The sequence below is a fragment of the Homo sapiens genome, chromosome X (genome assembly GCF_000001405.40).
Source record: "Homo sapiens chromosome X, GRCh38.p14 Primary Assembly".
Lineage (NCBI taxonomy): Eukaryota > Metazoa > Chordata > Mammalia > Primates > Hominidae > Homo > Homo sapiens.
In genome coordinates this window covers 102,482,026-103,042,134 of record NC_000023.11, presented here as the reverse complement: position 1 = coordinate 103,042,134, position 560,109 = coordinate 102,482,026, and the positions used below count along the sequence as shown (strand labels likewise).

Sequence of the window (560,109 nt, the reverse complement as noted above, 5' to 3'; positions counted from 1 at the left end):
CAAAAATAGACAAATGGGACTTAATTAAACTAGAGAGCTTCTGTGTAGCAAAATAACTGATCAACAAAGCAAACAGACAACATGCAGAATGGGAGAAAATATTTGCAAACTAAGCACCCAACAGGGGACTACTATCAAGAATTTTCAAGGAACTCAAACAATTCAACAACAATAACAACAAAATTATCCCATTAAAAAGCGAGCAAGGAACATTAATAGATACTTTTCAGAAGACATACAAATGGCCAACAGGCATATGAAAAATGCTGAACATCACTAATCACCAGAGGAATGTAAATTAGTATCACAATAAGATATCATCTTACACTAGTTAGAATGGCTATGTTTTTGGAATGGCTATTTTTAAAAAGACAAAATACAACAAATATTCATGAGGATGTGGAGAAAAGGGAACTCATACACTGTTGTTAGAAATGTAAATTAGTAAAACATCTATGGAAAACATTACCGAGACTTATCTAAGAACTAAAAGTAGAACTACTAGTCAATCCAGCAATCCCACTGCTAGGAATCTACTCAAAGGAAAAGAAACAATTACATCAAAAAGAGACCTGCACCTGTATGTTTACTGCAGCACTATTTACAATAGCAAAGATATGGAATCAACCTAACTATCCATCAATGAGTGATTGGATGAAGAAAATGTGGTATGTATACATAATGGAATACTATTCAACCATAAAAAGAATAAAATCATGTCTTTTGCAGCAACACAATGAACTGGAGTCCATTGTCTTAACTGATACAAGTCAGACACAGAAGGATAAATACCACATGTTCTCACTTATAAGTGGGAGCTAAATAATGTGTATACATGGATGTAGAGTGTGGAATTATAGACAATGGAGATTCAGAAGGGTGAGTGGGTTGGAGGGTTATGGATGATGATAAATTACTTAATGGGCTCAATGTGTATTATTCAGATGATTGACACCCAGAAAATCCTGACTTTACCACTACATAATCTATACATGTAACAAAATTACATTTGTATCCCATAAAATTAGATAAATAAAATTAAAATAAGGCAGCAGTAAGTCTTCACCTCTCAATAATTACTTTGAATATAGATGGATTAAATTTTTCAATCAAAAGACAGAGAGTGGCTGAATGGAAAAAAATGAATGCCCAACTATATATGTTAACAGAAGACTCACTTCAATTTAAGGACACACAGAACTGAAAGTGAAAAGATGAAAAAATACATTCCATGCAAATGGAAACGAAAATAGAACAGGAGTAGCTATACTTAGATTAAATCGACTTTAAGTACAAAACTGTAAAATTAGACAAAGGACAGTATATAATGATAATGGTGTCAATTCATCAAGAGGATATAATAATTTTAAGTATATTTGCACTTAACATAAGAGCACCTAAATATATAAAGGAAATATTAATGAATCTGAAGGGTAGGATGGACTATAATACAATAATAGCGGGGGACATTGGGAGGCCGAGGTGGGCGGATCACAAGGTCAAGAGATTGAGACCATCCTGGCCAACATGGTGAAACCCCGTCTCTACTAAAAATACAAAAATTAGCTGGGCGTGGTGGCGCATGCCTGAAGTCCCAGCTACTCAGGAGGCTGAGGCAGGAGAATCGCTTGAACCTGGGAGGTGGAGGTTGCAGTGAGGTGAGATTGTGCCACTGCACTGCAGCCTGGTGATAGAGTGAGACTCCATCTCAAAAAAAAAAAAAAAAAATAGCAGGGGACATTAAGTCTGACTTTTAACAATGAACATATCCGGAGAGAAAATCAACAAGGAAAACTTGGACTTAAACTGTACTTTAGCCCAAGGGTAACTATCAGGCATATAGAAAGAATTCCGTCCAACAGCAGCAGAATATACATTATTTTTAAAGCTCACACATTCTCCAGAAGATCATATGCTAGGCCCCAAAACAATCTTAACACATTTCAAAAGACTGAAATTATATAAAGTATCTGACCACAATGGCATAAAACTAAAAATAAATAACAGAAAAAATTTTGAAAACTTCACAAATACATGAGAATTAAACAACATGCTCCTAAACATCAATGGATCAATGAAGAAATTAAAAGGAAAATTTTAAATATCTTGAGACAAAATGGAAACACAATATAACAAAACTTATGGGATGCAGCAAAAGTAGTTCTATGGGGAAAGTATAGACCAATAAATATCTGTAACAAAAAAGAAGAAAGTCTCACATGAACAACCTAATATTACAACTCGAGGAACTGGAAAAAGAACAAATTAAGCCCAAAGTCAGAGGAAGGAAGGAAATAATAAAGATTTGATTAGAAATAAACTAAATAGAGACTAGAAATACAATAGAAAAGATCAAGGAATTGAAGAGTTAGTTTTTTGAAAATATAAACAAAAGTGACAAAACATTAGTTAGACTAAAAAAAGACAAATGACTTAAATAAATGAAAGCAAGGATGAAAAAGAAGACATTATAACTGATACTACAGAAATTGAAAAGATCATAAAAGACCACTATAAAAAAATTATACACCAGCATATTGAATAACCTAGAAGAAACGGATAAATTCGTAGACACATACAACCTACCAACACTGAATTATGAAGAAATAAAAAATCTGAGCAGAACAATAATGAGTAAGGAGAGTGAATCAGTAATAAAAAGTCTCCCATAAAGAAAGGCTCAGAATAATTTATAATCCTTTGGGTATATACCCAGTAATGGAATTGCTGGGTCAAATGGTATTTCTGTTTCTAGGTCCTTGAGGAATCGTCACACTGTCTTCCACAATGGTTGAACTAATTTACACTCCCACCAACAGTGCAAAAGCATTCCTATTACTCCACAGCCTCACCGGCATCTATTGTTTCCTGACTTTTTAATAATCGCCATTCTGACTGGCATGAGATGGTATCTCATTGTGGTTTTGATCTGCATTTCTCTAATGACCAGTAACGATGAGCATCCTACTATAAAGACATGAACAAGTATGTTTATTGCAGCACTATTTACAATAGCAAAGACTTGAAACCAACCCAAATGCCCATCAATGATAAACTGGATAAAGAAAATCTGGCACATATACACCATGGAATATTATGCAGCCATAAAACAGAATGAGATCATGCCTTTTGCAGGGACATGGATGAAACTGGAAGTCATCATTCTCAGCAAACTAACATAGGAACAGAAAACCAAACACCACATGTTCTCACTCATAAGTGGGAGTTGAACAACGAGAACACATGGACACAGGGAGGGGAACAACACACACCGAGGCCTGTCGGGGTGTGGGGGCAAGGTGAGGGAGATCATTAGGACAAATACCTAATGCATGCGGGGCATAAAACCTAGATGGCAGGTTGATAGGTGCAGCAAACCTCCATGGCACATGTATATCTATGTGAAAAACCTGCACATTTTGCACATGTATCCCGGAACTTAAAGTAAAAAATAAAGAAAGGCTCAGGACCTGATGTCTTCACTGCCAAATTCTACCAAACGTTTATAAATAAACTAGTATTAATCTTTCTCAAAATTCTTCAAAAAATTAAAGAAGAGGAAATACTTCCAAACTCATTTTAGGAGGCCAGCATTACAATGATACCAAAGCCAGCCACAGACACTATAAGAAAAGAAAATTGTAGGCCAATATTCCTGATAAACATAGATGCAAAATCCTCTGCAAAATAAGAGCAAACTGTATTCAACAACACATTAAAAGAGTCATTCAGCCAGGTGTGATGGCTCATGTCTGTTATCCCGGTACTTTGAGAGGCCGAGGCGGACGGATTACAAGGTCAAGAGATCGAGACCATGCTGGCCAACATGGTGAAACCCTGTCTCTATTAAAAATAAAAAAATTAGCTGGCATGGTGGTGTGTGCCTGTAGTCCCAGCTACTCGGGAGGCTGAGGCAGGAGAATTGCTTGAACCCAGGAGGCAGAGGTTGCAGGGAGCCGAGATCATGCCACTGCACTCCAGCCTGGCGACAGACTGAGACTCCACCTCAAACAAAAAAAAGTCATTTGCCATAATCATGTGGTATTTACAACAATGACGCATGATGGTTCAACATACACAAATCTATAAATGTGATTTATTATATGAACAAAATGAAGGATGAAAATGTTATGATCATCTGAATAGATGTAGTAAAAGCATTTGACAAAATTCAACATCCATTTATGATAAAAATTCTCCACAAATTAGGTATATAAGGAATGTACCTCAACATAGTAAAGGTCATATATGAGAAACCCACAGCTAGCAACCATACTAAATGGTGAAAAGTTGAAAGTTTTTCCTCCGAGATCAGGAACAAGATAAGAATGCTCACCCTCAACACTTCTAATCAACATAGTACTAGAAATCCTTGCCACAGCAAATAGGCAAGAGAAATAAATAAAAGGTATTCAAATTTAAAAGGAAGCAGTTAAATTGTCCCTGTTTGCAGGTGACATGGTCTTATATATATATATGTGTGTGTGTGTGTGTGTGTGTGTATGTATTACATATCTAAAAAATATACATGTATGTATATTTATATTATATAAATGTAACATTTATATAATAAAAATATATACATACACATGTATATTATATAATTAAATATAATATATACGTATATACATATGTATACATGTATATACGTATATAATATACATGTATATATGTATATACATGTATATTATAATTATATACGTATATACATGTATATGTATATTATATCTATATACGTAACATTTATATGTATATTATTATATTTTAGGGTGTTTTATATATATAAACCCTAAAAACCACCAAAAAGCTCTGTATTTATTTATTATTGTTTTTTAGGCAGTGTCACTCTGTGGTCCGGGCTGGAGTGCGGTGGCACAATCTCGGCTCACTGCACCTCTGCCTCCTGGGTTCAAGCAGTTCTTGTGTCTCAGACTCCTGAGTAGTTGGGCTACAGGTGTGAGCCACCATGCCCAGCTAATTTTTTTAATTTTAGTAGAGATGGGGTTTCACCATGTTGGCCAGGGTGGTCTCGAACTCCTGGCCTCAAGTGGTTCGCCTGTCTTGGCCTCCCAAAGTGCTGGGATTACAGGCATGAGCCACTGTACCTGGCCCCAAAAAACTTTTAAACCTGGCAAACAAATCCAGTAAGGTTTTAGGATACACAATGTTAAAAATCAATAGCATTTCTATATACTTATAAGAAATTATCCAAAACATAAATGAAGAAAACAATCCCATTTACAATAGCTACAAAAAAGAATACTTAAGAATGAATTCATGCAAGCTTGACTACTGCCTAAAATTGAAAAAAGAAAAATGAATAAACCTAGCCAAGGAAGTGAAAAAAACACACCAAAATCTATAAAATGTGAATAAAAGAAATAGAAGACATAAATAAGTGAAAAGATAGTCCTTTTCATGGGTTGAAAGAATATTGTCAAAATGTCCATACTACCCAATTCCTACTGAAATTTCAATGTCATTTTTTTCATAGAAATAGAAAAAACAGGCCGGGCGCAGTGGCTCACGCCTGTAATCCCAGCACTTTGGGAGGCCGAGACAGGCGGATCACGAGGTCAGGAGATCGAGACCATTCTGGCAAACACGGTGATACCCTGTCTTTACTAAAAATACAAAAAATTAGCCGGGCCTGGTGGCGGGTGCCTGTAGTCCCAGCTCCTCGGGAGGCTGAGGCAGGAGAATGGCGTGAACCCGGAAGGCGGAGCTTGCAGTAAGTGAGATCATGCCGCTACACTCCAGCCTGGGCAACAGAGCGAGACTCTGTCTCAAAAAAAAAAAAAAAAAAAAAAAAGAAATAGAAAAAACAATCCTAAAACTTACAAAAACAAACAAAACACCCCAAAGAGCCAGAGCAATCTTGAACAAAAGGAACGAATCTGAATTGATCACACCACTTGACTTCAAAATATACCACAGTGCTGTATTAAACGAAACAGTATGGTACTAGCATAAAAACAGACTCAGAGGCAAATGGAACAGAATATAGAGCCCAGAAATAAATCCATGCATATATGGTCAATTAAGGTGCCAAGAACACACAATGAAGAAAGGATAGGTTCTTTGATAAAGGGTGTTAGGACAACTGTGTATCTGTATATCTACATGCAGAAAAATTAAACTGAACCCTTAGCTCACACATTTAAAAAAAAACTCAAAATGTATTAAAGAGTTAAATGTAAGACCTGAACGTGTAAAACTACTAGAAGAAAACATATGGGTAAAACTCCATTGTGTTGGTCTGGACGATAATTTTTGGACTATAGACCCAAAAGCATAGACAACAAAAGCAAAAAAAAAAAATAGACAAACCAGACTACATCAAACTAAAAAGTTTCTGTACAGCCAAGGAAACAATGAACAGAGTGAAGTGACCATCTACAGAATGGGAGAAAATATTTGCAAACTATACATCTGATAAAGGGTTAATATCCAAAGTATGTAGGAAACTCAAACAACTTTATAGAAAAAAAACAAATAATCCAATTAAAATATGAGCAAGGGACCTGAATAGACATTTTTCAAAAGAAGACATACAAATGGCCAACAGATATATGATAAAAATGCTCAAAATCACTAATCATCAGAGAAGTGTAAATTAAAACCACAATGAGATATCACCTCACACCTGTTAGAATGGCTATTATCAAAAAACCAAGAAATAATTATTGGAGAGGATGTGAATAAAAGGGAACACTTGGACATTGTTGGTGGGAACATAAATTAGTATAGCCATTATGGAAAACACTATGGAGGTTTCTCAAAAAATTAAAATAGAACTACCATAAAATCCCTCAATCTCACTACTAGGTATATATCCAAAGGAAATTAAATCAGTATGTCGAAAAGATATCTGCACTCCTGTGTTCATTACAACATTATTCACAATAGCCAGGATGTGGATGTGGAATCAACCTAAGTATCTATCGATCTATCAATCTATCAATCTATCTATCTATACATACATACACAATGGAATATCATTCAACCATAAAAAGAATGAAATCCTGTCATTTGCAGTAACATGGATGGAACTGGGAGATTTTATGTTACATGAAATAAGCCAGACACAGAAAGACAAATATTGCATGTTCTCACTCATATGTAGGAGCGTAAAAAGTGGATCTCATGGAGGTAGAGGGTAGAATGATGGTTACCAAAGGCTGGGGAAACGTAGTGTGGAGGGAGGGATGAAAAGAGGTTTGTTAATGGGTATAAAAATATAGTTAAATAGAAGGAATAAATTTTAGTGTTCCATAGCACACTATTGAATATACAATATTATACTATTGTGTATTTCAAAATACCTAGAAGATTTGGGATATTTCCAACATAAAGAAATGATAAATATATGAAGTGATGGATATCTCAATGACCTAGATTTAATCATTATACATTGTGTGCATGTACCAAAATATCACATGTACACCACAAATACACACAAGTATTATGGATTAATAAAAATATTTAAATTCATAGATGTAGGGAGGACAATTGTGGTTACCAGTTGGGGTGGAGGTTGGGGTTGGAATATGTTGGTCGAAGAATAAAAATTTCAGTCAGGAGCAATAAATTCAAAATATTTATTGTACAACAAGGTGACTAAATTTAGTAACAATGTATTTTATTCTTGAAAATTGCTAAGAAAAGATTTTAAGTGTTTTCACCACAAAATTGCAAGTAGTGAGGTAATACATATGCTAATTATCTTGATTTAGCCATTCCACAATGTGTATATATTTCAAAACAGCATGTTGTATATGATAAATATATGAATTTTTGTCAATTTAAGAAATAAATTAATAAAAATAAAAATTATCTCACTTTGATAAGGACCATAAAAATCCAAATAATTCACTAAATGGTACATTTATATGTTAATTTTATGTGTATACAATATACCCCATTAATAAGTTTTAAAATATTGAGCACATTATGTTGATATATTAGTATATCTTTTATCTTTTGTTGGGTTCAGTCAAGGAACTAGCTTTTAGCCTATTATTTATTCTATATTTTTTCTATCTTCTTATTTGCTTTTATCTTTATTCTATTTTATTTTAATATGTTTCCCATAATTTCTTGAAATAGATGCTTAATTCATTTGTTCTCATTCATTTTTATTTTTCATGTAAATATTTACTGGCATAAAGTTATATTTTCTCTGACTTAAATGACTTAGGTTCTGATATGTAGTAGTTTTATTATATTATTTTTAAAATTTCAATTTAATTTAATTTAAAGTGCTGGGATACAAGTGCAGGACATGTAGGTTTGTTACATAGGTAAACATGTGCCATGGTGGTTTGCTGGACCTACTAACCCATCACCTAGGTATTAAGCCCCTTATGCATTAGCTATTTATCCTGATGCTCTCCTTCCCACTGCACCCCTGACAGGCACCAGTGTGTGTTGTTCCCCTTCCTGTGTCCATGTGTTCTCATTGTTCAGCTCCCACTTATAAGTGAAAATATGTGTTTGGTTTTCTGTTTCTGTGTTAATTAGCTAAGGATAATGGCTTCCAGCTCCATCCATGTCCCTGCAAAGGACGTGATCCTGTTCCTTTTTATGGCTGCATAGTATTCCATGGTGTATATGTACCACATTTTCTTTATCCAGTCTATCACTGATGGGCATTTGAGTTTATTCCACATCTTTGCTATTGTGAACAGTGCTGCAATGAACATATGTGTCCATGTATCTTTGTAATAGAATGATTTATATTCCTTTGGCTATATGCCCAGTAATGGGATTGTTGGGTCAAATGGTATTTCTGGTTCTAGGTCTTTAAGGAATTGCCATACTGTCTTCCACAATGGTTGAACTAATTTGCATTCTCACCATCAGTGTAAAAGCGTTCCTATTTCTCCACAGCTTCACCAGATCTGTTGTTTCTTGACTTTTTAATAATTGCCATTCTGATTGGCATGAGATGGTATCTCAGTGTGGTTCTGATTTGCATTTCTGTAATAATCAGTGATGTTGAGCTTTTTTTTTCATATGTTTGCTGGCTGCATAAATGTCCTCTTTTGAGAAGTGTCTGGTCATGTCCCTTGCCCACTTTTTAATGGGTTAGTTTGTTTTTTTCTTGTAAATTTGTTTATGTTCCTTGTAGAATCTGGATATTAGACCTTTGTCAGATGGATAGATTGCAAATATTTTCTACCATTCTTTAGGTTGTTTCTTCACTCTGATGATAGTTTCTTTTGCTGTGCAGAAGCTCTTTAGTTTAGTTAGATCCCACTTGTCAGTTTTTGCTTTTGTTCCAATTGCTTTTGGTGTCTCTTCGTATGAAATCTTTGCCCGTGACTATGTCCTGAATGGTATTGCCTAGATTTTCTCCTAGGGTTTTTATAGATTTGGGTTTTAAATTTAAGTCTTCAATCCATCTTGAGTTAATTTTTGTATAAGGTATAAGAAAGGGGTCCATTTTCAATTTTCTACATATGGCTAGTCAGTTCTCCCAGCACCATTTATTAAATAGGGAATCATTTTACAAAATCAAATAAGAGCCATACAGAGATTAATATTAAGTTTGGAACTGTCTATACAAACTGGCATCTAGGAAATCTCAGGTGTCTTGAATAACAACATGGTCAGTGAAGGGCAGTGGACCACATCACCTGGCACAGATAGTGAATCAGGCAGGGTGATAGGCATGGGTAGGGCTTTAGTGTGGGGGTGGGAGGGTGGTCCCACCCAGCTTTTACAGCCCTGCTGCCGAGAGATGACTTACAAGTTTATCAACCGCCACCACCCTACTACCACACCCCTCCCCCCAGCCCTCTAGTCCTACATTCTGCCTCAGTGCTTTCTCCTCCTTCACTTCACTCTACCACTGACAGTTCTTGTGAGTCCAGGATCAAGACACACATGCACACACATTCTTTCTTTGCCAGGCATATAAAAGTTTGACCACATTTGGAAAGTCTTCCCCTCTACCTCCACTCAACCCCCACATCCCCCTTGGGCCCTCTGCTATTTAGAGACCACTCTGCCAACCCTTGAAGCCCAATTCTCTGAGTAAACTTCTAGTACTAGCTAGTGCTCCTCCTACCAGAATATTGTCCACCATGTCAGGATATAAATGTTGGTGGAAAGACTGATATCTGAGCCAGAGTCTGATCAAACTTTGGCCTGAGCCAGGGCATGGATCCCAGTTCTAAAGGTCATCTACATCTATAGGTCTGACTCCTCGGGAGGTCAAATTCAAAAGACTTTCTCTACACCTAAAGAGCAGGTTTTCGTACCTGGACCATAGGGGAGGTCACATAACCATGGGAACCACCTGACCAATAAGGTTCAGGGGCACTCGATCTTTACATGACTGAGAGGGCTCAACCTCATGTGACCATAGGTTGGTACATGACCATAGAATCCACGTGACCAGCAGCAATAGGTCACCTATGTGACTTCCAGGACCACATGATGGTGAAGGTCATAAAAGAGCAGGATCCACAGGACCCACAACATTAGGATCCCACAGTCCTTACATGACTGAAAGGGCTCAGCCTGCCACATGACTGTGGTAGGGGAACATTTATGTACCATAAAAAGGTACATAACCATAGTATTCATATGACCAACAGTGGTGTGGCACCAATGCGATTTCAAAGGGAAATTGGGGGCCTTCCACTTGAAGGTTGGTGGTTGTATTCATCCATTTTGCATTGCTATAAAGGAATATCTGAGGTTGGGTAATTTATAAATAAAAGAGGTTTATTTGGCTCATGGTTCTGCAGACTGTACAAGAAGTATGATGCCACAATTTGCTTCTGGTCAGGAAGCTTTTACTTGTGGCAGAAGGCAAAGGGGGAGCAGGCATATCACAAGGCAAGAGAGAAAGCAAGAGAGAGGGAGGAATGCCAGGCTGTTTTTAGACCATCAGCCCACACATGAACTAATAGAGTGAGAACTTCCTCATTACCATGAGGACAGCACCAAGACATTCATGAAGGACCTGCCCCCCATGACCCAAGCACCTACCACTAAGCTCTACCTCCAACATTAGGGGGTCACATTTTAATATCAGATTTGGAGGGAACAAACATCCAAAGCATATCAGTGGCCTCATGATTCTCATGGTTTAGGAGCCCACTGTGCTCTTGTTACCTATAGAACTAAGCCTTTCACATGACAGTGGAGTGGGGTCCAAAGGGCTGCAAGATTCACCTGACTCACAGCATTAGGAACTAACAGTGTCATGTGCCTGAAAGGGTCCTTGTGATCTGCATGTCTCATGGACCATTCTGTTCATGAGACCTGGAGATTTGAGATTGTCCACATTATTGGGCTCCCTATTGATGGTGATGGTTCCAGGTGACCTTCCATAGCACACAAGCACTTTAGGTGGCCCTACTCCTCTTTAATGTGCCAATTTTATGCCTTTTTTCTAATAACACATGAAATTTAATACATAGCAAGTTAATACCTAGGAATAAAATAGGTTTTTCCTAAAACTACAACCATAGACATATACTAGGCAGTACTGCAAGAGCCTAAACAGTGCATATGGGTGTTGTTGATTTAAATTCAAGCAGGCCTTAAGTAAATTAAACTTCAAAAGTCAGCTTTAATTAATTAATTTTGAAAAAAAAATTTGTATAGTGATTACTATGTGCCAGGCACTTCAAATTTAATTGTGGTAACTCTATGAAGTAGCTTCTAACATTATTCCAATTTTACATATTGGGAAGTTGAAGCACAATGTTAAGTTATTTGCTTAAGAAATTAAGAAGTCACAGACTTGTAAGTGGTGAAGCTAGGAGTTATCCCCAAGCAGGTTGGCTCCAGACTCTTTTTTTCTTTTCTTTCTTTTTTTTTTTTTTTTTTTTTGAGACAGAGTCTTGCTCTGTCGCCCAGGCTGGAGTGCAGTGGCGCAATCTCGGCTCACTGCAAGCTCTGCTTCCTGGGTTCACGCCATTCTCCTGCCTCAGCCTCCCGAGTAGCTGGGACTACAGGCGCCCGCACCTTACCTGGCTAATTTTTTGTATTTTTAGTAGAGACAGGGTTTCACTGTGTTTGCCAGGATGGTCTCAATCTCCTGACCTCATGATCTGCCCGCCTCGGCCTCCCAAAGTGCTGGGATTACAGGCATGAGCCACCGTGCCTGGCCTCGGCTCCAGACTCTTTAATCTGATCACCCACAGGTCCCCCCGCCAAAAAATTAATATTAATTCAGCCTTACTAATACAGACTTACTGGAAAGCTATTCCCAGTTACTGAAAATTTGAGATCATGGATGATGATCTTTTTGGAGTTCCATTTAAATAATTTCAGGTTTTATCAGTAATTAGAACCAATTAAATACAATTAAATCAAAGACCACAGGAAATGTATAGATAGAAATTTACCACTAGTATCATCGTTTATATATGAAATAGAGTATGAAATCCTAGATCTTAGTTGAAAACTTCTTTTTTGAAAATAAACACTAAAAAAGGAAATATCGCAAAGTTTAAATGCCATACCTGACTTTTTTTTTAACATAGGAGCCTTCAGAATGATCATATCTGATTCTTGCCTGAATTAAAAATATATCTAAAAGAATAAAATCTGAATTAATTAGACTTTATTGTATTTGTATTCTGTCTGTACCTCCCCAGAAAGGAGAGAGAAAGGAAAAAGGGAAGTATATACATTATAGATTTTTTTGTTATTACACTTTTAGTTCTAGGGTACATGTGCACAACGTGCAGGTTTGTTACATAGGTATACATGTGCCATGTTGGTTTGTGGCACCCATCAACTCATCATTTACATTAAGTATTTCTCCTAATACTATCCCTCCCCCAGCACCCCACCCCTCGACAGGCCCCAGTGTGTGATGTTCCCCACCCTGTGTCCAACTGTTCTCATTGTTCAATTCCCACCTATGAGCTAGAACATGCGGTGTTTGGTTTTCTGTCCTTGTGATAGTTTGCTGAGAATGATGGTTTCCGGCTTCATTCACATCCCTGCAAAGGACATGAACTCATCCTTTTTTATGGCTGCATAGAATTCCATGGTGTATATGTGCCACATTTTCTTAATCCAGTCTATCATTGATGGACATTTGGGTTGGTTCCAAGTCTTTGCTATTGTGAATAGTGCCACAATAAACATATGCGTGTGTGTGTCTTTATAGTAGAATGATTTATAATCATTTGGGTGTATATCCAGTAATGGAATCATTGGATCAAATGGTATTTCTAGTTCTAGATCCTTGAGGAATTGCCACATTGTCTTCCACAATGGTTGAATGAATTTACATTCCCACCAACAGTGTCAAAGCATTCCTATTTCTCCACAAGCTCTCCAGCATCTGTTGTTTCCTGACTTTTTAATGATCACCATTCTAACTGGCATGAGATGGTATTTCATTGTGGTTTTGATTTGCATTTCTCTGATGACCAGTGATGATGAGCATTTTTTTCATGTGTCTGTTGGCTGCATAAATGTCTTCTTTTGAGAAGTGTCTGTTCATATCCTTTGCCCACTTTTTGATGGGGTTGTTTGTTTTTTTTCTTGTAAATTTGTTTAAGTTCTTTATAGATTCTGGATATTAGCCCTTTGTCAGATGGGTAGATTGCAAAAATTTTCTCCCATTCTGTAGGTTGCCTGTTCACTCTGGTGGTAGTTTCTTTTGCTGTGCACAAGCTATTTAGTTTAATTAGATCCCATTAGTCAATTTTGGCTTTTGTTGCCATTGCTTTTGGTGTTATAGTCATGAAGTCCTTGCCCATGCCTGTGTCCTGAATGGTATTGCCTAGGTTTCCTTCTAGGGTTTTTATGGTTTTAGGTCTGACATTTAAATCTTTAATCCATCTTGAATTAATTTTTGTATAAGGTGTAAGGAAGGGATCCAGTTTCAGCTTTCTACATATGGCTAGCCAGTTTTCCCAGCACCATTTATTAAATAGGGAATCCTTTCCCCATTTCTTGTTTTTGTCAGGTTTGTCAAACATCAGATGGTTGTAGATATGTGGTGTTATTTCTGAGGCCTCTGTTCTGTCCCATTGGTCTATATATCTGTTTTGGTTCCAGTACCATGCTGTTTTGGTTACTGTAGCCTTGTAGTATAGTTTAAAGTCAGGTAGCATGATGCCTTCAGCCTTGTTCTTTTTGCTTATGATTTTCTTGGCTATATGGGCTGATTTTGGTTCCAGATAATTTTTTTTCTAATACTGTGAAGAATATCAATGGTAGCTTAATGGGAATAGCATTGAATCTACAAATTACTTTGGGTAGTATGGCCATTTTCACAACACTGATTCTTCCTATCCATAGGATGGAACATTTTTCCATTTGTTTGTGTCCTCTCTGATTTCGTCGAGTGGTGGTTTGTAGTTCTCCTCGAAGAGGTCCTTCACTTCCCTTGTTAGCTGTATTCCCAGGTATTTTATTCTCTTTGTAGCAATTGTGAATGGGAGTTCACTCATGATTTGGCTCTCTGCTTGCCTATTGGTGGTGTATAGGAATGCTTGTGATTTTTACATATTGATTTTGTATCTTGAGACTTTGCTGGAGTTGTTTATCAGCTTAAGAAGCTTTTGGGCTGAGATGATGGGGTTTTCTAGATATAGAATTATGTCATCTGCAAACAGAGACAATCTGACTTCCTTGCCTCCTATTTGAATATCCTTTATTTCTTTCTCTTGCCTGGCCAGAACATCCAGAAAAAGGGAAATATATACGTTATAGATTTTTTAAAAAAAAAATTTCAACCACCTCTTTTGCTCATTTGTGTAGGAAATTGCAGCTTCATCTGTATGTACAGAATAAATTTGATCTGGTTTTTCAAGTTTACTGGCTTAGGCAAACTTAATGCTGTACAAGCATTGAGATTATTTTTGCAGGTCCCTGCAATGTGACATGGCTACATAAATTAGCTGCAGAAAACTCAATAGACCAAATTTTTAACAGTGGTTAAAATGGAATACACTAGTAAGGATAAGAGACTATATTTGTGATTCTAAGCCTATTGAAGGAAGTTGTGATTTGTTTTGGGTGAGGAATAGGAAGAAATAACAGTGCTTGTGCAGGGATGTTTGTCTTAGATACTTTAGGAAAATTATTTATTGGATACTGTGCATGTAAGGTATGAAAATGGAGCCACACACTATTCACAATAGCAAAGACTTGGAACCAACCCGAATGACCATCAATGACAGACTGGATAAAGAAAATATGGCACATATACACCATGGAATACTATGCAGCCATAAAAAGGATGAGTTCATGTCCTTTGCAGGGACATGGATGAAGCTGGAAACCATCATTCTCAGCAAACTAACAGAAGAACAGAAAACCAAACACTGCATGTTCTCACTCGTAAGTGGGAGTTGAACAATGAGAACACATGGACACAAAGAGGAGAACATCACACACCAGGGCCTGTTGGGGGGTGGGAACTAGGGGAGGGATAGCATTTGGAGAAATACCTAATGTAGATGATGGGTCAGTGGGTGCAGCAAACCACCATGGCACGTGTATACCTATGTAACAAAACTGCGGTGACAGGGGAGGAGCCAAGATGGCTGAATAGGAACAGCTCCGGTCTACAGCTCCCAGGGTGAGTGATGCAGAAGACGGGTGATTTCTGCATTTCCATCTGAGGTACCGGGTTCATCTCACCAGGGAGTGCCAGACAGTGGGCGCCGGACAGTGGGTGCAGTGCACTGTGCGCCAGCCGAAGCAGGGCGAGGCATTGCATCATTCGGGAAGCGCGAGGGGTCAGGGAGTTCCCTTTCCTGGTCAAGGAAAGGGGTGACAGAAGGCACCTGGAAAATCGGGTCACTCCCACCTGAATACTGCGCTTTTCCGACAGGCTTAGGAAACAGCGCACCAGGAGATTATATCCCACACCTGGCTCAGAGGGTCCTAAGCCCACGGAGTCTGGCTGATTGCTAGCACAGCAGTCTGAGATCAAACTGCAAGCAGCAGCGAGGCTAGGGGAGGGGTGCCCGCCATTGCCCAGGCTCGCTTAGGTAAACAAAGCAGCCGGGAAGCTCGAACTGGGTGGAGCCCACCACAGCTCAAGGAGGCCTGCCTGCCTCTGTAGGCTCCACCTCTGGGGGCAGGGCACAGACAAACAAAAAGACAGCAGTAACCTCTGCAGACTTAAATGTCCCTGTCTGACAGCTTTGAGGAGAGCAGTGGTTCTCCCAGCAAGCAACTGGAGATCTGAGAATGGGCAGACTGCCTCCTCAAGTGGGTCCCTGACCCCTGACCCCCAAGCAGCCTAACTGGGAGGCACCCCCCCAGTAGGGGCAGACTGACACCTCACACGGCCGGGTACTCCTCTGAAACAAAATTTCCAGAGGAACGATCAGACAGCAGCATTTGCGGATCACGAAAATCCGCAGTTCCGCAGACACCGCTGCTGATACCCAGGCAAACAGGGTCTGGAGTGGACCTCTAGCAAACTCCAACAGACCTGCAGCTGAGGGTCCTGTCTGTTAGAAGGAAAACTAACAAACAGAAAGGACATCCACACCAAAAACCCATCTGTACATCACCACCGTCAAAGACCAAAAGTAGATAAAGCCACAAAGATGGGGAAAAAACAGAACAGAAAAACTGGAAACTCTAAAAAGCAGAGCTCCTCTCCTCCTCCAAAGGAATGCAGTTCCTCACCAGCAACGGAACAAAGCTGGACGGAGAATGACTTTGACGAGTTGAGAGAAGAAGGCTTCCAATGATCAAACTACTCCAAGCTACAGGAGAAAATTAAAACCAAAGGCAAAGAAGTTAAAAACTTTGAAAAAAATTTAGACGAATGTATAACTAGAATAACCAATACAGAGAAGTGCTTAAAGGAGCTGATGGAGCTGAAAGCCAAGGTTTGAGAACTACATGAAGAATGCAGAAGCCTCAGGAGCCAATGCAATCAACTGGAAGAAAGGGTATCAGTGATGGAAGATCAAATGAATGAAATGAAGTGACAAGAGAAGTTTAGAGAAAAAAGAATAAAGAGAACCGAACAAAGCCTCCAAGAAATATGGGACTATGTGAAAAGACCAAATCTGCGTCTGATTGGTGTACCTGAAAATGACGGGAAGAATGGAACCAAGTTGGAAAACACTCTGCAGGATATTATCCAGAACTTCCCCAATCTAGCAAGGCAGGCCAATATTCAGATTCAGGAAATACAGAGAACGCCACAAAGATACTCCTCGAGAAGAGCAACTCCAAAACACATAATTGTCAGATTCACCAAAGTTGAAATGAAGGAAAAAATGTTAAGGGCAGCCAGAGAGAAAGGTCGGGTTACCCACAAAGGGAAGCCCATCAGACTAACAGTGGATCTCTCGGCAGAAACTCTACAAGCCAGAAGACAGTGGGGACCAATATTTAACATTCTTAAAGAAAAGAATTTTCAACCCAGAATGTCATATCCAGCCAAACTAAGCTTCTTAAGTGAAGGAGAAATAAAATACTTTACAGACAAGCAAATGCTGAGAGATTTTGTCACCACCAGGTCTGCCCTAAAAGAGCTCCTGAAGGAAGCACTAAACATGGAAAGGAAAAACCAGTACCAGCCCCTGCAAAATCATGCCAAAATGTAAAGACCATCGAGACTGGGAAGAAACTGCATCAACTAACGAGCAAAATAACCAGCTAACATCATAATGACAGGATCAAATTCACACATAACAATATTAACTTTAAATGTAAATGGACTAAATGCTCCAATTAAAAGACACAGACTGGCAAATTGGATAAAGACTCAAGACCCATCAGTGTGCTGTATTCAGGAAACCCATCTCACATGCAGAGACACACACAGGCTCAAAATAAAAGGATGGAGGAAGATCTACCAAGCAAATGGAAAACAAAAAAAGGCAGGGGTTGCAATCCTAGTCTCTGATAAAACAGACTTTAAACCAACAAAGATCAAAAGAGACAAAGAAGGCCATTACATGATGGTAAAGGGATCAATTCAATAAGAAGAGCTAACTATCCTAAATATATATGCACCCAATACAGGAGCACCCAGATTCATAAAGCAAGTCCTGAGTGACCTACAAAGAGACTTAGACTCCCACACAATAATAATGGGAGACTTTAACACCCCACTGTCAACATTAGACAGATCACGAGACAGAAAGTTCACAAGGATATCCAGGAATTGAACTCAGCTCTGCACCAAGCAGACCTAACAGACATCTACAGAACTCTCCACCCCAAATCAACAGAATATACATTTTTTTCAACACCACACCACACCTATTCCAAAATTGACCACATAGTTGGAAGTAAAGCTCTCCTCAGCAAATGTAAAAGAAAAGAAATTATAACAAGCTGTCTCTCAGACCACAGTGCAATCAAACTAGAACTCAGGATTAAGAAACTCACTCAAAACCACTCAACTACATGCAAACTGAAAAACCTGCTCCTGAATGACTGCTGGGTACATAACGAAATGAAGGCAGAAATAAAGATGTTCTTTGAAACCAATGAGAACAAAGACACAACATACCAGAATCTCTGGGACACATTCAAAGCAGTGTGTAGAGGGAAATTTATAGCACTAAATGCCCACAAGAGAAAGCAGGAAAGATCCAAAATTGACACCCTAACATCACAATTAAAAGAACTAGAGAAGCAAGCACAAACCCATTCAAAAGCTAGCAGAAGGCAAGAAATAACTAAAATCAGAGCAGAACTGAAGGAAATAGAGACACAAAAAACCCTTCAAAAAATCAATGAATCCAGGAGCTGGTTTTTTGAAAGGATCAACAAAATTGATAGACCGCTAGCAAGACTAATAAAGAAGAAAAGAGAGAAGAATCAAATAGATGCAATAAAAAATGATAAAGGGGATATCACCACCGATCCCACAGAAATACAAACTACCATCAGGGAATACTACAAACACCTCTACGCAAATAAACTAGAAAATCTGGAAGAAATGGATAAATTCCTCGACACATACACTCTCCCAAGACTAAACCAGGAAGAAGTTGAATCTCTGAATAGACCAGTAACAGGCTCTGAAATTGTGGCAATAATCAATAGCTTACCAACCAAAAAGAGTCCAGGACCAGATGGATTCACAGCCGAATTCTACCAGAGGTACAAGTAGGAACTGGTACCATTCCTTCTGAAACTATTCCAATCAATAGAAAAAGAGGGAATCCTCCCTAACTCATTTTATGTGGCCAGCATCATCCTGATACCAAAGCCGGGCAGAGACACAACCAAAAAAGAGAATTTTAGACCAAAATCCTTGATGAACATTGATGCAAAAATCCTCAATAAAATACTGGCAAACCAAATCCAGCAGCACATCAAAAAGCTTATCCACCATGATCAAGTGGGCTTCATCCCTGGGATGCAAGGCTGGTTCAATATACGCAAATCAATAAATGTAATCCAGCATATAAACAGAACCAGAGACAAAAACTACATGATTATCTCAATAGATGCAGAAAAGGCCTTTGACAAAATTCAACAATGCTTCATGCTAAAAACTCTCAATAAATTAGGTATTGATGGGACGTATCTCAAAATAATAAGAGCTATCTATGACAAACCCACAGCCAATATCATACCGAATGGGCAAAAACTGGAAGCATTCCCTTTGAAAACTGGCACAAGACAGGGATGCCCTCTCTCACCACTCCTATTCAACATAGTGTTGGAAGTTCTGGCCAGGGCAATTAGGCAGGAGAAGAAAATAAAGGGTATTCAATTAGGAAAAGAGAAAGTCAAATTGTCCCTGTTTGCAGATGACATGATTGTATATCTAGAAAACCCCATTGTCTCAGCCCAAAATCTCCTTAAGCTGATAAGCAACTTCAGCAAAGTCTCAGGATACAAAATCAATGTGCAAAAATCACAAGCATTCTTATACACCAATAACAGACAAACAGAGAGCCAAATCATGAGTGAACTCCCATTCACAATTGCTTCAAAGAGAATAAAATACCTAGGAATCCAACTAACAAGGGACATGAAGGACCTCTTCAAGGAGAACTACAAACCACTGCTCAATGAAATAAAAGAGGATACAAACAAATGGAAGAACATTCCATGCTCATGGGTAGGAAGAATCGATATCGTGAAAATGGCCATACTGCCCAAGGTAATTTATAGATTCAATGCCATCCCCATCAAGCTACCAATGACTTTCTTCACAGAATTGGAAAAAACTACTTTAAAGTTCATATGGAACCAAAAAAGAGCCCACATCACCAAGTGAATCCTAAGCCAAAAGAACAAAGCTGGAGGCATCATGCTACCTGACTTCAAACTATACTACAAGGCTACAGTAACCAAAACAGCATGGTACTGGTACCACAACAGAGATACAGATCAATGGAACAGAACAGAGCCCTCATAAATAATGCCGCATGTCTACAACTATCTGATCTTTGACAAACCTGAGAAAAACAAGCAATGGGGAAAGGATTCCCTATTTAACAAATGGTGCTGGGAAAACTGGCTAGCCATATGTAGAAAGCTGAAACTGGATCCCTTCCTTACACCTTATACAAAAATTAATGCAAGATGGATTAAAGACTTAAATGTTAGACCTAAAACCATAAAAACCCTAGAAAAAAACCTAGGCATTACCATTCAGGACATAGGCATGGGCAAGGACTTCATGTCTAAAACACAAAAAGCAATAGCAACCAAAGCCAAAATTGACGAATGGGATCTAATTAAACTAAAGAGCTTCTGCACAGCAAAAGAAACTACCATCAGAGTGAACAGGCAACCTACAAAATGGGAGAAAATTTTCACAACCTACTCATCTGACAAAGGGCTAATATCCAGAATCTACAATGAACTCAAACAAATTTACAAGAAAAAAACAAACAACCCCATCAAAAAGTGGGCGAAGGATATGAACCTACACTTCTCAAAAGAAGACATTTATGCAGCCAAAAGACATATGAAAAAATGCTCATCATCACTGGCCATCAGAGAAATGCAAATCAAAACCACAATGAGATACCATCTCACACCAGTTAGAATGGCAATCATTAAAAAGTCAGGAAACAACAGGTGCTGGAGAGGATGTGGGGAAGTAGGAACACTTTTACACTGTTGGTGGGACTGTAAACTAGTTCAACCCTTGTGGAAGTCAGTGTGGCGATCCCTCAGGGATCTAGAACTAGAAATACCATTTGACCCAGCCATCCCATTACTGGGTATATACCCAAAGGACTATAAATCATGCTGCTATAAAGACACATGCACACATGTGTTTATTGCAGCACTATTCACAATAGCAAAGACTTGGAACCAAGCCAAATGTCCAACAATGATAGACTGGATTAAGAAAATGTGGCACATATACACCATGGAATACTATGCAACCATAAAAAATGATGAGTTCATGTCCTTTGTAGGGACATGGATGAAATTGGAAATCATCATTCTCAGTAAACTATCGCAAGAACAAAAAACCAAACACCGCATATTCTCACTCATAGGTGGGAATTGAACAATGAGAACACATGGACACAGGAAGGGGAACATCACACTCTGGGGACTGTTGTGGCATGGGGGGAGGGGGGAGGGATAGCTTTAGGAGATATACCTAATGCTAAATGACGAGTTAATGGGTGCAGCACACCAGCATGGCACATGTATACATATGTAACTAACCTGCACATTGTGCATATGTACCATAAAACTTAAAGTATAATAATAATAAAAAAAAGAAAGAGCTCCTGAAGGAATCACTAAATATGGAAAGGAAAACCATTACTAGCCACTACAAAAACACACTAAAGTACACAGACCAGTGACACTATGAAGCAACTACATAAATAAGTCTGCAAAATGACCACCTAGCATTATGATGACAGGATCAAATTCACATATAACAATGCTAACCTTAAATGTAAACAGGCTAAATGCCCCAATTAAAAGACACAGAAAGGCAGGGCGGGTAAAGAGCCAAGACCCCTCAGTATACTGTCTTCAAGAGACCCATCTCATGTGCAAAGACACACATAGGCTCAAAATAAAGGGATGGAGGAAAATTTACCAAGCAAATGGAAAGCAGAAAAAAGCAGGGGTTGCAATCCTACTTTCTGAAAAAACAAACAAACAAACATAAAAAATAAAAACAGACTTTAAACCAACAAAGATCAAAAAAGACAAAGAAGGGTATTACATAATGGCAAAGGGTTCAATTCAACAAGAAGAGCTAATTATCCTAAATATATATGCATCTAATACAGGAGCACCCAGATTCATAAAGCAAGTTCTTAGAGATCTACAGAGACTTATCTTCCACCACAGCAAGAGTGTGAGACTTTAACACCCCACTGTCAATATTAGACTGATCATTGAGACAGAAAATTAACAAAGATATTCAGGACCTGAACTCAGCTCTGGATCAAGTGGACCTGATAGATATCTATAGAACTCTTCACCCCAAATCAACAGAATATATATTCTTCTCATTGTCACATGGTATTTACTCTAAAATTGATCACGTAATTGGAAGTAAAACATTCTTCAGCAAATGTAAAAGAACTGAAATCCTAATAAACAGTGTCTCAGACCATAGCACAATTAAATTAGAACTCAAGATTAAGAAATTCACTCAAAACCACACAACCACATGGAAGTTGAACAACCTGCTACTGAATGACTCTTGGGTAAATAATGAAATTAAGGCAGAAATCAAAAAGTTCTTTGAAACTAATGAGAATAAAAGGACAATGTACCAGAATCTCTGAGACACAGCTAAAACAGTGTTAAGAGGGAATTTTATAGCACTAAATGCCCACGTCGAAAAGCTAGAAATATCTCAAGTTAACAACCTAACATCTCAACTAAAAGAACGAGAGAACCAAGAGAAAAAAACAAAACAAAACAAAACAAAACCCAAAGCTAGCAGAAGGCAAGACATAACCAAGATCAGAGCTGAACTGAAGGAGGTAGAGACAAAAAAAAAAAATCCAAAAACAAACAAACAAACAAACAAACAAGCCTTCAAAAAATCAATGAATCTGCAGCTGGTTTTGTGAAAAAAGTAAAATAGACTGCTAGATAGGCAAATAAAGAAGAAAAGAGAGAAGAATCAAACAAACACAATCAGAAATAATAAGGGAAATACCACCACTGACCCCACAGAAATACAAACAACCATCAGATAATACAATAAATACCTCTATGCACTTAAAACTAGAAAATCTAGAAGAAATGGAGAAACTCCTAGACACATACAACCTCCCAAGACTGAACCAGGAAGAAGTTGAATCACTGACGAGACCATTAACGAGTTCTGAAATCGAGGCAGCAATAAACAGCCTACAAATTAAAAAAAAAAAGTCTGGGACCAGACAGATTCACAGCTGAATTCTACCAGAAACACAAAGAAGAGCTGGTACCATTTCTTCTGAGACTACTCCAAACAATTGAAAAGGAGAGACTCCTCCCTAACTCATTCTATGAGGCCAGCATCATCCTGATACCAAAACCTGGCAGAAATAAAACAAAAAAAAGAAAACTTCAGGCCAACATCCCTATGAACATCTATGCAAAAATCCTAAATAAAATTCTGACAAACCAAAGCCATTATCCTCAGCAAACTAACGCAGGAACAGAAAACCAAACATGTTCTCACTTATAAGTAGGAGCTGAATGATGAGAACACGTGGACACACAGTGGTGGGAGAACACACACTGGGGCCTGTCGGGAGGGGGAGGGAGAACATCAGGAAGAATAGCTAAAGGATGCTGGGCTTAATACCTAGGTGATGGCATGATCTGTGCAGCAAAACCACCATGGCGCACGTTTACCTATGTAACAAACCTATACATTTGGCACATGTACCCGTGAAATTAAAACAAAAGTTGAAGAAAAAAACCTGAAAATTATTTTTAGAAACTTATAAAGAAGTGCTTACAAAGTTTTTGCATATATATGAGCAAGGATGTTAAGTGTACTATTGTTTGTCGTAAAAATATAAACTAAATTTTTATCTCTGGGATACTAATGAAATAAGTTTGGGGGCCTCTGTATAATGAAACACCTGGTTGATATTTTAAAAAGTTGTAAAATAATTTAAAATGTGATGATAGAAATGTATTTACATACAATAATTGTCATAATAAAGGCAAAATCAGGTTACAAAGTCCTAAGTGGCTTGGATCCATTTGTGCGTATACACGTCTATAGATATTTATCCACAGGTCTCAAAGAATATAAATTAAAATACTCTTTTTCTCTCACATAAAGCTTTCTCTTCAGCACCCTAATAGGTTGCAGTTTCTGTTGGAAGATGCTCAGTATCCTTATATACTTGGAATGACCTCCTTTTCACGAAGACTTCCAGAAAGCTCTGTAGGGTGGGCTTGGGTTACAACCCCTCCACCTTTCTGCTCAGCGATGTTTAAACTGCAGTTCAGGCTTCTGTCACAAGGCGACATCAACGTACCAGTATTATCAAACTTCTCTACAATGAAGTGTAAAAAAAGATAACCTCCCTTAAAACCCAGTTTATGAACTGAAGTACAGAGCAATTATAATTCTGTCAGAAAAAAACCCAGATAGGTGTAAATAAGACTGTAAAAGCATGTACTCTGGGACATCCATACCATGAAACACCAGGCAGCTTTAGTGCACCTTGGTAGTCTCCAACAGGCAAAGGGCAGTGCAGGGTAGCAGGAGGTGACTGGCAGAGGATGGGGGTGACAGAGTGGGGTCTGGGCGGCTGTGTCCCTTGTGTCCTGGAGAGGGGATCACTGAGAGGGGGCAGCAGAAGGTCTGGGAAGCCTGTACAAGGGTGGGATAATGGAGGGTGAGTGCCCTGTTCTCTGGGAGGGACCCTCCTAAAGTGTAGACATCTCAACCTACGCTGAGGAGGGAAGAGATAAATGAATGAATGTGATATAGATTTGGTGCCAACAGCAAAGGGAAAGGCTTTAATATACATGTTAATTTTCCAAAAAGAATTGCTATCTTAGTACACACACCATTACAAGATGATAAAGAGCAAACTGGAGAAGCATCGCGCCTGGTGACCAGAGCCAGGATTGAAGCTCTGGGAGTCAGATCAGGGGAGTCAGCAAGGAGTAGGGAGGGATGAAGGTTGGGATCTTGACTTAATGGTAATCAGCCAGCGTTTTCTGGAATTATTCTCCTAATGGTAGCCATCTCTCTGTATCTCTCATTTCTAGGGCTATCTAAAACTGAGATCGGTTCCAGCCTCTGTCTGAATTGAAGGTAAAATTGAAACTGTGAGTGTGTATTCGAGGTGATAGAGCTAGAGAAGACAGACAGACACACACACACACACACACACACACACTACACTGTCAATTCAGTTTTAAAACTCTACGTCTTTCACCAAAAATGGAATACAATGAATGCTTTTTCAAATTAATGAATATATGTGCACATTACATTAGTCATTCTGTTCACAAGTATTTTTTGTTTTCAAATTTTTATCAAAATACTTTTTTTCCTGAACACCGATTTCAAACAATTTACAAACATATATTCATAAATCAAAATTAATCTGCACCTCTCACTGGCCCTACTTCTATCCCCTGACTCCCAAGGGGTCTGTTTCCATAGAATGGTGCATACTCTCCAGATGTGTCCCTGCAGGTGAGGTGCACATAAACACGTTCACCTACACACACAGTCTGCTCCAAAAGTGAAATCACAGTATTCAGCTTCTATTGCAACTATCCTTTTTCACTTAATATTGTTATTAGTGATAACTAATAATCTTATTAGTTCTTATGATTTTAGCATATTTAACATGTTTGCGTTTCACATATATATTTATTTGAATTATCTGTTGAAATTGGTTACTAACCATTTTGTTAGCAAGTGTTCTTCAGAAATCATGGATGTTAACGCTATATCTGATATGTAGTTAGTGAATGTTTTCTCCCCTGTTTCAGTATAATCACTAGTATTATTTTCATTTAGAATGTGTTCTAAAAGTTCAATAATATGATGAAAATATGTACAGGTAGTAATTTAAAAGAAAAATTCTTGAACACTTCATTAGAGCACATGTACTATCAGGGTTGAAGGAGATTAGAACATCCAGAGTTCTGGAGGCATTGGGACAAAATGTAAAACAAACAAAACCTCTAATTCCAGAATTGGCTACTGATCAGGAGATAACAAAATTGTCTCCCTGCTTTTACATAAGCTCTCCTTAGTTTCCTGATTTAAATAATCATCATGATATGTGTATTAATCTTTTCTCACATTGCTATAAAGAAATACCTGAGATGGGTAATTTATATTGAAAAGAGGTTTAATTGGCTCACGGTTCTGCATCATGATGCTGTCAATCTGCTCAGCTTTTGGGAAGGTCTCAGGAGAAACCTCAGGAAACTTACAATCATAGCAGAAGGCTAAGGGGAACCAGGTTTGTCTTACATGGCTGAAGCAGGAGGATGAGAAAGAGAAGGGGAAGGTGCCACACACCTTAAAACAACCAGATCCATGATAACTCACTATCGCCATGACAACAACAAGGAGGATGGTGTTAAACCATGAGAAACCACCCTCATGATCCAGTCACCTCCCACTAAGCCCCACCTCCAACACTGGAGGTTGCAATTGAACATGAGATTTGGGCTGGAACACAGATCCAAACCATATCAGTGGGTATCTTGAATAGCTGTTAGAATTAAAGGAGATGAAGTATAAAGTGCATTAGCTTACAGTGGTTCAGTGCATGTTACTTTCCTTCTCTCCTGGTCACCCATCCCAAGGCCAACACCTGAGCTTCTGCCTGAGCCCACTCATCAACTTCAGGTATCTGCCAACTCGTGTGGTCCTACACCTACATTTCTTGGCACAAAGGATGGGATCTCACCTCTATCATCTTCATTACCCAGAAGAGTTGTTGAGTAAATGCTTGTGGGGTCACAATAGCAGGGGGTGGACTCTGACCATTTCTCAAGCCCTGGAAGCCATCTTCTAAAAAGGAGGCTGCTCAGAGTCCTCTAGGAAGGGTGAGGGATGGAAACTCACCCCAATGCTGCCACTTACCTGGAAAGGTGACTTAGGCTCTGTGAGCCTGAACTTGGTTATCTGTGAAATGGGACTGACCATACCATCATTATGGAGCTGTCCCCAGGTGTAAATGAGAAAACCTGTCCAGAGATTATGGCATGGAGTAAAAGACGTCAGCGGCCCTTTAAATGCTGAGACACAGCATTAGGCGCTGGCTGAGCCTCAGGGCCAAGAAGGCATTGTGAAAAGTCATTTCTCATTGTTCCTTTTAATAAGAATACAGATATTTAGAGGAAGGAAGCAAATGTCTTTGATATGCCTTGAGTTCAAAGTTTTGGAGACAGAGATTTCTCTACATTTGGGGTGTTTTCAGAAGCTGATTTGGGTGTATTCAACATCATGAATCTGAGCAGACCCAAATCATTCTTCCCCATGATGGGAAGAATGTCTTTAAACTTACCTAGTGAGATCAATGGTAGATCGCACCAGGGAAACAAGAGGTCGGTCATGTTTGCCTAGTGGCTGCTCTTTGACTGCTCAGTATATTAATATATTTATAGGAAAATTCTGGGCCCATTTGCTGTCACCAGGGCAGGGGCCCTCAGCTCTTGCATTATCCAGCAATATCACACCAGGATTTCAGCCATCTCTGCCTCCTGGAGAGGCAAAAATTCAAGAGTTACTAGCATTTCCTTGACACACACTTGTCCATTTTTTCATTCACTAACTATATATTGATCTCTAAATCCATACTATTATGTTTGAGGCATCTAATGGGCTCTAAATTGTAAATAAGAGGATAAGAAAGGCAATGAATATATGGGCGACTTCAAAGGTTAAATTTGAGATGAGATGGTTCCTTCATATAATTTTTAAACTTGTTCAAGAAATTGAAGATTCAAAAAAGTTTATTCCTGACTCCTCATCCTCCCTTTAGCCACAGTATCAATATTCATTTTTTCTCTCTCTCTCTCTCGTGTCTTTCTACATTCCCTGATAGTATTCATCACTTCCCACTGACTATTTATACCACTACACTATGGCTTCTGTCCCCAGGATTGCAATAAACATCACCTTACCTATGTCATAATACACCTTTTCATCACTAGGTTCATTTTTATATATAAATATATTTAAATACAAAGTAGTAAGTACTGTATAATGACTTTCTAAAATGTATATGCTCTTATAGACTGCGTCTTTCACTTAACACAAATCTCTGAGTTTCCCAAGCTCTGTAGCATGATGTACTGGACACAAATCCAAGCTGTCCCACTCCCTAATTGTGCAGTCTTGGGCAAAGTTCTTATGTTCCAAGTGCTTTTTGGGTACTCGGTCTTTTAATGCTCACATGCGAAATAGTGCTGCTAATGTCCATTTTACAGATGAGATGAGAAACTGAGGAACAGGAAGAATAAGAATAATAAGAATACACTGGCCATTTTGATTTTTTCTCTATCTGTATTGGTCATTAGTATCTTTACTATGCCTATGGTATAAGCTCATGTTTATTCACAATCAATGACCTTCGAGGTATGTTGTTAGTAAAGTTTACCAATCATTTGACCTTAAGATAGGAAAATTATACTGGTTTATCTGTGTGGGCCCAATGTAATCATTAAAGGAAGAGTCTTTGAAAGCAGATGTAGAAGAGGGAGTCAGGGAGATTTGAAGTATGAGAAGAACTTGATGCGCTACTGCTGGTTTGAAGATGGAGGGGGCATTATGAGAAGAAAGGTGGACGGCTCCTAGCTGACAGCCAACAAGGAAATGGGGACCTCAGTCCTACAACTTTCAGGAACTGAAGTTGAGCTTGGGAGATGATCCCAAGTTCCAAATGAGAATGCAGCAAACTGACACCTTGATTTCAACCTTTTGAGACCATAAGCAGAGAGCCCAGAAGAGCTATACGATGCCCAGTCTTCTTACTCACAGAGACTATAATAAACGGGTGTTATTGAAACCACTAAGTTTGTGGTAATTTCTTATGGCAGCAATAGAACACGAACATACTTGGTAGTTTTTGGTCAGATGCCAGACATTGTGAGTTGTACTTTGTTGGGAGATGAGTATGTACTCCTATAAAGTTTTATTGTGAGAGCCAAGTAAGTTACTTGGAAATAATTGGATCCTTTCAAGGCTTTTTATCTTTTTTTTTTTAGGGTGAGTCCATAACACCTTTTATTTTAGGGCTATTTTAGCTTCATTACTAAGGTGACACCCTTCTTGGGACTCTAGGTGATGTCTTCTATGTTACAAGGTTTTCCACTCTGGCTGGAATGAACAAGAACAATTCCTAGCCCTGTTTGAGCTCTGGGAATTGTTCATCCTATTGCTTTCTAGTGGTTCTTTTCCTGATCTTAGATTTTTTTTTTTCACGTATGCTCAGATCAATTCTTAACAAAACACCCAAGGACCTCTTTGCAATACTGTGCAACTCTTTCTTTGCAGCTATCAACTCTCCAGAACTCTGCCCACAAATTCTAGCCACGTTGGTCTACCTGAACTTCAATGTTTCCTCAATTTAGACCAGTTAGTTGACGAAATTGTAGGACTTGCTTCATTTCCTTTCTCTAATAGATCTCACAGTCTTGCCATGACTGTTGTCTAACGTCTGAATGCTAACATACACTGTATTTTGTCCAGATTTCTGGATGAAAGGCTAGATCCAGTTTCTAGTCCTCTCTTATGGCTGGAAACAGAAGTTTCCGGGGAGCATTTTAAATATTAAAGCATGGATTCCATCCCAGAATGTTCTAGGGGGCAGACCTGGATATTGGGTATTTAAAAAGCTCTCTTAGTGATTCCAATGTGTAGCCAGGATTGAGAACTGTGGACCTGAATGATCTATAAAACACTTATAACAAAGGTTATAAGACTATAAGCCCAGCCAAAACCAGAATAATCTTTGCATGATTTCATTGACAAATAAAACTAACTTGAGATTGCTGGTTCAATAAAAACAGAATAATGTAAGTTATTGACAAAATGCCCATGTATTTAAGGTTTTTGCTAGGTTGGCACAAAAGCAATTGCGGTTTTTACCATTACTTTTAGTACTTAGGTGAACACCTGATGATCACAGGCTTTAAAAATGGTTAACAGAGAAATAACTTAAATGATGACTAGTTTTCTCTAATATTTCAGTTTTCAGAAGTAATCTAGATAAACCATTAAAAATGAAAGAATTGAGTACATACAAATGGGATTAATCCTTGTAAGTGAACTTTATGTAATTTAATATCTTAAAATTATTGTGAACTGAATAATAGATGTTCATTGGATGTCTGGGCCATTTCCAATTAAGGGTTATAATATGGGGAGACATGTTGCTAAAAATAGTGAAGTGGTTTCATCTATAAAATGCTAACATCTGATAGATACTTTAGGGTTTCTTTCTTCCTAGGTTTTCACTAAAATTTAAAGTTACTAAGAATTCGAGCTAATATATAATTCTTTGTTATGTTCTTACTGAGAAAAAGGATAATTTAATGTAAGTGGGAGATTATTTAAAAGTTATTTGTGAAAGAAGAAAGGAACCAGTAAGTAGACAAGAAGTATGAAGAAAGTTATGGATAGGAAGATGTATTTTTGGTAAGGAAGTTTATAAACAGAATAATTTTGTATGAGGGAGAATCTTATATGGTAAAATTTTGTCCTAAAATATGATGACTGCTTATTTAGGAAAGACGTAGCATAGGACAAGTCAGAAAGTCCAAGCATGTTGTTAGTGGTCTAAGTTGTGATAAGGTTCAGGAAAGAATTTTGTATATGATTAAGTTGGCTATAATTTGAAGGGAATTATTTATGATAGTCTTTCTAAGATTGATCTTCTATGTTAAAACAAGATTTTCTTAAGGTATTGATTTGCTCTTAATGAAGTTACAAGAATATTTTTATTTTTAATACTATAACCTGTTTATTTTGAAAATTTCTCAGATTCATATCTTAAAGTTTAATACCACATGTTCTCACTTATAAGTGGGAGCTGAGTGATAACACATGGACACATGATGGGGAACAACACACACTGGGGCCTGTTGGAGGGTGGGGGGTGGGAGGAGGGAGAGCATCAGGAAGAATAGCTAATGGATGCTGGGCTTAAAACCTAGGTGATGTGATGATCTGTGCAGCTAATCAACATGGCACATGTTTGCCTATGTAACAAACCTGCACATCCTGTACATGTGCCCCTGAACTTAAAATAAAAGTTGGAAATTTAAAAAAAAACCTTTGTTGTGCCTCACTGCTTTCAGCTTTCTCTCCCCTTGAGAAAGCTTGAGATGATAACTCTCTCCAACTTTTTTGTAAGCTCCTGTAATTTTTTTCCCTCTGGTTCTATCTGCTGTTATGGCCTGATGCCAAAATGTTTTATCTTGAAAGTCTAAAAAAGCAATGTTTTCCTCCAGTATAACCTAATTTTGTACTCTTGGCTTTTCTTGATGTGTCTGAATTGTTTCATGTAACCAGGAAACTTGACATGAGGTTACTGAGTCCTATATTTCCCTGCTATACTCATAACCCTGGACACATACTTCATGTGTATGATTAAATTCAGTACTTTTCTCATCAGGTTTAATTTCCACATAATCTAAATGGGCTTCCTATAAAGGGAAGCAATCATACTGCAGAAGGTTTTTGTCTTTTTGGTAACTTGTCTAAAAAACAAAGATTTTACATTTTGTCAAAATAAAATTTTTATATTTACAGGTTTTTGATTCTTTAGTAAAACAGATTTAAAATAATTAAGGTTTTTACATCCATGTAACTTTCTGTATTGCTTTGAAAGACTTTTGATTATCATTCTTGGTTAAATAACTCTTACACTGTTTTGATCAAATGTTTTGAGATTTGTAACATCTTTGATAAATATCCTCAAAATCTAAATCCTAAACTAAGTCTCTGATCTAGACTTATTACTAGGGACTTATCAAAACTATAAAACTAAATCACCGAAAGGTTGTAGAATCTTTCTTTCTTTTTTTTCTTTTTGAGACGGAGTCCCACTCTGTCGCCCAGGCTGGAGTATAATGGCGCAATCTCAGCTCACTGCAACCTCAGACTCCCGGATTCAAGCGATCCTCGTGCCTCAGCCTCCAGAGTAGCTGGGATTATAGCACCACCATGCCCGGCTAATTTTTGTATTTTTAGTAGAGACAGGGTTTCACCATATTGGCCAGCCTGGGCATTAGGTTTTAATTTTTGCTAATCTGATGACAGATTTGATTTATTTTTCATAATCATGAGAGATTAAGCATATTTTCATGTGCATCAGACTCTTGTATTTAAGAGTCATCATTGCCTTTCTCTTGTAAGAAAACTAAGGCATTTTGTGAAAAATGAAATCCAGTGTATGACATATAGTATAGTCAAAGATCTTGAAATATAATTGGTGTCTTAACTATCACTTCCCACCTTTAAACATTCCTCCTCTTTAGAGGTGAAAAAAATTACTTATATTAAATGTACTGAAAATAAACATTAAATACTGTCTCTCTAACCTCTTTGTGTTCATTTACAATTCAAAATAAAAATAATGGGTTTTGCTATGGCTTTATATTTCCTTAAAATATTAATGAAGATTCATAATTTGGGAAATATAATAATGTCACTTGATTCTTAAAAGAATTGTATCTTAGTCATCAAGCTAAACACAGCAAGAAAACAATGACATTATCACTTGAAGTTTGTCTCAGTGTATTGTTAACCATGTAATCAGCCACCCTTAAGTTAATTTCAGCAGTGTCAAGGAAATTCATGGAGCAACCTTCAAAGCACATTAGGGAAGTGCTAACACACTGGACAGTAAGAACAGTAGCAGTAGAGCATGTTATTTAAACTTGAGATAATAAAATACAGAAGTGAGAACCCTTGTGAAATTTTTGTTTGGGTAACAAGATCATTAATACTGTTAATGGATAAACCAAACTCTAAAATATATATATATATATATATATATATTTTTTTTTTTTTTTTTTTTTTTTTTTTTCTTGAGATGGAGTCTCGCTCTGTCGCCCAGCTGGAGTGCAGTGGCACAATCTCGGCTCACTGCAACCTCCGCCTCCTGGGTTCGAGTGATTCTCCTGCCTCAGCCTCCCAAGTAGCTGGGACTACAGGTGCCCGCCACCACGCCCAGCTAATTTTTTTGTATTTTTAGTAGAGACGGGGTTTTACCATGTTGGCCAGGATAGTCTTGATCTCTTGACCTCATGATCCACCCGCCTCGGCCTCCCAAAGTGCTGGGATTACAGGCATGAGCCATCGTGCCCGGCCAACTCTAAAATATTTTAAAGTTTACTCTGAACCAATGTGATTTCAGCCTGTCTTAAGGAGTCCTAAGAAACTGCACCCAAGGCACTCAGATTATACTTCAGTTTTATATGTTTCAGGGAGGCAAGAGTGACAGGCAAAGATACGAGTCAATACATGGAAGGTATCCTTTCATTCACACTGAAAATGCAGGATATCTGGAAGCAGTATGGGGGTTTAGAGCTTATAGGTAGATTCAGAGATTCTTTAATTTGCAGTTCGTTAAAGGAGTAAGGCTCTATCTAAAACTTGGCATCAACAGAAAAGAATGTTTTAAGATAGGGATGCTATGTAACAAGATTAATGGCCTACATGTGTGACTTAACGCTTGCCTTGCATGACCTTAGGCCTTGTTTAAAATTTGGTATCTTATTGCCACAAAGAGAGTTTTGTCTTAAAATATCTATTTTAACATTAATGCTGGTTAACTGCTGTGCCTAAACTCCTAAAGGGAGGGGGTATAATAATGTATGAATGACCTCTCTTCCCATTATGGCCAGGAACTCAGTTTAAGGTTTCTCTGGCAGGGTCCCCTTGGCCAAGAGGGGGTGTGTACAGTGGGTGAGGGACTTAAGATATTATGTTTAGTTTACAATACTTTATAGATTTTGTACTTGTGGTATACTGTAAAGTTTACAGAATAAAATAAGCAAGAGTTCTATAGTATACTTGAAATAAACACCACATTATAACTTTTACAGGCACAAAGTTTCTAAAGATTCAAGCAAGTTTAGTCAACCTTCATTTATTAGGACTACTTCAAGTATGCCAGCTTACAAACAAGAAGCATCCTACAAATGGTTCTTACTACATAATTCTTAGAATGAGTGTATTTATACTTTGAACAGTCACATGAGTGTTAAGATGTCAATTTTACATCACTACTTGGTGAAACTTTTTGTCTACCTTCATGATTTCTTCAGTTTTTTTTTTAGCAGACAAGACTGTAAAAAGTGTGAATCTAAATATAGCTTATCACCTGGTAAAAGCTGGAGCATTTCATTAGCAGTTAACGTGATCATCAGCCGTCTTTCTACCCCTTCTAATGCAAGATCCAAACAAAATTTGTGCAAGTCAGAGAGAGGCAAAGAATAAGTCTTATTTCATAAAACTATGTGGGTGCCAAATTTCTTCAGGCATAAAACTTTCAGTTGCTGCTGATGGAGATGACCACTGGCAGCCCACCACCTTGGCCAAGTTAGAGTAGATGGCCAGTGGCTCCCGCAGGCAGCAAAGGAAGAAGGCTGTGTCAAAATGTCTGCTGCTGCTGTGCTCCAGTAATGCAGCACCCAGATGTCAGGTATGCAGTTGAGGTGTACACACAGGTGTAGGAACTGATTCAAGTCATAGTTGATATGGGCGCATGAGGTGGCCAGGCCCAGTGGTGGCATAAGGCATGGCCATGGTCCGGTGCAGGCTCCTCTGACCAGGGTCTACCAAAGAGTCCCTGGGCTGCCTATATGTTTTTCCATAAACTGCTTATGCATATCCTTTACTCATTTTTCTTAGGTTGTATCTTATTTTTAAGATCTATTTGTATGATAATTAGTCCTTTCATTTGTGGCAAAGGTTTTTGTAATTAGCTTTTTGGAGAGGTATTTTTCATAGATATTATAAAATGGTTTACATAGCCAAACAATAATTTTGTCTTCTGGACTGCTAGCTGCATTAAACAAGTTTGACTTCTTAGTGTGAATAAAAATTGTCTTTGAAGTTCCTGGAAGAACTAGCAGTTATGTTTGCAGAACCTGAAACAGCAAGCCTCGGAATCCACAAACAAAAGAGGCAAAAGGAGGTCAACAAATGCCCCAGTTTTCTGAAGAGAAAGATTCATGGAAAGTCAGGCTAATTTATGTTAGTTCTGAGCAAAGTTATAGCACTAATCACTAAGCCAGCAGGTTCAGGAACAATGATCAAAGGGCATATGGCCACCAGGAGGAAGTCATGCCAAATCCAGTTAGCCCCTACTTTTGTTAAGATCTCTGGCCACATAAATCAGAAGATTGCCATAGGCTTAGAACTTCTGGGTTTCAGCAATGCATTTGATAAAGTATCTCAAGACTTTCCTGTGGACAAGGTTGTTAGCCATATCCATAGGTGGTTGAACAACTATATCCAAAGAGATTAATTAATGAGTCAATCAAATTGGAGGGCTCCCTAAAGGCCAGGGCTCTCTGAACTTGATCACATCTTAATGTTATCATTGATTTGGGTAAAGGCACAGAAGACCACTTATCAGATTTACAGGATACATGAGGCTGGGAGAGCAAGTTAATACAAGGACACACTGGAATCAAGATATAAAAAGATAATTGACAGCTTGAAACAGGGTTAAGAAGGGTAAATGTAAAATCCCATACTTTTCTAGGGGAAACAACATGGATAAACAGAGCTTGGGAGAGATAATGAGTCAAAAGCAGTCATTTATGTGTAAAGAAACATGCAAATTTAAGTTGTGTCTGGTTGCCAAAGGAGCCCACACCTAGGTTGTGAGCTGCCTGGCTGGCTTCTGGCTCAGATGCAAAGCTGGAGCAGATCTCTCTGCTGTAGCTTTGGATTTCGTGATTTTGAGATTTGTGTTCAAAGTCACCAACATCTCCCAAAGTCTCCAGGAAGAAGAGGCACCTGTCCAGATGAGCCCAGGTGGCTTCTGCCTTTGCTCGCCTTCTGACACCTGCATGGTGGTTATCTGCCAACTGTGCCCTGGGCCTATGCCCTTTCAGTCTAAACTCACACTGGTAGAGCTCCTAGAGGTCATCAAGCATAATTGTCTTCATGTTAAAGCCCGAGAAGTGGAGGCCCAGAGTGGTGTGGCGAGCAGGGGAGAGGACGATGACAAACCTAAGGTCACATGGCAAGTGAGCAGTAAAATGTTCCTATTCTCAGCACAGGGCTACCTCCACTCAGCCTCTTTTCCCTCTGCCTGCTCTCTCTCAGGTAAGGCAAGCCCCCAGGAGTAGGACAGTATGGAAGGAAACACTTGGTCCTACCAGATGGACTCCTTTCCCAAGCCCTGAGTAGGGAGAATCATGAAGGCCTTGCCAAGCTTTAGAGATTTAGAAGCTGCCTCCTTGACCCAAGACTGAAGAGATATGAAAGGCCCTCCAGAGGGTTCCATCTTCTCCAGTCTCCATCAGGTCACCAAGTTCCCCTGAATGAATATACAAATGAAGCTTTAAGATGAGCCCCCAGGGCCAGGTGTGTTGGCTCATGCCTGTAATCCCAGCACTTTGGGAGGCTGAGGCTGGTGGATCACCTGAGGTCAGGAGTTCGAGACCGGCCTGGCCAACATGGTGAAACCCCATCTCTACTAAAAATACAAAAATTAGCCAGGTGTGGTGGTGGGTGCCTGTAATCCCAGCTACTCGGGAGGGTGAGTCAGGCAAATTGCTTGAACCTGGGAGGTGAAGGTTGCAGTGAGTCGAGATCTTACCACTGTACTCCAGCCTGGGTGACAGAGCAAGACTCCGTCTCAAAAAAAAAAAAAAAAAAAAAAAGATGAGCCCCCAATCCCTGTCAGCTTGCTGTCCCTAAGACCCTCCTATGTAGAAATCCTGGAACTGCCCCCCACCATTATACTTCTCAGACATTCTTTCTTCCTTGTTCCCACTCTTGGGAATTCCAAAGATATTTCAGGGCCTGGTTACTGACCCAGTCACAGAGAAGTCCTTGTCTTTTCAGCTTCAAGGGATAAGCAGGATCCAGAACTTCTCTCCAGCACAGCCTGGATTAAGGAGGTATTGCCGAGGCTGGCTGGGAAGGCAACTGCTTCTAAAGGAAGCAGACCTCCTGTCCCTTCAGGCATCCTTTTCTGTGGCTGGAGGCCACTCACATCACACAATACACCCAGGGTCTCAGGGTGTTTTGCAACCTTCGGAATTAGCTTGCCACAGGAACACTCACATCACACACACACACACACACACACACACACACACACACACACACACACACTCAAGCCATCCCTCAGGCCCTAGCACAGCTGCTTCTCAGTCCTCCCTGCCAGTCTTACAGATGTTTGAAGGCATGGTTAGCTGAGGGAAGGTTCCATTTGCTCAGCCAGCTTCTGGCGCTGCTCTTAGTAGCCCTTGACAAACATCATCTCCAGCCACTTCCTGCCACCCTCAGCAGCCCAGAGTGCCTTTTCAGTTCAGGGATAGCCCAGCTGCCTCATCTTCCTCCATTTCCACCCTCTGTGGCATCTACTTCTTGCTTCCTTTCCTCTTTTTGTACCTGTCCCATCAGCTCCACATCTACTCACAGCTCTGAAGTCATTTCCCAATTCCCCATGCTCCATCTGTCTGCTGGGGAAAGGGTGCATAAGGGCTTCTTTCCAAATTCTTCTGACTTATTACCTCAGGCTTTTCAGAGCCTCAGTGTTCTCCATATAAAATGACTTCTGCTTTATCCAGTATCTAATATCCTATCATTTTATTAGCTTCTGCAGTTCCAAAATCTTAAGAAGTTGTTTACATGCATTAGGTGCCTATGACATGCCAGGCTCTGCATCACAGGCAGTATCTCATTTATGCCTCCTGAAACCTTGAGAGGCAGTAATGTTAGCAGCTCTATTTTACCCATAGGGAAACTGAGGCAGCGCTGAGCGGTTACATAACTTGACTAAGATGACTGAGCTGGCCCCTGGAGAATGAGGCTGAAGCCAAGTGGTGGTGTGGCTCAGAGACCACACCCAGCACCCCCATATCACAGTGTGGTTCAGAATCCATGAATATTTCAGAGCTACCTTATTTGTGCTGATCAGGATTGGGAGGCCTAGAAGATTAAAGGAAATTTTTCCTAACAGCCCTGAGGTCAGGGGAGTGATGATCTCCCCTGGTGTCAGAGGACTCCTCAGAACACCAACATTGCCCATCCCAATTTGTTCGAAGGACACAGTAAGAGAATACTTCCAATCCAGTAGGAGGGATTTGGGTCAGGCAAGAGTATTAAGTTATTTTTCACTTTTGAAGTTAAAAAGATCAGAAGTTTCTGACAGGCTTTAATGAGAATAGTCTTCCCTGGGTCCCACTCAGTCCAGCTGCTCAGAGGTAGCCACATTTAATGTTTTTAGGTGCTCCTTCTGGTATTTGCTTTTGTCTTTCTAAATGATGTGCTCTTGCTGCTGTTTCTTTACTTACCAATTTTTAGTTATTTTCTACTGATTTGGACAGAATTTGACAGGATCTGTACAAATATCCTGGGAGTGACAGTGGAAGAATGTCTTCCTAGAGGAGAGAGGTTGAGGGCCCAGGAATAGGGGATGGCTCTTTTGCATGAGGGGAAGAGGGACAGTTCTACTGAAGAGCAGAAGGCAGCCACGGAGTTTCTGGCTCCAACCTCCAAGCACACTGTGTCCCATGGCTTCTTCCAGGACTTTGTGAGACAATCCTTTTCCTCTTAGCATGGATAGCAGGCCATGTCATTGACACCTCCAGGCCTGCCTAAGGTGTGTTTGCTTGCTTCACTCTACCCGGAGTCCCCTATCTGCTTCTTTCTCTTTTGTCTAAAATGCTACCTTCAGCTATAGCTCAGTGTTACTCTCTTACGGGGAGCCTCCTTGGCATGGCTGCCCTTCCCTTTCCTTGAGTTTCTGAAGGCTGGGCCATGGGAACAGCACATCTCATACTTCTTGGTACTCTGGCAATTCAGGGGTCTATATCTGGCCTCTCAGGTTAGCTATTGAGGCCGCAGAATGCAAGAGCCTATCAGATGTCCCAACCAGCACCTCTAGTTCTGAGCTTAGCCCTGGCACATGTAAGGGCTCAAAACCTAGGGCTCTGGTAGTTATGGTTTCTATTAGAGGACCTGCAGCAGGGAGAAGACAAAGTTAACTTGGCCCTACCTGAGACCACAGCCCTGCTATAAGTTTCTGAACAGAATAAAATATTCAGGTAGCCCTTCACAGTTAACAAAACACTTTAATAACAACCTTGTACATTACGCGTTTATCAACATTCCAACTTAAAGATGACTTAAATCAGGTTCTGAGAGGCTTTCCAGAAGTCTTACCACTAGAAGAAGCAGAGTTGGCCAAGAATAGCAAGTTTTTACATTCTTTCCTCTGTCCCTGGGCCCTGCCAAGTCCCAGCCTCACACACAGAAGAGGCAAGTGTTGAGCAGAGGCTGCTCAGTGAGGCTGCCAGATAAAACAGGACAATGAGACAAAGGGCCAGCTGCTTTACTCTCACTCACTTGGAGCTCCATCAGCAGCTTCAGTCATGGTGTGCATCCAGGTATTCACAAAGCTCCTACTGTGTGCTGTGCACATGGTCATCAGTAAAACCAATAATGTTCCTGTGCTCAGAATTTATCATCTCAGGGAGTACACAGTCTCTTTCTCAACTCTTCTCATTAGCAGTCACCCATCATGGTACCCTGTACAGGAGTGAAAGTCAGAAAAGCCCAGATTGTCAGCCCCAGGAGCTGGCTGCTCACCAGAATTGCCTGGTTGGGGACCACTTGACTAGTCTCAACTCCTGTTTTATAGAATGGGAAGATGGAGTACACTGTCACACAGAGGTTGGGGTGGCCAAGCCAGGGAAAGCCTCCTGAGTCTTCCTGGCATGACCTCCAGCAGCAGTCATGTTCTCAGAATTGATTACATGGCTAAGGGTCAGGCCAGCACACTAGGGCAGTGAGGAAACAGCCCATAAGGAAATAAAGATGGGGCAGGGGTGGGTGGCACGGAAGAGCTAGTGGGGGTGGCATGTGGACCAAGGAAGATGAAGGGAGTGGCAGAGCTGGGCATGAAGAAACATACTATGCTGAAAGGCTCACTGCTAGGTACCAACTACAGGGGCTACCAAGAACAGGGTTGCATTGGGAGACAGACACTAGGCTGAGCAGCAGGATGCTTGTATTCATGTTGAGGAGTTAGGGTGGGCTCTGGGCCATCATCATTAACCTGCTAAAACCTCTAGACAGGAGATTAGAGCTCAGTCGTGGCTGACAAGGTAACTGACAGATCTCAACAGAGTAGAATAGCCAACTCAGGCTGACCACCTGCTTCTCCCTCTGCTTGGCCACTTCTGACAAGCAGAATTGCATCTCTGGCCTCGGGTTCCCAGCAAAGCCCGGGAGAGGCCTGAAATCTGTTCTATAAACACACAAACCAGGGATAATTAAGTTTCCCCACTGATTCTCTTTCAACTACTCTCCATGGCCATTAAATGGGTGACAGAGTGACAAATAGTATTAGACTTGTCTCAGGTCTCATACAATACAGAGAGCCCCATCTTCCTGCTGTAGTCTCTAGCTTACCCCCAGGGAGAGCGCAGCTTAGTAGGGACTACTTCTCCACCCACTGGCTGTAGGCCAGGCTCACCTCACCCTTTTTTCATTTTGCAAATTCTTCCTGGGTATCTCCTCTGTGCCAAGGCCAACAGGTAAAGAAGACCATGGTGGGGCTTGGACTGTCCTCCTCTATACTTGACCCAGCCCTTTCTCCACCAAGTCAAGTTTATCCAAGACTGCATCTTCCCAGAAGCCTCAGCCCAAGACCAGCACACATAGCCCTGACAATCCCTGCTACCCAGTCTCCCTGTCACTGGGGGAATACTGATCTTCCCAAAGATGTTCACATACTAATTCCTGAAACCTGTGATTGTGTTACCTCGCCTAGCAAAAGAGACTTTGTAGATGTGATTAAGGGTAGGATCCTGAGAAGGGGAGACCATCCAGGCAAGCCCAATGTAGTCAAGAGGGTCCTTATAACTGAAGGATTGGAGCAATTCAGAAACAATGTGACAAAGGAAGCAGTGTTAGAGTGTTGCAGTGTGACTAAGACTCTACCATCCACCTCTGGCTTTGAAAACAGAAAGGGGTCATGAACCAAGAGATGTGGAAGAGCTCTAGATACTGAAAAAGACAAGGAAACAGGCTTTCCCCTAGTGCTCCATAAGGGACAGAACCCATTTCAGACTTCTCATTCCCAGAACTATAAGGTAATAAGTTTGTGCTGTTTTAAGCCAAGTCTGTGGTAATTACTATTTTCCTATTGCTGCAAATTACTAACACATACCTTATGACCAGTTCTATGCTCCAGTCAAAACCAGGCCACCTACAGCTGTGTAAGCCATCCCATTTCACATCTCCCTGCCTTTGTACATGTTGTGCCCACCACCTGGGATGCTGTTCCTGGCTACTTAATGTCTTTGTTCCAGCACCTTCTCAATAAAGGCTTCCAATTTCCCTTGTGTGGACAGCTTCATGCTTGTGCTTCCACAGTACTTGACTGTTCTTCTCACTGGGTGCTGTTCAATTTTGCACTTGGTGTGAATTGTTAGTAGGGAGTTTCATCTACTTTCATAACCCCAAATTCTTTTGTATATGGCAGCTTAGTGAACATTTGCAAAATGACTATACAATGGCCTACTCTGTTTTGTGCAGCCTCTGCACAGAAGCAGTAGAGCAAGGTGGTTGAAAGTATAAGTTCATGTCATTTTTTTTTTTTTTTTTGGGACACAGTCTCACACTGTTGCCCAGGCTGGAGTGCAATGGCGTGATCTCAGCTCACTGCAAACTTCGCCTCCCAGGTTCAAATGATTCTCCTCCCTTGGCCTCCTGAGTAGCTGGGATTACAGCCACCCGCCACCACGCCCAGCTAATTTTTGTATTTTTAGTAGAGACGGGGTTTCACCATGTTGGCGAGGCTGGTCTTGAACTCCTGACCTTGTGATCCCCCCACCTCAGCCTCCCAAAGTGCTGGGATTACAGGCATGAGTTACCACTCCCGGCCCAAGTTCATGTCATTTTATATCAAAAGACTAAAATCTTGATCTTGTTAGTATTCATGCTGAAGTATACAGGGGAAGTATACAGATGTCTGCAACTTGTTTTGAAATGCACCAAAAGTGAGATTGATAGTTATGGGGATGTGTAGATAAGTGATAAAACAAGCTTCTTTAAGTGTTAATGGTATATGGGTATTCAGTATAAAATTCTGTCAGTTGGGTTATATTTTTTTCACAAGCTATTAGGGAAAAAGTGTACATCCTGGGACTAGACAGTCTGAGAAAGTCCTGGTGCTACCACTTTCCAACCACATGAACTTAGGCAGATTACTTCTCTCTCTCTAGGCCTCAGTTTCCTCATTTATAAGATGAGGGAATAGTACCTTCCATATGGTTGTGAGGACCAGGTGAGTTAATGCATGGGAAGTGTTTAAGAGTGCCCTAAGTACCAAATAAGTGTCAGCAGCCAGTCACCTCTTGACAAGCCCCACCTTTCCTTCCTTTTCACCCTCAGGAGCATCACAGAACTAGGCATGGGGCAGACACTTGGAAGCTTATTGGTGGCCTGGTGAAAGGCTCTCTTGGGACAAGAAGTTGGGGGCAGAGGGAAGAGAGTATCTGCCAGTCGGCCTGTCTTCTTCCTCAGTCTGAAGGAAGAGAGGGTCTTTTGGACTTGACGCCCATAGCACATGCTAAGCACTTCTGCCCCATTTTCTCCTTAGAAGGAAGGTGCCTCAGAATTCCAGGCACAGGGAATAGTCCAAAAAGCCATAAAGGTGTGAGACAGCTGTTTCCAGAAGCAAATTATTGGAGGTAACCAGGGCTCTGCCAAACAGCATCCGAATTATTAGGAGCCAGGGCTGTCAGAGAAAAACATGTTGATGTATGCCTAGAAAAATTACACTTGAAATATTGAGGATGGATGAGAGGGAAACAAAAATGGAAGCCCAGAGACTAATTGGGAAGCTCCTGTGGTAATCTAGGGTAGACATGAGAGGCAGTGGTGTACAGTTGATGTATGACTCTCTACTTCTGGGTCAAGCCTACAAAGAGGGTTCTCACTCAACACCCTATCTTGTAGTACACCAAGTCTGACACTCAGGTTCACACCATGGCTGTTAGGCTCCATCAGGCCCCTTTAGCCCACCTGGTACCGAGGTCAAAGACAGAAGTAATGTCAATCTGTCCCTATCCTACAGACCTCAGTAGGTGCTTAGTGAGTTTGGGAGATTTAGAAAAGCACTGCTGGATTAAGGGCAAGCAGAGCATTTTCTTGGATGTTCCTCATGGGTGAGGAAAAGGATACTGGATTCTTATTATGCAAGCTGGCCATAGCCCCTAGGAGTCCTAGAAGGCTTCAGGAAAGGACATAGGACCAGACTGGACCACTCTGTTCTCTCTGGGAGAACTCAACATCTTGCACTCAGGACTTAAGCCATGTAGGAAAGACACACAAGAATAGGCCTCTGGATCAGAGGTACCCGGTGGCCCAGAATGGTCAGGGGCAAGAGAGGGACCAAATTCATACAGCTCCTGGTGGGCTTTCTTCAGATAAAAAGTAAAAGGCAGAGTGCTGAACCAGGTGGAAGGGGGAAGGGGATTCCTGAGCACTGCCAAGTGTAAGATCAGCAAGACAGGGGAATCTAAAAGAAGATGTCTTTGGAATAAGAAAGCCAAGACCATCTACTCATGTAGGAAGGGCTTATGAGAAGGTCTAGCCATGATCCTGCAGATGCTGCCCATATGTAAGTAGGAAGGCTAACAAACTAAGAGTAGCCAGCTTTTAAGATGAGGGTATAAACTTAAGGGGGCAGACTGGGCCTCCAGTGCATCTGGAGAATGAGACAGCAGCTTAATCAAGGCCAGATAACATGTATCCAAGGGTATCTTAAATGTTTTCACCCAGTGGCTGTGTCCGAAATAGACTTCATGTGATTTGAACAGAAAAGGTGTTTAAGGAGTATATATCCCAGGGAATCACTCAGAACTAGAGAGCAAGGCTCAGCCAGAAACACCCACAAGTCACGATCCAAAACAGCTTGAAGATCCTACTACTGCCCTCCCCTAAGCATGAGCTTTAAGACCAGCCAAAGCAATTTTTAAAATAATTTGTTTCTATGGTAGGAAGACACTGACTCCTACCAAGACTTATATGCTTGCATGGAAAGGAGATACCCAGAGGGAATATTTAAGTCCACAACAAGAAGAAAACTAGATGTTCACTACAGTCCACTCTTCTTTTTACCTAATATCTATTCTTCCTATACTTCAAGAAGTGATGCTACTCAGATACACACCAATCTCCTGCTCCCCCATCACACCACAAATTTGCTGTCTTCCATTCTAATCTAGTATCAGGTGATGCTCATTCTGTTTTTAGGTCTATCCTAATCCTGTCCTGTGACCTGTGGACAAGAATATGCATTCTACCTTTCATAAAGCAGAGGTAAACACTAGTCACAAGAAAGATAAATGCAGATTAAAGACCTTTTATTATAACAATTATGAGGCCACTGTCATTTGTTTCATTTCGCTTAATCAAACTAGCTGATTGGATTATTTAGATGATGGAATGATCCAAACTTGTCACTGATGTAAATATATCCATTGGAGCACTGCCAGTGTAAGGCTGCTATCATCTAATCTATTCCTGAATATCAGGAGGTTTACATGGGAGTTCCCTGGATTTTCTATTCTCACTCCCTCTATTGCGTTAAGATGATCTCATCTTTGACATGGTCGACCCAGCCAACATTGTAATGCTCCCTTTACTTGTCTGTTCAAAGGGTTAGACGCAAATGACCAGGGTCTATCTCTACTCCCACTTCAATGATAAAATTATGTTTCTTGGAAGCATTCCTCCTTAAGTTAGTAAGGCCTCTGAACTAGCAGAACCCAGAAACCCAAGAAAAGAAGTCAAGTTATAAGGACTTTTGCTGTTACAGTGAGAGGAACCATGTTTGTTTTTACTGTTCAGTATCTGAATCCAAGCAGTCTGGGTAGGAGGGAGATAAATCACAGTAGTCATTGGTTCAGAACACATACCACACCCTCTATGACAGTACTCCACCTTCTCAAAGCAGTGAATCCCAGGAGGTACCATAATGAAGTTTCAGAGCACTTTCTACCGTTCTAGAGGCAGTGACTTCTGAGAGATGAGGTACATGGTAACAGATTCCATGGGCTTCAGCTTATTGATTCACTTGTGCTGAGAAGCGGGTTCCTTTGTCAGACAATGCTGTATGGAAAATAATGAACCTGAATGTTACATTTGAATTCACTGACATTTTTAAAACAAATTTGTCAGGGACAGGTATAAATCCAAGTATCTTTTCTGGTAATGCCAAATGGTCAGCACCCTCCCACTCCATGATAGAAGTCCAATGAAGGGAACCCATCATCAGGTAGCTGGCTTGTCTTCCAAGTTTAAAGTGCCTTATCAGTGAGCCCCTGGTCACTGTTGCTGATAAGTTAGTTCAGCCTTTGTGAGAAGTTTGAGTTGTTGATCTCATGCATGGCCTTAATCTTGGAACCATAGCACCTCATCCATGAGTCCTTCAAGTACTGGGGTGGCTACGGAAGAAGCTGATCTAAGGGGAAGGCCACCTTGTTCATCTAAGTTAAGGCCTCCTCCAGAGCTGAGCCTTTGTTAGTGTTCACAAGGGATATCGCCACACTTGGGGTCCATTCTAAGGACCTCATCTATATGCTCCTTCTCCAAACTTTCTGTCACTAATTATATATCTTGCTCCTTCTAAGTCTATGACCAGCCTATGTGAACAGGTAAGAGCCAAACCTGGAGAGGTTAATGTCACACAAATGAAACTAGCCTTGCTGCCTTTGGCCACCTGGTATCAGAGTATCTCTGCCCATGTTTAGGAATTATTTGCCCTGTAAGTCTTAGTGGGAAGCAGCATCCACTTGCCCTGTAGCACATGAAATTTGAATTAATTATTTTCCTAATCTCTCTTGCAGGTAGAAGGTAGACATGTGACCCAGGCTTCGTTGACTAGATGAATATTTCCCACACTTGGAAACCTTGCTCTGTTGATTGCTCTTCCCGAGTAGCCAGGCAATTTGGAATCCTGATTGAAGCAGAGCTGCCTGGTAAGCCTCCCAGGCCAGTTTTAGGCTTTACCTGGCATATACCTGTAAACTATAGATGTTGGCCTTCTCATGATTTAATAACTCCAAGCCATGCCAAGTTGATGATCCATTGTTTAGATTGTACTGTATACAGTCCAGAGCTTTCCTATAGCCACCTGTGACCCGTCACTCATTACACTGAGCGCCTTAAAGACAGGAGCTAAGCTTTCTTTCTACCCCTGGCCATGGTAGAAAGAGTGTCCATTATCTGCATATAGGATTACCATAGTAGGTAGATCCCCTGAGGTCATCATCTTTAGGTTGGAAAAATAATCAGAACCCTAGGTAACATGTTCTAAGGTGATAAACTTAGAAGGACTGTGAGAGAAAATTTAAGGGGACTTCTTTAGTAACTTCGGCTGTTGACTAAGCAGGATAAGGCAGGATAGAACAGTGACTAGAAATAACCATGACTAAACAGCAGTGACCCAGACTATGGACTGATTCAGGCTTTTATTCAAGTAAAGATCAAGTGCTTATCTGCTGTGATCTTCTGGAAGCTCTCTAGTCAAAGCAAACCCTTGGAGTCTCATCTCCTTTGGAAATGATGAAGCAATGGCAATGGTATTAACAGGGTATTGGCCTTCTCATGATTTAGTAACTCCAAGCCATGCCAAATTGTTGATCTATTGTTTAGGTTGTATTGTACACACACACACACACACACACACACACACACACACACACACAGCTGTATGACAAAAATTTTTATGACGTAAAAATTCTGGAGAAATCCCTGGAGTCTGCAAGTTTAGGAAAGAAGATCTGGGAAGAAAGTCAGAAAGAAGAGACTTGGACAAGTAAGTCACAGCCAAGTCCAGCTAAGAGGTAGCCACAAGTTCTAGCCACATTTACTCCTGCAAACCAGAACATGTTACATACACAACTGGGGTGAAGTAGAAAACAGTCTGAACTAAACATACTTGGACCTTAAATGCCTTATCCTCTGGATTGTAAAGAATAGACTGACTGACCTCAGAACTCAGAGGCAAGAGAAGCAAAGCTCTAGAGCTTAGAAAAGAGAGCAGCCTAGCTGTGATCAGAATGGACCAGAGGAAAGGCCAGCTCTGGCATGTGGCCTAGCAAGAAGGCCATGTACAAGCAGGCAGAGTGCACCAACACCAAGGGCCACAGCTACCATTGTCCTCATACCCATGGTTGGCAGGAACGGAGGCTCCAGGTTGATAAGATGGTAAAGGCCCTGAAAACAAGTTTCCACACACAACATTGAGCAGGCCAGGAGCCAGAATGCTCACAGCCAGGGTCCCAAGATGCTACTGCCTAGTTTGCTACCTTTGAAGGGGAAGGGGAGTGAGAAAAGCAACTGGGTAAAGTCCTGAGACCCACAAGTGGAAGCGAGGCCTTGCTTTCCATCTAGATTCAAGAGCACACAAATTTTCTATAACTCAGCTCTTAGGGTGACCACTGCCCACTTGTGAGGTGAGATGAAGGGGGCATTTAAGATGACTCCTGGCATTTCAGGTATGCCTGCCTGAAGCCTTCAGTAGTATTCCCAGATATCTGCCTGGGTCCCCAGCCTCAGATATCTGAGGACAGATCTTAGGAGGCTTCTGTGGATTAAGGTCAACAGCCAGCTTCTAACCAGTCTAGTATCTAGCATTGCCAGTGACAGTAACTGGGCAAGAGAAGAACTAGAAGGCTGATGCAAACCCTTCTTTCAGGGGCCTTACCATATCAAATAACCTTCTCTCCTACCTTCAATTTTTCTACCACTGGGCTCTTTCCTTCCATGGCTATACAGGAGACTCTAGTTAAGTTTAAAAAGACCTTCATCTCTCTACCCTGTGAGCTTTTCTATCTGGCATCTTATTTTTCCACAGCTAAGCAGCCCATATTCTCCATCTCAACACATTACCTATCCCAATCTGATGCTTATCCATATCTCTTGGGGTTCCTTGGGGGAAGTCTCTTGGGGACTAAGAAGAACCCCAAGAGATATGGATAAGCATCAGATTGGGGTAGGTAAAGACTGCTGGCTACTAAGGTTCCTCAGTAGTCTACAAATAGCTAATCCCCAAAGAAACATTCTGTTCTCTTATTAGGCCTCATCCCTCACCCATCCTCCATTTAACACACATGACTTCTGTTTTGGAAACACTAGCCTCCATGACACTTCATCTTGCTGACTGTCATCTTTCTCTACTGCTTAGTCTCCACATGTAAACTCTGGGCAGAGGAGGTAATGGAGGTTTGTAGCCTTTGTTTTTAGGTTCACTTCTCAGTTAATAGCTTTATCTCAGCATCCTGGATCTTCTGTTATCAACACACCAATGGCTGATCTCTAGCTGACAGTCTGCTCTTGGTCTACCAGACTGATCTCTACCTGCCTGCTAGACATCTCCACTTGAGAACTGGGCAACTCAAACCAAGACCGCCCTAAACTGAGGGAATTTTGCCTCTAAGGAATTCTAGAAGTGGATCTTCTCAGATAATGTCATGTTGTCAACCTAAAGTTTACCATGAGGTAATTAAAAACTTCTACTTCTTTTCTCCCTTGACAAACACTATTAAATCCTATCTCCCAAACAACTCTCAAACCCATCCATTTTATCTCAGCTCAAATCCCAATCCCAAGTTCATCCTCTTGCCCAAGCAGCTGCAACAGTTTAACTGCTCACCTTGCAATTCTTTGTTTAGCCTTCCCAGCCAGTCTCTATCCTATAGGCCTAGATCATCTTAAAGATGATCTTTAAAGATGTCAGTCTGATCTGGTCACTAGCCTACCTATTGCCTTTGCTTACATTCCTTCCATGGCTCCTGAGCATTAAAGGCTATAGAACCAAATCTTTGATTTGGCCTAGAAAATCTTATGTGATCTAACCCTGACTTAAGCCTCCAGTGTTAACCTTGGCCGCCTTCTCTACATTTGAGAGAGATCAGTTTTTTATCTATTCTTCACATGCCTAAGTACCTTTAACCATAAGAGGTCACAAATAACTGTCAACCCAATTCCTAGGCAGTCTGACAAGTCACTGAGTTAGGAACATCCTGGAAACTAGGATAATAGAGTTGCCACAAAACATCCTGGTTTCTTCAAAGAGACTCATGAGGAACATAAGGGAATTTACCACTTAAACCTATCTTCTGGTAAGTCCTGTGGGCTGGGGAAAAATAAGACAAGCCCTTTCTCCTCCAATACTGTTTCAGGAGTTTTCCTTAGTTCAGCTAAAAACGGGTTCCTTGTCTGGTCCATGGCCATGAAAATTTAGGCTTGCGGATGGTTTGAAGGGTGAGTAAGACAGCGTTTTATAGGGTGAAAAGGAAGTAAAGGGGAAACGGGGACTCTCACTAGACCAAAGTCCCTGTTAGAGTGCTTCCTGCCTGGCCGTTCAAATCCCAGGTTCCACCCCGGAAGAAGAGGGGCAGACTCCTCTCTGCTGCAAACATTGTGAACTTCCAGAGGCTCCATCTCAGTGGCAGGCCGGTTGGAATTTCTCCAGGGACCCCCTCCCATTTGGCTGTCTCAATACCACCCGTAGTTTTATTCTGCATTTGATAATGCTATGCCTTGACTTAGTATAGAACTTCTGTACTTAGATCAACTAACCCAGCCTTGCAAATGGCTGGACCCACTGGAGATGACCTGGAACAATGGGACCTTAAGGCTCTTTCCACTTTTGGACACTGCAACCCATGATTAATATCATGCTGTTAAACAGCTAGGGTAGCTGTTAAAGTGGGTGATAAGTTGGTTGATTTTCTGATAGGCATCAGAGAAACCTACTCAGTTTTAAATCTTAAATTGATTAAACTTGGAAGAGAATCTATGATAGTTACTGGAGTGCCTGAGAAACCCTCCCCAAAATATTTTCTTTAGCCTCAAAACATATGATAGGGAAGTTCTTTGATCCATGCTTCTCTCTATGGGCCAGAATATCCCCTCTCATTACTAGGTTGGGATCTAAGCTATATGCCCAAGTGACTTTCCAGAATGAATATAGCTGAAGTCCCTCCAGAACATGCACCTTCTTTCCAAGCAGCCTTGATTGTCTGTTTTACTTTCCCTCAGGCTCTGCCCTCTGAAAGTTCAGGAGTTAAATCTGGAAGTATGGGCCACTGGGCATCCTTGATGGGCCTGTGTGGCACTAATCCATGTTGAGACCAGGAATTACAACCCCTGGATTAAACAGTATTTTCTAAAGCTCCAGGCTAGAAGGGGTCTCCAACCCTTAGTCACAACCTTTCGGAAATATGTGTTCTTCTGACCCTGTCATTCAAAGAGACATTGAAAGTACTGGGTATTCCTGACTTATGCAAATCTTCAAGGAGGACAGGGAATTGGAATATTAACTCAAGACCTTAGAACTTTAAAAACATCCTGTGGCCTATGTTTTGAAACAGCTCGACATGATAACTAATGGCTGGCCTATCTGCCTAAGGGCAGTGGCTGCTACCTGTGACATGTTGCAGGAAGCTGAAAACTGACAGTGTATACTATGCATTATACGTTATCTTCGCTTGAGCAGAAAGGAGGCTATTGGTTAATTGTTTGGCCAACTGGGAAAGTACCAAGCCAGGCTTCTAGAAAACCCAAATGTAAGTCTTAAGGCTGTTTCTAGTCTGAATCCTGTCACCCTGCTACCAGGGAATCTCCAGCCTCCTCATCATGACTGCATTAAAATAATTGATCAGGTTTATTCCAGTAGTCCAGACCTCAGATTTGCCATTGACAAAATCCAAAGATTGCTTCACTGATGGGAGCAGTTTCATGGAACAAGGAGTCAGAAGGGCCAGACATGCTATAGTTACTACCCAGCACATAGATGAAGCCCCTGGACGTCCGCCCAAAAGGCTGAGCTCATTGCTTTAACCAGAGCTATACATTTGGTTAAGGGAAGGAAAGTCAACATTTATATTGACTCTAAGTATGTTTTCCTAATATCCCATGCTCACCGGGTAATTTGGAAGGAAAGTTGGCCTTTTTAATTCTAATAATAAAGCATGGTCCTCAAATTCTTGAATTATTGGAGACAGTAAAAATGCCCAAAGTAGCAGCAGTTATTCACCGTCAAAGACACTGGACACCCATGTTGCATAAATAAATATTAAGACTGACCTAGAGGTGAAAAATGTGGTCAGGGGGCTCACCACTCAGACTGGCTCTTGTTCCTACTCTGTTTAGATCCGTATTTCCCAGGATATTCAGAGTCTTATCTTAAAAGAGCTGAGCAAGGAGGATTTTCTAAGCTTGCTGATCATAAATGGCTTACAAATAATGAAGGAAGAAGTTATCCTTCCAGAAACTTTAATTAGACCAATTCATGAACAAATCCAAAGCACCCATTATAGTGGGAAGCTACTCTATGCTGGATACAGCCTTATCTTTCGGCCTAACTTGCAATGAACAATACAAACTGTAGTCCAAAGTTGTCCTATCTGCTTGAAAAAATAACCCAAAGCCCCAGGAAGGCACAAAAGTTCCCTTTAAACAAGGAAATCAATGGAAAGTAACTCATCCTAGGGAATACTGGCAATTAGATTTCACTATAATGCCCTGAGCCCCTGTATATTTGATGCTGGTTTTTGTCAGTACCTTTATAGGTTGGGTTGAGGCTTGCCCCACCAAGACTGAGAAAGCTACTGAAGTTGTAAAGGCTCTAATGAAGCATATTCCTTGATTTAGGACTCTTACACACTCTCCAAAGTGACAATGGAGCTGTTTTTATAGCCCGAGTAGCCCAGAAAGTATTGTGGTCACTGAGTACTGATTGGAAACTGCATTTATTTTGGCGACCTCAAACTTCTGGGATGGCTGAAAGAATAAGTAGGACATTAAGGAAGTCTCTTTCTAAAGCTTCCCAGGAGACAAATCTTACCTGGGAAAAGGTCTTACCCCTTGCCCTGCTGAGAGTATGGGTAGCCCCTAGAGGTGGGTTGGCTCTTAGCCCCTTTGAAATGTTATATAGGCGACCATTTCTCTGACCTGTAGACTCCCCATCTGAGGATTTTTCTTCCCAACAAAAGCTAAATCACATACAAAACAAAAACCAATTAGTCTGAGTTTTTTTCTGACAGATTAGTTCCCTAGTGATATGCCTCTCTACTCTGACACTGAAGGACCAAGCCCTGCTGAAAACCTGGTAATTCCAGGCTGAAGACGAGTTGCAACCACAATGGATTGATCCTTGAGGTGCTGCTGACTACCTACTCATCTGTTAATTTGGCCAGTGTTAAGCTGTATATTTATCATATTTGAGAAAACCAGTCCCTCTGGGTTCCCTCCAGGGGAAACAGTCATGGTCTTATAAACTTCTGACAGCCTTAATATTCAAAGCCCTGTCAAAGACTCTAGATAAGAAATCATGAAGGGAATATGCACTTTTCAGGTTATTGTTCTCTAGATCTTTCCTGCTTCTAGATGGGAAGGTAACCCATTAACCCATATTTCACAAACTCTTGCTCTATCAGTCAATTTATCCCACAGTTGACTTTTGGATAGGCTTAGGATTGTTCTTAAACTCCCTAGGGGATCTTCTCCATGTTCTACATTATTAATCACTCTAGTTCCAAAAAGCCAGAAACTAGCCAGGTACTTGTGAGTATTTCCAGTTACAGGTATGTTTTCATTCTTCATTATCCCACGATGCCCCTTAGAATGAAGCAGCTAGAAAGATCAGTGACTAGATTCCCCATGATTGAAGACTAGATAAATAGAAAGGGAAGGGAAACTGGCCTACTTTTCTCATAGAGCTGATGTTTATAGTTTTTTTGAATGAACATAGAAATTGACCTTCCTGGTCTTAAAATTTGAGCAACTTACTTTTGTATAATCTGAGTTCCTTTCTCAGAAAACCTACTGTTAGAGCTCCCAGGTAGCATCAGAGAGCTAAAACTTTATAGATCACAGTATCCAGACAGTGACGCACCAGACTTCTTATCTGATCACCTGCTGCCCGTTGACCAACTCTTCTTCCATAATCCGCCTCCCTAATTCCTGTACTCCCACCTCTATATGAACCCATAACTTTAGTTGGTAAAGGGAATAGATTTAAGACTTGTCTCCCATCTCTTGGGAGACATCACCAGCAATAAAACTTTTTTTCCCTGGCAATACTCATTGTCTTAGTGAGTGGCTTTTCTGTGCTGTGAGCAACCAGACCTAGGCTGAATTTCTGGTGTTCAGCAACAGATCTTGCCCAGATGGCACCACTAGCATGGCCACATGTAAACTGTTAGAACATGTCTATTATCCTACCTGGTTGACTGAGACATCCATCCTCAGAGACTGACAGGGAATTCTGGCATTCTGTCAACTCAGCTTGTTTTCCCAAGTCACCATTATACCCCAACCTATCCCCATCAGAAGCAAGAGCATGGGGAAGGCAGAACTGTTCAGGGCAGAACAGACTAGATCCCGGGAAAAGGCTGGTTTGACTCCTGGTTAGGGAGTCAAACCCCTAACTTGAACCAAGATTTCTTGAACCAAGATTAATCCTTACCTACTACAGCTATGCAGCCGCCTCTATTGCAGGGAAGGTACAGGGCTTCATACTCTAGCCAAGAGAATGAAGTTCTCAGGATGTTGAATAATTCAAAAAACAAAGAGGGAAGTTAGCATGTAGCCAGGAGTACAAACCATGACAGTAACGTAAGTTCTCACCCACACTTGTCCCACCTAGGACAGATGCTAGACAACATGCTGAAATATTGCTAGATGAGAAGGCAGCCCCACACATTGATAGTCCAATGCTAATTCAGTCCTTAGACTTCCAGAGCCTATTCAAGGATTGTCAAGACCGATTTTTGATAAACACTGACAAGTGAACAGACAGGAGAGGTTAGATGCTAAGTAGAATAAGCATTTTGTCAGTATTAGGGAAAGTAGTAACTAGAAGAAAAGGACCTAGAAAAACATGCAGAGAAGGACACTGGTAAACACCTTCCATGTTGCTGGCTGTAACACTAGTCAAATAACCCAGAATTAAGGGATGTCAAGAAATTTCACCTAAGAAAGGACAGAACAGGTCAGGGGACCAGGACAATAGTCCCCATAAACAGCTCCCCTTGTATACACACAGCAGGACAGCAAGCTAGGGTATAAGGAAGGATGTCCAGATGCTACCTGCTATGTGTCCCTTCCTGCCATCCCCACCTTGGGTAAATAACAGAGACTCAAAGGAAAAGAGTGAGAGAAAAGCTATTTGGGCAGACCACAGGAAAGATGCTACTGGAGCAGGGCTCTGTTTTCAGTATCAGAGGTATGAGGCAAGGACACAGCATGGGGCAATCTTGACCCCCTATATACCACATATTCACACATGAGGCTACTGGGCCCTCCTGATAAGCAAGACCCCCAGGCAACAATCCTAGGAGCCCCACCACAGCTTCTTGTTATCTTAGAAGCTTCTCTGCCCTGGGCCATAGAATGGTCCTGGGTACTGAATGCCTGCCCCTTAGTACCCTCCTAGGCAGTAGGTGGTCTATCTGCCTCATTATCCAGCCTTAGCCACTCAGTGGAGTTCTAGTAATTCTCCATAGAACAGGAAGACCCTCAGCAAGCTCCTAGGCAGGCCATGGGGAGAGAATGATATCCTGAGCAGAAGTGAGCCCAGTGGCAAGTCAGGAGAAACTTACAAGGGTCTTCACCTCTAATAAGGCCAACACACCAACTCAAATGGGCAAAAGATCTGTTTGAGCTTCTAGCGGAATATGCCCCAAAGTTTATGTAACTGCCAAATCCGCATGCTGAATGAAGGCCGGAAGCAGCAACACTGAATGTGTAGTATTGGTTAACAACGTGTTTTTCTATAAAACATTCTGGTGACAGAAGAGTCAAGTGTTTTCCTTTAAAAATTCTAGTCCCGGGTCTACTTTGGCATTAAGCAGATAATCATTATGTTAGATGATAAATGCATAGCTTGCTCACTAGCTTAAGGATCTTTTGGAAAACCAGTGGTGTTGTGTCTTCAGTTCATACCAAAGCAGATGAAGCCCATATTCTCTTCCTAGATGTGGCCTAAAGGAACTTAGAAGGGGCCAGGTGCAGTGGCTCACGCCTGTAATCCCAGCACTTTGGGAGGCTGAGGCAGGCGGATCACGAGGTCAGATAGAGACCATCCTGGCCAACATGGCGAAACCCTGTCTCTACTAAAAATACAAAAATTAGTTGGGCGTGGTGGTGCATGCCTGTCATCCCAGCTACTCGGGAGGCTGAGGCAGGAGAATCGCTTGAACCCAGGAGGCGGAGGTTGCAGTGAGCCAAGATCGCACCACTGCACTCCAGCCTGGGAACAGAGCGAGACTCCGCCATCTTAAAAAAAAAAAAAAAGAACTAGAAGGGAAACCACAGGAGAGTAAAACTATACGGCATTTCACCAGAACTAGAGGTAAAATAGAGAAAAGTAAATATGACAGGTCCTTTGGGGCCCAACAGAGGTAAAGCCAAACAGAGAGAAACCAAGCATCACAGAGCCACCATGGAAGGGAGGGACTCTATTTAGGAAACAGATGCCTCACTAGGACATTCAACCCCTGAGCACAGCCTGGGTCCCAGAGTCATAGCTCTGAGGGACAACTGAGTTTACCATGGAATCAGTAATGATTCTTTGTCACTGCTGAGGCAAAGAGTGGGGTAGCAGTGAGATTGGTAGGGAGAAAATTGCTTAGTCCATGGGGACAAGCATGAGTCCAAGTAACACTAAGTAAAGCTGTTGTGACAAAGACTCAGATCTAGGCAACATAACAAAGGTTTACTTCTTAAGTCTTATGAGGGTAAAGTGATTTGTGTAAGGCTTTCTTACCAGTATAGGCCTAGGAATATTTTATCTTTAGCTATATTATCTAGATTATATAGCCTCTAGGGTCACTTTTGCATAGGAAGAGCATGGGGAAGGCACAGTCACCCTACTTCCTTGAGCCAGAAATGACATTACTTCTATTCACAGCATACTGCGGAGAACTAATCACATGACCCATCAGGCACAGGGGCTGGGAAATAGAGAAAGCATATAGATGAGTATTGAGAGCAAGGTATGCAAATTCTTGTCATAGCCACTATGTTAGACTTATGAGAAACAGTATTACTACCATACTGAAGGATTATTTGAAGGAGGACAGCTCCTAAGAATAGCCCCTTAGGGCCGAACAGTGATGCCAAAGCTGGCCTCATACATGGTGAGTTTTACCTGACACCTCAAGTACTAGAGCTACCAGCACAGAAGGATGCTTTGGGACCAGCAACATTCGGAACAGCCTTGAATGAAAGTGGATCAAGAGACAAGTTTCTTCCTTGAACACAGGGATAAGCTACCATCTGGGCAAAGCCTACCAGGGCCTATCAGACTGTGCAAGGCCTACCTCGACTAACAGCAACTGCTTCTCAGCAACAAATTCGGCAGATGGCATCATGGAATTGCCTTGCTCTTATTAGGTACCTGTGAAATGTGATATACAAAATGGCATTACTCGTTCAGAGCTCTGAAATGGAGTCAGGAAATCATTCTAACAGGCACTACTTACATGATCTGAAACCTTGCAAAATAACAGGAACTTGTCTCAAACCTTCCAACTGTGCCAAACTGCCAAGACCACAACATCCTCGTAAACTGCTGAATTTCACCAGCACTGCAACTGCAACTCCTGCAGCGACAACCAATGAACTATGGACTCATTACTAAGCCAGACACCTCCACCAATGATAGTTCTTTTAAAACAACTTGTGCAATCACCCTTAATTTCCTTCTAAAAATCTTGGTAAGCACAGTGGCTCATGCCTGTAATCCCAGCACTTTGGGAAGCTGAAGCAGGCAGGTTACTTGAGCCCAGGAGTTTAAGACCAGTCTGGGCAACATGGTGAAACCCCATCTCTCCAAAAACAGAAAACAACAACAACAACCAAAAAACAAAAATAAAAACTAGCCAGATGTGGTGGCATGCACCTGTAGTACCAGCTACTCAGGAGGCTGAGGTGGGAGGATCATTTGGGCCCAGAGGTCAAGGCTGCAGTGAGCCATGATCACAGCATGCACTCCAGCCTGGGTGACCGAGTGCGACCTTTTCTCAAAAAAGAAAATAAAAAAACCATACACTCCTTCTCTTCGGAACACAATTCGGCCTTTAGCTGAATCTGTGTCTTCTGAGTTGCAATTCCTAAGACTCCAATGAATGCCTTGTCTTACTGCTTTACAGTTTGGTCTTTTGTGTCTTCTTGGTTAAACCACTTGAGCAATTGTGTAAAAAAGAAAATGGAAGGAGAAGTCAAACTCTTTAATCACCACTTTGTTGTAGAACCCCAAATTCAGGCTCGTGTACCTGATGTGCAGCTGAGGCCAAACACTGAGATACCAGTGCTTGGAGACAGAGAAACGGTTATTGGATTTGGCCAAAGTAAGAAGGCAGGAGAGTAAATCTCTCAAATTCGTCTTAACAAGGAGATGAAACAGGGAGTTTTTAATGCAGCTAGAGAATAAGGGAGGGGGATTCTCAGGGAACCCAGGGAAAAAGTCTGTGTTCCTTCAGTCTCAGATAACACCTTGAGCAACCAGACTTCTGAGTGTCAGCAGCCGCTCACAGTGTCCTTAAAGGCATTCATTTTTTCTGCAAAATTTTTCGTGACCCTGAAGTTCTCTCTTCCTGCTTGAAAAAGAAATAGTATATCAGCAGTTTATAATTATATTGTGGGAAAAAGGGATATCGGGCAAAAAGTAAGCAATTAACGTGAAGCAGGCAAGTGTGTAATAAGAATTTTCATTATTTCATTCGGTCACTAAAAGTGCTGGGGTATTGAAATCTCAAGAGGCCCGGTTACAATTTCATTTCCCTGGTATCTTGGTTAGCACTGCAGTTGTTAAAATAAGGTGACCTGCACTGTATGCTACTACTGCAGATTGTTGGTGTGACATACTGGTTTAAAAAACAGATTTAAAATAGAAAAGGGAAAAGCAAGCTAAGTCGAGGCTGTGGTTCCCAAACTCACAGCAGAATTGAAGATGTAGATATAGTAGATTGAAATGGAGGATAGGAGGGTTGGAAGGGGAGACTGAGGCCTTATAGCCTTACCCTCTGGTGGGGCTGCTGACTCACTCCATGGCTCTATAGTCACCAGTGAGCTCATCCTGGGAACAAGAATCTCACCTAGGGACTGCCAGTCCCCAGAGCTAGGGCTCCAATGGGAACTTGTCCCAAGCCAGGAACCAGAATCAGGCAGGCCAGACACGACCAGCAACCAGGCTGCCCTGAGGCTGAGCACCTGGGGAAGGGCCTTACAGACTGAGGGTGGGGGCAGGCCAGAGGCTCAGGGCCTGAGACTGAGGTGGTGCTGGGAAGCAAGGAAACCACTTTGAAGTATATTTGCTATTTAAATTAATCTTTTATTTTTCACCACTCATTTTAGGCTTATATTATCACTTTTACACCACCAATTTGATCAGAGCAATATTAACGACCCAAGCAAGGATCCAGTTCTAGCCTAATTAGGGGCAGCAGGTGAATTAGTAGATGGAAGCCCAGAGAGATAACACCGTGTGTCCAGGTCACACAGCAAAACTGGGATCTGAATTTGGAAGAGGAAACTCCTCATCATAACCCTCTACTCCAACCTCCCATCCCCCTCCTGCAGTCCTCAGGCAGTTCCCCTTAAACCATGTGTGCAATTGCATCTTTCCAGATAAACCAAGTCTGAGAAGGTTACACAAGGGTCTTGCCTCCCTTCTCCACATTTGTGGTCTGGCCCCTCCTGCAATATTAACCTGGCTCTTATAAATGTTTCATCCATTTTCTATTCCACATCACCCCTGCTACCATCTTCTCACATTTGAGCTTGGGATCATGAAAAGTAAATGTGCTTACTTCACCCACCCTTATGCTTTCGCCCAGATTTGGGACTTAACAGGAAATGATCTTGTTCAAATGTTCTTCCAATCATCTAATTCTCTAGTCCTTCAGCCCTGCCTGCTCAGCTGGGCTCAGTAAGGGATACTGTTATAAATACACCTTGCTTCTGGGTCCAGCTTTCACCTTTTCAAAGCATGCTTCTATAATATTGTCTATGTATTCCTGGGCAGTCAGGAGGAGCCATGTTTGAACACTTGGGTTCAGAGATGCTAACCTACTTGCCCAAGGCCACAAAGGGAATTGTCAATAGTTGTGAAGGTGCAGGATTCAGTTCTGACAGTTGTCTCTCTTCTAATCTCTTAGCTTGGGCACTCCTCCCCTCTTGTCTGTCCGCCAGTATCCACCCTAAAGCTGCATTCTCTGACAGAATGGGTTCCAAAGCTCAAGCCCTTTCCTTTTTGTCATATGATGGAAATAAAATCTAGGAGTTGGAGAAGAGGAAGGAGGAAGCAGAGACTGCTGTGGCTGGTATTCAGCTTTGATCACATCATGTCCCTCCTCAGAGACCTTCAATGGTTCCCCATTAACCATGAAAAACACCTAATGCCAGTTTTTAAGGAAGGCCCTTTGTGAAACTGGCTCAGGCCATCTTCCCACCTTCTTTCTCACTACTCCTCCCTCTTCAGTAGTCACATTGTGGGCTTTACTGTTCCCAGAACCCCGCTAGAGCTGTGCTTCTTCCACTGGGCTTTTGGAAATCTTTTTTTCTGCTAATCTAGATCAATGATTCTCCAACCAACCACAGATTCTATACAGAGAACCTTCTGATGCCTGGGTCTTGCACCAAAGATTCTGCTTAAATTGTTCTGGGATGGAACATCAGCATCTTAGCCTATATGACACTTTGTAAACTATAAGTCGGTATAAACAATAAAAACAGATTGGGCTCTTGTATGCTCACAGTCTGCCTTAGAATGAGGCAGAAAATGGGTGGAGAGAAGTTTAAGAGCTTGATTTCATATCTAATTTAAATATAATCCCTTCCCTCTGAAAGCTAGTGTGCTTGTTTTCCAGAGCTGGGGAGACTATTTGCCCCAAAATGGCGGAGTCAGTCTTCTCCTCTGGCTGCTTTTTCTTCTCTTTTACGTCTAGGGCTGAAAAGAACTGCAGAGAGCAACAGAATAGGCTTCCCGTTGCTTACTAACGCATTCACTTCCCATGTGGATCCTGATAATTAGTTTCCTGTTATTCTACTACCAGGTTGCAAACTCCTCCAGGGCAAAGGCCTGTATCTTTTATCTCTATCTTCCAGCACTAAGCACAGTGCTTGGCACACAAATAACAATAAATGTTGGCTAATCCATGATAAATGTGGTCCAATCTCAGCACTTTGAGCAAGGCAAGATTCAATGAGTGCAAGTGACTTACCAGTGTACCTGAGGGAGTTGGTGGCAGAGATGTGCCGAGAATCTAGCTCCTATTATTTCCAGGATGTACTCTACATATTCACACACCCTCTTCTGCCTTCCTTCTCCCAACCCACCAGGACACTGATTAAGGAAGCAGAAATATCAAGCACTCAGTACTGCATTCCAATTCCCAAGCGATAGCAGTGTCCCCTGAGGTTTACTGAAGCCCTAGGGACCACAGAGACTTCAAAGCCAAGGCAGACTACTCTCCTTATTCAATTCCAAGGAATCAGCCCCGATGTATTAGAGCTATTCTTATAAAACCATCTCTATCTGTGCTTTCATTAAGATGGGGAGGCACTGGCCCTTTACATTTCTGGTGACTTTATAACAGCGGTTCTCAATGCGTAGGCAGCAGACTCAACATTGGAACCATCTGGGAACATCTTTGAAATGCAAATTCTTCAGTTCTAGCTCAGACCTACTGAAACAGGAACTCTGGGGATGGGGCTCAGCAACCTTGTTTTAACAAGCCACCAAGGTGATTCTAATGCATGCTAAAGTCTTTAGAACAGCTAATCTAGAAGAAGGAGGAGGATCAGGGCCCTATAAAACCCTTCATGCAATGCCTTGGCTGGACGGAGGGGTGTAGGAGCCTAGTGCCTGTCATCACAGGCTTCCAGAGAAGGGCTGAAGTGACTTGTGCCTGAGTGAAGCTAGTAAGCCTTTTAGGCTGAGGCTGATGAGCAAGAATGAATTGGCTTGGAAGGTGGCTATTCCTGGCTGAATCTGGAAGAGACTCCTGGTTCCAGGAGAGCCAGAAGGTTCCACCAACATGTGTGCTGACGCCGGATGAGGAACCTTCAACTTGAAGGTTCCATCTACCTGGCCTGGTATTCTGACAGCAGGGACTGGGTTTAGGGGCTCCCTTTCCAGGTGATGGGCTTGCTCTGGGCAGGGAGAAGGCAACTGGCCTGGTGACTGGCAATGCCTTTCTGACTTGGGCTTGAGATAAGGACTACGTGGGAAATATAAGTATCGGCCTGCCCTCAGTGTGGGGTTATCCAGGCCCCAGGGTTAAAGGCTGCTGGCTTGGGCACAGGTCCTGAAAGGGTGTGGGTCATGGCAGCCTCCCCCAAGGGAGGAAGTTCTGAGACATCCCTGCTCAGGGGAGTTGAAGCAGATGTGGTGCTTAGCCAAGCAGCCATTGAGGGAGAAAGGACTGTGGGTATGAGAAGTCCTTAGGGCACAGCTGTGCAGGGCTCCCACCTGATGAAGTGTTAAGTGGGAAGGGGATGGAAAGCTGGCAGTTGGGAAGCATCTGGTCTGAGCTAGAAAGGAACCTGATGCTGGCTGTAGAGTCTGGTTGGAAGAGAACTCCAGAAATGAACAGTCTCTGTTCAGCCCTGGACTCTGGGTGCCTGAGGTTGTCTGACCCTCTAAGGTGGCCTGGGCATGTTTGGGTTCCTGAGCTGGGTACACCTTGGATGGTTAGAAAGTTGGCTTGGGAAAGTGGCAAAGTCTTGGCCTTAGTTGCAATCAGGCCCCCTAGGCCATTCCTTCCAGCTGATCCTGGGATGGCTGACCCATGGCTGCTGCCTCATATCTGGGCAATGTCACAGGCAGGATCCTGAAAGAGGCCAATGCTATGCCTGAGCTCGTGTACTTTGGGTCTGGCTGTTGGAACTAATAGCTTTCTTTAAGCAGGGTGGGTTCTGGAAAGACAATTGGGGTCTTTAAACAGTGGCTTAGCTGATTGGAGAGCCAGTGGCCAGGTGCTACGAAATACCTACGCAGCCTCTGCATCACCTGACCTCCTGGTATCCATCATGAAGACTGAGCTCTGGCATGAGAGCCTGGTGTGGTTTGGTGTCACAGGAAGAAGCTACTGGGCAAAAGTTCAGAGTAGCTGTGTAGCTGTGTGGACAATATGAGCTTGGTACACTCCTAATATCTCATTTTGCCTCGAGCTTGTTTTCCCAGGTGGTGTTGGCTACTGTCCCTGCAATGCCTATGGAGAAAGGCCAGAATTCAGTTCTTAAAAGACTTTGAGTGCAGGGGGTGGGGAGAGGATGAGCCCTAAGGTAGAGTACCCAGGTGTTGGGAATAGCCTAACCATCACTCATCAACCCACACAATGACTTACTGTGGCAGGGCCTCCTAAGACAAGGCCCCACTCTGCCTCAAGACCTTTAGTTTAGCAGGGGCGGAGGGGGCTGCTGTGAAGAGGGGAGAGAACAGCACTAGCTGAATGTTGAGGGGGCAGAAAAGCCTCAGATTAATAAGCAGTGAGGTGGGAGGCAGGAGGAATATAGGCCGCAAGTGAGAAATGTATGTCCTCACTGCAGAAATGAGGAATGTTAGTGCCTTCCCACTTGCAAGCTGTGGCAGAGACTGGACTGAGGGTTGAGGCCAAGGGGGATCCTGTCTGGCACAGGCACTAAGGGGAAAGAAGAGTGGGAGAGCCATGTGTGGAAGAAACCCCACCACTGTGAGGGGCTTGAGTAAAGCTGGCACCAAGCTGAGTGGTAGCAGCTGGCTAAATGGCATCAGTCTTAAAGGTTCCCCACGCACCACCCCTCCACCGCCACCGTCCCCGCCTCCCCCGCCCCCCACCTTCCCTCCACGCCAAACCGCTATGGAGCCGCCTCAATGTGGGCTATCCTGGCCCTCCTTGGCCTCAGTCCCACAGCTGGGACTTCATGGGCCTGACTGTCCTGCTTGAGGCACTGAACCCCTGCTGTCCCTGCAGATGTTGCAGAGGGTCAGTGTTTCTGTCATGGCCTAGGACAAGCCCTTCTGTGATCTCTATGATGGATTCTATCTCTAATCTTCCCTCGGATCCTATTGTCCCTGCTGCTCCCTTGGGAGGCAGGGGCACCTTTCTGTGTGTAATGAGAGAAGTTTCTCCTGGCTCTGGCCTCTCAAATGTTGCTTCCTCCAAAGAGCACTGTCTCACCTATCCAGGGACTGAGCAGCCACAGGGCCCTGCTGATGGCGTCATCGGCAGCTGCCGGAGGGCCCCCGCCCTTGTCTGCTTTTGTTCCTTTGACTGTCTTCCTTCCTCCAACTCTTGAATGTAGGACTGTCAGCGCCCCCCTCACCTGTGGCATGAAGTTTTCCTTACTTATCCTCTTCGTGGGCCATTTTACTCTTTAGTATCGCTAAACCTTCGGATGTTTCCCCCCCTCAGATTTTTTTCTGACTCCTATTGTTTGGATGATAGCATGACCATTCTCCACATCTTAAGTGTTCTTTTCATGTGATCTGCGTTGCCCCTTTCCTTCTAGATGATCTTATCAATCTTGATTTTTAAGTAAGCTAACTTGTTCCTTAGATCAATTCTGCTCTCATAACCATTGTATCCTGTATTTTAATGACTTTCACACCTAATCTAATGTTGCTAATGCCTTTTTAATCTCTGATTTATCTATTTTAACATTTCTCCTCCTGAAATCTGTGATCCAGTTAACTATCCTGAAATAGTTGTACTCTTAAAACCTCATCTTGGCTTGAGCTCACTTTCCCGGGGGATGTTGGCTACTAACAATGCCTCTGGGGGAAGGCCAGGCCTCCAGTGCTCGAAGTAACCCCAACCCCACAGGTTAGGGGTAGGTGTTACGGCGGGTGTTTGTTCTTAGAGCTCCCAAGATGGCAGCAAGCCTTTTGTTCTCTGGCCTGGGGTTCTTGGCCTCACGGATTCCAAGGAATGGAACCATGGGCCATGCAGTGAATGTTATAGCTCTATTAGAAGCCATGGGTCATGGAAGAGAACCGTGGAAGCTAGCGACTAGTGTTCACCTTGATTAGGACAAACCTGGGCACTTAGCCATGCAGGAACAATGGCGAGCCTCTAGCCAGATCGGGAGCGGCAATGGGTGCCGCGCTGAATCAGAAGCACAGCGGACACCCTGCTGGATCCGGAGGGGTGAAAGTCAATGGTGGGTCTGCAACGGCAGCATTCAGCAGTGGTGGACAGCAAGCAAAAGCTCAGCTCGAGACGGAACAAACACCAATCAGAACAGTCTACAGTTGCAAGATTTAATAGAGTGAAAACAGAGCTCCCATACAACGGGAGGGGACCCAAAGGGGGTTGCCACTGCTGGCTCGAATGACCTGGGTTTGTATCCTGATCATTGTCCCTCCTCCTGTGTGCTATCAGGCAATAGATGATTAACTATTTCTTTATCTCCTGCTTCTAGCCTAATTGGTGTTTTAGTGAGCTCTCTTTTACTACCTGATGCGGGGTGTGAGCTGAGTTACAAGCCCAGTGTTTAAAGGTGGGTGCAGTCACCTTCCCCAGCTAGGCTTAGGAATTCTTAGTTGGCCTAGGAAATCCAGCTAGTCTTGTCTCTCATACCGGAGAGATGATGAACCCTAAAATAGAATGCCTGGGTGCCAGGAAGATGGCTAATCACTCTCCTGCCCACAAACTGACTTCAAAGGGCAAGGCCTCTCTGCTTACACGGCAGAGGGTGCAATAGAAAGCGAGTTTTAGGCTGTAATTTAATAGCCCTGGGGAAATTGGCAGAGGTGGGAGGTTTTCTTGACACGAGAGATTACTAAGCAATTCTCCCAGTTTTTACTTAGCTGACTTAGGGCTTTTTGCTTGGACCTGATTTTATTCTTGATGACACCTGGCCCAGAGGTGTAAATACCTGTAGGTATGAGACCAACCCTGTCTCAACATAATAGGGGAGAAGCAGGAGCAGAACTCAACCTACTTTTGTCTTTAACATATCATCCACAGCTGAGCCAGGCTGCCTCCTGCCCCAGAACAGAGCCACCACCCTAACACTAGGTCAAAACAGCCTGGAGCTGCTTGTCTTTCTCCAGTCTGTTGTCTTAATCTCTCTAGGCTTGTTCCTGGTGGATGAAGCTAGCAATTGTGATCAGCATCTTTAGAGCTAGGACTAGATCTAATCAGTTAAGACTTCATAGAAGTGCTAGACTATAATTTTGACTGTGCTGGGTTTGGTGGTCCTAGTGAATAGCAGCTGAGTATGTCAACTTTAAATAGTGAGATTCAGAAAACAGTAAGCATAGAGTTTACACAGCTTGAGGATGGCCACCTCGAAAACAGACCATGTAGGAAAGGGGTCAGTGCTCCAAAGGGAGAAATTAGGTTTTCACTTACACAGGCAAAGACATTTAAGAAGGGTTACAACACTTTCCATGAAAGGTCAGTATATGCATTATAGCCATCTGATTGGTTATAGCTTGCTACATTCCAAGGAAGATTGCTTTAACATTACCTAAGGAAGGTCTGGAGGTTTCTCATTTTTGACATCATTTTATCTTTCCTAATCACTTATACAAAAAAGCAGAAGTTGGCAGCTGTATGCTGTGTGACTCAGGCCATATAGCCACACTCCTCTCAAGGCTGAAAAGTTATAACAGCTTTACGTGTGAATTACTTAATTCTAAAAGTACCCAAGAAAATGAACTAGAAAGTCCACTTTGAAACTCCTAAATCCATGCTTCTCTTTTATACTATCAACCTAAAGGAAGAAACTGGGGCAAAATTAATATAATTCATTGGGCTAAGGTTGAGGACTGCAGTCTAGGAGTCTTGGATTCATGTTGCCCTGAATATATACTCCAATTGGAAGCAATTACAAGTAGCTCTTTAAAGTAAAAGGGAGCAGTTCCTAAGTTGTTTACCAGAAATTTACATTGATTCAGTAAAATAACATCAGTTACCGATTGACTATACATTGTTCTTTGTATTTAAAAAATCCAGGAACATGAGGATAATGGATGAAGGTCAGATTGTACAACTTGCGAGAACACTTCAGATAATTTATCAGCTAGTCTGAAGACAGGGAAGGCTAAAACAGTGCCTTTAAATTACCCCTGGGCATAGGTACAAGGGATGTGTCAAGTCTCATGCCTCTGAGCCTGATAATTTTTTGCACCTTTCACATTCCTAAGACTGCACTAGGCCACTTTACTTTCTCAATGGCTTTTTTTCCCAGCTTATTTTAGGTTCTGGGGTACATGTGTAGGTTTGTTACATGGATAAATTATGTGTTGCTGAGGTTTGGTATATGAATGGTCCCCTCACCCAGGTAGTGAACATAGTACTCCATGGATAGTTTTTCACCATCCCCCATTCTAGTAGTTCCTGGTGTCTACTGTTGCCATCTTTGTCCACGAGTAACCGATGTTGAGCTCCCACTTATGAGTGGAAATATGCAGTATTTAGTTGTTCTGTTCTTGCAATAATTTGCTTAGGATAATGGCCTCCAACTCCATTTGCTGCAAAGGACATGATTTTGCTCTTTTGTGGCTGTGCAGTATTCCATGGTGTATATGTACCACATTTTCCTTAGCCCACAGTTGGTGGGCATCGAGATTGAGTCCTTGTGCTTGATATTGTGAATGGTGCTGCAATGAACATGCATGTTCCGATGTCTTTTTGGTAGGGTCCAATGGCAGCTCTGTTTTTAGCTGAATTTCCAAATTGCTTTCCACAGTGACTGAACTAATTTACATTCCCACCAATGTGTATAAGCATTCCTTTTCTCTACAGTCTCATCAGCATCTGTTTTTTGGCTCTGGGGATAATAGTCATTCTGACTATTGTGAGATGGTATCTCATTGTGGTTGAATTGCATTTCTTTGATTAATGATAAGTATTTTTTATTTGTTGGCTGCGTGTGTGGGTTCTACTAAGAAATGTCCATGTCCTCTGCCCATTTTTATGACAGGATTGTTTCTTCTTGAATTGTTTTAAGTTCTGTATAGATTCTGGATACTAGAGTTTTGTCAGATGAATAGTTTGCAACAATTTTCTCCCATTCTGTAGGTGGTTTGTTTACTCTAGATTCTTCTGTGCAGAAGCCCTCTAGTTTAACTACGTCCCACTTGTCAATTTGTTTTTTGTTTCACTTGTTTTAGGGATACAGTCAAATTCTTTGCCAAGGCCATTTCCTAGAATTTCTTTTAGGATTTTTATAGTTTGAGGTCTTACATCTAAGTATTTAACCCATCTTGACTTAATTTTGGAGTATGCTAAAATGTAGGGGTCCAGTTTCATTCTTCATATGGATAATCAGTTATCTCAGAACCACTTATTGAATAGGGGGCACCTTCCCCCATTGTTTGTTATTGTTGACTTTGTCAAAGATCAAATGGGTATAGGTGTGTAGCTTTATTTCTGGGCTCTCTATTCTGTTCCATTGGCTTATGTGTCTATCTACTAGTACCATGCTACTTTGGTTATTGTAGCCTTACAGTTTGAAGTCAGGTAGTATGGTGCCTCTGGCTTTGTTCCTTTTGCTTAGGATTGCTTTGGCTGTTTGGGCTCTTTTTTTTAGTTCCATATGAACTTAAAATTTTTCCTAAGTCTGTGAAGAATGACAGTAGTTTGATAGGAATTGTATTGTTCTTGTAGATTGCTTTTGGCAATATGGCCATTTTAAAAATGATGTTGGTTCTTCTGATCCATGAGCATGGGATATCTTTCCACTAGTGTCATCTATGATTTCTTTAGGCAATGTTTTGTAGTTCTCCTTGTAGAGCTTTCACCTCCTTGTGTAGGCATATTCCTAGGTACTTTATTTTCTTTTGTGGCTACTGTAAATAGAATTGTGTTTTTGATTTGGCTCTCAGAATGTTATCGATATATGGAAATGCTACTAAATTTTGTACATTGGTCTTTTTTTCTTTTTCTTTTCTTGATCCTGAAACAATTTTATCAGTTCCAGGAGGCTTTTGGTAGAGTCTCTAGGGTTTTCTCAGTATAGAATCATATTCTCAGGGATGATAGACAGTTTGACATTTCCTTTTTGGATGCCTTTATTTCTTTCTCTTGCCTGACTGCTCTGGTGAGGACGTCTAGTACTAGGATGAATAGCAGTGGTGAAAGTGGGCATCCTTGTCTTGTGCCTGTTCTCAAGGGTAATAGTTCTAGCTTTTGCCTGTCCAGTATGATATTGGCTATGGGTTTGTCATAGATCGCTCTTAGAGGTATGTTGCTTTGCCTAGCTTGCTGAGGGTCCTTATCATGAGGGGATGTTGAGTGTCTGCCTGTTGGCTGGGAGGGGATGTTGGGCATCTGATCATCAAGCTTTTCTACGTCTATTTAGATTATGTGGCATATTAGTTCGTTCTCATGCTGCTAATAGAGACATACCTGAGACTGTGTAATTTATAAAGGAAAGAAGTTTAATGGACTCACAGTTCCACATGCCTGGAGAGGCCTCACAATCATGGTGGAAGATGAAGGAAGAGCAAAAGGACATCTTGCATGGAGGCAGGCAAGAGAGCTTATGTAGGGGAACTCCCCTTCATAAAACCATCAGATCTCGTAAGACTTATTCACTACCACAGGAACAGCACAGGAAAGACCCATCCCCATGATTCGATTACCTCTCACCAGGTCCCTCCCATGACACATGGGGATTATGGGAGCTACAATTCAAGATGAGATTTGGGTGGGGACACAGCCAAACCATATCATTCCACCCCTGGTCCCTCCCAAATCTCATGTCCTCACATTTCAAAATCATGCCTTCCCAACAGTCCCCAAAGTCTTATTTCAGCATTAACCCAAAGGTCTACAGTCCAAAGTCTCATCTGAGACAAGGCAAGTCCCTTCCACCTGTGAGTCTGTAAAATCAAAAGCAAATTAGTTACTTCCTAGATACAATGAGGTACAGGCATTGGGTCAATGCACCTGTTCCAAATGGCAGTAATTGGCCAAAACGAAGGGGCTACAGGCCCCATGCAAGTCCAAAAGTCTAACAGGGCAGTCAAATCTTAAAGCACCACAATGATCTCCTTTGACTCCAAGTCTTACATCCAGGTCATGCTGATGCAAGAGGTGGGCTCTCATGGCCTTGGGCAGCTCTGCCCCTGTGGCTTTGCAGGCTACAGCCCCCCATCCTGGCTGCTTTCACAGGCTGGCATTGAGTATCTGCAGCTTTTCCAGGTGCACAATGCAAGCTGTCAGTGGATCTACCATTCTGGGGTCTGGAGGACGATGCCCCTCATCTTGCAGCTCCACTAGGAAGTGCCCCAGTTGGAACTCCCTGTGGGGGCTCTGACCCCACATTTTCCTTCTGCACTGCCCTAGCAGATGTTCTCCATGACCCTGCAGCACACCTCTGCCTGGACATCCAGCCATTTTCATGCATCCTCTGAAATCTTGGCAGAAGTTCACAAACCTCCGTTCTTGACTTGTGTGCACCCACAGGCCCAACACCATGTGTAAGCCGCCAAGGCTTGGGGCTTGCACCCTCTGAAGCCACTGCCTGAGCTGTACCTTGGCCCCTTTTAGCCATGGCTGGAGCTGAAGTGGCTGGGACACAGGGCACAGAGTCCCGAGGCTGCACAGAGCAGCAGGCCATGAAATCATTTTGTTCCTCTTTGGGCTCCTGGCCTGTGATGGGAAGGACTGTCGTGAACATCTCTTACATGCCCTGGAGACATTTCCCCCATTTTCTTGGCGATTAACATTTGACTCCTTGTTACTTATGCAAATTTCTGCAGCAGGCTTGAATTTCTCCTCAGAAAATGGGCTTTTCCTTTCTGCTGTATTGTCAGGCTGCAAATTTTCCCAACTTTTATGCTCTGGTTCCCTTTTAAACATATTCCAATTCCAAACCATCTCTTAGTGAATGCATAAAACTGAATACTTTTAAGAGCAACCGCACCCAAGTCACGTCTTGAAAACTTTGCCATTTAGAGTTTTGGTTTTTTTTTTTCTGCCAGATACCCTAAATAATCTCTCTCAAGTTCAAAGTTCCACAGATCTCTAGGGCAGGTGCAAAATGCTACCAGTCTCTTTGTTAAAGCATAGTAAGAGGCACCTTTGCTCCAGTTCCCAATAAGTTTTGCTTCTTCATCTGAGACCATCTCAGCCTGGACTTCATTGTCCATATCACTATCAGCATTTTGCTCAAAACCATTCAACAAGTCTCTAGGAAGTTCCAAACTTTCCCATATCTTCTTGTCTTCTTCTGAGCCCTCCAAAACTGTTGCAATATCTGCCTGTTACCCAGTTCCAAAGTCACTTCCACATTTCAGGTATTTTTATGGCAGTACCCCACTCCTGGTACCAGTTCATTGTATTAGTTTTCATACTGCTATAAAGAACTGCCCAAGACTGGATGATTTTATAATAAAGGAAAGAGGTTTAATCAACTCACAGTTCAGCTTGGCTAGTGAGGCCTCAGGAAACCTACAATCATGGCAGAAGGTGAAGGGGAAGCAAGGCACCTTCCTCACAAGGTGGCAGGAAGGAGAAGTACCTAGTGAAAGGGCCTTTATAAAAAACCATCAGATCTCATCCTGAGAACTCATGAGAACTTACTATCACGAAAACAGCATGGGGAAAACCACCCCCATGATTCGATTACCTCCACCTTTTCTCTCCCTTGACACATAGGGATTATGGGGATTACAATTCAAAATGAGATTTGGGTGGGGACACAAAGCCTAACCATATCATGGTCTATCAAGTTTGTTTATATTTTCAAAGAACCTGTTTTTTGTTTCATTGATCTTTTGAGTCATTTTTGTTTCAATTTTATTTCTGTTCTCATCCTTATTTCTTCTGCTAACTTTGGATTTAGTTTATTATTGTTTCTCTAGGTCCTTGAGTTGTGATGTTAGGTTGTCAATTTGTGACTTTTTTCAGACTTTTTGATGTAGCTATTTAGTGCTATAAACTTTCTTCTTAGCACTGCTTCTGTATCCCAGAGGTTTTCATAACTTGTGTCACTATTTTCATTCATTTAAAATGATTTTTAAATTTCCATCTTGATTTCATTGTTAACCCCAAAATCATTCAGGAGCAGATTGTTTAATTTCCATGTATTTGTATAGTTTTGAGGATTCCTTTTGTAGTTGATTTCTAGTTTTATTCCACTGTGGTCTGAGAAGATGCTTTATATGATTTTGGTATTTCTCAGTTTGAGACTAGTTTTGTGGCCTATCATATGGTCTATCTTGGAGAATGTTCCATGTGCTGATGAGAAGAATGTATAGTCTGTAGTTCTTGGACAGAATGTTCTATAAACATCTGTTAGGTCCATTTTTTTTTTACAGCGTAGTTTAAGTTTATTTTTTCTTTGACTTTCTGTCTCGATCTGTCTGGTGCTGTCAGTGGAGTGTTGAAGTCTCCCAGTATTGTGCTGCTGTCTATCTCATTTCTTAGGTTTAGTAGTAAATGTTTCATGAATCTGGGATCTCCAGAGTTAGGTGCATGTAAACTTAGGATTATAATATCTTCATATCTTGTTGGATTGATCCATTTGTCATTATATAATGACCTTGTCTTTTTTTTTTAACTGTTGTTGCTTTAAAATCTGTTTTATCCAATATAAGAGTAGCTGCTCTAGCTCACTTTTGGTTTCCATTTAAGTGGAATATCTTTTTCCAGCCTTTACCTCGAATTTGTATTCTTACATATTAGGGAGTCTCTTGAAGACAGCAGATACTTGGTTTGTGGATTTTCTTTTTATCCATTCTGCCAATCTGTGTCTCTTAAGTGGAGCATTAATCCTGAAATAAGAGGTTGCTATGCACCAGAATAGAACATTTTGAAAGCATAAAGCTTACAGGAAATACTATGAAGAAAATAAAGTATCAAGGTAACAATTAGCATGATGACTGGAACAGCAATTTACATTCACTGTTAATATTAAGATGTAAAGTGCCGTTCCAGTCATCATGCTAATTGTTACCTTGATACTTTATTTTCTTCATAGTATTTCCTGTAAGCATTATGCTTTCAAAATGTTCTATTCTGGTGCATAGCAACCTCTTGTTTCAGGATTTAGAATTCCTTTAGTATTTCTTGTAGGGCTGGTCTGGTAGTGGCAAATTCCCTCAGCATTTCTTTGTCTGAAAATGACTTTATTTCTCCTTCATTTATAAAACTTAGTTTTACTGGATATAGAATTCTTGGCTGACAGTTAATTTGTTTAAGGAGGCTAAAGATAGGACCTCAGTCCCTTCTGGCTTGTAAGGTTTCTGGTAAGAAGTCTGCTGTTAGTCTGATAGGTTTTCCTGTATAGGTTACCTGGTGCTTTAGTCTCACTGCACTCAGAATTCTTTCCTTCACATTGACTTTAGATAGCTTGATGACAATATGCCTTAAGTAAAGTCATTTTTGTGATGAATCTCCCAGGAGTTCTCTGAGCTTCTTGTATTTGGACATCTAAATCTCTAGCAAGACCAGAGAAGTTTTTCTCAGTTATTCCCTCAAATAAATTTTCCAAACTTTTAAATGCATTTTCCCTCTCAGGAAAACCAATTATTTTTAGGTTTGGCCATTTTACATGATCCCACATTTCTTAGAAATTTTGTTCATTTCTTTTAATTATTTTTTCTTTTTTGTCCGATTGAGTTAATTCAAAATCCTTACATCTGAGCTTTGAAATTCTTTCTCCTACTTGTCCTAGTCTATTGCTAAAACTTTCCACTGCATTTTGTAATTACCTAAATGTGTTTTCTATTTCCAGAAGTTCTGAATGGTTTTTCTTTAAAATATCTCTTTAGAAAATTTTTCATGCATATCCTGAATTGTTTTTAAAATTGTTTGTTGGTTTTCACCTTTCTCTGGTATCTCCTTGAGTAGCTTAATACTCAACCTTTTTAATTCTTTATCTGGTATTTCAAAGATTTCATCTTGGTTTGGATCCATTACTGGAGAGCTCTCGGCATGGTGTCTGTGTCACTGTAGTTGCTGTTTATACATTAGTTAGCATTGTTATTTTTTAAGATGGTGACCACTTCTATAGGCATCAGTCAGTCCTGTGTTCACAGCTGCATGCTGGGAAGTTCACAGTGACTTCTAACTCACCACATCCAAACTCAGATCTACCAACTTCTCCCCAACCCATCCCTTCTCATTTCACCATTTCTCCCATTGCAACCCCTGCCTTCTCCCACCGCAACCCCTGCCTTCTCCAACCCAGTTCCCCAACTTTCTTTCTCTCCATGACTCCCAGGTCCCCACACTCTGAGGCAGAAAAACTGGAGACCTCTTTCTCCCTCTTAAGAGTCCCCAGGCTCTGCCCGCTGAACCCCTAGGACAGGGTCTCATGGTCCCAGGACCATCCAGTGGCCACCTCACTGACTTGCCTCCTCAATCTGCCCTGACATCCAACTCAAAAGGTACTTCCACATCACAGCTCCAATGAGGCCTAGCTCCAGCTCAATCAGCACCCATGACTCCCCATTTCCTATAGAATCAAGTATTATCTCTAAAATAGCAGGCACAGGCCTTGCTGGGAGGGTTTCCTTTATGCCTTCTTGGCCACCTCTTCCTTTGGCATCTGGATATGCTGTTTAAGTAGAAGGGCTATGACCTGGCAGCCTCCTGACCACATCATCACATTCCTGACTTGGGGCCTTTGCTTACACTGTTCCCTCTGCCTGGAATCCTCCCTGAGTCCTCTTCCATGTTTATGGTTTCCTCTTGCCCCTGGGTATAGCTCCCAGCACCCCCGCTTCGGAGCAGTGAGGTCCTGCAGGCAGTACCAAGGCATACTGGCCAGAGCCTGCTGCAAGTGCTAGTCCAAGCTCAGCTTGCCTTTCCTCTGCCCCATGAAGCAAAAGCAAGACCAGCTACATAATTTTCAGGGTCCAGTATAAAATTAAAGTGCAGGGCCCCTTGTTCAAAATTAAGGATTTTGAGACAATAGATTATTATAAGCAATATTTACACTACTGATCTATCAAACACTAGATCTTTTTCTTCTATTGAACTTTGTATTTGTACCCATTGATGACGATAGTTTACAATAATGGATTATATATTTAAAATAGCTAGAATAATTTGTTTCTGGCATAAAGAAAAGACAAATATTTAAGGTGATATTTCAAGTACACTGATTTGATCTTTACAAATTACATAAGTATATTCAATTATCGCATGTAAACATTTTTTAAAAATTTGAGATGGACAAATCCCAGTTGAGGGACATTCTATAAAATAGCCAACCAATAATCCTTGAAACTGTCAAGGTCATTGAAAATAGGAAAAGGCTGAGAAACTCACAACCAAGAAGAGCCTAAGGAGTCATAATTACTGTATGCAATGTGAGATCCTGGATTGGGATCTCAGAAGAAAAGTATTAGATAAAAACTAAGGAAATCTGGAGGTTGAGGCAGGAGGATTGCTTGAGCCCAAGAGGTTGAGGCTTCAGTGAGTCATGATCACACAGCTGTACTCCAGCCTGGGTGACAGAATGAGATCCTGTCTCAAACTGAAGGAAGTCTGAATTTAGTACATAATATACGAAAATTTTCACTAATTGTAGTAAATGTACCCTGCTAATATATCAATAATAAAGGAAACTGGATGAGGGGTATATGAGAACTTCCTGTACTGTATTTGATATTTTTCTGTAACGCTAAAACTGTCCTAGAATTAAAAGTTTACTTTTTAAAAATTAACATTAAATAGACTGGGCATGGTGGCTCACACCTGTAATCCCAGCACTTTGGGAGGCCGAGGTGGGCAGATCACGAGGTCAGGAGTTCGAGACCAGTCTGACCAACATGGAGAAACCCCGTCTCTACTAAAAATACAAAATAAGCTGGGTGTGGTGGCACATACCAGTAATCCCAGCTGCTCGGGAGGCTGAGGCAGGAGAATCACTTGAACCTGGGAGGCGGAGGTTGCGGTGAGCCGAGATGGTGCCATTGCACTCCAGCTTAGGCAACAAGAGTGAAACTCCGTCTCAAAAAAGAAAAAAAATTAAAATATTTTGAGATGGCAACAGCAGAGATGACGAAGTAAATTGTCCACGACAGTCAGGATTTGAACATAGATCTGCCTGACCCTAAGGCTTTTGTGACTAACTGCTTACACTGCCTGAATACCAGTGAGAACACCATCCCCTGGGGAAAAGAGAAGGATGGAAGAAGGTTATCACCATATTTAGTATAGGTTAAGAATCCAAGTTTAATCACCCAGGCCACATAAAATATGACTGCATTTACATGAAATTTCCAAAATAAGCAAATCCATAGAGATGGAAAGCAGATTAATGGTTACTAAGAGTTGAGGGAGGGGAGAATGGGGAGTGACTACTTAATGGGTAAAAGATAGTGGTGATGATTATACAACATTGTGAATATATTAAAAACCACTGTGTGGGTGGCTTTTCAGAGTCTGTACACTGCTAAAAGGTGCAGCTCAGGGCAGAGTTCACATAGCTATATGCACTGGTGAGGAATGTGAGATAAAATTCACATAATAAAATTTATCATTTTAACCATGTTATTCTGATATTTCCTATTATTTATACTATGTGATTATGTCACATCCACAGAATTAAATTCTAGAAAGTAACAAAAAGTTTTAATGAAGACAATAAGAGGTGGTTTGTTGCCTATCAGATTTGCAATGATTCACATTATTTCTAATAAGTGGTAAACAGACATTTCCACACAGTATTGTCAGGAATATACATTAGTAATATGTTCTGAATATATTGTGTTAACATAAAATTTTATAGCTTTACATAGATTTGAAAGAATAATTTCAAGAACCTCTTATAGAGAAATGCTTACAAAGTTATTTTCATATATATGGGCAAGGTTAAGTACACCAAAATTTGAAATAGAGATAAACTAAGTTTTCATTACTAAGATATGGATGCCCCAAATATACTTCAATAAGATGAAGCATCTAGTTGATATAAAAAGAAAACTAAAATTTTGCTGTAATTTAAAGTGTTATGATAGAAAACTAGTTCCACGGAAAGATGGTCGTAATTAGGGCAAAGGCAGGTTATAAAGCTCATAAGTGGGCTGGATGCATTTTGGCTTGTATAGATCTATAGCTATTTATCTATAGGCCTTAAAGCATAAAAATAAAGGTGATTTTTTTTTTTTTTTTGAGACAGAGTCTCGCTCTGTCGCCCAGGCTGGAGTGCTGTGGCACGATCTGGGCTCACTGCAAGCTCCGCCTCCTGGGTTCACGCCATTCTCCTGCCTCAGCCTCCCGAGTAGCTGGGACTACAGGCGCCCGCCACCATGCCCGGCTAACTTTTTGTATTTTTAGTAGAGATGGGGTTTCACCATGTTAGCCAGGATGGTCTCGATCTCCTGACCTCGTGATCCGCCTGCCTTGGCCTCCCAAAGTGCTGGGATTACAGGCGTGAGCCACTGCACCTGGCCAGGTGATCTTTTAATCTTGTTACATAGAATTTTCCCTTCAACATAGGAAGAAGTTGTACTTTCTGTTTGGAAGCCATTAATATCCCTATACACTGGGAATACCCTTTTTTGTCACTCAGATTTTCAGAAATCGGTCTGGTGGGCTTGGGTTAAAGCCCGTCCCTCCCACCTTCCTGCTCAGTGACGTTCAAACTGAAGTTTGGACTTCTGTCATGAGGGGCACCAATATACCACCATTGTCAAATTCTCTACAAAGAAATGCATGCAAGGAGCAAAACAAAAATACCTCCCTTCAGACTTATGAGCCTATGTACAGAATGATTTTAATTCTTCCAAAAATAAAAAAAACTAGTAAGAGTAAGACAGTAAAAACAAACTGGGGCACCCACATGAAACACCAGGCAGCTTTAGTGTGCTTTAGCAGTCCCCAGCAAGCAAAGCACAGTATAGGACAGGCAAGAGTTGTCTGAGAGAGGATCAGGTGCCATTGACAGATCTGGGCAGCTGTGTCCACAGTGTCCTGGAGCCTGTGAGGGAGTGGGAGGAGATCTGGGAAGCCAGTACAGGGGTTGGGTAATGAAGTGTGATCACTCTGTCGTCTAGGAGGGACCCCTCTATAGTGTGGATACCTCAACCTACACTGAGGAGATAAGAGTTAAATCAGTGAGATGTAGATTTAAGGTCAACAGCAAATTGAGCTGTTTTAATGCACATGTGAATTTTCCAAACAGAATTGGCATCACAGCATAAAAACTATTACAAGATATTTTTTATTCTTTGCAAAATATACTCATTTTTATTAAAGCAGTAAAAGCAGAATAGAGTTGGATGTCACCTAGCGGCCAGAGACAGGATGGAAGCTCTGAGAGTTTCAGAACAGGGGGCTCAGCAAGGGGGCGAGAGGAATGGAGGCTGGAGGTTAACTCCAAGGTATCAGGCAGTTTTCTGCAATTATTCACCTGATTGTAGCAATCTCTCTGCATCAACTATTTTCTAGGATATCTAAAACTGAAATTGGAGTCAAGCCCATCTCTGAATTCAAGGTGAAACTTCACTTGTGAGTGTGTATTTGGAGTGATGATAGAGCCAGAGGACACACACACATACATACTCAGTTATTTCAAAGTTTAATCAACTTTATTTCACCATAAATTTAACACAGTGAATGCTTTTTCAAATTAATAAATATGTGTGCACATGACATTTGTCAATCTGTTCACAAGTAATTTTTTGTTTAAATTTGTATGAATATTTTTAAAAGACAAAATTTCAAACAATATATAAAAGTATATTCCTAAATAGAAATTAATCTGCATCCTTCACTTGCTCTTCCCCTACCCCTTAACACAAAAAGGTTTGCTGTCAATAGAACAAAGCTTTTATCCCAGACATGTTTCACATCATGCCTCTGAGCAGACCCAAATTCTGTTCTCCAGGTTGGGAAGAATGTAATTGACCTCAGCTGGTGAGCTCAGTGATAGGTCACATGAAGGAAGCAAGGAGTGGTGTTTGCCTAATGGCTGCTCCTGGACTGCTCAGTATATTAATACATTTACAGAAAAATTGTGAACGTGTACAGGAGTAACCAGTACAGGGTCCTCAGATCATGCATTATTCAGCCATATCACACCAGGATTTCAGCCACCTGCTGCCTTCTTGGAGAGGCAAAAATTTAGCATTTATTTGACTCACAATTGCCCATTGTCCATTTTCTCACTAATAACTAAATACATATTTAGCTCAAAACTCATACTAGTCGATTAGAGGCCTCTCATGAGCTCTAAAGTGAAAATAAGAGCGTAAGAAAGAAAATGTGCTGGGTGAAGTGGCTCACACCTATAATCCCAGCACATTAAGAGGTCGAGGTGGGAGGATCACTTGGGCCCAGGAGTCCGAGACCAGCCTGGGCAACCTAAAGAGACTCCCGTCTCTACAAAAATAAACAAACAAAAAAAATTAACTGGGTGTGTTGATATGCACCTGTGGTCCCAGCTACTCGGGAAGCTGAGCTGGGAGGATCACAGGAGCCCCAGGAGGTTGAAGCTGCAGTGAGCCATGATCGCAACACTGTACTCCAGCCAAAAAAAAAAAATGAGCAATTTCTAGTGTTAAATCTGAGATAAGATAGCTTCATCACGTTAACTTTTAAAAATACATTTATTGTCTATATTTAAGATATGCAATATGATGTTCTAAGATACATACAGAAAGTAAAGTATTAGTTACTATATAGTGAAGAAAATAAATATATTCATAATACCACATAGTTACCCATTTTTTTGTGCATGGCAAGAACAGCTAAAATCTTCTCATTTAGCAAAACCCCTAAGTATCTTCATTTTAAAACCTTCTCAAGTTTCAAGAAATTGATTATTTTTTAAAATCTCCCCATTCAGCCAGAATCTCCATCTCTTTCCCTTCAAAGTTAAACTACCAAAGAGAGTTTTCTACATTTCCTGTTAAAATTCTTCACTTCCCCCTGCACTGTGGCTTCTGTCGCCAGGATTGCAATGAACATGATCTTACCAAGGTTGCAATCCACCTATTTGTCACCAGGTCCAGTTTTTTGTGTAAATGTATTAACCTGTGAAGTATTACTTTTAATGAGCTCCTAAAATATGCATGCTTGTGTAGTTGCTTCTTTCACCTAACAACAGAGCCTTGACAGTTTCCCAGGCTCTGGAGCATGATGTACTGAACATAAATCCAAGCTGTCGCACTCCCTAACTGTGCAGTCTCAGGTAAAATTTTTATTCTATCTGCTCCTTAGTTTTCCATCTACAAAATGGAGATCAGCAACAGTTTCAACCTTGTAAGGGTGCCGTGAGAATTGAACGACTCAGTAGCTAAAAAGCACTTGGCACATAACATATTGTAGCCATATTTGTTTCTCTGTCTTTATTGGCCATTAGTATTTACTATCTCTGTGGTAAAGACTCATATTTACTCACAACCAATGACCTTTGAGGTATGGTTTTAGTGAGACAAGCAGGTTATAAAACTAAATGTAGAATGAGATCTTATATTTTGTAGATAAGTATATAAATGTATTCATTTCTGCATAAATTTATAAGTACCTGCATAAGAAAATTTGTGAAAGAATATTATACAGATATAAGCATTAGCAGGTATTCTCTTTGAAATACTCAAGATATTTTGAGAGCAGGTATTCTCTTTTGTTTTAGAGTAATGCTGTTTATTTCATTTCTTATGTATTTATAACTGTAATAAATATCAAATGCTCCTGCAATTATACAAAAACATTGTCAGGAACATTCAAGCATTCCTTACCCCACCCACAGGAAAGAGATACACATTTAGAATGAAGAATATCCCTGAAGCTCAAGAATAAAAGATACTGAGGGAGCCACTTCCAAGTATACGAGGATATATTTTCCCCTAATTCAAAACCAAAGCAATAATTATCAATATTTTATACACCATGACATTCTAGGATTTAAAACCTAGTAGTTTTACACGTTTGTAGTATTGTGCCTTCATGGATACACATTCAACAACTCCTCCCACTTTGAATTACCCACTGGTGCAGATGAAATTCTGGTTCAGAGTCCTGTAGGTGGTAATGGTATGAGGGTCAAGGGCATGTGACTTCTCTCTCCTCTTTATCTGCACTCTTTCTTTATTTGACACTCCATAGGAAACTATTTTTCCAATATCAGTATAGAAGCTCAAATAATGGGGCAAAAATGACACAGAATTAAAGAAATGGTTTGATGATCTTTTCCCTCTTCCCACATTCCTTGGCAAAGCCATCCTGCATCACAGAAATAGCCCCAAAGCTTCATTTATAAACTAAATGTAAGTATATGCTACTTCTTCCTGCTCCATTACCAGCTGGTCTCTGTGGTAGTTATGCTGTTTGGTTTAGATGACAGTCATCACTTCTCTGGGAAGGAGAAGAAAAGTGGGCCAGGATGAATATTTGTTGAAGACTAGGTGCCATCTTCTCTGTATAGGATTTCTCTAGGTGCCATCTTCTCTGTATAGGATTTCTCATTTACCCCACAGGACAGTTCTGTAAGTAACACATCATGAGCTCTCAGTGGTTCCCTTTTCCGGATGACCATGGGCAAGCTGACAGAGGTTAAGGAAGTTTTCCAGTGTCACACATCAAGTAAAAGGCAGGAATGAGGTTCCAGCTTTTGTCCTCTTTAAAATGTTCCATGCATTTTCAACAGAGGATATATTGCCCCCAAGGGGCTGAGAATTGGTTTTTAAGGGTAGGGAGATAGTAGACATTAAAATGGTTTGTGGCACTACATAGGACCAAAATACATAAACAGTTAACACTATATCTGTGGTATTAAAATTTCACATTTCAGGCAAGAAGGGACTAATAAGGAGGAAAAACATGTCTAATAAGGCTCCTTTGGATAACGAAAGAAGATTGGGAAACATTTAATGTGCCCAGTGATATCTTCTGTAGATAATGGGCCACCAAGGCTTAGGGGCTGGTCATTTCACACCACCCCATGGATGCCTACTCAATAACCCCTTTAGATGATGATGCTGATGATGATAATGGGCATTTAATTATAAGTTACTTGAGTAGTATTTTCATTAATCTTAACCTTTACTCAAGTAATTTATAATTAAATGTCCATTTTATATCAGGTTATAGAAAGTTAGGAGAAGTTAAATAAATCAGGGAAACTTTGTTGTTAATGTCTGAAATTTCACTAAAGCTTCTGCTACAGATCTTCACAACCCTGTGCTCAGAAGATCCCCTTGACTCCCTGAGCAGAGCCTGCAGACTGACATGGAGAGCTACATGGAGTCTAGGCAGAGCCACTGCTCAGGCACACATGGAGCTCCAGGGCCCTTGGACTGCTGGGCACCCCAGCACCAGTGGCTGTAGCTCTGGCAACAAGAGAGGCCAGGCTCCCTGGAATGCCTCCAGTATAGGGGCTAAATCCACGGGGCTGAGGAGCAGATGGACTGCAGGCCTCACCTCCATTGCACCTTGCTGGATAATGCCCACTTGGCTGGGTCCCTAGCATGGCCACTCCAGCCTCACTTGAGCTCTAGAGCCAATAGCAGCCCTGTATTTCCCTGGAATGGAGCTCTCAGTGGTAGCAGACGGGTCCCCCAGTCTTGGCAGGGTGATTAAGGACTAATGCAGGCCCCCAGCACAGCACAGCTGCCTTACAGAAAAGTGGCCAGACTTTTTTCCACATAGATCTCTGTCCCCACTACTTCTTACTGGGCAGGGCCTCCAGACTTGGGACTCCAGCCACCCCACCCATGTCTGGGCTCTTGGGCCAGTAGCAGATCCCCCTGGGGGATCTGTACTTCCCTGGGACAGAGCTCTCAATTGTAGCAGGCAGGTCTGCCATTTTTGCTGCTCTGCAGCTCCTGCTCCTGTTTCCCTCAGGCTCAGGAGGGAGCCAAAAGACTTAGGACTAATGCAATCCTCCAGCACAGTGCAGCTGCTTTTTAGATAAGAAGGCAGACTCTCTTCCACATGGGCCCTGGCCCTGTTACTCCTCAGTGGGCAGGGTCTCTCTACCCAGGCCCCCAGAACAACCACCTTGTCCCCGCCCAAACATTTAAGTCAGTGGCAGCTCTGTCATTCTCTAGGGAGGAAATCACAGAGACAACCCACAGCCCCTCTCATTGCAGCTGCAGTGGTACTGCCCTTACTGCCTTTGGGCTGGGGAAGGAACAAAGGTCCAGGTCGCATTGCTGGCACCACCAGCACACCACAGCCACCATATGGGGAGGAGCCCAGTCTGTCTTCCCTGTGAGGCCTCGCTCCCTACTCTTCAACAGGCAAGGCCCCTGGCTTGGGACTACAGGGCAGCTACGCCACCCCCAACTAAGCATTCCCACTGGCAGTGGTTCTGTGTTTCCCTGGGGTGGAGTTCCCAGTGGCAACAGACAGCCCCTTTACCACTGCCACTGCAGTGGTTTTGACCTTGTTGTCTTTGGACTGGGGAAGGAACAAAGAGCCTGAGGGCATTACTCATGTCTCTAGCATGCCATAGTCACCATATGGAGAGGAACTCAGTCTCCCTTTCGTGTGAGTCCCTGACCCTTTACTCTTCACCAAGAAGGGCTCCCAGCTCAGGCCCATGGCACAGCCACCTCACCCTCTGGCTGAACACTTGCATTAGCAGACGCTCTGCATTTCTGTGAGGTGGGGCTCCCAGAGACAACTGAAAGTCCCTCTGACACTGCCACTGCAAAGGTACTGTGCTCGATGTCCTTGGACTGTGGAAGAAACAGAGACCCCTGAGTGCCTTACTCACACCTCCAGCATGCTGCAGTTGCTGTAAGAAGAGGCCAGTCTGTGTTCCCCATGGGCCCCCAGGCTTGAGCCCACAATGCAACCACCCCACACAAGGCCAATCACTCTGATTGACAGCAGTTCTGCATGTCTCTGGGATAGAGCCCCAAGAGACAAATTAAAGGCCCTCTGCCATTGCCACTGTCAAGGTTCGTGTTTGCCCCCATGCTGTGGAGGGAACATAAAGGCTGAGCTTACCCCGGGGCTGTAGTATGACGTCCAGGAGTGCCAAACCCAGATCTGCAGCCAGCACTTGAGTGGGAAAGGAGCCTACACTCTCAGAGCACTGAGAGAGAGAGAGCACAGCTGCAAATGCGGGCAAATACAGAGTAGTCATGTGACTGAACAACAGTCTACCTATCAGCCAGCATGCTTAAGCACCATCTACTGGATCACAGCCCAAACTTCAACACAAAAAAATACTTTAATATATCCTCTGTGAAACCAAGGACAATAATTCAGCTACAAATAAATACCCTGCACAAAGCATTAGCCCTCTGAAAACATCGAGAAATGAAGGTAACTGACTACACTCAAATTACACCACAGTTAAGGGTACACAAACCCACACACATGAGAAACAATCAGTGCAAGAACTCTGGCAACTCAAAAGCCAGAGGGTCTACTTACCTCCAAATCACTGCACTAGTTCCCCAGCAATGTTTCCTAACCAGGCTGAAAAGGCTGAAATGACAAAAATAGAATTCAGAATATGGATAGGAATGATCATCGACATTCAAGAGAAAGTCAAAACCCAATCCAAGGAATATAAGGAATACAATAGAACTATATAGGAGATAAAAGATGAAATGCTGTTGTAACAAAGAACCAGGCTGGGCATGGTGGCTCACGCCTGTAATCTCAGCACTTTGAGAGGCTGAGGTGGCCAGATCACTTGAGGTCAGGAGTTCGAGACCAGAGTGGCCAACATGGCAAAACTCTGTCTCTACTAAAAGTACAAAAATTAGCCAGGCATGGTGGCACGTTCCTGTAATCCCAGCTCCTTGGGAGGCTGACGCAGGAGAATCACTTGAACCCGGGAGGCGAAGCTTCCAGTGAGCCGAGATTTCACCACTGCACTCCAGCCTGGGTGACACAGCAAGACTCTGTCTCAAAACAAAAACAAAAACAAAAACAAAACAAAAAACAAAAACACAACTGATATGACAGAGCTGAAAAACTCACTTCAAGAATTTCATTAAAAAAATCACAAGTATTAACAGCAGAACCCACTAAGCTGAGGAAAATATCTCAGAGCTCAAAGACCAGTTCTCGAAAATAACTAAGACAAAAACAAAAAACAATAACGAAGAATGAACAAAACCTCTAAGAAATATGGGATTATATAAACAGACAAAACCCATGACTCATTGGCATCCCTGAAAGAGAGGGAGAGAAAGAAAGCAACTTGGAAAACATATTTGACAATATCAGCCACAAAAATTTCTCCAAGCTCACTAGAGAGCCCAACATTCAAATTCAGGAAATGCAAAGAACCCTGCAACATACTATACAAGACAATTATCTCCAAGGCACATAGATTCTTCAAGGTCAAAATGAAAAAATATTAAAGGTAGCTATAGAGAAGGGGCAGGTCACCTACAAATGGAAACCCATCAGGCTAACAGTGAAGTCTCAGCAGAAACCCTACAAACCAGAAGAGATTAGGGGCCTATATTCAACATTTTTAAGAAATTCCAACCAGGAATTTCATATTCCATCAAAGTAAGCTTCGTAAGCAGAGAAATAAATCCTTTTCAGTCAAACAAATGCTAAGGCAATTCATTAGCACCCGACCTACCTTACAAAAGGTCCTTAAGGAAGTGCTAAATATGGAAAGGAAAGACCGTTACCAGCCACCACAAAAACAGACTTAAGTACACAGACCATTGACACTATAAAGCTACCACAAAATCAAGTCTGCAATAATAACCAGCTAACAACATAATGACAGGATCAAACTTGCACATATTAATATTACCCTTAAATATAACCAGGTTAAATGCCCCAATCAAAAGGCATAGAATGCCAAATTGGATAAAGCAGCTAGACCCAACTGTATGCTGTCTTCAAGAGACCCCATTTCACATCCAATGACACCCAAAGGCTCAAAATAAAGGGATGGAGAAAAATCTACCAAGCAAATGGAAAACAGAAAAAAGCAGGGGTTCTTTTTCTAATTTCAGACAAAACAGACTTTAAAGCAACAATGATCATAAAAGACAAAGAAGGGCATTACACAATGGTAAAGGGTTCAACAAGAAAACCCAATTAGCCTAAATATATATGCACCAACATAGGAGTACCCAGATTAATAAAGCAAGTTCTTAGAGACCTATGAAGAGATTTAGATAACCACACAATAAAAGTTGGAGACTTCAACATCTCATTGATAGTATTAGACCATCGAGGCAGAAAACTAACAGATATTCAGCACCTGAACTCAACAGCTGACCAGATGGACCTAACAGACATCTACAGAACTCTCCACCCAAAAACAAGTATATACATTCTTCTCATATGCACATGGCACGTACTCCAAAATTAACAACATAATCGGCTGTAAAAGAATCCTTATCAGCTGGGCGTGGTGGCTCATGCCTGTAATCCCAGCACTTTGAGATGCCAAGGCAGGTGGATTCCCTAAGGAGTTCAAGACCAGCCTGACCAACATGGTGAAACCCCGTCTCTACTAAAAATACAAAAATTAGCTGGGCATGATGGCAGACGCCTGTAATCCCAGCTACTCACGAGGCTGAGGCAGGAGAATCACTTCAGCCCGGGAGGTGGAGGTTGCAGTGAGCTGAGACAGCACCATTACACTCCAGCCTAGGTGACAGAGTGAGACTCCATCTCAAAAAAAACAAAACAAAACAAAACAAAACAAAAACAAAAACAAAAAAAACAGAAAAAAACAAAAAACAAAAACAAAAAGCCTTATCAAATTCAAACAAACCAAAATCATACCAAACACACTCTCAGACCTCTCAGACTACATTACAGTAGAATAAAAATAGAAAACAGTATTCAGAAAATTGCTCAAAACTATAAAATTACATGGAAATTATACAAAGTGGTTTTTTTGTTGGTGGTGGTTTTCTTTTTTTTTTTTTAGACGGAGTCTCTGTCGCCCAGGCTGGAGTGCAGTGGTGTGATCTCGGCTCACTGCAACCTCTGCCTCCCAGGTTCAAGTGATTCTTCTGCCGCTGCCTCCCAAGTAGCTGGGACTACAGGTACGTGCCACCATGCCCAGCTAATTTTTTTGTATTTTTAGTACAGACAGGGTTTCACCATATTGGCCAGGCTGGTCTTGAACTCCTGACACAAAGTGTTCTTTAATAACTCTTGGGTAAACAATGAAATTAAGGCAGAAATCAAGAAGTTATTTGAAACTAATGAGAACAAAGATAAAACATATCAGATAATGGAATCTTTGGGACACAGCTAAACCAGTTTTAATGGTGAAGTGCTAAATGTCCACAACAAAAAGTTAGAATGACCTCAAATGAACAACCAAACATTACACCTAGAGTAACTAGAGGAACGAAAGCAAACCAACCCCAGAGCTAGCAGAAGACACAAAATAACCAAATCAGAGCTGAACTGACTAAAACTTATTTGCACAAAAACATACAAAAGGTCAATTAGTCCAGGTTGGTTCTTCAAAACAATAAATAAGATTGATAGACTGCTAGCTACATTAATAAAGAGATAAGATAAAAATAAACACAATCAGAAATGACAAAAGGGACATTACTACTGACTCCACAGAAATACAAAAAAAAAAACAACCCTTACAGACTACTTTGAACACCTATATGCATAAAAACTAGAAAACCTCGAATAAATGAATAAATTCCTGGAAACATACAACTCCCCAAGATTGAACCAGGAAGAAATTGAATCCCTGAACAGGCAAATAATGAGCTCTGAAATTGAATGAGCAATAAAAAGCATACAAACAAGAAAAAGCCCAAGACCAGATTGATTCACTGCCGAATTCTACCAGATGTATAAAGAAGAACTGAGACCATTCCTACTGAAACTATTCCCCAAAATTGAGGAGGAGATACTTTTCCCTAACTCATTCTATGAGACCAGCATCATCCTGATCCAAAACCTAGCAGAGACAACAACAACAACAATAACTTCAGGCCAATTTCTTTGATGAACATAGATGCAAAAATCCTCAACAAAATACTAGCAAACTGAATCCAGCAGAACATCAAAAAGCTAATCCATCATGATCAAGTAGGCTTTATCTCTAGGATACAAGGTTGGTTGAACATATGTTTCATATGTTCATAACAGAACTAAAACATAACATAAACAGAACTAAAAACAAGACATGATCATCTCTATGTATGCAGAAAGGCTTTCAATAAAATTCAACATCCCTTCATGATAAAACCCTCAATGAACTAGTCGTTGAAGGAACATACCTCAAAATAAGAGGCATATATGACAACCCCACAGCCAATATCATATTGAACAGCCACAAGCTGGAAGCATTACCCTTGAGGACTGGATGCCCACTCTTGCCACTCCTATTCAACATAATTCTGTAAGTCCTAGCCAGAGCAATCAGGCAAGAGAAAGAAATAAAAGGCATCTAAACAGGAAGAGGGGAAGTCAAACTATCTGTTTGCAGATGATATTACTCTGTACCTAGAAAACCCCATAATCTGCCCTAAAGCTCCTCGAACTTCAACTTTAGCAAACAAAATCAGTGTACAAAATCATTAGCATTTCTATACACCAACAATGTCCAACTCTGAGAGCCAAGTCAAGTATGCAATCCCATTTACAATTACAAAAACAGAAACAAAAACCTAGGAATACAGTTAACCAGGGAGGTGAAAGATCTCTACAAAGAGAATTACAAAACACTGCTCAAATAATTTAGAGATGACCCAAACAAATGGAAAAACATTCCATGCTCATGGATAGGAAGAATTGCTATTGTTAAAATGGCCATACTACCAAAGCAATTTATAGATTCAATGCTATTCCAATCAATCAATGACATTCTTCACAGCATTAGAAAAAACTGTTTTAAAATTCATATGTAACCAAAATAGAGCCCAAATAGCCAAGGCAATTCTGAGGAAAAGTAACAAAGCCAGAGACATCATGTTACCTGGCTTCAAACTATGCTACATAGCATACCTGACTTTGAGCGGCTACAGTAACCAAAACAGCATCGTACTGGTACAAAATCAGACACAGAGACCAATATAACATAACAAAGAGCCCAGAAATAAAGCCACACACCTACCACCATCTGATCCTTAACAAAGTCATCAGAAATAAGCAATGGGAAAATAACCCCCTATTCAATAAATGGTGCTGGTATAACTGGCTAGCCATATGCAGAAGATTGAAACTAGACCCCTTCCTTACATCATATACTAAGCTCAAGATGGATTAAAGACTTAAATGTAAAACCTAAAACTATAAAAAGTCTTGAAAGCCAGGTGCGGTGGCTCACGCTTGTAATCCCAACACTTTGGGAGGCCGAGGCGGGCGGATCAAGAGGTCAGGAGATCGAGACCATCTTGGCTAACATGGTGAAACCCCATCTCTACTAAAAATATAAAAAATTAGCCGGCTGTGGTGGCGGGCGCCTGTAGTCCTAGCTACTCAGGAGGCTGAGGCAGGAGAATGGCGTGAACCCGGGAGGCGGAGGTTGCAATGAGCCGAGATCATGCCACTGTACTCCAGCCTGGGCGACAGAGCGTGACTCCGTCTCAAAAAAAAAAAAAAAAAAAAAAAGGAAAAAAAAAGTCTTGAAAAAAGCCTGGGAAATAGTATGCTAGACATTGGCCCTGGCAAATATTTTATGATGAAGAAACCAAAAGCAATTGCAACAATACCAAAAATTAACTAATGGAACCTAACTAAATTAATAGCTTCTGCACAGCAAAAGAAACTATCAACAGAGTAAACATACAGCCTACAGAATGGGAGAAAATACTTGCAAACTATGCATCCAACAATGATCTAATATCCAGAATCTATAAGGAACTTCAACAAACGTATAAGCAAAAAACAGCCCTATTAAAAAGTGGGCAAAGAACATGAACAGATACTTTTCAAAAGAAAACATATGCGTGGCCAACAAGCATATGAAAAAGTGCTCAACATCACTAATCATTAGATAAATGCAAAACTACAATGAGATACCATGTCACACCAGTCAGAAGGGCTAATATTAAAAAGTCAAAAATTACAGATGCTAGCGAGGTTGTGGAGGAAAGGAAATGCTTATACACTTCTGGTGGGAATGTAAATTACTTCAGACATCGTGGAAAGCAGTGTGGTGATTTCTCAAAGGACTTAAAATGGAATTTCCATTCAACCCAGCCATCCCATTATTGGGTATATACTCAAAGGAATATAAATTATTCTACTATAAAGTGACATGCACACATTCCACAGCACTATTCACAATAGCAAACGCATGGAATCATCCTAAATGCTCATCAATGGTAGACTGGATAAACAAAACGTAGTACATACACACCACGGAATACTACACAACCATAAAAAGAATGAGAGCATGTTCTTTGCAGCAGCATAGATGGAGCTGGAGGCCACTATCTTAAGTGAACTAATACAGGAACAGAAAACCAAATACAACATGTTCTCACCTGTAAGTGGGAGATAAACATGAGTACACGTGGACACGTGTACTTGAGAATAGAGGGTGGGAGAGGACTGAAAAACTACCTATCATGTACTATGCTTGTTACCTGGATGATGAGATAATCTGTACACCCAACCCCTGTGACAAGCAATTTACCTATATAACAAACCAGCAAATATACCCCTGAGCCCCTAGCCTAAAGTAAAAGTTTAAAAAGTATTAAGTGAATAAAGAAATGAATTATACTTGAATATAAAAATAAAAGAAATAGCAACTCTCATACTGGGATATTAGGAGTATATCTGATAAATATTATTCTGATTTCATTATATTAATATAAAATTTTAGAGTATCTGAGATTTTAAAAGGATGCTTTCAAAATCTTATTAAGAAATTCTTGCCAAGACATTTGTGTATATGAGCAAGTGTTACAAATATCATCTGTTATAGAAACTATGGTAAGGGAGCTTACTTTTTACCACTAGGATACTGGGGAAATAAAGTTTACAGCATCCTACGATGAAACACCAGTTAATATAAAAATATTGAACGTATATTGTAACGTAATTTCGAATGTTATAGAAATTTATTTCCATGAAAAAATGCTAATAAAGATTTAAAGAGGGGTACAAAGACTTGAACAAGTAGTCTGGATCCATTTTTCCCTCATTTAGGTCTCTGATTTTCCAGTGGTCAAAGAATAAAAATTAAAATGACCTTTTTCTTCTGATATAGAACTCTCTTTTCAGCACAGTAAGAGATAACGATTTCTGTCTTGAGCCCATCAATGTCCCTGGGAATACTGAGAATGTCCGCTTTGCCACCCAGAGTTCCAGAAAGCTCTGTAAGGTGGGCTTGGGCCACAGCCTCTCCCTCCCACCTTCCTGCTCGCGATGTTCTAGCTGTAGTTCAGCCTTCTGTCACGAGAGGGCACCACGGTACCACCATTATCGAACTCTATCAAGAAGGGTCTGCAAGGAGCAAAAAATAAAATACCTCCCTTAAAACTTAGCTTATGAATCTAGATTACAGAGTAATTCTAATTCTGTCAGAAAAAAACCTGATGATAGGTGTAAAATAAGTCTGTATATATGTATGGCATCAACAATGAAACACCAGACAGCTCTAGCACACGTTGGCAATCATTAGCATTAATAGTGCAAGGCAGGCAGAAGGTGACTGAGAGAGTATGGGCGTGCCTAAGTGGGTCCTGGGCAGCTGCGTCCATAATGTCCTGGAGAGGGGATGAGTGAGAGGGAGTGAGAGGTTTGAGAAGCCTGTACAACGGTAGGGTAACGGAGGGTGAACACCCAGCTCTCTGGAAGGCACCCCTCTACAGTGTGGACACCTCAATCTACACCGAGGAGGGAAGAGATAAATCAATGAATTCGATGTAGATTTGGGGTGAACAGCAAATAGGACTGTTTTTAATATGCATGTGAATTTTCCAAACAGAATTGTTATTATAATAAATATTTTCATAACATTCATTACTCTGTAGAATACACTTCTGTTCATTAAAAAAGAACGACAAAGATGAAGATAGCTGTGATGCCTCCTGGTGGCCAGAGAAATTATTGCACATCTGGGAGTAGAGTTGGGGCAGGAGAGGGGAGGGAGGAAGGGAGGGTGGGATCTAATTAATGGCATCGGGCACAGTATTCTGGAATTTTTCACATACTTGTCACAATTTGTGTGCATCCATTTATCTAGGTTATTTTTTAAAAGTATATTTTCTGGGATATATAAACCTTTTTCTTTCATTTAGAATTTTTCAACATCAGTAATATTGTTACTTAAAAACTATATGGGTCATAATTTAAAAAAAAAGTTTAGCGGATCACGAGGTCAGGAGTTCAAGACCAACCTGGCCAACATGGTGAAACCCCATCTTTACTAAAAAATACAAAAATTAGCCAGGCGTGGTGGAGGGCGCCCGTAATCCAAGCTAGTTGGGAGGCTGAGGCAGGAGAATCGCTTGAAACCAGAAGACAGAGGTTGCAGTGAGCCAAGATTGCACCACTGTACTCCAGCCTGGGCAACAAGAGTGAAACTCTATCTCAAAAAAAAAAAGTTTAATACTCTGGGATCATGTAATGGCAGACCCCAAGGAGATGAGATCATTCACAGCCCCAAAAGCATGAAGACAAAATGAGAAAAACTTTAAAATAATCAAAATTAACTGTTGATAGGGAGATAACAAGGGTATTTTACTGGTTTACTTAGTCACACCTAAAATCAGTAACCTTATATGAATAATGGTGGTGATATTGGGTAATTTGACTGATACTTAGGATTATAGAAGATTAAATATATTTAAAAACGTCTTGAGGCGTGTGTACTATCCCTTGAGGAAGATTAAAGCATTAACAGGCCTGGAGCCATCAAGTCAAAATAGAAAAATACCTTAAGTATTCCAAAGTTAGCTGCTGATCTGGAAAGAACAAGTTGTCTCTCTTATTTGCATAAAATTTCCTAAAGGCAGCACCCTGATGTGAATAATGGTCATAGTCATGGGTACCTTGGACGGCAGTTAAGATTAAAGGAGATGAGATGTAAAGGGCATTTGCTTACAGTAGTTCAGTGCATGTTACTTTCCCTCTCTCCAGCTCACTTGTCTCAAGGCCAACACCTGAGCTTCTGCCTGAGCCCATTCACCACTTCAAGGATCAGCCAACTCGTGTGGCCCTACACCCATGTCTCTTGGTACAAAGCATGAGATTTCACCTCCTCTGCCTTCATCATTACCCAGAGGGGTTGTGGAGTGGGGACCTGTGGGGAACAACAGCCAGGGAGTGGAATCTGACCATTTATCAAGGCCTGGAAGCCCATCTTCTAAAAGGGAGGCTGCCCAGAGCCATCTAGGGAGGGTGAGGGATGGAACCTCATTCCAATCCTGCCACTTTCCTGGGGAGGTGACTTAGGTTCTGTGAGGCTGAGCTTGGTCATCTGTGAAATGGGATTGACCATACCATCTCTACAGAGCTGTCCTGGGGGGTAAATGAGAAAACCTCTTGAGAATATACGGCATGGAGTTGGACTTCAATTATCTTTAAATGTTGGGACACAGCAGTAGGGACTGGCTGGGCCTCAGGGTTAAGGCAGGCATTGTGAAAAATCATTTCTCATTATTTCCCTTTATAAGAAAACAGTTGAAGAAAGCAAATGTTCCTTTGATATGCCTTGAGTTCAAAGTTTTGTAGACAGTAGTTTCTCTACTTCTTGGGTGTTATCAGAAGCTTATAAGAGCTGTTCAACATCATTCCCCTGAGCTGACCCAAATCCAGTTTCCCTTGCCTGGAATACAGGCATGTCTTTGAACTCACCTGGTGATCTCAGTGATAGATAGCAAAGTAAGCAAAGTGTGATGTCTGCTAATGGCTCCTTCTGGACTGCTTAGTATTTTAATTTATGTATAGGAAAATTCTGGACCCATCCTGCAGTCATCAATGCAGGAGTCCTCAGGCCATGTATTATCCAGCCACATCACACCAGGATTTCAGCCACCTGCTGCCTTCTGGAGAGGCACAAATCCAATAGTTAGCAGAATTTTTTACACATAATTGTCTATTCTTTTGTTAGGTAATAACTAAATGTTTATTGAGCTCAGATTTCATGCTGTCCCGGTGGAGGCATCTCATTAGCTCTAAAGTGGAAATGAGAGGGTAAGAAAAGATATGAATATATGGGCAACTTCAAATGTTAAATTGAGATGAGATGGCTCCTTCCCATTATTTTTTCTTTTGAATTTTTCTACTGCCCAATAATTTTAAACTTGATCAAGTTTCAAGTAATTTAAGATTTTCAAATGTCATTCGTTGGACTTACCAGCATCCATTGCAGCCACATGATGGAGATATCTCTTCTGTCTCTCTTTATTGCTCTCTTTCTTTCTCTCTTTGTCTCCTCCTCTTTCTTGGTTTCTTTTTCTTTACATTCAAAGTTCCATAAAGAGTTTTCTACATTCCCTGTTAATATTCTCCACTTTCCACTGACTATCCCACTGCACTATGGCCTCTGTCCACAACATCAAGTAACACATGTGAACTCAAACACCTCTGAAGTGTGTTTCTTGTGCAATTAAAAAATAATAAATGAAATGGAAAAGTGTACTCATGTCATAACAACCGTCAAACAAAATTAGATCAGGTTCTAAATGAGATGCATCCTTAAACCAATCAAGGGATTTCGATAGTAGTTTGGACATATGAAAACTAACTGCAGGGAATCACTGTCTTCTTTCATCAGCTTGGCCCAGATTAGGTTCCAGATGTACAGGGTAACCCCACATGAGTTACAGTTTGAGTTAAGTACAAGTAGTCTGGACAAATAGAAGGTGTTTCATGAAAGAATACACTAAGTCATTGTTTTAGGCTAGTTCACTCCAGGGAAACTCTAGGTGTTTGAATACATCAGGAAAAAAAGTGGGCTTGAAAATAATATCTGCAGATTTTATTAATGCTCCCTAAGCATATAAACTGGGTAAATGAGCCTGTCTGTTTTGGCAAGTTGGAAAGAGAGTATACATGACATGTAGGCATATATGGCAAATCCCACTGTTGAAATCTGAACATGTATTTGTTCTCCTTATGTTTCTTCCTTCCTCTTATTCCATGAGGTATTCATGCATTTAGAGATAAAAATGTAAATTAAAAGTAAAACCTTAAGCCCCCCAACCGACTGAACAAACCTCATGGCCAAGAGGACCCCCCAAAATCCTTAAAACTGAGTTCCTGGGCATGACAGGAAGTGGGGTCAGATAGAACTTGTTATGCTCCCTCCCTTTTGTGGTTTAGATACGACAATTGACCAGCATTAATGTTAAAATAGAGATCATAAGACTGGCAGAACAGACTCTTTGTGGCAATAAGATATCAAATTATAAATAAGACCTAAGGCCATGCCAGGCAAGGGTTAAGTCACACACTCTACACTTAAAGAATAAACTGTGTTCTAATTGACACAAGCTTTCCTTTGCATTTTTCTCCAGCAGCTAAACAAGTACTGGCCTCAAGATAAGCAATATTAAAACAACTTGCAGCTCATCCACCACTAGATGCTGATCCCCAGCCCCTGTTCCACCAGCAATAGCTACAGTTTTGATTGGACAAGAGACTGATTTTGGTAACTTTATTCTGATTAGAAGATCACCAACCATGGACCGGTTCTGGCCAGTTTAAAGAGGGCAGGACTTGAGTGCCTTTGTGTTCTGAAAAGTTCTTTTAACGTATAGGGCCTAATTGTAATACATTTAAATGTGAAGTCTCCACCCCAAGGTGAACCTGGTCCATATGTATAACATACATGTTTGTTCAGTACCCATGTGCCAGGACCCCCTTCATTAATATTCATAGCTCCTCCTATAACGTGTTGAGTATGTATCTTTGTCCAACCCCTTCAGCTTAAATTCCTGTCTTACCTCTCACTCCCTCAAAGTGCCTGCTTCTGGGCTTCTTCCAACGGCTACATTCTCAGCCCATCAGAATGGCCACTCTGCAGGCTGTAACCTTTTATAAGAAATAAAGCTATCCTTTTTAAAATCTATAAATTGGTGATATTTCAGTTAACAAAATCATACCATTAAAAATACCATATTTCATGTGTAGATCTATACAAATGTAATAAAAATATAGAGAAATGTCTTAAAAATGTAAACCCCAAATTTTGCATAGTGGTTACCTGTGAGGAAGAAGGAAACTAATTAGTTAGAGAACACTTCAAAGTGAATTTTAATTGCATATGTTTTATGTTAACATAGAAGTTTCTTATATTCTATAATTTTGTGTATTTCTGAAATATTTAATAAAAACTACTGTTTCTATATTTGATTCTGAATTCAAAAGAGATCCCTACTAATGTGAAATTTTAGGAAACATAATGAGCTCCAGGATAAATTAATCAATAACCCCACGGCTGATTTTTTAAAATGTATCATTTTTGTGAATTACCTCCCATTTGATTCTCTATGCAGACATATTTAATGTATATGCATTACACATGGATTTCATTTATCTGCAGACCTAACATTTGCTAAAGATCATTAAACTAGTTATTAATTGTGCCCAAATATTCTACCCACTCTATCTGACTCCAAAGCCACACCTCCCCACTATTGGGAAATAAAATCTTTTCCTGTGAAAGGGTTGAGGCCAGGAGAGAAGTGACTCCCCATGGTTCTGTACATAAGGACAGATCTGGTATTTGGGACCCAGCTCTCCTGATATCATCTGTTTCCCAGCAGACCCATCTTCATGGTCTGTCATTCTGTGCTGTCTCCTTTCTGAGGCTCAATGAGAGGTTGCTATTCCAATGTCCAAATAGAAGGTAAATGAAGATGTTAGAAAAGGACATCAAATAAAAAATAATGAAATTATTTTCTTTCTCCTCCACTCCATGCATCAGGTAACTTCTACAAAGAAAAGACAGAAAAGCTTTTCTCTCATAGAAATATGTAAACATTTTATTTCCTGCTGCTTCAACTCTAATTGACCTCTAGGAGATGTTCATGTAAACTACGTCTTTTGTGGAAGAGAAAACACAGGGAAAGCCAATACATATATTTGTTGTAGCATTACATGTTAGACACTTCACATAGGTTTAAGCATTATACATTTTCTTCCCACAACAGTTCAGCCAGGTATGTATCAATATGCCCATGTTGCAGATGCCCCAGTTAAGGTTCACAAGGGGTAACTCACTATTATCGGGTCACATATTTAAGTAGAAGCAGGAATAAGATCTACCAAATATATATATTTATATATATATGATAAATACACTCATTTATATATATATATATATATATATATATATATATATAATATAATACACAAACAGGCCCAATTACATGTATTATTTAGCAAATTGAGATGAATATTTTTAAAGTTCTGTTTTCATCCAGTATAATAGGCTAGGACATAAATCTGCATTACTTTAGTTCTTCAGTTATTATAATTTCACTTTTTTTTTTTTTTTTTTTTTAGACGGAGTCTTGCTCTGTCGCCCAGGCTAGAGTGCAGTGGCGTGATATCAGCTCACTGCAACCTCTGCCTCCCGGGTTCCAGCGATTCTCCTGCCTCAGCCTCCCGAGTAGCTGGGATTACAGGCGCATGCCACTGTGCCCAGCTAATTTTTGTATTTTTAGTAGAGATGGGGTTTCACCATCTGGGCCAGGCTGGTCTCAAACTCCTGACCTCGTAATCCACCTGCCTTGGCCTCCCAAAATGCTGGGATTACAGGCGTGAGCCAACTCGCCCAGCCAACTTCCAATGTCTTTAAAAGTTTAAAATCCCTTTTATCAAAATAATTAATAATCGAAACAGTCCAGAAACATCTATAAGGAATAAAGAACAACAGAAGAAACACTATTACAGTTAAATAGAATAGATTTCCATATTCCTCTTGAGATAGCCAAATTCTGTTTGATGGTTGAAGCAGGAAGTACAAGATCTGATTGGTCCTCAATATATGTAGAGTAAATATTGAAGACTATACTATAAACGGCAGATATTAACAGGACTTTATTGACCATGCCATTGAAAGAGCTGGGCACTCAGGCACTTACCACTGTTCAGGGCACATTATCATCCATGAATGTATGAATTAATAAATTTGTGAGATATCCTAGGATGGGGTACATATTTTCCTTATATTCTAAATAGACAGGATCTGAATATCACCACATTGGGCAGTAGGTTACTTTGGCCTCAAATGACATTTTCTCTTCTCTTAAAAAATATCTCCCTTTGAATGCAGTGTTTTCCAGATGTTATAAACTGTGCTAACACCACCAATCGAATTTTGTCAGATCCACTTCCTGGGTATTAAATGCATCCTCCCAGGTCAGAGGACTCAGGGCAGCCCAGGAATCATCTCCTGCATCTTCTTTACTCCCTACCTTGAGTAAGTTGGCAGAGAGATGCATTTAGAGAGAAATGAAAGGGACATTGTGGGCCCACCTAGTAAATCACTGAAGGCATCCAACAAGGATGCAGAGTGATAGGGTCAATTTTGCACGTGGGAACATGTGAAGATACCATGACTAAAATCCAGAAATAAACCATCACATCCCAGGAGGAAATCCTGCACAGAGATTCTACAGAACACAGTTGAAAAGGTCATGTAATGTGGACAACAGGAAAGCTGCCCATTTGAGTAAATTATGGTGAGCCATGAGTCTACAGCAGCACAGAGTTGCCTAAGCAGAAAGGGGCATTTGGTCAACACATGCAGCTCTGTTGGGGTAGGACCACAAATTTAACTCTAAATAAATAACTGCAAAGATGCAACATGTAAATGATAGTAAAGGTGAGTGTTAAATTGTGCCTAAATTTGTCAGAGCAGTGTTGAATTGTGATACAACTCACTGAGCTGATGAAAGGAGCTGAGGCAACAGAGGAGAAAAGCCTCATGAAACATCTCAGGGAGGATACAAGGAGAAAACAAATGAAAGCATGGAAAGTGTGACCTCCTGGAGAGAGTGTTCTGGCTAAGAATGTGCCTCCAGGAGGAAGGCATAAATATGCTGGCAGATGGGAGACCATCAGACCTGGGGTCAGAGAGAAACTATAGTAGGTGTATGATTTCCAGACAGCCTGAGGACCCAATTAGTGGTAAATCCTTCCTCTTAACATTTGCTTCTCACTTTAATGAAGGCTTAGGGCACTGATATCAACCACTTCACTATTTTCAGTGCTCCTGTCTCCTTCCTGCGCCCATGGACCTGTGAGAGGTCTTCAGGACACTTCTGTTCTCACCAAATTTGTGTAATTTCAGGGTGTAAAGGTGACATGCAGCATATCACCGAAGCAAATGTGTTCTTCCACAATCAGTCCCAAATCTGGATGGCCTCAGACCTGGAGTGCCCAGTTATCTCAGAGCCCTGTCTGCTCCCCTGGGAGGCCCCCACTCTTCACTCCAGTCAGGCTGGACTCCCTGTTCCCTCTCTATTTTATGAGGCACAGGTGTCTTCTCCAGGAACCAGCAATCTCTATTCTAAGAATCTATCCCAAACATACATTTCAAAAAGACAAAAAGGCAGAAGAACAAGATCATTCCTAGAAGAACAATTTGTAACAGGACAAGACTATAAATAAGACAAATGTCCACTAAAAGGGGATTGATTGAATAAGGTGCATCTACATCTTAGAGTACAATGCACATATACCAAGCAAGGAGGACTCTCTTTCTCTACTGCCATGTAATGATTTTCAGGATATACTATTAAGTGAAAGAAGCAAGGCACAGAAAAATGTGTGGAGCTGTTGCTGTTCAATATGGTAGGCACTGACCACGTGTAGTTATTTAAACAAGGTATTTTAGATATATTTTATTTTAGATAAAACTAAAAATTTAGGTCCTCAGTTACATTCACCACGTTTCACATATTCAATACCACAGGTAGCTAGTGGCTACTGTGTTTGACAGTGTAGACACAGAATATGTTCACCTCTACAGAAATTCTATTGGACTCCACTAATGTAGAATATGCCACCTATGAAATAGGAGAAGTCTAATACAAATATTACATTTGGTTATAATATTATAAATTTGAATCTTAAAACAAAAATTGATCAATAGTCTGGGCAACATAGCAAGACGGCCTCTCTACTAAAAATTAAAAAGAAAAACATAGCTGGGTGTGGTGATGCATGCCTGTGGTCCCAGTTACTGCAGAGGCTGAAATGGAAGAATTACTTGAGCCTGGGGAGTGGAGAGGCTGCAGTGAGCTGTGATTGTGCCACTGCATTCTGGACTGGGTGACAGAATGAGACCCTGTCTCAAAAAAAATTGATCAAAATGACTGCATGTAAGGGATGGAGGAACAGCCCAGGATGGAAGACAATCATGTGTATTCCCTTAAAAGCATAATACATATTTGCTGGATCCATGCACAGAAAAGGACAAGAAACAAGGACCAATCTAATAGCAATGAGCAACGCTAGTCTCCAGATTGAATTTACTAAAAACATTTCCCATTAAAAGGAATCAGGTTATTTGGAGAAGTGCTTTATTCCAGGTGTGGGTAGGAATTGTAGCTGACGATGCTGGGCCCAACTAACATACCAGAAGACATGTCAAAAAGACCAGAAGCCAAACTAGAGGGGCTCCCACTTCACGAAGATAAAACTATTTGAAGGTCAAATAAAATAATGCAATAGAGTCAATCAAGACAAACATAGAAGTATCTAGATCTAATGAAAATACTCTAAAATAAAAACAAACAAATTATATTTAATGCTCACATTTGTAGGATCCTAGGGAAACATCTCATTATTTCTTCTCATGGGAACACAAACATCTGGTTGAAGGAAGCAAGTATCTCTGTAATATGCCTTAAGTTCAAAGTTTCAGAGAAAGAAAGTATTCTGCATTTTGAAGTATTTCATTGTCTCATACAAGCTACTCAACATCACGCTTCTGAGCACACCCAAATCCAGCTTCCCAGGTTGTGGGTGGGGGCAGTGTGCAAGATAGGCATGACTGGGAAATCACCTGGCGAGCTCAGAGATAGATAGCACCAGGGATGCAAGGTTTGGTGTTTGCCCAGAGGCTGCTTCTGGGCTACTTGCTATGTTAATATATTTATAGAAAAATTCTGGACCTGTCCTGTAGTCACCTGTGCACAGGTCCTCAGGTCATGCATTAGCCAGCCACAGCAACCAGCATTTCAGCCACCTGCTGCCTCCCTGAGGGACAAAAATCTTAGCATTACTGGCATACCTTTGACACACAATTATCCATTCTTTCATTTGCCAATTACTAAATGTGTATATGATATATATATATAACCTTTAAATTCAAATTTTGGAAAAGGGTTTTCTACATTCCTCATTTCCCTTTGATTGCTTATCCCACTGTACTATATCTTCTGCCCATATGATTGCAATGAATGTCCTCTCACCAAGGTCATAATCATCTACCTTTTCTCATTATATCTAGCTTTTCATATAAATATATTAATATACAAAATATTCATTTTAGTAACCTCCCAAAGTACGCATGCTTGCGCAGACTGCTTCTTTCACCTAACAACAGAGCTTTGACAGTCTCCCAGGCTTTGGAGCATGATGTACTGGACACACATCTAAGCTCTCCCTCTCCCTAACTGTGTGGTCTCAGGCAAAGTCTTTATTCACTCTGTACTTCAGATTTTCATCTACGAAATGGGAATTAGTAACAGTTTCTACCTTGTAAGGGTGCTCTGAAAATTGAATGACTCAATGCCTAAAAAGGACTTGGCAAATAATATGTTTTAGCTATTTTAATTTCTTTTCTTCTGTCTTTACTGGCCATTAGTATCTCTACTATCCCTATGGTATAGACTCATGTTTATTCATAATCAATAAACTTTGAGGTATGTTCTCAGTGAAACAAGCAAGTTATGATATTAAATGTAGGATGAACCTTATCTTTTGAAGATAAGTATATAAATGCATACATTTCTGAATAAATTTATAAGTACCTGCATAAGAAAACTTCTGAAATATTACACAGATGAAAACATTAGGATGTTTATTTCAACATTCTTGATCTATAAATGTGAAAAAGAAGTGGCTGTAGACCTTGGTGGGTTTCATTTCAGTGGTGGGGTGGGGGAACAAAGCGCCATTAGATGAGCAATGAGGACTGAGGTGGAGGAATGTGAGTTGAGTATTGAGAATTCTTCATAGAACTTTGGTTACAATGGAGAGAATATATGTAAAGAGAACCGTAACTGTGGATGTAGAGAGGGGTCCAGGGTATTAAATTATGTTTTAAAATTATCAATGATAAGAGACCCTTTCAGGTTGAATATTAAGAGGAAGGGGCCATCTCTTTTTAGATCTACAAACTGAATTCACCACGCCCCTATTTCCACACTTTACTTCCTTGTTTCTATTCTGGGGAAGCCTAAAACTTCACAAAAGGGATCGTGTAGAGTTTGGCCTTAATGTCTATTAACTGCAAGGATGGATGGATGGATGGATGGATGGATGGATGGATGGATGGATGGATGCAAGATGTGTCAAACAGCTGCTGGTAATTTATGGTATTTTATCTCTCAGGACAGAGTTCTCACACAAGTGACTGAATCTGTGGCATTGGTGGCTGAGAGCAGGCAATTTTTCAGGTCTCTGCAAGATGGGAGCACCCAGCTTCAGTGTTCAGAAGCAGATTTAGGCCGACTTCCGTACCTTACATCCTGGAGGGATCCACCCTGACTTGAGCAGGTGAGGTCACAGACAGGCTTGCTTTCCACAATGGGGAAAAGATTACAGCCTGCTCAGAAGCGTGTTGTGGTCCAGCTCCTGTGTCATTCAAAAAGACTCCATAAAGTGCAGATCCAGATCCTCTCCAAACTTGAACTCAACCAATGTCATGGAGAGACATTCTTAATCCCCTTCTATGAAAACAGTGTCATTAGAAGCACCCAGAGGCCACACACACACCCTGGAAATGTAATGCCAGCAGTAGCTCTAGAACCTGCAGACTCAAGTGCCTGTTGCTCATTGTTTTTAGGCTACATGTGAAAATGGACCATTTTGCAATAAAAACATAATGCAATGATGATTATTAGAGCATTTTGTATACTAGGGATTTTTTTAAGTTATCTGAACATCAAATTAAATATAATGACAATGAAAGAATTTCCACCTGTCATATCATCAAAGTATAAAAAGAAACCATTCAGGATTCCAGTAAGGTGGGCACATGCAGGGAAGTCTACCCTGTTTCATATTGGTGGTGGGGATGTCATTTAGTACAACCTCTTTCCAGGTTGATTTGGTAATTTCTATTAAAGACTCTATGCATCCCCGATCTGCATGTGTTTAGGGCCTGCTCCTTCAAGTATTCATCCTCAGCATGACCCCTGTCCCTCTGAGAGTGCATATTCTTCCTGATACAGGAACTGTCTGCGGACTCCAGTTTCTAAAGCAATGGCCCAGACACACTCCCTTGTCTACAGAGTAGGAAATTTAGGTCTGACAAGGCTGTCTTTCAGAAGAGAGACAGAACTGGGAGCTTGGCTTCAGAGCTGAAGATACAGATTTCAGTAGTGGCCTGGGTCAGCAGGAAAGCAAGATTTGCTTGGTTATGGTGTGATGTGCAGCTCAGCGTCACAGTCTGCATGGGGGCATATAGGGTGCCGGTCCCTGCTTTTCCACTTAGTGGTAGGATGCTCCCCAGCCAGGTTGCTTAACCTGCAAACATCACTGTTTCTTAAGCTACAGGATGGTACAGAGATTATATCCTCTACCTCCCAGGAATGTTGTGGGAAATTCATGAGATAGAAAAGTACCAGAGTTCAGGAAGGGTGAGTCCCCAAGGCTCCCTGAGGCCAGAGGTACTGCCCTTCTGCGGGACTTTATGTTACAATCAACCTATGACAATGCACAAATAAATGGTCATTCAATTACAAAAGAGTACAAGGACTTATATTTACTCAGTTCATCCAATATCAATTATAATAACCCACAGTGTAAACTGGAAAGTAACTACATGGAAATCACTTCTCCTTCCTTCCCATCTAAGGTCTCAGAAGTGCTTTCCCAGATGTGATCTCATTAACCTCTATATCGATCTGAGAGGTGTTAACCAAAACTGGCCAGCACAGGGGAAATTACTCACCTAAGGCCTTATAATGGGCCTGGCCCCCCGTGTTCTATTGCATTGTTTTTCTGCAAAGCCTAATCTTGCAGGGTTACATTATACATATTTTTCTTTCTTTTTCTTTTCGTTTTACCAAAAGATAAAAATATATACTTTTTTATTGTTAAGAAACATTTTCATAAATAAGTACTTATTTCATTCCTTACTGAAATGGCTTTTTTCTTACTGACCCATTGAAACCATGTTGGCTATGTTCAACATAACTAGAGATATCTTTGGCGTTTTCCTCCCTTAGCTTCATATCTTGTAGAACATCTTGTACAAAAAAGTAGATTTACAGAAAAACATACATATAAATCACTTATTAATCTCCAAATGTAGTAAAATAACATAGCAAAAACTTTATCAAATCCATTTCGTGCACAAACTGGACAGATCTGTTACGTATAATCTCTATATGCATCTGCAGTGTTTTATAAATTGGTGCTTTGACATCAAAAAGGAGGTTTACAAAAAGTCCCCTCTAGTAATATCAATGACTCGGAATGATCTCACTATCATTGCATCTCAAATTCCCTTGAATTTATACTCATCACTGTCATATCACCATTCTTACAAAAGCGGTTATTTTAAGGAAAAAGATGCAGTGTGATTATGATATAAGTAACATTCAAAATTTCATGTTATCAAGAGTTAAGCAGAGTACTAATTTCCCCTTTATAAACACATGCACATCCACGTAGAAATTCAAAGTCAAACTGCGTAAAGTGCTTTTATTGACAGAAGGCATCACACACATTCCCAAGCAGCATTGTTCCCATGAGAAACTGAAAACGTATTTCTTTGAATCTAGAATGCATCTTCCCTCTTCCAGGTGTAACCATTCAGAGTTTTTCCTGGAGCGATTCCAGCTTGTTTCCTTTTGGTGCCTTCCTTAAGAAATTTTGCAGCTGTTTCTGGTGCAGTTTTTGGGTGGGCTCTGGGGTGGGCAGACGATCTTCACTTTGCAGAGGCTGCTCCTTTTGTGAGTGGAGCTGGTGGTGAGGGAGTAGGAGAGGCCTCGCATCATCCTGGCATTCAGGCCCTTAGCCATGGAGAAGGACTTGAGGTGGCTTCTTAAGGCAATGGGGAGCGGGAGCTTGTCCACCAGATGCACAGGTGTGCAGGACACGATGGTGCGGCAGCAGAGGTCTTGCAAGCTCAGTACCTTGCTCGGCCTCCCGAGCCAGTTCAACCTGTGCCGCAGCAGCACTATCCTGGCCAGCTCCGTGAAAGACTCTATGATGTTGAAATTGCACAGAGGGCTGACCTCAAAGAAGGTCACGCCCAGGCGCTCGGCGTAGGCCTGGGCCTGCTCCCTGGGCACCTGCCTCTTGAATGCCAGATGTAGGCGATTCCCCACCAGGATTTTAGGGACACCAGGGGCATGTTCCTCAATCTTCTTAATCCATCGATCCATACCCTCGAAAGACCAGCGGTTTGCAATGTCGTAGACCAGGATCACTCCTTGTGCACCACGAGAGTAGGAGCGGAATATGGTACAAAATCTTCCCTGCCCCGACGTATCCCAGAGCTTCAGCTTCACCCGCTGGCCGTCCAGCAGGATGGTGGTCGTCTTGTAGTCGATTCCCCCCAGGTGACTGTACGGGGACTCGGCCGTGCCGTCCTGCAGGCTCTCCAGGATCTCACTCTTGCCTACGTCCCTGTCGCCCACCAGCAGGAACTTGAGCAGGAAGTCGTAGGCCTGGTCGGGGCTGCCCGGGGCGCTCATCGTGCTGGCCCCGCCCCCCGCCTGGGCCAGACCAGCAAGGTTGTGCGCAGAGGCGGTGCCGGGCCTATTTTTCTTGAGAAATTAGCATAGAACATAAAAAATGGGATGGGGAAGTCTACGAAATAAAGTGAAATGAGGTGGTGGCTTTGATGGTTTTCTTTTACAAACCCTGGGAAACCGGTTCAGCGATTGTTTTCCTTTTTCTTACCCAGCACAGAGTAGTGACACAGCAGTTAATTCATCATGGAAACCTATACATTTCCCTTAAAACTTTCATGTGATCGTTATGGAACCATGCCTTTTGGATTATGTCAAAGGAATCTCCTTTAAAGGAAGGACGGGTATGAGATAGGAAGCAGACTAAGATGTGTTGAGTACCGTATGTACCCTACGCTGTGTATGACGCTTAAAATAATTTGTTCTTTTACTTCTCAGAACAATTGTCTTTGGTAGCTATGATTGTTTTCATTTTACAAATGAGAAAAGGCAAACTCAGAAATGTTACGTAATTTTTAAAAATCTTGCCGTTAGTATAGAGATCACAGAAATCACAATCCTGAGCCAGTGCTCTCCTTATATAATGCCCCACACATCCTTTCTACTCTGTGGCCATGCCGGGTTTAGGAGTAAGTGTGAACTGTCTGTGCATGTGATCCTTGACAAGCCACGCATGTTTGCATGGGCACTAACACATTTTTTGCTGCAGGGGGACATCTCCCATAAATATAAGAGCCAAGATCTCAGAAGAAACATCTAGGATATGGATTTTTCTAGAGTGTCTCATAAATAATATTCAGCCAAGAAAGATGTGTTGAAATAACGCATGCATAGATCAATGAAGGGTTTTAGATTTAACACACGTACAGATCCTATAACAAAACAGCAAAACTGACAAAATATATAAATGGTTCATGGATGATGAAATGCAAATGGCCAATAATCATAAGAAAATGCATTCTAGCTCACTAATATATAAGGAATGCAAATGCAACTATCTAAATATACTTTTATCACCTATCGTTTGACAAAATTTCAATGTAGAAAAAACTGAATAAGAATTTTTTTTTAATTTGCAAAAGAAAAAGGTAAAAGTGGCTCTGTGTGTGTCTGTGTATGGGGGCAGGATGAGGGACCAAATACATCAAGGAAATGGAAACACACTTCTCAGTTATAAATGCATTTAAATATTGTAACTACAACAGGTATAAAGATGGTTAAAGGAATGAGAATGCTCAGACACATATAAGGGAGTTTAAATTATTGAAATCAAGCCCCAAGGGATAGATGTGTAAGCATGTAATGGATGAAACATTTTTCACATGTACAAAATAGCCAGGTAAGAGGTTATTTGCTACAGTATTGCTGAAATCTTTTTAAAAAGGAAAAAATGAGAAGCATTCTAAATACTCATCAATACAGAACAAACAATAACAAAGTTGTCTCCCTAATTTACACAAACTCCCCTAAAGACATCGCCATGATCTGAATGGTGGAATCTGACCATTTCTTAAGCCTTGGAAGTGCATCTTCTAAAAGGGAGGTGCTCTCAGGGTCCTCTAGGGAGGGTGAGGGATAGAACCTCATTCCAATCCTGCCACTTACCTCAAGAGGCGACTTAGGTTCTGTGAGCCTGAGCTTGGTCATCTGTGAAATGGGACTGACTATACCATCCTCACGGAGTTATTCCCAGGCATAAATGGGAAAACCTGTCCAGGGTATATGGCATGGAATGGGAGGCTTCAATGGCCCTTTAAATATTGAGACATAGCAGTAGGGGTTAGCTGAACCTCAAGGCCAAGGCAGGCATCGTGAAAAATCATTACTCATTGTTTCTCCTAATGAAAACACAGACATCCATATAAAGAAGGCAAATCTCCCTGATACACCTTGATTTCAGAGTTTTAGAGATGGAGTTCTCTACATTCTTGTGTGTTTCATAATCTCACGAAAACTGTTCAACATCATGCCTCCGAGAAGACACAAAACCAGTTCCCCATGCTGGTAAGAAAAAAACTGATCGGTGTAAATGTAAAAACATATGCTCCAGGGCATCCACAAAATGAAACACCAGGTAGCAGTGACGGGGCTGTAGAAAGGTGACGGAGAGAGGTCGGAGGCACTGGAGCAGCATCTGGGGAACTGTGTCTATAGTGTCCTGGAGAGGGGAAGACTGAAAGAGAGTGTGAGAAGGTCTGAGAAGCCTGTACAGGGATAGAGTTATGGAGAGTGAATGCCTTGCTCTCTGGAGGGACCCCTCCTCCCCCGCCCCCGCCCCCGCCCCCTCCGACAGTGTGGACACTTCAACCTACACTGAGAAGGGAAGAGATGATAAATCAGTGAATGCGATGTAGATTTAGGGGTCAACAGCAAATGGACCTGCTTTAATATACATGTGAATTTTCCAAACAGAACTGGAATCAAAGTAAACAAGTCATTTTGAAACATGTTACTCTGCAAAATGTACAAAAACAGAGATAGCTCTGATGCCTCCTAGTGGCCAGAGACAGAAACGCAGCTCTGATAATCTCAAACCAGGGACTCAGGAAGAGGGAGGCATGGAGGTTGGAGGTTAGCTCCAATGTATCAGCCACAGTTTTCTGGAATTATTCACCTAATGGTAGCAATTTCCATGTATCCATCATGTTCCAGAATATATGAAACTGATATTGGTTCCAATCCCCGCTGGAACTAAAGTTGCATCCATGATTTTGTATTTGGGGTGGTAGAGCTAGAGGACACACCCACACAAACACCCACACACACACACAAAACCTCTGTCAATTGGACTTGTTATTTACTTCTTTCACAATAAAATAGAATATAAGGAATGCTTTTTCAAATTAATGGACATTATGTACACCTTAACTTTGACAATTTGTTCCAAAGTATTTTGTGTGTTCAAATTTTCATCAGAATACTTTTATTCCCAAATACCAGTTTTTGAACAGTACACAAGAGCATATTGATAAATCAAAATTAACCTGAGCTCTCACTGGTCAACTCCCACTCCTTAACCCCAAGGGGTCTGCTGTTCCTAGGATGGTGCATACTCTCCAGACATGTCCCTGAAGGTGAGGTACACATCAACACGTTCACCTACACACACACATTGTCTTCTCCAAAAGTGCAATCATGGTACTTATCTTTTGCATCTTGTCATTATAAATTCTCAAGATTTTAAAATATTTGCATTTTATTAGTTCTTGTGGGGTTGGCGTATTTTAGTATGTTTATTGTTCATGTACATTTCATTTAAATTCTCTGTTGAAATAGTTGCCATTTTGTTACTATGTTTCACAAATCATGGATACTAACCCAATTAAACTTCAAAATTTGACTTTAAAATTACACAGATCTTAAATTTCAAAGAAAAAACATTGAAAAACACCTGGGGAGCAGGTACTGCCAGCCTGGAGGGAGATTAGAGCATTCAGGGCCCTGGAGGAATGAAGAGAAATGATAAAAGTCTAGAGTATTACAGAGTTTGTGCTTATCAGGAAACAACAAAGTTGTCTCCCTGATTTACGTAAACTCCTCTAAAGGCAGCAGCCTAATTTGAATAATGGTGATAATGACCTTGGGTAGCAGTTAAGATTAAAGGAGATGAGGTGTAAAGTGCATTTGCTTACAGTAATTCAGTGCATGTTTCTTTCCTTCTCTGCAGCTCACCTGTCCCAAGGCCAACACCTGAGCTTCTGCCTGAGCCCACTTGCCACTTTAAGGATCAGCCCTCTCATGTGGCCCTACAACCAGATCTCATGGCACAAAGCACAGGATTTCACTTCCCCTGTCATCTTCAGAGGAGTTGTTGAGTGGGAACCCATGGGACTACAATAGCAGGGGAGTGGAATCTGACCATTTCTCAAACCCTGGAAAGCCATCTTCTAAAAGGGGGTGCTCAGGGTCCTCTAGGGAAGGTGAGGGATGGAACCTCATTCCAATCCTGCCACTTACTTGGAAAAGTGATTTAGGCTCTGTGAGCCTGAGCTTGGTTAGCTGTGAAATGGGATTGACTATACCAACCTTACAGAGCAGTCCTGAGGGGTAAATGAGAAAATCTGTTGAGAATATACAGCAGGGAGTGGCCTTTAAGTATTGGTACACAGCATGAGGGGCTGGCTGAGCCTCAAGGCTAAGGTAGTCATCATGAAAAAATCACTTCTCATTGTTTCGCCTAATGACAACACAAACATCGTGAAGAAAGAAGCAATCTCTCTCTGAAATGCCTTAAGTTCAAAGTTTTAGAGACCAAAGGTCTCTGCATTCTTAGGTGCTTGAAAGTTCCTAAGAGCTATTCAACATCATGCCTCTGAGCAGACCCAAATCCACTTCCCCATAGTGGTAGGACAGGAGCGTTTGTGAACTCACCTGGTGAGCTCCACGACAGATCACATCAGGGACACAAGGAGTGGCAATTATCTAATGAGTGCTCCAGCACTGCTCAGTATTTTAATATGTTTATAGGAATCCTGTAGACCGGTTCTGCAGTAAACAGTGCAAGGTTCCCAGATCACACATTATCCAGCTACATTACAAGAGGATTTCAGCTATCCGCTGCCTCCTTGAGAGGCAAAAATCTAGGAATTACAAGAATTTCTATAACAGACAATTTTCTATTCTTTCATTAGGTAATAACTGAAAGTGTATTGAGCTTTAAAAGCATACTAGTCTACTGGAGGTGTCTCATTAACTAAAGTGGAAAGAGGGTAAGAATTCAAATGAATATATGGGTAACTTCATGGTTCACATTTGAGAGGAGATGGTTTCTTCAAATTAACTTTAAACTTTCTCAAACTCCAAAGAATTGAAAATTCTTTTTTGTTTTAAAAATCCTTTTTTGTTCCTCATCACCTGATACAGTTCGAATATATGTCCCTGCCAAATTTCATGTTGAATTATAATCCCCAGTGTTGGAGGTTGGGCCTGGTGTGAGGTGTTTGGGTCATGGGGGCAGATCTCTCAAGGCTTGGTACTGTCCTCATGATAGTGAGTCTCCTGAGATCTGGTTAAGTGTGTGGCACCCCCCCGCCCCCCCACCGCTCCCACCGCCACTTTCTCTCTCCTGCTTTCACCATGTGACATACATACTTCAGCTTCACGTTCCATCATGAGTAAAAGCTCCCTGAGGCCTTCTCAGAAGCTAAACAGATGTTGGTGCCATGTTTGTAAGCCTGCAGAACCATGAGCCAATTAAACATCTATTCTTTATAAATTACCCAGTCTTAGGCATTTCTTTATAGCAATGCAAGAATGGCCTAATACATCATCAATTCAATTCAGCCACAGGATATCTTTCTTTTCTCCTCTCCCCTCTTCTCTCTCCCCTCCTCTCCCTTTCCTTTCCCCTCCCCCTCCCCTCCCTCTCTCCCTCTTTGACTCTGTCTTTTCCTTCTCCTTCAAAAAATTTTCTAATTTTCTACATTCTCTATTAACATTATTTCCCATTTACTCTTTATCCCACTGCGCTGTGGCTTCTGTCCCCAGGATTGCAATGAACATGATCTCGCCAAGGTTACAATCCCCTTTTTGGTCACTAGGTTCAGTTTTTTGTTTACATATATAACCATACTGAGTATTGCTTTCAATGAACTCATAAAATATGCATGCTTGTCCAGTCGTTTCTTTAAATTTAACACAAATCTGTGACAGGCTCTGGAGCATGAGGTACTGGACACAAATCCAAGCTGTCCCACTCCCTAACTATGCAGTATCAAGCAAAGTCTTTATTCTCTCTGTCATTCAGTTTTTCATCTATAAAATAAGGATTAGTCACAGTATCTACCTTGTAAAACAGCTGTGAGCACTGACTGACTCAATACATTAAAAGCATACAGTTCATAAGAAATGTTAGTCATTTTAAATTCTTTTTACATATCTTACTGGCATTAGTATCACTGTAGACATGAAAAGTAGGATATCAGCCAATGAATAGTTTCCTAGGGCCACCATAACAAATTATCACGAACTTTGCACATTTAAACAACAGAATTTCATTATCTCATGGTTCAGAAGTATAAAACCAAAGCCCAAAGTACAAAACCAAGGTGTAGGCAGGACCACACTGCCTCCAAAAGCTTTAGGGGAGAATCCTTTCTTAGCTCTTCCAGCTCCTCCTTTATTTGGCTTGAGGCAGCATAACTCCAATCTCTACTTCAATCTTCACATGGCCTTCTTCCTTGCATGTGTCAAATCTCCCTCTGCTTTCTTTTATATAGACACCAGTCATTGGAGTTAGGCATCAACCTACATTCAGGATATTTACTTCTGGAGATCTTTCACTTAATTATATCTACATAGACCCTATTTCCAAATAAAGTTTGGGTGGGTTAGGTTTGGGACATGTTTTGAGGGGGACATAATTCTACCCACTACAGTTAAACACGCAAGTTACACTACAAATGTTAGATAAGGTAGCTTTTATATGTTAATATATAAATGCTGTATGCATATTTAATCTAGGTTTTTATCCTCTGTGTATGAAGTACTCTTAAACAACAGAGATAGGTCAATTATATCAAGAGACAATGCAATAAAAACCAATATTAATCTCCCCAAAACACTTGTAGACACACACACACAAAATGAAAAAGAATCAGATTTGGACAATCAACAAAGTCATAAATTATAATGTAGTATATGGTTCCATTGTGAAAAAATATATATATCTATCTCTCTCTACATGGGTTTATATGTATGTGTGTGTGGCTAAAAATAAGTTAGTGTACTACATGGAGAGAAAAAAGATCTGGAGAATAGATACGAATAAATTAATACAGGCCATCTTTGTATTATGGAGATGGAGAAGATTTAGACAGAATATTTTTAATTTCTAATATACATTTCAATTATGTTTCATATGGCTTAAACAATAAAAAAAGTTAATAATGTGACAAAGTCATTAAGATAATGTTTTGTAAATCAGGAAAATCTGTGACCCTAGTCACAAAATGATAGTGTAGAAATACATTTATTGACTAAGAATCACATTCATATGCTGTGGTATAAAAATAGTATATTAAAAAGATTTATTTAATAAATCAGTATATTTGCCTTGGAGGGAGATAGAGGATATTTGTTTTATAAATTTGCAATTCCCTAGTGTTTTAAATGTGGAAATTTCATTGTTCAAAATGTTAAAAACAAAAAACACTGTAATTGTGACCTGATTATATTTATGATGCCCACATATTCATTGCTCTGGAAACATGCATATAGAAAATTCCAGAAAGCTTTGTTCTCTACAATTCTATACAATAGAATACATGTGCCTCCCTTACTCCACTCAAATCTCCTACCCCTTTCCAAGCTCTTGGTTGACTTTAATTTCTGCAATTCTGACTCTGGGCACCAGGTGAGAGCATTCTGTATTTCTTCCAATGAAAAGGCATAATTTGTATAAACAGAAACAAAATTTTCCTCAAAGTAGATAATGAAACAATAAGTACAGCATGACCACAACTCTCTTTGAAAAATTCATGTTTACAAAAAGATGGACAGGTCATATACATAGTTTTGTTTCCTTGCATACTCCTATGTCTACATCTAATTAGTTTATTAAATAGGTTTTGGGTGTCTACTTCAGAGGTTCAAACATCTTATGATGAAATGCTACTGGAAATTTTATAATGGATGGATCAGGGTGACAACACTGAAATACAGTGATCAATTTCAAGCTTACAGGAGGAGAGACAACCAGACCCAATGAACCTACTAATTTGACACTTTAGTAATAAAGGACACCACTTCTGAGGTACTCTTGCTGAATAAGCTGAATTTGATCAAACTTCTAAATCTAATTACCAATTTAAAAGAAATAAGAGAGGCTAGAGGAAATTAATAAACAACACAATAAGAATCCAATCAGCAAAATCCATAATGCACCCTCCAAAGGATGAAAGATCCAGTTTTCTAAGCAAATAAATAGAAAGGTTTTTTTTTTTAAACAACAGATAGCTTTTAAGAGACAACACTTCAAGGAGAGTTAAAGAGAAAGTAAAATTAAAATCACAAGGAGATACTATCACATGTCTACCAGAAAGAGAAAAATGAAAAAGATAGAAAATACCAAGTGTTGGTGAGGATGTGGAGCAGTAGAAGTCTCAACATTGCTAGTGGGAATATAGATTGGAACAACCACTTTGAACAACTGTTTGACAGTATCCACTGAGCTGAAGATACACATGTCATATGACTCAGAAATGCCACTCTTTGGTGCATCCCTAGGAGAAATGGCCTCACCCATCAAAGGAAATCAGACCAGCCCTGCCTTTCAACCAGTTGAAGGATAGAAACCAGAATAAATGTGATTTCCATGTGTAAAAGCACTCGGAGTTCCTGAAAGGGAATAGAATTAACTGTAGAAGTCCAAGGAATTATTTCAACAGCCAGGTTGTCTAAGGAAAACTTAACTGTGATGATTATTACCTTTTTAAAAATAATTATACTTTTGTTTTTACATTATCTTGTTTGTTTTTCTTAAATAAATATCATCTGGTACATGGAAGAAAGGCTACTGAAGGATAGTTATCACTCAAAGACATATGGTCCTGTCTACCATCAACCACCATTGGCTGACATGGTTTGGCAAATGTCTTTTCCTCTTTTCTAAGTATACTGGTTAGGAGTGTTGGCTGTGGAGACAGACTAGGGCCCAACCCTGCTTCTTAAATTTGTGGGACTTTGAATACATTTGCTTCAGCTTGCAGTAGCTCAAATGCTTCATCTGTAAAACAAGGATAATAGAGTACTGACCTAAGAAGACAAAATATTTTTAAACAAATATTGCCTTGCCATTTTGGTCAGGAATCCCATAATTTTAAAAATTCTACTGCGGAGATATCAGCATAACTGGCTCTCTGTGACCTTGTGAGAGTAACAGAATTACTCTATACTTCAGTTGTCTTTAAGGTACAATGGGGAAAACAATTATCCCCACCTCATGGGTTGTTGTTTTGAGAATTACTTGAGTTGAGGCACAAAAGCCCTTAGAACAGTGGTTGGCACATAGTAAACTGCTCATTAAATGTGAGTTTGCATGTTGAGATTTTTCAAGTTCTAAAAGTTTGACAGTTTGCACGTGTCTTCAATAAAGTTTAATACAACAGAATCTTAATCATCAACTGATGCATTTTAAAATAACTTCTTTTCACTACAACCACGTTTGGATGACCTAATTACCTTGAGAATATCTCAAGAGCAAATGGAAGGACTGCTCTCAGAAAACGGTGTCATTTCTCCACATGGCTATACAAAAAACTGAGGGGTCATCCTTGACTGTGCCTTATCCCCATGCACCCTACACGCACAGCCACTTCAAGTTCTGCCTGCTGTACCTCCAAACACGCCCTGTCCAGGTTCACTCCTCCCTACCTGCACACAGCTGCAGCCCTGGTCCCATCCACCTGTGCCTCTTCCCTGGACTTCTGCAATATTTTCCTAATGGTTATCCCCACTCCCTATCTTGTCCCTTTCCAGTCCATTCCCCACACAGCAGTCAGAGTCGCCTTCTGACAACAGGAATCGCAATCAACGGCACATTTACAAATTGTAATTCACCTGAATCTCTCACTAGCCCTACTCCAACCTCTGACCCAAGGGATCTGTTGTCCTAAGGATGTTGCATACTCTTCAGATGTGTCCCTGTAGGTGAGGTGCACATGAATACATTCACCCGATTCACATAGTCTTCTCCAAAAGTACAATCACAGTCCTCATCTTCTGTTGCAATTTTTTTCCACTTTATATAAATTCTCAGGATTTTTAAGTATTTGCATTTTATTAGTACTTTTGGTTTTGGCATATTTAACAAGATTATTGTTCATGTTTATTTTATGTAAATTTTCTGTTGAAATGAATTACCAATATCTTTGTCATTAGTGTGTGTTACAAATTACGGATACTAATCCTATATATGGTACAGTTTGCAAATACTTTCTCCAATGTTTTAAGATAATTCTTAATTTTATTACTATCGAAATTGATTTTCAATTTCAAAAATATTATGACTTAAAAACTTTACAGATCATTTTTTTTTTTAAGAAAAATTTGAATGCTCCCATTGGAATGGCAGCCCCCAGGGAAATTAGATCATTCAGGGACCAGGAGGCATGAAGACAAAATGAGGAAAACTTTAGAATAACTAAAAACTAGTTGCTGATAGGGATTTTATCTCCTCTATCATCTTCATCACCTTGAGAGGTTGAAGAGTGAGCACCTCACCTCTGGGGCCACAATAGCAAGAGAGTGGAATATGACCATTTCTCAAGTCCTGGAAGCCCAACTTCTAAAAGAAAGGTGCTCAGGATCCTCTAGGGAGGGTGAGGGATGGAACCTCATTCCAATCCTGCCACTTACCTAGGGAGGTGACTTAGACTCTGTGAGCCTGAGCTTAGTCATCTGTGAAATGGAACTGATTATACAATTGTTACAGAGCTGTCCCCAGGCATAAATGAGAAACGTTGTCCAAAGTATATGGAATGGAGTGGGACTTCAATGGCCTTTAAATGTTGAGACATAGCAGTAAGGGCTGGCTGAGCCTCAGGGCTCAGGAGACATTGTGAAAAATCATTTCTCATTGTTTCTCCTAATAAGAACACAAACATCTAGAAGAAAGAAGCAAATATCTCTCTGATATGCCTTGAGTTCAAAGTTTTTGAGATAGAAGGTTTTCTATATTCTTAGGTATTATCAGAAGGTCACAGGAGTCATTCAATATCATGCCTCTTAGCAGACTCAGATCAAGTTCCCCCACACTGGAATGACAAACATATTTGTGAACTCACCTGAAGAGCTCTGTGATAGATTGCATGAGGAAAGCAAAGTATGGTGTTTGCTTAATAGCTGCTTCTGGACAGTTTGGTATGTTAATATGTTTATAGGAAAAATCTGAACCTGTCCACCAGTCACCAGGGCAAGGGTCCTCAGATCATGCATGATCCAGTCACATCACACCAGGATTTCAGCCATCCTCTACCTCCCTGAGAGGCAAAAATCCAGAAATTACTAGCATTTCTGTGACACACAGTTGTCCGTTCTTTCCTCATCTAGTAACTATATTTGTATTGAGCTCAAAACATATACTAGTCCATTGGAGACATCTCATGAGCTCTAAAGTGGAAATAGGAGAGTAAGAAACAAAATAATATATAGGAAAATTCAAGGGTTAAATACGAGATGAAATGGGTTCTTCACATTAGCTTTTAAACTTACTGAAATTTCAAGAAATTGAAGATTTTTAAAAATTCTTCCTTTAACCCCTCACCGCCTATTCAGCCACAGGATTGGATATCTTTCCTCCCCCAACTTTTTTTTCTCTCTTTCCTTTTTTCCAACCAAAGTTAAAGCTCTAAAACGAGTTTTCTGCACTTCCTACAAAACTACAATGAGATATCATCTCACTCCAGTTAAAATGGCTTTCTGCAAAAGACAGGCAATAACACATGCTGGCAAAGATGTGGAGAAAAGGGAACCCTCATACACTGTTGATGGGAATGTAAATTAGTACAACCACTGTGGAGAACAGTACGGAGGGTCCTCAAAATCTAAAAATAGAGCTGCCATATGACCCAGCAATCCCACTGCTGGTTATACATCCAAAAGAAAGAAAATCAGTATATCGAAGAGTATCTTCACTCCCATGTTTGTTGCAACATTATTCATAATGGCCAAGATTTGGAAGCAACCTAAGTGTCCATCAACAGATTAATGGAAAAAGAAAATGTGGTACATATACAGAATGGAGTACTATTCAGCCATAAAAATAAAGAGATTCTGTCATTTGCAACAACATGGATGGAACAGGTGGTCATTACATTAAGTGAAGTAAGCCAGGCACAGAAAGACAAATATCACATGTTCTCACTTATCTGTGGGACCAAAACTCAAAAAATAATTGAACCCATGGAGATAGAGGGTAGAAGGATGGTTACCAGAGTCTGGGTAGAGGCGGGGAGGTGAGGGAGAGGTGGGGATGGTTAATGAGTACAAAAAATAGAATGAATGAATAAGGCCTAGTATTTGATAGCACTACAGGGTGACTACAATCAATAATAATTTAATTGTACATTTTAAAATAACTAAAATAATATAATTGGATTGTTTGTAACACAAAGGAAAAATGCTTGAGGGGATGGATACCCCATTTTCCATGATGTGACTATTATGCATTGCATGCATGTATCAAAATATCTCATGTACCCCATAAATATATACACCTATCACCCACAAAAATTAAAAATTAAAAAAAAGCTTAAAGGATATTGAGTGTTGATTTTTCTCTCCTTCCCCAAACACTATTGGAAGGTTAAAAAAAAAATTTCCTGAAATCATAAAACACGTGTTTTCCTGTGTCTGGCTGTGTTCAACCAACATAATATATATGTGATTTACATTTTGTTGTCTGTAGTTGTAGATAGTCATTTTCATTGATGGATGGTATACATGGTATGGATATTTCTTTTCTTTTGAGATGGAGTCCAGCTCTGTTCCCCAGGCTGGAGTGCAGTGGTGTGATCTTGGCTCACTGCAACCTCCATCTCCCGGGTTCAAGCTATTCTCCTGCCTCAGCCTCCCGAGTAGCTGGGATTACAGGTGCCCACCACCATGCCCAGCTACGTTTTGTATTTTTAGTAGAGATGGGGTTTCATTGTGTTGGCCAGGTTGGTCTCAAACTCCTGACCTCAGGTGATCTGCCCGCCTCAGCCTCCCAAAGTGCTGAGATTACAAGCGTGAGCCACCGCACCCGGCCTGTATGGATATTTCACGACATATGTATCTGGTATGAAGGTTTGCAAATTTTGACCTACTATGAATAATGGTGCTTTGAACATTCTTGTACATATCTTTTAGATGGACGTTTATTTTTACTTTACTTCGACATATATGATTGAGTGGCATTTCTGAGTTAGGGTATATGTATGTTCAGCTCACTAGACACTGCCAGTTTTTCAAAGTGTTCCAATCCGTATTCCCACCAGCAGTGTTGAGAGTTCCACTGCTCCACATCCTCACCAACACTTCACTTGGCATTTTCAATCTTTTTTATTTCTTGTGGGTCTATGGTGGTATCTAATTATGGTTTTAAATGTAATTTCTTTGATTTAATTTCTCTTTAATTTAACTCTGAAATGTTTCGTCTCATTTAATCTAAAGTGGGTTCCACCGCATTTTTTTTTAACCTTCTAATTTATTTGCTTAAAATCTGGATCTTTAGTCTTGTGGAATGCTGATGCTGTTAAATACCTTTCTGCATATGGAGGTGATCATATAATTATTTCCTTGGCTGTATCAATATACTAGATTATAGTAATAGTTTTATTGATATTGAAACATGTTTATATATATAAAAGCCCCATAAGGTCATGACCTGTATTTTATGTCCTCTTTTGTTTACTAATATTTTATTTAAGAACATTAGTTCATATTCTGTGATGAGATTATTCTGGAATTTCATTTCTCCTGCAGTTTTTGGCATGTTTCAGAATCAACTTTATGTACTTGCTTCATTGTTTCATATATTCCCTATGCCCTTCGACTATTTTAAATAGTATTGGTATTATCATACCTTGAAAGTTTTGCTAGAATTCTCTTTGGGAAAGCTCTGGGTCTGGTGCTTTTTGAAGGCAGATAATTTAACCAAATTCACTATGTCTTGTATGCAATTGGTCTGTTAAGACTTTTTGTGTTTCTTGAGGCCAGTCTGGGTAAGTTGTGTTTTTCTAGAAAATTACTGATTTTATCTGTTTCCAAATGTATTTGAATAGAATTATGCAAATTTTTCAGTTAAGAGACTTGAAATTTCCTTCGTTTTGAAGACCTTGTCACCGTTTCTGTTTCAAAATTGTGTATTTGTGTTTTCTTCAATTTTCTTGAATACTTTACCCAGTGACTTTTCATGTTTTTGGTATCTCCTCAAATAAATCTTCCTTACTTTTACATATAAATTATACTGTAGTTTGCCTTTTTAACCCATTTATTTCTGTTTTAACCTTTAACTATTCAACTGCATTCTTTTAGTTTATGTTGTGGTTCTTTATCTGGCTTTTTGAATTGATTGTTCAATTCCTTTTTATTGATATAGCTATGTAATGCATAAAAATATTATCTGACCACTGCTCTAGCTGTAAATTCTGAATATGTTCTGTTTTTATTTTCATTACTCTCATTGCATTCTACAATTTTAATCTGTATTTGCATTTGGGCCCAAGCTTAACAGCCTCAGATATTAGTATGATTTTTCATATATCTCATTGCTGCTTCTGCAGTTTTCCTCTATAAAACTACATTTTTGGCTGGGTGTGGTGGCTCACACCTGCAATCCCAACACTTTTGGAGGCCGAGGCGGGTGGAGCACCTGAGGTCAGGAGTTCAAGACCAGCCTGGCCAAGATGGTGAAACCCCATCTCTACTAAATTAGCTGGGCATGGTGGCAGGCGCCTGTAATCCCAGCTACTCAGGAGACTGAGGCAGAGAATTGCTTGAAACCGGGAGGGAGAGGTTGCAGTGAGCCAAGATTGCGCCACTGCACTCCAGCCTGGGCGACAGAGTGAGACTCCACCTAAACAAACAAACAAAAAAACCCAAACAAACAAATAAACAAAAAAACTACATTTGTGTTGTGTGACTAGGTACACAAGTATTAATACATAATGTATTCCTAGTGAATTTTAACCTTTACTATTATTAGGTGTGCTTTTTTATCTTTTAAAATCCATTTTGTTCTCAATTCTGCCCTCTTAAAAATTAAGATTGTGAAAAATATTCCATGCTCATGGATAGGAAGAATCAATATTGTTAAAATGGTCATACTGCCCAAAGCAATTTACAGATTCAATGCTATTCTATTAAACTACTAGCAATGTTTTTCACAGAACTAGAATAAAAATTCTAAAATTCACTTGGAACCAAAAGAGAGCCTGAATAACCAAAGCAATCCTAAATGAAAAGTGCAAAGATGGAGGCATCACACTACCTGACTTCAAACTATAATACAAGGCTATAGTAATTAAAACAGCATGGTACTGGTACAAAACAGACACGCAGACAAATGGAACATAATAAAGAACACAGAAATAAAGCCACACACCTACAACCATCTGATCTTCAACAAAGTTAACAATAACAAGCAATGGGGAAAGGACTTCCTATTCAATAAATGGTGCTAGAATAACTGGCTAGACATATGCAGAAGATTGAAACTTCACCTTTACCCTTCAAAAATCAACTCAAAATGCATTAAAGACTTAAATGTAAAACATAAAACTATAAATACCCTAGAAGAAAACTTAGGAAATACCATTCTAGACATCAGCCCTGGCAAAGACTTCATGATGAAGACACCAAAAGCAACTGTAGTAAAAACAAATATTGACAAGCAGGACCTAATGAAACTAAAGAGCTTCTGCACAGCAAAAGAAACTATCAACAGAGCAGACAGACAACCTACAGAATGGGAGAAAACATCTGTAAACTATGCATCTTCCAAAGGTCTAATATCCAGGATCTATAAGGAACTAAATCAACAAGCAGAAAAACAACCCCATTAAAAAATGGGCAAAGGACATGAACAGACACTACTCAAAAGAAGATATACACATGACCAACAAGCATATGAAAAAATGTTCAATATCACTAATCATTAGGGAAATGCAAATCGAAACCACAATAAGATACCATCTCACAACAGTCAAAATGTCTATTATGCAAAAGTTAAAAAGTAACAGATGTTGGTGAGCTTACAGTGAAAAGGGGATGCTTATACACTGCTGGTAGGAATGTATATTAGTTCAGCCACTGTGGAAAGCAGTCTAGAGATTTCCCAAGTAACTTAAAATAGAACTACAATTCAACCCAGAAATCCCATTACTGGGTATATTCCCAAATGAATATAAATCGTTCTACCATAAAGACACATGCATGTGTATGTTTATCACAGCACTATTCACAATAGCAAAGACATGGAATCAACCTAGATGCCCATCAACAGTGGACTGGATAAAGAAAATGTGGTACACATACACCATGGAATACTACAGATTCATAAAAAAGAATGAGATCATGTCCTTTGCAGCAACATGGATAGAGCTTGAGGCCATTATCCTAAGCAAATTACTTTTACTTTGATGTTCTTTTGTGCCATCTTCTTTCACCTTCTATTTGGACACCGAAATAGCAGCCTCTCCTTGAGGACCAGAAAGCAGACAGCATAGAGTAACAGAACATGAAGATGAATCTGCTGTACAACAGACTGAAATCAGGAGACCTGGGTCCTCAATAGCAGATTTAGCTTTGTGTAAAAAAGACCATGAGAAGTCAGCTGGCCTGATCTGGCCTCATCCCTTTCACAGGAAAAGACTGACATTCTCAGGGGTTAAGGACACGAGCCTCGGAGTCAGAGTGAGTACAATATTTCGGCATACTTAATTACTGGTTTTATGATATTTAGGAAATGTTGAGTCTCCAGACAAATGAAACCCATATGTAATGGATATATATTAAGTATGCCTGCATAGAGAACAAAGTGGGAGGAACTATACAAAAAGGACAATTTATCAAAAATTAATAAGTGGGAGGGGTCAGGGATTATTTATTTATTTCTGAGCTTGACTATGCTTTCCACAATTTATAAATTAGCATGGAGCTTTTTAAAAGTCAGAATTTTTGCTCATAGAAACAGTATTTGTTATAAAATAGTTCAGACATACAAAAATTATAGAATGTGAGAACTTTCTATGTAACCATGCTAACATATAAAATAGTATATAGGCAATCGATAGTCACATTGAAGTCTGATTGTATTAGCCTCCTACTTCCTCAGAGATAATCACTATACAGAATTTGGATTTTTCATTTTTAAGACATTACCTTATAATTACACATGTACATACCTGTATGTAAAATATGATATTGTTTTGTAGCATGGTTTTCTCTCTAAATACCTGGCTACCTCATTGAAGAAGAAGAAGTAAGAAACCTGAGGAGAACAAACATGCATTCATATCTCAACAGTGGGACCTGCTATATATATATGTCTCCAAGTCGTGTGTATTATCTTTTAGACTACTAAAACAGACACATCCAGGTCTCAGTTTATATGCTATAGAGAGCGGTAAAACATTCTACAGTTACTATTTTCAAACTCTTCTTTTATCTGATATGTTCAATGTCTCAGTTTTCCTGTGGCTAACTTGCCTAAAACAATCTCAGTGTATCTTGAATGCAAGACATTTTCTCATTTGTCTGGGGCTAATTTTCTACCTTTCTTTCAAACTGTTACTAATTTAGGCCTGTCCTTTATAACCAGAACCTAATCTAGACCATCCTGCTGAAAGAAGACAGTATTTTCTGGGAGTTAGTTTTCATGTGTTCAGACTACTGCCCAAATCCCTTAGATGGTATAGGGATGCATTCCATTTAGAACTTGATTTGACATCTATTACAAGTGCTGGGCATGTGTATATTTTCCTTTTATAACTTTTAATTACATAAGGAAGGTACTTGTGTAATTATACATCATAGTCAAGATGTAGAATTGACCTAAAAGTTCATCAGTGGATACACAGGTAATGAAAACATGGTGTATTAATTCACATTTGTTGATTGCTCCTGGGACCCTGGGCTGAATGAGACTATGACTATACTTCTACCCCGAATCCCGCTGTGTCAGGGTTCCCCTCTCCTTATCCTCCCCATTCCCCCACTGAAGCTGTAATGCTGAACTCTGAGTGATTTCATGAAGACCATCCCGCTTTCCCGTCTCTGTGGCAGTCACTGCTTGGCTAACTAGGTGGGATAAGCAGGCAGTAGGAAGTGAAGAATGTTAACAAGGACTGGAGAAAGGTCTTTTAGGTAGTTTAAATTTGAAGGAGAAGAGAGAGACCCAGAGATAGGACATAGAGGTGGAGGGGGCAGGAGACAGAGAGAGAGAGAGAGAGAGGAGGGGAGGGGAGGGGACGGGAGGGAGAGGGGAGGGGAGGAGAGGGGAGGGGAGGAGAGGGGAGGGGAGGAGACAGGAGGGGAGAGGAAAGGAGAGGTATCAATCCTGTGGCTAAATGTGTATTGAGGGGTCCAAGAGGAATTTTTGAAAATCTTTCATTTCTTAAAAGTTGATCAAGTTTAAAAATTAATGTGAAGGAGCATACCATCTTAAAACTAATCTTTGAAGTTAGTGATATATTATTTTCATTCTTACTCTATTATTTCCATTTTAGAGATCATGAGATGCCTTTAGTTATACAGGTATTGAGCTTAATATATATTTAGTTATTAATGAATGAAGGAATGGACAATTGTGTGTATAGAAATGGTAGTAACTCTTGGATTTTTGTGTTTCAAGAGGTAGAAGATGGTTAAAATACTGCTGTGATGTGGCTGGATAATGCATAATCTGAGGGTCACCGCCCTGGTGGCTGTGAAACAGTCTAGAATTTTCCTGTTTTACATATATGTGTGTGTGTGTGTGTGTGTGTGTGTGTGTGTGTGTGTGTGTGTGTATAAAACTTTTTCTTTTTTTGAGACAGTGTTTCACTCTGTCGCCCAGACTGGAATGCAGTGGCCCGATCTCAGCTCACTGCAACCTCCGCCTCCCGGGTTCAAGCGATTCTCCTGCCTCAGCATCCTGAGTAGCTGGGATTACAGGCGCGCATCACCATGCCCGGCTACTTTTTGTATTTTTAGTAGAGACGGAGTTTTGCCATGTTGGCCAGGCTGGTCTCGAACTCCTGACCTCAAGTGATCCGCCCACCTCAGCCTCCCACGGTGCTGGGATTACAGGCATGAGCCACTGCACCCTGCTTTCCTATAATATATTAATATACCAAACAGTCCAGGAACAACCATTAGGCAAACTCCACACTTTGCTTACCTGGTGTTATCTATCACTGAGATCACCAGGTGAGTTCAAAGACATGCCTATCTTCCCAGCATGAGGAACTGAATTTGGGTCAGCTCAGGGACTTGATGCTGAACAGCTCTTATGAGCTTCTGATAACACCCAAGAACTAGAGAAACAGCTGTCCATAAATCTTTCAACTCAAGGTATATCACAGGGACATTTGCTTTCTTCAACTAGATGTGTATTTTTCTCAAAAGGGGAAACAGTAAGAAATGATTTTTCACACTGCCTCCTTAGCCCTGAGGTCTGCCAACCCCTACTTCTGTGTCCCAACATTTAAAGACCACTAAAGTTTCACTCTATGCCATATAGTCTGGGCAGGTTTTCTCATTTACCCCTCAGGAAAGCTCTGGTATTGTCAGTTACATTTCACAGATGACTAAGTTCAGGCTCACAGAGCCTAAGTCACTTCCCCAGATAAATGGCAGGATTGGAATGAGGCTGATCCCATTAATCAAGCTCCCAACTCCATCCCTCCCTTCCCTATGCTGAACCCTGCCTCCCCTGCAACCTGGTCTACTCTCAGAGCTGCAACCTTGGCTCTGGCTACCAGAAGGCACATCATAGCTATCTCAATTTTTGTTTTTAAATTAAAAGCAGCTTATTTTGCATAGAGTAACAAATATTACAAGTTTTCTGTGGTTGTTTGGAAAATTCACATGTATATGAAAACAGTTCCATTATCTGTTGACCCCAAATCTACATTGCATTCATTGATTTTTCACTTCCCTCCTTGGTGCAGGTTGCAGTGTCCACATTGCAGGAGGGTGGGTAGGGGGTCCTTTTCAGACAGCAGGGCATTCAGCCTCCTCCATTACCCCACCCCTATACAGGCTTCCCAGATTTCCTCCCACCTTCTCTCTGTCATTCCCTTTTCAGGACACTATGGGCACAGCTGCCCAGACCCTGCTCCTGTGCCCTCATCCTCTCTCTGTCACCGCCCACTGCCCCACACTGCCCTATGGCTGCCCGCCTAGGATAGCCAAGGATGTCCTGCAGTTTATTTTTTTTTCCGTCTTCTTTTAAACACATCAGTATCTTTCTGACAGAATCATTCTGTACCTGGGTTCATAAGGTGGGTCGTAAGGAGGTATTGTAGTTTTTGCTCCTTGCGGACACTTCTTTGCTGAAAAGTTTGATAATGGTGGTACCGTGGTGCCCTTTCCCGACACAAATCTGCATTGCAGCTAGAACAGGAAGGTGGGAAGGAGAGATTGTGGCCCAAGCCCACCCTATAAAGCTTTCTGGAAATCTTGGTGGAAAAGTGAGCATTCCCAGTGTATAGGGGTACTGAAGGACTCCAGACAAAAATTGCTGCCTTTTACTATGCCGAGAAGAGAGCTCTATGTGAGAGGAAGACAAAATATTTTAATTTTTATTCTTTGACCCCTGGATAAATAGAGACCTATATAAGAAAAAAGGGATCCAGGCTACTTGTTATCTTTGTAACCCTCTTTACATCTTTATTACTATCTTTTCATGGAAATACATTTCTATGATAACATTTGAAATTACAACATAATATCAATATTTTTTATGGACCCAGTGTTTCATTTATATGATATCCTAAAGTTTATTTCCACAGTAACCTAGTGGTGAAAATTTAGTTCCCTTACCATAGTTTCTATTACAGACAATGGTATATATAACACTCTTGCTCATATGTACAAATATTTCAGTAATAATTTCTTTATAAGTTTTTGAAAGAGTATCTTTAAGCCCCAGACACTTAAAAATTTTATATCAAGATGATGAAATCAAAATACTTTTACTTTTTTTAATTTTTTTTTATCTAAATAGGTTTTTGGGGAACAGGTGGTGTTTGTTTACATCAATAAGTTATTCAGCGGTGATTTCTGAGATTTCGGCACACCCTTCACCCAAGCAGTGTACACTGTACCCAATGTATAGTCTTTTATCCCTCAACACTCCCCACTGTTTCCCCTGAGTCCCCAAAGACCAATGTATCATTCTTATGCCTTTGCGTCCTCATAGCTTAGCTCCCACATGAGTGAGAACATACACTGTTTGGTTTTCCATTCCTGAGTTACTTCACTTAGAATAATAATCTCCAATTCCATCCAGGTTGCTGCGAATGCCATTATTTCTTTTTTTTATGGCTTAGTAGTATTCATATATATATATATAATATATATATATATATCTCACATTTTCTTTATCCACTCATTGATTGATGGGCATTTGGGTTGGTTCCATATTTTTGCAATTGCAAATTGTGCTGCTATAAACGTGTGTGCAAGTATCTTTTTTGTATAATGACTTATTTTCTTCTGGGTAGATACCCAGTAGTGGGATTGCTGGATCAAACGGGAGATCTACTTTTAGTTCTTTAACGAATCGCCACACTGTTTTCCACAGTGGTTGTATTAGTTTACACTCCCACCAGCAGTGTAAAAGTGTTCCCTTTTCACCCCACCTTACTCAAACATCTATTATTTTTTTATTTTTTTATTATGGCCATTCTTGCAGTTATAAGATGGTGTTGCATTGTGGTTTTGATATGCATTTCCCTGATCACTAGTGATGTTGAGCATTTTTCCATATGCTTGCTGGCCATTTGTATATCTTCTTTTGAGAATTGTCTATTCATGTCCTTAGCCCACTTTTTGATATTTTTATTTTGTTTTGTTTTGTTTTTTCTTGTTGATTTGAGTTATTTGTAGATTCTGGATAATAGTCCTTTGTCAGATGTATAGATTGTGAAGATTTTCTCCCACTCTGTAGGTTGTCTGTTAACTCTGCTGATTATTTCTTTTGCTGTGCAGAAGCTTTGTAGTTTAATTAAGTCCCATCTATTTATTCTTGTTTTTGTTGCATTTGCTTTTGGGTTCTTGGTCATGAAGTCTTTGCCTAAGCCAATGTCTAGAAGGGTTTTTCTAATATTATCTTCTAGAATCTTTATGGGTGTTAGATTTAAGTCTTTGATCCATCTTGAGTTGATTTTTGTATAAGGTGAGAGATGAGGATCCAGTTTCATTCTTCTACATGTGGCTTGCCAATTATCCCAGCACCATTTGTTGAATAGGGTGTCCTTTCTCCACTTCATGTTTTTGTTTGCTTTGTTAAAGATCAGTTGGCTGTATTTGGCTTTATTTTTGGGTTCTCTATTCTGTTCCATTGGTCTATGCGCCTATTTTTTTTTTTTTTTTGTCTTGCTTTGGCTATTTGGGCTCTTTTTTGGTTCCATATGTACCCATCCATGAGCATGGGATGCGTTTCCCTTTGTTTGTGTTGTAGATGGCTTTTATTACTCTAAGGTATGTCCCCTTTATGCCGATTTTGCTGAGGGTTTTAATCATAAAGGGATGCTGGATTTTGTCAAATGCTTTTTTCTGCATCTATTGAGATGATCATGTGATTTTTGTTTTAAATCTGTGTATGTGCTCTATCACATTTATTACTTGTGTATATTAAATCATCCCTGCATTAATGGCATGAAACCCACTTGATCATGGTGGATTTTCTTTTTGATATGTTGTTGAATTTGGTTCATTAGTATTTTCTTGAGGATTTTTGCATCTATGTTCATCAGGGATATTGGTCTGTAGCTTTCTTTTTTGTTATGTCCTTCCCTGGTTTTGATATTATGGTGAAACTGGCTTCATAGAATGATTTGGGGGAGGATTCTCTCTTTTTCTATCTTTTGGAATAGTGTCAATAGGATTGGTACCAATTCTTTGAATGTCTGATAGAATTCAGCTGTGAATCTGTCTGGTTCTGAACTTATTTTTTAGTTATTGGCAATCTTTGTATTACTATTTCAATCTCTTCCTGGTTTAATCTAGGAGGGTTGTATATTTCCAGGAATTTATCCATCTCTTGTAAGTTTTCTAGTTTATGCACATAAACGTGTTCATAGTAGCCTTGAATAATCTTTTGTATTTCTGTGATATCAGTTGTAATATCTCCCATTTCATTTCTAATTGAGCTTATTTGAAACTTCTCTCTTCTTGGTTAATCTTGCTAATGGTCTATCAGTTTTATTTATCTTTTCAAAGAACCAGCTTTTTGTTTCATTTATCTTTTGTATTGTTTTTGTTTGTTTCAATTTCATTTAGTTCTGCTCTGATCTTCGTTATTTCTTTTCTTCTCCTGGGTTTGGGTTTAGATTGTTCTTGTTTCTCTAGTTCCATGAGGTATGATCTTAGATTGTCTATTTGTGCTCTTTCAGACTTTTTGATGTAGGCATTCAATGCTATGAACTATCCTGTTAGCACTGCTTTTGCTGTATCTCAGAGGTTTTGATAGGTTGTGTCACTATTATCTTTCAATTCAAAGAATTTTTAAATTTCCATCTTGATTTCATTGTTGACACAACGATCACTCAGGAGCAAGTTATTTAATTTCCATGTATTTGCATGGTTTTTAAGGTTCCTTTTGGAGTTGATTTCCAATTTTATTCCATTGTGGTCTGAGAGAGTACTCGATATAATTTCGATTTTCTTAAATTTACTGAGACTTGTTTTGTGGCCTTTCATGTGGTCTATCTCGGAGAATGTTCCATGTACTGATGAATAGAATATATATTCTGTAGTTGTTGGGTAGACTGTTCTGTAAATATCTGTTAAGTCCATTTGTTATAAGGTATAGTTTAAGTACATTGTTTCTTTGTTGACTTTCTGTCTTGATGACCTGTCTAGTGCTGTCAGTGAAGTATTAAAGTCTCCCACTTTTATTGTGTTGCCGTTTATTTCATTTCTTAGGTCTAGTAGTAACTGTTTTATAAATCAAAAGGTCCAGTGTTAGGTGCATATATATTCAGAATTGTGATATTTTCCTGTTGGACTAGTCCTTTTATCATTATATAATGTCCCTCTGTCTTTTTTAACTGCTGTTGCCTTAAAGTTTGTTTTGTCTGATGTGAGAATAGCTACTCTTGCTCACTTTTGGTGTCCATTTGCATGGAATATATTTTTCTATCCCTTTACCTTAAGTTTATGTGAGTCCTTATGTGTTACGTGAATCTCCTGAAGACAGCAGAAACTAGGTTGGTGAATTCTTATCCATTCTGCCATTCTGTATCTTTTAAGTGGAGCATTTAGGCTATTTACATTCAATGTTAGTACTGAGATGAAGTACTATTTTATTCATTGTGCTATTTGTTGCCTGCATATATATATACATACATACATATATTTTGGACTGTGTTATTGTCATATAGGTCCTGTGAGATTTATGCTTTAGGGAGATTCTATTTTGGTATATTTTAAGGATTTATTTTAATATTTAGAGCTCTTTTTAGCAGTTCTTGTACTGCTGGCTTAGTAGTAGTGAATTCTCTCAGCATTTGTTTGTCTGGGAAAGACTGTATCTTTCCTTCATTTATGAAGCTTAGTTTCTCTCTGGATACAAAATTCGTGGCTGATAATTGTTTTGCTTAAGGAGGCTAAAAATAGGACCCAAATTCATTCTAGCTTGTAGGGTTTCTGCTGAAAAATCTGCTGTTAATCTGATAGGTTTTCCTTTATAGATTACCTGATGCTTTTGCCTCATAGCTCTTAGGATTCTTTCCTTTGTCTTGACTTTAGATAACTTGATGACTATGTGCCTAGGCAATGATCTTTTTTGCAATGAATTTCCCAGGTGTTCTTTGAACTTCTTGTATTTCTCCAGATCTCTAGCAAGGCCAGGGAAGTTTTCTTTGATTATTCCCTCAAATACGTTTTCCAAACTTTTAGATTTCTCTTCTTCCTTAGGAACACTAATTATTCTTAGGTTTCGACATTTAACATAGTCTCAAACTTCTTGGATGCTTTAGTCATTTTTTTTACAATTCTTTTTTTTTTTTTTTTTTTTTGAGACGGAGTTTTGCTCTGTCGCCCAGGCTAGAGTGCAGTAGCGCGATCTTGGCTCACTGCAAGCTCCACCTCCCGGGTTCACGCCATTCTCCTGCCTCAGCCTCCTGAGTAGCTGGGACTACAGGCACCTGCCACTATGACGGCTAATTTTTTTTTTTTTTGTATTTTTAGTAGAGACAGGGTTTCACCGTGTTTGCCAGGATGGTCTCGATCTCCTGACCTCGTGATCCACCTGCCTCGGCCTCCCAAAGTGCTGGGATTACAGGCGTGAGCCACCACACCCAGCCTAAAATTCTTTTTTCTTTGTCTTTGATGGATTGGGTTAATTTGAAAGCCTGTCTTTGAGCTCTGAAGTTCTTTCTTCTGCTTGTTCGATTGATTGCTGAGACTTTCCAGTGCGTTTTGCATTTCTCTATATGTTCCCCGATTTCTCGAAATTGTAATTGTTTTTTTTTTAATTTATGCTGTTTCACTGAATAATTTTCCTTTCATATCCTGCATCACGTTTTTGATTTATTTAAGTTGGACTTCATCTTTCTCTGCTGCCTCTTTTATTAGCTTAATAATCAACCTTCTGAATTCTTTTTCTGGCTATTCCAAGATTTCATCTTAGTTTGGATCCATTGCTGGTGAGCTAGTGCAATGTTTCGGGGGTGTTAAAGAAACTTGTTTTGTCGTATTAGCAGAAATTTTTTTCTCGCTCTTTCTCATTTGGGTAGACTATGTCAGAGGGAAGATCTGGAATTCAAGAGCTGCTGTTCAGATTCTTTTGTCCCATGGGGTGCTCCCTTGATGTGGTGTTCTCCCCCTTCCCCTATAAATGCGGCTTCCTGAGGGCCAAAGTGTCATGATTGTTTTTGCTCTTCTGGGTCTAGCCACCCAGTGGAGCTACTGGGCTCCGGGCTGGTACTGGGGAGTGTCTGCAAAGAGTCCTGTGATGTGATCCATCTTCAGGTTTTGCAGCCAGTGGAGGTAGCAGGGGAGTGAAGTGGACTCTGTAAGGGTCCTTGGTTGTATTTTGGTTTAGTGTGCTAGTTTTGTGTTGGTTGGCCTCCAGCTAGGAGGTGGTGATTTCAAGAGTGCATCAGTTGTGGTCCTGCAGAGAGGATGCCAACTTTCCCTAGGGACAGCTGGTTAAGTATTCAGATTTCTCAGGCGGTGGGCAGGGCCATAGAACTCCCAAGAGATTATGACCTTGGTCTTTGTCTACCAGGGTGTGTAGAGAAAGACCACCCGGTAGGGGCAGGGATAGGCATGGCTGAGCTCAGCCTCTCCTTGGGTGTGGCTTGCTGTGACTGCTGTGGGGGATGGGGGTGTGGTGTCTGGTCCAATGGAGTTATATTCCCAGGGGGATTATGGCTGCTTCTGCTGAACCATACAGTTTGCCAGCAAGTGGGGGAAAGTCAGCGGTCATGGGCCTCACCCTGCTCCCATGCAGCCTGCAGCCCTAAAGGCTGGTGTCATTCCCACTGTGCCCTACAACAGCACCGAGTCTATTTCAGGGCAACCAGTGACCAGGGCTGAGAACTTGTCCCAGACCACCAGCTTCCCCACTGACAAAGCAAGCAGACTCACAGTTTTTCGGCATCTCAGGGGGCCTGCAACAGTGATCCAGTTTCTTCAAAGGGTCTGTGGATTCTCTCAGCTTTCCTGGTATGTTCCTGCAGTACTTCTTGGAGCAAAGGTTTACAGTACGAGTCTCCACATGCTGCTCTGTCCATCTCAGCAGGAGCTGCAAGCTGGTCCTGCCTCCTATCTGCCATCTTGCCCCCATGCATTTATCTGAAATCAAAATACTTTTAATAAAAGCATTATACTACTAATATTCCAGTGTGAAAGTTCCTTTCTGCTCATATTAGAAATAATGTGAATCTTTACTAATCTGATAGGCAAAAAAAATCATCTCTCATCATTGTTTCAATATAACTCATTTTTGCTCTCTTCTGAAATTTCATACTGTGGATGTGACATAATCAATTTTCACAACCCCATATTATTCAGAGTGTTCCAATATTCCCTATTATCTACACGACATGGATAGCATCTTTTCAGAGTCTGTGCACTGGTAGTGGTTGTAATCCAGGGCAGAGTTCCCATGGCTATTTGCTCTGGTGAGCTGAATGGGTCCCCTTGGAGCCCAACAACTATGTTGAGAGAATTGTAGTATTGTGATAACAGAACCTGGTTGATGTAGGAGTGAGTGTGTGTGTGTGAGAGAGAGAGTGTGAGTGTATGTGTGTGCTGACAACCACATTTCCCTTTACTTCCTTCTGGCTTGTGTCTTTGCATCTCATTTCGTCTCCCTTTCTAAATTCAAGCCCAAAAGTGAAAAAAGGGAAATATCAGGATGGCAGTACTTGTAACCAGATTTTAATCAACATTCTTCACTAAGTCCTGAAGATAAACATATAAAAGGAAATGCTAGCACAAAGCGTGTGTGCCTATGTAGGCCTTGATAAGTATTGCTCTACAGACACTCATAAAGTAGTGCCATTTAGACTCCCCAAGTATAGGGAGGTGAGAAAGGCTACAGAGGAATGAAGAAAGTACTGACGCTGACAAGGTGTTGCAGAGGAAAGGCCCTGGACTCTGTGGTGGACACACATATTGGTCATTTGTCTATTTTCGGTTTTGTTGTCTGTGCTTTTAAGGTCTTAGCCATAAAATATTTGCCTAGACCAATGTACTAAAGTGTTTCCCCCAGGTTTTTGTCTAGTACTTTTATAGTTTCAGATCTTACATTTAAGTCTTTAATTGATCTTGAGTTGATGTCTGTATATGATGAGAGACAGAGATGCAGTTTCATTCTTCTGCATATGCATATCCAATTTTCCCAATACCATTTATTGAGGAGGATGTCCTTTCTCCAACGTACGTTCTTGGTGCCTTTGTTGAAAATCAGTTTTGTCTGTAAACATGTGGATTTATTTCTGCGTTCTCTATTCTGTTCCATTGGTCTTTGTGTCTGTTTTCATACCAATACCATGCTGTTTTGATTACCATAGCCTTGTAATATATTTTGAAGTCAAGTAGTGTGATGCCTCCAGCTTTGTTCTTTTTGGTCTGGATTGGTTTGGTTATCCGGGTTCCTTTGTGGTTGCATATCAATTTTAGGATTGTTTTTTCTATTTCTGCAAAAAATGTCATTGGTACTTTGATAAGGATTGCATTGAATCTGCAGATTACCTTTGACAGTATGGTCATTTTAACTATATTAATTCTTCCAGGCCATGAGCATAGGATATCTTTCCATTTGCTTGTGTCCTCTTCAATTTCTTTCATCAGTGTTGTGTAGTTTTCCTTGTAGAGGTCTTTCACCTACTTGGTTAAATTTATTCCTAGGTTTTTTTTTTGGTAGCTATTTCAAGTAGGCATGCCTTTTTAATTTCTTTCTCCACTATTTCATCATCAGCTATTTCGTCATTGGTGCATACAAACACTACTGATTTTTGTATATTGATGTTCTATCCTAAAACTATATTGTATTTATCAAATTTGGGAGGGTTTTGATGGAGTCATTAGGTTTTTCTAGATATAAAATTATATCATTTGCAAAGAGGAACAAATGTAAAGATATCCAACTTGGATATCTGTTATTTCTCTTGTCTGATTGCTCTGGCTAGGTCTTCCAGTACTATGTTGAATAGTAGTGATGAAGGTGAAAAAACAAGACCCTTGTCTTGTTCCAGTTCTTAGATGAAATGGTTTCAGCTTTTCCCCATTCATTATGATGTTAGCCCTGAGTTTATCATATATGGTTTTTATTATTTTGAGTTACGTTCTTTTGATGCCTAGTTTCTTGAGAGTTTTTATCATGAAGGGATGATGAATTTTATCAAATGCTTTTTATGGATTGGTTGAGATAATCATATGGTTTTTGTCCTTCATTCTGTTGATGTAATGTATTATGTTTGTTGATTTGCATATGTTGAACCATCTTTGCATCCCTGGTATAAATCCCACTTGATCACGGCATATTATCTTTTTGATGTGCTGTTGGATTCAGGTTGCTAGTATTTTGTTGAGAACTTTTGCATCTATTTTCATCAGGGTTATTGGCCTGTAGTTTTTTGTTGTTGTTGAGTCCTTGTCTGGTTTTTAATATCATAATAATGCTGCCCTCATAAAATGAGTTAGGGAGAATTCTCTCCTCTTCAATTTTTTTTCAGTAGTTTGAATATAACTTTTGTTAGTTCTCCTTTGAAGGTTTGGTAGAATTCATCAGAGAAACCATCCAGGTCTGGGCTTTTCTCTGTTGGAAAATTTTTATTACTGATTCAATCTCATTACTTACTATTGGTCTGTTCAGGTTTTCTATTTCTTCCTGATTCAATCTTGGTAGGTGGTATACGTCCAGGAATTTATCTATTTCCTCTAGGCTTTCCAATTTGGTGGTATATAATTGTTTATAATAGTCTCTGATGATTATTTGTATTTCCATGTTATCAGTTGTAGTGTCTCCTTTTTCATTTCTGATGTTGTTTATTTGTGTCTTCTCTCTTTTTTTTCTTGGTTAGTCTAGCTGATGGTTTATCAATTTTTTATCTTTTCAGAAATCTAACTTTTTGTTTCATTAAAATTTTGTATATTTTTAGTTTCTATTTTGTTTAGTTTGGCTCTGACCTTTACTGTTTCCTTCCTTCTACTCATTTGGGATTTGGTTTTTCCTTTTTTAGTTCCTTGAGGTGAACAGTTAGATTGGTTATTTGGAATCTTTTTACTTTTTTGATGTAGGCATCTATTGCTACAAATTTTTCTCTAAGCACTGCTTTTGCTGTATCCCATAGATTTTGGTATGTTGTGTTTCCATTTTCATTTGTTTCAAATAACTTTTTGATATCCTCCATATTTTTTTTCTTGACTCAGTGGTCATTCTGGAGCATGCTGTTTGTTTATTTTCCACATATTTGTACAGTTTCCCAGGTTCCTCTTGTTATTGATTTCTACTTTTATTACATTTTTGTCTGAGAACATACTTGATATGATTTTGATTTTTTAAATTTGTTGAGACTTGTTTTGTGTCCTTCTACTTAACTACTTCCTTCACCATTAAATAGAATACAGTAATAGCTATTTCAAATTAATGAACATAATACACATTACTTTTGTCAATCTGTGCAAATGTATGTTATGTTGTGTCTAAATATTCATCAAAATATTTTTATTCCTGAATACCAAATTTCAGACAATATACAAAAGCACATATATGAATTGTAATTAATCTTCACCTCTCAGTAGCTCAACTCCTACCTCCTGACCCAAAAGGTCTGTTGTCCATAGAATGGTGCACACTTTCCAGACATGTTTCTGTGGATGAGGTGCACATGACCATGTTCACCTACATATGCACGTAATCTTTGCCAAAAAGTGCAACCACATTAATCATCTCCTTTTGCAAGCTGTCTTTTCCACTTAATATTCTTCTGAGGATTTATATTAGCATCTTATTAGTTCTTATAGTTTTAGCATAATCAACAAGTTCCTTGTTCATGTCTATATCTATTGGAATTCTATGTCAAAATTAGTTGCCAACTGTTTTGTTACTGAGTTTGCCCTATAAATTATGGATACTAATCCAACATCTGAGATGTAGTTTGAAAATGTTTCCCCGTTATTTTACAGACATTCTTAGTGTTATTTTCATTTAGAATGTGTTTTCAACTTCAATAATATGAATAAGATATATATAGATTGTAATTTAAAAAGAAATACTAGTGAAGAACACCTTAGGGCGTGTGTACTGTCGGCCTTGAGAAAAATTCAAGCATTGAGAGTCCTGGAGATATCAAGAAAAAAATGGAAAAATACTTAAAAATACTTAAAAGTAATTCTAGAGTTAGCTGCTGAACTGGAGAGAAAAGAGTTTATTCCCTGCTTTACATAAACTTTCCTAAAGTACCCTGATTTGAATAATTGTCAAAGTGATAGGTACCTTGAATAGCAGTTAAGATTAAAGGAGATGAAATATAAAGTGCATTTTCTTACAGTAGTTTAGTGTATGTTACTTTCCTTCTCTCCAGCTCACCTGTCCCAAGGCCAACACTTGAGCTTCTGCCTGAGCCCACTCACCACTTCGAGAAGCAACCAACTCATGTGGCCCTACACCCAGGTCTCTTGGCATAAATGGTGGGATTTAATCTTCTCTATCTTCTTCATCACCCAGAGGGGTTGTGGAGTGAGGACGCATTGGTCCACAATAGCAGGGGGGTGGAATCTGACCATTTCTCAAGCCCTGGAAGCCCATCTTCTAAAAGGGAGGCTACTCAGGGCTGTCTATGGATGATGAGGGATGGAACCTCATTTCAATCCTACCACCTATCTGGAGAAGTGACTTAGGCTCTGAAAGCCTGAGTTTGGTCATCTATGAAATGGGACTGACCACACCATCCTTACAGTGCTGTCCTGAGGGGTAAATGAGAAAACCTGTACAGAGTATATGGCATAGAGTGGGACTTCAACGGCCTTTAAATGTTGGGACACAGCACTAGGGGATGGCTGAGCCTCAGGGCTAACGAGGCATTGTGAAAAACCATTTCTCATTGTTTCTCTTTATGAGAAAACAGATATCTAGTTGAAGAAAGCAAATGTCCCTGTGATATGCCTTGAGTTCAAAGATTTGTAGACAGTTGTTTCTGTACTTCCTGGGCACTATCAGAAGCTCATAAGAGCTGTTCAACATCATGCGCCTGAGCTGACCCAAATCCAGCTCCCCATGCTGGAAAGACAGGCATATCTTTGAATTCACCTGTTGAGTTCAGAAATCGGTAACACCAGGGTAGCAAAAAGTTGTTTGCCTAATGGCTATTCCTGGACTAGTCAGTATGGTTTTGGGCTCTTTTTTTGTTTTTGTTAAGGAAAAATTTGGACCCATACCGCAGCCACCAGTGCAGTCTTCAGATCATGCGGTATTCAGCCACATCACTCCAGGTTTTCGGTCATCTGCTGCCTCCCTTAGAGACAAAAATCCAATAGTTACTAGCAAGTCTTTGACACACGATAGAGTTTGGCTGTGTCCCCACCCAAATCTCACCTTGAATTGTAATAATCACCACATGTCAAGCACAGGGCGAGGTGGAGATAATTGAATCATGAGGGCAGTTTACACCATACTGTTCTCATAGTAGTGAATAAGTCTCACAAGATCTGATAGTTTTATAAATGGGAGTTTCCCTGCACAAGCTCTCTTGCCTGCCACCATGTAAGATGTGTTTTTGCCTTCTGCTATGATTGTGGGGCCTCCCCAGCCATGTGGAACTGTAAGTCAATTAAACCTCTTTCCTTTATAAATTACCTAGTCTCAGTTATGTCTTTATTAGCAGCATGAGAACAGACTAATACAACACACAATTATCCAGTTTTTAATTAGCTAACAACTAAATATTTACAGAGCCCAGAATTCATGCTATTCCATTGGAGGTACCTCATGAACTCTAAAGTCGAATTAACTGGGCAAGAAAGGAAATTAATATATGGGTGACTTCATTGCTTAAATCTGAGATGAGATGGTTCTTCTCATTAATTTTTAAACTTGATCAGGTTTCAAAAAATTGATGATTTTCAAAAATCCCTCCTTGGACCTCTCATCACCTATTCAACCACATGATAGAGATACCACTCCTCTCCCTCTCTCCCTCTCTCTCTCTGGCGCTCTCCCTCCAGCGCTCTCTCTCCCTCTCTCTCTCTCTCTGTGTGTATGTGTGTGTGTGTATGTGTGTATATGTATGTGTGTATGTGTATGTGTCCTCCCCCACTGGATTCTCTCTTCTTCAAATTCAAAGTTCCACAAAGAGTTTTACACATTCCTTGTTAATACTCTCCACTTTTCACTGACTCTTTATCCCATTACACTATGGATTCTGTCCCCAGGATCATCAATTAACACATACAAATTAAAACTCTTTTGAAATACCTTCCTTGTGCAATCAAAAATAACAAATGGAAAGCAAAATATACTCATGCTGAGCAATTGTGATACAAAATCAGATCAAGCTCTAAATGACATGCATCCCTGAACTAATCAATGGATTTGGGTAGTAGCCTGGACATATGAAAATCAACTCAGGGAATCACTGTCTTCTTTCACCAGCATGACCCAGTTTAGATTCTAGATAGACAGGGTAAGCCTACATGAATTACAGTTTGGATGAAAGATAGAAAATTAGGTCTGGACAAATGGAAGGTATTTCATGTCAGGATACACTGAGATATTATTTTAGGATAGTTAGCTTCAGGGAAACTCTAAGATTTTGAATTCATCAGGGAATAAAGACGCTTGGAAAATGGTATCTGCAGATTTTGTTGGAGCTCCCCACAGCATATAAACTGAGAAAATGGGTGTGTCTGCTTCAGTGAGTCTGAAAGAGAGTATAAATGACAAATAGGCATATATGGTAGGTCCCTCTATTAAGATGCGAATGTGTGTTTGTTCTCCTCATGTTTCTTCCTTTCTCCTATTTCATGAGGTAGCCAGGTATTTAGAGATGAAACCATGTCAGAAAACAATACCATATTTCACTTACAGGTATATGCATATGTAATAAAAGTATAGAAAAATGTCTTGAAAACGTAAAACCTAAATTCTGCATCATGGTCACCTGTGGGAAAGAAGGCAGCTGAGGTAATAAGAGAAGACTTTAAAGTGTGTTTGACTCACCTATGAAAGTTTTATATGTTGACATGAATATGTAGAAGTCTGTTGTATTCTATAATTTTTTGTGTTACTTTAATATTTCATAACAACCACTATTTCTCTGAGACTTAATTCTGATTTTAAAAAGATCCATACCAATTAAGAAATTCAGGGAAATATAATCAAGTCCAGATATATAATTAATCAATAACCCCATCACTAGTTAATTTTAAACGTAGAATTATTTTTGTATTAATGCTCATTTCATTCTCTATGCACGCATATTTAATGTATGTATACTAAATATGGGTTTCATTAATTTGAAGACTCAATATTTGCTAAAGATCATGAAAGCAGCTATTAAATGTACACACATTTTCTACCTGATCTATCTGACTCCAAAGCCCACATCCCTAACCACTGCGTATACAAGGACAGATCTAGTACTTGGGACCCAGGACTTCTGGTTTCAGTCTGTTTTATAGCAGACTCATCTTCATGCTCTGTCATTCGGTGCTATCTCCTTTCCAGAGCTTAATGAAAGGCTGCTATTCCAATGTCCAAATGGAAGGTAAAAGAAGGTAGCAAGAAAGGACATCAAACAAAATGTAATGAGGGGATGATTTTCCTTCTCCTCCACTGCATGATCAGGTTACCTGTGCTACAAAGAAGAGACAGCAAAGCCCGCCCGCCCTCCCTCCCTTTCTCTCTCTCCCTCCCTCCCTCCCTTCCTCTCTTTCTTTCTTTTTACAGGGTCTTGCTCTGTTGCCCAGGCTAAGTGCAGAGAGAAAACAAATGAAAGGGTGGAGAGAGTGCAACCCCATGAAAAGAGTGTTCTGGTTAAGAATGTGACTTCAGGAGGAAGGCATAAACCCACTGCCAGATGGGAGCCTATGGGACCTGGGGTTAGAGAAAAACTAAAGTAGGTATAATATTAACCTGGGTTAATTTTATGGCTATGATTTTTTCGGAAATATTTCTTAAGTAACATATTTTAGGAGTTACATTTTTATCATAAATGTATTCCACACTTGTCTTTGCAAAAGTTTAATATTGAGTCAAGTGCAGAAATTAAAAAATATTAATATCCAGTGTTAAAGCAAACTAAATGTGACCTGAGAAGGACTTCGTACTTCTATATTTGAGTCCTTGTGGATGAACTGTAACCTAGCTTAATAGACAAAATTGAAAACATAACTTAGGAGTATGTGCCTGTAACAATAGCTAAGTCTTGGCCAATCCCAGAGGCCATACTTCAACCATTTGTGTACTGCTGAGTGTTCAAACTGGGTTTAAATAAGGCAAATGCCAAGCTATAATCAATCCAGCCATTCTGTACCTCACTTCCAATTTCTGTACATCATTTCCCTTTTTTGGTCTATAAATCTTTTTCCACCATATGGCTGTGCTAGAGTCTCTGTGAATCTGCTGTGATTCTGGGGGCTGCCCAATTCATGAATTGTTCATTGCTCAAAGTCCTTTAAATTTAATTTGGCTGAAGTTTTTCTTTTATCATCAGTATTCCTATCCTTACTGAAATTTACATCATGCTATTTTAATTGTTTTTTTATACATGTATATAAGCAAATGTAATGGATATACATACATTACATTTTATATAACTGTTATACTATATATGGAGCTTGGTATTCTGGGTTTTTATTCTCATTTCTACTTTTATCTGAACTTTTATACAAGGTAGTAATATGTGGATGAGTCATTCTGATTAAATTACAAGATATATAATCTAACTTTACCTTTTAATGAACCAGCTGACCCAACCCCAATTTTCAAACAATGCATCTGATTGGAAATGCCATATCTATATTGCATATTAAATGTAATATATATATGGGTCTGTTCATGAGCTTTCTATAGACATCCTTTAATCTGTATGTCAGACTCCATCAGTTATAAAAGCAAAGTTTCACGGAACATTGCAATACCCGACAGTGTAATCCTGACTCCTATCATTCACCCTTTGGATGAATGGTGTAATAATAATAAAATAAAATAAACAATAATAAAAATGCCAACAATTATAGGATACATAATAAATTATTTGCTCCAGATTATGCAACCATCAAGTGAATAGTTCCCAGACTCAAATCCAAGTCCTTCTCACCCCAAAGCCCACACAGCTAACCACTGTTCCTATATTAAATGTCCTTCTGTGGTAGACTAGAGGCCAAAAAAAGAACAGGACTCACCCCAGGTCCCATGGTCAGTTTACTGGTCTGGCAACTAGGATATAGGTTCAATGACCCCCATCTTCTGTCCAGCTATTATTCTTTGCTCTTCTTTAATTTTCCTTCTTCCTGGGGCTCAATAAATTCATTCATCATGTCACACTAGAATGAAAATAGGAGACCAGAAAGTACATGGAATCAAAAGAATAATGAGATAGAACCAACATTCACTGCTTGTCGCCATGTTTCCAGATCCTCTCGTTTCAAATCTTTTATTTTATGCAGCACAGATATTTTCTTCCGGGGCCAGCAATCTCTCTTCTAAGAATGTACCCCCAAAGATAAAATTTAAAAAGACAAAAGGCATAAACACAAGGCAATTCATGGTAGAACAATTTGTAACAGGACAAGACTAGAAATGAGACAGATGTCCACCAATAAGGAATTGATTGAATAATCTAAGGTACATCTACATCCCAGAGTTCTATGGAGGTAAAATAAGCAATGAGAATTCCCCCTTCTACTCCTTTGTAATGATTTCCAGCATAAATTGTTAAGTGAAGAAAGAAAGGTACAGAAAAATGTGTTGAGCCACTGCTGTCCAATATAGTAGGCATTGTCCACATATAGCCATTTAAATTTAAGTTGATTAAACTTACATGAAACTAAAAGTTCAGTTCCTCAGTCACATTCATCACGTTTCGGGTGTTCAACTGCCACAGTTGCCATTAGCTATTGTGTTGAACAACGTAGACAGTATATTTTCATCTCTACAGAAATTAAAATGATTTTTCTGTTATTCTCACATACAGCTCTCTATTCAGCATATAAAGAGGCTGGAATATCTATTGGCCTTCTATATCCCTTTAACCTGGAATGTCTCCTTTTCAACCCAGAGTTTCAGAACGCTCTATAGGGTGTGCATGGGCCAGAGCCCCTCCCTCCCACCTTCCTGCTCACCGATGTTCAAGCTGTAGTTCAAGCTTCTGTCACGAGGGGGCACCATTGTACCACCATTATAGAACTCTTCTGCAAAGACGTGTCTGCAAGGAGCAAAAAATACTTCTCTTAAACCACAGCTTATAAGCCTAAGTGCAGAATGATTCATTCTAATTCTGTCAAAGGAAAAAAAAACTGGTAAGTGTAAAAGAAGACTGCAAATACATATACTGTGGGGCATCCATAGGATGAAACACCAGGTAGGTCTAACACTCCTTGGCTGTTGCTGGAAGACAGAATCTTAAGTGAGCATCAGGGCAGGTGAGAGGTGACTGAGAGAGGATGACGGCACAAGGGGCAGGTCTGGGCAGCTGTGCCCCTGGAGAGGGGATGAGTGGGAGGCAGTGGTAGAAGGACCAGGAAGCCTATACAGGGGTGGGGTAATGGAGAGTGAACGAACGCCCTGCTCTCTGGAAGGGACCCTCCTACAATGTGGAAACCTCTACCAACAGAGAAGGGAAGAGATGAATCAATGAATGCGATGTAGATTTGGGGACGACAGCAAATGGAACTGCTTTAATATACACGCGAATACTCCAAACAACTGGTATTTCAGTGAACAAACCATGTTATAACATCTGTTACTGTTTGTTAGATGTACTCCTTTTCCTTAAAAAAGAACAAATGTGAAGATGGCTGCGATGTCTCCTAGTGGCCAGAGCCAGGATTGCAACTCTGAGAGCTGACTGGTGAGTTCAGCAGGGGAAAGGGAGGGATGGAGGTTGGGAGGTTGATTAATGTGATCAGCCAGTTTTCTGGAATTTTTTACGTACCTACAGGAATCCCTCTGTATCCATCATTTTTCTGGGTTATAAAAAAGTACGTTTTCGGGGATATCTAAATCTGATATTGGAAGTACAGCATCAGTCTGAACTGGGGATAATGCTGCAATTGTGAACTGTATTTGAGGTGGTAGAGCTAGAGGAGCTAGAACACACACACACACACACTTGCGTGTGAGTCAATTCATTTTTTAAAAATCTACTTTATTTCCCCAGGAAATTGAATAAATGAATGCCTGAAGTAAGGAATATATGTGTACCATACTCTTGTCAATATGTTCACAGCATATTGTTTTTAATATTTCATCAAAATACTTTTTCCTGAATATAAAATGTAAAACAATATATAAAAACACATATATGAATTGAAATTAACCTGTATCTCTCACTGGAGCAGCTCCTAATCCCTGACCCCTAGTTGTCTGCTGTCCACAGAATGGTGCATACTGTGAAATGTGTCTCCACAAGTGAGATGCACACAAATATGTTCACCTACACACACACAGTCTGTTCCAAAGGTCGAATCACATCCTTATCTTCTTTTGCAACCTATTTTTTCCACTTTTCTTCTCAGGATTTATATTTACATCTTATTAGTTTTTGTGGTTTTGGCATAGTTAATGTGTTTATTGTTCATGTATCTAACTATTTGACTTCTCCACTGAAATTATTTGCCAAGCTCTTTGTTAGTGTGCTTCACAAAGCATGAATTCTAATCCAGTATCTCAGCTCTAGTTTGTACGGATTTTTCCAGAGTTTTTACGCTATTCTTAGTTTTTTTTAATTTAGAATTTTTCAATTTAAATTATCTTCTGACTTAAAACCACATGGATCACAATTTTTAAAAAAATGTTAAACTGCCTTGGAACATGTAATGGCAGTGCCCAAGGAGATTAGATCATTCCCGAGACCAGGAGGCACAGAGACAAACTGGAGAAAACTTTAGAATAATTCAGAATTACCTGCTAATCGAGACACAACAAAGGTATTTCCCTGATGTACAGAAACTTGCCTAAAGTACCCTGATCTGAATAATGGTCATAATTCAGTGGGTATTCTTGTGGGTAACTTGAATAGCTGTTGACATTAAAGAAGATGAAATACAGAGTGCATTTGCCTAAAGGAGTTGCGATGGTTAACACTGAGTGTAAACTTGATTGGATTGAAGGATACAAAGTATTAATCCCGGTTGTGTCTGTGTGGGTGTTGCCAAAAGAGATTAACATTTGAGTCAGTGGGCTGGGAAAGGCAGATCCACCCTTAATCTGGTGGGCACAATCTAATCAGCTTCCAGCAAATATAAAGCAGGCAGAAAAATGTGAAAAAGAGAGACGGGCCTAGCCTCCCAGCCTACATCTTTCTCCCGTGCTGGATGCTTCCTGCCCTCAAACATTGGACTCAAAGTTCTTCAGTTTTGGGACTCGGACTGACTCTCCTTGTTCCTCAGCTTGCAGACAGCCTATTGTGGGACCCTGTGACTGTGTAAGTTAATACTTAATAAACTCATATATATATACACACACATATATATGCTCACCTGTCTCAAGTACAACACTTGAGTTTCTGCCTGAGCCCACTCACCACTTCAGGCATCAGCCAACTCATGTGTCCCTACACACAGGTCTCTTGGCACAAAGAATGGGATCTCACCTCTGTCATCTTCACCCAGAAAAGTTGTTGAGTAAAGACTCATGGGGTTACAATAGCAGGTGGGTGAAATCTCACCATTTCTCAAGCCCAGAAACCCATCTTCTAAAAGGGAGGCTGCTCAGGGTACTCTAGGGAGGGTGAGGGATGGAATTTCATTCAAACCCTGCCACTTACCTGAAGAGGTGACTTAGGCTCTGTGAGCCTGAGGTTAGTCATCTGTGAAATGGGACTGACCATACCATCCTTACATAGCTGTCTGATGGGTATATGAGGAAACCTCTTGAGAGTATATGGCATGGGGTGGGACTTAAATGGCCTTTAAATGGGACACAGCACTAGGGGCTGGCTGAGCCTCAGTGCTAAGGCAGGCATTGTGAAAAATCATTTCTCATTGCTCCCCCTTATGAGAACACAGACATCTATTTGAAGAAAGCAAATGTCCCTGTGACATGCCTTGAGTTCAAAGTTTTGTAGACAGTAGTTTCTCTGCTTCGTGGGTGTTATCAGAAGCTCGTAAGAGCTGCCCAACATCATGCTTCTGAGATGACCCAAATTTAGTTCCCCACACTGGGAAGACAGGCATGTCTTTGAACTTACCTGCTGAGCTCAGAGACAGCAGCAGGGATGCAAGGTTTGGTGTTCGCCCAGTGGCTGCTCCTAGACTACTTGGTATGTTAATATATTTATTGGTATATTCTAGATCTGTCCCAAAATCACCAGTGCAGGGGTTTTCAGATCATGCATTAACCAGCCACATCGGATCAGAATTTCAGCCATCTGCTGCCTCCCTGAGAGACAAAAATCCAAGAGTTACTAGCATTTCTTCACACACAATGTCTATTCTTTCATTAGGTAATAACTAAATACCTATTGAGCTCAAACCCATTCTATTCCATCAGAGGTATCTCATGAGCTCCAATGTGATATAAAAGCATAAGGGAAATAAACATGTGGTCAACTTCAAGGGTTAATTCTGAGATAGCTTTTTTTTCACATTAGCTTTTAACTTGGTCAAGTTTCAAGAAATTGAAGATTTAAAAAAAAAATCTCTCCTTGGACCCCCTTATCACCCATTCAGCTACAGGATACAGTTCTCCCTGTCTCTGTCTCTCCCTCCCTTATCCTTCTTCTCCTTCATATTCGAAGTACCAAAAAGAGTTTTCTACATGCTCTGTTAACATTTTTCACTTCCCACTCATCATCCCACTGCCCTATGGCTTCTGTCTCTGGGATTGCCATGAACATTCTCTCCAAAGTCATAATCCACCCATTTCTTACTAGGTCCAGGTTTTGTATAAATACACTAACATAGGGCATATTACTTTTAATGAGCTCCTAAAGTATGTATGCTTGCAGACTGCTTCTTTCACCTAACAACAGAGCTTTCACAGTTTCCCAGGCTCTAGAGCATGATGCACTGGACATAAGTCCAAGCTGTCCCACTCCTTAACTGTTCAGTCTTAGGCAAAGTCATTATCCTCTCTGTCCCTCAGTTTTCCATTTGTAAAATTGAATTCTGCAATAGTATTTAACTCATAAGTGTGTTCTGGGCACTGAATGATCCAATACATTAAAAGCATATAGTACCTACGAAATGTTGGCACTTTTAAATACTTTTCACATGTCTTACTGGCATTCGTATCCCTGTAGCCATGAAAAAAAATTAGGGTATTGACCAATGTTTATTCATAATCAATGACATTTGGGGTATGATGTTTGTACATGTAATAGTTTCCTAGGGCCACCATAACAAATTATCATAAACTTTGCATATTTAAACAACAGCAATTTATTATGCCATGATTCCGATGTACAAAACCAAAGCCTGAAGTACAAAATCAAGGTGTAGGCAGGACTGCACTGCCTCCAAAGCCTTTAGGGGAGAATCCTTTCTTAGCTCTTCCAGCTTCTTGTGGCTCCTGCTTTATTTGATTTGAGGTGGCATAACTCAATCTCTGCCTCAATATTCACATGGCCTTCTTCCCTGGATGTGTCAAATCTCCCTCTGCTTTCTTTTATATAGATACCAGTCATTGGAGTTAGGCATCAACCTACATTCAGGATATTCCCTTCTGGAGATCTTTCACTTCATTATGTCTACATAGAACCTATTTCCAAATAAAGTTTGTGTGGGTTAGGATTGGGACATGTTTTGAGGGGGACACAATTCTACCCACTACAGTTAAATAAGCAAGTTACACTACTAAATGGAAGATAAAGTATCTTCTGTATGTACATGGACTGGCTGATCTCTGAGATGTTGAACTAGACCAAGCTGTGGCCCTTTGGAAAGGGAACCTGGATGGTAGTCTATTAACAGGTACACAACTACTATATAAAGGGTATTTTATATTTCATCTCATTTTGATTTCAACAATTCTATCCAGTACCAATAATTATGCCCATTAGTTGGATCAGGGAACACAAATTAAAAGACTGGTAACTTGATCTAGGGAAACTACCTTATAAACTATTGTTCCAGGATTCTAAACCTAGAATTATTCAAAACATTTTTTCCCTTCTGTCCTGTCAGCTAACATTTGATATAACTTCAAGCATATATATATATATATATATATTTTTTTTTTTTTTTTTTTGAGATGGAGTCTTGCTCTGTCACCCAGGCTGGAGTGCAGTGGCATGATCTTGGCTTATTGCAGCCTCTTCCTCCCAGGTTCAAGCGATTCTCCTGCCTCAGCCTCCTGAGTAGCTGGGACTACAGGTGTGCATCACCAAGCCCAGATAATTTTTTGTATTTTTAATAGAGATGGGGTTTCCTGATGTTGGCCAGGCTAGTCTCAAACTCCTGACCTCAAGTGATCTGCCCATGTCGGCCCCCCAAAGTGCTGGGATTACAGGTGTGAGCCACTGCACCCAGCCTTAAAGCATTATTATTGTTGAGTTGTTCTTTCGAAAACAATGTGCTGAAGTGCTTTTTAAATAGTAAAAAATTATAAAGTATAGAATTGTATCTGTATAGCCAAAATAGAAAATAAAAAGAAATATAAAAATTTGGGAGAAATTATTTCTAACCCATATTCAATCATGCTTTATATCCTCCAAATATGAAATATTCATGAACAAGAGAAGTAAGCCAATCATATCAAGAGACAATATATAAATCTCAGAAAAATGATATAAATTCCAACACTTGGGAATACACCAAAACAAAAAATATGAAACAGAATCATATTTAGTCAACCAGTTAAGTCATAAATTATAATGTAGTGCATGGATTTATGTAAAATAATTTATATAGATAGATTAACATGGATTTAGAGGTGTGTGTGTCAATAAAAGTAAGTTAGTATACTACATGCAGAGAAAAACATCCGAAGAGTACATACCAATAAATTAAGAGAAACTATCTTTGTATTATGGAGAAGGAGAAGGTGTGACAGATAGAAAATATTTTTAATATGTAATATACATTTCGATTATATTTGATAAAGCTTAAACAATGAAAATAATTAACTGATAATGTGATAAAGTTATTGAGATTCTGTTCTGTAAATCAGAAAACTCTGTGACCCTAGTCACAAAATTATAGTGTAGAAATGCATTTATTAAGAATCATGTTCATATGCTGCTGTGTGAAAATAGTACATTAAAAAATTCTATTTCATAAATCAGTGTGTGCACATTGTAGGGAGACAGGATTCTTTTATTTTATAAATGTGCAATTCTCTAGTGTTTTAAATTTAGAAACCTTATTGTACAAAATGTGGAAAACAAAAAGTTGTGAAATTACAAATATGATGCTCTTATATTCATTGCTTTGGAAACATGTTCACATTATACTGTTTTATGCGTAAGACAAGTAGGTCAAAACTATTTATTTGACAGTGTGTTTGTATGTTTCAGTGTGGGTATCTGCATGTTGTTTGTATCTCAGTCTTCTTCACAACAATTATACACACACAAACTCTTGCAGCTTTCTATTCAGTTCGCAGATAGAGAGTAAGGATAAGGTCACCCTTGTGTTGGTTTCATCCTTGGTTCTCCTCATGAGTAAGGGACTACATGCTTACTTTCTCTTTTAGCCCTTCACTATATCAGAGTTGTGGATTTCTGGTTTTGTGCTTGTCTTTTCCCTAGGAGAGAAGTCCCTCCCATTTGGTCTTCTAGCTGACATGGAGTTTCTGCTTTATGCAAGACTGCCTCTCCCATTTGAGGGATGTGGACCCAGATCCACAAAAGACTGAAAAGAGTAGAGACTGAATTGTCAAAGACAAGCACAGGAGTAGGACTCCTATCCAAATATCTAATTCTCCTGATTTAGTGAGATGGCTTTCATGAACTTCTCACATGATGTTCTCCTCCCCTCAGCATTCCTCTTACTCTGTGGGGAAATAGGAATTCTCATACATTGCTAGAAGTAATGTTAAATGGTACAATCCCTGTTGGGGGGGGGTTGATGCTATCTATAAAAATACATTGGTATTTACTCTTGGAAACAGCAATCCCTCTTCTAAAAATCCATCCCAAAGAAACACTGCAAAAAAGATAAAAGGCATATACACAAGGCCATTTATGGTAGAAAATTCCTAACAGAATAGTAGTAATATGACAGATGCCCAGTATAGGGCCAACTAAATAATCTAAGGTACAACTACACCCTAGAGTACTATGCAAGTATAAAAAGCAAGGAGGACTCCCTCTCTATACTGCTATGACTAATGTCCACGGCACATTGTGAAATAAAAAGCAAGAAGAAGAAGAAGAAGAAAAAAAGTATAGAGCAGCAGTGTCCAATACAGTAGCCACTACTGACACGTGGCAACTTAAATTAAATTACAAACTCAGTTTCTCAGTCTCACTCATCACGTTTCACATGCTCAATAACCACAGCTAGCTAGTGGCTACTGTGTTATACAGTTTAGATACAGAACATTTTCAGTTCTGGATAAATTTTTACTGAGGAGGTAATATAATAAATAATATACATATTGTATTTGCTTATATTTTTTAGAACGAGGGTAATAACAAAAACTAATAAAATGATTACCTACCATAAGACAGAGAAGCAGCCCAGGATAAAAGCAGATGACATTTATCTCTTACAAAGGATACACATTTTCCTGGTTAAACACACTGGAGAGGACAAAAAACAATGACCAACCCAGTAGCAATGAGCAACCAAAAGTACTCAGACTGAATCCAAAAAACGAAACACAAACAGAACAAGCTCACTGCTTACCTTTGGAAACTCCTAAGGAAACAAGTCACTGTTTTGAAAAGTGGAAATACTGCAAAAGAACTAAACATTCATCCTACCTTCCCTGTGTATACCATATCTCAGTATAATCTAATAGGTCAGAGGAAGTTTTCTTTATACATGAATTCCAGCTGGTGAAGGCAGAAGAAATCAGAATTACAATGTCACCCTTTTTGTAACATTTAATGAAATGCAGATACAGGTAAGAATATTCAGAGACTGCAAAAAAACATGAAGTAAAGGTGAATAGGGAAATTTTATAAAGAATAGATCAGGCTGACAACACCTGAACCCAGTGATTAATTTCAACATCACAGGAGAGACAACCAGATCCAATGAGCCTCCTAGTATAACATTGTAAGAATAAACACCACCTCACCTGAGATATTCAAGCCAAAAAACTTGAATCTGAACAAGCATCTAAATCTAATTACCAATTTAAAGGACATAAGAGTGGCCAGATGAACTTAATAAACAACAAAATAAGGACACAATCAGCAATATCCAGAATGCAAACTCCACAGGATAACAATCCAATTTCTTAAGCAAATAAATAAGGTTTTTAAAAAGAGTACAGACCTTCTTTGACTAAAAGAGACTTAAAACTTCAGAGAGAACTAAATTAAGGAGAAACTGATATTAAAACCACAATGAGATACTGCTACACACCCACCAAAAGAAAAAAACAAAAAAGATGGAAAACACTAAGTGCTGGCAAGGATGTGGAGCAGTGGAACTCTTACACACTGTTGATGGGGATACAGATTGGAAAAACCACTTTGAAAAATGGGCAGTATCCACTGAGCTGAACATACATATACCCTGTGACTCAGAAATGTCAGTCCTTGGCACATGCCCAAGAGAAATGAAAATAAATGTCTATCCAAACATATGTATAAGATCATTCATAACACCATTATTCATAAGTCAAACACTGAAAAATATGTATCTCCAAAAGGGATACATATATTGTGAAATATCCGAACAATGCAATGCCATCCATCAATGAGAATGAACAATCTACAACTATAGACAACAATAATGGAAATCACACAGACATTATGCTGATTGAAAGAAGCCAGACACAAAAGACTGTATGCTGTATGATTCCAGGCATTTTTCTTCTAATGTCCCAATGGATTTTGGGAAAGGAAAGGAAAATCATTATCCCATTTCCATTTATTTGAAGGTATTCTATGTCTTCCTATATTACCTGCAAGTTAACCTCAGAGAAGCATGTATCCTCTGAACCCTTGAAAAGTGATTCACTATACATAAGAAAAATGCTAATGCCAGGTCTGAGAACAGATAACTGTGTGAGACAGGAGATGTACCTGTGCCCAGTGCCAGCCCTAATCCATAAACTCTAGGTGACCTTGAGTAAATTACCACACCTTATCTGCGTCACCAATCAATGGTGGTCTGATCAGGCCTGTCTCCAAACCAAAGAAACTTAAAACACTGGACAAAGTGACTTCCACCTGGAAAAGCACTACGAATTCCTAAAAAGGAAGATAATTCATCTTTGAATTCCAAGGAATTATTTGAATAGCCAAGTTGTCTAATGCATATTATGATGATTAATGTATTTTTGAAATAATTTCTTTTGGTTTTACAGTTATTACCTTTTTACATTTTCTTAAATAGATATCATCTTGGTACATGGCACAAAAGCTACTGAAAGATACTTTCCAACCAAAGACATACATGAACCACCATGGGCTGACATGGCTTTTTCTTCTCCATAATTGTACTGGTTAGGAGTGTGGGATCTGGAGACGGACTAGGGACAAGCCCTACTTTCTGTAACCTATGTGACTTCGAATACTTTTGCTTCACCTTACAGTCACTCAAATGCCTCATCAGTAGACTGGGATTATGCAATACTTACCAAAGAAGACAAATCATTTTTTAAACGAATACTGCTTTGTGTTTTGGTTTTACAAGGATAAACAGCCAAGAATTCGATTATTTAAAAAATTATACTACAGAGAAATTGGGATACCTGGCTCTCTGTGACGTTGGGAGAGTGAAAGAACCACTCTGTACTTCAATTTCGTTTTTCTGTAAACTGGGGCAAGCAACTGTCCCTACCTCATGAGTTGTTGCTTTGAGAATTACTTGAGTTAATACATGCAAACTCTTAGACCAGTAGTAGGAACACAGTAACTGCTCATTAAATGTGAATTTGCATATTGAGATTTTTCAAGTTTTAAAAGTTTAATAGTTTTCATGTTACTTAAATAAAGCATTATAGTCTTACAATTGAATCTTAATTATCAACTGATACATTTTTTAAATTACTAACTTTCACGACTAACCCACATCTGGATGACCTAACTAATTAACTTGAGACTATCTCAAAAGCACTTGGAAGGATTGATCTCAGAAAACAGCACCATCATTTCTCCATCTGGCTGAACAAAAAGACCTGGGGTCCTCCTCCACTCTGCCTTATCCCCCACACCCTACCTGCACAGGTACTGCAAGTCCTACCTGCCCTACCTCCAAATACCCTCTGTTGAGGTCCACCCACCCCACCCCCACCTCTGCACACAGCTGCAGCCCTGATCCCATCTACCTCCACCTCTTCCCTGGACTTCTACAATATTCTCCCAATGGTTATCCTCCCTCCATACCTTGTCCCTTTCCAGTCCATTCTCCACAAAGCAGCCAGAGTCACCTTCTGACAACAAGAATCAGACCATGTCACTCCCATACTCTAATCTTGACACTCACAATACAATTATCCAAACTCCTTACAGGGCCCAAACCATGTGGCTCCTGTCTACCCTTCAACTTCATCTCCCACCAGATTGCACACTGTCTGCTAGGCTCCAGCCACTCTAGCTTGTCCTCTGTTCCTGGATCAATGGTGTCCACACACAACATAGGGACACTGACAAAACGGCCTCTCCATGCCTGGCTTCTTCCTATCATTCAAGACTCAGGTCAAGTATCACTTCCTGAGAAAGAGTACACCGACAACCCCATCTATAATAATCCTTATGTTGATCCTTCTCTACTTTATTTAGTTATGCTTATTTTCTTCAAAGAGCATATCCTCATATGAAATCACATGCTTGCTGATTTATTTACCTGCTTATTGTCAGTTTTTCCAGACTAGAATGATAGCTCCTGGGAACCCCTGCCTGTCTTGTTTTCTGTGATGTTTCCCCGGTGCCTAGACCAGAGCTTCACACATAAATCATTGAGTATTACTGAATTGAAGGAATTGTTACATATTGGACACACCAGAGATCACACGGATATTTAAAACTGAGTAGCATGAGCAACTAACAATGAAATTAGACATCAAAGGATTCAAATTTTCATGGGCCTTGTTGCCAATCCACAGCAGTGCTTTTCAAACACTGATGAATACCAGAAACAACTAAAGAAATTACTCAAAATGGGCCGGGCACGGTGGCTCACGCCTGTAATCCCAGCACTTTGGGGGGCTAAGGCAGGCGGATCATGAGGTCAGGAGATCGAGACCATCCTGGCTAACACAGTGAAACCCCGTCTCTACTAAAAATACAAAAAATAGCCGGGTGTGGTGGTGGGCGCCTGTAGTCCCAGCTACTCGGGAGGCTGAGGCAGGAGAATGGCATGAACCCGGGAGGCAGAGCATGCAGTGAGCCGAGATCGCGCCATTGCACTCCAGCCTGGGTGACAGAGCGAGACTCCGTCTCAAAAAAAAAAAAAAAAAAAAAAAATTACTGAAAACGTAGACACTTCTCACCCCACCTCCCTGGTTTTGATTCTGTAGATCTAGGATGGGCCCAAGTATCTGCAATTTTAACAAGCAACCCTTGATGAATTTGATAAAGTGGTCCATGGAGCACACTTGGAAAAATTCTAGACCTAAACAGTTCATATTTAAGTATAATTAATGCCTCCATGCAGAGTTCTGGAACATCTGAAGTGTCTCTGTAAATGTAATTACTTGAAAGTTTACTGGCTCTTCCATTCCACCTGACCACTGATGGCTTTTTCACATGGGATCACACTTAAACTCCAGAGTATTCCAGGTAGTCTGGAGGATTGGGAATTGTTATCCTGCCATATGGGCGAGGCTGGTGGAAGGGTAGTGACTCACCTAAAGTGTCCCAGTGATGAGACCCTGATCTTTTCACTCTTGCTCCAGTAACCTGTCTAGCAGACTCCACAACAAACTTGGTTCTTCTCTATCAGCTCCTGGTTCTGAGATGCAGAGTCCACACCCTTCTCTGATGTTGCATTAGAAGGGAGATTAAGAAGATAAGAAAGCACATGGAATAGAGAGGAAAGTAAGAGGATGGGAAAGCACATGAAACACAGGGGATGGGATGATGATGTCTGGCCTGTCCCCACTCAGTTAACTGGAAGCTGTGCAATGACACTTTTCCTCTTCCCCAGCTCCATCCTACCACCCCCTGCTACACACAACAGTGACACTGAAGCTCACACATAATAGAAATGTGGGCTTATCTGTGCTTGCTGTTACATTTCCAAGTATTCACCCTAGTAGTCATGCTATTACATTAATGTCAGAGACATCACATTGGCATAGTGAAGGAGGCAATGTTAGAATGAAGAACATTTGCTGATGGCCTACAAGACACCACAAGCTTTAGGTTGTTATTTTCAGACACTTTCTATTCAAAGCCTCAAAGCTATGCTCTGAGGTGAGTATCATTACTTCCTTTCCACAGATGGGAATACAGTCAGGCTCAGAGAGCAAAATACATGCTCAAAGAATTCTAGGGAGGTGTCAAGCAAACACTGAGACCAACTTCAAGATCCTTCCACTGGCCAATTCTGGAAAAATGTGAGCATCAAAGCACAGAATGATAGTAATAGAGTGTAACCCTTTGAAAAAAAAATAGGAATCTCACAGTCACATTGATATAAATAAAAACATGAATAAGTACATTAATAAATAATGAGGCCAGGCACAGTGGCTCATACCTGTAATCCCAGGACTTTGGGAGGCCAAGGCAGGTGGATTTCTTGAGCCCAGGAGTTCAAGACTAGCCTGAGCAACATAGTGAAACCCCCATCTCTACTAAAAATACAAAAAATTAGCTGGGTGTGGTGGGATGTACCTGTAGTTCCAGCTACTTGGGAGGCTGAGGTGAGAGGATCGTTTGAGCCTGGGAAGTCGAGACTGCAGTGAGCCAAGATCAAGCCACTGCACTCCAGCCTGGGCAACAGAGAGAGACACGAAGGAAGCAGGGAAGGGAAGGGAAAGGGAAAGGGAAAGGGGAAGGGGAAGTAAAAGGGAAAGAGGAAGGGGAAGGGAAAGGGGAAGGGAAAGGGAAGGGAGGAAGGTGGGAAGGGAAGAAGGTGGGAAGGAAGGAGGGAAGGAGGGAGGGAGGGAGGGAAGGAAAGAGGGAAGGAGGGAGGGAGGGAAAGAGAAATCTCTACACTCAAGTGCTTAGTAATAATTCATGAAGGAATAACAGAATTAGAAAAGCAACATTTGACAACTCTCATAGTTGTAAGTGATTCAGGTAAAAATCATAAATGCTCAGTTTGTACCAGCAAATCCCACAGTGGTCACTGAGTCATCATGGTAACCATGCTTGCCCAAAAAAGCTGGGAAAAAAATGAATGACCACCCTGATCTTATTCCTAATATATGCTTGGAACTGAATAGGACTCACATGATGCACGGTAATTAACCTCAACTATCCCTTACAATAAACATTCCTGGCAGCTTCAGTGATATATACATTCATAATACATACATACCCACATACATACATACTTGATCTCTCTCACCATCCCAGATCCCAGGAATTCATTGATGTAGATTTACTGAGTGGGTGGGTGGGCAGATAAAAAATTAAAACCTGGCCAGGCGTGGTGGCTTATGCCTGTAATCTCGACATTTTGGGAGGCTGAGGTGGGAGGGTCACTTGAGCCCAGGAGTTTGACATCAGCCTGGGAAACATGAGACTCTGTCTCTACAAAAAAAAAGTAAACAATAAGTTAGTCAGGTGTGGTGGTGTGCACCTGGAGTCCCAGCTTCTCGAGAGGCTGAGGCGGGAGGATTGCTTGAACTCAGGAGGTTAAGGCTGCTGTGAGCTATGATTGTACTACTTTACTCTAGCCTGGGCAACAAAGCAAGATGCTGTCAAAACAAAAAACAAAAAACAAAAAAACCCAAAAAAAACACCACCACCACAACCACCACCATCACCAACAAAAAACAGCAAACCTCGCATTTCAACAGATTTATTTTAAGCACACATATAAAATTGAAATCTACTGAACTATGCTCTTTTAATGATTAATTTTTCTGGAGAATATCTCTGAGACATCTTTCAAATACTTTTTCCATCAAAAAGTGGCCCGTGCTTTCAATCAAAAAAAAAAAAAACTTGAGCTATTATTATTTGGCTGCTGAGAAAATATAATAATTCAGAGAAAATATAGTAATTAGGCATTGTATTTAAAAATAATGCCATTTACAGTAGCTTCAAAAAGTATGAAATATTTATGGATAATCTGTCCACAATTGTATAACACCTGCATACTGAACATTACAAAACATTGCTGAGAGGATTAAAGGAGACTTAAATAAATGGGGAATATACTGTGTTCATGGATGAGAAGACTCAGTATTGTTAAGATATTAATTCTCCCCGATCTCATCTATAAATTTAATGCAAACTGAATAAAAAATTTTACCAAAGTTTTAAAAAGGGAATTGATAGGCTGATTCTAAAATTCATGTGAAAATTTAATGGATCTAGCTGATAAAAACAACTTTGAATAAAAGGTCAAAGTCAGAGAACAAACACTACCTGACTTCAAGACTCTTTACAAATCTACAGTAATCAAGACTGTGCTGTTGGCATCAAGGTAGAAAAGCAGATCAAAGGAATAGAATAAGGAATCCAAAACCGACCAAACCTACATGGATAACTGTTTTTTTGACAAAGATGCAAAGGCAATTCAGTGGAGCAAAGATACTCTTTTCAACAAATTGTGCTGGGAGAAGTGGTTATCTATATTCACAAATACAAACAGTGATCCAAATATCATACTATATACAAAAGTCAACTCAAAGTGGATCATAGATATACATATAAAACCTAAAACTATAAGACTTCTACCAGAAAATACAGGAGAAAATCCTTGTGACTTTGGGTTAGGTAAAGACTTCATTAGTGAGACAAAACTACAATCTGTAGGTGAAGAAATCAATAAATTAGACTTCCCAAAAGTTAAAAACTTTGTTCTTCCAAAGATACTGTTGACAAGCCCTTGTCTGGAAGAAAATGTTTGGAAACCATTTATCTGGTAAAAGGCTTATATCCAGAATACAGAAAATCTCACAAAGCTCCTTAAGGAAAAAACAGACACTCCAATAAATAAATGGACAGAAGAGTTGAAAAGACACTCCACTATAGAAAATATACAGATGTCAAATAAGCATATGAAAAGATATTCAACATCATTAATAATTAGGGAAAGAAAATGAAAAGTACAGTGAGATACTATTACATTCCAGAAGAATGATCAAAATTTAAAAGACTGACCATACCAATCACTGGCAATTTTCTGGAAGCTGAAACCCTCATACGCTGCTCATTGGAATGAAAAATGGTACAACCACTTTGAAAACAGTTTGGCCATTTCTTACAATGTTAATCTTACCTCTACCACATGATCCAGAGATTGAACTCCTAAGTATTGACCCTTGAATGAGAATGCATATTTTCACAAAAAGACTTATTCACAAATGTTCATAGCAGCTTTATTTACAAGAGCCCCAAATGAGAAACAACCAAAATGTCCATCGACAAATGGATGGATAATAAAATGTTTAGTGTGGTTGTATACCGCAATAGTATTTAGCAATCAAAAAGAATGAAGTATATCAATAGATAAATGCAATAAAATGGATAAATATAAAAATAAGTGGAGTGAATGAAAAAAGCCAGGTGTTGATAAAAAAAAAAAAAAGAAACCACCTCTATGATTCCATTTAAATATATTTCCAGGCATGTAAAATAATGTATAGTGACAGGCATGCTGTGTTTACCTGGGGCAAGGCAGTGGGAAGGGTAGGTAGGCCAGGTACTACAGAACTGAAATTGTGATGTTTGTATTATTGGGAAATAATAACGGTATTCAGAACAATCTAGTTATGTTACTGGACATAGCTGGGTATCATTATAATAGGGCAAACTTACATTGTAATTACTAATTTTGAAAATGCCAAATTCTTGTACCTGACATTTTGATATTTTTAGGTAGCACTTAATTAATTTCTGGCTTCTTAGAAAATTTCATTATAGAATAGACAAAAACGTAGAAACCATGGAAGAATGCATACCGTAATCACAGATTGCTAGGAAGATCTTCTAACCTTCTAACTGTATACTTCAACATCCATCTGAGAAATTCATGGGCATCACTGACAACTATTCATACAGGCAGAAAATGTATGTAAATTTGTTGCAAATACATGTTAAACATGAAGTTCCCTCCTCAAGTGAACAACTCATTGCTTTACGATAAAGTAAGGCATCTCTTAGATGGGAATCCAGGTTACTAAAAAAAGTAGTTTCTCATCTTCCGGACTATGTTGTGAACCTCACAGGAGCTATTCCACAACGTACTTTTGTTCAGCTCTATGAACTCACTGGAATCAGGCATCACATCCCACCATGGAGGGAAGTGCCAGGGGTCTCCTGAGGACAGCTGCCCTTCAAATCTTGAGTAGAAGCTTCAGCACCCATCATGTCCCAGATCCTCAGAACGAACCTCCTTCAGACACTTAATATAAGTTCAGTCACATGCATGAAGAGTTGCACAGGGAGAAAGAGAATCCAGCCATTATTGTACATTCTTGGAGTAACTCTGTGCCTGGCACCATACGAGGCACTGGGTTAGTGATCAATGACACTGATAAAATTGGGTAGTGATCATATCCAGAAGGTACAATGGGTTTCTCACCAGAGCCTTTTTCTTCTTTCCTTATCTATCCCCAACAACAAATCTGAAAAGGAATAAAAAGATGCCTGAATTCACATACACATTCCTGATCCCACAATAACCACAGGGCTATGGTCGTGTACCTACTTTATCATAGTAAATTCCAGAAATTCTATGGGTGAGCATAATTATCCCCATTATACAGAAGGGGACACTAAGCTCAGTCTTTGCCTGTATCATCCTCTCACGCTCCTCCTTTACATGGGAAGTAGCTCTGAGACACTTTGGAGCAGGACATCACACTTCCCGGGGCCAGGAGGGGAAGTGTGGTGTCCTGTCACCAGACAGCAAGGGCACCGAGTCCCAAAGCAAGAACAAGGAGACTTGGCTGGGATCCTTTGTCTTCCCACACCCCGGGGCAGTTCAGCCCTACATCTTCAGTTGAGTCTCAAACACCTGAAGGCAACCCTGCTTTTTTCACCAGGCCATGTAAGTCTCTATTGAAAAGTCGTCACAGTCACCCTTATTATGTCTGGTTTCTATGGCAACCGAGATGTACAGGCTTGTCCTCCACTTCGGAAATGCTGCCTCCACACCACCCTCTGTCCTCTTGCCTTTCTCGGAAAGCAAAAAACCTTCACTCTTCAGACTACCGCCTGAGAAAGCTTACCAATAAAAGAAACTAGACTGGGACCCAGGCAGTTGGTGGAACTCTGCCTTATTTGATAAAGGACAGAAGTCCGTGTTGTTGGGAATTTTGTTTGCTTTAAAAGTGACCTTGAGGGAGTATTATCACTACATAGAGACCCAGGGCGGTATCCTAAGGCTCTAGACGATGAGCTAGCCCTGAGGGAGGGAACATGTACAACTCACACACCATGCTAGGCAGTTAGGTATCTGTGGCAGAAAACTGAGAGACTGTTTATAATCATATGACTAAACAACCTAGGGACACCAAAATATGTCATTTAAGATATCTCTAAGTTATTTCAGGGAATCAGGCTTAGAATAATATAGTCATTTAGTAGGCAAAAACCTAATCAATTCAATCATACAATGGTTTGTCTTGACAAAGTCTTTATCCCCCATCCCAATATTTTATTCCATGTGAATGGCCATTTGCAACCAAAACATTTCTAGTCTCTCTGCACACTCCTTTGGGAGGAGAAACATGCTGCTCAGCTGGAGTCCTTCCTTCAAAACTTTTGGTAGTAAGCTGCCTTTCAGAGGCACTCACTCTGCTCTGCCAACAGGAGGGGATCTTACAAGAGGCCCACAGGTCTATTCTTCTTTCTGTGTCTCACTGGCTCCCCAGTTATTCCTATGGTCTTGCTTTACAATGCTTGAATCTCTTTTTTTTTTTTTTCTTGAGACAGAATCTCACTCTTTCACCAGGCTGGTGTGCATTGGCGCGATCTCGGCTCACTGCAACTTCCGCCTCCTGGGTTCAAGCAATTCTCCTGTCTCAGCTTCCCAAGTAGTTGGGACTACAGGCGCGCACCACCATGCCCAGCTAATTTTTGTATTTTTAGTAGAGACAGGGTTTCACTATGTTGGCCAGGATGGTCTCGATCTCTTGACCTCGTGATCCACCTGCCTCAGCCTCCCAAAGTGCTGGGATTACAGGCATGAGCCACTGCGCCCAGCCTACAATGCTTGAATCTCTAACCTCCCCCACCCCCAGCCCCCACCAAGTACTCCACTGCTCCAAGTCTTAGCACTAAACCAAGATATATAATTTTAAAATTACATGGGCTTTATTTCTTATTAAGGTGATATTGGAGAATGTGACTTAGATTTGCTGTCACATGGGCTACGAATGAGCCCCAGAATTGACAGTATCCACAAAGCAGTGCTGCATTGGGACAGTCACAAATGCCAAGGATTGCAATGCATAATGGCCTGCTGTCTCCTGAAGGAGCCCTGTCTAGGTGTGTTCAAGAAAAGTGACTTTCTTGCCAAGGGTATTCCCTGTAGCAGGAGAAATGTGAAGAAATATCCCTTGTTTGGAATCGTTACTCACTAAGCCAACCTCTGAGGTTTTTTTATTTTTTATTTTTTTATTATTATACTTTAAGTTTTAGGGTACATGTGCACAGCATGCGGGTTTGTTACATATGTATACATGTGCCATGTTGGTGTGCTGCACCCATTAACTCGTCATTTAGCATTAGGTATATCACCTAATGCTATCCCTCCCCCCTCCCCCCACCCCACAACAGTCCCCGGTGTGTGATGTTCCCCTTCCTGTGTCCATGTGTTTTCATTGTTCAATTCCCACGTATAAGTGAGAACATGCGGTGTTTGGTTTTTTGTCCTTGCGATAGTTTGCTGAGAATGATGGTTTCCAGCTTCATCCATGTCCCTACAAAGGACATGAACTCATTTTTTATGGCTGCATAGTATGAAGTGGTTTGTAGCAACACACTCTCAACACCTTAATTTACGTGACTGTAGTAGAGGCTCATCTTACGGTATTAGGCTCCAAATTCCAATAGTAGTGGAAAATTTATACATTGTGAAAATTTCCATTGGAAATCTCTTCAAGTAGGAATCAATGATATGTCCACAAATCTCTATCCACATATAAACCAACACTCAGATTATAGTCAAAATTATAACTAAGTTCCACCAAGCCTTCAAGGATAAGAGAATCTCTTTCTTATTCAGTAACAGATCACAGAAAAAGAGGGAAAGCTCACCAAAACCCTAATGTTTTGCATATATATTTCTCCTTAACCATTGTCCCCCAAAATAGCCATCTATTATCGCTCAGGATTCTGTGTGTTGACTGGGCTGAGCTGGGCGTTTTCTGCTTCATGGGGTATCTGTCACCTGGGGATGCAGTCATATGGATGCTCCACACATCTGGGACATCCAAGAGGCTCACTCACATGGATGATGACTGGTACTGGTATCTCCAGCAAAGCTGGGGTTTTGCCTGGAACACTTTGGTTTGACACAGAGTCCTCCATGGGTAGGGTAGCCAGATAAAATAGAAGACACTCAGTTAAATTTAATTCCAGATAAATAATGAATAATATTTTAGTGTGTGATGGTTATATTTATATGTCAACTTGGCTGGGCTAAAGTACACAGATAGCTCATCAAACATTATTCTGGATGTTTCTTTGGTGTTTTTGAATGAGATTAAAATTTAAATTTCTGGATATTGTGTAAAGCAGATTACCATCTATACTGTGGGTAGGCCTCATCTAATCAACTGGAAGTCTGCATAGAAAAAAAAAGACTGACATCCCCTGAAGCAAAAGGAAGTGTGCTGGTAGATGGCCTTTGGAATTAAACTGCAACATTGGCTCTTCACTGGTCTGCAGTCTGCAAACACACCCTGCAAATTTGGGGACTTCCAACTACCATAATCATGCTAGCCAATTTCTGAAAATAAATCAGTCTCTCCCCAAACCCTCTATTTAGATAGATAGGTAGATAGATACATACATACATACACACACACATACTGTATTGGATATGTGACTCTGGATGTGGCATGCAATATTATTTTATTTGAATTCAACTGGGCATCTCATATTTTTATCTGCAAAATCTGGCAACCCTACGGTGTAGCCTTTGGATATGTAAGTTTTATTGACCTTCTGACATAATATTTCCAATGAGGCAAGTCTAAGGAAAATGAGCAGGTAAGACTGAAAAAAAGGACAAAAACCAGTAATACCTAGTGCTGGTGAAATAAAGGGGAGACAGACTTTCATATACACTATTGGTGCAACATTGATGTATACATTTTCTGAGGCCCATATTATTACAGCTTAATGACTTGAATGGCCTTTGTGCAGCAGTCCTATTTCTACCAACAAAGGAGTTTCAGCTGAGGGTTTAGAAAAGGCTCATCAAGGTGACTCTGATATGCATCCTGGTTAAGAAGCCCTGGACATGGAGGCAGGTCAAATTAATAGATGAGTTCCCTGCTCCAGGGAGGAAAGATAGCTTCCACTTACGGAGCAGAGCGTTTAGAGGAGCCTAGCTCCAGGTCCTTCTAGTGTCTGGATTTGATCTCATGACAGCCCTGCTACTGAGGTACCAGTATCCTCTCTTCTTCATGGATGTCTGCGACTACAAAGCACATGCTCCTAACCACAGAGCTGGATGGCAAAAATGTTGCTCAGCACGCCCATTGCCAGAGCCAGGCCCACTGCCAGAACCTGCCAGCTTGGGTACCTTGAGTTGCTGGTGGCAGATCTTTAGCATGAGGACATATACTGTTAAGGAGTTTAATCTCTGTTCTCCTTGTGTTTACCCTTCCTGCATTTCCAGCAGAAAACCAGGCTTGGGCCTCTTTCCCTCTGTCTCAGGAAGGGTTTATAGCAGGGCTGGATGCAGAAGCTGTCTGAAGCCAGTGTTTGCTTCATCCTGCATGAAAATTTAAACTTAAGGAAAGGATTGGGCTGCTTGTATCTGGCAGGGAGGGGAAGGGTTCTGAGGACACAGAGAAGGGAGAAGAAGAGAGGTTTCTCCTGGACAGGGATGAGGTCAGAGGTCTACAGGTCCCTCTGGGAGTAGGGACCTAAGCATTGCTTCATATCCATGTTTGGAGAAGCTCTGTATATGGTTCATCGAGGCTGGGCATCCATCCATGAGACAGATTCTCCTGTTTGGTTGGAAGGATGGATAGCTCAGGGTCAGGAAGGCGGGTGGGGCTGAAGGTAGCAAACCAGCTAGGGAAATGGTCAGCTCAGCCCTCAGCAGTGGGGACACACGCGTGATAATGATCTGCCATGCTGTACCTGGAGGATACATTTCCACAAATGGTTATTCTTTGTCAAAGAGCATGACTATTTTTAATATATACTGCCTAGTTGAAAGTTAAAATCTCTTTACTAATGAATATCCCAACCAACTACAAGATGAGAGCACCTGTTTCTCTAGATTTGTGCAATAATGGGTTTCCCAATATTATTAATATTTGCTAATGTAATATCCTATCACTGTAATGTTAGAATACTTTTCATTTTTCTCCACCTATTTCCACATAAATGGCATATTTCACACGTGCATTTCTAAATGCAAACATAATAGTCCCACTTTATGCCTCAGAATATGTCCTTGAATAGTCCTAGGGTTTGATGAGAAAACCTGATGAGTGAGTTTGTGTTTATGCTGTGTCCTGTTTAAATGGAAATTGTGGAGTCATAAGAATGACATACACTGCAGCAGGAGAACAAAATGGTGGACTGCCTTTGCAGAGACAATGGGGAACATATATGAGAGAAGCAAGCATGGCCCCGTCAACTCTGCCCTCTCAAGTCTGCACTGCAGAGAGTCCCTGGCATGTGTGCAAGAACAGTCATGGCAGCGTGGCCAAAATATCAAAATAGCCCCAAAGTCACCTTATTTAACGACATCTCAGAAACATCATTTTCAGAAGAAATAATTTCAATAAGTGTTTGCTACAATTTGGATGTTTGACTCCTCCAAATCTCATGTTGAAATTTGATCCCCAATGTTGGAGGTGGGACCTAACAGGAGGTGTTTGGGTCATGGGGGTGGATCCCTCATGAAAGTCTTGGTGCCATCCTTGCTGTGATGAGTGAGTGCTTGCTCCATTAGTTGCCACAAGAGCTGGTTGTTGAAAAAAGCCTAGTACCTCCCATCTCTCTTCTCCCTCTCTCGCCATGTGATCTCTGCACAAGTTGGCTCCCCATGGCCTTCCATCATGAGTGGAAGCTTCCTGAGGCCCTCATCATAAGCAGATGCCCAATCTTAAACTTTCCAACCATCAGAATTATTAGCCACATAAACTTTTTTCTTTATAAGTTATGCAGCCTCAGATATTCCTTTATAGCAACACTAAATGGACTAAGATAATGGTATAAAAATATATGGTTTATTCCATTTACCCATCAGGACAGCAGTGTGAAGAAAGTGTGGTGAGTTCCATCTCACAGATGATCAAGCTCTGGCTCACAGATACTAAGACCCTCTCCAGATAACTGGCAGAATGGCAATGAGGTTCTATCTCCTACCCTCCCACACAATGGAACCAGCAGCTTCTTATTTGGAGGATGATAATTTTATACTTCCCCAGTATTGTTCCCTAAGGGTACTCACTCAACAGCCCTTCACATTGAGGAAGAGGATGGTAGAGATGAAATCCTGCCCTTTGGGCATGAGGCATAGCTGTGGGGTCATATGGATTACCAGGTCTCTGAGGTTAACTGTGGGGTGAAATAAAGAAATATAACCTCATGTGGAACAAGAAAGAGCAGTGAAGAGAATAGAAAACAGCAGGCCCTCCAGGGATCACCTCTACCTCTCTCTGTCTTTGCTCCCTTCCCCACCTCATTTGTCTCCTGCTCTTTGTGATAGTATGGGATGTACACAGGTATCCCAGGTACCCTGAGAGAGGATAGAACGATGGGAAGATCTAGACCATGAGAAAGGTGGATCAGGCAGCACAAGTCCTGGAGCCTGTGCCCTGGGTGTTGGTTCACCCACCAGGCGCTCCATCTCTACCTGCTTCTGTGTGCCTCACCATTACTCTACCACATAGCAATGAAGCTCCCACATAACAGAAATATGCACTCTCCAAGAGAGGCTAGCAGGGGAAGTTACTTACCCCTGAGCCCAGAACATCTCACAGTTACTGGTTTGGGTCTGGCACCAATATGCAGAGAGATCTCTGGTCTCTCTTGCTCCAGTGTCCCGAACAGCAGACAGTATGAGGCTTTCATCAAGCCCCTTTGGACTGCAAAGGAAACACACATCTCTCATGCAGACTGGCGGTAATACAAGGGGACAGGAAAACCCGGGAAACAGGAAGAAGTGGGGTGTATGGTGATTTCATTCCCTTACCCCAAACTCCATTCATGGGGTCCATGATTCAGTTGAATAGAAATGGTGGAATCGGAAGCCAAGATGGCTGAATAGGAACAGCTCCGGTCTACAGCTCCCAGCCTGAGCGACGCAGAAGATGGGTGATTTCTGCATTTCCATCTGAGGTACTGGGTTCACCTCATCAGGGAGTGCCAGACAGTGGGTGCAGGACAGTGGGTGCAGTGCAGTGTGCGTGAGCTGAAGCAGGGCGAGGCATTGCCTCACTCAGGAAGCGCAAGGGGTCGGGGAGTTCCCTTTCCTAGTCAAAGAAAGGGGTGACAGATGGCACCTGGAAAATCGGGTCACTCCCACCCTAATACTGCACTTTTCCAACAGGCTTAAAAAACGGCACACCAGGAGATTATATCACGCACCTGGCTCGGAGGGTCCTACGCCCACGGAGTCTCGCTGATTGCTAGCACAGCAGTCTGAGATCAAACTGCAAGGCGGCAGCGAGGCTGGGGGAGGGGCGCCTGCCATTGCCCAGGCTTGATTAGGTAAACAAAGTAGCCAGGAAGCTCGAACTGGGTGGAGCCCACCACAGATCAAGGAGGCCTGCCTGCCTCTGTAGGCTCCACCTCCGGGGGCAGGGCACAGACAAACAAAAAGACAGCAGTAACCTCTGCAGACTTAAATGTCCCTGTCTGACAGCTTTGAAGAGAGTAGTGGTGGTTCTCCCAGCATGCAGCTGGAGATCTGAGAATGGGCAGATTGCCTCCTCAAGTGGGTCCTTGACCCCCGAGCAGCCTAACTGGGAGGCACCCCCAAGTAGGGGCAGACTGACACCTCACACGGCCGGGTACTCCTTTGAGACAAAACTTCCAGAGGAACGATCAGGCAGCAGCATTTCGGGTTCACCAAGATCCGCTGTTCTACAGCCACCACTGCTGATACCCAGGCAACCAGGGTCTGGAGTGGACCTCTAGCAAACTCCAACAGACCTGCAGCTGAGGGTCCTGTCTGTTAGAAGGAAAACTAACAAACAGAAAGGACATCCACACCAAAAACCCTTCTGTACGTCACCATCATCAAAGACCAAAAGTACATAAAACCACAAAGATGGGGAAAAAACAGAGTAGAAAAACTGGAAACTCTAAAAAGCACAGTGCCTCTCCTCCTCCAAAGGAACACAGCTCCTCACCAGCAACAGAACAAAGCTGGATGGAAAATGACTTTGAAGAGCTGAGAGAAGGCTTCAGACGATCACACTATTCTGAGTTACGGGAGGAAATTCAAAACGAATGGCAAAGAAGTTAAAAACTGAAAAAAAATTAGACGAATGGATAACTAGAATAACCAATGCAGAGAAGTCCTTAAAGGAGCTGATGGAGCTGAAAGCCAAGGCTCGAGAACTACGTGAAGAATGCAGAAGCCTCAGGAGCTGATGTGATCAACTGGAAGAAACGGTATCAGTGATGGAAGACGAAATGAATGAAATGAAGCGAGAAGGGAAGTTTAGAGAAAAAAGAATAAAAAGAAATGAACAAAGCCACCAAGAAATATGGGACTATGTGAAAACACCAAATCTACGTCTGATTGGTGTACCTGAAACTGACGGGGAGAATGGAACCAAGTTGGAAAACACTCTGCAGGATATTATCCAGGAGAACTTCCCCAATCTAGCAAGGCAGGCCAACATTCAGATTCAGGAAATACAGAGAACACCACAAAGATACTCCTCGAGAAGAGCAACTCCAAGACACATAATCATCAGATTCACCAAAGTTGAAATGAAGGAAAAAATGTTAAGGGCAGCCAGAGAGAAAGGTCAAGTTACCCACAAAGGGAAGCCCATCAGACTAAAAGCGGATCTCTCGGCAGAAACTCTACAAGCCAGAAGACAGTGGGGACCAATATTCAACATTCTTAAAGAAAAGAATTTTCAACCCAGAATTTCATATTCAGCCAAACTAAGCTTCATAAGTTAAAGAGAAATAAAATACTTTACAGACAAGCAAATGCTGAGAGATTTTGTCAGCACCAGGCCTGCCCTACAAGAGCTCCTGAAGGAAGCACTAAACATGGAAAGGAACAACCAGTACCAGCAAATGTAAAAACATGCCAAAATGTAAAGACCATCGAGGCTAGGAAGAAACTGCATCAACTAACGAGCAAAATAACCAGCTAACATCATAATGACAGGACCAAATACACACATAACAATATTAACTTTAAATGTAAATGGGCTAAATGCTCCAATTAAAAGACACAGACGGGCAAATTGGATAAAGAGTCAAGACCCATCAGTGTGCTGTATTCAGGAAACCCATCTCAAGTGCAGAGGCACGCATAGGCTCAAAATAAAGGGATGGAGGAAGATCTACCAAGCAAATGGAAAACAAAAAAAGTCAGGGGTTGCAATCCTAGTCTCTGATAAAACAGACTGTAAACCAACAAAGATCAAAAGAGACAAAGAAGGTCATTACATAATGGTAAAGGGATCAATTCAACAAGAAGAATTAACTATCCTAAATATATATGCACCCAATACAGGAGGACCCAGATTCATAAAGCAAGTCCTTAGTGACCTACAAAGAGACTTAGACTCCCACACAATAATAATGGGAGACTTTAACAGCCTACTGTCAACATTAGACAGATCGAGACAGAAAGTCAACAAGGATACCCAGGAATTGAACTCAGCTCTGCACCAAGTGGACCTAATAGACATCTATAGAACTCTCCACCCCAAATCAACAGAATATACATTTTTTTCAGCACCACACCACACCTATTCCAAAATTGACCACATAGTTGGAAGTAAAGCACTCCTCAGCAAATGTAAAAGATCAGAAATTATAACAAACTGTCTCTCAGACCACAGTGCAATCAAACTAGAATTCAGAAATAAGAAACTCACTCAAAACCACTCAACTACATGGAAACTGAACAACCTGCTCCTGAATGACTACTTGGGTACATAACAAAATGAAGGCAGAAATAAAGATGTTCTTTGAAACCAACGAGAACAAAGACACAACATACCAGAATCTCTGGGACACATTCAAAGCAGTGTGTAGAGGGAAATTTAAAGCACTAAATGCCCACAAGAGAAAGCAGGAAAGATCCAAAATTGACAACCTAATGTCACAATTAAAAGAACTAGAAAAGCAAGAGCAAACACATTCAAAAGCTAGCAGAAGGCAAGAAATAACTAAAATCAGAGCAGAACTGAAGGAAATAGAGACACAAAAAACCCTTCAAAAAATTAATGAATGCAGGAGCTGGTTTTTTGAAAAGATCAACAAAATCGATAGACCACAAGCAAGACTAATAAAGAAGAAAAGAGAGAAGAATCAAATAGACACAATAAAAAATGATAAAGGGGATATCACCACCGATCCCACAGAAATACAAATTACCATCAGAGAATACTACAAACACCTCTATGCAAATAAACTAGAAAATCTAGAAGAGATGGATAAATTCCTCGACACATACACCCTCCCAAGACTAAACCAGGAAGAAGTTGAATCTGTGAATAGACCAATAACAGGCTCTGAAATTGAGGCAATAACCAATAGCTTACCAACCAAAAAAAGTCCAGGACCAGATGGATTCACAGCCGAATTCTACCAGAGGTACAAGGAGGAGCTGGTACCATTCCTTCTGAAACTATTCCAACCAATAGAAAAAGAGGGAATCCTCCCTAACTCATTTTATGAGGCCAGCATCATCCTGATACCAAAACCTGGCAGAGACACAACCAAAAAAGGGAATTTTAGACCAATATCCTTGATGAACATTGATGCAAAAATCCTCAATAAAATACTGGCAAACCAAATCCAGCAGCACATCAAAAAGCTTATCCACCATGATCAAGTGGGCTTCATCCCTGGGATGCAAGGCTGGTTCAATATACGCAAATCAATAAACGTAATCCAGCATATAAACAGAACCAAAGACAAAAGCCACATGATTATCTCAATAGATGCAGAAAAGGCCTTTGACAAAATTCAACAACCCTTCATGCTAAAAACTCTCAATAAATTAGGTATTGATGGGACATATCTCAAAATAATAAGAGCTATCTATGACAGACCCACAGCCAATATCATACTGAATGGGCAAAAACTGGAAGCATTCCCTTTGAAAACTGGCACAAGACAGGGATGCCCTCTCTCACCACTCCTATTCAACATAGTGTTGGAAGTTCTGGCCAGGGCAATAGGCAGGAGAAGGAAATAAAGGGTATTCAATTAGGAAAAGAGGAAGTCAAATTGTCCCTGTTTGCAGATGACATGATTGTATATCTAGAAAACCCCACTGTCTCAGCCCAAAATCTCCTTAAGCTGATAAGCAACTTCAGCAAAGTCTCAGGATACAAAATCAATGTACAAAAATCACAAGCATTCTTATACACCAACAACAGACAAACGGAGAGCCAAATCATGAGTGAACTCCCATTCACAATTGCTTCAAAGAGAATAAAATACCTAGGAATCCAACTTACAAGGGATGTGAAGGACCTCTTCAAGGAGAACTACAAACCACTGCTCAATGAAATAAAAGAGGATACAAACAAGTGGAAGAACATTCCATGCTCATGGATAGGAAGAATCAATATCGTGAAAATGGCCATACTGCCCAAGGTAATTTATACATTCAATGCCATCCCCATCAAGCTACCAATGACTTTCTTCACAGAATTGGAAAAAACTACTTTAAAGTTCATATGGAAACAAAAAAGATCCCACATCGCCAAGTCAATCCTAAGCCAAAAGAACAAAGCTGGAGACATCACACTACCTGACTTCAAACTACACTACAAGGCTACAGTAACCAAAACAGCATGGTACTGGTACCAAAACAGAGATATAGATCAATGGAACACAACAGAGCCCTCAGAAATAATGCTGCATATCTACAACCATCTGATCTTTGACAAACCTGACAAAAACAAGCAATGGGGAAATGATTCCCTATTTAATAAATGGTGCTGGGAAAACTGGCTAGCCATATGTAGAAAGCTGAAACTGGATCCCTTCCTTACATCTTATACAAAAATCAATTCAAGATGGATTAAAGACTTAAATGTTAGACCTAAAACCATAAAAACCCTAGAAGAAAACCTAGGCAATACCATTCAGGACATAGGCATGGGCAAGGACTTCATGTCTAAAACACCAAAAGCAGTGGCAACAAAAGCCAAAATTGACAAATGGGATGTAATTAAACTAAAGAGCTTCTGCACAGCAAAGGAAACTACCATCAGAGTGAACAGGCAACCTACAGAATGGGAGAAAATTTTCGCAACCTACTCATCGGACAAAGGGCTAATATCCAGAATCTACAATGAACTCAAACAAATTTACAAGAAAAAAACAAACAACCCCATCAAAAAGTGGGCAAAGGATATGAACAGACACTTCTCAAAAGAAGACATTTATGCAGCCAAAAGACACATGAAAAAATGCTCATCATCACTGGCCATCAGAGAAATGCAAATCAAAACCACAATGAGATACCATCTCACACCAATTAGAATGGTGATCATTAAAAAGTCAGGAAACAACAGGTGCTGGAGAGGATGTGGAGAAATAGGAACACTTTTACACTGTTGGTGGGACTGTAAACTAGTTCAACCATTGTGGAAGTCAGTGTGGCGATTCCTCAGGGATCTAGAACTAGAAATACCATTTCACCCAGCCATCCCATTACTGGGTATATACCCAAAGGATTATAAATCATGCTGCTATAAAGACACATGCACACGTATGTTTATTGCGGCACTATTCACAATAGCAAAGACTTGGAACCAACCCAAATGTCCAACAATGATAGACTGGATTAAGAAAATGTGGCACATATACACCATGGAATACTATGTAGCCATAAAAAATGAATAGTTCATGTTCTTTGTAGGGATGTGTATGAAACTGGAAACCATCATTCTCAGCAAACTATCGCAAGGACAAAAAACCAAACACCACATGTTCTCACTCATAGGTGGGAACTGAACAATGAGAACACATGGACACAGGAAGGGGAACATCACACTCCAGGGACTGTTGTGGGGTGGGGGGAGGGGGAAGGGATAGCATTAGGAGATATACCTAATGCTAAATGACGAGTTATTGGGTGCAGCACACCAACATGGCACATGTATACATATATAACAAACCTGCACATTGTGCCCATGTACCCTAAAACTTAAAGTATAAAAAAAAAAAAAAAAAGAAATGGTGGAATCCCCTTCTTCCCTTCCCCAGCACCATCCGGGCACTCATTCCACCACACAGAAATGACACTGACTCACAGTGAAATTAGAAACGTTGGAGTGTTTTCCTTCTCCCATATGCTCTCTAGTCACATGGAAAATAGTTACTATACACTAGAGAAACTTGACAAACCCCAGCTTAATTAAATGATGAAGTTTAACATCACCAGTGACATTAAGTAGGCATCCTGACTACCAGATATAATGTTACAAGAAGGGCACTTCAAATCAATGGTATTCTTTCTCAAAACACATAATCCTGGTCTAATCACAATAAGAACAACTGGCTAAGCCTGTACTCCTCATGACTGTCAGGGTCATGAAAGTCATCTGGCAGTTCCTCAAATGGATAAGCAGGGAGTTACCAGCAATTCCACTCTTAGGTACATACTCAAGAGAAATGAAAACATAAGTCTACCTGAAAACTTGTACACAAATGTATGTCGAATTGTCATTCATATTAGCCAACAACTAGAAATAATCCAAATGACTATCAATAGATAAATGATAAAAAATGTAGTCTATTCATACAAGATTTTTCAGCCATTAGAAAGAATGACATTATGACACATGCTACACCATGGATGAACCTTGACTATATATCATAACCAGGCGAAGGAAGCCAAACAATAAAGAACAAATATTGTACGATTCCATTTATATAAAGCATCTAAACAGGTAAATACATAGACACAGAAAACATTTGTGATTGCCAAGGCTGAAGCAGGAATTAACTGTATTCAAGCACGACAGGACTTTTTGAGGTAATGGAAATGTTAAAAGCTTAATTATGGTGATGGTAGCACAACTCTACACATTTACTGAAATTCATCAAATTTTACCCTTAAAATGGGTAAATTTCATTGTCTGTAAAGTATATTGCAAGAAAGCTGTTTAAAAATATGGTACTACATATTTTTATGCACTATGCCAGTGAGACAGAGCTGTTCACTCCCCTGGAAAGGGGCTGAAGCCAGGGAGCCAAGTGGTCTAGCTCAGTGGATCCCACTCCCACGGAGCCCAGCAAGCTAAGATCCACTGGCTTGAAATTATTGCTGCCAGCATAGCAGTCTGAAGTCCACCTGGGACGCTCCAGCTTCGTGGGGGGAAGGGTGTCCATCATTACTGAGGCTTGAGTAGGCGGTTTTCCCCTCATAGCATAAACAAAGACACAGGAAAGTTCGAACTGGGTGGAGCCCACTTGCAGCTTGGCAAAGCGCTGTAGCCAGACCGCCTCTCTGGATTCCTCCTCTCTGGGCAGGGCATCTCTGAAAAAAAGGCAGCAGCCCAGTTAGGGGCTTATAGATAAAACTCCCATCTCCCTGGGGCAGAGCACCTGGGGGAAGGGGTGGCTGTGGGTGCAGCTTTGGCAGACTTAAACGTTCCTGCGTGCCAGCTCTGAAAAGAGTAGCAGATCTCCCAGCACAACGCTCGAGCTCTGCTAAGGGAGAGACTGCCTCCTCAAGTGGGTCCCTGAACCCCGTGCCCCCTGACTGGGAGAAACCTCCCAGCAGGGGTCGACAGACACCTCATACTGGAGAACTCCGGCTAGCATCTGACGGGTGCCTCTCTGGGATGAAGCTTCCAGAGGAAGGAATAGGCAGCAGTCTTTGCTGTTCTGCAGCCTCTGCTGGTGATACCCAGGCAAATGGGGTCCGGAGTGGACTGCCAGCAAACTCCAGCAGACCTGCAGCAGAGGGGCCTGTTAGAAGGAAAACTAACAGACAGAAAGGAATAGTATCAACTTCAACAAAAAGGACGTCCACACCAAAACCCCATCCAAAGGTCACCAACAATAAAGACCAAAGGTAGATAAATCCACGAAGATGGGGAGAAACCAGCGCAAAAAGACTGAAAATTGCAAAAACAAGAATGCCTCTTCTCCTCCAAAGGATCACAACTCCTCGCCAGCAATGGAACAAAACTGGATGGAGAATGCGTTTGACGAATTGACAGAAGTAGGCTTCAGAAGGTGGGTAATAACAAACTTCTCCAAGCTAAAGGAGCATGTTCTAACTCAATGCAAGGAAGCTAAGAAGCTTGAAAAAAGGTTAGAGGAATTGCTAACTAGAATAACCAGTTTAGAGAAGAACATAAATGACCTGATGGAGCTGAAAAACACATCACAAGAACTTCGTGAAGCATACACAAGTATCAACAGCTGAATCAATCAAGCGGAAGAAAGGATATCAGAGATTGAAGATCAACTTAATGAAATAAAGCATGAAGACAGGATTAGAGAAAAAAATGAAAAGGAACGAACAAAGCCTCCAAGAAATATGGGACTACGTGAAAAGACCAAACCTACATTTGACTGTGTACCTGAAAGTGATGGGGAGAATGGAACCAAGTTGGAAAACACTCTGCAGGATATTATCCAGGAGAACTTCCCCAACCTAGCAAGGCAGGCCAACATTCAAATTCAGGAAATACAGAGAACACCACAAAGATACTCCTCGAGAAGAGCAACCCCAAGACACATAATCATCAGATTCACCAAAGTTGAAATGAAGGAAAAAATGTTAAGGGCAGCCAGAGAGAAAGGTCAGGTTACCCACAAAGGGAAGCCCATCAGACTAACAGCTGACCCCTTGGCAGAAACTCTACAAGCCAGAAGAGAGTGGGGGCCAATATTCAACATTCTTAAAGAAAAGAATTTTCAACACAGAATGTCATATCCAGCCAAACTAAGCTTCATAAGTGTGGGAGAAATAAAATACTTTACAGACAAGCAAATGCTGAGAGATTTTGTCACCACCAGGCCTGCCCTACAAGAGCTCCTGAAGGACGCGCTAAACATGGAAAGGAACAACCAGAACCAGTCACTGCAAAAACATGCCAAATTGTAAAGACCATCGATGCTAGGAAGAAACTGCATCAACTAATGGGCAAAATAACCAGCTAACATCATAATGACAGGATCAAATTCACACATAACAATATTAACCTTAAATGTAAACAGGCTAAATGCCTCAATGAAAAGACACAGACTGGAAAATTGGATAAAGAGTCAAGACCCATTGGTGTGCTGTATTCAGGAGACCCATCTCACGTGCAAAGGCACACATAGGCTTGACATAAAGGGAAGGAGGAATATTTACCAAGCAAATGGAAGCAAAAAAAAAGCAGGTGTCAGTTTATTTTTGATGAGTTTAATCTAATTGGCTGCATATTTTGTGACTTATTTATTTATATTTAGTACTATCTTTTCGAGATTTTTTTTTTCAGTCAATAAATTTAGACTTTGCACTTCTAACTAGCTTGATACAGCTCCAGACAAAGCTAAGAGTCTAGGTAAGCAGTCAATCTGGTTGTGGATTGTATCAGAAAAATGACTTTAGCAACTTATTTAGAGAGGCTATGCTCAGGTTCCCGCATCCATAAAAATTGGTATAATAACACTCATTCCCCTTTTATTTTGCAGACATCATAAAAATACATAAGATAATTAAAGGAACCCAAATATATGGGAATAAACATATAAACCTGAGGTAGGACTGTTATTATAATGATGATAAACAATGAGCATATTCAAATTCTGAGTAATTAATACAAACTGTCCAAGACCATTTTTAAATATTGCATGCATATGGCAACTTGGAAAGCAAGAAGGAATCACAAGCTGGGCTATTGGGAAAGTTTGAGAGTCCTAATCCTGCCAGAGGCACTGCAAGGTGTAGTCACTTGCAACATTCCTGTCTGACAGCTCCCAGGTGACTAGATAGATTTGTGTCTTTCCCACCAGCCTGTGCTGAAAAAGTCTTCCCTGTTATTTAAAAACAGGCATGGTTCCTCTCACTTCTGGTAGGAGCAAAGGCCAGTGGCCTGATGGGACAAATAACCTTTCCTTCTCTGACCCCAGAAAATATCCATATTAATTGGAATTGAATATTGAAATGTACCACCTTTGCATACGTCTAAAACTTGCAGCCTCTGGCTTCATTATGAGTCAGATGCCAAATGGGAAAGATAGTGGGTGGGTCCTGAAACAAGGCTTTGAGTGTTTTCTGCATCTCTGTGAGCAGCCAGGCTTTCTACTGCTTGTACCATTAAAGTTGAATATAAAACTGTCATTTAAAAGAAAGAGTGCCAGAGCATCTCTTTCCTTCCCCACTGTATTGTGGGTCCATTGACACTTCCATAGAGCTTCGAAGTCCCCTTTCTGACAAGGTTTCTCTTCCAATTATTTTCTTCTTCTTCAGCTTTGAATTTATTCTTGTTCATACTTATCTCAGTTGCAATTTTTCATTTATCTGCAGGTTTATTTGATTAGTGCCTTCCTTGCCAACCAAAGAGTAAATTAGAATAAATCAGGGGCTATATTTATTTTTACTAGGGCTGCCATATTTATCACAGACAAACAAGTAAACAAATAAAATAAAAAGTTACAGGACACTCAGCTAAATTTGAATTTCAGATAAACATGGAATAATTTTTAGTATAAGAATGTTGTTTATCTAAAATTCAAATTTAACTAGGAATCCTGTATTTTATCCTGCAACATTTTTAGTCACAGTTTACCTTCAGGGCTTATCATAGTATTAAGAACATTGTAAGAGTTCAATTAAAATGTCTTGAATGGATGAATGCCAGATTGCAGGGAGGAAAGTATCATAACATCTTAGACAGTTGCAAATACATAAGATTGCATACTTGTATACTTATAATCCATTTCCAAAAACACTTCCTTAAAGTAAATTTTCAAAAGCCAGGAACAACCCATAGAGCTCATAGATAAAACTTTTGCAGAGTAGTAGTCAGTAAAAATGTCATACCACAATTCCACCATCAACATATTTTCGATTCTCCTGATATCTATACAGAAAAGGTAACAAAAAATCATATACACATCACATAATTAACTAAAAACCAAATTTGAACCAAAAAGACTCTCTTCATTTTTTACAGTGTTGATTGAAATACAGTAGGCAAAACTTACAAAATATGTAGTTGTAAGTAGAAACATTCACTAGAGATCAAAGGGTGTAGAAATAGCCAGGAAAACTGGCAAATAACCCTCATAAGGTTTTGAGTGTACCTCAGATATTGTTCTTTGTCATCATTGCTATAATTGTTTGACCTAATTGCTGTCTATAAATTAAAAAGCAGATTATTGTCTTCTCAGACCGTTTTCATGTTTCTCTTTTCTTTCATTAATTTCAACAAATACTGAATGTCTATTGTGTGTAAGACAATGTCTAAAACAAAATAAAAATCCGTGTACATATGAAAAAAAAATATGGTACTGACCTGGTCTTCTGTTGTACCACAGTAATGACCAAACGTTTTCATACAAAAGAATTGATGCATATGTTTTACATAAAAATGAATGCATATAGGGCCGGGTGTGGTGGCTGACGCCTGTAATCCCAGCACTGTAGAAGGCCGAGGCAGGCGGATTACGAGCTCAAGAGATGGAGACCATCCTGGCCAACATGGTGAAACCTCGACTATACTAAAAATACAAAAAATTAGCTGGGCGTGGTGGTGCGTGCCTACAGTCCTAGCTACTCAGGAGGCTGAGGCAGGAGAATCGCTTGAACCCAGGAGGCGGAGGTTGCAGTGAGCTGAGATCACACCATTGCATTCCAGCCTGGCAACAGGCGATACTCCGTCTCAAAAAAAAAAAAAAAAAAAGAATGCGTATAAAGAGTGCCTGTGTCCTAGCCCTTCTGCCTCTGTCCTGTAAGTCCAAGCAATGATCATTCCTCTTCCCCCTTTCCCTCATCGCTACATCAGGATGTGCTTGTGTACAAAATTTGATTGCATCTGATCACTTCCACGTCTTCCAATTGTGGCAATGGCATGACAGCAGGTCCATGACGGAGTCCAGGACCCACCCTATGTGATAGGATGTCAGCATTAACTAATTTCTTCAGTCCTCTGTGGCCGACCTCACATGCCTCCCCTTGGGGAGTTTAAATGGCACAACTCTATGTGTGCCACTATGTCAATACATATCAAAGGGTACACACCACTTACATAAACAATTTCCCTTGTAGAAATTCATCTTCAGAATGTAGTGAAGAATGTTGATAAGCATCTGGTTATAAGGACTGCCATCCTGATAATTCTCTTTTGTCACTTCTGAGCCTGAATTTGGGAAGAGAAACCAAATGAGACACAAACCCACAAAAGGGCAGAGGGAAATGTGGTTGTCAGCATACACACACACACACACACACACACACACTCACTCACACAAACTGAGACATTTATCATGTTGTGTTATATTTCTCCTAAGACAGCTTGCTGGACTCAAGGAAGACACATTCAACTCACTAGCGCAAATAGCCACAGGAATTGTGCCTGTAACTGTGCCCTTCAGCAGTGCACAGACTCTGAAAAGATGCCATCCACACAGTGTAGATAATAGGAAATATCAGGACAGTCTGAATAACAAGAAGTTGTGAAAATTGATTATGTTACATCCATAGGATGGAATTCCAGAAGGCAACAAAAACGAGTTATAATGAAAGTAATGATGAGAGATGACTTCTTGTGTACCAAATTAATGATTCTCATTATTTCTAATGTGTGGAGAACTAGGTACTTTCATACTGTGATATAGGCAATATAAATTAGTAATAGTATTTTGAATTGATTATTAATATAAAATGTTATAGTTCAAAGGGTTTTAAAATGAAACTTTTAGGAACTTACTATAAATAAATGCTTACAAACATATTTGCATATACACGAGCATGGCGTTAAGTACATTATTTTCGGTCATAGAAATGGTAAGGGAACTAAATTTTCATTGCTATAATACTAGTGAAATAAATTTGAGGGTATCCACACAATGAAATACATAGTCCAAAAAAAAAAAGTGAGATTTTGTGTTTAAGTATTTTAAGATGTTATCACAGACGTATATTTCCATGAAAAGATGGTTATAATAAGGGCAAACTTGGGTTACAAAGATAATAAAAGATCTGCATCCATTTTAGCTTACCCAGGTCTCCAGCTATTTATCCATATGTCTCAAAGCATTTAAAATATATATTTATTATTCTGACATAGTTTTCTCTTCCACATAGTAAAAGGCTCCATTTTTTTAATGGAGGCTGTCAGTATTCCTACACACTGGGAATGCCCAATTTTCCACTCAGACTTCTAGAAAACTCTGTAGGGCGGGGCTTGGGCCACAACTCCTCCCTCCCACTTTCCTACTGTGATGTTCAAGCTGCATGCAGTTCAGGCTTCAGTCACGAGGGGGCACCACCGTACCACCATTGTCAAACTTCTCCACAGACGTGTTTGCATGGAGCAAAAAAAAAATACCTCACTTAAAACCCAGGGTATGAATTTACATATAGAATGACTCTAATTCTGTCAGAATAAAATTGATAAGTGTAAAAGAAGACAGTAAAATCCTCTACTCTGGGGCATCCATAAGATGAAACATGAGATACCTCTGGTGCACACTGGCAGCCCGTGGCAGGCAGAATTATTGTAATTTGGTATATTTTTGAAAGTTTAGTGACTATGTATATTGCATTTTATGTGAATTATCTGTTCATATCTTTTGATGATTTCTCTACTCATTATTAAGACTTCTTCCATATCAAGGATATTATGTATTAACCATTCGAAATACTAAATATAGATAGCAAATAAACATATGAACTAGTGAAAGACTATACAATTTCTGTGTTTAAAAGCAATACAACAGAATTGAACACAAATGAGCAAAGACATCAATCATATCAATAACAATAAATTGGCTTAACTCATCTATTAAAAGTATTTCAGATTGCCTATTGAAGAAAAATCCAAAGCTGTGCTTTTCCAAGTGATACACGTAAAACAAACGTATTCATATAGGTTAAAAATGTAAGGATAAATATATACTAGGCAGTTGACAATATAAAGAAAGTAAGGGTTACAATCTTGATAATTAAAAGAAAAAAACTGAGACCAAAATGGATTTAAAGAGACAAAAAAACACAGTTGATAAAGTCAAAGGCTACAATTCACAAGGAAGATGGGAGCTACTCATATATGCAGTCATGTGGTAAAAATATTGATAGAGCAAAAACTACAGTAGTGCAAAGAGAAGTAGGAAGAAGCACACCATTTAATAATAGAAATTCTACCACATTTCCTATAATCCAAAAACGTTCAGGTGGAGAAAAATTTAACAACTGTAGAGAAGACTTAAGCAACATAATTCCAAGGGTAGATCTTACAGATACACTTATTCTAAATTGTGAAGCCTAATATTAGGCAACACACCTACTTTTCATATAAACATGGATCATTCATGAAAATTGACTCTATCTGAGGCTATTAAACAAAACTTGCACCCAAATGGAAATAGATTAAAGTTGCAGAATTTGGTGCATATAATCATAATGAAAACAGAGGATGTACGAATTTAGCTAGAGTTGCTATCAGAGGCTATTTTAAAGCATTAAATACCTATATCAATAAAAATGAAAATGAGTTAAACATTCAATTCAGAAAGCCTGATAAAGAACCACAATGTAAACTAAAAGAATGCAGACAAAAAGAATACTTAATGGTAAAATTAGAAGTGAATATGTAAAGAAATAACATCTCAGCACAGTTGGGATGAGAAGGAAGCAAACATTGGTGCTGTGAATAATGTGTCAAAAACTGTGCTGGGATCTGGAGGAGGGTTTCCTCTTGAACTCCTCACAATGCTCTCTTGAGTATAAGAATCAAGTTTGTGTGTGTGTGTGTACATATAGACATATAATGTTAAATTAGCTAGTTGGAGGACAAGAACACCTATAGTATTAATGTGTGTGTGTGGTTGTATGAAGACAAATATGCAAAAGAATACTATATTTTGTCTAGGGACGCTCTCATATGTAGTAAAGTAATAAAAAAAAAAGTGGAATAAATACCGCATTCTGGATATTGATTATTTCTAGGAGTGAAGAAAGGGTCATGGAGGAGTAAAGTTTTTCTTAACTTGGATTAATTTTATAGTTCTCTATACTTTTTATCTGAAATATTTCATAAGTAGCAGGGGTTTTAAGGGATATAGTGTTTTTTTCATAAGTATAATCCATACTCAGCAAAGGCTTAATATTGGGCCAAGTAGTGAAGTTAAAAATACCAGTCCCATCATAAACTGGGCGCAGTGGCTCACGCCTGTAATCCCAGCACTTAGGGAGGCCAAGGCAGGTGGATCACTTGAAGCCAGGAGTTCGAGACCACCAGCCTGGCCAATACAGCAAAACCCGTCTGTACTAAAAATACAAAAAAAAAAAAAAAATTAGCTGAGTGGTCAATATGTTACATGTATGCCATTTCCAATCAGATGCATTGTTTAAGAACTGAGGCTGATCAACTGGTAAAGGGTTCAGTGGGAAGCAAATCTGGGGCAAGGCACGGTGGCTCCTGCCTGTGATCACAGAATTTTGGGAGGCCGAGGAGGGAGGATTCCTTGAGCCCAGGAGTTCAAGATGAGCCTGAACAACATAGTGAGGTTCCATCTCTACCAAAAAAAAAATTAAAAATTAGGCAGAAGTGGTGGCACACGGCTGTAGTCCCAGCTACTCAGGATGTCAGGTGTCTCACACCTGTAATCCCATCTACTCGGGAGGCTGAGGCAGGAGAATCAACTGAACCCGGGAGGCAGAAGCTGCTGTGATCCGAGATCACGCCACTGCACTCCAGCCTGCGTAACACAGCAAGACTCTGTGTCAAAAAAAAAAAAATTAATCCTATCATGGTTGAAATTAACATTGGGCTATGTTCTTTGGGATTTATTTTGTGTATACGTGTATGCACATGCACACTGTACATGCATTACATATACAACTCATATAATAATTAAAATACCATATGTATAGTTTAGTACCCTGTATTTTTTGTTATTTTAGTTTTCCTTTTACCTTAAGTACTAACATGTGGATGAGGCATTCTGGTTAAATTACAAGGTAAAAGATATGATACAACTTTGCTTTTTTTTTTTTTTTAAGGTTCTTGCTCTATCACCCAGGCTGTAGTACAGTGGTGTGATCACAGCTTACTGCAGACTTGACTTCCTGGGCTCAAGCAGTCCTCCCACCTCAGCATCCTCAGTAGCTGGGACTACAGCCATGTGCCATCACTCCTGCCTAATTTTTAAAAATTTTTTGTAGAGATGGGATCTCACTATGTTGTTCAGGCTCATCTTGAACTCCCAGGCTCAAGGAATCCTCCCACCTCGGCCTCCCAAAGTTCTGTGATCACAGGGAGGAGCCACCGTGCCTTGCCCCAAATTTGCTTCCCAATTAACCCTTTACCAGTTGATCCAGCCTCAATTCTTAAACAATGCATCTGATTGGAAATGGCATACAGGTAACATATTGAATAATATGATATGTTTGGGTCTGCTCATGAGATTTCTATAGACTTCCTTTAATCTATATATCAAACACTGTCCAACAGTTAATTCATTATAGGTTCATGAAACATAATACCTGGCCATGTATTCCTACTCCTATTATTCACCCTTTTGATAGTTAAAATGAATAATAATAAAATATGCTAACAATTATAGGGTATATAGTATTAATAGATAAATTGCTTACTATAGATCATACAACCAAAAAGTGATGGTTCCCAGGGTCAAATTCAGAAACTTCTTGCCCCAAAGCCCATACCTCTAATCACTGTTTCTGTACTGTTTCTACACTGAGTGCTCCTCTGTGTTTGGGCTGAGGCCAACAAAGGGAAGGGGCTTTCTCAAAGACCTGTGGTCAGTTGATGGGTTTTGCAGCTGGGCTACAAGGTTAATGATTCTCATCTTCAGTCCAGCCGGCCCATTAATATTCCTGGCTCTTCTGTACTATTTCTTCTTGGGGCTCAATAAGAAATTCCAGAGGGATCATAGTGGATGGGAGGCAAGACTAGATTGTAGCTCCCATGTGGACAGACAGAGCAGTGTGTGGAGACTCACATCGTGTACTTTTGCTCCAGAACTACTGCAGAAATAAACAAGGAAAGCTGAGAGAACCCAAAGACCTTCTGAAAGAAGGAGATTGTTCCTGCAGGACCCAGGAGACACTCCAAATACTGTAAGTGCCCAAGCTATGGAAGTGGGAAAGGGGGGATCATCCACCCCCGAACACACACCCTCACTGGGGAACCTGAAAGACTAGACCATGGAAGAAGATTCTGACCTCACCTGGAGCTGAGTCAATTCAGAAAGCCGAGCGAAATACAGGGGTAGAGGAAGCAAGAGGAAAAACCCTGTGGGCTCCCTGGGTCCCCTAGGAAGCCATTTCTGCCTTGTCTCACAGAAGTCTTTGGGGAGGGCTACCAGAGCTACTGGGAAAAGACCACAGGGAGAAGGAAACCTCCAGTTGAACTCCAGTTGAACTTTGTAACAATTCCAACCAAATGTGAAGTCTCCTGGCCAGAACTCAGGGGAAGGCATGAATCTGGTGTACAGATGCCACAGGAAAGGAGGCATGAAAGCCCAGCTTGCTTTCACACCTCGGAGGCTGGTAGCCTGGGGCAAGTTCTCAGCCCTGCTCACCCACTGCCTGGAAACACACTTGGTGCTGTTGGGGGACCATGGTGGGGGTGAGACCAGCCTTTTGGGTTGCATGGGAGCTGGGTGACGCCTGTGACTGTCAGCTTTCTCCTACTTCCCTGACAACCTGCAAGACACAGCAGAGGCAGCCATAATCCTCCTGGGAATTTAACTCCATTGACCTAGGAACCACATTCCCATCCCCCACAGCAGCTGCAGCAAGAACCGCCTAAGGGAAGTCTGAGCTCAGACACGCCTAGCCCTGCCCCCACCTGATGGTCCTTCCCTACCCACACTGGTAGCTGAAGACAAAGGGCATATACTCTTGGGAGTTCTAGGGCCCTACCCACCTGATCCTCCCTATACTACCACAGCTGATGCTGTCTTCAAAGCGCCACCTCCTGGCAGGAGGCCAACCAGCAAAAAATAGCGCATTAAACAACCAAAACCAAGGACCCTCACAGAATCCATTTTAGCCCCCTGCCACCTCCACTGGAGCAGGCGCTGGTATCCACAGCTGAGAGACCTGCAGATGGTTCACATCACAGGACTCTGTGCAGACAACCCCCAGTTCCAGACTGAGCCTGCTAGGTGGCTAGATGCCTAGATGCCAAAGAGAGATAACAATCACTACAGCTCAGCTCTCAGGAAGCCATATCCCTAGGAAAAGGGGGAGAGTACTACATCAAGAGAACACCCCACGGGACGAAAGAATCTGAACAACAGCCTTGAGCCCTAGACCTTCCCTCTGACAGAGCCTACCTAAATGAGAAGGAACCAGAAAAACAATTCTAGTAACATGACAAAAGAAGGTTCTTTAACAATCCCCAAAAATCACACTAGCTCACCAGCAATGGATCCATACCAAGAAGAAATCCCTGATTTACCTAAAAAAGAATTCAGGTCAGTTATTAAGCTAATCAAAGATTCACCAGAGAAAGGTGAAGTCCAATTTAAAGAAATCAAAAAAGTGATACAAGAAACGAGGGAAGAAATCTTCAGTGAAATAGATAGCATAAATAAAAAACGATCAAAAGGAAATTATTTCAGGAAATAATGGACGCACTTAGAGAAATGCAAAATGCTCTGAAAATTCTCAGTAATAGAATTGAACAAGCAGAAGAAAGAACTTCAGAATGCAAAGACAAGGTTTTCGAATTAACCCAATCCAACAAAAACAAAGAAAAAATAATTTAAAAAATGAACAAAGTCTCCAAGAAGTCTGGGATTATGTTAAATGACTAAACCTAAGAATAATCCATGTTCCTGAGGAAGAAGAGAAATCTAAAAGTTTGGAAAACAGATTTGGGGGAATAATTGAGGAAAACTTCCCAAGCCTTACTAGAAACTTAGACATCCAAATACAAGAAGCTCAAAGAACACCTGGGAAATTCATCGCAAAAAGATCATCGCCTAGGCACATTGACCTCATGTTATCTAAAATTAAGATGAAGGAAAGAATCTTAAGAGCTGTGAGGCAAAAGCATCAGGTAACCTATAAAGGAAAACCTATCAGATTAACAGCAGATTTCTCAGCAGAAACCCTACAAGCTAGAAGGGATTAGGGTCCTATCTTCAGCCTCCTTAAACAAAACAATTATCAGCCAAGAATTTTGTATCCAGTGAAACTAAGCTTCATAAATGAAAGAAAGATACAGTCTTTTTCAGATGAACAAATGCTGAGAGAATTTGACACTACCAAGCCAGCACTACAAGAACTGCTAAACGGCGCTCTCAATCTTGAAACAAATCCTGGAAACACATCAAAACAGAACCTCTTTAAAGCAAAAATTTCACAGGACCTATAAAACAAAAATACAATTTAAAAAAAAACACAAGGTATACAGGAAAAAAAATAGCATGATGAATGGAATAGTACCTCACATCTCAATGCTAATCTTGAATATAAATGGCCTAAATGCTTCACTTAAAAGATACAGAATTGCAGAATGGATAAGAATTCACCAACCAACTATCTGCTGCCTTCAAGAGACCAACCTAACACGTAAGGACTCATATAAACTTAAGGTAAAGGGGTAGAAAAAGACATTCCATGCAAATAGACACCAAAAGTGAGCAGGAGTAGCTATTCTTATATCAGACAAAAAAACTTTAAAGTAACAGCAGTTACAAAAGACAAAGAGGGACAATATGTAACTATAAAAGGCCTTGTCTAACAGGAAACTACCGCAATCCTAAGTATATATGCACGTAACACTGGAGCTCCCAAATTTATAAAACAATTACTACTACGCCTAAGAAATGAGATAGACAGCAACACAATAATAGTGGGGGACTTCAATACTCCACTGATAGCACTAGACAGGTCATCAAGACAGAAAGTCAACAAACAGTGGATTGAAACTATACCCTAGAACAAATGGACTTAACACATATTTACAGAACATTCCATTTAAAAACCACAGAATATACATTCTATTTAATAGAGAATCTGACACTACCAAGCCAGCACTACAAGAACTGCTAAAAGGAGCTCTAAATCTTGAAACAAATTCTGGAAACACATCAAAACAGAAACTCTTTAAAGCATAAATCTCACAGGACCTATAAAACAAACATACAATTTAAAAAAACACAAGGTAGACCAAGATAAACTCCAAGATAGACCATACGATACACCACAAAATGAGCCTCAATAAATTTAAGAAAATTGAAATTATATCAAGCACTCTTTCAGACCACAGTGGAATAAAACTGAAAATCAACTCCAAAATGAGTTGAAGGTTCAAAACCATGCAAATACATGGAAATTAAATAACCTGCTCCTGAATGATCACTGGGTCAAAAACAAAATCAAGATGGAAATTTAAAAATTATTCAAAGTGAACGACAGTAGTGACATAGCCTATCAAAACCTCTGGGATACAGCAGAGGTGGTGCTAAGAGGAAAGTTCATAGCCCTAAACACCTACGTCAAAAAGTCTGAAAGAGCACAAACAGACAATCTAAGGTCACACCTCCAGGAATTAGAGAAACAAGAATAAACCAACCCCAAACCCATCAGAAGAAAGGAAATAACCAAGATTAGTGCAGAACTAAATAAAATTAAAACTAAGAAAAACAATACAAAAGATAAATGAAACAAAAAGCTGGTTCTTTGAAAAGATAAATAAAATTGATAGACCATTAGCAAGATTAACCAAGAAAAGAAGAGAGAAAATCCAAATAAGCTCAATTAGAAACAAAACAGGAGATACTACAACTGACACCACAGAAATATAAAAGATCATTGAAGGCTACTATGAACACCTTTATGCAAATAAACTAGATAACCAAGGGGAGATGGATAAATTCCTGGAAATATACAACCCTCCTAGATTAAACCAGGAAGATATAGAATCTCTGAACAGACCAATAACAAGCAGTGAGATTGAAATGGTAATTTTAAAATTGTCAACAAATAAAGTCCAGGACCAGATGGATTCACAGCTGAATTCTATCAGACATTCAAAGAAGAATTGGTACCAATCCTATTGACACTATTCTAAAAAACAGAGAAAGAGGGAATCCTCCCTAAATCATTCTGTGAAGCCAGTATCACCTTAATACCAAAACCAGGGAAGGACATAACAAAAAAGAAAACTACAGACCAATATCCCTGATGAACACAGATGTAAAAATCCTTGGCCAGGCATGATAGCTCATGCCTGTAATCCCAGCACTTTGGGAGGCCAAGGCAGGTGGATCACTTGAGGTCAGGTGTTCGAGACCAGCCTGGCCTACATGGTGAAACCCTGTCTCTACTAAAAATACAAAAATTAGCCAGGTGTGGTGGCACGCACTTGTAATCCCAGCTACTTGGGAGGCTGAGGTGGGACTGCTTGAACCTGGGAGGTGGATGCTGGAGCAAGCTGAGATCACACCACTGCACTCCAGCCTGGGCAACAGAGTGAGACTCCATTTCAAAAAACAAACAAAAAAAAAACCTCAACAAAATACTAGCGAACTGAATCCAACAACTTATCAAAAAGAAAATCCACCATGATCAAAAATCACATGACCATCTCAACGGACACAGAAAAAACATTTGACAAAATCCAGCATCCCTTTAGGATTAAAACTCTCAGAAAAACTGGCATACAAGGGACATAACTCAATGTAATAAAAACAATCTATGACAAACCCACAGCCAACATAATACTGAATGGGGAAAAGTTGAAAGCATTCCCTCTGAGAACTGGAACAAGACAAGGATGTCCACTCTTACCACTCCCATTCAACATAGTAGTAGAAGTCCTAACCAGAGAAATCATACAAGAGAAAGAAATAAAGGGGATCCACATTGGTAAAGAGGAAGTCAAACTGTCACTGTTTGCTGATATGATTGTATACCTAAAAAACCCTAAAGACTACTCCAAAAAGCTCCTAGAACTGATAAACTAATTCAGCAAAGTTTCCAGATGCAAAATTAATGTACAGAAATCAGTAGCTCTCCTATACACCAACAGCAACCAAGCTGAGAATCAAATTAAGAACTCCTTTTATAATAGCTGCAAAAAAATAAAATAGAATACTTAGGAATACACCTAACCAAGGAGGTGAAAGACCTCTACAAGGAAAACTACAGAACACTGCTGAAAGAAATTATAGACGACACAAACAAATGGATACACATCCTATGCTCATGGATGAGTACAATCAATATTGTGAAAATGACCATACTGTCAAAAGCAATCTACAAATTCAATGCAATTCCCATCAAAATACTACCATCATTCTTCACGGAACTAGAAAAAAACAATCCTAAAATTCACATGGAACCAAAAAAGAGCCTGTATAGCCAAAGCAAGACTAGGCAAAAAGAACAAATATGGAGGCATCACATTACCTTACTTCAAACTATACTATAAGGCCAGAGTCACCAAAACAGCATGGTACTGGTATAAAAATAGGCACATAGACTATATATGAAACATTTATATACATATATATATATATATATATATATATATATACACACACACACACACACACATATATATACACATATATATACACACACACACAAACACACACACACACACACACACATATATATATATATATATATAAAACAGAATAGAGAACCCAGAAACAAAGCCAAATACTTAGAGCCAACTGATCTTCGACAAAGCAAACAAAAACTTCAAGTAGGGAAAGGACACCCTATTCAACAAATGGTGCTGGGATAATTGGCAAGCCACATGCAGAACGATGAAACTGGATCCTCATCTGTCATCTTATAAAAAATCAACTAGAGATGGATCAAAAACTTAAATCTAAGACCTGAAACTACAAAAATTCTAGAAGGTAACATCAGAAAAACCATTCCAGGCATTGGCTTGGGCAAGGATTTCATGATAAGAAACCGAAAGCAAATGCAATAAAAACAAAGATGAACTGCTGGGACTTAATTAAACTAAAGAGTTTTGCATGGCAAAAGGAACAGTCAGCAGAGTAAACAGACAACTCACAGAGTGGGACAAAACCTTCACAATCTATACATCTGATAAAGGACTAATATCCACAACCTACAACAAACTCAAACAAATTAACAAGAAAAAAAAACAAACAATCCCATCAAAAAGTGGGCCTAGGACATGAATAGACAATTCTCAAAAGAAGATATACAAATGGCCAACAAACATGAAGAAAAGCTCAACATCACTAATGATCAGGGAAATACAAATAAAAACCAAAATGCAATATGATCACCATACTCCTGCAAGAATGGCCATAATAAAAAAATTTAAAAAAAAATAGATGTTGGTATAGATGCAGTGAAAAGGGAACCCTTCTACACTGCTGGTAGGAATGTAAACTAGTACAACCACTATGGAAAACAGTGTGAGATTCTTTAAAGAACTAAAAGTACAACCACCATTTGATCCAGCAATCCCACTACTGGGTATCTACCCAGAGAAAAATAAGTCATTATACAAAAAAGATACTTGAACCCACACATTTATAGCAGTACAATTTGCAATTGCAAAAATGTGGAACCAACCCAAATGCCCATCAATCAATGAGTGGATAAGGAAACTGTGGTATATATCGATATATATGATGGAATACTACTCAGCCATAAAAAGGAATGAATTAATGGCATTTCCAGCAACCTGTATGGGATTGGAGACTATTATTGTTAGTGAAGTAACTCAGGAATATAAAACCAAACATCATATGTTCTCACTCATAAATGGCAGCTAAGCTAGGATGCAAAGAATGACACAATGGAATTTGGGGACTCGGGGAAAGGGTAGGAAGGAGGAGAGGGATAAAAGTCTACAAGTCAGGTTCAGTGTATACTGCTCAGGTGATGGGTGCACCAAAATCTCACAAAATACCACTAAAGAACTTACTCATGTAACCAAATACCACCTGTTCCCCAAAAACCTGTGGAAATAAAAAAAAAAAAGTAAACAAATAGTATTGTACAAATACAAAATAAATGAAAAGGAAAATAAAATAAAAAAAAGAAAGAAATTCCTTTACCCATGTCACCCTAGAAAGAAAGAAACCAAAAATCATGTGGAACAAAAGGAATGAAAAGACCTCAGGTCACTTTCTGCTGCTACATTTCCAGATACACTCTGTTTTAAATCTTCTATTTTATTACACGTAGGTATTTTATCTTGGTACCAGCAATCTTTCTTCTAAGAATCTATCCCAAAAACACAATGAAAAAAGACCAAATGGCATAAACACAAGGCCATTACTGGCAGAACAAATCATAACAACAGGAGACTAGAAATAAAACAAATGTCCACCAATAAGTGGTTTATTGAATAATCTAAGGTATATCTATATCCTAGAATACTATGCAGCAATAAAAAGCAAGGACTCCTTCTCTATACTGCTATGTATTGATCTCTAGAATATATTCTTAAGCGGAAAAAAATGAGGTGCAGAAATATGTCTGAGCTGTTGCTGTTTATTATGGTAGACACTAGCCACATATGGCTATTTAAATTTAGGTTGATTAAATTTAGATGAAATAAATAATTCAGTTCTTCAATTACAATCACCACATTTTGGGTGTTCAAGAACCACAGGGACCTAGTGGCTACTGTGGTGAACAGTGTAGACAGAGACTCTTTATCTCTGCAGAAATCATATTGGACTCCACTGAAGTAGAGTAGCCTACTTTTAAACCATAAAATAGGAGAAAATAATGTATTTGCTTATAATTTTAAAATTAGAAGGTCAAAACAAACATTGATAAAAATGATTATGCATAAAGGGATAGAACAGCAGCCCAGGATTAAAGACAATCATGTGTATTATCTCAAAATATAATACATATTTAATGGTTTTAAGCACTGAAAAGGATAAGTAATAATGACCAACCCAATAGTAATGGGCAACTCTAGTACCAAGAATGAGACCTCTAAAACATTTCCCACTAAAAAGAACCAGACTCCTTTGGAAAAAATGTCTGACTCCAGGTCTGGGGTAGGAATGGTACCAGAGGAGTCTAGACCAAACTAACATACTCAAAACCATGTCAAGAATAAGTTGAGCTAAAGAAGCTTCCATTCACAAAGACAGAAAAATCTGAACATCAATAAAAATATTGCAATAGGTTAAAACACATCAGATATAGAAACATCTAGAGCTTATGAAAACACTTTAAAATAATAATAGAATAGAACAAAAGAAAACAAAACAAAATCAACTCACTGCTCCCCTCTGAAGAATCCTAGAACAACCCATTATTTTGAAAAGTAGAAATATAACAAAAGAATTAAGCATTCATCTTATTTTCCTATGCATACTATACTAACCTATAGTTGATGAGGGGATGTTTCTTTTATAGAATAATTCAAGCTAATAAATGCCAAAAATAGAATTAGAACATCACCTTGCTACAACTTTTAATGAAATGTGGACTTATACACATTTAGAGGCTGCAAAATACTTGAGGTATAATGCAGATGGGAATTTTTATAATCAATAAATCTAACAACTTTTGAACCTAGTGATCAATCTTAACATCGTAAGAGGAGAGACAACTAGATACAATTAACCTCCTCATGGTATAATGCTTTAGGAATAAACAACACCACAGATTTTTCTGCCAAAAAATCTGAATTGGATCAAGACTCTAAATCTAATACAAATTTAAAGGAAAAGAAGTTGCCAGTGGAATATAATAAACAACACAATAAGGATATAAGTCAGCAAAATCCACAAAGCAAACTCCATAGGGCAAAATATCTTAAGCAAATAAATTGGAATGTGTGATGGTTAATTTTATGTGTCAACTTGACTGAGCAACAAAGGTCCCAGATATTTGGTCAGACATTATTCTGGGCTGGACATGGTGGCTCATGCCTGTAATCCCAGCACTTTGAAAGGCCGAGGTAGGCAGGTCACTTGAGGCCAGGAGTTCAAGACCAGCCGGGCCAACAGCCAAACCCTGTCTCTACTAAAAATACAAAAATTATCCAGGTGTGGTGGCACACGCCTGTAATCCCAGCTACTCAGGTGGCTGAGGCAGGAGAATTGCTTGAACCTGGGAGGTGGAGGTTGCAGTGAGCCGAGATGGTGCCACCGCACTCTAGCCTGGGCAACAGAGAGAGATCCTGTCTAAAAAAAACCAAACAAACAAACAAAAAAAAACCGTTATTCTTGGTGTGTCTTTGATGGTGTCTCTGGATGAGATTAACATTCAAATGGGTGAACTGAGTAAAGAAATTTGCCTTCTCTAATGTGCATGGGCCTCGTCCAATCAATTGAAGATGTAAACAGAACAAAAAGGCTGACCAGGAGGAATTTCTCTGCCTCATTTTCTGAACTGAAACATTGGTCTTTTCCTGCCTTTGGACATGAATTCAAATCACCTTTTCTTGTGTTTCTAGCCAGCAAGCTTTTGGCCTGGAATTTACAACATTAACTCTCCAGATTCTCAGACCTTCAGTTTTGAATAGGAACTATACCACAGGCTCTCTTGGAAATCAAGTTTGCCTACTGCAGATGTTGACAAATCTCAGCCTTCATAATTACATGAGCCAACTACTTATAATAAATCTTTATCAGTATGGTTCAACTTATAATTTTTCAACATTATGGTGGTACAAAAGTGATATCCATTCAGTAGAAACTGTACTTTGAGTACTCATACACCTGTTTTTCACTTTCTGTACAGTATTCAATAAATTACAGAAGATATTCAATACTTTATTATAAAATAGACTTTGTATGGAATGATTTTGCCCAGGTGTAGGCTAATGTAAGGGTTCTGAGTGTGTTTAAGGCAAATTAGGTTAAGCTATGATGTTCAGTAGGTTAGGTGTATTAAGTGCATTTTTGACTTATGATATTTTCAACTTAGGATAGGTTTATTGGGATGTAACTCCATAATAAGTCAAGGACCCTCTGTGTGTTTGTGTGTGTGTGTGTACATATATGTGTGTGTTTGTGTGTGTATATACATACAAGCATATCTCTGTTTTATTGCATTTCACAGATATTGCATGTTTTACAAACAGAAGTTTTATGGCAACCTTGCATCAAGCATGTCTATTAGCACCATTTTTCCAATAGCATGTGCTCATTTTGTGTGTCTGTCATATTTTGGTAATTCTCACAATATTTCAAATTTTTTCATTATTATTGTAATAGCTATTGTGGTGATCTGTGAACAGTGGTCTTTGATTTTACTGTTGTAATTGTTTCGGGGCAGGCACCACAAACTACACCCATCTAAGATGACTAACTTAATTGATAAATGTATGTGCTCTAACTGCTTCACTGACTGGCTGTTTCTCGGTCTCTCTCCCTGTCCTCAGGCCTCCCTATTCCCTGGGACACAACAATATTGAAATTAGGCTATTATATTAACCCTATAATGGCTTTGAATGTTCAGGTGAAAGGACGAGTCCCATGTCTCTCACTTTAAATCAAAAGCTAGAAATGATTACACTGAGTAAGCAAGGCATGTCAAAAGTTGAGACAGGCCAAAAGCTAGGCCTCTTGCACCAAACAGCCAGGTTGTGAACACAAAGTAAATGTTTTTCAAGGAGATTAAAAGTTCTCCTCTAGTGAACACATGAATGAAAAGAATGCAAAACAGCCTTATTGCTGGTAAAGAGAAAGTTTTAGTGACCTGGATAGAAGATCAAATCAGCCACAACATTCCCTTAAGCCAAAGCATAATCCAGAGCAAGGCTCTAACTCTATTCAATTCTATGAAGGCTAAGAAAATGTGAGGAAGCAGCAGAAGAAAAGTGTAGCCAGAAGAAAAGCTGGAGCTAGCAAAGGTTGGTTCGTGAGGTTTAAGGAAAGAACCCATCTCCACAACATGAAAGTGCAAGGTGAAGTAGCATGTGCTCATGTAGAAGCTACAGCAAATTATCCAGAGACATAGGTAAAATAATTGACGAGGGTTGCTATACTAAACAAAATATTTTCAATGTAGAGAAAACAGTTTTATAGTGGAAGAAGATGCCATGTAGAACTTTCATAGCTAGAAAGTAGAAAACAATGCCTGGCTTCAAAGCTTCGAAGGACAGACTAACTCTTTTTTTTAGGGGTTAATAAAGCTGGTGACTTAAAATTGAAGCCAATGTTCAATTACCATTCTGAATATCCAAGGGCCCTTAAAAATTATGCTAAATATACTCTGTCTGCATTCTAGAAATAAAACAACAAGCCTAAATGACAGCACCTCTGTTTACAGCATGGTTTACTGAATACTTTAAGCCCGCTATTGAGGCCTACTGCTCAGTGATTCCTCTGGTGGACCCAGGCAAAGTAAATGGAAAAATCTTCTAGAAAGAATTCATTTTAAATGCCATTGTGAACATTGTGATTCATAGGAAGAGGTCAAAATATCAACATTAAAAGGAATTTGGAAGAAGTTGATTCCAACCCTCATGGATGACTTTGAGGGGTTCGAGACCTCAGTGGAAGAATAACTGCAGATGTGATGGAAACAGCAAGAGATCTAGAATTAAAGTAGAGCTTGAAGATGTGATGGAATTGCTGCAATCTCAAGATCAAACTTGAACAGATAAGGAGTTTTTTCTTCTGGATGAGTAAAGAAAGTGGTTGGTTGAGATGGAATCTACTTCTGTTGAAGATGCAGTGAGCATCATTGAAATGACAACAAAAGGTTTAGAATATTACATAAACTTGATAAAGCAGTGGCAGGGTTTGAAAGATTGACCTTAATTTTGAAATAACTTGAACTCTGGGTAAAACGCTATCAAATAGTATCACATGCTTATGGAAAAATCTTTTGTGAAAGGAAGAGTCAATGGATGCAGCAAACTTCATTGTTGTCTTATCTTAAGAAATTATTAGAACTGTGCCAACTTTCAGCAACCACCACCCCGATCTGTTAGCCATCAACAGCATCAAGGCCCTCTACCAACAAAAAGATAATAATTCACTGAAGGCTCAGATGATTGTTAGCAGTTTTTAGCAATAAAGTCTTTTTAAATTAAGGTAAGTACACTATTTTTATAGACATAATGCTATTTGCATATTTAATAGACTACAGTAGTGTAAACATAACTTTTATATGCAGTGGGAAACCATAAAATTCATGTGACTTGCTTAATATGGTATTTGCTTTATTGCAGTGGTCTGCAACTAAACCTGTAATATCTCTGCAATGTCTCTGTGTGTGTGTGTGTATATATATATATACACAGATATACATACATACATATATGAGTGTATGTGTATATATGTGTGTATATATATACACATATATCACACACATATACATATATATGTACACATATATATATGAGTCGTTCTGTTTTGTTGGAGAACTCTAAGTAGAAGGTTGAAAAAAAGGATGGACCTTCTTTGAATTAAAAGGGACTTGACACTTTGGAGAAATTACAATTAAAACCAGTAGGAGATAGTACCACATGCTCACCAGAACAACAAAAATGGAAAAGATGGAAAATACCAAGTGCTGGTGAGGATATGGATTAAGTGAAACTCTCACACACTGCTGGTGGGAATATAGATTGAAAAAAAAAAACACTGTAAAAACTGCTTGGTGGTATCTATGGAGCCACACACAGACATACCCTATGACTCAGGAATGCTATTCTTTGGTATATGCCCAAGAGAGATGAAAATATATGTCCATCTATTTGATACAAACAAAAATGTTCGTATGATCATTACTCATGATAAGTCAAAAACTGGAAAATACCCAAGTTTTTATAACAGATAACTATATTGTGAAGTATCCAAACAATATAATACTTTACAACAACGAGAATGAATAATCTACAACTACAAACAACAATACATGTTAATCTCACACACATTATGTTGATTGAAGGGAGCCAGACACAAGAGAGTGCATGCTGTATGATTCCAGTAATATTTCTTCTAACCTCCTGATAAAGCTTGAGGAAGGAGAATATCAACAACCTATTTCTTTTTCTTTTAAGTTACTTAGTGTCCTCTTATGTTATGTAGCTTAACCTCAGAGAAGCAAAGCAAGTTTCTTCTGAGCCCTTTAGAAGTGAACAACTGCATATAAGATCAAAAGCTAATACTATGTCTGGTGGACAGACAACTGGGTGTGAGTGATTCAGACGAGAATCATACATGGATGCGCAGTCTGCACAAAATCCCACAGTAGTCAATGAGTCACCATGGTAACCATGCTGGCCAAGGAGAAAGGTGGAAAAAAAGCAAAGAATAATCACTCTGATTTGGTTCATAAAATGTGCGAAGAATTGAAAGAGACTGACATGACCACATTAACACTCCTTAAGTGTTCCTAACAATAGATACTCATCACAACTTCAGTGATATAAACATATATATATATATATATATATATATGTGCATGTACATACACTGATATATCCACATGCTCTCTCGCTCTCTCTCACCACCAAAGAACTCATGATTCATCAGGTAAGGAAGAAAAACACAATTCAACTGATTCAATTCTAACCACAAATATAAAATTGGAAGTACTATAACTATTCTTTTATAGATTGATCTTTCTAGAGTTGACCTGTAGATTGTCTTTAGGCCTTTTCTTCTCTTCTTGAGTTGGATGACTCAGTTTTGTTATGATGTCTGTTCTCCCCAAAATGATCTATGCTTTCAATGGAATCCCAGTCAAAATACTAGCATAAATTTTTTTCTAGAAATTAACAAGTTGATATTAAAATTCATGTGGAATTCCCTCAATTTTTGTTTTTCTGATTTAAAGTCTTTTAAAAAATGTAAAACGAGGCTAAAACTGATAGACTGCAAGGAGAAATATTAATACATGAATCAAATTGCTAGGGACATCTTCTAACTAACTGCATAGTTCAACCCCCATCTGGGAGATAAATGGGAATGACTTATACAGTCAGAAAAAATATGTATTTATTACAAGTGCATATTAAGATCAAGTTCTTTCTTCAGTGTGGGTAATTCATTGCTTTCAAAGCAGGCATCACTTAGATGGGTGTCAAGGGCTACTTCAAAGCATACAGTTGCTGATGAAAGGAAATTCCACCCGCTAAACCTCTTCCCCAGTGATGAGATGAAAGTAGCTTCTTTATTTTTAAGCTATTTTGTGAACCTCACAGGAGCTATTCCACCACATGCTTTTGTTCAGGTCCATGAACTCACCATAAGCAGGTGTCATGTCCTACCAGGGATGTAAGTGCTGGTGGTCTCCTAGGATTGTTGCCCTTTAAGTCAGGAGTAGAAGCTTTGGCAGCCATCATGACCCAAATCCTCAGAATCTGCCTCTTTCAGACACCTGATATGAGCTCAGACATCCACATGAAGAGCTGTACAAGGAGAAAGAGAATCCAGCAATCACTGTGCTTTCTTAGAGTAACTATGTGCCTGGCACCATGCTAGGCACTGGGTTAGTGAACAATGACACTGATACAATTGGGTAGTGATCATAACAATTAGAAGGGTCGTCAGTGGGTTTCTCACTAGGACCTTTTTCTTCTCCTTTCCTCATCTATCTTCTAACAACAAAATTGAAAAGGAATGAGAAGTGACCTCAACTCACACAGGTATTCCTGATTCTGCAATAACCACAGGGCTATGGGCTTGCATTTGTGTTATTACAATCCCGGTTGCAGCAATCCTGTATGTGAGCATTCTTATCCCCATTTTACAGAAGGGGAAGCTGAGGTCAAAGAGAGTCATTACCAGTCTCATCCTCCCATGCCTGGCCTTTATGTGGAAAGTAGCTACAGGACACCCTGGAGCAATACATGACACTCACTGGGGTGAGAAGAGTCCTATGTCTCTCTCATTCATCCCAGGGCAGTTCAGCCCCCACCATGGGGCACCCACAACCTCAACTGAGTCCCAAACACCTGAAGGCAGGACCTTGCTCTCATAGCCATATTATTCTAGGTCTTCTGCTCTATTAAAAGATGCAGAAGCCCCATAATGACTTCAGGTTTCCATGGCAACTGTGATGCATTGACTTGTCCTCTATGTCTCACACACCTTTGCATAGTTCCTTTGCCTATAGCTGAAAGCATATAGACCACTTTAGACCACCACCTGCAAAAGCATACTCACTAGAGGAACTAGGCTGGGACCCAGGCAATTGGGGAAACTCTGCCCAGTTTGGTAGAAGAAAGCAGGTCCCTGTGGTCAAAAATTTTATTTGTTTAAAAGTGACAGTAGAGGAGTATCACCAGTATCCAGAGACCCAGGACGTACCCCAGGGCTCTTGGTGATGAGCTAGCCCTCTGAAAGTGAACGTGCAAAACTCATACATTATGCTAAGTGGTTAGTCATCTGTGGCGGAAAACTAGAGAATGTCTATAATCATATTTATGATTAAAATGATCTAAAATACCATAAAATGTCATTTAAGGAATCTCAAATTTATTTCATGGAAGCAGGCCTATAATAATATCATCATTTAGTAGGCAGACATCTAGTCAATTCAATAACACATTGGGTTATCCTGGAAAATTTTTATCCTACATTTTTGATACTTTTTCCATGTGGAGAGACATCCATGAAAAAAAAAAAAAGAAAAAAACAAAAACACATGTAGCCTCTCTACACACTCACTCCTTCTCTATCGCAGGAATGACTTAACCGACTGGTAAGTTTGAAAGGAGAAATGGGTTGTTCACCCCAGGTCCTCTCCCTTCAAAACTCTAAATAGTAAGCCGCCCTTCAGGAGCAATCATCCTGCTCTGTCCTCAGGGATGGGTCTTACAACAGGCCTACAGCTCTACTCCCCTTTCTGTGCCTCACTGGCTCCTCAACTCTTTCTATGGTCTTGCTTTACAATGCTTTTGTGTTTAAGAAGCCCCCAAAATACCTTCCTGCTCTTAGTCTGAACTCTAAACCAACTAAAAAAATCACAAAAAAGTAATAAGCATAATACATTGATTTTATTCCTCATAAAAGTGATATTGGAGAATATGACTTAGATTTACTGTCACATGGGCTTTCTATGAATGAACCCCAGAACTGGACAGATTAGTCCATCCAGCAGTGCTGCATTGGGACAGTCACAAAGGCCAAGGACTGCAATGAACAGTTAACTACCTGCTGTCTCCTGAAGGAGCCCTGACTATGTGTACCCAAGGAAAGTAATCTCCTTGCCAAGGGCTATCCCTGTAGCAGGAGAAAGTATCTCAGGACACCTTCTTTGAAAAACAGTTCACAAGTGATAGATAACCCTTGTCCCAATAGCATATTCATCAAGCAACCTGCTGAAGATATGATTTTCCATATGGCTTGGGAGGAGCGTGTAGTAGCAGCCTCTGAATTCCTTAAAATGAGTGATTGCAGTGGAAGCTCCTTTTATGGAGGGGGATTTGAATTAGGTTCTAAATTCCAAGAGTGGGTTGAAAATCATATATTGTGAAATTTTCCCTTGAAAAATCCCTTCAAGAAGGAATTGAGGAAATGTTCAGAATTCAATACCCACACATAAACTCATATGCAGATTATGGCAAAATATATAACAAAGTCCTACCAAGGCTTTAAGGCTAAGAGAATCTCTACAAATTCCAGTATAATAGATTAGAGAAAAAGAGGGAAAGTTCACCAAATCCACATGTTTTGGATATTCATTTCTACTTAACAAAACGTCCCAAACAATAGCCATTTATTATCTCTCAGGATTTTGTGAGTTCACTAGGCTTCGCTGGATGATTTCTGCTCAATGTGGTATCTGTCATCAGGGACTGCAATCATCTAAATACAGAAAAATGCATCCTGGGACTTCCAAAAAAGCTCACTTACATGGATGACTGATGCTGGCATCTGCTGGGAGCTTAGTAGGGGCTACTGTGTAGAGCACCTTGGTTCAATACAGAGTCTTCTATGGGAAGGGTAGAAAGATAAAATAGAGTACATCTAGGTAAATCTGAATGTTTTAGTGTATATAATTTTGTTTATCTGAAGTTCAAATTCAACTGGTCATACTGTTTTGTTTTGTTTTAAATCTGGAAAGTCTAAGGGGTGACCCTGTGAATCTGTAAGTTTAATGACCATCTGATATGATTCTTCCAATGGGAAAGGTCTGGCGAAAACAAGCAGATCAGATTGTCAAAAAAAAAAAAACAAAACAAAACAAAACAAAAAAGACAAAAGCTGGTAACACCTGGTGTCTGTGGAACAAAGGGGCAATGAACACTTGGATACACTGCTGGTGCCAAATTGGTGTATATATTTTTTGAGGTCCACATTATTACAACTTCATAACTTGAATGGCCTTCAATACAGAAGTCCTATTTCACCAACAAAAGAGTTTCAAATGAGGGTTTAGAAAGGGATCCCAAAGTGATTTTGACCTGCAATTTGGTTAAGGAAGCTTGGGTGAGGGGGCAGGTTAGGAGTCATATGAACTTTTGGCCACAAAGAGGAAAGATAGCTAATATTTATGAAGCCGATTTTTAGCCAAGCCTAGTGCTACATTCTTCGCGTTAGTAGTTGGAATTAACCCACATAACAGCCCTGCTAGTGAGGTGTTGCTATTCTCTCTCCACAGACGGATGTGACTACAAAGCACATATTCCTTACCAGAGAAGGATGGCAAAGACATTGCTCACCAGGCCTACTGCTAGAGCCAGGAATAGAATCTGTCAATGTGGGCACCCTGAGGTGCTGGTGGCATTTCCAGCAAGGATCCAAGTTTGGTGCCCCTTCCCCTTGCTTCAGGAATGGTTTGTGGCAGAGCTAGAAGCAGAAGCTTCAGACATGAAGCCAGTATTTCTTCCATCTTTTATGAAAACTTAAGGAAAGGATTGGGCTGCTTATTATCTTGTAGGAAAGGGAGGACCTCTGAGGACACAGAGAAGGGAGAGGAAGAGAGATTTCTCCCAGACAGGAATGATGTCAGAGGTCTACAGGTCCCTCTAGGAGTAGGAACCTGAGAACTGCTCCATATCAAAGCTTGGAGTGGCTCCTGGATGGTCCACCTAGAGTGGGTATTCAACGTGAGACAGATTTTTCTGTTTGGATCAAAGGATAGATAACAGTGGTAGCATTTTTTTCTTATTTCTTGTATGTTTGATGCTCTGGCATCTGAGGCCTTGCTAACTGGGGAGGGACTACTCTGTCCAGGGTCAGCTAATTCCTAGTCCTAACAAAGAACTCACCTAAGGAGCACACCTTTTATATTCAAACTAACTAATACAGAGCACCTACACATACACACTCACACCTCCTCTACTGGGCTCTTATACTCCAGGCCAATAGTACCCTCCCCTAATCATACCAGAACCTGATTCTGTCAGAGGCATTTGAACCAGAGAAACTCTATTTTGAATAGGGGCTAAGTAAAATAAGGTTGAGACCTACTGGGCTGTATTCCCAGAAGGTCAAGGCATTCTTAGTCACAGGATGAGATAGGAGGTCATAAAGACTTTGCTGATAAAACGGGTTGCAGTAAAGAAGCCAGCTAAAACCCAACGAAACCAAAATGGCTATGAAAGTGACCTCTGGTTGTCCACACTGCTATTATAATGCATTAGCATGCTAAAAGACACTCCCACAAGCATCAAGACAGTTTACAAATGCCATGACAACATCAGGAAGTTACCCTATATGGTATAAAATGAGGAGAAACCTTCAGTTCTGGGAACTGCCCACACCTTTCCCGGAAAACTCATGAATAATCCACCCCCATGTTTAGCATATAATCAAGAAATATCCATAAAAATGGGCAACCAGCAGCCCTCGGGGCTGCTCTACCTATGGAGTAGCCATTTTTTTATTCTTTTACTTTCTAAATAAACTTGCTTTCACTTTACTCTATGGACCTGCCCCAAATTCTTTCCTGAGTGAGATCCAACAACCTTCTCTTGGGGTCTGGATCAGAACCTCTTTCCAGTAACAATTCCAGACAACTTAGGACAGCCCCTGCACCACAGAACCTACTGAAATTATTCCGAGTAGTCAGTCCTAAGCCTAATTATCCTGCCTTGTCTGTCATTTACCACGGAAAACCACAATAAAGGCTTTTGCCACGTTTACCTCCTGCCTAAATTGGTGGACTCTGAGTGGACTTATGTGGAATGGAGAGCGCCCCCTCTTGGGAACTTTGAGTAATAAACTATCTCCTTAATGGCAGTTGTCTCCTGATCCCTTGGCCTCACTATCCTAAATAATAAAACCTACATTGTAAAACAGTGCCTCAGGAAGAGGGGACTTGAAGGCTCTGAGTCAGCAAAGAAAATGGGCAGCTTCCTGAGTCATGTGGACAGATGAGTGATGACTGCCAGAGCTCTTCCTGCTATATCAGGAGGCTAAATTCCCACAAGTGTAACTGTTTCCTCAAAAAGCATGAAAATTTAACATTGCTGTACTGTCTAATTGAACTGTACAATCCTTTTATTAATATGTATCCCAACCAACTATGAGAAGAGAGCACCTGCTTTTACAGATTTGAACAAATAAGTTTCATAAGACTTTTTAAATATTTGCTGCTGATCTGATATCCTGGCGTTATAATGTTAGATTCCTTTTCATTTTTTTATCACATTTTTAAATAAATGACATAGTTTACATTTATGCCTCAGAATATATCATAGAATAATTATTGAGTTTAGAAATAAACCCTGATGACTGATAGTGTGTGTTTACACTACATCCCATTTAAATGGAAAATGTAGGTGAAAAGAACTTCATACACTAATGGGGAAGAACAAATTGGTACAATGTCTTTGCAGAGACATTTGTCAACATCTATGAGAAAACAAAATGAGGCCCCCATCAGATGCTACTCTCTTAATCACGGACTATAGAGAGAAACACACATGTTGCACCAGAAAAGGTATACAAGCATGGTCACAACAACATGTCTAGTCATATCAAAACAATCCCAAAGTCATCTTATTAGAGAAATCTCAGAAACATTATCTTCAGAGGATGAAAAGCTGGATAACAGCACTAACTTAGCTAAAAGTATGGAAACAATTGTATGCCTTGTGTAATTCTCTCACAAGAAGTCTGTGAGGAAGGCATCATTATTTCCAGTTTACAGATTACCAACTCAGACTCACTGATGGAAAATCAATTTTGCAGAGGCATCTAGTAATGATCAGGAGTGGGGATGTAACTCTTACTCTCCTCAAAGGACAACATATGATCTCCTTTTAGAGATGATGACCATCTAGGACTTAAACACTTGTCGTTTTTTTATGTTGCTAGGATTATGCCCTTATGCGTACTCACTCAACAACCTCTCTCTCTGAAGAAGCTGATGGTGCAGATGAAATCCCACTGCAAGGTCCTGTGGGTGGTAATGGGTCTAGCATGAGGGTCAAGGGCTTGTGACTCCTACCTCCTCTTCATCTGCACTCTCTTCATTTGAGACTCAATGGGAAACTGCTTTTCCAATATCAATCTAGAAGATCAAACAAGGGAGGAGAAAATGACAAGGAATTAAAGAAAATGGTTCAATGAGCTTCTTCAGTCTCCCTCAATCCTTCAGCAAAGTTCTCCTGCAACACAGAAATGGCCCCAGTGCTTCATTCACAATGTTCTACTTCCTGCTCCATTTCCTGGTGGTCTTTGTGGCAGTTATGCTGGTTGGATTAGGTGACAGTCATCATTTCTCTGAGAGGGAAGGAAAAGGTGGGCCAGGACAAACATTTGTTGAAGTCCTACTAGGTGCCATCTACTCTGTACAGGATTTCCAATTTACCCCACAGAACAGTTCTGTGAGGAAGGCATTGTGAGTTCCTTTTACAGATGACCAAGAACAGGCTGACAGAGGCTAAGAAAGGATTCCAGTGTCATACATCAAGTAAGGGACAGGAATGAAGTTACAGCTTTTGCCATCATCACAATGTCCATGCATTCTCAATAAAGGAGATATTGTCCCCAAGGGGCTGAAAATTGATTCTGGAGGGTGGGGAGATGGTAGACGTTACAATGGTTTGTGGCACTACAATGAACCACACAGCACACAAACAGTTAACACTATATCTGTGCTATTAAAATTTCATGTTCCAGGCAGGAAGGAGCTAACGAGAAAAAAAATGAATGTCTAAAAAGCCTCCTTTGGATCATAAATAATGAAAGAAAGTTAAGAAACATTGCATGTACTCGGGGACTTCTGCGGATGATGAGCCACCAAGGCTTAGGGACTAGTCACTTTACAATCCCTCATGGATGCTCACTCAACAACCCCTCTTGGTGATGATGAGGATAATGATGAAATCCTGCCCCTAGGGCCAAGAGACCTGTGTATGGGAACCATGTGAACTGACTGTCTTTTAAGATGGCAGACAGGGGCTCAGTCAGACAACAGGTATTTCTTCTGGGAGAGATGATATTAATGTTTTTAAAATTGTAATCATATCATACTCTAAGTTGTATATCCTTTAACCTTCACCTTCATCCAGGTAACCTATTGTGAAATCCATAGTTTAGGTCAGGTTATAGGAAGTTAGGAGAGGTTAAGTAAATCAGGGGAACTATGTTGTTAATGCCTGCTCGGTAATAGAACCTGGAGTTTCATTAAAGCTTTGTGCCCTGAGGCTGCCAGGAATCTGAGTGCTCCAATCTCCCTGGCACTCATGTTCCAGTCTGCACCACAGATACCAAGATGTTGGAGTTTCTATTGTGATGCATTTGTTCAATAAAATATCCCAGCATTTAACATAGGTATACATGAATCCATACCAATATAAACAAAAGTTTGAATTAATAAAGAAATAGGTGAGAGAAGGAAAATTGTCTTTTTCAAATAATTCTAAGTGAAATATGTAGCTATCTGCTCTCCCTGAGGTCAAGCTTAATTTTGCACCCCACTTGCTGAGGGTAGGGCTGATTTTGTGACTTTCTCCTAAAGAACAGAGTAGGGAATGAAAAATGGTTATTAGAAACTTGACAGACACCACTTTCACCAAGTGATGAAACATTATCACCAGTGACTTCATGTGGGCATTATGTAAACCCAGATATGATGTGACAAGAAGGGCACTTCAACTCTGTGGCATTCTTTCTCAAAACCTTTAACACTAGTCTAATCACAAGAAAAACTAAGTCTGTATTTCTCAAGACAATCAGTCATGAAAATCATCTGGCAGTTCCTCACATGGATAGAGTTATCATATGACCCAGCAATTCCATTCCTAGGTACACACCCAAGATCAACACATTTATCTACATAAAAACTTGTACACAAATGTACATAGCAACCTTATTTGCAATAGCCCAAAACTGGCAGCAACCCAAATGTCCACTAATTGATTAATGTGTTTAAAATGTGATATATTACGATTATTCTTTGCCAATAAAAGGAATGAAGTATGGATATGCCATAATATAGATGAACCTTCAAAACATATGTGAAGTGAAAGTAGATATATGCAAAAGACCAAATATTATATAATTGCATTTACATGAAATTTCTGGAGTAAAGAAATCCACAGAGACACCAAGCATATCTGTGGTTTGAGGCTTGGGGTGGGAGCAAGGATTAATTGCATTCAAGCATGATGAGACTTTTTGGAGTGATGGAAATGTCTAAAACTTAGTTATGGGATGGTTGAACAATGCTATACATTTAATAAAATTCATCAAATTATGCCCTTTAAATGCGTAAATTATATTGTCTGTAGGTTTAGCTGCAAGAAAGCTGTTAAAAAATATGATATTGATCTGGTCTTCTGACATTGATTTGACGTACCTGCTTCATATAAACGTGAATGTATACAACTGTTGCTATATCCCAATCTGCTAACTCTTTCCTGTGTTCCTCCAAGCAATGACTGTGCCCTTTCCCCTCATGCTACCTTGGGTTTTGCTTGTGTGCAAAATTGGTAACTTCTGATCACTTCCACATCCTCCAATTATGGTAGTGGCTTGAGAGTTGATCCATGACAAAGTCCAGTGCCTGCCTTGTGTGACTAGATGTCAACATTACTAGTTTCTTCATTCCTCTGCAGCCACATGACTCCACTTGGGAAGCCTAAACGGAACTACCTTTATGGGTGTCAGTATGGCAATACCTAGCAAAGGGTTACGTAGGTATACACCTTTTGCACCAACAATTCTCTTTTAGAAGTTTATCTTCGGGACATAGTGGAAGATGTTGATGGGGATCCAGTGTTAAGGCCTGTCATCCTGATAATTCCCTTCCTTCACTGCAGAGCCTGAATTTAGAGACCAAATGAAACCTAAGGCCATAAAGGGGCAGAAGGAAGAGAGAAACGTAGTTGTCAGCACACACGAACTCTCTCTTATACAATAATCATGTTCTGTTATCACAATACCAGAATTCTCCTAGGAGGAACACATTCTGCTCACCAGTACAAACAGCTATGGGAACTGTGCCCTTTTGTAGTGCACAGACTTTGAAAAGATTTCATCCACAGAATGTGAGTAATAGGAACTATCAGAATACTCTGAATAACATAGAGTTGTAAAACTGATAATATCACATCCATAGGATGGAATTCTAGAAGGTAGCAAAAACAAATTATAATAAAAATAATCATGAAAAAATGATTTCTTGCAGACAAGATTAATGATTCACATTATTTTTAATGTGTGGAAAAACAGGCATTTTCATACTGTGATATAAGGAATATAAATTAGTAATAGTATTTTGAAGAATATTATAGTTCAAAGGATTTTGAAATGACATTTTCAGGAACTTATAAATAAATGCTCACAAAGACATTTGCATCTATATGAGCATAGTGTTAAGTATACTATTGTTTGTAATAGAAAAAAATAGTAAGGGAACTAAATTTTTGTAATTAGGATACCAATTAAATAAATTTTAGGGCATCCACATGATGAGATGATACCCAGGCCACTAAAAAAATGACACTAAAATTTTGTTGTAGTTATTTCAAATGTTATCATAAAAATATATTTACACAGAAAGGTAATCACAATAACAGTGAAAGTGGATTACAAAAATCATAAATGGTCTGATCCCATTTTTGCTTATATAGGCTTCTAGCTATTTAACCACAAGTCTCAACACATAAACATTAAAATGATCTTTTAGTTCCTCTCACATACCTCTTTCTCTTTAACATACTAAAAACCTGTACTTCCTGCTTAGAGGCCTTCAGTATCTTTTTTTGCCTGTGTATGCCACCTTTTACGCCCAGACTTCCAGAAAGTTCTATCTTGTAAGTTTGGACCACAGTCCCTCCCTTTCACCTTCCAGCTTACACTAGTTCAGGCTGCAGTTCAGGCTGCAGTTCAGGCTTCTGTTACAAGGTGGCACCAATGCACCTCCACTATCAAACTTTTTTGCAAAGAAGTGTATACAAAAACCAAAAAATACAATACCTTCCTAAAAACCTAGCTTATTAACCTTTATGGAACCATTCGAATGATTCAAATTCTGCCTGAAAAAAACTTAAAAGTGCAAGAGGACTGTAAAACAACAACAACAACAACAACATACTCTGGGGCATCCATATGATGGAACACCAGGTAGCTCTACTGCCCCTTGATAGTCACTGGCTGGAAGGCATAACGTGGGGCAGGGCCAGCAGGAGGTGACTGACAGAGGAGAGGGGCAGCGGAATGGGGTCTGGGCTGCTATGTTCACAGTATCCTGGAGACTAAGAGGGGTAGGCGAAGGTCTGAAAAGCCTGTACAGGTTGGGGTAATGAAGGATAACCACTCTGCTCTCTGGGAGGGACTCCTCTACACTGTGAACACCCCAACCTAAACTTTACTGATGAGGTAAGAGATAAATCTATAAATGCGAGGTAGATTTGGGGTCAAGAGCAAATGGAAATGCTTTAATATACACATTTCCAATCAGAGGGGACACAATTTAACCCACTGTTTTATTGTGTTGTGCCGTGATGAAAAAGTAAGATTTTTCTTCTTCTTTTTTTTTAGATGGAGTATTGCTCTGTTGCCCAGGCTGGAGTGCAGTGGTGCAATCTTGGCTCACTGCAACCTCCGCCTCCCAGGTTCAAGCAATTCTCCTGCCTCAGCACCTGAGAAGCAGCTGGGATTACAGGCGTGCGTCACCATGCCTGGCTACTTTTTATATTTTCAGTAGAGACAGGGTTTTGCCATGTTGGCAGGCTGGTCTCAAACTCCTGACCTCAAGTGTTCCGCCCGCCTAGGCCTCCCAATGTGCTGGGATTACAGGCGTGAGCCACTGTGCCCAGCTTTCCTGTAATATATTAATATACCAAACAGTCCAGGAGCCATTAGGCAAACTCCACACTTTGCTTACCTGGTGTTATCTATCACTGAGATCACGAGGTGATCCCTGTAACTGGGATTACAGGCGTGAGCCACTGTGCCCGGCCTGAAAAAGCAAGATTTTTCTCATCATTTGAGAGGCAGCAGCACACACTGGATAGATGAATTTACTCAGGAGCCACACAGCCTGTGTTCACATCTAAGCCTTGGCACTTGCTAACTCTGTCTTCACTGTACCTCAGTTTCCTTTTTTCTAAAGTCAGGCAACAATAGATCCTTCTCATAGGTTGTGGTGAGAATTAAATAAATAAGTACAGTTGACCTTTTGTATCTGTGGATTCTGCATACATGAATGCAACCAATCTTGGACTGAAAATATTCTGAAAAGAAAATAAAAACAATACAACAATAAAATACAAATTTTAAAACCAATTTGTATAACAACATTTATATAGCACTTACATTGTATTAGGTATCATAAGTAATCTAGAGATGATTTAAAGTATATGGGAGGACGTGCATAGGTTATATAGAAATACCACCCCATTTTATATCAAGGACTTTATATATACAATGGAATATTGTATTATAAATATATATGTATATGTATGTACGTATATGTGTGTGATTATATATATACATATATGTATATATATTCATATATATATACATGTACGTATATATACGTGTGTGTGATTATATATAATATATATTACATTGTATAATTATTTATGTATATATGTGTGTGTGTATATATATAATCACACATACACACAATGGAATATTATTTTGGCCTTTAAAAAGGAGACCCCTACTATTTGTGATAGCGTGAATGAACCTGGGGGACATTATGCTAAGTAAAATAAGCTAGACATAGAAAGAAGAATTATGCATGATTTCACTTACATGTAGAATCTAAAATAGTCAAGCTCATAGAAGCATAGAGCTGTCATTACCAGGAGTGGAGATGGGGGGAAGAGGGGAGATGTTGTTCAAAGGTATAAAATTGAAGCTATGAAGGATAAATAAGCCTAGAGATCTAATATACAGCATGATGACTACAGTTAATAGTAATATAATGTACACTGTAAATTTGGTAAGAGAGTAGGTTTCAAGTGCGTTCACAAAAAAATGATAGCTATGTGAATAGATGGATATGTTAATGCGCTTCACTGTAGTAATCATTTCTATCACTTTCTCTTTCCTCTCTCCATATATATATATATTTCATTTTATAAATACATATCTTTACTTTTTGAAATGTTATAATCGAGAAAACCACTGAGGTAATAATTTTAAGATTAAATTGTACATGGTTTGACAAAAACACGTACACATACACCTACTGTTTTTGGAATATGTACAAAACATATTGCTCATGGGAGAAGCAGCAGTTTGAAATAATTGCCTAGACATAGTAGGTGTGGGTGTATTTGTGTGTGTGTGTGTGTCTATGGCTAAAACACAACAACATTGTATGTGTTTGTGTATTTAGGGCTCAAACTCTATCACGCCAAACACACACTCCCAGGTACAGCTTTCTCTCCATCTCAGAAAAGGACTGGGCTTCCTATCTTGGGGCTTAGAGATCCCAGATAGTGATGAATACACAAGATTGCTGATAATGTGTGGAAAATTCCAGAAGCTCTGGCTGACAACCATCAAGTCTAGGTCCCTACTCCCTCCTACCACTCTTGCTGAGTCACCATCTGAGAATTCTAGAGCTGTAATTACGGGCAAAGGGGATCTATCACCATTTTGGTTTTCCTTTCTTAAAAATTAAAGCTCCTAATTTTTTAGATGACCAAACAGATGTTATTCTTTAGAGTCATTCGTGAAACAGTTTGGAGAATGTGTTGCCAATTCTTTTTGGAAAATTCCTATGTATATTAAAAGGCTAAGCATAAGCTTCATTTTATGTCCACTCCATATATTTTGTTCACTGATCCATCTCCTTTGCTCGCTCTGTCTCTCATCAGTGTTGGCTGACATGTCTTCGCTCTAGAGATGGCCCCTCCCAGACAGCAGGCCATTCAAGACCCCAAGACTCCACTCCTGTACAGACTTCCTAGACCGTTTCCCACTCCCTCTCTGTCATCTCATCTCCAGGACTCTTGATGCAGCAGCTCTGACCAGTATCGCTGAATCATGCTCTGAGCTCAGAGGAGGCTGTTGCATAGCAACAGAGGCTCAGAGACAAATACAGTCTCTGGAAGGAAGAGCACTCCCAGGTAATGCTGGCACCATTAAGAAAGTGGATAAAGATAATCATACCTTCAAAACATCCTCAAAAGCAACCCACCTTCTCTCCCTGCCAGAGACACCTCACACCATGGACGCAGCCTACATTTTCTAGCCCTGTGTGCCAAGTACTCTGTGCTCTGAGCAAACGGCACCATTGGCTGAGCCTTCCATTTTCCAATGACCCCAGGGTCTGTCTCATTAACAGGGTCTCCTTAATAGGGTTATATTTGCGGAGTTTGTTTTCTGCACACACAGGATAACAGTCCATCTTCAGGACCGCCCTATAAAAGGAGTGGTGTCAGTTCCTTTTTGAGATGAGGAAACTGTGTCTCCAAGATGGTGAGAACCAAGTCTGCCTTTCCTTTGAAAAGGCAGCTTGCAGTAATTCATGAGAGCACAGAACTGAGAATCAGCAGGCCTGTGTTCTACCTCCAGCTCATGAAAGCATGTAAAAGTGCTCTAACATCTCAGGCCAGCATCTCACTTAGCCAGAGTTGATGGTCCAGATCTTCATGTACCACTGTATGGTTCCTGCTTTAAGAGACACCTGTTGCCCACCTAGTTATCTCTCCTGCCCTCCTCTCAGCTGGAGCAGGCTGTTCTGTCTCTGTCAGTAGGGTCTTTAAGTTGCTCTGAGGATTCAATCTTCCCCCACCCTCACCCCACCACCCAGCCTTCTGACAACACTAATGCTGTCCTTACAGTGTCAGAAGTCAGTTTCCAAGGCACACAAACATGGCAGGGACATCCCCTCACAGGAAATTCAGGTGCCTCTTAGGAGGGGAAGTGTGCCACCCCCCTTATTATTAGACATCACATGCATGCCAGACTAACCTGACTTAGGGCCATGGTTTTCAATCCTCTCTTACATCAGGATCCCCTCCTCTCAGGGCTTCCCTAACAGCTGACACCTCCCTAGCATTCTTCCCCATTCCTACTTCCCAGAAAGCACACACCAATGCCATCAGAGCCATAAACGGAGCACAAATCTTAGTCCACAGAAAATAATTCAGGGAGTGAAGGAAGTAGAGGCAGCCCCAGGAACCCACACTGGGGCTTCCATCTCCAGCTGATGGCATCTTGTGAAGAATAGAGCATCATCAGTCACTTGCCATCTCATCATCTCATTCATGACATTTGGGGTCAGGGATAATAATCAGCATCCTATTTCCAGATAATAAGCTATTTTGTGTCCTCTCATTTTATCAGCACGTTAACATCATAGAAGCATGCCATATTTTCATGTTGGGCTCTTGAAACAGGAGACACCACAGAGGAACAAGAGCTGTGAATCTCTAAGTTAACAATTATCTGAGAGAGCTCTTTCAATGGGCAGGTCTAAGGAAATGAGCGATCAGAGTGGCAGTAAAGGCAAAAGCTGGTCATACCTGGAACAGATGGAATGGAGGGGAAATGAGTTTTCACATAACACTTTAGGTGTCAAATGGAATATCTACTTTCTGAGGCCCATATTACTATGGCTTAATCACTTGAATGGACTTTGATATAGAAGTCTTATTTCCAACAACAAGTGAGTTTCTGCTAAAGGTTTAGAAAAGATCTCCAAGCTAATTCTGACATGCATGCAAGTGAAGGAGTCCTACCTGAGGGGTCAGGTTAGGAGCCACATTAGTTTTCTGATCCAGAGAGGAAAGGCAACTAATATTGATAGAACACATTGTTTAGAGGGTCCAGCTCCATGTTCTTCACTTTAGTGATTGAATTTAATTCTCATGACAACCCTACTAGTGAGGTACAATTATGCTCTCTTCATGGATGTATATGACTACAGCGCACTTGCTCCTAAGCACAGAGCTGGATGGCAAAGAGTTTGCTCACCACACAAACTAATGGAGCCAGGGATAGAATCAAGCAGCCTGGGCAATGGTACAAAAATGGTCAGGATTCATAATATCTAAACAGCCCCAAAATCACGTTATTAATCTCAGAAACACTATTTTCAGAGGGGAAAAAGGTGCAAAAGGGCACTTACTCTACAATAGCACAAATATTTATAGCCAAAAATGTACAATTACATATTTTGCATAATTCTCTCCAAGTCTATAAGGAAGGCATCATTATTTCCAGTTTACAGATGACCAACTAAGACTCACTGATGGAAAATCAATTTTGCAGAGGCATCTAGTAATGATCAGGAGCAGGGATGTAACTCTCACTCTCCTCAAAGGACAACACATTGTCTCCTTTTATAGTGGATGACCGTCTAAGACTTAAACACTTGTAGTTTTTTTTTTAATTTTTATTTATTTTATGTATATTTTTTGAGACGGAGTCTCATTCTGTTGCCCAGGCTGGAGTGCAGTGGCGCAATCTCGGCTCACTGCAAGCTCTGCCTCCCGGGTTCACGCCATTCTCCTGCCTCAGCCTTCCGAGTAACTGGGACTACAGGCGCCCGCCACCACACCTGGCTAATTTTCATATTTTTAGTAGAGATGGGGTTTCACTGTGTTAGCCAGGATGGTCTCGATCTCCTGACCTTGTGATCCGCCCGCCTCAGCCTCCCAAAGTGCTGGGATTACAGGCATGAGCCACCACGCCCAGCCAAACACTTGCAGTTTTTTATGTTGCCAGGATTATGCCCTTGTGGGTACTCACTCAACAACCTCTCTCTCTTTGAAAGAGCTGATCGTGCAGATGAAATCCCAGTGCAAGGTCCTATAGGTGGTAATGGGTCTGGTATAAGGGTCAAAGGCTTATGACTCCTGCCTCCTCTTCATCTGCACTCTCTCTTCATTTGAGGCTCAATAGAAACTGCTTTTCCAAATCAACGTAGCAGATCAAATGAGGGGGCAGAAAATGATAGGGGATTGGTTTGACGATCTTCTCATCTCACTCCAATACCTCAGCAAACCATCCTGCAACACAGAAATGGCCCCAAAGGTCCATGTATAATGTAAGTGTGAGCACATGCTCCATCTTCCTGCTCTCCTTCCAGGTGGTCTCTGTGGCAATTATGCTGCTTGGTTTAGATAACAGTCATCACTTCTCTGGGAGGGAGGAAAAAGGTGGGCCTGGATGACCATTCGTTGAAGTTCTACTAGGTGCCATCTACTCTGTATGGGATTTCTCATTTACCCCACAGAAAATTTGTCTAAGAAAGGCATTGTGAGTCCCCTTTTACAGATGAGCAAGGGCAAAGTAGAATGGCAAAGGATTTGATTACCACAGAAACTGAGAGAGCCAGAGATAGTAGCTGGCAACCTGGGCACCTTAAGTGCTGGTGGCAGATCTTTAGCAAATGTATCTGGACACACACTGTTAAGGAAGTTAATGTCTGTCCTCCCTGTGTTTACCCTCCTTGCATTTCCAGCAAGGAACCAGGCTTGGTGTTCCTTCCCCTTGCCTTAGGGGAGGTTTATGACAGGGTTGGGAGCCAAAGATGTCTGAATCCAGTTTCTTCCATTCTTTAGGAAACTTAAACTTAAGGGAAAGATTGGACTGCTTGTTATCTGGTAGGAAAGGGAAGGCCTCTGAGGACATAGAGAAAGGAGAGGAAGAGAGATTTATCCCAAATAGGGATGAGGCCAGAGATCTACTTGTCCCTCCAGGAGTAAGGATCTGAGCACTGCTCCATATCAACCCTTGGGTTTGATCCAACCCCAAGGTCCATTGAAATTGGGCATCCAGCCATGAGACCTATTTTTCTCTTTGGATAAAAGGATGGATGGAACAGGGTCAGGGAGTCCTTAAGGCACCAAGCCAATTAGGCAAATGGTCAGCTCAGCACTGAGCAGGAGGGACACATGATTGATGATGGCAAGGACCTCTCAGGCTGTTAACCAGAGTATAAGTTTCCACAAGTGGGACTGCTTCCTCAAAAAGCATGAATATTAAACATTTGTCTAATTCACCTTAAAATCTCTTTGCTAATTTGTCACAATGAAATACAAGATATGAATACTCATTTTCCAAGATCTGTACAAATAATGGGTTTCACTATATTATTAATATTTGCTAATGTGATATACTTTTGTTGGAATGTTAGATTATTTTTCATTTTCCATATTTTATTTTCCTATAAATGGCATATTTCACATTTAAATTACCAAATGGAAACATAATGATCCAACTTTATGTCTTAAATATGTCCTGGAATAAGAATCTACAATGAACTCAAACAAATTTACAAGAAAAAAACAAACAACCCCATCAAAAAGTGGGCAAAGGATATGAACAGACACTTCTCAAAAGAAGACATTTATGCAGCCAAAAGACACATGAAAAAATGCTCATCATCACTGGCCATCAGAGAAATGCAAATCAAAACCACAATGAGATACCATCTCACACCAGTTAGAATGGTGATCATTAAAAAGTCAGGAAACAACAGGTGCTGGAGAGGATGTGGAGAAATAGGAACACTTTTACACTGTTGGTGGGACTGTAAACTAGTTCAACCATTGTGGAAGTCAGTGTGGCGATGCCTCAGGGATCTAGAACTAGAAATACCATTTGACCCAGCCATCCCATTACTGGGTATATACCCAAAGGATTATAAATCATGCTGCTATAAAGACACATGCACACGTATGTTTATTGCAGCACTATTCACACAATAGCAAAGACTTGGAGCCAACCCAAATGTCCAACAATGATAGACTGGATTAAGAAAATGTGGCACATATACACCATGGATTACTATGCAGCCATAAAAAATGATGAGTTCATGTCCTTTGTAGGGACATGGATGAAGCTGGAAACCATCATTCTCAGCAAACTAGCGCAAGGACAAAAAACCAAACACTGCATGTTCTCACTCATAGGTGGGAATTGAACAATGAGAACACATGGACACAGGAAGGGGAACATCACACACTGGGGCCTGTTGTGGGCTGGGGGGAGGGATAGCATTAGGAGATATACTTAATGTTAAATGATGAGTTAATGGGTACAGCACACCAACATGACACATGTATACATATGTAACTAACCTGCACGTTGTGCATATGTACCCTAAAACTTAAAGTATAATAAAAAAGAAAAGAAAAGAAAAGTAAACTCAATCAGTGAGTTGGTGTTTATGCTGTATCCTCATTAAATGGAAAATGCAGGGCCATGATAATTCCATACATGGCCTAGGGAGGACAAATTGGTACAACCTCTTTGCAGAGACATTTGGCAACATCTGTGAGAGAAGAAAGCAAGGCACCTGTCACCCACTGTACTCTTAGGTCTGGACAGCATATATGTAAGATGGCCAAGATAGCATGGCTAGTCATATTTAAAGGAATCTCAAATCACCTTATTAGATATAGCTAAGTAATACTATTTTCAGAGAATGAAAATTTTCAAAAGAGCACTTACTCTATGATGTCATTTATATATTTATAGCTAAAAGCATGTAGTTGTATATTTTGCATGATTCTCTCATAACTTTGTGGAGAAATCATCATTATTCCCATTTTGAAGTTGACTATATTAAACTTGCTGATGTAAAATCAATTTTGCAGACTCATCTACTAAGGAACAGAAATGGCATTCTAACTCTCACCCTCCCGAAAGGACACCCAGGTATCTTCTTTATAGATCTTAACCTTTTAGGACTTAAACACTTGTAATTTTACATGTTTTTAGTACTGTGCCCTTGTGGGTACTCACTCAACAACCTCTCTCTCTTTGAAGAAGCTGATAGTACAGATGAAATCCTGGTGCAGGGTCCTGTAGGTGCTAACAGATCTGGAATAAAGTTCAAGGGCTTGTGAGTCCTGCCTCCTCTTCATCTGCACTCACTCTTCATTTGGGGGCTCAATAGAAACTGCTTTTCCAGTATCAATCTAGAAGATCAAACAAGGGGGCAGAAAATGACAGGGGATTAAAGGAAATGTTTTAATTATCTCCTTCCCTTTTCCCTGATCCCTCAGCAAAGCCCTCCTGCAACACTGGAATGGTTCCCAAAGCTTCATTCATAATGCAAATGTGAGTAGGTTTAACTTCTTACTGCTTGGTATGTTTCCAGGTAGACTCTATGGCAATTGTGCTGTTTGGCTTAGGTAACAGTCATCACTTCTCTAGGAGGGAGGTGAAAAGTGGGTCAGTATAAGCATTTGTTGATGTCCTACTAGGTGACATATATGCTGTACAGGATTTCTTATTTACACCATAGACTAGTTATGTAAGGAAGACGTAGTAAGTCTCCTTTTACAGATAACTAAGGGCAAGCTGACAGAGGGTAAGAAAGGATTTCAGCATCACACATCAAGTAAGGGGCAGGAATGTGGTCCAGCCTTTGCTGTCATCACAGTATTTCATGCATTGTCAACAGAGGCGACATTATGCCCAAGGGGCTGAAAATTGGCTCTGGATGGTAAGGAGGATGGGAGACATTACAATGGTTTGTGGTCCTGCAAAGTACCACAGTACATAAACAGTTACCACTTTACGTGTGGTATTAAAATTTTACATTCTTGGCAGAAAGGATGTGTGAGGAAGAACATGTCTAAAAGTCCTCCAAAACAGGGACAAGAATGAAAGAAGGGGAGAGAAACACTGCCTATGCCCAGTGACTTCTTATGTAGATAACTGGCCACCAGGGCTTTGGAACTGATCACTTTACTCTCCTCCCCAGATGCTCACTCAACAACATCTCTTGGTGATGATGATGATGGTGGTGATGGTGATGGTTGAAATGAAATCCTCTCTCTGGGCACAGGAGACTTTGATATGGGGACCATATGAATTGACTGGCTCTTAAGGTGACAGACAGGCAGGGGCTCAGTCAGAACGACACATGTTTCTTCTGGAACAGATTACCTGGAGGGTAGAAAATTAATGTTGACAAAACTAGCATAAGCAAGAAATGCTCTAATTTGCATCTCTTTTCATCTTAACACTTATTCAAGTAGCCTATTATTTAATGTATAATTTAGATTAAATTATGGGAATTTAGGAACAGTTACATAAATCAGACAAATTGCTTTGTAATGCCTGCTCAGTAATAGAAACTGAAATTTCATTAAGGCATTGTGTCCTGAAGCCACCAGGAATTTGAATGCTCTAATCTCTCTCAGTGCTCACATGCAATACTGCCCAGGGTATTGCTTAATTTATTTATATAATGAACTATAATACTTTAAAACTGTAATACTAAATTATATGATATATGATATCAAATTATTAAATATTTAACTAAATATAATTAATTTTAATATATTAAATATATTATATTAAAATTACATTATAAAATTGTAATATTAAATTAGATTATAGTATTAAATTATATGAGTCTAATTATCATGACATAGGAAACATTCCCAGTAATCAGTACGGAGAAATGGCCTAGTGATGCTGTCGTAAGTAGAATCTAAGTATGCACCCAATGATTTTTGTTTCTTGTTATTTACTCCTTTGTATAATCTGTCTCATTGTGTGTGAGCTGGAGTTAGTGACTTTCTTCTAATTGGTATCCACAATGGTATAGTTTGAATGTGTCTTCCAAAGTTCATTTGTTGGAAACCTGATTCCCAATATAAATTGGTACAACCTCTTTGTGTTGGAAGGTGGGACCTTTAAGATGTCTAGGGTCATGGTGATTCTGCACCCATAAACAGATTAATGCCATTATTATGGGAGTAGGTTCTTCATAAAAGGACAAGTTTCTTCCCCCTCTTGCTGTCTCTCCTCCTCTCTTTGCTCTTCTGCCACGAGATGATAAAACAAGAAGACCTCATCAGATGCCAGCCCCTCGATCTTGGACTTCCCAACCTCCAGAACTGTGAGCCAATAATTTCTGTTCATTACAAATTATACAGTCTGTGACATTGTTCTAGCAGCACAAAAATGGATTAGGAAAATGTGTACCAAAGAAGTGGGGTTTTGAAACAACAAATAACTGAAAATGTGAAAGTGGCTTTGGAACTGGGTAATAGGGCCTGGAAGAGTTTGGAGGAACCAGCTAGCAAAGGCCTACATTGCCATGAATAGAGCATTAAGGGCAATTCTGGTGAGGGCTCAGAAGAAGAGTATGGCTGTAAGAAAAGTCTGAATCTTCTTAGAGATTACCTAAGTGATTGTGATCAGAACGTTGATAGAAATATGGACAGTAAAGGCCATTCTCACCAGGTCTTGGATGTAAATTAGGAATATATTATTGGAAACTGGCATAGAGGCAATTCTTGTTATAAATTGGCAAAGAACTTGACTGAATTGTTTTGATGCCCAAGGGCTTTATGGAAGACAGAATTTAAGAGTGATGAACTAAAGTATCTGGCAGAAGAAATTTCTAAGCAAAGTATTGGAGGAACCGTGTGGCATCTGTAACTGCATACAGTAAGATGTAAGAAAAGAGAAATGATTTAAAGACAGAATTTGTAATTTATAATTAAAAAGGAATCAGAGGGCCGGGCGTGGTGGCTCATGCCTGTAATCCCAGCACTTTGGGAGGCCAAGGCGGGTGGATCACCTGAGGTCAGAAGTTCAAGACCAGCCTGGTCAACACGGTGAAACCCCATCTTTACTAAATATACAAAAATTAGCCAGGCATGGTGGTGGGCGCCTGTAATCCCAGCTACTTGGGAGGCTGAGGCAGAAGAATTGCTTGAACATAGGAGATGGAGGTTGCAGTGAGCCGAGATCGCGCCATGGCGCTCCAGTCTGGGCAACAAGAACGAAACTTCATCTCAAAAAAAAAAAAAAAAAAAAAAGGGAATCACAACATAAATATTTGGAAAATTCACATTCGTGTCATATAAAGAATGAAAAAGCATGCAAGGGTGCAGCCAAGCAACTCTCCGATAATGGGATTAGCATGGAAAGAAGGAAGCCGGGTGCTGTTCAGCAGGACAATGCATTGCAGAAAGACTCTGAAGGCATTTCAGAGATATTCAAAGTTGCCCCTTTCCTACAAGTCCAGAGATCTAGGAGGGCAGAATGATTTCAAGGGACAGGCCTGGGGTGTCCCTCATGGGCTCACTGCTCAGAGCTGTCTTGGGACTGTGATCCCTGCATTCTAGTACAGTGCTGCCTGGCAGCCCCAGCTGTATCTCAAGTGGACCTAACTGCTCCTATGAAGGGTGCAAATTGTAAGCATTGCTGGTTCCCACATGGTGCTAATTCTGTAAGTGAGCAGAATGCAAGAGCTGTGGGGGCACTGCTTCCTTCACCTAGATTTTAAAGGATGTATCAGACATCCCTGTGACCCAGGCAGAAACCTACTGCAGGGGCAGAGGCACTATAGAGTTCTCATTAGGGTAATGCCTAGTTGAGTCACAGGCATAGGGTTGCCACTGAGACCATGAACCTGTAAACCTATCAGTGTGCAGCTCCAGCCTGGAAGAGCTGCAGGCAGGAGACTCCAACCCATGAGAGCTGCTGCAAGGGCCATGCCCAGCAAAGCCATAGGGGTGGGGCTTCTTGAGGCCTTGGGGGCTTAACCCATACCCCATTGTGCTCAGAAGGTGGGACATGGGGTCAAGAAAGATTATTCTCCAGCTTTGAGATTTAATGTTGTTTGCCCTGTTCAGTTTTGCACTTACTTGGGACCCGTTACTCCTCTTTTCTTGCCTATTTTTCCCTTTTGGAATTAGAATATCTATCCTATGCCTGTCTCACTGTTGCATTTTGGAAGTAGGTAACTTGTTTTGATTTTATAGGCTCACAGCTTGAGGGAATTTGCCTCAGAATAAATCATGCCTTGAGTCTCATCCATATTTGATTTGGATGAGACTTTGGACTTTTGAGCTGGTGCCAGCACAAGTAAAGACATTGGGGCTACTGGGATGGAGTCAGAATATTTTGCATGTGAGAAGGAGATGAATTTTATGAGCCGGGGGCAGAATGCTGCAGTATGAATGTGTCCACTAAAGTTTATGTGTTGAAAACTTGATTCCCAATGTGTAAGTGTTGGTCTATCCAAGTACTTCTTCCCCAAATTTCTTTGTCACCAATTTTCCAATCATGTTTTTTTCCAAGTTCCTGATCATGCAGCCAAACTATTGTCCACAGTCCATGAATCAGTATATATAGAAATGGCAGGTCCAGCCATTTGTCCAAGCAAAGTGATCAACCAGGTACACTGCTCAAAGTTCTGCCCACCGGGAGAGTTTCCATTCACCATTGTCCTTCAGGGACATCCTGGAAAGGGGATGTAGTGTTAGTTGTCCACTTTTGAGTAGTGCTTGCATATCATGCAGAATCATCTGTAAACCAAACTTCTCTTTCTCTGTCAACTGATCATAGGGAACTTAGATTATAGGTGCAGGCTGGGAGAAAGAAAGGAATGTAGCAAAAATGAGGACCATGGGCATTTGAGCTGCTTCCTCATGTAACTTACTTATGCCTTCAGTACCTGCTTGAGCTCGATTTCATATATACTACTTACCTTTGATGATGGAGTGAGTGCTGCTGTACATACCCAACTTTATGGCTATGTGGGTCAGATAACACACAGGTCATGGTGGGCAGCTCACGTCACATGAAAACTTGGTTGTTTCCAGTCTCTACTAAGGCCCATTAGCAGGCCAAGAGCTGTTTCTCAAAAGAAGAGTAGTTATCTAGGAAAGATGGCAGGGCCTGTGTTGCCATTCACCTATGGGGGCCTGCCAAAGGTTCCCAACAGCATCCCTATCTGTCACTGACAACTCAAGCACCATTGGATCTGCTTGATCATATGGCCCAAGTGGCATAGCAGCTTGCACAGCAGCCTGGACCTGTTGCAGAGCCTTCTCTTGTTCTAGGCCCTACTCAACACTAGTAGCTTTTTGTGTTACTCAGTAAATGGGTCAGAGTTACACACCCAGATGAAGAGTATGTTGCCTCCAAAATCCAAAGAAGCCCACCAGATGGTGTACCTCTTTTTTGGTTGTAGTAGAGGCCAGGTGCAAGTATTTATCCTTCACCTTAGAAGGGATATCTCAAATGCTCCACACCTCTGAGCTGCTAGAAACTTGACTGAGGTTGAATATGCCACCTTTTACCTCTGAGGAGAAGAGAAAACTAACAGCCATATAGTATTCTATTATATTCTTTAAACTAGTAGGCTAAAACAAAAACTGATAAAAATAATTACTTATAAGGGAACAGAGTAGCAGCCCAGGATGGAAGCTGATCATATATATTCTCTTAAAAATATAATACCTATTTACTGGTCTGATGCACTGAAAAATTTAAGAAACAATGGCCAACCCAGTAGCAATGAAGAACTCTAGTACCCAGATTGAGTCCTCTAAAAATATTACCCACAAGGAAAAATGGCTGAATCCAAGTCTGTGGTAGAGCTGTACCAGATGAGTCTGGACTGAATGATCATACCAGCGAACATATCAAAAAGACTCAGAAGCCAACCTGATAGGACTTCCACAGACCAAATAAGAACAATTTAAGCATCAAAAACATTGGTGCCTACAGTGAGTTAAAACACATCACATACAGAAACATCTCTGAGTCGTGATGACACTCTAAAAGAAAAAACACAAACAAAACCAACTCACTGCTAATCTGTGGAGGATCCTACAGAAACAATACTTATTCTTAAAACTGGAAATACTGCAAAATGATTAAATATTTGTCCTTCCTTTCCTGTGTGTGCCATACCTCAGTTAAGCCTACTAGTTGGCAGGGGCTTGGGCGGGGGTTGGGGGGGGCGGGGGGGAGTTTCTCTTATAGAAAATGTCCAGCTAATAAATGCAGAAGAAATTGTAGTATCTAAACATCATCATTTTAGAATTTTTAATGAAGTGCAGATCTTGGTAAAGATCAGAGATTGTAAAAAATAATGAGGTAAAAAGCAGATGGGAAATTACATAATAGATGGATCAGTCTAACAACACCTGAGCCCAGTGCTCAATCTTAATGTCAAGGTAGGAGTGACAATAAGACACAATGACGCTCCTTGTATGCCTATGAATTGAATGCTTGTGTCCTCCCAAAACTCATATGTGGAAACCCTAATCTCCAATGTGACAGTATTTAAAAATAGGACTTTTGGGAAATAATTAGGTCATCAAAGTGGAGCCCTCATTATGAGATTAGTGTCCTTATAAGAAGAGACACAGAGAGTTTACTTGCTCTCTGCATGCACACACCAAGGGAAGGCCATGTGAGGACATAACCAGGAAGAGGATCCTCACCAGGAACCCAACTATACTGGCACCCTGATTAGACTTCTAGCTTCCAGACTCATGAGAAATAAATGTTTGTTATTTAAGCCACCTAGTCTGTGGTAATTTGGTAAAGCAGCCTGAACTAAGACTTGGTGTAAGGATATAGGAAGTATGTAACACATCTGAGGTACTCTTGCCAAAAAATCCTGAACTGGATGAAGCCTCTAACTCTACTAATTTATAGAAAATAGGAGGGGCCAGAGCAATGTAAGTAACAGCACAATGGAGATACAATCAGCAAAATTGAGAATGTAAACTCCACAAACCAAAGTTCCAGTATAATAAGCAAATACAAGTTGAGTATCATTAATCTGAAAATCCAAAATCTGAAATGCTCCACTGAGCATTTCCTTTGAGCATCATGTCAATGATCAAAAAGTTTCAGATTTTGGAGGCTTTTGGATTTGCAGATTAGGAATACTCAATATGTAAGTTGAAAAGCAAAAACAAAGAGAGAAAAGAGATTTAAAACTCCAGAGAGTTAATGAGAAAGTAAAGTATAATTAAAACCATAATGAGATACCACCACACTTACACCAGAAAAAGAAAATTAAAAAGATGGAAAACACCAAGTGTTGGTGAGGACATGGAAGCTGTGTAATTCTCACAGCACTGGTGAAAATATAAATTCAACAACCACTTTGAAAAAGTGCTTGGCAATATTGACTGACCTGATCATACACACACCCTACAACTCAGAAATTTCATTCTTAGGTCTGGGGAAGGTACGCACCCAAAAGAAAGAAAAATAAATGTTTATCCAAAGATATGTACAAGACATTCATAACGCTGTTATTCATGTCAAAAACTAGAAAAAAATCCACATAGCAGATATGCTTATTGTGAAATATCCACTCGATGTAATAATATCCACCAATGATGATGAATGATCTACGACTATAGATAATAATAAATGTAAATCTCACATACAGTATGTTGATTGAAGGAAGGAAGTTAGAAAAGAGAACATGATGTATGATTCTAGGAATTTTTCTTCAAATTTCCCATTACAGTTTGGGCTACATAAAAAATTCAACACCCTATTTTTTCTTATTTGAAGGTACTTAGTGTTCCCGTATATTATCTGCAGGTTAACCTCAGAGAAGCACATATCCTCTGAGCCCTTGAAAAGTGAAGCACTACAGCTATGAACACGGCTAATGCTGCTGATATGGTTTGGCTGTGTCCCCATCTAAATCTCAACTTGAATTGTATCTCCCGGAATTCCCACATGTTGTGGGAGGGACAAAGGGGGAGGTAATTGCATCAAGGGGGCCAGTCTTTCCCATGCTATTCTTGTGCTAATGAGTCTCACGAGATCTGATGGGTTTATCAGGGGTTTCCGCTTTTGCTTCTTCCTCATTTTCTCTTGCTGCCACCAGGTGAGAAAGGCCTTTCGCCTCCCGCCATGATTCTGAGGGCTCCCTAGCCATATGGAACTGTAAGTCCAATTAAACCCTTTTTTGTTCCCAGTTTCAAGTATGTCTTTATCAGCAGTGTAAAAATGAACTAATACAGTAAATTGGCACCAGTAGAGTGGGGTGTTGCTGAAAAGATCCCCAAAAATGTGGAAGTAACTTTGGAACTGGGTAATAGGCAGAGGGTGAAACAGTTTGGAAGGCTCAGAAGAAGACAGGAAAATGTGGGAAAGTCTGGAACCTCCTAGAGACTTGTTGAATGGCTTTGCCCATGCTGATAGCGATATGGACAATAAGATCCACGCTGAGGTGGTCTCAGATGGAGATGAGGAACTTTTTGGGAACTGGAGTAAAGGTGACTCTTGTTATGTTTTAGCAAAGAGACTGGCAACATTTTGTCCCTGCCCTAGAGATTTGTGGAAGTTGGAACTTGAGAAAGATGATTTAGGGTATCTGGCAGAAGAAATTTCTAAGCAGCAAAGCATTCAAGATGTGACTTGGGTTCTATTAAAGGTATTCAGTTTTATAAGGGAAGCAGAGCATAAAAGTTTGGAAAATTTGTGGCCTGACTATGTGATAGAAAAGAAAACCCCATTTTCTGGGGAGAAATTAAAGCTGGCTGCAGATATTTGCATAAGTAGCAAGGAGCCTAATGTTAATCCCCAAGACCATGGGGAAAACGTCTTTAGGCCATGTCAGAGACCTTCACAGCAGCCCCTCCCATCACAGGCCTGGAGGCCCAGGAGGAAAAAATGGTTTCCTGGGCTGGGCCTAGGGTCCCCATGTTGTGTGTAGCCTGGGGACTTGGTGCCCTGTGTCCCAGCTGTGGCTGAAAGGAGCCAACATACAGCTCAGGCTGTGGCTTCAGAGGGTAGAAGCCCCAAACCTTGGCAGCTTCCACGAAGTGTTGAGCTTGCAGGTGTACAGAAGTCAAGAATTGAAATTTGGGAACCTCCATCTAGATTTCAGAAGTTGTATGGAAACTCCTGGATGCCCAGGCAAAAGTTTGCTACAGGGGCAGGGCGCTCATGGAGAACCTCTGCTAGGGCAGTGCAGAAGAAAAATGTGGGGTTGGAGCCCCCAGAGTCCCTACTGGGGCACTGCCTAGTGGAGCTGTGAGAAGACAGCCACTGTCTTCCAGACCCCAGAATGGTAGATCCACTGACAGTTTGCACCATATGGCCAGAAAAGTCACAGACACTCAACACCAGCCCATGAAAGCAGCCAGGAGGGAGGCTGCACCCTGCAAAGCCACAGGGGCGGAGCTGTCCAAGATCATGGGAACCCACCTCTTGCATCAGTGTGACCTGGATGTGAGACCTGGAGTCAAAGGAGATCACTCTGGAGCCTTAAAATTTGACTGCCTTGCTGGATTTTTGGACTTGCATGGGCCCTGTAACCCCTTTGTTTTAGCCAATTTATCCCATTTGGAATGGCTACATTTACCCAATACCTCTATCCCCATTCTATCTAGGAAGTAACTAGCTTGCTTTTGATTTTACAGGCTCATAGGCGGAAGGGACTTGCCTTGTCTCAGATGAGACTTTGGACTGTGGACTTTTGGGTTAATACTGAAATGAGTTAAGACTTTGAGGGACTCTTGGGAAGGCATGATTGGTTTTGAAATGTGAGGACATGAGATTTGGAGGGGCCAGGGGCAGAATGATATGGTTTGGCTGTGTCCCCATCGTCCCCATCGAAATCTCAACTTGAATTGTATCTCCCGGAATTCCCACATGTTGTGGGAGGGACCCAGGGGGAGGTAACTGAATCATGGGGGCCAGTCTTTCTCGTGCTATTCTCGTGATAGTTAATGAGATTCACGAGATCTGATGGGATTATCAGGGGTTTCCGCTTTTGCTTCTTCCTTATTTTCTCTTGCTGCCACCATGTAAGAAGAGCTTTTCACCTCCTACCATGATTCTGAGGCCTCCCCAGCCATGTGGAACTGTAAGTCCAATTAAACCTTTTTTTGTTCCTAGTTTTGGGTATGTCTTTATCAGGAGCATGAAAACAAACTAATACAGCTGTGTATAATGGACATGCAGATGGATATGGGACAGGAGACATACCTGGCCACAGTGCCAGACCTATCCCACTAACTCTAGGTGCCCTTGAGTAAGTCACCACACTGCATCTATACTCACCTGGCAAAGAGGGACTGAGTAGCCCTGTCTCCAGCAAGATCTCAGGGACAGAGAGCAATGTGATTCCCATCTGGAAAACCACTCTGAGTTCCTAAAAGGAAAGAGAACTCATTCGTCTTGGGGGTCCAACGAATTATCTACATCAACAGCCAAGTTGTCTAGTACAAAGTAACTATGATGTTTATTAATGTTTTTATTTTAAAAATTATTACTTTTTCTTAAATACCATCTGGTACAATGTAGAATGACTACAGAAACATAGATAAAAGAGCTATGGTCTCAATGTTACACCAACCACCATGGGTTGACATAGTTCAACAAATGTCTGTCTCTTCTTCCTAAGTGTACTGGTTAGAGGAGTGTAGGCTCTGTATATAGACTAGAGACAAACCCTAGTTCTGCCATGTAAAAATCTTGTGACTTTGAATACTTTTATTTCACCATAAAATCACTCAAAGTCTTGTCAGTAAAACCAGTATTATATAGTACTTACAATAGAGGACAAAACATATTTTAAATGTACCATGGAACTTAAAATTAAAATTAAAATTAAAAAGTCCCTGTGTGCTGGTTTTTAAAAATATAAATGGCCAGGGATCACATTAACTTGAAAATTCTATCTAAGGCAGAGATACTGGGGAAAGAAAGCTTAATAGTCTTGCAACTGAATCCTATTTATCAACTCAGGTATTTTTAAAATTTTAATTTTAACTGGCATAATTGTATATACTATGGGGTACACTGTAATGTTTTGATATATGTTTACATTGTGGAAAGATTAAATCAAGCCAATTCAATAAAGCTTAATAGTCTTACAAATGAGTCTTCTTTTTCCTTTTTCTTATTTATTTATGATCCAGATACTCATTCTTTATTATAAAAATGGCATATTTTCCTCAAATCTGTTGGAGTTCTCTACTTTTGTTTGTGGTATCTTTTGTTAAATAATAGTTTTTAACTTTGCTGTAATATTTACCTATCTTTGCCTTATATAGCTTTTGATTTTACTTATTTTTTAAGTTTTTGTTTGCTTTTTAACTTTGATTTTAGTTTCAGGAGTACATGTGAAGGTTTGTTATACAGGCAAATCGTGTGTCACAGGGGTTTGGTGTGGAGATTATTTTGCCACTCAGGTAATATGCATAGTACCCAGTAGGTAGTTTTCAATCCTTACTCTCCTCTCTCCCTCTACCCTCAGGTATGAATATCAGTCATCAACTAATGCATTTTTAAAATCACTTTTTTTCACTACAACCACTGTTGGTTGACTAATTACCTTAAGAATGCCTCAAAAGCACTTGGAAGGACTGATCTCAGAAAACAGCCCACCATTTCTCTGTACGGCCAAACAGCTGAGGGGTCCTCCTTGACTGTGCCTTATCCCCACACACCCCACGCACACAGCCATTGCAGGTCCCCCGTGTCATACCTCCAAACACGACCTGTCCAGGTCTAACCCTTCCTCTGCACACAGCTGCAGTCCTGGTGCCATTCATCTGTGCCTCTTCCCTGAATTTCTGCAATATTCTTCTAACGGTTATCCCCACTCCTTATTTTGTCCCTCTCCAGTCCATTCTCCACACAGTGGCCAGAGACACTTTCTGATAACAAGAATCAGATCACGTCACTCCTGTACTCTAGCCTTCCACACTCAGAATAAAACCCAAACTCCTTAAAGGATCCAAACCATGTGGCTCTTGTCTGCCCTTTCAACCTCATCTCCCACCTGTCTGCACTTACGTGCCAGGCTTCAGCCACTTCAACTTGTCCTCTGCTCCTAGATCAATGGTGCCCACACACAGCACAGGGACACTGACAAAATGGCCTTTCCATGCCTGGCTTCTTTCTGTTGTTCAGGACTCAGCTCAAGCATCACTTCCTGAGAAAGAGCTTCACTGACAACCCCATCTATAATAATCCCTGTCTCAGTCATTTTCTACTCTACCTGTTCATTTTCTTCAAAACACAAATCCCCATATGAAATTGCCTCACTCATTGATTTGTTTACCTGCTTATTGCCAGTTTCCCCAAACTAGAACAATAGCTCCAGGGATTCTTCTTTTATTCTCTATGATGTTTCTTCAGTGTCTCATACATAAATCACTGAATAAGAATTATTGTATTGAAAAAATTGTTACCTACTGGACACACAAGAGAAGACACAGAAATTTAAAGCTGAGTAGCAGGAGCAACTAACAATGAAATTAGACATCAAAGGATTTAAACTTTTTATAGACCTTGTTGCCATCCATAGCATTGCTTTTCAATTGTGGATGAGTAACAGAAACAACAAAAGAAATTACTCAAAATCTAGACACCTCTCACTTCACCTCCCTGGTTTTGATTCTGCAGATCTAGGATGGCCTCAAGTATGTGCAATTTTAGCAAGCAACTGTGGACAAATCTGATGAAGTGGTCCATAGATCACACTTGTAAAAATCCTGACCTAAACAGCTCAGAGTTGGGTACCATAAATTTAATGCCCACCATACAAAGTTCTGGGATATCTGCATTTGCTCTGTTAATATACTTAGCTGAAAGTTCACTGGTTCTTCCCCACCACATAAGACCGCAGATTGCCACATGGGATCACACTTAAATTCCAGAGTATTCCTGGGTGGTCTAGAGGCGTGGGTATTATTATCCCATTGGATAGACAAAACTGGCAGAAAGGTATGCCCTGCCTAAAGTGTCCCCATGATGTGACTTGGGTCTCTTTCCTCTTGCTCCAGTAACCTAAGAGGCTTTCAGAGTCTCTGATGTTAAACTAGAAGAGAGAGTAAGGGGATAAGAAAGCACATGGAATAGAGAAGAAAGTAAGAGGATAAGAAAGCACATGAAATGCAGGGGATGGGGTGATGATGTCTGGCCTATCCCCACTCAGTTAACTGGAAGCTGAGCAGTGATGTTTTTCCTCTTCCTCAACTCCATCCCAGAACCCCTCCCACACACAGCAGTGACACTGAAGCTCACACATAATGGAAATGTGGGCTTATTCCTGCTTGATGTTACATTTCCAAGTATTTGCTCTAGTAGTTAGGCCATTATGTTAACGCCAGAGGCATTCCATTGACAGAATGGAAGAGGCAAGTTGGAATGGGGAATTACCATTTGCTGATAGTCTACTAGGTACCATACACTGTAGGTTGTTATTTTCAGACTTTTTATCTTCAAGTCCTCACAGTGATGTTCTGAGGCTGACATCAGAGCTTCCTTTCTACAGATGAGGGATAATAGGCTTAGGGGGCCAAGTACATATTCAAGGAATTTTATGGAAGCTTCAAATGGACATGAGGCCTACTTTAAGGGGCTCCCACTAGCCAGTTTTGAGAACACTTGAGCACCAAAATTGATATGGTTTGGATATTATCCCCTCTGAATCTCATGTAGAATTGCAATTCCCATTGTTGAAAGTGAAGCCTGATGGGGTGTGACTGGATGATGGGGGTGGATTTCTCATGAATGGTTTAGTGCTATCCCCTTGGTGATAAGTGAGTTCTCCATCAGTTAGTTCATCTGGTTGTTTAAAAGTCTGAAACCTTCCCCTTGTCTGTCTCTCTTGCTCCCACTCTTGGCATGTGACATGCCTGCTACTGCTTTGCCTTCTGCCATGATTAAAAGCTCTCTGAGGCTTCCCTAGAAGCCAAGCAGATCCTGGGACCATGCTTTCTGTCCAGCCTGCAGAACCATGAGCCAATTAAACCTTTTTCTTCATAAATTACCGTCTCAGGTATTTTTGTATAACAGCACAAGAATGGCCTAATACAAAAAATGTATACTAATAACTACAGAGGGTAATCCTTTGAGGAACATGGGAATCTCAGAGTCATATTGACATAAATAAATGTTAATAAATACATTGATAAATAAATAAGGGAAAAGAAAAAGCTCTATCTTTTTCTCAGATGCAAACTAATAATTCCAGAAGGAATATCAGAATTGGAAAACATTCACTTAACAACTATCATAATAATACGTGATTCAGGCAAAAAACATAAACAAATGCTCATTCTGTACCAAATGTCATGGCAGTCACTGAGTCACCATGGTAACAATGTGGGCCAAGACAGCTTGGAAAAGAAAATAACCATCACTTTGATTTGTTTTCTAGTATGTCCTAGGAACTAAACTGGTCTGATATGACTACAGTAATTAACCTGAGGTATTCCTCACCATAAATACTTCTGGCAGCTTCAGCAATATACACATTCATACCCACATACATACTCACATACATACATGTTCTCTCTCTCTCTCTTTCTTTCTCAACACCCAAGATCCCAGGAATTCATTGAGATGGATTGCTGGTGATGGGGAGTAGGTAACAAACCCCACAATTCAACAGATTCAATTCTGAGCACATAGAAAGCTGAAATCTACTAAACTATTTTATAATGGATTTTTCTGGAGATGACCTGTTGATTTGTCTCTGGGACATTTTTTCCTCGAGTTACAGTACACTTTCAATAACTTCTGAAAGCTGACATGGAAACACAGGCAAATGCTTGTTAAGTATCAGGTACCTTTTCCGTTTTATAGCCTGAGATCTCAACCTAGAAGATTAACAGCTACTGTTAAACATTTGGCAGCTGACAGCTCAGTGAAAATAAAATATGCAGAAATGTAATTCAAACTACTGGCATTTATAAGAGCACCAAGAAATATGAAATAACTAGGAATAATCTATCCAAATATGTGACAGGTCTGTATAGTGAACGCTATATAACATTGCAAAGAGAAACTAAAGACCTAAATAAATAGAGACATACTGTCTTCATGAGTTTGAAGACTCAGTGTTGTTAAGATGCCTGTTCTGTTTAAACTGATCTATATATTCAGAACAATCCCAATAAAAATCCTAACTGATATAGTTTTAACAGAAAGTAAAATGCTGTTTCTAAAATTCATGTAAAAATACAAAGGATCTAGACTATGAAAACAACATTGAGAAAGAACAAAACGGATGACAAACACTACCTAATTTTAAGACTTCTTACAAACCCATAGTAATCAAGACAGTGTGCTACTGGCATCAAGGCAGAAAGGTAGATCAAAAGAACAAAATACCAAAAGCAATGGCAACAAAAGACAAAATTGACAAATGGGATCTAATTAAACTAAAGAGCTTCTGCACAGCAAAAGAAACTACCATCAGAGTGAACAGGCAACCTACAAAATGGGAGAAAATTTTCGCAACCTACTCATCTGACAAAGGGCTAATATCCAGAATCTACAATGAACTCAAACAAATTTACAAGAAAAAAACAAACAACCCCATCAAAAAGTGGGCAAAGGACATGAACAGACACTTCTCAAAAGAAGACATTTATGCAGCCAAAAAACACATGAAAAAATGCTCACCATCACTGGCCATCAGAGAAATGCAAATCAAAACCACAATGAGATACCATCTCACACCAGTTAGAATGGCAATCATTAAAAAGTCAGGAAACAACAGGTGCTGGAGAGGATGTGGAGAAATAGGAACACTTTTACACTGTTGGTGGGACTGTAAACTAGTTCAACCATTGTGGAAGTCAGTGTGGCGATTCCTCAGGGATCTAGAACTAGAAATACCATTTGACCCAGCCATCCCATTACTGGGTATATACCCAAAGGACTATAAATCATGCTGCTATAAAGACACATGCACACGTATGTTTATTGCGGCATTATTCACAATAGCAAAGACTTGGAACCAACCCAAATGTCCAACAATGATAGACTGGATTAAGAAAATGTGGCACATATACACCATGGAATACTATGCAGCCATAAAAAATGATGTGTTCATGTCCTTTGTAGGGACATGGATGAAATTGGAAATCATCATTCTCAGTCAACTATCGCAAGAACAAAAAACCAAACACCGCATATTCTCACTCATAGGTGGGAATTGAACAATGAGATCACATGGACACAGGAAGGGGAACATCACACTCTGGGGACTGTTGTGGGGTAGGGGGAGGGGGGAGGGATAGCATTGGGAGATATACCTAATGCTAGATGACGAGTTAGTGGGTGCAGCACACCAGCATGGCACATGTATACGTATGTAACTAACCTGCACAATGTGCACATGTACCCTAAAACTTAAAGTATAATTAAAAAAAAAAAAAAGAACAAAATAAACCACCAAAAAATTGACCTACATATATTGGACAACTGACTTTTAACAAAGGTGCAGAAGCCATTCAATGTATAAAGGATGGTATCTTCAATATATTGTGCTGAAACAAGTAGATATTCATATACACAATTATATACTGATCTATATATTGTACCATGTACAAAAGACAATTCAAAAGGCAATTCATAATGGATCATAGATGTAAATATAAAACCTAAAGCTGTAAAACTTGTAGAAGAAAACATGGGAGAGCAAAATTGTGACCCTGAGTTAGGTAAAGATTTCTTAGATGAATAAATCAATAATTTGGAATGTGTCAAAGTTAAAAACTCTGCATCTTACAAAGACATTGTTAAGAGAATGAAAAGACAAGCCCCTGATTGGGAGAAAATGTTTGAAAATCATATCTGATAAAGTACTTGTATCCAAAATATAGAAAAATATCACAAAATTCAATTAAACACTCCAATAAATAAATAGGCAAAAGAGTTGAATAGACACTCATCTATAGAAGATAAACAACTGTCAAATAAGCACATGAAAATATACTCAAACATCATTAATCAATTAGGGAAATGTAAATGAAAACTACAAGGCATCACTACCTTGTGGCTTTGCTTTTTTTGTACTTTAAAAATTATTCTTAGCATTGTTCCCTTACAGTACTATTTCTATAGCACCTAAATAAATTTCTATCTTCTATACTTTTTATGAATGAATGTTTTCATTTAAATATATGTAATTGTTGAGATTTGTTAGTTTTGGTTCAAAGTAGTCAGATTAATATGAAATCTTCTGGGTGTAAGCCAGGTGTTTTGAATTCAGATACATTTTGGTTTACCTAAGCACACTTTCCAGTATGATTATTTTGTTGTGACTTACCTTCTTTTATACATAAATTTGTGTTAATTATAAATTTGGGTTTGTTAAAGTATTTCAGGAGGCTGATAGGTGGTGTGTTCATGTTCATTCAACTAAGCTCTCTATTCCTAATTTACTACTAAATCCTCCTTTGACCTTTAGTTTCATAGGGGTTACTATAGGTGGAGTGTTCTTTAATTAGCAACTGTAGCCCATTTCTTCCCATCTCATAGACTACACCTTGACCTAACGTTTTTATGTAAATATTTGTGATTAAGACTTTTTAGGGTTAGCTGAAGACAGCAGTATACGGCTGAATCGGCAAGAGATGGAGAGGTTTGTCAGAGTTTATCAATTATAGAACAGCCTCCTCTAGAGGAATATAAAGCACTGCCAAATCCTCTGAGATTTAGGCTGTTGCTGGTAGTAGTACTCTGGCAAATAACTTTATTCAGTTATTTAAGTTTATGGCTAAGCATAGTAGGGTATCTAATCCCAGTTTGGGTCTTAGCTATTTTAAATTCAGAACATAATAAAGTCACTTTCATAGTTTATTTTCATTTTAGCTATTGCCTTTTATGGCTTACAGTTTAGCTTTAGTTAGACATAATCATAAACGTGTTGGGTACTATTGATTTGGGTTAATCATATGACCTCAGTGGCTGGCACGAAATTTACCAACCCTATGGGAAATTACTATAGCTTGCTCGAACTTTCATTTACTGTTTAATTTCTATCACTGCTGTTTCTTGTGGGAGTGTGTTGAGCAAGGCATTATGAGATACTAATTAGTGTGCTTGGTATCTGCTCCTTTTGATCTTCCACTGATCTAGAGGGCATTCTCACTGGTATTCAGACACTTGCATATGTAATCTCACTGAAAAGGCCAGGACCAAACCTGTGTGTTTATGAAGTCACATGAATTCATCCAGGCATTTTCAGTGGCTTGCTTTATTGAATTAAGCTACATCAGCTTGTATCTAGGGAATACTCTCGAGGGGAAATTGCTAAATTTAAGTATTATTCTAGTATTGAGAGTTTTTTGATAATCTTATTGAGAAACAAAAAGTTTTAGCTTAGAAAATCAAATTTTTAATGGATTTTTTTGTTTGTTTTAGAAAATGCTTTAATTAGGAGTTAGGCTGAAATAATATTTTGGATAAGTTTATAATTGAATTTAATAATATGTGGGTACATATTAGAGCCTTAGGTAATAATCAGCAGATATAAGATTTTTTGTTTGGGGGGTTTGGCAAGAATAAAAGATTGATATTTACATAAATACTGTAACAGCTTAAAGTAGGGGATTAGAGGGAGTTTGCAGAGTTAATCATGTATGATGGGAATAATTATGCATCTGTGACTGTATCTTGTTTTTATTATGCCCATTGAGCATGGATTAATTAACACCTTATCGTTTTTGTTTGGGAAAATAACATTCAATTTAAGTTCAACTACAGTCAAGTTTTGTCAAGGCCTTGACAGCCATGTTGGATCACATCATCCCCCCAAATTAAAAAATACCAAATGCATGACACCACAGTTATGAGTGATCATGGGTTGATTAGTCATTAGTCCATTGAGATGTCTTATTTAAGAGGAAAAAGAGGATGGATATAAGCTCATGGCCCTGAAATAAGAACCAGATGTCTGGTATAGTTTCAGTCTAGAAACCCCCAAGTTTTCTGAGTCCAGAGTGAGAAGATGGACACTTCCTGAGCAGACTGCTAATTTATCAAAGCTTGGTAGACAAGAAATCCTATTGGAGGTGATAAGCATGTTGTCAAAAAAGGATTTGACTTCCTGTGCTATGTATGATCAATAATATTATGTCCTATGTAAAATGAAGAACTTACTGTATGGAACAATACTCATGGTTAAATCCATATGTGTGGACTTTTAATTTAATGTATTACACACTGTGATTAGTTTGATGTGCATGGTTGTATGCATGGGGAATGGATTTTAAAGCACCATAAGATAAAAATGTATAATGTGTGATGAAGTGTATATAGTACTACTACATAATTAATGGGGTAAATTACATGATGCATGATGTACACAGGGTGATTAGATTTTATGTTTTTTTTCCATACTGACATAGAACTCAAGAACAATTTCTTTGCATTCAGTATAAGAATCAGGGAATAGAATATCAGCTTTGGGTGCTGATAGTGGAGTGAATAGCTTTTCCTTTGACTGCGCTGGGGAGAGGTGCTCTCCATTTTTGGTTTACAAGACCAAATTTAATAAACTACAAGAACTCTTCATTGAAGTTTATTCTTGATTAGGCTAGTAAGTGGTATTAATATGAGAACAAGGGAAAAATATAAAATGGATAATAGTTGTTCAATAATAATGAAAGGGTGTTCTACTGATTGACCTTCGATTTGTGTGAATATGAGGTTATTATAATACTAGAACCCAGAATAGGCATTGGCTTAGTACCTGGAATATCATGCTTCGTTGTTTAGATAACTGAAGGATTGGGATGATTGCTAAAATTATGATTAAGAGCACAAGGGCTATGACACCTCCTAGTTTATTGGGAGTAGATCCTAAATTACACAGGCAAATAGAAGATATCACTCTGGTTTAATATGAGGTGGTATATTGAGGGGATTTGCTGGAATATAATCTGGGTTTCCTAAAAAGTCAGGGGAGAATAAAACAAGTTTGAGTAGAAGTGATAGTAGAAAAATAAATCCTAAAATGCCTTTAATTTTGTGATAGGAGTGGAATGGGATTTTATTTGAGTTGGTTGAGATTCCTTGGGTTATTTGATCCTGTTTCATGTGGGAATAAAAGGTGCACAATAATTAGAGCTGAAACAATGAATGGCAGAATAAAATGAGAGGTGAAGAATTGTGTGAAGTTGCCTTGTCAAGAGAAAATCCACCTCAGATTCATTCTAACAGGTTGGTGCCAACGTATGGAATAGTTGATAGTAAATTTGTGATTGTTGTTTCTCTTCATGGTAAGACATAGCCTATGAATGCTATAGCTATTACTGTGAATAAAAGAATAATTCCAATGTTTCAGGTTTCTAGAAAGGTACAGACCTCAGCCTACATGAATAAACAGATAAAGAATATAGATATCCATTAGCAGGCAGATATTAAATGATTCAGCCATAGCTTACATTTCAGCAGATGTGTGTGATAGAGGAAAACACAGTTACTGTGTCTGAGGTACAGTGTATAGCTAGGAAAAGCCCTGTAATGATTTGTAAAGCTAGGCAAACTCAGTCTGAAGAAACCGAAATTTCTTCATGTTGAGTTGTTTTATGGTGCAGGTAGATCAATAAATAAGAATTTTTATTAGGAAGTGAGATTTTTAAATGTTGGTTATCAGAGCTCTGACAGTTGACGTGCAATGATGATTTTTCACGTGATTGGTCATGATTAGATTCCATGTGAGAATTATGACATATACTATATTTTGTTACTATTTTTGTTGTAGGCATCATAGGACTTTCTTCAAAACTTTTACCTATTACATGGGTTTAGGGTTATCAATGGTGGTGTGGAATGCAGGATTGTAATAAATTTTGGTGGATGTTTTATGGGAATGATAGTGTTTTAAATTTATTTAGCAGGGATACTGGTAGTATTTAGAATCCTATAACCATAGCTACTAAATACAATCCTGAAATGTGAGGATCTGGTGTTGTTATTTGGGGGAGGTTCAAATCCTAACAATAGTTAGGATTATTAATATAATTATTTAATCATTGTATAAATAATAGGCTATGATGAAATAAAAATTATTATTGATTTCAAAAATTTAGAGGATTGGGTGATTTTTGAGGGTAAAGAAGTCAGGCTTCTTTGTGAAGATTCTATAGGTGTGGTTGCATTGTACAGTTAATGGAGTTGATTCATGGTCGTAAGTGACTGATCCTTTTGTTAATATTTTGTTGTTATTGAAATTACTCACAGTAATTAAGTGGCTAGAAGTATAGATAATAAAAATGAAATGAAGAAAGAGAAAAAATATAATTTAATTAGGCCATTTTGGTTAGGGATACTTACTGAGGCTATTATTTGGAGATGAGATAATTTTTGGTATTTTTCTAGTCAAGTCTAATTAAAGTGATGCTGTATTTTGACTTTTAGAAAGGTTTAGGTACGCTGATAAATGGTGAACAACTGTTGGAAAAACCCTAGAAGGTTAGAAAATTTATATATGTATGAGGAGAATTCAAATTTGAGATTACATGTTATTAGGTTAAATTCTAATTGCCATAATGAAGCCTAAGATAGTTATGGCAAGGGCTGAAAGTTTTAGGTATAATGGCATAGTCATTTGGGGAATAGTTACAGGAGAAATGTTGTTGGAAATTTTTAAAAAAGCAAAAATACTACCAATTGTTAAAGGTTTAATTGAATTAATTAGGAAGGAGTTAATTTCACCGATAATAATGAAAGCTGAAAAACTAGGTAGTCCTAGGAGTGCAAAAAAGACAATTTGAGTACTGTAGACAGCTGTTAGGGAGGTGGTGATAAGTGTGATTAAAAGGGCTCAGGCAGTAGTATACAACATGCTTGCAGTTTTGATAAATAAGTCTTTGAAGTAGAAGCCTGTAAGGGAAGGTATGCCTATGAGTGCAAGGCTTCCAATAATAAGTAAGGAGGATTGAAGAGGTATGTATTTAAATAGACATCCTATTTTTTGAATATCTTGATCATCATTAAGGTTGTGGATGATGGCTCTGAATATATAAATAGTATAGCTTTAAAGAATGCATGTGTCTAGATGTGGAGAAGTGCTAGATGTAGTTGATTAATACCAATAATGACTATTATAAGACCTAGTTGTCTTGAGGTACAAAATGTGACAATCTTTTTGATGTCACTTTGTGTTAGGGCACAAATTGCCGTAAATGTAGTGGTAATAGCACCTCAGCATATTTTTAGTGTTTGGATTGTTTTATTATTTTCTATTAGTGCATAAAATTGGGTTAAGAGCCCCTGTTATAACACTGTGATGAAATGGAGTAGGGCTGAGACAAGTGTTGGACCTTCTATTTCTGATGGTAATAATGGGTGAAGGCCAAATTGGGCAAACTTGTCAGTTGCCAGAATGACTCCACTTAATGGAAGGATATTGGGATAGGAATTGAGCATAAAAATTTGTTGCATTCTCATGTATTTGAATATAATAAAAAACCCATATTATTGTAGTATAAATCCAGTATCTCCCATGCAGTTACATAAAATTGTTTGGAGGGCTGCTGTATTTGTGTCTATTCAACCATATAATCAATTGACAAAAATAATATAATTCTTGCTTGTTCTCAAACAGTTGAAAGGAGTTGTTGAGAGTAACTAGAAATAGTATAGTGATAAGAAATATGAGCAAATACTTAAAGAATCAGTTAATGTTTGGATCTGAATGTATATAGCATATTGAGAACTCTATGATAGATCATGTAATAAAAAATGCTACTGATAAAAACCTATTCAACAAATGGTGCTGGGATAATTGGCAAGCCACATGTAGAAGAATGAAACTGGATCCTCATTTCTCGCCTTATACAAAAATCAACTCAAGATGGATCAAGTGCTGAAATCTAAGACCTGAAACCATAAAAATCCTAGAAGATAACACTGGAAAAACCCTTCTTGACATTGACTTAGGCAAAGACTTCATGACCAAGAACCCAAAAGCAAATTCAACAAAAACAATGATAAATAGGTGGGACTTAATTAAACTAAAGAGCTTCTGCACGGCAAAAGAAACAACCAGCAGGGTAAACAGACAACCCACAGAGTGGTTAAAAATCTTCACAATCAGATATTAGTCCGACAAAGGACTAATATCCAGAATCTACAAGGAACTCAAACAAATTAGCAAGAAAAAACAAACAATCCCATCAAAAAATGGGCTAAGGACATGAATAGAAAATTCTCAAAAGAAGATATACAAATGGCCAACAAACATATGAAAAAATGCTCAGCATCATTAATGATAAGGGAAATGCAAGTCAAAACCATAATGCAATACCATCTTACTCCTGCAAGAATGGGCATAATCTAAAAATAAAAAAAAAATAGATGTTGGCAGAGATGCAGTGAAAAGGGAACACTCACACTGCTGATGGGAATGTAAACTAGTACAACCACTATGGAAAACAGTGTGGAGATTCCTTAAACAACTAAAAGTAGAACTACTATATGATCCAGCAATCCCACTACTGGGTATCTACCCAGAGGAAAAGAAATCATTATATGAAAAAGATACTTTCCCGTGCATGTTTGTAACAGCAGAATTCGCAATTGCAAAAATATGGAACCAGCCCAAATGCCCATCAATCAATGAGTGAATAAAGAAAATGTATATGTATGTATGTGTGTGTGTGTGTGTATATATATATATATATACACACATACATATATATATACACAAACATATATAGATATAGATATAGATGTAGATGAAATACTACTCAGCCATAAAAAAAGAACAAAATAATGGCATTTACAGCAACCTGGATGGAATTGGAGACAATTATTCTAAGTAAAGTAACTCAGGAATGGAAAACCAAATATCATATGTTCTCACTCATAAGTGAGAGCTAAGCTATGAGGATGCAAAGGTGTAAGAATGCAACAATGGATTTTGGGGACTTGGAGGAAGGGTGGGGTGAGGAATAAAAGACTACAAATTGGGTACAGTGTATACTGCGCTGGTGATGGGTGCACCAAAATTTCATAAATCACTACTAAAGAACTTACTCAGGTAAGCAAACACCACCTGTTCCCCAAGAACCTATGGAAATTTTTTAAAATTTTTAAAAAGACATAATCTAGCTTGAAGGTGAGTGTTAATTTTAAAGTTTGGATCGTGACAGTTTGAAATAATTATTTATTGGCTCAAGCAAGTCAATATTATGGCTGGAATGGGGTTGGTTGTAAAAGTGTATGAAATAGAGATTTTTACATAGTGAGGTTAGAAATAACTTTATAAACAGTAGTTATAGTTACAATAATTGGTAGAATTAGGAGGATTAGTGAAATTGTGAAAAAAATGAAAAAATATATTTATTTACTTTTATTTGGAGTTGTATCGATTTTTTGGCTCCTAAGGCCAACAGATTACTTCTACCCTTTAAAAGTTGAGAAAGCCATATTGTTATACATGGGGGCATGAGTTAGTAGTTCTTATACACTTTCTTTTATTTTTTATTTTTTAATTTTACTTTAAGTTCTGGGGTACATGTGCAGAATGTACAGTTTTGTTACATAGGTATACATGTGCCATGGTGGTTTGCTGCACCCATGAACCCCACTGTCAATATTAGATCAACGAGACAGAAAAATTAACAAGGATATTCAGGACTTGAACTCAGCTCTGGACCAAGCAAATCTAACAGACATCTACAGAACTCTCCACCCCAAATCAACAGGATACACATTATTCTCAGCACCTCATCACACTTATTCTAAAATTGATGACATAATTGGAAGTAAAACACTCCTCAGCAAATGCAAAAGAACAGAAATTATAACAAACAGTCTCTCAGACCACACTGGAATCAAATTAGAGCTCAGGATTAAGAAACTCACTCAAAACTGTACAACTACATGGAAACTGAACAACCTGCTTCTGAATGACTACTGGGTGAATAATGAAATGAAGGCAGAAATAAACATGTTCCTTGAAACCAATGAGAATGAAGACACAATGTACCAGAATCTCTGGGACACATTTAAAGCAGTGTGTAGAGGGAAATTTATAGCACTAAAATGCCCACAACAGAAAGCAGGAAAGATCTAAAATTGACACCCTAACATCAAAATTAAAAGAACTAGAGAAGCAACAGCAAACAAATTCAAAAGCTAGCAGAAGACAAGAAATAACTAAGATAAGAGCAGAACTGAAGGAGATAGAGACACGAAAAGCCCTTCAAAAAAAATAAATGAATCCAGGAGCTGGTTTTTTGAAAAGATCAACAAAATAGACCGCTAGCAAGACTAATAAAGAAGAAAAAAGAGAAGAATCAAATAGACGCAATAAAAAATGATAAAGGGGATATCACCACTGATCCCACAGAAATACAAACTACCATCAGAGAATACTATAAACACCTCTATGCAAATAAACTAGAAAATCTAGAAGAAATGGATAAATTCCTGGACACATACACCCTCCCAAGTCTAAACCAGGAAGAAGTCAAATCCCTGAATAGACCAATAACAAGTTCTGAAATTGAGGCAGCAATTAATAGCCTACCAACCAAAAAAAGTCCAAGACCAGACGGATTCACAGCCAAATTCTACCAGAGGTACAAAGAGGAGCTGGTACCATTCCTTCTGAAACTATTCCAAACAACAGAAAAAGAGGGAATCCTCCTTAACTCATTTTATGAGGCCAGCATCATCCTGATACCAAAACCTGGCAGCGACACAACAAAAAAAGAAAATTTCAGGCCAATATCCCTGATGAACATCGATGCGAAAAACCTCAATAAAATACTGGCAAACTGAATCCAGCAGCGCATCAAAAAGCTTATCTACCACGATCAAGTCAGCTTCATACCTGGGATGCAAGGCTGGTTCAACATACACAAATCAATAAACATAATCCATCACATAAACAATTCTTGCACACTTTCTCAAAAAATAAGAAGTTTTAATTTTCTGCTGTTACATTTATAACCTAATGTTTCATTCAAACTATATTTACAGTATATGGGTCCTAGAATGATTTTTGGGTTAAGTGAGAAGAGTATATTATTTTGCAAATAGATATAGATATAGATAGGATCTCACTCTGTCACCCAGGCTGCAGTGCAGTGGTGCAATCATAGCTTGCTGCAGACTTAAACTCCTGGGCTCAAGCAATCTTTCCTCTTTAGCCTCCCAAGTAGCTGGACTACAAGCACATGCCACCATGTGCAGCTATTTTTATTTTTTGTAGAAAGGACTCCAGTAATCCTCCTGCCTCAGCCTCCCAAAGTGCTGGGATTACAGGCATGCATGACTGTGACTGGCATGGTTTGATATTATTAATGTGATACATAAATTTTCCTAATTATGTTATGATTAACATATAGAGAGAATATAAGGCCATAATAAATATACTAAATTTTACTACGGCAATGGTAAAATGAGATAATGAGAATGATGCTATAACTACAAATAACTCTCTAAGTTGATGGCTGGTGATAGGGCTAGGTTAGTTAGGCTAGCTAGTACTCATGTTAGCTACGAGAGGTAATAGTGTCTGTAGTCCTCGAGCTAATAGCATGGTTCAGCTATGAATTCATTCATAACTTGATGCAGAATAATATGGATGAGGTGAGGCCATGGGCAATTATTGGGGCTATTGCTCCTATAAAACTTCATGGTGTTCGGATAAGAACAACTACAACTACGAGTGCCATATGACTTTTGGATGAATATACCATGAGTGACTTTAAGTCCGTTTGGCATAAACAAATACAGTTTGCTATTTCTCACAAGGATAGTATAAGAAATGGGTAAGCTATAAATTCTGTTAGTGGATTTTAAATCACAGTAATTTGTATTATGCCATAGTCCCCTAATTTTCATAATATGACTGCAAGAACCATGGGCACAGCAACTGGGGCTTGTACCTGTGCTTTTGGTAATCAGAGGTGAAGGCCTAAAGGGGTATGTTTACTATAAATGCTATTATATATGCTAACCATAAAAGGCTATTAGATCAGGGGCTTGGTAGTAGTGCTTGAATTCAGTAGGAGGCTACTAAGAAGTTTAATAAGCCTATGGAGTTTTGGATATAAATTAGTGCTATGAGTAGGAGCAGGGAGCCAGTGTATAGAACAGGAAATAAGAGTCCTGTATTTAATCATTCTGTTTGATTTCCTCATCAGGTAATGACGATTAGTGTTGCTATTAGTGTTGCTTCAAAGAGCATATAAAATAGAATTCTGTAGCAGTAAATTTTATCATTAAAAACATTTGTAGAAAGATTAATAGAGAAATATGTAATTTTTTCATATATATGATTCTTTGCAGAGATGATGCTGACTGGCTATAATTATTAAGCAGAGCAATCACGTTAATATAAAAAGGGGGGCTGATTTTGAATCAAAGAAAAAGACTAATGAAAAACTTAGGCTATTTTCATTAGATTGGCTTAAGAGGCATAAGCTAATGAAAATAAATTAGTTAATTAGTTAATTGGTTAATAATTATAGCAAGTAGGATACCTCATACTTCTGGGGTTGGGGGCAGACTGAAGTGGTAGAAAGTTCAGAAGAAGCCTTTGAAGAAGATTTCTGACATGATAAATAGAAACATAGGCCTTTTTGAACAATTAATATGTGATGACCTTGAAAATCTGCTTTCTCGGACAATATCTCATCATCCCTGGTATATCATTAATCTATTGGTTTGCAGACCTAAAGATAATAAGATAGCTAGGTTAAAGTGAAATCATATTACTAAGTCAGATATTATTAGCAGGGCTGATAGAGCTCCTGTAAGTGGTCAGGGTCAAGGGTCAAATACATGATAGCTATGTATTTGGTAGGTCATTAAGTATTGTTGTGCAAGTAAAGACTAGTATAGTGAAGAGGTATGTTTGAATTTGGGCTGCAGCAAATTCAAAGATGGTAAATATAATTAAAATAATAAATATGGCTGGGCACAGTGGCTAACATCTGTAGTCCTGGCACTTTGGGAGGCTGAGGTGGGAGGATTGCTAGAGGTCAGGAGTTCGAGACCAACGTGGGCAACATGGTGAAACCCTGTCTCTACAAAAAATACAAAAATTAGCTGGGCGTCGTGGTGCACACCTGTAAGCCCAGCTACTTGGGAGGCTGAGGCCCAAGAATCGCTTGAACCTGCGAGGCGGAGATTGCAATGAGCCAAGATCGCGCCACTGCACTCCAGCCTGGGTGACAAACTGAGACTCCATCTCCAAAAAAAAAGTAAAAAAAGATATTAGTTTGGCATGGTGGAGTGCGCCTGTAGTCCCAGCTACTCAGGAGGTTGAGGTGGAAGGCTCACTTGAGCCCAGGAGTTTGAGGGTGCAGTAAGCCATGATTGTGCCATTGCATCCAGTTGGAGCATTGGAGCGAGACCTTGTATGCGTGTGTTTATGTGTGTGTATGCATATATGTATGTAAATGTTAAAATACATTCAAGCTGTTGCAAAACTAATGGATATTATCACTAGTGTGGCATTACTGATTAAGTGTATGAGTAGATGGATGGCTATAATATTGGCTGTTAGTTGTTCAGCCAGGGCTAAGTGTTGAATAAAAAGGTTAATTTTAATAAGTACAAGTATAGAGGTTAGTGGAATGGGTGATCCTTGTGGTAGCAAACAAGCCAATGACTCTTTTGTTTTGTGGTGGAAGTCAGTGATAACTGCTCTTGGTTATAGTGGGATATCTATATTTAGATTTATTGATAACTGAGTTATTGGCATAAATGAGTGGGTTAGTCATCCTGATGTTTGTTGAGGTAATAAATAGAATAAGTGAAATTAATATGAGGGATAAAGTTCACCCTTTGACATTGTATATTATTATAATTTGTTTTAATATGAGTTGCACTAATCATTGTATGGTGATTAGTTGATTATTGATTAGGTGATTGGGGTAGGGAATATAATGTTTGGGAATGAAATGATTAGAATATCAAGGGTAATTCTACTATTGTAAGGATAATGAAAGATGCCAATACATTTTTGTTTACTTTTTTTCTCAAGGGGTTTCATGTTATAATGCTTCAATATTTTTTGGTATTGGGCTTAAACAGTAGATATATTTTGAAGTTTTTAATTGAAATAAGATAAATAGTATAAGAATTATTAAAACCATAGTGATAAATCATGTTGACGTAGCTAGTTGTGGCATTTCATTGCAGAAAGATGAGTACTTTCAGTCTTTAACTTAAAAGGTTAATGCTATTTAACAGTGATATTATAACATAGATGTTAATAGTTTCAAAATGTTAATCAGTTTTTTAAATGATTTAGAGGAACTAATTCAGGTATAATAGGTATGAAGCCCTGATTTGATCCAAAAATTTCTGAGCACTGACCATAATATAGGCCTAGTCATGTGGATGTTGGGGTTGTTTGATTTAAACACCCTGTAATTCTGTCTGTTTTTAAGCCTAATGATGGAACAGTTCATGGATGTAATACATTTTCAAATGAGATTAGTATGCAAATTGATATTTCTATGGGTAAAACTACTCAATTATCAACTTCAAGTAATCGTAGCTCCCCTGGTTTAAGATCTGTTGTATGAATTATACAATAATCAAGGTTCATTTTTTTTTCTCAAGGGGTTTCATGTTAATCATTGGTGGCCTATAGTGTTTACAGTTAGGCAATTAGGTTCAAAATAATAGTGGGTAGAATAGTTCATACTGTCTACTTCTTGAGCATCTGTATATGTGTATAAGTTAATTTAGTTGTTAGTATTAATAAAACATTAATAGTATTAGTCCTCTATAATTAAGAAAATGGTTATTAATGTGTGGTGGTGGAAATGGAGAACGTCTATAAGAGTTGATATTGCATTGAGAAAGCCCAGTTAGAATGGGTACACCATAAAGATATAAAGAATTGTATGGTGGCTCATGCCTGTAATCCCAGCACTTTGGGAGGCCAAGGCAGGCAGATCATGAGGTCAGGAGATTGAGACAATCCTAGCTAACATGGTGAAACCCTGTTTCTACTAAAAAAATACAAAAAATTAGCTGGGCGTGGTGGCTGGCACCTGTAATCCCAGCTACTCGGGAGGCTGAGGCAGGAGAATGGCATGAACCTGGGAGGCGGAGCTTGCAGTGAGCCGAGATTGCACCACTGCACTCCAGCCTGGGTGACAGAGCAAGACTCCGTCTTAAAAAAAAAAAAGAATTTTAACCTATAAATAAACTGAAAAAAATTATGTAATATTTTTACTAATATCTTGCTTGTTGAGAAAGCCATAATTGTTATGGGACTGGCTTGAAATCAGTAATAGGGGATTTGATTCCTTTCTTTTTTATTTTAGGCCTTTATGTAAGCAGCTCTTCAAATCTATGATATGGTGGTAGACAGCCATGAAGTCATTTGAGGTTTATATTTGAAAGTTCTAGTACTGAGACTTCTCATTTTGAATAGAAGTCTTAACAGATTATGAAAATCCTTAACATTAATGCTGTTAATGAAATGAATGAGCCTATCAATGATGGCATTTCATATTGCATATGTATGGAGTAATTGAAGTATTGTTGGGCATTCCTAATAGGCCAAGGAAATGTTGGAAATGTTTCTTTGTGGAAAGGAAGTTAACACCGGCTGGGCACGGTGGCTCACGCCTGTAATCCCAGCACATTGGGAGGCCGAGACGGGTGGATCACGAGGTCAAGAGATCGAGACCATCCTGGCCAACATGGTGAAATCCCGTCTCTACTAAAAATACAAAAATCATCTGGTTGTGGTGGTGCGCACCTGTAGTCTCAGCTACTCGGGAGGCTGAGGCAGGAGAATTGCTTGAACCTGGGAGGTGGAGGTTGCAGTGAGCTGAGATCGCGCCACTGCACTCCAGCCTGGCAACAGAGCAAGACTCTGTCTCAAAAAAATAAATAAATAAAATAAATAAATAAATAAATAAAGTTAACACCTACAAATATAATTGTAAAATAAATTTTGACTCAAGTTAAATTAGGTGTATAACCTGAAAATAGTAGGAATCAGTGGACAAATCCTCCTATAATGGCAACGACTGTTCCTATTGGTAGAACATAAAAGAGACAAGCTATGACATAATATGCATCATGAAGGACAGTATCTAGTGATGAGTTAGCTAATACAATATTAGGCCTCTGAATGTAAATAAAAAGATAAAACCTAACACTCATAATATAGTGAAGCATACACAAGTATCAACAGCCAAATCTACCAAGCAGAAGAACAGATATCAGAGTATGAAGACCACCTTACTGATATAAGACATGCAGAGAAGAACAGAAAAAAAAAAAAGAATAAAAAGGACTGAACAAAGGCTTCAAGAAATGTGGGACTTCATAAAAAGACCAAACCTAGGATTGACTGGAGTACCAGAAGGAGATGTGGAGAATGCAAACAAGCTGGAAAACACACTTCAGGATATTATTCAGGAGAACTTCCCCAACCTAGCAAGACAGGCCAACATGCAAATTCAGGAAATACAAAGAACTCCACCAGAAGAGATACTCCACGAGAAGATCAACCCCAAGACACATAATCATCAGATTCTCCAAGGTTGACATGAAGGAAAAACCGTTAAGGGCAGCCAGAGAGAAAGACCAGGTCACCTACAAAGGGAAGCCTATCAGACTAACAGCAGATCTCTCAGCAGAAACTCTACAAGCCAGAAGAGACTGGGGGCCAATATTCAACATTCTTAAAGAAAAGAATTTTCAACCCAGAATTTCATATCCAGCCAAACTAAGCTTCAGAAATGAAGGAGAAATAAAATCCTTTCCAGACAAACAAATGCTGAGGGATTTCGTTACCACCAGGACTGCCCTGCAAGAGCTCCTGAAAGAAGCACTAAATATGGAAAGGAAAAACCAGTATCAGGCACTGCAAAAACACACCAAAATATAAAGACCAATGACACTACAAAGAAACTGCATCAACGAGCGCACAAAATAACCAAATAGCATCATGATGACAGGATCAAATTCACACATAACAATACTAACCTTAAATGTAAATTGGCTAAATGTGCCAATTAAAAGACATAGACTGCCAAATTGGATAGAGTCAAGACCCAAGACCCATCAATATCCTGTATTCAGGAGAAACATCTCACGGGCAAAGACACACAGAGGCTCAAAGGGATGGAGGAAAATTTAACAAGCAAATGGAAAGTTAAAAAAAAAAAGAAAAAAAAAAAGCAAGTAGAGGTTGCAATCCTAGTCTCTGACAAAACTGACTTTAAACCAACAAAGATCAAAAAACACAAAGAAGGGCATTACATAATGGTAAAGAGAACAATTCAACAAGAGCCAACTATTCTGAATATATATGCACCCAATACAGGAGCACCCTGATTCATAAAACAAGTTGTCAGAGACCTACAAAGAGACTTAGATTCCCACACAATAATAGTGGGAGACTTTAACACCCCATTGTCAATATTAGAGCAACAAGACAGAAAATTAACAGGGATATTCAAGACTTGAACTCAGCTCTGGATCAAGTGGACCTAGCAGACATTTACAGAACTCTCCACCCCAAATCAACAGAATATACATTCTTCTCAGTGCCACATGGCACTTATTCCAAAATCAACCACATAACTGGAAGTATGCAAAAGAACTGAAATCATAACAAACAGTCTCTCAGACCACAGTGCAATCAAATTAGAACTCAGGATTAAGAAACTCAATCAAAACCACACAACTACTTGGAAATTGAACAACTTGCTCCTGAATGACTCCTGGGTAAATCATGAAATTAAGGGAGAAATAAAGATGTTCTTTGAAACCAATGAGAACAAAGAGACAACATACCAGAATCTCTGGGACACAGCTAAAGTAGTGTTAAGAGGGAAATTTATAGCACGAAATGCCCACATCAGAAAGCTAGAAAGATCTCAAATCGACACCCCAACATCACAATTGAAAGAGCTAGAGGCAAGAGCAAACTAATCCAAAAGCTAGCAGAAGACAAGAGATAACTAAAATCAGAGAAAACTTGAAGGAGATAGAGACATGAAAAACCCTTCAAAAACCAAATGAATCCAGGAGCTGTTTTTTTGAAAAAATTAACAAAATAGATAGACCACTAGCTAGACAAGAAGAAGAGAGAGAAGAATAAAATAGACACAATAAAAGTTGATAAAGGGATATCACCACTGACCTCACAGAAATACAAACTACCATCAGAGAATACTATAAACACCTCTACACAAATAAACTAGAAAATCTAGAAGAAATGGATAAATTCCTGGACACATACACCCTACCAAGACTAAACCAGGAAGAAGTTGAATCCCTGAATAGACCAATAACAAGTTTTGAAATTGAGGCAGTAATTAATAGCCTACCAACCAAAAAAAGTCCAGGACCAGACAGATTCACAGCTGAATTCTACCACAAATACAAAGAGGAGTTGGTACTATTCCTTCTGAAACTATTCCAAACAATTGAAAAGGAATGATTCCTCCCTAACACATTTTATGATGCTAGCATCATCCTGATACCAAACCTGGCAGAGACAGAACAAAAAAAGAAAACTTCAGGATAATATCACTGATGAACATTGATGTAAAAATCCTCAATAAAATACTGGCAATCTGAATCCAGCAGCACATCAAAAAACATATCCACCATGATCAAGTCAGCTTCATCCCTGGGATGCAAGTCTGGTTCAACATACACAAATCAATAAATGGAATCCATCACATAATCAGAACCAAAGACAAAAACCACATGATTATCTCAATAGATGCAGAAAAGGCCTTTGATAAAATTCAACATCCCTTCATGTTAAAAACTCTCAATAAACTAAGTATTGATGGAACATATCTTAAAATAATAAGAGCAATTTATGACAAACCCACAGCCAATATCATACTGAATGGGCAAAAGCTGGAAGCACTCCCTTTGAAAACTGGTACAAAGCAAGAATGCCCTCTCTCAAAACTCCTATTCAACATAGTATTGGAAGTTCTGGCCAGGGCAATCAGGCAAGAGAAAGAAATAAAGTGTATTCAAATAGGAAGAGAGGAAGTCAAGTTGTCTCTGTTTGCAGATGACATGATTTTATATTTAGAAAACCCCATCATCTCTGCCCAAAAACTTCTTGAACTGATAAGCAATTTTAGCAAAGTCTTAGGATACAAAATCAATGTGCAAAAATAACATTTCTTTACACCAACAATAGGCAAGCACAAAGCCAAATCGTGAATGAACTCCCATTCACAATCGCTACAAAGAGAATGAAATACCTAGGAATACAGCTAACAAGGGATGTGAAGGAACTCTTCAAGGAGAACTACAAACCACTGGCTCAAGGAAATAAGAAAGGACACAAATAAATGGAAAAACATTCCATCTTCATGGATAGGAAGAATCAATATCACGAAAATGGCCATACTGCCCAAAGTAATTTATAGATTCAATGCTATTTCCATCAAACTACCATTGACATTCCTCACAGAATTAGAAAAAAAAACTACTTTAAATTTCATATGGAATCAAAGAAGACCCTGTATAGCCACGACAATCCTAAGCAAAAATAACAAAGCTGGAGGCACCATGCTACCTGACTTAAAACTATACTACAAGGCTACAGTAACCAAAACAGCATGGTAGTGTTACCAAAACAGATATATAGACCAATAGAACAAAACAGAGACCTCAGAAATAACACCACACATCTACAACATTCTGATCTTTGACAAACCAGACAAAAACAAGCAATGGGGAAAGGATCTCCTATTCAGTAAATGGTGCAGGGAAAACTGGCTAGCCATATGCAGAAAACTGAAACTGGACCCCTTCCTTACACATTATACAAAAATTAACTCAAGATGGATTAAAGAATTAAATGTAATATCCCAAACCATAAAAACTCTGGAAGAAAACCAAGGCAGTACGATTCAGGACATAGGCATGGGCAAAGACTTCATGACAAAAATGCCAAAAGCCATTGTGACAAAAGCCAAAATTGACAAATGGGATCTAATTAAACCGAAGAGCTTCTGCACAGCAAAAGAAACTATCATCAGAGTGAACAGGCAACCTACAGAATGGGAGAAAAATTTTGTAATCCACCCATCTGACAAGTATTTAATGCCCAGAATTTACAAGGAACTTAAACATATTTACAAGAAAAAGATAACTCCATCAAAAAGTGGGCAAAGGATATGAACAGACACTTTCAAAAGAAGACATTTACACAGCCAACAAACATATGAAATAAAGCTCAACATCACCGATCATCAGAGAAATGCAAATCAAAACCACAATGAGATACCATCTCACACCAGTCAGAGTGGTGATTATCAAAAAGTCAGAAAACAATAGGTGCTGGAGAGGCTGTGGAAAAATAGGAACTATTTTACACTGTTGGTGGGAATGTAAATTAGTTCAACCATTGTGGAAGACAGTGTGGTGATTCCTCAAGGATCTAGAACCAGAAATACCATTTGACCCAACAATCCCATTACTGGGTATATACTCAAAGGAATATAAATCATTCTACTATGAAGACACATGCACACATATGTCTATTGCAGCTATTTATAATAGCAAAGACATAGAACCAATCCAAATGCTCATCAATGATAGACTGGATAAAGAAAACGTGGTAAATACACACCATGGAATACTATGCAGCCATAAAAAGGAATGAGATCATGTACTTTGCAGGGACATGGATGAAGCTGGAAGCCATCAACCTTAGCAAACTAATGCAGGAACGGAAAACCAAACACTGCATGTTCTCACTCATAAGTGGGAGTTGAACATTGAGAACTCATGGACACAGAGAGGGGAATGACACACACCAGGGCCTGTTGGGGGGTGGGGGTGTGAGGGGAGGGAACTTAGAGGATGGGTCAATAGGTGCAGGAAATCACCATGGCACATGCATACCTATGTAACAACCTATGTAACAAACCTGCACATTCTGCACATGTATCCCATTTTTTGTTAGAAGAAATAAATAAAAAAATTAACATTATTAACATCTGTGTTTCTCTCTGTATGCACTTTTAAAGTACTTGTGACATTGAGTTACAGGGGTTTGACTCCTGGGTCTAAAAAGGACACCAAGTCCTGCTAAATTTTAAACACTGACAGCAGTTAAAGCCCCATCTTCAGGCCTGGTAGAAGATGCCAATCAAAATAAACTGCATTCCTGAAACACAGGGCCAGAAATTAGAGCTATTCAACTCCTCAAGGCCCAGGGACTATCGCAGAAGAGGTGGGCATATGAGATTATAAGGGCCAATTTTGAGACATAAAATAAATTCAGTTTCCCTATAAATTAATCATTAATGTCAAAGGCACACTGATGCAAGACCAGCATATGCGCCCATGTCAGATTAACAAGGTTTTCTTGAAGCATTAACTGACTCCTAAATAGAGGTTATAAAGGTTATGAAAGGCTTATGGAAGCTATTATCTTATGGTCAAAATTAAAATTTTATAGACTACAAAATTTTGAAAAACACTTAATTGGCTTCATGCTCTTTTTATTAGGGCTGACTGTTTGGAAAATCAAGTCTCTTCTATCAAAGAATGAAGGTTTTCACCTTTTTTTTGAAATCCTTGAGTTATCATTTTGATCAAATGAATGACTTATTTTACAATGACCTGTGATATCAAGTGTTTTAACCCTTTGATATTTGACAAACTTTCCAAAATCAAATTACAAATTATATCTTTTTCTGATCTAATTAATCCTTTGAGATATTAGTTTCCCTAAAGTCCAAAAATGAAATAATTTGGCTTATTTGGTATAAAAATTATACAGGAAACAGTGTCAAATATGAAAAGGTATTTGGTTTTCTTTAGGATGTATTTGTATAAATGTTATTGGTATGTGTTCCAAAATCACGGGAAACTCCTATAATTCTGATATGACTTAGTGTACATTATTAGTAATAATTATAATTGTTATGTTAAATTATTGTATGCCACAGAGGTAACAAATTTCCTTGTCAATTGTGTCTTTGACTATGGTTGCCCTAAAAGCTTTTGTCATTCACAGACAATTGTCTTGTTTGATCCTCCTTAGAAGGTGGTTTTATAATCAGCCATAGAACTGTGTAACAGGCGTTGTTAAACGCAGGTTTCTGATAACTTTGGAGTTTGTGACATTAGAATAGAGGAAAAAACTTTCAGGACTCTCATGAAGAGCTGAAATGTTCATGAATATCAAGCAGAACAGGAGTTAACTGTGTGAACTGAACTAATAGAAGACTAAAGTAATCTTTTTAACTTTTTGGTTAAAACCTTGCTAATCCTTTGTTTTGTTTTTCAGAGTCAGGAAAACTTTCAAGCTAGTTACAGCTTGTAACAATTGAGTAAACTATACTCCTGTGAACAAAATTTGAAGCATATTTCTCTCTACCTAATTTCTCCAGAATTTGGAAACTATTTGTGAGTATTCTTAACTTATGACAATATAGTTATTTGCGTAAGTGCAATAAGAATCTGTTTTCATGTGTAACAGGACACAATTGAAGAAACTGGTTATTTTACCAAGGCTTTGACTGGAATGGTGTGCTATCCTTTAAGGTATCAAACCTAATTTACGGAGCCAATAACAGCCCCTTGGAAAAAGTAGCCTCTTACCTTTGTCTGCACAGCTCTGTACAGGGTTCCTAACCGGTGGCAAGTAAAGAATGTCACTTTCTGACAGGCCCAGGAGCCCCAAGTTTATCTTGGAACCTCAAGAGAAGAGGAAATTCACCCAACTCACAGGAATTTGATGGCACAAATCCATGGCTGGGCTCGGCTTTAAAAAAGTCTTATCTGAGATTCCTTCTATGGAACAAAGTACCATTGAAGCCAATTTAAAAGCCTATGTAAAAAATAATTATTCTTGCTGCATTGTATACAAATAATTAGGCCAAGTAGAATAAAGCAAACCAGTCCTACCATAATTTGTCTTTAGTAAAAATGGGAAACTGGAGAGAGAAAAATGGTTTCAAAACTATAGTACACCTGTTGTTAGATTCTAATCTTGCCTAACATTTTTCCATTTTATTATTTTCTACTGTTTGGATAGAATTCTAATTTTTCTTGGCTACAAGCCTGCAAAATAATGTTTTCAACTTTCTTTTCCTTTTTTCCCCATTTTTCCTAATTTTAAGTCACTGAAACTAAGCTGTGTTTTCATATAGCCCTGTGAACTGAAGCTAGACAATTTAAACTACAGCAAAAATAAGAGCAACCTATTTACATACATAAGCCACCTTCATACCTGCCTACTGATGTATGGACTTCAGAGTAACGTTGCCTATATTGATTTTCCAGGTTCGTTCTTTTGTTTGTTGTTGTTTTTCTCCCTTCCTTCCCCTATTTTTTCTTCATAGGACATGAGACTTAACAACCTGCTAAAAATGAGCTTTTCCTAATAAATCAGGACCTACCTGTCTAGGAAAAAACCATCCTAGCCATGAGAGATCAGATAAAACCTGGGACCAGAGACTCATTTTCTTCTAAAATGCTTTCTCCAAAAGATTTTTAAAAATAAAAGGTTGGGGATGTGGGGGGGAATGTGAAAGGAAAATATCTTGGGCCCCCAAAATCACTAAGCTAAAGGGAAAATTCAATCTGGGAACTGCCTGGGGTAAACCTGCCTCCCATTCTATTCAAAGTCATCCCTCTGCTCACTGAGATAAATGCATACCTGATTGCTCCCTTTGGAAAGGCAAATCAGAAACTCAAAAAAAATGCAACCAAGTTTCTCTCACCTACCTGTGACCTGGAAGCCCCTTCCCTGCTTCAAATTGTCCTGCTTTTGTTTAGAGTTGTCCCATCTTTCCAGACCAAACTAATGTTCATTTTACATATGTTGATCGATGGTTCATGTCTCCCTAAATTGTATAAAACCAAGCTGTGCTCTGACCACCCTGGGCACATGTCATCAGGACCTCCTGAGGCTGTGTCATGAGCACATATCCTCAACCTTGGCAAAATAAACTTTCTAAATTAGCTGAGATTTGTCTCAAATTTTGGGGATTCACAGTAGAAAGAATGTTTTAAATTTGTGAGCTGTCATTTTGTTTTTATGTTAATGTTTGTTGGAAACACGGTTAATGATGTAGGATAGATTAATCGTATATAAAAGTATGGGTTGAGTAACACTATAATAGCTTTAAATGTTGCCATGATGATGGTGTGGTTTTTGTTAGTTCTTGAATAATAATTCATTTGAGAAGAAATCCTGTAAGTGGGGGTAGACCTAAGGATAAAAGGGTAATAAGGATTATGGAAATTATTAATGGTAACTTATTCCATATGTGTGATAGTGATAGGGTTGTGGTGTTTGTATTTAAGCTAAATATTATGAATATGGTGAGTATTAGGATTACATAAATTAGTAAATTTAGAATTATTGTGGAAGGGCTATAAAAGAAGGTAGTTGTTTTTCAGCCTATGTGTGCAATTGATGTGTAGGCTAAGATTTTTCAAAGTTTTGTCTGATTAAGTCCTCCTCACCCTCTTACTAGAACAGACAACATAGCAATTTTTAGCATTATATTTAGATCAACTGATGATGATACCTGAAACATAATTGAAATTGGTGCTAGTTGTTGTCAATCAAGAAAAATGAGGAGACAAGTCTCAATTATTTTAGGAGGTTTATTTGCCAAAGTTAAGGATGTGCACCCAGGAAACAGGTCTATGCCTTTCTCCTAAGATGATTTTGAGGGCTCCAAATTTAAAGGGAAAAGGGCAGGGTATTGAGAAGTACACAATTTTCATGTAAGAGGGGGATAAGGAAAAATAGTGATTCATGTCTTTGTCTGGCTCAGTGAATCTGCATTTTTACTTAGGATGACACAGACAAATGGGGCAGAGGAAAAATGCAGGGAATCTGTATTTTTACATAAGATAACATAGGCAAAATGGGGCAGGGGAACAATCAGATATGCATTTGTGTCACGTGGGCAGGGGAGTGATTGCACCTGTCAATGAGCTATGGAGTTACATTGTCATGGTGAAATTTTAACAGAAACACCTTAGGGTAAAGATCTTGGAGCTCACTAGGAATTTCCTTGTGGGCAAAATATGGGGGAAGCATGTAGCTTTTCATCTTGTAGTCATCTTATTTAGGAATCAAAAGGGGGAGACAGTTTTGAGTGACCCAGTTCCCGGCTTAACTTTTCCCTTTGGCTTAATGAGCTTGGGGTCCCAAGATTTATTTTCCTTTCACATTGTCATCATGTTAGTAGAATTACAACTGATGTTACTGAGATTTCTTGTGTAACTACTGGCACTTCAAAATGGAAGGGTGATAATCCAAATCTCATAACTAGTGCTATAATAATTATTAGGGATGCTGTTTGGCTGGAAATTTTTACAACTCTTCATTGTCCAGAGTACAATATATAATGATAATGAGCATTGTTAGGAGTATAGATAGAGGTGCTTGTGTTAATATGTAGCTACTTCTGTGGATCATGGGTTTGCTTATTTGATTAAAATGGGGGTAATGATATATATTTATTTCTAGTCCTATTCAGATTATTAATCACTGTGAGCTGAATAAGTGATTATGGTTCCTATGAACAGAGTAGATGGGATGGTAGAAAAGATTAAGGGATTAATTAGTACAAAAAGGATATAAACCAAAATTTTCAGGGTATGGACAGAACAGCTTATTAAGCTGCCCTTACTATAGAATATAGTGTATCAGGTAGCACAAAGATTTTTGAATTCTTAAGAGAGTAGGTTCAATTCCTATAATCCTGTAAATAGAGGATTTAAACCTCTTTTATTTACTCTATGAAAATAATTTTTATTAGACTTTTTAAAATGTTTTTGGTAGAATACTAGATAGTAAAATGGGCATATAGATGTGTCATGCATAATGCTAGTGCAAATGCTAAAAAAAAATTTTCAAACAGGTGCGTGAGTTGATCATATTGGAATTGTGGATATGATGCATGAACTCATAAGAGGAGTGTTTTAATGATAGAATTGATTACATAAATTTCCTGTATGTGAATGTCATGGAGTGCCCCTAGAAAAATGATAGTGTTTAGTGCTTATTATATTGATGTTGGTGTATTCTGCTATTTAAAACATTTGGGCAAATAGGCCTGCAGCATAGTCAACTTTAAAGCCTGTTACCAGTTCTGACTCATCCTCTGTCAGAATGAATAGAGCTCAAGTAGTTTCTGTTAGTGTTGAAATAAATTTTATTATGAACAAGGGTCATGATGGAAGAACTAGTCATATATATTCTATGGTAATAATTAGAATATTGACAGTGTAAATGATCTGTTTATTAGGAGAACTGGTAATAGGATAATGGCTAGGGTGACTTCATATGAAATTGTTTGTGCTGCTGCTCATAGTGTACCAATTAATGCATAATTTGAATTTGATGCTCATCCTGATCATAGGATAGAAGATATGGCTAGGCTTGATGTACCTAAGATGAATAGCATTCCTATGTTTAGGCTAATTAATGGATGTGGTATAGGTAATGGGATTCATATAGTAAGTACAAGGGGTAGGGCTAGGGTAGGTGCAATACTGTATAAGAGTATAGAAGATGTCAGTGGTCACAGTGGCTCTTTAACAGTTTTATTGTGCCTACAAAGGGTTGAAGTAGGCCACAGGGGCCTATACTGTTAGGCCCTTTGAGAAGCTGCATATAGGCTAATACATTTTGTTCAACTAATGTTAAGAATGCTATAGAGAGAATGGCAGGGGTAATGAGTAGGTTAAGATCAATTATAAACACACTGTTAAGAAGAATAGTTGGCTGGGTGTGGTGGCTTATGCCCGTAATCCCAGTACTTTGGGAGGCTGAGGTGGGCGGATCATGAGGTCAGGAGATCGAGACCATCCTGGCTAACACGGTAAAACCCCATCTCTACTAAAAATACAAAAAATTAGCCAGGCGTGGTGGCACGCACCTGTAGTCCCGGCTACTCAGGAGGCTGAGGCAGGAGAATCACTTGAATCCGGGAGGTGGAGGTTGCAGTGAGCCGAGATCATGCCACTGCACTCCAGCCTGGGTGGGAGAATGAGATTCTGCCTCAAAAAAAAAAAAAAAAAAAAGTTGAGGAGAGGGGCAGAGTAAGATAATGAGATAATGGAATAGAAGGCCCCACCGATTGTCCCAACACCCCCTGACAAGGGTGCCAACTTAACAACTATCTACACACAAAAAAGCACCTTCATAAAAGCCAAACGCCCGTTAACCACTCACAGTACCAGGTTTGAATTTCATATCACTGAAGGAGGCACTGAAGAGGCAGGAAAAACAGTCTTGAATACTGAACACCACCCCTTCCCTGTCGCCCCCATTGCCCAGCAGCAGCAACCTGGTGCTGAGAGTTTCTGTGTGCTGGAGAGAGGGAGGGCCAGCAATTGTGAGGCATTGAACTCAGCACTGCCCTTGTTACAGCAGAAAGCAAAACCGGACCAAACCCACCTAATGCCTACCCATGGAGGGAGAATTTAAACCAGACCTAGCCAAAGCAGAATTGCTGATCCCAGTGGTCCGAACTTGAGTTTCCACAGGCCTCACCACTGTGACCTAAAGTGCTTGGGGTCTCCGAATAAATCTGAAAGGCAGTCTAGGCCACAAGGATTGCAACACCTGACGAGTCCTAGTGCTAAACTGGGCCCACTGCCAGTGGACTAGAGGGGCACTTGACCTACTAAGACATCAGCCTGCACAACTAAGGGAGTGCTGGTATCACACATCCCCTAAACCCAGGTTGCAAAGCTCTCGGCTCCAAAAGAGATCTCTTGCTTCCACTTGAGGACAAAGAACAGTGGGAGGACTTTGTCTTGCATCTTGGATATCAGCTCAGCCACAGCAGGATAGAGGACCAATTAGAGTCATGAGGTCCCCTTTCCAGGCCCTAGCTCCCAGATGACATTTCTACACAAACCCTGGGCCAGAAGGGAACCCACTGCTTGAAGGGAAGGACCTAGTCCTGCTCCTGGCAGAATTTATCACCTGCTAACTGAAGAGCCCTTGAGCCCAGAATAACCAGTGGTGATACCCAGGTAATATGTTGAGGGCCTTGGGTGAGACTCTGAGACTTACTGGCTTCAGGTGACACTCAGCACATTCCCAACTGTGTTGGCTATGGAATGAGACTCCTTCTGCTTGAGAAAAATAGAGGGAAAAGTAAAAGGAACTTTGTCTTACACTTTAGGTACCAGCTCAGCCACAGGGGGGTAGAGCACCAAGTGGGCTCCTGGGATCCCACTTGGTGGGACTAATTCCAGGACTTCATTCTTCGATAGTATTTCTTAACCTGCCCTGGGCCAGAGGGGAGTCCACTTCCCTGAATGGTGAACCCCAGGTGAGTCACTATTCACCACAAGCTGACTGAAGAGACTTTGGGCCTTAAGGGAGGATCAGAAGTAATCTGGCAATATTCCTGTGGGCCTGAGGTGGCATTGGCCATGAGGTGAGGCTCCTCTGCCTTTGGAAAGGGGAGAAAAGAGTGGGAAAGACTGCATCTTGTGGTTTGAGTGCCAGCTCATCCACAGTGCACTAGAACGCCAGGCAGACTTCTAAGGTTTTTGACTCTAGTCCCTAGATTCTGGATGACACCTCTGGATCCACCAAGGCCCTGAGGGAACTTGCTTCCCTGAAGGGAAGGACATGGGCCTAGCTAGCTTTGCCACCTGAAGATTGTAGAGCCCCAGGGCTTTAAGCAAACATAGGTGGTAGCCAGGAAGTGGTTACAGCAGGCCTTGGGTGAGACCCAGTGATGTGCTGGCTTCAGGTCAGGCCCAGCACAATCCTAGGCTTGCGGTCCCACCTAAAGCAGATACAGTTTAGATCACAACATTCAAGTCCTTTTGGAAAGCCTTCCCAAAAAGGATGGGTAAAAACAAGCCCAGACTGAAGAGTACAATAAATACCTAACTCCATTATGCCCAGACACAGACAAACATCTACAAGTATCAAGACCAGCCAGGAAAACATGACCTCACCAAATGAACTAAATAAGGTCACATATCTCTATTTCTCCAGGATTGGTCCCTGGAAACACACTTCACCTATAAAGGCACATATAAGCTGAAAATAAAGCAATGAAAAAAGATATTCCATGTCAACAGCAACCAAAAAAGAGCATGAATATCTATACTCATATGAGACAAAATAGATTTCAAGACAAAAACTATAAGAAGAGACAAAGAAGGTCACTATATAATGATGAAAGGATCAATTCAGCAAGAGGAAATAACAATTTTAAGAATATATATATACCCAACACTGGAGCACCCAGGTATATAAAGCAAATATTACTAGAGCTAAAGAGATATATAGATTCCAATGTAATAATAGCTGGAGACGTCAACACCTCACTGTCAGCATTGGAAAGATCTCCCAGACAGAAAATTAACAAAGAAATTTTGGACTTAATCAAAACTATGGATCAAATGGACCAAATAGAAATTTACAGAATATTTTATTCAATGGCTGTAGAACACACATTCTTTTCCTCAGCACAGGGCTCATTCTCAAGGATAGACCATATGGCAGGTCACAAAACAAGTCTGAAAACATTCAAAAAACTAAAATAATATCAAGCATCTTCTCTGACCACAATGGAATGAAATTAAAAATCAATAACAAGAGGAATTTTGGAAACTATGCAAAAATGTGGAAATTAAACATTATGTTCCTGAATGACCTGTATGAAAAGAAAGAAATTAAGAAGGAAGTTGAAAAAGTTATTGAAACAAATAATAATGGAAACACTAAAACCTATGGGATACAGCAAAAGCAGTACTCAGAGGGAAGTTTATAGGTATAAATGTCTACATCAAATGTAAAAACCTTCAAATAAACAACTTAATGATGCATCTTAAAGAACTACAAAAGCAAGAATAAATCTCAAACCCCAAATTAGAAGAAAATAAATGAAGATCAGAGCAGATATAAATGAAATAAAAATGAAGAAAACAACACAAAAGATCACCGAAACAAAAACTTGGGTTTTTGCAAAGTTAAATGAAATTGACAAACCTGTATCCAGACTAAGAAAATAAAAGAAGACACAAATAAATAAAATAAGAGATGAAAAAGGAGACATTACAGCTGATAGCACAGAAAAGCAAATGATCATTAGTGGCTAATATGAGTAACAATATGCCAATAAATTTGAAAATCTAAAAGAAATGAACGGATTTTAGACACATACAACCTACCAAGATTGAACCAGGAAGAAATCCAAAACCTGAACCGACACATAACAAGTAATGAGATTAACGCAGCTCCTCACCAGCAATGGAACAAAGATGGACAGCAAATGACTCTGACGAGTTGAGAGAAGGCTTCAGATGATCGAACTACTCCGAGCTAAAGGAGCAAGTTCGAACCCATGGCAAAGAAGTTAAAAACCTTGAAAAAAAATTAGATGAATGGCTAACTACAATAACCAATGCAGAGAAGTCCTTAAAGGACCTGATGGAGCTGAAAACCAAGGCACAAGAACTACGTGATGAATGCACAAGTCTCAGTAGCCAATTCGATCAACTGGAAGAAAGGGTATCAGTGATGGAAGACTAAATGAATGAAATGAAGCGAGAAGAGAAGTTTACAGAAAAAAGAATAAAAAAAAACGAACAAAGCCTCCAAGAAACGTGGGACTATGTGAAAAGACCAAATCTACGTCTGATTGGTGTGCCTGAAAGTGACGGGGAGGATGGAACCAAGTTGGAAAACACTCTGCAGGATATTATCCAGGAGAACTTCCCCAATCTAGCAAGGCAGGCCAACATTCAAATTCAGGAAATACAGAGAATGCCACAAAGATACTCCTTGAGAAGAGCAACTCCAAGACACATAATTGTCAGATACACCAAAGTTGAAATGAAGGAAAAAATGTTAAGGGCAGAGAGAGAGAAACGGTGGGTTGCCCACAAAGGGAAGCCCATCAGACTAACAGCTGATTTCTCTGCAGAAACTCTACAAGCCAGAAGAGAGTGGGAGCCAATATTCAACATTCTTAAAGAAAAGAATTTTCAACCCAGAATGTCATATCCAGCCAAACTAAGCTTCATAAGTAAAGGAAAAATAAAATACTTTACAGACGAGCAAATGCTGGGAGATTTTGTCACCACCAGGCCTGCCCTAAAAGAGCTCCTGAAGGAAGCACTAAACATGGAAAGGAACAACCGGTACCAGCCACTGCAAAAACATGCCAAATTGTAAAGACCATCGAGGCTAGGAAGAAACTGCATCAACTAACAAGCAAAATAACCAGCTAACGTCATAATGACAGGATCAAATTCACACAAAACAATATTAACCTTAAATGTAAATGGGCTAAATGCTCCAATTAAAAGACACAGACTGGCAAATTGGATAAAGAGTCAAGACCCATCAGTGTGCTGTATTCAGGAAACCCATCTCACGTGCAGAGACACACATAGGCTCAAAATAAAGGGATGGAGGAAGATCTACCAAGCAAATGGAAAACAAAAAAAGGCAGGGGTTGCAATCCTAGTCTCTGATAAAACAGACTTTAAACCAACAAAGATCAAAAGAGACAATGAAGGCCATTACATAACGGTAAAGGGATCAATTCAACAAGAAGAGCTAACTATCCTAAATATATATGCACCCAATACAGGAGCAGCCAGATTCATAAAGCAAGTCCTTAGTGACCTACAAAGAGACTTAGACTCCCACACAATAATAATGGGAGACTTTAACACCCCACTGTCAACATTAGGCAGATCAACGAGACAGACAGTTCACAAGGATATCCAGGAATTGAACTCAGCTCTGCACCAAGTGGACCTAATAGACATCTACAGAACTCTCTACCCCAAATCAACAGAATATACATTCTTTTCAGCACCACACCACACTCATTCCAAAACTGACCACATAGTTGGAAGTAAAGCACTCCTCAGCAAATGTAAAAGAATAGAAATTATAACAAACTGTCTCTCAGACCACAGTGCAATCAAACTAGAACTCAGGATTAAGAAATTCACTCGAAACCACTCAACTACATGGAAACTGAACAACCTACTCCTGAATGACTACTAGGTACATAACGAAATGAAGGCAGAAATAAAGATGTTCTTTGAAACCAACAAGAACAAAGACACAACATACCAGAATCTCTGGGACACATTCAAAGCAGTGTGTAGAGGGAAATTTATAGCACTACATGCCCACAAGAGAAAGCAGGAAAGATCTAAAATTGACACCCTAACATCATAATTAAAAGAACTAGAGAAGCAAGAGCAAACACATTCAAAAGCTAGCAGAAGGCAAGAAATAACTAAGATCAGAGCAGAACTGAAGGAAATAGAGACACAAAAAACCCTTCAAAAAATTAATGAATCCAGTCGCTGGTTTTTTGAAAAGATCAACAAAATTGATAGACCGCTAGCAAGACTAATAAAGAAGAAAAGAGAGAAGAATCAAATGGACACAATAAAAAATGATAAAGGGGATATCACCACCGATCCCACAGAAATACAAACTATCACCAGAGAATACTATAAACAACTCTATGAAATAAACTAGAAAATCTAGAAGAAATGGATGAATTCCTTGACACATACACCCTCCCAAGACTAAACCAGGAAGAAGTTGAATCTCTGAATAGACCAATAACAGGCTCTGAAATTGAGGCAATAATTGATAGCTTACCAACCAAAAAAGTCCAGGACCAGAAGGATTCACAGCCGAATTCTACCAGAGGTACAAGGAGGAGCTGGTACCATTCCTTCTGAAACTATTCCAATCAATAGAAAAAGAGGGAATCCTCCCTAACTCATTTTATGAGGACAGCATCATCCTGATACCAAAGCCTGGCAGAGACACAACAAAAAAAGAGAATTCTAGACCAATATCCCTGATGAACATCGATGCAAAAATCCTCAATAAAATACTGGCAAACCAAATCCAGCAGCTCATCAAAAAGCTTATCCACCATGATCAAGTGGGCTTCATCCCTGGGATGCAAGCCTGGTTCAACATACACAAATCAATAAACGTAATCCAGCATATAAACAGAACCAATGACAAAAACCACATGATTATCTCAATAGATGCAGAAAAGGCCTTTGACTAAATTCAACAACCTTCATACTAAAAACTCTCAATAAACTAGGTATTGATGGGACGTATCTCAAAATAATAAGAGCTATCTATGACAAACCCACAGCCAATATCATACTGAATGGGCAAAAACTGGAAGCATTCCCTTTGAAAACTGGCACAAGACAGGGATGCCCTCTCTCACCACTCCTATTCAACATAGTGTTGGAAGTTCTGACCAGGGCAATCAGGCAGGAGAAGGAAATAAAGGGTATTCAATTAGGAAAAGAGGAAGTCAAATTGTCCCTGTTTGCAGATGACATGATTGTATATCTAGAAAACCCCATCATCTCAGCCCAAAAATCTCCATAAGCTGATAGGCAACTTCAGCAAAGTCTCAGTATACAAAATCAATGTGCAAAAATCACAAGCATTCTTATACACCAATAACAGACAAACAGAGAGCCAAATCATGAGTGAACTCCCATTCACAATTGCTTCAAAGAGAATAAAATACCTAGGAATCCAACTTACAAGGAACGTGAAGGACCTCTTCAAGGAGAACTACAAATCACTGCTCAATGAAATAAGAGGATACAAACAAATGGAAGAACATTCCATGCTCATGGGTAGGAAGAATCAATATCATGAGAATGACCATACTGCCCAAGGTAATTTATAGATTCAATGCCATCCCCATCAAGCTACCAATGACTTTCTTCACAGAATTGGAAAAAACTACTTTAAAGTTCATATGGAACCAAAAAAGAGCCTGCATTGCCAAGTCAATCCTAAGCCAAAAGAACAAAGCTGGAGGCATCACGCTACCTGACTTCAAACTATACTACAAGGCTACAGTAACCAAAACAGCATGGTACTGGTACCAAAACAGAGATATAGACCAATGGAACACAACAGAGCCCTCAGAAATAATGCCACATATCTATAACCATCTGATCTTTGACAAACCTGACAAAAACAAGAAATGGGGAAATGATTCCCTATTTAATAAATGGCATTGGGAAAACTGGCTAGCCACATGTAAAAAGCTGAAACTGGATCCCTTCCTTACACCTTATACAAAAATTAATTCAAGATGGATTAAAGACTTAAATGTTAGACCTAAAACCATAAAAACCCTAGAAGAAAACCTAGGCAATACCATTCAGGACACAGGCATGGGCAAGGACTTCATGTCTAAAACACCAAAAGCAGTGGCAACAAAAGCCAAAATTGACAAATGGGATCTAATTAAACTAAAGAGCTTCTGCACAGCAAAAGAAACTACCATCAGAGTGAAAAGGCAACCTACAGAATGGGAGAAAATTTTTGCAATCTACTCATCTGACAAAGGGCTAATATCCAGAACCTACAATGAATTCAAATAAATTTACAAGAAAAAAACAAACAACCCCATCAAAAAGTGGGCAAAGGATATGAATAGACACTTCTCAGAAGAAGACATTTATGCAGCCAAAAGACACATGAAAAAATGCTCATCATCACTGGCCATCAGAGAAATGCAAATCAAAACCACAATGAGATACCATCTCACACCAGTTAGAATGGCAATCATTAAAAAGTCAGGAAACAACAGGTGCTGGAGAGGATGTGGAGAAATAGGAACACTTTTACACTGTTGGTGGGACTGTAAACTAGTTCAACCATTGTGGAAGTCAGTGTGGCGATTCCTCAGGGATCTAGAACTAGAAATACCATTTGACCCAGCCATCCCATTACTGGGTATATACCCAAAGGATTATAAATCATGCTGCTATAAAGACACATGCACACGTATGTTTATTGCGGCACTATTCACAATAGCGAAGACTTGGAGCCAACCCAAATGTCCAACAATGATAGACTGGATTAAGAAAATGTGGCGGCCGGGCGCGGTGTCTCACGCCTGTAATCCCAGCACTTTGGGAGGCCGAGGCGGGTGGATCATGAGGTCAGGAGATCGAGACCATCCTGGCTAACAAGGTGAAACCCTGTCTCTACTAAAAATACAAAAAATTAGCCGGGCGCGGTGGCGGGTGCCTGTAGTCCCAGCTACTCGGGAGGCTGAGGCAGGAGAATGGCGTGAACCCGAGAAGCGGAGCTTGCAGTGAGCCGAGATTGCGCCACTGCAGTCCGCAGTCTGGCCTGGGCGACAGAGCGAGACTCCGTCTCAAAAAAAAAAAAAAAAAAAAGAAAATGTGGCACATATACACCATGGATTACTATGCAGCCACAAAAAATGATGAGTTCATGTCCTTTGCAGGGACATGGGTGAAGCTGGAAACCATCATTCTCAGCAAACTATCACAAGGACAAAAAACCAAACACCGCATGTTCTCACTCATAGGTGGGAATTGAACAATGAGAACACATGGACACAGGAAGGGGAACATCACACACCGGGGCCTGTTGTGGGCTGGGGGGAGGGGGGAGGGATAGCATTATGAGATATACCTAATGTTAAATGACGAATTAATGGGTGCAGCACACCAACATGGCACATGTATACATATGTAACTAATCTGCACGTTGTGCACATGTACCCTAAAACTTAAAGTAAAAAAAAAAAAAGAAAAAAACAAGTAATGAGATTAAAGCCATAGTAAAAAGTCTCCCCAGTGATAACGGTTTGGCTCTTTGTCCCCACGCAAATCTCATCTTGTAGCTCCCATAATTCCCACATGTTGTGCGAGGGACCTGGGGGAAGATGTTTGAATTATGGGGATAGGTCTTTCTCATGCTGTTCTTGTCATAGTGAACCGGTCTCATGAGATCTGATGGTTTTAAAGATGGGAGTTTCTCTGCACAAGCTCTCTCTCTCTGTTTGCCTGCTGCCATTCATATAAGGTGTGACTTGTATCTCCTTGCCTTCCACCATTATTGTGAGGTTTCCCCAGCCATGTGGAACTGTTAAGTCCAATTAAACCTCTTTCTTTTGTAAATTGCCCAGTCTCAGTCTGGGGTATGTCTTTATCAGCAGTGTGAAAACAGACTAATACACCCAGTAACGAAAAAGTCCAGGACCCCATGGCTTTACTGCTAAATTCTACCAAACATTTAAAGAGAACTAATACCCAAATCCTACTCAAACTATTCCAAAAAACAGAAGGAAGGAATACTGCCAAACTCATTCTATGAGGACAGTATTATTTTGATACCAAAACCAGACAAAAACACACTAAAAAAAAACTATAGGCCAATTTCTATGATGAATATTGATGCAAAAATCTTCAGCAAAATACCAGCAAAACCCAATTCAATGATACATCAAAAAGATCATTCATCATGACCAAGTGGGATTTATCTTTGGGATGCAAGGACAGTTTAACATATGCAAATCAATCAATGTGATATATCATGTCAACAGAAAGACAAAAACCATATGATCATTTCAATTGATGCTGGAAAAGCATTTGATAAAATTCAACATCTCTTTCTTGATAAAAACCCTAAAAAACTGGGGTAGAAGGAACATACCTCAACATAATAAAACCCATATTGACAGACCCACAGCTAGTATCATACTGAATGGGAAAAAAAATTGAAAGCCTTTTCTCTAAGATCTGGAACATAATATGGCCGGCCACTTTCACCACTGTTATTTAATACAGTACTGGAGCTCTTAGCTAGAGCATCCAAAGAAGAGAAAGCTATAAAGTGCCTCCAAGTTGGAAAGGAAGAATTAAAATCATCCTTGTTTGCAGATGACATTATCTTATATTTGGAAAAACCTAGACTCCACCAAAAAACTATTCATACTAATAAATAAATTCAGTAAAGTTGCAGGATACAAAATCAACATGGAAAAATCAGTAGCATTTCTATATGCCAACAGTGAGCAATCTGAAAAAAAAAATAAAAATGTAATCCCATTTACAATAGCCACAAACGAAATAAAATACCTAGGAATTAACCAAAGAAGTGAAAGACCTCTATAATGAAAACCACAAAGGACTGATGAAATAAATTGAAGGGGACACCAGAAGATGGAAAAATATCCCTCGTTCAGGCACTGGAAAAATCAATATTGTTAAAATGCCCATACTACCCAAAGCAATCTACAGATTCAATGCAATTCCTATCAAAATACCAATGACAATCTTCATAGAAATAGAAAAAAAGTACCCTAAAAGGGATATAGAACCACAAAAGACCCAGAATAGCTAAAGCGATCCTGAGCAATAAGAATAAAAGTGGAGGAATCACATTACCTGACTTCAAATTATACTGCAGAGCTATAGTAACCAAAACAGCATACTACTGTCATAAAAACAGACACATAGATGAATGGAACAGAATAGAGATCCCGGAAAGAAATGCATACGCCTACAGTGAAATCATTTTTGATAAAGGTGCCAAGAACATATACTGTAAAGACAGTACCTTCAATAAATGGTCCTGGGAAAACTGGATACCTATATGCAGAAGAATGAAACTAGACCCCTATCTCTCATCATGTACAAAAATCAAATCAAAATGGATTAAAGAATTAAATCTAAGACCTCAAACTATAAAACTACTACAAGAAAACTTTGGGAAAACTCTCCAGAACATCAGTCTGGGCAAAAATTTCTTGAGTAATACCCCACAAGCACAGGCAACCAGAGCAAAAATGGACAAATAGCATCACATCAAGTTAAAAGGCTTCTGCACAGCAGAGGAAACAATCAACAAAGTTAAGAAACAACCACAGAATGGGTAAAAATGTTTGCAAACTACCCATCTGACAAGGAATTAATAACCAGATGTATAAGTATCTCAAATAGTTCTATAGGAAAAAATATAATAATCTGAATTTAAAATGGGCAGGCCGGGCACGGTGGCTCATGCCTGTAATCCCAGTACCTTGGGAGGCCAAGGTGGGTGGATCACGAGGTCAAGAGATCGAGACCATCCTGGCCAAAATGGTGAAACCCCATCTCTACTAAAAATACAAAAATTAGCTGGGCATGGTGGCATGCGCCTGTAGTCCCAGCTACTCGGGAGGCTGAGGCAGGAGAATCGCTTGAACCCAGGAGGTGGAGGTTGCAGTGAGCCGAGATTGCGCCACTGCACTCCAGCCTGCTGACAGAGCAAGACTCCGTCTAAAAAAAAAAAAAAAAAAAAAAATATATATATATATCTGAATAGACATTTCTCAAAGGAAGACATACAAATGACAAACAGGCATATATAGGTGCTCAACGTAATGAATCATCAGAGAAATGCAAATCAAAACTACAATGAGATATCATCCCTTCTCAGTTAAAATGGCTTATGTCCAAAAGACGGGCAATAACAATTGCAGGTGAAGATGTGGAGAAAAAAGAACCCTCGTACACTGTTGGTGGGAACGTAAATTACTACAACCATTGTAGAGAACAGTTTGGAGGTTCCTCAGAAAACTGAAAATAGAGCTACCCATGTGATCCAGCAATCCTACTCTGGATATATACCCAAAAGAAAGGAAATCAGTATATTGAAGAGACATCTGCACTCCCATGTTTGTTGCCACTCTGTTCACAATAGACAAGAGTTGGAAGAAGCCTGTGTCCATCAACAGATGAATGGATAAAGAAAATGTGGTACTTATACACGATGGAGTACTACTCAGCCATAAAAAATAATGAGATCCAGTCATTTGCAAAAACATGGATGGAACTGGCGATCATTATGTTAAGTGAAGTAAGCCAGACATAGAAGGAGAAACCTTGCATGTTCTTATTTATTTGTGGGGTCTAAAAATCAAAACAATTTAACCTGTGGAGATAGAGAGTAGAAGGATGGTTACCAGAGGCTGGGAAAGGAATTGGGGAGGGTTGGGGAGAGATGGGGGATGGTTAACCAGTACAAAAAATAGAATGAAACGGACCTAGTATTTGATAGCACAACAGGGTGACTATAGTCAATAATAACTTAATTGTATATTTTAAAACAACTAAAAGAGTATAATTGGATTTTTTTGTAACAGAAAGGATAAATTCTTGAGGAGATACCCATTTTCCACGATGTGATTGATATGCATTACATGCCTGTATCAAAACGTCCCATGTACCCCATAAATACATACACCTACTGTATACCCACAAAAAATAAAAATAAAATAAACAATTATTTTAAAAAGAAGAGTAATTGAACCTCTGATTATAAAATTTCAAGTTTTATGCAATTACCAGGCTCTACCATCTTAACAAGCCCTGTTTTGGGGCAAAGTGTATAATAATAAATTAGATCTAGATTATATCATCTTTTGAATTGAGGGTGCTTTTTGTGTGCCATAATTCTCTTCTCTTTTTGTATTGGGAGAAATATTAAATAGGTGGAAACCAACCCAGATCCTGAACTTAAATCATGTAGGACTTTGGTCACTGAAAACATAAACAATTAATAGCTGCTGGCCAGGCGCGGTGGCTCACGTCTGTAATCCCAGCACTTTGGGAGGCTGAGGCGGGCGGATCACAAGGTCAGGAGATCCAGACCATCCTGACTAACACGGTGAAACCCCGTCTCTACTAAAAATTCAAAAAATCAGCCAGGCGAGGTGGCGGGCGCCTGTAGTCCCAGCTACTCGGGAGGCCGAGGCAAGAGAATCGCTTGAACCTGGGAGGCAGAGGTTGCAGTGAGCCGAGATTGCACCACTGCACTCCAGCCTGGGCGACGGGGCGAGACTTCGTCTCAAAAAAAAAAAAAAAAAAAATAGCTGTTATACTATTGAGATGTTCTGATCCCACATCAGGATTGTAAATCCCTATGGTTGATATGAACTCTAAGATATGATCATGCTGTTATCCCTAGGGTAACTTGTTCTATTGATCAAATTGCTTGGGTCAATAAATTATAACACACTTTTATGAATAACTAGTCTAGTCCGGGTTTTAATCATTCAGAGGTTGTACGGTGCTCTGAAGTTACCCCAACTGAAATTTTTAGCCCAGTAGATTAAATATTATTCCTTTAAATAGTTAATGTTTTTTGTGTGTGGCCTAATTAAGCTCCATTGGGTCGTCTTGTTTTATCGCCGCATGAGAATCACTAAAGTTAGAGACTGACCATACCAAGCACTGACGAGGTTGTGGAGGATGAAGCTCTGCTGAGACAATGAAAAATGGTACAACCACTTTGAAAACAGTTTGGCAGTTTCTTACAATGTTAGTCTTACATCTATAACATGTTCCAGCCACTGCAATCCTAAGTATTTACCCTAGAGAAAGAAAGCACATTTCTCTGTAAAGACTCATACACAAGATCCCCTAAATTGAATACAACCCAAATATCCATTAGCAAGTGAATGGACAAAACGAATTGTAGTATATCCTATACTGTAATGCTACTCTGTAATAAAAAAAAAAAAACTATTGAAATAGGCAATAAAATGGACAAATCTAAAAATACATAGAGTGAATGAAAGAAGCCAGATCCCTAAAAAAAAAAAATAAAAAAAAAACCTCTATGATTATTTTTAAATAAATGAAATCTAATCTATAATGACAAAAGTGCTGTATTTGTCTGGAGACAGGACAGTGGGAGGAATGGGTAGGCTGGGTACAACAGAACTGAAAATGTTATGTCCTTGAAAATAATAACAATGATATATAAGCCTATACGGTTCCTTTAGGGGACATGGCAGGGTATCATTAGAATAGGGCAAACTAGATACTGAAGGACCAAGAGGGCAGAGTAGGAGATATCAGCCTTCATCACCCCCTGCCACAAAAAAACAAGTGTAGACAGCTATCCACAAACTAAAGTATTCATGGGAGGGCTCAGGGGCCCATTTAAGAATCTGCAGCAACACAGTAGAAAAAAAAATGGGGAATATCCACACAGAAAATATTGCTGGTGAGATCAGTATACTTGAGGTGCCAGGAGATGTCTAGGAGCAAAGAAGAAAGGCAAAGGCTATTGCTATTAGCCATGTGGCAGGAATCACCATGGTCCCCAGCAGTCTGCTCTGGAGAGGACACTGGCATCTTTCGCCACTGAGATAACCAACAGCCATTCCTGCCCAAGGAACCCCAGAGAGGGAGAAGTGGCTACACACTTCTCATCTCAAGAAGCAGCAGCTATTATACCACTCTGGGACCAGAGGTGCCACCTGTCCCAATGCTGCATGTGTCACTGACCCCCCCAAGCTACAACTACTCTGTAAATACCCATACTCCAGACCCCAGCTCTGTGCCTGACTGTGCCTGCCCATGCCTCAGACACCAGAGCCACTGCCATAGAGACCTAGCAAAACACCTTCACTCTTCAGATAACTCCCTGAGAAAACATACCAATTAGAGGAACTAGGCTGGGATCCGGGCCCCTAAGCCAAGGTCACTTTGCACATGTCTGTACTCCAGACACTAGATTAACATCCATTGAAGGCTAGCCCATACTCCAGACCCTGGATAGGAAGAATAATCTCTAGTGTTCTATAGCATTATACTAAATTATCAAACAATAATTTAATGTATTTTTTCAAATAGCTAGAAGAGAAAATGTTGAATGTTACCAGCACATATAAATGATAAAGATTTGAGATGATGGATATGCTAACTACCCTGATTTTATCACTACACATTGTATACATATATTGAAATATCACAGTGTACCCCCATAAATATGTACAATAATCATGTGTCCATATATAATAAAATATACATTTTTCAAAGTAAGACATACAAGTGGCCAACAGATATGTGAAAAAATTCTCAATATCACTAATTGTCAGGGAAATGCACATTAAAACCATAACAAGATATCACCTCACACTTGTTAGGATGGCCATTATTTAAAAAAACAGAAGATGGTAAGTGTTCACAAGGATGTGGAAAAAAATGGAACCCTTGTACAATACTGGGAATGTAAATTTATACAGATATTACAGAAACAGTATGGTCATTCCTGAAAAAAACTAAAAATAGAATTACCAAATGATCCAGCAGTCCCCCTTCTGAGTATATATCCAAAGGAAATGAAATTAGTACCTCAAACAGATGTATGTACTCCCATGTTCACTGCAGCATTATTCACAATAGCCAGGGTATGGAATCAACCTAAGTATCCACCAACAGATGAATAAAGAAAATGTCATACATGCACACAATGGCGTACTATTCAGCTTTTTGAAAAAAGAAGGAAATCCTGTCATTTGTGACAACATGGATGAACCTGGAGGACATTAAGTGAAATAAGCCAGGCACAGCAAGACAAATACCACGTAATCTCACTTGTATATGGAATCTAAATAAGTTGAACTCATAGAAGCAGAGAGTAGAACAGTAATTACCAGACAGAGGCTGGGGAGGGGTTTGGGGAGATGTTGGTCAATGGATACAAAATTTCAGTTAGAGAGGAGGGATAAATTCAAGGGATCTATTGTACATCATAGTGACCATGGTTAATAAAAATATATTGTACACTTGAAAACTGCTAAAAGGGTAGATTTTAAGTGTTCACCACAAAAAAAAGTACATTAGGTAATGCATAGGTTTATTAGCTTGATTCAGCCATTCTACAATGTATAAAATATATCAAAACATCATATGACTTTTTAATTGACACTTTATAAGTTATAGTTCATAAACAAATTTATTATACAACAGATATGGGAGAATGCATATTATAATCTCAAATTGGTAGGAAGGCCTTCTAACTAACTTTATATTTCAACATTCATTTGATAGTGTTGATGGGAATCACTGGTTATTATTTATGCAGTCAGAAATATATATATAAACTTATCATAAATGCATGTTAAACATAAAGTTTCTCCCTTGTCTATACTGTAAGAAAGTTTGAAACAGAACAAGAAGAGGCCTGACTTCATACAGGCATTCCTGATCCTGCAATAACCACAGGGCTATCGTCTTGCACCTATGTTATCACTGAAGGTTTCAGCAATCCTGTGGGTGAGCATTTTTATTTCCATTTTACAGAGTGGGAAACTGGGCTCAGAGAGGGTCTTTACCTGTCTCATCCTCCCGCGTCCCGCCTTTACAGGGAAAGTAGCCCCGGGACACCCTGGAGCAGGACACCACACTCACTGGGGCCAGAAGAGACCCACCTCTCTCTCCTTCACGAAACAGCCAGAGCGCCGATCCCCAAAGTGGGAACGAGGGGACGTCGATCTGGGGTCCTTTCGTCTCCCTAAACCCCACGGAGATTCAGGCCACACTGCTGGGCACTCACAACCTCCACTGAGTCCAAACGCCTGAAGGCGGTTCTCCCCAGGCCAAATTGGTCTCAATAAAAAGTCGTCACCGTCGCTAATATGACGTCAGGTTACTATGGCAACCGCGTAGCACTGGCTTGTCTTCCACACCTGAAAATGACTATGCACAACCCGCTCCTCCATCCCCAGCCTATCCCTTAAAGCAAAACACCTTCATTCTTCAGATAACTCCCTGAGAAAACATACCAATTAGAGGCTGGGATCCGGGCAATTTTCAAGACTCTCTACTCATTATGGTAGAGGAAAGGAAGTCCATGTTGTCAGGAATTTTGCTTTAAAAGTGACCTAAGGGGGCCGGGCGCGGTGGCTCATGCCTGTAATCCCAGTACTTTGGGAGGGCGAGGCGGGAGGATCACGAGGTCAGAAGATCGACACCATCCTGACTAACACGGTGAAACCCCATCTCTACTAAAAATACAAAAAATTAGCCGGGCGTGGTGGCGAGCGCCTGTAGTCCCAGCTACTCAGGAGACTGAGGCAGTAGAACGGTGTGAACCCGGGAGGCGGAGCTTGCAGTGAGCCGAGATTCTCAAAAAAAAAAAAAAAAAAAAGTGACCTTAGAGGAGTATCATCAGTACACAGAAGCCCAGAGAGGTGTCCTAGGACTCTGGGAGATGAGCTAGCCCTCTGAGGAGGAACATGTACAACTCACACACTATACTAGGCAGTTGGTTTTCTGTGGCAGAAAACAGATTGTTTATAATCAAGTGACTGAATGATCTAGAAACACAAAAACTGTCATTTGAGTAATAATACAGTTATTTCAGGGAGGCCGGACTAGAATAATATAATCATTTAGTAGGCAGGAATCCAGTCAATTAAAACACACAGTAGTTTGCCTTAAGGAAATTTTTTTTTTTTTTTTTTTTTTTGAGACGGAGTCTCGCTCTATCGCCCAGGTTGGAGTGCACGGCGCAATCTCAGCTCACTGCAACCTCTGCCTCCCAGGTTCAAGCGATTCTCCTGCCTCAGCCTCCCGAGTAGCTGGGATTACAGGCGCTTACCACCACACCCAGCTAATTTTTATATTTTTAGTAGAGACAGGGTTTCACCATGTTAGTCAAGCTGGCCTCGATCTCCTGACCTCGTGATCCACCCGCCTCGGCCTCCCAAAGTGCTGGGATTACAGGCGTGAGCCACCGCACCCAGCCCTGCCTTAAGGAAATTCTTATCCTTCATTCCTGGTATGTTTTTCCATGTGGAAAATACATCCATGACAAAAATACATGTAGCCTCTACACACTCACTCCTCTCTACGGCAGGAATGACTTATCCGATTGGAGAATCTGGAAGGAGACACATGATACTCTGCCCAAGCCCTCTCCCTTCAACTTCTTGGTAGTAAGCTGCCCTTCAGGAGGCACTTGTTCAGCTTTGCCTTCAGGGATGGGACTTAAAATAGGCCCACAGGTTTACTCCTCTAACTGTGTCTCACTGACTCTACAATTATTCCTATAGTTCTTGATTCACAATGCTTAATTCTTTAAGGGGCCCCCAAAATACTCTTCTGCTTCTAGTCTGAGCTCTAAACCAACTGAGAAACATAGGAAAAGAATAAGGAGAAACATATATTGACTTTATCTCTTATAAGGTGATATTGGAGAATGTGACTTAGATTTGCTGTCACGTGGGCTTACTATGAGTAAGTTCTAGAATTGACTTATCCACCCAGCAGTGCTGCATTGGGACAGTCATAAAGACCAAGGACTGCAATGTATATCTATCTGCTGTCTCCTAAAGGAGCCCTGTCTATGTGTGCCCAAGGAAAGTTACTTCCTTGCCAAGGGTTATCACTATAGCAGGAGAAAGTGTTTCAGGACACTTTCTTTGAGAAACACTTCTAAAATTGTTCAGAATGAATACTCACTAAGACAACCTCTCAGGTTTCCTCATAGAATGGTTTGTAGCAATGCCCTCTCAGTATCTTAATTCACATGATTGCAGTGGGAATTCTTCTTAAGGAGTTAGGTTTCAAATTTTAAGACTAGCATGAAAAATAGATATCATGTAAATTGCCCTTGGGAATCCCTTCAAGAAGGAATTGATGACATGTTCAGAAATCTGTACCCACATGTAAGCCAACACTCAGATGATACAATTATAACCAAGTTTCACTAAGCCTTCAAGGATAAGAAAATTCCTTTCTTACCCAATGATAACACAACACAGAAAATGAGGAAAAGTTCACCAAAACCATAATGTTTTAGATATCCGTTCCTTCTTAACAAGCACCCTTAATTAATAGCCATTTATTTTCTCTCAGTATTTTGTGTGTTAACTGGGCCCAGCTGGATGTTTTCTGCTCTATATGATGTCTGTCACCTGGGGCTGCAGTCATCTGGAGGTTCCACTCATCTGGGACATCTGAGAGAGCTCACTCACATGAATGATGACTGGTGTTGGCGTCTGCTGGGAGCTCAGTTAAGGCTGTTGACCTGAGCATCTTGGCTCTCCACAGAGCCCTCCACGTGTACAGTTACCAGATTAAAATCAACTCAGTTAACTTTAAATTCCGGATTAATAGGAATATTTTTTAGTTTATGTGGCATGCAATATTAGTTTATTTAAAATTAAAATCCAACTGGATTTTAATTAAATAAATAAAAGTAAATGAAATAAATAACAAAATAAAAATTTTAAATCGTCTTATTATTTGCTAAATCTGGCAATTGCAGGGGATGACCCTGTGAATCTCTAAGTTTAATGACCATCTGAGCTGATTCTTCCAATGGGACAGGTCTGGGGAAAATGAGCAGATTGGATTGGCAATAAGGACAAAAGTTGGTAATACTTGGTGTTGGTGGAATGAAAAGCCAGCAGACGCTCACATATACTGTTGGTGCCAAGTGGATATATCTGTTTTCCAAGGCTCATATTATAACTTAAGACATTAATGATCTTTGATGCCAAAGTCCTATTTTTCCACCAACAAGGGAGTTTCAGCTGAGGGTTTAGAAAAGACTCATCAAGGTGACTACGATGTGCGCCCTCTTAAGGGGCCCTGGCTGAGGTGGCAGCTCAGAGTAACATGAGTTCCCTGCTTGGAGGAGGAAAAGACAGCTACTATTTTGTAAGGCAGATGGTTTAGCTGGGCCCAGCTCCAGTTTCTTCACATTAGTGTCTGGATTTAATCTCATGACAGCCGTGCTGGTGAGGTACCAGTATCCTCTCTTCCTCATGGATGTCAGTGACTATAAAGCACGTGCTCCTAAACACAGAGCTGAATGGCAAGGAGGTTACTCACCAGGCCCACTGCCAGAGCCAGGGATAGAACCTGCCAGCCTGGGCACCTTGAGTTGCTAGTGGTAGACCTTTAGCAAATGTATCTGGACATGTACTGTTAAGGAGGTTAATCTCTGTTCTCCTTGCTTACCCTCCCTGCAGTAAGGTTGGTGCCCCCTCTCCTTACTTCAGGGGAGGTTTGTGAGAGGGCTGACAGCAGAAGCCTTCTGGAGCCAGTTTTTCTTTCATCCTTTATGAAAACTTAATTTGTTGAAAGGACCGGGCTGCTTGTACCTGGTAGGGATGTGGGGGCCTCTCAGGACACAAAGATGGGAGAGGAAGGAAGATTTCTCCCAGACAGGGATGAGGCCTGAGGTCTACAAATCTCTCCAGGAGTTGGGACCTGAGCATTGCTCTGTATCAATGTTTGTGGTGAATTAGTGGATGGTCCTTCGAGTCTGGGCATCCATCCATGATTCAGATTTGATTTTCCTGTTTTGATCCAGGGGTAGATGACTCAGGATCTGGGACATGAAGGCACTGGGCCAACTAAGGAAATGGTCATCTCAGCCCTGAGCAGTGTGGACACGAGTGGTTACAGCAGGAGACTCTTGAGGCCATATCAGGAGGATACATTCCCAGAAGTGGAACTGTTTTGTCAAAGAGCATGACCATTTAATATTTTTAATGCTTCCTATATAGTTGAACTTTAAAATTTCTTTAATAGTTCTTATATTCCATCCAACAATTTGAAAACATCTGTTTTTCCTGATCTGTGCAAAAATAGGTTTCACAGATTTTTAATATTTTTTATTCTGAGATCCTGTTATTGGTACATTAGATTTTCTTTATTTTTCCCTATCGTATTATGTTTTAAATAGTGTATTTCACAGGTGCATTAAAAATGCTTAGCTAATGGTTCCATATTATACCTTAGAATATGTCTTGGAATAATTCTAGAGTTTGAAAAGAAAACCCAATCATCGAATTTGTGTTTATGTTGCATCCTGTTTGAATTGAAATGTTGGGGCCACGAGAAGCCCATACATAGCTTGGAGCGGACAAATTGGTACAACTTCTTTGTGGAGATATTGAGCAGCACCCACAATAGAAGCATGTGAGGCTCTGTCATCTGCTGCCCTCTCAGATGTGCATTGCAGAGTCTCGGTACATAGCAAACCTGTTCACAGGAGCATGGGTAAATATCAAAATAGTCCCAAAGTCACCTGGTTAGAAACATCTCAGAAACACTATTTTCAGAAGAAAACATTTCGATAATAGATATATAAATATGTTACTTATATAGAGATAAAAATATGCAAAGCAATTATGTGTTTAGTTTAGGGATGTATTCATGACTAAACAAGAAATTTTGGATAGTGGTTCCTTCTGAGGGCGCTGAGGCAATCAGGGAACTCACACAGGAGAGTCCACTCTGTAATGTTTTGCTTCATAACCTTGGTTGTGTACGTGTTTGCCTACTATCATATTTACAATACCTTTTGAAAAGTCTGAAATCTATCAAATTTGACATGAACAAAGCTCTAATGTGTTTTATCTCTGATTAATAAGTAACCCACTGTCTATTTAAAAAATGTGGAAAGTGCATTCAAATACCAATATGAATATTGATAATATCTAACCCCACCATGCACTAATAAAAACTGTAATTATGTTTCCACCAATTATCATCTATACACATGTGTACATGTAAACAAAAATACTGTGTATGCATTGAATAGATTTAACTTAACTGGAATGTATTAATTTATTGTAGGTGTGTAACCAGACTTAGTGTCTGAAAGCTACATCCATCTAGTAGCTCACAGGTCTGTAGGTCAGAAGACTGGTCCAGCATGACCTTATTCTCTGCTCAAGGTCTCACAAAGCTAGAATCAAGGTGCCCATGTTGGCTCCACTGAGGTCTCACGCGGATGATCTAGATAAAAATCTGCTTCCAAGATCATTCTTGCTGCTGGCAGAAGTCATTTCCTTGTGGCCATTGAACCGCAGTCCCCATTTCCTTGATGACTGTCAGTTGGGGATATTCTTAGCTCCTGGGGGCTAGTCCACTTGCCTGCCATGTGGCCTCCTTCTTCCATCCAGCAATGGCACATTGAAGGCTTCCTGTGCTTTGAATCTCTGACTTGCCCTACTCTAAACAGCAGGAGAAAATTCTCTGATTTTACAGGGCTTGACTAATTAGGTCAGGCCTATGCTGATCATCTCCCTTTTGCCATATAACAGAACATAATCGTGGATCATAATGTGTCTGGTCTTATGACTCTAGTCTTCCGTCCAGTATTCTTGTCATATTGCCCTGTGGTGTCCCTTCTACCTTAAAGTTAATGGGAAACTGCTCCTCCAGTGTCAAACTGAATGATAAATTAAGAGGATAGGAAGGCAGATGCAGTTATAGGAAATGGTATGGTGATTTATTTTTCCTTTTCCCCAGCTCTCACATGTAACTCATCCCACAACTCAGAACTGGCCCAAAGCTCATAGGTTATGGGGATATATTTCAGCTCTTGCTGCTACCTTTCCACAAGGTCTCAATAGCAGTAATGCCCTTTGGTTTAGGTCAATGTCATCTACTCTCTGGGAGGGAGGGGGCAAATAGCCAGACCTGTTATGTGCTGAAGTCCTACTATCTCCCATAGGCACTTGACAGGTTTTCTCATTTATCCCTCAGGACAGTACTCTGAAGAAGATAATGTGGTGCGTCTTATTTCACAGATGACCAAGCTCCTTCTCAAAGGGACTAAGACCCTCTCCAGAGAAGTGGCAGAAATGGAATGTGATTCCATTCTTTCCCTCCCCACAATAAAACCAGCAGCTTCCCATTTGGAAGTTTTACATTTCCCTAGTATTGTCCCCTAAAGGTACTCACTCAATAACCCCTCATGTTGAGGAAGATGATAGTGGAGATGAAATCTTGTTTTCTGGCCCATGAAACCTAGCTGTGAAGTTACATGTACCGGCAGGTCCTTAGGGTCCCTCTTAGGCCCACTTCTTTTGTCTGAATGTTTGTGTCTCCCACACATTTATATGTTGAAACCTAATAATCTTTAGGAGGTAGTTAGGCCATGAAGGCAGAGCCCTCATAAATGGGATTAGTGTCCTTATCAGAGGCCTGAGAGAACCTGTTTGCCACTTCACCATGTGAGCATGCAGCAAGAAGGTGTCATTTATGATGCAGACGGAGTCTTTACCACACTACAAATATTCTGGCATCTTGATCTTGGACTTCCTAGCCTCCAGAACTTTGAGTAATACATTTCTGTTGTTTACAAATTACCCACTTTCAGGTATTTTGTTATGGCAGCTCAAGTGCACTGAGGCACCCACTGACCCCACTCCACTGACATCAGACCTGGGCATGTGACTAGATGTGGCCAGTGAGCTATGAGGGGAAATGGAGTGTGCCCCTCCCAAGCAGAAGTGATAAGGGCCATCTAGGAGTCCCACCAGCACACTTTGACCTTCTGCCTCAGCAATGTCCCAGATTTCCTATGAGATAGTTTAATTCATTTAATCCTTCAGCAGCACTAGAATATGAGAACTTATATGATGGCAGAAATGCTTGGAAAGAGACAAGCCAAATGATTTATACCCAAAATTGGCCTGCTAGAAGATCCCCTCAACTCACATGCCCTAACACCAAGTCTGTAGCCAGGAGAAGGTATATGTTTTACCCACATCACACAGAAAGCAGTTTGTCAGGCTCTGGAAGCGACATCTTCTGCCTTTCACTCCATTGCTCTCTCCAGAAGACCCATCCTCATGCTCTGCTCTTCCCTGGGCATGTGTCTTTATGGAGCCACAGGAACAACCCAGATAACCAGTCAATGGCCACTCCTGATGTTCACTCTCCAAGGGGGGCCCAAAGAGGTCAGGAAAGGTACACTGATTCTAAAGAAATGGGGTGACATTTCCCCATGCCACCTACAATGCACGATGCCACAACACAGAAGAGGCACCAACTCTTACACATAATGTGGGTCTGTGTGAGTTTATTTTTCTTTCTGTTGCCTTGCTTTCAGAAGCTCTTTAGAACACAATTATGCTGCTTAGCACTATGTAGTTTAGGTTAAAGTCATCTCAGAAGCAGAAGTTAGAAAGGGGGATGGAAAGAAAACTAACATTTCAAGGGCCTACAATGGGCCAGACACTGTGTTAGGCACTTCACATACTGTTTCTCTAAGTCCTTACAACTGTTCTGTAAGTTAGGTATCAATATTCCCTGCTTAAACTTATTCCTCCCCAGAAGCAGGCTCTCCTAAGGCTAATGGAGGTTAAATATATTTTACAAGGACACACGCCCAATAAGAGGCAGCATGGTTATTTGAATCCAGGGTGGTCAGACCCCAACCTTGGGTTCCACCATGAACCTTTGCAGATAGGTGTGGGTAGTAACATTTGCCCTGTTCTAGAGCAGGTTTTCTCAACCTCAGCACTATTGACATTTTGGGCTGGAGAGTTCTTTGCTGTGGGGGCTGTCCTAGGCATTGGGGGATGTTCAGCAGCCTCCTTGGCCACTAATCATAAGATTCCAGTAGCACCCCCAGGTGTGACTACCAAAAATGTCTCCAGACATTTCCATGTCCCTGGAGCTAAGGAGCATAATTGCTCCTGAATGGGAATCACTGCTTTAGATATAAATTGCTCATAGGTATTTGAATTCATGGGTCTGGACCCCTGAAGAAATTTCTGTAATAAAGATATGGTTTGAGGGCTTCTGGAGCCTGGCATATAATAGACATTCCATACATATTTGTTAAATAAATGCATATGGCATACAGAATTGAGAGTCTCCAGTCTTTTTTCATCCTTACATGAGTTTCTCAAACTGAAGTATAGTCGTTTTTATAAACTGTATCAAAATCTGCAGTTTCAACCAAAATTTAGAGCTTAGCTTTTGTTCCCCTTTATTAAACGCATGTTTTAAATGGTAAAACATGTAGAAATTGGTTATATGAGCAGCAAGTAAAGCCAGACCCAAAAGGAGTTTCAACGTCAAGACAGATGAACAAAAAGCATGAAGGTCCACCCTAGCCTACATTTCTATGCTGGACACCATGTTCAGTACTTTAATGACATTAATGTATTTGAGCTTCGTAACAGCTCTTTAAGGTATTATCCCCATTTATGGATCAGGACCTCAAGGTATAGAAAGGTTAAGAAACTTGTCCAGGACCACATGGCTAGTAGGGGGCAGAGGCAGTACCCTAGCCCAGACTGTATGGTGTCAAAGCACATTGGTATTAACCACAATGGTATCCTACCACACAGCAACATATATCTGTAGAGCCTCAGCCAGGGCCAAACACTCTGGGAGTTTTTGTTTAACTAATTGAACTGAATGTAGTGACTGAGTGTAAGAATTCTGGTGAGATTGCAGCATGACTGTTAAATACATCAGAAATTTTTTAAGAATCAGACAGAGAAATAAGCACATATTACATTATATATTACCTTAAGCATCATTTTTGTATTATAGAATGTTTAGGATGATATAATTGAGATAGGGATGAAAGACCACCCATTTATATGTAACTGGTGTGTGTACATTCCTGCTTCCTTTTTTTTTTTTCCCTGTCAGCAGCAGAGAAGCAAGAGAACTTGATGTTGGTTATATCCTTCAAGGTACAGAGAGACAAGATCCCACAAAAGAATAAAGCAAAATAACGATGCTGACAAACAGAATACTGTAATGGGAGGCATGAAATCTGGGTCCCGGGGCTATATCAACAACATTCTTACTTTATAACACTGAGTAAGTCACTCTACCCTTCCTTACTTCCATTAGAAACAGGAATAATAAATAAAATAAAATAAAACAAGAATGATGGCCATTCAGAAGAAGCATAATGAAGAGACTCTTTCTCTGTTTTATACTAAAACAAATTACAAGGCAAGAACAATTAAAACCAATATAACAATATATAATTTAATGAAATAAAATAGAAAGCCCACTGAGAGAGTGACCAAAGCATTTATAAATGTTTATGATGATAAAAGTGGCATTTTCAAATCACTGGGCAAAGAAAAATAATTTTTATTATTATTTTTAACACATATTCAAAAGAAAATGGAGTTGTATTTTCATCCTCACAGCATATTACATAGGACATGTCAAATGATAAAAGTATTAAAATTGTATATTAAGATTCCAATATTTATTTATTTTTGGATTAAAATTTTAATTTCTAGCATATACAAAGGTAGAAAAGATAGCTTAATGAACACCCATATGCCCACCAGCAAGTTGCAACATCTAGTAACATTCTGCCATTTTTAAAACTCTCTCCAACCCTTTTGTGTGTGTGTGTTTGTGTGTGTGTGTGTGTGTGTGTGTTTTCTAGAGTATTTTAAAGCAGAGCCCAAACATTGTCTTTTTACTCATAATATTTTCACATGCATCAGAGAAACATTAAAAAATCAAATTATGAGTTAAAGCAAGCTTGTCCAATCTGTGACCCGCAGGCCTCATGTGGCCCAGGATGGCTTTGAATGCTGCCCAACACAAATTTGTAAACTTTCCAATATTTAATAGCAAACAACCCTCTATTGAGCCTATACCTACAAAACATTTGAGAAGCTCACATGTGCAGTTTGAATTGGTTCATTTGAATTGTGAGGTTTGCCTGATCAGTGTAGATGTCCTTTATAGTGTAGAGGAGTGCAATTAAACTCATATCACATTATCATATTTTGTAGATCAGTCCTAAAGAAAGGACCTGCTTGAATTAATTGCATTGTTTCTATCACAGTTTGAAATATCTCAAAGACCATAGATTCCATTCAAGAGATTTTTGTATGACTAAACCTACTGGTGGCAAAGGTAGTTGGCTGTTCAAGGAACTAATGTTTTCTTCTCAACTTCCACTTTAAAGATAGAGAATTGTTTTTATCAATATCCAGTGCCTCATAGCTCATTCGTTCATTCCTTCATTCATGTAATAAACAAACCTTTAGTAGAGGCTAAGCGCTCAGTTTTTCACATTGTAGGATGGTTGTGAAGTTTTATGATGACTATTAATCAATTGTGTCCTTTGATGCTGCAACCATATTGTGTTAAAGGGTGCACAGAATGTCTATTAAAAGGAAAAAAAGAAGAAATGTCTTCCTTAGCTACTTTTTGTTCCAACCATGCTACTTCACAGAATAATCCTGTCTAGGGAGGTCCTACTGAATATAAAGTGACAGACCATTCAGCAACTGATTGCTTCTGTTACTAGTTTAAGATAAAAACACAATTTTATTATTTTCTTTGCTTTTCACAAGACTTATTTGATGCAGTCATTTTTAAAAGAGAGTATGGTGTCTGGATGTAAACCGACTCTTTGCATTGCCAATAATATATGTAACGGCCATCCAAGATCTGCGACTTCCCTTGACCTCCGGAAAACAAAACGTTTCTCATTCCCTTATACATTTTCTTCTTCGAGATGGAGTTGCCCAGGTTGGAGTGCAGTGGCACCATCTTGTCTCACTGCAACCTCCACCTCCTGGGTTCAAGCCGTTCTCCTGCCTCAGCCTCCTGAGTAGCTGGGATTACAGGCACCCACCACCACACTCAGCTAATTTTTGATCATTCCCTTATACACTTTCAAAGTTTGTGTGTCAGATTTCTTAGGTTCTGATTATGAAACACACACTTTCCTATCAGCCTCCCAACACCTTGGGAGATTATTTCCCTTAATCAACTTGATGAGAAAAGGTTCTGGATTGCTTAAATATCTCATTTACTTGGGCGATTACTGTGAATTTTAGCTCATATTTACATCTTCTCATTTACGATAATTTGTAATTCCTAGACTAATATGCGTTCATGAAATTCGACTTTGTATCTTGCCCCAATAATTCACCCCTACAGAAGTTCCATTTATCTCATTTTATTTTGAAAGTCTCACTCTGTTGCCTAGGCTGGAGTGCAGTGGCACGATCTTGGCTCACTGGAACCTCCACCTCCTGGGTTCAAGTGATTCTCGTGCCTCAGCCACCTGAGTGGTTGAGATTACAGTCATGCGCTACCACACCTGGCTAATTTTTGTATTTGTAGTAGAAAGGGGTTTTGCTATGTTGCCAAGCTGGTCTCAAACTCCTGGCCTCAAGTGATCCACCTCAGCCCCCCAAAGTGCTGGGATTACAGGCGTGAGCCACTACACCCGGCCCGAGAAGCTCCATTTAATTGATATTTCCTTTATGGGTATATGCTCAACTTTTTGTGTAACAAATGCTTCCTCATCAGATCTTCTCCTTAAGGTTGTATGTTTTATTACATAAGTAGTATTTGTTTACCAAAGAAGAATTAGAGAAATAAGATAAAAAGATAATAAAACACTCTAGTTCCTCCACTAGCTATAAACCTATTAGATATTTTATATGTCATTCCAGTTTTTCTCTTTTCATGCATTTTCAAAACGAAGATCATATTTTAGTACATATAGATCTCTTCGATTACTTTAAACTAATGCAGAATATCCCATACTACGGAACTACTGTAAGCTATTTAATCTCCTATTTGTGGATATATTGAATATTTCTAGTTTCAAAAATACAAACATTGGTACAATTAACATATTTATACAATATTTGTGCCCACTTTTATGTATTTTTTTCTGTAGGATAAATATCTATTAATTTCTCATTCAAAAATATGAACATTTTAATAGATATTGGTAAATGACCATTAGAAGAGGTTACACCAAATTATTCTCCTTTACCTCCAGCAGTTGATGAGATTGCCTGATTCTCTACAACAGCGGTTTTCAAATTTGACTGCTCATTAGTATTACCTAGGGAACGTTTTAAAAATTATCAAGGCCCAAGTTCCTCTCCAGACCAATTAAATAAGCATCTTTGGGAGCGGATCCTGGGCATGACTAGGTTCTAAAAGCTCTCCAGGTGATTCTAATGCAACCAGGGTTAAGAATCACTGTTCTACACCTTCACCAATGATGAAAAATGTTCTATTCAGACTTAGAAATTCAAATTCTAGAAGTGTTTCCTAGGGGAACCTTTGCACAAATGGACATGTGTACAGTGGAGGCCTATGCTTTTGGCAGACAGAAAATACTGCCAACGAAGTTGAGAACTCTGGCATCAAAATAAAAAAATGATACCTTTGGGACTTGTATTCAAAACTACTATTTACTCTTGCCTGACTGCCATGTGTGTGACACACTTCTTCAAAAATAGAATTTACAAAAGTTTACAAACTTTATTTGAAGGTATTAGCTAGAGCTTTTAATAAATTATGTGAAACCTGAGCACGGGAATCTTTTGAGTAACATGAATAGATTTCCATCAACTAAAAAAATCAGTAGATAGTAATACTGTCAGTGTTAGGAATATGCAGAAGGGCAACTCAACCATTAGATGCAGATTCTTTTTAAAGATGGATGGATGAATGGATATTTATAGAAGTGGTCACAGCAATTTTTAACAGGGGGAACTTTTTTCCAAACACACTCTTACACATAATCCCAAAGCTAAGTTGTTTTGATTGAGAGTAGTGGGAAGCACATAGATCCAACCCACTCAGCTTCCCCTGAACCTCTGTAGTGCCTTTTGAAGCATTTCCTGGGAATCCTAAGACTCCAAGAAAGGCAGTTGAAAACCATGGACCTGGGGTAGAGCATTCCAATCACATGCTAGAAATAGGTTACAGGTGTGCTGAAGATACTGCTTCCCTCAGTGCTCACAGTAGTTGCAGGTGGGAATGGGGCAGCTGGAGTCCTTGAGGCTGATGCCTTTAAGGGGGAACAGATGTGTCTGTTTGTCCCATGCAAATACTCTTTTTCTGAGTGTGTTAGGACATGATGAAGATGAAAAAGCACTGATCTTGAGTACAAAAATATTCAATATATAGCCATGGCTATAAAGCGATGATCCTGGTGTCCTTGTATAACTCACAAACTGGTTCTGAATGTGGTTATAGTGATGGATATGGTAATTATCCTGATTTGATCATTATGCAATGCACCCATGCATTGAAACATCATACTGTACCCATAAATATACACAATTATAATGTGTCAATCATAAATATAAAATTAATACAAACTGGTTCTAAAGGCAATTTCAATGTTCTGAACAATTGCAGCCCAAGTGTATGGCTTTCCAGAAGGCCATTATAAAAGTATTCATGTAGGTCGGGTGCAGTGGCTGACGTCTGTAATCCCAGCACTTTGGGAGGCCGAGGTGGGTGATCACCTAAGGTCAGGAGTTCGAGACCAGCCTGATCAACATGGCAAAACCCCATATCTACTAAAAATACAAAAATTAGCCGGGTGCGGTGGTGAGCATCTGTAATCCCAAGTACTCGGGAGGCCAAGGCAGGAGAATCACCTGAACCCAGGAGGTGGAGGTTGCAGTGAGCCGGGATCATGCCATTGCATTCCAGCCTGGGCCACAGAGTAAGATTCCACCTCAAAAAAAAAAAAAAAAGTATTCGATGTTTGTTAAGGAGTGCAATTTAACTCATATCACATTATCATATTTTGTAGAATCAAGATGGTTCTGATAAAAGATTAATTCTTTGTATCCTTAAACTACAATAGCACAGCTACACATAAAAGCTACATAATAAAGCATGGGCCTAGTGGAGCACACTTTCTCCAGTGCAATTTCCCATTAAAATGACATTTTGTTATCAACAAGGAGAGGGAATAGCACTCTTTCATAATTCAAAGCAGAGCACCTGGAAACACATTATTGCTTTCTGCATTACTCCTCTTTCCTGTTCATTGCTAACATACTAGGCATTTTGTTTGTTCCTAACATTTTAGAGCTTTCCACAAAGGACCTAACTGGGCCTTAGGTTGTAGCCAGTCTCTCCCTCCTACATGGAATATTAACATCTTCTGGAGAAGAAAAATATTTCTACCGAAGTCTTTTATATTTTGCTTTATTTTGGATATCACAACCTGAGAACAGCCTAGTTTTGTTTGCTAAATGAGGTGTTCAACATACACAACAAATAGCTGTTCCAGTTTGCAAGTTTCTGCAGTTCTCTTCTCCTTCAGGGAAACCCTAGCAACGACCATTGAGAGGCACATGGCACCTTTAGGAGAGAGGTGGCCAGAGCTCCTTTCAGAAGAGCTGCTGACACAAGATAGCACACTGTCGAGCTGAAAGTAGGTGTCCAGAGATAAGCTAAAATCTTAAAGCAAAAAGTGCATGTTGCTCTTGAAGACTTTTATCAACTCACAATTAATTATGATACTTCTCTGAAGCTTATTTTATAAAATGACCAACTCTGAAGAAATAGAAGTACATTTATGTTATCTTCATAAAACTGTAACTGGAAAGCATTTTTGCTTGTCTCATTAATAAGCCCCATTTTGTTTTGAGGTGTAGTTGTGTGTACATATCACTTGCAAGTCTAGTCACTATGGCTGTTGCCTGAGTGTTGGTCCATAACAGAGTTCAGGGCCTGAACTCTGTAACAGAATGTCAGCACAGCTAAACTCTTCATTCTTGTTTTAAATCTAGTTCCCAAGGCATAAAGTGATACAACTTTTCTAGTTGTCAGTTGGTGATAATTGCAAGGGCCTCCAGATCACGTGGGAAAGACAGCAATGAGGAGGCATAAAGAAAATAGGCAAAGTGACACAGATGTATATATACTCCTCTCCTCCACCCACTAAGTAATGGGGTCCATCTTCACATACCTACAATTAACCCAATGGAATATAAAGGTGCGATTCAATTGTCACATCCATAATATGTAGTATTATGTAACCTTTAAAATGTTGTTATAAAAATAACAATGAGATGATTTTGTCTATGAGAGTAGCAAAACTTAAAAACAGTGATACCAAGTGTTGGCAAGTATATGAAGAAACAGACATTCATGATCCATGAGATGAGGCTGGTGAGATTCATTTTGAAGGTTAGGCAATATACATAAATATTTGTAAATATCCATGACAAGAAGAAAAGCAGTCTGACATCTAAGAGCTGGCCCAGCACTCACAGCTAGGCCTTGATGTTCTCTCATTGAATTGAAACAATTTCACAGAACATTAACATCAGACCAGGCTACTCCATGAATGTCATGTATCAAGACAAAAGCAAGACTACTCTGTAATCATGTATTAACACAGAAAATCATTGTCCCAATTATAAAAATGATGAAATACCCCCCCCCCCATTCTGGCTAATATTAGTGACTGCTGCTTCTTTACCCATCACAACTTTGGTCTTCCTCACCTATAGAATAAGATTTAAATACCAAATCATAGAATTATTCATGCTTACCAAATCCTGTAAGTGTTCATCATCAGGGAACAGATTAAATAACATGTAATACCACCACATAACAGAATATATGCAGCTGCTAAAAAAGCATGTTGCAGGAAAACTACACAATGCTGCTTAGAGAAATAAAGGAGACTTAAATAAGTGGAGAGAGATTTTATTCATGGGTCGAAGATTCAATATTGTTAGATGTCATTCCAAAGATATGAAAGCCTATGTCCATAAAAACACTTGTACACAAATGCTCATAGCTGCTTTACTTATAATGGCCAAACTCTGAACAGCCCAAATGTCCATCAATAAGTGAATGGATAAATAAACTGTGGTAAAGCCATATGGTGGAATACTACTTGGCAATAAAAAGCAATGAAATAGTGAGACACATGATATGGATGAATCTCAAATAATTACACTAAGTGAAATAAGCCAGATCCCCTCCCGACCAAAGAGTACATGCTATATGAGTCCATTTATACACAATTACAGGAAATGAAAACAATTCTATTTTGTCAGAAAATGTCCCATGGTTGCCTGGGTTAGGGGCACAGGGAGAGAGGGGAGGGAGGGATTACAAAAGGGCATTAAGAAGCTTTGGGGGAGGCTGGGCATGGTGGCTCACGCCTGTAATCCTGGCACTCAGGGAGACCAAGATGGGTAGATCACTTGAGACCAGGAGTTCAAGACCAGCCTGGCCAACATGGTGAAACCCTGTCTCTACTAAAAATACAAAAAATAAAAAAAAAAATTAGTCGGATGTGGTGGCATGCACCTGTAGTCCCAGCTGCTCAGGAGGCTAAGGCACGAGAATCACTTGAACCTGGGAAGCAGAGGTTGCAGTGGGCCGAGATTGCGCCACTGTACTCCAGCCTGGGTGACAGAGCAAGACTCTGTCTCAAAAAAAAAGTAGCTTTGGTGGGTGATGAATGTATTTACAATTTTGATTGTGGTTATGGTTTTGTGTGTATATACATTCCAAAACTGATCACACTGTATACTTTCAACATGCAGCTTAATGTATGGCAATTATATTTCTATAAAGTTATTAGATAAAAAGCATGTGACAGATCTATATAATACTAAATTGAAAAGATAAGTGTTAAGAGGAAAAGGCAAGTCTCAATACTGTGTTCCCATTTTTGCAAAAGAATGTGTATATTGTATGTTATGAGAATATGCAATAAAGGTTTACAACACTATATACCAACTGTTAACATGGGAAAAATATTAAGTGATTCAAAAATATGTTGTAGAGGCATATTTATTGACATGCAAAGATGTTTACAGTATACAGTGGGGGGAAGCAAGTTACAAACATTTACAGTATGATCTTGTTTTAGTTTAACTGGCAGAAAATCTCAAAGCATATAACTCCATATTTTCACACATAGAAACTTTCATATCAGCTTAGACCAGGGATTATAATTCCCACCCTGAGTCTTAGAGAACTCAGCCATAGCCTAAATGTCCTGGGAATGCTTTCTGGTCCATACCAACTTCCAAGAATCACTATCTTGTAGGTTGACACAGCAACCTCTTCTAGCTTTCCTGTTTTGTGTTGTTGAAGCTGCAATTCTGGGTCTAAATTTCTCTAATTAAGTCTATTTTGTAGTGTTAGCTGGCACAAATGCAGAAATGCCCAGGCTTGCCTACTAGTAAAAGATAAAGCCCCTTGGCCTTTCATATGACACATAGGAGAATAAATCATAAATGGTAAAAAAAAAAAAAAAAAAAATTAAGGTATGATTTCGCAAGGAGGAAAAAAGCAATTACCTTTTAAATTCAGGGTATAAAATGATTTCAGCTCTTTGGGAAAGAAAAAATACAAATGGATAGAAAAAGATACAAAGGACATCTAACAAGTTTCCCCTGCTGATGACTCCAAATCTACATCTTACTCATTGAACAAAGTTTTAGGCTCCTACTATTTTCGACACTGCCAGATAAAATCCATCTATTTACCTCAGAATTTTCTCCTGACCTCCAGCCAGATGTAGCCAAATGTCTAATGGACACACGAATTTGGAGGAAGTTAAGAATTGTAACACCTGGCATGGACATGATCCATTGCAAAATTAAACCATTCAAACCAGTCTCTGAGCTTTGAAGGCCCCCCCACCTCAAAATGTCCTTCAGGAAGACTGTAAAGCAGTGTGGTGAGATGGGTTCTGGTGTCAGACAAAACAGCTATGCCACCTTCCTGCTGTGGGAATCTAGGAAAAGGTATTTAACCTCTCTAATTCTCATTGGAGGGTACCCAGAATAATGAGTTCTAATAAAAATATAAGTAACTAACTCACAAGATCACTGTGAGAAGAGGAAAAAAACTTGTAAAATATGGTGCCAACACAGTGTTTGACATAGAATAGGCACTCACAAAACGTTTCCTGCCTTCTCTTTTGTGAGATAACTTTGATGTAAATGAAACAGCCTAACAATTTAAGAGTTATGAATGTAGTAGCAAAATTAAAATTGAACAAATAATACATTTTGTCTGAGATTCTGAGTCATTTCTGTGTTGCGGAACGAGTATCTGATACAGCTGGAACAGGAGAAAAATAGTTTCTCTTACATTAAATAGCCTATAGGAACTCCTGCCTCCTTTATGTAGAGTGCGCACATTTGGCCATGAGCGTGCACGTGCACACACAGAGACACGCACACTCACACACACTCTCTCTCTAGGTACTGTTATCTTTGTGTGTGTGTATGCCTTACTTCTGTAACTAGATTACAAACTCAAGGATATTTTCTTTTTTGCCATTTTAAGCCACAGATACTAATGAACAAGTTAGCTTACTTAAAACGAACTGGTTTGCTATCTTAAGTAAAATGTTAAAAATATGCCAATCTAGACAAGATAAAAATCAAACATTTTCAGCCCAAGGTATAATATTCATTTGATACCCCCAAAATAGTCTAGCTCAAACCTAGAGCCTGTCACAGGTGACTCTGTGTTAAAGATGCAGTGTATAATGTGTACACTGTAATGTACAGCCTGCTAGAGTTTGAAGATGGCTTAAAATGTTCTATCTCTGGCTCATTTTACATTGTTTCAATAATCTCTTTAACTTCCCTGAAAATGGCCATGAGTGTATTATAACTCAAGTGATCAACAACTACAATTGAGCCTTTTCTGATATGCTCCTTTATGTTAATAAATATGGCCACACCACTAACAAGATTGGCTTTTGCCTCTTTCTGGTTAAAGATGAGTTTTAATGCTGCCAATGCCTTCATATTGATCATGTCTCTGGCTGCAGTTGGATTTTCAGACATATTTAAAAGTAGTTTCAAAACAAGATTTCTGGTTTTGCAATTTCCTGAGGACAGCAAATGGAAAAGCTCTGAAAAGTAATTGGCAACAATGTAGTGATGGACAAAATCAGTAGTCAGTTGTCCTAGTATCTTTAATCCAGATTGCTGTCCCGGTGAGTTCAAAGGAAATGACATGGTTTCTTTACACATATGCTTAACATGTAATTCAATTTTGCGTTGTCTTTCATCCCCAGAAGGAGGATTCAGAGTAATTACAGTCTTTTTTCTCATTTCAGGGGAAGGAAAACTGAGCAAGCTTTCAATAAGTGTCACTACACCTACTTCGTTAATAAACTCTTGGGCAAATGGGTGAACATTATGGACACCCATTGCAATCCGTGCTATTTTATGAATAAGAGGATCAGTAGTTGACTTAAGTAAGCTAACAAGTTTTTCAAATTCCTCAGAATCCATATAGCATTCCATTTTGCAAGGACAAGCAAATGGCTTAATCCCATTTACCTCCCTGATCCTGATTTGACGTCTAATCTCATCTATGGTCTGGATGCAGGGGTCAGAATCAAAACGACACTCAGGGATAGGCTGTGAGCATGAGCGAGTGTTCCTAGAAGGGCGGCAAGCTGTTGCCACAGGCAAAGAACAGGCATTTTCTTCAGCGGAGGCCAGAACAATATATGAAGGAGGGCTTGCCTCAGATGGTGCCTGGGATCTAAATCCTAACACAGCTGGAGTTACAGCAGGGGCATTGGGCCAGATAGTTACCTCAGACCAGTCCTTGGGCCTATTTTTTTCATTAATTTCATACACAGGCTGAGGCTTAACTATCCTGCTCACAGGTTTAGGATTAGGGTCAAAACTAGTATCATCTCCTTCCCAAAACCAGTTCCCAATAACATTCTCTTCCTCCTCCTCCTCAGCCCCTGACCTAGGTTTGCAATCGGCCCCAGCCGCAGGTTCCAACTCCTCAGCACAGACCTGGGCACCAATTTCAGGTTTATCATTCTTAGTGCTGAAACTATTACCAGCCTCTTCTCCATTCCAGAACCAGGAATTGATAGTGGCCTCTTCCCCAGCCCAGAACCAGGCATCAGTACCAGCCTCATTTTTACATGTGGAGCTGGTGGACTCATTCCCAGCCTTGGGAGTGAAATCTCCCATGGCTTTGCCCAGAGTCTTAGGCTCTGACAGAGCTCCTTCCTTCGTCTCAGCAACAACCTTGTTCTTAGACACTGCCTTCATCTCTGCTACTGCATCTGTCTTAGACCCTGTCTTGGCTTTTGCTTTGGCCCTGGTCTTGGCTACAGGCCTAACAACACCAGTAGCCTCCCTCTCTGCTCCAGCTTTAGCTTGTATAGCAGCCTTTTTTTCAGTTTTGGCCTGGGCTCTTGTCTTATTCTTAGTCCCAGCCATGGTTGAAGCCCAGTTATATGGCCCTGTCCAGTCTTGGCCTTGGTTCTCAATGTGTCCTAGGTCGAAGTCTTAACACTCTTTCACTGGGTCGGGGAAAAACTTGGTAGCAAGAATTAGAGTCAACTGTCAGTTCTGCAGTCACAAAGTTCTCTTTCCAAACATACAGCCTCTGTCAATGATACAGAGGGCAGAGGCACGCTCGGGCTGGGGGAGAATGATTGTTCCCAAGTGCAGACCTGCTGAAGGTGATGGTCTTCCAACAATCCAAAGCCACCACAGCCACCAGTGGAGATGGACCTGAGGTTGAAGAAAGAAACTGGCTTTGAGTCTTGTCTAACTGTGCTTCTCTATGCAAACAGCCACACAGAAGGACATAGGAGAGTAGAAATGAATTGTGTAGAAGTGGATTAATAAAAAACTCTGCTACTTAATTTTATACCTTGCACACTGCCACTAATGCTCAACAATGTCCTGCCCAAGCACTGTCATTCTTTTACTCTGCATCAAACAGGAACAAAGATGGCAGGTAAGCTTGCTGAGAGTGAGAAAGGCTAAAGGAGTGCCCAGTCTCTTTGGACCCATGCTAGTAGGTCCACCACTAAAATATATACCACTAGACCTCATAGGTGTATTCAGGCAGCACTCACACCAACCTGCACTGATCTAGTGCAATTTTTCCTCCTTCCCTGTTTGCAGTGTTGATATGCCCTATAGTTAACTCATGGGCAGGCCTATGGACAAAAATACAGATGGGATTGGAGTTCTGAGTATTTGGTTGACAGACCTACACTCTAATCTCTAAACCCAATTTCTGCCTTTCCAAATCTAGGGCTTTGGTTATATAACACTTCTGGCCTCCTAGTACTCCTTGTGGCTTATCTTCCCATTTCCTGCCCCAATATCTACCAATTACCTCATAGGCATAATCCTGGCTCACCCCACCCCATCACTTGTACACAAATGTGAGGTCAGAGGTGACTAGAAAGATGGAAGACAGTGGCACCAAGATATGATCTGGTCTAACCCACTTGGCAACAGCCTTTCCATAACCCCAATCAACGGGGGTGCTCACACATAAACCTACCTTGAATCCAAATGAATAGTTTTTGTTCTTTCTTAATTAACTTCCAAGTGAACAGCTACATACAGATCTCTACAGGAACCTAGAAAGAAACAGACCTAAGGATAGAAAGGAAGGCAGAGGAAAGAAAACAGAAGAGACTAAGATGATCTAATGCCTATAACAAGGATTATAACATATGCTTTTGAATATTCAAGGCTATGTTAAATGTCTCCCACCTGTCTGCTCTTCCTCAATGATTCCCTAATCACCCCAAGACCTGCAGCCTGATTACACCTCCTGCCAACTTTGAAGTCAGTCATTTTCCCAATAGAAGTTACAGCTCCTTTCCTGAACCAAAAAAAATGAGGTGCAGAAATAGGTAGTGGAACATAGGCAATTGTACTTACAAGGCAGGCAGGGAACATAATGGAGACTGTTATTTTAATACCATCTGTGCATGTCCTTCCCCTTCCCCATGCATACCTAGATCCTACTTTATTCACCACCTATGTCAGCCTGCTTATACAGCAGGAGTTCTCAGGAGATGCTATCCTTCCCACCAAAGAAGAGTCACGCCCTACAAAAAGAAGGCGGAGCAACTAGCAAAAAATAACCCCAAGAGACTATGTTAACAATGGTAGAAAAATAGCAGGTTAATGGACAGATTCCCAGAATTCGGATTCTAACACCTCCTTTTTGAGAATCAGAAACTAAGTAAATAAAGTCTCCCAACTCTCATAGCTCCTCAGATATCCACCATCAGAAATGCCATGAATTCTTCTGTGGGACTATTTCTGCACCAAAATGAGAGGGTCTGTGAGGAGTGGCTGGAGATGGAGTTTTGGTTTCCAGAACCATAAACTGAAGAAGCAGATTGACTTCAAATGTTCTAAATTGACCCTTCAAAAAGATTACCCCTCTACTCGGAACCCACATTCTCACACATCATTACATTACTTAAAGTGGATCAGCATGTTGAGAAAACAGATCCTGAACAAGAAAGGTGGAAAAATACTACCCTGTTATTTACATGGACCACTGTTGTGAAATTCGACTAAGTCCACACCCTATTTGCTTGCACAAAACTGGATGTGGGGATCTAAATATGTAAGGCAATAAAACAGTGCGGTATTATAAAAGGCGGTTAAACATTTCATTTTAGTGTCTTCATAATTCACCCACTCAAAGTTCCACTTTTGGAGAACCCAACAGACCTATCACGCAGACAGGAGACTTTAACAACCACCTGGAGCCTGTGGGAAGGGACAGCACCCAAGACACGGGGTCCCACAGGCCCCTTTCCGGAATCAGGGCCCCGAGTAGCGAACGCGGCCCACCTCTCGTGGGCTGGGCACAGAGCTGGGACGCCGGCTCCCCCCGGCCTTCCCGGGAGCCCCCCACAATGGCTCCCGCTCCGCCATTTCTCCCGCAGGAGCTCCCCCACAGCCCTTTCCGGGCACAGACACCGTCGAGGGCGGGGCGCCGGCGCCTGCAAAGCTGGCTTGGAGGCGGTCAGCGCGGTTCTCCTCCAGACGATCTGACGGTGCCTCTCAAGCCAGCCCCTCAGCCCTTGGCCTGGCTCGGCCTGCACCGGTCACCGCCTCCCCATCGCCAGGGGTCTCGAGCACTGCGCACCTCTCTCCGGCGACCGGCTCCGACCGGATCGTCTCCTCCTTGCCAGGATGTCAGGGTCGGCGGGGCAGGCTGCCAGCCGGTCCACCCTGGCGGACCACCCCAAGCTCACGCACCCCCACTTGCCTTCAGAGGCCCAGGGCCCAGGTCGTCGACCTCCCCCTCCTCTCCTCAGCTCTCCTCTGGCGGCTCCTCACTTCGATTCTCACCGCTTTCCCCGCTATCAGAATGGCAAAGACGCGTCCCGCCCCCCACGCCTCTGCACCAAACTGGGCAGGGGCTGCGCAGGATGCTGCAAGAACCGCTCTCTCCGCGAGGGTGTCGGGAAGGGGGGCGGAGGGATACGGCGCGAAAGTGCTCGACGCCCCCCTCTCAGGCCCACCTTAGTTCCGACCCAGAGGTGGGCGGGGCCATGACGAGCCCCAGCCTGGGCCTGCGGGTTGGCACCAGGCTGCCTCAGGAGGACCCCCGCGGACCCTAACGTGGCGACCACCACCACCACATTTCTGGCGTTGCTATAATATAGGGACGGGCGGGCGGCTGGGGACCCAGGCAGGGGACAGGATCAGGAGGTTGGGAAGAGCCGCGCTGGAGGGAGCAGCGGATGGATACCAAACCGCCCCTTGGTGTGTCTGCACCCCCGCCCCAACTCCCCAACCAGGGACTGCTGGGTGTCTGCCCCTTCCCTCTCCCCAGCCCTCTCACTCTCCTTCCTGGAAGCTAATGGGAGAGGGGGTGTCAGCAGTGCAGTCTGGGAGGGGTGAGGCGATTTCAGGCCAAACAAGCCTGGGCCTCTAGGGTGGTCCTCTTGTGCGTTTCTTTCCCAGCTTCATGGAGCCACGCAGGGGAGGAAGGTACACCTGCTCTTAAGTGAATTCTGGGGCAGGGGGCTCCCATCAAGGCCTCACCACTGCCCCTCTTCTAACAGAAGGTAGACCTAGACCTCTAACCCTAGGAAACCAACCACTGGTCTGTACCAGACTCATTTCTTTCTGCCACGCCGCTTTTTCTCATTTCAAATGGTGGCTCAGGTTGGCATTGCGCCGTCCCCACAGTTGACCCCAAAAGAGGGCCTTTCCCTGTCAGGACTCGCAGGAGGTCGTAACAGTCCTCTCTCTTTGATGGCACCAGGTAGGGATGGTCTTGGCGCCTCTCCACTGTTCTGGGAGGAGAGGGGACCACTATTCGCGCACTTCCTCGAGGCAGATCCCAGATTCCAGCTGCGCTCCTCAACTCCTCCTTTTCTCCCAGCCTTGCACCCTGCCTAATGCATGCATGTGCTTTTTTCTTCTGAATATATATATATTTTTTTACTCTCCCTTCCAAGCGATGGGGAGTTTGACTTGTTAGACTGGAAGTTTCCTGAATGAAAGTACCCTTTTGGTATTGTTCCCCACTGTATTCTCAGCACATTGTAGACGGTATAGTCAGTCAAGGGTTGAAGGAGGTGAGGGGCTACTGAATCATGACAATTCCATGGTACCCTCTGTGGTTTGCAGATCAATGCTAATTCATAGGTGTGTCTTTGCTGCCTGTAACCCCAGGGCTTAGCCCAGAGTATGCCACCCACAGCTGCTTTCTGTATGGTTTTTCAGTGTTGGAAGGAGCAAGAGAGGAAGACAGAGATTGTGAAGCAATTCCTAAAAGTACCAATACCTGCATTTTAAAATATAGAGCACAAAGAGGCAGAAAAATATGATCATTTTCCTGGTCATTTGTATTCCCTTTGTGGATGCCTCAATCAGACACACCAATATATGTGACTTAGGAGATACTAGTCATACTAAGAGAAACAGGAGTTTCAATTGCATGTCACACTACTTTTTGATGAATCACTCTAGGTTATGATTCTTAACATTTGTGTGTTCTTATTGGCTTTGTCCTTTAAGCTTAATAGTATTAAAACTTTAACACATTGTCTTAAATACGAAGGACATAGGCCTGCAGATTCTGATGTGAGAGTTTTATTTCTCTAGTATAATGCTTTAAGTAAATATATGCAAGAATATTAAAATGCATAATTTCTTTTAATAGCAATTAATTGTAAATAATGTAAATGAAACCACCTTTGCAAAAATTATAACAATGAGAAAATTATGGCAGTGAAGGAGATCTGATCTGGCTAACACCTGTCTTGCCTTTGGCCTTCAAGCTGCCCTTAATTATTCCTGGGCTTATAAGCTAACTTTGGGAGACATTTACTTTACAGTTTAAATGATAATAGCCATTCCCCAAAACTTAACCAAATGCCTTTGTAAAGCTAATAATGAAACCACCAGGCTAGGAGGATGGAGCAGGCTGAGTCCTGCTAAGGTGTAGACATAAAGGATTGACAGCCGTTATTCTGGAGGTTACAACATATGCAACGTCCCCAATTATTCCTGCAGATAACATCACTATTGTAGAACCTAAGATTGGCCTTTTGAGGTATCTTTTCAGATTTCTTGCATGTCTGGCTCCACCTCGACCCACCAACTGCTCCTGAGGCCCCATCCAGAAGTGACTCAGCACATAGGAGGACCATTTCCCACACCCCTATGATTGCACCCCCAACCAATCAGCACCAAGTACCCATTGCCTAGCCACCCCCATGATTTCCCCCAAACTACCTTTGAAAAACCCTAGCCCCCAAATTCTTCAGGAGATTGAGTTAAGACAGGACTCCATCTCCCATTTGGCGTGGCCAGCACCACATCAATTAACCTCTTTCTTTACTGCAATGCCATGGTCTCCTTGAATTGATTTTGTTTGTGCAGCTGGCAGGAAGAACCCATCGGGCGGTTACATAAATGACCATCAATAGGGAAAGGATTAAACTAAGTATGATAAATTTATAAAGTACTATTCTACCCTACTATGATATCAAAAAGAAGTAGCTCTATATATACCAAAATGGAAATAACTCAAAATACAAAGTGAAAATGCAAGTTGTACAATAATACATATGGTTTATGGAAAGTGTGCATTATAAGTATATATCTATTGTGAAAGGAAAATAAATCTCAGGATCCTAAAATCGCTAAGCCAAAGAGAAAAGTAAAGCTGGGAACTGCTTAGGGCAAATCTGCCTCCCATTCTATTCCTAAAAAAGATAGTTAATAAGATTAAAAAAAAAAAAGCTACATACATCCCTCACCATTTTTCCACAAGGAAATTCCCTGTGGACAAAGGACAGACAGAGCTCAAAGTCACCCCTCTGCTCACTGAGATAAATGCATATGTGATTGCCTCCTTTGGAGAGGCTAATCAGAAACTCAAAAGAATACAACCATTTATCTCTTATCTTTCTTTGACCTGGAAGCCCCTTCCCCTCTTGGAGTTGTCCTGCCTTTCTGGACAGAACCAATGTGCATCTTACATGTATTAATTGATGTCTCATCTCTCCCTAAAATTTACAAAACCAAGCTGTGCCCCGACCACAATGGGCACATGTTGTCAAGACCTCTTGAGGCTGTGTCACAGAAGCATCCTTAACCTTGAGAAAATAAACTTCCTCAATTGACTGAGACTTGTCTCAGATATTTGGGGTTCATATTTTGGTAACCACAAAGGGATTCTGAGTGGAGGTGCCCCTGACCTTCACGAATCTCCTATGGGTGCTTGGTACCAGCTTGAGCTATCTTTATGGCTCAAACCAATAGGACAACTTGCAGAGGCCTGGAAGCCCCCCTCCAGAGAATCCCTGATCTCCCAAAATTTGGTTGAGAACTAAAGTTTAGTTTGCTGTACAACTCCTTTATTTTTTTGGAGTTTTACTTGCTTCCAACAAGGAAGGCAGGGTCTGCAAAGTATCTCAAGTACTGACCTTAGATTTTTCAACAGTGATGTTATTCCCAGGAGCAATTTGGGGAGGTTCAGACTCTTGCAGCCGGAGGCTGTGTGGCCCCTAAACCATAATTTTTAATCTTGTAGCTAATTTGTTAGGCCTACAAAGGCAGACTGGTCCCCAGGCAAGAAGGTCCCCCCCGACCCCGCCCCCGACTGGGAAAGGGCTACTATCAATTTTGTTTCAGAGTTAAACTATAAACTAAATTCCTTCCCAAGGTTAGTTTGGCCTACACCCAGGAATGAACAAGGACAGCTTAAAGTTTAGAAGCAAGATGGAGTTGGTAAGGTCTGATCTCTTTCACTGTCATAATTTCATCAGCTATAATTTTTGCAAAGGTGGTTTCATTAGCACACTGAGATGGACAAGAATGATGAGGGCAATAGCAAGCATGCCTTCATTTATTCCTTCTCCAATGCCCTTTCTTTCTATAAATTTCTGACCTATATTATTGTACCTTTTCCCTGAAGAAATTCTTTTTAACATCTCTTGCAGGGCAGGTCTGCTGGTGATGAATATCCTCAGTTCTTGTTTGTCTGAGAAATTATTTCTCCTTCATGTTTAAAGATAATTTTACTAATCACAGAGGTCTAGGTTGGTAGTATTTCTTTCAATATTTTAAATATTACAGCCCACTCTCTTCTTTACTTGCATGGTTTCTGCACTGTAATTCTTATCCTTGTTCCTCTGTAAGTAAGGGGTTTTGTTTTGTTTTGTTTTTCAGTATTTTCTCTTTGTCTTTCTTCAGTTTGCATATGATATGCCTATGTTACAGGGAGTTAGACAGGCATGATTGGGGCAGAAGAGGGCTCTCCCCCCACCCACTAGGACTGTCAGAAGATGATTTAGCAATTATTGCATTGCCTCTCTAAAATTGAAAAATTGGCAGTTGGTGCCAGGGAGAGGCCATTTCCTAATGGCCCACACCTATTGCACTAAAGTGTTAATTGAATGCAGGCAAGAGGGTGAAGCAACTTCCCAGGCATATGCATTAAGAGACAAAATAGCAGAGTATGACCTTCTGGGAGCACTCCACTGGAAAAGGAAAGAAAGCCTCAGATGGGCATGCATATAACTTTCTAAATACACTGTGCATGCTCACTTCCTAAGGAGAAGGAGGGCACCTTGCATGCAGGCAGCCCACACTAACGGAAGCATCATGGGAAAAGGGCCAGCCTATAAAGTCCTAGGATCGAGATTAAACAGTGCACTTGTCCTTCAAGTCGCCCACTTGGGTCTCTTTCAAGCATGCTTTCATTTCTATCCTGTTCTAAAGCCTTTTAAAATAAACTTCCACTCTTGCTCTGAAACTTGCCTTGGTCTCTTTTTCTGCCTTATGCCCCTCAGTCAAATTCTTTCTTCTGAGGAGGCAAGAATTGAGGTTGCTGCAGACCCATACAGATTCACCAATGGTAACTCGGACACTTGTTACCCTTAACATATTAGGTACCATGAGACTCGGTTATTTGCCACCGGTAACATATTGGCCATGTGACTCAGATGTTAAGAGATATCTATGCCTTGCCTTCTTTGGTTGGAGGCATCTGACCCCCGTGTGCAGTTTTTTCTTTTCTTTTCTTCTTTTCTTTTTCTTTTCTTTTCTTTCTTCTTTCTTTCCTTCCTTTCTCTTTTCTTCTCTTTCTTTTTCTTGTGATCAATTCTGCTATTAATGCATTCTTTAGTATGCAGCTCCAAAATTTCTGCCTGATTCTTTTTAATTATTTTCAATGTCTTTGTTAAATTTATGATAGAATTTTGAATTCCTTCTCTGTGGTATCCTGAATTTCATTAAGTTTCCTCAAAACAGCTATTTCAACTTCTCTGTCTGAAAGGTCACACATCTCTGTTTTTCCAAGATTGGTCCCTGGTGCCTTATTTAGTTTGTCTGGTGAGGTTATGCTTCCCTGGCTGCTCTTGATGCTTGTTGATGTTGGTTGATTTTTGGACATTGAAAAGTTATGAATTTATTATACTCTTCACAATCTGGGGAAGGCTTTACAGGTATTTTAAGGGACTTGGGCCCCAAGCTCTATAACACTGTGGTTCTTGCAGACTAGTGGAAGTAACACTTGTTGGTCTTGGTTAAGATTCGGAAGAATTCCCTGGATTACCAGGCAGAGACTCTTGTTCTCTTCCTTTACATTCTCCCAATCAATCAATCAATCGATCTCTCTCTCTCTGTCAGTCTCTCTCTCTCTCCATAAGTGACTCTGCTTTTTGTGGTTGATTTCTCAGCTCACCCTAATGGGTGGCTTGCGGGGGTGGGAAGGACCTTAGGGTCCACACCAAGTAGGTCAGAAGCATTAAATGGCCCTCCTAGATAGGAGGCTTATGAGAGTGGTGAGGCTGAGGCCTAAAAACCATGCAATGTCTGGGATTTCCTCTGCTTTTTCTTTCCAACTAAAATTGGCTCTTTTCCAAAAATGTATACCACCCATTCTTCTGTTTTCTGTGTGTGTGTTCTAAAATGGCTTTTCACGCCCACCAGACCTTCTGCCTTGGGTGAAAGTCTGCTTCTTTGCTTTCACTTTGCATGCCACATGACTTCTAAAACACACACTCCCTATTATTCATGCGCCCATGGCTCTCTGCATTTCTGCAGCAGCAAAGGCACAGGCTCCCTTGTGGATATCCCCCGAGGTTTATATTTGTTTTTACTATCTCGGGTGACATTCCATCTTTCCCCTGTCTGCTGGCATGTGGCCAGAACACTAATTGGAACTCCAGTGCTGCCGGTTTCTTACAACTCATCATGTGCATTTTGTTCCTATTATGCCCCAGCGCTAAGTTTTCTGATGGCTTTTAAAAGCGGCTTGTCTGCCTGCATAGTGCTTCACTCTGGTCCTTCAAGAATCCCACCCTCTTGCTTTTTAAGCCACCACCACTTTGGGAGGAGGAGAAATTCTTACCCCAGGCCCCAAGTCCTCAGAGGTTACGGCTTTATGTTCAGAGGGCAAATAAATATTACCCTCTTGAATACAAGGGCTCCTGTTTTTGTGAGCACATGAAGGCTTTCCATGAGTATTCCTCTTGCTTCTTTCCACTTCCTCCTATAGCCGCCATTTCTCGAATTACTTCCATGCCCTTCTCAATGTGCATCAAGACCTTCAAGGTCATATTCTAAGGGAGTGGGGAGGGAAGTCCAGCCGCTGTGGCAGTTAACAGAGAAACAGGCTTCTAAGAAAAAAGATAATTATTTTATTACTAAAATCCTCTGAGTGAGAGTCACTATAAGGCCATGGAGACAAGGATATAGGCTGGTTAAAGGCCACTGATAAAAGTGTGAAAGGAAAATATCTTGTGCCCTCAAAATCCTAGCTAAAGGGAACACTCAAGCTGGGCAAATCTGCCTCCCATTCTATTCAAAGTCATCCCTCTGCTCACTCTGATAGAAGCTTATTCTGATTGCCTCCTTTGGAAAAGCTTATGAGAAACTCAAAAGAATGCAACCATTTGTCTCTCACCTACCTGTGACCTGGAAGCCCCCTCCCTGCTTCCAGTTGCCCCCACCATTCTGGACAGAACCAATGTACTTCTTACATATATTAATTGATATCTCATCTCTCCCTAAAATGTATAAAACCAAGCTGTGCCCCAACCACCTTGGGTACATGTCCTTAGGACTTCCTGAGGCTGTGTCACTGGCGTGTGTCCTCAACCTTGGCAAAATAAACTTTCTAAATTAACTGAGGCCTATCTCAAATTTTCAGGGTTCACATAAGAGACCCATAGGACAGAGATGAAGGGTGGCCCAGGCTGACAGATTACCATTGGAACAGAAATGAAACACTAGGGGGTTACACAGTAAGAACCAATTAATTCCAGAACCCCAGGAATGGACAGGGGCCCACGGTTCACTCCAGTATCTCCTCTATTCTCCAGTGGGTAATCGTGATGAGATGGGACCATGGATACAGAGTAAAGACTGGTTAAGTCTGGAACCCAAGAAGGGTGGTCCTAGCCTAACGGATTACCATTGGAAAAAAGATGAAAGGCTAGGCAGGTACACAGTAAGGACCAGTTAATTCTGGAACCCCAGGGATGGACAGGGGCTCACTGTTCACTCCAGTATCTCTTCTGTTCTCTGTTCTCAAGTGGGTAATTGTAATGAGATGGGACCATGGGTACATGGTAAAGAATGGTTAAGTCTAGAACCCAGGATGATGGGGGATGCCCCATTTGGGATAATAGGAAGAAAGAGAGGACACCTTTTTCCCTTTTCCTCTTTTTCCTCCTCTGTTCTCTCTTCGCAAATGGCAGATGGGAAATTGTGTCTCCATACCACAGGACTTGCCCCTTGGATGCATTCCCCCAAACTGGGAAAATTTTAATTTCCTCAAACCTTAAACTGCTTGGCTTAAAAAGAAACTGGGAAGCAATTACAAGAGTCAGACTTGGAACCCCTGTGCAGGAGGTCCTCAGATTAGCCTCTTATGTCTTTTATAACCCAGAGTAGAATAAAGAGAACAGGGCTAAGCCTGTTAGGTGGGGCAAATGGCATCCCCTCCCTCAAAACAAAAGATTCACACCCCTTTATATTACTTAAGGGACCAATTGCTATTCACCCACCGGTCCCTGGTAATGTCTAAAATAGCCCACACTTATTCAGACAAGCCCTAGCAAAAATCTAACTGAGAAATCTCCTGAGAGGGGATAACTTCTACAGTATGTAGACAACTTCTTTATCTACTCCCCCTTCTCAGGACACACATGGCAACATGCAGTACAAACCTTAACTTTCTAACAGAAAATGACTTTTGTCTAGTTCAAAGTTTCCATGAAATGGAAAAAAGATGATTTTTCCTTGGTGTTGTGGCTTGGTCCCCAGGGTGTGGCAAGCAGGGTCGCTAGGGCTGCTCAGGGAAAGGGAACCCAGAAGCCAGCAGCCAGGCATGCTGGTAGACTGGTAGGAATTCTTACCAGACTTCTGGCTTCTCTCTTTCTATGCAAACCAGTAGTAGGAATGGTAGAAATCAATGTATTCTCTGCCCCTCCATGAATGACTTCTGACTTCCCTTCTTGAATTTTCCTTTGTCGAAGCTACCTTTGTAGACTCTAAATCTTGTAAAAACTGCTTACCACCTCTTTGAACATACGTCATACACTCATGGATAAGTCATAACCTTAGTTAAGGCTTATTGGTTTCACCTGTGAGGTTACTTTTGGTAAAGTTCAAAAACCACAAGTATTGGCTATTTGGCTAAGCTAAAGTCAAGTAATAAGAGATTTAAAAGGATTTTCTTAGGAACACTATGGTTAAAAGTCAGCTTAGTTAAAAGCAGATATCCAAGCTATACATACATTTAAAAGGCCTTTGTTTTTTTCTCTTCTTGAATCTTATTTTTCTGAAGAAAAAAAGGTTTTTTGTTCTCAGTCAACTGAATTGCTTTTCTTATTTTGTCTTCTTGCCACTCTTGATGCACACATGAAAGGACCTAAGATAATTTCTAACAGCTTGGGACTCCTTGGGAAAAAAAGAGGAGGTGCCACAGACCCCGTTTTGGGAAAAACCTCTGGTTTCCTCATGGAACCCCAGGAATTGAAAGTGGATAGATCCCTCTTAAAATCTAAGGCTCTGTTCTGTTTGCATTGCGTTACCTGTTTTTCACTTTTGGGAGTTTCAGAAATTACTTCACATTATGAAAGAACTTTGGTAATAACCAGGTAGGAAATATATGGATGGCTAATGGCAGTTATGGAGGAATACTTGCACATTTGGATCAGAGAAGCATGCTCTTGGCCACCTGGAAGGTACGGCAACATCCCCAGCCCCCACTGAGAGATAAGATTCCCATGGGGAATGGGCTGATTGGCATTGGATCACTTTGCAATGAAATGTATGGTAAAATCATTGTACTGTCTTGCTCCGTAGCATTTCTCTTTTGGGGATTCAGGATCCACTATAACGATGGTCCCTTAATTTTGGGGATCCATTTTTGCCTTCCAGCTGTATCTGCTTATTAGGCTCTGGAAACTGTATGCTTTCTCCACGCTGTTCTTCCAAAGACTCCACCCTGAAGCCAATAATCCAATTAAGAAACAAAAAGTGGCAAATGAAAAATCTTACAACTACTGAATCTTCTATGTATTCATATGTGTTGTGTGTGATGATGTTTATATAAAAGAGCTCTAATTAATTGGTGTTAAAAAATAAATGCTTAAATATTGTCAGAAAATTTAAACTGTAATGCCTTTTAGTTCATGTGACCTAAATAATCTTTGGGAAATAAAGACAGTTTTAGGATTATTGGTAAAATAAAAATATCTTCAAAAATTTAGACATTTGGTCTAAATTATGCAAGTCAGATATTAGGTTTGCTAAATGCTTTAAGGTCATAAACTGCTTCTTTGGCTTTTGAAAATTGTTCGACTTGCCTGCTTTACCACTAGATAAGGCCTAACGACATGTGGAGTTAGCCATATCCCTAGCTATGCTGGAAAGAGACCTTATCTGCACTTCTGTCTGGTGTCCTAGGCTCCAAATCTAGTACATAATTAAAATAGCTTACTAACCAGGTTTTTCAGCAAAAGTTGCTAAGAGTCAACAGTGTAACATGTATTTGAAACTACTAAAGAAACAGTTTTACATGCAAGGTGTGCAAGGAAAGTAAAATGTGCATATGGTAAAAGATTACAAGAAGGAATGGGAATGTGGATTTCTTGCCTAGTTTAGAGGGTTAAAGGATTATTTTAAGTTAGATAGGAAACATCTGAGGGCTTGAACAAGTTGTGGAAAGTTTGTGAAAAATATATTGCAAAAGAGATTCAGCCGGGCGCGGTGGCTCGCGCCTGTAATCCCAGCACTTTGGGAGGCCGAGGCAGGCGGATCACAAGGTCAGGAGATCGAGACCATCCTGGCTAACACGGTGAAACCCTGTCTCTACTAAAAATACAAAAAAAAAAATTAGCCAGGTGTGGTGGCGGGTGCCTGTAGTCCCAGCTACTGGGGAGGCTGAGGCAGAGAATTGCTTGAACCCAGGAGGCGGAGCTTGCAGTGAGCTGAGATGGTGCCACTGCACTCCAGCCTGGGCAAGAGAGCAAGACGTCGTCTCAAAAAAAAAAAAAAAAAAAGAGATTCTGTGTGTAAACATATTGGCTAAAGTTAAAGGGGTATTATACAGTTTTTCCGTAAGTTGAACATTGGAATAAAAGCACAACAGAGTTTTCTTGGAGCACTGATCTGCTCTTTAACAAAAGAAGTTGTAAAGTGTTATAAAAGGTTTATGAGAATCTTACCTTATGGTCGGACATTAAAATTAGATAGATTTGTCTATAACATTTTATTAAGAATTCGGTTTGACACTAATGCAAAGGTGAAATTTAGCTTTCTCTCTTGAACAAGATTTTCGTGTAATATTAAAAAATAATGAAAGATTTTTGTTTGCCTTTCAAATAAACTATAGGTTGGCTAAGTGAATGACTTATGGTGACCTGGGATTTTATTTTATAATATCAAATGTTTAAAATCTTTGATATTTGACAAACTTTCCAAAATTAAATTATAAATCATGTCTATTTCTGACCTAATTAATGTTTTAGATATTAGGTCCTCTAAAGTCCAAAAATGACATAGTTGGCTTATTTGGTATAAGGAAGCATTGTCAAATATGAAATTGTATTTGGCTTTCTTTGGGCTGTATTTGCATAAATATGTTATTAATATGTGTTCCAAAATTATGAGACTCTGATATAACTTAGTGGGTATTATTAATAATTAGAACTGTTATGTAAAATTATTGTGTGCCACAGAGGTAAGAAATTTCCTTGTCAATGTGTCTTTAACTGTGGCTGCCCTAGGACTTTTCATCATCCACAGACAATTGTCTTGTTATTTTTTTATTATTATTATTATTTTTTTGAGACAGAGTCTCGCTCTGTTGCCCAGGCTGGAGTGCAGTAGCCCAATCTCGGCTCACTGCAACCTCTGCCTCTCAGGTTCTACTGATTCTGCTTCCTCAGCCTCCTGAGTAGCTGGGACTACAGGCGTCTGCCACCATGCCTGGCTAATTTTTGTGTTTTTAGTAGAGACGGGGTTTCGCCATATTGGCCAGGCTGGTCTCAAACTCCTGACCTTTTGATCCGCCTGCCTTGGCCTCCCAAAGTGCTGGGATTTCAGGCGTGAGCCACCGCGCCTGGCCTGTCTTGTTTTGATCCTCTTTAAATGGTGTTTTATAATCAGCTATAGAACTGACAGGTGTTCCTGAATGCAAGTTTCTGGTAACTTTGGAGATTGTGACTGTCAGGCCTCTGAGCCCAAGCTAAGCCATCATATCCCCTGTGACCTGCACGTATACATCCAGATGGCCTGAAGTAACTGAAGAATCACAAAAGAAGTGAAAATGGCCTGTTCTTGCCTTAACTGATGACATTGCACCACAAAAGAAGTGAAAATGGCCGGTCCCTGCCTTAACTGATGACATTATCTTATGAAATTCCTTCTCCTGGCTCATCCTGGCTCAAAAGTTCCCCCACTGAGCACCTTGTAACCCCCGCCCCTGCCAGTCAGAGAACAACCCCCTTTGACTGTAATTTTCCTTTACCTACCCAAATCCTATAAAACGGCTCCACCCCTATCTCCCTTCGCTGACTCTCTTTTCGGACTCAGCCCGCCTGCACCTAGGTGAAATAAACAGCCTTGTTGCTCACACAAAGCCTGTTTGGTGGTCTCTTCACACGGATGCGAGTGAAAGTGACATTAAAATAAAGGAAAAAATACGTTTCAGGACTTTCATGGAGAGCTGAAATGTTCATGAATATCAAGCAGAACAGGGGTTAACTGAATGGACAAAACTAATAAAAGACTGAAGTCATCTTTTTTTTTTTTAACATTTTGCTTAAAATGTTGCTGATCCTTTGTTTTTCAGATTCAAGAAAACTTTTCTTTTGAGTTATTTACAGCTTTTAACAATTGAGTAAAGTATACTCCTGTGAAGAAAATTTGGAGCGTATTCCTTTCTCGCTACCTGATTTTTCCAGAATTTGGAAACAATTTGTGAGCTTTTTTTTTTTTTTTTGAGATGGAGTTTCGCTCTTTGTTGCCCAGGCTGGAGTGCAGTGGTGTGATCTCGGCTCACTGCAACCTCTGCCTCCCAAGTTCAAGCAATTCTCCTGTCTCAGCTTCCCGAGTAGCTGGGATTACAGGCGCCCGCCACCATGCCCGGCTAATTTTTTTTGTATTTTTAGTAGAGACGGGGTTTCACCATGTTGGTCAGGCTGGTCTCAAACTCCTGACCTTAGGTGATGCTCCTGCCTTGGCCTCCCAAAGTGCCGGGATTACAGGCGTGAGCCACTGCACCCAGCCAATTTGTGAGTATTCTTAACTTATGGCAATATAGTTATTTGCATAAGTGCAATAAGAATGCTTTCTTTTGCAACAGGGCAATGGGAGAAACTGGTTGTTTTACCAAGTCTTTGACTGGAATGACATGTCTTCATTTAAGGAATCAAGCTTGACTTATAGAGCCAATAAAAGCCCTTTGGGAAAACTGGCCTCATACCTTGTCTACACAGTCCCTGTACAGGGTTCCTGACCTGTGGTATGTAAAGAATGTCATTTTCTGACAGGCCTAGGAACCCCAAGTTATTTTGGAACCTCAAAAAAAGAGAAATTTACTCAACTCATAGGTATTTGAAGGTACAAACCCATGGGTGAGCTCAGTTTTAAAAAGTCTTATCTGAGATTACTTATGGAACAGAGTTCCATCAAAGCAAATTTTAAAAGCCTATGTGAAAAAAAATTATTCTTGCTGGGCTTTATGCAAATAATCAGGCTAAGTATAATAAGACTAAAGTTTACTTTCCAAACAAATCAGTCCTATCATAATTTTTAAAAAAATCACGAGGACTGGAGAGAGAAAAATATTTTTCAAAAATTATTATATACCTACTATTAGAATCTAGTCTCATCAGTTGTTTTTAAGTTTTTGTCTGCATTTTGGACTAACCCTGCTTATTCCTGTAAACCAACCAGTGATCTCTTGATGCAGCTCAGAAGAAACAAAAAGGATGGGTCATCAAGCTCCAGATGATCTTCAGTGAGGGATATCATCCTCTCAATATTCAAGAGACACCCTTCTACAGGGGACCCCTAGACTGATCATCAGTGGGACAGGAAGGTGGCAAAATCCTGCCCCTGACTCCCTTGGATCTGGCTAGATACTGCTTTCACCAATCCACGGAATGACGTTCCTGCCCTGTCAGCTAGCAAGAGTCCAAGACCCACTGAACCACCATTGTCCCTTTGTCAGTGGAAAGCAGTTACAGAAGACTGACTTTTGTCCATTTTTCCCCAAAGATTTGGGGTCTTGGGCTCTTGAGGGGGGAATGTTACAGGTAGACAGGCATGAGCAGGGCAAGAGAGGGCTCTCCCCCCACCCACTAGGAATGTCAGGTGATGGTTCCGCAATTATCCCATTGCCTCTTTAAAAGTGATAGTTGGCAGCTGGCATGAAGGACAGGCCATTTCCTGATAGTCCACACCTATTTCACTAAAGTGTTAATTGAATGCGGATACCAGGGAGAAGCAATTTCCCAGGCATATGCATTAAGAGACAGGATGACAGAGTATGACCTTCTGGGGGCACTCCACTGGAAAAGGGAAGAAAGCCTCAGATGGGCATGCATGCAACTTTCTAAACACACTGTGCGTGCTCACTTCCCAAGGGTAAGGAGGGCACCTTGCATGCGGGCAGCCCACACTAACGGAGGAATCACGGGAAAGGAACCAGCCTATAAAATCCTAGGATCAAAGTTAAACAGTGTGCTTGTCCTTCAAGTTGCACGCTTGGGTCTCTTCCAAGCGTACTCCCCTTTCTCTCCTGTTCTGAAGCCTTTTTTTTTCTTTTTTTTTTGAGTTGGAGTCTCGCTCTGTTGCCCAGGCTGGAGTGGCGTGATCTCAGCTCACTGCAACCTCCGCTTCCCGGGTTCAAGTGATTATCCTGCCTCAGCCTCCTGAGTAGCTAGGATTGCAGGCATGTGCCACCACACCCAGCTGGGTTTTTTTATTTTTTTATTTTAGTAGAGACAGGGTTTCACCATGTTGGTCAGGCTGGTCTCAAACCCCTGACCTTGTGATCTGCCTGCCTCGGCCTCCCAAAGTGCTGGGATTACAGGCGTGAGCCACTGGGCCCGGCCCCTGAAGCCTTTTTAAATAAACTTCCACTCCTGCTCTGAAATTTGCCTCGGTCTCTTTTTCTGCTTTGTACCCCTTGGTCGAATTCTTTCTTCTGAGCAGGCAAGAATTGAGTTTGCTGCAGACCTGTATGGATTCACTGTTGGTAACTTGGATACCTTCCAGTGGTAACACTTAGGTGTAGACTTTTTTGGTATTTATCCTGCTTAGTATTTTCTAAAATTCCTGGATCTGTGGTTGGATGTTTGTCATTGATTTTGGAAAATTCTCAGCTGTTATTATTTGAAATATTTCTTCTGCTCCAAATTCACTGTTTTCTTTCTAGTATTCCAACTATGCATATGTTATACCTTTCAAAATCATCCCACAGTGCTTCAATGTTCAGTTCTTTTTTTCATTTCAATTTGGAAGTTTCTATTGTGAAAAGAAAATAAAAACCCAGGACCCTGATTCACTATGCCAAAAGGAAAATATTAAGCTGAAAGCTGAGTCATGCAATAAAATACCTTTCTTTTTTTTTTTGTTCCTAAGCAGATAGCTACAGATAAAAGGTTAAATATCTCCACAGGTAGATATTACACATTTTCCTTACCTTATGTAAAGTGCTGATTTACTGTGAGCCAGAGGAATACAGAATTGACTATTCCTGTTTCTGCTCCTTTTCCCTTGCATCATGTGGATTACTGTACCCTCCCTCTTCCCCTCTAGCCTGCTGTTTCCATTTAAATATTGAAGCCCTCAAAATTATCTTTGGATAAAGGCACAGACCACAGACTGTTTCTGTGATTCCATGCTCTTTTCTTCTGGGAATGTCTTCACCTTGGCAAAATAAACTTCTAAATCAATTGAGACATGTCTTACATACTTTTTAGTTTACACTATTGACCTATCTTCAAGCTCAGGAGTCCCCAGCCCCTAGGCCACGGACCTGGACCCGTCCATGGCCTGTTAGGAACTGGGTCACACAGCAGGAGGTGAGTGGCGGGCTAGCCAGTAAATCTTCATCTGTATATACAGCCACTCCCCATCACTTTCATTGCCGCCTGAGCTCCGCCTTCTGGAAGATCAGCAGTGGCATTAGATTCTCATAAGAGCACAAACCGTATTGTGAACTGCACATGTGAAGGATCTAGGTTGCATGCTCCTTATGAGAATCTAATGCCTGATGATCTGTCACTGCCTCCCATCACCCCAAGATGGGACCATCTAGCTTTACAAAAACAATCTCCGGGCTCCCAGTGATTCTACATTATGGTGAATTGTATAATTATTTCATTATCTATTACAATGTAATAATAATAGAAATAAAGTACATAATACATGTAATGCACTTCAATTGTCCTGAAACCATGCCATTCGCCCCCCAGTCTATGGAAAAATTGTCTTCCACGAAATCTGCCCCTGGTGCCAAAAAAGATTGGGGACTGCTACTCAAGCTTGCTGAGTCTTTCCTCAACTGTGTCCAGTCTACTGATAATCCCATCAAAGGCATTCTTCATTTGCTGGAGTGCAGTGGCACAATTTCGGCTCACTGCAACCTCCACCTCCCGGGTTCAAGCGATTCTCCTGCCTCAGCCTCCTGAGTAGCTGGGATTACAGGCACCCGCCACCACGCCCAGCTAATTTTTGTACTTTTAGTAGAGATGGGGTTTCTCCATGTTGGCCAGGCTGATCTTGAACTCCTGACCTCAGGTGATCTACCCACCTCAGCCTCCCAAAGTGTTGGGATTACAGGCGTGAGCCACTGTGCCTGGGCTCTGTTACAGTATTTTTGATTTCTAGCATTTCCCTAAATATTCTTCTCAGGGAGAGTTTACATTTTGCAGCTCTTTTAACTGTTATTCACTGTTATCCACTATTATTATAATAAAGCCTTGTTAGCATGGTGGTGAAGTGCAGAGGAGAGGAAGTGTTCTATAATATTATGATTAAATTTCAGTCTTTTGTGGGCCTGTGTCCCTGGGCTTTGATTTTCATAAGAGTTTTATTTTAGCGCCTTTCTCTCCCTTACATGAGACTAGAAACCTAAAGGGGGCTGAAATAGGAGAAACGCCTTTCCCTCAGCTGAGATAAGGCTCTGATAAAGTCTTTTCCACCACAGAATAGGCTTTTTTTTTAAAAAATGAAGAAGGCTCTGGGTGTATTTCACAAAAGTACAGTTCCCTTCCCACTGCAGGGGCCATGAGGCCCTTCACTGCAAGAATATGGTGGGTTTCTTGGAAGTAATGCCCACAAAAGTGTGGGGACCTCCCTGACTGCAGATCCTCAGGGGTTTCTCACTCTCATATTATTCCACACTCAGTCTCCAGCAATTCATCAAAATTACATTTAAGTGCTCTTACCTATTTATGTCTCTAGCAGTTTCTGTTCTATGAAAGAAGAAATAGGCTGTGACTCTCTGGATTTGCCTTCAGAATTTGGGGTAGTCAACTGTCCTATGCCTCAGTTCTTTGAAGAATCTAAGAAATGTTGTTGATTCTGTTTGTTCAGATTTTTTTCTGGTTGTAAGTACAGGAGCAATGACTTACAAGTTCTTACATGTTGGAACTGAAACTGGAAGTCTGGCTATGGGTTTTAACAGGGAAGCTAAAGAGCAGTGAAAAATAAAAAATAAAAAATTTAAAATGGGCTGGGTGTGGTGGCTCACACCTTTAATCTCAGCACTTTGGGAGTCCAAGGTGGGAGGATCGCTTAAGTCCAGGAGCTCAAGAGCAGCCTAGGCAACATAGCAAGACCCCCTCTCTATTTAAAAAAAAAAAAAAAAAAAAAAAAAAGCAGTGCACATTGCTTTTGTCTGCTTCTTTTCTGCTGAACATCACATCTGGGAATTAGGTTGCCCTGGAAAACCCAGCTGCTCCATAAATATTAGCTCTTTTCACTCCCAGGTACAGGAAATTTATGGGGCTCCCTGAACCTGACATCTCAGCCCAAAAATTTGTAATGTGCAATGCAAATTAGACTTTTGACCTCCTGAATCAAAATTCCTGGTAATGGCCATGCACAATGGCTCATGCCTGTGATTCCAGCACTTTGGGAGGCCAAGGTGGGAGGGTCACTTGAGTGCAGGAATTCAAGACTGGCCTGGGCAATGCAGTTATACCTTGTTTCTACAAAAAATCTTTAAAAATTGAAAAATATATATATTATTGGTAATGAAGTCTGAGGAACTGTAACTTAATGCTAGGAGAGAAAAGTTGTCTATGTCACTACCACCACCACCACCATCAAGAGGCAGTGCATGATACTATTAGAATCTATAGTTTACATTAACTGCCTAATGATTGTTAAGTGCTTGCTTAGACTAGAGTAACTAGTTTCTGAGCCCTGGGAGTACATTCTAAAGGGAGTTTGTACAGAAGAGTTGGGAGTACCCAGATTTCAGAGCCAGACAGTCCAAAGTCTGAATACAGACTTTGTCACTATTTGTGTAACTTTAGCAAAGGTACTTAACGTCTTTATAACCCAGTTTCTTCATCCTTAAAAGGGAGCTGGCATTAACTACTTTACAGGATTATTGTGTATACTGAGAAAACTATTTGATATCCTGCACAACATGTGTATATCAGATCTTTCTAGTTCTTTTAAAATTTCTGATCTATTCCTATTATGGAGTGGGCTGGAGAAAGCAAGAAAGAATAGATGAGAACTACATGGTTTTTAAAGGTCATAATTGCTAAGTCAGTGTCACTGTGCTCTTTGTGCTGTAGCCTCAGTGCTTTGTATATTCTGTGTTGCTTACCATAACCCTTTACTAAAAGGATGCCATTTTTGCATAGTTGCCACTGCAGGTTACTGACTTTCTCCTCCTTTTAGTCACATGTCACAGAGAGGCTAATTCCATTTCCAAGAGTGAGTCTCTTTGGTCTACGGATAATCTATCCCCTTGGTACTCTCTTGTTTAGGAAGAGGCATTGATCAAATTCCACTCAATGTGACATTAGGGGAAGGTTACAGATGGACTTCTGAGGAAAGTGTCCTCATTCATAAGACAAAGTCATCAGAAAAGATTGTCTTTTCTTCTTCCTCAGGAAGTTGCTTACCTCCTGGAATTGTTGTAGCCATCAAGCTATCAGCCTTAGGACGGAAGTTGATATTGTGAATGGCAGAAGAAAGAGACGGAAAAAAGCTGAGTCCTTCGCTGAATTAAACAACCATCAAGGCTGCCCTACGTCAGTACTTACAATCATTGGATAATTAATTTCCTTATTAAGTTAGTTTTAGTTGAATTCCTTGTTATATGAAAATGGAACAATCCTAGATGTGCTCAGGCACAAAACAGCTCTTCAGTGAGTAAGAATTCCTGACTTGTGTCCATCAGTGAGCATCAGTGAGCACCTACATCTGCAGTAGCAGAACTCATGTTTCCCAGGAAAGAAAAGCCAGAAATTCTCAACACGTGTCCTAATGATTGCTAGAGGTCTGACAACTGTTTGGCTTCTGCTCCAGATTAAAAAGTAAAGCTTTAGGCAGAAGCCAAACTCTGACTTATCTAGGAGGTCCAGAGGTACATTAAATACTTAAGATAATAGATAAACCTAGTTTCAATTCAGAGGATCATTGTGTGAAGGTGCACCCTTGTGAAATATCCAGATTATAAAGATATCAAAGGTTACCTGCTTTCAGTTCAGGGGACTGTGCTGATATTGAGAAAGACACATTTACAGTGTCGACAGTTAGAACAATATGATTAATTTTCCCAGGTGCACTAAACAACAAAGGTATAGAAAGTCGTAGATACTTGAGATTTATCCAGAGTTGGGGTTTCTCCAGGACAGTGGAGCCAGGCACTAGAGGATGAGGTAGAAGAGTAGTAAAAATAAGTACTGTGATGGGCATTGGGTTGGGAAGGAAGGAAAGGGTGGAATAGGCTGATAAACAGGGAAAAAAGGATAAGGGACAGGAGGTCTAACAATATTCAGGTTTAATTTCTTTATGATAAATACTTTGCTACAAGCTTTGAGGAACAGAAGATCTGATTGTAAAAACAGTTACAATGATCATGGATGCTTTTATTGATAACTAGCACTGGAGGAATATAGACATAGCATAGAAGTAATGCACATCAGCTCCAGATTCAAACCACAAAGGTGGGAATGTCACCTCCTCTGCTAACCAACTCAGTGAGGTTGGCTAAGCTACTTAACCAATGTGTGCCTCAGCTTCCTCATATGTAGAATGGAAACAATAGCAGCACCTACCTCATAAGTTTGTTTTGAGGATTAACTAAGTGAATACATTTAGAGCCCTTAGTAGAGTACCCTGGCACATAGAAATCACCCAATAAATCCAATAAATCTTAATATTAACACAAATTACTATTTTAAGTAGTAAACATTCAGGCTTTGCAGTCAGACAGACTGGGGTTTGAATCACACTTCCAGAGTCCAAGCTTCTTTCTCTATGCTTCCTGTCCCTCAACACTAGTTCTATGTTATTCATTAAAAAATAAAAATAAAAAAATAAAAAGACTCTGATGCATGGTATAAAGAAACAAGTGGGATGGGCGCAGTGGCTCACGCCTGTAATCCCAGCACTTTGGGTGGCCGAGGCGGGTGGATCACCTGAGGTCAGGAGTTCAAGAGCAGCCTGGCCAACATGGCAAAACCCTGTCTCCACTAAAAATACAAAAATTAGCCGGGCATAAATTAATGGTGCAAAAATCAGTGGTGTGTGCCTGTAATCCCAGCTACTAGCGGGGCTGAGGCAGGAGGATCGCTTGAACTTGGGAGACAGAAGTTGCAGTGAGCTGAGATCGTGCCACTGCACTCCAGCCTGGGTGACGAAGTGAGACTCCGTCTCAAAAAAAAAAAAAAAAAGAAACAAGTGGCCAAGTGGCAAATAAAATATTGTGTAAGTACAAAGAATGGAGGAATTACTTCCTACCAAGGGGCAAGGGATAAGGGCGAGGAGGTATCAGACTTCAAAAAGGCCCTGGCATTTGAACTGAGCCCAAATGATGTTTCCCATAGACAGAAAAAGGGTAAGAACATTGAAGATTGAAGGGACAGCATGTGGGAAAGGCATAAAAGTAGTAAAGCACACAATACAGTTGGGAAAACAACAGATTTTCCAGTGGGGCTTGACTGCAGGCAAAGTGGGGCAAGGCCTGGAATAGTGTGAGGCACTTGAGAACAAGAGCTTCTTTCTTCATTTCATTCTAGTCCTGGCCTTGACTTGGAAGAATGTTATGAGAGATGGAGATAGAAAGGCAGACTTGTATTAAAGGGTGCAAGGTTGTGAAAGCCTTGATAGAAAATCTGGTGGTATTTTATAGATGAGATCCCATTGAAGGTTGCTCTTTTGAAATTGGGGGCAGAGTTGAGAATTAGTGGCTGCTAAAAGTCCAGACTAGACAGATGAAAAATTCACTCTGATACTATCCCCACACAACAACATTTTAGGCCAAGTGACATCTGAAGTAGCCTCTATTATATAAAGTAGCCCATAATATTTATCAAAAAAGGGAGAAGGAACAAGAGGACTGAGTGAATGATGAAGTTTTTATTTCAACTACACCCCAGAAAAATAATTGAGGAAGGATTCTACCCGCTACAAGTCAGAACAAAGGCAATCATCATTTTGCTTGGATACACACACACACACACACACACACACACACACACACCAGTCACCCTGCTCTTCGGCTGAGATTAAAAAATTCTACAGGCATAAACTGTTTAAGTATCTGCTTTGGAGTACATTTGGGACTTAGAAGTATTTAATCAGGCCACAATTTGAAGTTTTCTAAATATAAATGCAATACCCACAACAGGAATTCTAGGCTAAGGGAGCTGTGATAAGAAAAAAAATGATGACAGGATAGATGGATAGATAGATTAGATAGATAGACACATAGATAGATATAGATAAATAGATACATAGATAATTTTAAAAATTATCTAAATTACAGGTACATGCCACAAAAACAGACTGCTTTTTTCACCCATAATACACTGTTGGGTCTGAATCCTTCATTTTAACTTGTTGATGTAGAATACACAGCAAAGGTAAGCTTTATGTATATTAATCTAGGTGTGGCTGCTAAAACTAGGGAAAATTACACTATTGTTCTGATATCAAATATTTGAAACCAACTACTTGGAGTTAGCATTGGACTCCACAGGTTTAAGGGCACAATCACCAACAATACTGCCCCCACTTTAGATCAGATACCAGCCCCAATTCTCAGGAAGCCACCCATGCTTCTGACTGACCACTTATAAATTCAGGAGTTCCTATGACATTATGAGGTTTCATAATTAACTGAAACAACTCGTAGAACTCAAGAAAAGTGCTATTCTTATTATTACAGTTTCATTTAAGGATATACACAGGACAAGGTCTGAAAGCATTCTGGACACAAAGCTTCCATACCCTCTCCTTATGGAGTCAGGGTACACCACTCTCCCTAGAGAACAATATGTTCACCAACCAAGAAGCTCCACTTATCCCTGAAGTTCAAAGTTTTCACTGGGGTTTTATTACATAGGCAAGATTGATTAAACCATTGGTTGTGATTGAACTTAATACCTAGCCCCACTACCTTCCCTGAAGGTTGAGCTGGCCCAAAGTTCCAACCCTTTAATCACATGGTTGGTCCTTCTGGTGACCAGTCCCCATCCTGAAGCTATCTAGGGGCCCACCATAAGTCACTTCATTAGCATAACAAAGATACTCCTGTCACACAGGAAATTCCAAGATTTTTTGAAGCTGTGTCAGCAACTAGGGATAAAGATCAGCTATATTCTCTATTATACCACACCATACTTGAAGTCTTCTCTGTTGACATACTCGAAAAAACACACAGAGACAAGAGACAAGACAGCTTGAGTAGAAAACCATAAGCTGAATGCTGGCCCCAGTACTTATATTATCAGAATTCTGGAGAGTAAAGAGAAGAAAATAATAGGAGAGGGTAGGAGACGAGGATGCAGTCCTAGGGACTAATCTCTACCTATGATTTTGCCCCACATACCTTGTATCTATCCTAGCTTTTAAGTCTAAATAGGAGGGCTTAAAGTAGTAGAACAACATAGTTTCAACTCTATAAACTTGGTATAAACATAAGGATAGGAGTGGGATTAGAAAAAGTCATTTCTTCCTAGCAACACTTTCTTACACTGACTTTGTATGTATTGTGATATATGAAGAAATCAGCATTTGATCTTTTTTATTTTGATTGAAATTTGAAATGAGTTATTTTTAAAATTTTTTAAAATTTTTAATTCACATGGATATGCAATATTTGTACATATTTATGGGGTATAAATTATATTTTGATATAAGCATAGAATGTGTAATGTAATTGAGATATACATCACCTTAAATATTTATCATTTTGTTGCACTGAGGACATTCCAAATCTATTCTTCTAATTATACTGAAATATATAATAACTATTGTTAACTATAGGCACCCTATTGTGCTACTGAACACTAGATCATATTCCTTCTAACTGTATTGTTGTACCCATTAACCAACTCCTTTTTATACCCCATCCCCAATACCCTTTCCAGCCTTTGGTAACCATAATTCTTTGTCCCATATTCCTGGCATAGAGCTCCTAGAACCCTTGCTATTTCCTGATAGGGATAACGGAAGCATCTTTTGTTACATGTGGCTTTAGTCTCAAGTTCTTGACACTAAGACCCTTGGAATCTCTGGAGTGATAGGTGTCTTTTTTTATGTTCCGAGATGACTGGTGGGTGCACTAGATAGCTTCAAGATATGGATGGTCACCAGAAAGACCAAGGCATGATTAGAGGGTTGGAACTTTCAGCCTCACCCCTTGACCTCCAAGGAGAAGAGAGGGGCTGAAGATTGAGCTAATCACCAATGGTCAATGATTTCATCAATCACGCCTATGTAATGAAACCTCTATAAAAATCCCAAATGTCTGAGAGGTTCCAGGTTGGTGAACTCATTCATATTCTGGGAAGGTGGTGTACCCCAAATCCACATGGATGGCAGCTTCTGCATTTGGGACCCTTCTGGACCTTGCCATATGTACCTCTTCATCTGGCTTTTGATTTATATCCTTTATAATGAACCAGTAATAGGAAGTAGTGTTTCCCTGAGTTCTGTGGGCCCTTATAGCAAATTATTGAACCTGAGGAGGGGGTTGTGGGAACTTCCAACTAGTAGCTAAGTCAGACAGAAGTGTGGGTGACATGGAGATCCATTACTTGTGACTGTTGTCTGAAGTGAGGGAGGGCAGTCTTATGGGAATGAGCCCTTAACCAGAGAGGTCTGCACTAACTCTGGGTAGTATCAGAATTGAATTAAATTGTAGAATACCTAGCTGATGTCCTCAAAGAATAAGAGAATTGCTTGGTGTGAAAAATCCACACATTCTGTGCCAGAAGTATTGTGGGTAGAGGAACCATTTTCTTTCACTTGGTACCCAGTGGGTGCATGGGGTAGGGGGAAAGGAGGATACTCGATGTGAAAGAGGACAAGGACTTACCATGGGGCTGCTACCTAGGATGGGACCAAAGAAACACATCCTAAGGAATGAGCAGAGATCACAACACAAGAGAGCAAAGGGTATGCAGAGGGAAACTTAGGAGACTATCCATGAAGCAGTTTCTGTAGGTGGTCCCCAGAAAGACCCTCCTCTGAGGCCCAAGACAGCAGGGAGAGAGAGCTCACACGGAGTAGCAACCCACTTTGTGTCCCTCAATGGGAATGAGATCCTGCTGCATGGGGCTGAGATCCAGGAATCCCCTTGGGGGTCGAGAAGCTTGGAGTATCCTAATGAGAAATCCTAGGTGAAGGGCCCACAGCATCTAGGTTTCCTCCCCTCGAGTCTATGTCTCCTCCTCCTTTTCCTAGAACTGCCGGGATTGAGGTTCATTCCTCTCTTGCATCCCCAGCCAGCTGGAGCCTTGGAGCAAAAGGCAGATGTATGTGTTCTCTTCTGCCCTCCTCCACCCTCCGCCAGTTTTGAGCTGGTATCAGCCATCCCCACTGCCTGAATACTGCCAGTAAGAAGACAGAGAGTAGAATGAGTGCGGACGCATAGCTCACGGTTCCCATCCCCACCCCTGCCTTTCCTGATCCAGCACCACAGGTGTTCACGAATTGTCACTTCACCATTTCCCCGCTCTGGGCTCCCCTGAAGCCAACTCCATCCATATGCCCACCTCCCCCACCCACACATACAAACACAGGGCACTGGGCTGGGAGCCTTGGGATGAGGGGTCAAGGGTGTTCAAAAGGCAGGAGGGAGCAGGCGGATCTGAGGCATTACCTGCACCCGCATCTAGTCTCAGTCACCACCTCTCAGGGATGCCATCTGCCGTCCTTGCACCCACCTCCTCCAACAGCAACCGCTGCTCCTCTCCACGAACGCGTCGGGCAGGTAGACTCTCTGCTTCTTGAGCTCCTGGACAAAAGACAGACGGGCTAAGACGCTCCCGGTTGGCTGACGGATTGTTTCCTTTACCAACAAATGCTGTAGTTCCAGTCGCCTGAGAAATTAGTTTTCAGGCTGATGCAGCATGGAAAGACACCTACCTACCTTAACATCCCGCCGTTCCTCCCACGTTCTGCTCTGCGGAGCACAGGTGTCGTCCGCCTCTCAGGTCTTTTCTGGATGCAAGAAAACACTCCTCTCGGCAGGCCTAATGCAGAGCCTGGTCACATGACCCACCGTCAGCCCCACGTGACTGCGCAGTCAGCTTGTTCGCCGCAGTCCTGTACCATGGATGACAGTCTTCTGCCTCTGGGGTGCTTGCTAGAAGATCCTGAAGCTCCTTGGCCAGACAGCTGGAAGGAAGGCTGGCCTTTGCTCTGGAGGACCACTCGGCTGGCGAGGAACATTCGATGAGGATTTGGGAAATGAAGTGATTTTTAATATTTTGTATACGACTCAAGCGACATACTAAAACACACACAGATCTGTCTTGAAAAATGCTGGTAAGCAAAACAAACATTCAAACTCCAATTTGCACCACCAGGATAATCCCTGTTAAAACTTATGGCTTGCGATGGGAGGCAAAACTGCCACTTCCATATTACCTTACCAAACTAGGATCAGGTGGGGAAAAAAAGCATGTTGCACTGTCAGAAAAATTATACCAAACTTAGATAAAGTCACCTTCAGTTACTGGATGTCATTTCAGGGCAGTGCAGGATGTCTATTGATTTACCTATTTTTCAACTCTGTAGACACTGATGTTAACATGTAGATATTTTATTCAATAAATATGTAAATGATTTATGTCCAGTGCAATAGAAAACCTTAAATGTTACAATTTATTGCCCTGTAAGATATTAACCCGTTTTATATTTAACCTGGCAGTGTTATTCTAACATTTATTAATTTCCTATGTGTTTATGAAATTCAATGTTTTGTTTATATCTTCATATTGTGTATATTGTATATACACATATACCCTTCAACTGTTTTCTTAATCCTAGCAGTTGTTGATTGTGTTGAAAAATCTTTCACATATTCTTTTTACATTTACATGAATTGTAATTTTACCTTTGAAAATTTAGAACATTCTCAGACAAATAAATGTTATGTCTAAAAATAATAAAACATTGGATATTTCTCGTACGTCTGAATTTCCTCTCCAAACCAACATATAGCCCTGTCTTCCAATTCTCCTGACTGAAGGTATTGTGTGGTCATTTTTTAAATTATCGTGGCAAAATACACATAACATAAAATTTAACATTTTAACCATTTTAAAGTATACAACCCAGTACATTATCAATGTTGTACAACCATCACCACTATCTAGCTCCAGAACTTTGTTGTCACCTCAAAAGGAAATGTTATGTTTTTTACGGTAATAATTATGTGAAAAAGGTGCCATTTTTGTACCATGAACAGACTAATATTAAACTTAACACCCTTGGTAATTTTTTTTTTTTTTGAGACGGAGTTCTGCTCTGTCACCCAGGCTGTAGTGCAGTGGTGCGACCTCAGCTGACTGCAACTTCTGCCCCCCAGGCTCAAGCGACTCTCCTGCCTCAGCCTCCCCAGTAGCTGGGATTACAGGCGCACACCACCATGCCTGGCTAAGTTTTTGTATTTTTACTAGAGACAGCATTTCGCTATGTTGGCCAGGCTGGTCTCGAACTCCTGACCTCAAGTGATCCACCCACCTCAGCCTCCCAAAGTGCTGGGATTACAAGCGTGAGCCACCGCGCCTGGCCCACCCTTGATTATTTTATTTTATTTTATTTTTTTTGAGACAAGGTCTCACTCACATCACCCATGCTGGAGTGCAGTGGTGTGACTATGACTGACTGCAGCCTCAACTTCCTAGGCTCAAGTGATTCTCCTACCTCAGCCTCCTGAGTAGCTAGGACAAGTGCGTGCCACCATGCTGGGCTAATTTTTTTTATTTTTAGTAGAGACAAGGCATCAATATGTTGCCCAGGCTGGCCTTGAACTCTTGAGCTCAAGCAATCCTTCCGCTTCGGCCTCCCAAAGGGCTGGGATTACAGGTGTGAGCCACTGTGCCTGGCCAATTTTAATTTTTATCTTGAAAACGTTTTATAAAAAGCTAGTCTTTCTGATAGCTCATTCATTTACAACTTTTCTAAATGATATTATCTCTAATCATTTTTTAACACTTATAGTTTATTCATTTATATAATTCTGTCCTTTCCGGCATGCTCATCTATAACTCAAGGCACAAAATGTAAGCATATTAATTTTTTAATTTGTCTTATTAATGTTTGTATCTCCCCAACGCCTGTCTCTAAGCATTTTTTAACAAGGTATATATTTTATTCCAGACTGTGTTTAGAAATTCATATTGAAATTGCATAGGAATTGTGTACATTTACAGATGTTTTAAAAATGGAATCTAATTTTCCATACATGATGTCACATTCTCTGTTTCACCAAATATAAAATAATTAATGTCCTTTTGTGTCAATAAACCTATCCATACATAATCATTCCAACGGCTGCATGGTATTTCCTTAACACTTTCCTTTGTCTAGGAATATAAAGGAAATCATATTCCCCACTCCATTTAATTGTGCTATCCTACTCTTTCAGCCTTTAGGTGGCATTGAAGTAACACCTGTACTTTGAATTGTTAAATATGCAGATTTGGCTTATTCTGTTCCCCAAATTGGCCTCTTCCCAACTTTCTAACTGCATTTCTCATCAAACTCCTTTTACTTGTTTCAAGCAGACTGGGTTCATCCATGCTACTAGAACAGATTATTCAATTACACACTTTTCTTCAAACCACCACTGCCCACTTCCAAGAGCAACCTAATGATTTGTCTTATCCTACCCTTAGGCAAATCCCAGGGCTAAGATGGTAATTTAAATGGGTCCTATAAGAAGTATTAATTTTAGGTTGCTTGTTGGGAAGGCTCATAATTGGGCAAGCAGGCGGGCAAGTTGTCTTGCTCTCCTATCCTGACCAATTTGTTCTATCCTGACCAATTTAAGTGGGTCCCTCTTCTCGGAAACATTCCTCAAGTATCAGGGCCCACAATAATCTCTCCCTTCTTAACTCAAGAACAGAATTTTCTAATAAGCGCATGTTTGTCATACTAATAATTACCTATGTTTGTAAGTGCACACGATTTATCTGTACATGGTTCTTAAACTGAAGAAGGGTCACTTATGCCAATTTTAACATAGAACTTTATTGAAAACACAGACTCAAATAGAGAACCATATATTTAAACAACGAATAGCAGGGTAGCTTACTTAGGTGACACAGTTCATTGAAAACTTAATACTGAAAAATACCGCAATCTGGACAGCAAGACAAATATCAACAAATGTGTTTTCAGTTTTGATATTCATTTGGCATCCACAAAATGATCCAGCTCAAAACAAGAGTTTGACAAAGTTAACATCAGCATTAAAAAATATAAGTTACAACAAAAAAACAGACTGTGAACACCAAAGCACTACTCAGGGCTCTTTGGGAACATAAGGCTGATCAGCGGCAGGTGGTTAATCATATTAACTTTGTTGTCCCACCTCAGGATCATTTTGGTTGTCTATTTGGGCTTGTAGTTGCTTAGCTAACTCCTCAAATTCACGAAATGCAGAAATAAGCGGCTCAAGACTGAAATCATCATCAATTAAGGACATCTTTCCACTTTTTATAATGTTACTGATATTCTGAAACATTTTAATAACAATTTGAATATTATCATTTGTCTCTTCTATGTTAAAGAGACCCACAAATATTGAAAGAGCTTTGGCACTGAATAGTTTTTTTGCCACAGCAGGATTTTCAGACAAATTCAATAGCATTTTCAGAACGTGAAACTTCGTTCTCGCATTGGCTGTGGTTAATAAGGAGAGAAACCCGGACATATAGTTGGCAATCAGTGTGTGATAGTCAATAGTCATAGTGAGGTGTCTAAGCATCCTTATTCCAGTCAGCTGCTCAAGGGAATCCACACTATGTGCAAGGGTTTCCTCACACACTTGACATATGAATGTCTCAATCATGTTTAGATTTGGATAAGGTGGAGCCATGTGAATCATATTTTCCAAAAAACTTGTCCTAACTCTAGAGGATGGATAATTAAGCAAGGTTTCAATAAGTGAGACAACACCTGAATCTCGAATGAAATCTCGGGTAAATTGAGAAGCACTTCTCATACCCATTGCAATTTTAGATATTTCATGAATAAAAGGATCCCGAATTTTGTCCATTAATAAAAGGAATTCTTCAAACTCTTCAGAACCAATTTTCAGCTCACATTGTATGCAGCTGCAGGACCAACTCTCAGACTCTGCACTCTCCCTGGCCCTAAGATGCTCTCGAATTTCCCGGACTGACCGGTAGGAAGGATCATACTGAAATGTGAACTCAGGACTAGGCTGATCAGGCTGAAGCAAAGATTCCTGCTCTTCTCCTTCTGGGCTAAGTTCCAGGTTCTTGGGCTTTGCCTCAAGCATTTCAGAAGCCTCTTCGGGAATTCCAAAGGGGCTTGTGGATCGGAAGCCAACCCCATGAAAAAGACCAGGTTTGAATTCAACAGTGACCTCGTCCCAGGTTTGGGGCCTGGAGGATGCATTAAGCTCCTCAGCTGCATCTCTGAACCTATCACTGACCTTGTACACAGGACAGGGATTTAGGTCAAAGCAGGCCTCATCTCTGTCCCAGAACCAGGACCCAAATATGGCCTCTTCTTCAGACTCCGGCTTGGCCTCTTCTCTGGCCACAGCCCCCAAACTGGACTTTTCCTCAGCCCAGTACGCGGATCCGCCAATGGCCCCCTCCTCAGTTCCTGGCTCAGATTCACAGATTGCTGAAGCTCCACCCTCCAAACTGGCCTCTTTTTCTGCCCAGAACCAGGACCCAATAATGACTTCCTCCTCAAACCTGGGTTCTTGTTTGACCCTATCACTGTCAACATCTTTCTGGGCCCTGAGTTTCAAGGCAGTATTAGGATCTTCTTTGTCTCTGTGCCTGAATCTACTATTGGCCTCTTCTCCAGGCAAAACCCAGGACTGCTTATAGAACTCATCTTCAGACTCAGATTCAAAACAATCTTCTCTATTTGTCCTGAGCTTGGACCTGATATTTGCCTCCTCCCTGACTCTGGGCCTGAACAAGTTATTGGTATTTTCTCCAACCCAGAAGGAGAATGGGTTGCTGGCCTCATCCTCAGATCCAGACCAGGAATCAACATAGGCTTCTTGCTTGGATCTGGGCCTGGACCTGGGATTAGTCTGATGTTTAGCCCTGTGCCTGGACCTGGTATTGGACTCTTCCCTGGGCCATGATCTGACACTTGTCTCTTCTCCAGTCCAGAAAGAAGACGCTGTAGAGGTCTCATCTGCTGACCAGAACCCAGACTCATTAGAGGCCTCCTCTCTGGCCCTGGGCCTGGAATAGCACCAAGACCCCATATTAGTCTCCTCCCCTGGTCCAAACCAGGGCTGGATTCCTTTCTGACCCTGGGTGCCAGGAAAGGTTTCAGCATCCACATTGACTAGTTCTCTATCCATAGACAGGCCCTTAGATTTAGTAACTGATCCAGACTCAGCAGTGGCCAGTGGCCAAGCAACGGCATTAGTCTGGGACACTCCTTCTGCCTGTGACACTGCTTCAGTCCCAAATTCACTCTGGGCCCATGCCTGGGCCTCATCCTTGGGCCTTGCTCCAGGGATTGCCTTGGCATCAGTTTTAGAACGAGCGCCACCTACTGCCCTGGCATCGGTTTTGGGCCTGGCCCCTGTGATTCCTTGAGCCTCCGTTTTGGGTCTTGCACCACCCATTACTTGGACCTCAGTTTTGGGCCTTGCCCCAGACATTGCTTGGGCCTCAGTTTTGGGCCTTGCCGCAGGCACAGACTTGGTCTCAGTTTTGGGCCTTGCCCCAGTAGTTGCCTGGGTCCTAACCTTGGGTCTGACCACCAGAGGGACATCATTCTCTCTCTCAGGCCCAGCGATAACCTCTTCCCCAGCCTTCTTTTCAGGCTTGGCCTGGGCACTAGGCTCAATCTCTGCCCCAGTCATGGTACAAGTTACAAAGAAAGTCAGGTAATATACTCCTCCCGTAGTCTAAACCTCAACCACAGATCTGTCACAGGTTTGTTTCTTCACACTCTGATCTTTAGGTGATTAAGGATATAAGCTTGGGAATAAGAGTTAGAGTCAATATCCAGTCCAGTAGTCACTCAGCCTCCTTCCCAAACACAGTCTCAGTCAATAATTCAATAATACAGATAGAGTGAGAACAGGTACAACCAAGCTAAAGGAAGACAGATATTTCCTGGATGGGTGCAGACCCGTTGAGGGTGGTTGTCAGCAGCAACTCCACCACCAGCAGAGCAGCCACTGGAGGTGGATCTAGGGAGAGAGAATGAAATGAGGCTTTGAGTCTCTTCCAATTGTATGAGACGTATGCAGTGCGACTGATGTTGAATGCTAGGTGGGACAGCTGGGCTTTGAGAAAGTCTCTCTGGACCGGCTGCCTCCTACAAAACAGGTCCAACAATGGTGGGAAAGTGTGTCGGCAATGGGAGGGGCCAAGAAGCCCCCAGATTGGACCCTAATCACTCCCGGACCCATGCTGGTCTCCACTACCCCGCCCAAAAGTATACCCGCTCTCATACCAACCTTCACTGATGTGGTGCAGTTTCCCCCTCCTTTTCTTGTTCAAGTGGTGTCAAGCCCCACAGCTGACAGAAGGGGGTCCTACAGACAAGTGAACATACAGGAGAGAATGGAGTGTGAGTGCTTGGTAGGTAGGTGGGCACTCTGGCCCCTGTGACAAATATCTGTCTTCCCATTCAAGAGTTCAATGTATCTATGGTTTCCTGTGTCCTAGTCCCTGCTCTCAGGTCTTTTCTGAGTCACAACCCAACCTACACCTATCTCGTGTCTCCTGCAAGAAATAAAAAGGATGCTGGCACTGTGCAAATCCGGCAGAATAGAAGTGGGTCTGCCACTTCTACTACAGGTGGAAGTGGATCTGCCACCTGCCATGCTCTCTCCAACTGTCCCCTGCATTGTCCTCTCCCCCTTCTCACTAACCTCCAGAGCTGTGAGCCAGTCTCCTCCTCCTTGCCTTTCTTGCAGAATTGGCCAGCCTTAAAGTAGGCCTATGGACAAACACATGAAAAAGTAAGACAGTCAGGATATGAGTGGTGGCAGAAGAGCACTTGGTAGACAGGCCAACGCCAAGGATAAGAGTCCCCATATTATTGGTATCTGTCTTTCAACATTCGGGGTTTTGCTGGTGGAATATTCTCGTTTTATTTGGGCCCTGCTTCAAGGTTCCAGAGATAACAACTCCTTCTCTTGACGTCATATTCTTCCCATTACTCCCTTCTCCAATTCTGAGGATTCACCACTAGGTGCGCCACATCCCCTTGCTCTGCGCAGCATAAAATGGGGGAAGGGCGCCGCATATTCTAGAAAACAGGTTGTGAATTAGTACTTGTCAGTATGTCTCCCTCATCACCCCCACCTCCAAAGCCCACCCTTTCATGCCCCCAGTTTAGGACGGTGGGGGAGACAGGTGGGGATGGAAGGTGGGGGGAGCGCCATTAGAGAGGTGAAGATTAGGAGGTGCTCCTGGATGCCTGACTTGCTCTGGTCACAGTCCCCTACCCCGATTCGGGTCCCCAATCAGTGTTTAGCGCCCAACCCCCATCCCCACACACCTCCAGAAATCCAGGCAATATTCGTGCTCCTTTATTTCAAGCCTCTCCTCTACAGACGCTCACTGTGTCCTGTCAGAATACGCCAGACCTACCGCACAGACACAAGACTTTGACATCAACCTGGAGCCTGTGGGAAGGGAAGGCACCGAGGACATGGGGCCCCACAGGCCCCTTTCGGGAATCGGGACCCGGAGTAGCAAACGCGGCTCACCTCCGGCGGACTGGGTACAGAGCCGGGACGCCGACCCCCGCCGGCCTCGCCGGGCGCCCCCCAACGGCCTTCCCGGGCGCCCCCACAGCGGCTCCCGCTCCGCCATTTCTCCCGCAGGAGCCTCCCCCACAGCCCTCTCCGGGCACAGACACCGTCGAGGGCGGGGCGCGGGCGCCTGCAAAGCTGGCTGGGAAGCGGTCAGCGCGGTTCTCCTCCAAACGATCTGGCGGTGCCTCCCGAGCCAGCCCCTCAGCCCTTGGCCAGGCCCGCTCCGGTCACCGCCTCCCCATCGCCAGGGGTCTCGGGCACTGCGCACCTCTCTCAAGCGCCTGGCTCCGACCGGATCGTCTCCTCGTTGCCAGGCTGTCAGGGTCCGCGGGGCAGGCTGCCTGCTGGTCCACCCTGCCAGACCACCCCCGCAACCCGGACCCCCACCTCATGCACCCGCACTTGCCTTCAGAGGCCCAGGGCCCAGGTCGTCGGCCTCCCCCTCCTCTCCTCAGCTCTCCTCTGGCTCACTTGGAGCCACTGCTTTCCCCGCGATCCGAACGGGAAAGACGCGTCCCGCCCCCCACGCCTCTGCACCAAAGTAGGCAGGGGCTGCGCAGGATGCGGCAAGAACCGCTCGCCGCGAGGGTGTCGGGAAGGGGGGCGGAGGGATACGGCGCGAAAGTGCTTGACGCCCCCATCCCAGGCCCACCGTAGTTCCGACCCCGAGGTGGGCAGGGCCAGGATGAGCCCCAGCCTGGGCGTGCGGGTTGGCACCAGGCTGCCTCAGGAGGCCCCCACGGACCCTAACGTGGCGACCACTACCATATTTCTGTCGCTGCTGTAATATATGGGACCAGCGGGCGGCTGGGGGCCCGGGCAGGGGACAGGATCGCGAGGTCGGGAAGAGCCGCGCTGGAGAGAACAGCGGATGGATACCAAACCGCCCCGTGATGTGTCTGCACCCCCGCCCCAACCGCCCCCCTCACAGGGACTGCTGGGTGTCTGCCCCCTCCCTCTCCCCAGTCCCCTAACCCTCCTTTCTGGAAGCTGATGGGAAAGGGGGTGTCAGCACTGCAGTGTGGGAGGGGAGAGGCGATTTCAGGCCATACAGGCCCGGGGCTCTAGGGTGGTCCTCTTGTGCGTTTCTTTCCCAGCTTCGTGGAGCCACGCAGGGGAGGAAGGTACACCTGCTCTTAAGTGAACTCCGGGGCAGGGGGCTCCCATCAAGGACTCACCACTGCCCCTCTTCTAAAAGAAGGTAGACCTAGACCTCTAACCCTAGGAAACCAACCACTGGTCTGCACCAAACTCATTCCTTTCTGCCACACTGCTCTTTCTCATTTCAAATGGTGGCTCACGTTGGCATTGCGCCGTCGCCACAGTTGCCCCCAGAAGAGGACCTTTCCCTGTCAGGACCCGCAGGAGGTCATAACAGTCCTCTCTCTTTGATGCCGCCAGGTAGGGATGGTCCTGGCTCCTCTTCGGTTCCCTGTCAAGTCTTCTCTTGCCATGACATTTGGCAGTGTGGAAATGTGGCTGGTATTCGAACCAGCTTGGATCTCAGCCACCTGCCACAACTACCTGCTGTTTCAGCAGTCATTCTCAGGAGAGGATCCCACCGTGCACCCCCCTCCCCGAGACAAAGCAACCTGGCTCCTTTTGAATCCTCTTCTTTCACCCCAACATCCGTCCTCTACTCTTGAGCCCCTCCTTTCCCTGCTTCCTGCATGGGACAGACAGAGCAATGTGGTTAAATACGAAGTTGATGTTGTTGTTACTGCTGTCCATTTGAAAACTCATTTAGGTGCTACCCTTATTGTGTTTGGCAAGTAACGGTCCCCTAAAGATGTCCATGTCCTGTTCTCCAGAACATGTACCATTTTATATTTCCTGGCAAAGGATCATTAAGATTGCTAATCAGCTGAATTTAATTTAAGATTATGCTGGATTATCTTGGCCAATGTAATTGCAAGGGTACTTTAAATGTGGAAGAGGGAGGCAGTGACTCAATATCAGATTGAAGCATCATGAGAAGGTCTACACTGGCCATTGTTGGCTTTGAAGATGGAAGGAAGCCAAGATCCAAGAAATACAGGCTGTCTCCAGAACCTGGAAAAGACAAAGAAACAGATTCTTCCCTAGAAATGCCAGAGGGATAGCTCCTCTGGCAACATCTTGATTTTAGTGTAATGAAACCCTTTGCAGATTTCCAGCCTCTAGGACTGTAAGATAATAATAAATTTGTATTATTTTAAGCCCTTCTATGTGTGGTAATTGGTTAAAGCAGCAGTATGAACCTAATACACTCACCATCCTGATGAAGTCTATTCCCCTTGACTTTCTTTACCCGTGGATCAGTCTCTGGGGAAGATCTATTTTGGAGCTCATGCCTCACCACTACAAACATCAATTGCCTCTTCTTTGCTTCCTAAAGGACAGTGATTTTTTTTATGTCCCTTATAGGTAATCTTGGAGAAAGTTCCTTTTTGCTGAAACCACTGATATTTCCCAGGTACAAAAGGGAACCCTATTCTTTTGTTGTTGTTGTTGCTGGTTTTGAGAGGGACTATCGGTGTTGTTGCCCAGGCTGGCTGGAGTGCAATGGTGCCATCTTGGCTCACTGCAACCTCCGCCTCCTGGGTTCAAGTGATTCTCCTGCCTCAGCCTCCTGAGTAGCTGGGATTACAGGTATGCCCCAAGACGCCTGGCTTATTTTTTGTATTTTTAGTAGAGATGGGGTTTCTTTATGTTGGTCAGGCTTGTCTGGAACTCCTGACTTCAGGTGATCTGCCTGCCTCGGCCTCCCAAAGTGCTGGGATTACAGGCGTGAGCCACCGTGCCTGGCCAGGAGCCCTATTCTTATGATGAATTTTCATATATTTCCATACAGCTTTTGTTACCAGATATTTACTATAACTGTACAATATTTTGCTGATATGAAGAAAACATGTGAGGATGATTCTGTACCACATCTGGAGATGAATGTTATGTATTAGAGGAAGACCACGTTAACTCTGCCTTTTTCATGGCCTTAACTGAATGGTGGATTTTCTCTGTTCCACAGCATACTCTCATGAATGAATTACAGGCTTGGGAGAACAGAGCCTGGGTCTGCTGGAATTTGTTGGCGCGTGTACATCTCTTTGCCTTCCTGAGCTGTTCTTCCCCTTTCATAACGTTACTGATGCCTTTCATTTATTCAACAAATATATATTGAGCTCCTACTTTCTCCTAGGCAGTGGGCATACAGTATAAACCAAAGAGAAATGAATCCCCTTTCTTGTGGTGCTTACATTCACCTGTGGTTTCCTGTTCAATTCCCTATTCTGAAAGTTTGCAGATGTATCGAAAACTATGCCAGCACAAGTTACTGTGGTAATTCTGGAGGCGCTGGGATCTTGCTCTCAAGATATTTACCTATAGAGGGGTGGTTCTACCAAAAGCTGATCAATTTTACTGTGAGAATTTGAAACGTGTTGGGCAATTTGATGTCAATTCGTTTAGAAAACAGGGACTATGATAGACATTTACTGAACTGAGAAAGGCCCTGTTCTAACCTCTTTGTGTGTAAAGACATTATAGACTATTACCAGAATGTATTATAACTACCTCCTTATACCAGATGAGGAAACCAGCTCGGATAGTTTGTCATTTTTAAAGTGGAGAGTAAATAAAAAGTTAAAAGAAGATGCTGACCTATGCCTGTCTGACTGGTACAAGCTATTTATTTCCTCTTAAAATGTGTTCCAGTCTAATAGATTGCATCAGCCATGGTTTTACTCCTCAGTGCCTCCACCAGCACCTGTGTAACCCTGACTGGCTCCTAAAATCTAAATTTCCAAAACAAATAACTCACAAGCATTAAGCCCAGGACAAAGAGGCAGCTGTACTGACTCATGATACCCACCTCTCTGTCCCCAACCCCACCCCATCTCCCACATGCACGCTTGTGAACTTGCACACTCGTATATCCCTTGCCTGTGCAGCAGCTTGCATTACTTCCTTTTGTCCCTCTTACTCACTGTGGACAAGGACCTGTTTTAACCCTTTTAGCTTAACTTTGGACTTTCTACTGTCATTTTCATTTGCAATTCCCCAGACATGTGATATTTAGTATGTATTCATATGCTCATTTGCCATCTGAATATGTTTTTTGGCCAAGTGTCTGTTCCCATCATTTACCCAATTTTAAAATGGGTTGATTGTTTTCTTATTGTTAAGTTTAAGAATTCTTATGTATATTTTGGATAGCAATCTTTTATCAGATGTCTGTTTTGCAAATAGTTTCTCTGTGGCTTCTCTTTTTCAATCTCTTAACAGTTTATTTTGTAGAGGAGAATAATCTTTAATGAGACCCAACTTATCAATTTGTTCTTTCATGGATCATGCTTTTGTTGTATCTAAAAAGTTGTTGACAAACCCAAAGTTACCTAGATGTTCTATTATGTTATCTTCTAGAAGTTTCATAGTTTTGCCTTTTAAACTTAGGTTAGTATCTGTGAAAGGGGTAAGGTCTTTGTCTATTTTTTTTTGCATGTGAATCTAGCACTATTTGTTGAAACAACTATCCTTTCCCCATTAAATTACCTTTGCTCCTTTGTCAAAGATTAGTTGACCGTATTTCTGTGGGTCTACTTCTGGGCTCTGTCTTCTGTTGCCCTGATCTACTTGTCTGTTTTTCACCAATATCAAACCCTCTTACTTAAGCTTTATAGTAGGTCTTAAAGTTGGGTAGTGTCAGTCCTCTGACCTTGTCCTTCTTCTTGAATATTGTGTTGGCTATTCTGTGTCTTTTGCTTCTCCACATAAACTTTATAATCAGTTTGCCAATATCCACAACATAACTTGCAGGGATTTTGATTGGGAGTGCATTGAGTCTATAGATCAAGTGCAGATGAACTGACATCTTCATGATATTATGTTATGATAAAAAAAAAAAGGAATATTTTTCCATTTATTTAGATCTTGTTTCTTTCATCAATGTTTTGTAGTTTCCTCAGAGAGAACTTGTAGTTATTTTTGTATATCTATACCTAAGTATTTCATTTTTGGTGCCAATGTAAAGGGTACTGTATTTTTTATTTCAAATTATAATTTTTATTCCTGGGATATAAGAAAAAATTGACTTTTACATCTTAACCTTCCATTTTGCAACATTGCCATAAATGTTTGTTAGTTACTGGGTCTTTTGTCGTTGTTGAGTCTTTGGAATTTACTTTTTTATTATCAAAATCAAGAAATGTATTCTCTATCCAATTGATACAACTTATTTTATTTTATTTTAATTTTGAGATGGAGTCCCTCTCTCTAGCCCAGGCTGGAGTGCAGTGGCACGATCTCAGCTCACTGCAACCTCCGCCTCCTGGGTTCAAGCAATTCTCCTGCCTCAGCCTCCCAAGTAGCTGGAAATAAAGATGCACGCTACGCCTGCCTAATCTGTGTATATTTAGTAGAGACTGGGTTTCACCATATTGGCCAGGCTGGTCTCGAACTTTTGACCTTAAGTGATCTGCCCGTCTCGGCCTCCCAAGGTGCTGGGATTACAGGCGTGAGACACTGTGCCCGGCCTGATACAATTTATTACTACACTATTATCTAAATTATAAACTATTCACACTCTGTCAATTGGTTCCAAAAGTTCTTTCAGAGTCATTTTCTTTCCTGACCCAGAATCAAATATGTGTGTACACACTGAATGTGGTGTGTCTCTTTGGTTTACTTTAATTTGAAATAGTTTTTCAGCCTTTCTTTGCTGATTTTCCCCCAAGTTCTAGTTTATTTTATGTACACTGTCTTAGAAACCTTTGCCTACAGTCCCAGCCATGAAGAAATTCTTTTTTTTTTTCTATAAACTTTATGGCTTAACTTCTATAGTTAAATCTATGATCTGTCTCGAATTTATTTTTTGTGTGTTGTGTGAGGCAGGAGTCAAGGTTCATTTTCTTCCATATATATATATCCAGTAGTCCAAGCATCATTTGTTAAAAAGACTTTCCCCAGTTGGATTGCTTGGTTCCTTTGCAGAAAAATCTAAAAATTTTATAAGTGTGGGCCAATTCCTAGGCTATTCCATTGATCTATTTATTGACCCTTATGCCAGTGCCAAACATTCTTAATTTTTGTAGCTTCTTGGCAAGTATTGGAGTCAGGTAGATACATCCTCCAACAGTGTTCTTCCTTTTCAATATTTATTGAGGAAGTTCCCTTCTTTTCTTTTTCTTCCTCCTTAGTTTTCTGACTTTTTTTCCATAATGGATGGGTGCTGAAATTTGTCAAAATTTTTTGCATCTATTGAAATGATCGTATCAGTTTTCTTCTTCATTCTGGTAGTTACCTTGATTTTCAAATGTTAAGCTAACCCATAATTTTGGGACAAATCCCACTGTTCATAATCTATATTTTTATATTTTATTATATGTTTTTGGATTCAAGTGTTTGATAGTCACTTGATGGCTACTGTGGGCAGTGGGACAATTCTGGACACCAGAAATATAGAATATTTTCATCATGATAGAAAGTTCTATTGGACGTCTCTACAGTGATCTATTTCTAAATAATTTCATATTATTCCTTCACATGTAAAATCCTTCATGAGTCATCAATATCTACAGGATATATGCGTTCTTGTCCAGCCTCAGTATACCCCTTAATCTCATTGTCTTATTATGCTCCCACACTTTCTTTCTTCTCTTGTCAATTTAGTTGCTGAATGCTTATGGTTTCATTGTGCTAGCTTTCATGTTCATCCTTTCTGGAATGCTGTAACACTTCTCACTTTTATTGTACACACAGTATTTTGGTCTAGTCCTTTTTGGTTGTCATCAAGTCCTTTTTTTCTCTTACTATTGGGTAAGGAGTTAGCCAAAGTCGTTATAAAAAATGCACACACCATTTTCTAAACAAAAGGCTTTCTGTGCGAGTGTAGTTTGACAATATAGAGTACAGTGAAGTTTTAGGCATAAACACATCAAAGCCTTCAGCAAGTTGAACTTTTGGATCTGAGATAAGTAATTCAAGAAGAATGCTAAATCCTAGAATGTGGTTCTCCTTAGTGAAGGTGTGCTCGGCTGCTTGGAGAACAAACTGTTCAGAGGCCCCTCCTGACTTCTTCTCTATTTAAAACTCATGAGCTTCTGTTTCACAATGAGAGGTTCAATGGTCTTTGGGGGCACTTTTTTCTTTTTATTTCTCATGTGTGAAATACTAGTTTGCTGAGAGCATATAAGGGCAATTTTGAAGGATTTTCTATGTAGACAATAATGTCATTTGTGGGCTGGGTGCGGTGGCTCACGCCTGTAATCCCAGCACTTTGTGAGGTGGGAGGATCACCTGAGGCCAAGAAGTTCGAGACCAGCCTGGCCAATATGGTGAAACACCATCTCTACTAAAAATACAGAGCTAGACCTTATCTCAAAATAATAATAATAATGTCATTTGTGAACAAAGATAAGTTTATTTCTTCCTTCCACATCTGTGTATCTTTTATTTGAGTTTATTGTTTTACTGCATTAGCTAGGACTTCCAGTACAATGTTGAATAGGATTAGTGAGAAGGGACATCCTTGGATTGTTCCTGATCTTTGCAGGGAAGCATCTAGTTTCTTACCCTTATGATGTTAGCTGTAGATTTTTTGTAGATGTTCTTTATTAAGTATAAAGAGTTCTCTATGTCTTAGTTCAGGTTGCTATAACAAAATGCCATATACTGAGTGGCTTAAATAATAGACATTCATTTCTCACAGCTGTGAAGGCTAGGAAGTCTAAGATCAAGGTGCCAGCAGATTTGGTTCCTGGTGAGGTCTCACTTCCTAGCTTGTTTTCCTAGCTTTCGTTTTCATTGAGTTTTTCCATTGATTTCCTATTCATTCATTCATTCACCTTCTCATTGTGTTCTCACATGGTTATTCCTCAGTGTGTGCATGTAGGGGGAGAGAGAGAGAGATCAAGCTCTCTGGTGTCTCTTTTTATGAGGGCACTGATCCCATTTTGAGAGTTCCATCTTCATCAGCTAATCTAAACCTGATGAACTGCAAAAGGTCCCACCTCCATATGCCATCACATTGGGTGTTGGAACTTCAATATACACATTTGGCGTGGGGCATACACATTCAGCCCATAACACCTCTATCCCTAGTTTTCTGAGAGTTTCTCTTTTTAAAATCATGAATGGGTGTTAGATTTTGCCAAATACCTTTGCTGTTCTATTGATGTAATACTATAATTTTTCCTCTTTAGCCTTTTGATGTGATGGATTATACTAATTGATTTTTGAATGTTGAAACATTCTTGCATACCTGGAATAAATTCTACTAGGTTGTGGCATATAATTCTTTTTATACATTGCTGGATTTGATGGGCTAATATTTGTTGAGGATTTTTACATTTATGTGTGTAAGGGATATTGGTCTGTTTTACTTTCTTGTAACTTTTTTACCTGGTCTTGGTATTAGGGTAATGCTGACCTCATAGCATTTTTTAAGAAAGTATTCCCTTGGGTTCTATTTTCTGTGAAAGATTGTATGGAATTGTTATAATTTCTTCCTGTTTGGTAGAATTCACCAGTGAACCCATCTGGGCCTGATGCTTTCTCATTTGGAAGTGTATTATGCATTGATTCCGTTTCTTTTTTTAATTAAATTTTATTTTAAGTTCCAGGATAAATGTGCAGGATGTGCAGGTTTGTTACATAGGTAAACTTGTGCCATGGTGGTTTGCCGCACCTATCAACCCATCACCTAGGTATTAAACCCGACATGCATTAGCTATTTATCCTGATGCTCTCCCTCCCTCCACCCCCTTCAGCAAGCCCCAGTGTGTGTTGTTCTCCTTCCTGTGTTGATGTGTTCTCATTGTTCAGCTCCCACTTACAAGTGAGAACATGCAGTGTTTGGTTTTCTGTTCCTGTGTTAGTTTGCTGAGGATAATGGCTTCCAGCTCCATCCATGTCCCTGCAAAGGACATGATGTCATTCCTTTTTACGGCTGCATAGTATTCCATGGTGTATATGTACCATATTTTCTTTATCCAGTCTATCACTGATGGGCTTTTGGGTTGATTCCATGTCTTTGATATGATACAATTTCTTTAATGGTTATAGGCTTAGGCAGATTATCTATTTCTCCCTGGGTTTGTTTTGGTAGATTGTGTTTTTCAAGGAATAGTTCCATTCCAGCTAGGCTATCAAAGTTTTGGACAAAGTTGTTCATAATATTCTTTTATTATCTTTTTAATGTCAACAGGAGAGTAGTGATAGGCCTTCCTTTATTTCTGATATTAACAATTTGTGCCTTGTCTCTTTTTCTCTTAGTCTGGCTAGAGACTTATAAATGTTTTTAATCTTTTCAAAGAATCAGCTTTTGTTTTCATTGAGTTTTTCCATTGATTTCCTATTTTCAGTATCATTGATTTATGCCTAGATTTTATCTTTTATTTTGATTGCTTTGAATTTAATTTCCTCTTCTTTGTATAGTTTCCTAAGATAGAAGCTTAGATTACTGATTATAGATCTTTCTTCTTTTCTAATATATTCATTAAATGCTATAAACTTCTTTTTACGCACTGTTTTGCTACATCCCACAACTTTGATAAGTTGTATTTTTGTAATTTTTTTAGGTTATTTAAAAATTTCCCTTGAGAGAAGTACTTTTATAACAGGGTATTTCTAATTCATCCCTCCAATCCTTTATACCATTGTTGTCATTTATTACACTAATCTATAAGTTGTAATGATCACATACATTGTTGTTAACATTATTATTTTGGACAAACTGTTTTCTGTTAAATCAATTAATAAGAAAAATACAAGATTTAATTTTACCCTCATTTACTCCTTGTCTAACACGCTTCCTTTCTTTATGTAAATCTGAATTTCTGACCTGCATAATTTTCATTCTCTCTGAAGATTGTCTATTGATATCTTTACAAGCCAGGTCTATTGGGAACAAATTTTCTCAATTTTTATTTGTCTGAGAATACCCAGAATATCTTCTTTAGATTAGAAGGGTAATTTCATAGAATTCTATGTTGGTGTTCTTTTCCTTCAACACTTGAAATATGTTACTCCACTCTCTTCCTGCTTCTACGGTTTCTGAAAAAAATCTGAATGCAATTCTTATCCCTGCTTCTTTGTAGGTAAGTGTTTTCTCTGGCTTTTAAAATATTTTCCCATTGTCTTTGATTTTCTGCAGGTTGAATATAATACAACTAGTGTAGATGTTCTGATTTTTATCCTGCTCCATGTTCTCTGAGTTTCCTAGATCTATGGATTGGTACATGTAATTAATTCTGAAAAATTCTCAGCCATTATGACATCAAATATCTCTGTTCCTTTCTCTCTTTTCTTTCTGTTATTCCTATTACATGTAAGTTACATGTTTTGTAATTGTTCCACAGTTCTCCTGTTTTATCTCTTTGCATTCTGTTTTGGAAATTTTTGGAAGTTTTGGAAGTTTCAATTGGCATTTCTTCAAACTCACTGATTCTACTTCCAGCCATGTCCAGTTTATTGAGGAATCCATGAAAGGTACTCTTCATTTCTATTTATTTCTGGCAGTTTCCTTTTGTTTCTTTCTTAGACTTTCAATTTCTGTGCTTACAGTAACCATCTGTTCTTGCATGTTGTCTGCATTTTCCATTAGGGCACTTAGCATATTAATCATAGTTGTTTTAAATTCCTAGTCAGATAATTCCAAAGTCTCTGCCATATCCCAAACTAATTCTGATGCTTACTCTAGGTCTTGATTCCTTGGTATTTTTCTATTATACTTGCATTTTATTCTTGAAAGATCAATATGATGTACTGGGTAAAAGAAAATGAGGTAAGTAGGCCTTTAGTCTGGCTAGTAGTTAGGCTGTGTTTATTGTTTGCTATAGCTTAATTTTCTTCTGATGTCCTTGCTTTAGTCTCCCCTGCTGCCTTTGGGTTTCCCTAGAGACTTCTTAAATATGGTCTGATATGTACAGTTTTGTGTGTCTTAATATCCTGCTATAATACAGTAGCCTTATTGATGTAGTAGAAATGGAGGTGGGCAGCAGGGGAAGGAGAAGTATTTCCTGGTCCTATTATTAGGTTTCAATGTTTTTGTGAGCTTTTGCCCATTTTGTGACATTCACAAGTGCTTCTCATTTTTTTTTAACCTTAAGTGAGACAGGAAGTGTAGAATGGGCTAGAATTGGATATTTTCCTTTGGCCTGTGACCTCATAAGTGTTTCTTAACTTTCTTCCTCCGAAAGTGAGACAAGAATGCTAGGTGGAGCTGGAATTGGTGAAATGCCTGACCGCAGGTGGGATAAGGCTCCAGTAGTTTGTCTCTCTTAAGAGTAGTCAGTTGTATGGAGAATGTTCTGGGTATACTTAAAAATGGTTATATTTCCTCGCCCTCTGCCAGATTCACAAGGGGATAATTCTTTGTTCTTCACCATAAGAACTGAGTGAGTTTCCTGAAGGTTAAATCCATAAAAAGCCCCTATAAGACTATGACTCCCAGAATTTCTCACTCTCCTGCTGCTCCACAGTCAGTGTCAAGCAGTTCATCAACTTAACATTTAAGTGTCCCTACCAGTTTATGGCTCCAGTAAATTCTATTCCATGTAAGCCAATTTCAGCTTTGATTCTGAATGTACTGCTTCTCCAGATTTTATGGTATTGGTTTGGCCTATATGACCTTAGTTCTCTGATAGGACCAAAAAAAGGCCATTTGTTTTTAGTTTGTTCAGGTTTTTCTTATTTAAATTTGGGAGTGATGACTTCTAAGATCTTTATATATTGCAGCTGACACTAAAATTTTTGACTTTTTATCTATGCTACTTAAAGAAGTCTTGACAGCTATTTTTCACAAGTCTCTCAAGGCCATTTAAACTCTGCTCCTCTTCGATGTTCAGGTACTTGAATTGATCATTGGATAAGCGTTTCTGTGCCACTATAGAGAAAGTGACAGAAGGGTGATTGTAATTTTTTAAATACAACTAAGAGTTCTTTAACAGAGATTGTTTGAGCCAGGGATTCTAGAATTTTTCCCTAAGGAAATACCTTAAGAATGTGTAAATCAATTTAGCTACAAGAATATTAATCCTCTGCTATTCCTTCATCTATGGGCTAACTTTAGAAAAGAAAAACACCTTGGAGAGAGTGCACTCAAAGTGTAGATAAAACAGAAAAATAGAATTGATCCAAGCATCAGCAAACACAAGCACCTATATAATCTTCAGATTTTCAATATCTTTTCTCAATATCCTAGAATTCACCCAGGTAATCTTACTGGGTGAAATAGGGCAAGAACTATAACTGGGCTGACACAAATAAAAAATACACGAGTGAAATGTATCATTTAGTACTAGAAATTTTCCACAGAGAAGTTCCTTACAGAATTGTTTATAGTAGGAAAAAACAGATATAACCTAAATATATGAGTATAGGGGATTCGTTAATTTATGACAAACTCATGAGATGGAATAGATGTGTTAATTAGCTTGATTTAGTCACTCCACAATGTATCTATATATCAAAGCATCATGTTGGACATCATACATATATACAATTTTTATTTCTCAATGAATAAAAGAATATTTTTTAAAAATGAAACTGTCTGTTTCAGAAACACCTTGTCAGTACTGGGAATTATCCAACTTTTATTTTTGTTCATATGAAAGGTAAAAAATGGAATACTATTATTTTAATGTGTTCTACAATTGTGAGGGAGCCTATCAATAACGATGTGCTACATTACATTGCCGTAACAAATGGTCCCCAAATCTGGGCAACTTAAAATAACCAAAATACCCAGAACTTTGGGAGGCTAAGGTAGGCAAATAGCTTGTGGCCAGGAGTTTGAGACCAGCCTGGCCAAAATGGCTAAACCCCATCTCTACTAAAAACACAAAAATTAGCCAGGAATGGTGGCGCACAGCTATAATCCCAGCTACTCGAGTGGCTGAGGCAAGAGAATCACTTGAACCCAGGATGTAGAGGTTGCAGTAAACCAAGATTGCGCCACTACATTCCAGCCTGGACAACATAGTGAGACTCTGTCTCAAAAAAAAATCACAAAAATATATTTGTTGTTCATATTACATGTCTAACACGTCTGTTGGGAGCTTTACTCATGAGGATTAAACGCAACAGTTATGATCTGAAACATTGCTGGCTACCATGACGTAGGAAAAGACCGATCATGACAAATCTCACAGCGGCTCTTAAAAGTTTCCTGCCAGAACTGACAAAAATCTTTTTGAATATTGTATTGACCGAAGCAACTTACATGGCCATTGTTGTGCTCAAAGGTGTAGGGAAGTGCAAGGCTAAGAGTCTGAAAATTGGACTGCAGGAAATCTTGGTTAACAATAGTAATAATTAACAAAAGTCCCAAATCTATTTGTTGAGTACTACAAACCTTTTTTCTTTCCTGTGAACTAATTATTTACTTACTCAGCTTTCCATTGGGATATTCACTCCATTGATTTATATTATGTCTTTGTTAACTCACAAAATGAGCCTGTAGATTGCCATATCTGTTGTAACTAGTGTTTCCAGTATATGCTGTTTTTTGACTTGTTTATAATATTTTATTTTATTGTAATATTTATTATTTATTTTATTATTTTTTATTTATTTATTTTTTCGAGACAGAGTCTCGCTTTGTCACCCAGGCTGGAGTGCAGTGGCACAATCTCAGTTCACTGCAAGTTCCGCCTCCCGGGTTCACGCCATTCTCCTGCCTCAGCCTCCTGAGTAGCTAGGAATACAGGTGCCCGCCACCGTGCCCAGCTAATTTTTTTGTATTTTTAGTAGAGATGGGGTTTCACCGTGTTAGCCAGGATGGTCTCGATCTCCTGACCTCGTGATCTGCCCGCCTCAGCCTCCCAAAGTGCTGGGATTACAAGCGTGAGCCACTGTGCCCAGCCTGTTTAAAATACTTTAAAACAGCTTTATTAAAATACAATTCATATACCATGCAATTCACCAATTCAAAATGTACAATTCAAAGACTTTAATACACTTAGAGTTGTGCATTCATCACCAAAATTAATTTTGTAACATTTTTAAGCCCAAGAAGATACTCTCTGTCCCTTAGTTGTCAGATTGCATTGCCCTAACCCCCAAACCAGAGGCAACAATTCATCTGTCTCTATAAATTTGTCTATTTTGGATTTTTCATATAAAAGGAATCATTTAATATGTAGTTGTTGTGATTTTTATTGTTATGATTTTTTTTCTAATTTGGTCTTGAGGTCTCTGTCTGGAGAGTGGCTATAAATTCCAGCCCTGCGCTGAATGGGGCTCTAAGGAAGGTGGTCTTCAATGTTTACAGTGTGCTTTTCACAGGATACTTCGTCCTGGCAGACAGCCTAATGCCTAAGTGTCCAACCTATGACCAGGTGTCCCTCTCACTGAAAACTTGTTTATACTGGCAGATACCCTTGTGGCTCTTGTTTGACCTGTGTCCAGTTTATCCCTGCTAAGACAGCCACTTGCAAGGAGAGCCCTGACCAGGAGGATAGTTAGGTTTGGTTGTGTAAGTCAAATGAGGCACAGAGAAGACAGCACAACGAAACACATGAAATGCAAAATATTTTTATTACTCAGATCTACAAGAGAAGAGGGTTGCCCACAAGGGCTGATGAGAAGTCTGAAGACAGCAGGATGCGTAACCAATGGGTGTTGAGTGGGACAGACCTGCAGGCTGGGCCTTTATTGTGATCAAAGCCATTACCCAAACATGTTTCCTATGAGGAGTTCAAACTGGTGAGTTTGAAGCAAGTAGGGATGAGTTCCAGGAGGTCACACCATCACTGAGAGGTGATCACTGTGGCATATTTGCATTGTCCATGTTGGGTATGAGGGTCAGTGGGGCAAGTCAAGTAGGTTATATCTCTCTGTCCGAGAGGGTGGTGGATATCTGTTGTGTAAGGCAGATATCTGGATTGACCACATTGAAAAAGTGGGAGGAAGTGGAGAATTAGGTGATTAGGCCCTGCCTTTGGTATGAGAAAGTTAGAAGGTTAACCCTATATCTAGGGTGGATGCCAGAGCAACATGAAATTATAGGAATTGACTACAATGGTTCTTTGTGACTTCTTTCACTTAGCATAAGGCTCTTCCCTGCTGTAGCATTTATTAGTACTTCATTGCTTCTTACTGCAGAAAATTATTCCATTGTATGAATATAACACATTTTATTTATCTCTTTAGCAGTTGATGGAAACTTGGGTTGTTGCTATGTATTATCTATCATGAATAATGCTGCTATGAACATGTGTGCACAACATTTTATGTGGACATATGTTTTCATTTCTCTTGGATACATGCCTAGGAGTGAAATTGCTAGAACATAAGGTCATTTTTTGAAAAACTGCCAGACTGCTTTCCAAAACAACTGCACAATTTTACATTCCCACCAGCAGTGTATGAAGATGCTCATATTGCCATATCCTTACCAACACATTTTATTATCTGTCTTTTAATTATTTTCATCCTAATGAGTATGGAAATGTTTGGGGGTTTTGATTTGCATTTCAGTGATAGCTCATGATGTTAAGCATCTTTTCATGTGCTTACTTGCAATTTTTTGTATTTTCTTTGGAGAAATATTTATCCAGATCTTTTGACCATTTTTATATTGGGTTGTCTTTTTATTTTTGAGTTGAAACAGTTTTTATTCATTCTAGATTGAAGTTCCTTGCTAAGTATATGATTTGAAATATTGTCTCCCATTCTCTGGGGTGGGTTTTCACTTACTTATGTCCTTTGAAGCAGAAAAGTCTTTAATTTCGATGACGTACAGTTTGCCTATTTTTCCCTTTGTTCTTTGTGCTTTGGTGTCATATGTGAGTCACCAAATGTCACAAAGGTCCATAGTCACAAAGATTTATACCATGTGTTTTCTTCTAAGGGTTTTATAGATTTAGCTCTTACATTTAGGTTTTTGAACAATTTCTAGTTCATTTTTATATACAGTGTGAGGCAGGGATTAAAAGTCATTATTTTGCAGGTGCCTGTCCAATTATCCCAACACCATTTGTTGAAAAGACAATTCTTACCCTGTTGTATGGCTCTCATGCTCTTGTCAAACTCAATACATGTGAGGATTTATTTCTGGACTCTCAATACTTTTTCATTCATATTTATGTTTACCGTTATGTCAGTACCACATAGTTTGGATTACTGTAGTTTCATAGTAAGCACTGAAATCAAATAGTGTGAGTCCTCCAACTTTGTTCTTTTATTGATTATTTTGGATACTGTGGATCACTTGCATATAAATTTTGAGAGCAGCTTCTGAATTTCTACGAAAAGGCAGCTGAATTTGGTAAGGATTACACTGAGTCTGTAGATCAATTTAGCTGGTATCAATATTTTAATAATATTAAGTCTCACAATCCATAAACATGGGGTGTCTTTCCATTTATTTAGGTCTTCAATTCCTTTCAACAATTTTTAGAGTTTTCAGTGAACAAATATTGCACTTTTTTGGTAAAACTTACTCCTTAGTTTTAAAAATTATTTTGATGAGCTTGCAGTTATAAAAATGTCATTATTTGTTTGATCATTACTACTGTATAGAAATACAATATGTTTTTGCATATTGATATTTTATCATGCAACTCTACTGAAGTTGTTCATTAAACAGGTTTTAGTGGATCTCCTAGGATTTTCTATATGCAAGATTAATTCATCTGCAAATGTTTATGATATTATGAATCATGTTAACATTATCAGTTAACTTTATCAATTTTTTATGTCCCGTTTATTTCTATCTAATCTAGAATATAAATAGGTTAGATAGAAGCATTAGTTATTAATAAAACATAAATAAAAACCACAATAAGATACCACTTCACACCTAATAGGATGCTAGAATATAAATTTATTTAATTTATAAATATAAAATATAAAAAATATAAAAATATAAATTTATATAAATATATATAATAAAATATACAAAATAAAATGTAAAATATATAATTAATTTATATATAAAATATAAAAAAACTCTAATATATTGTCTTAGTACTTTTATGATTTCAAGATCTGTGTTTAAATCTTTGAACCAATTGGAGTTGGTGAGGATGTAGAGAAACTGGAACCCTCATGCATTGCTGATGACAATGTAAAATCAAGAAAGGATTCCAGCAAAAGGGGTGGGGAAAATCATGACCTGGGTGGTCTCTCTTCTCAGTTGTTCTCTAGAGTTTAACATAGGTACTCTGGTTGATATACTGCTATTAAATTGGAGTCTTTGTGAGGGAGGGGCCTGAAGCTTCCTAGTCTGCCATCTTGCTAATGTCATTCCACTGTTGAGATTTTGTTATCTTCTTTAGTCAGCTCCATCCTCTTTTCTGTTATTGTCACAAATTATAACTTTATACATTGCATGTCCAAAACATACATTAAATATTGATTTTTATGCATTTGCCTTTCAGGTCATACAAAAAATAAAAAAGTGGAGCTACAATCCAAAATTCTAACAGTACTGGCTTTTGTCATTACTTACGTATTTATATTTGCTAGAGATCTTTATCTCTTCATACAGCTGTGAGTTATTGTCTAGTTTCTTTTTGTTTAAATCTGCATGACTCTCTTTAGAATTCCTTGCTTGGCATATCTAGTGAAAATGAACTCCCTCAGATTTTGTTTATCTGAGAATGTCTTAATTTATCCCCATTAAAAAATATTTTTTGGTGGACATAGAATTCTCCGTTGACTCTTCCCCAAGCACTTTGATGATATAAACCCAACACATTCTGGCCTCCAGGTTTCTGATACCAAATTGGCTGACAGTCTTATTGACAATCACTTATATATGATCAGTCACTGCTCTCTTTCTGCTTTTAAGATTCACTCTTTGTCTTTCAATAATCTGATTATAATGTGTTTTAGCATATGTCACTTTGTTTTGTCCTGTTTCTAGTTCATTGAGCTTCTTGGATTTTTACATTCAAGTGTTTTATCAAATTTGGAAAGTTTTTAGCCATTATTATTTTTTGAATGATCTCTCTACCCCTTTCTCTCTCTCTTCTCTTCCTAATATTCCCATAATGTGTAAGTTGGCCTGTTGTTCTGCTGGATCACGTCCCACAGGTCCCTTAGGCTCTGTTCACTTTTCTTCATTTTTTTCCCTTTCTGTCCCTCAGACTCAATAATTTAAAAGGTTCTATCTTCTAGTTCTCTGAATCTTTATTCCGCTTGCTGAAATCAGCTTTTGCACTAATTGAATGTCTTTTGAGTTACTGTACCTTTCAGCTCCAGAATTTCCTTTGCGTTCTTTATTCATAATTTCTATATCTTTATTGATACTGCCATTTTGTACATACACCATTTTACTGTCATTATTCATGTCTTCCTTTAGCATTTTGAGCATATTTAAGATCACAGTTTTAACATCTCTGTCTAGTAAGTCTGGCATCTGTGCTTCCTCAGGCATGTTTTTTTGTTTATTTATTATTTTGTTTCTTTTAATAGGCTATACTTTTGTGTTTCTTTTCATGCCTTGTGGCCTTTTGTTAAAGAGTGCACATTTGAATCTTATGATGTGGTAACTCTGGAAGTCAAATTGTGTATCCCCTTCCCTAAGGTTTTCTGCGGTTTAAAAAATTGTTGTAACATGTCTCTATGCCAGAAATCAGCATGGGGTGGAAGCTTAAGGTCTTCTCAGGTCTTTTCTGGGACCGTATCTTTCCTTGGGTATACACAGTGCCTTTCTAAATTACTCCGTATATGCAGTTGTTTTTGAATGTCCAAAAAAAAAAAAAATGATGATGAGGCTCCCTTAAATCCTCTGGAAGCTGCTTGAGCTGGTGAGGGGTAAAACAACAGTTGCCAGGTTTATTTACCTGCACCTCAGTAATCAGAAGCAGCTATCTGTAACAGAATACAAACCGCTGATATTTGGAGGACAATACCCTTATTATGCAGTGTAGCTCCAACAAGCCATGCCAGAGACACAGGTTTCTGTCCCTACATTGACATGGGGCTTGGAAGGAGGCTGGAGTATGAGTAGCTCCTATTGCACTGATGGCTAAAAAGGACTGATAATAACTACAATTTACCAGCAAAGTTTTCCCCTTGGAAGCTGAAAGAGTTTAAGTAGAATCAAGATTTCCAAAACAGTCACGTCAGACAGTTTCTAGTTTCTAGCAGTACAATTGTTGTCTACGTGGAGAGACGGATTCCTAACACTTCTCACTCCACCATTTTCCCTGTCATCACTCTCCAAATACCATTTTTTGAACAATCCATCTTTTGCCCACAGTTATGCCATCTCTATCCTACATTAAATATCTCTATCTATTTTGGTCTGTTAATGTATTCTAGTCTGTTTCATTGTTCTATTTTTAATTCATCACCAAGTTAATTGTTGTAGCTTCATGACAAACAGTTACATAAAGTCTGATGTCATATTTTGATCTCTTTAAGGTAGTGCTACACTAGAAGAAGAATGAAACAATAAAAAACAGTAGTGAAATCCATGATCCCTTCTAATTTTCATGGTCACTACCAAATTATGTCTGTGTGTTTTATCAATTTAACCCAGTGTCTAGCATGGTGCTGATCACATAATTACTACTCAGTAGGAAGATAAAGATTCCTGGGTTTTATCTTTCAAATAGCAGCTCTTCATGCATGAAGTGGTTTTATTTCAATCTCATTTTATTCATTTTTTTAAAAATTATAAACATTTTAGACCATACATAAAATAGAAAGAATAACACCTATATACCCACCTGGATTCATTTGTTACTATTTTGAGATATATATAACTATATCTGTATCTTGCTATTCATCATTTTTATATCTTGTCTAAACACTTCAAAGTAAATTATATGTAAGCCCTAAATAATTTGTTTTGCATCTTCAAAATATAAGAATAGTCTCTTAAATAACTAAATATCATTATAACCCCCTTAATAAGTTTAACTATAATTCCTTACATTTGAAATACACTCCATATTTAAATTTTTCAAATTGCTCTAAAATGTGGCTCATAGCTCCTTTTAAAAACCATGTTCCAATCACAGATAACACATTCTATTAGCTATTAGTTATTGATATATTTCTTTTTTTAGCTGCCTGGATGACTAGGAAGTTATTGATATATTTCTTAACTCTTATCTAATCTACAACAGTTATTCCCTTCAACTTTTTTTGTGACATTGACTTTTTTAAGTTACCAGGTGGATTGTTTTGCATAATGTCCCACACTCGGGATTTGTCTGATTGAATATTTATAATTTTTTTCACCTGTTACTCCTTGCTGTATATTTCCTGTTACCTAAGAGTTAGCTGCCAAGGCTAGATTCATGTTAACCATTTTCCCCCTCTTATTCTCTGGAGGTAGGATTCTAGATTGACAGGTTTGTTTCTTTTAAATTGAGTACTTAATTTGGTTGTTTTCTGGTTTTTACTACTACTATTGATTATCAGCTGCATGTATATAATTGGTATTACTTTGAAGGCAATTTATTTTTCTCTAACTCCTATTAATATCCTGTGTATGACTTTACTGTACACAATTTTACTATGATGTGTTAAGGGTATGTATCTTTTTATTAAGTTGCTTGAGATTCACTGGGGTTTTTAAATATGTGGTTCTGTCTTTCAACAGTTCTAAAAATCCTCAACCATTGTCTTTTCAAAAGGTGCCTCTGCCTCATGCTCTCTTTCCCTTCTACTTGAAATATTTTGTATCTTAATGCTAACTGCAGAAAAAATTTCAATTCTAAATTCCACTGAAACTCCTCTTTATTTGGTTTTAATACTCTTTATGTTTCCCATTTCAATTAGTATATCATTTTTCTTTGCAAAATGTTTATTTATATTTACTTTTCTAATATATTTGGAATTTTTGTGGGTACCTTGTTAATAATTTTAATGCATTTTCACTTAGGAGCCTATTACAATATTTTATATTACATGTTATAAAAATTCCAAAATATGAGGTTCCTGGGAATGTTGATTTTTCAGGAACTTGTTCCTATAATTTAATTTACTCTAGTGTGGAGTCAAGATGGCCAAATACGAACAGCTCCAGTCTACAGCTCCCAGCGTGAGCGACGCAGAAGACGAATGATTTCTGCATTTCCAACTGAGGTAACGGGTGCATCTCACCAGGGAGTGTCAGACAGCGGGTGCAGGACAGTGGGTGCAGCACACCGAGCATGAGCTGAAGCAGGGTGAGGCATCGCCTCATCCAGGAAGCGCAAGGGGTTAGGGAATTCCCTTTCCTAGTCAAAGAAAGGGGTGACAGACAGCACCTGGAATATCGGGTCACTCCCACCCTAATACTGCGCTTTTCAAATGGTCTTAGCAAATGGCACACCAGGAGATTATATCCCGCGCCTGGCTCAGAGGGTCCCATGCCCACGGAGCCTTGCTCATTGCTAGCACAGCAGTCTGAGATGAAACTGCAAAGCAGCGGTGAGGCTGGGGGAGGGGCGCCCGCCATTGCTGAGGCTTGAGTAGGTAAACAAAGCGGCCTGGAAGCTGGAACTGGGTGGAGCCCACTGCAGCTCAAGGAGGCCTGCCTGCCTCTGTAGACTCCACCTCTGGGGGCAGGGCATAACCAAACAAAAGGCAGCAGAAAACACTGCAGACTTAAATGTCCCTGTCTGACAGCTTTGAAGAGAGTAGTGGTTCTCCCAGCACGCAGCTGGAGATCTGAGAACGGACAGACTGCCTCCTCAAGTGGGTCCCTGACCCCCGAGTAGCCTAACTGGGAGGCACCCCCCAGTAGGGGCAGACTGACACCTCACATGGCCGGGTACTCCTCTGAGACAAAACTTCCAGAGGAATGATCAGGCACCAACATTTGCTGTTAACCAATATCCGCTGTTCTGCAGCCTCTGCTGCTGATACGCAGGCAAACAGGGTCTGGAGTGGACCTCCAGTAAACTCCAACACACCTGCAGCTGAGGGTCCTGACTGTTAGAAGGAAAACTAACAAACAGAAAGGACATCCACACCAAAAACCCATCTGTACGTCACCATCATCAAAGACCAAAGGTAGATAAAACCACAAAGATGGGGAAAAAACAGAGCAGAAAAACTGGAAACTCTAAAAATCAGAGTGCCTCTTCTCCTCCAAAGGAATGCAGCTCATCACCAGCAATGGAACAAAGCTGGACGGAGAATGACTTTGACGACTTGAGAGAAGAAGACTTCAGACGATCAAACTACTCTGAGCTAAAGGAGGAAGTTTGAACCCATGGCAAAGAAGTTAAAAACCTTGAAAAAAAATTAGAAGAATGGCTAACTAGAATAACCAATGCAGAGAAGTCCTTAAAGGACTTGATGGAGCTGAAAACCAAGGCATGAGAACTATGTGACGAATGCACAAGCCTCAGTAGCCGATTCGATCAACAGGAAGAAAGGATATCAGTGATGGAAGATCAAATGAATGAAATGAAGTGAGAAGAGAAGTTTACAGAAAAAAGAATAAAAAGAAACCAACAAAGCCTCCAAGAAATATGGGACTATTTGAAAAGACCAAATCTACGTCTGATTGGTGTGCCTGAAACTGACGGGGAGAATGGAACCAAGTTGGAAAACACTCTGCAGGATATTATCCAGGAGAACTTCTCCAATCCAGCAAGGCAGGCCAATATTCAAATTCAGGAAATACAGAGGATGCCACAAAGATACTCCTCGAGAAGAGCAACTCCAAGACACATAATTGTCAGATTCACCAAAGTTGAAATGAAGGAAAAAATGTTAAGGGCAGCCAGAGAGAAAGGTTGGGTTACCACAAAGGGAAGCCCATCAGACTAACAGTGGATCTCCCAGCAGAAACTCTACAAGCCAGAAGAGAGTGGGAGCCAATATTCAACATTCTTAAAGAAAAGAATTTTCAACCCAGAATTTCATATCCAGCCAAACTAAGCTTCATATGTGAAGGAGAAATAAAATCCTTTACAGACAAGCAAATGCTGAGAGATTTTTGTCACCACCAGGCCTGCCCTACAAGAGCTCCTGAAGGAAGCACTAAACATGGAAAGGAACAACTGGTACCAGCCACTGCAAAAACATGCCAAATTGTAAAGACCATCGAGGCTAGGAAGAAACTGCATCAACTAACAAGCAAAATAACCAGCTAACATCATAATGACAGGATCAAATTCACACAAAACAATATTAACCTTAAATGTAAATGGGCTAAATGCTCCAATTAAAAGACACAGACTGGCAAATTGGATAAAGAGTCAAGACCCATCAGTGTGCTGTATTCAGGAAACCCATCTCACGTGCAGAGACACACATAGGCTCAAAATAAAGGGATGGAGGAAGATCTACCAAGCAAATGGAAAACAAAAAAAGGCAGGGGTTGCAATCCTAGTCTCTGATAAAACAGACTTTAAACCAACAAAGATCAAAAGAGACAATGAAGGCCATTACATAACGGTAAAGGGATCAATTCAACAAGAAGAGCTAACTATCCTAAATATATATGCACCCAATACAGGAGCAGCCAGATTCATAAAGCAAGTCCTGAATGACCTACAAAGAGACTTAGACCACCACACAATAATAATGGGAGACTTTAACACCCCACTGTCAACACTAGACAGATCAACGAGACAGAAAGTTCACAAGGATATCCAGGAACTGAACTCAGCTCTGCACCAAGCGGATCTAATAGACATCTACAGAACTCTCCACCCCAAATCAACAGAATATACATTGTTCTCAGCACCACACCACATCTATTCCAAAATTGACCACATAGTTGGAAGTAAAGCACTCCTCAGCAAATGTAAAAGAATAGAAATTATAACAAACTGTCTCTCAGACCACAGTGCAATCAAACTAGAACTCAGGATTAAGAAACTCACTCAAAAACGCTCAACTACATGGAAACTGAACAACCTGCTCCTGAATGACTACTAGGTACATAACGAAATGAAGGCAGAAATAAAGATGTTCTTTGAAATCAACGAGAACAAAGACACAACATACCAGAATCTCTGGGACACATTCAAAGCAGTGTGTAGAGGGAAATTTATAGCACTACATGCCCACAAGAGAAAGCAGGAAAGATCTAAAATTGACACTCTAACATCACAATTAAAGGAACTAGAGAAGCAAGAGCAAACACATTCAAAAGCTAGCAGAAGGCAAGAAATAACTAAGCTCAGAGCAGAACTGAAGGAAATAGAGACACAAAAAACCCTTCAAAAAATCAATGAATCCAGGGGCTGGATTTTGAAAAGATCAACAAAATTGATACACCACTAGCAAGACTAATAAAGAAGAAAAGAGAGAAGAATCAAATAGACACAATAAAAAATGATAAAGGGGATATCACCACCGATCTGACAGAAATACAAACTACCATCAGAGAATACTATAAACACCTCTATGCAAATAAACTAGAAAATCCAGAGGAAATGGATAAATTCCTCAACACATACACCCTCCCAAGACTAAACCAGGAAGAAGTTGAATCTCTGAATAGACCAATAACAGGCTCTGAAATTGAGGCAATAATTAATAGCTTACCAACCAAAAAAAGTCCAGGACCAGATGGATTCACAGCCTAATTCTGCCAGAGGTACAAGGAGGAGCTGGTACCATTCCTTCTGAAACTATTCCAATCGAAAGAAAAATAGGGAATCCTCCCTAACTCATTTTATGAGGCCAGCATTATCCTGATACCAAACCTTGGCAGAGACACAACAAAAAAAGAGAATTCTAGACCAATATCCCTGATGAACATCGATGCAAAAATCCTCAATAAAATAATGGGAAACTGAATCCAGCAGCACATCAAAAAGCTTATCCACCATGATCAAGTGGGCTTCATCCCTGGGATGCAAGGCTGGTTCAACATACGCAAGTCAATAAATGTAATCCAGCATATAAACAGAACCAATGACAAAAACCACATGATTATCTCAATAGATGCAGAAAAGGCCTTTGACTAAATTCAACAACCCTTCTTGCTAAAAACTCTCAATAAATTGGGTATTGATGGGACGTATCTCAAAATAATAAGAGCTATCTATGACAAACCCACAGCCAATATCATACTAAATGGGCAAAAACTGGAAGCATTGCCTTTGAAAACTGGCACAAGACAGGCATGCCCTCTCTCACCACTCCTATTCGACATAGTGTTGGAAGTTCTGGCCAGGGCAATCAGGCAGGAGAAGGAAATAAAGGGTATTCATTTAGGAAGAGAGGAAGTCAAATTGTCCCTGTTTGCAGATGACATGATTGTATATCTAGAAAATGCCATTGTCTCAGCCCTAAATCTCCTTAAGCCAATAGGCAACTTCAGCAAAGTCTCAGGATACAAAATCAATGTGCAAAAATCACAAGCATTCTTATACACCAATAACAGACAAACAGAGAGCCAAATCATGAGTGAACTCCCATTCACAATTGCTTCAAAGAGAATAAAATACCTAGGAATCCAACTTACAAGGGACGTGAAAGACCTCTTCAAGGAGAACTACAAACCACTGCTCAATGAAATAAAAGAGGATACAAACAAATGGAAGAACATTCCATGCTCATGGATAGGAAGAATCAGTATCGTGTAAATGGCCATACTGCCCAAGGTAATTTATACATTCAATGCTATCCCCATCAAGCTACCAATGACTTTCTTCACACAATTGGAAAAAACTACTTTAAAGTTCACATGGAACCAAAAAAGAGCCCGCACTGCCAAGTCAATCATAAGCCAAAAGAACAAAGCTGGAGGCATGACGCTACCTGACTTCAAACTATACTACAAGGCTACAGTAACCAAAAGAGCATGGTACTGGTACCAAAACAGAGATATAGACCAATGGAACACAACAGCGCCCTCAGCAATAATGCCACATATCTACAACCATCTGATCTTTGACAAACCTGACAAAAACAAGCAATGGGGAAAGGATTCCCTATTTAATAAATGGTGCTGGGAAAACTGGCTAGCCACATGTAGAAAGCTGAAACTGGATCCCTTCCTTACACCTTATACAAAAATTAATTCAAGATGGATTAAAGACTTAAATGTTAGACCTAAAACCATAAAAAACCTAGAAGAAAACCTAGGCAATACCATTCAGGACATAGGCATGGGCAAGGACTTCATGTCTAAAACACAAAAGCAATGGCAACAAAAGCCAAAATTGACAAATGGGATCTAATTAAACTAAAGAGCTTCTGCACAGCAAAAGAAACTACCATCAGAGTGAACAGGCAACCTACAGAATGGGAGAAAATTTTTACAATCTGCTCATCTGACAAAGGGCTAATATCCAGAATCTACAATGAATTCAAACAAATTTACAAGAAAAAAACAACCCCATCAAAAAGTGGGTGATGGATATGAACAGACACTTCTGAAAAGAAGACATTTATGCAGCCAAAAGACACATGAAAAATGCTCATCATCACTGGCCATCAGAGATATGCAAATCAAAACCACAATGAGATACCATCTCACACCAGTTAGAATGGCAATCATTAAAAAGTCAGGAAAAAACAGGTGCTGGAGAGGATGTGGAGAAATAGGAACACTTTTACACTGTTGGTGGGACTGTAAACTAGTTCAACCATTGTGGAAGTCAGTGTGGCGATTCCTCAGGGATCTAGAACTAGAAATACCATTTCACCCAGCCATCCCATTACTGGATATATACTCAAAGGATTATAAATCATGCTGCTATAAAGACACATGCACATGTATGTTTACTGCGGCACTATTCACAATAGCAAAGACTTGGAACCAACCCAAATGTCCAACAATGATAGACTGGATTAAGAAAATGTGGCACATATACACCATGGAATACTATGCAGCCATAAAAAAGGATGAGTTCATGTCCTTTGTAGGGACATGGATGAAGGTGGAAACCATCATTCTCAGCAAACTATCGCAAGGACAAAAAACCAAACACCACATGTTCTCGCTCGTCAGTGGGTACTGAACAATGAGAACACATGGACACAGGAAGGGGAACATCACACACCGGGGCCTGTTGTGGGGTGGGGGAGGGGGGAGGGATAGCATTAGGAGATATACCTAATGTTAAATGACGAGTTAATGGGTGCAGCACACCAACATGGCACATGTATACATATTTAACTAACCTGCACGTTGTGCACATGTACCCTAAAACTTAAAGTATAATTTAAAACAAGGAAGAAAAAAAATTAGTGTGTTTTGTGATTTTTAACTATGAGGTACTTATTTTCCTTTAAATTTCAATTGTAGGATTTCTTTATGTCCTAAGGTGAAGGTAGGTAATTCCAGGGATTTGCTTGTTTCACTAATGTACCTAGGCTCACTACTTGTTTGCGACCTCAAAATTATCTATGTAGTATTCATTTGACCAGTCAATTAATGTGAAATAGAATTTCATCTCTGTGTGTTGGTAGGCTTAGGTTTAAAATTTCTCAAGTGAGTGAGATCATTGAAAATGGTAGAGGAAGAAACTCCAAAACTGCATTCATCCATTAAAGAAAAAATGGTCAGAATAAAATATTTTGGAAGACAAATTATAATTTAGGAATTACAACAAGAAAGGGAACACTTAATTTTTAAAAGGCACCAAATTTCAGTGAGAGAGCATTATGGCATTTTAACTTATTGTCTACCATCCTACACTACCTAGCTGGTAGGCTGCCATAGGGGCAGCTGCTTGTTTTCCTGTTGTGGCTTGCTAGGAGCCAGAGAGGCAATTTGGACGCTGTTCTCACATAAATGTGGTTTTGTGTTTTGATCTGTCTGAAAGCTCCCAGAGGGGTTAGCTCAGAATTGTGGTTTTTTGTTTGTTTGTTTTGTTTGTTTGTTTGTTTTGCCAGCCTTTTAACTTTTGTTGAAAGCATTTAAAGGCAAACATGCAGGCTGCAGCCTCCTAGGACAAGAAATAATAGAACAAGCCATAGACAGACCAAAAATCCTTGGGGAAAATGCTACTGAAGGAGATATGTGGGGAGTAAGGGCTTTTAAAAGCCCCTGTATATAGAAGGGAAACAGAAAGCTATGGGAGAGATACATGCTCAGAAAACACTGGAGAAAACCTGACGATTTCACTTCTTACTGACCTTTACTTTAGGCTCTAGCAAGGAGGAAGTGAAGGTCTATGCAGAGATGTAAATGGCCAAGCTAAGCACCAAAAGAGTGCACCAACACAGAGCCAATCTACAAAGATTGTAGGATAACTAAAAACATTTTTTTAACTTTAGATATTTTTAAAAACATGTTTAATTACTAAGTGACCACTGAGATAACAGAACAGAGATTTCAGGGACCAAAAATGACAAAGAATATAGTCTTTAAAAATAGATCAGAAAAATCACCAAACAAACAAAAAATCACAACCTACAACAAATAGCAACAAAAAACCCCAAGGAGGAGAGATAACCTGATTTATAAGGTTACCACATTATAATAATATAAATGTCCAGTTTTCAACAAAAAAGAGGCACAAACAAAGTAAGAAAGTATGGTTCATTCACAGAAAGAAAAAAAATTAATAGCTATAGACCCTGAGTAAGCCTAGATATTTGCCACATTAAATGCAGACTTTATGCTTTAAATAAACTGTCTTAAATATGCTCAAAGAGCTAAGGGAAACAATGAACAAAGAACTAAAGGAAGCCTGGAGAACTATTATCTCAACAAAGTGAGGATATCAATAGAGATAGAAGTTGTAAAAGAGCACTACATAAAAATTCTGGATACGGAATTATAGCTGGATAGAAATAATGAGTTCTGGTATTTTGCAGATCTGTAGGGTAAATATGGGAGCAGAGATAAAATCAATAGAGAATAGAAAAGAAATAGAGAGTTTGAATGAAACCAGAAGTTGCTCCCTCCAAAAGATATGAAAATTGTCAAATCTCTAGCAAGACTGTCAAAAAAAATACAGAGAGAGAGACTCAATTTACGGAAATTTGGAAGTAGAGAACACATCAGCACAATGCACAATTGCAGAATAGGAGGATCCAGCCCCCGTATCTCCACAGATACATTGATCTTAACAAACAACTTTATAGTTTGGATGTTTGTTCCTAAAAAGCTCATGTTGAAATTTGATGCCTAATCTTGGAGGTGGAGCCTAATGGGAAGTGTTTTGGTTATGGGAGTAGATCTTTCATGAAAAGATTAATACCCTCCCTCAGGGAGGGGGTGAGTGAGTTCCTGTTCTACTAGATCCCAGGAGAGCTGGTTGTTAAAAAGAGCCTGGCACCTCCCTTTCTCTCTTACTTTCTCTCTCACCATGTGATCTTTATACACCCTGACTCCCCTTCACCATCTGCCATGAGTAGAAGCAGCCTGAGGCCATCACCAGAAGTAAATGCTGGTGCTGTGCTTTTCGTACAGCCTGCAGAACCATGAGCCAAATAAACCTCTTTCCTTTATAAATAACTCAGCCTCAAGCATTTCTTTGTCACTACATAAAATGGACTGAGACAGATGAGAAAACATTTAGGGGAGCCCAGGAATCCAGCTGAAAGTTTCGAGCTCCCTGCTGTAGAAAAAAACAAAAAAACAAAAAAACAACCTAGGAATAGATGTATTGAAGAGGGTAAGTAGAACAATTTCATATACCCATGTCACCCCCCACCACCCACCTGCCCAAGGTGGCAGAGCTCAGGGCCAAAAGAGACCTCCTCAGAAACTGACGGATCCTATGAACTGGCTTGTGTATTCCACCAAAAGTTCCACTCATGAACCTCATAGGATGTTTCACCTGTGGACCTTCCAACTAGCTGACATACACCCTCATTAGTCCACATGCTCCTTCCCCAAGAGCTGAGACCCTGCATTCACCCACAGATAGTGTGCATGAGCCTCAATAGACAGCACACAGATATGACCAGCCACTGCAACTCTGCTAGATTTGGAGAAAATGCTCAATCTTGACACTTCAAGATTGCACTGCCATAGAGAAAATAATTAGGAGGCTTTCAGCAGCTGGCATGGCATTGTGAAATCAAGAGAAGGTACACAATCCCAAGACTTCAGAAGATTGGAGCAGATATATCCATACAAAATATCTGAGAGATCCCCCAAAATCTTGAGTCAGACTCACTTGTGAAGATCTTTACCTCGAGGAGGTTACTGTTTCTTCAAATGTGAAGACAGAGACACAAGGCTTCAAGGGAAATGAAGAATCAAGGACACATGAGACACCAAAGGAACAAAATAAAGCTCCAATGGCTGATGCCAAAGAAATGAAAATCAATGAACTTCTTGATAAGAATTATAATAATTGTCTTAGAAAAGCTCAGTGAGCTACAACATAACACAGATAAATAAATAAATGAAATTTTAAAAACACATGAACAGAATGAGAAATTTAACAAAGAGATAGAAACTATACAAAAGAACCAAACAAATTCTGGAGCTGAACAATAACTGAACTGAACAATTCAACAGATAGCTCAACAACATGCTTAATCATGCAGGAAAAAAGTCAGTAAACTTAAAGACAGATTGTTTAAAATTATCCAGTATACAGAATGAAAAGAAAAAAGAATGGAAATGGGTGAAGAATGCTTACAGGACTATGGAAGACCACCAAGTGAACCAATAGATGCATTATGAAAGGCCAAGGAGCAGAAAAAAAGAAAGGGAGAGAAAGCATATTTAAATAAATGATGACAGAAAACTTCCCAAATCTAGAGAGAGAAATTAATATCCAGATCTTTGAAGCCCAAAGAACTCAAAACAGATTGAACATAAAAAGGTATTCACCGAGACACATTATGATCAAATTGCGAAAAGTCAATGACAAGGAGAATTTTGTAAGCAGCAAGAGAAAAGCAACTCACCACATAAAGGGAATCCCCATAACATTACAAGGGATTTCTTAGAAGAAACCTTGCAGACCAGGAGAGAGTGGGATAATACATTCAAAGGGCTGAAAGAAAAAAAAAACACTACCAACTAAGAATGCTTTGTCCAGCAAGTTGTCCTTCAGAAATGAAAATAAATAAATAAATAAATAAAAATGTTCCCAGACAAATAAAAGCTGAGGGAGTTTATCACCAATAGGCCTTCCTTACCAAATGCTAAAGGGAGTTCTTCAAGTTTAGAAACAAAAGGATGATAATTAACAACATTAAAACATATGAAAGTATAAAACTCACCAGTAAAAATAAGTATATAGTTGAATTCAGAATAGTCTAATAATGTAATGATGTTATATAAATCACTTTCAACTCTAGTATAAAGTTAAAAGACAAAAGCATTAAAAATAACTCTAGCCATAATAATTTTTTAATGAACACACAATACAGAATGATGTAAATTGTGACATCAATAACTTAAAATGTGGCAGTGGAGAAGTAAAAGTGTAGTTATTGTCTGTGATTAAACTTGTTATCAGCTAGAATCAATAATAATACTTATATCAGCAATATAAAACTAGAAATCAACAACAGGAGGAATCTTGGAAAAGTCACAAATACATGGAAGTTAAACAGCATTCCCCTGAAAAACCAATAAATCAAAGATTAAATAAAAAAGGAAATGAAAATTATCTTGAGAGAAACAAAAATGAAAATATCATATACCAAACTTATAGTATACATCAAAAGCCATTATAACAGAGAAGTCTATAGCAATAAATGCCAACATTAAGAAAAACAAAAGATTTGAAATAAACAACCTAACTTTATAACTCACAGAGAAAAAGAAGAAAAAATCAAGCCTAAAGTGATTAGAAAAAAAGAAAATAATCAATATAACAGCAGAAATAAATGAAATAGAGACTAGAAAAACAATCGAAATGACCAGATAACTAAGAGTTGGTTTCTCAAAAAGATAAACCAAATTGACAAACCTTTAGCTAGACTAGAAAAAAAGAGAGTAGACTCGAAAAAATCAGAAACGAAGGAAGAGACATTACAGCTGATAGCACATAAATGCAATGGATCAGGAGAGACTACTGGAAGGTGGCACACCCCAACTACAAGGGGACAGAAGCTCCTTCACTCAGGAACCTTCCAGTCCACACCCTATGTATGTCTTCATCTCAATGTTCAACTATACCCTTCGTCATATCCTTTATTAATATAATAAACCAGTAAATGTAAGTGTTTTCTTAAATTCTGTGAGTCATGCTAACAAATTAATTGTACCTGAGGAAGGGGTCTAGAAAAACCCTGATTATTAGCTGGTAGGTCAGAAGCATGTGTAAAACAATCTGGAGCTTTCAACTGGCATTAGAAGTGGGGGGCCATCTTGTGGGACTGAGCCCTTAACCTGTAGGATTTGACTCTAATTCCAGGTAGAGAGTGTCATAATCAAATTGAATTATAGGACACCCTGTTGGTGTCTGTTGCAGAAAAGTTTGGTGTTTAGGGAAAAAAGCCACACATTTTGGCCACAAAAAGTGTTCTGTGTTGTGTTGAATGGAGCATTTGAGAGAAGGAAGAACATCTTGTGTTTTTTTTTCCTATCAAATGCACTAATATACAGCATAATATCGATAGGTAACAATAATGTATTATATACCTAAACTTTGCTAAGACAGTAGATATGTTAATTGTTCTTAACACACACACAAACACACACACACAGACACACAATGATAATAAAGGGGATGGGAGGACTCTTTGGAAAGTGATAGATATATTTATGCCCTTATCATTAACATTAAATGTATAGAGCTTTTTTATATATCAATCATATATCAATTAAATAGTTTTAAAATGAAATAAAATGTGGGGACATTACTAGCGACCTTACAGAAATATGAAGTGGTATAAAACATACTATGGACAATTGTCTACTGCAAATTAGATAACCTAGATAAAATGGACAACTTCCTAGAAACACAAAAACTGCCCAAATGACTCAAGAAGTACAAAATCTGATGAGATATAGGTAAAGAGAATGAATCAGTAACCAAAAACCTCCTAGCAAAGAAAAGTCCAGGATCAAATGGCTTCAGTGGTGAATTGTACCAAACATTTAAAAGTAATTAACATAAAGCTGGGTGCAGTGGCTCACGCCTATAATTCCATCACTTTGGGAGGCTGAGGTGAGCAGGATCACCTGAGGTCAGGAGTTCTAGACCAGCCTGGCCAACATGGTGAAACCCCATCTCTACTAAAGATACAAAAATTAGCCAGGCATGGTGGTGCATGCCTGTAATCCCAGCTACTTGGGAGGCTGAGGCAGGAGAATAGCTTGAACCCGGGAGGTGGAGGTTGCAATGAGCTGAGATTGCACCACTGTGCTCCAGCCTGGGTGACAGAGCGAGACTGTCTCAAAAAAAAAAAAAAAAAATTAACACAAACACATCTTGAAGTATTCCAAAAACTAGAAGAGGATTGCAACATTTCCTAACTCATTCTATGAAGACACCCTTAAACTGAGATCACAGCCAGACAAAAATATCACAAGAAAACTATAGATCAATATCACTTATGAATATAGATGTAAAAATTCTCAAAAATATCAACAACTATCAAACTGAATCTCACAGCATATTAAAATATTATACTCCATGACCAAGTGGAATTTATTCCAGGAATACATATTTAGTTCAATATATGAAAATCAACATAATACATCACATTAAGAGAATGAAGGAAAAACATCACGTTCTTACAAATTGATACAGAAAAGGCCTTTGACAAATTCCAATTCCCTACCATGATAAAAACACTCACCAAACCAGGAATAAAAGAGAACTTCCTTCACATGATAAAAGGCATTTACAAAAAACTTATAGCTAGCATCATACTTAAGGATGAAAGACTTTCTCCTATAATCAAAAACAAGACAAGGATGCCCACTTTTACTGCATCAATTCAACATGGTACTGGAAGTCTAGCCAGATAATTAGGCAAGACAAAAGAATAAAGGGCATATAAATTGGAAAGGAAAAAGTGAAACTCTCTCTCGTCATTAATGATGTGATGCTATACATAGAAAATCCCAAGATCCACAAGAAACTTACTAGAATTAATAAACCAGTTCAGTCACCTGTGGCAAACTGCTTGTTACCATTCCACAAAGACATAAGAAGCTGGCATCATAATGTCAATGTGCTCACTGCTACTTTCATAAAAAAAAAAACCTGCTATGAAATAATGTGTAATTTGTTGTCAATTTAAATAAATTCTGGCATAGATTCCTTTTTTTTTTTTAAACTTCAGATTAGCACTTTGAGTAGGATCATTCAGGCTTGATCATATGCTCCAACTTTATAACTACATTTTACACATTTAAATTAATATGAAAAAAGATTGTGCTCACTTTGGCAGCACATATACTAAAATTGGAACGATATAGAGAAGATTAGCATGGCCCCTGTGCAAAGATGACATGCAAATTCATGAAGCATTCTGTATTTTTAATTAAAAGACACAGAATGGCAAGGTGGATAAGAGTCAAGACCCATCAGTGTACTGTATTCAAAAGACCCATCTCACATGCAAAGACACACATAGGCTCATGAAAGCAGAAAGAAAGCAGGGTTGCAATCCTAGCTTCTGACAAAACAGACTTTAAACCAACAAAGATCAAAAAAGACAAAGAAGGGCATTACACAATGGTAAAAGTTCAATTCAACGAGGAGATCTAACTACCCTAAATATATATGCACCGAATACAGGAGCACTCAGATTCATAAAAAGAAGTTCTTAGAGATCTACAAAGAGACTTAGACCCCCACACAATAATAGTGGAAGACTTTAACACCCCACTGTCAATATTAGACAGATTGTCAAGACAGAAAACTAACAAGGATATTCAGGACTTGAATTCAGCTCTGGACCAAGTGGACCTGACACATATCTACAGAGCACTCCATCCAAAAACAACAGAATATACATTTTTCTTGGTGCCATGTAGCACTTACTCTAAAGTCGATCACATAATTGGAAGTAAAACACTCCCCAGCAAATGCAAAAGAACTGAAATCATAACAGTCTCTCAGACCACAGTACAATCAAATTAGAACTCGAGATTAAGAAACTCACTCAAAACCACACAACTACATGGAAACTGAACAACCTGCTCCTGAATGACTCCTGGGTAAATAATGAAATTAAGGCAGAAATCAAGAAGTTCTTTGAAACTAATGAGAACAAAAATACAAAGTACCAGAATCTCCGGGACGCAGCAAAAGCAGTGTTAAAAGGGAAATTTGTAGCACTAAATGTGCACATCAAAAAGCTACAAAGATCTCAAATTAACACCCTAACAACACAACTAAAAGAACTAGAGAACCAAGAGCAAACAAACCCCAGAGCTGGCAGAAGACAAGAAATAACCAAGATCAGAGTTGAACTGAAGGAGATACAGACATGAAAAACCCTTCAAAAAGTCCATGAATCCAGGAGCTGGTTTTCTGAAATAAAATAAATAAATAAATAAATAAATAAATAAATAAATAAATAGGCCACTAGCTAGACTAATAAAGAAGAAAAGACAGAATAATCAAATAGACACAATAAAAAATGATAGAGGATATCACCAATGACCCCACAGAAATACAAAAAACTACCAGAGAATACTATAAACACCGCTATGCAAATGAACTAGAAAATCTAGAAGAAATGGATAAATTCCTGGACACATAGACCCTCAAGACTGAACCAGGAAGAAGTTGAATCCCTGAATAGACCAATAACAAGTTCTGAAATTGAGGCAGGAATAAATAGCCTACTAACCAAAAAAAGCCCAGGACCAGACAAATTTACAACTGAATTCACCCAGAGGTACAAAGAGGAGCTGGGACCACTTCTTCTGAAACTATTCCAAACAACTGAAAAGAAGGGACTCCTCCCTAACCCACTTTATGAGGCCAGCATCATCCTGATACCCAAAACCTGGCAGAGATACAACAAAAACAAAAAAACTTCAAGCCAATATCCCTTATGAACATCAATGCAAAAATCCTCAGTAAAATACTGGCAAACAGAATCTAGTAGCATATTGAAAAGCTTATCCACCACGATCAAGTTGGCTTCATCTCTGGGATTCAAGTCTGGTTCAGCATATGAAATCAAATTAACGTATTTTATCACATAAACAGAACCAATGACAAAAACCACAAGATTATCTCAACAGATGCAGAAAAGGCCTCCGATAAAATTCAACATCTCTTCGAGTTAAAAACTCTCAACAAACTAGGTATTGAAGGAACATACCTCAAAATAATAAGAGCCATTTATGGCCAGGGGTGGTTGCTCATGACTGTAATCCCAGCACATTGGGAGGCTGAGGCGGGCAGATCACCTGAGGTCAGGAGTTCGAAACCAGCCTGGCCAACATGGCGAAATTCCATCCCTACTAAAAATACAAAAATTGGCCTGGCATGGTGGCAGGTGCCTGTAGTCCCAGCTACTCGGGAGGCTGAGGCATGAGAATCACTTGAACCCAGGAGGCAGAGGTTGCAGTGAGCCGAGATTGTGCCACTGCACTCCAGCCTGGGTGACAGAGCAAGACTCCATCTCAAAAAAAGAAAGAAAAAGAAAAGAAAGAAGAGCCATTTATGACAAACTCATAGCCAATATCATACTGAATGGGCAAAAGCTGGGAGCATTTCCCTTGAAAACCAGCACAAGATAAAAACACACTCTCTCTCCCCTTCTATTTTTTTTTTTTTTTTTTTGAGACGGAGTCTCGCTCTGTCACCCAGGCTGGAGTGCAGTAGTGCGATCTCGGCTCACTGCAACTTCCGCCTCCCGGGTTCACGCCATTTTCCTGCCTCAGCCTCCCGAGTAGCTGGGACTACAGGCACCTGCCACCGCACCTGGCTAATTTTTTGTATTTTAGTAGAGATGGGGTTTTACCATGTTAGACAGGATGGTCTCGATCTCCTGACCTCGTAATCTGCCTGCCTCGGCCTCCCAAAGTGCTGGGAGTACAGGCATGAGCCACCGTGCCTGGCCTCTCCCCTTCTATTTAACATAGTATTAGAAGTTCTGGCCAGGGTAATTGGTCAAGAGAAAAAAATAAAGGGTATTCAAATAGGAGGAGAGGAAGTCAAATTGTCTCTTTTTGCAGATGACATGATCCTATATCTAGAAAACCCCATCACCTCAGCCCAAGATCTTCTTAAGCTGATAAGCAACTTCAGCAAAGTCAGGATACAAAATCAATGTGCAAAAATCACAAGCATTACTATACACCAACAACAGACAAGCAGAAAGCCAAATCATGAAAAAACTCCCATTCACAATGGCTACAAAGAGAATAAAATACCTAGGAATACAGCTAACAAGGGAAATGAAGGACCTCTTCAAGGAGAACTAGAAACCACTGCTCAAAAAAGTCAGAGAGGACACAAATAAATAGAAAAACATTCCATGCTCATGGATAGGAAGAATTAATATCGTGAAAATGGCCACACTGCCCAAAGCAATTTATAGATTCAATGCTATTCCTATTAAACTACCATTGATATTCTTCACAGAATTAGAAAAAACTACATTAGAATTCATATGGAACCAAAAAGAGCCAGTATAGCCAAGACAATCCTAAGCAAAAAGAAAAAAGTTGGAGGCATCACACTACTTCAAACTATACTACAAGGCTACATAGACTACAGACTCATAGACCAATGGAACAGAATAGAGATCTCAGAAATCAGACTGCACATCTACAACCATCTGATTTTCAACAAATCTGACAAAAGCAACAGGGAAAGGATTGCTTATTTAATAAATGGTGCTGTAAAAACTGTCTAGTCATATGCAGAAAACTGTAATTAGACCCCTTCCTTACATCATATACAAAAATTAACTCAAGATGGATTAAACACTTAAATGTAAAACCCCAAACCATAAAAACCCAGAAGAAAATCTGGGCAATACCACTCAAAATGTAGGGACGGGCAAAGATTTCACAACAAAAATGTCAAAAGCAATTGCAACAAAAGCAAAAATTGACAAATGGGATCTAATTAAACTAAAGAGCTTCTGCACAGCAAAAGAAACTATAATCAGAGTGAACAGACAACGTACAGGTTGGGAGAAAATTTTTGAAATCTATTCATCTGAAAAAAGTCTAATATTCAGAATCTACAAGGAACTTAAACAAATTTAGCAAAAAACCCCAAACAACCCCATTAAAAAGTGGGCAAAGGACATGAACACACACTTCTCAAAAGAAGACATTTATACAGCCAACAACCATGAAAAAAAGCTCCACATCACTGATCATTACAGAAATGCAAATCAAAACTACATTAAGATACCATCTCACACCAATCAGAATGGCAATTATTAAAGAGTCAAGAAACAACAGATGCTGATGAGGCTGTGGAGAAACAGGAACACTTTTACACTGTTGGTGGGAATGCAAATTAGTTCAACCATTGTGAAAGACAGTGTGGCAATTCCTCAAAGACCTAGAACCAGAAATACCATTTGACTCAGCAATCCCATTACTGGGTATATACCCAAAGGAATATAAATCATTCTATTATAAAGATACATGCACATGTATGTTCATTGCAGCACTATCCACAATAGCAAAGATGTGGAATCAACCCAAATGCCCATCAATGATAGATTGGATAAAGAAAATGTGGTACCATATATACCATAGAATACTATGCAGCCATAAAAAGGAATGAGATCATGTCCTTTCAGGGACATGGATGGAGCTGGAAGTCATTATCTTCAGCAAACTAATGCAGGAAAAGAAAACCCAACACTGCATGTTCTCACTTATTAGTGGGAGCTGAACAATGAGAACACATGGACAGAGGGAAGGGAACAACATACACTGGAGCCTGTCGGGGGAGGAAGGGGGAGGGCAGGGGAGGCAAGAGCATTAGGGAGAAGAGCTATTGCATGCCAGGTTTAATAACTAGGTGATGAGTTGATAGGTGCAGCAAACCACCATGGCACACATTTACCTATATAAAAAACCTTCACATTCTGTACATGTATCCTGGAACTTAAAATTAAATTAAAAAATTTACTTCTCAATCAAAATTAATTACTTGGTCTTGTGATTTTAATTTTATTTTTCTCTAGGTCTGTATAAAGTGAGTGAATCCACTAAATGCTAGTATTCTAGTTCCTATGCTGTTACTATTTCTCCTTATAATTTAATAAACTGATATTTTGAATCCTGTAAATCTTGTGAACTTGCTAAACATGAGCTTTTCCCACACAGATGGATCTATTTTTCTGTTATGAGGTTATTGAGCTTCTGAGCTGGTATGGTCTAGGGCCAGATATTGTGTACTTCTTTTAATGCCATCAAGGTACTAAGTGTTATTATGGATGGCTTCTTGAGGACATCCAGTAGACCTGGCAACACAGAGACACATCCTTTGGCCTGATCAACAGCCTTTTCCATTTTGAAACTCCAAGAAAGTTTCAAGGGAGTTATAGAAGAATATTAGTGTCCCTCACCACTAATCAATCTAATTGATGGAATATGAAAATAAAATTAATTGGAGATGAAATTAACTAGAGAGCCCAACTATGTATGTGAGTTATGTATATAACATCTCAGATAAGACACAATGCTTATTATAAACTGCAGTAAGTGAACTGGTATGTTTCTAACACCAGAGAACAGTTACCTCAGAAACACATGTGAAAATGACATCATCAATTTCAAAAGAGACATGAGAAATTGTTGGAGTAGGGGCGTATTATTGAATAAATGATACTGGTATTATGTAGAAAAAAATCCATTTCTATTTTCCTCTTCCATTTTTCATTTACCAGCCAAAATTCATTCTAGGTAAATGAGTATTTATTTCTCCTTCCACTCCATTTAAAACACTCATTAAGACATTTAATCTTCCTGGGATTTGTTCATGTGTATTGGAATTTAACTTGTTTTCCCAAATAACTAGCTAATTATTCCAACACCGTTCACTAAATATGCAAAAAAAAAAAAAAAAAAACGTTAACATAGCAGGCCTGAGATTGCTCTCCTTAGAAACTCCTGCTTGCCAGGACGGCCCTGGAGTCTGGGAACTTGGACTAAGGGAGAATTCCCACCATTCCTAGAGCTGATAAGAATGGCTCACTGTACATAAACTTTTTGTGCAAACAATGTGGTTCATGCAAAATACTTTCTTTCCTTCTTGGATTCTGGAATTTTGGCCTGTGCTAGGCAAAGGGCAGATACATGAAAAGCCCCCAGTAAAAATCTTGGGCATTGAGTCTCTAATGTTGTCTTTGGTAGACAAAACATTTCACACATGTTGTCACAATTAATTGTTGGAGGAATTAAGCATATCCTGTGTGACCACACACAGCAAGAGGACTCTTGGAAGCTTGAGCCTATTTTCTTCTAGATTTTGCTCCATGCTTTTTCCCCCTTTGCTGGTTTGGTTTTGTATCCTTTCACTGTAATAAATCACAGCTGTGAGTACAACTATATGCCAAGTCCTGTGTGTCCTGCTAGCAAATCATTGAACATGTGGATGGTCTTGAGGACCCACAGCAGACTGAATATTTCACTTTTTTCCATGAATCTGAACTGTCGTCTTAGTATAAATGCCTATATATGGGCTCTCTGTGTCCCATTTATCTTTTCCTGAGTCAGTTCTACTGTTTTAATAACCATAGGTTGATAAAAAAAATTTTAGATTCCTGCCCAACCTCCAAATTACTTTCCTTTCAAAATTGCTGGACTGTTCATAGGTTTGTGTGTGCACAGAAATTTATAAGGATTTCTTGAACCTCTGAAAACCTCTAAACCAAGGACCTCTAAAGGCAAATGGGGAAAACCTAAAAATATCCACTCACAAGAAAGAAAATACAACTAGGTAATAAACATCTGAAAATATGTTTAACCTCTTTACTAATATCAAAACAACAGTGCAATACTACATTATCCAATTCCATTAGTAAATGACTTAAAAATTAAAAATATATGCCGCTAAGGTCATAAACACATTAAAAACAGTATGTTCTAAGCTTACCATCTCTTTCTAAGACAAACTTTCTAGTGTACAGTCCCATCTCAAAGGAAGTATTTACTTGATTCTGAAGCAAGGTGTTTCCACTAACCTGAACCAGCATTGAATACCTGGGCCAAGGATAAACAAAGATACACAGAGAAGGAAGGATCAGGAATGTTAATGGCAGAATATGAAGATTATCTGAATGGCTGTCCAATCAAACAGTACAAGTTAACCGCTGGAGTGAAGGTATAAACACATTAGATTAGGAAGTGGGCTCAAAAGAAGGTGAAAGTTCATGGAGTTGGTGAGAGGGATCAGGAGTGTCACCATGTAGGGGGTGGATGGCCTTGTAGAAAATATTTGAAGGATCGACAGGCTTTTGACAGACATTATAGCGGGGGAGGGATAACTGGAGGGAAGGGACAAAGTAAGAAAGGTAGCTTCTCATTTGGGTATATACCCAGTAATGGGATGGCTGGGTCAAATGGTATTTCCAGTTCTAGATCCCTGAGGAATCGCCACACTGACTTCCACAATGGTTGAACTAGTTTACAGTCCCACCAACAGTGTAAAAGTGTTCCTATTTCTCCACATCCTCTCCAGCACCTGTTGTTTCCTGACTTTTTAATGATTGCCATTCTAACTGGTGTGAGATGGTATCTCATAGTGGTTTTGATTTGCATTTCTCTGATGGCCAGTGATGATGAGCATTTTTTCATGTATTTTTTGGCTGCATAAATGTCTTCTTTTGAGAAGTGTCTGTTCATGTCCTTCGCCCACTTTTTGATGGGGTTGTTTGTTTTTTTCTTGTAAATCATGCTGCTATAAAGACACATGCACACGTATGTTTATTGCGGCATTATTCACAATAGCAAAGACTTGGAACCAACCCAAATGTCCAACAATGATAGACTGGATTAAGAAAATGTGGCACATATACACCATGGAATACTATGCAGCCATAAAAAATGATGAGTTCATGTCCTTTGTAGGGACATGGATGAAATTGGAAACCATCATTCTCAGTAAACTATCGCAAGAACAAAAAACCAAACACCGCATATTCTCACTCATAGGTGGGAATTGAACAATGAGATCACATGGTCACAGGAAGGGGAATATCACACTCTGGGGACTGTGGTGGGGTGGGGGGAGGGGGGAGGGGTAGCATTGGGAGATATACCTAATGCTAGATGACGAGTTAGTGGGTGCAGCGCACCAACATGGCACATGTATACATATGTAACTAACCTGCACAATGTGCACATGTACCCTAAAACTTAAAGTATAATAAAAAAAAAAAAAAAGTTAGATTAAAAAAAAAAAAAAAGAAAGGTAGCTTCTCCAGGTACAACAAACTGTGTGAATAAGCTGCGGTGCAGATAATGAGTATGAAAAGCTTATTTTAATCTGTAAAGAGTATATGATATATGTGCCACCCTAAAAGGCATTGGGTACAAATGTTTCAGAGATAAGTTTTAAGGTGTCTTTAAGGTACAGACGATCTCTATCTTATATAAACAGTTCCTGAGACTAGAAAAAGAACAAAAGCTATCCAAACTGATTTAATGAGTTCAACATAACAAAACAATAATGAGAAAATTATTGTTCAATCATAAACAATAATGAAAAATTGTCAAGGTGAACCCTGCAGTATATTAATAAACAATAATAATAACAAAAATACTGTGATAGAACTTCAATGAGATAGGCATATCCACAATTGTAAATAGGGATATGCATACTTACAGTCAAAGATTTCAGCAACACTCTTTCAATAACAAAAAACAGAGACAAAATAAGTAAAGCTGTACAATAGAAGACATAAAATTATGAACTGGAGAAGGGCCCAAGATGGCTGAGTATAAACAGCTCTGGTCAGCAGCTCCCACTGAGACGAATGCAAAAGGCAAGTGATTTCTGCATTTCCAACTGAGGTACACAGATTTTCTCTGGGTCATTGGGACTGACTAGGTGGATGGCATCATCCATGGAGAACAAAGAAATGCAGGGTGGGGTGACAGTTCACCTGGGAGCTGCATGGTGCAAAGGGACCTCCCTCCCTCAGCCAAGGGAGGTGGTGAGGGACTGTGCTACCTGCTCAGGGTTCTACACTTTTCCCACGGATTTCTGCAATCTGCAGATCAGAAGATTCCTTTGTGTGCTTATACCACCAGGGCCTTGGGTCCCAAACACAAAACTGGGCAGACCTACGGCAGCTGCACCAGTCAGTAGCAGTTGGGGCAGGCACTGAGCTGCAGGAGTTTTTACATACTCTGGTGGCTCCCAGAACTCCAGGGTGGCAGAAGAGCCGTCCACTCCCATGGAAAGGGGGCTGAAGTCAGAGAGCCAAGTAGCCTTGCTCAGTAGGTCCCACAACCACAGAATCCCACAAGCTAAGACCCACTGGCTTGGAATCCCTGCTGGACAGCACAACAGCCTGGAGTCTGCGGAAGATGACCAAGTTCCTGGGGGGAGGGGCGACCACCATTACTGTGGCTCTAGTTGGCAGTTTTCCACTGCCAGTGCTAGAGAAGCTGGGAGGTTTGGACTGGGTGATATTCCCCCACAGCACAGCACAGCGGCTGTAGAAGATCTTGGCCAGACTGCTTCTTTAGGTGGCACCTGGATCCATCCCTCCTCATTGGGCAAGGCCTACCTGCAGGAATTCCTGCAACTCTAGCCAGGGGCTTACAGACAGAACTCTCATCTCCCTGGGAAAGAGCACCTTCAGAGAGGGGTGGCCATGGTCTCAGGTTCAGCAGACTTACTCTTTCCTGCCTGCTGACAAGGGGGAGTCCCCAAGCACAGCACGCCAGCTCCACTAAGCGGAAGCCAGACAGCTTCCTCCTGATCCCATGCCTCCTGACTGGGTGAGACCTCCCAACAGGGGTAGCCAGACACCTCATACAGGAGAGTTCTGGCTGGCATCAGGTCGGTATCCCTCTGGGACAAAGCTTCCAGAGGAAGGAACAGGCAGCAATCTTTGCTGTTCTGCAGGCTCCACTGGTGATACCCAGGTGAACAACGTCTGGAGTGGACCCCCAGCAAACTGCAGCAGACCTGCAGAAGAGGGACCTGATTGCTGGAAGAAAAACAAACAAACAGAAGGCAACAACAACAAAAACATCAACAAAAAAAGACCACACAAAAACCCCATACAAAGGTCAACAGCCTCAAAGAGCAAAGGTAGATAAATCCATGAAGATGAAGAAGAACCAAGGCAAACTGCTGAAAATTCCAAAAGGCAGAATGCCTCTTCTCCTCCAAATGATTGCAACACCTCTCCAGCAAGTGCACAGAACTGGGCTGAGGCTGAGATGGATGAACTGACAGCAGTAGGCTTCAGAATGTGGGTAATAACAAACTTCATTGAGCTAAAGGATTATGTTATAACCCAATACAAAGAAGCTAAGAATCATGATAAAAGGTTACAGGAGCTGTTAACTAGAATAACCAGTTTACAGAGAAACATAAATGACCTAATGAAGCTGAGAAACACAGCATTAGAACTTCAAGCAACACACAAGCATCAATAGCCAAATTGAGCAAGTGGAAGAAAGAGTATCAGAGCTTGAAGACTATCTTGCTGAAATAAGGCAGACAGACAAGATTAGAGAAAAAAGCAAGAAAAGAAATGAACAAAACCTCCGAGAACTATGGGACTATGTAAAAAGACCAAACCTATGACTGATTGGAGTACCTGAAAGAGACAGAGAGAATAGAACCAAGTTGGAAAACATACTTCAGAATAACAACCAGGAGAACTTCCCCAACTTAGCAAGACAGGCCAACATTCAAATTCAGAAAATCCAGAGAACCCCAATAAGATACTCCATAAGAAGATCAACCCCAAGACACATAGTCATCAGATTCTCCGAGGTCAAAATGACAGAAAAAATGATAAGGGCAGCCAGAGAGAAAGACCAGGCCACCTACAAAGGGAAGCTCATCAGACTAACAGCAGATCTCAGTGGAAAACCTACAAGCCAGAATACATTGGGGGCCAATAGTCAACATTCTTAAAGAAAAAAATTTTCCAACCCAGAATTTTATATCCGGTCAAATTAAGCTACATAAGCGAAGGAAAATAAAGTCCTCTTCAGACAAGCAAATGCTGAGGGATTTTCTCACCACCAGGCCTGCCTTGAAAGAGCTCCTAAAGGAATCACTAAACATGGAAAGGAAAAACCATTACCAGCCACTACAGAAACACACTGAAGTACCAACGACACTATGAAGCAACTACAGTAACAAGTCTGCAAAATTAATCAACCAGCATCATGATAACAGGACCAAATTCACACATAACAATATTACCCTTAAACGTAAATGGGGTAAATGCCCCAATTAAAAGACATAGAATGGCAAGCTGGATAAAAAGAGAAGATGCATCAGTATGCTGTATTCAAGAGAAACATATCATGTGCAAAGACACACAGGCTTGAAATAAAGGGATGGAGGAAATTATACCAAGCAAATGGAAAGCAGTAAAAAGCAGGGGTGGGAATCCTAGTTTCTGACAAAATAGACTTTAAACCAACAAAGGTCAACAATGACAAAGAAGGGCATTACATAATATTAAACGGTTCAATTCAACAAGAAGAGCTAGCTATCCTAAATATATATGAGCCCAATACAGGAGCACCCAGATTCATAAAACAAGTTCTTAAAGACCCACAAAGAGACTCAGACCCCCACAAAATAACAGTGGGAGACTTTAATTCCCTGCTGTCAGTATAAGACAGATCATTGAGACAGAAAATTAGCAAAGATATTCAGGACTTGAACTCAGTTCTGGACCGAATGGACCTGATAGGTATCTACAGAACTCTCCACCCAAAAACAACAGAAAATACATTTTTCTCAGCAGCACATGGCACTCACTCTAAAGTTGATCACATGACTGGAAGTAAAGCACTCCTCAGCAAATGCAAAACAACTGAAATCATAACAGTCTCTCAGACCACAGAGCACTCAAGATTAAGAGTTGAGTGAATTGAAACCCACTCAAAACCACACAACTACATGGAAACTGAACAACCTGCTCCTGAAAGACTCCTGGGTAAATAATGAAATTAAGGCAGAAATCAAGAAGTTTTTTGAAACTAATGAGAACAAAGGGACAATGTACCAGAATCTGAGATGCAGCTAAAGCAGTGTTAAGAGGAAAATGTATAACACTGAATGCCCACATCGAAAAGCTAGAAAGATTTCAAATCGACACCCTAACATCACAACAAAAAGGCTAGAGAATAAAGAGCCAACAAACCCCAGAGCTAGCAGAAGACAAGAAATAACCAAGATGAGAGCAAAACTGAAGGAGATAGAGACATGAAAATCCCTTAAAAAATTCAATGAATCTAGGCACGGTGGCTCGCACCTGTAATCCCAGCACTTTGGGAGGCTGAGGCGGGCGGATCACGAGGTCAGGAGATTGAGACCATCCTGGCTAACACAGTGAAACCCCATCTCTACTAAAAATACAAAAAAAATTAGCCGGGCGTGGTGGCGGGCGCCTGTAGTCCCAGCTACTCAGGAGGCTGAGGCAGAATGGCGTGAACCCGGGAGGCGGAGCTTGCAGTGAGCTGAGAATGCACCACTGCACAATGAATCCAGGAGCTGGTTTTTTATTTATAAAAAAAAGTCAGTAAAATAGACCACTAGCTAGACTAACAAAGAGGAAAAGACAGAAGATTCAAATAAACACAATCAGAAATGATAAGGGGGATACCACCACTGACCCCACAGAAATACAAAAAAAAACCCCACCGGAGAATACTATAAACACCTCTATGCAAATAAACTAGAAAATCTAGAAGAAATGGATAAATTCCTGGAGATATACAGCCTTCCAAGACTGAACCAGCAAGAAGTTGAATCCCTGAGCAGACCAATAACAAGTTCTGAAATTGAGGTAGTAATAAACAGCCCACCAACGAAAAAAAATCTCAGGACCAGATGGATTTACAGCTGAATTCTACCAGAGTTACAAAGCGGAGCTGGTACTATTTCTTCTGAAACTATTCCAAACAACTGAAAAGGAGGGACTCCTCCCTAATTCATTTTATGAGGCCAGCATCCTCCCGATACCAAAACCTGGCAGAGATGCAACAAGAAAAGAAAACTTCGAGCCAATATCCCTGATGAACATACATGCAAAAATCCTCAGTAAAATACTAACAAACCGAATCCATATGCAAATCAATAAATGTAATTCATCACATAAACAGAACTAAAGAGAAAAAAACACGATTATCTCAATAGATGCGGAAAAGGCCTTCGATAAAATTCAACATCCCTTCATGTTAAAAACTCTCAACAAACTAGGTATTGAAGGAACATACCTCAAAATAATAAGAGCCATTTATGACAAACCCACAACCAATATCATACTGAATGGGCAAAAGCTGGAAGCATTTCTCTTGAAAACCAGAACAAGACAAGAATACCCTCTCTCACCACTTCTATTAGACATAGTATTAGAAGTTCTGGCCAGGGCAATCAGGCAAGAGAAAGTAATAAAGCATATTCGAATACGAAGAGAGGAAGTCAAATTGTCCTTGTATACAGATAACATGATCCTATACCTAGAAAACCCTATCAATAGAGCCCAAAATCTTCTTAAGCTGATAAGCACCTTCAGCAAAGTCTCAGGATAAAAAATCAATGTGCAGAAATCACAAACATTCATATATACAAACAGCAAACAAGCAGAGAGCCAAATCATGAATGAACTCCCATTTTCAATTGCCACAAAGAGAAGAAAATACCTAGGAATAAAGCTAACAAGGGAAGTGAAGGACCGCTTCGAGGAGAACTACAAACTACTGCTCAAGGAAATCAGAGAGGAAATGAGCAGATGGAAAAACATTCTATACTCATGGATAGGAAGAATCAATATTGTGAAAATGGCCATACTGCCCAAAGTGATTTATAGATTCAGTGCTATTCCCATTAAACTACCATTGGCATTCTTCACAGAATTAGAAGAAACAATTTTAAAATTCACATGGAAGCAAAAAAGAGCTCGTGTAGCCGGGAAAGTCCTAAGTAAAAAGAACAATGCTAGAGGCATCACGCTACCTGACTTCAAACTATACTATAAGGCTACAGTACTACAGTAACCAAAACAGCATGGTACTGGCACAAAAACAGGCACATAGACCAATGGAACAGAATACAGAACTCAGAAATAAAACTGCACATCTACAACCATCTGATCTTTGACAAACCTGACAAAAACAAGCAATGAGGAAAGGATTCCCTATTTAACAAATGGTGCTGGCAGAACTGGCTAGCCATATGCCAAAAATTGAAAATGGACCCCTTCCTTACACCATATACAAAAATTAACTCAAAATGGATTAAAGACTTAAATGTAAAACCCAAAACTATAAAAACTGTAGAAGAAAATCTGGGCAATACCATTCAGGATGTAGGGATGGGCAAAGATTTCATGACAAAAATGTCAAAAGCAACTGCAACAAAAGCAAAAATTGACAAATGGGATCTAATAAAACTAAAGAGCTTCTGCACAGCAAAATAAACCATCATCAGAATGAACAGACAACCTACAGAATGGGAGAAGACTTTTACAGTCTGTCCATCTGACAAAGGTCTAATATCCAGAATCTACAAGAAACTTAAATTTACAAGAAAAAACTAAACAACCCCATTAAAAAGTGGGCAAAAGAAATGAACAATTTTCAAAAGAAGACATAAATGCGGCCAAAAACACATATGAAAAAAAAGCTCAACATCACTGATCATTAGAGAAATGCAATCAAAATCACAATGAGATACCATCTCATACCAGTCAAACTGGCGATTATTAATAAGTCAAGAAACAACAGATCCTGGTGAGGTTGCAGAAGAATAGGGATGCTTTTACACTGTTGTTGGGAATGTAAATTAGTTCAAGCATTGTGGAAGACAGTGAGGCGATTCCCCAAAGACCTAGAATCAGAAATACCATTTGACCCAACAATCCCATTATTGGGTATATACCCAAAGGAATATAAATCATTCTATTATAAAGATGCATGCACATGTATGCTCACTGCAGCAATATTCACAATAGCAAAGATGTGGAATCAACCCAAATGCCCATCAGTGATGGACTGGATAAAGAAAATGTGGTACATGTACACCACGGAATACTATGCAGCCATAAAAAAGGAATGAGATCATGTCCTTTGCAGTGACATGGATGAAGCAGGAAGCCATTATCCTCAGCAAACTAATGCAGAGACAGAAAACCCAACACTGCAGGTTCTCACTTATAAGTGGAAGCTGAACAATGAGAACACATCGACACAGAGACGGGAACAACACACGCTGGGGCCTGTGGGGGGAGGGCAGCAAGCAGGGAGAGCATTAGGAAAATGAGTTAATGCATGCCAGGCTTAATAGCTAGAGGTGATGGGTTGATAGATGCAGCAAACCACCATGGCACACATTTACCTATGTAATTTACCTAGGTGATGGGTTGATAGATGCAGCAAACCACCATGGCACACATCTACCTGCACATCCTGCACATGTACCCTGGAACTTAGAAAATAAAATAAAATAAAATAAAATAAAATAAAATAAAATAAAATAATTCTGAACCAACTGGGCCTTATTGACATTTATAGAACAATTCACACAATAACAGAAGAATACACATTCTCTTCAAGTACACATAGAATATTTATCAAGGCAGACCATATTCTGGACCATAAATGAAGTCTCAGTAAATTAAAAGGATTCAAGTTACACGAAGTATGTTCTCTGGCTACAACGTAATTAAATTAGAAATCAATAACTGGAAAAGTCCCCAAATACTTGAGAACTACACAGCATACATCTAAATAACTAACTCTTGCATCAAAGAACAAACTCAAAGAGAAATCAGTAAGTAATTTCAAACTGAAGAAAAATGAAAACACAACACATCAAAAATTGTGAGATATAGTTAAAGTAGTATTAGAGGGGAATTTGCAGTACTAAAATCCCTATATTAGAAAAGAAGAAAGGTCTCAAATCAATGGCCTCAGTTTCTAGTTTAAGTGACCAGAAAAAGTAGAGTAACTTAAACACCAAGTAAACAAAAAAAATAATATATATGAAGGGAAAAACCAAGGAAATAGAAAACAGTAAAACAATAAAGAAAATCAATAAGACTAAACGCTAGTTCATTGAGATGGTCAATAAAATTGATAACCCTCTAGGCAGAAAAATTTTTAAAAAGAGAGAGAAGGAGAAGACACAATTAGTAACATCAGGAATGAGAGAGGTTAAATCATCAGATACTCTACAAACGTCAAAAGAATAATAAGAAACTGATTAACAAGGATGTAGTAAAACAGATACTCACATATATTGCTGGTGGCAGTAAATACTTATAGTACCCCTTTCCAGGGAAATTTGAGAATACCTAATAAAACTACGCACATGCACTTATTATTTGACCTACCAGCACCAGATCTAGGAATCTGTGAAGATACACGTCCAAACATACAAAAATACTGTATATTTTCACAAGGTTATTCCTTCCAGTATTATTTGTACCAGCTTAATATTAGAAACAAATGTCCACTCATAGGAAAGTGAGTAAATAAATTATGGTAGTGACACAATAAAGTACTATGCAGCTGTAAAAAATAATGTGGAAGACATTTATGAGTTGGCTTCAAATCTGTAAAATGCAACAAATATAGAGGTTAATAGGACCAATATAATTTATTTTTTCTAATATATTATCCTAAAAGAATTTGGTATCATGTGGCTATCTCATAGACCTGAGCTATGACCAAAGGCTTCAACACCAACTAGGAGATGTCACCAAGAATAGGTGCAAATCACCAAGTCTAAAGCATTGGCTATAAAACTGAAACAAGGAAGACAGCAAAGGGTCTACAGAGGGGAATCTGTAAGACAGTCTCTGTAGGTGGTTCTCAGAAAGACCCTCTTCTGAGGCCCTGGACTTTAGGAGGAGGGGGCATCAGATGGAGCAGCAACCCTTGTCATTAGATGAAAACGAACTGTTGAGAGCACAGTTTGAGACTGGGTCCTTTCAGGACCTCATATCCAGGGCAGATCCTCAGGATGCTGCTGCCTGAGGCTGAGATCCAGAAATCTACTTGGGGGTTGAGAAACATAGAGTATCGCAATGAAAATTCCTATGTGAAGAACCCAAAGCATTTAGGTTCCCTCCTCTTGAGTCTCTGTTTCCTCCTTTCTTCCCTAGAGCTGAAAATTGAGGTTCATTCCTCCCTTGGATTCCCAGCCAGCTAGAGCCTTGGAGCAAAAGGTGGATGTCCATGTTCCCCCTCCCCCACTAAGACATGATTAGAGGGTTGGAACTTTCAGCCTCACCCCTTGACCTCCAAGGAGAGGACAGGGGCTGGAGATTGAGCTAATCACCAATGGTCAATGATTTCATCAATCATATCTATGCAATGAAACCTCTACAAAAACCCTAACTGTCTGAGATTTTCCAGGTTGGTGAACTCATTCATATTCTGGGAAGGTGGTGTACCCCAAATCCACATGGATGGCAGCTTCTGCATTTGGGACCCTTCTGGACCTTGCCATATGTACCTCTTCATCTGGCTTTTAATTTATATTCTTTATAATGAACCAATAATAGGAAGTAGCATTTCCCTGAGTTCTGTGGGCCCTTATAGCAAATTATTGAACCTGAGGAGGGGGTTGTGAGAACTCCCAACTAGTAGCTAAGTCAGACAGAAGTGTGGGTGACATGGAGATCCATTACTTGTGACTGTTGTCTGAAGTGGGGGAGGGCAGTCTTATGGGAATGAGCCCTTAACCAGAGAAGTCTGCACTAACTCTGGGTAGTGTCAGAATTGAATTAAATTGTAGGATACCTAGCTGGTGTCCTCAAAGAATAAAAGAATTGCTTGGTGTGAAAAATCCACACATTCTATCCCAGAAGTATTGTGGGTAGAGGAACCATTTTCTTTCACTTGGTACCCAGTGGATGCATGGGGCAGGGGGAAAGGAGAATACTCAATGTGAAAGAGGAGAAGGACTTACCATGGGGCTGCTACCTGGAATGGGACCAAAGAAACACGTCCTAAGGAATGAGCAGAGATCACAACACAAGAGAGCAAAGGGTATGCAGAGGGGAACCTATGAGACTATCCATGAAGCAGTTTCTGTAGGTGGTCCCCAGACCCTCCTCTAAGGCCCAAGACAGCAGGGAGAGAGAGCATCACATGGAGCAGCAACCCACTTTGTGTCCCTCAATGGGAATGAGATCCTGCTGCATGGGGCTGAGATCCAGGAATCCCCTTGGGGGTCGAGAAGCTTGGAGTATCCTAATGAGAAATCCTAAGTGAAGGGCCCACAGCATCTAGGTTTCCTCCCCTCGAGTCTATGTCTCCTCCTTCTTTTCCTAGAACTGCCTGGATTGAGGTTCATTCCTCTCTTGCATCCCCAGCCAGCTGGAGCCTTGGAGCAAAAGGCAGATGTATGTGTTCTCTTCTGCCCTCCTCCACCCTCCGCCAGTTTTGAGCTGGTATCAGCCATCCCCACTGCCTGAATACTGCCAGTAAACAGACAGACAGAGAGCAGAGTGAGTGCCTACTTGGTGGGAGGAAGACAGCAGTAGCATAGTCCATGGTTCCCATCCCCACCCTTACCTTTCCTGATCCAGCACCACACGTGTTCACGAATTGTCACTTCACCATTTCCCCTCTCTGGGCTCCCCTGAAGCCAACTCCATCCATATGCCCACCTCTCCCACCCACACATAGAAACACAGGGCGCTGGGTTGGGACCCCTGGGATGTTCAAAAGGCAGGAGGCAGCCCGGGGATCCGAGGCACTACCTGTACCCGCATCTAGTCTCAGTCACCGCCTCTCAGGGATGGCATCTGCCGTCCTTGCACCCACCTCCTCCAATAGCAACAGCTGCTTCTCTTCACGAACGCCTAGGGCAGGTAGAGTCTCTGCTTCTTGAGCTCCTGGACAAAAGACAGACCGTCTAAGACCGCTAGCGGTTGGCTGAGGGATAGTTTCCTCTACCAAGAAATGCTGTAATTCCGGTCGCCTGAGAAATTAGTTTTCAGGCTGATGAAGCATGGAGAGACACCTACCCACCTTAATATTCCGCCGTTCCCCCCACCTCCCGCTCTGCGGAGCACAGTTGTCGTCTGCCTTTCCTGTACTTTCTGGGTGTAAGAAAACACTCCTCTAGGCCGGCTCAACCCAGAGCCTGGTCACATGACCCACCGTCAGCCCCTCCCCCCTCCACGTGACTGCGCAGTCAGCTAGTTTGCCACAGCCCTGCATGACAGTCAGAAGACAGCCTCCGGGGTGCTTGCTAGAAGACCCTCAAGCTCCTGGCCCAGACAGCTGGAAGGAAGGCCGGGCTTTGCTCTGGAGGACCACTGGGCTGGCGAGGAACATTCGATGAGGATTGGGGAGATGAAGTGATTTGTGATATTTTGTATACGACTAGAGCGACATACTAAAACACACGCAAGATCTGTCTTGAAAAATGCTGGTAAGCAAAACAAACATTCAAACTCCAATTTGCACCACCAGGATGATCCCTGTTAAAATTTTTGATTTGTGAAGGGAGGCAAAACTGCCACTTTGCCCTGCTTTCGTAAACCTTAGCAAACTAACATCATATTGGAATTTAATTTATATCATTTATAATGAACCAGAAATAGGAAGTAATGAGAAATAAGATCAGGTGGGAAAAAGCCTTTGCATCCTGAGGCAAACCAAATGTAAAAGGGTCACTGTATCTATTTTTTTTTCCTGAGAAAATAAAACTTTGCATATTTCCTGTTATCCTGGACTCTCTCCCCAAACCGACTTTATCCCTGTCTCTTGCTACTGTCTGAACATATATGTTCCAACCTTTTTAAATGTAAAAATACATGTGGGATGAACTCAGGAACTTTGGTAATTTTACAGTTTGGTCCTTTAAATAATTTTTAATTTTTCATTTTTAATTGACAAGCCAGTTCTTCTGAAATTGTAGTCTCTCTTACCTCTTCATTCCTTTGATACATTTTATATCATTGTAGAATTTTCTATTATTAAATAATATACACTTCACATGAGTTTGGTCAATTTATTCACATTTATTTTTCAAATGGGATCATACTTCCCATGTATGACACCAGTGTTCTCTATTATATGAAATATCAAAAATGTCAGGGCTTTTCCTAAAACCCTATACATCATCATGTTTAATGGCTGTATGATGTTGCCTTAACACTTACCATGGTACCATCATGATTAAATTGTCTTCCTGACTCAATCAAATCCCTATGCTTTCCTGTCTTATTCTTTTGCCCTTTAGGTAGTATGGAAGCAGCAGTTGTACTTTGAGCTGTAAAATGCAAATCCTCAGCTCTTTAAAACTTATGTCATCCTCTATGTTGCTCAATATATTCCTCTCACTCACTCTAGGCAAACAGGATACCTCACTCCCATAGGAAAATTTTTCCTAACTCCATGCTTTTTTTTTTTTTTACACCACCAATATCTTTCCCAAACTTCAGAGTCCAACCGAAGTAGCTACTTTTTCTCTGAAGTATGCCCTACATAGCAGCCCCTGGTAATTTTTGCGTTTAAAGCTGAGAAAAAAACTTTTGAAAGGAACATATTATTCATATATTAATTATCTCTATGTGTGTTCATGTGTTATCATTGGGTCTGTATTTTAATTTCAAGAAGAAGGGTGATTTCTGCCAACTTTAACATAGGACTTTATTGAAACACAAACAACACTCAAATATATATATATATACAGTAGAACGACAATCAGAAGGGTGGCTTATTTATGATTGCTCAGTTCACTATAAGCTCAAATACTGAACATCACAATGTGGACAAGACAAATATCAACAAATGTGTTTTCAGCTCTAATATTCAGCTGGCATCAGAAAAATGCTCCAGCTTACAGACAGAGTTGGACAAAGTTAGTGTCAGCACTAAAGATATATGTTGCAACACAGAACCAACTATTAAAATCAAAGCATTACTCAAGGATCATAACTCAGGAACATAAGGACAATCTGAGGCCAGCAATTAACCATTACTAATTTTCTTGGTCCCCTTCAGGGTCATTTTGATTGTCTGTTTTGCCTTGCAGTTCCTTAGCAAATTTCTCAACTTTGTGGAATGCAGAAATAAGCGGCTCAATATTGAAATCATCATCAGAGAACACTGTTTCTTTTTTGATATTGTTGCCAATATTCTCAAATATTGCAAGAACAATTTGAATATTGTCATTTGTCTCTTCCCTGTTAAAGAGGCCTATAAATTCTGACACTGCTTCAGCACTGAGTAGTTCTTTTGTCATGAAAAGATTTTCAGACAAATTCAGTAGCATTTTCAAAACATGAAACCTTGTTTTGGCATTGCCTGTAGCTAATAAGGAGAGAAACCCAGACATATAATTGGCAACCAGTGTGTGATAGTCAGTAGTAGTAGTGAGATGTCTAATCATCCTTATTCCAGACAGCTGTTCCGGGGAATCCACGCTATAAGCAAGGGTTTCCTCACACACTTTACATATGTATGTCTGAATTATGTTTAGATTCGGATAAGGTGGGGCCATGCGAATCATATTTTCCAAAAAACTTGTTCTAACTCGGGAGGACGGATAATTAAGCAAGGTTTCAATAAGTGAGACAACACCTGAATCTCGAATGAAATCTCGGGTAAATTGAGAAGCACTTCTCATACCCATTGCGATTTTAGATATTTCATGAATAAAAGGATCCCGAATTTTTTCCATTAATAAAAGGAGTTCTTCAAACTCTTCAGAACCAATTTTCAGCTCACATTGTATGCAGTTACAGGATGAACTCTCAGGCTCTGTACTCTCCTTGGCCCTAAGATGCTCTCGAATTTCCTGGACTGACCTGTAGGAAGGATCATACTGAAATGGGAACTCAGGACTAGGCTGATCAGGCTGAAGCAAAGATTCCTGATCTTCCCCTTCTGGGCTAAGTACCATGTTCCTGGGTTTGCCCCCAAACATTTCACAGAATAAAGATGCTGCCTCTTTCGGAAATCTAAAGGGGCTTATAGATGGGAAGCCGACCCTACCCCATGGACCAGGCTTGAACTGAACAGTGACCTCCTCCCAACTCTGAGGCCTGCGTGAAGGATCAGGCTCCTGTTCAACTGAACACGTGGACCTGCAAATGGCCCTGAACACGGGGCTAGGATTTGATTCAAAATGGGCCTCATCTCCTGCCCAGAACCAGGACCCCACTATGGCCTCATCTTCATCAGCTAATGTCCTGGACCCACAGTTGCTTCCATTGTCAGTCCTGTTATCTACCTCATCTTCAGCCTCAAACCAAGACCCAACAATGGCCCCTTCCTCATTTTCTGGCTTGGACTCACAGGTGGCCACAGTTCCAGTTTCCTTAATGGCTTTGTCTCTAGACCAGAACCAGGACTCAACAATCATCTCTTCATCATCCTCTGGCTTGGATACACAGCATGGTCCTGCTTCTTCACTGACTTCTTTTCCATCCCAGAACCAGGACCCAAAAATGGTTTCCTCTTCAGTCTCTGACTCCATTTCCTCTACTGCCTGAGATCCAGCCTGTATACTGGCTTCTTCTTCAGGCCAGAACCAGGACCCAACAGTGATTTCTTCCTCCTCAGTCCCAGGCTTTGACTCAAAGCCGACTCCTGCCACTGCCTCCGGACTGGCCTCTTCTTCCCAGAACCAGGACCCAATAATGACTTCTTCCTCTTCAGCTTTAGGACTGGATTTGCTGCAAGACCCAGCCTCTCTTCTAATGGTCTCTTCTCTGGCCCCAAACCAGGACCCAACAATACCTTCTTTCTCAGCTGCTAGCCTGTCTTCTTCTCTAGTCTCAGCAGCTGGCTCTAGTCTGTCCTCTTCTCCAGCCCAGAACCAAGAACCAATAATGTCCCCCTCCTCAGCTTCTGGCCTGGACTCTTCTCTGTCAGTAGCCTCTGAAATGGCTTCATCTTCTTTCCAGAACCAGGAATTGATTATGGTCTCCTCTTCAGTCAGTAACTTGGCCTTTTCTCCAGTCCCATCTATATTACTCTCTTCTGTAGCCCATAACCAGGACCCTATAATGGCCTCTGGCTTTGTGTATTTTCTGGACCAGAACCACGAATTGACAATGTCCTCTTCCTCCTCTGGCCTAGACTTCCAACTTCCTCCACCGGCAGGATACATACAGGGTTCTTTTTCTGCCCAGAAGCAAGACTTATTATTGGTCTCCTCAGCCCCTGCCATAAATCTGCATCTGACACCAGTCCCATGCTTCATACTGACCTCTTCTTTGGCTCCAAAACATGGTATCATGGCCTCTTCCTTGTCCTCCAGGCTAGACTTGCTGTTGACATCACCCTCCACACAAGCTTCTACTCTGGTCCAAAACCAGGACCCAATAATGGGCTCCTCCTCCTCAGCCCCTTGCATGGTGTCACAGCTAGTTTCAGCCCTACAATCCATATAGGTCTGGTTTTCAGCCCAAAACCAGGACCCGAATATTGTCTCTTCTTCAGCTCCTGGCCTGGCCTCTTCTCCGATTCCAGCCTCTATATCAACTTGTTCTCCAGACCAAAACCAGGGACCAATGACCTCTTCTTCCTCAGACCTTGTCCTGGACTCACAGCTGACCCCAACACCAGATTCCACACTGGCCGCATCAATGACCCAGAACCACGACCCAAAAATGGTCTCTTCCTCAGCCTCTTGGTTGACCTCTTCACCAGCCCAGAACCAGGAACCAATAATGACCTGTTCATCATCAGCTGCTAGTATAGATTCAGAGGTGGCCTCAGCCCCAGTTTTCATACTGGTCTTTTCCCTAGCCCCAAATAAGGAATCACCAATACGCTCCCCATCAGTCCTTGGTCTGGATTTACTGCTAGCCCCAGTCCCCATACTGGCCTCTTCTTCAGTCCAGAACCAACTCCCAATTATGGACTCATCCTCCACTTGTAGACTGGACTCTATGCTGGCTTCATCTGCCATGCTGGACTCGTCTGTAGCCCAGAACCAGGTCCCAATGAGGGCTTCCTCCTCTGACCTGGCTTCTTGCTTGGCCCTGGCTCGGGCCTTGGTTTTGGCCTCTTCCTTTGTCATTGCTCTGGCCCTGGCCTCTTTCTTGATCATGGGCCTTGAAAAGGTATTAGCATTTTCTTCAGGCCAGAAACAGGACTCTTTTTTAATTACATCTATAGACCCAGGCATGAAATCAATGCAAGCTTCTCGCTTGGCCCTGTGCCTGGCCCTGTTATTGGCCTCCTTCCCAGCTCTCATTTTGGACCTGAATTTGGCCTCCTTTCCAGCCCCAAACCAGGACTCCAAATGGTCTTCATGCTCAGATCCAGAACTTGATTCAACATAGACTTCTTTCTTAGACCTAAACCTGGACCTGCTATTGGGATCTTCCCTGGGCCCAGACCAGGTATTGGTTTTATCTCTGGCCCAGAACCAGGGTGTCTTAACAGACTCATCCTCAGAACCAGAACTAGATGCAATATAGAGCTCCTGGTTAGTTTGGGACCTAGACATGGTATTAGCCTCTTGATTGGCCATGTGCATGGATCTGTTACTGTCTTTTACCCTATTCCCAGGATGAAATTTTGCAGTGACCTCATCTCCACTCCAGAACAAGGAACTCACAGATTTGTCTACCCATTTGAAATCAGAATTAGGAGAGGCTTCTTGTTTGGATGTAGGCCTAGGACAGCACCAGGACCCCATATTGGTCTCCTCCTTTGACCTAAAAGAAGGCTGGAATCCTGCTTGGTAATGGGCCTTCCTTCTAGGAAAGCTCTCAGTGTCTGTATTAACCAGTTCTCTATCCTCAGACAGGTACTTTGTTTTAGCAACCAAGACAGAATCAGTACTGACAAGTGGAGAGGCTATGATATTGGTCTGGGAGTTTCTCTCTGTCTTAGACAATCTTTCAGCACCAAACCTGGGCTGAGCCCACATCTGGGCTTCTTCCTTAAATCGTGAAACAGGTATTGCCTTGGCCTTACTCTTAGGGCGTGCCCCACCCACTGCACTTGTCTCAACTTTGGTGCTTGCTCCAGGCATAACCTTGGACTTATTCTTGGGCCTTGCCCCAGGCATTATCTGGGCCTGGGTCCTAACCTTGGGTCTGACCACCAGAGGGACATCATTCTCTATCTCAGCCCCACCTACAACCTCTTCCCCAGGCTTCTTTTCAGGCTTGACCTGGGCACCAGACTCAATCTCTGCCCCAGTCATGGTACAAGTTACAAAGAAAGTCCAGTACTATACTCCTCCCCCAGTCTAAACCTCAACCACAGATCTGTCACAGGTTTGTTTCTTCACACTCTGATCTTTAGGTGATTGAGGATATAAGCTTGGAAACAAGAGTTAGAGTCAATATCCAGTCCAGTAGTCACTCAGCCTCCTTCCCAAACACAGTCTCAGTCAGTAATTCAATAATACAGATAGAGTGTAGAACAGGCACAACCAAGCTTGAGGAAGACAGAGATTTCCTGGATGGGTGCAGACCCGTTGAGGGTGGTTGTCAGCAGCAACCCCACCACCAGCAGAGCAGCCACTGGAGGTGGATCTAGGGAGAGAGAATGAAATGGGGCTTTGAGTCTCTTCCAATTATGTCATCCCATGCAGAGACATATGCAGTGAGACTGATGTTGAATGCTAGGTGGGACAGCTGGGCTTTGAGAAAGTCTCTCTGGACCGGCTGCCTCCTATTAAACAGGTCCAACAATGGTGGGAAAGTGTGTCGGCAATGGGAGGGGCCAAGAAGTCCCCAGATTGGACCCTAAGCACTCCCGGACCCATGCTGGTCTCCACTACCCCGCCCAAAAGTATACCCACTCTCATACCAACCTTCACTTATGTGGTGCAGTTTCCCCCTCCTTTTCTTGTTCAAGTAGTGTCAAGCCCCACAGCTGACAGAAGGGGGTCCTACAGACAAGTAAACATACAGGAGAGAATGGAGAATGGTAGATAGGCAAGCACTCTGGCTCCTGTGACAAATATCTGTCTTCCCATTCAAGGGTTCAATGTATCTATGGTTTCCTGTGTCCTGGTCCCTGCTCTCAGGTCTTTCTGAGTCACAACACAACCTACACCTATCTCATGTCCCCTGCAAGAAATAAAAAGGATGCTGGCACTGTGCAAATCCAGCAGAGTAGAAGTGGGTCTGCACCCACTGGTCTCAAAGCCACCTGCCATGCTCTCTTTCTCCAACTGTCCCCTGAATTGCCCCCTCCCCCTTCTCACCAACCTCCAGAGGTGTGAGCCAGTCTCCTCCTCCTTGCCTTTCTTGCAGAACTGGCCAGCCTTAAAGCAGGCCTATGGACAAACAGATGAAAAAGTAAGACAGGAAATGAGGGGTGGCAGTAAAGCCCTTGGTAGAGAGACCAACGCTAAGGATAAGAATCCCCATATTATTGATATCTGTCTTTCAACATTCGGGGTTTTGCTGGTGGAATATTCTCGTTTTGTTTAGGCCCTGCTTCAAGGTTCTAGAGATAACAACTCCTTCTCTTGACGTCATACTCTTCTCATTACTCCCTTCTCCAATTCTGAGGATTCACCACTAGGTGCGCCACATCCCCTTGCTCTGCGCAGCAGAAAATGGGGGAAGGGCGCCACATATTCTAGAAAACAGGTCGTGAATTGGTACTTGTCAGTATGTCTCCCTCATCACCCCTACCTCCAAAGCTCACCCTTTCAAGCCCCCAGTTTAGGACGGTGGGGGAGGCAGATGGGGATGGAAGGTGGGGGAAGCGCCTGGAACACCATTAGAGAGGGGAAGATTAAGAGGTGCTCCTGGATGCCTGACCTGCTCTGGTCGCAGTCCCCCACCCCGATTCGGTTCTCCAGTGTTTGGCACCCACCCCACATCCCCACACACCTCCAGAAATCCAGGGAATATTCGTGCTCCTCCTTTATTTCAAGCCTCTCCTCTACAGATGCTCACTGTGTCCTGTCAGAATACGCCAGACCTACCGCGCAGACAGACTTTGACATCAACCTGGAGTCTGTGGGAAGGGACAGCACCCAGGACACGGGGCCCCACAGGCCCCTTTCCGGAATCAGGGCCCGGAGCAGCGAACGCGACCCACCTCCCACGGGCTAGGCACAGAGCTGGGACGCTGGCCCACGAGGGCCCCCCCAGGCGCCCCCCAACTGCCTCCCGGGCGCCCCCCAACACGGCTCCCGTTTGGCCATTTCTCCCGCAGGAGCCTCCCCCACAGCCGTCTCTCGGTACCGAAACCGTCGAGGGCTGCGCGCGGGCGCCTGCAAAGCTGGCTGGGAAGCGGTCAGCGCGGTTCTCCTCCAGACGATCTGACGGTGCCTCTGGAGCCAGCCCCTCAGCCCTTGGTCCGGCCTGGCCCGCACCAGTCACCGCCTCCCCATAGCCAGGGATCTCGGGCACTGCGCACCTCTCTCTAGCGCCCGGCTCCGAACGGATCGTCTCCTCGTTGCCAGGCTGTCAGGGTCCGGGGGGCAGGTTGCCAGCCGGTCCACCCTGGCGGACCACCCCCACACCACGGCCCCCCACCTCACGCACCCCTACTTGCCTTCAGAGGCCCAGAGCCCAGGTCATCGGCCTCCCCCTCCTCTCTTCAGCTCTCCTCTGGCTGCTCTTCAGTTGGATTCCCACCGCTTTCCCAGCGATCCGAATGGCAAAGACGAGTCCCGCCCCCCACGCCTCTGCACCAAACTGGGCAGGGGCTGCGCAGGATGCGGCAAGAACCGCTCTCCGCGAGGGTGTCGGGAAGGGGGGCGGAGGGATACGGCGCGAAAGTGCAGGACGCCCCCCCTCACAGAACCACCATAGTTCCGACCCAGAGGTGGGCGGGGCCAGGACGAGCCCCAGCCGGGGCCTGCGGGTTGGCACCAGGCTGCCTCAGGAGGACCCCGCGGACCCTAACGTGGCGACGACCACCACATTTCTGGCGCTGCTATAATATATGGCACCGGCGGGCGGCTGCGGGGCCGGGCGGAGGACAGGATCGCGAGGTCGCGAAGAGCCGCGCTGGAGGGAGCAGCGGATGGATACCAAACCGTCCCTTGGTGTGTCTGCACCCCCGCCCCAACCGCCCCCCTATAAGGACTGCTGGGTGTTTGCCCTCTCCCCCTCCCTAGTCTGCTCACCCTCCTTCCTGGATGTTAATGGGAGAGGGGGTGTCAGCACTGCAGTGTGGGAGGGGAGAGGCGATTTCAGTCCAGACAGGCCCGGGGTTCTAGGGTGGTCGTCCTGTGCGTTTCTTTCCCAGCTTCGTGGAGCCACGCAGGGGAGGAAGGTACACCTGCTCTTAAGTGAACTCCGGGGCAGGGGGCTCCCATCAAGGACTCACCACTGCCCCTCTTCTAAAAGAAGGTAGACCTAGACCTCTAACCCTAGGAAACCAACCACTGGTCTGCACCAGACTCATTTCTTTCTGCCACACCGCTGTTTCTCATTTCAAATGGTGGCTCACGTTGGCATTGCACCGTCCCCACAGTTGCCCCCAAAAGAGGACCTTTCCCTGTCAGGACCCGCAGGAGGTCATAACAGTCCTCTCTCTTTGATGCCGCCAGGTAGGGATGGTCCTGGCTTCTCTTCGGTTCCCTGTCAAGTCTTCTCTTGCCATGATATTTGGCAGTGTGGAAATGTGGCTGGTATCAAACCAGCTTGGATCTCCGCCACCTGCCACAACTACCTATTGTTTCAGCAGTCATTCTCAGGAGAGGATCCCACCGTGCACCCCCCTCCCCGAGACAAAGCAACCTGGCTCATTTGAATCCTCTTCTTTCACCCCCACATCCGTCCTCTACTCTTGAGCCCCTCCTTTCCCTGCTTCCTGCATGGGACAGACAGAGCAATGTGGTTAAACACCAAGTTGATGTTGTTACTGTTGTCCATTTGAAAACTCATTTAGACACTACCCTCATTGTGTTTGGCAGGTAACGGTCCCCTAAAGATGTCCATGTCCTGTTCTCCAGAACATGTACCATTTTATATTACCTGACAAAGGATCATTAAGATTGCTATTCAGCTGAGTTTAATTTAAGATTATTCTGGGTTATCTTGGCCAATGTAATTGCAAGGGTACTTTAGATGTGGAAGGCAGGGACTCCATGTCAGATTGAAGCAGCATAGAAAGTCTACACTGGTCATCGTTGGCTTTGAAGATGGAAGGAAGCCAAGATCCAAGAAATACAGGCTGTCTCCAGAACCTGGAAAAGACAAAGAAACAGATTCTTCCCTAGAAATGCCAGAGGGATAGCTCCTCTGGCAACATCTTGATTTTAGTGTGGTGAAGCCCTTTGAAGATTTCCAACCTTCCAGGACTGTAAGATAATAATAAATTGGTATTATTTTAAGCCATTCCATGTATGGTAACTGGTTACAGGGTAGCAGCACCAGACCTATCTGGTTTAACTTTTATATAACAAAGTTGTGCATTGTCTTTCAGTTGCCGGGGACCCTCAGATCATGTTACCTGAGCATCCTCAGATGAACCAAGCATGCAATCAGAGGGAGAATGTAAGTGTTTTGAATTAGGACCAGGGCTGAATTAAGAAGTGGACACTGGATGGCAGGATCCAGTCAGATCATGCCTCTCAGCATCACCTCATTGTAAGATCCAAAGCCATCAGGATATACCCTTAATACCCAATGCTTATGAAAACCTGACCCAGCCCCCATCTCAGGGAGACATTATTTTGGGAAGTATCCCTGGTGGTCTCATTACTTCGTTACAAGTAATAAATCCCCTTACTAAATCCTTGCTGTGATCATGGGGTTGATGTCAAACGACTGAACCCACCCACTGTGTTGGTTGGTAACAATAGCAGGAGTAGGAACAGAATACACTCACCATCCTGATGAATTCTATTCCCATTGCCTTTCTTTACCTGTGCTTCAGTCTCTGAGAAATATTTTAGGGCTCATCTCACCAATACAGCCACCAATCCCCTTTACTGTTTTATAATTATGTCCAAAATCACATTTGCACAAGCTTCTGTGGTAATTCTGCAGGTGCTAGGATCTTTATTCCAAGATATTTACTGACAGAGGAATGGTTCTACCAAAAGCTGACAAATTTTACTGTGTGAGACTTTAAAATGTGTGTTGGACAATTTGTTGTCAGTACTCTTAGAAAACATGGTCTTGTATTGGTTAGTATGTATTGAAGTGATAAAGGCCCTACTTTAAGCTTTTCATATGTTAGCTTTGTATGGGTATGTATCAAATAGATTATTATTTTTAAAACCTTTGAGCAAATAAAAGATTGAAATAAGATACTCTGACTGCTAAGCACTATTTATTTCCTCCTATAATTGATTCTAGTTCAATAAATTGCAACAGTCATCTTTCTACTCCTCAGTGCCTACACTAGCACCTGTGTAACCCTGACTTACCACTGAAATCTAAATGTCAGAGCCAAATAATCCATAAGCATTAAGTCCATGATACAGATGCAACTGTGCTCACTCATCATACTCACTGTTTTCTTCCAAATCCCACCCACCACCCCCAAGCATGCTCATGAACTTGCACACCAGCCTATCACTTGCCTGTTCTCCTCTTGTCTGTCTCAATCACCATGGTCATGGACTTGTTTTTGCCTATTTAGTTTTACTTGCCTCTATACTGTCCTTTATGGGCCTCAAGCAAAGCTTCCTTCTGAGACTTCTCTTTTGGTCGAGGCTGAGCCAAACCCTGTGTTTTCTTATAATGTATCCCCTTCTTCTATCTCAAAGTTTCAAAGGTTGTACACAGAAATTAAAGTCCCCTGTAGTCAGGAATAACTAGGCTGAGGTTGGTCTGGTGAACTATATGGTGAAATTGGCCCAACAGATGTCTATTTTCAGTGTAGCCTGAAAATGCTATGGGAAAGATCTCAGCCTGTCTCTACTTCTTGAGACAGGGTACATTTGCAGAACTGGTGGGGAGGCCTGGCCCAAGAATATTTTCAGGTCATATTTGGGGTGGGGTCTACTTCAAGAGAATTAATCTTGAAGAAAAACCAAGTCACGCACAAGGACCCTAGCCCATGAACAATGCCTTGCCATTAGGGAAGTATAGATATTCTAATAGCAACACTGAAATTATTATAGAACTCCTATTTGTGCCTATTCCAACACAAACCCTCAACTGTATATCTGTCATAGCAAAGGCAGGTTTATACATATCCAGGAAATAACTGTCTTTAAGTAAACTCTGTAATGCTCCAGTGTAAGGAACCCATTAATAAAGCATAACCTAAAGAGAGGAAAATATCCTCCTTTCTAACATGGATTTAAACTTTTGACTACTACTCAGATCTGACATCATGAAAACCCTGTGTATAGGTGGAGTTAGGAAATTAGAGAGAACAGTTAATTAGAGGACATTAAATGCCTGGCAATACAGCTTAGAATGGCAGCAACAACTGGAAGAATCACAGGAAAACCCCAAAAATTCAGGACATAGGAAATACCCCTTGAGGATTTTTAGAACTATAGGAGCTGGCAAGGAGAGCTAATTAGCTTTACAGGGAGAAGAAAACCTGAATTTCCACAATGTCAATAAATATTAGAAATTAATGGAATGTCAAATTGCTTTCTATAATAGAAAAAATAATGAGAAAACTACACTACCTTTTGTTGTTGTTTCTCATTAACTAACCATCACTTCCTGCCTCATCATGATAGGGCCTCACCACAGCCTGCATCCAGCCAGCAAATGAGAAAAAGGAGAATAGAAGTAGTTGATTTCCTTCTTAAAATCCATGGTGAGGAAATGCTCACATCATTTCCACTCACATTCCATTGATGGGACTTGATATGGTTTGACTGTGTCCCCACCCAAGTCTCAACTCGAATTGTAACTCCCAGAATTCCCACATGTTGTGAGAGGGACCCAGGGGGAGGTAATTGAATCATGGGGGCCAGTCTTTCCAGTGCTATTCTCATGATAGTGAATAAGTCTCACAAAATCTGATGGGTTTATCAGGGGGTTCTATTTTTGCTTCTTCCTCATTTTTATATTGTCACTGCCATGTAAGAAGTGCCTTTTACCTCCTGCCATGATTCTGAGGCCTCCCCAGCCATGTGGAACTGTAAGTCCAATTAAACCTCTTTTTCTTCCCAGTCTCGGGTATGTCTTTATCAGCAGCGTGAAAACAAACTAATACAGTAAATTGGTACCGGTAGAGTGGGGTGTTGCTCAAAAGACACCCCAAAATATGGAAGCGACTTTGAAACTGGGTAACAGGCAGAGGTTGGAACAGGGCTCAGAAGAAGACAGGAAAATGTGGGAAAGTTTGGAACTTCCTAGACACTTGTTGAATGGCTTTGCCCAAAATGTTGATAGTGATATGGAAAATAAAATTCAGGCTGAGGTGGTCTCAGATGGAGATGAGGGACTTGTTGGGAACTGGAGCAAAGGTGACGCTTGTTATGTTTTGGCAAAGAGACTGGCAGCATTTTGCCCCTGCCCTAGAGATTTGTAGAACTTTGAACTTCAGAGAGATGATTTAAGGTATCTGGCAGAAGAAATTTCTAAGCAGCAAAGCATTCAAGAGGTAACTTGGATGCTGTTAAAGGCATTCAGTTTTATAAGAGAAGCAGAGCATAAAAGTTTGGAAAATTTGCAGGCTGACTATGCGATAAGAAAGAAAAACCCATTTTATGGGAAGAAATTCAAGCCAGCTGCAGAAATTTGCATAAGTAGCAAGCAGCCTAATGTTAATCCCCAAGACCATGGGAAAAATGTCTCCAGGCCATGTCGGAGAACTTCCCAGTAGTCCCTCCCATCACAGGCCTGGAGGCCCAGGAGGAAAAGTGTTCTTGTGGGCTGGGCACAAGGCCCCCATGCTGTGTGCAGCCTGGGCACTTGGTGCCCTGTGTCCCAGCTGCTCCAGCTGTGGCTGAAAGGGGCCAACATACAGCTTGGGCTGTGGCTTCAGAGGGTGGAAGCCGCAAGCCTTGGCAGCTTCCACGTGGTGTTGAGCATGCAGGTGTACAGAAGTCAAGAACTGAGGTTTGGGAACCTCTGCCTATATTTCAGAAGATGTAAGAAACGCTTGGATGCCCAGGTAAAAGTTTGCTGCAGGGGTGGGGCCCTCATGGAGAACCTCTGCTAGGGCAGTGCAGAAGGGAAATGTGGGGTCAGAACCCTCACACAGAGTCCCTACTGAGGCACCACCTAGTGGAGCTGTGAGAAGAGGGCCACCATCCTCCAGACCCCAGAATGATAGATCCACTGACGGCTTGCACTGTGTGCGTGGAAAAGCCACAGATAATGCCAACCCATGTAAGCAGCCAGGAGGGAGGCTGTACCCTGCAAAGCCACAGGGCAGAGCTGCCCAAGACTGTGGGAACCCACTTTTTGCATCTGCATGACCTGGATGTGAGACCTAGAGTTGAAGGAGATCATTTTGGAGCTTTAAAATTTGACTGCCCCACTGGATTTCAGACTTGCATGGGCCCTGTAACCCCTTTGTTTTGGCCAATTTCTCCCATTTGGAATGGTTGTATTTACCCAATACCTACACCCCCGTTTTATCCAGGAAGTAACTAGATTGATTTTGATTTTACAAGCTCATAGGCAGAAGGGACTTGCCTTGTCTCATATGAGACTTTGGACTGTGGACTTTTGGGTTGATGCTGAAATGAGTTAAGACTTTGGGGGATTGCTGGGAAGACATAATTGGTTTTAAAATGTGAGGAAATGAGATTTGGAGGGGCCAGGGGTGAAATGATATGGTTTGGCCATGTCCCCACCAAAATCTCAACTCGAATTGTATCTCCCAGAATTCCCACGTGTTATGGTAAGGACCCAGAGGGAGGTAATTGAATCAGGGATTGGTCTCTCCCGTGTTATTCTTGTGATAGTGAATAAGACTCACAAAATCTTATGGGCTTATCAGGGGTTTCTGATTTTGTTTCTTCCTCATTTTTCTCTTGCTCCCGCTGTGTAAGAAGTGCCTTTTACCTCCTGCCATAATTCTGAGGCCTCCTGAGCCATGTGGAACTGTAAGTCCAATTAAACCTCTTTTTGTTCCCAGTTTCGGGTACATCTTTATCAGCAGCATGAAAACAAACTAATAGAGGACGCAATCACCATTTATTAAAAATCTTGTCCGTTCTCTATATGTGGTGGTGGTAATGAGAGAACCAGATATCCACAGATAAAAGAATAAAGTTGTCTCAGCAAACTAAAAATAGAGGAGAACTTCCTCAACTTGATAAAGGATATTTACCAAAAACCTACAGCTAACATCATACTTAATGGTGAGAAACTTGATTTATCAGTAAGATCAGGAATGAGGCAGATATTTTCCCTTTCACCACTGCTTTTCTACATCATAATGGAAGTCCTAGCTAATGCAATAAAGACAAGAAAAAAGAAATTAAAGTTATACTGACTGGGAAGAAAGAAAACTGTTTTCATGTGCAGATGAAATGACTGTGTATGTACAAAATCTGAAAGAACTGACAACAACAAAAAAACTTCTGGAACTGATAAGTAATTATGGCAACGTTGCAGGATACAAGATTAATATATTTTAAAAATGACTTTCCTAAATACGAGCAATGAGAAAGTAGAATTTGTAGTTTAAAAATGATAACATTTACATTAGCACCTAAAAATGAAACACTTAGGTATAAATCTAGCAGAATATGCACAATATCTATATGAGTGAAACTATGAAACACTGATGAAGGAAATAAAATAACTAAATAAATGCAGAGATATTCCATGTACATGGATAGGAGGATTCAATATTGTCAAGATATTAATTCTTCCAAATTTAATCTATAAATTCAGTGCGATCCCAACCAAAATTGCAGCAAGTTGTTTTGTAAGTACTGACAAACTGATTCTAAAGTTTATATGGAGAGGCAAAAGGCCCATAGTAGCTGACACACTATTGGAGAAGAACAAAGTTGGACCAACACTACCCAACTTTAAAAATTACTATAAAGCTATAGTAATCAAAACAGTGTGGTATCAATGAAAGGACAGGCGAATAAATGCAACAGAACAGAGAGCCCAGAAACAGACCCATGTAAATATGGCCAACTGATCTTTAACAAAGGAGCAAAGGCAATACAACAGAGAAAAGAGAGTCTTTTCAATAAATTATACTGAAACAACTCAACACCCACATGCAAAAAAAATCTAGACACAGACTCTACACATGTCACAAAATTAACTCAAAATGGCTAACAGAACTAAAAGTAAAATGCAAAACTACAGCTCCTAGATGGTTACATTTTCTAAAAGTCTAGATTACCTTGTGTAGGGTGACAATTCTCTAAATATAATACCAAAGGTATGATTCACAAAATAAGGTATTGGTTAGCGGGACTTCATTAAAAGTAAAAACTTCTACTCTGAGAAAGGCACTGTTATCTGAGAAGATAAGCCACAAACCAGGAGAAAATATTTGCAAAAGACATATGTGATAAAGAACTGTTATCTATAATATATGAAGAACTCTTAAAACCCAACAATACGAAAACAAACAGGATTAAAAAATGGGCTAAGGACCTTAACAGACACCTCACCTAAGAAGATATACAGATGGCAAATAAACATATGAAAAGATGCTCCACATTGTATGTCATCAGGAGAATGCAAATTAAAACAACAGTGAGATACCATTATACACTTAATACAATGGTCAACATGTAGGACACTGACACCACCAAGTGCTGCAAAGGAGGTAGAGCAACAGAAACTTATTTAGTGCTGGTAGGAATGCAACATGGTATAGCCACTTTGGAAGATGGTCATGGTTTCTTAGAAAACTAAATATACTCTTAGCAAATAATACCGAAGTGGAACTCCTTGGTATTCATGCAAGTGAGTTGAAAACGTATGTCCACACAAAAACTTGCACATGGATGTTTCTAGCAGCTTCATTTATAATTGCCAATAATTGGAAGTAACCAAGATGTCCTCTACTAGATTAACATAAACTGCGGCATATCCAGAAAATGGAATACTATCCACCACTAAAAATAAATGAGCTATCAAGCCATGAAAAGATCTGGATGAAACTTAAATGCATATTACTAAGTAAAAAAAGCCTTGTAAAAAGGCTACATACTGTTCATCTTGCAGTTCCAGTGGATACAATATTTTTCTTCCTACCTATTTTGGGGACTTGGTTAATCTATTGAAGTATCATACCATGGAAGGGAGATTTCACTGCATATAACTTACATGATTATGTAATATAATGAATATTTTGCTGAAATAAAAAATAAGCTAGACTCCTCTTCATACCATATGTAATATTTAATTCCAAATAGATTAAAGACATAAATATAAGAGCTAAAAGTATCACGCTCTTAGAATAGAGATATGGTTTGGCTGTGTCCCCATCCAAAATCTCATCGTGAATTGTAACCTGCATAACCCCTATAATCCTCATGCGTCAAGGGCAGGACCAGGTGGAAGTAATTAGATCATGAGAGCAGCTTCCCCCATGCTGTTCTCGTGATAATGAGTGAGCCTCACAAGATCTGGTGGTTTTGTAAGTGTCTGGCATTTACCCTGCTTGCACTAACTCCATACTGCCACCCTGTGAAGAAGGTGCCTGCTTCTCCTTTGCCTTCCGCCATGATTGTAAGTTTCCTGAGGCCTCCCCAGCAATGTGAAACTGTAAGTCAATTAAACTTCTTTCCTTTATGAATTAACCAGTCTTCGGTGTTTCTTCATAGCAGTGTGAGAGCGGACTAATAGAAATACATAGGGGTAAACCTTCATGACCTTAGATTTGGCAATGGTTTCTTGGATATAATACCAAAAGCAAGATTAAGAAAAGAAAAAAAATAGATTAAATGGACTTCATCAAAAAATTTTACCCATGACTAAAACACCAAAAGCAATGGCAACAAAAGCCAAAATTGACAAATGGGATTTAATTAAACTAAAGAGCTTCTGCACAGCAAAATAAACTATCATCAGAGTGAACAGGCAGCCTAAAGAATGGGAGAAAATTTTTGCAATCTATCCATCTGAAAAAGGGCTAATATCGAGAATCTACAAAGAACTTAAACAAATTTACAAGAAAAAAACAACCCCATCAAAAAGGCAAAGGATATGAACAGACACTTCTCAAAAGAAGACAGTTATGCAGCCAACAAACATATGAAAACATATTTAAAAAAAGCTCATCATCACCGGTCATTAGAGAAATGCAAATCAAAACCACAATGAGATACTATCTCATGCCAGTTAGAATGGCAATCATTAAAAAGTCAGGAAACAACAGATGCTGGAAAGGATGTGGAGAAATAGGAACGCTTTTACACTGCTGGTGGGAGTGTAAATTAGTTCAACCATCGTGGAAGATAGTGTGGCGATTCCTCAAGGATCTAGAACTAGAAATACTAGAAATACCATTTGACCCAGCAATCCCATTACTGGGTATATACCCAAAGGATTATAAATAATTCTACTATAAAGACACATGCACACATATGTTTATTGTGGCACTGTTCACAATAGCAAAGACTTGGAACCAACCCAAATGCCCATCAGTGATAGACTGGAAATGAAGAACATGTGGCACATATACACCATGGAATACTATGCAGCCATAAAAAATGATGAGTTCATGTCCTTTTCAGGGACATGGATGAAGCTGGAAACCATCATTCTCAGCAAACTAACACAGGAACAGAAAACCAAACACTGCATGTTCTCACTCAAGTGGGAGTTGAACAATGGGAACACATGGACACAGGGAGGGGAACATCACACACTGGGGTCTGCTCGGGGGTGCGGGGCAAGGGGAGGGATAGCATTAGGAGAAACGCCTAATGTAGATGATGGGTTGATGGGTGCAGCAAACCACCATGGCACGTATATACCTATGTAACAAACCTGCACGCTCTGCACATGTATCCCAGAACTTAAAGCATAATAATAAAAAAATAAGAAAATGGAAATTGATTTTAAAAATTTTTACAATGTGCATCAAAAGACAACATTAAGAAAATTAACAGAATGGAAGAAAACATTTGCAAATAATTTATCTGATGAGGGTTTAATATCCAGAAAATATAAAGAACTCCTACAACTCAACAGCAAAAAAAGACAACCCAACTAAAAAATGGGCAAAAATGTGAATAAATATTTTCCCAAAATGACATAAAAATGGTCAATAAGCATGTGAAAGGATTCTCAACATCATTAATCATTAGGGAAATGCAAATCAAAACCAAACTGAAATACTGCTTTACACCTCCTATGATCAGTATAATTTTAAAAAACAGAAAAATAAAAGCATTGGTGAGAATATGGATAAACTGGAACCCTACTGGAAATGTATAATTGTGCAGTCATTGTGGAAAGGTTTGGCAGTTCCTCAAAAAGCTAAATAGAATTACCATATGATCTTGCCATTCTTCACCTAGATAATACATCCAAGAAAAAAGAAAAGAGGTATTTAAACAAAAACTTGTACTCAAGTGTTCATAATATTAATAGCACTATTCACAAAAGACAAATGACTTAAATCTATCCAAATATCCATCAAGTGATGAATAGAGACACAAAATGTAATACATACATATAATAAAATTTTCAGCCAGAAAAAGAATGAAGTTCAGATACATGCTACAACATGAATGAACCTTGAAAACATTATGCAAAGTAAAAGAAGCCAGACACAAAAAGACAACTATTGTATTATTTCACTCATTTGATATATCTAGAATAGGCAAATTAATAGAGATAGAAAGTAGAATTAGAAGTTACCAAGTGCTCCAAGGAGAGGAAAATACTTAATTATTAAAAAATTTCTATTTAGAATGATGTATTCTAAATAGAATACATTTGTGCTGTAACACAAACTGAATGGCTTAAACAACAGACATTTATTTTTGCACAGTTCCATAGGGTAGAAGTCTGAGATCAAAGTGTCTGCAGGCCCACGCTCCCTCTGAAGGCATGCGGGAAGGATATGTTTCAGGCCTTTCTCCTAGCTTCTGGTGGTTTGTTGGCAATCTTTGGTGTTCTTTGACTTCTTTGTATCACTCTGATCTTTTTCTTCATCTTCACTTGGCACTCTCCCTGTGTGCTTGCCTCTGTGTCCAAATTTCCCCTTTTTATAAGGACACTAATCATATTGGATTAGGATTCCACCCTAATGATCTCATGTTAATTTGAATACCTTTATAAAGATCCTATCTCCAAATAAGGTCACATTAATATTAAGGGATAGGACTCCAACATATCTTCTGTGGGGGCACAATTTAAACTATAAGAGGTGATAAAAAGTTTTAGAAGAAGATAGTGGTGGCAGATGTACAACAGTGTGAATGTAATTAATGACACTTAATTGTCCACTTAAAATGGTTAAAATGGCAAATTTTGTGTTATATTTTACCATAATTAACAAAAGATATCACACATTCTCCTCTCTCCTCAAACAATAATCACCTCCTACATATTACTCACTTTGAGTTGATGACTTTGTTTCTTATTTCATTAAAAAAAATAGCAATTAGAAGGTAACTTTTACAAACTCCCATCACTATATCTACTATACCACTTGCATCTATGGACATAAATTCTGCCTTTTCTGCTATTCTATGAATGAATTGTCCAGGCTCTTATCTAAAGCCAGCTTCTCTATTTGCTTACCAGATGATATCCCATTTCCTCTATTCAAGGTCATTATTCCAGCAATTTTCTTCTTTCTCTCTTCTGTCATAGAAATTTCCCTCTCAATTTCTGTTGTCCGGTTCTGCATGAAGCTTGGAAGTCACCACTCTATCCTAACAAGTAAAAAGTTGAACAAACTGAAAAATCAACCATTATTCTTAGATCTGTAAGAGAAGTGAGGTCACAAGACAAACCTCTGTCCCAAAAATAGGAAGAGAAAGTCGTAGATGGAGAGAATCACAACATACTTTAACAGAAACCTCTTTGGGAACCAGTGCTAGGGTAGGAAAATCTGAACTGTAATTCACAAATTGCTGAAGGCTAGGTGTGTACAAATCTGAGAGTTAAAAATTCCAGGACGATCCACTAATGGGGGATCCCATGCTTTTGTGACTTCAAGACTAACTGTAAAGCTATAGGAATCAAAGACAGTATGGTAGCAGTGAAAGGAAGGACAACAGATAGAGAGCAATGCAACAGAACAGAGAGCCCAGAAATAGATCCATATAAATATGGTCAACTGATCTTTGACAAAGGAGCAAAGGCAATATAATGGAGAAAGGACAGTCTTTCCAATAAATTATGCTGGAATAACTGGACATCCACATGCAAAAAAATTAATCTAGATACATACCTTATACCTTTCAAAAATTAACTAAAAATAGATCACAGTCTTAAATATAAAGTATATCTCCTAGAAGATAACATAAGATAAAATCTGGATGACCCTGGTTTGATGATGACATAGATACACTACTAAACGCAATAATCCATGAAAAAAGGTGGGTGTATGAGGGGTGATGAAGAGAGGTTACTTAATGGGTACAAACATACAGTGAGATAGAAGGAATAAGTTCTAATGTTCAATAGCATTATAGGGTGACTATAGTTAACAACTATATATTATATATGTCAAAAAAGCTAGAAAAGAGGACTTGAAATGTTTCCAACGCATAGAAATGACAAATACTAGAGGCGATGGATACCCTAAATACCCTAACTTGATAATTACACATTCTATGCATGTAACAAAACATTACATGTACCCCAAAATACGTAAAAATACTACGTATTACTAAAAAACATAAAAAGCAAGTGTTTTTTTTAAAAAAAGAATTAATAAGCTGTACTTCATTACAATTAAACATTTCTGATCTGCAAAACATGCTGTCAAGAGGCTGAGGCCACAAACTGGGAGAAAATGCTTACAAAAGACATATCTGATGAAAGTATTGTTAACCAAAATATACTAAGAGCTCTTAAAATCAACAATAAGAAAACAAACACGACAATTTAAAAACAGGCCAGCGATCTTAACAGATATATCCTCACCTAAGAAGATATACAGATGGCATATGAACATATGAAAAGACATTCCACATCATATGTCATCAGGTAAATGCTAATTATAAAAACAATGAGATACCAATACACAACTATTAGGATGGCCAAAATCCAAACACTTACAGTGCCAAATACTGGTGAGGATATGAGGCAACAGGAAGTGTCATTCATTGCTGGTGGAATACAAAATTGTAGAGGTAATTTGGAGGGCAATTTAGCAGTTTCTTACAAAACTAAATGTACTTAGCATACAATTCAGCAATTGCTCTCCTTGGTATTTACCCAGATAAACTGAAAACACATCCAAACCAAAACCTGCACGTTGATGTGTCTAGCAGCTTTATTCATAATTGTCAAACATGGAAACATCAAAGATGTCCTTCAGTAGGTGAATGGATAAATACACTGTGGTACATCCAGACAATGGAATATTATGCAGCACTCAAAAGAAATGAGCAATCAAGCCATGAAAACACATGGAAGAAATGTAAATGCATATTAATAAGTGAAATAAACCAGTCTAAAAAGACTACATACTGTTTTATTCCAACTATATGATGTAAAAGCAAAACTATGGAAAGAGTAGAAGGATCAGTGGTTGCCATGGGTTAGGGGGAGGGAGGAATGAATAGGCTGAGCACAGAGGATTTTTAGGCTTTTGAAAATACTCTGTATTATAATACAATGATAGATACATGACAGTATATATTTTTCCAAACCCATAGAACATAGAACACCAAGAGCAAACCCTAATGTGAACAGTGGAGTTTGGGTGATAATGATGTGTCAATGTAGGTTCATCAATTTTAGCAGATGGAACCACTGTTGTGGGGAATATTGGCAATGGGTGAGACTATGCATGGTTGGGGGCAGAAAATATATGGGATAGCTTTGTTCCTTCCTCTCACTTTTTTTGTGAACCTTAAACTGCTCTTTAAAAAAATAGTCTACACAAATTTTCCTCTCTCCTGGAATATTCTCATCAGCATGAAAACATGCTGTACTATTATCTATCTTGAAAAACAAAATTCTCCCTGTACCTATATCATTCCAGAGCTAATGCCCCAATTCTCTGATGTTTTGCTGTAGAACCCCTCAAAATAGTTGTCAATGTTTATGACACTGTCTCCTCTTTTTCCCTTCAAACCACTCCAGTCTTTTATTCTACAATCCAATGAAGTTGGTTTTCATTGGATTCATTTTATCCTACAATCCAATGAAGTTGAATGCTCCACTGAAACTGCTTTCCTCAAGATTTCCAATGATCTCCATGTTGCCAAATCCAATACTCAATTCTCAATCCTCTTGTTGACCTATCATCATAGGGAGCATATAATTTATCATCCAAATCAAGGCACTTCTAAAAGTAAAAAAGGGTCTTATTAACAATTATTCCTGTACAACAGGCATAAACCAGGACTGTCCTGGGAAACTAAATGATATTTGGTCATTTACCTAACAGTAGTGTTAGACAGGGTTGATCACTCCCTCCTCTGTGAAGCATCTTCTTGACTTGGCTTCTAACATATTATATGTTCCTGGTTTTTCTCCTACCTTATTGGCTACTCCTTGACTGTACCTTATTAACTTTTGTTTTTGATGATTTATTATCATCTCCTGTATCTCAACTTTGAAATGCCGCAAAGCCTAATCTTTTTTTTACCTTTTAGGTTCCGGGGCACATGTGAAGATTTGTTATGTTACATAGGTAAACTCACGTCATGGGAGTTTGTTGTACAGATTATTTCATCACCCAGGTATTAAGCCCAGTACCTATTAATTACTTTTTCTGCTCCTCTCCCTCCTCCCACCCTCAACTCTCAAGTAGACCCCAGTGTCTGTTGTTTCCTTCTTTGTGTTCATAAGTTCTTATCATTTAGCTCCCATTTATAAGTGAGAACATGCAGTATTTGGTTTTCTGTTCTTGTATTAGTATGCTAAGGATGATAGCCTCCAGCTCCATCCATGTTCCTGCAAAAGACATGATCTAATTCTTTTAGTAGCTGCATAGTTTTCCAGTGTGTATATGTACCACATTTTCTTTATCCGGTCTATCACTGATGGGCATTTAGGTTGATTCCATGTCTTTGCCACTGTGAATAGTGCTGCAATGAACATTCGCGTCCATGTGACTTTACAGTAGAATGATTTATATTCCTCTGGGTATATACCCAGTGATGGGATTCCTGAGTCAAATGGTGGTTCTGCTTTTTTGTGAGGAATTGCCATACTGCTTTCCACAATGGTTCCACAAACAGTGTATAAGTGTTCCTTTTCTTCCACAATCTTGCCAGCATCTGTTATTTTTTGACTTTTTAATAAGAGCCATTCTGACTTGCGTGACACGTTATCTCACTGTGGTTTTGATTTGCATTTCTCTAATAATCAGTGATATTAATCCTTTTTTCACATGCTTGTTGGCCGCATGTATGTCTTCTTTTGAAAACTGTCTGTTCAAGCCTTTTGCCCCCTTTTGAATAGGGTTGTTTTCCTCTTGTAAATTTAAGTTCCTTATAGATACTAGATACTAGACCTTTGTCAGATGAAGACTTTGCAAATATTTTCTCCCATTCTGTAGTTTGTCTGTTTACTCTGTTGACAGTTTCTTTCTCTGTGCGGAAGCTCTTAATTAAATCCCACTTGTCAATTTTTGCTTTTGCTGCAATTGCTTTTGACATCTTCATCATGAAATCTTTGCCTGTTCCTATGTCCAGAATGGTATTACCTAGGTTGTCTTCCAGAGTTTTTATAGTTTTGGGTTTTACATTTAAGTCTTCAATCCATCTTGAGTTGATTTTTTGTATATGATGTAAGTAAGGGTCCAGCTTCAATTTTCTGCATGTGGCTAGCCAGTTATCCCAGCACCATTTATTGACTAGGGAGTCTTTTCCCCATTGCTTGTTTTTGTCAGGTTTGTCAAAAATCAGATGGTCGTAGGTGTACAGCCTTACTTCTGGGCTCCCTACTTTGTTCCATTGGTCTATGTGTCTGTTCTTGTACCAGTACCATGCTGTTTTGGTTACTGTAGCCCGTATAGCTTGAAGTCAGGTAGTGTGATGCCTCCAGCTTTATTCATCTTGCTTAGGATTGCCATTGCTATTCGGACTGTTTTTTGGTTCCATATGAATTTTAAAATAGTTTTTTTCTAGTTCTGCAAAACATGCCATTGGTAGTTTCATAGGAATAACGCTGAATCTGTAAATTGCCTTGGGCAGAATAGCCATTTTAATGATATTGATTCTTCCTATCCATGAGCATGGAATGTTTTTCCATTTGTTTGTGTCATCTCTGATTTCTTTGAGCAGTGTTCTCATTGTAGAGATCTTTCACTTCTCTGGTTAGCTGTATTCTTACGTATTTTGTTCTTTTTGTGGCAATTCTAAATGAGACTGCCTTCCTGATTTGGCTCTCAGTTTGGCTGTTGTTGGTGTATAGGAATGCTAGTGATTTTTATACATTGATTTTGTATCCTGAAACTTTGCTGAAGTTGTTTATTAGCTAAAGGAAATTTGGGGCCAAGACTATGGGGTTTTCTAGATATAGAATCATGTCGTCTGCAAAAAGAGATAGTTTGACTTTCTCTCTTCCTATTTTGGATGCCCTTTATGTCTGTCTCTTGCCTCATTGCCCTGGATAGGACTTCTAATACTATGTTGAATTGGAGTGGTGAGAGAGGGCATCCTTGCCAAAGCTCAATCTTTGGACTTCCTCTCTTACTACTCACACTATCTACATCTCTTAGTCATCTCATCCAACCTCTTGGCTTTAAATACCACCTATACCTTCATGTTTCTCAAATTTCTACCTCTAGTCTGGACCTATCTCCAAAGTCCCAAACTTATATCTCCAACTGCTTACTTTCCATCTTGACATGGATGTCTAAAAGGCATCTGAAATGCAATAAGTGATATCTGTATTCACTGAGCTGCTCAGCATCAGAATCAATTCCTCTTTTTCTCTTACTCTATATTTGATTCATCTACAACATCCATTGAATCTACCCACTAAATATATTTCAAAGCTGGACACTTACCACCACTTCCACAGCTGAGATCTTATTCCAAATCAATATCATCTGTTACCTGGACCACTGCAATTGTTTTATAGGTACTAGTTATCCTTCTTGCCTCAATTCTTGTTTCTCTAGAGTCCATTCTCTACACAGTAGCCAGGATTACTATTTAAAAATATAAGTCATGGCCAGGCATGGTGGCTCACACCTGTAATCCTAGCACTTTGGGAAGCTGAGGCAGGTGGATCACTTGAGGCCAGGAGTTTGAGACCAACCTGGGAGACACGGTGAGACCCCGTCTGTATTAAAAATACAAACATTAGCTGTGTGTGGTGGTGCATGCCTGTAGTCCCAGTTACTTGGGAGGCTGAGGCACAAGAATTGCCTGAACCTGGGAGGCAGAGGTTGCATGCACTTAGCCGTGACCATGCCACTGTGCTCCAGCCTGGGTGACAGAGCAAGACTGTCTATCTCTCTCTCTCTCCATATATATATATGGAGACAGCATATATATATATATATATATATATACACACACACATATATACACACACACATATATATATACACATATATATACACACACATATATATATACACATATATATATACACATATATATATACACACATATATATATATATGTGTGTGTATATATATATATAATATCTCACAGCTCTCCAGCTCCCCTTGCCAAAACCTTCTAGTGGCTTTCTGTAAGACTTAGAATCCAAACTTCTTTCCATGGCCTGTAATATCTTACATGATCTGGCCCCTGGCTACCATTTTAAAATCATCTCTCACCATTCTCCCCTTGCTTCCTCCATTTCAGCCACACTAGCCTTCTTGCTGTTTTTTGAGCAAGCCAAACACATTCCTACCTAAGGACCACTGTATTTGTTGTTCCCAAAGCCTAGAATATTTATCTGTTAGATAACCTCATGACTTGCTCCATCACTTCATTCAGGTATTTGCTCAGAATGAACTTCTCTGACTATCCTATCTAAAATAGTATCCCTCCTTCCAACACCCTCATACCCTGTTTTATTTTTCTCGGTATCATTCACAACCACTTAATATTACATATTTATATATTTAATTTCTTATTATCTGTTTCCCTCATCCCTAAATGTAAGCTCCATGAGGATGATGTTTTGTTTTATTCTATGCTGTATTCCTAGAACCTAGAAACAGTGTTTGGGACAAAACAGATTGTTCAATTTGTTGAAAATATAAAGACCCCTTGAACATATGGTTTTCTGTTGATTATATAAATCATATCAGTTTACACTATATTTAAAATCTGGGAAGAGACATTATGCTTCTATAAGCATCTATCACTGACCAATCAGACAAAGAAGCACCCCCATAAAATATTTAGACAAATTATTTTGTTAGAGACAATATTTTTGGCTGGCAAGTGTCTCACCCAGTAGGTTTTTAAAAGTTTTAATTCAAATTGCTTTTTTAGAGCTACCTGCCCACTCTTCCCTAAATTACTGACTGTAATTCAATTAAAATAGGAATGGGGGGAGAAAGAGAGAGGTGGAGATTTTTGTTTGTAGTAAGTTCAGTTCATTCTAGGTTTACTTTGAATGTACATTTCAAATTTAATTTTGGTTTTGTTTGTTTTTATTTTGGTAATTCACAAAATTGTATACACTTATCATATACAATACATTGTTTTGAAATATGTATGCATGATGGAATAAATTTGGCTAATTAACATAGCCATCACCTCACATACCATTTTTTGGTGAGAAGATTCGAAATGTACTCTCTTAACAATTTTGAAATATGCAATTCATAATTATTAACTATAATTGCAATACTGTGCAATAAATGTCAAAAACTTACTCCTCCTGTCAATGTGAAACTTTGTACCCTTTGACCAACACATCCCCATTCCTGTTCTCGCTCCCATCCTCTGGTAACCACCATTCTACTTTCTACTGCTATGAGTTTGACTTTTTCAGATTCTATATATAAGCGAGATCATGGAGTATTTGTCTTTCTGTGCCTGATATATATATATATATATATCAACAACTGAAATCAGTATGTTATATATATATATATATATCAACAACTGAAATCAGTATTATATATATATATATACATATATATATATACATATATATATATTTGTATATATTACATACTGATTTCAGTTGTTTTGTACATATACCAAGAAGTGGAATTGCTGGATCACATGATAGTTCTATACTTAGTTTTTTTTAGGAATCTCCATACAGTTTTCCATAATGGCTGTACTAGTTTATATTTCTAGAGTGTACAAGAGTGCTTTTTTCTCCACATCCTCATCGACACTTGTTATCTATCATCTTTTCAATAATAGCCATTCTAACAGGTTTGAGTGATACTGCACTGTGGTTTTAACTTGCATTTCCCCGATGATTAGTGATGTAGAACATTTTTTGACATATCTGTTGGCCAGTTGTATGTCTTCTTTTGAGAAATGTCTATTGAGGTCCTTTGCCATTTTAAAAATAAGGTTATTGTTTTCTTGCTATTGAGTTGAGCTCCTTATGTATTTTTGATATTAACCCCTTAACAAATATATGGTTTTCAAATATTCTCTCCTGTTCTGTAGATTGTCTCTTCACTCTGTTGTTTCCTTAGCTGTGCGGAAGCTTTTTAGTTTGAAGTAATCCCACTTGTTTATTTTTGCTTTTGTTCCCTGTGCTTTTGGGTTCGTAACCAAAAAATAAATGCCCAGACCTATGTCATGGAGTTTTCCTCTTATTTTTTGTTCTAGTAGTTTTACAGTTTCAGGTCTAATGTTTAAGTCCTCAATTCATTTTGAGTTGATTTTTATATATGTTGTAAGATAAGGGTCTAATTTCATTCTTCTACATGTGGATATCCAGTTTTTCCAACACTATTTATTAAAGAGATTGTTCTTCCCTCATTGTGTATTCTTGGAACCTTTGTCAAAAATCAATGAAGTATAAATGTGTGAGTTTATTTCTGGGTACTCTCTATATTTAATTTTCTATTTTGCCATCTAAAGCAGGTAGTAAGCTAATGTACACACTGCTACACTGGAATTGAACATAATACTGGAAAAGTGCTCTAGCTTTGATAGGATTTATCAAGTTTGAAAGTCTAAACTTCTATGAAACTCTATACTTTTACCATAAACACAAGGCTTCCTTTTTTTCCAATCTGATGTAAAATGCCAAACAAATACATAAATGTTTGAGGATGTTTTAGTTTGTTAGTGCTGCCACAACAAAATACCACGGGCTGGGTGACTTAAACAACATAAATTTTTTTTCCCATAATTTTAGAGACTGGAAATCCAAGATCAAGATTTTGGCAGGTTTAATTTGTCCTGAGGCCTCCCTTCCCTGGTTTACAAATGACCACCATCTTGCTGTGTCGTCACATGGTGTTTCCTCTGTGCATGTGCACCTCCAGTATTTCTGTGTGTCCAAATTTCCAGTTCTTATAAGGACACCAATCAGATTGAATTAGGACCCACCCTAATTAACTTAATTGCCCCTTCAAAGGCCCTGTCTCCAAACATAGTCACATTTGGAAGTACTTGAGATTAGTGCTTAAACATGAGAATTTTGGGGTGGACAGGATTCAGCCCATAACAGAAGATTAACATGGTAAAGAGAGTATTCAAATGAACTCCTATCATATTTATAGGAACTCTACCACAAGACAGGTTACCAAGTTGTTTTTTAATTCACTTGTGAGGTAAAATTTACAGAACTGTGAAATTTCACAACTCCCTTTTGGTAAGGAAATCTGGAGTGTTTGACACTCATCAATTTTCCCCTTATTATGATATACCCATGTGAATTCATAGATGGTAAAATGCCAATAACTGGAAGTAAGAATGTTAAAGATATCTACATAATGCCCAAAACTCAATGAATAGCCTATTTTACCACATTTATTTACCTATCTATAACTTGCTTGATTCTGTGACCACTGCCTTCACTGTAAGTTGTATAATAGACTAAGTAATGTATCCCTCTCCACAATATTCCATTTTCTAATCCCTGGAAACTGTCAATATGTTACCTTACATGGCAAAAAGGGACTCTGCTCATATAATTAAGTTAAGGATCTTGAGATGGGAAGGCTATCCTTGATTATGCAGTTAGTCCCAACATAAGCAGAGTCATTAAAAGAGGGAGGCAAGAAGGTCAAAGACAGAAAGAGGTGGGACAATAAAATTAAAGGCTGAAATGATGTGAGAAAGAGATTATAAGCCAAGGAACACAGGCAGAAGCTGAAAAAAAGGCAAGAAAACGGATTCTCCTCTCACAGCCTCCAGAAGGAGCCAGCCCTGCTAACACCTTCACTTAAACCCAGCAAGACTAAATTTGAACTTCTGGCATCTAGAATAGTAACATAATAAATATATGTTGTTTTAAGCAATCAAATTTATGGTAATTTGTTACAACAACAGGAAAATAGGAAAAGCAGTCTGATTTTTAGGAGTAGGAAGGTATACTAGAACTGTTCTTTAGGGAATTACTTGGGAAATTGCTGGGTATATTGATACTGAGCATATCACAAAGTCAGTCCGTACTCACTCAGCCCTAAACTTGCTGCTGTGTGCCCCAAATCCTAAGGCTATAAGACAATAGCTGGTAAGACCTTGTTGAAGAACAAAGACATTACTTCAAATTTAGAGAATAGTACCAAGGCCAATTTTCAAGGCTTAGATACCTTAAGCTTGTTTATTGCTCAGAAAGGAAAGGTGAACTCATAAGTATTATTTTGTGATAAAACTGGCATACAGAAACAAAATGGATAGAAAAAAAACTCAACAAGCTTTCTACAAATATACTGACTGCTTAAATATGTTCCCTAATGTCTACTGAGTCTTTTGAAAAGTAGCAATAGCCCCCTCTTTTCCTGTGTCCTTCCTAGACCCTTTATTCTAGGAAAATGCTATTTGTAATTTTTAAGTAGGTATGGGAAAATAAATATATTATTATCAATGTTTTGTAAGAGATAACTGCTAGTATTCTTTGTACAGCAAACTATAATAGCATTTCCCAAACATCTAATTAACAGAATTTCTCCCCACAAGGATTAATAATGATGAATTATTTCCAACTAACACATATGGTGGTTGCAAACCGCTGATACACAGAGTCTATGAAAGTAGTAAAATTTTAAAAGTCTCTACCTTGTGTTTATCACTGGAATTTCAGCTTCTGCAAAATATGGATAGCCTATTTTACCACATTTATTTACCCATATATAACTTGCTTGATTCTATGACCACTGCCTTTACTGTAAGTAGTACAGTAGACTAAATAATGTATCAGCCCCCACAACATGTCAATTTTCTAATCCCTGGAATCTGCGAATATGTTACCTTACATGGCAAAAATGGACTTTGCCTATGAAATTACATCATTCACAATGTAACCTGCTAAATTTAAAAAAGCCTCACAATCAAACTGAACAGAGGCTATATAGTTCTTGCTTAAAGCTTCAAGGACAAGTGTCATCACTATCAAAATTACAAAGCCCCTTTTTGCAGAAATGGAAAAGCAGATATTAAAATTCATATAGAATTGCAAGGGGCTTCAAATAGCCAAAACAATCTTGAAAAAAAAAAAGTTGGAGAACTCACAATTCCCAATTTTAAAACATACTACAAAGCTACAATAATCAAAACAGGGAGGTACAGACATAAGGACAGATATGTAGATTAATGGAATGGAATTGAATGGCCAGAAATAAACACATCTATAGACAACTGAAGTTCAACAATGGTGCCAAGACCATAAAATGTGAAAGAATATCTTCAAAAAATATGGCTGGAACAACTAGAAAGCTACATGTCAAAGAATGAACTTGGACTCCTACCTCATGCCATATATAAAAATTAACTCCGAATATATGAAAGGCATAAATATAAGAGCTAAAATTATATTGGGCAGTGCTTCTGTTATACCTTTCATTGATAAGGAATACAAAGAAAGAAAGCTGTTCTCAAACTTGTTTTTTCTAAGGATGACATTATGGCTCCTACATGGCACTATGGTTAAGGAACTTATAAGTAAGATTACTTCTAACAAGAAATGTTCAGTCACATAAATGAGAACTCAAAAAATCAATACAACAGAGACTTCTGATTTCCAGTCTGAAATGTAAAGTGATTGGAAGTCATTACTCTCATTGTTAGTATAAGAAAAAAGCTGAACAAACTGAAAATTAACAGCTCTTCTTAGATCCATCAGAGAATTGAGGTCACAGGACAAGCCACTGCCCCCAAAATTGAGAAAAAATGTGGTTACTGAAAACCACAGCTTACTGACATCAGAATCTCAGGAGCAGACGCCCACTGCTAGACCCAGTAGTGGAAGGCTCAATGTGGACTAGCTTTACAGTTAAAATATCTGGAGGTTCCTCTCAGAGAGGCTCCCAAATCTTTGTGAGTTTTGCCTCCAGGAGCCCTGACAGGTTCTCAATATAAAGACTGGTAAAAAAAATAATAAAAATAAAAATAAAAATAAATAAAATCCCCTCATGTTTCTAGTAGGAAGACAGGGGTTGGCGGTGGGGGCAGGGGTGTGGAGGGGGGAGTAACCATTTGAAATATGCCCAGAGTATTCTGTTCTCCTTAAAAATCCCTGCTTCCCTAAAGGGAAACTATTTTACCAGAACCCAACTGAATTGGGTTTTATCAATGCCTATCCGACTGTAAAGAAGGGAAATACCCAGATCTAGTACCCATTAGCCTGATACAGGGTAAGGAAAATAACCAATTCAGCCCCATCTAGGATTCCCGTATCACCTAGTGGGAAGAAAAAACTGAGAAAAACTTGTGAAGGTCATAGCACAGGGGTACTAGGTCACTAAAAGACTAAGACCTAATCATAAGACAATAGAATATATACCCCTTGTACCCACTGCTTACCACTACATCAATCAGGCTAATGTCTAATAACAGGGAATTACAGCTGGAACAACTGTTAAGTATCAGACCTTATATAAAAAGTAATCTCCGGGGAACCCAAAGACAACAGAATAGGAAAAAGCAGGGATAGCAGAAGAAATTTTAGAGTTTGACATCTATAGCTACAACAAATATTGAATATAGCCTGATTCTTAGACAGATAAACATAAAGCCTCACACTTAAGGCCTATTTTACTGAGTTCTGTTGCCTAATATATCATGTCTAGCTTTGAACAAAAAATTGGAAGCCATGTTAAATTGCAAAATACAGTCTCAAGAGTCAAAGTAAGCATCAGAACCTGACTCAGATATGGCAGATATTTTTGGAACTATCAGACTAGTATGATAAGGGCTCTAGTGGGAAAAAAATGGACAACATTTAAGAAAAAATGAGTAATATAAACAGAGAGGTTTGAAAACCCTATGAAGAATGAGGGGGAAGGACAAGATGGCTGACTAGAAGTAGCTAGAGTATGCCACACTCACAAAGAGAAGAAACAGTAGCAATTAAACACTACATCTTCAACTGAAACATGCAGGTGAACATATTGGAATTCATCAAGGAAACAACTCGACCCACGAAGAACAGAGAGGAGTAAGACAGGATCTCTGTCCATCTGGGAGGTTCCCTCTCCATGGGAAATGGTGAGTGAGTGAGAAACTTCAGGAATCCACACTTAGGATCTTTGGAACTCTAGGATCAGGAGATCCCCCTGTGAGCCCACTCCACCAGGGCCTTCGGACTGATACACAGAGCTATGTGGAGACTGGACAGAGCCACACTCACATATATGCAGAGTCCCAAGGAGCCCTGGATCCCCAGGCATCCTGGCATTAGCAGCTGCAGCTCTGGTAAAAGGGGAGGTAGGCCGGGTGCGGTGGCTCACGCCTGTAATCCCAGCACTTTGGGAGGCCAAGGTGGGCGGATCACGAGGTCAGGAGATCAAGACCATCCTGGCTAACACGGTGAAACCCTGTCTCTACTAAAAATACAAAAAATTAGATGGGCATGGTGGTGGGCACCTGTAGTCCCAGCTACTCAGGAGGCTGAGGCAGGAGAATGGCGTGAACTCAGGAGGTGGAGCTTGCAGTGAGCCGAGATTGTGCCACTGCACACTCCAGCCTGGGGGACAGAGCTAGACTCTGTCTCAAAAAAAAAGGTTGCGGGGAGGTAAGCCTCACTTATACAACCCCAAGAAAGGTGCTGAATCCAGGGCGCTGAACAATGAAGGTCTGCAAGCCTCACAGGCTGAGACACACTGGTCTGGACTTTAGTTACCCCCTACTAGGGCTCTTAGGCCTGTAACAACTCCTCACCTCCCAGACAGGTGGGCTGCCATCTTTGTAATCTTGCAGTCTTCAGGTTCTGGAGAGTCCCAGGCAACTACCGTGTGGCACAGACTCCCAGCACAGTGTGGCCACCCTAAAAAAAGCAGCCAGACTGTTTTCTATGTGGGTCTCCAATCCCGTTTCTTCCCACTGGGCAGGACCTCCCAACCTGGGACTCCAGCCACCCCCTCGCTGGGGTTCTCATGCTGGTGGCAGCTCTGCAGATCTCTGGGACAGAGCTCAAAGAAGGAGCAAGCCAACATCTTTGCTCTCTTGCAGTCCTTGCCTTTGCTACCTTCAAGCTCTCACGAGTCCATGGTAACTAGGCACTGGTGCAGACCCTCAGCACAGTGCAGCTACTCCATGGAAAAGTGGCCACATTGTTCCCCATGCAGGTATCTGTCCCCACTTCTCACTGGGCAAGGCCTCCCAACCTGGGACTCCAGCAGAACTACCCTGCACCCACCTGAGCACTTCAATTAGAGGTGGCTCAGCATTTCTCCAAGTAGGAAATCCCAGAGTCAATTCAAAACCCTTCCACCACTGCAGCTGCAGTGGTACTGCCCTAACTACCCTTAGGCCGGGGAAGGAACAAAGGGCCTAGTTGTTGTATTGGCACTTCCAGCACACTGCAGCCACCATATGGAAGGGAGTCCAGTTCCTCTTCCTTAGGCGTCTTCATCCCCCTCTCTTCACCAGGCAGGGCCCCAGGCTCACAACTCCAGAACAGCTGCCCTACTCACTGCTGAGCATACCCCACTGGTAGTGGCTCTGAGTTTTCTTTGGAAGAGGTTCCTGGAGGCAACCAACAGCCCCTCTGCCACTGCCACAGTAGCAGTTTCTGCCCCTGCTACCCTCAGTTGGGGAAAGAAACAAAGAGCTCGAGGGCTTCACGCAAGCTTACAGCACAACAAAGTCGCCACACGGAGAGGAGCCGGTCTCTCCTCCCTGTGAGCCCATGATACCCTGCTCCCCAACAAGTAGAGCCCCTACCTCAGGACAGCAGTGCAGCTGATCTAGCCCCTGGCTGAACACTCCCAGTAGCAGCAGCTCTGTGTTTCTTGGAGGTAGAACTCTTAGGGGCAACTGAAAGCCCCTCTGCCACTGCCTCTGCAGTGGAACTGCTCTTACTGTCCTCAAACTGGGGAAGGAGTAAAGACCCTGAGTGCTTTATCCCCACCTCCAGCAAACTGCAGTTGCTTTAAGGAGAGACCAGTCTGTCTCCCACAGGTCCCACCCACCCCTCTTGCTCATCACCAGGTAGGGCCCCTCCAGGTTGATCCCACGTAAGTACAGCCTCCCCATCCCAGGCCAATCACATTGATTGATCACAGCTCTACATGTCTCTGGGGTAGCGCCCGGGAGACAAGTGAAAGACCCTAGGCCACAACCACAGCTAAGGTCCCTCCTTCTGCTGTCTCCAAACTGGGGAGCGAACAGAAAGCCTGAGATCACCCCAGAGCCACAGTGTACAGCTTGGGAGTGCCAAGTTGAGATCTGCAGCCAGCACTCAAGTGGGAGAGGAGCCAATATTTTCAGAGCATTGAGAGGGACACAGCTGCAACCATAGAGAAATACACAGGAGCCACATGACTACGCAAGAGCCTACCTACTGACCATTATGCATAAGTGCCACATACTAGATCATACCGCAAAACTTCAACACCAAAAATACTTTGCGAACATACTCCCCTGCGAAACCAAAGACAAGAATTCAGTTACAAATAAAGTCCTTGCATAAAGCCACAGCCCTCTGAAAACATCCAGAAAAGAAGTCTACTGACTGTACTCAATTTACACCACAGTTAAAGGAACACCCACACACACAGATGAGAAAAAAAAAACAGTGCAAGAACTCTGGTAACTGAAAAGGCCAAAGTGTCTTCTTTCCTCCAAATGACTGCACACACTAGTTCTCCAGCAAGGGTTCTTAACTGATATGAGAGAGCTGAAAAAACAGAAATAGAATTCAGAATATGAATAGGAATGAAGAACATCAAGATTTAGGATAACACTGAAACCCAATCCAAGGAAGCTAAGCATCACAAGAAAGGATATACAGGTGCTTATAGACAAAACAGTCAGTATAAAAAAGAACCAAACTGACCTGATAAGAGCTGAGAAACACACTACAAGAATTTCATAATGCAATCAAATCACAAATATTAACAGCAGAATAGAACAAGGTGAGGAAAGAATCTCAGAGCTTGAAGACTGGCTCCCTGAAATAAGACAGTCAAACAAAAATAAAGACAAAAGAATTGAAAGGAAAACACAAAATTTACAAGAAATACAAGACTATGTAAAGAGACCAAATCTATGACTCACTGACATCCCTGAAAGAGATGGGGAGAAAGCAAGCAACTTGGAAAACATATTTCAGCATATCATCCATGAAAACTTCCCCAAACTCGCTAGAGAGACCAATATTCAAATTCAGGAAATGCAGAGAACCCTTGAAAGATTCTACACAAGAAGATCATCCCCAAGACAGATAATCATCAGATTTTCCAAGATCGAAATGAAAGAAAAAATGTTAAAGGCAGCTAGTGAGAAAGAGCAGGTCACCTAAAAAGGGAACCACATCAGGCTAAGAGTGGACCTCTCAACAGAAACCCTTCACACCAGAAGAGATTGGGGACTATATTCAACATTCTCAAAGAAAAGAAATTCCAACCCAGAATTTTATATCTGGCCAAATTAAGCTTACTAGGTGAAGGAGAAATAAGATCCTTTTCAGACAAGTAAGGGCTGAGGGAATTCGTTACCACCAGACCTGCCTTACAAGAGCTCCTGAATAAAGCACTAACTATGAAAAAGAAAGGCCGTTACCAGCCACTGCAAAAATACTTTTAAGTACACAGACCAGTGACACTATAAAGCAATCACACAAACAAGTCTGCATAATAACCAGCTAACATCATGATGACAGGATCAAATCCACACATATCAATACTAAACTTGAATGTAAACAGGCTAAATGCCCTCAATTAAAAGGCACAGATTGGCAAGCTGGATAAAGAAGCAAGACCCAATGGTATGCTGACTTCAAAAGACCCATCTCACATGTAATGACACCCATAAGCTCAAAATAAAGGAATGGAAAAAAATCTACCAAGCAAATGGAGAACAGAAAAAAGCAGGGGTTACAATCCTAATTTCAGACAAAACAGACATTAAATCAACAAAAACAAAAAAGATAAAGTCTTTTTTGGAACCCATAATGGTAAAGGGTCCAATTCAACATGAAGACCTAACTATCCTAAATATATGCACTCAACACAGGAGCACCCAGATTCATTAAAACAGTTCTTAGAGACCTACAAAGAGACTTAGATTCCCACACAATAATAGTGGGAGACTTCAATACCCTACTGACAGTATCAGATCATCAAGGCAGAAAATTAACAAAGGTATTCAGGACCTGAACTTAGCACTTGACCAAATGGACCTAATAGACATCTGCAGAACTTTCCATCCAAAAACAGCAGAATATACATTCTTCTTATTGCCACATGCCAAATGCTTTAAAATTGACCACACAATTGAACATAAAACAATCCTTAGCAAATTCAAAAAACCTGAAATCATATCAACCACACTTACAGACCACAGCATAATTAAAATAGTCTTCAATACAAAGAAAATTGCTCAAAATCATTCATTTATGTGGATATTAAACCACCTGCTTCTGAATGACTTTTCAGTAAATAATGACTTCTGGGTAAAGAAGTTCCTTGAAACTAATGGGAACAATGATACAACACACCATAATCTTTGAGACATAGCTAAGGCAGTGTTAAGAGGGAAATTTATAGCATAAAATGCCCACATCAAAAAATTAGGAGAATCTCAAATTAACAACCTAAGATCATAACTAGAAGAAATAGAGAAGCAAGAGCAAACCAACCACAAAACTAGTAGAAGATAAGGAATAGACAAATCAGAGGTGAACTGAAGCAGACTGAGACATGAAAAGTCATAAAAAATAATCAACAAATCCAGGAGCTGCTTCTTTCAAAAAATCAGTAAGACAGATAGACTGCTAGCTAGACTAATAAAGAAGAAAAAAGAGATGATCCAAACAATTAGAAATGACAAAGGAGATGTTACCACTAACCCCAAAGAAATACAAATAACCATCAGAGACTATAATGAATACCTCTATGCACAAAAACTAGAAAATCCAGAGGAAATGGATAAATTCTTGAATACATACATTTTTGCAGGACTGAACCAGGAAGAAACTGAATCCCTGAACAGACCAATGATGAGCTCTGAAATTGAATCAGTAATAAATAGCCTACCAACCAACAAAAGCCTAGGACCAGACTGATTCACAGCCAAATACTATCAGATGTACAAAGAGCTAGTATCATTCCTACTGAAACTATTCCAAAACAATTGAGAAGGAGGGACTCCTCCTCAACTCATTCTATCAGACCAGCGTCATCCTGATACAAAAAAGTGGCAGAGACACAACAAAAAAGAGAAAACTTCAGGTCAATATCCCTGATGAACACAGCTGCAAAAATCCTCAACAAAATACTAGCAAACATCAGCCCATAAAAAACCTAATCCATCATAATCAAGTAGGCTTTATTCCTGGGATGCAAGGTTGGTTCAACATATGCTAATCAATAAATGCAATTCATCACATAGACAAAACTCAAGACAAAAACCACATGATTTTATCAATAGATGCAGAAAAGGCTTTTGATAAAATTCAGCACCCCTTCATGTTAGAAACCTTCAAAAAACTAGGCATTGAAGAACCATACTGCAAAATGATAAGAGTCATCTATGACAAACCCACAGCCAACATCACAGGGAATGGGCAAAAGCTGAAAGCATTCCCCTTGAAAACTGGCACAAGGCAAGGATGCCCTCTCTCAACACTCTTGTTCAATATAGTATTGGAAGTTCTGGCCAAAGCAATCAGACAAGAAAAAGAAATAAAAGGCATCCAAATAGGACGAGAGGAAGTCAAACTACCCCTGTTTGCAGACAACATAATTCTGTATCTAGAAAACCTTATCATCTATGACCAAAAGCTCCTTGAGCTGATAAACAACTTTAGCAGTTTCAGAATACAAAATCAACATAGGAAAACCAATAGCATTCCTGTGTACCAACAACATCCAAGCTGAGAGCCAAACCAGGAATGTAATCCCACTCACAATGACCACAAAAAGAATAAAATACCTAGGAATACAGCTAACCAGGGAGGTGAAAGATCTCTACAATGAGAATTACAAAACACTACTCAAAGAAATCAGAGAGGACACAAATGGTAAAATACTCCATGCTCATAGAGTCAATATTGTTAAAATAGCCATAAGGCCCAAAGCAATTTACAGATTCAATGCTATTACTATTTAACTACCATTGAGATTTTAGACAAAAACTATTTTAAAATTCATATGGAACCAAAAAAGAACCTGAATAGCAAAGGCAATCCTAAGAAAAAAGAATAAGGCTGAAGGCATCACATTACCCAACTTCAAACTATACAACAGGGCTACGATAACCAAAACAGCATGGTACTGGTACAAAAACAGAAAGACCAATGAAATAGAACAGAGAGCCCAGAAATAATGCCACACACCTACAATTATCTGATCTTCAACAAAACTGACAAAAACATGCAATGGAAAAAGGATTTCCTATTCAATAAATGGTGCTAGCATAACTGGCTAGCCATATGCAGAAAGTTGAAAATGGATCCCTTCCTTACATCATATACAAAAATCAACTCAAGGTGGATTGAAGACTTAAATGTAAGACCTAAAACTATAAAAATCCTGCAAGATAACCTAGGAAATACCATTCTGGACACAGAAACGGGCAAAGATTTCATGACAAAGATGCCAAAAGCAATTGCAACAAAAGCAAAAATTGATAAAAGAGAACTAAGTTAACTAAAGAGCTTCTGCAAGCAAAATAAACTATCAGCAGAGTAAACAGACAACCTATAAAATGGGAGAAAATATCAGCAAACTATGCATCTGACAATGGTCTAATATCCAGCATCTATAAGGAACTTAAACAAATTTACAAGCAAAAAGCAAACAACCCCATTAAAAAGTGGGTGAAGGAAATGAACAGACACTTTTCAAAAGAAGCCATACATGTGGCCAACAAGCACATGAAAAAATGCTCAACATCATAAATCATTAGAGAAATGCAAATCAAAACCACAATGAGATACCATCTCACAGCAGTCAGAATGGCTATTATTTAAAAATCAAAATATAACATGCTGGCAAGGTTGCACAGAAAAGGGAACACTTACACACTGCTGGTGGGAGTGTAAATCAGTTCAGCCATTGTGGAAAGCAGTGTGGTGATTCCTCAAAGAACTAAAAACAGAATGACCATTCGACCCAACAATCCCATTACTGAGTATATACCCAAAGGAATATAAATTGTTCTACCATAAAGACACATGCACGCATTTATTCGCTGCAGCACTATTCACAATAAGCAAAGACATGGAGTCAATCTTAACGCCCATCAATGGTATACTGGATAAAGAAAATGTGGTAAATATATACCAGGGAATACTACACAGCCATAAGAATGAATGAGATTGTGTCCTTTGCAGCAAATTGATGGAGCTGGAGACTATTATCCTTAGCAAACTAATGCAGGAACAGAAAATCAAATATCACATGTTCTAACTTATAAGTGGGAGCTAAATGACAAGAACACATAAACACAAAGCAGGGAACAACAGATACTGGGCCCTACTTGAGGGTTGAAGGTAGGAGTGGGGAGATAATTTAAAAAAATACCTATTCGGTTCTATGCTTAGTGCATGGGCAACAAAATTATCTGTACACCAAACCCCTGTGGTGCAAGTGTACAGATAATACACCTATATAATAAACCTATATAATAAACCTGTACATGTACCACTGAACCTAAAATAAAAGTTAGACAAAAAACAAAGAAAAGAAAATTATATGAAATACTCAAAAGGAAATGCTAGAAATTTAAAGCACTGTAACTGAAATGAAGAATACCTCTAAAGGATTCCTTCATCAGTGGATTGGACAGTCAAGGGAAGAATCGGTGAGCTTGGAACTATATCAGTAGAAAGTCCTCAAACTGACAAGAATAAAAAGGAAGGAATAAATAAAATAAATAGATAAACCAAAAGAAAAAACACAGAAAAGAATATCCAAGAATTATGGAACAATTACAAAAGTTGTAACACACACATAATGGTGATACCAGAAGGGGAAGAAAGAAAGAAACAACCATTTGAAGTAATAATGGCTGAAACTTTTGCAAACTGAATGACAGATGCTGTCTTGGTCTGTTTTCTGCTGCTATAAAAGACTATCACACACTGGGTAATTTGTAAAGAAAAGGAATTTATTTGGTTCATGGTTCTGGAGGCTGAGAAGTCCAGGATCAAAAGGCTGAATCTGGTGAAGGTCTTCTTGCTGCATCATAACATTATGGAAGGGCAAGTCAGCATGTGAGACAAAGAAAAAAAGAGGGCCTAACTCCTGGAATAACTAACCCACGCCCTCCATAATGGCATTAATCCACTCATGATGGTGAAGACCTCACAATCTAAATACCTCTTAAAGGTCCCAACTCCCAACAGTATTACTTTTGCAATAAAATTTCAACATGAATTTTGGAGGGGACATTCAAACCATAGCAGATGCCAAACCACAAATCCAAGAAGCTCACAGAACACTAAGCAGAATTTAACCAAAAAAATTTACACATAGACATATTATACTCAAGCTGCAGAAAATGAAAGACAAAATCTTCATAGATTAAGATAAAATCTTCATAGAAGCCAAAAGAAAAAAAATGCCTTACTTACAGAAGAGCAAGGCTAAGAATTAGGTTGAACTTATCTTCAGAAACCATGCCATCAGGAAGAGAGTGGAGTGGAATATCTAAAATGTTATAGTAAAAAAACACACCAATCTGAAATACTGATACAACAAAATAATCCTTCTAAAGTGTAGAAGATAAAGACTTTCAGACAAACATAATTTGAGACCAAATCTGTGTTTTTTCTTTGGTTAATCTGAAATGGCCCACATCAAGCAGACTACACACAAGTCTACTGGAGGTAAACTGCCATGTCAACATCTGGCCACCATGTGATCTCATTGTTCAATTCCCACCTATGAGTGAGAATATGCAGTGTTTGGTTTTTTGTTCTTGCAATAGTTTACTGAGAATGATGATTTCCAATTTCATCCATGTCCCTACAAAGACATGAACTCATCATTTTTTATGGCTGCATAGTATTCCATGGTGTATATGTGCCACATTTTCTTAATCCAGTCTATCATTGTTGGACATTTGGGTTGGTTCCAAGTCTTTGCTATTGTGAATAATGCCACAATAAACATACGTGTGCATGTGTCTTTATAGCAGCATGATTTATAGTCATTTGGGTATATACCCAGTAATGGGATGGCTGGGTCAAATGGTATTTCTAGTTCTAGATCCCTGAGGAATCGCCACACTGACTTCCACAATGGTTGAACTAGTTTCCAGTCCCACCAACAGTGTAAAAGTGTTCCTATTTCTCCACATCCTCTCCAGCACCTGTTGTTTCCTGACTTTTTAATGATTGCCATTCTAACTGGTGTGAGATGGTATCTCATAGTGGTTTTGATTTGCATTTCTCTGATGGCTAGTGATGATGAGCATTTTTTCATGTGTCTTTTGGCTGCATAAATGTCTTCTTTTGAGAAGTGTCTGTTCATGTCCTTCGCCCACTTTTTGATGGGGTTGTTTGTTTTTTTCTTGTAAATTTGTTTGAGTTCATTGTAGATTCTGGATATTAGCCCTTTGTCAGATGAGTAGGTTGCGAAAATTTTCTCCCATTTTGTGGGTTGCCTGTTCACTCTGATGGTAGTTTCTTTTGCTGTGCAGAAGCTCTTTAGTTTAATTAGATCCCATTTGTCAATTTTGTCTTTTGTTGCCATTGCTTTTGGTGTTTTGGACATGAAATCCTTGCCCATGCCTATGTCCTGAATGGTAATGCCTAGGTTTTCTTCTAGGGTTTTTATGGTTTTAGGTCTAACGTTTAAATCTTTAATCCATCTTGAATTGATTCTTGTATAAGGTGTAAGGAAGGGATCCAGTTTCAGCTTTCTACATATGGCTAGCCAGTTTTCCCAGCACCATTTATTAAATAGGGAATCGTTTCCCCATTGCTTGTTTTTCTCAGGTTTGTCAAAGATCAGATAGTTGTAGGTATGCGGCGTTATTTCTGAGGGCCCTGTTCTGTTCCATTGATCTATATCTCTGTTTTGGTACCAGTACCATGCTGTTTTGGTTACTGTAGCCTTGTAGTATAGTTTGAAGTCAGGTAGTGTGCTGCCTCCAGCTTTGTTCTTTTGGCTTAGGATTGACTTGGCGATGCGGGCTCTTTTTTGGTTCCATATGAACTTTAAAGTAGTTTTTTCCAATTCTGTGAAGAAAGTCATTGGTAGCTTGATGGGGATGGCATTGAATCTGTAAATTACCTTGGGCAGTATGGCCATTTTCACGATATTGATTCTTCCTACCCATGAGCACAGGAAGGAGAATATCACACTCTGGGGACTGTGGTGGGGTGGGGGGAGGGGGGAGGGATAGCGTTGGGAGATATACCTAATGCTAGATGACGAGTTAGTGGGTGCAGCGCACCAGCATGGCACATGTATACATATGTAACTAACCTGCACAATGTGCACATGTACCCTAAAACTTAAAGTATAATAAAAAAAAATACATAAAATTTGACCATTTCCCCAGCAGATTTCTCATCCATAGGCTCAAAACCAACTCATTTTATTTTGGGAGCCCTACAATACTTTATCAATATTATATCATTTGAAAAAAAATGATCTGTAGTCAAAAGTTACTGTAACATTGTCTATAGACATCCCAGGAACACAAAGAATAAGTTCACCTAGAAAAATGTTATATAATTTTGTTTTTATAAGACATTAAAATGTTATATAAAAAATTATAAAACATTAAAATGTTATATAAAAATTATAAAACAAACAAAAAAAAAATCTGGCCACCAAGGTAGCCCGCAAGAGTGCTCCAGCACCAGAAGCATAAATAAGCCCTAGCAGCTACTAGCTTGGCACAGTGGCCCTGCGTAAGATCCGCTGCTACCAGAAATCAACTGAGCTGCTGATCCGCAAGCTGCCATTCCATGATCTGGTGCACAAGATCGCACAGAACTTCAAGACCAACCTGCACTTCCAAAGCTCAGCAGCTGCAGGAAGTGTGAGAGGCCTACCTGGTGGGGCTCTTTGAGAACATCAATCTGTGCGCCATCCACTCTGAGTGACTATCATGCTCAAGAACATCGAGCTTACATGCCACATTCGTAGACAGAAAGCATAAAGCTTCCTCAGCAATAATTCTACCCAACTCAAAGTCACTTTTAAGAGCCACCCACTTTATCTGAAAACATAATTATGATTAACTTCCATGATTAACTACTTCAATAAGTTCTATGTAAAAATTTTTAACTCTGGTTGTGAGTCTTTGTATTTAAAGACCATTTGATTTGGGACATTCAAATGAGGATTTGTTTTCATAAATAAAACAATAAGCTTGCTGGATTTGTTTCCTGACAGTCTCCTAGAAGTGCTTTAAAAAATTAAGAGAATTTATTGCCAGTAGACCTCTCTTGCCAGAAATGTTAAAAGTAGTTCAGAGAGAAGGAAAATTATACAGGTAAGAAAGTCAGATCTACATAGGAAAAAAAGATTGTTGAAGAAGGGATAAATGAAATTTACAAATATTTTACAGTTGACCCTTGAACAACACAGGGGTTAGGGGTGCTGACCCCACTGCACAGTCAAAAATCCATATATAATTTTTGACTTCCCAAACTATTAATAGCCTACTGTTGATCAGAAATCTTACTGATAAACAGCTTATTAACACATATTTGTATCTTAGATGTATTATATATTATATTCTTACAACAAAGTAAGCTAGAGAAAAGAAAATGCTATTAAGAAAATCATAAGGAAGACAAAGTATATTTACTATTCGCTAAGTGGAGGTGGACCATCATGAAGTTCTTCATCCTTATCATCTACGCATTGAGTAGGCCAAGGAGGAGGAAGAAGAGGGGCTGGTCTTGCTGTCTTGGGGTGGCAGAGGCAGAAGAAAATCTGCATATAAGTGGACCTGTGCAGTTCAAACCTGTGTTGTTCAACAGTCAACCATATTTTTCTTATTTCTAATTGATCTAATAGACAATAATTTGTTCAAAATAACAATAGAAACAATGTATTCAGTGATTACAGCTTATTGATATTTGAAATAATGATAACAATGTTAGAAAGGATGAGAGAGAAGAATTGGTAACACCTTGTCATGAGGTATGTGAACTACCCATGAATCAGTATAGTGTTATGTGAAACTGAATTTAGAGTAGTTGCTAATGTATATGACAAACCTAGAGCAATCACTAAGAAAATTGTAAAAAGAAATACTTCTCCGAAATGCTTGGGGCCAGAAAAGTTTAAGATTCCAGCTTTTTTTTTCCTTTCAGATTTTGGAATATCTGCATTATACTTATTATATCAGTTCAGCATCCCTAATACAAAAAATTTGAGATCCAAAATCCAATGAGAATTTTCTTTTAAAGTCCCATTGGTGCTCAAAAAGTTTCAGAGTTTGGAGCATTTTAGAGTTCAAATTTTCAAAACAGGGATACTCAGCTTGTATAATTAATGCACTAAGAGAACAAAATAAATGGAATAATTTTTTAAATGCTCAATTAAAACCAGAGAAGACGGAAACAAAGTGGATTACAAAATACAACACTAAGAACATGGCAACAAACATAAAATAGTTACAAATGTGTTAAACATTTATCCAAATATGTCAATAATCACTTTAAATACGAATTGTCCGAATACTCCTATTAAAAGACAGACTTTAGGGGTGAATGAAAAAAATCAAGACCCAACTATATGTTGTCAATAACAATCCACTATATATATATAAAGACACAGATAGCTTGAAAGTAAAGGAGACTAAGACATAAGATGCAAGCACTAATCAAAAGAATCAAAAGAAAAAAGCAGACTTCAACAATAATGAATGGGTCAAATGTCAAAGAAGACATAACAGCTCTTACTATATATGTTCCTAAAGACAGAGTATCAAAATATGGGAGGCAAAATGTGATAGCATTGCAAAAAAAAAGCAGGCAAATCCACTATGATAATTAGAGATTTCAACACTCTCAGTAATTGAAAGATCCACTAGGCAGAAAAGCAGTAAGGACACAGTTGTACTGAATAGCACCAATAATTAACTGGTTCTAATTGACATCTGTAGAATATTTCATCTAAAACCAGAATATACATTCTTCTAAAGATCACATGGAACAGACACCAAGATGGACCATATTGTGAGCCACAAAAAATACCTTAACAAACTTAAAAGAGCAAATTAGTCAGTGTATGTTCTTGGACCATAATGGAATTAAACAAGAAAATAATAGAAATGTAGCTGTCAAATCCAAAATATTTGAAAATTAAACAACACATTTCTGAATAACAAATAAATCAAAGAAGAACTACCAAGAGAAAATTTTTAAAATAGTTTAAAATAAATCAAAATGAAAATATAACATTAAAATTTACGGCATGCAAATAAAGCAGTGCTTAACAGTAAATTTGTAGAATTGAATAGATATATCAGAAAAAAGAAGTATCAATAACATTAATTATCTAGCATGCCACCTTTAAAAACTAAAACAAGAAGAGGATATTAAATCCAAATTGAGCAGAACAAAGAAATCATAAAAGAGCAGAATTCAGTGAAATTGAAGGCAATAAGGAGATAATAAGCATTAGACTTAAAAGATAACAAAATTTCAGGCTGGGCGTGGTGACTTACGCCTGTAATCCCAGCACTTTGGGGGGCCGAGGTAGGCAGATCACTTGAGGTCAGGAGTTTGAGACCAGCCTGGCCAACATGGTGAAACCCCATCTCTACTAAAAATACAAAAATTAGCCTGGTGTGGTGGCGCATGCCCATGCCTGTAGTCCCAGCAACTTAGGAGGCTGAGGCAGGAGAATGGCTTAAACCCAGGAGATGGAGGTTGTAGTGAGCCGAGATCGTGCCATTGCACTTTAGCCTGGGCGACAGAGCAAGACTCCATCTCAAAAAAAAAAAAAAAAAGAAAGAAAAAGAAAAATTCAAATCAACAACTAAACTATACATCTTAAGGAATCCGAAAGAGAATAACAAACTAGGCCTAGAGCCAGCAGAAAGAAGATAATAAACACTAGAATGGAGATAAATATGGAGTAGAAAACAACAAGGAAAATCAGTAAGATCAAAAGTCAGCACTTGAAAATATTTTTTAATGACAAACCTTTAGCTAGATTGACTTTAAATGACGGAGAACTCAAATTAATAAAATCAGAAATGAAAGCAGAAATATTATTACCACTTTATAGAAACAAAAAAAGAGTATGAGTACTATGAACAACAGCATGCCAAAAAACTGGATAACCTAGATGAAATGGATGCATTCCTAGAAACATACAATTTAGCAAAACTGAATAATTAAGTAATAGAAAATCTGAATACACCTATAACTAGTGAGGATATCAAATCAGTAATCAAAAAACCTCCCAACAAAGAAAAACACTGGACCAGATCGTTTCACTAGTAAATTTTACTAAACATTTAAAGGAGAATTAACAGGAATCCTTTTCAAGCTCTTTAAAAAATAATGAAAGAAGAGGGGCTACTTCCTATTAGCTTGGTACCAAAGTCAAAGGTACTATAAGAAAAAACTAACAACCATAAACCAATATCTATTATGAATACTTATGCAAAATTCTCAAGAATATACTAGCAAACCAAATTCAGCAGCATATTTGAAAAATTATACTCCATGGCTGCATTAGTCCGTTCTCACACTGCTATAAAGATACTACCTGAGACTGGGTAATTTATAAAGGAAAGAGGTTTAATTGACCCACAGCTCTGCATGGCTGAGGAGGCCTTAGGAAACTTACAATCATGGTGGTAGGGGAAGCAAGCACATCTCACATGGCAGCAGGTGAGAGAGAGAGTGCAGGAAAAACCACCATTTATAAAACCATCAGATCTTATGAGAATTCACTCACTATTATGAGAACAGCACTGGGGAACCGCCCCCATAATCCAATCACTTCCCTCCCTCAACAGGTGGGGATTACAGGTCCCTCCCTCAACACGTGGGGATTACAATTTGAGATGAGATTTGGGTGGGGACACAGAGCCAAACCATATCATTCCATCCCAACCCCTCCTAAATCTCATGACTTTTCACACTTCAAAACACAATCATGTCTTCACAACAGTCCCCCAAAGTCTTAACTCATTTAGGCATTAACTCAGAAGTCCACAGTCCAAAGTCTCATTTGAGACAAGGCAAGACCCTTCTGTCAATGAGTTGTTAAAATCAAAAGTAAGTTAGTTACTTCCTAGATACAATGGAGGTATAGGCATTGGGTAAATGCTCCTGTTCCAAAGGGGAGAAATTGGCCAAAACGAAGGGGCTACAGGCCCCATCCAAGTCCGAAATCCAGCAGGGCAGTCATTAAATCTTAAAGCTCCAAAACGATCTCCTTTGACTTAATGTCTCACACCTGGATTATGCTGATGCAAGAGGTGGGCTCCAACGGCCCTGGGCAGTTCTGACCCTGTGGCTTTGCAGAGTACAGCCCCACTCCCAGCTGCTTTCACAGGCTTGTTGTTGAGTGTCTGTGACTTTTCCAGGTGCACAGTGCAAGGTGTCAGTGGATCTACCATTCTGGGGTCTGGAGGATGGTGGCCCTCTCCTCACAGCTCCATAAGGCAGTACCCCAGTGGGGACTCTGTGGGCTCCAATCCCACATTTCCCTTCCACACTGCCCTAGCAGAGGTTATCCATGAGGGTTCCACCCCTCCAGCAGACTTTTGCTTAGACATCCAGGCATTTCCATACATCTTCTGAAATCTAGGCAGAGGTTCCCAAACTGCAGTTCTTGACTTCTGTGCACCCACAGGCCCAACACCATGTGGAAGCCACCAAGGCTTGGGGCTTGCATCCTCTGAAGCAACAGCCTGAGCTGTACCTTGGCCCCTTTTAGCCACAGCTGGAGTTGAAGTAGCTAGGACACAGGGCACCAAGTTCTGAGGCAGAGTTTAGTTGAGTAGTGGAGAAAGAAACTAGATTGCAATTGTGTGAGGACTGAGTAGGAAATGAGAAAGCAGAAACAACAAATGCGGAAAACTTGATTATTCTGAAAGGGTGAAGAGAAAGATAGCTGGAAAAGTGTGAGTTTAGTGTTAGGAAAAGGATTTTTTTCCTCCCAAGGGAAAAATGATTATATGTTCCATGCAGATATGGGGAAACCTATAAAAATAGTGGGGTTAAAATACAGGAGAATTAAATAAGTAGGAAAGCGAAAGTCCCTAAGAAGAAGCAAACACTGACAGAACTGAAGAGAAAAAATACAGTTTTATAATAATAGTAGGAAACTTCAAACCCCATACTTAATAATGAACAGAGCATCTAGACTCGAGATCAATAAAGAGATACAGGACTTGAACAGTGGTATACATCAACTAGACCTAACAGACATATATAGAACTCTGCACCAAACAATAGCAAAAACACATTCTTCTAAAATAAGTCTCAATGAACTTTGTAAGACTAATATCATGTGAAATTATCTTCATTGACAATGGATGAAGCTAGGAATCAACGCCAGAAAGAAAAATAAAAAATTCACATATATATGGAGATTAAACAACACACTCTTAAATAACCAATGGGTCAAAGAAGAAATCACAAGGAAAATCAGAAAATACTCAGAAATGAATAAAAACAAAAACAGCATAACTAAACTTATGGGATGCAGCAAAAGCAGTGGTCAGAGAGAAGTTTATACTATAAACACCTACATTAAAAAATAAGAAAGATCTCAAATCAATTACCTAACTTTACACCTTGAGGAACGAGAAAAAGAAGAGCAAATGAAACCCATAGCTAACTGAAGGAAGGAAATAATAAAGATTCGAGTAGAAATAAACAAAATAGAGAACGGAAAAACAGCAGAGAGAACCAATGAAACCAAAAGTTGGTTCTTCAAAAAGATAAAGAAAATTGACAATCTTTTAGCTAGAGACAAAAAAAGAAGACACAAATATCTAAAACCAGAAAGGGGGAACATTATTACCAGCCACACAGAAATTTTAAAAGATTAAAAGTACACAATGAACATTTATACACCAAAAATTAGATAACTTAGATGAAATCAACAAATTCTTAAAAACATATGTAAATTATATAAACGGACTCCAAATCTGAATAGAAAAGACACTGAACTGAATAGAAAATCTCAACTGACCCATAAAGAGTGAGGAAATTAGACCAGTAATCAAAAACTTCCCCAAAAAGAGAATTCCAGGACCAGACGGTTTCACTAGACAATTCCAACAAACATAAAGAAGAGTCAACAACAATCCTTCTCAAGCTCTTCTAAAAAGTAGAAGGGGGAATATCTTCTAACTAATTCTACGGAGCCAGCATTACTCTGATACCAAAACCAGATGAAGACATCACAAGGAAACATTACGTACCAATATTCCTTATGAATATAGATGCAAAAATTATCAACAAAATCCCAGCACAACAAATCCAACAGCATATTAAAAAGATTATATACCATGACCAAGTGGGATTTATCCTAGAAATGCAAGGGTGGTCAGCATAAGAGAGTCAAACGATGTAATATACCAGTTGAATAGAACAAAAAAATCTGCACATGATCATCTCTGTTGATACAAAAAAGATATTTGATAAAACCTGATATCCTTTAAAAAAACACTCATAAAGTTAGGCACAGAAAGGAACTTCCTTACCATGATAAAAGACATTTATGAAAATCCCACAGCTAATGTCACATTCAATAGTAAAAGACTGAAAGCTTTCACTGGGAAGATCAGCAACAAGACAAGCATGCCCGTTTTCTGCACTGTTATTCAAGTTACAGCCAGAGCAATTAGACCGGAAAAAGAAATACATGGTAACCATATAAGAAAAAAGAAGATAAAAGTATTTCTATCATGGATGACATGACCCTATAGATAGAAATTTCAAAAGAATCCACAAAAAAACTACTAGAGTGAATAAATTCAGCAAAGTTGCAAGTGACAGAATCAACACATATCAGTTATGTTTCTATATACCAGCAATGAACAATATGAAAAAGAAAGAAAATAATTCCATTTACAATAGCATATAAAAGAATGAAATACCCAGGAATAAATTTAACTAAGGAGGTGAACAACTTACATACCTAAAACTATAAACTATTGCTAAAAGAAGTTAAAGACCAAAATAAATGGAAGGGCATTATGTCTTTATAGATTGGAAACTAAATATTATAAAGAGGGCAATACCCCCAAGCAAAATTTCAATGTGAAAATTCCAAAGACTTTTTTGTATAAGTGGAAAAGCTGACTCTAAAATTGACATGGAATGGAAAGGGACTTAGAATAACAAAAACAATCTTGAAGCAGAAGAACAAAGTTGGAGCACATACACTTCCTGATTTCAAAATGTACTACAAAACTACTGTAATCAAAATTCTGCAGTACTTGATGAGATACAGAGGTCTAGTTTCATTCGTCTGTATATGGATATCCAGGTTTCCTAGCACAACTCAAAATGGATTATAGACCTAAATGTAACTATGAAACTACTAGAAAAAGAAAACATAGGAGAAATACATTGGTCTGGGCAATGATTTTATGGATAAGACCTCAAAAGCACAGGCAAAATAGCAAAAATAGACAAATGGGATATCAAACTAAAAAGCTTCTGCACAGCAAAAGAAACAATCAGAGAGTGAAGAGATAATCTACAGAATGGGAGAAAATACTTGCAAACTATTCATCTGACAAGGGACTAATATCCAGAATATATAGTCATGTATTGCTTAACCATGTGGATACATTCTGAGAAATGTGTCCTTAGGCATTTTCACCATTGTAAGACTATCATAGATTCAGATTTTCTTAAGATCTTCTAAAAGAAGAAGGGCAAAAAAGCTCTTCTACTTAGAAGAAGAAAAGTACTACTTACAAATACCTAGATGGTATAGCCTACTACATACCTAGGCTGCATAGTATAGCCTACTGCTCCTAGGCTACACACCTGTATAGAATGTTATTGTATTGAATAATGCAGGCAATTGTAAGACAGTGGTAAGTATTCATGTATCTAATCATATAAAAGGTACAGCAAAAATTTGGTATTATATTCTTATGGGACCACTGTCATACATGCAGTCCATCATTGACTGAAACATTGTGTAGAACACGACTACACAAGGAGCTCAAACAGCTAAACAACAAAAACACAAATAATTCAATTTAAAAATTGGCAAATGATCTGAATAGGCATTTCTCAAAAGAAGACATACAAGTGGCCAAAAATTATATGAAAAAACACTCAACATCACTAATCATCAGGGAAATGCAAATCAAAACCACAGTGAGATATCATCACACCCCAGTTAGAATGGCTATTGTCAAAAAGACAAAAAAAAATAACAAATGGTGGTACGGATGCAGAGAAAATGGAACTCTTATACATTGTAGGTGGGAATGTAAATTAGTACAGCCATTATGAAAAACAGCATGGAGATTTCTCAATAAACTAAAAATAGAACTACCATATGATCCAGCAATCTTACTGCTGGGTATGTATCAAAAAGAAAGGATATCAGTATATCAAAGAGATATCTGCACTCTCATGTTTATCACAGCACTATTCACAACAGCCAAGATATGGAATCAATATAAGTACCCATAAACAGATGCAAGGATAAAAAAATGTGGTATATATACACAACAGACCACTATTCAGCCATAACAATGAAAGAAATCCTGTCATTGGTGGAAACATGGATGAACCTGGAGGACATTATATGAAATAAGCCAGGCACAGAAAGATAAATACCACATATTATCATTCACATGTGGAAGCTATAAAAGCTCATCTCATAGAAGTAGAGTGTAGAATAGTGGTTACTATTAGGATGGTGCAAAAGTTATTGTGGTTTTTTTTTTTCAATTAAAAGTTAAGAGAATATAGGGAAAGGAATGGGGTGGGAAAGGTTGGTTAACAGATACAAAATTACAGCAAGATAGGAGGAATAAGTTCTAATGATCTATATAGCAATGTAGGGTGACTACAGTTAACAATAAATAATTATATATTTTCAAATAGCAAGAAAAGATTTCGAATGTTCCCAAAACAAAGAAATGATAAATGTTTGAGGTGATAGAAACACTAATTACTCTGATGTTTAAAACTATACAACTTTTAGAAGAAAACATATGGGTATCTTTGTGACCTTGAATTTGGTGATGAATTCTTAGATATGACACCAAAAGCACCAGCAACAAAAGAAAAAAATAGATAAATTGGGCTTCATTGAAATTAAAAACTTTTGCACATCAAATGACATCATCAAAAGTGAAAAAACCTACAGAACAGGAGAAAATATTTGCAAATCACATAGCTAATAAGGGGCATGTATCCAGAATATATATATTTTAAAACTCCTACAATGCAACAATAACCAAAAACACAATTAAAAATGAGCAAAGAACGTAAACATACATTCTCTAAAAAATATACTCAAATGGCCAATAAGCACATGAAAAGATGCTCAACATCATAAGACTTTCGGGAAATGCAAATTAAAACCACAATGATATACTACTTCACACCTCCTAAGATGGCTATTTAAATAATAATGGAAAATAACAAGTGTCACCAAGAATGTGGATAAATTGGAACCCTTGCATATTGCTGACGGGAATGTAAAATGGTACAGGCACTGTGGAAAACAGCTGGTAATTCCTCAAAAAGCTAAACAAATCATACAACCCAGCAATTCCACGTCTAGGTATATACCCAAAAGAATTTAAATCAGGGACTCAAACAGATACTTGTACTCCAATGTTCACTGCAGCAATATTCATAAGAGCCAAAAGATGGAAACAACCTAAGTGTCCATCAACAGATGACACCTCATGAACAATCTAGGAGATGACTTCGCATCCCACAATTCCCATCCAAGGAGAGACCATCAACTTTGTGCTTTGACACAAATACGTACACACCCCACACTCACCCTTCTCTTTAGCTGATGTTGGAAAATTCCATAGCCATCAACTGATTAAGTGTGTGCTCCACAGGGCATTTGAGACACAGAATTATTTCCAAAGGGTCTGGTCCAATTGTATTTTGATGATCTCCAACACTGAGAGTAGTACCCACAGCTGGTATTACAGGCTACAGGAGTTCTGTGGATTAAAAAATGTTATAAAGAACTTCAAAAATCATCTAAATTGAAGTTTCACATTGCAAAAAAACTACCTTGCTTGTTTCCCTTAATGCACAAGTGTAGCTAACTGTGCTTCATTTAAACTTTTAGATGTACCACAATAGATTCACAACTGATCCTAGTAGAAATTAAACTACAGATAGCTATTAAAAGTAGGGATCCATTACACCATATTGAGATTTTCCACTTTAGACCTTCCCCTAAATGTATAAAAAGTTAGGAGAGGAAGGTCAACAGAAAGACCATTTGTATACTGATCCTAATATTTATATTTCCCAATTCTGGGCAGTAAATTAACAGTAAAAGAGGCAGGGGGTAGGAGAGGCAGAGGTGACCCCAAAATCCTAAACTATACATTGTCATTCTATTCCACAAATCCTTGCAGAGAACCTAGCTTTTGTTAAGAATAAACAGGACAAGCTTAGTATAGACAACATGGCTTCAGCTCTATAAACTATGCGAATAGACAGAACAGTGGGTTTTATGGGAATTAATTTCTTCCTAACTACGCACTTCTAAAGGAATTTGGTATCCTGTGGCTATGCCATACATAGAGCTGAGCTCTGACCAAAAAGAATCAGCACAAACAAGGGGCTGCTACCAACTGTGGTACAAATCACCAAGTCCAAACATTGGCCAGAAAACAAAGGTAAGGAGTAAACAGTCACCAGATGAGACAGACGAGATTATCTATGAAGCAGTTTCAGTAGGTAATCCCCAGAAAGACTCTCCTCTGAGGCCCAGGACTTCTGGGGGAGAGAATCACAGATGAAGCAGTAAATCTGATACCCCTGGATAGGGAGGGAGCTGTTGAAGGCACAGTGGGGCTGGGTCCCTTCAGAACCACACTTCCTGTGCAGCTGTCCATGGCTTACTGAATAGGGGTGAGAACCAGGAATCCTCTTGGGGTTAAAAAGCTTCAAGGCATCCTGATGAGACATTTTATGTGAAAAGCTGAGCACAAGTTCCGGAACTGAGACTACAATGAAAGCATCTGTATTCCCTTCCTCCTTACTCCCTTCCCCAGAGCTGCCCAGATAGGGCTTCATTCCTCATTTGAAGCCCTATCAGTAGGAGCCTACAGACAACTAATAGCACAGTCCTGCCTTCTTGCATAGAGTGATTCTACTTTTTAAGTATGTCGAAACTAAATAATCTGTCAATGTGAACTTGTTTTGTTTGTGCCCCACTACAGACACACAGGCAGTGTTCTTCACCATCTTTATGCTCTCTGTGCTTTATCCCCCCAGACTAGATTTCAGCTGAAGAACTAGGACAATATTTTCACCAGTTTTAGCATGCAACTTTATTAACAACATGTAAATAAAATCTCAAAAGAATACACATATCAATATAAAGCACAGAAGTATAGCTTACTCAGGATGAATAGATTCATTATCAGGTCACGTTGCAGAAATACCAAAAATATCTCAATTTATATACTATATAGCACAATAAAAATCAGCACATGTTCAGGATCTCAAGATTAATTGGTATCCATAAAATTGCCTCCCTCAATCAACATGGAAAACATAAGTATTGAATTTATAATTACAATATGCATTGGTTTCATATTGCAACTCCAAAAAACTGTTTGAGGCTTTATGAGAACAGAGGGGTATTCAGAGTTTTAGTATTAATCGTATGACTTTATCTCTCACTTCGGGATCACTGTGCTCTGCTAAGTCTTGGAGTTTCTGACCAAACTGTTTTGCTTCCTGGAATATTGAAATAAGCTCAGATTTAGTGAACTTTTCCTTGGTAAATAGCTTTGCCTTTGTTTTGAACTGAAAATTTATATTCTCAAATATTTCAATAATATTAAGAATATTGGCCTTTGACTCATTCTTGTTAAAGGGTGCAACCAATGATGACAGTACTTTGGCACTGATCAATTCTCTTGTATTGGCGTGATTTTTAGACAAACACGAAAACACTTTTAAAACATAAAACTTGGTTTTGACACTTCCCTTGTTTAACAAGGTGAGGAAATCTGGAATATAACTGGTAATCACATAGTGATCTTCAAATTTTATACTCAAGTGCCCTAGTAATTTCAGTCCAGCCAGCTGCACAGGGGAGTTCAAGGGGCAAGAGATTATGCCTTTACAAACTTGATGTATATATGACTCCCCTGATTTTGGTTCTTCGGAAGACTCAGAGCTGTCATCCACCATACTTAAAGCTCCAGGGTGTTCTTTAACATTGGGATTATTGACCAAGTTTTCAATCATAACAGTAATACCTACATCATGAATTATATCTTGAGTAAATGGATAAGCAGGACTGATGCCCATTATCATTGTAGCTATTTCATGAATGAAAGGATCCTTAGTTAACTTAAGGAGGGCAACAAGTTTATCAAACTCTTTAGGCTCTAAACTAAAGCCACGTGATTTGCAGTGGCAGGCCTTCGGATTAGGCCCATACTTTTCCCTTTGCCTAATCTGTTTTTTGATCTCAGCTAAGGTCTGGTAATAAGGCCCATGATAAGGTGGGATCTTGGTCAAAGGTCGAATCCCCAGAGGAGTTTCAATCAAGGTCTCAACCAGGGTCCAGTTTCCTTCTGGAGGCAAGGATTGCTCCCCTCCTTCAACTGGAACTAGGACAATATACCTGGCCCTTGACCATGCTATTACCTTTTGTTTTATAGTAAGTGTGGGTTTGTGTGTGGGCTTGGGCTTTTCCTGGATCTTAGGTAGGGGCTTATAAACTTGAAGAGAGGTCTCTTCTTCAGGCCAGAACCAGGACCCTACACTAGGCTCTTCTCCAGTCCAGAACCAGGAGCATATATTTTCTTCATCCTCATCACTGGATTTCATCCCAATGCTGGTCTCTTCCCTTCTGTCAGGTCTGGACCCAGTATTGGCCTTATCATGTGACTTGGCATAGGACCTAATATTTGCCTCAATGACAGCAACAACCTTGACTTCAGACTTGGTTACAGTACTGACCCTAGACATAGGCATGGCCTTTGACTTGGTTTGTGGCACTATACTGCGTTCTGCCAGGGGTTTTGTCTTAGTCTCAACCATGACTCTAGTCTTAGTTGTATCTTCCACCTTGATCACTTCCCTTGTCACAGCCATAGCCTCCCTGTAGGTCACTGTATGTGTCCTGGTCATTGCTCCATCACCAGCTTTGGCCTGGGTCACTGATTCTGTTTTCAGTTCTGCCTCAGCCACTGCCTCGGCCTGGGTTTTACCATTCACTCTAGCAGTGGCAGGACCACTGATTCCATCTTGCAGGCCAGCCTCAGCCTTTCCTCTAGCCCTTGCTTCTGTCCCAGAGTCAACCATGTTCCAAGTTTAACGTAAGGACAAGTTATATACCCCCACCCGTCTCAGCCTTGACTGAAGTTTTGTCCCGGTTGGTGTTTTCACACAAAGTCCAGTAGTCACTCTGTCCCCTTTCCAACTACAGGCTCTGCCAGTGATATAGAAAACATGCAGAGGAAGCTCACTCAAGGTAGGGAAGGATGGCTGTGCATGGGCCCAGCCCTGTGGAGGGTGGTGGTCTTCAGCCACTCCAAGGCCACCAGATCTGCCACTGAAGTAGGACCTAGGGGTGGAGGAAGGAAATGGGGCTTTGAGTCTCTTCCAACTTTTTTCTCCTCATGCTGATCAGCACAGGGAGACAGGAGAATATGGTGATTCAGTGCTAGGTGAGAGAGGTAGATAATTAGCAAACTCTCTCTCCCTTCATTTCACCCACTCCCTACACTTCCAAGTGCCATCAGCCTTCTTTCCAGTCACCAAACAGGAGCATAAGGAGTAGGAAAACTGGATGAGAAGCTGAGGAATCCCTTTAGTGGTTCTTGACCCCTGCTGGAGCCAAGCAGCTCTCCACTACTCCATCCTACAGGTCTACCCAGGCAATCCCCACACTCATACCAACCTGCACTGATCTGGAGTAACTTTCTCCTCCTTACCTTGCTTCCAATGGTGACAAGCCCTACAGCAGATCTACAGGCAGACCTATGGACAAATAAACAAACAGGAGAATGTGGAAACTGATCTCCTGGTGACAGACCTTGGTCCCTTGCCCTTATTCTTGCCTTTCCAGATTTTGTCTAGTGTTTCCCTCCTCCTATCCCCTCTCCCCCACTGCTTTGTTTCAGGGCTACTCCTCCTCCTCCTTCCTATTGCCCACCATCTTCCTCTTCAGTGATTGCCCTAGAATGTCCCTCGTTCAGATTAGACTAGGTTCAAGCGTGAGAGCAGGACAAGCAGTGGAGAGTGGGAAAGGCAGCTTAGCATTCTGTACCCCCACAACTTACCAAGACTCCCAACTAAATCAGCAGCAGCAGGGGGTGGGGCAGATGGGAATAATTGGTAAAATGACAAAACAGAAGAGATGGAATTCTCTAGTCGAAGTTGCCCCCCTGTCCCTGTACCTTTACACCAACCTTAACAGATACAGGGCAATTTTCTCTTCTTCGTAATTTCCTAGTTTTAAGTTGGGTGACCATTTTACAAAACTTCACAACTGACAGTTCCACAGACCTGGGGACAGATCTACCTACAGGGATTCACAAAAACAGAGACCAATAAATGAAGACACAGGAGACAGTTGAGGCTGTTTTTGGTAGAGACCAGCACCTAGGGCACAGTTTCTTTCTGGATATAAGTACCTGTTTGGCAAACATTTTCTATCTCCCCTTTTTCTCCCACTCCTAAATCTCCAAGCCCCTCTGCTCTATTCTCAAAGTCTGACAATTCCTATACAGAGACAACTCAAACATCCCTACAAGGTAGTAGTAGTGGTGTTAGTAGGGACGAAATGCCTAGACAAACCACGGAGGCTGGGGAAAAAATGAAAAGTATTTATTTCCATATTTCATCTGGGTTCCTATGTTTCCTTCCTCTCTCCCAAAGCCTATCATTTTCTGCAACATAATGCGGGTAAGGGAGGACATGTTAGGAAAGCTGGCAGAGAGTTCTGGAGGCTCCCTTACACTCCTGCCTACTCTAATCTTAGCCATCTACCACCTCCAAGTACTGCCTCCCAAGTACTGCCCACTCTGTACAAACCAGGCCAATTTTCTTTTCCTTCTCCTCTCCCCTTGAGGTCTGCTGTCCCCTACAGATCTTTACAGAAACATGGAGTGCTGCAAACTTAGGAACAGATTTACACATAAAAACGCGTGATACACACCCAAAGAACAAATGAAAAGACAGAGAGAGAGACGTGGTTATTAATGGTCAGACCAGTAACCAAGACATGAGACCCTTTTCAAATCCAGAGCCTTGATTATCAAACATTTACAACCTCTTTTTACATTCTCTCCCTCTCAGGGCTCCCCAGACAACTGTCCTCGCCTGTGGAAGTAGCCCTCTCTTCCTCATCTAGTCTGCCTTTTCCCTGCTAGAAGCTGCAACCTTTTTCTTCCCAAGCATGGTCTGAGGTGAACCGAGTGTATGGAAATCAAGCTAGCAAAAGGTAGATCATTTTTTTTTAATTGTTGTGTGCCATTCCAATTACCCATCTCTCTCTCCTTCTCACCGCCCGCCTCCCATGACCAGGTCGCGTATCCAGTGTTCACCTCTGATACCCACATCCACCCCCAAGCGATGCGCACCTTCTCACTGACCTTCTCTGCTTGGATCAGAGGCAGTTTTCTTATTTCCTTGCCTCGAGGTGCTGTGTCATACAGCAGCAGGAACAGACAGTCAGACACAAGGACTCGAGGCAATGGCGGCGGCTGTGTATGGGGATTGACTCGGCACCTGGGACTCAAGACGAGATAACCGCTTTATCAGATTAAAGACTGCGATTGGCAAACTGTTGTCACTTTTGGTATTCTTTTCTCCTTCCTGTTCCCAGGGCTCCTCAGAACCTCGCGCGTAGTTACCATTTAACATCTACCTTTTCCTCCGCAGACGAGGTTCTTCCACGTCCGCGTTACCCACAACGGCAGTGGGAGGAGCTAGAGCGTAGTTTATGGGGATCCGGCTTATGGAAGCGGAGTGATATCAGGCTTTGTTTAGCGCCGCGACTCTTTTCTGTCGGAGGGCTCCCTGTCCTGTACCCTGTGGCCGCTTCAGGTATTGGAATGCGCAGGGACGAATTCCGGATATAGGGAAAACGGCGCTGGAACAAGAGAGGCAGACAAATACCAGAGTGTTTCTGTATTAGTTCCCCTTTTGCGGGAGCTCCCCCCACCAAGCCTACCATTCTTTCCTGAACTGAAATGCACATGGGTTTCCAGCTGTGGTGTCAGGAAATCTCTTCTGGCCTGACAGGCGGAAGTGTTCCAGTCTTTCGAAGTTCGTTCTCCAAACACAGAGGCCCACTGAAATGGGCGGTCTCGGGGTGGGGCCCAGGGTAGGAAAGTCAGCAAAGAGAGTCAAGACTGAGATAGGAGGATACATACTAATCGATTCCACAAACTTTGTGTTCCTTCGAGTCCTCCCTCCCAGCCCTTAATTTTCATTTTCTTTTTTTTTTTTTTAAGTTCTAGGATACATGTGCAGGATGTGCGTGTTTGTTAAATAGGCAAACGTGTGCCGTGGTGGCTTGCTGCACCAATCAACCTATGACCTAGGTATTAAGCCTGGCATGCATTAGCTATTTTTCCTAAGGCTTTCCCTCACCGCCCCCCACAACCCCTGACAGGTCCCAGTGCGTGTTTTTCCCCTCCCTGTGTACATGTGTTCTCATTGTTCAGCTTCCACTTATAAGGGAGAACATGCAGTATTTGTTTTCTGTTGCTGCATTAGTTTGCTGAGGATAATGGCTTCCAGCTCGATCCATGTCCCTACAAAGGACATGATCTCATTCTTTATTATGGCTGCATGGTATTTCATGGTGTATATGCACCACATTTTCTTAATGTTATCACTGATGGGCATTTGGGTTGATGCCACGTCTTTGCTATTGTGAATAGTGCGGCAATGAATATACGTGTGCGTGTATCTTTGTAATAGAATGATTTATATTCCTTTGGGTATATACCCAGTAATGGGATTGCTGGGTCAAATGGTATTTCTGGTTCTAGATATTTGAGGAATTGCCACACCGTCTTCCACAATGGTTGAACTAATTTACATTCCCACCAATGTAAAAGCGTTCCCATTTCTCTGCAACTTTGCCAGCATCTCTTGTTTCTTAACTTTGTATTAATTGCCGTTATGACTGGTGTGAGATGGTATCTCATTGTGATTTTGATTTGCATTTCTCTAATGATCAGTGATGTTGAGCTTTTTTCCATGTGTTTGTTGGCCACATAAATGTCTTCTTTTGAGAAGTGTCTGTTCATGTCCTTTGCCCACTTTTTAATGGGGTTGTTTGTTTTTTTCTCGTAAATGTAAGTTCCTTGTAGATTCTGGATATTAGACCTTTGTCAGATAGATAGACTGCAAAAATTTTCTCTTCTGTAGGTTACCTGTTCACTCGGATGATAGTTTCTTTTTCTGTGCAGAAGCTCTTTAGTTTAATTAGATCCCATTTGTCAAATTTTGCTTTTGTTGCAATTGCTTTTGGCAATTTGCCTGTGCCTGTGTCCTGAATGGTATTGCCTAAATTTTCTTCCAGGGTTTTTATAGTTTTGAGTTTGACATTTAAGTCTTTAATCCATCTTGAGTTAAATTTTGTATAAGGTGTAAGCAAGGGGTCAAGTTTCAGTTTTCTACATATGGCTAGCCAGTTTTCCCAGCACCATTTATTAAATAGGTAATCCTTTCCCCATTGCTTGTTTTTGTCAGGTTTGTCGAAGATCAAATAGCTGTATATGTGCAGTCTTATTTCTGAGTTCTCTATTCTGTTCGACTGGTCTATGTGTCTGTTTTTGTACCAGAACCATGCTGTTCTACAAGGTTACTGTAGCCTTGTAGTATAGTTTGAAGTCAGGTAGTGTGATGCCTCCAGCTTTGTTCTTTTTACTTAGGATTGTCTTGGCTATACGAGCTCTTTTTTGGCTCTGCGTGAATTTTAAAATAGTTTCTTCTAATTCGGTGAGAAATGTCAATGGTAGTTTGATGGGAATAGCATTGAATCTATAAATTACTTTGGGCAGTATGGCCATTTTCACGATATTGATTCTTCCTATCCATGAGCATGGAATGTTTTTCTATCTGCTTGTTTCCTCTTTGATTTCCTTGAGCAGTGGTTTGTAGTTCCCCTTGAGTAATGATCTTACTGCTAAAGTATGTCTATCAACTGATAAAATTTTAAAATCATCATTCATTTTCATAATAACTGCTGTTTTATGACTTATGTAATTATCTTAGGAACATTTCAGACATTTGAAAGATCCAAAGCAGAAAAGGTATCTTATATACACCTTAAAAAATGAGGATATCAGAGAATAACCTAAGTATATTATTAGCGCCAGGCTTCATTTCTCTTTTTTGGGTGGCAGGCGCTATGAACAGTAAGTTGAAGCAAGGAGAAAAAAAAATGCCCTTGCTCCAAGATTTTTACTTGGCCTTCAACTTTTAGCCAGAAAGCCCATTGGAGATTCAAGTTGATTTTTATTGTTAAAGGAATACTCATACTTCTAATCTTACATTCTACCAAAAAGAAAAGTGACTTAATGCTTTCTCTAAGTACACCTCACGGCATTGCTTGAGAGCTGAAAGATCCAACACATGTTAGCAATTGTTAGTAGCAATTTTAGGTACTTAATTATCCATTCACTATTAATCACTTGGTGCATATTCTTCAGATTGTTTCTCTTTCTGTAATGTATTCTCAGATATCAAAACACTCCAATGTATAAACATGTAAAATACATTTCTTTGCAAAATCGTGATTACCCTCTGAGTAATATATTACCTTACCTCTTTTCCTTATTATGATATCTCTGGATTTTTATTTGCCATTTCATTTGGTTGAGCATATTTTCAAATATTTATTGTATATTTACATAGTTCTTTGTGCATTCTGTTATTATTTGCCAATTTCTCTATTTGTTAAGAGATCTTTGTATGCCAAGCATACTAACCCCATGTCTTCAATATAGATCATAAATATTTTCCTACACCTTTTTTGTGTGTATGTATGTATGTATATATGTGTGCATATATATATGCACTTATAAATAATTTATATTCTATTTATGCACAACTTGTGTATGCTATATATGGAGAAAGCTATACCAAAGACATTGATATGTAGTTATATGTATATAAAGCCATATGTATATATACATATATCTCTATACATAAGACATTTCAAATTTTATAGTTTTTTTAATTTTAAAATGTAGTATAGTTCGCTATTTAAGAGCAAATACAAACAATATACGTGAGGACATTGAAAGTCTATTGAAAGTCCACATGATGGGATAGAAAAATATTGGGATGTTTAGTATTTCCAGGGCTTGAGTCCCTGAAAAGTAATTCACAGTATTTTTTCTCTGGGGAAAGTCACTTCTCGTAACACTTGATATGAGTCATGGTAATAAAAATGGTAGGATCAAGGGAGATAAAAAATGTATAATACCTGGAATATAGTATTTCTAAAAGTTTTAATACCCTACCCCTTACTTCAGTTTTTCTATGTCAACAACCTGTGTTTCTGCCTGAATGACACAGCACCTCAGGGACTAGTCATTACCCATGACCCCCAACACCTAGGCCTCTTGGTACAGGGAGCAGGATTTCACCTACACCATCATTATTTTCATCATCAATAGAGTTGTTAAGTTAGTGAGGGCCACATCTTGGATGTGAACATGATGATATGAACAGTATGACATGGCTTTAGGGCCAGTACTCTTAACCACTGCACCACAGAACCTCTGTCCCAGAGATACCATGATCGCCAGAATCAGTGAGCATTTATGTGGTCACTCTCAACATCCCCTGTGGCCTATGTGCTGTGAAATATCAAGATAACCACTGAACAAGGTCTAGGTCTGTGTGGAAGTTATGATGACCTCTGTAAAACTGCATTAATGTATAAAAGAGAAGGGAAGCCTCACTGGAGATGTCAGAGTCTCCTTGAAGAGGAGCTGTACCCAGAACAATGGGCAGGACTTATGGAGGCTGGATGGGTAGAAGGGAGAGGGAGTCTAGTATGACTGGAGTGAAGACTGGGGTCCTCTCAGGTGAATAGACAGGGCTCAGAGATAACTGACTGGACACTACAGGGGTCTGAGGTCATCCTGGTGTAGGACCAATTAAGGAAAGAACACATTGGTTTCTACAGGATGCTACATAGTTCCTTTATACAATGAATTGGCACAAATGTTAGTAAGAAGAAAAGTGCCCATGTATCTGCCAGTCATTCATGGCGGCAGAGAAGAACCAGGAGCACTGAGAGTAGTAAAGATAAATTGCTGTTCAGTTTCCTAAGCCTTCATTAGTAGGAAGTGGATTTCAAAGGAAATTGTTTATAATTAATCAAACCTGTCCGTCTGAAAATTATATACTCCCCTTAAATTTTCTCTGACTCTAAGTTTCATGGACTCCAATCTACCAGCGAGTTTTTGCCTGCATTCTGGGGTCATATTCTCAATCAGAGCACTCTCCTCATGTGTTAATACTTGCTCTTTCATTTGTTTTATCTCTGTATCCTATCAGAGATTATTCAGAGGCTTTTCCCCTCCTTTGTAGCCTCAACTCCTTTCATCAGCTCAGTGAGTTGTATTACAACACAGACTGCTTTGACAAGCTTAGGCAAAATTTAACACTCACTATCAATATCTTTTACATATTTCTTTTTTGCACTTATTATTTCTTCAGAGTTTAGATCTGACTACCAGATAGAACTGTGGTTGCTGGCCAAAGACATTGTGGAGATAATTCCCTGATGCCATAGACACATATCTGTGAATGAGAGTTTTGCTACTTTTTCTAGGTATTCATTTTGCTATTATTCAGAGTGCTTGACCAAGCTCAATCATGTTCTATCCACACAGAATTTGCTATTCAGATGCTACCAAGCCATTTAGAAATGATGTTTTCAAACTGGGACGCCTGGGATAATATCTATCCATTCATTCACTTATCCCTGTGAAAAAATTATGATTGTTTGACTGTTTCCATTGACAAGGCTATCAAGTTCTACTGGTGATTGAGAATCACTCCAAGAACTTGCCCCCTCTTGAAGACAGGAATCATTATCCTCTCACAAAACAAGAGGTTTAAGACACCAAAACATTGAATAATTCTTTCTGTTTTTCTTCTTTTTTTAAAAAAAAAAAACTGTAGCTTTACAAAAAATGTCTCAAAAATTCCCATGGTCTGGAAAATGTATGTATGTGGTGGGGCAAAATTAATATAGGAATGTCATAAAGAGCAATATTATTTCAAGTAATATGGGAAGAAAAAGTATTATGTTATTTTCTCCTTCCATGCTTTTCGAGGTCTTATTTATTTTGCCCAAAATACATAATTCTTTGGAATCTCTGCTTCAATGTGTAATCACACACGTGGCTGTGTACATAAATTATGTTTACATTCTCTGAGGGTAAATTAATATAGGGGATCTTGGGTGATGTATTAGACCCAGGGAGAGGAGTGTGCAGAGAGTATGGGAGAGAGGATCACACAAAGAAGCTGAGGAGAAGTTTTGGCCAGCCATTATGGGGATGTCATACTGGGAAGTATCCTCTCTGAGGGGCCCTCTCTACAGTTTGAACTTATCAACAGACCTTGATGAGCAGAGATGGAAGCAGGTCACCCATATTGGTGTGGCCCCAATGGGGCAGCTTTCCTAGGAAGGAAATCTCTGTGGCTGGAGTAAGTCCTCTTCACAACCGTTTAAATATGAGACAGAGAAATAGGGGCTGGCTGAGCCTTAGAGCTAATGTAGGCATTGTCATGCTGCCTGGCACACAGCATGGCACATTCTTGTCTTTCAGCATGTGGTTATTAATGAATGAAGGTGACTGCTGGGTTTAGTCTGTGAGTGAGTACCCACATCCTCATGGGATGTGGGCAGCTGCAAGTAAGCAGGGTCTGAGTACTTCCGTTCTCTGGGCACTGGAGGCCATACACTCAAGAGATAAACAGCATTATCATTCAAGAGGTTTCAGCCATTCCTTCCCCATTAGAATCCATAAACAGGCCCCATAGGATGGTTGGAACTATTAAACAAGTTCAACAGGGTGGTAATATACAAGATAAATATGCAAACATCAATTCATTTCTATACACTTGTGATGAACAATCTGAAAATACAATTTATAAAACAATTCCATTTATAATACCATTAAGAATAAAACATTTGGAGATAAATTTAACCAATAATAGATAACTTGTATACTTAAAACTATAAACTATCATTGAAAGAAATAAAATGAAATCTAAACAAATGAGAGAAAATTTCCTGTTCATGGATCTGAAGACAGAATATTATTAAGATGGCATTATGCCCCAATTTTATCTACAGATTCCACACAACCCGTATCAAAATACCACTTCACTTCTTTTCTGAAAATGACAAGTTCATTCTAAAATCCAAATAAAATGCATGGATTCAGAATAGCCAAACAATCGTGGAAAATAAAAAGTTGGAGGAATTCAATTTCCCAATTTTAAAACTTACTACAAAGCTACATTTATCACAATGGTGGTATTGGTAAAAAGATAGACATATAGATGTCTGTTGGAGTACAGTTGAGAATCCAGAAATAAACCTATATATTTATGGTTATCTGATATAAGAAAAGAGTGCCAATACCATTTAGTGGAGGAAATTGGTGTGTTGTCTTCAAATGGTGTAGGGACAACTGACTATCCACATGCAAATATACAAAAACTGGCCGGGCGCAGTAGCTCACGCCTGTAATCCCAGCACTTTGGGAGGCCGAGATGGGTGGATCATCTGAGGTCAGGAGTTGGAGACCAGCCTGGCCAACATGGCGAAACCCCATCTCTACTAAAAATACAAAAATTAATGGGGCGTGGTGGTGCGTGCCTGTAATCTCAGCTAGTCGGGAGGCTGAGGCAGGGGAATTGCTCGAACCTGGGAGGTGGAGGTTGCAGTGAACCCAGATTGCACCACTGCACTCCAGCCTGGGCCACAGAGCGAGGCTCTGTCTCAAATATATATACATATATAAAAATTAATTCAAAATGATCAAAGATCTAAAAGTAAGAGATAAACTCTAAAAGTCTTAGAAGGAAACAAAAGTCGTCTTTGTGACTTTGAATTAAGAAATGGTTTATTTTTTATGACAACAAAAATGTAAGTAACAAAATAAAAAGTACATAAATTGGATTTATCAAAATAAAAGCTTTTATGCTTCAAAGGATACCATCAAGGTGAAAAGGCAACCCACAGAATTAGAGAACATTTTTGCAAATCATATGTATTAAAAGGAAATTGTATATGGAATATATAAATAAATGCTTACAACTCAAAAGTTATAAGACACCTGAACTTAAAATGGGCAAAGGAACTGGATAGAGACATTTTTCCAAAGGAGATATACAAATGGCCAATAAGCAGATGAAGATACTCAACATCATTAGCCATTAGAGAAATACAAATCAATACCACAATAAGATACCACTTCACACCCACTAGGATGTCTATAATAAAAATAGTAAGTGTTGGCAAGGATGTGGAGAAACTGCAAACTTTATACTTTGCTGGTGGGGATATAAAATGGTGCAGCCACTTTTGAAAATGGTCTAGCAGGTATTCACATTGTTAAACATAGTGTTATCATATAATCCAGCAAATTCCACTCCTAGTCATGTACACAGAAATGAAAACATATATCCACACAAAAACTTGTGCATGAATTTTCATAGCAACATTATTCATAATAGCCAAAAAGGTAAAACAACTTGAATGTCCACCAACTTATGAATGGATAAAGGTGGTATATTCATACAATGGACTATCATTCAGCATAAAAATAAATGAAGTACTGATACATGCTCCAACATGGATGAATCTTGAAAACATGCTAACTTTAAGAACCCAGTCACAAATAATGACATATTTTATATAATTTCACTTATGTGAAATGTCCATAATAGGCAAATCTATACAAACAAAATGTATATTAGTGATTGCCTAGAGCTCAGAGGTATGGGGAGATTGGGGTGACAGTTAAGAGAAGTATGGTTTCTTTTAGAGGTGACTAAAATGTTGTAGAATTGGTTGTGGTGACTAATGCACAATTCTGTGAAAATACTAAAACCCACTGCATTATACATTTTAAATGGATGAGTTGTATGATATGTGAGTTATATTGAAATAAACCTGTTAAAACATATTTGAAGAAATGATGTCCCCAAACATCCCAAATTGGATGAAAAATGCTAATCTAAATATCTAAGAATCTCAACTAACTGTAAATAGAATAAAGAGTAAGAGATGTTAGCACATCACAAACTGTTGAAAACCAAAGACAGCAAACCTGGAAGGCACTAAGACAAAATGGAATCATCAAATACAAGAAAGTCACAATAATATTATAGCTGATTTGTCATCAGAAACAATGGAGGCCAGAAAACAAAGGGATGACTGTCAAGGCGTAGAAAGAAAGAAAAAAATGTCAAGCCAAAATTGCATATCTATTAGGCTGGTGCAAAAGTAATTGAGTTTTTTGCCATTATAAGTAATGAACATTAAAAGTAAAAAACTGCAATTACTTTTGCACCAACCTAATAGTAAAACCATACTTCAAAAGTGAGAGTGTGAAAAAAGATATTCTCAGGTAAACAAAGACTGAAAGAATTCATTGCTAGTAGTCCTGTCTTTACAAGAAATACTAAGGAAATTTTTGCAGGCTAAAATGAAATAACACCAAATGCTAATATGAATCTATACAATGAAATAATGAGCACTGGTAAAGATAATTACATAGGTAAATGTAACAGTATATATATATGTATTATTTCTCTCTTCTTCTTAAAAATATTTTCATTGATGCTAATAGATATACATAGTTTGAAGGTACATGTGATAACAATACATTCATATAATTTGCAAAGATCAAATCAGTGTACTTGGGATATCCATCACCTTAAATATTTGTCTTTTCTTTACGTTAAAAACATTTGAATTACTTTCTTCTAGCTATTTTGGAATGTACAATAGATTATTGAAAACTGTAGTTACCCTACTGATCAAACCCTAGGTCTTATTACATGTATCAAATATGTATTTGCATCCATTGATCAAGTTCTCTTCATCTCCCTTCCTTCCTATCCTTCCCTGTCTCTGGTAACCACCAATCTACTCTCTATCTTCATGAGATCATTTTTTAGCTTCCACATATGAGTGAGAACAATCAATGTGTTTTTCTGTGCTTGGCTTGTTTCACTTAACATAATGACCTCCAGTTCCATCCATGTTTCTGGAAATGACAGTATTTCATTCTTTTTTTTATGACTGAAGAATATTCCATTGGATATGCAAACCACATGTTTTAACCCATTCTTCCTTTGATAGGTACAAATGGCCAACAGGTATACAAAATGTTCAACATCTCTAATCATCAGAGAAATTAAAATAAAAACTACAATGAGATGTCATTTCACTCTAGGTAAAATGTATTTTATCAAAAAGACAGACAATAACAGGTGCTGGTGATGATGTGGAGAAAGGAGGACCCTCACACATTGTTGGTGGGAATGTAAATTAATGTAGCTACTATGGAGAACAGTATAGAAGTTCCTCAAATAACTAAAAATGAAAATTCCATATGATCCAGCAATCCCACTACTTGATATATATCCAAAAGAAAGGAAATCAATATATCAAAAAGATATCTGCATTCCCACGTTTATTACAGCACTATTCACAATAGCCAAAAATCTGGATTCAACCTATTTCTTTCCTTTTAAATGACTTAACACACAATTGCATAAAATAATAATTATAAAACTGTATTGATAGCTTCATAACATGAAAGATGTTATATTTATTACAATGATAACACAAAGGAAGGGGGAGTAATGGCACTATATTGGAAAAAAGAAATGACACCAGATGGTAGTTAGGATCTACAGGAAGAAATGAAGATTAATGAAAAGAGTAAACATGTAGGTTAATGTAAAAAAAGATAAAGATATTTTTACTCTCAACTTCTCTTAACTTCTTTACAGATGCAAGATTACACAGGGCAATCATTATAACACTGTATTTTGGGGGCTTATAATACACATCAATGTAATATATATGATAATAATAACACAAAGGGGGACAGAAGAATGGATATATATTGAAGCAAAGTTTTTATATTTTCCGGGAACTACGTTAGTGTTAGTTTAGACTTCTGTTCTCTGGTCTGACAGATAAAGAGCTTGAAAGTCATCACTGTTGTCCTTATAACAAGGAAAAGGCGTGAAAAAAACTGAAAAATGAAAAACTTTGCTCATATCCATAAGAGAATTTAGGTCACAGGACAAACTGCTTGGCCCCAAAACTGGAGAGACAGGTGAATACAGACAGCTCATGCTCATGAATCAAAAGGCATGGCAATATTCCCCAAATTGATTTACAGATCCAATACAATCCCTATCAAAATTTCAGCAGGTGTTTCTGAAAAAAAAAAAAAAGAAAAGAAAATCTGACAAGCTGATACTAAAATTTATATGGCAGGGCAAAGGTCCCAAAATAGCCAAAACGATCTTGAAAAAGAAGAGCAAAGTTGAAGGACTTACACTTCCTTATTTTAAAACTTACTATAATGCTATAGTTATGTCAGTATGATACTAGCATAAGCACAGATATGTATATCAGTGGGTCAGAATTGAAAGTTCACAAATAAACTTCTGCATTTATGGTCAATTAATTTTAATAATACTGCCAGGACATTTAAAAATATATATTTTTAAAATAAATGATGATAGCACAATAGAAAGTCCACATGTAAAAAGATAAACTTAGGATTGGCTTGGCGATGCGGGCTCTTTTATGGTTCCATATGAACTTTAAAGTAGTTTTTTCCAATTCTGTGAAGAAAGGCATTGGTAGCTTGATGGGGATGGCATTGAATCTGTAAATTACCTTGGGCAGTATGGCCATTTTCACGATATTGATTCTTCCTACCCATGAGCATGGAATGTTCTTCCATTTGTTTGTATCCTCTTTTATTTCATTGAGCAGTGGTTTGTAGTTCTCCTTGAAGAGGTCCTTCACGTCCCTTGTAAGTTGGATTCCTAGGTATTTTATTCTCTTTGAAGCAATTGTGAATGGGAGTTCACTCATGATTTGGCTCTCTGTTTGTCTGTTGCTGATGTATAAGAATGCTTGTGATTTTTGTACATTGATTTTGTATCCTGAGACTTTGCTGAAGTTGCTTATCAGCTTAAGGAGATTTTGGGCTGAGACAATGGGGTTTTCTAGATATACAATCATGTCATCTGCAAACAGGGACAATTTGACTTCCTCTTTTCCTAATTGAATACCCTTTATTTCCTTCTCCTGCCTAATTGCCCTGGCCAGAACTTCCAACACTATGTTACTAAGCCAAAAGAACAAAGCTGGAGGCATCACACTACCTGACTTCAAACTATACTACAAGGCTACAGTAACCAAAACAGCATAGTACTGGTACCAAAACAGAGATATAGATCAATGGAACAGAACAGAGCCCTCAGAAATAACGCCGCATATCTGCAACTATCTGATCTTTGACAAACCTGAGAAAAACAAGCAATGGGGAAAGGATTCCCTATTTAATAAATGGTGCTGGGAAAACTGGCTAGCCATATGTAGAAAGCTGAAACTGGATCCCTTCCTTACACCTTATACAAAAATCAATTCAAGATGGATTAAAGACTTAAATGTTAGACCTAAAACCATAAAACCCTAGAAGAAAACCTAGGCAATACCATTCAGGACATAGGCATGGGCAAGGACTTGATGTCTAAAACACCAAAAGCAATGGCAACAAAAGACAAAATTGACAAATGGGATCTAATTAAACTAAAGAGCTTCTGCACAGCAAAAGAAACCACCATCAGAGTGAACAGGCAACCTACAAAATGGGAGAAAATTTTCACAACCTACTCATCTGACAAAGGGCTAATATCCAGAATCTACAATGAGCTCCAACAAATTTACAAGAAAAAAACAAACAACCCCATCAAAAAGTGGGCGAAGGACATGAACAGACACTTCTCAAAAGAAGACATTTATGCAGCCAAAAAACACATGAAAAAATGCTCATCATCACTGGCCATCAGAGAAATGCAAATCAAAACCACAATGAGATACCATCTCACACCAGTTAGAATGGCAATCATTAAAAAGTCAGGAAACAACAGGTGCTGGAGAGAATGTGGGGAAGTAGGAACACTTTTACACTGTTGGTGGGACTGTAAACTAGTTCAACCATTGTGGAAGTCAGTGTGGCGACTCCTCAGGGATCTAGAACTGGAAATACCATTTGACCCAGCCATCCCATTACTGGGTATATACCCAAATGACTATAAATCATGCTGCTATAAAGACACATGCACACGTATGTTTATTGCGGCACTATTCACAATAGCAAAGACTTGGAACCAACCCAAATGTCCAACAATGATAGACTGGATTAAGAAAATGTGGCACATATACACCATGGAATACTATGCAGCCATAAAAAATGATGAGTTCATGTCCTTTGTAGGGACATGGATGAAATTGGAAAACATCATTCTCAGTAAACTATCGCAAAAACAAAAAACCAAACACCGCATATTCTCACTCATAGGTGGGAATTGAACAATGAGATCACATGGACACAGGAAGGGGAACATCACACTCTGGGGACTGTTGTGGGGTGGGGGGAGGGGGGAGGGATAGCTTTTGGAGATATACCTAATACTAGATGACGAGTTAGTGGGTGCAGTGCACCAGCATGGCACATGTATACATATGTAACTAACCTGCACAATGTGCACATGTACCCTAAAACTTAAAGTATAAAAAAAAAATTCCATAGATGAGGGGTTAGTTTTTATATCCTATAAAACAAAGCATATTAAATGGAAATATGAAGTCAGTCCTGCATTTAATGTCTTGAACATTTTAAATTACTTCTATTCCCTTGCTGTTTTTTAGTAGAATTGTTTTCTAAAGAAAACCACTCCTTGATCCTGGCTTCTCCCTGTCAGAATTGTGTGCACTCTGTAAGATCTGTGGTTGTGGTAGTCCTGTTTTCCTAATAACTTTGTTATGCTGTGAAAGATTAAAAATTTGAATATGTAGTGTATATGCTATTCAGTTGTGAATTGGTGAAATGTATGTAACAGCTTATCAACATGTGAAGATATTGATAGCCTCTTAAGGAAAATTTGCTTCCAAATTTTAAGCTGGAAAGTCGCTGGAATAACTTTAAAAAAGAATTACAATACATGGCTTTTTAGATTTTCGGTATGTATGTTAAGAATTGTGTACAAGTTTAAGTGTCTTACTGATCCACATCCAATAAAATCTCAATTATGAAAGAAAAAAAAAAAGATAAACTTACACCCTTCCCTTGCAAATTATGCACAATAATGACCTCAAAATGGATCATAGACCTAAAGTACAAGCTAAAAGTATAAAACTTTTAGAATAAAATATAGGAGAAAATCTTTGTAACCTTGAGATAAGCAAAGATTTCTTAGGAATAACACCAAAAGCATAATCCATTTAAGAATATGATAAATTGTACTTAATCAAAATAAAAAACTTTTACACTTCAAAAATACTATTTTTTTTGTTTACATAAGTTAGAGTAATTTTTAAATTTAATTTGTATACATGAGGTTAAAGAATTGAAGTTAGGACATGGGAGTCATTACATTTATAATGAAAAACTGCATTTCCTGCCCCACCTTCCCAACCCCAAAAATACTATTAAGAAAATGAAAGACATACCCCACATTGGGATAAAATGTTTGCAAATCATATATCTAATGAAATATTAATAATATTAAAAGATTGTCTACAGCTGAATAACATGAATGCAAATAATCCAGATAAAAAAGGCAAAAGATTTGAATAAGCATTTAATGAAAGAAGATATGGTGAAAAGATATTCAAGATCATTAAACATTAGGGAAATGCAAATTAAAACAAAAATGAGATTTAACTCCCTGCCCACTAAAATGGCTATAACCTTAAGACAGACAATAACAAATATGAGGTTATGGAGAAACTAGAAACTTTATATATTACTGGATGGCATACAAATTTATGCAGCCACTTTGGAAAACAGCTTAAGAAGTAAAATGTAAAAAAATTATTTGAAGAGACTTATCATATTCAAATATTAAAATATATAATTATTCCATAAATGATTCTGGGCAATTATTTTTAGGAGATGAGGACTTCTGCTTATAACCCTTGGCTTATGACATTTCACTAAACACATACCAATTAAATTTAAGAGTTAAAATTTTATAATGTAATTGATAAAAATCTATGATTAACATAAATGTTTACAGGAACGAAAAATTTCTAAGATAAAAAGAAGTGAAAAAACTCCACAAATGTAAATATTCTCATTTCTTTAAAATTCTTCTGTAATGTCATAAATAGAAGCAAATTTAAAAGGCAAAAAAACTGAGAAAAACAATAAAAATGATCAACATAAACAGCTAATATAGATTGATAATTAAAATATGAAGTCTGCACTAGAGAAAGGATGTGAAAAGACAATTTAGCAAAGAGAAATTATAACAAGTTAACAAATGTGAATAACCATAACTTCATTAGAAAATTTTCAAAAATCCAAAGATAACTAGATACTAGTTTTATTATGAAAGTTTTTATACTTAAAAATAGAAATTTTGAAAAGATAAAATTTAAATATAAATTTATTATATGTTCCAACAATACCACTATTATGAATCTACCCAAGAAAAATGAAAACTTATGTCCACCCAAAGACTCTTACATGAAAGTTTACAACAGCATAATTATGCTTCCACATTGGAAACAATCCAAATATCTATTAACTGGTAAATGAATAAACAAATGTGGTATGTCCACATAATGAAATGCTATTTAGCAGTAAAAATATGTGTACATGCTGCAACATGGATGAACCTCAAGAACACGGTAAGTGAAACTAATCCAATCTTAAACTAGGAGGTGAAGAGTATACAGAAAAATGAAACTAATAAAAAATGCCTCAGTTATCTATACATCTGTATCTATATATACATTTTTTTTTTTGAGACAGAGTCTCACTCTGTTGCCCAGGCTGGAGTGCAGTGGCACGATCTCTGCTCACTGCAACCTCCACCTCCTGGGTTCCAGCGATTCTCCTGCCTCAGCCTCCCGTGTAGCTGGGATTATAGGCATGCGCCACCATGCCCGGTTAATTTTTGTATTTTTAGTAGAGACGGGGTTTCCCAATGTTGGCCAGACTGGTCTCGAACTCCTGGATTCAAGTGATCTGCTCGCCTTGGCCTCCTATACTGCTGGGATTACAGACTTGAGCCACCACTCCCAGCCAATGTCCTTATTTATGATCGAGATGGTCAGGCAGAGGTCAATGGTCTCCAGTACAGTGGTCGATTGTTTCACAATGAGCCATATAATGTTCCTAATTAGAAAGCGAAAGGAAAGCTTAGGAAGAGATTCCGTGTGGGAAAAAAGTCGATATATAGGGAGCATTGGCAGATTATATTTATAATGTATACTATAGGTATGTGGCTAATATATTACCTTTAATGGCAAAAACCACAATTACTTTTGCATCAACCTAATACTTGTATTAATAATTCCAATGGAGAGAATAAAAGATCATATGTATATTACTTACAAAAGAACCTTAAATTATAATCAAACATATGAAAATATATCCAAATGTCCTAGTGATTAAAGAAATGCAAATAAGAAAAATGACATAGAGTTGAAAATATAAAGATGCAGAGTAGTATGTGAATATACTTACATATGCATTATATATTTATCTATAATAGATATAGATGTAGCTATAGATATGAATAAAATATAGATTTATAGATTTGTCATGAGCATATACATCAAACTGTTAATATTGGATATCTTGTGGTTGAACAGAGAGAGAGAACAAAATGCAATATAGTTTCTTACTCAAAAAAATTTATTTTGGAAGGTATTTTGTGGAACAGATATAAATATTTTGTAATCATGAGAAGCAACTGAGACAGAATTTTGAAAACATTATATGTGCCTGATACAGGTAAACACTCTCTGGCATATAATGTTGGTTTTCAGTGTAAATTTGAATAATCACTTTTCATTATCACTTTATCAATTTTCAAATGTAAAATTGGTTGACTGTGTGTTTGTGTGTATGCATACACATGTGAATGTGCAATTCTTCCAGCTTTGTGTACTTCATGGCTGCACTCTTGTAGTTTTTCCCTTGTTTGCTAAATCCAGGTCCTTGTCAATAAACATAGGCTTATATATATAGGAGAAATCATACTTCCATAGCAGTTTTGAATCCCAGAACCTTTATGTCAAGACCTTCAATAAAAGTAAAGCAGTCCTACTCAACATTGACAGATATTCCTGGGACCGTCTGGAACACCTGGCAAAGGATATCTGTGGTGTATAGATTAACTCAAGAATAAAGGGAAAGCCTCTTCTGCTTTCTCCATTTCTCTTGGCTCCTGCTGCAGTGGCCAGGAATGAGCTTAAATAACACAAACAAACCAAAATATTTTCTTTCACCTATTTCAACATTCTACTTAATGGCCCAAATATATGCATGGGTAATCTCATCTCTTTGGTCTAAACACAATGGTCCATATCTACAAACAGTTATTAATTGTTAAAACACTTGAAGAATGATTTGATTGTAAACATCTTAGGAGAAGGTGTGAGGAAGAACATCTTAAATTTACCTTAAACCCTATGGAGTGACTTTTTGCTTTACGTGTTCTGCTTCCTAAAAGAAGTCCTGTAAGTGTCTTGTGTCTCCATTGACCAGTCTGATCACATTCTCCACGTGGAGTAAGGCAGATATCACAGATATGTTCTGGTCACATTGCTCTCATTTTCTGGGGATGTGACTGAGTAAAGTTCCCATAGGTCTTTTATAGATTCAAGGCATGCAGGTGCTTTTTGGTCCTTGAATCATTTGTCAAAACAGAAATCTTCTGAGACATCTCAAATCCCTCTTGTTCCTTGGTCTTTTGTCTACACAGGTAGCCCTGTGGATATTGAAATGAATTGTTTCCAATAGACTGTCCTTTACTGCAGAGTTCAGCCACAGTCTTTGTCTCAGGCTTCCTCTGATTACCTAGTAGGCTTTCCATTACAGGCCTCTGTTTATACCCAAGGATGGTCTCTATAAATTGAAACCTTTCGCCTTCTCACCACTTTTTTCCAGCTTCAGTACACTCATGGTGGTGCTAGACACCTTTTATTACACGGAAAGTTATGACAATTTTAAAAGGCCAGTTAAATACAGATTTATGCCAATGCCACTTCGGAATCCCAATGTAAACTATAAACTGACTTCTGTTTTATCATATAATAGACACATGCAACAGTTTTGCCAATAACTTACTATCGGCAAACTATTAACCGATAACTTACTATTTCTTGTATGCAATGGCACAGACATTTTGACTAAATTTTGCATATTCAGGGATTGTGAACCGTTATTTTTCAACTTCAATGGAAATGTGCACTTCTGATGTTAAATATAAAGACAGAATAATAGACGGGAATGTTTATGAAAGAATAAAAATAAATGGTGCAAATATCTATCCCTCTTCTCACCTCCATCAGGTAACATATCATAGCACTCCAAAAGAGCACCAAAATTCTTACAATATATAATAGTATGTACACTTCACTTTTTGTGTTTACATTTCCCTGTGGTCCCTGAGTGTTATGCTATTTATGTGAGCATCACCTCATTTTCAGAAGAGAGGAGTAAAAAACAAACATGTATTGAAGGCCTACTATGTGTCAAAACAAACTTTCTCTGTTTATTTTCTCCTTACTGTAATTCTGTTAGATATTATTCTTAATCTTTCTAGTGAGAGATAACTCATTTCTGTATATATATATATGTATATATATACGTATATGTGTATATATATGTATATATATGTATATATATACGTATATGTGTATATATATGTATATATATATGTATATATATACGTATATGTGTATATATATGTATATATATATGTATATATATACGTATATGTGTATATATATGTATATATATACGTATATGTGTATATATATATAAAACTTACTATCGGCAAACTATATATGTATATAATTGTGTATATACATATGTATACACAGAGGTGAATGGTCTGGTCAACAGGCCCAAGCAGTTACCTGCACAGAAAACAAAAACAAAAACAAAAACAAGACCAGTTGTACCTCAGTAGTCACCAGTTCAGAGAGATGTCTAGAGTGTTAATCTTCCACCAGGAACCAGTGAAGATCCAGAGGAAACCATATTGATCCAGAGGAAACCACAGACACTAGACTGTGGTAGTGAGATAAGGCTGAAGACAGGGTTGCTCTAAGTGAGGCTTGGCTCTTTGCACTTATGTAAAGCACTATTACACATGCCTGGGATTTCTACAGGAGAAGCTTGTCATGAATGAAGTTTTCTAAAGTAAATGTCCACGTGGAAGTATATAATAAAGAGTCTAACTCTTTTTTTTAATGTTTGCTGACAACTTTTAAGTCTCACTCATGCATCTTTCCCTTCTGCCCCACACCAGGTAAGCTTATAAGAAAGTCTAGGTGCTCTGTCCTTTAGCACCAGTAAGAGATTCAAATCACGCAAGCCCCTGATTGTGCACAGGAACTCTCACCCTGGCCCTACCCCTTAAACAACACACAAATCTCAAGTCAGTCTCCTATTCTTGGTCTCTCAAGCCATTTTTGGACCAGCTTGGAAGGCCCACTGTGCCCTCCTGAGAAGCCTCATTATGTTAGTAATAAAGCTTCTCATACCCTCTTGCTGTGTGTGTGGCATTATCAGTCTTGACATCTGAATCTGATTTTAGGTGGATTTCTTTTTTTTTTTTCAATACATCAACAATTTATTTATTTATTTTTTTCAGCTATTAGTGGTTTATTTGCTTCAGTACCATATTTAATTTTTTTTCTTTTTTTTCTTTTTTTTCTTTTATTATTATACTTTAAGTTTTAGGGTACATGTGCACATTGTGCAGGTTAGTTACATATGTATACATGTGCCATGCTGGTGCACTGCACCCACTAACTCGTCATCTAGCATTAGGTATATCTCCCAAAGCTATCCCTCCCCCCTCCCCCCACCCCACAACAGTCCCCAGAGTGTGATGTTCCCCTTCCTGTGTCCATGTGATCTCATTGTTCAATTCCCACCTATGAGTGAGAATATGCGGTGTTTGTTTTTTGTTCTTGCGATAGTTTACTGAGAATGATGATTTACAATTTCATCCATGTCCCTACAAAGGACATGAACTCATCATTTTTTATGGCTGCATAGTATTCCATGGTGTATATGTGCCACATTTTCTTAATCCAGTCTATCATTGTTGGACATTTGGGTTGGTTCCAAGTCTTTGCTATTGTGAATAGTGCCGCAATAAACATATGTGTGCATGTGTCTTTATAGCAGCATGATTTATAGTCCTTTGGGTATATACTCAGTAATGGGATGGCTGGGTCAAATGGTATTTCTAGTTCTAGATCCCTGAGGAGTCGCCACACTGACTTCCACAATGGTTGAACTAGTTTACAGTCCCACCAACAGTGTAAAAGTGTTCCTACTTCCCCACATTCTCTCCAGCACTTGTTGTTTCCTGACTTTTTAATGACTGCCATTCTAACTTGTGTGAGATGGTATCTCATTGTGGTTTTGATTTGCATTTCTCTGATGGCCAGTGATGATGAGCATTTTTTCATGTGTTTTTTGGCTGCATAAATGTCTTCTTTTGAGAAGTGTCTGTTCATGTCCTTTGCCCACTTTTTGATGGGGTTGTTTTTTTCTTGTAAATTTGTTTAAGTTCATTGTAGATTCTGGATATTAGCCCTTTGTCAGATGAGTAGGTTGCGAAAATTTTCTCCCATTTTGTAGGTTGCCTGTTCACTCTGATGGTAGTTTCTTTTGCTGTACAGAAGCTCTTTAGTTTGATTAGATCCCATTTGTCAATTTTGTCTTTTGTTGCCATTGCTTTTGGTGTTTTAGACATCAAGTCCTTGCCCATGCCTATGTCCTGAATGGTATTGCCTAGGTTTTCTTCTAGGGTTTTATGGTTTTAGGTCTAACATTTAAGTCTTTAATCCATCTTGAATTGATTTTTGTATAAGGTGTAAGGAAGGGATCCAGTTTCAGCTTTCTACATATGGCTAGTCAGTTTTCCCAGCACCATTTATTAAATAGGGAATCCTTTCCCCATTGCTTGTTTTTCTCAGGTTTGTCAAAGACCAGATAGTTGTAGATATGCGGCGTTATTTCTGAGGGCTCTGTTCTGTTCCATTGATCTATATCTCTGTTTTGGTACCAGTACTATGCTGTTTTGGTTACTGTAGCCTTGTAGTATAGTTTGAAGTCAGGTAGTGTGATGCCTCCAGCTTTGTTCTTTTGGCTTAGGATTGACTTGGCGATGCGGGCTCTTTTTTGGTTCCATATGAACTTTAAAGTAGTTTTTTCCAATTGTGTGAAGAAAGTCATTGGTAGCTTGATGGGGATGGCATTGAATCTGTAAATTACCTTGGGCAGTATGGCCATTTTCACAATATTGATTCTTCCTATCCATGAGCATGGAATGTTCTTCCATTTGTTTGTATCCGCTTTTATTTCCTTGAGCAGTGGTTTGTAGTTCTCCTTGAAGAGGTCCTTCACATCCCTTGTAAGTTCGATTCCTAGGTATTTTATTCTCTTTGAAGCAATTGTGAATGGGAGTTCACTCATGATTTGGCTCTCTGTTTGTCTGTTGTTGGTGTATAAGAATGCTTGTGATTTTTGTACATTGATTTTGTATCCTGAGAATTTGCTAAAGTTGCTTATCAGCTTAAGGAGATTTTGGGCTGAGACAATGGGGTTTTCTAGATATACAATCATGTCGTCTGCAAACAGGGACAATTTGACTTCGTCTTTTCCTAATTGAATACCCCTTATTTCCTTCTCCTGCCTGATTGCCCTGGCCAGAACTTCCAACACTATGTTGAATAGGAGTGGTGAGAGAGGGCATCCCTGTCTTGTGCCAGTTTTCAAAGGGAATGCTTCCAGTTTTTGCCCATTCGGTATGATATTGGCTGTGGGTTTGTCATAGATAGCTGTTATTATTTTGAAATATGTCCCATCAATATCTAATTTATTGAGAGTTTTTAGCATGAAGGGTTGTTGAATTTTGTCAAAGGCCTTTTCTGCATCTATTGAGATAATCATGTGGTTTTTGTTGTTGGTTCTGTTTATATGCTGGATTACGTTTATTGATTTGCGTGTGCTGAACCAGCCTTGCATCCCAGGGATGAAACCCACTTGATCATGGTGGATAAGCTTTTTGATGTGCTGCTGGATTTGGTTTGCCAGTATTTTATTGAGGATTTTTCCATCGATGTTCATCAGGGATATTGGTCTAGAATTCTCTTTTTTTGTTGTGTCTCTGCCCGGCTTTGGTATCAGGATGATGCTGTCCTCATAAAATGAGTTAGGGAGGATTCCCTTTTCTTCTATCAATTGGAATAGTTTCAGAAGGAATGGTACCAGCTCCTTCTTGTACCTCTGGTAGAATTCGGCTGTGAATCCATCTGGTCCTGGACCTTTTTTGGTTGGTAAGCTATTAATTGTTGCCTCAATTTCAGAGCCTGTTATTGGTCTATTCAGAGATTCAACTTCTTCCTGGTTTAGTCTTGGGAGGGTGTATGTGTCGAGGAATTTATCCATTTCTTCTAGATTTTCTAGTTTATTCGCATAGAGGTGTTTGTAGTATTCTCTGATGGTAGTTTGTATTTCTGTGGGATCGGTGGTGATATCCCCTTTATCATTTTTTATTGCGTCTATTTGATTCTTCTCTCTTTTCTTCTTTATTAATCTTGCTAGCAGTCTATCAATTTTGTTGATCCTTTCAAAAAACCACCTCCTGGATTCATTGATTTTTTGAAGGGTTTTTTGTGTCTCTATCTCCTTCAGTTCTGCTCTGATCTTAGTTATTTCTTGCCTTCTGCTAGCTTTTGAATGTGTTTACTCTTGCTTCTCTAGTTCTTTTAATTGTGATGTTAGAGTGTCAATTTTAGATCTTTCCTGCTTTCTCTTGTGGGCATTTAGCGCTATAAATTTCCCCCTACACACTGCTTTGAATGTGTCCCAGAGATTCTGGTATGCTGTGTCTTTGTTCTCGTTGGTTTCAAAGAACATCTTTATTTCTGCCTTCATTTCGTTATGTACCCAGTAGTCATACAGGAGCAGGTTGTTCAGTTTCCATGTAGTTGACTGGTTTTGAGTGAGTTTCTTAATCTTGAGTTCTAGTTTGATTGCACTGTGGTCTGAAAGACAGTTTGTTATAATTTCTGTTCTTTTACATTTGCTGAGGAGTGCTTTACTTCCAAGTATGTGGTCAATTTTGGAATAGGTGTGGTGTCGTGCTAAAAAGAATGTATATTCTGTTGATTTGGGGTGGAGAGTTCTGTAGATGTCTATTAGGTCCACTTGGTGTAGAGCTGAGTTCAATTCCTGGATATCCTTGTGAACTTTCTGTCTCGTTGATCTGTCTAATGTTGACAGTGGGGTGTTAACGTCCCCCATTATTATTGTGTGGTGGTCTAAGTCTCTTTGTAGGTCACTCAGGACTTACTTTATCAATCTGGGTGCTCCTGTATTGGGTGCATATATATAGGATAGTTAGCTCTTCTTGTTGAATTGATCCCTTTACCATCATGTAATGGCCTTCTTTGTCTCTTTTGATCTTTGTTGGTTTAAAGTCTGTTTTAATCAGACACTAGGATTGCAACCCCTGCCTTTTTTTGTTTTCCATTTGCTTGGTAGATCTTCCTCCATCCCTTTATTTTGAGCCTATGTGTGTCTCTGCACGTGAGATGGGTTTCCTGAATACAGCACACTGATGGGTCTTGGCTCTTTATCCAATTTGCCAGTCTGTGTCTTTCAACTGGAGCATTTAGCCCATTTACATTTAAGGTTAATATTGTTATGTGTGAATTTGATCCTGTCATTATGATGTTAGCTGGTTATTTTGCTCGTTAGTTGATGTAGTTTCTTCCTAGCCTCGATGGTCTTTACAATTTGGCATGGTTTTGCAGTGGCTGGTACTGGTTGTTCCTTTCCTTGTTTAGTGCTTTCTTCAGGAGCTCTTGTAGCGCAGGCCGGGTGGTGACAAAGTCTCTCAGCATTTGCTTGTCTGTTAGGTATTTTATTTCTCCTTCATATATGAAGGTTAGTTTGGCTGGATATGACATTCTGGGTTGAAAATTCTTTTCTTTAAGAACGTTGAATATTGGCCCCCACTCTCTTCTAGCTTGTAGAGTTACTGCAGAGAGATCTGCTGTTAGTCTGATGGGCTTCCCTTTGTGAGTAACCCGCCCTTTCTCTCTGGATGCCCTTAACATTTTTTCCTTCATTTCAACTTTGGTGAATCAACAATTATGCGTCTTGAAGTTGCTCTTCTCGAGGAGTATCTTTGTGGTGTTCTCTGTATTTCCTGAATTTGAATGTTGGCCTGCCTTGCTAGGTTGGGGAAGTTCTCCTGGATAATATCCTGCAGAGTGTTTTCCAACTTGGTTCCATTCTCCCCGTCACTTTCAGGTACACCAATCAGACGTAGATTTTGTCTTTTCACATAGTCCCATATTTCTTGGAGGCTTTGTTTATTTCTTTTTATTCTTTTTTCTCTAAACTTCTCTTCTCATTTCATTTCATTCATTTGATCTTCAATCACTGATACCCTTTCTTCCAGTTGATCGAATCGGCTGCTGAAGCTTGTGCATTTTTCACGTAGTTCTCGTACCATGGTTTTCAGCTCCATCAGGTCCTTTAAGGACTTCTCTGCATTGGTTATTCTAGTTAGGCATTCGTGTAATCTTTTTCCAAGGTTTTTTACTTCTTTGGGGTGGGTTCAAACTTCCTCCTTTAGCTCGGAGAAGTTTGAACTTCTGAAGCCTTCTTCTCTCAACTCATCAAGGTCATTCTCCATCCAGCTTTGTTCTGTTGCTGGTGAGGAGCTGCATTCCTTTGTAGGAGGAGAAGTGGTCTGATTTTTAGAATTTTCAGTTTTTCTGCTCTGTTTTTTCCCCATCTTTGTGGTTTTATCTACCTTTGGTCTTTGATGATGGTGACATACAGATGGGGTTTTGGTGTGGATGTCCTTTGTGTTTGTTACTTTTCCTTCCAATAGTCAGGACCCTCAGCTGTAGGTCTGTTGGAGTTAGCTTGAGGTCCACTCCAGACCCTGTTTGCCTGGGTATCAGCAGTGGAGGCTGCAGAACAGCTTATATTGCTGAACAGCAAATGTTGGTGCCTGATCGTTCCTCTGGAAGTTTCGTCTCAGAGGGGTACCCGGCTATGTGAGGTGTCAGTCTGCCCCTACTGGGGGGTGCCTCCCAGTTAGGCTACTCAGGGGTCAGGGACACACTTGTGGAGGCAGTCTGTCCTTTCTCAGATCTCAAACTCCGTGCTGGGAGAACCACTACTCTCTTCAAAGTTGTCAGACAGGGACATGTAAGTCTGCAGAGGTTTCTGCTGCCTTTTGTATGGCTATGCCCTGCCCCCAGAAGTGTAGTCTACAGAGGTAGGCAGGCCTCCTTGAGGTGTGGTGGGCTCCACCCAGTTTGACCTTGCTGGCCGCTTTGTTTACCTACTCAAGCCTCAGCAATGGCAGGTACCCCTCCCCCAGCCTCGCTGCCACCTTGCAGTTCAATCTCAGACTGCTGTGCTAGCAATGAGTGAGGCTCTGTGGGCATGGGACCCTCTGAGCCAGGCGCAGGATATAATCTCCTGGTGTGCCGTTTGCTAAGACCATTGGAAAAGCATAGTATTAGGGTGGGAGTGACCCGATTTTCCAGGTGCCATCTGTCACAGCTTTGCTTGGCTAGGAAAGGGAATTCCCTGACTCTTTGCACTTCCCTGGTGAGGCGATGCCTCACCCTGCTTCGGCTCATGCTCAGTGCGCTGCATCCACTGTCCTGCACCCACTGTCCGACAAGCCCCAGTGAGATGAACCCGGTACCTCAGTTGGAAATGAGGTATCCAAATGAGAAATCACCCGTCATCTCCGTCACTCACGCTGGGAGCTGTAGACTGGAGCTGTTACTATTTGGCCATCTTGGAACAGCCCCGGAAAATACTTTCTAATAGAGGAAAGTAAGAGGTATTACTGAAGAGTTGTAGAAACCATGAACAAAGCACTAGAAGTAAATATCTATTATTACTATGATTTCCAAACAATGAAACTCATACATGTATGTTAATATGTAAATATATATTCTTTTTAATCAGTTGGATCTTATTATATGTATATTCTGAAATTTTCTTTTTCATGTATTTATCTCGTTTTTATATGTACTTTAAAATTGTGTATATATTTGAATTAGTTTAATATTTCTTTGAAATATATAATAGCTGGCCATAGACATCACTCTTTTAGCTAAGTCAGATTTATTTATATGTCCAGTATATTAATCTTCTCTCACTAAAATATGTTGCAAATACTTTTCCAATTTTTCACTTGCCATTAATTTTTGGTTGTTTTTGGCAGAGGGGATAGAATATATATTTTGAACTTTAATATTTTCAATTCAACGGAAAGCAGTTAACTATAGAAAAACTGACCCTGGCACCAGTGTCCATTTACTAATTTCTGATTCCCAGGTTATTATCATGAATAAAATTTAGTGACCCTGCTGACACTGCAAGGAAGTTGAGGATTTTGCCTCAATTGTGCATGAAATTATGGAGCCTGCAATCAAGTTTGGAAGGGAAAGAAAGTGCTAGAAGGTCTGAAAGTGGGAGAAAATTAGAGAGATCAAGGAATGGGATGTTAGTGAGAGAGAGAGAGAGAGCATTGATACTTAAATAAAATGTGTAAAACCATAGGAACATAATCTTGTAAATTGGTATCTGTCTTGCTGGAAACCTTCATTTCATTCTATGTTCTTTCTTGTCTCTGCTGCCCCACCCTATAGTTGAACATCAAAGCCACAGTTTTCTTATTGTGTCTAAGAATGGGGAGAGTGTACACAGGAACTAAAGATTGGAGTATGGAAAGGGGTGTTCCAAGAGCACATCTACCCATGACCAGAGGAAAATGGTTGAGTCATTTCCCTTGTGCTGACTTCAAGTCTAGCTATATTTTTACATCGAGTATGAATCTATGTTATAGTTGAGGGTGGCACAGGTGAGTGACTGCATACCAAAATCCTGAGTTGTATTAACTATGTCACTCCTCTGGGCCTAATTTTTATCTTCTTTTAAATGAGAGTAGCACTAATGCTCATGCAACATGCTGTTTTGGAGATTAAAATAAAAGACTGGAGGTTTAATGAGTGTGCAGCCATTCCATACTCAAGACTTTGAGGCCCCACTGTCTAGTTTCACATCTCAATTCTGCTACTTAGAAACTGTGACTTTGGGTATACAGACGTATGTGATGAAGACAACTTTAGGGTTAGCATTTGCTCGGGAGCATGAGACCACAAGGAATTGTGGGAACTGGCAGGAGGATGAGAGACTGGAAGACCATGGTGTCTGAGCTGGGTAGAAAAGGAGGTCAAGGTTGTGGAAGCCTGATGATGTACAGAGGGGAAGTAGAGGGGCCATGTGATGGGTTCCATGATTCCTGCACACAAAGGAACCCAGGCATCTCTGAGCTCTGAGTGCCTGAACAGACACCATGGTTGATAAGTAACATGTGAGACCATCTGTAGTCCCCGCGATGAGGCTGAGAAGCGCACGGTGTGGTCTCTGCTCCCTAGGTGAGAGGACCAAGGCTTAGAGAGGTACAGGAGCTTGTCTTTGACTATTGAGGCACTACAGGGACGAACAAAGTTGGCATTATTCTTTATGTGATTGCAACTATCCCCTTAGTTCCTAGTTTTAAGAGATTAACACTCCAACATATGGCTCCCAAATGTACATGTACATAAAGAATTGAAAAGTGGCAAGTGGTAGGAAAGTGGCAACTGGTAGGAAATAACATATGCCAAACACGAAAGTGGAGGCATAATTTGTAAACTGGTGGTACCTCTCCTATGTAATCATTTATAGGATTGTGACTTGAAAACGTCATACCACTATTATTCTAATTTCAAAAAGTGTGCCTGCTGATTGTCTAACATGCAAGCATTACAGAAGTGTGGAAAATAAATTCTGCAAATGTCCCATTCAACTCTTGCCTGCAATTCGGAAATGCTAAATGCCAGTTGTTGAGAAAGTTCCTACAGAAATGACCATAACCTGAGATTCTGTGCTGCTGTTGTTTGCTTAGAAGTGAAAATAAATGGCTGAACCCATTCAAGAACATGGACATGGAGCACCTGGTGTCGGCTCTCTGAGGAATGAGCTGGGCAGATGGGCTGAGTCTCCCCGCCCCTGCAGATGCTAACCTGAGACTCCTCGCAAAGTGCACCTTTGGGAAAGGGAGGGGTCGGGACGGTGGATGGAAGCCCCTGTTGTGCCAGGTAACATGCCCGCTTCTGTTTGGCTCCAGGTTGAGCATCTGACAGAGTCCCACTGTCTCTTAAGGCCAAGGCCAATCTCTGGAAGGAGCGTGTGCCCTTTCTCATCAGGATTTATTGACAAATTACCTATGAATGCAAGCCCAATCAATGTATCTCCTGCAGCCAGCCAGGGATGAATAGGGATGCAGGGTCTTTCAGTCCTGGCCCTGCTGGCTCATGGTTGGGGCAGGGGAAGAGCAATCCAGGATATACAATGTACAACATGTAACATCACTCTTTATTATGAAAATAAATGGTGATCATGAGTGGGGCGAATACACAGAACAACTGGTTCTTCAAGTGGTTATGTTACCCGGCCTGCAAGTTAACTTTGGCTTTCCGGTGAGCCAGGCTGCCAACCCCAGTCCTGGGCACGGCCTTAGGCTGGTAAAAAGAGGAAACAAAGAGGATGTGAATGAAGACAAAGAAGACATCGAAGGGCTCCTTTTAGGGGATTTGCTTGAAGGCCTCCACTGAGATCTTGCCTTCGGTCTAGAGGAAGTAAAGAAAAGGAGTTGGGACGTCCAAAGAGCCAGATGCCCTGGGTTCCATACCCAGACCACCTGGCCTACAATTTTCTGGCCTTTCTGAAAGACAGGAAACATCCACATTTTACCCACTTGATTCCCAGATCTCACCTGGAGAATAGTGAAAACCTGGTCAGCTTTGGTGTAGTTCTACTCACTGTCCTGAAGGCACCTGGGGTGGGAGAAGAACAGGTGATTTCCAACACGCTGACTATGCAATGCCACCCCTTAATCTATGCTACTTTTTGCTGGGACCCATGTACCAATATGAGCGCTATTGTAACGATGACTAAAGGCCTAGGGAAAACCAAAATGCCTATCGCTGACATTCATGCCCACTAGAATACAAAGTAGGAAAATAGGGTTGTTCAAATGAACAAGAGCTTAATATATATTGACGAAAAAAGATGTTCAAGAAATAACAAATAGAAATTCAAAACTAAAAATTATCCACTAATTTTAAAATTGTGGTGTAAGACAGGATTCACCATTTTAAGGTGTACAATTCAGTGATTTTTCTGGTATATTTACAAAATTGTGCAACCATTACAATTTTATCTACCCAAAACATTTCCACCACCTTAAAAAAATACTCCTTACCTGTTAGCAGTCACTCTTCATTCCCCTTTTTGCCCAGACCCTAGTTACCATTAATCTGTTATCTGTCTCTATGGATTTGCCTATTTGGGGCATTTTATATAAACAAACTCATATAATATGTAGTCTTTTGTGATTGGCTGTTTTCACTTAGCATAATATTTTCAAGGGTCATCCATGTTATAACATGTATCACAACTTAATTCTATTTTATTGCCAAGTAATATTTCATTATATAGACATATCACATTTGATTTATCTTCATAAATGGATGAATATTTGGATTGTTTCCACTTTTTGACTATTACGAATAATGCTGCAATAAACACTCATTTTCAAGTTTTTGTGTGAACATAAGTTTTCATCACTCTTTGTGTAATCGCTGTGTCATATAGTAATTCCATATTTACCATTTTGAAGAACTGCCAAACTATTTTCCACAGTAGCTGCATCATTTTCCATTCTTACCAGCAATGTATGAGGGTTCCAATTTATCCATAGCTTTGTCAACATTAAAAAATTATTTTTAATTGACATATAATAATTGTACATATTTATGGGGTACATAATGATGTTTCGATACATGCAATGTACAGTGAGCAGATGAATGTAACTAGCATATCCATCATCTTAAATATTTATCTTTGTGTTGGGAACATTTAATATCCTCCTTCTAGCTATTTGAAACTACATATTATTGTTAGCTATAGTCATCCCACAATGCTGTAAAACACTAGAACTTATTCCTCCTATGTAGCTGTAATTTTGTATCTTTTAACACAGCTCTCCCTATTGCTTTCCTCCTATCAACACTTGTTATTTCGATCTCAAAAAATGGTAGCCATCCTGCTGTGTGTGAAGTGATACCTCAGTGTGGTTTACATTTTAATTGGGTTATTTTCATTTTTATGGTTGAGTTCCAAGAGTTCTTTATATATTCTGAATACAAGTCCCTTATCAGATGTATAATAATGCACATATTTTCTCTGATTCTTGGGTTGTCTTTTTACTTCATTGATAGTACCTTTTAATGCAAAACAAGTTTTAAATTTTGAAGAAATCCACTTTATCTAATTTTGTGTGTGTATGTGTGTTTTGTTATATATCAGAAACCACTGTCTAATTCAAGGTCACAAAGATTCACTCTTTTGTTTCCTTCTAAGATTTTTATAGTTTTAGCTCTAACTTTTAGGCCTTGGGCTATTTTGATTTATTATTGTATATGGCATATGATGGGGTACAAATTCATTGTTTGTGAGTGGATATCCAGTTCTGCCTGGGCCAGTTGTTGAAAAGGCTATTCTTTCTTTACCCACTGGCTTTTTTTCTTGGCGCTCTGGTAGAAAAGCTATTGACCATAAAGGTAAGGATTTTGGTTTATTTTGGACTCTCACTTTATTACATTGATCTATATGTCTATTCTTAGGTCTGTATCACTCAGTATGGACTGATTACTGTAGCTTTGTAGTAAGACTGCAGTAACTTTGTAGTGGGTCCTCCAACTTTGTTCTTTTTCAAAATTATTTTTTATTCTGCATTCATTGTATTTTCATTTAAATGTTAGGGTTAACCTCTTAATTTCTACAAAGAAGCCAGCTGGGATTTTGATATGGATTGCATTTGCATTGAATCTATATACAAATTTGGGGAGTATTGCCATTTTAACAATATTAAGTCTTCCAATCCAGGGACATGGGATGTCATTCCATTTATTTAGGTCTTCCTTAATTTCTTTCTATAATGTACTGCAGATTTCAAAGTAAATGTTTTGGATTTTTCTTTGTCATTAAATTTGTTCCTGTGTTATTTGTATGCTTTTGTACATGGAATTGTTTTCTTAATTTTATTTTCTTATTGTTCATTACAGGTATATAGTAATACAATTGGTTTTTGTACATTGATTTTGTATCCTGAAACAAGGCAGAACTTATTTATTAATTTTAACGTGTTTTTAAGTGGTTTCCATAGGATTTTATATATACAAGATCATGTCATGTGATCTGAACGCTATATTGTTTAAAAATTAATTTCTTTATCACAATCAATTAATATATATACTTTATGAGGCCACTCATTTTTGGAAGCACCACATCTAAATAGTTATTTTTACAAATTAACTGAGAGTTTCCATTTTTCACTCCCCACTCTTCCCAGCTCACATCTATCCTGAAAGACTCCCAGCACTCACTTCTGAGACTGCTCAAGTTTCATCCCAGACTGGGTGGAGACAGTCTCCACCATTTCCTGCTGCTTCTGGGAGAGGGTAGGCAAGGAGCTGGAGGAGGGTGCAGGCACTGGGATGGAGAAGGCACTCTGGGTCTCCTTCGTGCTGGCATTCCTCACAATCAGCTTGTCATTCACAATATACAGACTGAAGGAAAGACAAGCTCTCAGACAACTGGAAAAATGGACAACCCCACACTTTCAACAATGATCCTGCTTCCACTGCCACTGAGGAACCAGATTCCTTCCAAGCCCCTGCTCTGCCCACCTTTCGGATTCCTTGGCTGGTAGGCTTTACCCCTGCTGCAGAGTCCACCTTTGGAGAGATTGCCTACCAGTTTCCTTAGATTTGTAGATTTAACCCCAATGCATTTACACTTTACAAAAGAAGTAGACATCCCATTTTCAGAAAAGGACTGTTTCACAGAGAAATCTTACAACTGGACAAAAAGATACACAGCTAATTAGTAAGTATTGTGGCCAAAAAGAGAATCTGGTATTCTCATAATCTAGACCTCTCCTTGGATCTACCAGTTGGCTTTCTATGGTACTGAGAACATCCCGAGGACTGCACCACCACATTACCACACCATTGGCTCCAGGACAGGATGGGTGCTCCCACCCACAGCACAGCACTTACTTGGAATTGCCGACAGAAGTCAAGATGAAGGTTCGGGTGAAGGCAAGAACAGAACCTGGAGACTCTCTTTCCACTTTAGAAACAACAAACAATGATACCTCCTTACAGTTGCACATGCTTTACACATTCATACAGGGTTCTCCAGTCAGGGAGATAATCTTTTGGCACCCTGAAGGGAGCCAGGCTGGGACAACTTTTCAGTGAGAGTCAGGAGGGAGTTTCAGGGACTGAGAGGGCAAAAATAGGAACAAGCGGCACCCAGGGATAGAACCCCCTAACATGTGTCAGGTCTCTTGACAAACATGAGTTCGCTTGATTCATTTTACACAGTCACCCAAGAGATGAGCTTACCAACCCCATTTTGCAAATGAGGAAACTGAGGGGTTAGGTAACAGGACAATGTCCCAAGTTCGCAAAGTAACAACCTGGGATGAGAGCCATCAAACTCTACAGGCTGTGTCCCTAACGCCTGAGTGGTGCAGGTGCAGACAGGCATGGATGTAGGTCAGGAAGTAATGATGTTTGGGAACAAAATTGGGGGAGAGGAAGAACACAAAGGGAAGGGAACAAAAAGGAAAGAACACAAAGATAACAGAAAGTTGCCAGGAGAGGAAGAACACAAACGGAGAGGAAGAATGCAAGGGAAGGGGAGAAGAGCAACTTGGGAAGCTGAGAGAGTTCTTGGAGTAAGCCCAGCCTGGGGAAGGGAGTAATGAGTGATCTGGAGAGAAGAATCTATAGACACTCACCTTCCTTAAATACTCCATTGACAGAAAAGACGAGCATCCTTTCCTGAAAGGGAAGAAGAAAAAACTAGAGCCTTCATGATCCTCCTACCCACCTACCTACTTCCTACCTACTTCAGCTCTCTGGGCCTGACTGAGGGAGGAAGCAGGTGCTCACCGTTTGGATGCACAAGTCTACCACATAGGAGTTAAGGTCATGCTGAGTTCTGGGCAATACACTGAGGGAGTCCACAATCTCACGTTTTGTGTGCTTCAGCAGCTGAATCCTCAGGCCTGTGTGAGAAAGAGAAGCATTGAGGGCTGCCACACCCTGTACCCTGTACCCTATTATTGACTCTCCACCCCATTTCCCATGCTGATCTTCACCCATCACACACTCACAAGGGTCCTTGATATTCTTTATATTCCTGCTATCCTTGAAGTATTTTTCCAAGCTGCTCCTAGGAGAAGAAGAGGAACAGGAGTGGGTGGTCCAGCTAGTGCAGACATTTCCAGGAACTGGCCTTTGCTGGGGACCACATGGCCCCAGACCAGAGTCAGAGCCGTGATACTCACGGTTCTGGGTCCTCAGGGTTGAGGGTAATGGTCAGGGAGAAGCAGGCCTTGTCATGGTAAACACTGAGGAGACCCGTTCGATCTTCAGAGTCATAGATCAAGTAATACCTGTGAAAGAGCAGTGGGGAAAGGCTATCTCTGTGGCCTGGGCCCCAAAGGAGACTTGAAGACTTCCTAAATCCATGAATAGACATTTGCTTGGGTGGCCTGTCTTGTCTCAGCCTTCCACAGCCTCAGGATTCTGGGGTACTTACTGAAGCAGGAACTGAAGCACCAGACTCTTTATGGTCTCAGATCCTTTATAGCTTTCCTGGAATCAAAAGACATCTTGAAACTATGTGGTTTAAAAAACGTCCCTTACAGTATCTGAAATCTGGTCCCTCCTTACCTTACAAGGTTTTATTATCTCAGGGGCTTCAATGCCAATTATAATTGGAGATGCTAACTCCTGGCCATCCTGAGAAAGGAAAGAGGCAGTCAGCAGTGCATACCAGGGAGGTAGAGCTGGATGAGTAAGGAGATGAACAGGCCTGGAGGGAAAAAGGGTCAGAGGTGAGGCATGAAATGGCCCCCTCAAAATTCTATCAGCAAGACAGCAGATGGAGTCTTCAACAGTGGGTCTTGGAAGCATCTATTATTAGATGCAACTTTTGTGTGAATTAGTGAGTGTGGGTGCGTGTGTGTGTTTATGGACATTTTATTCCAGGGAGAATATTCTTGTCTTTTTCAGGAATCTATGCCTCTAAAATGGATGAGGGTTGGATACAAACATGTAATCCAGGCAAGAGCCAAAGGACTTGAGGGCAGGCATGGAGGTCATGTACTTGAGTAAGAGACAATGATGACAGTAAATACTTACCAGGCATAACAACTTGGGGAAATATTCCCGGATGATACTGTCCATAACAAAAAATAGAATGAAGTGATTGACAATTCAGGGTTGCACAGCCTCTCTCCCTCTCCCTCCCCCTGCCCCTCCCTCTCCCCCTCTCACTCTCCTCCCTCTCCTTCCTCCTGGTTAGCTTCCACCTAGATTGCCCCGACTCTCTTCTCCAGTGCCACAAGAAGCAGCATTGGGAGCTCCAGGGTTTCTTCCCCCTCCCTCCCTCCCCTTTGTCCAAATCCCCACGGAAGGCTATGCAGGGAGCAGGAAATGGAGTGGGAGCCCAGGGCTCTGCTACCCCACTGGCTGTCCGTCAATCTGCCTGGCCTGCCCCTGGCCAAGACCAGGTCAGGTCTTAGGGATGCTGAGGATGCTGGGATAGGTAGGTGAGTGAGGCTGGGCTCAGGAGGCAGGAAGGGGAAGGCAGGGTGATGACAACAGAAATGGGGTGAAGGTAGGGGAGGGAGAGACGGGTGAGACATAGGAGAGGAGACGCAAGGGAGAAACAGGATGCAAAGCAAAGGGAAGGGAAAGATGCTCTACTGTGGAGGTGGAGTTCAGGGAGGTATAGAGGAGAAAAGGGCTCCCCTGCTGCAGCCCTTTCCCTCATCGCTCCCGGTTGTCCCTGGGGACTGAGGCAGGAAAGGAAAACATGCACCTGTTGGGCTGGGGCCCACTGGATGCAGCTGGAGCCTTCCTCACCTGTGTGAGCTCAGTCTGAGCTGGGCATGGGAAACAGAGCAGCCACGGGGACAGGAGACCTTCTCCCGGGAGGAGTGAAGAGTCAGGCCCCAGCTCAGCATGGGGTTCAGAGTCTGGGGACCCCCTCTCCAGACCACTGCATTCTCTTCTGATGGTCCCTGACTCCTGTGCCCCTCTGTGCTGACGCCTTGACCGAGGAATGCTACCCATCTTGGGCTACCCAGGGCTCCTCTGAGGGCCCAGGCAGGACGATGTGAGGTGGGGAAGGAGGGAAGGTGGGGCAGTGCCCTGAGAGGCCTGTCCTTCTGTCTCCTCAACCTCCTCTGCCCTCTGCCTTCCACTCCCGCCTCAGGAACGTGGCCCGCTTCTGGCCCCTTGACGTAGGAAACCCAGGTTTCTCCCCAAGGAGGGCCCAGCTCCTGGCATTGGGCCAGAGGAAGAGATGGCATGACAGCAGCCACCCGGGGCCCCAGCCCTCAGTATGGGGCAGGGAAGCCCCTATGCCAGCCCAGGACAGGTGGGGGGACCTTTTTGGAGCAAGAGAAGGAGAACCCCTCTCGGGACAGGGGAGGGAAGCCCCATCTCAGCATGGAGGCAGGAAGGCCTGTCTCAGCATGAGGTCCCGGACTAAAGGACTCTTCTCGGTTCAGGGCACCAGCATCTGAATACTGCTGGTCCTGGGGAGGTGGGGAGCCCCACTTCCTGGAGCACACTCACAGAGGGCACACTGGAGGAGGCTTGGTGGAGACAGGCGGGAAACACACACCAGAGCAGGTGAAAAGGGGACCATGTCAGAGGAAGGAAAGGAGACCTCTAACCACAGATGAGTGAGTGACAGAGAGACAGGAGAGAGAGAGAGAGAGTAGGAGGGGAGGTCTGTGGTCCTCCCAGAGGACCAAGGCTGCTTCTTCCTGCAGAAGGGCACCTTCAGACACAGCTCAGTCACCCAGGGAGCAAAGGTGCCCAGGAAGGGTGACAGGGTTTGCCACTGACCTTACATAGGCGGACTGGTCAGAGAAGGTGCTGCACAATGAGTTCCCTTCCAGCCATAGCTCTTCGAGCTTCAACCCTTTCACCTTGCCCAACTCCCAAGCCGACTTCAGCTAAGAAAGATGGGGAGGAAACTGGAGAAGGAGGGCCAGGGAAAGAGAAACACCCGGGACCCTGGGTCCCGAATTCCCCCAGTCCTCACAGTCACCCACAGGTACCTCTGCCTGCTTGTTGCCATTATTCTGATATGTACTGCCATCCACCCTCCATCCAAAGTTGATCTGGTTCCCCCTTCTCACCTTATTTTTGGAGAGATTCAGGGTCTTGACTTTGGGAGCCTTCTCTATAATGTCAGGCAGGCCATCCAGGTGGTACAGTTTGTTGTCGCACAAGTTCAAAGATAATAGCTATCAGGTAAGAACAGTTAGAGTGACGGATACTATCTCGAGCCTTGGAAACAAATCTGCCTTTCACTCCATTTCTTCCACCCCTCTAATTAAATACTAGCACTGGGCCTAAGGCCTCACCTCAGGGAAATTCCTTTCAATGATCTTCAGAGTGGCAGCCATGTAGTTTCTTTGATTCAGGATTATATCAATATGATGTTTCACCAAGTCTCCAGGAAGCCGAGAGAAGGGCATCAGAAGGCTGTAAGGGGCCTGACTGGACCAGCACCAGCACCAACCCTCCCAAAGTTGCCGTCCATATAAGTCTCCTTTCCAGGCAGACTGCTCTGCCCCTACTTGCCCTAGAATTGCTGCTGTCAGCCATACCTGGGTCAAAGCGGAGCCTCTGGAGATCAAGAGCTTGCTGGGAGACATCATATCATTTGTTCAGGGTCAGCTGCAGAGACAGATGAAGAGAGCAGCTCTGAGGCTCTGGTGGTGGTGGTAGTGGTGACAGGGAAATATAGGGGTGGGGGAAGAAGTGGTGCCTTGAGTCTGTATTACCTTTAGCTATGCCATCTCTTTTGGTTTCAACATTTTCTGGATAGACTGGGGTTTAGTAGAAAGATTGACAAAAACAAATACCTGCAAGAAGGTGAGGCAAGTTGAGCACGAGGACCTCAATCTCAAAAAAGACAATGACTAGACCCTGGCCTGTCCTCTTTCCCAGAGACTGTATATAGGGAATGTTGTTGACATATACCTTTTGGTTTTCCTCATCATGAATCTTGCAGTTGACTTTCTTTAATGCACAGGCAGCACTAGCATCCTGAATAAAGAAATGGGCCCGATTTTTGTTGTAGTGGAACTACAGGGAGTAAAGGCAAGAGCAATAGTGTCAGAGGTCAGTGGCCCCTGCTGAGTCAGGCGTCTCCCCCTCCCTTGTGCCTACTCATCTGGCTTCACCATCTTCTCTTACAGCGACTGGAGTGAAGGGGACACTGCAATGGCTCTGGATTGAATTCACTATCCAACTCTTATCATACTTTATCCCATAAGGAATCTAATGGTGAAAAGAAGGGATAGGATAGAAGAGAGACAACATGGAATTAAGTCTGGAAAATAACCCAACTAAGTGTTTTATTCTAACCTTCTAATGGAGCTTTAAAAGACTTCTAAGATAGGGACCATTAACATGATTTCAACTTTTTTTTTTTTTTTTTTTTTTTGCCAGACATGGGTTTCCTAGTTGTCCTTTCTCTCTATTCCAAATATAACTCTCAGATAATAAAATTCAGATGTTCTAAATGATCTTTTTTTTAAGGTGCTAGGAGATTCTACCTATTGAAGACCCAGCCTGCACCTCTGACAAGAACTCCAGAAACTCAACACTGCTACACTCAGCTTGAGCCATGAGGCATCTTGTGGAGAGCTGCCACATCTTCTTGGCAGTAGTTTCCACCTTTGCGTTTAGACAGACTCTTGGGTCCTCTTGCAGTCAGCCTGTTCCCTTTACATTGTTTTTCTGAACCTGTGCTTAGATGTTAACTTCCCTGTCCTCAGAAAAATATCTAGTATTTCTACGTGTGATTAACACAACTCTCCCTGACCCACCTTTCCTGCACATTTTTTGCATTTTCTCAGGACACTCACTGTGACCTTGAACCAGGTCCCTGGGTCTCCATTCTGTGTGTTCTTCTCCACTTCTCTCTCTGGAGGAATTCTATCTTGGTATTCACTATGGCATTTCACACTCCTACTATCGGGTTGTAAGGTAGAGGGGTTGCTGTAGGGAAATGGATAAAAAGATATGTCTATAAATGTATAGAAATGCATAGAAATGTGACACAGTTTTTCATACACCCTCAACTCACTGAAAACCAGGTCTGCAATTAGGATTTCTCAGCCATTACTTCACTTCTAGCATTCTTCAGTTTTTCAGGGAGAGGAAAAAAAGACTACAGAGAGTGAAAGAATTACAAAGTCCCAGGGGCTGCTATGTGCAAACCAGCCTGCCTGGTCACTTACTTTCTTATTTGGGGATCCTCGTGGACATCCCCCACCTCCACATTTTCATCTACCTTCTGAAGATGGGGAGGTGGGAGCTCATACCCATCATGTTCATCATGAAGGTTCTCCTTTCCAAAATTCCCCTGGGAAGAATCTCCACCTTTATTTTCTCCTTGAGGAGAGCTGCTACCATCACTGTGTTCTGAAATTTGGAACAAAAATACAAGTTTGAAGACACATCAGTGGTCATATACCATGTACCATTTCTTGGCCTAACACCATAGTAAGGCAAGCAAAGTGCCAACCCGCCCTAATAGAGCAGTCACACAAGCCCCAGAAAGCAAACTCCTCTACCCGTCCAGATAGGAGAGCCTTTTCTCACAGATGACATAGTTAGGGAAGAGATCTTAAAGGAGGAGGTAACTGTGTGGAACCATTTGGAAAATGGAGCAGGATTTATAGAGAACAGAAGTGTGAATGTTCATGGATTAGACTGCACATCAACCATACCCCAGGAAGGATCCAAATGTTGCCTTCTCTTATGCCACTATAGTCTAACAACCTCACCAAAACCTGATAGGCAACCTCTCTCACACCTCCCAAATGCAATCAGCCACCAAATTGATTTTATTAACAATCAGCAAGCTGTACTGTCTTTTCTAGTGCAAGCTTTCATGACAGGATGGATTGATGCATCATCCTGCTGAACTGTCTCTCTGCCTCCAGCCTTGCCCTCAACAATACTCTTTTGGAAATACAGAGTGAGCTTTCTTTTTGCTAAGCCTGAAATGCCTTTCAGTTGAGAAGGCAATGCTTCTAACCGCTACTCTTCTATAACAAGGAGCTGAACAATGATCAGAAATGACAGGTGTCAACTACAATTTCCAAGTGTTTAGAGATTTTTCTGTGGTCAGAGAGAATACTCTGTATGACTTTCATTCTTTTAAATTTATTGAGGTTTTTTGATGGCCCAGGACATGGTCTATGTCTGTGAACATGGTCTATCATGAACGTTATAAGATATGTGGGAAAATAGTGTACTCTGCTGTTGTTGGGTAAAATGTTCTATATATGTCATGTAGATCTGTATTGATTATACTACTGTATTATACTATCATACTATTATACTGATTATACTATTCAGATCTTCTATAGCCTTGTAGATTTTCTATATAGTAATTCTATCAATTGCTAAGAGTGGGATGTTGAAGGCCCCAATGACAACTTTGGACTTGGCTATTTCAGCTCCGTCAGTTTTTCTTTCACGTATTTTGAGCCTCTGCTGTTTGGGTGTGTATACAGGTAGGATCATTCTGTCTTCCTGGTGGATTGATCCTTTTATCATTATGTAATATTCTTTTTGTTTCTATTGGTTTTCTTTGCTAGCAAGTCTACTTTATCAAATAATTGTGGACTCAGGAATGCTTATAAAGTGTTTCAGTTATATTTCACACTGTATTTACTCCTAGAAATTTCCTTGTTCACCCTCTGTATTCCCCACCAACATGTTCAATTCACCATGTGACAAGATTTGGAAGTTTAATTTACATCTAAAAGATAGTATCAATTCTCTTTCCCATAAGCATATTCACAAAGGATATTTTATTTTTATCACATTCAACTGAAACAATGGTAATACTAGTGGTTTTGGAGGTGGGGATTAAGGAAATTAGACTATCCGAAGCCAGCTTCCTTTTAGCATCTAAATTTAAGGTTCTCTAGGTTTGTATTTTATTTTATATAAAATATATATTTATATAATATATAAAAATATATATTTATATAATATATAAAAATATATATTATATAATATATAAATATATATTTATATAATATATAAAAATATATTTATAAATATATATTATATAAAAATATATTTATAAATATATATTATATAAAAACATATATTTATAAAATATATATTATATAAAAATATATATTTATAAATATATATTATATAAAAATATATATTTATAAATATATATTATATAAAAATATATATTTATAAATATATATTATATAAAAATATATATTTATAAATATATATTATATAAAAATATATATTTATAAATATATATTATATAAAAATATATATTTATAAAATATAAATATATTTATAAAATATATATTATATAAAAATATATTTATATAAAAATATATATTATATAAAATATATATTATATAATATATATTATATAAAATATATATTATATAATATATATTATATAAAAATATATATTATATAATATATATTATATAAAAATATATATTATATAAATTATATATTATATAAAATATATATTTATATAATATATATTTATATAAAAATATATATTTTATAAAATATATAATATATAAATATATATTTATAAAAATATATATTTTTATAAATATATATTTATATAAAAATATATATTTTTTGAGACAGGGTCTCACACTGTCACCTAGGCTGCAGTGCAGAGGCATGATCTTGGCTCACTACAACCTTCACCCCCTGGGCTCCACTGAATCCTCCCACCTCAGCCTCCCAAGTAGCTGAGACCACACCCCATGCCAGGCTATTTTTTTAAAATTTTTGGTAGACATGGGGTCTCACTATGTTGCCCAGGCTGGTTTCGAACTCCTGAGCTCAAGAAATTTACCTGCCTCGGTCTCCCAAATTGCTGGGATTACAGACATGAGCCACAGTGCCTGTCCATAGGTTTGTATTTTATACATATTGTATATTAATTACTCCATGTTACCTCAGGACATACTTGTGAGTAAACGTTCTATTCACTCCTGATCACTTTACAATATACTTATTATGACCAGGCCTCAGATGAACTCCTCTGGAAAGTCATTGCTTTCACCATGTGACCCATGGTCAAGAGAGTCTTGTTACTCATAACCTTTGGGACTTTCCCTGTATGGCACTGGAAGTGAAATTAAATATGGGTTAGAGCATTTGATCCAGAAATGTTCAGTCCCCAAAATTTGATGATAGCTTGGAGTGCTCTCTTTTTCTCATACTTCACATCCAACTGATCAGGAAAGTCTCTTGACTCTACCTTTAAAATATATCCAGAGTCTGGCCCCTTTTCATTCCCTCCATTGCTACTACCCTGGCAAGGTCACCAACATCTATCTCCTGGATTACATTGCCTTCCAACTTGTCCCTCTGCTTTTACACTTGCTCCCTCACCATGCATTTTCATCATAGCAGGGAGAGTGATTTTCTTGAAGCATAAGTCAAATCTTCTCATTCCTCTGCTCAAAAATCTTATAACAAGGGTTTGAATCCCATCAATATGTTAAAAAGCTGTGAGTTCATAATGATACTCAAAAACAACAACCAAGAAGAACCTTATTGATGACATTTGTAGAATGCCAGGAAACCAACTTATATTTATAAAAATTTGTAAATAAAAGGGAAGAATCAAATATTTATTCTGCCTTCCCTGTGCAAGCTGTACATAAAGATAGCCAAATTGTTGATGAAATTTTATTTTTATAGGAATATTCTAGCTAATATATGAAGAAGGCAAGATAGAATTTGACTATCATCATTCAAAAACTTCTAATTAAATAAAGAATTTATACAATGATCATTAATGCCTTGCAAAAATCACAAAAAGGGAAACAACCAGATATAAGGTACTTTGTTATGGGTACCACCTATGAAATATTCTTGCCAAACATTAAACCTGAATCTGATCAGGCCTCAGCAGCAATTCAGGGCTTCATCATTGTGGATAGGCAATGAACCAAATGCATGACAAAAGATCCAGTTTCTTTAACAAATAATTTGAGAGAGAGGGAGAAAGACAGAGAGACTGAGAGAAACAGAGAGGTGATAAGTGAATATGTTTGCTGCTGTATGCTTGTGTGCTATTGAATATGTTATATATACACAGATATATTTTCAAACTGCAATCATATTGTAAAAATATCTGTAACCTACTATTTCAGTTAACATTTTATATCATTGCATGTTCAGAAATGATATTTAATTGATTTTTATTATCTATCAAATTAATATGCTTTCCTTTAAAGACACTGTGGAAATTAAAGCTAAGGTCACCTGTTTACCAGAGCAAGAACTGATGGCTGAATCTCATTGAGCTGGAAGCTCAGGAAAGAATAAATATGATTAGTCCAAAATTTACCTTTTTCATATTTTCTAAAATACCTAAATAACAATTTCTGACTTTAATGTAATTTATACAATAGATTATTATTATAGTTAAAATTTGTCACAGGTCGGGCGCGGTAGCTCACGCCTGTAATCCCAGCATTTTAGGAGGCCGAGGCGGGTGGATCACCTGAGGTCGGGAGTTCAAGAGCAGTCTGGCCAACATGGAGAAACCCCGTCTCTACTAAAAATACAAAATTAGACTGGCGTGGTGGCCCATGGGTGTAATCCCAGCTACACGGGAGGCTAAGGCAGGAGAATCGCTTGAACCCAGGAGGCGGAGGTTGTGGTGAGCCAAGATCACAGCTTGGGCAACAAGAGCGAAACTCCATCTCAAAAAAAAAAAAAAAAAATCTGCCACAAACTTTAATCTACTAATAAAATTTCAAATTTTAATAAATCTTTCCAAATTTTTGCTACTATAAACAATGCTGCGAAGAATAGGATTATATATACATTCTATTATTTGTTTACAGTTTTTCCTGCAATAATTCTACAAGTGGATTACTTTGGTCAAAACATGAATGCTTTCAAATTTAAGAGATTTTTAGAAGTGGCATTTAAAATATACATTTATACTTATTTGCATGTTAATCAAGAGTGAGTGAATGAGCTTACCAGTTCACCAACCATTTTGAAAATTTGTATATGTTGATAAAACAATTGCCCTTTTTAAAGTTTATATTTTGAAAAACATTCCCTCAATGTATATATTCATAATTAGTCAGGAGGACGGTGGGAAGAGAAGGATCCAGAATTTATTATCAGGGGAGTGGCTGAGATATCAGAGAGTAGTTGAAGGCTGAAAGAGACCTGACAGTCTCATAAACAAGAGGCAAACACTCAAGGATGGAAGCACAAGATGAGGATGAGCAATGGCAATACAATAAAATGAGAAAAACTTCTGATATACCGAATCCATGCTAGCCATATATGTCCATCTGGAAAACTTCATGGAAAGCATATTACATGTGTTTTCCCATTCCTGTGACATTATCTTCCAAACATTAGAGAGAAGACACAGTAAAGAAGATAATAATGAGGATAATAAGGACTATACCAAACTCAGCATTTGAAAAAATAAATTTAGAGTTTTTCTTCCAGCAAAGAGAGACTAGTTACATTGCACCAAACTTCCAACTGAGAACAACTAGAAAAGTGTGGAAACTAATTTAAAATAAAAGGTTGTTTAAAGGCATCAAAAAGCTAATGATACAATAAGATGTTATGGGGGAAATACCAGGGGAAAAAAGGAAACTCAGAATGTAATCCCAATCCTTGGGGCTGATTTTTTTCTAGCAGCAGTTGGTGATGCCTAAGGATATAGGTACGATGCTAAAATACTGTGAATTTGTGCCAAATTCCCAGAGTTATAGATCTAAGAGCATAAAATTTGAAGTTGGGTATGTTAAGGAGAGGGGATCTTGGCAAACCACTCAGGCTTAGATAGGAACCTCTAAGAGCTACATCAGGTAAATATGGGTAAACTGGAAATAGACCAGCCCTCCAAGGGACTGAAGTCCAAATTAATCATCTCAATCATCAATGGGATTAAAGAGATTTGGGGTTTTCCTTGCAACGTAGCAAGTTGACAGAAAAAAATCTTCCCTGGAGCAAGACAACTTCATTCTAAGACTGAAATAAATAAATCTACAATTTATTATATATAGTTCTCTGAAAAAAAATCTAGAAGGAGATAAAATGACATGATTAAAAACCAAGCAAACAAACAAAAAAAGGACAATAAAAAACATAAAATCCAGATAATCAGATAATGGCATTATTGTCAAGAATATAAAAGATTAAGCATTTCAGCCAAGAATTGGAAAATATATTAAAATGAATAGAATTTCTAGAATTCATAAATGCAATAACTGTAATTAAGAACAACTTTGTGATTAGCAGCATAAAATAACAGATATACTTTTGTGGTCTTTACCCTTCACATTACAATGTACATTCTTGCCTTATCACAGTCTAATGCATATTAGTTCTTTTACATCTCCTTGAACAACAAGGAGGTTTGGAAAGAAGGATCTGAAGAAAATATCCAGAATGAAGTATGAAGACACAAAATGATGAAGAATACAAAAAGACACGGGGCAAAATTAAAGGAGATACAGTAAATACACCAAGCATGTTTAATTGGAGTTCTAGAAGAAAGAAAAGAAAGTAGTGCAAAAGCAGTATTTCACGGTAGAATTTTTGAGCAGTTTCAAAAAGTAACAAAAGATACCAAGTCACAGATGCAAGAAGCAATGTATATTTCAAGTCCAGCGGGGCATGAGGAAAACCAAACCCAGGTCCATCATAGTAAAGCTGTTGAAATCCAAAGAAAAAAGCAAATATTCAAAGTAAAATAAAAACAATGGGTTATCTTCAAATGAGCAAAAATAAGACTGGATCGATATATAATTTTTAAACAGAAATAACGTAGCTTGAAGAAAGTAATGTTATATACCCAGAGTGCTAAAGTATAATAGCTGTAGGCCTAGAATTGTGTGTTTATTTAACTTCCATTTTTTGAAAGATACAAAAATGGAAGTTAAATAAACATCTGTGATATTGCAAAACATATATTAGATCTTCAACCCTGTTTTCTGGCATACAGCTCCTAAAATTTTTATAAACTCCAAAGTGAAGTCTTTTTGTGTGCTAGGCTGGCAGCCCCTAGGTAGCTTCGGGATGGGAGACGGTCACTGGAAAGAGCAAGGCAGTATTAAAGCGCTGGCACTTTCAAGGGGCTGAAGGGTAAGTCAGTCACCAATGTCCAATGGATTAATCAGTCATGCATACATAAAAAGCCTACATAAAAAGTCAAAGGACAGAGTTCAGAGAGCTTCTGGATGGATGAACACATGAAAGTTCCTGGAGGGTGGCACATCTGGAGAGGGCATAGAAGCCCCACATCCCTTCCCTGTACCTTGCCCCATACATTTATTTGTCTGTATTATTTGCAATATTCTTTATAATAAGCTGGTAAATGTAAGTGCTTCCCTGAGTTCTGTGAGCCATTCTAGCAAATTAATCACATTCAAAAAGAGGGTCGTAGGAACTCCAAGTTGAAGGCCATCAGTCAGAAGCTCTGGAGCCCCAGACTTCCGACAGATGGTGTCTGAAGGAGGGGGCCAGTCTTGGGAACTGAGCCCCCAACCTGTGGGATCTGATGCTATCTCCAGGTAACCTAATTTAATTTTGACACTACCAAAATTAAATTAGAGGACACACAGCAGGTGTTTACTATAAAACTGATTGCTTGCTTGTTGGTGGGGAAAACTCCCCCACACATTTGGTCACAGAAGTCTTCTGTGCTGATGGTTGTTGTGGAGTGAGAAAATAGAAAAAAGCACTTTAAGTGATTTTTTTTTCACACTTGTGACTTTTTTTTTTTTTTGAGACAAGTCTCACTCTGTCGCTGCCCAGGCTGGAGTGCAGTGACACGGTGTTGGCTCACTGCAACCTCTGCCTCCTGGGCTCAAGCAATATCCCACCTTAGCCTCTAGAGTAGCTGGGACTACAGGCATGCACCACCACGCCTGGCTAATTTTTGTTTGTCGAGACGGGGTTTTGCCATGTTTTCCAGGCTACTTGTGACTTTTTTTTTGTTGTTGTTGAGGTGGAGTCTCGCTCTTGTTGCCCAGGCTGGAATGAAATGGCACGATCTTGGCTCACTGCAACCTCTGCCTTCTGGGTTTAAGTGACTCTTCTGCCTCAGCCTCCTGAGTAGCTGGGATTACAGGCGCGTGCCACCACGCCCAGCTAATTTTTGTATTTTTAGTAGAGACAAAGTTTCACCATGTTGGCGAGGCTGATCTCGAACTCCTGACCTCAAGTGATCCGCCTGTCTTGGCCTCCCAAAGTTCTGGGATTACAAGCATGAGCCACTGTGCCCGGCCCTACTTGTGACATTTTAATGCAAACAAAAGCTAAGCAAATTTGTCACCAGTCAACTCAAAACTAAAGATTCATCCTCAGGCCAAAGAAATACGATCCCAGATTGAGGCAAGTAAATACAAGAAGGAATGAAGAATAATTACATTGGCAAATACGTAGGAAAATCTAAATGAATATTGATTATATAATACAGTGATAATGTCTTTAAAGAATTTAAATATGTGTTCTCATTGTTCAGCTCTCACTTATAAGTGACAACATGTGGTGTTTGGTTTTCTGTTCCTGCATTAGTTTGTTGAGGGAGGGGAACAACACACACTGGGGCCTGTTGGAGGGGTGGGGTCGGGGAGGCAGAGCATTGGGAAAAATAGCAGATGCATGCTGGGCTTAATACCTAGGTGATGGGTTGATCTGTGCAGCAAACCACCATGGCACATGTTTAACTATGTAACAAACCTGCACACCCTGCACATGTAGCCCAGAACTTGATTAAAAATTAAAAATAATTTTAAAAAGGAATTTAAATATATAAATATATATAGTTAAAAATGCACACCAATATATTGGGAGGGGCATTAAAAGAGTTAAAATATTGGAAGGTACCTGTGTTGTCCAAGGATATGTAAAAGAACTAATGTACATTAGAGGCAAGAATGGATGTTGTAATCCAAAAGGTAGACTACAAAAATGACAGAAGAATGTCACATTATCAATCCAAATGAGGCAAAAATTAATAATTTAAAAATAATAATTTTAAATTTTACAAAGGAAAAGAGAAAATTAGGATAGGAAAATAGATGTAAAGCAAACAGAAAAATGTTATATTTAAGCCAAATTTATGTGGAATTATGTTATATGTAATGTACTGAAGGTTTCAAATAAAAAAGCAGAGATCATAAGACTCAATTAAAAATTAATTCAATCAAATGCTCCTTAATAGGAACATATGTAAAACAAAACACAAGACATTTGAAAAAAAAATGGCAAAAAATATACCATTAAAACACTGACGAAATGAAAGCTGGTATAACTATTCATAAGAGAAAAAATATACTTTCAGTAAAATATTACTAGAAGAAGGGATATTTTGTAATGACAAATGGTTTAATTCAACATAAATATGTTAATAAAACAAATTTGTATGTACTTTTTAGCACAAAGCCAAAATATACATGACAATAAATTGATGGAACTAAATGGAGAAAAAAATGCACAGTAAAAACTGACAGAAGTAAATGAAGAAATGGACAAATCCACATTCTCAGTAGGAAACTTAAACATACTTCACTGAATGACAAATAAAACAGCCACAAAATCCATTAGGTGAAGAAGATTTAAAAAACATGACTAACAAAATTTACTTAACAGAGGCCGGGCGCGGTGGCTCACGCCTGTAATCCCAGCACTTTGGGAGGCCGAGGCGGGCGGATCACGAGGTCAGGAGATCGAGACCATCCTGACTAACACGGTGAAACCCCATCTCTACTAAAAATACAAAAAAAAAAAAATTAGCCTGGCATGGTGGCGGGCGCCTGTAGTCCCAGCTACTAGGGAGGCTGAGGCAGGAGAATGGCATGAACCCGGGAGGCGGAGCTTGCAGTGAGCCGAGATTGCGCCACTGCAATCCAGCCTGGGCGACAGAGCAAGACTCCATCTCAAAAAACAAACAAAGAAACAAACAAAATTTACTTAACAGAAAGAACACTGCATATGACAGCACATGCAACATTTCAGAACAGATTATATGCTGACCTATAAAACAAGCCTCAAAAACGCTATAGTGGTAATACAATCTACTTTGAATGGCTGCTGAAAATTTGAGGGTATTGGTGGGTTATCTGCCCCTCCTCCACCCCTAGTATAAATCTCAAAAATGTTAATTTCCAATATCCCTCACCTCAGGTGACACTCCTCACTCCCCAAATCCTGGACCAGAGAGGATCACAGGACTCAGACCTTTCCCCTAAACCAGGGGAACATCTCGGCTCAGCCATTTCCATAACCACAGGAGGGGAAGTTTTCCATGTGGAGCCACTATGGATATGTCAGGACCCACTAGGGCCAAGACCTCAAGAGAGTGGGAAACAGTCAGCCTGGGCTTTTGCTACTTCCCATTTAAAGGAGAGTCCGCTAGGTGTCATGTGGGTTGGAATGGAGGTGGGGAGGGGGCTCAGTCCCTCCTGCCCTGTAGGGACCTAAAGCCAAGGCTTCATGCTGACCAACTCACCCATGGTGTGTCCTTAAGGCAGTGACCTTTCACCAGTGTCCACACAGGGCTCTCTTAAGGGGAATCTGTGTGGTCTAGAGCTCGGGGTTTGCAGAAGTTTGGGGAGGGCAGCTGAGGAAGGTGAGAGCAAGTCCAAAGCAACTTTGTTAGTGGACAAGATGGAGTCCTTACAGGAAGTCCCTTCTTCAAAGGCATAGAGAGGAGACCTCTGGGGGCTAGAGGAGACTGAATTTACTTTTCTTACTGCCCCCTAAGTTCGCTACCAGCCTAACCCCCAGGGAGCCGTTTCCAAGGGAAATACTCTTGCAGAATTGGTTAGCTACAATCAGGGCCTCAGACCCAGGTACTTGTTACAAACAGAGAGCTCAGCTATTCAGTCTTTGTCCAATGCATTACATTGTATTCCTTTATGGAAGAGGAGAAAACTTATTTGCAGAATCACCAGCTACTTGCTGTCCCTGAAGTTTGCCTAATTATAAAATATTCAACACTATAGAATGTATATTTTGAAAATAAAGTCATTCTGCACTTTCTATCAATATGATCACCTCACGATGACCTAAAGATAGTCACTGTAATCTATTTACCAATCTGGCACACACTTTCTAGACATGCAAGGCAGATGTTTACCTACCTTAAAATATTTGTAAGTAACAAACATACATATATATATACTATACATATATATTCTTTTAAGAATTTGAAGTCACATAATTTTCTGCAAACTGATTTTTTCACATATTGTGACATCTTTTAATTCTCATTTCTTTACCAAATGTGGTTTGGATGCAGATGTTTATTATAGAATCATTTTGCTTTTCAGGGAAATTAACTGTTGATATTTGTTACAGTTTCTCCTGGTAAGCAAAAGTCCTTTAGCACAGGGATATTAACACAAAGTCTGCAATATTGTTGCAAATATGTTCTTCCAGCTTTTCCGATTTTAATATTTTTTTCTTTTGGCAATATAGAAAGTATTTCTAAACTTTTATTAAATTTATGACTTAGCAATAAGACAGGTAATTCTTTGGGAGTAGAGTGGGAACGGAAGAACACAGGGTGAATAGGAAGGGAACAAAAGGGGTCAGGGAAGCTGGGAGAGTTCTGAGAGGGAGCCCAGCCAGGGGGAAGGAGCAGTGGGGGATTTGGGGAGGGGACTCTACAGACACTCACCTTCTTTCAACACACCGTAGACAGAAAAGTAGAGCATCCATTTCTGAAAGGGAAGAGCTCCAGTGCTCAGGATCCCCCTTAACCTCCTACCCACCTCTGGCTCTCAGGGCCTGTCCAAGGGAGTAAGCAGGTGCTTGCCTTCTGGTAACACATGTCCACCAGGAAGGAGCTGAGGTCATGCTGAGTTTTGGACAACACACTGAGGGAGTCCACAATGTCATGTTTTGTGTGCTTCAGCAGCTGCCCCCACAGGTCTGTAGAGGAGAGGAGAAGCAAGGTTTTTTTTGGGGGGGGGGTGCTGCCACACTCTGGCCCTTGGCCCCTGTGATTGCTCCCATCACACCCCCTTACCTTGCCCAGTCTTCCCCATCACAAGCTTGAGAGTTTTTATATTTCTGCTATCCTTGAAGTACTTGCACAAGCTGCTCCTAGGAGAAAAAGAAGAGCAGCAGTGGGTGGTCTGGCCAGTGAGGGCATTTCCAGGAGCTGGCCTGTGTCTGCTGGGGATCCTATTTCTTGTTATCATCCTGATGTGCACTATAATTTACCCTCAACCCAAATTTGATCTGGCCCTTTCTTGTCACCTCATTTTTGGAGAGGTTCAGGATCTTGACTTTCGGGGCCTTCTTTATAATGTTAGACAGGTCATCCAGCCAGCAAACTTTGTTGTTGTGCAAATTCAAAGACAATAGCTTCTGGGGAAGAAGAGTTAGATAATAACAGAGTGATCGTTACTATTTAGGACCTCAACAACAGAACTCTTTCCTTTTTTTTGCATGTCATTGATGTGCTCATTTCCTTGCCCCCATTCTTTAATTGTTTTAAGAAGATTGGGAATGTCAACAAAAATAATGCCTACTGATTTCTCTGGAGGCTAATTAGGAAAGGTGTTCAGAAGAATAAATAGATGTTAATCTGTTGGATAGAGCGCTAGAGTAAGAAACAGACCCATTTCTCTTTACAGCACCTTAAGTAGGCCACATCCCTTATCCTGTATTCCACTGGTACATAGGATGAGCAACACACATTACTACATGTGTGTGTTTGTGTGTAGTAATGAAGATTAAGAATATTGCTGCCATTGCTGAGTTAAGGAAGTAATCATGATTGCTTTCTTCTTTGTATTTTGTTTTGTAAATTAAATAGTTTATAATATTTGAATTTCACAATATACATTTGTTTGAAAAATATTCACCACTTACATTTTACACAATTTACAGACCTCTGAACTTGCAGCATCATTTCTAGGAATTCATCATATGAGAGATTCTTGTTGCATGGATTTTTAAAATGTTATTATGCACTATTTAAATTATAATAAAATTTATTATGAACTATTTAACATATACCAAATAATGTCAGAATATTTTTAGTTATTCCAGATCTAAAGCTTTCCTTTGATGTCTGTTGTTTTGTTAACAGACATTTAATGGGCACCTCTCTGTGTTAGGCTATAATGCTTAGTGAGAGATGCAAAGATGAGTAAGATTTGATGATTTCTACTCTCAGTGGAAATTACAAAAGTATGTATAAGGCAAATACATAAGCTTATAATGATCTTGTAGAAAAACTGCATTTGTTTTGCATTTTCATAAGCAGCATGAGTCTAATATTGATGAAGAATTTTGGAGTCACCCTGAAATGTGTAAAACAGTTTCACGAACTATTAATCCTAAACCTTTAGTGAATTCGAAACCTAACTTCTGGCCCGGGCGGGCGCCGGGCACAGGAGCCGGGGTTCCGGCAGCAGCTCGGCTGGGAGACTGAGCGACCCAGCGGCTGGGCCACAGGTGAGTCCAGCGTCGCCGCATCCCCGGAATGCGGCCGTGAGAAGCAACGCGGGGCCAGGTGATAGAAGCCCCTAGAAGACTAGCATTCTCGTGATTATGGAGGCCCTTCTGTCCTTCTGTGACGGAAGCAATGCGGACCTCGGTTTCCTGGACCCATTCTGACTCAGGAGCCTTCATGTATATGGGTCCCGCCATGCCTCCCAGTAAGATGCCAGAAAGCTCAGGAGTTAGTGTCTCCAGTGGACTGAGTCAGTGTTACTGGGGCAGTGGTTTCTCCAAGCCCTTTAGGAAGATGATGACCTCGACTTTTCTCTGCCTGACATCCTATTGAAAGAGGAGACCATGGAAGATGAAGAGCTGACCAACCTGAGCTGGCTGCATGAGAGCAAGAACTTGCTGAAGAGCTTTGGGGAGTCGATCCTCGAGTGTCAGCCCGGTCCAGGGCCTGGACGATGACAGCCACCGTCCCCACCCACTCTGATATGCCCTAGGATGCCAGGCAGAACCCCAACTGCAATCCCCCCTTACTCCTTTAGCTGCCTCATATTTATGGCCATCGAGGACTCTCCAACCAAGCGCCTGCCTGTGAAAGATATTTACAACTGGATCTTGAAACATTTTCCATATTTTGCAAATGCACCTACTGGGTGGAAATACTCAGTGAGACACAATTTGTCATTGAATAAGGATTTTAAGAAAGTGGACGAAGAGAGGAGTCAGAGTATTGGGAAAGGGTCGTTGTGGTGCATAGACCCAGAGTATAGACAAAATCTAACTCAGGCTTTGAAAAAGACACTTTATCTCCCACACCCACATCCACACGTGTTCAATACACCTCCCACCTGTCCTCAGGCATATCAAAGCACATCAGGTCTACCCGTCTGGCCGGGCAGTACCTTCTTCAAGAGAAATGGAGCCCTTCTCCAAGATCCTGACATTGATGCTACCAGGGCCATGGGACTCCCCCTGAAATACAAGCAGGTTTTCCTCCAGGAGTGATACAAAACGGAGCGCGGGTCCTGAGCTGAGAGGACTGTTTCCTGGTGTGCGGCAGCTGCCGATCAGTCCCATTGAGATGACGGCTGCCATGATGTACGGCATCACCAGCTGCCGGATGCGGACTGAGAGCGAGCCATCGTGTGGCTCCCCGGTGGTTAGCGGAGACCCTAAGGAGGATCACAACTGCACCAATGCCAAATCCTCCAACGCCCGGAGCACCTTGCCCACCAGCGACTCCATCCCCTCCTCCTCCTTGGCCGACGACCACTACAAGTTTGCCAGCAAGGAGAGCCAGGAGGGCAATGAGGGCAGCGAGGGGAGCTTCCGGAGCCACGAGAGCCACAGCGACAGGGAAGAGGACGACAGGAAACACAGCCAGAAGGAGCCCAGGGATGCTCTGGGGGACAGCGGGTACGCATCCCAGCACAAGAAACGCCAGGACTTTGCTAAGGCCAGGAAGGTCCCCAGCGACACACTGCCCCTCAAAAAGAGACGCACTGTAAAGCACCGCCCCCGCACCGCCCCCCACCAGGGCGAAGAAGAGGAGATTAAAGAAGCGGCGGGGTCGCTCCTGCACTTAGCAGAGATCCGATCCTGTTTGAATAACATCACCAATCGGACGGCAAAGGGGCAGGAAGAGCAAAACGAAATCACAAAAAAATTAAAAACAAGTCACTGTTTTGTTTTGAACTTAAGGCCATTTGGTTTCAGCATGTCAGGAGATTTCTAATGATTTGTGGCAATATCAGCATTTTTTTTTCTTTTTTCTTGTTTTGTTTTTGGTTTGGTTTCCTTTTTTTTTCCTTTTTTTTTTTAATTTGCCCCCTCTTCTTTGTTTTGGACCCTTAAGAATTTTATTTTTAAAGGAGATTGAAGCCATATAACTCATATTGACACTCAGCTGTTTTACAAAAGCTTTTCATTATCTGAAGACAAAACCGAAAAAGCTAAAATTACCATTGCTTCCTCAAGCTTGTCAGAAACCTGTGGCTGAATCCGCAAGGAGGTCAACGTCAATGCTACTGGAACACACATTCAGCACCTAGAAGGCACGTGTGCAAAGTAATCATCGTTCAGGCCCAACCCTTAGATTTACATGACTGTGTTCTGAGTTCCCCAGCCCCTCTCCTCCTTTTATTAGATGAGATTTAGCACACTCTCAGTTATTTAAACATGCAACATTTCTTGAGTATGTATGTTGAGGCCATCTGAGCTCATAGCTGATTCAGTAACCAGTTTCATGCTGTGTCATTCATACTCACTACTTAATACTGCCATCATGAAAATGTGGAGGAAAAATGTATCCATGTGTGTCTGGGAAGCATATACACTTGTACATTTTTTAATACTCTGATTCTGTAACATTTCTGAGTTTTGTTTTGTTTTACAGAAAAAAAAGTGATAAAAGCAATCAGAAGACCAAGAGGCTTACTATTGATGCTTAGGGTTATCTGACCTTGGCTGGTCAATAGACCTACATGGCCAAATTAATTTACCAGAGTAATAATTTTTCAAAAGCCATTTTTTTCTGATACTCATGCCAATATCATGAATAGAAAGGGAGAACCATAAAGGAGAAAGAATGTGATGTTCAGTTATGTTCGTGTGAACCTAAAGAAACAATATGGAGGCAGGCACAATCAGCCAAACTCTAGGGACTTGATGGTGTTGCTTGGAAGGTATGCATACCTGCATTTTGCATTCTTTGTATGTAATCATATTGCCAAAGACAAACTATTTCATCATTTTTTGTAAATAACACTTTTCCCCAGACCTACCATAAGTTTCTGCAATGTATTATCTTCCAGTTGCAATAAAAATTACTGAGTTGCATCAAAAATAAAAAGCAAACAAAAAAACCTAACTTCTGTAGTTGTCATGAAACTTCATAGGACAGCCTATGGAAACTGCTACCCATAGTACTCTGTGTGAAATAACAACTTTAAAAAATGCTGGTTCTCAAAAGCAATGGCAACAAAAGCCAAAATTGACAAATAGGATTTAATTAAACTAAAGAGCTTCTGCACAGCAAAAGAAACTATCATTAGAGTGAACAGGCAACCTACAGAACGGGAGAAAATTTTTGCAATCTATCCATCTGACAAAGGGCTAATATTCAGAATCTACAAAAGACTTAAACAAATTTACAAGAAAAAAACAAACCACCCCCTCAACAAGTAGGTGAAGGATATGAACAGACACTTCTCAAAAGAAGACATTTATGCAGCCAAAAGACACATGAAAAAATGCTCATCATCACTGGCCATCAGAGAAATGCAAATCAAAACCACAGTGAGATACCATCTCACACCAGTTAGAATGGCGATCATTCAAAAGTCAGGAAACAACAGGTGCTGGAGAGGATGTGGAGAAATAGGAACATTTTACACTGTTGGTGGGACTGTAAACTAGTTCAACCATTGTGGAAGTCAGTGTGGCGATTCCTCAGGGATCTAGAACTAGAAATACCATTTGACCCAGCCATCCCATCACTGGGTATATACCCAAAGGATTATAAATCATGCTGATGTAAAGACACATGCACACGTATGTTTATTGCAGCACTATTCACAATAGCAAAGACTTGGAACCAACCCAAACGTCCAACAATGATAGACTGGATTAAGAAAATGTGGCACATATACACCATGGAATACTATGCAGCCATAAGAAAGGATGAGTTCATGTCCTTTGCAGGGACATGGATGAAGCTGGAAACCATCAGCAAACTAACACAAGAACAGAAAACCAAACACCGTATGTTCTCACTCATAAGCAGGAGTTGAACAATGAGAACACATGGACACACAGAGGGGAACATCGCACACTGGGGTCTATGGGGGGTGGGGGGGCTAGGGGATGGATAGCATTAAGAGAAATACCTAAGGTAGATGACGGGTTGATGGGTGTAGCAAACCATCATGGCATGTGTATACCTATGTAACCTGCACATTCTGCACATGTATCCCAGAACTTAGAGTATAATAAAAAATTTTTAAAAATTGATGTGGAAACACAAAGCACCTAGATTCACCAAAACAAATTTATCAAATAAAGAAGAAAATTGGAGGAAAAATATTACCTAAGACTTATTAAAAGCTGTAGTAATCAAGGCAGTTTGGATATTGGCAAAGATAAATAAAAGAAACAGAATAGAAAGTCCAGAAATAGACACAGACATATATGGAAAAAAAAATGCTGGTTCACCTCCCTCTACTCCCTGATACTTCACATCATATACAAATTTAAAAACACTTTTAAAGAAAACCACAGAATAAAATATCCAAGTCTGAGAGCATAATTGCTACTCTGTAAGCTAGCCTACACAGTAATTTTATCCTACTCTTTCCACTATAAACAGTGTTTAGTCTAGAAGAGCTGTGGGAATGTGGATTATTTATACAAACTAGATCATTATAAGTTAGATCAACTTGCTCTGGAGTTGAATCCTACATATTATCTTGTAAGCTCTGTTGCTGCAGGAGGGCATTTCCAAGCTTGTCCAATTATGTTATTTAGAAATAACCTTCAATTATTTTTCCTTTATTTTCTTGTTTACTAAGTCTCCCATTGTTCCAAGTGTCCTGGTAAAGTGTGGTTAGCAGGAACTTTGAGCATTAAAAAAAAGTCAAAGCTCAGTTGATGGAGAGAATAACTGAGAGCCTAAGAATATTTGAGAAAATGCCATGGGATTGTTCCGAACTTGCTTATACATCAGATCTAATTAGCAGCAAGTCCTTCACTTTTAATTCAGTAGAGAATGATCTCTAAGGTGATTTCAGGTTCTAAAATTTGTTTATTAAAAGTGAATAGAGTTTTTTTAAATTTTTTATTTATTATTTTAGAGGTTTTATTTTAAAAGATCAAGCTTTTTGATTATATGAATGGTGAATCTGAATGCTTTATCTGTCCTTCAGAAATTCATTTCAGGGTAATTATTTATGACCAAACCTGTATTTAATTCATGGAGTGAAGCATCTTCAGAGGAGTATGTTTTTAGCATCTTTTACCTAGGGTCACAATATTGGTGAAAAGGAAATGTTCTCCCTAATCAAATGTTCACTAACCCTCTTTACCCTAGCATGGTGTAGGGAATGAAATATACCATTCTATGAATTTGAGTTGTGGTTTTAATTAAAATTCTTATTTGTACTCAGTCTAAATTCTCAATCTAAGTCATCTTTAATTTTTTCCAGCACAGAACTCCTGAGTTGCTTTGAATAACTTAACACACACAAAAATTAACACTAAAAATTGTAGCCAGAGTCAAGTTTGGACAGTCTTCTCAAAGAGGTCTAGTTGATATGAAGAAACTGAGTTAAGAGAGAGTAAAAATTCCTAATATGCCAGGAACTCTTCTAAGTGTCTTACATGAATTATTTTAATCCTCAGAATTATCCTATAAAGTAGACATGATTAATATTCCCATGTTACAAATGAAGAAAATTGAGGCACAGTAAGTTTCCCAACATTATACCACTATTAAATGACAGAGACAGGTTACAAACCCAGGGGCCAAACACTACTTTACAAGGGCTCTGTGTGAGACAAACTTACCTTGGACAGGTCCTCAGATATTCTGATTTAATTATTATGGAACGGGATGAGGGTGGAGGCGGTGGTCTGCTGAAGCCAACTTATACAGGATCATGAGACATGATCACACTCTGGGGACTGTGGTGGGGTGGGGGGAGGGGGGAGGGATAGCTTTGGGAGATATACCTAATGCTAGATGACGAGTTAGTGGGTGCAGTGCACCAGCATGGCACATGTATACATATGTAACTAACCTGCACAATGTGCACATGTACCCTAAAACTTAAAGTATAATAAAAAAAAAATCTTCAGGAATTCTGCACTGATTGACTTAACTATCTCACATTGGTATGTTGAAATTTGTCATGGAAACAGTATTTATGCCATGGAAATCAGCAAATACTACAACTCAGCCTCCCAACCTGCAGCTCTGGTTGATAAACATTTGGCAACAGATCACTGAGTGGAGAACAGATATCAGCATTTTGAAAAACTCCCCAGGTGATCCTAAGATGCAGTGGGGGTTGAATACCACTGCTGATAGACAGACTGTTAAATGTAGTTTCTCCAAGGAGTGAGATCAGAGGAAGGAGAAGATGAGATGTTCACTGCTTACTATATTTGATAGGCACATGCATTTCTTTCATAAAATAATATGCCAAATTTAAAGAAACCAATAAAGAAATATATATTTTTCAAAGTTATCTCTGCGTTTTACTTGCAGTTATAGAAATAGTGCTGATTTATAGTTAGGGCATGGCAAAGGGATGGATGTAGTCGGCAATCAGGGAAGCTTCTTTGCCACAATCTCTGAAGAAAAGTTAAAGGTAGCACAGAGTCAGTTTGTGAAGAGCGAAGAATGGATTCTGTTCAGTAGACAGAACCCACCTCCAGGGAGGAGACTTTCTGTGGCTCTGGCTTCAGGTAGGAGATAAAGATCCAGGAAAGTCAGCTGTCAGATAAAGGGAGATCTAACACCAGGGGACTGTAGCTCAGACATGAGACCAGACGTGAGATGACTGGCAAGAAGCTGGAGGAAACTTGGTCATGAAGGAATTTAATCCTAAGCAGCACAACAGAATGGAGAAAACATGGGGAAGTAAGACTGTGGCCAATTTCCGAGACTTGGAAGACAAAAAGCTCAATTAACTTGGTCAAGGATCGGAGAGGACTAGCAATAAAGGTGGCCTGACAATGACCCTAAACCTAAGTTTGGACCACAGTTGCAGGATCAAAAATATCTGACTGCTAGCACAGAAATTATGCAGGAAGAGAGTAGTCACAAAGTTTATTACATATATTCTCACTTCAACAATTGTAATACTCTAAGAATTCTAGTTGTTTCTTACAATGCAACTTCAGTAACATAAGCCAAAAAGAAAATGCCATTACAATTGGTCAACATAATGAGTTCATACCATCCCCATTACATTCTAGCTTTTATGTGACACAAATTCCTGATTTTGATCCCACTTTATGATTTTTAGCAAAGATTAACTAGTGTAGTAAAAGTGTATTAAAAATAAGAAAGGTAGGTGTAGACAGAACAGAATGGACTTAAAGATAAGGAATATAAATCATACAAGAGGCCAGAATATAAAGAAGATGGTGTGTCCTCATTATGATGAAGTTGTCTTTAAATTTTCAATCAACACAGTAGAGGAAACTTTTGAGACTACAAAGTGACTCTTAATGCTGGACACTAAATAACAAATAACCTATCAAATAGGTTATTTGTCAAATAGACAAATAACCTATCAAATCTTGTTGGTAAAACTTTGTCAGTAGCTTACTCAGATGCATCCTTTGAAAGCTGACTTATTTGCTTGAAAGTAATAAGTGTTACTGATATATAAAATAAAGTTACTACACACAAAACCAATTTCTGGAGCTCCTCGGGGACAGACATTCCTGTAGTGGCTACCACATGGTAGATATTCAATGAATATTTATAGAATTGAAAGGGTAGTATATGGCAATACGTACATTGAAAATCACTGGGGCAGATCTGAATAGAAGTTTCCCCAAAAATTGACAGGATGCTTCAGAGAAAGTTCTTGGTGAAAGCATTTTAGTCACTGTGATGTGTCAACTTGGCTAGGCTATAATACTCAGTTATTTAATCAAACAGCAATCCAGGCATTGCTGTGTAGGTTTTCTTGTAGATGTGGTTAGCAGTTGCAATCAGTTGGCTTTAAGTAAAGGATATTACTTTCAATAATATGAGTGGGCTTCATCTAGCCAGCTGAAAGGCTTCACGAGCAAAAACTGAGGTTTCCCAGATAAAGAAAGATTCTGATGCAAGACTGTATCAGCTCCTGTATGAGCCTGCTGGCCTGCTCTATGAACTTCAAACTTGCCAGCCCCTACAATTGCATAAGCCAATTCTTTCAAATAAATTTAAATTAAAAATACTTTGAAAATATATATTCTTTGAAAATATATACTGGTTCTATTTCTCTGGAGAATCCTGACTGATACAGCCACTTACAAGAATAAAATGGGGAGTCTTCACTCACCACTTAGTAATATAATATGTGCTTCAGACTTTTACAGATTCTTTGAAATGTTATTATCTTTCCAGTCTTTTTAAGTATAGTATTGGACTTACTTCACACCATATATGAGACTATAGTGTCATTTCCTTGTTAATTTCTCTAATTATATAGCTATCAAAATTTATTTATGTTAGGTCAGCTTAACTCCTCATATTTTTTTTCTATCCCTCTAGTTTGCTTTTACTATTTTCACAATGTAATAGACAAATCTCAGTAGACATATAAAAATAAAATGGACTTAATAAAATTGACTAGAAATATCTATAGGAAGCCAGAGTCAACTCAAAACTTTGTTAAGGACTTACTACTCTTGTTTTTCTGTTTTTCTTAAAATTTATTTTACTAAACATATATTTGTATGTGTTTTTTAAGCTTCTATATATTTGAACCTCAGTAATAGAGTTTTGTGTTATCCTTACTTTTTATCTTTTTAATTTATTCTTAATGCTTTCCACTAAGAATTGAGCACACTTGGTGCCAAATACTGTTCTAGATTCTTGGGAAATGTCACTGAGCGTGTACATTCTGGGATGGGGGTGGGGAGTAGTTGAGAGACAGATAATACATAGTCAACAAAATAAGTATATTATATTAAATATTTAAGGTTATACATGCTAAGTAAAAACAAAAAACAAAACAAAACAAAAAAACAAAATCCCAGAAAACAAAAAGAAATTGGAGGATGGAGCAAGATGGCAGAATAGAAGGCTCCACTGATCATTCCCCTTGCAGGAATGCCAAATTTTACAACTATCTGCACACAGAAAAGCACCTTCACAAAAATCCATAATCACACAGCATCCCTGGATCCACATGGGGCCTTGGGGAACTCATCATCCTGAAGGGTAGGACACAGGCCTGGCTGGCTTTGCCATCTGCTGATTGTAGAGCTCTAGAGCCTTGAGCAAACACAGGTGGTGGCCAGGTAGTTGGTACAGCTTGCCTTGGGAGAGACCCAGTGCTGTGCTAGCTTCAGGTCTGACTCAGGTCAGTTCCAGTGGTGATGGCCACAGGGGTGCTTGTGTCACCCCGCCCCCAGCTCCAGGCCATTTGATAGGGGGAGGAAGAGAGAGAGAGAGAGATTGATTGTTTGGGAGAATGTAAGGGAAGAGAACAAGAGTGTCTGCCTTGTAATCCAGGGAATTCTTCCGAATCTTAACCAAGACCAACAGGTGTTACTTCTACGAGTCTGCAAGAACCACAGTGTTATACAGCTTGGGGCCCAAGTTCCTTAAAATACCTGGAAAGCCTTCCCCAGATTGTGAAGAGTACAATAAATACCTAACTTTTCAATGCCCAAAAACCAACCAATATCAACAAGCATCAAGAGCAGCCAGGGAAACATAACCTCACCAAACTAAATAAGGCACCAGGGACCAATCTTGGAAAAACAGAGATGTGTGACCTTTCAGACAGAGAAGTTGAAATAGCTGTTTTGAGGAAACTTAATGAAATTCAGGATACCACAGAGAAGGAATTCAAAATTCTATCAGATAAATTTAACAAAGACATTGAAATAATTAAAAAGAATCAGGCAGAAATTTTGGAGCTGCATACTGAAGAATGCATTAATAGCAGAATTGATCACAAGAATTAGTGAGCCTGAAGACAGTCTATTTCAAAATACATAGTCACAAGTGACAAAAGAAAAGAAATACAAAACAACGAAGCATGCCTACAGGATCTAGAAAATAGCATGAAAAGGGCAAATCTAAGAGTTATTGGGCTTAAAGAGTAGGTAGAGAAGGAGATGTTAGCTTTAAAAAGGAGGTAAAGAAGGAGATTGGGATAGAAAGTTTATTCAAAAGGATAATAATTTTTACCCTAGAATAGTATATCTGGCAAAAATATCCTTCAAATATGAAGGTGAAATAAAGACATTTGCAGATAAAAACTGAGTTTTCAGCATAGTGATCTTTTACTTCTTTGGTTAATTCCTAGGTATTTAATTTTATGTGTGCTTATGATAAATGGGATTACTTTTTAAATTTCTTTTTCAAATTGCTCGCATGCTACTGATTTTATCGTGTTGATTTTGTATCCTGCAACTTTACTGAATTTGTTGATCAGTTCTAATAGTTTTCTTGTGGAGTCTTTCAGGTTTTACAAATACAGATCATACCATCTATAAATAAGGATAATTTGACTTCTCCCTTTCCAATTTGGATGCCTTTATATCTTTGTCATGTCTGATTTCTCTAGCTAGGACTCACAGTGCTATGTCGAATAACAGTGTTGACATCGGACATCCTTGTCATGTCTAGATCTTAGGGGAAAGGCTTTCAGTTTTTCCCCATTCAGTATGATACTAGCTGTGAGTCTGTTGTATATGGCTTTTATTATGTTAAGATATGTTCCTTCTATCCGTAGTTTTTTGAGAGGTTTTTTTAATCAAGAAGGGATGTTGAACTTTACTAAATGCTTTTTCAGCACCCATTGTAATGATTACATGTTTTTGTCCTTTTTTCTGTTGATATAAGGTATCACACTGATTTATTTACATTTTTGGAATCATTTTTGCATCCCTGGGATAAATCCCACTGGGTCATGATAAAAGATCTTTTTGAAGTATAGTTCAATTCTGTTTGCTAGTATTTTGTTGAAGATTTTTGCATCAACATTCATCAGAGCTATTGGCCTGTAGTTTTCTTTTCCTAATGTGTCTTTGCCTGGTTTTGGTATCAGGGTAACACTGGCTTAATAGAATGAGCTTGAAATTATTCCCTCTGCCTCTATTTTTTGGAACATTTTGAGTAAGATTGGTATTGGTTCTTCTTTAAATGTTTGGTAGAATTCAGCAGTGAAGCCATTGGGTCATGGGCTTTACTTTGCTAGGGATCTTTTCATTATGGGTTCAATCCTGTTACTTGTTATTGATATGTTTAGGTTTTGGATTTGCTCATGGTTCAATCTTACTATACTGCATGTCAAGGAAATTATCCATCTCCTTTAGATTTTCAAATTTATTGGCATATAGTTGTTCATAGTAGCCACTAATGATTCTTTGAATTTCTGTGATGTTGGTTGTAATGACTCCCTTTTCACCTCCAATTTTATTTATTTGGGTCTTCTCCCTTTCTTTCTTCCTGAGTCTGGCTAAAGGTTTGTCAATTTTAAGTTTTCAAAAAACCACCTTTTTGTTTCATTGATCTTTTTTCATTTTTTGTCATTTCAAATTCATTTATTTCTGTTCTAATCCTTATATTTATTTTCTTCTCCTGATTTTGTATTTGGTTTGCTCTTGTTTTTCTAGTTCTTTAAGTGCATCATTAGGTATTTATTTGAAGGTTTTCTTCTTTTTTGATGTAGGCATTTATAGCTATCCATTCCCCTCTTAGTACTGCTTTTGCTGTATCCCATAGGTTTTAGTATGTTGTGTTTCCATTATCATTTGCTTCAAGAAATTTTTCAATTTCCTTCTTAATTTTTTTATTGATCCACTGGTCATTCTGGAACATATTGCTTAATTTCCATATGTTTTTATCATTTCCAAAATTCATCTTGTTATTGATTTCTAGTCTTATTCTATGGTGGTTAAAGAAGATGCTTGACATTATTTCCATTTTTTGAATGTGTTAAGACTTATTTTGTGACCTAACACATGGTCTATTCTTGAGAATGATCCATGTGCTAAGTAGAAGAATGTGTATTCTGAAGCTGTTTGATGAAATGTTATGTAAATATATATTGGGTTCATTTGTTCTATACTGCAGATTAAGTCAGTTGTTTCTTTGTTGATTTTATGTCTGGAAGATCTGTCCAATGCTGAAAGTGGGGTGTTGAGGTCTCCAGCTATTATTTTACTGGGGCCTATCTCTGTCTTTAGCTTTAATAGTATTTGCTTTATATTTCTGAGTGCTCCATTGTTGGGTGCATGTATATCTGCAATTATATCCTCTTGCTAAATTGATTCCATCATTATATAATGACTTTGTTTGCCTCTCCTTACAGTTTTTGTCTAGAAATGTATTTTGTCTGATACAGGTATAGCTACTCCTGCTCTTTTTTTGGTTTCCACTGGCATGGAATATCTTTTTCCATCCCTTTATTTCTAGTCTACGTGTGTTTTTATAGGCGAAGCATGTAATAGTTCTACTTTTTTTTTTTTCATCCATTCAGCCACTCTATGTCTTTTGATTGGTGAGTTTAGTCCATTTACATTTAATGTTATTATTGATAAGTAGGGACTTACTCCTTCCATTTTGTTATTTGTTTTCTGGTTGTTTAACAGTCTTGTCTTCCTTCTTTCCTTTGTTCCCATTTTCCTTTTAGTGAAGGGTGTTTTTCTCTGATGGTATGCTTTAATTTTTTCCATTTTTGGTGTATGTTTTATGTTTTTCAACTTGAACTTACCATGAGGCTTGCAAATTCAATCATACTACCCACTATTTTAAACTGCTGATAACACTGATTGCATAAACAAACAAACATGTAAAAAGAAAACTAACAAAAACTCTACACTTTATTTTTTTTTTTGCAGTTGTTTTTTGTTTTGTTTTGTTTTGTTTTGTTTGGAGATGGAGTTTCCCTCTTGTTGCCCAGGCTAGAGTGCAATGGTGCAATCTTGGCTCACTGCAACCTCTGCCTCCTGGGTTCAAGTGATTCTCCTGCTTCAGCCTCCTAAGTAGCTGGGATTACAGGCACCTGCCACCATGCCCTGCTAATTTTGTATTTTAAGTAGAGACGGGGTTTCACCACGTTGGCCAGGCTGGTCTCCAACTCCTGACCTCAGGTGATCTGCCCGCCTTGGCCTCCCAAAGTGCTGGGATTACAGGCATGAGCCACCGTGCCTGGCCTGTTTTTTTTTTTTTTAATTATACTTTAAGTTTTGAGATACATGTGCAGAATGCTCAGGTTTGTTACATAGGTATACATGTGCCATGGTGGTTTCATGCACCCATCAACCCGTCATCCAGGTTTTAAGCCCCGCATGCATTAGGTATTTGTCCTAATGCTATCCCTCCCCTTGCCCCCGACCCCCTGACAGGCCCCAGTGTGTGATGCTCCCCTCCCTGTGTTCATGCATTCTCACTGTTCAACTCCCTCTTATGAGTAATAACATGCAGTAAAACTGTACACTTTAACTTCATCGCCTGGCTTTTTAACTTTTTTGTTTTCTCTTTATGTCTTATTGTACTCTCTACATCTTGAAAAGTTGATGTATTTATTATTATTATTATTTTTGAGACAGAGTCTCGCTCTGTCGCCCAGGCTGGAGTGCAGTGGCGCGATCTCGGATCACTGCAAGCTCCACCTCCTGGATTCACGCCATTCTCCTGCCTCAGCCTCCCGAGTAGTTGGGACTACAGGCGCCCGCCACCTGGCTAATTTTTTTTTTTTTGTATTTTTAGTAGAGGCAGGGTTTCACCATGTTAGCCAGGATGGTGTCGATCTCCTGACCTCGTGATCTGCCCGTCTTGGCCTCCCAAAGTGCTGGGATTACAGGCGTGAACTACCGCGCCCAGCCTGTATTTATTATTTTTGATGGGTTCATCATTTAATCTTTCTACTTGAGTAGTTTACACACCACAGTTACAGTGTTATAATATTCTGTGTGCTTACTATTACCAGTGAGTTTTGTACCTTCAGATGATTTCCTCTTGCTCATTAACATCCTTTTCTTTCAGATTGAAGAATGCCCTCAGAATTTCTTGTAGGACAGGTTTGGTGTTGATGAATTCCCTCGGCTTTTGTTTGTCTTGGAAGGTCTTTATTTCTCCTTCATGTTTGTAGGCTATTTTTGCCAGACGTACTATTCTAGGGTAAAAGTTATTTTCCTTCAGCACTTTAAATATGTCATGCCACTCTCTCATGGCATTTAAGGTTTCCACTGAAAAGTCTGCTGCCAGACATATTGGAGCTCCATTGTATGTTATTTATTTTTATTATTATTATTTTTCCTCTTGCTGCCTTTATGATCCTTTCTGTATCCTTGATTTTGGGGAGTTTGATTATTAAATGCCTTGAGATAGTCTTCTTACGGTTAAATCTGCTTGGCATTCTTGAATGTTGATATCTTTCTGTAGATTTGGGAAGTTCTCCGTTGTTATCCCTTTGAATAAACATTCTACCCCATCTATTTCTCTGCCTCCTCTTTAAGGCCAGTAACTCTTGGAATTGCCCTTTTGAAGCTATTTTCTAGATCTTTTAGGCACAGCTCATTGTAATTCATTCTTGTTCTTTTTGTCTCCTCTGACTGTGTATTTTCAAATAGCCTGTCTTCAAGCTGACTATTTCTTTCTTCTGCTTGTTCCATTCTACGATTAAAAGACATTCTTCAATATGCCAATTGAATTTTTCAATTCTAGAATTTCTGCTTGATTCTTTTTAACTATTTCAGTCTCTTTGTTGAATTTGCCTGATAGAATTTTGAATTCTTTCTCTGTGTTATCTTGAGTTTTTTTTTGTTTCCTCAAAACAGGTATTTTAGATTCTCTGAAAAGTCATATATCTCTCATTCTCCAGGATTAGTTCCTGGTGCCTTATTTAGTTCATTTAGTGAGGCTATATTTCCCTAGATGATGTTGATGCGTGTAGATGTTCATCTGTGTCCGGGTATTGGAGAGTTAGGTATTTATTGTATTCTTCACAATCTGGGCTTATTCATGCCCATCCTTCTTGGGAAGGCTTTCCAGGTATTCAAAGAGACTTGGGCCTAGAGCCAGATAATACTATGTTTATTTCAGACTCATAGAGGTACCGTGTTGGTAGACTTGGGTAAGATTTGGAAAAATTCTCTGTATTACACCAGGCAGAAACTCTTGTTCTTTTTCCTTACTTTATCCCAAACCGAGTCTCCCTCTCTGTGCTGAGCTACCTAGACCTGGGACTGTGGTGATGCAAGTGCCACTGTGGCCACCACCACTAGGATTGTGCTGGGTCAGATCTGAATCCAGCACAGCACTGAGGTCTTTCCCAAGGCCCTTCCTTTTAGGGTGGCAACTTCCCCCATGCCCCGGGTGTTTCCAGAGATGCTGTCTGGGATCCAGGGATAGGAGTCAAAAACCTTAGCAGTTGACATGATGTTCTATTTTACTGTGGCTAAGCTGGCACTCACACCACAATACCAAATCCTCCTTGCTCTTCCCTCCCCTTTCCACAGTCAGTAGAGCCTCTCCCTGTGGCCACCGCCACCACTGGTCCACAGGGGTTCTGCCAGGCTACTAGTGATGTTCACATAAAGCCCAAGGTCTCTTCTGTCAGCATATAATAAATGCTGCCAGGACTGGGCTCACCCTTCAGAGCACTGGGCTCCCCTCTGGCCCAGGGTAAGTTCAGAAATGCTGTTTAAAAGCCTAGGCCTGGACTTGGTGACCCCAAGAACTTCCTTGTTCTACCCTAATGTGGCCAAGCTGGTACCTAAGGTGCAAGACAAAGTTCCCTTTACTTTCCCCTCTCTTTTTCTCAAACAGAAGGGGTCTTTCACCATAGCCACCGCAGCTGGGAATGTTCTGGGTCATCCCTGAAGCCAGCACGTCTCAGAGCCCAAGGCCAACAGTGTACTCTGTGGGTATCACTGCTGGTTATTAACGGCCCAAGGGCTCCTTAGTCAGGAAGTGATGCATCCTGCCAGGGCTGGGTCCTTCCCTTCAAAGCAGTGGGTTCCCATTTTGCCAGTGTGTGCCTAGAATTGTCATCCAGGAGCCAGGGCCTGGAATGGGGGTCTCAACTCTGCACGGTGCCCTATACTACTGTGGCTGAAGTGATATTCAAGATGCAAGACAAAGTCCTCTTTACTATTCCCTCTCCTCTCCTTAAGCAGAAGAAAGGACTCACTTTCATTGCTGCAAGCTGTACTACCTGGGGTTGGGGGAGGGATGGTGCAAGCACTTCCTTAAGCCATACCAGCTGGTGTCTCCCTAGGTCACATGCCACCCTAGTTCACTAGCTATACGCCCAACCTAGCACTGGGAATTTCCTAAGGATTGCAGTCCTTGTGTCCTAGATTGCATTTCAAGTTTACCTAGGAACCCAGAGCTCTTCAGCTTGCAGTGGTGAGGTTTGCCAAGAAACTCAAGTTCTAGCTGCTGGGACAGGCAATTATCCTCTGGCTAGGTCTAGTCCAAATGCTTATTCTGTGTGCTGGCTTAGACCAGCATGGCTTTATTCTGCTCTATGACAGGGCAGCACTGAGTTCAATTTACAGTCCCCCAGTTGCTGCACTCTTCCTACCCAAAGTGCACAGATTCCCTCTTGGCACTGCACACCTGCTGCCCGGTATGAGGGAGGCAACAAACCATCTCTGCTGCCCTCTTCAATGCCTCTTTTATCGATATGAAGTTAAAACCAGGTACTGTAATTGCTTACCTGATTTTTGGTTCTTGCGACTATGCTTTTCTGGGTGTAGATAGTTGTTAAAGTTGGTGTTCCAGTGTGGGGACAAATGGTGTAGGCTTCTATTCTGCCATGTTGCTCTGCCCACCTCATTTTCAATCTATGCTTGTCCTAGACAAAGCATGTCTCTTGCTGATCACACATGAATAGTTGAATTTATATCGACCCTAGTTTTACTCTTTTTATACTTGCCCTTCTTCTTTGTTTCTTTTTTGGTCTCACACTCTTTTCCTGCATTCTTTGCTTTTATGTAAGCATTTTATATAAATTCTTTTTCTCTCCTCTCTTTACATATCAATAATACTTATTTTTTTAAAATTTTTAAGTGGTAATCCTAGAGTTTGTAATATACATTCACAGCTAATCCAAGTCCACTTTCAAAAAACAGTATACTGCTTCATGGATAGTGCAAGTAGCTTATAACAGAGTATTCCCAATTCCTCACTCCCATTCCTTATAACATTGATGTCACTCATTTCACTTACCCATAAATTGTAATCACTGAATACATTGTTGCCATTTAAATCAAATAAGAAAATTAAAATATTTTATTTTACCTTTATTCATTCTCTAATATTCTTTTATTCATGCAGATCAATCTTCTGAACAATATAGTTTTCCTTTTATTAAGAAGTTCTTTTAACATTTCTTGCAAGGCAGGTCTACTGGCAACAAATTCCCTCATGTTTTTTTTTTCCTTTGGCTTATCTGAGAAAGTCTTTCTCCTTCATTTTGGAAGCTTAATAGCCTTGACTTGAATACAGAATTCTAGGTTGGTGAGGGTTTTCTTTCAACTTAAGTATTCCACTCCACTCCCTTCTTGTTTGCATGTTCCTGAAGAGAAGTCCTATGTAATTAGTATCCTTGATTTTCTATAGATTTTTCCCCCCTCTGGTTACATTCAAGATTTTCTCTGTCTTTAATTTTCTGCAACTTGAGTATAATATACCTAGGTGTGAATATTTTAAAAAGTATTTATTCTGCTTGGTAATCTCTGAGCTTCTTGAATTCATGGTTTGGTTTTTGTAGCTAATTTTGAAAAACTCTCAGACATTATCCTTTCAAATATTTCTTATTTTCCTTTATTATTTCTTTTCCTTCTGGTACACCCATTATGCATATGTTAAACTTTTTGTAATTGTCCCACAGATTTTGTGTTCTTTCTTCTGTTTATTTTCTTAATTTTTTTCATTTTTTTTCAGAAATTTCTATTGACCTATCTTCAGTCTCACTGATTCTTTCCTTATCTGTGTCCATTCTACTGATGAGCCAATCAAAGACATTCTTTATTTCTGTTATGGTGTTTTTCATTTCTAGCATTAAAAAATTATTTCTTAGAGTTTTCATCTCTATACTTACATTACTCTTCTGATCTTCCATGCTGTCCACTTTTTCCATTAGAACCATTAGCATATTAACCATAATTATTTTAAATGCCCAGTCTGATAATTCCAAAATCTCTGCCATATCTAAGTCTTGTTTCAATGTTTGCTCTCTCTCTTCAAACTGCGTCTTTTGTCTTTTGGTATGCCTTGTAATTGTTGTTGAAAGTCAGACATGGGTAAAAAGAACTCAGGTAAATAGGCCTTTAGTATGAGCTTTTCTGTTTATCTGGCTAGGAGTTGGGCTATGTTTACTCTTTGCTGTAGTGATAGGTGTTATATGCTAAAATTTCCTTTTGTGTCCCTATTTTTATATCTTCTATTGTCTTTGAGTTTCCCTAAATACTTTTCCTTAAATAAGGTCTGAGATACATAGTTCTTTCTATTGTTTCCCTGTTATAACACAGGAGCCCTACTGATGTGGCTCCTGTGTTAAAAGGCTGTGATCTTCAAACATGTTTATTAGTCTCCTCTCTTCACCTATTAGTGAGATAGAAATTCTAAATGGGACCTCAGTGGAGTTTTTTTCTTGGTACCCTACATTAAAGGCTAAAAGAGACTGTAGTGAGGTATTTCCCTTTCCCCAGGTAGGTTAGGCTCTGGTAATATTCAAGACAAGCTCTGGTAAAATAGTTTCCCACAAGGGAAGGCTTTTATTAAGAAAAAGAGAATGTACTAGGCATATTTCAACATGGTTACTCTTCCTTTCTTCTTGCTGAAAGCATTAGGGAATGTTTGTCTGATCTGCCATCTGAGATCCTGGTAAGGCTCCTGAAAGGAAAACTCATTAACATGTGGGGGCTCCCCTATGACTGGGCCTCCTGGTTGCTCTCAAGCTTGTCCACACTGAGCTTCCAGCAACCTATCAATTGTAGTCAAAGTTTTCCTACCCAGGCACTCAATCCAATGACTCACTTTTATTTCTTGGTTTCTACTCTGATAAGCATTGATTCTCTGTGTTCACCTGTCTTTCCAATTTTGCAGGTAGTGGTTTGCACTGTGACCTCAATTCTCTGATGGCTCTAGGAAGAGTTGTTGATTTTCAGCTTATTCTGCTTTTGTCGTATTGTGAGGTTGGGAAGAATAGCTCCTTATATGTTGTACAGAAAATTGAAAGTCTTGACTGATTTTTGACAAAGGGGCTAAGAACATTCAGTGGGGGAAAAACAGTCTTTTTAACGGATGGTGTTGAAGCATCTTGATAGCCACATACGAAAGAATGAAGTTGGACCCTTACCTAATACATATGCAAAAGTGAACTCAAAATGTATCAAAGACCCAAATATAAGAGCTAAAACTATATAACTCTAGAAGAAAACATAGGGACAGACCTTTGTGATCCTGAATTTAGCCATGGAGTCTTATATATGACATGAAAAGTCCAAGAAAACAAGGAAAAATGATAAATTGGACTTTGTCTAATTTTAAAACTTTGTGAATCAAAAGACACTATGAAGCAAGTGAAAAGTCAACCCACAAAATCAGAAAAATATTTACAAGCCATATATCTGGTAAGGGACTTAAATCTAGAATATACAAATAACTCATAACTCAATAGTAAGAAGACAGCTAATTTAATTAAAAATGGGCAAAGGATCTGAATAGACATTTCTTCAAAGATATACAAATAGCCAATAAGCAAATGAAAACATGTTCAACATCATTAGTACCTTCACTAGTTTTCTCAACATCATTATTAAATGCATAAAAATCATACTGAGATACTACTTTACACAGAAAAGGATGGCTAAGCTCATATAGTCAAATAATAAAAAGTGTTGTTCAAGATGTGAGAAATTGTAACCCTCATAGACCGACAGGGAGAATGAAAAAGGGTGCAGTCATTTCCACTTTGGGAAACAGTTTAGTGGTTCCTAAAAAAGTTGAATATAGTTACGAATTGACCCACAAATCCCACTTCCAGGCATGTACTGAAAATAAATAAAAACATTGATGTACAAAAATACTTTTACATGAATGTTAATAGCTACATTATTTATAATAGTCTAAAGGTGGAAATAAGCCAAATGTCTATTAACATTTTTTGGTGCCTAAACCTGAAATCGAATGGATAAATACAATGTAGTATACACCATTGCAATACATGCATTATTATTTGATCATAATGAGAAATGAAGTACTGAGATATACTAAAACACAGATGAAACTTAGAAAACATTATGCTAAGTATTAGTAGTCATAATAAACCACATGTTATATGATTCCATTTGCATAAAATACCCAGAATAGGCAAATCTATAAATATGGAAAGCATCTAAGTGGTCACCCAGGGATGAAGGGTTGGAACACTGAAGAACTATAGCTAGAGTCTATAGGGTTTCTCTTTGGGGTGATAAAATTATTTTAAAATCAATTGTGGTGATGGGTACACAAGTTTGTGAATATACCAAAAAACTGAATTGTATACTTTAAATGTTTGAATTGTATGGTATGTGAATTATATCTCAATAAATCTGTTACAAAAACAGATACAAGAAACAGTTAAAATTCGAAGTCTAGAGTCTATTGATACAAACTTTTTAGAAAACTAATAGGCCACATCTACTAAAACTGAACATATGTGTACCCTATACCTAGCAATTCTTCAGTATATATTCAAGAAAAATGCTCATGTGCGTGAAAATATATGCATAATTATGCTCATAACAGTATTATTTATAATAGTTCAAAACCAGAAGCAACCCAAACAGCCATCAACAGTAGATTGAATACATTGTGGTATATTCATGCACTAAGATGTGGTACAGAAAGGAGAACAGACATGCTGCAAATACATGTGACAATACGGATGAATCTCACAAGCTTAATGGTGATCAAAAGAAGCCAAAGAGGAGTATATACTGAATGATTCCATTTATTTAAAGCATGAAAAAAGCAAAACTAATACTCAGAAGAGTGGTTATCATTCTTGGGCATAGTGACTGGCAGGCAGCAAAAAAGAGGCTTCTGGGGGCTGATCATGTTCTGTGTCTTGATCTGGGGGCTGGTTATATGAGTGTTCTCACTTTGTGAGCATTCAAGATACACATTTAAGTATATCTACTTTTCCATATGTGTATTTTACTTAAGTAAAATGTTTTGAAAACCTGCTTAGTAGGATACATTTTTTATATATGGCTTTCATCAACTGAGGTGCATGCAGATCAGAAATCAAATTTTTTTTCTACAAACAAGTTTATTCCAGTTATACTTGTTATAAACCAACAAAATGTACATGCAATACATAAACAAATAAAGACCAGCAACGGATTTGGAGAATTTTTTTTGCAAAACGTATTACATGCAAATAATTAGAATATGGAATGCATAAGAAGCCCATAAGAAGCAATACTATAAAGACAAGAAACTTAAAAAGAAGTGGGGCAAAATATATTGAAAGGCTATTAAGAGAAGAGGAAATATGTAGAGCCACAAAATCTATAGATGTTCACTCTCATGACATAATCTGGGAAATGCAGATTCAAACAGTAGGGAGGGCCGGGTGTGGTGGCTCTCATCTGTAATCCCAGCACTTTGGGAGGCCGAGGTGGGCAGATCACTTGAGGTCAGGAGTTCGAGATCAGCCTGACCAACATGATGAAACCCCGTCTCTACTAAAAATACAAAAATTAGCCAGGCTTGGTGGCACGCGCCTGTAGTCCCAGCTACTGGGGAGGCTGAGGCAGGAGAATTGCTTGAGCCCAGGAGGTTGCAGTGAGCAGAGAGTGCGCAAGTGCACTCCAGCCTGGGTGACAGAGTGAGACTCCGTCTCAAAAGACAAACAAAGAAACAAAAAATACTAAAGTGATGCTAATTTTTACCTATTAGATTGGCAAAAAGAAGTCTGGAAAAACTGGATATTGGCAAGAATGCAGGAAAAGACGAACTACTCACCACAGCTAATATGAGTATAAATTAGTGCAATTACTGTGAAAAGCTATTTGGCAATTCATGTCTAGATAGACTGAAGATGCACATATTCTGTAATCTAGAAATGTCCCTTCTATGAGGCATGTTTATAGACTAATAGGAAGGAATTGCGAGAATATTAATTATAGCACTGTTTGTAACACAAAAAAATAGAAGCAGTGAAAATGTTCACAAGAATGAGAATATATAAGTAAACTATGGTGTATTCATATAATGGAATATTATATAGAAATTAAAATAAATGTACTACTATGTGTAACAGTAAAACATGGCTAAATCTAAATCATCATAACATTGGGTGAAAAAAGCAAGTTGTAGAAATTGCACACAGTGTAATATAATTTATAATGCAAAATCACCAGAAAATAATTCATTTAACAAATCTTCACTGTGTGCACAGTCCTTGGTACATGGGATTGGTGAACAAAACAGAGATCTTTGCCCTCATGGATCTTATGTTTTAATAGCGGAACATTTACTGCTGAAATGAAACAGCAAAGTAGGGTGAGGGGATGGAAAAAATAGGGTTGGCAGGTGGCAATATTAAATAGATTCAGGTAGGTCTCATTAAAACAGTGAAATTTGAGCCTTTAAGATATTGAGAGTTTAAACAAGTGGTTATCCTGGAAAAGAACACACCTTCCAGAGGGAGCAGACATCGCTGCACCTATTAAACCATCATCAAGTTTCCCTTCCCTCGACCTCCACTCCCCAACAGGCCCCTATGTGTGTTGTTTCCCTCTCTGTGTCCATGTGTTCTCATTGTTCAACTCCCACTTATGAGTGAGAACATGTGGTGTTTGGTTTTCTTTTCCTGTGTTAGTTTGCTGAGGATAATGCCTTCCAGCTTCATCCATGTCTCTGCAAAGTACATTATCACATTCATTTTTATGGCTACATAATATTCCATGGTATGTATGTACCACATTTTCTTTATCCAGTCTATCATTGATGGGCATTTGGGTTGGTTGCATGTCTTTGCTATTGTAAATAGGGCTGCAATAAACATATGTGTGCATGTGTCTTTATAGTAGAATGATTTATATTCCTTTGGGTATATACCCAGTAATGTGGTTGCTGGGTCAAATAGTATTTCTGGTTCTAAATCCTTCAGGAATTACCACCACGTCTTCCACAATGGTTGAACTAATTTACATTCCCACCAACAGTGTAAAAGCTTTCCTAGTTCCCCACAGCCTCACCAGCATCTCTTGTTTCTTGAGTTTTTAATAATCACCATTCTGCCATTCTGACTGGCATGAGATGGTATCTCATTGTGGTTTTGATTTGCATTTCTCAAATGATCAGTGATGTTGAGCTTTTTTTTTCATATGTTTGTTGGCCGCATATTTTCTTTTGAGAAGTGTCTGTTCCTGTTCTTTGCCCACTTTTAGATGGGACTGTTTTTTTCTTGTAAGTTTGTTTAAGTTCCTTGAAGATTCTGGGTATTAGACCTTTGTCAGAAGGGTAGATTGCAAAATTTTTCTCCCATTGTGTAGGTTGCCTGTGCCTGTTCACTCTGCTGATAGATTCTTTTGCTGTGCAGAAGCTCTTTAGTTTAATTAGATCCCATTTGTCAACTTTTGCTTTTGTTGCAATTGCTTTTGACATTTTTGTCATGAAATCTTTGCCCATGCTTATGTCCTGAATGGTATTACCTAGGTTTTCTTCTAGGGCTTTTATGGTTTTGGGTTTTACATTTAAGTCTTTAATCCATCTTGAGTTAATTTTTGTATAAGGTGTAAGGAAGGGGGCCAGTTTCAGTTTTCTGAATAAGGCTAGCCAGTTTTCCCAGAATCCTTTCCCCATTGCTTGTTTTTGTCAGGTTTGTTGAAGATCAGATGGTTGTAGATGTGTGGTGTTATTTCTGAGTTTTCTACTCTGTTCCATTGGTCTATATGTCTGTTTTGGTACCAGGACCATGCTATTTTGGTTACTGTAGCCTTGTAGTATAGTTTGAAGTCAGGTAGCGTGATGCCTCCAGCTTTGTTCTTTTTGCTTAGGATTGTCTTCGCTATAGGGCTCTTTTTTTGTTCCATATGAAATTAAAACTAGTTTTTTTCTAATTCTGTGAAGAATGTCAATGGTAGTTTGATGGGAATAGCACTGAATTTATAAATTACTTTGGGTAGTGTGGCCATTTTCATGATATTGATTCTTCCTATCCCCGAGGATGGACTGTTTTTCCATTTGTTTGTGTCCTCTCTTATTCCCTTGAGCAGTGGTTTGTAGTTCTCCTTGAAGAGGTCCTTCACTTTCCTTGTTAGCTTTATTCCTAGGTATTTTATTCTCTTTGCAGCAATTGTGAATGGGAGTTCATTCATGATTTGGCTCTCTGTTTGTCCATTGTTGGCGTATAGGAAGGCTTGTGATTTTTGCACATTGATTTATTGTGATTTTTGCACATTGATTTTGACTTTGCTGAAATTGCTTATCAACCTAAGGAGTTTTGGGGCTGAGACAATGGGTTTTCTAAATATAGAATCATGTCATCTGCAAAGAGAGACAATTTGACTTCCTCTCTTCCTATTTGAATACGCTTATTTCTTTATCTTGCCTGGTTGCCCTGGCCAGAACTTCCAATACTATGTTAAATAGGAATGGTGAGAGAGGACATCCTTGTCTTCTGCCACTTTTCAAAGGGAATGCTTTAGCTTTTGACCATTCAGTATGATATTGGCTGTGGGTTTGTCATAAATAGCTCTTATTATTTTGAGATATGTTTTATCGATACCTAGTTTATTCAGAGTTTTCAACATGAAGGGATGTTTAATTTTATCAAAGGCCTTTTCTGCATCTATTGAGATAATCCTGTAGTTTTTTTCATTGGTTCTGTTTATGTGATGGATTACATTTATTGATTTGCATATATTGAACCAGCCTTGCATTTCAGGGATGAAGCTGACTTGATTGTGGTGGATAAGCTTTTGATGTGCTGCTGGATTCGGTTTGCCAGTATTTTATTGAGGATTTTTGCATCGATGTTCATCAGGGATATTGGCCTGAAGTTTTCTTTCTTTGTTGTGTCTCTGCCAGGTTTTGGTATCACGATGATGCTGGCTTCATAAAATGAGTCAGGGAGGAGGCCCTCCTTTTCAATTGTTGGGAATAGTTTCAGAAGGAATGGTACCAGCTCCTCTTTGTACCTCTTGTAGAATTCTGCTGTGAATCCGTCTGGTCCTGGGGTTTTTTTTTGGTTGGTAGGTTACTAATTACTGCCTCAACTACAGAACTTTTTATTGAACTATTCAGAGATTCAAATTCTTCCTGGTTTAGTCTTGGGAGAGTGTATGTCTCCAGGAATTTATCCATTTCTTCTAGATTTTCTAGTTTATTTGCATAGAGGTGTTTATAGTATTCTCTGATGGTAGTTCGTACTTCTCTTATCATAGTAGTGATATCCCCTTTATCATTCTTTTATTGTGTCTATTTGATTCTTCTCTCTTTTCTTCTTTATTTTTCTAGCTAGTGGTCTGTGTTGTTGTTTTTTTTTTCCAAAAAACCAGCTCCTGGAATCATTGATTTTTTGAAGGGTTTTTTGTATCTCTATCTCCTTCAGTTCTGCTCTGATCTTAGATATTTCTTGTCTTCTGCTAGCTCTGGGATTTGTTTGCTCTTGCTTCTCCAGCTCTTTGAGTTGTGATGTTAGGATATCAATTTGAGATCTTTCTAGCTTTCCGACATGGACAGTTAGTGCTATAAATTTCCCTCTTAACAGCTGTGTCCCAGAGATTCTCGTACATTGTCTCTTTGTTCAAGTTGGTTTCAAAGAGCTTCTTGATTTCTGCCTTAATTTCATTATTTACCCGGAGTCATTCAGGAGCAGGTTGTTCAACTTCCACATAGTTGTGTGGTTTTGAGTGAGTTTCTTAATCCTGAGTTCCAATTTGATTTCACTCTGGTCTGAGAGACTGTTTTTTATGATTTCAGTTCTTTTGCATTTGCTGAGGAGTGTTTTACTTCCGATTATCTGGTCGATTTTTGAATAAGTGCCATGCAGCACTGAGAAGAATGTATATTCTGTTGATCTGAGATGGAGAGTTCTGTAGATGTCTATTAGGTCCACTTGATCCAGAGCTGAGTTCAAGTCCTGAATATCCTTGTTAATTTTCTGTCTCGTTGATATGTCTAATATTGACAGTGGAGTGTTAATGTCTCCCACTATTATTGTGTGGGAGTATAAGTCTCTTTGTAGGTCTCTAAGAACTTGTTTTATGAATCTAGGATTGTAACCCCTGCTTTTTTTGCTTTCCATTTGCTTGGTAAATTTTCCTCCATCCATTTATTTTGAACCTATGTGTGTCTTTGCACGTGAGATGTGTTTCCTGAATACAACACACCAATGCTTCTTGACCTTTTACCAATTTGCCAGTCTGTGTCTTTTAATTGGGGCATTTAGCCCATTTACATTTAAAGTTAATATTGTTATTTGTGAATTTGATCCTGTCATCATGATGCTATCTGGTTATTTTGCACACTAGTTGATGCAGTTTCTTCATAGTGTCATTGGTCTTTAGGAATAGTAAGGAGGTCATGGATGGGGCAAAGTGAGTGAGGAAGAGAGTAGATAGATGGGTCAGAGAAATGATGGTGAGCCAGAAAATGTGTTTTTTTTTTTTTTTTAAGGAACGTTGACTCTAACTCTGAGGAGAATAAGGTGCCTTTGCAGGACTTTGAGTAGAGGAGCACCATGATTTGATTTATATTTTTAACATAATCACTTTAGGTTCTATGTTGAGAATACAAAAACTAGGGAGCAAGAGCTGAAGTAGAGAGATCTGCCAAAAACTACTCCAGTTATCCAGATGAGATATGATGGTGGATTAGACTTTATGCATACAAATGGAGATGATAAATGGTTAGATTTTGGATGCATTTTGAGTGCAGCCACAATAATTTCCTGATGGATCGGATGTGTAGTGTAAAAGAAAGGGAGGAATTGAGGATGATATCAAGATTTTTGACATGACCATATGGATGATGGAGTTGCCATCAATTGAGATGGGGAAGGCTGTAGGAGGAGTGGGTTTTGGAGAAAAGATTAGTAGTTTAGTGTGTGACATTTTGCATTTGAGATGTCTATAAGACATCTGAGTGGAGGTGCTGAGTAGGCAGTTGTATATATCAGACTGGAGTTTAGGATGCAGATCTGGCCTGCCGACATGAATATAGAAATTGTTAACATAAAAATGTTTTCTATAGCTACTGGACTGGGAGATATCACCAGGGAAGTGTAGATAGAAATGAGTAGAAGAACAGGGACTGAGTCCTGGGTCACTCCCATTTAAACAGGTCTGGGAGAAGAGGAAGAGCTAGTGAGGATGGATAAAATAGGAGAGTGCAGTGTCCTGGAAGCCATGCAATGTAAGTGAAGTGAGAAGAACTCACTCATCAACTATGCCAAATGCTGCTGATAGTTCAAAATGAGGGATTAAGAATTGACCATTGTATTGAGCCATGTGAAAGCCATTCATGACCTTGACAAAAGTAATTTCAGTTGAGTGGAAGAGGTGAATACCTGATTGGAATATGTTCAAGAGAGACCAGGAGAAGAAAAATTGGAAATAGGCAACTGTTAAAAGAGGATGACAGAGTAGTCACACTGGATATCTGAGGAAATAACTTTCTTGACATACAGAATAGATATTGTAAGGGCCCTAACACAATAGTGAGCATGGCTTGTCTGAGGAATAAGAGGGAGGCCACATCTGGAACAGAGGGAATGAGAAATAGAATAGACAGAGAAAATGGAGGATAAGGAAGGATGATTTTTGGGGATCCTTCTTGATGCTAGATTGATGTAGATAGAAAGCCTAGGGGATTGTGGTCTTAGGTCAGGAGTCCTGGTTCAAATAATGCCTTACACTGAACATGAAAACATATATCATATGTAACTGTAAAAGATTTCCATCAAAGGGGAACAAAGAAATGGGGTAATGGTAGGTAGAAGGATTGAAGTCAAGAATATGTACACATAAAAAGAATGTGTGTATATATATAAACATATACACATATATAATAATGTGTGTATAGACAGATAGGTAGATAGATAGGAAATAAGAGTACAATTGTATCCTGAGAGAAACGATACAGTAGAGAGTACAATATTGATGATGCTAGACATAATGGAGAGAAAGATGGTAGCAACGTCACTGAATTGGTTTGAGAGAAAGAGATCTAGTGGGAAAGGAGGGGAACTTTTAGACAGGAGTCTGGAAATTTCATGTATGATATCAACAGGAAAGTCATATATATGTAGGCAGGTGCAGGTAGGTGAAGTGATGTGGTGGTAGGGTTCCGTGATGGTTAATATTAAGTGTCAACTTGATTGGATTGAAGGATGCAAAATATTGTTTCTGGGTGTGTCTGTGAGGGTGTTGCCAGAGGCGATTAACATTTGAGTCAGTGGACTCGGAGAGGCAGACCCACTCTCAATCTGGGTGGGCACCATCCAACTGGCTGCCAGCGTGGCTAGAAAAAGCAGGCAGAAAGTGGAATGAGCAGACCTGCTGAGTCTTCCGGCCTTCATCTTTCTCCCTTGCTAGATGCTTCCTGCCCTCTAACATCAGACTCCAAGTTCTTCGGCTTTTGGACTCTTGGACTTATACTAGCGGTTTGCCAGGGACTCTCGGGCCTTTGGCCACAGACTGAAGGCTGAACTGTTGGCTTCCCTACTTTTGAGGTTTTGGGACTCAGACTGGGTCACTACTGGTTTCCTTGCTCCTCAGCTTGCAGATGGCCTATTGTGGGACTTCACTTTGTGATCATGTGGGTCAATTCTCTTTAATAAACTCCCTTTCATATACATATATCCTATTAGTTCTGTCCCTCTAGAGAACCCTGACTAATATAGGGTCTGTGGAAGTGTTCTTCTGAGGGCTACACTTTTCTAGTATAAATAGAAAGCAAGAGAAGAGTTGGGATGGAGAGGTGGTATAGAGAGTTTGATGGGAGAGAAGCTATGAAGTAGTAAGTTAAAATAGTCAGAAAGTTAAGGACCAGAAGGTCTAAAGAATGAGTGCCTATTAATATTAAGAGTCTGATTTAAGTTAATAGTCATGAATTTAAATTGAAATGAGTCATGTAGTTATGTATTTTCCTTTGGCCAGATTTCTCTTTGTAGGCTCAGGCTTGTTGAAGTGTAGTTGAATTTAGCCAGGGTTGTTATTTTTCCTATGAAGCAATACAAACTGAAAAGGCAGGACAGTGGAGGGTATATGTAGATAAGTGATTGTAAAGACTGAACATGACATTTGAGCTAGGGAAGGAGGGGAGAGAATACAATAAAGGGAAGAAGAGATAGTGAAAATCTGATAAGATCAATGCATTGGAGATTCTGGGGAGACCAAAAGAAAGGTGCAAAATGAGTTAGCTGAAAAGAGAGGAGGTTATGGTCAGAAAGAGGGATGTTTAAAATTGAGATTATGGAGGGTTTCCCATAATTATAGTGACAAGGGCTAGACTATGGCTGTGTGAGTAACTGAGGTGGAGTTGAGGACGATGTTATGGGGGAGAAATGTTCAAGGAACTGAAAACGCCAGTTTGTCAGAATTATCATTCTTGAATTTACCAAGAATTAAAGCAGGACAACTACCTTTGAGAATGACTGTGTTGTAGGAGCTAAAATTTTTGAAAAATGAGTGGGGAATAGTTGAATTTTTATTTTTTATTTTTTATTTTTTGAGACAGAGTCTCACTCTGTCACCCAGGCTGGAGTGCAGTGGTGCTATCTCCGCTCACTGCAAGCTCCGCCTCCCGGGTTCACGCCATTCTCCTGCCTTAGCCTCCCGAGTAGCTGGGACTACAGGCTCCCACCACCACGCCCAGCTAATTTTTTTTGTATTTTTAGTACAGACGGGGTTTCACCGTGTTAGCCAGGATGGTCTCGATCTCCTGACCTTGTGATCCGCCCCCCTCGGCCTCCCACAGTGCTGGGATTACAGGCGTGAGCCACCGCGCCCGGCCGGGAATAGTTGAAATTTGTTATATGTCAACAACAAAGGCTAGTCAATGACATAAGTTGTCAAAAGCTGGAAGTTTTTAGGGGGGTAGGAGGGGAATTGCTATCTAAAGACAGCAATGAGAAGCAGCAAAGTCCCTTACATAAGCTTTAGGATCTGTGGTACAGTGGTGGTAGGAGTGAAAAATCATCTGCTCCTCATGAGTGGGCTTCAGGGGATCTGGAATCCTCATGGAAGGGGAAATTCAGAGAAGAGGCTTAAAATATGGAGGAATTACCGAGGGTGTATTGTGTTTTATTAGTAGAGGAGCGGTGAGAAAAGTGAACTAAAGAGCGGATGTGGACACAACCTTATGGCAGTTAGAATATAGGAGTTGAAGGGTGTCTTGGGGTGACTCGCACAAATGGAGATAAATGTCATCATTAGATAAGTTCTAATGATTCAAGGCAGACCAGGGTGGCAGGATTTTGAGGTTTGGGCTATGGAGGGGTGGTTGTCTGGAGCTTCCTGTCAACCCCAAGTGAAGTAAGGGGTGTGGTCTTAGCCTTGGATCACTTGTTCAAACAATGCTTCATTTTGCTCCTGGAAACAGAAATCACATTAATCTGTAATGACAGAAAAATACGCTGAAAGCTACACATCACATTCAGGATAGGACTACCCCTGGGCAAGTGGGAGGGGGAATGGAAATGAAGTGAAGGTCAAGGAAACCTCAATTTTTTCTGTAACGCTTTTAGTCCTTAAAAGAAAGACAAAGTAAGTATACCTAAATGTTAACAACATTGAAATCTGTGTAGTGAAAACACTGGTGTTTATTATATTTAATGCCAGGAACACTGTAGGTACTCAATGAATATTACTTGTTGAATGAGCATATCTTTCTGTTTTAAAAGTTTCTCCAACAAACATACACAATTCTCAAATTAACACAACGTGCTACAAAAGCAAAGAAAAGGGAATGAAGTAAGCTGGGGAAGCCTTGAGAAATCCTTGTGGAAAGAGTGACTTTCGATCTATATAGATCTATACCACCACACATGGGGTGCAAGCTAAAGACATAGTTCTACCTCCATCTTACCTTAATGCTCTAAGGTTCTGGGTGAGTATCCAGAAAATGATCTTGAACGTTTAGTCCTTTCAAGTAAATACCGAATCCTCAATTTTCTCTTCCAACAGACACTGGGTGGTGCTATTGTCCAAAACTTCCACCCATCACGTATTTATTACTTCAATCTATAGACATCTCCACAACCAATGTGTCTTGTGGGCCAAAGTGCTAGGGATTAGGGATATAAAGGTGAATAGCCTCAGTTGTTCTGTGATTATTATAAACTGCTATCGTGTTCAGTGGCCGAGAAAGCTGCGAATGTGACTTTTACATTTCATAGGAGAGCACTACTGTCACAGAAATGTCCAGTTGTAGGGGTGAATGGCCCTGAACCACCCACCCTCACTATGAGCACCCCTACTCCACGACCTGGCCAAGGATTAGAGCAGACAACACCGAGCCCCACTTCCAACCTACTGTTAGGTTATCACAGCATCCTTGGGCCCCAATGGCTATAAAAAGCCGAAAGAGCCTAAATACCGGTCATTCAGCTTGGACCTCGGAGTTCCAGATGTTCTAAGCTCACTGGGCGAGATGTGTCTGCTTATTGCAGAGGCCTCTGTTATTGTGAAAGAGTGAGTGTAGTCAGGATGAAGGGTATGTGGACCCTCAGGACTAAAGCAGTGGAAGAGGCCTGGGAGGTGGGGCCTGGGGAGGCGGGGTCGGCTCTGACTTCACCAAGCCCCGATCCTAGAGGAGAGGGTGGACGCGGGCTCTGTACACTCAAGCGGAGGAGGGGAAGGGCGGGGTGGGGGGGGGGGGGTGGCGAGCCCGGAAACCTTTGGCCAATCAGAGAGGGCTGGGGCGGGGCCTGCTGGGTGGCTTAGCACTGCAGGGCTCTGCGCGGGAACGCTAACCTGGTCCGGAGCGAGTCTGGGTCTCAGCCCCGCGAACAGCCTTTCACGAGTCTTCAAGCTTTCAGGTGAGGACCTGCGGCCTCGCAGGAGCCAGAGGACCATGGGGATGGGAAGGCGTCAGGGTTGCGAGGCGGGGGATGCCGCGCCTTCGGGAGCCAGAGGAGCCGAGGTTGGGGCTGGCGCTTCGCGTCTGCACCGCCGCCCGGGCGAGCGAGTCCGCGCCTTTGTCTTCCAGGGGGCCGCCTTCTGCGCTCGATGCCGAGCCCTCCTGGGGGCCGGTCCCTGGAAACAAGGCCCCGGGGTTGGGAGGCGGGGAGCGCGGACCCTTAAAGGGACCTGTCCGCAGTAGCTGCAGGTCGGAGGCTTAGAGGATGAGGAGTTTGGAGGCCGCCCGGAATGGGCCCCCTGGGGCTTGGTCCTCATTCCTTCTCCTCCCGTGGCCGTTAGGCTGGGCGCCAGAAAAAGCTAATAGTTATTTTTAAAAGTATGCAAACTGCTCTTGACAGACTGGCCTACGCACCCGGCCCTGCTATTATTTATTTGTTAGTTCCAGTTTTCCAGCTCTGAGCTTGGCGTCTAATGGCTTGGCAGAGGAGGGTCTTAGGGTAAACTCGACGGAATGGAGGCATGTTCGGCACTTCTGGCTGCTTGGGGGCCTCTCCATTCTACCCCAAGCACTAGACATAGTATCTTACTGCACGAGGGTGGGGCTGGGCTTGCGAATGAGAACTCTGCCCTCCGATTTCTGGGATATCCTATTGTCTCTTCTGGACAAACTCGGGACGCTTACAGGGCACCAGGCATTTCGTCAGGTCCACAGCCATGCACCTCTAAGCCTCATCTCTTTACCTCTCTCTTTGCAGAGAAAACATGGTGAAACAAGACTCGCTTTTATTTGGTTTATCCCATTCTGCTGAAGTCCTGGGTTTGATCCTAGTTAGCTGTCCCTTCTTACAACGTTTATACACCAATGCCACAAGGAGCTATTATGAGACGTGTATTGTAATGCCTTAATGTACTGTCATCTTTGGGCATTTAAAATAGAAAGAAATTAGTACAACTTATGCCACTCTTTTTTTTTTTGTGCTGCTCCCCGTCTCCTAAAAAAAAATGCCAAAAAACAAAAGTAATTTAATAGAAAGTGAAGATGCTCGAATAGTGCTATCTCCTGTTACAAAATCATTAACTGGTTAAAGCCAGTCTTTATTTTTTATTCTGTCCCTGTCTGCTCTTGTGCTTCTATCACCTCCATTTTACCCTTGCTGTGATTTTAAGAGTCAGACATATTGGCTCTGGGTTTCTGGAGAATCTTGGTTTCTGGTGCGTTCTGATCCAACGGCATTTACTGCATATCAAAATGGGCTAATGATGTGGAGTTAAAATTATTCTAACAAAAATATAACTTTTCTAAGATCTGTTGCTGTTTTTCTGTTGAAAATGAGCGGGTAGAATATACATTGATATGAAATATGAAAATTTTTGCTTGTGACCCCTTAGTCCGAAGACAGTTCTGCCAGGTAAGTTTTCTTAAAAATGTTTATTCTTTTCAGGCTATCTTCTAGTCAAGATGAGTGATAAGCCAGACTTGTCGGAAGTGGAGAAGTTTGACAGGTCAAAACTGAAGAAAACTAATACTGAAGAAAAAAATACTCTTCCCTCAAAGGAAAGTAAGTCATGGGGGGTTCTAGTGGAAACACACAGTAGAGAAAGTTAATAGGTTCAGTAAATAAACCTATCTTCTAGTAAATTTTTGCCACAAAGTAAGCAATAATTAGAGTACCATGGTGTTTAATGTAACAGTTAAAAACATCAAATAGTCATCTTCCTACTTGGGTTATATAAGTAGTTCTCACATAAGTCTTAATAGGAATGGGGGGGAAAACTAGTTTCTTGTTGGAAAATTACTAAAAACCACCTTAAAAATCAATCTTGGAATATTGGATTTAGCACTAGAAAAATCTTAGTTTTGTTCACTTTATGCTTATTAGACATTTTTCTGCATCCATCAGTTTGGGTCAGTGGTCTTATACCTAAAGATCCATGCAAACTTTGCAGTTTTGGCCTTCTCTACCTGATGATGAGATAAAGACAATGAACAAGTTTAGATCTTGGGTGCACGTAGGGCTCACAGACTCAAGGGATAAGTGATCAGTTTTGCCCTCCAGAAATACAGCCTTCTGGAGAAACTCCAAGTGTTTTTGCAAAAGTTGAGGGGAACTTTTTGTCTTGTTAGCTTTGAGAGTTCCAAAGTTAGTCAAAATTGTCTGAAAAGGTATAACTTCCTAGTTGTATATGGATAGATAAATCCGAAGAAATTGCTTCGTATCTCAGTCTTGAATCATCTAAGAAAAAATGGCAACAGCATGTCTCTATCTCTTAAATGGGAGAAAATCCTCCACAGTTATAGATTGTAGTGAATATTCAGGTAGTTAACACACACACATACATGCACACACCCTAATGTGAGGATTTGTGGTTAATGCCTTGGCATTCTAAATTTAAGGCATGTATGCAGACTTCGATGACTTAGCAAGGAGCTCTTTTGAAAGAAACTGAACTTAATCTTAGGTACATACGGTTAATGATTTTTGTGTTTGTCTTCCCAGCTATCCAGCAAGAGAAAGAGTGTGTTCAAACATCATAAAATGGGGATCGCCTCCCAACAGCAGATTTCGACATTACCTGAGAGTCTTGATTTTAGGCTTGTTTTTTGTAAACCCATGTGTTTGTAGAGATTTTAGGCGTCTTCGGATATCTTCTCACCTATGTTCCCTGGCTAAGAAGTCAGAGGTAGCCAATGTTTCCTTAAATTCATTTTTAAACTTACCATTGGTGCATATGTTCCAGATGGCAGATGCTGTCAATAATCTCACCATTGATGACCTTTGTGTATGTAGTTCTTGCATCCTATACTGGATAAGCCTGTTTTAACCTGCTATGATGGGTGCTTCCATTGCTTCATAATCTTCATGAAGTTGCATGCTTTTGCAGCTTTTCACAGTTTATTTGCATTTCTAATGTAGTAATAAAGTAACCAATATAATCATTATCTTGAGACTCCTGTGGTTGACTCTTGGTGGTCTTCTATGGAACGAAAAGTACACAAGGATATACTTTTCAGCCAAACAGAATGGTTGAAGGAAAACTGTTTTAGCAGATTATTCACGTGGGAAATATTTACTTCTCTCCAGGTCTAGTGAGTCCTGACTTGGGGATGCTAGGTGCTATTTCTTTAGAGTTGGAATCACAGAGTTAGAAAACCTTGGGAAGGGAGGTCATGTGGACTAACCCCTTATCTCAGAATGAAGAAATGAAAATACAAGGTCTGAAGTGATCTGCTCAAGATGAATATTAAAGCGGAGCGCTCTTGCCTTTTGGAAAGTATTTTTCAACTTAATGGAAGGGGACACCCAAGGCTGGGGTTTGATGGGGAAGGGGCCAGAGGCACTTGCTAACATGCACTGTACTAAACACAATATGCCTTCTGTGGAGCATAAACTCGTATCTAATACCTGTTAATGACCTGTAGTAGAGAGCTTCTGGTTTGGTTCTTGTGTAGAACAGAATTTGCTGTCTTATGAACCAAGCATTTTTGGTGTTCACGATGAACATAAGTGCTATGGACTGAATTGTGTACCCCCAAATTTGTATATTGAAGCCCTAACCTCCAGTGTGATTATATCTAGAGGTAGGTTCTCTAGGAAGTAATTCAGATTAAATAAGGTCATAAGGGTCAGGTTCTAATCCAACAGGACTGTAGCCTTAAGAAGAAGAGGAAGAGGGAGAGAGAGAGAGAGCGATCGAGAGAGAGAGATCACTGCCATGTGAGAACATAGTGAGAAGGCGGCTGTCTGCAAGCCGGGAAGAGAGCACTGCAGGACCTTGATCTGGGACTTCTAGCATCCAGAACTGTGAGAAAGTAAATTTCTGTTTAAGCCACACAGTCTATGATATTTTTCTTATGGTAGCTTGAGCTGACTAATACAATAAGGAATACATATAAATGCACATTTCCCAATCCATGCCCTTAATACTTTTATCACTTTAAGTTTATTCAAGCCAATTACATATAATCCCACTAATTAGAAGTGTTAGCATTTATGTGTACCGTATAACCATCCAGACTGTGGCTCTATTAATCCAGACTGTGAGCTTTTTCTACAAAAAAAAAAATATGCTTTTAGCACCTATTTGCAACCTCAAGTAGTATTCTTACCTCCCTTTTCTAAGGGCTCATATTCTTAAACAGGAAGTGGCAGCCATTTTTTCGCTATAGCTGAAAGTTCCACAAGCAAAACAGTAGGTGGGTCAACTTTGATCAAGTGCCGATGAGGTGACACAATCACAGGGCTTAGTGTAGCCAGAGCATTTGAACCTTGGAAGTAACCATGTCGGTCACCAGTAACTTACCTCCTATCTGAAACAGTTGTCCAACAGTCACTCAACCCTTTGCAATGACATGCTATTTACACTGTGTCCCAAATTGCCTCCCTTTAGCTCCTATCCAACAGTCCTGAGACAGTTTTTTGGATACTTTCACAAGGTAGTTAATCTACCCTCCAGTATTTGAAGTCAGCTTTTGTGTGCCTGCCCTCATACCTCAAAGTCTTCTCCAGGAGACACTTCTCAGATCCTTTGGACCCAAGTTACATGGATGGAGAACCATGCTGGTTGCATGTTAGGTGTGCCCAAGTTTGCCATTATCAGATTTCTTTGGATTCTGATTCTATCATCCAACACATTTGCTCTCCTTTCAGTGTTGCTACTTGCAAATTTGATAAAAATGCTATATATCCATGATAGATCCAGCAGCCTCTGCATTTGTATATTAATCCAACTCAAAGTTAGGCCCATTTCAAAGGGTCTAAAGGAGAGCGTGAATATTGTCAGGTAAGCTGGGATTGGACGATAATTCCCAGTGTTCAATTACATCTGGTATCTATCCTTTTCATTAAGGCATTGATTCTACCCTGGATAGTATAAGTGGTAAACTGAGTGGGAGTAGGTGAAAGGTATACGATGAGAGGTGAAATACTTGTGGTTGCTAAGTGAATATTCACACAAATGAGATGGGAAAAACATTTGCTTACCTACTGTAGTTTTTCCCTGTATTTTTAAAATAATGTCAGGCTACTCTTTTAGCCTCAAGTTTCACTTACCTTTCCCAAACAAGGGAGGATTTTTTTTTCCCCATAAGCCCACTATAAAAAGAGATTGAGATTTATCACCCTGAATTCATTTATTAATTGCAAAACTGACAGCACTAAGCCTTTGTTGTAGCCTTACATTTTTGTGGGCAGTTACATTTATAGAGAAAGGAAAAAGAGGTAACATTGCCAGAGCCTGGAGTAGATTTAGAGCGTGCTGCGTGATAGAAATGCATTTGCTAAGTGAAGAAATCAGGGCTCAGAGAGGAAAGGAGACATTTTTCAGGTCACACAGGAGAAGTTATTGCTCAATACATAAACAAGGAAACTTAGAATAATGTATAGGATGTAGCTTAGATTCGTGATGATTACTTGTGAATATATCCAGGAGAACTTCTCAAAGTGTGGTCCCTTAGCCATGAGCATTAGGATCACCCTTGGTAATTAGTGTGTATTCCTGGGCCTCATACCCAGAGATTCAGGTTCAGTGAGAGCAAGGGATGTTCTCTTGTCATAATTTTGCAAAATTATGGTGTATATATCATTACTTCTTTCCTTTTATGATTTGTGACTTCATATTTTTTTACAACATCTGTCTTCTGTGTCTCTTTCACGCAGAATGTTTCCTTCCTGAAAATTGGTATTGTTGATATCTTGAGAGGAACAGATGGAGTAATCAGTTGGCAATACTTTTACTTTAGCTTACTTGTTCTCCAAGTATTGGTTCATGGAACAGCAACATTAGCATCACCTGGGCTTGTTAGCAGTACAAATTCTAAGGCTCTATCCTAGAACTAATGAATCAGAAACTGGCCGAGGGGCCCAGCAAACTGTTTCAACATGCTTTCCAGGTGATTCTGATGCACATTTAAGCTTAAGAACCACTGCTTTAGGTAAAAATGAAAATGCTTTCAGGACTGGGCTGTAGTAGCTAGCTAGAACAGACACTTAGGAAAACATAAAGTTTTTTGTTTTTGTTTTTTGAAATTCAGCAGGCATTTGTCAAGAGCCTATTACATCTAAGCATGTGTGCAGAGAATATAGGAGATGAATAAGAGACAATCCTTGCCCTCCAGAGACTTACAATCTCATAGAAGGGATAAAGTAAGAATGCCAATGGCCAAATAAAGTGTGTGAAGTGTCTTAAGTAGATTCAAAAGTGGGAGAGCCACATCTTGGGAGGTGCATATAGCTTTTGCAGGTCTTTGTGCTGTAACACTCTCTTGCCTTCAGGATGCACTGACCTACAATGATCCATGGACAGAGTACTCTTGTTAGAGGTAAGAAACCAAGTAAGATATAATAAACACATTCATATGAGGGAAAATGTGTCTTGTACATGCTTCAGCATCACAGGTTTCCATGCAGCTAGGTTTTCGATCTCTAAATTTATTTTCATGAAGGCTGGACCTGAATTTTAAGGGGACAAACAACTGGTAAGCAGAGAATTAGTGGAGGCAGGGATAGCTGTGGGGGAGAATAGAAAGGAGCTGTATTACTATGATTATTGTTGTTATTATTACCACGTGGACAAAGAGAATACAAACATTCTTTACTTTAGTCTCTTTGCTTTACACTGGGGGCTGGGAGAAATGATGTAGTTTTGTCTTCTGAATCAAGCCCTGAGATTTTCCAGCTGCGTCAGAGCACTACATTTCCCACCCTGAATTAGATTTTGTTAGAAGAGATTGGCCTATGGATATAAAAGCTTTTTCTTGACTTGAGCAGAAATTCTCTGACTTGGGGGAGGAGAGTGCTTCTGGAAAACAAGGGACCTGGCTGACAAGTAACTGCCTTCAGTTCTGATCAAAACCTCAGTGAATCAGCCTGGGTGTGGTGGCTCATGCCTATAATTCTAACATTTTGGGAGGGGAAGGCAGGCAGACTGCTCAAGCTCAGGAGTTCAGGACCATCCTGGGCAACATGGTGAAACCCTATCTCTACCAAAAAATACAAAAAACTAGCCGGGCATGGTGGTGCACACCTGTAGTCTCAGTTACTCGGGAGTCTGAGGTGGGATTATCACTTGAGCCTGGCAGATGTAGATTGCAGTGAGCCGTGTTTGTATCACTCTACTCCAGCCTGGGCAACAGAGTGAGACCCTGTCTCAAAAGCAGAAATGAAAACAAAAAACCCCCTCAGTGAATCAGAGAGATGAAAAAATGGCAAAAGAGCAGTCTCCAAAGACACAACAGAAACAAAATTAAGGATAGTTATGAATGTATAAAACATCCTTAAATATTTATCAAATTTAAAATTATTTTCTTTGCAGTAGTTATTCCTAGAAAAATACCCAAACTGAGAATGTGTTATTGCCATTGGCTTAAAAAAATTGTTTAATATGCCTCTAAGTAACCACCTTAGGAAGAAAAAACAGGAAATTTTTTTTACCAAAACAATATTTCTTTCAAATATCTATGACTATTTTGAATATCTATAATAGAAAATATTGATGAAATGTGATAGTTACAAAACAAAACACAAATTACAGAATTAAAACTCTTCCCCTTTCCTACAAAAAAAAAAAAAAAAAGCTTAAGGACTAAGAAGAATGGAAGCAGCAAGTTATCAATGAGTTACCATCTCAAATGCCCTGTCTTCCAAAGATGTTTCCTGTCAGACCATTGAAGCTCAGGTATTTCTACTGCCAATGAAAAGTGTGCATACTATGAAAAAATTATTTTTGTTTACAGAAAATATGATGATAAAATCCATTGACAAGAGCATGGTGAAAGAGTTCTGGGAAACCATACCTACAAATGAGAATACAACAATTCTACATGAAATATTAACAATCTAATATGGCATTATATTAAGAACCTAAAAGGACAAATCAGGATTCACTCAAGGATACAAAGATGATTGGTACTGAATATTTTTTGTTGTCATTTTTTATACTTTCAGTGTCATATCAAAGAATCCTTTGCCAAATCCAAGATCATAAAGATTTACTTCTATATTTTCTTTTAAGAGTTTTATATTTTATTTAAGGTATTTGATCCATTTTGTGTTAATTTTTATATATAGTGTGAGGAAAACATCCAAATTCCCTCTTTTGTATATGGTTATTCAGTTGTCCTAGCACCATTTGTTTAAAGGTTATTTTTTTTCTTCATTGAGTAGTGTGGCACTGTTGTCAAAAAATCAACTGACTGTAATAAATGGGCTGCTTTGTAGACTTATTTTTTCCATTGATCTATGTTTTTCCTTATATCACTACCATATTGTTTTGATTTCTGAAGGTTTGCAGTAAGTGTGAGTTCTCCAATTTTGTACTTCTTTTTCAAGATTCCTTTTGCTACTCTGTGTCACTTAAATTTGCATACGAACCTTACAATCAGCTTGTTAATTTCTACAAAAATGACAGCTGGGATTTTGCTAGGAATTATGTTGAGTTGTAGATTAATTTGGGGGAGTATTTCCCTGTTAACAATGTTAATTATTCCAATTTATGAATATGGGTTGTCTTTCCACTTATTTTGATTTTCTACAATTACTTCAATTATGTTTTATAGTTTTCAGAGTTCAAGTTTTGCCCCTCATTTGGTAGACTCATTCCTGAGTATTTTATTCCCTTTATGTGATTATAAATTGAATTGTTGTCAGAATTTCATTTTAGAATTGTTGATTGCTAGTATATAGAAATAGAAATGATTTTTGTATATAAATCTTGTATCCTGTAAACTTGCTCAACTGGTTTATTAATTCTAAGAATTTTTAGTGGGGTTTTAAAGGACTCTTTATGTGCAAAATCATGTTAATTACAAAGAGGTAGTTTTACTTCTTCTTTTACAATCTGGATTCCTTTTGTTTATTTTGTATATAATTATAATGGCTGGAACTTCCAATACAATGTTGACTAGATATAGCAAGAACAAACATCCTGATCTGAGGGAGAAAGCTGCCAGTCTTTCACCACTGAATATGATACTAGCGGTGGGTTTTTAATAGATGACCTTTATTAGGTTGAGGAAGTTCCATTCTGTTCCTAGTGTGTTTAATGTTTTTATTATGAACAGGTTTTGGATTGTATACAACTTTGTTCTGTGTCTACTGAAATGATCATTTCTTTTTCCATTTTTATTCTATTGATATGACATATTTCATTAATTGATTCTCATATGTTAAGCTATGTAGTGTGATGGGTTCTCTACCAGGTTACTGAAGGGTGTTTGTCTGCTGCTTGAACACTAAAGGCTGGGCAGTAAGCCAGAGCTATGGCACCCAGAAAAGGAGGGGGTGTCCCTAAGAATTCAAACATCCTGGGGCATAGCTGGGAACATACCAAAAGAAACATTCCCATCACACACACACAGAGTAGGCAATGAGCCAGAAAATTAGCTTAAAAGCAGGCAGCTTAGAGATGAGTGGTGGGCAGTTCTCTGTAGTTGTCCTGCTGCTGCCCAGGAATGTCCTGTATGTAAGTCTTAATAAACTCATTTACTTGCCGAGCTAGACTTGTCTCAGTTGTTTTGTGGTCCTTTGGCTTCTTCACAGTCTGGGGGGTGGGAGGGAGTGTTACAGTCCTAGATTTTTCTTGTAACAAGCTAATCTTGCATTCCTAGAATAAATCCCACTTGGTCATGGTGTATAATAATTTTTATATATTGCTGGTTTACTAATATTTTATTATGGATTTAATAAGTAACATTGGTCTATAGTTTTTCTTTGCACAGTCTTTTTCTGGTTTCGTTATCACAGTAATACTATGATATTAGTCAGAAATTATTCTCTCTCTTTTTAAGGAAGAATTTGGTAAAGACTGATGGGCTTTATTTTGTAGAGCAATGTATTTGAATTAATGGAAGGATATTTTTGTCAACCTAGAATGCTATATCCAGTGGAAATATTTTTTGAATGAATGCAGAAAAAAGACATTTCAAATATCCAAAAGGGGAAAGAATTCCTTACTTGCAGATTTTTTTCCCAAGAGGGAAACATTAATATACACAAGGGAATGAAGAGCACTGAAAATAGCAACTTTGTGTATCTTCATATGCAAAAAGAAAGAAAGAAAGAAAGAAAGGAATAAAGGAAAGAAGAAAAGGAGGAAGGAAGGAAAGAAGAAACAAATTCAATTCATACTTCATATCATATACAAAAATTAACTTAAAACTCATCATAGACCTAAATGTTAAAACTAAAATTATAAAAGTCTAGAAAAAACTAGGGGAAAACAAAAGTGATCCGGATTTGGCAAATATTTCTTAGATATGGCACCAAAAGCATGCTTTGTTAAAAAAAAATCATACTTTATCAAAATAAATCTTCTGAATTTTGGAAGACCCTGTTACAATAATAAAAAGATAAGTCACAGAGTGCGTCAAATACTATTAAATCATTTATCTCGTAATGGATGTGTATCCACAATATATAAAGAATTATCTCAAAACTCAATAGTAAGAAAACCAACTGTGCAATTAAAAAATTGACTAAATATTAGAATAGACACATAATCAAAGAAGATATACCATGGGAAACAAAAGATGCTCAACATAATTAGTCATTGAGAAACACATTAAAATGACAATGTGAGACGGAACTGGAGGACATTGTGTTAAGTGAAATAAGCTAGGAACAGAAAGATAAACACTACATGTTCTCACTTATATGTGGAAGCTAAGCAAAGTTGATCTCATAGAAGTAAAATGTAGAACAGAGGATACTAGAGACTGGGAAAGGTAGGGAGATATTTTTTTAGAGGACACAAAATTACAGCTAGATAGGAGTAATGAGTTCTAGCATTCTATACCACTGTAGGATGACTATAGTTAACAATAATATATAGATTTAAATAGCTAGAAGGAGGATATTGAATGTTCCCAATGCAAAGAAATGACAAATGTTTAGGATAGTGGATTTGCAAATTATTGTAATCTGAACACTATATGTATCGAAATATCACTATGTGCATAAATATGTGCAATTATTTTGTCAATTAACAAATTAAATAAAAGGAAAAATGACAATGTGATACCACTGGATACCTATTAGAAAGCTCAAATGATTGATTATACCAAATTTTCTTGAGGATGTGGAGTAATTGAAATGCTCATACATTGCTGAGGAAAAGGAAAATTGCCCAGTCACTTTGATAAACAGGTAGTTTCTTGAAAAGTTAGACATACACCTACCACATGACCCAGCCATTCCAACCAGGTATTTATTCAAAGAAGTGAAAATTTATGACCATAAAAGACTTGTACACAAATTTTTATAGCAGCTTTATTTGTAATCGCTCAGAAGTTGAAACAAACTAAACATCTACCAAAAACTGAATATACAAATGTGCTATATCCATATATTAGAATAATACTCATCAATAGAAAGAAATTAACGTAATACATGAAACAACATGGTTGATCTCAAGAGAATTATGCTGTGTAAAAGATATTGGACAAAAATGAGTACATATTGTATGATTCCATTTACATGGAATTAGAGAAAATAAAAAGAATCTAGACTTCCAATTCTGAAAGAAGATGGTATAGATTCACTTATCTATGCCCCTACTGTCTAAATACAATTAAATAACCACACAGTTATTTAACAGACAATGACTAAAACAAAACCAAAAAAATACTCTATGAGCTGGAAAGAAGAGGGCAGGATGGCTAGGATACTTGACTTAAAAAAAAAAAAGACAAAATGCTGTTTCCTGGGTTTGGTGTTTATCTCCCATATATCCCAGATTGGGTTTGGGAGTGTCTAGCACTCAGGAACCAATAAGTATAGACAAAAATGACCAAGAAAATAATGGCCAAATTTCTCCCTAAAAGACTAAGAAAGGAAAAGTCCAACAGAAACCTACGGAGAAGCTCCAACTCCTGCCCCACAACCAGGGCCCCTGTAAGTAGTCTGACTGAGGAGACCGCTATCAGAGATTAAGTAGGAGCACCAGAAAAAGCAGACTAAAGTAGAATTACAAGGGCTCAGGTAACTAAACTGTTATTGGAATGAAAGCCCACAGAAGTAGGCCAGAACTTACACAATAAAACTAACCAGGAAAACTGCATGCTAAAATAGAATATTTAAATAGGATAAAGAGTCTCCTAACACAATAAACAAAATTTCCAGGATAGAAATGAAAATCACTAATTTTACCAAAAGCCAAGAAAGTCACAATTTGAATTGAAGACAATTAATTGATGCCAACACCAAGATGAATTAGATGTTGGAATTATCAGTTACTCTGACACCTGGCAACTCAGCTCTATTGAGCTCAGTTGAGTTCCTGAAATTTATTCCCTTGTTGATTCTTGGATTAATGTTTTTATTATATCTCTCTTTTCATCCTTTTACTTTTAACTTTCCTATACTTTTTATGAAGCAAGAGTCTTACAGATAGCATATAGGTGAGTAGTGTTTTTTAATCTATCATGCCAATCTCCATCTTTTAATTTGTATATTTAGACAATTTATATTTAAAATAATTATTGATATGTTCTATGGTCGGAATGTGTCCCCCAAATCCATGTGTTGGAAACCTAATCCTCAGTGAAACAGTGTTGACAGGTGGGGCCAAATGGGAGGTATTTAGGTCATGAGAGCTCTAGCCTCAGGAATGGATTAATGCCACTATAAAAAGGGCCTCGAGGAGTGAGTTTGCTGTCTCTTGCCCTTCTGCCATGTGAGTTTGTAGCAAGAAGGCCCACAACAGATGCCTTGATCTTGAGCTTCCTAGACTCCAGAACTGTCAAGTCAAAATGAAAATAAAAGTTAAGCCAATAATCACTGTGATAATATAAACAAGAGTCTGAACTGGAGAAAATGTCAGTTCTCCCCATTCTATTTTCCTCCATGGAATGACAGCCATAGACTCAGGGGCAGGTGGGTCATAGACTCAGGGGCATGAGAAGACATGGGGGTCCTCTCACTGCCAAGGGAGCAGTGAACAAAAGGTTCCTGCAGTTTCCTATAAAGCCTGGGGAGAGGGAAAGGGGGAATGGCTAGAAGTGGAAAAGTACTGAATAGTCAACCAGAGTGGAAAAAAGTGTTTTCAATATCTCCCCCAAAAAGGAAACCTTGGCAGCGTTCTTGAGGAAGGCATATTAGTTTCTTGTGGCTGCCATACAAAGTACCACAAACTGTTTAGGCCACAAACTGGAGGCCGTAAGCAACAGAAATTCGTTGAAATTTGTTGTCTCGCAGTTCTGAAGGTTAGAAGTGTAAAATCAAGGTGTCTTCTGGGTTGGTTCCTTCTGAAGGCTGTGAGACGAATCTGTCCTATCCCTCTCTCCTAGCTCCTGGTAGCCTCGGGCATTCCTTGGCTTATAGATAGTATTCTCCCTGTGTCTTCACATTTCTTCACTCTGCATGTCTGTCTCAGTTCCACATTTCCCCTTTTTATGAAGATACCACTCATATTGGATTAGGGCCCACCTTAGTAACCTAATATTAACTAGATCATCTGCAAAGACCCCATTTTTCAGGTAAAGGTCAAATTCACAGTTACTAGAGTTAGTACCTTAACTAATGTTAACTTATGGGATACAATTTCACTCATAACAGAAGCCCTCTGCCAAAGGCCCCACAATAACTAGGCCTCCAAATGGAGGTGCCTGGGCCAGGAATGCAGATGTGAAATAAGAGTATGGGTTACAAGAGGGAGCTGGGTCATTGACTGCAAATTCCTTCAAAGACTGAATTGCATTGATTATGCATCAAGCCTGGTGTAGGGAGGGCAGATTTACCCTGTGAGGCCTGTCAGATACCTTTGTCATTGCCTATGGTCAGGGCTAAAATATTACACATAGATGTTTAGCCAGGAGCTTGAGTCCTCCATTATACCCATTGAATTCTCAGGACCCAAGTAAGAAACATAGTCTACCCTATCATGAACTCGAATGGGTCAGACTTGAGGAGCTGTGTCAAGACCTGGGTAATTAGTCTGAGGCCACAGTAAACCATGATCATGATCAAAATTATTCTAAACAGGATGATGCGTTTAGACCTGCCTAGAGGATTGGATATAACCATGAATCCCAACAGTTACCAAGCCAGGAAAAATTGTCTCAGAACATTAGGGTGTACTTTAAGGATACAGGAGGCTTCTTTTTAAAGTTTTTATATGAATCATTTTTATCTGGCCCAAGATATCAATTCAGGCACAGCACAACTCTGACCAGTAAGTTAAAGCTGACCTAAATATCTTCTAGAGCTAGGGCATTCTCATGATAGTTGGGGTATACACACAAGGAGTATAATCCTAGAGGGCATACATGGTCCTGCTGGAGACAAAGAGTTAGGGCACCCTAAGAAGGACACAGATTAATCAGTTGGTTAGGTTAACAAGGCCCCCATTTTGATCTCCCATTGTGGGGCCTCCTGCTCTAGGGTTCCCAGTCCAGTCCAAATAGTTCAGTTTAGTCCTTGGATTTAGAGGGACTACTTGAGGCTGTTAGTTTCAAAAAGTTAAGGTAGTCCATGACATCAGCTGATCATCCTTATGAGTGTGTAGAGTATCTGTAGGTGTTCTGTGTGGACACTGCAGGAGCTGTGACCAGCTTCTGCCGTCTCTCATAGTCAGCATTGTCAGATACGGTTTTAGGCTTAGCAATTAGTGTGAATCACTGAAGCCTGAAAGGGCAGCAAAGGAAGATTTTATTTTTATTTTTCAGGAGGAGGGGAACACAGTTCTGAAAAATCAAGATCAGTTCTGAGAAAATAAAACTCATTAATATGCTCTCCCTCCCCAGTGCCCTCACAGGTGCTGCTTTTTTTTCTGCTGTTGTTGGTTGACTCCCATTTAGTAATCAAAACCTCAAATTGTTTTTCTATCCCCGATTTTCATCCAGACCTTTTCTCTGGAATGGTTGCATGCAAGAGGGACAAAAGGCTTTTTATAGAAAAAAATATTTTTTCTATAACTTCAGCAGAAAAACATACAATGTTTAATAATTTTTAGCATAGGCCAGCCATGGTGGCTTATGCCTATAACCCCAGCACTTTGGGAAGCCAAGGCAGGTGGATCACTTGAGGCCAGGAGTTCAAGACCAGCCTGGCCAACATGGTGAAACCCCGTCTCCACAAAAAATTAGCTGGGTATGTTGGCACACACCTGTAATTCCAGCTACTCAGGAGGCTGAGGCATAAGAATCACTTGGACCTGGGAGTCAGAGGTTGCAGTGAGCCGAGATGATGCCATTGCACTCCAGCCTGGGTGACAGAGTGAACCTCTGTCTCAAAAAAAAAAAAAAAAAGAAAGAAAGAAAAATTTTAAATGGGCTCACATAACTTTTCATTCATTGCTGTTTAATAGTTGCTTTAAACTTTCAAACTTTCACCTTTATAAGTCTTCAGGAAAGGGGTCAAAGGAGATGGAAGGCCCTTGCAGGGTTCCCCATAGAGACTGAGGTTTTAATAACTATAAAAGAAGGTTATACAATTGAAGGAAAGGGACAGACTGATCAAATATAAGGTGCAAATGAGAAATACCATTTCATTAAATTGCTGCACTGAGATGAGAGAATGCTTGCCTGAGATGTGTAGTTCTGTCGGGGGTATCTTTTTCTCTTCATCAGCCAAGTAAGCCCGTCCTTAACTGTCCGCTGAAATGCTCAATAATCCCAGTAACTTGGGAGCAATACAGAACATGGAGAGTCCATTGTACGCCTCATGATTGAGCCCACTGATGTGTAGCCTGGGATACAAATATGGCACTGTTATCAGATGCAGTGTGCTCAGGAAAACTGAACAGAGAACAAATATGGTCTTATAGGACTTGGATAGTGTGTCCTGAATCAGTGGAATGCACAGGGAGGGCTAGACCAAACCTGGAGAAGTGCCAACTGCAGTCAGGATCCAGTAAAATCTTCTGCATGGGATGAGACACCCAAAATGGTCTACCTGTCAAAAACATTCTGGCCTGCTGGTTTAGGGAATTCTGTCCCTGAGCACTGATTTTTAGCTTTGGCCAGGGTTTGGTAGGAAGCACAGCTTTTTCATGCTTTTTTGACATCTCACAGCAGTGGCAGTCCATGCATGTAGTCCCAGTCTAGGATGGTGTCTGAATTCCCATGGGCCATCTTCTCTTCTTGTGGATCCAGGAGGTAATTGGTTGCACATCTGCTTGCTGTGGGGTACACTTCAGTCTCCATGTTTAGCTGACAAACACTGTCTGCTTCTTGGTAATAGTCCCCTTTGTCAACATAGGGGCCTTTCTGATGAACATCCATATAGGTAACAAACAGCTTACTAGGAGTAGGACTAATTTTTAACCAAAAGCCTCCTCCTCATGGGGGGTTTGTTTTATATGCTGGTCCAAGGCTGGGAATAAAATCATCAATGACAGATCATTGGGCAGGATGAAAGACTCAGGAATGGCACAAGATGGGGAAGTTTGGAGGTGTATTAGTCTTTTCTTAAGCTGCTAATAAAGACATACCTGAGACTGGGTGATTTATAAAGAAAAAGAGGTTTAATGGACTCACAGTTCCACATGGCTGGGGAGGCTTCACAGGAGCCTCCTGGTGGAAGGTGAAGAAGGAGCAAAGGCATGTCTTACATGGCAGCAGGCAAGACAGCCTGTGTAGGGGAACTGCCCTTTATAAAACCATCAGATCATCTGAGACTTATTCACTTTCACGAGAATGGCATGGGAAAAACCTGCCCCTGTGATTCAATTATCTCTCACTGGGTCCCTCCCATGACATGTGGAGATTATGGGAGCTATGATTCAAGATGAGATTTGGGTGGGGACACAGCCAAACCATATCATTCTGCCCCTGGCCCCTCCCAAATCTCATGTTCTCACATTTCAAAACCAATCATGCCTTCCCAACAGTCCCCCAATGTCTTAACTCTTTTCTGCATTAACTCAAAAGTCCACAGTCCGAAGTCTCATCTGAGACAAGGTAAGCCCCTTCCGCCTATGAGCTTATAAAAGCAAAAGCAAGTTAGTTACTTCCTAGATACAGTGAGAGTACAGGAATTGGGTAAATGCACCTGTTCCAAGTGGGAGAAATTGGCAAAATGAAGGGGCTACAGGCCCCATGAAAGTGCAAAATCTAGTGGGGCAGTCAAATCTTAAATCTCCAAAATGGTTTCCTTTGACTTCATGTTTCACATCCAGGTCATGCTGATGCAAGAGGTGGGTTTCCGTAGTTTTGGGCAGCTCCACCCCCTGTGGCTTTGCACGGTACAGTTCCCCTCCTGGCTGCTTGCATGGGCTGGCGTTGAGTGTCTGTGGTATTTCTAGGTACACATTGCAAGCTGTCGGTGGATCTACCATTTTGGGGACTAGAGGACAGTGGCCTTCTTCTCATAGCTCCACTAAGCAGTGCCCCAGTGGGGATTCTGTGTGGGTGCTTCAAACCCACAATTCCCTTCTGTACTGCTCTAGCAAAAGTTCTCCATAAGGGTGTCACCCCTGCAGCAAACTTTTGCCTAGACATACAGACATTTCCATACATCCTCTGAAATCTAGGCAGAGGCTCCCAAACCTCAGTTCTTGACTTCTGTGCATCTGTATGCTTTCAACACCATGTGGAAGCTGCCAAGACTTGGGGCTTGGACCCTCCGAAGCCATGGCCCAAGCTGTACATTGACCCCTTTTAGCCATGGCTGGAGCAGCTGGGACTCAAGGCACCAAGTCCCTAGGCTGCACAAAGCAAGGGGGCCCTGGGCCCAACCCACAAAACCATTTTTTCCTCCTAGGCCTCTGGGCCTGTGATAGGAGGGGTGCTGCAAAGGTCTCTGACATGCCCTGGAGACATTTTCCCCCATTGTCTTAGTGATTAACCTTCAACTCCTCTTTACCGATGCAAATTTCTGCAGCAAGCTTGAATTTCTCCCCAGAAAATGGGTTTTTCTTTTCTATTGCAACATCAGCCTACAAATTTTCCAAACTTTTATGCTCTGCTTCCTCTTGAACCCTTTACCACTTAGAAATTTCTTCCACCAGATACCCTAAATCATCGCTCTCAAGTTCAAAGTTCCACAGATCTCTAGGGCAGGGGCAAATGCTACCAGTCTCTTTGCTAAAGCATAACAATAGTCACCTTTGCTCCAGTTCCCAACAAGTTCCTCATCTCCATCTGAGACCACCTCAGCCTGGAGTTTATTGTACATGTCACTATCAGCATTTTGGTCAAAGACATTTAACAAGTCTCTAGGAAGTTCCAAACTTTCCCACATTTTCCTGTCTTCTTCTGAGCTCTCCAAACTGTTCCAACCTCTGCCTGTTACCCAGTTCCAAAGTTGCTTCTACATTTTTGGGTATCTTTACAGCAGTGCCCCACTACCTGGTACCAATTTACTGTATTAGTCTGTTCCCATGGTGCCAATAAAGACATGCTTGAGATTGGGTAATTTATTTTAAAAAAGTGGTTTAATGGACTCACGGTTCCACATGGCTGGGGAGGCCTCACAATCATGATGGAAGGTGAAGAAGGAGTGAAGGCATGTCTTACATGGCAGCAGGCAAGGGAGCCTGTGTAGGGGAATTGCCCTTTATAAAACCATCAGATCTCATGAGACTTATTCACTATCATGAGAATGACATAGGAAAAACCCACCACCATGATTCAATTACTTCCCACCGGGTCCCTCCCATGACACGTGGAGATTATGGGAACTACAATTCAAGATGAGATTTTGGTGGGGACACAGCCAAACAATATCAGGAGGGTACCCTATGGGGGCTTTGTTGATAAATTTGGAAAAGGCAATTCTCTAATTGAAGAGACTGGTTCTTTTCTAGTCACTTCTGCCCTGACGTGGTTCTTAAAGGGACTTCTAGGTCTGGCTCCCAGAACAAAAGCTGAGTTATTTCTGTAAAAGGACCTTCCTTATGTTGTGGTTAAGCAGTGATCTTTTTGGTGTGTGTTGAGCAGAAGGGTCAGGGTAGGAGCAGGGAAAGACAGAGAGTCCCTGGTCAGCATGTGGTTGAAATGGCTGTGGACCCTAAGTGAGGACACCCAGCTGTGCCCACAGCTCTATCATTGCTAACCATGGGATCCTGGCCAAATCTTTTCTCTGGGCCCACTTTGAGTCCTCACATGTCAGACAAGAGGAAGAACAAGATGGTGTTGAAGGTCCTTTCCATCACCCAAGGTCTCTGAGCCCTCAGAAGTGTGAACCCCCAAAATTTGAGACAGATCTCAGTTAATTTAGAAAGTTTATTTTGCCAAGCTTGAGGATGTGCACCTATGACACAGCCTCAGGAAGTCCTGATGACATGTGCCCAAGGTGGTTAGAGCACAGCTTGGTTTTATACATTTTAGGGAGACATGAGACATTAATCAACATATGTAAAATGAACATTGGTTCAGTCCAGAAAGGTGGGACAACTTGAAGCAAAAGTGGGACAACTCAAAGTGGGGAATGGGCTTCTAGGTCACAGGTAGGTGAGAGACAAATGGTTGGATTCTTCTGAGTTTCTAATTAGCCTCTCCAAAGGAGGCAATCAGATATGCATTTATCTCAGTGAGCAGAGGGATGACTTTGAATAGAATGCGAGGCAGGTTTGCCCTAAGCAGTTCCCAGCATGAATTTTCCGTTTAGCTTAGGGATTTTGGGGGCCCAGGATATTTTCCTTTCACAGAGGTTTGTTCCCAAAGGATTTACCTTTCAGACCCAGCCCTTCTGGGGCCCAGTTCTTGACCATGAGCTTTTGTCTAAAACTCACCCAGCCTCAATGGTAGGAATAGCAAGAGCCTGTACTTCCAAGGTATGAGAGGGTGTGTGTGTGTGTACACATGTGTGTGTTTTTTCAGGACTCAACTTATCCCCAGGTGTCGGCGTTGTGGTGTGGCTCTGCCCAGCCTACTACATACCAAGCAGGTGAACATAGTGTATATGGCAGCTCCAGTCCCCATGGCTTATCCAGCCAACCTTAGGATCTCCTTTTTCACAGGTTGGAGCCATTGGCAATGAGGAGGAGTGGGTCAGCCTCTATGAAGAGGAGAAAGAGCCTGATTCCCATACACTGTAAATCCCAAACCTCATACCCTACACTCACTACAGTTTAGAACACCAGGTTTTAAGCCACTTCAGGAGGAAGGAAGTGTTGGCATCTCAAGCACGTGGTTTCAGTCTGCAATAACACAAAGTTATATAACATAAACAAGTTTTATGTATGTAAATTAGATGTTTTCAAGTAGCAATAATAGTAAATCAAAACCTTAAAGATTAGGCAATATACACAGTTTAATAGCATTCCAAGGGAGATTATACCTTGATGTTAGGTTAATGATATTCTTTCCAGTAACACTAGCTAGTAAAATAGTGTATAGAAATGGCTTACTATTAAATTAAGCTTAATCACCAAGAACCAAAGGCAGCAGGAATGTAAAGCACTTTGCTTTACAAAACTCCACAACCTCTTGGGACTGTTAACCTGCTGTGTGCAAGCAAAGCAGATGTCCTAGGAATATCCATCTGCTCCCCCTTTCAGAGCCTAGGAGTTGCTAGTCTCACAAATCAAGAACTTCACATGCCATTTAACTATTTGTTTCTTGATCCTGAAACTCATGGGACAGTAAATCCTTGGACTTAACAAAGGGTAGAGTGACCATGAGCTGTTACTAATGTTATAACTTCCTATACGATCATTGAAGGAGATTAAATTTCTAGTTATCAGCAAGTGTTGAGTTTGATAATGTCATTGTTCTGCCAAGACAGACATATTTCATAAGATTGAGGAATGAAAGAATAAGAATTGGTAATTCAGGGAGTGAAAGGTGAAATTACATCTTTGTGAATAACTTTTTTTCAGTACAATGTCAAAGTTAGAGTTTGAAAAAAACTAATGAGAGATGCTGTTTAGCTTAGCATCCTTCCTAAGATTAGAGCAGATGGATCAAGATACAAATACTCATTTTTAGAGAAAAACATTTTACTTAAAATGAGCTGTTAGGATTCAAGACTAACCAAATAAAATTAGCTGAAGCTGTATAATTGTTTCAAAGACCAGAAAACATGATTAGAGACTAGTGTCCCTGTCTTAAGTTCATGTAAATATAGGGAACCTCTGTAATAAATGTGTGTGACTGTGTGTGTGTGTGTGTGTGTGTGTGTGCACGTGAGAATGCGTGTACTTAGAATTTTTTCTTGTAGGTAAGTTCAATTTAAATAATTATACATGTACATAAAGAAGAGATAGCACTGAAAACATTAACAGAGACTTTAAAGAGCATCTAACTCCACCCTCATTGTGTAGATAAAGAAATAGATGGCTGGGTGTGGTGGCTCACACCTGTAATCCCAGTACTTTGGGAGGTCGAGGCAGATGGATCACCTGAGGTTAGGAGTTCGAGGCCAGCCTGGCCAACATGGCAAAACCCCATCTCTACTAAAAATACAAAAATTAGCCAGGCATGGTGGCACGCGCCTGTAGTCCTGGCTACTCAGGAGGTGGAGGCAAGAGAATCGCTTGAACCCCGGAGGCAGAGGTTTCAATGAGCCGAGATCGCGCCACTCCAGCCTGGGTGACATAGTGAGACTCTGTTTCAAAATAAATAAATAAATAAATAAATAAATAAATAAATAAATAAATAAATAAATAAAAATAAAAGAAAAGAAATAGAGACAAGTCTGATTTGCTGAAGGTCTCATAGTTACCCATTGGGTTAAAATCCCAGGGTATGGGTTCTGGGGGCACTGAGAGAGGCACAGAAAATAGCATATGTATTACTTATAAAAAATCACTGTGCAAATCCTAACAGGGTTGCCTGTTGAGCCCTCTGTGGCCCAGTATCTGTCTAGGAGTTCTTTGTGCGGTGTCCCTTTGATATCCTCTTTTAAGACCTCTTTATCGAATAGCAAGACCCACAGATCTTTTCCGAAGCGTCCTTACCTAGACTGTCCAGGAGAGGGCACATGTTTACCATTTTTATGTCTTTCTGTTGGTTTATATTTGCTATTTTGACATAGCCCCTTTTTTCATACCTGAGAATTTGTCCATTAAAATTCAGGTTGTGTCATGGACTGATTGATCTGATTCCATTAGGAAGTTTAATTGAGCTTGATAATCAGTAAGAATGGTATGAATGGGCCTGGAAATTTGAGTTTGGTTGACAATCCTATTATCTACTCTTCCCACTTCCTCATTGTGGACCCAAGGGATGACCAGAGTGGCTCACATCTATATCTATAGCTTTTGTGATTCTGGTTCAGATATGTTATCCAATGTTAAGGAACTTGTCATGGGCATTTGAAACCTGTCAGGTCTGAAGTAGGAACCAGCTGAGGAAGGAAAAGTTCTCAAGAGTATTCATACTTTTCATTTTCCTCCTCTTCTTCCTACTACTTAGGCAAAGTGTCCAATGTTAAGGCACCCTAGAGGACACATCCAAAGTGGTGCACTCCACAAGGTGCCAATCTCCCTCACTAAGTTTAACAAGATTATCTCCTTCATTCTGGAAGCAAACTTACCAAGTCTCTAAGGTCTCATCAGGCCACACTAGGTGATGTGATCCTTTTTCATTAAAAGCCTGAATCTCAATAACTCACTGCTTTGCAGGCTTTCCATCATTGCCAAGGACCTGCTTAGAGCTAACAATAGTCATTGGGTGTAACTCACCTAAGAGAATCTCTGATGACTTTTGGGCTCATCATGGGAGAACAATAAACAGTAGCCAGGGAATTGCTTCCCTGGATTTCTTAGAGCCCCTCTGTTGGAATTCAAATGTGACCCACTAGATAAATCCAGCAAAAGAGTTTGAAATGTATAAGGATTAATGGGACCCCTCAAATTAAAAATCCAACAGTTCACTGGCAACATCCAAGAATTCCCCATGGCTTCTGCTAGCATTTCCCAAGACCCATTCATATAGTTGGCAAAGTGTCCTGTGGAACGTGCTAGCATTTCCCAAGACCCATTGACAAACTTCTCTGTGGGATCCTCAAACTCTTGCAAAGCATCTACTAACACCCTCTGAGAGTGCCCCATGGACTCCACTAGCACCCCATTGGCAAAGTGGCCCATGGGATTTTCAGGCTTCTTGTTTTTCTACAGTTGTGCTTAATCCACTACACTACTTGCTGCACCACTTTGTCAGGAGCTCAGCTGAGTTGAAGAGAGCTGAGCTACCAGGTGTCAGAGTAGCCGATTAAAAAATGCCTAAATGAAAGTAACAATCAAGCTTTTAATCACTTACTATGATAACATAACCAAGAGGCTAAACTGGAGAAAACACCAGCTCCCCCGTCCCATTTTTCTCTGTGGCACACTGTTGGTCTAGGATCAGGTGGGTCAGCACAGATGTAGGGGACATCTCATAGCCAAGGAAGTCTTGAGCAAAAGGCTCCTGCAACTTTATGGACCAGAAGGCTAGAGGGAAGGGATAGGATTGGGAAAATTCCGAGTACTGAATCAGAGTAGAGAAAAGCTGTTTAAGATTACTCCTTCCCACTCCATAAGGAGGCCTTGGCATAGGTATCTGATGAAGGCTTTTGCCAGAGATCCAGATAAAGAAGCCTCTGAAAGGAGGTGCTTGGCCTAGGGATGCAGATATGCATAAGAGCATGGCCAGCCAGGTGAGCCTGAGTCCTTGACTGCAACTCCCTTCAGAAGCTATAATTCACTGGCTATGTACCAAGGTTTGTGTGGGAAAGGCAGCTTTTTTCCATGTGGTCTGACAGGTAAAAACTTTACAATTGCCAATGGTTGGGCATGAAAAATAATATGTAGGTTTTTAGCCAGGTGCTGGACTCATCAAACAGAAGACATGAACAAAACCATGAACCAACTAAACCTAACACATATACAGAACACTCTGCTTAACAATGTCAGAATATACATTCTTCTCAAGTGCACATGAAACTTTTTTCAGGATATACAATATGTTAGCCCACAAAACGAATCTAAATACAAGAGAAAAGATTGAAATAATGCAAAATATTTTCTTCAACCACAACAGAATGAAACTAGACATCAATAACAGAAAAAAACTGGGAATTTTTATACATATATAGAAATGAAACAACACACTCCTAAAAAGTCAATGGATCAAAGAAAATCACAAAGATATTGGAAAATATTTGGACATGACTGAAAATGAAAATGCAACATGCCAAAACTGATGGGATACAGCCAAAGCAGTGTTCAGAGTAAAACTTACAGTTGTATGTATACATTAATAAAGAAGAAAGATCTCAAATCAATAACCTAAGGTTTCATCTTAAGAAACTAGGAAAGATGAACACATTAAACCCAATGGAAGCAAAAGGAAGGACATACTACATATTAGGGAGGAGATAAAAGAAAACTAGAGAATAGAAAAACAATACAGTTAATTAACAAACCCAGAAACTGGTTCTTTGAAAAGACCAATAAAATTGACACCACCAGTTACACTGATCAATAAAAATAGACAGAATATTCAATTTATGAAAGTCAGAAATGAAAGTGTGGGTATTACTACCAACCTTACATGATTTTTTAAAAATTATAGGAGAATACTATGAACAATTTTGTGCCAAGAAACTAAAAAACCTAGATGAAATGGAGACATTCCTAGAAAACACAAATTACTCAAACTAACTCAAGAAGAAATAAGACATTCTGATAGGTCTAAAACAAATAGAGTGAATCAGGAATCAAAAATCTTGCAATGAAGAAAAGCCTAGAACCAGATGGCCTCACCAGTGAATTATGTCAAACATTTAAAAATGAATTAATACCAATCCTTCTCAAACACTTTCACTTTCAAAAATTAAAGTGTAGGGACTACTTCCTGACTCATACAATGAAGCCAGAATTACCCTGATATTAAAGCCAAACATAGATATCAAAAGCAAAGCAAACTATAGATAAGTAGATAGATAGATAGGTAGATAGAGATGAAAAATACTAAAAAATTACTAACAAACACAATCCAGCAGCATATTTAAAAGATTATACACCATGACCACGTAGAATTTATTCCAAAAGTAAAGAGTGATTCAACATATGAAAATCAAACAATGCCATACAACATATTAACAGGAAATGAAGGGAAAAATTTCCCCACAGTTATCTCAGTTGATGAAGAAAAATCATTTGATGAAATCCCAGTTAGGGATAGAAGGGGAATTTCTCAATCTGATGAAGGACATCTACAAAAAAAAAGCAACAAGTAGCATCAAACTTAAAGGTGAAAGACTGAAAGCTTTCCCCATAAAGTCAGGAACAATAGAAGGATGTCCAATATCATGACTTCTATTCAACATTGTACTGGACAACAAGGCAAGAAAAAGAATAAAAGACATCCAAATTGCAAAGGAAAGCAACACTATCTCTAATCACAGATGACACAACCTTGTATTTATAAATATTTAAAAATCCATGAAACATCTATTTGAGCTCATAAATGAATTCAGCAAGGTTCCAGAATACAAGAGAAACATACAAATATAAGTTCCCTCTCTATATACTAGCAATGAACAATCTGAAAATGAATTAAGAAACAGTTTTGTTTATAACAACATCAAGAATAATAAAATATTTACTGATGAATTTAACTAAGGAGGTACACAAAAAGTGCACTGAAAACTATAAAACATCATTGAGTTAAATTATAGAATAACTAAGTAAATGGAAAGGCATCCACATGCATGGAATGGAAGACTCAGTGTTGTTAAGATGGCAGTACTCCATCAATTGATCTACAGATTCAATGCAATCCCTATCCGAGTCCCAAAAGCCTTTTTTTCCAGAAATGAAATTACCATCCTAAAATCCACATGGAATTACAAAGTACCTTCAATAGCCAAAACAATCTTGAAAAAGGAGAACAAATTTGGAAGATTCACACTTCCCAATTACTTCCCAATTTCAAAACTTACTACAAAGCTATAGTAATTAAGACAGCATGCTACTGACTTAAGCATAGGCATATAGAACAATGGAATAAAATTTGGAGTCCAGAAATAAACCCACATAGTTATGGTCAATCAGTTTTCAACACCATTCCATATGGAAACAATAGACTTTCAGTAAACCGTGTAACTAGACAGCCACATGCAAGAGAACAAATTTGGACTCTTTCTTCACAACACATGGTGTTAGGCTTGCGGATGCACAGAAGTCAAGAATTGAGGTTTGGGAACCTCTGCTTCAGAGGATGTACAGAAACACATGGATATCCAGGCAGAAGTCTGCTTCAGGGGCAGAGCCCTCAAGGACAACTTGTACTAGTGCCATGTGGAAGGGAAATATGGGGTCAAAGCCCTTACAAAGACTCCTCACTGTGGCACTGCCTAGTGGAGCTGTGAGAAGAGGCCCACCATCCTTCAGACCCCAGAATGGTAGATCGACCAACAGCTTGCACCGTATGCCTGGAAAAGCTGCAGACACTCAATGCCAGCCCATGAAGGAGCTGCCCAAGGCTGTGGTAGCCCAGCCCTTGCATCATTGTGCCTTGGATATGAGACATGAGGTCAAAGAAGATCATTTTGGAGATTTCAGATTTAATGGATGCTCTGCTGGGTTTTGGACTTGCATGGGTCCTGTAGCCCCTTTGTTTTGGCCAGTTTTTCCCATTTGGAATGGGCACATTTATCCAATGCCTGTATACCCATTGTATCTTGGAAGTAACTAACTTGCTTTTAATTTGACAGGCTCCTTAGTGGAAGGGACTTTCCTTGTCTCATACAAGACTTTGGACTTAAACTTTTGGGTTAATGCTGGAATGAGTTAAGGCTTTCAGGGACTGTTGGGAAGGCATGATTGGTTTTGAAACGCAAAAAGGACATGACATTTGGGAGGAACCAGGGGTGGAATAGTATGATTTGGCTCTATGTCCCCACTCAAATCTCATTTCGAATTGTCATCCCTATAATCTCCACATGTGGAGGGAGAGACCTGGATGGAGGTGACTGAATCATGGCGATGGTTTCCCCTGTGCTGTTCTCGTGATAGTAAGTGAGTTCTTAGAGATCTGATGGTTTTATAAGGCAGTTTTTCCCTGCTCTCTCTTTCACTCTTTATCTGGCCTGCTGCCTTGTGAAGAAGGTGCCTGCTTCACCTTCCACCATGATTGTAAGTTTTCTGAGCTCCCCCAGACATGTGGAACTGTGAGTCAATTAAACCTCTTTCCTTTGTTTAGAATGTTTACTGGGAGAATTAGTAACGGTATAAAGATAATCATTACAAAATCAATTAAGAGAGAAATTAAGCTGATTTAGGATATGCTGTACATATTGACATCTAGAAAATCTCTGATGTCCTTAACAAAAACATAGGCAGAAGAGGAGCAGAGCAGGTCATCACACATTTATGGGAGTGTAAACAGGGGAGGAGGAAATTGATACATCACATACAGGTGATTATGATAATTAATCTCCACAGACAGTTAATATGGCAGGGGGGTAGGCAAGTACAGGGCTTTATTGCAGGGATGGGAGAGGGGTAGGGTATGGTGTCCCTATTATTATTCCAATTTTACAGATGAGGACAGTTGAAGCACAGAGGTATTAGGTCACTTAGCTAAGTGGTCACCGAGCTTGTATATAGTGAAATGATGATTTGTCTCTGTCAGTCTCACTCCACATTCTGTGTCCTAATCACTAAGGAGGTAGCCAAAAGTAAATTGACATTAATTCAGACTTAACTAATTACCAGCCTTCCAGAGCCCTGCCACAGACAGATGATCTACAAGTCCATGACCTATACCTCTCATAGTGTTTCCCCCCGCTAACACCACATCCCTCTCTACCAATAACAGCCAGGGCCCTTATCAGACACTGAATCTGCCAAATTTGTCCACAAACCCTGAGGAAGTCTCCCTCCCTCCACCAACCCTCTGTGTCCCTCTGCCACTTGGACCCATTTGGCTCCCTCAGTGTCCAATTTGCTGAGTAAACTTCTAATATTTGCTATCACTCCTGATACCCAAGTACTGTCCACTGAGGCAGGATGTAAAATTTGGTAGAAAGGTTGGGATCTGAGCCACAGTCCGATCAAAGTTTTGCCTGAGCATGGACTACAGTTCTGACAATTTTCTGCATCTGTAGGTCTGAATTTACAGAGGGCTAAAAGATTAGATCCAGTTCAGAAGTTTCTATTAATGGGCTAGGCATGGTACATGGCCATAGGACTGTGACCATGCCCACAGGATTCATGTGACTTCACCTGGATGAGAGAGCTGAACCTGCCACACAATAGTGAGGGCCATAAGGGGGGCAATATTCACATGACTCATAGGGTTCCAAAGTCTACAGTTTTTACACAATACAAAGAGTTTAGCCTGCCTAATGACTATAAGGGAGCACATGATCAGAGTGCTAAGGTCTGAATATTTGTGTTCCCCCAAAATTCATATGCTGAAATCCTAAACCCTAAGGTGATGTTATTAGGAGCTGGGACTCTGGGGAGTTGATTAAGTCATGAGGGTAGAGCCCTCATGAATGGGATTAGTGTCCTTTCAAAATAGGCCCAAGAAAGATCCCTTTCCCCTTCCTCCATGTGAGGTTAGAGTGAAAATATGGCCAGTGCCCTTATCAGACACTGAATCTGCCAGTGCCTTGACCTTGGACTTTCCAGCCTCCAGAACTGTGAAAAATAAATTTCTGTTGTTTATAGACTACACAGTCCATGGTATTTTGTTATAGTAGCCCAAACAGACTAAGCCACATGGTATCCATGTGACCAACAGCAGTAGAGTACCTGTGGTGCCCACATAATTATGAGGGCCTCATTGCCACATGAAAGTAGGAGGCCACATGATTGTAGTATTCACATGAGCCATAGCATTAGAAGCCTGCAATGTTCACTTGCCTGGAAGGGCTATTTCTGCCTCATGACAATAGAGTTCATTGGCAGTAGTGTCCTAGTGTTCTGCATGCTTCAGGGGTCTATCTGATTCATGACACATGGAGATCCGGGATTGCCTATGTTCCTGGGCTCCACAGTGAAGGTGGTGCCTCCAGGTGGCCTTCACAGCACATGAACTTCGCCTTTAGCTACCCCATCCCTTTTTATTGTGATCATTTAATATGCTGTTTTCTACTAACACATTAAATTTAATACATAACAAATTAACACATAACAGTAAAATAGGTCCTTCATAAAACTATAACCACAGTCATAATATAGGGAGTGCTGCAAGAACCTAGGCATGGTATTTGGTACAGATTAAGTACTGTTGATTTAATGCAGGCTTAAAGGAAATTAAAGCAAACCAATTAAGTCTGTTTTAATTATTATGTTGATAAAAAGTATAATGATTAAAATGTTCCAGGTACTTTAAAAGGTTAGCACATTTAATTGTCATAACTTTATGACATTTGTGCTATTATTATTCCAATTTTACAGATGAGGACAGTTGAAGCACAGAGGTCACTTGGCTAAGTGGTCACCGAGCTTGTATATAGTGAAACGATGATTTGTCTTTGGTCAGTCTCACTCCACATTCTGTGTCCTAATCACTCAGGAGGTACTCAAAAGTAAATTGATATTAATTCAGACTTACTAATTCAAACTTACCGGAAAGCCAGTCCCAGTCACTGAAAATTTGAGGTCATGAAAGATTTCTTTGAAATGCTGTTTTAATAATTTCAACTACTGTCAAGAATTAGGACCAATCAAAGGTGAATCTAATTAAAGATCTCAGGAGATTTACTTTAATGTCTGGATATAATTTTATCATTAATATATAAAATATTTGTATATTAAGGGAGTATAAAATGCTTGATGTTAGTTAAAATTTCTTTTCTAAAATTAACATTAAAATGGGAAATATTGCAAAGTTTAAACATCATACCTAGCTCACATCACAATTACAAAGTTATAAAGGAATGAAATCTGAATTAATTTTATTTTACCATGTTTATATTCCACTTGTGCCTCTCCAGAAAGGACAGAGAAAGAAGAATATACATTGCTGAGTTTTTTTGAAACTGCAATTTCAACAATACCTGTTTTACTAACTTTCTTGGGAAAACACAGCTTTGTCTGTGTATCCAAAATAAATTTGATGTGGTCTTTCTGATTTGCTGCCGTAGGCAAACCTAATGCTGTAAAAGTGGTGGGATTATTTTGTCAGGTCTCTGCAATGTGGCATAGCTGCACACATAGCTGCAGAAAACTCAACAGACAAAAGTTTGAACCGTGGATAAATTTCACTATATTAATAAGGACAACAGACTGTGTTTGTTGTACTAAATCTATTGAAGAAAGTCTCAATTTTTTTGGAGTAAAGCTTGGAAAGTAAGACGGTATTCTGGAAATCTGTGTGTCTCATACAATTTTGGAACATTATTTATGGAATACATGTAAATACAGGATATAAAATTAGAGCCACACATTTACAACAAAACCTATTGTGAAACTTCAATTTGGATTTGGAAAGTATCTATATACAGTCGTAGTATGGAATCCGACATCAAGATCCAGTGTCTGTCCAACCTTCATTTCTATAATTACATGCAGATAGATCAACAGTGAAAGACACAGAAGAATTGTGGCTATGCCACCGATGCCCAGTTGAGCCTTATAGTGTATTGATGGTGATTGGGATTAACTTTTTTAAATTGAGAAATTATTCATATGTCATTAAATTTGTTATTTTAAAATGTACAATTCAGTGGGTTTTAGTATGTTCACACAATTTTGCAGCCATCACCACTACTTAATCCCAGAATATTTTTATCACCCCAAAAAGAAATCCCGTACTTGTTAATAGTCCCCCTATTGCCCTTTCCCCACAGCTTTTGGCAACCACTAATCTAGTTTCTGTCTCTATGGTTTAGTCTATTGTTAACATTTCACATAAATAGAATCATACAATATGTGGCTTTTTATGACTGGCTTCTTTCACTTGACGTATAATTTTTTAAGGTTCATCCATGTTGTAGCATGTGGCAGAATTTCATCCCTTTTATGGTAAATAATATTGCGTTGTATGGATATATGACATTTTAATTATAAAATCATTAATTGATGGTTATTTGTGTTTGTTTCAGTTTTAGATTATTATGAATAATGTTACGGTCAACATTCGTGTACAAGTTTTAGTGTAAACATATGTTTTCAGTTCTGGATATATGCCTACGAGTGAAATTGTTGGGACCTACGGTAACTCTATATTTAATCATCTGAGGAACTTCCAGACTGTTTTCCTGAGTAGCTGCACCACTTTACATTCCTACCAACGGTATATGAGGGCTCCAATTTCTCCACATCCTCATCACTATGTGTCATGTCTGTCCTTTTGATGATAGCTGTCTTAGTGGGTAAGAAGTAGCATTTAGTTGTGGTTTTCATTTGCATTTCCCTAATGACTAATGATACTGATCCTCTTTTATGTGCTTACTGGCCACTTGTGTATCTTCTTCATAGAAATAGCTATTCAAATTATTTTCTCAGCTTTAATTGGGTTTGTTTTTATTATTGAATTGTAAGAGTTCTTTATATATTCTGGATACTAGATTTTTATTACATAAAATATTTGCAAATATTTTCTCCTCCTCTGTGTTATCTTTTCATTATATTTTTTAAATTTAAATTTTTATTTTAAGTTCTGGGGTACATGAGCAGGATGTGCAGGTTTGTTACATGGATAAACATGTGTTATCTTGATAGTGTCCTTTGATGCACAAAAGTTTTAAATTTTGATGATGTCCAGTTTACTTTTTCTTTGGTTGTTGCGTTTTGATGTCATATATGTTATGGACTGAATGCTTGTGTCCTCCCAAATTTATATGTTGAAATTCTAATTCCCAGTGTGATGTTATTGGGATGTGGGGCCCTAGGGGGTAATTAGCTCATGGGGGTGGAGCCCTGATTAATGGGATTATTCCCCTTGTAAGAAGAGACACAAAAGCTTGCTCTCATTCTCTCTGCTCTCTCCCACGTGATGATACAATAAGAAATTGGCAGTTTCCAACCCACAGGAGTGCCTTTGCCAAAATCTGACCATGCTGACACCCTGATCTTAGACTTCCGGCCTCCAGAACTGCGAGAAATAAATTTCTGTCGTTTATAAGCCACCCAGACTATGGTATTTGTTATATAAGCCTGAACTGACTAACAAAATATCAAGGAAACCATTTCTTAGTCCAAAGTCACAAAGATTTACATCTTTTTCTTCCAGTAGCTTATAAATTTAATTCTTGCATTTAGGTCTTCCATCCATTTTAATGTTTTTTTTTTTTAATGGAATGTGAGGAAAGTGACCAAATTCATTATTTTGCAACCACTATGTGTATAACCATTTGTCCCAGGACCATTTTTGAAAAGATTATTGAAAACCAATTTACCATAGATGTATGGGTTATATCTGGGCTCTCAATTTTATTTTACTTATATATATCCTTATGGAAACATCAGTATCACACTGTACTGATTACTACAGTTTTGAAATCCAGGAGTGCAAGTTCTCCAAATTTGTTCTACTTTTTAAAGATTGTGTTGGTTATTCAGGGCGCCTTCTATTTCCACATTGTGATGATTTGGCTCTGTGTCCCCACCCAACTCTCATAGAATTGTTCAGTGTTGGTGAGAGGTGATTGGAGCTGGGGGTAGTTTCTAATGGTTTAGCACCATCCCTCTAGTGCTGTCTCATGAAAGAGTTCTCACGAGATCTGGTTCAAAGTGTATAGCACCTCCCCCTTCCCTCTCTCTCTTCCTCCTTCTCCAGCCACGTAGGATGTGCAGGCTTCCCCTTCCCCTTCTGCCATGATTGTAAGCTTCCTGAGACCATCCAGGCTATGCTTCCCATACAGGCTGTGGAACTGTGAGCCGATTGAATCTCTTTTTTTTTAATAAATTACCCAGTCTCAGGTAGTTCTTTATACCAATGTGAGAGCAAACTAATACAAACATGAATTTTAGCTTTCCCATTTCTGTGAAAATGCAGTTGGAATTTTGAAAGTTATTTTATTAGATCGGTAGATCAATTTAGGGGAGTAGCAACATCTTAATGATATTAATTTTTCCAATTAATGAACACAAATGCCTTTTCATTTATTTAGGCCTTCTTTAATTTCTTTCAGCAATGGTTTGTACTCTTTGGTGTGCAAGTTTTTACCTTCTTTTCTAAATTTTTTAGTGATTTTATTAATGTGATGCTATTTTAAATAAAATTGGTTCCTTAATTTCATTTTTAATTGATTATTTCTAGTATATAGAAATACAACTGATTTTTGTATGTTAATTCTGCAACCTTACTGAACTCGTTTATTAGCACTAATATATCTTTGTGGATTTTTTAATATAAAATCATGTTATCTGCAAATAGAGATAATTTTATTTCTTCCTTTACAATCTGGATGACTTTTACTTTTTTTCTAGTCTAATTTCCCTGGTTAGAATTTCCAGTACATTATTGAATAGAAGTGGTGAAGGTGGACATCTCTGTCTGGTTCCTGATCTTAATGGAAAAGTATCCAGTGTTTCATTAAGTATGAAGTATGCTATTGGTTTTTTACAGCTGCCCTTTATAATGTGGAGAAAGTTCCCTTCTAGTCTTAGTTTGTTGATTATTTTTATTATAAAATAGTGTTGGATTTTGTCAAATGCATGTGTTGAGATGATCATGTCGTTCTGCCTTTGTGTTATTTATATTGTGTATTAAATTGACTGATTTTCAGATGCTGAAACAACCTTGCATTCTTGGGATAAACTGCACTGGGTCAGAGTGTATACTTATTTTTCTATGATGCTGGATCTGTTTTGCTATAATTTTGCAGAAGAATTTTTATCTATATTCATAATACGTAGGTCTTTTACTTCTTTTCTTGTAATGTCTGTCTGGCTTTGATACAAGAGTGATACTTGAATCATAGTGTTCCCACTTTTTTTATTTTTGGAAAAGTTTGTGAAGTATCGGTGTTATTTCTTTTTAGAACTTTTGGTAGAATTAACCAATGAAGCCACCGTGTCCTGGGTTTTTTTTTTTTTTTTTTTTTTTTGTGGTAAGGTTTTTGAGGAGTGACAGAATCTCTTTACTTGTTCTATGTCTATTCACATTTTCTATTTCTTCTTGAGTTAAACTGGCTGAGCCAGGGGGTGGAGCTGTGGGAAGTGCTTGCGCTTTAGGCATTGCTGTCTGGAGCCCCCAGGGAACTAGTGTCTGCTGGGCCCCATCAGCTTTTAGAAACAGGAGAGATAGAAGCCAGTCCCTTGGGTAATACATGGGAAAATTGGAAATCCAGATGTGTGGTGTGACTCCTCTGCTCTTTGAGGAGACACTGAGAACCTGGACTTCTCTCATGTCATACGATGCTGTGCCTAGAGTGGGGATTATGGTGCGAGGGTCTCCAATTTTCCTTCTCGTTTTGATGTGGCTGGTTTCAAACTCACTCAGGGTGCAGGAGCCTGTCAACTAGTTTCTGGATTTCTCACAAAAGAAATTGATCCATTTCTCACGAAAGAAATGGATCAATCATCTTGCTATTGAATCAGTGTGTCTATTGGGGAAGGAGAGTCCAGGACTTCTTATTCCACCATCTTGCTAACGTCATCCCTTGATAACAGGATAGTTTATTTTATTTCTTATTGTATATGTTGAGGATGTACAACATAATATTTTAACAGGTGTAAGATGACATCTTGTTGTGGTTTTAATTTGCGTTTCGCTGATGATTAGTGATGTTGAGCACCTTTACATATACTTACTGGCCACTTTTATGTC

At 39.8% G+C, this 560,109-nt stretch overlaps 7 protein-coding genes, 1 long non-coding RNA gene and 17 pseudogenes across 41 annotated transcripts, besides 5 other annotated features; 5 read left to right on the top strand and 20 right to left on the bottom strand.

The window, feature by feature from the left end:
* On the bottom strand, nt 34,071-35,064 carry NUDT19P2 (NUDT19 pseudogene 2; annotated as a pseudogene).
* On the bottom strand, nt 77,612-272,982 carry LINC00630 (long intergenic non-protein coding RNA 630). Of its 7 annotated transcripts, NR_146589.1 has the most exons (12): nt 272,794-272,982; nt 214,991-215,166; nt 196,115-196,278; nt 176,983-177,093; nt 157,327-157,992; nt 144,371-144,561; nt 141,303-141,385; nt 141,002-141,112; nt 140,364-140,504; nt 136,398-136,474; nt 83,434-83,487; nt 77,612-80,529 (listed from the first exon to the last, which is right to left on the bottom strand). It is a non-coding gene; the product is annotated as a long intergenic non-protein coding RNA 630 (long non-coding RNA). The 7 variants fall into 7 exon arrangements; NR_146593.1 differs by lacking the exons at nt 77,612-80,529; nt 83,434-83,487 and adding an exon at nt 225,053-225,143 and having other exon boundaries at nt 134,025-136,474; NR_146591.1 differs by lacking the exons at nt 77,612-80,529; nt 83,434-83,487; nt 157,327-157,992 and adding an exon at nt 202,163-202,334 and having other exon boundaries at nt 134,025-136,474.
* RAB40AL (RAB40A like) lies at nt 103,835-104,863 on the bottom strand. The gene has a single exon (NM_001031834.1). It carries the CDS (start codon nt 104,814-104,816, stop codon nt 103,980-103,982), a length of 837 nt encoding a protein of 278 aa, NP_001027004.1. The 5' UTR covers nt 104,817-104,863; the 3' UTR covers nt 103,835-103,979.
* Nucleotides 134,071-442,787, bottom strand: ARMCX5-GPRASP2 (ARMCX5-GPRASP2 readthrough). Of its 8 annotated transcripts, NR_146584.3 has the most exons (19): nt 442,288-442,620; nt 440,626-440,671; nt 440,158-440,255; nt 436,482-436,653; nt 328,286-328,353; nt 327,869-327,946; nt 321,314-321,601; nt 321,044-321,178; nt 215,966-216,142; nt 214,991-215,166; nt 202,163-202,334; nt 196,115-196,278; nt 176,983-177,093; nt 157,327-157,992; nt 144,371-144,561; nt 141,303-141,385; nt 141,002-141,112; nt 140,364-140,504; nt 134,071-136,474 (listed from the first exon to the last, which is right to left on the bottom strand). NR_146584.3 is itself a non-coding variant. In NM_001350268.2 (8 exons), exon 8 carries the CDS (start codon nt 293,137-293,139, stop codon nt 291,496-291,498), a length of 1,644 nt encoding a protein of 547 aa, NP_001337197.1. In that variant the 5' UTR covers nt 293,140-293,436; nt 294,224-294,318; nt 321,044-321,178; nt 321,310-321,601; nt 327,869-327,946; nt 328,286-328,353; nt 436,482-436,653; nt 442,288-442,620; the 3' UTR covers nt 288,595-291,495. The 8 variants fall into 8 exon arrangements, 4 of the variants coding, with proteins under 4 accessions (NP_001337197.1, NP_001337198.1, NP_001337199.1 ...); NR_146587.2 differs by lacking the exons at nt 134,071-136,474; nt 140,364-140,504; nt 141,002-141,112; ... (5 more) ...; nt 440,626-440,671; nt 442,288-442,620 and adding exons at nt 207,159-207,233; nt 207,365-207,507; nt 225,053-225,143; nt 329,583-329,687 and having other exon boundaries at nt 155,364-157,992; nt 202,272-202,334; nt 321,108-321,178; NM_001350268.2 differs by lacking the exons at nt 134,071-136,474; nt 140,364-140,504; nt 141,002-141,112; ... (8 more) ...; nt 440,158-440,255; nt 440,626-440,671 and adding exons at nt 288,595-293,436; nt 294,224-294,318 and having other exon boundaries at nt 321,310-321,601.
* MTCYBP32 (MT-CYB pseudogene 32) lies at nt 234,311-235,394 on the bottom strand (annotated as a pseudogene).
* MTND6P32 (MT-ND6 pseudogene 32) lies at nt 235,489-235,971 on the top strand (annotated as a pseudogene).
* On the bottom strand, nt 236,015-237,503 carry MTND5P26 (MT-ND5 pseudogene 26; annotated as a pseudogene).
* MTND4P32 (MT-ND4 pseudogene 32) lies at nt 241,044-242,169 on the bottom strand (annotated as a pseudogene).
* MTCO3P19 (MT-CO3 pseudogene 19) lies at nt 242,152-242,672 on the bottom strand (annotated as a pseudogene).
* On the bottom strand, nt 242,575-243,739 carry MTATP6P19 (MT-ATP6 pseudogene 19; annotated as a pseudogene).
* MTCO2P19 (MT-CO2 pseudogene 19) lies at nt 244,007-244,604 on the bottom strand (annotated as a pseudogene).
* On the bottom strand, nt 244,942-245,984 carry MTCO1P19 (MT-CO1 pseudogene 19; annotated as a pseudogene).
* MTND2P2 (MT-ND2 pseudogene 2) lies at nt 253,747-255,321 on the bottom strand (annotated as a pseudogene).
* Nucleotides 255,531-256,457, bottom strand: MTND1P32 (MT-ND1 pseudogene 32; annotated as a pseudogene).
* GPRASP3 (G protein-coupled receptor associated sorting protein family member 3) lies at nt 288,595-321,392 on the bottom strand. Of its 8 annotated transcripts, none has more exons than NM_001142524.2 (4): nt 321,310-321,392; nt 321,044-321,178; nt 294,224-294,318; nt 288,595-293,436 (listed from the first exon to the last, which is right to left on the bottom strand). In NM_001142524.2, the coding sequence occupies exon 4, from the start codon at nt 293,137-293,139 to the stop codon at nt 291,496-291,498; it is 1,644 nt and encodes a 547-aa protein (NP_001135996.1). In that variant the 5' UTR covers nt 293,140-293,436; nt 294,224-294,318; nt 321,044-321,178; nt 321,310-321,392; the 3' UTR covers nt 288,595-291,495. The 8 variants fall into 8 exon arrangements, with proteins under 8 accessions (NP_001135996.1, NP_001135999.1, NP_001135997.1 ...); NM_001142527.2 differs by having other exon boundaries at nt 294,224-294,302; NM_001142525.2 differs by having other exon boundaries at nt 321,314-321,392.
* Nucleotides 295,668-295,717: a silencer, noted in NCBI's record as "silent region_20919". NCBI's record gives its function as "represses an Ori minimal core promoter by ATAC-STARR-seq in GM12878 lymphoblastoid cells {active_cell/tissue: GM12878}" and the evidence as "EXISTENCE:reporter gene assay evidence [ECO:0000049][PMID:35858748]".
* Nucleotides 307,757-308,292: an enhancer, noted in NCBI's record as "NANOG-H3K27ac hESC enhancer chrX:101988771-101989306 (GRCh37/hg19 assembly coordinates)". NCBI's record gives its function as "activates a minimal SCP1, AML or CMV promoter by ChIP-STARR-seq in naive H9 embryonic stem cells {active_cell/tissue: H9 hESC(naive)}" and the evidence as "EXISTENCE:reporter gene assay evidence [ECO:0000049][PMID:30033119]".
* Nucleotides 321,526-321,585: an enhancer, noted in NCBI's record as "active region_29815". NCBI's record gives its function as "activates an Ori minimal core promoter by ATAC-STARR-seq in GM12878 lymphoblastoid cells {active_cell/tissue: GM12878}" and the evidence as "EXISTENCE:reporter gene assay evidence [ECO:0000049][PMID:35858748]".
* Nucleotides 324,402-329,687, bottom strand: GPRASP2 (G protein-coupled receptor associated sorting protein 2). Of its 5 annotated transcripts, none has more exons than NM_001184876.3 (5): nt 329,583-329,687; nt 328,918-329,044; nt 328,286-328,353; nt 327,869-327,946; nt 324,402-327,598 (listed from the first exon to the last, which is right to left on the bottom strand). In NM_001184876.3, the coding sequence occupies exon 5, from the start codon at nt 327,263-327,265 to the stop codon at nt 324,749-324,751; it is 2,517 nt and encodes an 838-aa protein (NP_001171805.1). In that variant the 5' UTR covers nt 327,266-327,598; nt 327,869-327,946; nt 328,286-328,353; nt 328,918-329,044; nt 329,583-329,687; the 3' UTR covers nt 324,402-324,748. The 5 variants fall into 5 exon arrangements, with proteins under 5 accessions (NP_001171805.1, NP_001171803.1, NP_001004051.1 ...); NM_001184874.3 differs by having other exon boundaries at nt 324,402-327,726; nt 328,918-329,005; NM_001004051.4 differs by having other exon boundaries at nt 328,918-329,005.
* Nucleotides 335,769-336,357, bottom strand: BEND7P1 (BEN domain containing 7 pseudogene 1; annotated as a pseudogene).
* Nucleotides 363,322-363,427, top strand: RNU6-589P (RNA, U6 small nuclear 589, pseudogene; annotated as a pseudogene).
* GPRASP1 (G protein-coupled receptor associated sorting protein 1) lies at nt 383,052-390,652 on the bottom strand. Of its 4 annotated transcripts, NM_001184727.2 has the most exons (6): nt 390,540-390,652; nt 390,402-390,448; nt 389,870-389,960; nt 389,237-389,304; nt 388,837-388,914; nt 383,052-388,555 (listed from the first exon to the last, which is right to left on the bottom strand). In NM_001184727.2, the coding sequence occupies exon 6, from the start codon at nt 388,219-388,221 to the stop codon at nt 384,034-384,036; it is 4,188 nt and encodes a 1,395-aa protein (NP_001171656.1). In that variant the 5' UTR covers nt 388,222-388,555; nt 388,837-388,914; nt 389,237-389,304; nt 389,870-389,960; nt 390,402-390,448; nt 390,540-390,652; the 3' UTR covers nt 383,052-384,033. The 4 variants fall into 4 exon arrangements, with proteins under 4 accessions (NP_001171656.1, NP_055525.3, NP_001092880.1 ...); NM_014710.5 differs by lacking the exon at nt 390,402-390,448; NM_001099410.2 differs by lacking the exons at nt 389,870-389,960; nt 390,402-390,448.
* On the top strand, nt 426,315-426,662 carry H3P45 (H3 histone pseudogene 45; annotated as a pseudogene).
* ARMCX5 (armadillo repeat containing X-linked 5) lies at nt 437,976-442,929 on the bottom strand. Of its 6 annotated transcripts, none has more exons than NM_001168479.2 (6): nt 442,869-442,929; nt 442,563-442,787; nt 442,288-442,429; nt 441,103-441,215; nt 440,626-440,671; nt 437,976-440,255 (listed from the first exon to the last, which is right to left on the bottom strand). In NM_001168479.2, the coding sequence occupies exon 6, from the start codon at nt 439,991-439,993 to the stop codon at nt 438,317-438,319; it is 1,677 nt and encodes a 558-aa protein (NP_001161951.1). In that variant the 5' UTR covers nt 439,994-440,255; nt 440,626-440,671; nt 441,103-441,215; nt 442,288-442,429; nt 442,563-442,787; nt 442,869-442,929; the 3' UTR covers nt 437,976-438,316. The 6 variants fall into 6 exon arrangements, with proteins under 6 accessions (NP_001161951.1, NP_001161952.1, NP_001161957.1 ...); NM_001168480.2 differs by having other exon boundaries at nt 442,288-442,423; NM_001168485.2 differs by lacking the exon at nt 441,103-441,215 and having other exon boundaries at nt 442,288-442,423.
* Nucleotides 441,803-442,574: an enhancer, noted in NCBI's record as "H3K27ac hESC enhancer chrX:101854489-101855260 (GRCh37/hg19 assembly coordinates)". NCBI's record gives its function as "activates a minimal SCP1, AML or CMV promoter by ChIP-STARR-seq in primed H9 embryonic stem cells {active_cell/tissue: H9 hESC(primed)}" and the evidence as "EXISTENCE:reporter gene assay evidence [ECO:0000049][PMID:30033119]".
* Nucleotides 442,321-442,370: an enhancer, noted in NCBI's record as "active region_29814". NCBI's record gives its function as "activates an Ori minimal core promoter by ATAC-STARR-seq in GM12878 lymphoblastoid cells {active_cell/tissue: GM12878}" and the evidence as "EXISTENCE:reporter gene assay evidence [ECO:0000049][PMID:35858748]".
* Nucleotides 470,442-492,170, bottom strand: NXF4 (nuclear RNA export factor 4 (pseudogene); annotated as a pseudogene). Its single transcript, NR_002216.1, is given in 17 exon segments — nt 470,442-470,714; nt 470,861-470,921; nt 473,535-475,228; nt 475,337-475,395; nt 475,511-475,618; nt 475,765-475,820; nt 475,899-475,967; nt 476,370-476,406; nt 478,089-478,198; nt 478,385-478,492; nt 478,613-478,928; nt 479,036-479,116; nt 479,235-479,339; nt 479,451-479,534; nt 480,125-480,257; nt 480,584-480,683; nt 491,950-492,170. The product of NR_002216.1 is annotated as a nuclear RNA export factor 4 (pseudogene) (transcript).
* LOC100420162 (nuclear RNA export factor 5 pseudogene) lies at nt 492,031-492,657 on the bottom strand (annotated as a pseudogene).
* On the top strand, nt 493,905-495,596 carry FOXN3P1 (forkhead box N3 pseudogene 1; annotated as a pseudogene).
* A 29,799-nt stretch (nt 495,597-525,395) lies between these two features.
* Nucleotides 525,396-528,453, top strand: TMSB15A (thymosin beta 15A). Its single transcript, NM_021992.3, has 3 exons — nt 525,396-525,469; nt 526,955-527,071; nt 528,011-528,453. The coding sequence occupies exons 2-3, from the start codon at nt 526,972-526,974 to the stop codon at nt 528,046-528,048; spliced, it is 138 nt and encodes a 45-aa protein (NP_068832.1). The 5' UTR covers nt 525,396-525,469; nt 526,955-526,971; the 3' UTR covers nt 528,049-528,453.
* The last annotated feature ends 31,656 nt before the right edge of the window (nt 528,454-560,109 follow it).

Bases quoted from the DNA above. Each gene is read 5' to 3' on its own strand.
- ARMCX5-GPRASP2 (NM_001199818.1), bottom strand. From the start codon at position 327,265: ATGACTGGGGCAGAGATTGAGCCTAGTGCCCAGGCCAAGCCTGAAAAG.
- GPRASP3 (NM_001142524.2), bottom strand. From the start codon at position 293,139: ATGGCTGGGACTAAGAATAAGACAAGAGCCCAGGCCAAAACTGAAAAA.
- GPRASP1 (NM_001184727.2), bottom strand. From the start codon at position 388,221: ATGACTGGGGCAGAGATTGAGTCTGGTGCCCAGGTCAAGCCTGAAAAG.
- TMSB15A (NM_021992.3), top strand. From the start codon at position 526,972: ATGAGTGATAAGCCAGACTTGTCGGAAGTGGAGAAGTTTGACAGGTCA. The intron at 527,072-528,010 runs GTAAGTCATGGG...TTGTCTTCCCAG, and splicing joins TACTCTTCCCTCAAAGGAAA to CTATCCAGCAAGAGAAAGAG.
- RAB40AL (NM_001031834.1), bottom strand. From the start codon at position 104,816: ATGAGCGCCCCGGGCAGCCCCGACCAGGCCTACGACTTCCTGCTCAAG.
- GPRASP2 (NM_001184876.3), bottom strand. From the start codon at position 327,265: ATGACTGGGGCAGAGATTGAGCCTAGTGCCCAGGCCAAGCCTGAAAAG.
- ARMCX5 (NM_001168479.2), bottom strand. From the start codon at position 439,993: ATGGTTGACTCTGGGACAGAAGCAAGGGCTAGAGGAAAGGCTGAGGCT.